Source organism: Melanerpes formicivorus, unplaced genomic scaffold (assembly GCF_026170545.1).
Source record: "Melanerpes formicivorus ecotype bairdi unplaced genomic scaffold, bMelFor1.0.p_v2 SCAF_5, whole genome shotgun sequence".
Lineage (NCBI taxonomy): Eukaryota > Metazoa > Chordata > Aves > Piciformes > Picidae > Melanerpes > Melanerpes formicivorus.
Window position 1 is genome coordinate 15649798 of NW_027142357.1, and position 478668 is coordinate 16128465.

Sequence of the window (478668 nt, forward strand, 5' to 3'; positions counted from 1 at the left end):
TTGACAATCTTCTTCTAAAGTTATTACTGTCATTTCTGCTACAATGTGAGGAGCTTGACCAAGAGATGGGGTTCCAGATACTGTACAAGTTATACATAACCCAAAGAGCTTGCAGTCTAAGTAAGGAACATAAATAAAACATGCCAATGAAAGCTCAGAGGCATGACTGAGGACAAAGCTTGTGTATCTCTGCTTCTGTGTGTCACCTCTACATTGCACTGCTTCTGCTACATATTTCAGATGATCCCTCAACCCAGTTGATCTTGGCCACCAAATGTTTTAGTCATAGGGACAGAAGGTATCTTAAATAAGCTTCTAGATTCAAAGAGTTCCAGTGCATCTCCAGGAAGAGAGTAGCAGATATGTTGCAGGCTAATACATATAGTAGCATATACTATTTAATGGTTTGGTCATTATTCTTGCTATACATTAATATGCTCCAATCTGTGCAAGACTGAATTCCAGACTAATTAATTCTTGGTATGCAAAGCAAGTTCCATAGTTTTCAGAGTGAATGTATGACAAGGATGCCCTGTCAATAGTTTGGTAATCTTAATGAAAAATGAAGAAAGTTAATTTGAACCACCTGCTCCCAAGCCAAATGCACCTTTGCTTGGCACTTTGCTTTGTAAATGGCTATAGTCCTGATCTTGAAGACCAATGGAACAGTTGATCCTTATGGGACCCTAGCCTGGTGGCACAGACAATTCTGACTTTCTGCTGCCTTCAGTTTTGTTGTAGTTTTAGGCTATGCCTTTAAAATTTTGTTACAGATTTTGAGCAGAAAAGTAGAAAAATATAAATAAATCACTATTGGGTGTATAAAGGAAAACTAAAGATACTTCTAAACAATTTCATTGGAGAAATATCTGCCATGAGACTGGCTGTACCAAAACAATCTTTGTTCTTCTGGGGGCTTCTCTTCTCTGCTTGCTTCTCTCAGGGGAGATTAATCTGCTTTTGCTGACCTTGGCTGTATTATTTTGTTTAAGACTAACCGCTACTTTCTCTCTGCTCCTTTGCTCCTTTCTCTCTTTTGGACAGTTGGGGGGGGGGGAGGGGGGGACAGGGGGGTTGTGCAGGCGGGCAGAGGGACAGTTTCCCTAATCTCTGACCAGGGGGATTTTTGTGTTGTTTGTTAATTGTAAATACTGTATATTTTGTACATATTCATTGCATTCCATTGTAGATTGCAATTTTGCTTGTAAATACAGCTTCCATTTGCTTCCAGCTGAGTTAGTCTGGCAAAGTTAATGGGGGGGGGGGGGGGGGGCAGAGAATTTCAACCCACCACAAGTTTACCATATTTCTTACCATGGACTATAAAAGCAGTCATTATGCTCTGCAGCTTCTCTCTGGGAAGCCCCCCAGCTGGAAGGTCTAAGCTGTGGCAGAAGGGTAGAAGTGAAACTGCAGTTGTGACCAGACAGGACTTTTCCAAGCTCAAACCCCTAGTTCCTCTTTGTCCTGTGGAGTAGAGGGTCCCTCACAAGATGTACTTAGACCTGTGATGTGAGACAGTGGGTAGAATTTAGAAGCAATGTGAAGAATGGCCCAGTTGTGCTTTGAGCTCTCACAACTTGGCTCCATGTCCCAGTGGAGGCCGGTGACAAGCGGAGTCCCTCAGGGATCAGTCCTGGGACCTGTCTTATTCAACATCTTTGTGGGGGACATGGACAGTGGCATTGAGTGCACCCTCAGCAAGTTTGCTGATGACACCAAGCTGTGTGGTGCAGCAGACACGCTGGAGGGAAGGGAGGCCATCCAGAGGGACCTTGACAGGCTGGAGAGGTGGGCACAAGCCAACCTCATGAAGTTCAATAAGAGCAAGTGCAGGGTCCTGCAGCTGGGTCGAGGCAATCCCAGGCACAAATCCAGGCTGGGCAGTGACTGGCTGGAAAGTAGCCCTGAAGAGAGAGACTTGGGGGTGCTGGTGGACAAAAAGCTCAACATGAGCTCTCAGTGTGCACTTGCAGCCCGCAAAGCCAATCAGATCCTGGGCTGCATCAGGAGAAGTGTGGCTAGCAGGTCGAGGGAGGTGATCCTCCCCCTCTACTCAGCCCTGGTGAGATCCCACCTGGAGTACTGTGTCCAGTTCTGGAGCCCCTATTACAAGAGGGATGTGGAGGTGCTGGAACGTGTCCAGAGAAGGGCCACAAGGATGATCAGAGGGCTGGAGCACCTCTCCTATGAGGGCAGACTGAAGGAGTTGGGGCTGTTCAGTCTGCAGAAGAGAAGGCTCCGAGGTGACCTAATTGTGGCCTTCCAGTATCTGAAAGGGGCCTACAGGAAGGCTGGGGAAGGACTTCTCAGGATCTCAGGTAGTGATAGGACTAGGGGGAATGGAATGAAGCTGGAGGTGAGGAGATTCAGGCTAGATGTGAGGAGGAGGTTCTTCACCATGAGAGTGGTGAAACCCTGGAATGTGTTGTCCAGGGAGGTGGTCGAGGCCCCATCCCTGGGGGTGTTTAAGAGCAGGCTGGATGAGGCTCTGTCCATCCTGATCTAGTGTGGGGTGTCCCTGCCCATGGCAGGGGGGTTGGAACTAGATGATCCTTGTGGTCCCTTCCGACCCTGAATGAAACTATGAAACTATGAAACTGCTGAGCTTCATATATATGTGCATTAGGCTCCTGTTTCCCCTTTTGTTTCTTACTTGCATTTTTAGTCTCCTCAAGCAGGGACCAGCACATCACTTCTTTGTATGTCACATGTAGTCTTTATATGTACCAACTGCAAATTCTAGCCCAGCACAGTGCCAGCCCAAGTGCTTCAGGTCACAGCCTAGCAAAGGTGGCATATGGAGAGGCCAGGCAAGCTGAGCCCACTGGCTCCACGTGGGGGAAGAAGGGACATTTGAGTGCAAGCCAGCATTCACAGTGATGATGAGTCACCCAGGTATGCACAGTAACTACAGTGATGGCCCTTCTGACACATGTAACATTGTTTGCGCTCTCTTGGTTTCCTGTTCCCACCACAAAAACGGTTTGCTTTTAGCAAGTTAAACAACTTGCTTCCTTGTATTTCCCCCACTGGCTTGGATCTTTAGAGTTTTGCTGTGCATTTGCAGTCTATGTGTGTCTGAGATCCTAAACTTGGAGAAATTACATATCAATTCACTCCTAACTGATCTGAGAATGGTAGAGCTACAGCTACTAGTGCTCATGCCATTCAATAAGGGGCAGCACTGTTAATTGTCAGTGCCTCAAATTTCACAGGTCTTTTCTTCTGATATTTTTCTTATGCTGTTCTCTAGGCAAAAGTGATAAACATCAGTTTGTTGACTAATTGTGACCCATCATTTGCACAAGGGAAGAAGACACTCCCACAATTTCATAGATGTGCAACTTCCTCATACAAGTAACAATGCTAACATCAACTGGATTCTTTCCCTCAGTTAACAGGCTTGAGAACTTGTTATGTGCAACAAGAAATTAATCATTATTGATCAAGCATTCATTCTGGCAGCTTTCGGGACAAATGAGTTTAATTTTTGTAAAGAGGTTTGTTTAGTGGAGAAAGTGAATGTTATATTTGCACTTGGGTGAGAAGGATTAGTCAGATCCTTGGTACTCTCAGGCCATAGCTGGGGTGCAGAAACTGCAACGTGCACTCTTGCTTGGTGATTAGAACAGCTGTAGCAGAACCACAAGGAATCCACTGCAATCTGTGATCAAAGGGATGGTCTTCAGTGTTTTCACTGGGTTTAGTGATAAAAGGGAGAATCTTATGAATACATCTCAAATCCAAGGCCAGAGCAAATTAAAGCAAATTGGAAGCGGGAGGAAAGTCTTATTTTAAAACACAGGTACTCTGAATTCATATGTTTTCTTTTTTTCATGATGCTTCTTACATCTTAGAGGATGGTGAACTGATCCAAGCAAGTCACCACACAGCTAAGTCAAACATCATTAATCTAAATATATCTTAGACCAAACAAGTGTACTGTGCTTGATGTGCAATCCAAGACATATGTTCACTGATAGTTTAATTTTATTTTTACAGATATGCATAATAAGAGGGAATAAACCTAGCAGTTTTTATCTGCACAGTTGTCCACATGTCCATACATGAAGCATCCCTTGGTAGTTTCAATGTAGGAGATGTCTTTGCTTTAATATCTTTTTTAAATAGTGATACCTATGCAGTGTAGGCAGCAAGCAGTGTTTAACTGTGTTCAGAGATTCATTCCATCACAGACAAACATGCAAGCACAGAAGAATCACATCTTCTACACCTTCTACATCTTCTACACAAACACTAACACTGAAGTCATGGGTTGTGACCCAGAGCTTCTAGTTTTTGCTAGCATCCCTCCATAGCAGCCTGAACAACATGTTCTTCTCTAAAGGGATTGCACAGCAGATAGTTTTTCTTGTGGCAAGTCCCCAAAATTCAGAAGATGGGAGGAGAAGGAAGGAAAAATTAAACTCCATGCCCCGGGAGTCAGGCTGTCTTAGTGATTTACAAATGAGCCTGGTGATCTGCAATCATTCTGGGCACTTGATGTTGCTCAATTCCCTCTGTCTCACTCTCCTTTACACTCTCAACATAACAAAGTTAAGGAAATCCAGGGGACTAAATTCAGTGCTGCAGATTAGTGACAGGAAGGAAAGTGGATATGCAGAAATTTGCCTTCTCTGATCTGCAGATATTTTTCTCTCAGAAATGCAACTACTTTTTTCACAGGTGACACCCACACTCCTTCACTTACTGGCGATGATACTAAAGGAGATAAACAACTGGAGCTCATGCAGTTAGACTTAATCTTTGTAAGCCATCATCACCAAGCAAAGCCACAGCAGTAGGAAAACAGAGCTGTTTTCTGCTGCTCGTTTATAACTGACATTTCTTTACCAAGGTGCTCACATAACCTATGGACTCTTTGAACTGCATTTTGTGCTCGCTGCCTTTCACAGTGTGTGGGTACTGCCATACAGTGCTGAACTGCAGTACGTAGATCTTCTGCTTGTACCCCAGTTGTCATTTTGCCTCTCTGGCTCAGTGTTTTGAAGTCAGATTACAGGATCACCACAGAAACTCCTTTAAAAATCTAAAAAATATTTTTAAAAATATTATAAAACACCTTAACAAAGGAATACTCTGATTGTAGAGCCTTATATGGTGGGTTAAATGTAGGATTTTTAAACAGTCCTTTAGTTCATAAAGGAGAAAAGGCAGAAATAAGGACAATTTTAATTCATTTTTTTAAAGTGTATATGCATGGTTATTTTGACTTAAATCTCAGGAAATAACCAGAAAAATTTCATCCTTCCAAGGGCTGCTTTTACTGGAGGAAGCCACTGGAGCTGCAGTCCAAACTAATGCAGTTTGTTGTTAGGGTTTTTTTGTTTCTTTTGGTTTGGTTTGTTATGGTATGGTTTTGCTGCTGGAGACAAGCCCTGGAGTCTCTTAATTCCACTCTTCCTGCAGTCAGACATTCATCCATACCACCTTTCCATCCTTCCTTTCCAGCCATTGTGCTTTGAATATAATTTGCTGCTTTCATCTCAAGAGTTTCCTGGGACCCAACAGTATGCTCAAGTCCATGCACAGGACTTAACCTGGTTTCCACCAGCTAGTTTCTCACTGATGCATAGTAGTCTATGAAGTAAAATTTACTTCCTGAGACAAGAAGGATTAGGGGGTTTTTAATACCATTTTTTGTAGTGTATGGCCAGGGACAGGCAGAAGTCTGCTTTGTGTAGTGCATCCTGCAGCTGGTTTGCTCATTTCCATTCCCTGGGGGATTGGTCCACTGAAACAGTTTCAAGAGTGGTTTCTCCTTTAGTTCCTTTTACTTTTCCCATCCTTACTGATGGATTGCTCCATCACACGTCTGGGCTTGAAAGTAGTGCCAACTTTGTATCTGCAGCAGGAAGAAAGTTTAATCTCTTGCTGTGCAATTGTGTGTCTTCATTATCTTACACGTTTTTGTCATTGTTAAGATAGAACACTGGCATCACTCCAGGGTTCTGCTAAAGAGAGTAAAGGCTGTATGGGATAATGCTCCCAAAGACAACATTGAAGCCTGGACTTCAGCCTCTGTCCCTGTGCATCAGGAGCTGTTGAGCTGTGCAAATGGAGAAACAGTTTTCTTTCTCCAGACAGTTTTAATTTGGCAGGGGAAGGATTAGGAGCCCAGGGAAAACAATGCATCATTCATCATTTTCATGAGGGAAAACCAAAACAAAACACAAAAACAAACAAACCACAAACAAACAAACAAAACCCCACACACCCTTAGCTCTAATCTTGACCACTGGTATCTGAAAATTAAAGTAGTCCAAGAGTTGTCACAGGCAGCAAGCATAGCAGGAAAATTGGTTCATTCTGACTCACAACAGAGTGATCTAATTTAATGGGGCACTGGCATGGCTGTCAAGCATTAACTTTGCTGTTATCTAAGTTAGTATGATCAGTGGTTATGTCTTGCTACAGCCCTCCATTTGAGGCGCTTGAGATGCCACTCAGATTCTGTACCTGCCATACTACCAGCTGAGCACCTCCTCTGACAATACCTGGAGCCTATTACTGCAGCCCTGGGCTTGCTGCAAAGAAGCAGACATCTATTAGCAGTGCATGCTCAGATTAAAAGGCCAAGTCCCTGTAGGCAGGGGGGAAAATGCAGTCGTGGCACAAGAGCTGCTCCGGTCACACAAGGGGGCAGAAGAGAGGCTGAGTAAGAAAGGTCCTTTCGGGCAATTCCTGCCTTTGGTTTCCTAATTTTGCAACCTGATCTCTTTTCTTTTAAGGTATATAATTTTTCAAGCTGCTTTATTTTAGAGAAAAATTATTTTGTACAAAGGCCATTTGATCCTCCTACCAGTGTGAAACCACTGTGTTAATTCCTACAGAACTGTTCTGTTACACGTTGCTTGTTTGTGTCTTTTTTTCTACTACCTAGGGAGTAATCTTTCCAGACTGAAAAATTAGAGTTGTTCCAGCCCATGAGACCATTTCAACCTGATCCGGAATAGTTAGTTTTCTTAAAGGATTAAAAGCCAGTGAGGAAAAGGAATGATGTAGCCACATAGTGATATAATGGTTAGGAAAAGCGTGGCACTTGAAAATTCCTGGTCGTTTCAATGGTCAGATGAATGAGATGGAGCCAGCTCCTCAAAACTGAATTGCTCCTGGCAAGTTTCCAGGTCCTGAAAATAAAATTACGTCTTGTCTTTATTAACAAACAAACAGGGGGTGGGGCAGGGGGAGAAAGAAAGAGAGGGGAAAAAAAGAAAAAGGAAAAAAGAAAAAAAAAAAAAAAAAAAAGTAAGAACCAGTGCCTTGATCTTGTTTAAAGTATAAACAACCAATGGCCTGAATTTAAGACCATTCAGCTTTTTGCAAATGGATTTGTATGAAATTGGCAGCCTCTTAATGCTTTGTCAGCCAAATTGGCCACATCAGACTATGCCCTAGAGGCTGGAATAGTACCGGCTGTAATGCGATGCTCTAACAAAAGCACCTAATTGTGAAGAACAATCCATTTGTATCAAGAGAAACAACTAGAAATTTTTCCCTCTCACAACCACTTTCAGGCACTGATTTGGCTACAAATTACTGCTTAGTGCTGTTTTCAGCCTTTGCCATTCTTCACTGGACCTTACCAAGGCTGATACTGTACTCATTACCCTAACCTGTTTTCTGGTTAGTGTGCATGACTAATAAAATTGTATCTTGGTCTGTGATTCATCTTGAACAAAGTATTTTCCAGTCACACAGCAAAAGCCTTGCTGAAAGTGGAAAGATTTGTTCTTTAGTACTGAAACCTCTCTGTGTGCTCCTAAGCTTTTGTATTTATTAGTATCAAACATACCATCAGTCACTAGACTGCTTCTGAAGGCATACTGAACTTGACACTAGCCAGAGGCCTGCTATGCACAAGAAACAAAGCATACAGAAATTAAATGTACTGTGGGAAACAGCACGTGATGTGTAGGATTCCCACCTGGTTGTTTGGGATCACATAAGATCTGAATCTGATGGAGAAAATCAGAGGGATGCAAAACACCAAATCCTTCAAACAGAAAACAAGCACTTATGCAATCACCATATGGCTCCAGTCTCCTATGGCAACTCCTTACCCCAAACTGAAGAGGAATGTGGCATACAAGACAGTCCTTGTGAAACAACTAACTAGTCAGGGGTACACATGGAAGGCTGCACAATGGTGTTAGAGATTTACAAACTGGGTGTGCTCCTGAACTGCTGAGTCTGGCACAGAAACAAAAGTAAAAGGGATGATATGCAAAGAGGAAAATGTGATACTGTGTGACAGACATGCAGAGTTCATGTTTATAGCTTCAGAGGAAGAGGCATTTTGAAATAATCTGATACAGGAGGAGGATATTGGAATTTGAGGGATTCAAACTAGAAAGAATATCTGAAGCCTTGTGGCTTTACTAAACCTGAAAACCCCAATGGTGAAGGTATAAGATACTACAAAGATAACACAAGATACCTCCTCTAATCTCCTATGGGCTTGGTTCCTGGAAGTTTTGTGTTGTGCTGTTCTGGCAGCATGCAGGGGACTGGAGCTGCACAACCCTTGTTTGACCCCTTGCAACATATGTTGATTGCCATTCAGATATGATGACTGCAGATTAGATGTTCATTTGACACTGGAATCCAAAAGTGGGGGAAAGGAGAATGAAAAATTAAGTCATTGTTCACCAGGATTATATTTGCATTTTAATTAAGACCTGTGTGCAAAAGAAAAAAATCTTCCTTACTGATCTCTCACTGCTCTCCATGAGGGCCAATTTCCAAGATCAGAGCAGCAACAGAGGGAGGTTTCTCTTTACATCATCCTGTAAACAGGATATAGACCCCAAAGGAAGGGCCAGGGAGGGTCAGGGCTGTCCTGGTATGTTATGTATTGCTTAAATACAGATGGAACAAATTAGGATTGCTTTGTTTGTTGTATATGCTAATCCACATATGCAGAGTCAGACTCCAGGCTCAACTAGCTTGCTCCTCTGCAAACATTTCTTTTAGTCACTTGCAGTGGTGGGTAAAAGGTATTTCCTGGTATCTCATCTCCAGCAGTCTGTAATTCCTGTCCCTACAGTGCTTCAATATAATGACAGAGTAAATTTTAAGACATTGCTGGGTATTCTCCTTTCATTGTTGTCCTCATTCTTTTTTATTATATGTTCAGGATGTTTCCCTGCATCTCCCTTTCTTTTCTGATCAGTCAAATGAATTCATAATTCCTCCAGGTACTCCAGGACTTACTTACTAGTGTTATGTCCTGGGAGTTATCAGTATTGGGGGAAGGAAATCAAATTATACCAACATTTGCTTTAGAAAGTAGTACTTTCCTCTGACTAGCCTCAGGCTCCATGCATTTATTCAAGATTTAATTTACTGTATCCATTTAATGATTTTTAAGGAGATTGCACAAACATAATAAAACTCTAAGGAATAGAAATAAAATTAAACAGATATATCAATATCTAATTTTATATATATATATGTACAAGCATATGCAGTTTAAACAAAGAATGTTTACTGTGTTTTCCACTTCTGATGCACATTTGCTATCTCATCTTACATTTGCACTAGAAGATGTGATTTTTCACAGTGCATTGTAATGAGAGCACTTGTTAAGGTTGTGTTATACAATGACAAGTCTGGTAGATCGCATGGAGCATGGCAAGACAGTGCCATACACTGGTGGAGGACTGTGTCCAGCCTGCTGCTCTCTACCAGGAGTGGCTGGATGTCCTTTCTCCCCTCCATGTCAAGAGGGAGGCAGCAAGGCATTAGCAACCCTCCCAGTCAATATCAACAAGGAGGACCAAACTAGGACCATATAGAAACTGCCATGGGTGCTGACTGGCTCCTTTCTCTCCACTCCTTGCATATGCCCCTTGCTGCAGTACAAAGTTGTGGTAAGGTGCTTTTCAGGAAGAGTGAAAACTTACATGAAAAAATGTCAGCCTTGGGGGATTTATGGATGTGGTGAGGGGAAAGGGGAAGAAATAAGTAAAAAGATTTTATGTTCTTCAACCCAATAATAACCTTTTGGGTTTGCTGAACTGAGTCAGAGCAAAGTTTTCAGGACATGTTGGGTACACGACTGTGGCACTGTGCTAACTGCACAGCTCTGCCACATGGCATTGGGGGTTCAGACTTTGCTTACCATTGCCATTGTGGGCTTTGTGCCCTGCCGTGGCAGAGGGGCACAGAGCACTTCAGGAACATGCTTTGTGTCAACATGACTCAGAATGAATGGTTTGGGGCCCAGTCAGCAAACTCAAATAAAACTTCCAATTTGGAAGTGCCAAAGTTTTTCCTTGGGCTGAGGTGTCAAAGCAGATTGGTGTGACCCTTCCACACTTCTACTTTTGTCATGTTTCTCTCAAAGAGAGAAATAATTTTTTTAACTTGGAAGAAAGTAAATATTCTACAATCCACATTGTATTTCAAGGTGGGAATATGGATTTATTTTTCATTTAATTGTTTATTCAGTAGTTCCTATAAAATAAATCTCAAACCTCATCTCCTCAGTATGAAAATGAATTTTAGTCCAAGACAGCCCCCATTACCCTTTAGGATGCCCTGTTAATGTAAACATGCTTAACTGACAAAAAGGAAACAGGTTTTGCTGAAGACATTGTCTTACTCCAGCACACAGCATTTCTGAAGAACATCTTCAGATGGGAAGGTAACCTCCAGACAATGCAAAACTTGTTGAAGTACTCAGAGCAGTCCCTGCAGGTGGGTGAGCAGTTGCAGGTCCAAATCACAATTGTGGGAATGAAGAACCCTCTAACACCCCTAAATATTTGGTGCTTACAGGAAAAAAAAAATCACAAGATCTTTAGTTGCTTATAACTGGACTTGGATTTTCAGAAGTGTTCTGGTACAGCCTAGGAGCCAGAAGATGTACACAAACATCTGAGGAGGACTCAGCAAAATGCCTTGTGGATAGGAACAAAAATTCAACAATGGAAGTAAAGGTCTCTCTGTCTTATAATGCTTCCCATATAAATTCACATTCCCTCACTCTAGGAGGCAAACAAAATAGAAGTGGGGTTCTTCGTGATGACAACGCATCTCTCTTCCTCTCTTGCTTGTCTTCATTTTGTCTTCAGGTTGATTACTTTTTCACTCTGTGGAGTAGCTTGTTCATAACTTCGGATGGCCTTATGAACATTTAGAAAATGTCCCACCTAAGAGCTCACATGTAGATCGTTTAGTAGTTTTCTATCAGCCTGATTTGCCCTGGCAGCCCATTTACCAGGATGCCTTGTGGCTGAATTTTCCCCTCTTTCTTTCAAGCATGTGTTTTGAATTGCAAATTGCGCCCTGGTCTTGTAGGGAAAAAAAAATATAATTAAAATTCATATTGCCATGTTTAACAGCAAAAAAGGTTTCTGAGGATTGGACATATAGGAAAGGAAGTTAATAGTTAAATCTAAGGCAACAGTTATTGGGAAAGGTCAGAAGTTCTGGTTCTCCCAATAGCTGAGGAAAACCACAAGAGTTAGAAGACCAAATCTAAGGTCTAATGCCATCTTTCTGTCTTACCCACCTACAATCCTCAACACAAGTTCTATCTTATTTTCAGCTTTCATGGAGCACAAATGTTTTGTCCTTCTGCTCACCCATCCCCCCATGCTTCACCCTTCTCCCTCATGTTTGCTTAATTTTCTTTTAGTACACTATATTAAAGCTTAGCCAATACTTGCTGTGATGTGGGTATCCATAATCAGTAATGACAAACATTATGAGAAATGAGAGGCTGTCCTTCCATGTCCAAGAGCAAGTGACTGCCTAGAAACACATGAGGCTACTGGCTTATCAGCTGATTAGTATCATGGTTGCCAGGACCGATATGCAGTGTAGTCTCGTGTTGGAGCATAGGATGGGTAACCTTTCTTCTTCTGGTATTGTGGATGCCGGGGAGTCATGTTCATGTAGTCATTCTGATGGTACAAATTCTTCTTGGATTTTTGCTGTGGGAGAAGGATGAAGTATGACAACATTTTTGCAATTAATTAGTTTGTTCCACCTGGGCTGAATATTCAAAACAGGGGAAGAACAAGGGTCCTTTGAACAGAGGGGTTTTGACTGAGAAAACTTAATAATGAATTTGATTAATTTTTCCTTCTTTGAATTAACAAATTGCTTTACCCAGCTCTCTTACTGAAAACAAACAGGTTTCAATACATATACAGAAGAATTAGGACACAATCTCATAGAATAATCTATGGAATTTGCCCAGTCTTCATACAAGACTCCAGCTTATCTGCTGAGATATTTACAGTGGTAGTTCTCCAGGTAAAGGAATGCTGCAAACCAAAGATACAAACAGATGCCTCTCAGCATGAATTCTCAGCTGTTGAATGACTCAGCAGAAGCAATACAGTTTTAGCATTGAAGGTTGTCCTCATTTTTTAGGAGGAAAAAAAAAGAAATTAGCTTAACTCAAACGAATAAGAACAGGAAAAAATCATCCCAAACTATGTGTATCATGGTTTTCGTACCATTTACAGCAGCAACACACAATTTGTATGCTCTTCTGAGCCTTCCTTCATGGAGTAAAAGAATCAGAGTTGATATTAGTCTTTTATCTGTCTCATCATCTGGGCCCCAAAAATCTCATTTCCACTGTTGAATTACTGCCTTATATTGACCCTGTGAGACAAGGGAGGCATTGTCTCTTTCAGAAATAAGAGAAGCAGAAGACAAGTGAAATAATTTGCTTAGAGAGGAAGTTTGTGGCTACAGCAGCATTTAAACCACTTACTGCTGCAGGCTATGCACAAGGTTGATGTTTTTGCATAGCTTAAGGCTTTATGATCAGGGGCCAGGTACAGTGCTTCCATGCTTTTTCCTTAATACTGCTCATATCTTCTTTTGTAATCTCCTTTTTACTGACATTTTCTCCCTGTATACATAAATATTTGCAGATGCTGCAGTACACCTGTGATGTGAAACTTGAGGATGTTTGCTTTAGAAAGTCTGGTGGCTGAATTAAGCTGCACGTGCCGAGCAGGGCTCTTTACTTTGAAGCAATTTAAGCTATTTTTATATCAGTGTTATATAAATATGCAAGGTGTCAAATGTCAGTTACGTCCTGCTTAAGCCATGCAATGCAGTCAATGTAGGGAAATCATTAGATGCAAAAGCTTTACCTTTGTATGTTCATCTCTGTTATACAGGATTTTTATAATTCACCTGAGAGGTAATTTTGCACGGGAGAAAGATGCTAGCATGAGTGAATGTTGGACTGTTAGAGAATCAAAGACTGGTGATTTTAGACAGAAAAGCAGTTTTCCTCCAAGAAAGGCAGAAATGTATGAAAATAGACAAATCTTTAGCTGCTTTCAGGAACTCAAGTGAAACAGGCTTGCCATGGCTGACAAGTATTATATTTTAGGACCTTTTAAATTTTTTTTTACAATTCACTGTATCTTCTAGGTAGCTGTATTTATATACAGCAACATTATAAATAATTCACAGTCAGAGTACATATTATCAGGAGAATACCAACAGCAGGAACAGCAGCAGGTAAAAACCGATGCAGCAAACAGCACACATTGCATTGCAGCCTTGTCACTCTTGCTGGGGGCAGGTATGTTAGTAGCACAATGTGTAGCCATTAGCACCAAACCAGCAGAGCAGACAGAAAGTCTTTCAGATTGAAAGGATGATTTTGAAGCTACAGTGTCTCATCAGAGCTCTGATTTAACACTAGCAGCTGTTTGCTGTAATCCTCTCAGCTTTCCTAGGAGTCAGCCTCTACAATAAAGCACACTGAAGGACCACCCAACCATGGAATCTGCCTTAGTGTTTTCTTATGGCAATGCCCCATTGATTATTTTCCATTAGAAATAGCCATGTATTGAGCAAGTATATTTTTGTTAAATTAGAGATTTCAAGCTTTAGATAGCACTGAGAACAGCTTTCTGTATATATGCAATATTTAACAGTCAGGGATTCTGGGTCCTTTATACAAGCTACCCTGTAGTGTGCTAAAAATCACTATCTAAGGACATGATAGAGGGGAAAGGCAAAGTGCAAGGAACAGAACTCCTGAATTTCATTGTTTAAGGTTTTCCCACATGGAGTATTTTGTGTAAATCAGCTCTGGGACATCAAAATCCTAATACTTGTCTAGAAAGATGTCCTTCCGCTGCCACTGCATCAGACCTCACTCTTTCTTTACTCCAGCAGGCAGAGCTGGGTGTGACCTGGGTCAGACAACCCTGCAGAATGATTGGAAAGCAAAAGTAATGAGCTATAAGACTGTCTCAGCTTTCTTAGGATTAATGTACACAGGCATACAGAGTCTACTGAAGTTCCCATGCTCGTATTCCCTTGTAGTCAAGCTGACACAAATAGTGGATACTCGAGGGAACTGCTGGGTAGACACACACCATCTGTGTCAATGGTCTTGGCAACCTTGAGAGTTCCCTACAGATTGTTTTATTGTAGGAGAGCTCCTTCTACCAGCACAGTCTCAAAGGTTTTTGCCAGGAATGCTTATAGTGTTAGATTTCCCTGTCAGGGACAATTGGCAGAGCTAGAGTATGTGTCCCAGTATTGCTGGTGTGCAGGGCACTGACACTGATAGAGCATTACTATTTCCTTTATAACTCCACTGCAGAGACCTGACTTGTTTACCTGGAGAGCATCTGGTGTTTGGCTCTTCTGGGGCAATGCATGGGTGTGTGTTTAGATCTGAAGTGAAAAAGCACTGTAACCCTGAAGTGAGAGGTATCAGTGTGTTCATGGTAAACATGGCAAGTATAGCCTGAGAAATTAACTAGGGACAAATAACATATAGAGCAAAGGAGAACAAGAGTTTCTTACCCAGTAGTTAATAAAAACTGCTGTTATTAGCATACTGTACAAAGCAAGGATTCCAGTCATTGCCACAATAATCCACAAAGAAACTGCAGACTGAGGCTCTTGTATTTCCACACGTGTCTCTTCTTTAGGGAAAAGAACAAAGAAAACTTTAAATTCATGAAAGCAAAACAAAGGGTTGCTTATTTTCTCATTGTTCCAACCTGACATATAGATTAAGCACCATTTTAAGGTGTTGTTTTCAGGATTTCAAGATTAGAATGCAGTTTTACCAGACATCCCATCTGTTTTTTTGGTGTTTCTGTTGGTTTGTTTTTTTTCAAGGAAACTGCTTCAAGCCGTGTGTAGGGGGAAGATACTGACCAACAGTGTTCCCAGCTTACCTTTCACATGAATGACAGTCCCGTTGCTCTTCTCATTGCAGACATATGGAGGTGGATACATGGCCTCAATTTTGCAGAAGTAGATGTCAGTTTGGCTGGCACTCATATTCCAAAGATTGAAGATGACTTTTCCTTTATCATGAGTCACCTGGCAGTTGGACTTTTTATTTAAATTACTGACAATTTTGGATGTGTTCCATGAAATAAAGCAAACTTCCACTGCACTGTTTGCCCCTTTGTGCAATGAAGCTCGAAATTCCTCCCCTGTTCCATTGTATGAGTAGTTGCAGATCAGAGTTGCAGTTTTGTTATCTACGGTGAGGAGAGGACGCTGGGCCACTAAAATCTTGTTTTCTGTAAGGGAGGGGAGAAAGTGAGAAAAACACTTTTTTTCACAAAATACAATGTGCAACTTCAGAACCACACATCCTCCCGTGCAACTCTTCTCCATGTCTCTTCTCCCCTGCTGGACACTCCCTACTAGGAAGTGTGTAACCACCAAGCTGCAGAAACAGCTTCTCACTGGAGCTCTTCTTGCAGCGATCTCCCTCTATGTAAATAATTACATAGTCACTAGGGGAGACTGTGAGGTTGAGTGTTTTTCTCCAGAGGCAGAACCCTAGAACAAAAAGTGTCCCATGTGATTAAGATTTAACATCAGGGCTCAGAAGGCTACTCTGCCTGTATGTCCGTGTGCATATATAGAAGGCCACTTTAGTCTATCCCTTCCTTAGCAATCAGTTTCCCAGTGGACATTTATGAAATGAAAATACTATGAATTAAGTGCTTAATTTAACAGTTGGATAAGAGAATATTGTTTACACATTCGCTTTTAAAGCCAAGGACAGAGTTGAAGATTTTGCAGGTGGAATTTGCTGAACCATTTCAGGGGTTTGGTCTTTGATAATGAGCACTAAAAGCATGGACTGTGATAATTTTAATTTAAAATAAGTTATTTCTCTAGCTAGCAGCTGCAGTAGATTGTTAATCTCTCAAAGGAGTCAGAAGCTGACTAATTTAACACTGCAATGGCACTTAGCACTGGAATGGTCTGCAGAAAAAGATGTAACATGGAGGTATAACTCAATTTGAATTGACCATATTGATTCATAAACAGGAAGCATTTTCTGCCATGTTGACCTCTGTGCTACCATCTGCCAAACAATGAAACACTACAAGGACTACGCAGAAAGACAGCTTCCAAGAAAACACATCCTATACAAATGAGGCCCTACTTTTCAAACGATGACCATTAAGTAAAAAGAAGGGGGATAGAAGTTGCCAGAACTAAGGACAGCCCTTTTCTGTGTGCATGTGACTGCAGAAGTCTTCATGCAAGCTCAACTCAAATGAGGCCACAGTAGCCTTTTATAGACCCCTGAGAAATGCAGAGGTTTGTGGATGGAAATCATACCTCATGTCTTCAAAATCTGTTGCAAAACCTATATCCTTTCTGCTTGCTCCATATGATAAGACTCAAAAAGGCTAGTAAGCGAGATGTGGTGGGAAAGAGGCAAGATCCAGAACTCCCCCAAAACAAGTATTTCACAGTGTTTAACAATATTTAGGACCAAATGACTACGTTTTGTGTGTTCACATCTCCACAAGAAGATGGAATACCCCAACTCCTCTCGATTAGGTCACTCCTTTGGGAGGAAGGTGATCCAGGGAGTAAAGTAAACACAAAGACATGTATGAGGTGGCCAGAATTAGCGTAGGATGTGGGCAGTAAAAGCAGGTCCTGACTAGCAGGTTCTCAATTTACCAGCCCAACCCATGTTCATTTTCTCACTGAAAGTCTTACCAGCCTTTTCTTCTCATGAGAGAAGGAAGGCATGAGACAGTGAATGCCCTGTGGCCTTGTCTTTATCAAAAAAAGTCTTACATCTCTTTGTTTGATATAGCATCCCTTTGTACAATATAGCATAAAGGATAGAGCAGAGCTCATCACATCTCTGAAATCCCATGTTTGCATGGAACCCAAACACTGTGAAACTTTTTGTTTTGATGAAAGATTAGCATTTCCAGCATTTCCAGCCTTTCCAGCAGACAGAGACAAAGATCTTGAAATCCAGGAACTGTTGGTGTCCCCCAGGGATCAGTGCTGGGCCCCATCCTCTTTAATATCTTCATGGATGATCTGGATGAGGGGATTGAGTCAGTCATCAGCAAATTTGCAGATGACACCAAGTTGGGAGCAGATGTTGATCTCTTAGAGGGCAGAAGGGCTCTGCAGAGGGACCTCGACCGACTGGACAGATGGGCAGAGTCCAACAGGATGGCATTCAACAAACCCAAGTGCCAGGTGCTGCACTTTGGCCACAATAACCCCATCCAGAGCTACAGGCTGGGGTCAGAGTGGCTGGAGAGCTGCCAAACAGAAAGGGACCTGGGGATGCTGATTGGCAGCTGCCTGAACATGAGCCACCAGTGTGCCCAGGTGGCCAAGAAGGCAAATGGCATCCTGGCCTGCATCAGAAATAGTGTGGCCAGCAGAAGCAGGGAAGTCATTGTGCCCCTGTACTCTGCACTGGTTAGGCCACATCTTGAGTCCTGTGTCCAGTTCTGGGCCCCTCAGTTGAAGAAGGACATTGAGACACTTGAACGTGTCCAGAGAAGGGCAACAAGGCTGGTGAGAGGCCTTGAGCACAAGCCCTACGAGGAGAGGCTGAGGGAGCTGGGATTGTTTAGCCTGGAGAAGAGGAGGCTCAGGGGAGACCTTATTGCTGTCCACAACTACCTGAAGGGTGGTTGTAGCCAGGAGGGGGTTGGTCTCTTCTCTCGAGCAATCAGCACCAGAACAAGGGGACAGAGTCTCAAGCTGCACCAGGGGAAGTTTAGGCTCGAGGTGAGGAGAAAGTTCTTTACTGTGAGAGTCGTTCATCATTGGAATGGGCTGCCCAGGGAGGTGGTGGAGTCACCATCACTGGAGGTGTTCAAGAGGGGATTGGACGTGGCACTTGGTGCCATGGTTTAGTCATGGGGTCTGTGGTGACAGGTTGGACTTGATGATCTTTGAGGTCTCTTCCAACCTTGGTGATTCTGTGATTCTGTGATTAATAACAGACAAGGCAGATTTCTAGCTGAGGTGCTGCGCATGGTGAATTCGCATTGAAATGAAGACATTTCAGCAAAACATTTCAGTTTCATTAAGTCAGCATTTTCCAACAAAAGCTCTCACATAAGCTTATAAGGCATTCTAGTAAGGGCTGAGGTTTGGATTCCACCCCTTTAGACAAGGTATTTGATCATATTTTGCCTAAGTGGCCATGTGCCAGTCTGTGGTAGACTTGTTCTACCTTTAGCACAGCAGAATTCCACACATCTCACAGAGTGTCCACCATGACAACCTTGATTGTCATAGGGACTGAATACACTAGAAAAGATCTCTTCTGTCTTAGAGTTTACAGCCAAAACAGGCATACTTGAACAGACACTTGCAGAAGCATTACACTTCAGAAAAATATTTGCCTGTTTTCACTGCAAGTAGTCACAGAAAAGTATTGGATGTTTATTGCTCAGCCTGATCTTTTTTTTTTCTTTTTTTTTGCTATGGAGAGAGGAAAAATAAAGAAAACTGAAAATCTCATCACTGAGGGACCATCTTCAAATTGTTAGTTAGACTCATCTGCAGACCCCAGTGACTTATCCCCACCCTTTGCTATATTAAGCTAATGTCATCCAGATTCCTGAGATTTAGTACATAGCTTCATGCCCCGAGCTCCACCATTTATCTACAGGCTTGGACGATTTATGTCCCTGCCATGATATTTTGCTAATTTTTAACCAGTTTCTTCTGATGCAACTACTTTAAAAAAATAAAATTAAGTTCCTTCAACTTACTTCCACCTCCTGGATTTATTGTCTGATCTGTTTGCCATGACATGAAGGCTGAATGTTGGTAACTCAGATCCCTGCTGCTGATGTTGGAATACAGGGTAGCTGAGCAGTAGGAAGATTATTTGTGGATTATTAAACGAAGACTACTCCTGTGTCATATAAACTGAGCACCTAAATCTGTTTTCACCAAGTGGCTCTACTAGTTTAAATCTAAAGTGATTGAGGGAGATCTTTTGGTTTTCATTTATAGGAACTAATCTGCACTATGTGAATTGATTGGGCTGTAATTCCAGCAGGGGCAAGGCAGGCTTACCCTGAGTTGTGTTAGAAAAGTGTGCTGTCATCCTTCTCCACTGGACTTGGAATAGGTTTTTTTAATTGAAGGAAGTCACTCATGAAAAAATGTGTATTTGTTTCATGGGGAAAACATAGTAAGGCCAGACATCCTTTACTTCACTTGTATTCTGAATAGGATTTGATTATATTCTCAGTAGCATCTGGATCATCATGAGCAAATATGTGCTGAGTCTGCTTTTGCCTTCACAGAGGCAGTTTTTCTCATAAGAGTTGCTTTGAGTTTGTTAAAATGGTGAAGCTCTGAAACATTTAATATGTGTTTCCATTAGTGTATGCTTTCCCTTAAACAGGGTTATGATTGCCATTTCCAGAACTGTATCATTGTGCATAGCCAAGAAAATGGCAGTTATGAAATTTTGTGTACAGGTTCAAAAAGCAATGAATTCTAAACATGTAAAATCATTTAAATCAGCATGCACAGGATATAACCTTTCTCTCCTAAATGTTTGTTAAACTTTTTTACACCTTATTTCTCATTCTAGACATTTGTTGTAATCATACTTCATGTTTTCTGAATCATGAAAAAAACAACCATCCATATATAATACCCATAAAATACTGATTCTGTAATCATGGACCTCTGATGCAAGCAAAACTTCATTGAAGGCTTTTTTTCTTTCTTATTTGCCAAGAAAGTGAAGTAGGGATGACAAAGTACGGAAAATAACTATTTTGAGGGTTTTTTTCCAGAACTTTCCATGAATCATCATCAGCTATTGGAAAAAAAATACTCTGCTAAAAATATTTTGTACTCTCTTTCTTTCCTATGCCAGTTGACTTGAAGAAGCTGTTTACCAGATCAAGGAATCTGGGGTAAGTTGGAATATCTATAAGCACAGTAATGAAACAGGCCTCTTAAAACCCTGAGGGGACAGGGGAAAACTTGAAAGGAATTTATTTAATCCCCAAACGGAAAGACACACATTTATGTTATAAACAATTCCCTTTTTGCTGCTGCTGGTCTGTTGCATCTTTACTCGTTTTTCCCAGGTACAAAAGACTTTGTCTTTGACTTTGGTTTTAGGCCACCCAGCTGTGCATACAATGTGCAGCTGGAGGGATCTGCCCCTTCAAGCTGTTCGAGACTTGTTTTGTACTAATGTTTTCCACTTTGGTGTGAGTACTGCAGGAAGCATTGTACTGCATAAAGCTCAGGTGACACTCTTGCTTTAATGAAACCCAGCATGAACACAGGGCTTTCTTCTTGTCAGTTTGTGACTTTATTTATTTATTTTGTTAAAAGGATATGTTGATGTTGTTATCTCAGCTAACTTTGCTGCATACGTCTTTGCATTCTGGTAACCTTAACAGGCTAAAAGTTGATTTTAACACCCAGAGACTGTAAGCCAGAAGGCTGTGCATGTAATAAAAAGATTAGGTAATTTTTGGTATGCTGCAGTGGGAACCCACTTATATTGCATATTTCACCAAATACACAGGACAGGCAACTTAATCTACCTGCCTCTCTGACAGACCAAAGCTAAGTAATTATTTAGCTGGCAAAAAGACGTGGAGGACAAACTTTGTAAATGTTAATGTTTCTGCAGAAGGGAAAATGAATAAAGTCATCTTTTGAGTCCCTTTCCATGTTTCAGATTTGATTTACAGCACTCACTGGTGCAGTGTAGTAACAGCAAAACAGAACAAATTCTGTTGTCTTCCCCAAAATGAAATACCTGACTGAGGCCTATAACTTTGTGGCTTGAGGAAGTCCATCACAGTTTTGACCTGCCTTAATGTTTTCCATGTACTAAGGATCAATAATCTCAACTGAAATGGAGGAAAGGTGGAAAAAAGATATAGAGAAAAAAGAATATGGGGGAAAAAAAAAAAAGAGGAGAACCCTGAGAAGCAAGTGACCTCATGCTTTTCTTTAAGTAGTTGAACAGTCTTGGTTAAGCTGTTTGAGAGACTCGAGTTTTTCATGCAAAGCAAGTGTATAAATGTCTATGGAATCATGGAACAACCCCCGTAAACTTTATTCTCTTTTGTTGCCGTTGAAAAGGGTTGCTTAAAAACTGCTCACACCTCATGAAAATGTTTTTAAAACTGTTAACCCACTGCTGATACTTATCCCCTCTTCAATCAGTGTCTTCTCTGACAACCCAGGGACCCACTGTGGAAATAATTGTGATATTGCAAACACAGAATTAAAAACATAGGAAAACAACAAGGAAGGAAAAAAACTATGATCTCTTAAAAAAGCAGAGATCATGGTGTCATGCAAATTACAATGCCTTCACTAAGAAAAATAATTATGGAAAAATAAGGTAAAAATAAGGAAAAAATATATTCAATTTTATCTCTTCTAATAGGAAAAAACCAGTTTTTTAAAGATGTTCTGTACATGAAACATTTTGCATTGGAAAACAGGTTTTTGTTCCTATCTGTAACTTGCCTGTAAAACACAAAACACTGATGCTTGGAGAAGACCCAATAACAGTTCACAGGCCAGTGGGTTGAAAAATTATCTGTCTCAAAATCCTAGCAAAAGCTATCATCCCTTGCCTTGGTTTGTATTTTGATATACCTCTTGGAAAGTTGCATTAACTCTGAACATAGGAGCACTGCATCAACAAGACAATGCCAAGACAAAATGCTCTCAACCGCAACTGGAAATTCGGAAATATTCACGAAGACTCAGGTTTTTAATATTGCAAATAGACCTTTTTTTTAAAAGTTGAAGATATTTTCAGAAAGAAGTTAGGTATCTAGTAAGTATCAATATAGTATTAATGAAAAAAGTAAATCAGAAACTCAGCAATTCACACCTTCCTATCTTTGAGCTCAGCCTGCCATAAGAGAGGCATGTGCATCAGGTCTGTTCAGCTCCTCTACTCCTCACTCCTCTGCTTTGCACTTGTGAGTGAAATTTGTAAAGCGAGAGGGGCAGGTGTAATAACCTCCCTCTGTCTATGCATTCAGTTGCCAAATGCATCTAAAGAGAAGACAAATTCAAAAAAAGCTATTGAGTCTCATCTTGGAGGGACACTTGTGGCAGGGAAAAAATCAGCCTCTTATGTAAAGTCAATCTATGCACAGAAGCATTTCTTCTCTCTCTCCTTTCATCAAAATGTAAGATAATTTGTACAAAATTAATTCAGTGCTATGCTAGACCTTCTTCCTTCTGATGATCAAAGTGAGGAAAAACAATGGAAAAGATTGAAAAGGGGAGTGGGGTAGTTGTTACCTGTTACATCAGCAGTGGGGATGAAGCAGAGCACCACGAGGATCCCCAGGAGCATGGTGCTAATGGTGGGCCCAATACCTTGTCCCCACCCCCTCCAGGCACTGTCACGTCTTCCAGGTGCCCGTGCCACCAGCCTTCCTCCCTTCCCTGTGGGGCTAGGCTGCACTTTCTGTTGCTCTCACAACTTTTCTCCTCCCTCCACAGCACATGATACACAGCCAACTGAAACCACTCTAATGGCAATGCTTGAAGAGGAAGTCAAATTGTGATGACTTTAGTCTTAGGAAGTTGCCGCTGTAAAGTTCAGCAGCACCTAAAACATAGCAGAAGCCCACCTGTCAAAACAGGGACTCTTGTGCCTGTATTGTGAGATGCACACTTGTGTTTGGGGCCCTGCAGTGTTTCTCCTATTAGGGAGCAAAGAACTTCCCTGGAGGTGGAGCGCTATTTCTTCACCAAGTGTACATACAGACATATGCTGTTACCGTCATCATGGCAGAAGAAAGCAGCAGTTTTCAGGTTCCTCATGGCCAAACCTGGCTCCTCAGGAGGTTACATGCTCAGAAAGCTCCATCTCTCCTCACTCCTAGGAGCAGAAACCTTGATTTCTTAGCCTGCTGGCTTTCCCCTTGCCTGCTTTCTTAGCTCCTGAGCACACTGACATTTTTTGGCAGTAGATGATCTAGGCTTGTTCTTTTCATTTTTCTGCATCTGTTTGCCCCTTAAATGCAGACCAAACAGTGCAAGAAATAGTGATCTGGTTATTAACTAATTACTTTTGTCTGCCAAAGCAGAAATATTTAAATGTATCAATGCATATCATTATCATTTAGGTCATGTATTGTATTGTGTATGTAATTTGAGAACAACTTTAGCTGGTATATTCCATTTGAAATTTATACATTTATACTTACAAAGAAGAGAAACAAGACTTTCCTAGTCCATTTTGTGGCTTCTAGAGAAATATATGGAAATATTTTTTTGAGTCTTATGAGTCTACAAGCAGCTATCAATTAAGCAGTCTCAGTTTAACTTGAAGTAATAATTTCAAACAGAGTTATAAAATTCAGTACCTTTTTGCTGAACAACCTCATCCTGGAGATGAAAACTACTATTGCCACATCTTCTGCCTCCAGGAACTGGACCCACACAACATTTATAAAGCCTGTTGCACAATTCTGCATCATGGCTGTTAGATTCTTTTTGTATCCAAGATATGGACTGGAAATGGACAGAGAGTGTATTCTCCCCTCATCACAGGATTAGCAGAATATATTCTAGAGAAAGGGGTGCTACCATTAATGTCACTGGCATATGTTAGCAAAAAGGCACCATTCAAATGGAAAACTAGTTGTGGAAACAGTTGTATAGGAAAAGACTCTGTCTAGGAATACTACCAACAGAAACCAAGAGGGAACAGTGTGCACTGTGGCCATGGACCCATTTGTTCCCTTCCATCCTTTGTTGCTCCTCTTTTGTCTCTCCCATGGTGAAGACAGACCAAGGCACTGGATGCAGACAGTGACAGGACTGATGATAGAGGAGGGACAGAAGAGAGGCCACTGAGAAATTACCCACTGTGCCCTGGAGGCCAAGCTGTGATGTATCATTTCTCTTTGCACCAATGAACAGCAGTACCAGGTTTCCCAGAGCCTCTGGTCATGACTTCAGTTTTGCCTAATGGTTTCCCGTTTGAACCCTGGCATAAGGAAAAGCTTCTGCACTATCACCCCCCCTAAAAAGGCTCTTGGCTCATCTGCACTTCCTGGTTTTCTAGAATTTTAAAAGGGCACAAATCATTGCTGTGTTCCCTAGGGTATGGCTCTTCTACTTCTCTAAATTGCATCTCTTCCTCTTATTTAAACAGTTCATTTCTGATCACTTAGATACTTGTCTTTGTCACTTCACTTACCTGCTCTTTTTCTGTTGTCAAAGTTATCATGAAGGTTGGGGAAGAAGGTAGAGCTTTCTGCAAGCTATCCTGCACTTCGGACAAACCATGTAAAAACTTTATTAGAATAAACTTTAGAATAAACCAAACCAGGTTGGAAGAGACCTTCAAGATCATCATGTCCAACCCATCAACCAATCCAACCCACCCAAACAGCTAACCCATGGCACCAAGCACCCCATCAAGTCTCCCCCTGAACACCTTCAATGACAGTGACTCCACCACCTCCCCGGGCAGCCCATTCCATAGCGCAATCACTCTTTCTGTATAGAACTTCTTCCTAACATCCAACCTGAACCTCCCCTGGCGCAGCCTGAGACTGTGTCCTCTTGTTCTGGTACTGGCTGCCTGGGAGAAGAGACCATCATCCGCCTGTCTACAACTTATCTAGATTATCTAGGGGGAAAAAAAAAAAGAAAATGTGCCCTAACGTGCCCTTATTCTTAATTTTTCATTTCTCTGTCCCTCCTTCTATACTCTGAGCATTACCCAACAGTGTTCTGCAGTATCATTAATTCAGTCACCATTCACTCCTATTCTTACCCTATTTTCCGTTCAGATTTCTGTCTGTTGAGTCTGTCTGTATGCTAGCTGGCAGGCTCTGCTTGCTGTCACAGTGATAGAAATCCACACTAACATCATATCAGTGGAGCTAGAGCTGTGAGAGCACCCAAAGAGCTAAAAATGCAATTTGGATGTGTTTGGGGGAAAAAAAAAAAAAAAAAAAAAAAAAAAAAAAAAAAAAAAGTAGAAGGTTTCCATCCCATCATAAAATGGCTGAAATTTTAGTCCAGGAGAAGTAAATGGGTTTTTAGGGTATACAATAACATAGAGTATAGGCTTGAGCTTTTTTTTTTGCATCACAACATATAAATAAAATGACAGTCCAGGTATTTGATCATGGCTTCTCATGCCTACTATTAGAAAATCAAGCACTGACAGGGGCTATGACCTGAGTTTTAGAGAAATGCAACATGATCTAGTATGGTTTCTCAGAGGATTATCTGGATATCTTTTAAAAAGTCCTAAGATGTCCGAAGCAGGCCATCACTTTGCCTTTATGTTAAAAGTTGGGGAAGTAATGACCCACATATCCTGAGCCAAATATTCAGCTGTTAAGAAAGACATTCCGAATTTGCTATGACTGAACAAGTGGATAGTTGAGAAGATACTTGAAAAATATATTAAGTCTCCTTTCAATCACTGGAATTTGTATAGTGCCATAATTGATCACATCACTTATTCCAGTTTTCAGGCAAATAAAAATGTGCATGCACACTAGAAGAACAATTGCAACGGTATACTATCGTGCACCTCTTCCTGAGGACTCTAGTCTAATAGGAGTATATTAGGTCACTAATATTCCCATTTAACCACTATAGAAAATTAATTTTTAAGTCCCTGGACTATCCCACAATTCCATACAAAGATTAAATTTCACAGTTGTCTGAGGGAATATTCCTCTTTCTTCCCTTCCATGAGGAATCATAACACAGATCATGAGTGAGTGGCCTGGATGCCTTTATTCTACTTGTATTGTATGCTTGTACATTGTCCCTTGCTAGAGTAAATGCTTGCTGGGAAATAAGTCCTTAGATCTTCTCAGTCTCTGTTTTAGAGCTGCTGCCAGGCAGTTGAAGGGAGCTGGGCTAGCTCTTCCATTTCTCCAGTGAATGACAAGCTAGTGATCTTCTGTCGTCCCTAAGGAGAGGGGTATGGGAAAAGTTGGAAAATGGCCATTAAAGACATGAAGACATGGCAATAAAGCAGCATTGCCTATATATGAGGTAGTTCAGAATTCTTTAAGAATTAATTTCTTTCCCCCTCTTTTAACCTGCTGAAAACAAAAGATTTGAATGAGCTCTGCAGGAATATTACAAGCTATTTTAAGTAAGAAGCATCTTCCAAAGAACTTAAGGCCTAGAAACCCTGAGCAGACAAATTCAGAATTCAGCTTTGTGCAAAAAGACAGCTTCCAGCCATCCACAGCTTGTCCAAAGAAGCTGCATAGATCCCTAAACATCATTTACAAGATTTCTGTCTGCTAGGGCTGTGCTTTCTTAGCCAAGGGGAAGGTGGAGTATCAAAGGTCCTGCAAGGTCTGAGAGTCTGTTAGAGGGCTGCTGAGAGAGGAAAGCTGAACGACAGTCACACAGAGCAGGATTCCAAGCATGGGAGATACATATCCAGTGTGATCTGCCTGGAAATGGTTGGTCTGTCAACGGTGCCAGCATTTCCTTTTGGAGAGAAATAATTGACCAAAATTAGTGCTGCCAAAGTCATCATGTGAACAGTATGGCTAATCAGGAAACCAGAGCCCTGGGGTGAAATACATATGAAATCAAACTGGTGGTGTAGACGCTTAAGTCTCTTGGCAAATGTTACCTGTAGTAAGGGGTTGCTGTAGCTGAGGTTTCTAGGAAATCATCTACACTGCCCTTAGATGTAGAGAACAGTCTGCATAGCTTGTATTTATAGGTAGACCATTAGCTAGAGAAAACACTAGCACCTCCACTGGGTTCAGCATGTTGTCATGATTGGGCCCATTTTTGTACAGTAAAGCACCATCCATTTACAGTTCTTCCCTTTTACACAAACTGGGAAGGAAGCATTACTCATGTTTATGAACAATTGAAACTAGAAGAGAGTGTTCCATACAATGAGAGCCCTTTTGAGAAAGTGTCAAAGGGGCTGCCCAGCAGCCTCTCTTGTACAATGGAATATATTCTTTGAGATTACTTAATTCTGAGTAGCCCTCACAGGAAATAATTATTTTGGTAGACACTAATGCACTCTAGCTTGTAGAATAAGCATTTCAAATGACTCCTTTTCCTGAAGACAGTGGCTTATTTACACCCAAGCAAATCTAGCTTATGTCTAAATTCAACAACCTTCTGCCTAAGAAGTGGCCTATTCTTAGACTGTGGTGTTGCCAACACCAGCCCACAGAGTTGTTTTCTGCCAAAATACCATGGAAAACAGGCTTTTCATTGTATTTCTGCCACTTCAAAAAAAGTACTGAGTCATTGCACACTGGAAATGTTTGTGCTGAACTACGTAGGAAAACATCATAAATATATTAGAGGGAGTTTCAAATATTCCATAAAGGAACTAGGGGCAAAATTCCTGACTCTTAGCTGCAAAAAGTGCCCAAAGCAGGAGGAAACACTTATCAAATCACCCATCTCCTTGTACATTTGGATATGCATATGGATTGTGATGATCCATTTTATAATGGATGTTCCTTAGAAAAGAAATCCTGCTTTTATTCCACATGTCAGCATCCCTTAAAATGGGAAATGTAAAATCATCATTTTGCTGTTTACAAAGACCTTAGTAGGTTCAGGGCATAGGAATCCTTGCTATTTTAAAGAAAAGGATAAAAGATTATATGATGGTGTATTAGAAGACACATCCACAAAAGAAGCAGAAAAAAATTCCATGTTTTATTTCAGAGGTGTCCCCTTTGTCTATGGTGCAAACCAAAAAGTCCATTAGGAAGCTGCCTAGGTACTGAATGATTAGATGTCTCCTCTAATTATCTTAGGACACGGACAGCAAGTATGTCTGGTTCCCCAGACACACCAATGGCATGTAATGACACAGACTTATTTCTACCCACGTGAACCAACAGGCATGTGCACACTGTTAATGTGAACAGGCATTTTGCTGTCCTTTGGCAGACATATTGCATGGCTGACCTGCATGACCACCACTGAAGTGCTCATGGGAGAGAGCAGACTGCAGATTGGGCGTATTGTTTTACAGACTAAGCTTGGCATTTAAACCAGAGATTATCCCCAAATAAAGGGCTAACCAAATACCATGTGCCAGAACTACCTAGAAAACTTGTATGTAAGCCAGCACGCAACAATTAAGATTAGAAATCTAGGTACAGACTTCCACTTCATGTTGTTGCTGCCTCATATACCTGTGGGGTCTTTTCTAATAAAACCAGAATAATCTCATCTTTTCCTTATACATAAAGTTTGACCCTGTAGAGGTCAAACTACATATTGCTTACTGCAGCCATCTGGTTAATCTTTTAGATGACATTAAAATAAAATCAAAATTTAATATCTCACTAAGCTTTGGAAGTTATTAAAAGTGATGTAAAACTCTGGTTTTGCTGATTTCAGGATGATCTGAGAGTTTATTAAAGTCCATTTTTTGTAGCCAGGCATACTAAGGTTTCATGATAACAGTGGAGTATGTGATTAAATTTTCCTTGGATTCGGCAGATTATTGTTGATGACTCCATTAGCCCTATTCTACATCTTTGGGTATTTTCACACTCTTTTTAGTAAGAAATAATCCCATAAGTCTCCGAAGTGTCCATGTGGAATATGAAAAAAGGTGACTATTAATTCAATCCTCCTTTCATAACTCAAAGTAATTTTGTAAATGTTTTTTATGAAAAAAATTATTCTATATAGCATTTTGTCTGTTTGAACAAATTTCCTTTAATTGGTCAAATTCCATGAGCAGTTGCATGTGGGTTCTGTATTATGTGCAGTATCCTGCAGTAGGTTTTCACAGAGCAGCTCTGCAGGACAAACAAGAAATCAGTAAGGAGCAGGGCTTTTGGAAACAGAAGTGAAGTGATTCTTGACTATTCTCATGATCAGATCTCCCTCCTGGTATCCAGGAATGTGCATTTAAGCTGTTAGTTTAGCAAATTATTTGTCAGTCCAAAACATTTTGTAAATAATTTGTAACACAGATTAATATTAAGCTAGATGGTCATCATACAGGAATGTTATTATTATTTGTTGAGTAATTGAAACACTTCCACCATTATTCTCCTCCTGTTTTAACAGTTTTAGTTTCTCTGTCAGAAATGATGGCATGTGAATTAGGCAAACAGCTGCATACCCTTGGGGGTGAAAAACAAACTGAGTATCTTCAAAGACATCGGTCCGCAAGTAATTCATCAATTGAAATGTATTTGTATAATCAGTTTGATGAATATTTACAGTTAATTTTACAAACATAGAAGTCAGGATCATGTAATGGTCAAATCATAAGTAGGAAAAAATGGACTAAATTATACAAATTACTTACTACCATAAACAATTCATTCATCTCTGGGTCTGGGAAAATTGCATTGTGGAAATACATTCTTCTTTTTCTGCCTAAAGAGGATTAACAGTGTGAGGGCAGTAAACTCATATAAAGAAGGCAAAATTTTAGATTACATCAGGGAAACTACTTGGAAAAGCACAATCTCTAGTAGTACTGCAATGATGGGATGGAGAAAGATTGTTTAGCTGCTTATTTGACCTGTATTGGAGGAAAAATGCAACCTTCCTTTTCAGTATTTCCACTTGACTGTTTTATGAAGAGGTTTAACTGACATCACTTTGGTATTTCAACACCTGCTCTTGGCTCTTCTTTTTGTCCCTGGGGGTAGGTTATGCTCATTTTTCTTTGTTCATTAGCTCAAACTAATCTGTTGAACCTAAGATAATATCAGAGTACTAAAATCAACATCAGTTTTAGACAGGCAGAAGCCTCCAAAGGTGTGGGGAGCAAGAGATAGCACAGGAGCACTCAAATTCTTGCTGCAACCTGGTTGTAAACACTGATATGAAGTGAGAAAAGCACACATCATACACAAGTCAAGCACAAACAGGCAGTCTAAGGTGCAGTATGTCATCAGTTGAAGTGGTAAAATATTGGTTTAAGACAGCAGTATAGACTTCAAAAGAGAAGGAACAACTCCACAGTCAGAACTCAGGTTGCAACCATACTAGGAATGCCTGTTTGTTGTTGTCCCATCCACTGAAAGAGAGAAGTGAACATGGGATAAGCAGTTGGGAGAAATTATCTGGGGCCCAGGCGCTGTGTCAAGAGTTCCAGAAGACTTGACTCATCTCTTCCAAACAGCACCAGCCTCTGTGAATCTGCATGACAGGGAATCCTCTTGGGTTGCTGAGAAGCATTTCAGCTCATTGCATCTTGCTGAATATAAAACTCAAGGATCTAGGGAGTCAGGGGCTCTCATACCAAAATCCAGAGCTCCACAAAACACCCTGCTTGGCTACTACACACCTTCACTGCAGAGTATTCCTTTCATCTACAGTGGAAGTAGTGCCATCCAGACCCCATTTCAACCTGACAGCAAAGTCATCCCCTGTATATTTTCTTGTGCAAAAACACTCCAGTTTGTCTGAATGGGAATACATTAATGCACAAACCAATGTGTGGCATTTGCTGCTTTTAAAATGAGGTCAACATTTGGACACAGTTTGGCTAAACCTAAATCCTGGCCTGAGAAAAATCAGTGGGAGTTTTGCCATGGATTTCACTGGGCCAGGATTTCATACCAGCTCAATTTTTGACCTGTTGAATTCTGTTAAACTGGTAAGCCTAAACTGTGGACCATGTGAGAAGACTGTCTACCCACATTTTGGTTTCAGCTATATCCCATCCTGGTCTTGGAATAACTAGATAATCCTGTTTCTAGTTCTGGACACACCACAATGGCAAGGTAAGAGATGTCTGTATTCCTCAGTTAATGTAAAGCTGTAGATTTTTACTTTAGATCTATGCTCCCTAATTTTTGTTTTGCAGGTGCTCAGGTTTTGTGTGAGGCATGCAAGCTATAGGCTGTGGTATGCTTATGTGGCTACATGACATTTTAGGAAGTGATGATGGAAAGATGTGGATTAGCTGGTTGATCAGTTATTTCATTTTTGGTTGTTCTGTCAGCATTGCTGTTATTCAAATAAGGAAGACATGGGCTGAATTTCGATGTCTCTCAGACATAATCTTACATTTCATAAGTGTAGGAACCAGCTGAAAGGCTTGAGATCAGTTTCCCATCCAAATGGTTCAGAACTTGAAAAATATTCTAAATTTGGCTCTTGACACCATGAAGCCTTCTAAGTGTGCCCTCTCACCAAAGAACACATGTATATGTCTTCTCTAGTTTGTCATCTTAATTTTCAAAGTTATCTTTGCTATAAGGTAGCAAATGTATTCAAATAGAACTCAACTTCAGAAACATGTGGCTGTGCTGCACTGCAGGCAGTCTGCATAGGTCATTTACACCTGGGTAAATGCACTTTAAGGGATGTAGCTGAAAGCCCATGGGGTTTGTTTCCCAGCAAGGCCAGAAGTATCTGGGGATGGCATAATCAGCCCTCTGCACAGCATTTGTGAAAACCTTGATGATAAGAGACTGTTTTCTCCTGAAGGGGACTAAAAGCACAAGAGACTTCATCAGCTTGGAACACTACCATTTTTTTTAACACTTTCACAAAGAACTCTGTGCACCTTGCATCAGATACCATGCTCAGATAAGAAAGCTTGAGAGGCATCCGCACTGTAATGCAGTCTGGCAGAAAATGTTTTAATAATAATGCTGAAGAAACAGGAGAACTAGAGCTCTGCTTGCTGCACAGTTAAAATGCTGGTCTTGTGAACAAAATAATAAAAACACAGTTAAAGTCTTCTTTTCAGAGGAGTGAACTACTTTCAGCTTCCATGGCCTTCTTTTGGAAATTGATGAAGAAGTGAAGCAGCAAAATCAGGTGTATAGACCTCAAGACGGTACATTTAAAGCACTTGGAGACTTATTTGGGAGGGTCCTACTCTAGAGAGCTATAAGGGAAAGGCTACTAAGAAAGAGAAGATGGATACTAAGAAACTAGAAGATTACTGAGGATGAATATACGAGCATGGCACTTGTATATAGGCTTGAAACACAAAGCAAGAGCACAAAATGAGGTAACATGGGCAAATTCCCTAAAGGGTAACAAGAAACACTTCTGCAGGCACGGTCAGAGAAAAGAAAATAAAATTAAAGGAAATGGGTAATTTTGAACAGAAAAGATAAACGTTGCTAAGAAAGTGTGGTGTGTTTGCCTCAGAGGCTTCAGGAGCCAGCTGCAGGCAGGTAAATATAACTGACACCATGGCAAGTAGTATGATCTGCACGTAGGATAAGGAGTGAATGGTTTGAAGAGGGCGTTAAGAAGCCAACTGTATTCAAATTAACTGAGTTTTATGAATTATTACCTGATATGATTTCAGAACCATTTGTAGTTCTGTCAAGAAAGGTGAAACGTCAAAGAAAGGAAGAGGGCAAATGTAATACTCCTCTTTTTAAAAAGTGAGAAAGAAGAGACAGAGCATTATGGAGAGTTCCTTTCAGTTCCTGCAAAAATGCAGGAAAAATACATTATTCATAAGTGCCTAGAGGGGAAAAAGGAAAAGTACAGCTCTCTAAAGAACAGCTCATGTCAAACCATCTAATGTCATCATTGGATGAGGTAAGCCTTACCATGCTGGCAGGGAGAAGCACTAAATGCCATATATCTCAATTTTCATGAGGCATTTGGCAGAGCTTTATGTAAGCAAGGAAGAGAAATATAACCAGATGAAAACTGAGTATCAAACTGATTGGAAACAAGGCTCAGTAGCTACAGACAATTTGCTGTCAAAATAGAAAGGTAAACTGAGCTCTTCAGTTCTCAGTTCCCCAGGAGTCTGGTCTGGCCTGGCACTGTTCATTAGTTTCATTAATAACTTGGATGATTAATAGAATCTGATTTTCAAACCTTCACACAGCTTGGGGGGAAAGGACTACAGGCATGTGTGAGGATAGGATTCAAACAGTAAAACCTGAAAAAAAAATTTAGAACTGGCCTTCCACAAATATCATAGAGTACAAGGTTCAGTGTGCAGCATGATTATACAGTGAGGAACAAGTGAGACAGCAGCTCTGCAGAAGAAAAAAACATCTGTGAGGACCCATTCATAGATTACAGGCTAAATATGAATCACTAATACCATGAAAAAGCCACAAAAACCCACATTGGACTGACAGTTATGTGAAGCTGTCCTTCAACTTGGTTCTACATCAGACTAGCATGTTATGCTGGACTAGCACGTGATGGTTGGAGTACTATGTATCTAGAAAAATGTGCCTGGCTGGAGAGAGGTGAAAGGAATGCAGCAAGATCAATCAGAAATTTGGAAAGCATTGAGGAGGGTGTGTTCAATCAGAGAAGAAGGGACTGAGTGGAGGATAGCAGTCCTTGAAGACACAAAATGCTCTGGGCAAAGAAGAAGGAATCAAGTGTCCTCCATATTTCTCATAGGCAGGGCAGCACATGATGGGATTTCACTGCAGCAAGAGACACTTCAGCATTAGGAAAAGCTTCTAAAGGTAACTACACAAGCAGAGGAGAAGACTGACCACAGTGACTATTCTAGTGCTGGTGGCTTTCAACAGGTTAGTCATCCATCTTCATTGGTTTAGGTGGTATACAAATCCTGCTTAGGGTCATGATCCCCTCATGCCCCTTCTTCTATAGCCAATTGGAAGTATATAGCACATCACAGTGAGCAGATACATCACTTGTAAAGCTTTGTGAACCTTCTGTAGATGAAGTCTCTTTGCCTTACTTGAAGATCATAAATATAAGGAGAATATTTGCACACAGCATCCTGCCACCTGTGGAACAAATGACCTGGCTTCCTTTGAAATACTTCATATAAAAAGAGCTTCCTTGACTCTCTGGTGAAATTAACATACTACACATACTACACATTACATGTAGTTTGCTCACTGGTTTGTCAAACCCATGCAAGTTTTTAGTAAGGACTGCTTCAAGTTTTGGAATGTTTTACTCAAACACAATCTATCCAAGTAAGGAGACCTTGGTGAAATATGCTGTCAGGTTGATGGTGAGCTTCCAAGGAAATTATACACCCTCTTACCTTCAAATCGGGCACTAATGTTTTCCTGAGTTACTGTGGTATTCAGCAAGTTACTACATATTTATTATAAATCAAACAGCAAGTTGCACATCAAAAGAGCAATGTTACTAGCCAAACATTGCTTGTTTAAAAACACTTAGAGCTTGTACAGCCGGAAGTTTCTTTTATGGGAAAAAGCTTTATTTGAAGATTTCCAGGGTTTTAGTTCCACAAAATCCAACAAAACAGCTGTGTTTGGTATTTTGGGTTATTCCTGCTTACAACCTCAGCTGAGACCAAGATGTGTACATAACGGTACAAGAATGGAAGTACACAGATGAAGGCATCTGACCCAGCCACATTCAGCCAAGTCACCCAGGAGAGGAAGCCAATGGCCCTACTATCACAGGCACCACCTGAAACAATAAATGTTATATGCAATGCTCATTCAGGAAAAAAAATGCCACTCCCAACCCAAAAGACTGACTTAAACTTTCACATAGCCTGTGATAGTCAGTTTTAGGAATAGAAATAAGAATAGCCTTGGGAAAGCCAGACAACTCCAGCAGGCCTCTTTCTGCCTCCAGTGGTTTCCTAAACGAACTCCGATATTTTGCCCAGACTTCAGATCTTCAGCTTACAGCTATGTGTTCTCCACATCTCTTGCAGCTGGTAATGTTCTTCAGAACAACCTGCCCTTCTCCCATAGGCCTGGGAGCCTTCTGAGAGGTTCCCCAAAAGATGCCCATGACTATGTGATCACACATGATACGCTAGTCATCGCAGTTGCTGTCTGCAATATGCATCCTGCTCTTCTTTAGGGAATAGAGAGCACCCCTCTTTGGTATCCTCCATTCATCTCTTGGTTTTATAATCCCTTCTATCTTTCTGCACTGTAGTGTTCCTCACCATGTGACACATTTTTCCAGCCACTATCCTGTCTCTCTTCTTTTCTGGATATAGATATTAATTTGCCTCATACCCTTTTCTCTAGACTCTGCAGAGGCCCTTAGAAAAAGGAATGCATCTCTGCCAATTTCTGTGGTTTCTTTTGCAAAGGACAGTGTGTCCCCATGTCCAGCCAGCTCCTTGCAGATGTTTATTCCAACTGCCAAATTTTTAGAGGTTTTCCCGCTTAATTTCTAGTGTGCTGGAGTTGTTTGCAGAATGCCATGGTAACAAGGGAAAATACTTCTGTGTTATTTTAGAGTAAGGAAAAGTCTGAGGAGTTAGGCCCCAAGGTCTCAATGGCCTTCTTCATTCTTCTATTTCTCACAACTCTTCAGGCAAGGATATTTCTATGTTGAGAAATTGCTAGCCCAGAGGAGTACAGATTGCCCAGGGATGTAGTTGAGGTCCTATCAGTGGACACATTCAAGATCAGACTTGATGTCACCCTGGGCACCCTAATCTAGTTGGAGGTGTCCCAGCTGACTGCAGAGGGGTTGGAAAAGATGGCCTTTGAGGGTCCCTTCCAAGCCAATGCAATCTGTGAATCTATGAAAACAATCTGCAACAGGTCACCTAGATATGATTACAATAGAAGTAACTGGACACATTCGAGAGATCACGGGTAACAGATGTATTTTAGCTATTCTGCAACTTACAGAAACTATATGGAAACATTACCCAGTGGCAATATCAAGGAAGACTAATGTAAGAAAAATGATAGTCAAATCTGAAAGGCATAAATGAAATATCATTCATTGGCTTTTACCTGCAAAGTTAATTAATCTAATTACTTTAGAAAGGATAAATTGTGCTATTAAAAAAAAAATTAATAAAATCCCGCAGGAAAAGATCATCGTTCTTTCTGTCTTTTTGGTACTGCACCAAAAAACAGCAATAACTTTAACAAAGGAATGAATGCTTGTCAGAGTTCTGTTGTGTTCTGTGCACTTATTCAGCCCCCATCTGCTGAGTGTAGCAGGGATCTTCAAGGTACTGTTTTCTACCAGGTTTGAATCAGATGCAGCATAACCTTTTCTTACTATTTGGTGTGACCTCTGAGTACACTAATATGTCACAGTACAATATCATAATTCTCTTCATGCAAGTGCAGACACATGAATCCAGAGAGTCCCCTTGGCTTTTCAGCACCTTAGTGATATGAACAACAGCAACACAACAGCAAAGAATATTCTTTAACCCTGTGATCATAAACCATTCTTTGCATGTCTTTAGTCTCTCTCTTATTGTCAGATGAGGTTTGTAAAATTCTGGTCCATTTTGGAGCCACAGAATTTTATCTGTAAGACAGAGACGAATGCACACTATTTAGAAAATCGCTAATGTATTTTCCTCTAATTAAAAACAGATAACGTGTGTCAAAAACCTTGTTTCAGGTTTGCAATGAGTTTTGTTCAAATATTCAACTCCACAAGTCTTTTTATCTGTGCAGATTACTTCTCTGTATAAATTTTCTCTATCGGTTTCCTGTAACATCTCATTAGTAAAACCAGTAATTCATGTTGCCGTTAGACTGCAAGGGATCATAGCTTAGAGCTTCACCTACTTGCAGGACTATAATGAACAGCAAGCTTGAAGGCGTGAGTGACTGAGCACCAAATAGGCACAATTTTCTAACCTGTAGCCTACAGATGAAGCGCAACTAGGGTATAGCTAGGGTAGCATCAAGATGGGGCTTTAGAAATGGACAAAACTTCAGAAGTCAGTGATGCATGAGTTTTAATTTTGTTGGCTGCTACCTGAATGTATCTGACAGTGCATTTTCTCTTTAATATAAATTATTCTCAATTGCCTGTCTGACTAGCATAGATTAATTTTGATGTGAAAGTTAGTCTCCCCCATCCCCCAGCAAATCCTTAGACACTGTGTACTTGTACAGCTGGAAAACCCCAGTGAAGCAAGATAAACTTAGCAGCAAGTGATAGCCACAGCTTAATGAAGGGTGGCAGTTCTGCCCCAGGGAGGTGTCTAACGAATGTGACTATTCTGATGGCTTGGTCTTGGGCTGTTTATCTTTCCAGCCCATTTGTTGATACATATCTTGTTGCATATATGTATAGACAAAACCAGTAACTGTTTCAGTGTCAGGAGAATGCTGGCATAAAGACAATATGCCTGTACTAGACTCCCAACACCAGCCTGCCACACATCTTCTCTCCTTTGGCTTGTCTTTAACCCTGTATAAAAAGCAGTTTTTCCAGGTCCAATGAGCTGCACAGAAATTAGCATTTTTTTTGCATATCCCTGAGCTGGAGGACTCCTTTTGAAGCATTGATGTCTTGTTTAATTTGATGTTTTAATTACTGAGTGCAATAGCCTGCACTAAGGGAGCCAAGCAATTAAAAGGAATCTATTACTTATTTTTCAAAGTACCAGTGTAAAACAATGAGGCTAGAAATCAAGACTCAGAACACAAATGCATTTAGACAAATAGGCTAAATAAGATAAAAGTTAAGACAAAACTGAAAAGAGAAGCAAGAGCTCTCTCCTTTTCTTCTCCCTTTTCATTTACTGTTACTAGTCCTTACCCAAGACTAACCACTTAGAGGAGGCAAATATTTTCTGTCTCTCCCTGGTTTTGAGATTAATGCTTTCTGAGCAAACAAAAAGTGCTGTAGATGCAGCTGTGTCTTGGAATTCAAAGATATCTCAGTAAAGAGCACAGACCAGTCTCTGTGAAGGGCCTTGTTTCATACCAAAAGTAAATAGCCACTGCCACACAAACCTGTGCCGTGACCAAATACTGGAAAACATGACTGGACATTTTTCCCCATAGTCATGGGGGAAGGTTAGACTTGTCTAAACTGAGTTTCTTTGTGTGATGTTTTAAGTTGATGCACTGAACCTAGAACACATATTTTAAGTGTCAACCAGTGAAAACACAAGCAACTTTTCAGAGTAGCCTTTCCTATTTAGCACTGAAGAATTACACTTTAGAAACAGATGATCTTTGCTGCCATGCCTCCATTCAAACATGACAATACGCAGCAATCATTCCAGGCTTATTTGTTGTTTCTTTCTGTTATAATTTAACATTTTTTTAAAAACCCTATAGAAGCTTTTACTACAGATGAAAACACTCATCCTTTGTTTCTGCATTCTCCATATAGCATCATCTTTATCAGGGCACAAAAGACTCATGCATATTTATTTATATTTGTTGTAAAAATGTCATTGATTGAAGTAAGAAAGGTCCAGGCCAACAAACAGGCGCTAACCATCCTCTCTCAACTCCATTTCCTGAAATCCTGTCCCAGCTGGGAGCAAGAATGAACCCAGGAAGTTCTACTCCAGCAGCACACTAAGGAATAAAACAGATTTATCATTCGTGCTACACTTACTATGTAATGCCCTGTGTGACTGTCTCTTCCTGCCTATGCATATACTATTTTAGGTACATACTTATATTATGTAAGGCAAGCATCGCTCACATCTTCAACTTGCTGATGCTGTGTAGTTTTCACCTTCTTGAATATTTAAGGGAAGGAGGATTAGTTTGTGGTTTAAGTACAAGCCTAGGAGTTAGGAGGTCTGGATTCTATTTCTGTACTGTGCCACAGACTTCCTGTATGCCCTTGAACTGCTCATGTGACCTCTTTCATTTTTATACCCCATCTACTAAATGAAAAACAATCATTGCTTCATACACTCCACTGCTATGAGGCTTAATTCATACTTCTCTGAAAGTGTTTCAGGTTCCTCAGAAGAAAAGCACTTCAGAAATAAAGCCTCATCTGAGTTTTAATATTGTCTGGGCTGTCTAGCTTGAATGTAACCTCACCCAAAAGGGACGGCATTTGTAAATGTCATCTTTATAATGAAAAATCTGTTCTCCCTTTTCTACCGCCCCATGCCTTTTCCACTTCCTCTCCCTTATCTTCCAACCAGCTACAGCATTGTTGAAACACTCCCTCATCCCCCAGGACAATCAACTGATCACAGATCTGGATGTGGGGTTTGTTTTATATGAAGATTTGCATGCACATATGTTGCAATGTTCTTTGTCTCTGAGCAAGCAAACAGCTTTGCCAAAAGAATAGAGCATATCTGTATTTGATTTAACCAGACATTCAGAACAAGCTTAGGATTTCAGGGAAATTATTTATCTTTAGTTCCCTTTAAAACAAAGGGATTCCCGGACTGACATTTATGAGCAGCTGGGGCTTTTTAATCATCTCTTGAGAGTTTCTAAAGGTGCAGAGATGAGATACTATGCTGCTTTTGGACATGAGTGTTTCTGTTAGTGAGTGGTTACTGAGTGAATGACATTACATTATTATTACATTAATGAATCAATATACAAAAATTTCAGTGGTTAGATGTGTAGAGGAGAAGAGAGTGCTTTGTGGGATGTGGATGTGTTGCCTAGGTGGATAACTAACAAAAAGTTTTTATTATTGGTATAACTGTTTAAATAATGCCATATTTGTGCTAAGGCTAGCTCAAAGTATGACCCTGCCCAGAAGCTCCACTGGCTTTAAGCCTGGGTGAGGCCTGCAGAAACTCATGTGAGTTTTGAAATCCAGACCCTGATTCTGAGTGCTGCGTGTCCAAAAGATGAGGTATGTTAGCCTCGAATGGTTGCTGTGAGGGTGACCTCATACATAAAGGCTGATGGTGAAGAGGGTGATTCTGCTGGTCTGTCACACTACCCCCAGAGTGCAAGAACAGCCTCAGGAGTGCCTGGAAGAGGAAGGCCTTTGTACCCAGAATACAATGCACTGATTACTCTGGAATACTTGAGTATCCCAGAGGACTCATAATATTGGTACACTAGTGAAGACACTATGTAACTGCTCACTTTTCCCCTGGAAACCTGGTTGTGCATGGCTCAGGAAGTGGATCCTTGCATTAAATCTGCACATATACAGAACTCAGCACTTTAAAAAGCTATCAGCTCCCTGAGTTGTGTGAGAGAGCCATTGATTTCCAAATTCTTAAGAGCCTTCTACAAAACAACAGAATGAGTGCCAAGGCATTGTATTTTAGGGGAGCAGCATTGTTGCAAATGTTTTGTCAAAAAGAGACTGTCAAGCAGAATAAGCATTCAGATGAGTTAGAAGTTCAGCATGTGAAGAAGAGGACCAAGTTGCCACCAGTAGGCATAAACATTGGTGCTTAAAAAAGACATTGTTTGAAAGACCTGGAGGAATTAAAATGGAAAAAGAGAGGAGCAAAGTTTGAAACATTCAGAACCCTGAAAACAAGGAGAGGAAGTTTCAGCTGGCTGCAAAAGGAAATGGAAGTAGGAAGCTAGAATTAAGAGAGGACATAAACTTATTGTGAGGGTGCCGGGGTGTGACAAGTTCTGGGTTCCATATTTCCCTGCAGTGGGTGACAAGTATCAGCTATTGATGGTTAGTGTGGGAGTAGACCAGCTATCAGATGAGGAATGCTTACTTACTGCCCATCTCCTCCTTTTCTCTGTCAGTCAGCAACAGAAAGTAGTGAGGCATTTATATTATGAGAACATCAGCTGGCAGAGTTGCAGCACCTTAACCATTCAGTGCTTTTAGGGAATGCAGGGCTCCTTTATTAGAAAACTTTAGGAGGTTGCATCAATCAGGGGACCGTGAGGGTGGGGTGAATTATTACAAGGCAAAATAGATAAATTTGTGTTATTTGGCTGCAGTAATTGTCTCACATCAAACCTTTTCATTTTCCAGGTGGTGTTCTCCTCCCAGGTTCTCCATACAACTCTGAAAACTACAGACTTGGGAGAGCCGGGGAAAACAGCAATATTGCAGAAACTATGATTATTTAACCAAGCAGATGAGGCCCTCCACAGGCAAATAGAAGCGGCTTCCAGGTCACAAGCCCTGGTCCTCATGGGTGATTTCAACCACCCGGACATCTGCTGGAGGGACAACACAGCAAGGCACCAGCAATCCAGGATGTTCCTGGACTGCATAGAAGACAACTTCCTCCTCCAAATGGTAGAGGAACCAACAAGAAATGGTGCTATGCTGGACCTTGTTCTCACCAACAGGGAAGGGCTGGTAAGCAATGTGAGGCTCATAGACGGCCTTGGCTGCAGTGACCATGAAGCAGTTGAATTTAACATCCTCAGGGCAATCAGGAGGAAGTATTCCAAGCTCACGACCCTAGACTTTAGGCGTGCAGATTTTGATCGCTTCAGGGATCTGCTAGCCAAAGTGTCGTGGGACAAAGCCCTGGAGGGAAGAGGGACCCAGGACAGCTGGTCAGTATTCAAGGACCACCTCCTCTGTGTCCAGGAGCTCTGTGTACCAACAAAGAGAAAAGCAGGTAAGAATGCTAGGAGGCCTGCCTGGATGGGCAAGGAGCTACTGGACACACTATTACTTAAAAAGAAACTCTACAGGAAGTGGAGAGAAGGACAGCTAGAACAGGGGTATATAAGGAAGCTGCCCGAGCAGCAAGAGTCCTGGTTAGGAAAGCCAAAGCAGAGTTTGAATTGAATCTAGCCAGGGAGATTAAAGGGAACACTAAGAACTTTTACAGGTATATTAATGGGAAGAAGAAGACTAAGGAAGGTGTGAGGCCCCTCAGAAATGAAAATGGTGACATGGTCACATGTGATGAGGAAAAGGCTGAGGTACTTAATAACTTCTTTACCTCAGTCTTCACTGCAAGGGCCTCTAGCCACACTCCTGATGTTATGGAAGTCAAAGCCAGGGACGGGGAGGAAGAACTGCCCATTGTAAGTGCAGATCAGGTTCGTGATCACCTGAAGAACCTGAAAGTGTTCAAGTCCATGGGACCCAACGGGATACACCCACGGGTACTGAGAGAACTGGCAGATGAGGTTGCTAAACCCCTCTCTATTATATTTCAAAAGTCATGGCAATCTGGTGAAGTCTCCACAGGCTGGAAAAGGGGGAACATTGCCCCCATCTTCAAAAAGGGTAAGAAGGAGGAACCAGGGAACTACAGGCCAGTCAGTCTCACCTCTGTGCCTGGAAAGATCATGGAGCAGATCCTCCTGGAGTCACTACTCGCTCAAAAGAATAGTGAAGAGGTGATTGGGAGCAGTCAGCATGGCTTTGCCAAGGGCAAATCCTGCCTGACCAACCTGGTGGCCTTCTATGAGCAGGTGACAAAATTAATAGATGAGGGGCGAGCAACTGATGTCATTTACCTGGACCTGAGCAAAGCCTTTGACACTGTCCCGCACCACATCCTGGTCTCCAAACTGGTGACACATGGGTTTGATGGGTGGACCACTAGATGGATAAGGAACTGGCTTGATGGCCACACCCAAAGAGTGGCTGTCAATGGGTCCATGTCCCAGTGGAGGCCAGTGACAAGCGGAGTCCCTCAGGGATCAGTCCTGGGACCTGTCTTATTCAACATCTTTGTGGGGGACATGGACAGTGGCATTGAGTGCACTCTCAGCAGGTTTGCTGATGACACCAAGCTGTGTGGTGCAGCAGACACGCTGGAGGGAAGGGAGGCCATCCAGAGGGACCTTGACAGGCTAGAGAGGTGGGCACAAGCCAACCTCATGAAGTTCAATAAGAGCAAGTGCAGGGTCCTGCATCTGGGTGGAGGCAATCCCAGGCACAAATACAGGCTGGGCAGTGACTGGCTGGAAAGTAGCCCTGAGGAGAGAGACTTGGGGGTGCTGGTGGACAAAAAGCTCAACATGAGCTCTCAGTGTGCACTTGCAGCCCGCAAAGCCAATCAGATCCTGGGCTGCATCAGGAGAAGTGTGGCTAGCAGGTCGAGGGAGGTGATCCTCCCCCTCTACTCAGCCCTGGTGAGACCCCACCTGGAGTACTGTGTCCAGTTCTGGAGCCCCTATTACAAGAGGGATGTGGAGGTGCTGGAGTGTGTCCAGAGAAGGGCCACAAGGATGATCAGAGGGCTGGAGCACCTCTCCTATGAGGACAGACTGAAGGAGTTGGGGCTGTTCAGTCTGCAGAAGAGAAGGCTCCGAGGTGACCTAATTGTGGCCTTCCAGTATCTGAAGGGGGCCTACAGGAAGGCTGGGGAAGGACTTCTCAGGATCTCAGGTAGTGACAGGACTAGGGGGAATGGAATGAAGCTGGAGGTGAGGAGATTCAGGCTAGATGTGAGGAGGAGGTTCTTCACCATGAGAGTGGTGAAACCCTGGAATGTGTTGTCCAGGGAGGTGGTCGAGGCCCCATCCCTGGAGGTGTTTAAGAGCAGGCTGGATGAGGCTCTGTCCATCCTGATCTAGTGTGGGGTGTCCCTGCCCATGGCAGGGGGGTTGGAACTAGATGATCCGTGTGGTCCCTTCCAACCCTGAATGAAACTATGAAACTATGAAACCTCCTACACCTTCAGTACATTCTTCTCATTACCACAAACTGTCCCCAGGAATGCTTGATCTGAATTAATTACAAGCTTTGCAATATTTTAAAGATCTCTCTAGACTGTTTCCTGCCCTCCCAATACTCCCTTACTTGGGCAGATATCCCAGTAAAGGTCCATGGGGGTTTTGCTTGAGAAATCAGTTCAGATTTCCATTTCTATTTTTTTCTTTTCAGCCAGTATCTTGCTCCTTGCCTCTGATTCCTTGTTATTCTCCCTTTGCTACTTAGTGCAAAGTGAGGAGAGGAAATTCTAGACAATGCAAAGGCAAAAGAAAAAGAAACCTGCCTGAAAGGAGCAATAAGGACCAATAGTAATGGGAAAGACTGGAAACTTGGCTGAAATTAATTTCTTAATTATTCTTAGCAGCGCTGGACAGAGACACTTTGGTGGGTACACTTCAGCTATCCAGTTTTTGTCCCACAAAACATGGCTTTTGTGTGTAGATGTAATTACCAAGTCAAAGCTATCTTAATTAAGTGTGATGGAAAAGGCAATCAACAGATTGCCTTTGGCAGCTGCTCTTTGTGTTGTTTTAGGTCTGAAAAAGGTTCTCACAAGACACGTGTGCCTTTATATATCACCAACTGACTACATAAACCCAGTAGGTTAAGCAGTCACTCAAGAAATAACAGCAGACAAAAATGAAAACACAGTTCATTCTTCTTGACAGTTAGAGCCACCTAAGGAAACCTGCTTTCCCCATCAGAAAGACACATCACACCACTTCAGCCACAAAGCAGGTGAAAATCAAAAATGTAGCTGTGCTTATTTCTTCTTCTGCAATGAGTTGACTTGTTCTTGTGTAGACAAGTCTGTGCCCATTTTTTTCTTATTTAAACACAGTTAGCAGCCACTTGGTTTTATTTCCCAGGATGGATTTTGGTTTATTTTCTTTGTCAACTTCAACATAAGAAATTCTAACCTGGCTTCTTGTGACAAATATTCTACTTTGTTTGTCCTGCAGAGTAAGTGTTGCTTAAATATATTAGGGATTCGAGTGCTTCGTTTAAGAAATTCTGTCTCCATGACAACCCTTCTGTGCTTTGCAATACCTTTGGTGAGCACACTGGAACTGGCTATTATTTATTTCAAACTATATAACATTTAGCAGTGGAAATGAAAGAGAAATGGAATCAGAAGAAAAATACCAAAAGAGCTAATCTGCACCATTTTCTTTAATAACAATTTTCAAAATGACCACATCATTTACTGTATGGGACATTTTTGACTGTGTTAAAAATGTATCTTTTTTTTCTCAAATTCACCTCCAGGACATTTTTCGTCTCACTACTGTGTTCCAGTATGGACAGGGTTCACAGTTTGGCCTTCAGTGTCATCTCCATGGCCACTAGTGTTATGTGAAAAAGAGCTACTTCATGTTGAAAGTGGATCCCGGGTGTTATTTATTTTTTCTCCCCCCAGGCATTCAAATAAACTGCTCCCACACTGAAAAAAAAAACCCAGAAGTGTATTCTTGCCTGGGATGATTATCTGCTACATGACTGAAGGTGTAGTAGGGTCACACAGTTCTTGTCAATCTTAAATAATCCCATACTTCCATCATTTGGAAACTTCAGTGATACAAATAAGATCCTGTACATGGAGTCTCAGTTCTCTATCTATAGCCGTGCTGGCTTTCTAATAAAAACATACCAGTTAAAGTTATTTGGCTAGGTATTTTCCATTCCATCCTCAGACCCATTCCTACATTTAGGCCTTTCTCTATCTTTATTATGCTCTTCTGTAGCTACCTCAATTTTCTATCTGGTTGATAACCAGTTCATATATGGAGTGGCTAATATGCACATCTGTCAGATGTCAGACTTCTAAGAGTTGTGCTTTGCATAAGCTCTTTGTGAATAAGGTTCCTGGCAAGGATGTGTTTGAATGGTGGCTTGATTTTGGGGTGCATTTGTAGATGCATCAAAACAAGGCCATATTTTCATGTCTTTTTAAATGCCAGGGTATTTTTTAAATCAGATCATGAAAAAAATGTCCATGCCTTATCACCTGCAGAGGGGTTTGCTGTGTGACATCTTTGTGCTCCCATACCTCTAAAGAGCAGTGATAACAAGCAAAGACTCTGTCTCTGCCTTCTCTGCTCCTGTGTCATACTGGAAGTTTTTTAAACAAATGAGGAGCAAGGAACTACATGTGGCCTGGGCATTTTGATAAGATACCCATATAGCAGTGTTACTTTGTATTCAAAATACATTTTGTTTTATTTTTCCCTTCTGTTTTGAAAATGGAAGCACACTTAGAGCCTAAAACTTGATGCCAGCTCCATGAAGCCATCCTCTTATGCTCCATACACAATGTTGTTTCATAAAACCCACTGAGACACAGCCCCAGAAGCCTTCCATGCTCATCTTATTCCTTCTGTCTTGATTTCTAAAGCTACTCGGGTCTGCCTTCTCCTATTCGTCAAGCACTGTAATGCTCTATCATGAGAGAACTCCCATAACTCATAGTGTTAGTGACTCCAGGTGGTGCTACCTTAAATATAAAAGCAATCTAATTAGGCCACCTTCTGGCTGAATCTTGTCTAGTCTTTGACTCATGAGAGACAAGAAAGATGAGTGACTGTGTGTGCAGAAGACTGTAGTAAAAGCAGAAGCTGCCCAACACACTTTTTTAAGTTCTAAGGCCTCCTTTCTCCTTTGTTTTTGTTGCTTCCTTGTCCTTGCAGCATCTACAGAAAGTCTTGATGCAATACAATATAGGACTTATGATAAGCAGAATTATTACAAATGGATCTTGCCTCACTTCTGGATCCTACAGATGCTACTGCATGAGGTTTGAGGTTTGTAAATGAGTGGATCTGTGTTTGAACACCAGCATTTTATACCAACCTGACAGCATTTTCAGGAGAAACAAAGTCTAATATCCTTTTTCTCAATTGGTAGAGCACTCTTCTTTCCCCTGTGCTTCATATTTCTCTTTATCTACTGCTTTTAGAGATATGAAGTTAAGAGCCTTTTTCTAAGAGCTTAATGCGGCCTGGGGACCAAACGTGTAATTCAAATAATGGTGCTTTTCTGTTCCCTTGAAGTGCAGGATAGACCTGGCACCACTCAGAGTAATATTTTGGCCTGACATTATTTGATCAAAGAACTTGGACTGGATCTGCCAGTGTTAATGTTATACTGTGATACCGTGAATGGATGACTCTTTTGCTTTAGAATGGGTTTCCAGTAACTCAGGGCAATACATATCTTCTTTGAAACTTCTGTATTTACAGAGTAGTGAACTCTCCATGGTAGTGCACTTCAGGCACCCTCTGGGGAAGAAAGAGGTTACAGAGCTTATTGGCATGTTCCTCGTTTTCCTTTTCTAATTTGTGCTCCTTCCAGTTTGGTCTTGTTTCTGCAGCTTTTATAGAAGCTATAGCTTCTACAGCACTTAGCTTGAGGAACTAGCCTGAACTCAAACCCTGCTAACAAAGACAGTTTACTCAGAACCATAAGCTGTAAGGAATAAGTTTTTAAAATGCCTGAGTTCTTTGGAGCTGGATCCATAGTACTCTTGTTTCAGCTGAGTAGATTTTATACATTAAGTGCTGTACAATAACCAGTCTTTATAAACCAGCATATCACATGTACTGCTAATGCCTGTAGATTAAAGCAGCTGTCAGGCAGCAAAACTGTTGCATGCAGAAAAATCAGGCAGACACTCAAATTTGGATCTTAAATTGTTCTTTGTTAGGGAGCCACAAATCTTAAGATGATTTCAAACAAAGAATCTTACAGACATTTGAAAATTAAATACACAGCAATTGTTCTGAATCTGTGTTTAGCTTTGAATTCAACTGCTTTTATTCTAGACATGAAGAAAACTTGCCTGGTTTTCCAATTCTATTTGTCTCATAAAAGTCATTACTGCACATTGGAAACACTGCCTCATATAGTGTATAGATAGGTCCTAACAAAGCCAGTACCATGTGTGCTTGGAACACAGCCATTTAGCACATTGTTCTTCCTAGTCAGGGTATCACTGCAAAACAGTACCAGTTACAGCTTTCAGAGGAAGTCAGCAAGTACTGGGGAAAGATGATTTGTTTCTGACAAACCAGCCAGCTGCCCACTTACTTCTCAAGTAAATCACTATGTTGTAAGTTGAACTAACTGAAATTTAGGTTCCTAACAGAAGAACATGTTCACTGGAGCTAATTCTGAAAGCCAATATGTGAGAGTTGGTACAAAGATTCAAGAAATTTAATTTCTCTGCCATCACACTCAGAATGCTTTCTTAATATCACCTGCTCACTGCATTGAAAAAAATAATATTGCTTCTCACTGGGCAACGGGTAGGTACACTTAGCAAGCAAAACACACTATGAACTCTAGAAAGTATATAACATGGAAAAGAAGAGAGTGGTATTCTCCTGAAGAACAAGCCTCTTTGCAAAGTTTCATTTCCATTTTTGGCACATTAGATCTTTTAAACAGTCTTGTATGTGTTGCTACTACATATTGTTTTGTCTTTGACTGTCACTGTCATTTTGTCCATAGACAGTTCCCAAAGTATCAACATTCAGTATTTCTTCCCTCCTTCTCAACAGAATAAATTAACTTTCTCTCACCCACCTTCCTGAGACAAAGGTTATTTCATCCATGGCTGTCATATGCCTCATAGATATAATTTTAATGTAGTCCCACCACTGACAACTTTCATAAACTTGATTTACCATTTGGTTTATTAATCTTACTTTATGAGCCTTTGCCCCCTTTTCATAAGAGCTGTGAACACATTGCCTTAACAGGATTTTGCCTTCTGTACACCAGAAATTTGCCCTTTCATGTTCTGAAATCTCCAGGGAAACCCTGGTGGTGTTAATCTTTCATTCCTGGGAACCTACCTCATACTAAAGACAATCTGGGCTTCTTAATAAAAATGTAGCTAAGGAAATAATTTAGGGTAACTGGGCAGCGTTCACTAAATCAGCAAGACTACAAAGGATATTTTCCAAGCAAATTGTTTATAGAAAGCAATAACCTTGGTTTCCAAATGAGTAGGAATTATAAATAGGCATGAAAGTATATCTGGGGACATGCAGGACATGCACAGAGTCAGCTTTGACTAGTTTGCTCATGCTGATGTAGACCTTCATATTCTCTATCCCAATGGGCATATTCCATATTCCATATGCCCATTGGAATAATGAGAGACTGAAATCTGCAGCTGAACAGCCACTCAAGAGTTGATTGGAGATATATAGATATATACATAGGTATAGATATATATTTGTAACCTCCCACAGTATGTGTGGAAATGGCAGAAGGAGCCTGCTGCAGGGATACAGAGCTGGCAGCTAGGGATTGAAGGGAAATGGGATTGCACAAGGCAAGAGGAAATGACTAAACTGTAGCAGAGGTGAGATCACACTAGTACACAGACTGAGCAGCAGAAGTACAGAAAGGCAAATACAAAGGTGTAAAGGATGTGGAAAGAGAAGGAGAAGTCCATGGGATATACAGAAGTAGGAGCCAGAGAAAATTCTCCTGGCTTAAATATCTTTTTTTATTGAAAAGTATTTCTGCTTGTTGAAAGTTTCAGGTAAAGAAAGCCAAGGCAAAGCTGCAAAAATACACAGACAAAGGGGGAAAACTGGACTGGAAATAGTCACTTGCGATGGCAATAGACAGTGCAATTAAGTAGTTTCTGTATAGAAAAGAAAGATAAGAACTGGACATCAGATACATTCACACCTCCAGCAGTGTCCCTGGCAAAGATTTCCCTTTCTGAAGGAAAGTTGTGATATTGTCCTGGACAACTAAGATTAATCGAAACAAGGATAAACTGCAGACATTAGAATTCTGAGGTAATCAACAGAAAGAAGCCTGCAAACAAAGGATTAATGCCAGACATAATGGAAGAGAGGTTAGGGCCAGAGCAAGGGGCAGACACAACGTAGGCAGCAGCCTCACTGACTGCCAAGTTTCCTGCCTTCACCAGCATGCTGAACAACCCTTCAGCAGAAGTTCCCAGACTTCTTTTCTGTTGCTTCTTTATCAGCATTTTGATAAGCTGACTTATCAGCACTTCTGAAATTCAGAGTGCTGCCCTGAAGTACTCTTTCTGAGTTACTAAAAGTTGAAACCTTCCTGCACTGTGGAATTAGCAGATGAACTTTCAGAGGCCAATTATAAGAAATATCTTGGAACCATATGAGAGCCACTTCTCCTTATCCAAGCTCTCAGCCTGGTCTTGCTGTCCTGTCACATGTGCATAGCAGGACTGCTTGTGCAGTATGGGATGTCTCTAGGTTTAGTTTGCAGGGCAGTACAGTCTAGAACGATAATATTTGACTGGGTCATGGCAAGAGGTCTGTGGCTGAAAAAAATATTATTTAAATTATTCATATTCTGTCAGGGGAAAAATAAGCCATATAATAGCAGATTATGCATATTTTATTGTCAAGATGTATAAGTGAGCTATTGAATGACATACAATCCTTGCAAGGCTTTGTTTTATGGATTAGTTTTACAAAGCATTTTGTGTTCCTGCTGAACATAAACAGCCTCTCATAACTCCACCTACTGTACCAAGTATTCTCCTGATTAATTCATGAAGTCTATAACACTGAAGAGGAACCAGGGAGAAGAAATGCATTTTTAAGCCCTCTCTACACGTTACCAGAGCAAACTATCTGCATTCAAGCCAGAGGAGCAGATTCCTTGATTGCAGTTCTTCAATGCAGCATGCATTGTCCTTTCATTAGCACTATGCCTGGTCCTCTGACTTTACAAGGAACACAGTAGTTCTATGGACATGGTGGTGGCTCTCAGAGGTTATCAACATCAAAGCTCATGCTAGAGATAGAGGAAGCATCATGATAAAATCAGCCTCACTTGAAGCTTCATCCAAAACTGGGTTAAATCCTAAACCTTAGCTTTTCCCAGATGGGGGAACACTGGCACACCTCAGTACACTGCTTCCCAAGAACTGGCCAGAAGTGGTAAATTCTATAGGCTCTCCTGAGCACTACTACAGTCACCCACAGCCACATCACATCTGAGGAGGACAAGCATTCAATGGGGAGAGTTATAGCAACATGAGCTTCCTCGGTGCTCATTGCTTTGGCCTTTGTTGGGCTTTTGCCTCATGAGTCTCTCCACTCAGACTCAGGCTGTATACTAATGCCCAGGCATAGAAAGTAGTCTCAAGACTTGAAGGATGGGATGGCAGAAACAGAAAATTTCTCCAGGAGCAAGAATAGCTGCTTCACAGCCACTTTATGACCAAATATCATATCAAACACGTGCTCTCTTATCCAGGGCCCAGAGCATGGGATGCTCCATGTGTTTTCACTTTCAGACTCACAGACTGAGTCTGGCTGGCCACAGGCATGAAAAAGAGACAGGTCAGTAATCCCAGTATTTCTCACTGACCCACTGAAGGGAAGTACTAGCAGAAACAAAGGAAAATCCCAATCTTCCAAGGCTTTGCAGCCTCCAAATTGCTAGCTATCTTACAAAATGCTGAGTATTGTACTCAACCAAACAAACATTTGTTGGAATTCCATTGCTTTTTAGTTGACAGCTCTTGGAATAACTCCACCTGAAGAAGATGCAAAAACCAGTCTCCAAACCTCATTCTGTATGTCTGTTTTTTCTGGTAGGCTGTATGCATACTGCAGCGGCAGGGCATTAGGGTGAGCAACATTGCTTTGGGAGGTATCTGGTAATGAGGTTTTGATGTCTTCATATTATCTATACTCCAGCAAATATGAGGAGGGAAACAAGGAAAGATTGGATCAAGATGCTATCTGTTAGGCCCTCCCCTACACATTATTTTTTTGTAATGAATTAGGTATCCACCTTCTTGTACTGATGGTGAATTAGGCTTACTGAATGTTTTCAGAACTCAGTTTAAAACAGATGCCATTCTACTAAATTAAGGAGGCATTTTAAAAGAAATTACATGACAGAATTATTGATATTGTTGTATTGTTGATATTGACACGCAAATTCGTGAAGCAGTCCATATTTTAGTATATGGGCTGCCTCAACCCAGCACACCACCCACCCCACCCCCACACACACCATCCACCCCTGAGGCTCCAGTGCTCTTAATTCTCACTGCAGTGTTAAATACTCAATTCTTTTAGAAAAATCTGACAAATGGAGGTTAAATATGCTCAAATCATCTTTTTTGGCAATGTCCCTTTAACTCAGGTGTCAGCTGGAGAGGTTCTTACCACTGTTTCTTCTGTTGATACCATAGCAACAGCTGGATCACATGTTCCTCTGGTGTGCTTCCTATAAGCAGATGTGAACAATGCTGGCTAATAAAGTCTCAGCAAGTGTTGGACAGGAAAAGGATTGAATTAAGTCTCTACTGTTTTTTTCTTTGTTTTTTTTTTTTTTTTTAATAACTCCCAGCAAAGGCTTTCCAATAATTTTTATGACACAGGTAAATCCAGATCTGCAGGCAAAATAGATTCAGGCTTCTTCCTTGCTTAATAGAAAGAACATCAAGGTAGCTGACATTTTACAGCCATTTTCTCCTCATCTTGTGTAAGCATTTATTGGAATCCTGAAGCTGGAGTATGTTTCCATATTCAAATGGGCTTGCAGTGGCTGAATGAATGTTATCTCTGATTTATTGATGGTTAGTCCTGCTGTTAAAATGATTACATTTTGGGGTATTTTTCAAAACTTTACTCCAAATAAGAACTATTAATATATCAATTGAATGCTCCATATTTTCCATTCATGTGGCAATCATTTAAAGGAATACTGGTGAGTTTGGTCTAATAACTTAATAACTATGTTCTTGTTTTTAAATCACAGAATAAAGCTTTTCACATGTCAAGTGAAAATTTAATCATGCCGTCGCTTAGATGAAATGTTCATAATCCTTCTCCTTGACTAGTGTGGGAAATCTATGTATAGTCTTATTTACATTCATATTTAGGCAAGAAAAGAATAATAATTCTCTCTTTTAATCTGATTTCTGCTTCCAAGTATCTCCCATAAATTCCTTCTGTATAACACTAAACCATACGCAGTCTCAGCTACATCATACTCGCTGAGCTCAAAACTGACTTGCAAGGCACAGTCTGCAGTTATGTCAGACATTGTGTAATCAATCTGTACTTTAATTATGGGTTCTTATGAGGACAAATAAATCACACCTCCATGCAGTACAATGGAAGGGCTAAAACTCAAACAGCAAGAGAGCAGTAAATCTATTCCATTATGCAACTAGGTAGAGATTTAGGAAGAAATCAATGTTAATACTTCTGATGAAAATGCAGAGTAGATTCTATGATTTAGAAATCTGAAGTGGTTCAGAAATTGCAGATGCCTGTAGATTTCTTAGACTAATACTTCTTTATGGTGTCTGCATCAATTTAGATGCAAAAACTTAAGGGATCTAATTACTTTCCTTCTGTTTTACACAGTCTCTTTTAATTGCATACTACCAGGACAGAAATCCAGGGAGGAAATCTTAAGTAGTAATGTCTGCTGCTGATTTCACCTCTTTTCTTTCTGAAGACTAATAAACGTGTGTGTGTGTGTGTGTGTGTGTGTGTGTGTGTGTGTGTGTGTGAAAAAGGGCCTGTTTCTGCCACCCCTTTGATAGTGTTGTAAGAAGTTTTGATGATTACTGGAAATGCTCACTGGTAAGGTCATTGTAAGGGAAATGGCCTCCATCCAAGTAAAATGACAGCCTCTGCGCCAAGCCTCAGATCGTCACATAGCAAGCTGCCTGACAGGCACTTGTGCACATGGTTTCCATAGGTCTAGAGCAGGCTTTAAGCTGTGTAAAAGGTAGTGGTACTTAAACAGGACGGGCATGAAGGGTAGGAGGAATGCAGATTTAGATGCAACAGTATCTGGCATTCAGAAAGTCTGAGGTTTTCCCATGTGTCTCTGGGAGTATGGGACATAAATGTAAGGGCGTATACTGGCAGGCAAAGAGGAGACACCAAGAGCAGAGAGTATCCTGATGCTCAAAGCAGCTCAGGTGTACTGTTGGTCTCCTCCTGGACTGCCCATTGCTGCCATAGGCTGTTGTATAGATAGAGGGTGGCCCACACTGGCTGGCCTCAGGAACAAACCCTCCAGGCCAGGTGAGCCAAGGGTTCTTCTCCTGCTGCTGCCCCTTGTGGGGAAACACAAACTTATGGTCCTCAGACTGTTGGGTTAGCATTTCTCACCACAACAGTAGAAGAGGTTGAAACAATGAAAACCAAACCAAACCAAACAAAACAAAACAAAACAAAATTAATGGAAAAACTGTTCAGGCTAGGAAGATGAATAGCTGAGCTAGTAAAACCAGGCGAAATAAGAAATTAGCAGGCATTGTCTTGGGGATGAGTGATGCCAGGAGTGAAGGAAATAGGTAGGTAATCACCAACAATTCCTAAGAGGATGAATTGCATGCAGATAGACAGATTTAAAGTCAGGAATAACAATTGTGCTTAGAAGTGAAAACGATTTGCTTTATTGTTTTATTTGTAGTCATTGTGCACCAGCATTTTTTTCTCAAAACTCCTAGGCAGACTGTATGTTATGTTTGTGGAAGGACAAAATCATTGTTAAAGCATAACCATAATAACAAAGAGATTGTTCCACCACCCAAAAAAAAAAAAAAAAAAAAAGAAAAAAAAAAAAGAAGAAAGCTTTTTATTGCAGTCTGTGGCAAGAGAAGTTCCAGAGAATTGTAACATGCAATCAGCAAAGGGTCAGCATTGCAGCTAGTATAAATCAGGGAAACTACAACCTGGAGTTGTATCTGCTTACATCAATTGAATGCCTGGCCCCAAGAATGTTAAATAAAATCTGCTCTGCAGAATAAGACTATGTACCCAAGGATCCCATGACTTGCCTTCCTATGGTGAGAAAATGCAGAATTAATAAGATTTTGCTATTAGTGAACTTGATCTGATACTGCACTTTATTTTATTCCAGTGAGGTCTGGCAGATATTTAGCGTCAGGAAAGCAAAAGCTGGTAAGAGCATTTCTTACGTATTGCAAACATTTCCTAAGGAAACAAGCAGGAGCTCCGGGTGTGGGAGTCTGCAAGCAGCCAGGCTGCAGGCAGCACTGCAGGGCAGCCCTGGGTGGCCTCACCTCATAGAGGCTGCCCTGGAGTGAAGCTGCCAGTTCAGCTCTGGCACTGTGGCACCCCTCTCAATTGTTGAAATGCAAACCAGAGAAAAGAAGCTGCACTTCTTTATTTCTTGATAAGTACTTTTTTTTTTGTTTTCCTAAGCTACCCCTGTCTTGATATTCCCGCTTAGCAGAGATTTGTGTGTCATTCTTCACAGCAGCCCTGTTCTCAAAGACTTAGGGCTGGACTCAGCCCAACAGCCCTACACTGGAGAATATCTACCCAGCTGCACTAAAAGCAGGGGTCATTTGACAATGGCTCAGAGCAACACTTTTCAAGCCTTGAGCTGCACAACAACTCCAATAATAGTCACCGCCTGCCTTGCTCTTTTCATACTCTCTCCTAGCTTGACACTGCAATAATAAAAATCCTCTTTAGAAGATAATGCTCACTCTGTGACGCTCACCATTCCTGTGATTTACGGGAGCTACAGACACTACTAAGGTTCAAGGCATTTCTGTTGCATTCAAAGATACCTTGGCAAAGACTTCTGGCAAAGTCTTAGAAGAAAAAGTAAACAGTCTAATGGAATCCCCACACAGCATCACCCATGTCTGGCTTGGAATTGTAGAAGAGGCCAATCTTGAAGAGGGCTTTGCCTGTACAGTGGCTGGTGCCTCTGTGCCCTGGGACAGCAGAGCCAAGAAACAAAATCCTTGCAGGGGAAAATGCTTGATCCCTGTTTGGGATGCAGGGAGGGTTAGTGCTCATCTGGGCAAGAGCAAGTCCCAAGAGCACCCTCAATGTTGGCTGTGAGTGGGTAAGGCTCTCTCCTTGTGTAACTGTTTGAGAACTGGGTACAGCATCCAGCAGAGCATGGTTTTATATAGCCCACATTTTACACAGCCTCTGCTCTTGCTCCCACCAGCTGCTGCACCCCTCACACCTAGTGCTTTAACTATTCTTCTGAAGCAAGGACAAGCCTTTCCTGCTTCCTCTTTACACTAGTGGCAGAAAATCCACAGGCCAACACTGTAACAACTGTCATGACAAGACAGCAGCTTTTCTCCTGACTGAACTTCTTTACCTTTTTCTTCTTTCTGAGTTATTCAGATATTAATAAGAGGAGACCTGCCTTTATTGATATCTTGTCTGATGATGTGACCACCTGGACTGTCACCACAGGGCAGATGTTTTCTGCAGCAGCTGGGCAAAAGTAATTAGTGCAATAGAGGTATAAGCAAACCTGCACTGTTTGTTCCTCAGCAACAGAGGCCTTAAGCTTTGGCTGCCTGAGCAGCAACAAGAAAAAATTGTGTAGTCCAAGAGAAGATGAATTTAGCTTGCAGCACAGTTTGATCACTCAGCTTATTCACAACACTCATCTTTGGCATCACTCTCTTCTCAGTTAATACTTTCTGCTCTGCCTTGGTACCAGCCTGGGTAAACCAGAGGCCTTCTGGAGGGGAAAACAGAGGTTATCAATCTGCTCTGCAGTCTGTAGTAATGGACTGAGGGGCAGCACCTTGCCAGAGTGGATTTTGTTTTGCTCTTCAAGGGTTACAGCTGTTCCTTAGCAAACTTTTATCTCCTTCTCTTATTTGCTTAACAGATGTAAACTTTTCAGGTTACATCAAATAGCAGTCTGGTTGAACATGAAATTCTTGCCACCAAGAGGTCTGTCATTTGGCAGATAAATAACATTATTGCTAAAGTATTAAAAGAAACTAGAAATCTTCCACTCTTTGTGTCTTACAGCTACCCAGGGTCTGTGGAGTTCACAGATGTTTTTGAGGAGGGAGATAGATTTATGTAGAGAATGAACATGCACGTAAATCTCTCTTTCCATGTATGCTGTATCCTCCTGTGTTGAGTCTTGGCCTTGGTAAGAATTGTCATAGTGTCCAAATGTTTTTGTCATTGATTGAAGAGACTATCCGCTATGAAATCACTCTTCTGTTTGGTCTCTCTGAATTGGGGATGGAATACAAACAATTAGTAACAGGTTTGTGCTGTTCAGATTCAGAAACATTCATATCGAAAGCCTGCACTGTTCCTCTCTCTGCAAAACTCCTCTTACAGATATCAACAGAAGAGCAGCACTTTTGTACTTGTCAGAGATTTTCCAAAGTTTTTCTATAATTCTGCCACACTCTCACTCATTTGAATATTGGCCCCCGTCTTGAGAAGAAGCATAAACCTTGCATTGCTCTCCCCATAGAGAATTATCATTACATGTGATACAGATGCTGCTCTAAGTTTATGTTTTCAGGTTTCAAAACAGATTATAAGTGCTAGGAGGAGGAAGTTCATGACAGAACATATCTTTAGCTGAAACTGGGAAGATCCACCTAGATGTGGTCCTGGATGGTATCGCTTTGCAAACAAGATTTGGTTTAGAGGTGCTGCCACTCCCTGCTTCTGCAAAAGCAGAGGGGAAAGACTGGATCTCTCTCCTACTGTCCATGTGGAGTCCAGCTTCTCAAACCAGAGGCTGCCACCACTGCAGCAGAGCTCATGAGCAGAAGCCCAATATAAAATGATCATGAAGGAGGATGCACCTGAAAGCATGTACAGCTTCCAGGAAGACCATGGAAATACAGGATTGCTCAGTAACTTTTATCTCAGGCGCTCAGGAAGGATGACAAAATGTGAGAGATATAGTGGACTGTGGCTGCAATTGTTTTACCTTCAGCCATGCAGAAGTTGTCCATTCACAGAAGGGCACCATCCCTCCCTCATTCACACCAATTCAGAGAATGAGTTTAGCTACTTAGCAAGAGATGTTTTTTCTGTGCTGAAAGAACCCAAATGCAGAGCTCAGCCAAAGAACCTTAATCTAAGTTTCATCTCCTTTCCAAGGACGGGTCAAATGCTTGACTGTTATTTTGTAAACCACCATCATAGGCATCTTATTTTCCAGTATCAACACATCCCCTGAATGGCAAAAACCTGCAGCTGGCTCACCATCCTCCAGCACTGCCAAATCAGAAACTATGCCCAACTTTAAACCCACTGCAAACTAGTCTGGATCTACTGGAGACCAAACAGCATACCCTGCACAAACACCAAAGCAAGACAGTGGCTCCACCCTCCAGGAACAATTTGTCCTGATATGATGTACTGAAAAGCATCCATTAACACTGGCATACTGATTTAATCATGGCAAGACGAAGAAGCTAGCAACTAAAATTAAGATGCTTAGGGCACAGAAATCCTGTTCAGCTTCTGGCTTCAAATTGTAAAAAAAAAAACCAAAGGGAAAAAAAAAAAAAAAAAAAGAGGGGGAGGAGAGATACTTTTTGGTGTGGGATTTTATGGGTTGTTGGTTGGTTGGGGTTTGTTTTGTTTTGTTTTGTTTTTTAACACAACATTACATAGAAAAATCTAATCCCTTTCATTTAGCAAATTCATTTTGTTTCTTTGAGGGTTAAATCTTTCTTGCTTCAAACAAATGAGTAATCCAATTGGCTTCAATGTGACAACTCCCAAAAGGCAAACAGGATTTTACTCCCTCCAGAACATAGTACACAAATTTTGTGAATGAGTTATTTGAAACACTGGATGTTTTGTATGCTAGCTTTGGTACTGCCCTGTAAACCCATGATGATGGTGTCAGCCAGTTTCTTCTTGTGCTGTAGATTTAAATGGCTTTCTGTGGCTCTAAATTTAAATTAGAGCCTCTCACTACAAATCAAAAGTTTGTATGTTGGTTTTATAAGATGGAGAGAAGAGAGAGGAGGAGAAAGCACTCTCTCTGAAATCAGCAGTTAGGGCCAATTTACTTTTACTGGGTGTTTTAATTTCTTGAGAACTGCACAGTCTCCTAGGACACATGCAAAACTAAGCTCCACATTTCTAATGTGAGAGAGCAAGAGTGACTGAGCCATATTGTATAAACTTTCCCAATTTGCTAACATTGGGGACTTTCTCTTCTCACTGTCTCAATTTCTATATTCTTATTAAGCCTTCTTTCAAGAAAGCAGACATTTCATCTTGCAGTTTGTCTCATATTTGCTGCTGACAGTGCAGGCTGTTTTTAGAGTGGCCTGAATTTCTTTTGATACCTACAGCTACTTCACAAAAGACACTAAATCAGACATCTCCCATCACACACCTACAACCCTTTCACCACTACAGGAGGGAGCTCCCTTGACAAAAATGTTCACACTGTCAGGAAACGAGACCAAGAAGGTAGTCAACAGTCCACATGCATGAAACCCATCCAAGGAAAATAGCTTCAGTGATCTAACCTTGGGAGAATGTGCAAAATCACCCACTGGCTGTTAAAAAACCCAGTGAGGTGTGTAGAGGCACTGAATCCAAATAACAAGAGAAGAGAACACTGCAACAAATGAAGTGCCAAGCACACTGGATGTTGATTTGATTATACTCAAACAGACTTAGTCCTATTGGAACTTGCATGTCTTTGGATCCTCTACACTTGCTCAAGTTGCAGTCTCCCACTGCCCCATATCTCCTGACAGGTAGCAAGACTTATGCAGCTTGCATTTTTAGAAGAGTATCTGCATCTTCTTTGTGTGTGTATGTGTGAAAATAATGCCTACAAAAGGATAGGGTATGTGGAGAAAGCTGTTATATAAGCAGAGAATAGAGAGTTCTGATTAGGCTTCTACTCTGGGCTACAAAATAAATAATCACAGGAAATTAAGATACAGGTGCTTATACCAGGACTGAATATGGGTCATGGTTTTCTTTCCTGGGCATTCATTTCCTGATCATACAGACACTGCCCTGGGACTCAGAGGTGACAGCAATCAACCTGTGTAAGACCACTGTATACAGTACATATTACTCTGAGGGAGTGTATTGGAAACTGGCCTAGCAATTTTTAATGTGTGCTGCTCATTGCTAAACTCAAGCATCACATTTTCAAGAAAATCTTTGTATTAAGAACAGGCCTCAAACCAAAATGCTGGATATGGATGCCTCCTGTATGTGCACCAGGTTTGTTTCAGGATCACTTTGGAGCAATGGACCCTGTATGCCAATGGCCCACCCAGATCATGAGGATGACACCAATAAGAGCCCTCTGTCAGGAGAAGGGCACTGTGGCCCAGCTTGTGTCCTGCTTTTGGCAGAATAAAATGCTGGAAATTTAAGGAAACCTTGCAGACTGTGCCATTCTCTCCAGAGAAATTTCATAGGCAGGACCACGTAATCTGTGACTGAAGAAAACTGTTGCATACCTTCTTAAATTACTTACAAGCACTTGGATTGCAGTAATATTATTGCTTTTATTTTGGTAAATATGAAGCAGACTATCAAGCCTTGAAAGAGCAAATATCATGGAAAAGAAGACGTAAATCATCCATAGACTAATTTGCTCTTCAGCCCAAGTAAGATGGCATACTTCCCTGGAGTCTACTTTCCTCAGATTTTATTTTCACCAGCCTAGTCAAACATCCTAATTAATAGATCTCAGTAGAAAAAAAACCAAAACAGCATGCAAAGAAACAAACCAACAACAAAATGAAATAAAAAAAACCCCACACAATTAAAAAGAAAAATAATCTAAAGATCACGGTGTAATCTGAAGTGTTTTCCAGCTCTACTGTGTTAAACATCTCTCCCTACAGCATGTGGGGAGCCCTGAGAGCTTGGCTCCTGCAGGGGCAGTGTTGGCATAGGGGTGGGAAGATAATCTGTACAAAATCTCATCTGTGTGAGTCTCCCACAATTGGGGGGGATTTCTGTGTCACATGAAAGGTATTTCCAAGCCACCTTCTGGGAAAATACTGCCTCAAATCTTGGTCATTGGAACTAGGTATTCCAAATCCCCTATTTAGCCCTACAAATATTTTTCTTCCATCTTGTAAAAACATTTAGAACCTTTATCTTAAAGATCATAAAAGACAAAACAGTGGCATACCTCCCTCCTCTGAAATTCTGTTGATATAAATTGAAGTAAGGTACTGGTCTGAAAGTGATTTAAAGGGCCAGGGGTAGAAAGGCAGAAGTTTTACAGTTGCATCCAAGACAGTTTTAAGGTTAAAAAGTTTTGCTTTCAGAAGTTGCAGTCGCATGTAGGAAGAGTGAAACAGGACTGTAACCACAAACCCACCTCATCAGCCATAAGGCTGCACGTACAGAAATTTAAATCTGGAAGAAGATAATGTTTTGGTTTGTTTTGGTTTGGTTTGGTTTGGTTTGGTTTGGGGGGGGGGAGGGGGGCAGGGCAGGGGGGCAGAAAGAGGCAAATGTTCCAGTAATAATTTAACTCTTTTCAACAAATACAAGTCTAGTGATTTTCCCACTGTCACCTGCCAGCAAGTGCCATAAACACCTTCAAGAACAAATACATTTAAAGGAACAAAACCCAGGCTTTTTGCTGGAAGATAGCATCAGTAGCCCTGAGACATCTGAGGACATTTGATGACCAGTGCTGCTGCTGGATTCATAATCCTTTCCAGATAACTCTTTGAGGAAAGAAAGCTTAACCCCACTTGACCTACACTTACTCAGGTTGTCTCTTCCACTTCACCAGCTTGAGCCACATAAAAAGGACCTTGTTTTTGCAATGGTTTTGATAGATTTTCAGGGACACAAATGTGCCTGACTGTGAGGTTTATGCCTCTGGAAATTGACTAACTGTTCATTAACCCTGGTTGCAGCTGTTGAAATCTGTTGTGCCAAAATAATAAAATGCAACCATGATTTCCTTTTTTTGGGTCAGGTCTTGACAGCAAGTGACATTCTCAGCTCTGAGAGCATCTGGGGTCATTGGCTCCTGGAGAATTAGAATAGAATAGAATAGAATAGAATAGAATAGAATAGAATAGAATAGAATAGAATAGAATAGAATAGAATAGACCATGTTGGAAAAGACCTTCGAGATCATCAAATACAACCTATCATCCAACACTATCTAATCAACTAAACTATGGCACTAAGTGCCCCATCAAGTCCCTTCTTAAACACCTCCAGTGATGGTGACTCAACCATCTTCCTGGGTAGCCCATTCCAATGGCAAATAACTCTTTCTATGAAGAACTTCTTCCTACACCCAGCCTAAACCTCCCCTGGTGCAGCTTGAGACTGTGTCGTCTTGTTCTGGTGCTGGTTGCCTGGGAGAAGAGACAAACTCCTACCTGGCTACAACCTCCCTTCAGGTAGTTGTAGAGAGCAACAAGATCTCCCCTGAGTCTCCTCTTCTCCAGGCTAAGCAGCCCCAGCTCCCTCAGCCTCTCCTTATGGGGCTTGTACTCCACACCCCTCACCAGCTTTGTTGCCCTTCTCTGGACACACTCCAGCAAGTCAACGTCTTTCCTAAACTGAGGAACCCAGAACTGGACACAGGACTCAAGGTGTGGCCTAACCAGCACTGAGTACAGGGGCACAATGACTTCCCTGCTCCTGCTGGCCACACTGTTCCTGATACAGGCCAGGATGCCATTTGCCTTACTGGCCACCTGGGCACACTGCAGGCTCATGTTCAGCCTCTTATCAACCAGTAGCCCCAGGTCTCTTTCTGACTGGCTGCTCTCCAGCCACTCTGACCCCAGCCTGTAGCACTGCATGGGGTTGTTGTGACCAATGTGTAGAACCCAGCATTTAGATGTGTTAAATCTCATGGCATTGGACTCTGCCCATCTGTCCAGCCTGTTAAGGTCCCTCTGCAGAGATCTCCTACCCTCCAACACCTGCCCCCAGCTTGGTGTTATCTGCAAATCTAATGATGATGGACTCAATGCCCTCATCCAGATCATCAATAAAGATATTGAACAGGATTGGGCCCAGCACTGATCCCTGGGGCACACCACTAGTGACTCACTGCCAGCTGGATGTGGCACCATTCACCACCACTCTCTGAGCTCAGCCCTCCAGCCAGTTCCTAAACCAGCACAGAGTGCTCCTGTCCAAGCCATGGGCTGACAGCTTGGCCAGGAGTTTGCAGTGGGGCACAGTGTCAAAGGCCTTACTGAAGTCCAGATAGACCACATCCATAGCCTTCCCCACATCCACCAGGCAGGTCATCAGATCATAGAAGGAGATCAAGTTGGTCAGGCAGGGCCTGCCTTTCTATGGCTCTCTGTCTCCTATGGAAAGTCTTAGCTCTTATGTGGCTGTTGCTTTGATTTTCTAGTGGTGTGTGTTTTTATACATGTCTGTAAAAACAAACACAGTTTATCCTACTGTCACACAGATCCCTTGCAATGTTTTGTGAACAACATCCAGCCAGTGTTATACTCAAGACAAGGAATGACTCATTTTTTACAGTTGTGATCTTCTGAGAACATTTTAAAGGCTACAGTGGAAATGGTTTAATTGAGAAGTATTTCCTGCATCACCATCAGTGTCTTTTTTTACTCTGGGTTTCCATTTCCTTTCCTTTTCCAATGGTTCGGGTGTTCTATATTTAGCCAGTTCACTGAAGTCCATGTGGAGAACTGAACCAAGAGCTTGTACAAAAGATTTTATGCTACTTCATAGTAGAACCCCCTGCAATTTGACTGTCTTGTCACTCCCATTCATTCTTGCTGAATGCAACTGTGTAAGATTTTAGCAGTGCATAGTGCATTTTTAATGTGCCTCTCCCTCAAATGAGAATTAGATATCTGCTGCCAGGGTGACTCAGCATGTAAAGAACTGCAATTGCAACCCAGCAGCCTAAGCTAAATAACCTGACCTGTTTACTTCAAAAGCCAGTCAAATCTAAATGCCTAATATTAGATTAAGGGGTGGGTGGGGATTGGAATGAGCCTAGGAGGGGTGAAGGAAGGGACAGACTGTGTCCCTGAACTACATAGGCAAGCACTGGAAAAGGGAGCAATGTGGCAGTGGTGCTTGGACCCCTAGCCTGCAGCCCTGAACAGGGTGTTTGCTGACTTGTAGCCTATGCAAACCAAAATGTCAGACAAAGGTATTACTGCTGTTGGAGGGGGAGACAGAGATTTTCAGGGGCAGACCAGAGGAGCCTGTATGAACCTGCCTTCTGCTGCAGGAAGGATAAGAGAAGGCAAAATGATGAGTTTCACAGGTGGCTCAGACAGGATGGCCTGCAGGCAGTAGAAGCTCTCAGGAAGCAGCAGCTCACTTTATCTCCAAGCAGTATTTTGAGAGGGAGAATAGAGGGCACTATCCTTGCACAAGCTTTGGCATATGAACAAAAGACATTAGGTATCCAGCAGTTAATCCACTAGAAAGGTGCATTCCCTGCCTTCCTAACAATGGATTTTTGTTTCCAAGTGGACAAGATCTTTGAAGATCCCTATTAATAAACTAATGCTTCTTGGTCTGACTCATCAAGGGTAATTTTACTACAGCACTTTTAAGTGTCCAGGCTTGTTTTCCATAGGAATGTAATGTTTCTACTAGGTCATGTTTGGTGACTGAGCCTCCATAGATCCTTTGTGTATGTATGAAGATATTACAGATTTTCATATCTTCACTGGAATTTGTTGACTATTTACTGGAATTTGTTGACTATTTACAAGCCTACAAGAGGGCAACTGGACTTAGAGTTGCTTTCTTCGTTTACATGAAAACATTATCATATACTTGCCACATTTTCCTTCAGAGTAGAGGAAGCTTTCCATGGATCTCTAAACTAAGCCCCTCCCTGCAAAAAGGTTTTCTTATTCAGAGATGAGGAAACTAAACCAAGAAATTATTCAATAGTTTTCCCGAGTTCCCACAATGATTTGGAACCTATTTCATGTCTGTGAATACAGATTTTGTGGCTGAACTTAATGGCACGAGTCATTTACATTTCCTGTAACCCAGAAGTAACATTACACTATGTATTTCCATGTGCCCATCTTTTTGTTTAAAGAGATCAGAATGAGTTCTCAGTTTACAGTGATTGTGTTGGTAGGAATTAATGGCTGAGATGAAATGCCCAGGAGCTCCTGGAGGAGTGAAAGCATAAACAGTTTGTAGATTCTGCTCTTCAGGCATAAGGCTATTTTCTGCTCTTGTAATGTGACTCTGGTTTCAGGGGTCTTTTCTTTTAGGAGCAATAGATCCTTGATTACTTTCTTCTGAGATAATTTGTGGTGCCGTCTCTGAATTGTAGTGGCTTTGACTGTACAGCATTGCAATGTGTGAGTGAAAAGATGTGGAGGCAGCTGGCATTCATTCCAGAAATACATGGGCACTGGTGTCTGCCAGGGCCACGCCTGGGAATGTCTCAGCTCTTCCACTGCACAGATGCAGAAACACAGACTGTTTCTTCCTTACAGCTGGTTGGTTCAATTTGGCAATCTCACCTAACTACCTTCTTGGAAAACAGTTTGTGCTTTAAATGTCCTTTCTCCTCAAAGGTGTCTGAGCCTTTGTGCAGAATCTGTCAGGGAATGCTCTGGAAAAGGCAGACTGTTGGCCGTGATGTACGTGACAAAAAGCCACAAAGAGGGTTTTAATTTCAAAATGCCACATTGCATGCATTATGAAATGATATAAAAAGCTACAGCTGTTCTGCTAATAATTCTCTACATGCCTCAAAATGAAACACTTCATGAACTTGCTATCTTTCTAAGACATCCTTTATCATGATCTCCTAGCAGCCACAAGCTAGTTACATTATCATAACAATAAATGAAATGTCCACCTTTCTGTCTCTTCCACACAGATATCCTTTATGAACATTAATGGCCTCTCTGAAGTCAACTAAGCAACTTGCATGCATAAAAATGTTTGCAGTGAAATGTCAAGGGTCAGTCCCATCCTTCATTTTGTTTGATTATTTTTCATAGATATACACATTCAGTCATTTCCCAATCCATATCTGGAAAGCATCCACCCCTCTAGTTACACAGGAAGGTGTGAAGAAAAAAGCACATTGCAACACACAGGCGCTTCAAAGGCAGGGAACAATGCTATTGGCAGAGAAACCCATACACACAGCCTGCTGACCATGAGGAACTGGATGAAAAGACTAAAGCAGCTCAGAGGGAAAATATAACACAGAGAAGGCCAACTGTGTCTTGAGGCACAGTTTCAATTGTCAAGTCTACTGTAGTATAGAAAATACACCTTATTCCATTAGTCATTCTGAGGATGAAGTGAAGCTGAGCTGCCAGACAGTGCCTTTTGGTGCTGAGCACACTCTCCAAACATGGCATGTAAGGAATGCACTAAGCAGCTCTACCTGAATGGTGCAGCCATTCAAATCATGCAGTGTGGGTACTCTGTCCTTTCATTGCCTGCTCCAGTACAGCTCTGATGTCTGAGCCTGTGTCACCAGGGACTGAAAGGGATGTTAGCTGCCACCCAGCCCTTCCAAATAGTATATAAGGAAGACTGAAGACAAGTGTGCCAGAGCTCTAAGCTGCCCATCAGTTCATTGAAACCTGAGACCTTGAAAGAAGAGCAGAGTGAAAATGCAATCTGCCTTAATTCAGTAGTATACCACAGAAACCCTGAACGTGAGCTGAGTTTTAAGTAATCAATACTTAATGTTGCAGTGAGCACTTTTTGGTTTCAGAAATGCTGTCTTAAAGGTACAAAGAACTCAAAGGATTAAAAATAACCTTTGCATGTCCTGCTAAGATACAGAAGGATATTTACACTGGGTTGATTCTGTTCTGTTGCTCTGAGGCTATGCACAGAAGACAGTTCTCTATTGTCTTACACTTTAAAATGTTGTCTTTTCCCTCATCGGAACAGAAGTAATTATAATTTGAAATGGACACCCCAATACAATTTTTAGGGGGGGGGAAAGTGAGTCAGCCCACAGATCCTTTTCTTCAAATGGCAAATTCCTGTATTTATCTCTGAAGCTATCAGACATGGTCGATCCACTGGGAAATAAACTGTAGAGCAGCACTAAAAAGCCAGTCATTAGGCACATAAGAACTGATCACATTAACGCATAATTAGCACATAATTTTCTGAAGATCCCATATGGCTCCAGTCATGTCACTACTAACAGCAGCACATCATATAATCCAACAAGAGGAGGTCAAGCCCTGACGATTTTCTAGCATTCAGATTCTGATAATATGCTAGATTTGTAGTGCTGTATATTTGATAATATTGCTAGATTTGTGGTGCAGTTTATAACTGAGATTATTCTTCTCTTAAGTGTGAATGTTCTCTTTGATGATCTTGGTGGTGGTGATGTCTGCTATCTTGCTGCTGTGCTTGACAATAACATAACAAAGCTGACTAGATCATCAGTTCAGTCTAACAACTGAGTAAGAATCTGGCATCTTACCAGCTCAAATAGTGGTGCACTGGCTGCAGGGCCCAGGAAAAAAAATGCAAATATTTCTGCTGTGTAGACAGCTATACAAATAGCAGAGCAGACGAGGCAACCTCATCTAGGGAGACAAAGGATAAATGTGATGACCTCCTTCATTCAAGTTAAACAAGTAAAATCTTACCCTGGCTCATTGTCACAAGTTGCCCTCCTCTGTGAATGTGCACAAAGGGCAATGCACTATATCTGCCATTTGGCTGCATGACAAGAGCCTGGAGAGAATGTCCTGCGGTCAGGTCTTGCTGTGCCCTGTCTGTGTGCCTGCTGTGTGTGGTCAAGGTGCCTGGGGCAGGCTGAGCACACAAGGCAGCAATTGCCAATTCAAGCAGCCGCATTTTCTTGCCATTCTGTCTCTCCTCTTCCACCAATATCTTTTGTGTTGCCATTCCATATGTTTGCTCTATCTCCCTGTGGTGTCCTGCTTTTCTTGCACTCTCACTTTTTCTTGAGAGAGCACAGAGGCTTATCAGAAAAAGTGGAAGCTGCCTCCAACATCTTGGTCATTCTCCCTTTTCAGCATAGGAGTCTTGGATGTTGGGGTGCAATAGGCGTTTCCTTGCCCATGTCCATCTGTGCTATCTGACACAATGAGCAGTCTCAGCTAAGATGTTTTTCACTGTGTCCCAACATGCCATGCATTGTGCAATGTACTTGGCTTTGCTTCCTACCACAGAAATTAACAAAATCCACACCATGCTTCTTGTCTGTCAGGAAGCTATACTCTGCACTAATAGCTTGTTCAGGAGACAGGCTATGTGACAGAGATGATTAGTCCTAGCCACAGGTAATGCTTCCTGTCTTAAAATAGTTTTGGTAGGTAAATAACTTCTATAATGAAATGCTATCCCACAATGGAGGTTTGGTCCAAGCCAGGAACTTTTGAGTTTTAATTCTGGCTTTTAGACAAAATAGCTTTGTGGATAAAGGTAACTAGAAGTCTGTTTTGTTTGTTTTTACAGAGATGGTGCACCTTCAGCTTTTTTTCATACTCCTCAGGAGTTCCAGCTTTTCAGCATCTACAAACACAACCCTACTTCTCTGGCCACTTCTTTTGCTGTAAGCTAGTCATAGAGTTTTCCGGGCAGATGTGTCAAAAAGATAAATTACTCAACGTCATAAAGATATCTGAAGACGCAGGTCATAGCTTGAGGCAGATTACAGTCACACATAGTGCTCAGAGATTGCTCTAGGGAGCCTGCATTGTCATTGTGGTCCCCACCAGTACTCAGTCTTTACCTGGAAAATGCACCCAGCAGAACTCATTTTTGAATCTGGGTCACACATACGTTCACTGCTGCTCATGGGTAAGCTCTGGTCCAAAGCTTATTAAAATCAGCAATAGTCTTTCCTAATTTAAGTGGGTTGGAGTCAGGGCTTTGCAGGATGCAGGAACTCCAGCCTTCCCCACCTGTGTGTAGCACAGTGGTGATCTAACACAGTGCTGCCTTCTGAGAGCATGTTTACACAATTGAGGAAGTCTTGGCTTCTGGAAGATAAAGGACTTTCTACCATGGGCACTGTACAAATGGCATTTAAAATAACATTCAAACTCCTACAATCTCTCTGCAGTACTTGCCATTTAAATATTTTTTCCAAACTACACAGAAATAGAGCATGCATTGCAGTGATTTTCATCTATTCCCTTCTACCAGACAAACCAGGGAAGAAGGAGCTGTGAACACCAAACAGAAAATGCTGTGTGCAGGAATCTCATCCTTGACAGAACATTTAAAAATAAGGAGTAGTGATGAGATAAATTATCTGAAAAATCCCTTGAAAGAGCTTGAATTAGTTTCAGCAACTTTTTCTTTTCGACCACGTAAAATAAACGTGCTAGATGCTAGAAATGCTAAAGATAGCTGCGCAGATGCAGAAGCATCACTGCGCCTCCAGAAATACTGCGATCGCAATTTTAGCTTTAAACTAGCTACAGAGGACAATATCCATGTCCCCATAGCTGTGCTATTGCTGCTGCTAGGCCCTGAGCTAGCTATGCAGCACTGTAGTGACTTGGCTGTGATTTTGCTGGTAACAACACCACCTTAAAAGGAGTCAAAGATTAGGATTCTGCATCTATAAAGGCTGGCAGCCATGACAGAGCGGCGTATGATGTTCTGATTAATGTTTGGAGTAATAACCCATTAGTCTTCCATAATGGTGAGACAATGGACTCTAACATATGGTAGTGATTGGCAAAGTAGTGCTGTGGCTACCCAAACTCATTTAATGCACCATGTGTACAAAGAAAGATGAAGCCAGATTCACCCTGGATTCACCCTGTTTCATAAAGATTTTTTCCTTGTACAATGCAGACATACAGCTCTCAAGGATTGAAGGGAAGTAGTCCTTGATGCTTTTTCAATGCAAAGTGAGAACTGAGACCTAGTACCTTGCTGGGGTGAACACAGTGATCAAGGATGAGGAAAAGGCTGAGCATGTGCTGGAAGAGAGGCCAGGTGGGATCCACCCAAAGGTACTGAGGTTACTGGCAGAAGTGCTCATCAAGTCACATTCAATCATTTATCAGCAGTCCTGTCTAACCAGGGAGATCCCGGTTGACTAGAGGTTAGAAAATGTGACACCCATCTAAAGAAGAGTCAGAAGGATGATCTGGGTAACTATAGACCTGTCAGTCTGACCTCAGTGCTGGGCAAGATTATGGAGTAGATCGTCTTGAGTGCCATCACACAGCGCATACAGGACAAGGCAATCAGGCTCAGTCAGCGTGGCTTTATGAAAGGCAAGTCCTGCTTGGTAAACCTGATCTCCTATGACAAGGTGACCTGCTTAGTGGATGAGGGAAAGGCTGTAGATGTTGCCATCCTAGACTTCAGTAAAACATTCGATAATGACTTGCACAGCATCCTCTTGGAGAAACTAGCTGCTCATGGCTTGAATGGGTAGATGCTTCATTGGATTAAAAAAAATGGATGGATGGGCCCAAAGAATTGTGGTGAATGGAGTTAAATGCAATTGGTGCCTAGTCACAAGTGGGGTTCCCCAGGGTTCAGTATTGAGGACAGTTCTGTTTAGTATCTTCAGCAATGGACTCGATGATCCTCGAGGTCCTTTCCAACCTAAGTTATACTGTGATACTGTGATACTGTGTGAGAGGCAGAGTGGATTGAGTGCACTCAAGTAAGTGTGCAGGTATCACCAAGTTAGGTGGGTTTGTTGATCTTCTCAAAACGAGGCTCTGTGAAACCTTAGTTAACTGCAACCTATGTCATTGGATCAGATATAGGCATTAGATACCCTGGCTTAAGATTTTAACTCTAGAACTTGAAATTTAAGCTCCAAATGTCGTACTTAAACTCCTAAATATAAGTGACCTGATTTTCCAAGGTGTTAAGCATATGCAATGCCTGTTGATTTCAATGATAAATGTAGGTGCCTACCAACCATTTTGTAAAACCAGGCCATTTTATTTAGTCACTGACACATAAATTCCTAACTTTAAGCAGCCAAGTTTGAGACCTTTTCTAGCTTCATGACATTCTGCTTCAGATTTAGCAGAAAATTACTTCCATTAAGAAGTACCCTTGGCCTACTCTCTTTCAGCACTATTTTGCATTCATTTAAGGCTGATCTTGCATGAACAAACAAAACCATATCAGTTTAAAATACTCCCCCTTTTTTAAATGCAGAATAAATAATTTTGTAAATGTTTTTAAAAAGAGAATGACCTCATTTATACAGCAATTACTACTTAGAAGGGAATTTGTGCTGCAGAGCTGTTCTCTTTAGTACAGATGACACATTTCAGTGGGAAAAGCAAAGTTAAACACACACACTGGGTTCCAGTCATATATGGACTATATCACAAACTAAATAACACTAGAAAACACTAGAAAATTAAAAATGAGCTCTGCTTCTCAACTCCAATCTGGCTTTATTATGTTTATCCCATGTGATGCTTGATCAGAAAGGAATAGGAATGCTTGTAACAGGAGACAATGCACCAGGTCTGTGCACAGACTGAAAGTGCCAACTGTTCAAACACAAAGCCCTACTGGAGGGACAACTAACAGAAAGAAAAACAAATATGGTTTAACCCATATAGCTTTACACTAGTTCAGCATTAGTTACAGTGACCAAAATACTTTCCTCTTAGGACATGCTTGTATGCATTAGAGCTATAAATTCTGCAAAATTTCCTTTCTCTGACTGATACTCATAGGCATGGGCTTTTAGTGGTCTTAGCCTTGATCTTAGACTTTCAGAGTGAATTAGCAGCATGTGTTTCTTGTGTACATCTCCTTGCCATCTGTGGATTCTTTAGGTTCGAGGGAGGCAACAAATACATCAACACTCAGGGAGCCGTTTGGATCTTGAAATTTTAAAGTGGGAATTATTTATGGAAGGTTGCAAATAGTCTGAATCTTCACACTGGAGAGGTTGTTGCAGACAAAGATGTCTCAACTCAGGCTTAACGGAAACAGAAAATTAATTAGACGTACCATGCAGAGAGCAAGGATTAGGTGGAGAGGGGATAGGTGAAGTTAAGGGAGATTTTTGAGACCTAAGGATGCAGCAGAGCATAAATTTGTCTCTTTGAAGTCTATTGAAGAAGGACATTTGTTTCCAAGGGATAAGTCTGAGCTTCAATACATCTTACTTACATGGTCCTGCATACAACCCTCTGACCAGCAGTAAGTCAGGCTCTGCGTGCATTCTCTTCTGGAAGAGAAGCTATGCCTTGGGGCTCCTGCAAGTCCTCTGCGATGTACTGAAAGGTGGATCTGCACAGGAACAGTGAAATAAGCAGGGAGCTGGTAACAACAGTCCTGGTTTCTGCTGGTTAACATGATGCACTACCAGGTTACTAACAGGAAGTCTGGGACTACAGCGATGTGGTCTTGGCATGCTGAGGATCTGCTTGCAATTTGACACTTGTATTTAGTGGCAGGACTTCTATTTAGCTAGCTAAAATTGTTTACAATGGTGTAAGAATAGCTCAGAACAGATCATAGTCCCATTTTTCTGACTTTCCAGACACAACCATAATGTTTTAAACATAGGTGTTGGGCTCATGCTTCTGTCTTTGAGTGTACACAACAAATCCATGACATAGTCATAGCTGGATCCTAAGTAAAGCCATAGAATAAACATAACCAAGGAGATGAAAACCAAAAAAAACATATGGGATGTTGCTGGGGCCGATTTCTGGTTGGTTGTGAAACAAAAACCAAAGTGAGCACAACTCATGAACTATTTAAAGGAAGCACAGCTGCAGTCACCAACACTTACCCAAGGTTGGCCCAGATGCAGAGACCCTGCCCACCACCAATTTTCCTCTCTGGCAGAAGAGAGCTTCTCAGAAAGAAGCCACTACATTAAAAGCATTGCCACATCCTACTGCAGCCTCACAGGGGCTGACACTTCCCACCAAGCCATTTCTCTTCAGTCCTAGCAGAGCAGTGGGCAATGCAGCATACCTGCCTGCTGCAGCATATGTGCAGCCCAGCTTAGGTAGCCATGACCCGTATCACTACCACAACACAACCTGCCCTGGGGGCAGACCTGCAGCTGCAGCCTGGGCTCCCTTTCTGGAAAGAGCACAGCTGGTCACCTTGAATGTTCTTCAACACTTTTGTAAATTAGCAGTAGTAAGTTCCTGGAAAGACCCGGCTTCCTTTGTACCATTTATTGATAGTATTGTAATACAGGTTTTTGCACAGGTTCCTGCGCAAAAATTTTGTCCTGATGGAAGAAGATGGATGGGACTATTTGTCTGGAACTACTGAAGCAGCCCTGCAGGAACTGTCATTCTAGCTAGGTAGCTTAATTCCTGGGCATCTCCAGTTGACCACTTCAACCAGACCAACTGTCCACTATGTACAGTGCTTTCTCATGCCATGTATTAACACACTGGTAATAGGGGATCTACATCTTATGAAAGAGCTGACACAGTACAAAAAGTGGAAAAATATGCAGTGCAGGAAATGGGAAAGGAAGGACAAGAATATCAAAGATAAAACCAGGCAGTTACACACACACATTGATTTTGTGCACTGTAAGCATTTCCAGATTGCTGTTTTGAGACATTTATATTCTTACTGGCTGTTCTGGTAGTGTTACTAACTTCACAGATGTCAGAATGGAGTACATATGGAAGAGATTTGTAAGGACCATGCAGTGGCTTCATAGGGAGGTGGTGGAGTCACCATCCCTGGAGGTGTTCAATAGGGGATTGGATGTGGCACTTGGTGCCATGGTTTAGTCATGAGGTCTGTGGTGGCAGGTTGGACTTGGTGATCTTTGAGGTCTCTTCCAACCTTGATGATTCTGTAATTCTGTGATATATTTGTACAGGGAGTTTATTTTAGGACACAAGGAGAAGACACCTTGTACTTGCTGGAGAAAAGGACAACTGGTCAGTAGAAGAGGAAAAAATGGTTAGATTTTTATGAGTTTTACAAGGTTTTGAAAGTTATGTGAAGAGTGTCTAATGGGCAAATTAGTTAACATGAATGGACCTTTGGGAGCATCTGGAGGAAGCAGCAAGATTGCAGAATAACCTAGCGTATGTACAGCTCCAGGAAGAGAAGTGTCATTAAGGAGACCTCCAAATTACAGTCTAGAAGAATTCACTGAGGTTGCTGAACATGAATTGTTTACACTCTCTAGATGCACAGGCTTGCAGTTGCTGGGAGACAGTGGGCTCTGTCCTTTGAAGCTGTTTTCACACTGTGATAACCAATTTACTGCTGGTTGGTATATACAATAGATGTTGCAGGTTTTAAAAATCTGGTTTAAGCCTCATTGTCAGGTAAATAATCAGGAAAATCATGAGTTTTAAACCTAATGTCATACATAAATTTTCAAAATAACTGTATTTTTTGTTTTTCAGGCTGAAAATCTGTCAGTTTAGGGTATGTTTATGAGACTTCCAGTCACATTTATAGAAAGGCATTTAGTAAGATTTACAGAAAAACGACCTACTCATGCTGATCTGTCAAAAGAAACCAGTAGGTCCTATCTTTCTTTACATGTACATATTGACACAGTACAAGTGAAAAATGAGTTTCAGGATTCTGACAGAAGACAAAGTACCTTTTACCTAGACAGTTTAATTTTGCAGAATTTCCCTCATAACCAGTATTGGCCTGGGGAACTTTGTGCCTGTCAATTCCTTCCTCAGAAACCTTGTCCACACAGACTCAGAAGTAATCCTCTAATAAGCAATGTAAGTGTGGCAGAGTAAGATGAAGGGGGATTTATTTCCATCTTTCTTAACACCATATGTTCACTTAATCCCACTCTTCATTTAGTTAAAGGTAATCCCTGAGTCCTTCAGTACAAATTACATGCAAAGATAAATTATGTGTATGGGTGTACCTATGTAAAGCACTGCACATGTGTCTCTTGGACTAAGAGAGAGAGATCACACTGATAGAGCTAAGGGAGCTGAGTTTTCCCAAACAGATGCTCCCAAATCATATTCCTCAAAAGCACACATTAAGATTCGAGAAGGATTTTTTTTTTTTCTGAAATAATTATTAATGAAGCTTGCTTGGATTCTTGCCCATCAAATCTTTAATAAAATTCTTAGAACTTATTCTGAAGTGCCATATAATTTTTCCTACTTCATAAGTAAAATTATTCAAAAATTCATGACTGCTGTCTTTGAGAAGTCCAGAAACATCACACAGACCATGTTAAGCGTGCTAAATTATTTATTTTCCACTTTTTATTCCAGAATGAGAGCTTTTAAATAAATTGTTAAGGTTTCAAAATACAATGAGAAAAACTCTGAAACTTACTGTTCAAAAAATCTACTGTCTATTCATCTGCAGCTGTTCAAAAAAAGAATCTGAAATTTCCTACAACTATTTTCAGTCACTCACTGGTTAAAGAGCAGCTGGACCAATTAAAACTACTTCTTTAAAAAACTGCAACAAGTTCAGCCAATGTCTTGTAAGTGGTCAAGACAGAAATTCCAGTGAATCCCAATGTGTGATTTACAAGGCATATGTCAAACATTTCACATATGAACAAAAATGACAAGAAAAGAGCAGTTCTGCTCTGTACATATTTGGTACGGTTAAATAACACAGAACTTTTAGAGAAAGCTGTAGTTTCTACCCAGTCTTGCAACTTCATTGGTGTCCACCAGCTCCTGAAATAAAGACAAAAACCCTGCACCTGAGCAAGTCACTATCCAGAATAGGATCTGAGGACAAAACATAGCTGAAGACAGCTGGGAAAAAATAGGTAACAGCAACTGGAAAAACAAACAGTGCTAGCACTGAGTATACCAGAGATGTGGGTATCTCTATCTTGGCAGCTCGAGAAACTGTACTGTGCTACTGCAGTACATCCACACAGAGCTTCCCCCTGAAATTATGGCCAGTGCACGAGTGCCTTTGACTAAATTTAAACTATTTCAGTCTAAGCTAAGGAAGCTAAATGTAATATAGTAGATTTTCACAGTACAACAGGAGAAGCTCCAAAATTCTATTTCAGACAACAATGTCACTGAGAAATATTTTATTGAACATTCATAAAATCAATATACTTTAATAATTATTAAATCAGATTTAGCAGGTAATTATTCTGTAATGAGGATTAACTGCAGATAAGGTATTTGGTCTTGAAGGAAAGACACTTTCAACATTTACATTAAAATGCTCTTTTTCTAACCCAGTAAGCAAAAGATATCAGTTCTGAAGTGACATGAAATAGAAACTTTTCAGTGCAAAATGAGAAATTCTGCAATGGAGGAAGTAAAAGCAGAAGGTCAAAAGTAATCTGAAAGGTAAATGATTCTTTGTTGGGTATTTTTATGCCTTACTCTGTAATGGTAGCATGGATAACATGAACTTGAAGACCTTCTGAGAAATTATTCCAGCCTGACCCAGAGAAGTGCCTAATCCTGACCCTTGGCATATCCTGGGACTCTTGAAGTTTAATATCAAGCAGTGTCATTATGCCTAAAATGTCATAAAGCCAAGCCATGTCAAAAAGGTTATTGCAAGAGAATTTTTTGGTGAGGATTACAAGACAAATCTGAGCTGCAAAGCAGAAACAGCAAGCAAAACCAAAGCTGATTTCCCACCTTACTCTGCCATTCGCCTCACTCTACCACTCACCTCCCTTATTATTTTGAACAAATTGTGGACATGTTTTTTTTTATGTAAACTAATGGTTTTCATAATTGCAAAACTTCTGGTATACTTTTGTCATTTCACTGTGATGTTCATGACCAAACCCTTGCCATATGCAATAGCAAATGGGATTTTCTGATGCTGTTGAAGCAATGCATAATGTTTGCTCCTATGCTGAAAATTCTAGTGTAGTTTGAACGAGTGTATAGAAAAGAAGCACTATTTGTATTTTAAGTAAATTACATGTCAGAAATTTCTAGTTCTTATGAAGGAATAACCACAGAATTTTCAGAGGCATCACTCAAAGAAAGCAAAGATGCTCCAAGCTATATTTATTTGCAGAGTTGTTTGCAATGCTGTTGCCATAGCTTTGGTGTCTTTTTTAGATCATCCTTACCATGTAGTGACTTCTCCACAAACTGACCATGACAGAATCAATGTCCCTGTGCATTTGCTTACATCATCCTCCTTGCTGTTGTTGGCACTTCATTCATGTTCATGTTGCCTTTTTTTTATCCCTGTTGCTAATGAGCCTTTTCCAATTCATCTTCACCACTGAGATTTTTTTCTCTTGGTTTTAACCATACAGTCAGAGAGAAGAGTATTGGCTCCTCCTGTCTCCAAGATAGTGATTAAATCCCTTGTTTTATGAATGGCCATTGCAACTACCATGATTGACACCCACAGCTACATTCTTTTCCCTTGTAATCATATTAAGTCAGATGAAGGAAAAAGAGAGGCATCTAGGGAGTATTAATAGATCCTGGAGCTGTGATAGATCTTAAGGTCTGCAACTGCACTACAGAAAGCCACTCATTTATCTGTCTCTCAGTAAGACTCTCTAGAAACAGGCGCATTTTACAGTATTTTGTTTCTAAAGATATAAGAATAGAATAGAATAGAATAGAATAGAATAGAATAGAATAGAATAGAATAGAATAGAATAGAATAGAATAGAATAGAATAGAATAGAATAGAATAGATCAGATCAGGTTGGAAGAGACCTTTGAGAAATACATACATTCTGATTGTCCTTTGAAGAAGGAAAACTAATTAAGACAATTGAGCCATTCCCCATCAGTGGAAACACCCCACAGTTAACCTGCCTGGAGCACTTTCAGTATCACCAAATCCCTCGGGTGGGATTTTCCAAAGTGCCAGCATTAGCTCAGCCCTGCTCCCATTAAAATCAATTACTGACTTCACCCTGGGAGGAGAGTCCAGAGAGTCACTGCAGTGCTCTGTATGTTGCAAGATCCTAATTTTGTGTGCACTGTTGCTTCCCTATTTGTATGTGCATGGATGCACAGGTGCCAGGATTTTCCTCAGAGGAACTAAAAAGGAACCAGAAAGTCAGATGTGTGGAATAAAACGTAATGGATGGTAATATAAACCCTGGAGGAAAAGGAGACTTTACATAATATGAAACTTCATCAAGTGTCTAGCTAAGTGAGTTAATTGCAGGCTCTGTGCCCCAATTCACACAGCAAAACTTTCCAGAACACATTTTCACTATTACTTCACACACTATATTTCCTGTCTGTGGAATACAGTTACCATAGACAGTCATCAAGGCAAAAAAGTTAGCAGAATTAAGAAAAAGGGATTTAGGAAACTTTGTGAGCAAAGACCACATTTGCAGCTGCATGTGCTAGATTGCAACAATGTAGGGGGCAAAAATGCTTCCAGATTCAGCAGCATAAGCTGATTGTGTTGACGGTCAAAAAGAAATGTTTTCTTGCTTTGTGTTAGCCCTGGATTATTGTGATGTTTGATAGGGTGGTTTGAGTTTTCACTGAAAGGAGTGATAATGACCATGAATGCAATAGGCAGATTACTTGCTACTCTGTATTATAGTAATGATGGAAATTCCATAAAAAGAGTATCAGTCAATGAGCATGAGGAGCAATCTCCCAAGCAAGGGTTTGGTTTGGTACTGACAAGCAGAATTCAGACCTTTGCTATGAATGATACTTACTGTCTTACTGTAGCTTGCTCTCTCTGTGCTTTAAATCATCACCTGAGAAATGGGAAGACAGTCCATCTCTAGTTCTCAGAAGTGGAACGGAGAGTGCATAAACAAAAGAGTCGTTATATTTTTATTCATAATTGTTCTGTGCTCTGGATTCAGAGCTGTCAACTCATTGTAAATCAGGAGTATTGTAGCTGGAATTAGTCAAGATTTTCCTGATTTACACTGATGAAATGAGTTCATAAAATTATGTTTACATTCTAATGTTTATGGTGCTCCTCTGTTTGAACTTGTTCCCACATGCAAATAGCAGCAGCCCTTCCTAAGAACAGTAGCCCTGAGAAAGCTTAGCAGCCTTAACCTAGAACATGAGTGCTTTCTACCATAGAATATGTATCATGCCAGCAGGCTTGAAACACCAGAAGCTCCTGCCCAAGTCTGCATTCCTATTACGGGCTACTGTTGTCATCATACCTGTTGCCTCAAGGTCAGATCTTCTTCAAGATATTCTTGCATACACTGAACAGTAGATAAAGTCTCAGAGAAAGCATTTTTAATGTATAGGCTGGGCAAGCTGAATTATTTATGTTAATGGCTATGGGTGCTATACCTGTTGATAAGAAATAGTGTAATACTTCATCATAACTCCCATTTGGAAATACCATTATAGCTAGCAGAGCAGCAATAGATGCAGTACAGGTTGAGCAAGCTATTGATGCACAGGAAAAGCTTTTAATGATTTTGTACCTTGAAGAGTTTGGTTGGCAAAAATTTGATAAAGAAGCAGGTGGAAACAGGGTGCTCTTCTCCTTGTGAGAGCTGCCAGGCGTGCTCAAAGTTCCATGACAGGACAAAGCATGTGTATATAGATGTACCTATATATGCGCATATATATATATATATATATATATATATATACATATATATATATAGTTTTGACTGATAAAGTCTGGATAAGACCCAGCTGGTCTTCACCAAAAGGTGAAATTTCTACTGCACAAGTCACTGAGCATTTTTAGGTCCAACAGAATAACTAAAATGGGAGTTGTAGGGTTTTTGATTTTGACCTCTCACATATCCAAACCTTGCCTGGTGTGTCCTTAATGGAAATTCCCCCAGGTATGTAATGATCCAAAAGCCTATATAACCTTTGCTTATTTATTTTTTTCATATTCAGAATTATTTAAATACAGAAAATAAAACTTTTGAAAGATTCAAAGTTGAGCTCAGCTGCCAACAGTGCCTACCTGATACTTAAAATTGAGATTGATAGATAACATCTAGGGAGAAGGAAGGATCAATAATCATGAAATTATTGCCCTGATTGAAAAAATAATCATCCATTTTATCCTTATTTATTTCAAAGCAGATATAATCTGACCTTTTAACCTACTCAGAATGCATAACTATTTTTATTATTTCATTAGCTGTTAATTTTATTGGCAGATGTATGACTAAATCCACTGTAGTACCTTGAAAACCTTACCTGACATCTAATGCAGGTATGTACTATTTCCCTGGCCTGGGGGATGATTCTACAGTAGTAATACAGTAGTAACTGATGTATGTAATTGGATGGTGGTTCTGTAGGATTCACACAGATTCAATCTGGTCCTCAAGCTTAAAATGGTCTGGCTCTGATCTCTATCCAGCACTAAATTAACGATGTTGTCTGTTGTCTGCGTAGGCTCAGGGCAATTTAACAAGTTTGATACAAAGGAGTAACATTTCCACATGCCAAAAGCAGAATTTGCATTAAACATCTACAACCTCTTTTTCCTTTCTTAGTTGAGTGATGAGGCTTTGCACACTTCATGGCCATGCAGTTCCTGAGCTGCTGTGGAGCTGAACATCACTTGGTAGTGCTTCTGTGCTGGGTTAGACATTGCTGGAGCTGCCACGGAGTTACAGAATGAACCTGGCCATATTGTACCCAAGTTGCAACTTGTATTGTCCCCCCCATGCACTCACTGTGCTTCCTCTGTGAAGCTCTGATCTGATGCTAAGGGAGGTGTTGTCATTCTTATCCCTTCAGTTCATTAAGAAAGTATGGTGGGATTAATACAACCTGGAGACAGTCTAAACCTGCTGATAACATCAGATTCACAGTCACTGCCAGCTCACTCTCACTGCTGATATTCAGGAAGTGCAGAATAGCACTGAAAATTTAAGTCACTAACGCATTTGTGAAGTAAAGTGAGCTCAGACAATTATTTATTAGTTATGGATCATTTACACAAATGATGAAGCAGTGTAGCAGTACTGGTCTATTATTCTGAATGGTGGGATTATCTGCAACTACAGGTTACTGTACTCTCTTACTGATGAACACATGTAGTTTTTCATGAAAGACATTCAGAGATGCAGTTGAAACAGTCTGATATTTCTGCATCCATAACTGCTTTTCTGGCATATTGTTGTCAACCTTTTATTATATTGTCCAAAATCTGGAGGTGATTACATGCTAAGGCTATTTATATGGCAAGGATTTTTTGCACTATATGTTAGAATGTATGTGTGAACTTTGTCTTTCAAATTACTTAATCGTATGTACATATGAAAATAATATTCCTGTGTACTAGCCTGTATTTTAAGTTTCCTCTTCATGTAGCTCTTGACCTAGCTTATAACCTTGTTGGTAAATTAGTATTTACAGAAGTAGAACAATTAACATAATTTTACATAATTGCTCTCATTTATGGAAAATACTGTGCTTTAGTTGACTGCAGATTTCTCCTTGTCACACACCGACAGATAAAACCCGCTGTAAAACATGCCAGCGTCCTGGCACGGTATGACAGCAGTTCTAGCAAACGGGAAGCACCACCCTCCCAACCGAAGGCAGCATGAGCATCACCTCTCCGTGTCCCGGCTTGGAGCCCCAGCATACACTCATCTGCCCCCGCAATAAGCTATACTTAGGCGAATCTCCTCTCGCACACATTGTTTGCAGCCGCATCTATAGCATTTCATCCCATTTGGTGAATAATTTACAAAATGGTGATCTCGGCACTTAAACTGCGGTAGGATGAGAAACAGGGATCAACTCCCAGCCAGAGGAGTTTCTGGCCAAGGGGGATCGGGGCGGCCAGTGCCGCCTCTGCGGGACACGGAGAGTTTGGGTTGGATTTCCAGGATTTAGTAATCTGCTGCCAGCAGAAACTCTGGGTGACTGCTGCGGGACGGGTAACACGCCCCAGAGCCGGTCGTTGCCTTACGAGCCGCAGCGCGCGTTCCGTACCGCAAGCCGCCTGGGATACGGCCAGCGCCCGCCGCCAGCGCGCCGGCCGCCGCCAGGTCGGGCCAGACCTGTTCCGCGGGGCTCGGCCACGCGACCTCCCCCAGCCCAGCGCCAGCGGCGCTGGTCAGAGCTCCTCCATTCCTGCTGCATCCGCCCAACGGCCACTCAGCCACTACTGCGAGGCCCTCGCCGCCACTCGGGCGCTGGCGGCGCCCCCGACAGGGCGGAGCGAGGTGCGGCCTGCGCACCGGAAGTGAGCGGCGGGGGGAGCCCGGAGCGGCGGCGGGCGCTTGGGGTGGTAGCGGCGTGGAGGGAGCGGTGTCTCCGCTGCCGGGCAGGGACGTGCTCCGGCGGCCGGGCGGTTCCGCGCTTGACGGAAGCAAGAAACGGGAAAGGAAGGGAGCGGCAACGGGAGCCGGTATCGGCGGCCACCATTAGTGGCGGGAGGAAGAGCAGTAGCCGCGGGGGTCTGCAGGCGGAGCCGAGCCCGGGTGGTGCCGCCGCCGGCAGCGAGCGGGAGCGTGCCTGCCGCCTCGCGCCTCTGTATTGTGGGGAGTCGCCGCTGCCCGCCAGCCCGCCGGGGGGCTCCCCCGGAGCCGGGGCGAGGTGAGTGGTTGAGCCGCCTTCTTGTCCTTTTTTTTTTGGGGGTGGGGGCTGTGGTGGGCGAGCCGGTGGGCGTCTGCCTAGCCGCGGCGACCGGGGGGCGGGCAGGCGGGGAGCGGCGCTTCCTGCCGATTCCCTTCCGACCGGCGATGGGGCGGGGGCCGCTGAGGGACTGCTGTAGCCCCGCTGTGGCCGGAGACTGGGCAGGGAGGACCGGGGTGAAGGAGTGTGAGAGGGGCGAGGTTTTAACGGCCCGCGGCCCGGGACCTACGGCTCGAACATAAGCGGGTGATTTTTTTCAAAGCGGGCTTTGCGGTGCGGGTGGCTGCCGGAGATCAGTGTATGTGCGATCCGCCCGTGCGGGGCTGGGCAGGGAGCTGGGGATGCGCGAGGGATGTGGTCTGTGGCATCCAGACAATGTCAGCTTGGGTGAGCCTCCACCCTGTAGAGCTGCAGGCAGGCCAGTCCCCAGTGCCACCCGGGCAACCCACCACGCTTAAATCCTTTCTCCTGGTACAGAAAGGAAAGATCGATTGGGATTGTTCATTACAACGTTTTGTCTTGTACAAAACCCAAAAGACCCGAAATCTTTTAAGCTTTTTAGGCATGCAACTTATTGAGGGCGGGCTGATTTGTGAAGAGCTTTGCAAGTGGTGTCTGCACTGGTTTTCATTAAGATGGGGAGAGTGGTTGATTATTTTAATTTAATTTTTTTTTTTTTATGGAGAAAAATCATTGCTGGTGGGAGGGGAGGGAGGAGTGTCTGTATACATGAGTGTCACATGATCCGTGGGCAATTCATATAGGTACACTCATATCTGCTGCGTTAATGTGAGGTGTAGGTTTTATATCTCTTGGATTTTTTATCTCATGTGGCAGAAAATAGTCACATGTGTGTTTGGGCACTGTCTTGGCATTTTAGAATTTTTACTAGTATTTCAAGACTTTTAATGTTTTTTATCTGGTTATAGATATTCAGAAGGGGATGAACAGCAGTATATGAAGTGTAATTCCTCTTTTATTGGAGGGGCACAGGTACACTTGGTTTAGCATAAGTGTGCTCTTTCATATGGCTATTCATGTGATGGAGGAGTGGGAAGCTACTGCTTCATGAGGCTACAGAATCACATCCACTCCATTTTAAACAAATAGCCTCTTTTCACCTGTTTCCCCTCAATCCCCTGTTCTACAGGCAGGAACTCATTCATTTGTACAGCACTTCTGAGCAGAAAATGTAGATATTTATTGGGAAAAAAAAAAAGTCCAAACCATCAAATCTTCCAGTTTTGCTGTTGAATCAGCTTTTCTCTGCAGATACCCTTTCTAGATGGGTGTGGTGGGTAGTCGAATACAGAACTATTTTTCTGTACCTATGTTAGTATGTGTTCATATCAGCAAGTGACACTCAAATTACATGACAGCAATCCACATTAGAAAGGGGTTTTGCTTTCATAGAACAAAGAGGGAAGGGACGCTACAGATTAAATTTTCAGTTAGATATTTGCTTAAAATGGCTTGATTTTTAGGCTCTTACAACATGCATTGTTTTTCAAACTCAGCATGGAATGACAGAGAGAAAAGTACTGCTGAAAGATAAGCCACAGTTCTGGAAGGCAGCATTGTTTACTAGCTGTTAATCATGCAGAAGATTGTAAAAAAAAAAAAAAATGTAAAAAGGGACACTGACAAATTTTCTATAATCTTCAGTCTGTTTTCCCAGCATAATATCTAGAGACCACTGCTTTCGTGTTTGAATGTAAAGTAGTTTTTTCCCAGGGGAGGAGTGTATTATGTAAACTGTTTTGAACTTCCTGTATATTGCAGCTGATTCCTTTCTTAATAAGGTAATGCATGGTACAGAGAACACCTGTTGGTTTAAAGGAGTGTATGAGACTGCTGTGCTAACTTTTGTGGGTAATAGTTCAATATGATTGATTTTTAAGAGGCTTTATTTTTCAAGAGGGTGTGTGATCTGAGTGCCAGAATATGTGGGTATTGCTTTATTTCTTCCCTTAAGCCACTGACTTTTGGGTTTTAATTATATGTTTAGCTGTAAAGCAATGGTGGTGCTCTTTATTTGAATTTTGCAAGAATATGGACATGTCTTCTTTATCTCTTCCTTCATCATCAGAATTTTTAATAAAGTCATCTAGTTTTTCTAGACACAAATGGTTATTTCTTTGTGCTCTTAATTGAACTTCTTTATGCTACATTAATATAATTTGCTACTGGTTGTACAACATACCTTCCTTCTTCAAATGTCTTTCAGCCACTGGAGGGGAAAGAAAGTAAATCTATCAAACTGGGACAGAGTTAAATCTGAGTGACTAAGCCAGTTAGGCAAATACTAAGAAGAATAGTGCTGAAAATCCCAGCCGTTAAGTAATTTAGATTGCATTCCTAAGAGTAGGAAAATCTAAATCTCTTGTGTTACAAATTAAGCCAAAGGTTGCAAAATTATCTGTTATGTGAAGCAGTATTTTTATTTCTGAGTTCTCAAGTAGGACTGAAATAATGTGCTCCATGGCTTCCTATTAACATCTGTTCAGAATGAAGACCCTACTGAATAAACCTAGAAGTTGCTACAAGCATTTAACAAAGCCAGTAATGTCCAACTTGCATTTCAGCCTCCAAAAATGAACTAAACACTGGTGGATGCTCATTCTGTGGTGTTTCACTGGAGTTGCTGAATCAGACAATCTCAGATAAAAAAGCCTTATAAAAAGGGGCAATCTAGCAGACTGCTGACTTCTCATGTTTGATGTATTTAAATGTTAATTCTGTTGAAGGAAATGTAACTTACAAAAGCAAAGTTGTCATGTTGAGTAAGTTATTTTCAGGATTCAAAAACTATCATAATTGGCAGTCACAGATTTTGAGTGAGTACACATGTTGAGTGCTCTCCACTTTTAGGAATGTCTACAAGGTTAAGGAATGCCAGTGAAGAAACTTGCACTGTAATTGCCTGTTATAACTGTTCTTCAGACTGGCAAGGGATTTAAGTTTCTTCTTGTTAGTCTGCAGGCCTAATCGTCACATAAAAGCTGTGCTCATTGAAAATGGCATATTATCTTCCAGAGGTTAATACTAGAAATTAGTAATAACTATCCAATTAAGCATGTTGGTCCAAGTGAGAAAGGCAAGTAAAATTCCGTGATGATTTAGGTTGCTAATAATCATCCTCATAGTTGAAAATTTTGTAAAGACTAAGGAAACTATCTGCAGCATAGTTTTAATGCAACTTGGTCCGGATACATTTGTTTTTTTAAAAATAGATTAATTATGAGCACCCAATGTCATCTTCTGTGAGCTATCATTCTCTTTGTTAGGAATGGTATGGAGAAAGATGGCATACAGAAGAATTTGAAACTGGACTGAGGTTAAATATTAGGAAGAATAGTTTTTGTGGTCTCATTTTTATAATGAGTTAGTTGAATTCTGTAGGGAGATCTGGGAAAGAGGAATTCCAGAGTTGCTATAAATACAGTTTTAAAACTTTTTGTCATAGAACATATTTTTTACCTGTTGCTGAATTACTAGTCCCAGAAATTTATCAGATTAATTTAAAACTGAAAAGCCATTGAATCTTCATTGTCTCAGGTATCTTTAGGAGAGCGATGTGTAAGGTACAAGTTTTTATACAAAAATATAGTATGTCTGGTGAGGCATTTACTACACACAGGAGCAAAACTGTTATGATATGTTTACTTTTCTTGAGTAAATATTTTAAAGTGTTTAAGATCTCAAGTTGTTGCACTGATGTTGCAAAGAGAAAATGGTAAACTGAATGCGGATTGTTCTCATCTTGTGTGAAAATTACTTTATCTTACTGGAAGGCTAATGCTATATTCTAATTGTGTTTGACATCTGAAATGGTCTTGTACCGTGTAATACCTAAGTATTTAAAATAGCAAGTTGTGTTCTTATACTAAAAGGGTGTTCTTTTGCTTAAGTTGTGTTAAGAGCAAAACTTACTGTTTCCTACTGTTTATTATATCATAATAGCTAATTTCTAGCAGATTAGGATTAGAAAGAAACAGGAGTAAGAAGTGACATCATTTTCCTGTTTTGTGACTCTGATCAGTTTATTTCTTGTGTCAGTATTGCAGCACTTTCATCTAAAAGTCTTGGATATATTAAGTAGAAAATGCAATCCTTCCTCTGAAGTACCTGTATGAAGTGGAAGAATATGTTAAATAAAATGTAGATACAGAAAAGTACTGGAGGGAGACTCATTGGCAACCTTTATCTTCTCTGGTAACTTTACCCTTCAGAAAGCTTTAAGTGCAGTTGCATGGGGACTGGCAGAAACTTCTCATGTGATACTAAGAGTTGAAGTCAACTGCCTGTGGCTGGCACAGGGGCCTTTGGTACTGCCAGTGCTGTGATTATCTCATTCTGTCCTTCCCTTTCCCCAGAGACTCGGCAGCTTGCACTGTTTGTAGGACCTGTAGTATTCCTGACGTGTGTTTTTGTCCATAATAGTGGGTTAAAGTAAAATAAAAACATAGCTGTGTTGTGCTTAGATTTGAGATGTGCAATCCAATTACTTGTAGTTGGGCTTTTTTTGTTTGTTTTTTTCAACTGTTGCCTTCATGGCTCTTCTTGTAGTTTGCTCCCTAAAGAAAAACTGTTGCATTCCAATGATACGTGAAAAGGCTTCATCTTGATGTAAATTCTGTCATTTTTTGCCTTTCTCTGCTTTAAGAATAGCCATCTTTAGCACAGAGAGGTAGTTGATGCTCTGTGATCATAGTCTTAATATCTGAACTGATACTAGTAAAAGTGCTGCCCTGTACTAAAGCTGTTGTTGAGTAAGTAGTTTCTGCTTCTACTATCCTACCATTGTCTCTAAGTGACTTGTAGATAACTGCAGGTTCTTTGAGGAAGTACTAAAAACTGTTCAAGGATACTCTGTTCAAAATCTTACTTTGTTGTCTGAATTCCCCTTAGTCATCGTAAAAGGAAAAATATCATCAGAAGTATCCAAAAGACCTAATTGCTAGTCTTACTGAAACTGTAATTTGTAAACTTGTACCATCTACTTGTAAAATTGTATTTTGAAGGCTAAGTCATTAAATAATGTTCAAAGTGCAAATAATAAATGTGTATCAAGCACTGATGATAAAATAATCCAATCTTAGTCTGATATAATTTCTGAAGTTTAAATCCTTTCAATATATGTCAGAAAATTGCCTGCTAAGTGCAACATTAGAAGTCTATTGAGTTACTGCATACTATGAAAAATGATACCTTTACAAGACAGAATTTAGAGATTTCTGGTCTGGAATTTCATTGTTCTTGGAATATACAGATAGTGCTAAGACAGTTTTGCCCCAACCCTGTTGTTTCAGTCCCTGATGAAAACAATTACTGTTGTTTTAGTGACTCTGGACTTCCTTAAAATGGTTTAATTGATGACAACGATGATGAATTATCTGTCTAAAATGCATATTCGATTGGTTTAATCAGTGAGAAAGTACGCTGAGATTGTTTGACAGATTTTCCTCTCTTTCAAAGGTGTGTAGATTTGTAGTGGTAGTTGTATGTTTAACTTGTTGAAGTTGCTGAATTGATCCTTGTGGTACACTATTTCTGAAAAGGCAGATGTTCAGAAAGAAACAGCTTGTGTACACGCTTGCTCTCTTTCCTCCTCTTTCCATCTCTTCGTGACAAGATGTCACTGATACACTCTGTTGTAGATGTTATAGAAGACTGTGTTAGCAAACCAAACCTGCACCACCTTTGGAGGTAGTAAAGCTGTTGCATGCATTGATTCTAAACTTCTTCCAGTCATTAATATCTGTAGAGATGCATTTACTATGCATGGAATAGCCACAGGTCTGCAGTTCTTCCTGCTTGCATCTCTGACGAGTGCAGAACCAGTCTCCAGAATTGTATTCCACTCTCTTCTTTTAGTAGGTCCCTTAATGAAATGGTATGAATAAGAGCAAAAGTGAAGCAATTGAGTGTTTTTTTTGTTTGTTTCTTTCTTTTTTGTTTGTTTCTTTGTTGTTTGGTTGTTTGTTTTAATTATGCTTCTCCTGTCTGAAATATCCTTAGGTCTTCTTTAGTTTTAGTGACTACTAAACTGTTGCCTGTTAAAAATACTCAAAAGAACATATTAATGTGATCTACTTTACATCATGATCAAACTGGTAAAGTCATGCCAAACTGGTAAAGTTGAAGGGGTGATGAGTTGGGGTAAAATATTCTACTTTGGGGTAGCTGTTGAGAGAGGAAGAGAAGCTACATCCTTGTGTACATCTTCCTAGACCATGATTATATAGTTTTGCAAAATTAAAGGTTCTTTTATCTATAGGATCTAAATGCATTCTTAAGAATAAAGACAACTCCTTTTCAGACAGCTGTTTGTGTCATATGGGTATTAAAAGACACCTCTTCAGGGTTTCAGAATCCATTGTAGGAAATACTTTGTACCATGACTTTGTAAATTAATTTGCTTTCATAGCTACATGACAAATGGTATCTATACTTATTTAGGCATGCTGATTTATAGAACTGGATGGATTCTAGCTCAGTGTTGAAATTTAAGTTTTCAGAATGTTTCCAAACATCTCATGAATGAAACTGATTTTTGCAGCTTAATGATGGCCTTCCAAAGGTGAAAATGGCATAGGAAGCTCATTAGTTTAGCATAAATACTGTCTCTGTATACTAATAGACTTAAAATTAATCCTGTGTGGTTTTCCTACTTTGTTTCTGATCTTATTGCTTGTTACTGTTCTTCTTCATGGTTTATAAGTATTGAATTAGGAAGAGAAGTACTAACAAAATTGAAACCATTTCATTACAGCTGAGAATTGCCTCATGTTTTGCCATATCATTGCTGACTATACACAAAGATAAGTTAAGATCCAAAGTTCTTAAATTTGTGTTAATTCTGAAACTCAGTCTGCAAGGATAAGACACTGTTTGTGAAATAAGTGGCATACCTACTCTAGCTTCCTTCAGGATCAAGGACAATGTTCACTGCCCAAGTAAGTGCCTCACTATTGTTCTATGGGAGGTACATTACCAGTAGATAAAGCCTCACTCTTTGCCATTGCATGGTTGGCTATTCCTAGGTGTTTTGCTGCTCATGTATGGTAGTTTTTAATTTCATCCTGACTTGCCTAGTTCATGCCTGCATAGTGATGAGGCATCTTGCATAGGGTTTTTGATTCCGTGCCAGCAGCCAAGCATTCCAAGCTTTCTTTATTTATCCTAAGTAATTTTACTTCCTGCTTTTCTTCTTGCTAGAAGAATCATTGTGATCTTGTTGCACCATTTAAAATGAGTTAATCATTGTTGGAATCTGTTTTAATATACTAATGCAAGTTTGGACTTCCCAGGTGCCTGTAGTTGTTCTCCACAGGTGACTAAAGGCCTTTTACACACGTGTTTTATAGTGCATTTGGAAAAAAAATGTTAAAAATTGCCATACTGAAAAAACTCAAGTTGTTCTGAGCCTTTAAAGACAAATGCCTTACAGACCTCTGTTCTCCAAGGAAGTTGTCACTTGTCTCATGAATGCATGACTTAAAGTGACCTTTTACTTGGACATGTAGTTCTGAGCAGCTTTGATAGAAATATGGATCATTGCATGACATTTCCTGAAAAACATTCTCAAGTTTGCTGCATGTTATCAGTGACCAACATCTCTAGTAGTCTGGATTTTAGTTAACAGGTTATGTCTGGGGGCTTAAGAAAAGCACTTGTATCTATTAAACAGTGGCATTTTATTTAAGGAGGGAAGGGGGGAAACCCAGTAGTTTTCACTCACCAGTAACTTTGCAAGGTAGCAATACTTCTTAAAGCTTGTGAATTCCTTTGTCCACCTCTGAGTACATCACAGATCAGGAGAGCAACTCTGTGAAGCTGTGTAACAGAAGATCACTTTTTCTTCTGCCTCTAGTCAGGTATATCTATCAATAAGTAACTTAGTGATATCTTCTGATCAGTTCTATGAAACTGAAAGCGTATTTGTCAGAGAGATGTGAGTACAACTGTAGATTCCAGCTCAGAGAGGAAGGAAAAGAATTACATGTTTTGGATTAGAGACCTTAGAAATTCTAAGCAGCATAGCAAAAATGAGAACTGTCATTTTCAGCAATTAAATGGAAGCAGAAGCAGGGGCCCGTAGAAAAGTGTGAATATTGTCTTCCCCTCTGGCAGGTGGCAGACCAGGAAATCGAAGCAGTAAGAAAATGAAAGAAATCTTTAGGATGAACCACATATTCATGTCACCCTTCTTAAAGTGAAACACAGAGTATGAAGACTGCTCTATGTTAACTCCACTTGATAGTGTAACATGCAGCTTAACCTTTTGTGTTTGGTATTTAAGCCAGTAAAAATCAGAGACTTGTTAAAAATAAAATAGAAAGTAACCCCCCCTAAAAAAACAAACAACACATTCAAGTGCTTTTGAGTAACTTAAATGAAATTTTCTGGGTTGATATTTTGTATTCCTGTTTAGTTTGAATCTGTGCAAAAACTTTAGAATCTCCTCAAAACCAGTAATTTAAGGGGGGGGGGGGGGGGGCAGTAAAATAAAAATTAAAAAACCTTGGAATTAGTTATTACTTCTTTGTAATGAAAAAAAAAATCTTAAATTATCTTTTATCAACTGGAATGTAATATTCCTGGAACAAGTAGCCTGCGTTGTGGGGTCAAAAGTCCACTGTAGAGCAAACAAAAGTGTTTTCCGACTGCACTTTCAACTTGGGTCGCGTTTCGTTTCTGAAATGTGATGACTTGGATGTCTCTCTTTTGAAAAAGAGGTGTTGCTTAATCTTTCCTCTACTGATGTGAGGATAGTTGGTATATTCAGAGATGTCATATAGAAAGTAAGCTTGGATAGACTGTTATACCCAAGAGTTTGGAGAATGATTTTATGAGTCATCTTTTTTCCTTTTGGGCCCAGTGCCTTCAAAAGTATATTAGTTTGTTCCCTTTAAACTTAAATATTTGTGCACCCTTTAAACTTAAAATATATATAGTGTAGGACAGGAACATTGTCACTTCGCACAGATTACTTTGATTTAATGCATGAACTGTATGCTATCATTATCACAAAAAGTTTTAGTTGATATGCTGCTGCTTTGTTTCTGGCCTAGTGACTGATCTTGAGTGCAGGATGTAAAGCATATTATTGTATCGTCTCTGACTTTAAATTGTTCTTCATATGTGGTACTGTCTGATTAATATTTTGCACTAATTCTTATGAAGTACATACTGTATTTTGAATGTGACAAGATGAATTGTTATGTCACTCTGTGCCTCATGTCTTTGTAGACTGTAAAGTAAAAGGTTCACTAGCATTTAAGAAATAAAAAGTGAACCCAAAAATGGGAATAAAAACACTACTGTGTGTGGGAATTAAAGGTCCATTAAAAGAAGCCTTTAGTTTACATGATATTTATTTTCTAATCTTTCTGAATTCTGCTGGAATCTGTAGTGTGATTAGTAACATTTCAATAGGAATTGGGGGGTGGCAGCAGTCTGGTCAAGTGTTCATCAAGAATTCTCTGTCGAGATACAAAACATGGTTTGGGGGGTATATTTCCACAATAATAAATAGTGATGATGATCTTATCATTAGGTGTGCATGCAGTAGCTTGGTATTTAATGGAATATAGTTGATAACTATATAGGTTTCATATATTTGTTGCCACTGTACTTGGTGTATTTTATAGATCTTGTTGAGAAAATGTGTTTGTAACTAACTCTGTTCTTTTTCTTTCCAAAGGTGAGCAAGGTAAGCACTGAAATAATATCCACGACTCTGCATTCTGTTAAAAATTGATCTGTGTCCTCTGTGTATTGCCGATCTCTCTTGAGGGATAGGACATTATTTAAAAAGAGGAAGTTAGGTCTACCACAGAGGAAGCATTATATTATGGATTAAATGCTGTCCTTACCATTTTTCTGCCTTCCTGTTACATGTATTTTTCTTTTATGCACTCTTCCAATTCTCTAATTCTGAAAGTTGTATGTGTAACTCTCTTGTCCTCTTTTTTTGGGTATTGGTCTTCTGAAACTATGCTTGATTTGAAACTGGATAAGTAGAAACATTATTTTTATGTGCTCAGTTCCATTCTGTACTTAGGGTTATGTTTGTGTACATGCTTTTAAGTTCTGTTGGCTACCATTGTCCCACAGGAGATTGGGAATGTCCGTTGCAAGCTGGACAGCATATTGTTCTTGGTATTCTCCACCTCAAAGTGCATGTGGGAGAGAGGTTGGATAGTATAACGGGATGTTAGTCCTGTGCTTTGTATATATTCTTCTCAGCTGGGTGAAGTTTTTGAGATGATGCACAAGAATTGAAAAGGGGGCTGAGAACTTGCTTGTTGTGACTTGATTGTATTTTAAAAAATAGAAACTGTCAGGAATAGTAGAGCTGGAAGGAGGTGATGTTAGAACAGCACAGAGGCTGTGAATGATTCCACAGGTGTATTGCTCTTCTTTAACTGTTTTCATCTGAGAGAAGACTGGGACCTCAGATGAAAAGTTGAGACCAGGAATAACAGATGGCATCCCTTTTTATTTATTTATTTTTTATTAACAGGTTGTTCTTCACAAATGGTGTCATGAGTGCGTGCTCTGGCTTGTGCTTGCTTGCTACAGTGGTTGCACAGAATGGATAGACACAGTGACAGAAATAGTGCTAAGAGCCAGACATGATTTCCTGGTAGTCATTCTCAGCAGTATTGCCATGGGACCACAGCCAGTGACTTCCCTTAATAAGTATGAAGGTCCATTGGCAGCTCTGACAGAATGGCTGCAACTGATGTTACAGCATACTAGCACCTACTTGTTGAGTCATTCACTGCTGATTGTACAGTAAATAATGAGTTAATTTCTCTACTAAAATTTCCACATGCACCTTGGTGACCAGTCTTTCAAAGAGTGGTTTTTACACTAACTTTGCACTGATTACAGTTTTGTCAGGCTTTTGCTACAGTTGTGTGTCCAGGCCACGTCAGCATGTGAGTTTAAGACTTTAAAATGCTGTTGAAAAATAAAACGAAAGCAAATGAACATGACCCGTATTCAGCTTTCTCCAAAATCAATATGATAGGAAAACTGCCCAGGTAATTGCTTCCTTATTTATATATATATATATATATCATCCTTCAAAGTGTGTTGCAGGATTTCTGTGAAATGCAAAAGATCATTTTCAACAGAATGCCAAATCCAGCTGCATGAGAACAAGTGCTTCAGTTTCGTCAGCACGATTTTAAACCTACCTTCTGTATGAGTAGTTTATTCCAAAACCCCCCAATGCAACCTCAAAACCTAACTCTGTGTTCTGTGTGGAAATGCTGTAAAGACTGACTTATTGACTCAAATATTTGAAGATTCTTGGTAATGGATTATGTTGGTAATCCTACCTATTTACCTACCTCTTGTCTGCTGCTTTTTATAAGTGTGCAAAAAGTGTAAAGGTGTAAATAGAAAGGAGAGAAAATAACTTTCTGACCTTTCTTATGCAGTCACAGCTAGAATGGGATAGCAGTGAGTACTCGGAATCCATCCTTGATCCATATGACCAGCAATGTTCAGCACTGTGGCAGCAGTGATGTTTGGAAATCTTAACCAGCTTTCTTCCACTAATTTTTGGGCTGTTTTTTTTTTTTCCTCCAGAAGGTGGGCTTTTCTCATTTGTTTTTCTTTACTTGAAAAGGAGTAGGATTCTCAGGGTTGTTTTTTTGTTGTTTGGGGTTTTGCTTTGTTTTAGGTTTTGGTGTTTTTTTTTTTTTTTTTTAAGAAAAAGCTTTTAGAGGCATTCCTTCTAGTCTTTGACTTGTAAAATTAGGTTTAAATGGCATACTGGTTTTTGTATGTGTACAATGATGTCAAATCCCAAACACACTACTGTAAATATAGTGTTTATTGACTTTCTTCTTTCTGCCATCACTTCCTCTTGGAAAAAGAAGACCTAATTTGTTGTAGATGAATCAGAAGATTTATAGAGAGAAACTTTGATTTCCTGACTTTGCATATACAAATTGCTTGGATTATCTGCTGCACTCTGCAGAAGTTTAGTCTCAACGTTTTCCTTAGAATGGGAAGGAGAGGTCTTCTGGCTACTTCCAGTACTTGATTATGAGAGGGAGTGGTGATATGTTTATACTTATGTGGGAGCTTTGCATCAAAAAATCTGCTGTACCATAATTAAGTGATTGGAATTAGTCACTTCAGCAGTTTTCAAGGCTTTTGCAGGACTTCACAATGGAAAAAGGATAATTTATGAAAATTAATTGTATTAATAACAAAAAATGGTGGAATTTAAAAAAAACTTTTATTAATATTTCATCTCATTCTTATACAGTATGACCTAAGAATTGAACTTGTGAATGACTTCTGTGGGGTTTTGTTTTGCATGTGGCATCTGAAAATTGTTTACATAGTAATGTCCAACAAGCATAGGCAGTTTTTCTGAATTTTTCTTTTGTGCTTTATGAAATGTTTGGATTGTCTTTGGTCTGATTTGAAGTCTGACTTTTTTTTTTTTTTATTTGTCTCACCCCAACCCGCAAAATTAATTTGACAATCAACTTCTTCATGTTCCAATTTGTACAGAAGTGTATAGAAATTACGTACCCCAGAAATGCTTGGGGATTGTTAAACATAGATATATAGCTCAGATGGTGGTGGATTTTTTTTTTTTTTTTTTTTTTTAATTAAATGGTTTGTTATCCTTTGACCTGTTTAAAAATTGTTGCTTTGAATTATGTCAAATCCTTTCAGCCACTGAGTCACAAGGATCATAATTCTCTTCTAATGCATCTATGTCCTATGAAAAGGCAAACATCTTAGTGTGGACTGTATTGTGTCCTCTATTGCCTTATCTTAAAGGCCCCAACCTAACTTCCCTCCTTTGTACTTAGGACCAACTAGCTTGTCTTTTAGCAGGTTTCAGTGTGAAAAGCTTTTTTTACCTCATGAAACATTTTCAGCTGAAATTGCGTGGTATGAGCCCTGCTACATTACATTGCTAGAAGTCTTCCTGAAAAGTCTTGATGAAAGTATTCTTGGATGCAAAGATTAAAATCAAAAAGCACTGATCATGTTCTGAACGTGTTTTAGAGAATTAGACTTCCTGTTTTAAAATTAGATTTCATTATCTTGGTTTTACTGATGTGCCATACTGGAGTTGCACCTTGCTGTAATTTTCCAGCCTTTAAGAATTTCCATATTCATTTCTGTGATCAGGTCTACTTCTCTTGGTGTAAAAGAGAGCAGATTAATGTCAGGATACCTTGACAAAAGATCTGCATTTCTAACTGCATAAACATGCTGTCTACTCATTCCTTTGCACCGTTCAGAGTTAGTCAGGTGAAGTACCTGCTGTGATATAAGTGAAAGATGAGATGCTCTCACCTGTTTGAATGCATTTTAACATGCTGCTTGTGAATAAAAAGGAAAAAGAAAAAGCAAAAGCAGAAATGGTGATTTAATAGTAAGACCTGTAATACCTCACCTTTGAGATCAAATTGACAGCTGATTCTGAAGGGTGAAGACAGATGCAGTCCATCACCTGTATAGATTTCAGGACCTCCAAAGAGGAAGCACCGTTTCATTCCAGTGTTCCCCTCCTGCTGGTGGAAAGTTATGTGGAATTATTTGTGATTCTGTCTGGTGCAGCATTTCTTTACATTCTGGTCTTGGTCCCTGGCAAAACTTATTCATAAATAAGTATACATAAGGAATTTGATTATGTATTTTCATAATTATAAGCTGCCTTTACTGCAAAGATATGGTGGGGTGCAGGGAGAACATGCAGAAAGCTCCCAGTGGAATGACATTTGTAACTCAGCAAAAATAATTCATTTTTTTGACTTGCAAACCTCTTCTGATTTGTTACGTGCTGGTCCTAACAGCTGTAGCTCCTAACAGCAAAACTTTATAAATCCTTCAGAAAGACAATAGGAGGACATTGCCAGCAACACTTGAGCGAGTGTTTAGAGCTCTGAAGGTATGCTGCATCTGCACTGACTTACTCGTAATGCAGTAAACAAATACAACTTGGAAATTACTTTGCTTTTAAATGCTGAGGTTGTAATGAAATAAGACTTACTGTGGGGTACCTTTCACTCTAGTCTCTGTCACCTACTTTTAAAATAACTACTTTTGTTGTTTTATGGCTGGTTTTTAGCTGCAACAAATTAATGCATATTAGTTCTTTTTTGCTCATGTTTGCCCTTAACAAGACATGAATGTGGTCCAAGTAATTACCATTTCAAGTGTCACAAATTACATTCTTTATACAGTGTGGTGAAGTCATTACAGCTGCTTAGCAGTAGAAATAGTCATTCTGAGACACATTTCACTTTTAGTGTTGTGTTCTGCAGTCTATTAATCTGGCTTAATCCTTAGAGACGCCTTTATATCAAAGAAGATATTTTTGAGGAAATAAAAATAATTGTTCTTTTGGGTTTATTCAGAAAAACAAAACTTCACTTGTGAGGCTTGCCAAATTCTTACACAGCTGTTAAGATGATATAATGGGTTTTTTGTTTGACTAAGTTTGTAAATATGAACTTCTTTCCTCCTGCATTTGTAATTAATCTAGCTGTATGCAGAATTTGTGATAAATCTCTTCCAACTGCCTGTTGATGGAGAATACCTACAAAATGCTTGCAAACTTCAACATGCAGTTTGTATTTGCTTGTGAAATGGGTGACCTAATTTTCTGTGAACTAGATATTACCTCCTCCTCTAGTCCTGCCAAAAGAATGGATGTCTAGAATAAAAGTTTGTCCTCATTTTATATAGCATAACAATATTAGTCTGTGAAAATTCTTGACCAGAAAAGAATTCTTCATCCTGGGAGAAATTCCCTGTGGTTAAGTCACAGTAGAGCTTACTTAGTCAGACTTCAAAAATGGGCTCAGGAGGGACAGTAGGTTCTGTATGTTTTCTGTATTTCAGGTATTCCTGCATTTGTTGTGAGCCCTGTTTCCTGCTGTTTTCCAAATTATGCTGAAGGAAATGACAGCACTGGCAATCAGCCTTGTGGACATAGGGAGAAGTATTTTGAAGAAGAGCTTTGGGTGACTGCAGCAGTACTGTAAACCTAGGTAGTATTTTGCCTTGAGGTGGTCATGGTGCTTTGAACATGATGTGAATTCAGTATGTGTTATACTGTAAGCTTGTTTCTAGCCCTGTTTTTCTAATTTTTAATCTTAGAAATTGCATGCAATTGTCTTCATATGAGGACATGAGTTTTATGGTCTGTAGGAAAAAAATGAGATAGTGTGTGTAAATAATGGATTGAAAGTGCTTCTGGAAAAGCAGTATTGTATTAATATGTCAGGTGGGATTTTGTTGTTGTTTGGTTGTTTTTCTTACTTTAAACGTGATTATTGGTAGTATCACTACTTTTCTAACAGAAAGAAGAAGGAATTAAAATATCTGAGTAACTGTAAAAAGTATTCTGTGAGTTAGTTTTCTTTCCATTTTTCCATTGAATTCAAGAAAAAATGAGCCTTGATATTAAAAAGAGGCAGGAATGTTTGTTTCTTGGCAAACTATTGATTACTTGAAATTTTCTAAAGTTTGAGGGTTTGAGTCTTGATATATTTTTTCAATATCATCCTTAGAGCCAGAAATTGGGAAGAAAGGCAGACACCCTGCTTTCAAGGGCAACAAGCTTATTGCAGTGTATTGGGAGAAACTGTAGCCACAGCTGAGAATATAGATGTCTGGTCTGGTATCCTTGTTTGAGTACTGAGCTATGTAGACCTGGTAAAACCAAAAATTTTCTGAGATGTTATTTCAGTTAGGGAAGCCTTGAGAGTGTGCTAGTGACCTGTCTGTGCTGGACAAGGACAATGGGAAGTGGTCATTCATTCTTCCTTCACCAGGAAACAGAATACAGGATCCTTCTTCATCTTGCCATAAGGAAAAGATAATTTCAAACACTGTAAACCAAAAATTGTCTGTAGTTGCAATTAGGGTTCTATTAAAAAACTTCAGGGATCTTCAGCAGACTGTTCTTGTAAGTACTCTTCACACTGACTAAAGGTCTATCAGAAGACATTTTTAAAGTGTCATTCTAAACGAATTTTGCAGTCTTGAGTTTGGCAGTGCTGTGGGAGAAAGACCAGAAAATTCTTACTTCGCCACAGTTACTCCAGACTTAGCTTAGCCATTAGACAGAATTTTGTACACCCTTAGTATTCCTTGCTTGGAATAACAAGTGATTTTTTTTGTTTTTTAATTTCTTAAAAGTATGCCCAAGTATTCTCATGAAAGCATTTGAATCTGTGTGTTTCTTGAAATGTTAAGCATTCATGCTCATATCTGTATTGAGTTTTGAAATAAAAATACCAAACCCCCCCAAACAGAGATGTAGTTACTAGCCTGCGGAATTTATAGAGCAGGTATTGGAAGACTGTGAAGGAATTTAGGAGTAATGGTGCTCCATCATCCACCTGAGCCTGGTCAGTGCACTTCTATTTCTCATTGTTTGCAGGGGCTGAAGGCAGTCAGCTGTGTGCTGGTGGTGCCATACGTATATATACACCATATACTAACTTTGAATCAAATGTATATTTGTGTATCATGACTGACTTAATTTTTATATGAATACTACAGAATATTTCTTATACTGGCAGAAGAGGTAACTGAGATCAACGAGTTAATGTATGCTTCAGCTAATGAAGAATTGAAGTGACTTCAATGGAATTGAATTATAGTTGTACTCCAATAAGATATTCATGGAATTGTAGAATATCTCAAGTTGGAATGTACCTTTAAGGGTCATTGAGTCTAATTCTCTGCTTCTTGCAGGATAACCTTAAATTAAATCATGTGACTTTAGAGTATCATGGACATGTTCCATGAGCCACATGGGCTCATGGGCTGTGACTGGGAAGCCTGTTCCAATGACTGACCACTCTCTCAGTGAAGAACTTTTTATGTCCAATCTGAACTTCCCCTGATGCCGCTTCATGCCATTTCTTCATACCATTTCATGTAAAAAAGGAGTGCTTCCCTCTAAAGAAAGAATTTCTTATTTATTCCTGATGATTTTGGAAAACTGTGCTACAAATAGAGGCCTGTTAAAGTGTAAGCCTTTGTTTAAAATGTTACATTTTGGTGGAATTTGCGTTGCACTAGGTATTCATTTGTAGCTTTGTGTCTTCAGTTCTGCGATAGATTTTAACAGAGCTGTGCCTTTGCTCATTCTGAAATGGTTCAGTGTTATTCACTAGAGTAGTCTGTAAGATTATTTTTTTTTAATTTATTTATAAGTAACACGTCAGGAGAGTTTTCTTAGTCTATAAATAATATAAAGTTACATATATATATATAAAAATACATATTTACAAGTACAGACATGATTTTATGTCTTGCCTTCAGACTGGTTCTGAGACCACCAGTTCCACAGATATATGCAATGTCCTGAGCTTGTGAAGTAAGCTTTTAGCTTCCAGAAATGTCTGATGAATGTTTGTAAACTTTAAATGAAAACGTCCAACAGGGAAAACACTGTTTCTGTACTTAGCCTCTCATTTGAAAGCTCTCTATAATGGCACGGGCATACATTTCCGTGTTTTATGCATCAGCGCTATGAATTTGGAGCTGAAAGCTTTCTGAATTCACAACTCTTAATGTGTTTATGGGTGGTAATACTCTACATTTATTTGTTTATCTCTGAAAATGGTTCCAATTTATATTTAAATGTAATCTTCTCTAGCAAATAGCATGTTCCTGAGAATAGGTCAAATTAAAGATTTGGTATTGGAAGTACCTTAACATTTTGATGCTTGGATTCTTCATCATAGGAAAGGAGGAGGAGGAAGTGTATGCCGCAGCCTCTCCTTTTCCTGTGTGACTGGAACTGTTGGGTAAGCACAGCCCAATGTGTGTGTGTAGGTGCATTTCCTCCTGAAGGGGCAAGCACAAATGATCTAATACCTTCATCATATCACACAACCTGCTCTGGGCTTTGCTTTTCCTGGGCAATTTGAATGTGGGCTCCATGGATTACTTTGAAAGTTGTTCCCTTATCTAACTTGAGAAATAGATAAGCTGAGTTCACCTGTGGCTTTTTACTAAGCAGCATGTTCCAAATATATCCAGTGTGATGAAGGAGAGACTGTGCCTGATGGAAGGATGGAGAACAAAGGCTAGTTACTATCAAAAGAAATAGTCCTGCATTTTTCTGCCGAGGTCCTGTGGGAAGGTGCTGTGTGGTGAAGCTCATAAGCAGTCCTCTAAAGTACCATTCTTAATTTCTTGAAAGCTACAGAGACTCTTGATGTTCATGATTGAGTTATGAGAGGAGGATATCTGTTGCCCAGACTGATGAATACCTTGGAGTATCTCATTCTTGTTCCTATCTACTTGTGTTTCTTAGCATGGAAATGAGACTACAGTATTTTTCAGTCAGTGTGGCCCTCACTAAGAAGCCCTAGTGTTTAAAAAGTCTCATTCAGTTTTTGTGTTTAAAAAAAAAGCACGGAGAACAGGTACCCATCTTACTTTCATATGGCTTTAAAACTGGCCATAAATTATATCACAGCCTAATTTAATAAATGTGACTTTGTTTTAAACTTTAAAATTATTTTAGCTGCCCTTTTGTGTCTTTTTGCTTGTGAACTGAATGTCTTCTGTGTTACTTTATTGATGCTGACCACAGCATCAGACATAGATAAAAGACCGAAAAAAGTAATACTGAATGACAGAACTTCCAAGCATGTTTATAAGCAAAATGTAATGTGAATTATAATGTACAGTGTCTCTGTGTGTGTATGATAGCTGTACTCAGCTACCTGCTTAAGATTATCTCTCACTGACTAAAAAAAACTCATTAGTTTAGAAGGAGGTTTAGTGTTAATCAAGAAACTTTGTGGAGATAATCTTGAAATCTGTACTAATGAGTGGCATTATGGAGTTTTTTGATTCCCTTGATTTTTGTTTTCTTCTTTCTGTTGCAGTAGCAAAGCACGCTGCTGTCTTTAGTTTTCACATGCAAGGAAAGTTCCATTTTTCAAAAAGCTACCAAATGCGGTGACAGCAGACTTTACAGTAGTTGTTTATGTGACTCTTGGTGCTGAGCTGTTTAGACAAGGCCTCTGCATCTTAAGATCTGAACAGTGTTTCTTAGGAATGCTGGGCTAATCCCATGAATTTAAATCCTTCTGTTTAAAGTCCTTCTTTAACAAGATCCATCTGCCAGCCCTGTCTTCCGTCATTGTTCTACTGTATAGAAGTTTCATGTTTGCTTCCTCAGTGGCATGATTTATGCTTCCTTTTAATACTTTTTGCTATGAAAGCAGATTTCCATACTTTTTCAGGATTCTGTGTTAAATATTTATATTTGGTCTTAGTCTCTACAGTTATGTTCCAGATAAAGTTCTTTTGGTATGCATCAGTTGGTGTTTTACTGGATTTTAGACGGCTCTGATCTTTGACATAAAACTCTTTTGCTGAGGCTACTTTCTTGCTTTAAGTGCTTTTTTCCAGGAAGTAGAGTCCAGAACTGGTGTTTTCCCCACTGCTTCCCTCCCTCACTCTCCACTGCCAAGATTTATTTAGAAACTGAAGTGATGTAATTTTTTAGTATGAATACATATTTTTAGAGCACATCTGTCCTTGTTTAGAGCCAGACAGATCCTCTGTTGCCCCAAGAGGGACAAAAGAATGGCACTCACACAAATGGAATGGAGAGTGATGGAAAGTTTAAATGGAAAAGCAATTGGTGTTTTACAGAAACTACGAAGCATAGTGGCAAAGGTATCCCAAAGTGTACAGAGTCCCTTACACCACACCCAAAGGACTCCCAACACTTCCCTTCTCCCCACCGAAGTGTCTACCAAAAAAACCCCAGTGCTCTTTCTTCCCCTCCTACTGCTAGGCTAGTCTCAGGTTGACTGGGTCTGAGACTGTGTCATTTCCCCTCCCTTGGCATTAGGCCTATACAGGCCTAAGAGGCCTTGAGATACTCCTCCACCACTACCTGATAGGGAGCATCTCCCGCAGGAGCAGGGAGGGAAGAAAGAGGAAGAGAATGACTTGGCAGATGAATTTATAGGATGCAGGATTTATGGGTATAAATACGCTGTTTCCTGTGTCCACCTTACTGGGTTGGACACTCAGAACACTGGAGGTGTAACTTATGTGGCAGTAACAGGAGGTACCCAGCCTAAACTGTCACAACATCTTAAGTATACAAAATTAATACAGTTTAAAAAAAAAAATAATAATTTCAGTGGGTTCATAAGCTAGAGATTAAGGTCAGTGCTCAGTAAACAATGCATAGATTCCTGTTAGGAGTCTGTAACAAATTTCATGGCTTTATACCTCAAATTGTTGATGCTGTTTTGAATTATTGTGTGGACCTCTTGATTTAAGATAATTAAACTGTACTTAAAGAGAAATGACATTGAATTGACAGGAAAATCAAAATCCCAAGTGAATAAACTATTGAAAAGAAAAAATGCTGTGAGAAGTATTGTCAGTTTTCGCTGTTTTTCTAGAAGCTTTAGAGCAAATTTTTCAGTGACATTCTGATAAAATGGCAAGCAACAATTAAGTTGTATTTTCAGCCTCAATCAGTGATGACCTTGCCTTTCTATATCTGCTCACAGACGTTACCTTCTTCAGTGATTTGTGCAGGCTTTGCTAGAGAAATAGTGGTGGTGGAATTGTTACAGGTTTTGGCACGCTGTTCAGCCAGATGTCTTACAGAAGTTGTTTTGTGGATTGAGATCACTTCTGGAGTGGCTTTTTTTTTTATTTTTTGAGAAGAAAGAGCAAGTGCTGGGAAGAGTTGGGACAAGGGTAGGACTTTCTTCAAGGGTTTTGGTTTGTTTTAAATTTTATTTTCTTGCCTGTTGGGGTTGTCAGTATACAACTTGGATTCTCCCAGTATCAACAAGGAAAATGGTGAGTTGCACTTTCTGCAGCAGGCAGTTTTCTTTCTGTCTTGTTAATGCATGTGAGGTTTATGGATGTCTGAAATTGTGCCTGTTCACCTGCAAGACCCAAGGGAGATGTTGATGAAGTACTCTTTTGAATCACTGGATCTACTGCAGATGTGAGATTCATAAATGTGGTTTTCCATCTACATCCGTATCATGCAGGACTTGTCTGTACTTTCTAGTTTTCACGCTGCATAATTGCTCCCAAATTTCATTGTGGCAAGGGCCTCTTCAGACTGCGTTCCTCACATCGCTATCTAGTGAGCGGTGCTGGTTTACTGCCAGAAGATCAGGAGGAGATCATTTCCTGTCACAGAAAATTGTCCCATTCCTACTAACTTTCAGCCTTTCTTTTGAGTCTTGACTGCTTGACAGACTCAGCTGTCTAGCGCCATGCATCAGTCTTTCTCCTAGACTCATGAGGCTCTTCTTTTGTAGTGCTTCCAGCCTCCCATGGAGAAAACTTCTCCTTGGGTAGTATTTGTTTCTTTTCTGGTAATGTTACGATGCTGTACCACACAGTATTTTTCCCCCCACCCCATCAGAGTGGCTATCCTCATCTGTCACCTCAGTGCAGTCACATCCTTTTATGCATAAGCTGGAGATGTAAAAGAATGATGGGGATAGAAAGGGATTTTATGTCCCTGATTGAAATTTGCAATGAAGTTGGAGGATGGATGTTGACTGCCTATTCAAATACTTAAATTTGATCTTATAAGTGGCTTGAAATATCAAGTTAATTGAGCTAGAATAACCTGTTGTTTAGATCTGTTTACCTTTCATTTAAGCCAGTGGTGTTGTTCTTTGACTCAGCTTGTTAGGAGTTGGTTTAAAGTAAATCAGATGTATTCTAAATGGAATATTCTTTTACCTTCTTCAGTAATGTTTCATCCAAAAGACTGTTTTCCTGCTTCTCCTCTAAACACTTTTTTGAAGTGCTGCTTCTTAAGCTTATGCTGTTTTGTCATGGTGAACTATAAACAACAAAATGTGATGCCTCAAATATTAAGAATTTAACACCTATGTGCTTGGGGTGGATCAATCATTGATTTATGGGGGTTTCAATTTTAAAAATATTACCTCTTTTTTTTTATTATTTAAACTGGAGATGGTAGTTCCAGGTATAGTGAAATGCAGCTCTTCACAATGTAATCTTAATTCTTACCAGAAATCTTAAATCGTCTTCTGTCCTGTTGCAACTGAGGTTAGTGTAGAGCATATATACCCCAAAATAAAATCTTATATAAAACAAATTGTGAAGAATGTTTATGTATCATAGCTAAAGCACTCCTCTTCCATTTTCTGAGCTATGGTTTATAGGCTGTCACTAGGCCCTTGTTGAAAGGGATTTGGCAACAACTTCTGAGTCTAGATAGTACCCCCATCATACAGATTGTAAGTGTCTGGTGTAATATCTTAAGTGAGCATAATGATTATTTTTAACCTTTGAGAAGGTCCACTAAGCAAAAAATAGTTAACTGTACTGAAGCATAGAGTAGCTCAGAGTCTTCTGAGGAAATACTTTCACTTCCATCATACTTTGACCCATATCTAAATTATTCTCTTACACTTACTTTCTCCTGGATGTTTTGATCCTTTATATATGTCTTCAGTAAGCGCTGCTTATTGCTAAACCGTGCCCTTTAGCACAACATCTGTGCATCTTTTGAACACCTGCAAGGATGGCAATTCAGCTGCCTGCCTGGGGAGCTAATTCCGATGTCTGAGAACCCTTTCAATGAAGAATCTAATTCTAACATCCAATCTAAACCCTCCCTGGTGCAACTTGAGGCCATTTCCTCTTGTTCTACCACTTATTATTAGGGAGAAGAGACCAGGTCCCACCTCACTACAACATCTTTTCAGGTAGTTGTAGAGAAATGTATTTGGGTATTTCCTGGGATGTATGCGTAAGGCCAGATATAATAATAAAATCCATTGCTATTCTTAGTCTGCTGATGGAGAAGAATAACTACATAGTCTTTTCTGGAATGCATGAGGCTGCAAGAGGCAAGCAAGCTCATAAAAATTATGTTGTGACTTCCTGTACTTTCCTGGATTGAAGAGACCTACTGGACAGTGTTGAAGATTGGGTACCTGTTTTGAGGTATCAGTCTGAGAGCAGAGAGAATGTAGTCTCACCTTCTTCAGTTGCATTATTAAATTAGTGCTTAGTTTAGTGTTGGCAGTAAAAAGATTTCCTTTAAATCCAGCTAACAAGAAGTGTTTTTCAGTGCCCATTAATTTTAACTGCAAATGTATACAAAGCTATTATTTCATGCTGTGTGTCTTCTAATGTATTGTTTGAGACACAACCTCCTATGGAGTCCACATCCTTTCATGCAGTTTGAGTCACCTGGTGATCGTGAATCAAGAAATTTTGAATAGAATAGAACAGAATAGATTCATAGTTAGTTCCTTGAGTAACCTGAAGTCCACCCCCCAGAAGTCCAGAGTGGAGGTTTTCTTGCTGCCCCTGAGAAATATAGTTATAGTATAGTATAGAAATAGAAGTAGTATAATATAATATAGTGTAGTAAAAGAAGTACCTATTTATGCATTGCCTGCAAAGGCAATAGTAAATATAACGTGCATTTTGAACAGCAAGGATAGGGAGGGAACTGTTTACTGCCAAAGAGGGAAGAAAGTTGATCTGCATCACAAAACAGTGTTTTGCTTATATCTTGGTTGAATCCTTCTGAAGACTCTTGTGAGGCCCTCCTATGGGATGAGACAGCCTTGGTTTTGTTGTGTGTTATTGTTTGAGATTGACTTATTTATTTATTTTCCATCTGTTTCATCTAGTGTAATTCAGTCAACAGCAGCTGTAGAGGAAAGAGAGGGCTAAATGAGAGACATCAGAGTTAGGTACTGTTTTATTTGAAAAATGTGGTAGAACTTTTGTACGATCACTTGGACTGTTGCTAGTAGTATGTCTGAAGTGTCCTCATTGCAAAATAGAATCCTTTCATTATGCAAAATTCCATGCATGTTTCTGTGCTTTTTAATCAGATTTTGTATCCTGTTGGTACCTGCAGAATGTTGTTCAATGTTGCAGAATGTTGAAGGTACAGCTGTGGATGTGGGCAGTTTTCCTTGTTCCATCTTCCCAATCCGTGAGCATTTTACTTTGTGTTCCTTGTCTTGGTCCTTAGCTGTAAAATGGAAATCTTTCTACCTTCTTTCTTCTAGTATGTGTGGTGTAGTTTTGATGCTAAATGCATACAAAGACATTAAAGACTTGCATTTTCACTTGACACTTTAAAGTCACTGGGAAGTTTCAGTAAAAGTTCAGATGTGTAAGTTCTTAATTTTCATTTCTAAAAGCGGAGCTTCAGGCGGACTGATCGATACATGTGAGTCTACCAGGTCATTGAGATGTACACTGCTAGATCTCTCATCCACTCCCTTTGTGTACTCTGGAGACAAAAGGATTACCTGTGTTGTCCTTAGTGTTCTCCTATCATTTGCAGCAACGCATTAGGATAGTAACTGTAATTGAATTATTAAACTACAGGACCGAAAAGTTTCCTGCTATGTCTTCTCCCTATGCTGCTGCACATTTCCTCCCTTCTTCCCCACTTCACAACGAATAAGATATTTTGGGGTGTTAGGTTTTCTGAAATAGAATTGGGAAAGCAGAGCGAGGAACCCAGTGGTCTGAAGTAAAGAATTCTCATTCTCAGATGCTTGTGTAGTCTGTCTTGCTGAATACTCAAACTATTGGTTAAAGCTGGCCAAAATGTGTTCTGCCTCTATCAGATCAAATTAGCAAGGAAGGTCTGAAGGCTTTCCTTTTTTTCTAATCTGTATGGGCCAAGAATTACCTTTTAGAGGCTTCTGAAATTCATTTTGCTTAGTAGTTTTTCAGTTATTTTAGAGGCTCTATCAGCTTCAACCTGGGGGAGGTTTGATGACCTTTGACATGTAGGAAGTGTAATCTTGAGGATTTGTAGGCAGATTCTTCTGAAAGAAAAATGAAGGGCTGAAAGAGCAGAACTTGTGCAAGTCTCCTGTGGTTCTTCAGTGGTTGAGAGAGCTGCTTTGTAATGGTAATTTACTCCATCAAAATTTGCCATTTATTTAAATATCTCTAAGACAGATTAACCTGATTGTGTTTTTCTGTCCTTTTCTAGTACTGTCATGAGCATGTTCCAAGTGTATATTGTCTGGAGTCAAATGTAAATAACACCCTTAAAGCTTTGAATTTGTACATTCTCAAATTGTGTAACGAAGCTCAGCTTGACTATGAAACTTTTTTCAATATCTAGCTGCCTTTTATCAGAGTTGCAGCTGCTGCAAAATACTTGTGTTTCATTTATAATACAAAATGCATCTTCTGTCTCCTTTGTAATATTTTTAAATAGTCATTATGTAAACCAGATATTTCCAGGCATACGCTTCTTGAAATTACAACATTAAACTTAATTCTGCCTCTCTCTCTCCATCGGCTTGTTAATATTTGTTATTCTTTTTGTGGATGTTGTTCCAAAGCTAAACCTGAATGGGAAGAGTTGCTACAATAGTGCTTGTGTTATGATAACTGCATAATGAAGTTTCTGGAAAATTTGAGCTAATGTGTGTGTTTAAGTACATCTCTGCCTACTGATACAGCTTTTCCTAGCTTTCATAATCTCATACTGTTTTCACAGTGAAAATTCTCTCAGCTTAGCTAGTAAGACTAAGATGTTGGATTCTGTGACTACTGAAATGTCATTGTTTAGAGAGCACCTACATTTTATCCTCTTGAAAAATATTTTAGCTAACAAGCAGTTCATTAGAGCTATCTTCAGGTTGTCTTCATAAAGAACCTGCTGTGAAACATGATGTCATCTAGGGTGCTCTTTTTATGGGAATTGTAATGCCCACTTGGGTTCTCTGGCTGGAATCTTGGTTCAGGAAATGGGAGACAATGATTGATAAAACCCCTTCTTTTCAAGGCAACATCTGTTTGGCTAGATGTGAGACAGGCACTGAAATACATTGGAGGGAATAAAGGTTTTAGTGTGTGCCTTCTCAGCAGCAGAAATTTCAGATGAAGTTAGCTTCTTCATTAGACATATTGGTGATTTTGCTGTGTCTCCTTTTAAAAGAATAAAGATCTTTTCAACATGTTTAGACATACAAGGGGTCACTCTGTGGAGACCAGTTTAAACTTTTAGGCTGTAATTCTGGAAAGTTATAGTCAATGTAAATAGTAATAATACTACTAAGGCAACTAAAATGATAATGAGAAACCAACCCTGTGAAACACATGGTAAACTACTTGATCCACTTGGCATTTTACCTCTTTCTTCAAGCCTTCAAACAAAGGGGTGAGTGGGTATTTTGTGGGTGAGTTTGTGGCACATCAGAAGTATTTCCCTTTGTTTGTTAGAAATCAGAATCTTGAAATAAATATTCTAGTATCTTCAGCTTGTTTTAGGAAATTGAGTGCTTGTGGCAACTAAAGTTAGAGGGGGGAGTGTACAATTTGATCAGAGTGAGTTAGCTGCAGTGGATGTGAATATAGAGAATTAAATTTTTCTGTTTTTTCATACTGCTAGTCAAAAATAGCTTTATTCCTTCATATTTGTGCTGTCTGTGAAGAGTACTCTGTTGTCATATCCCTGCTTAACACACTTTGCTGCATTCTAAAGGTTTGGTGCTGAATCTGTGGAAGAACAGGGGAGCAACTGTGGTATGTTTGACTTTCCTGATTAGAATCTCTGGAGGTAGCTGCTGAACAGCCTGTTGTAATCTGAAAGGTGTAAAAGTGCTCTCATGAGCAGTGCTGAGTTTTAGAAATCTGTATTTACTGTATACAACACTAGTGTATTTGAGGGAATTCCAGGAACAGTAAGACATTTTGCTTTGATGTTACATCTGATATCTAATGAAGACCTTTTTCTTCTTCCAGTTGCTTTAAAAAAAATACTTCATTAGCAGTTGCTAAAAGTTATGTAAGTTACGTTGTTCGCCGGTATTACTGTAAAGTTTTGTATTACAAACTTACAGATAACCTAAAGAGAAATATTTTTAAGAGCTTAGTGAGACGGTTGTTGTCTGACTGGACTTACTTAGAGCTAGAGGCAAAGGCATATTCTTGTACAGGCATGTGCCTAATTTTAGGAGTAGCTTTAGAAAACGTGCTGTATGTGTTTGACTGAATAACTGCTACTTTCAGCAGCTTTTAATTGTTCTTCTATAAAGACTCTAGCCTGTTTGCAATTCAAAACATGCATTTCAGACACAGAGATTTCTTTTCCATAGTTTCAAAGGTACATCCCAGATCAGTGGGTTAAGGGAGAGGATATTTTGAGCTCTGAAGTTTTGCAGCTCTTGACAAAATCTGAGGAGAAGGCCTTGCAGTGAGGCTGCATGGTTTTCATACTTGATGGATTTCTGCAGTCCAAACCAGCTGCATGAAATAACATAAAATACTTGAAAATTAAACAGGCTAAAACTGCTTTTTAACCTTTTTTGTATCATATTCTGAAAATTAAATAAAGTTAATTTTACAAAGTAAGGCTTGCTTCCTTGATTGTTGGGATGCAGCTGAGTTTCACAGTACAGATGTGACAGGTAATGTATTGATATAAATAAAACATCCTTAATGAGTTGAGAAGGGAGGGGAAAAAAGGGCAGAAATCAGGTAGTAGACTTGAATCAAAGTTTGTTACATTCCTTAATAATTCTGTAACCCAGTACTGGAATACATTAGTAACTATGAATGCTTTATATACCTTAATTAGATCTTCAATCTTTTGGTATGTGATGAGGTGCAGCTGCTACTTTCTTGGATCTTGCATTAAGGCAGGTAGCTACTGCTAACCAGGACCTCAAGGGGTCACCCACAGTACTTCTGATTATGTGAATCTCTTCATGTGTGCAAGGCCTAGATTCAGTATTTTTCAATTTTAGAGTGTTATTACATAAACAGGTTTACTTGTTTTACTGGTAAAAAAAGAGGGCACAGGCACTATTTGGTTTTTAGAATGTGTCAAGAGATGATACCTTTGAACAATGCATAAACGCATGATTTCCAAAATGTATGAGATTTTTGCTTATAAAAGGTTTATTTGGTTTTATTGAAGTGGCCAAAGCCTTCTCGTTTATCAAACACCCTTTGTGTTTTCACTGTGTTGTGTGACTACAAGTCTGGAAAATGGAAAATTATTGCCTAAAGCATGGTTTAAAAAAAAAAAAAAAAAAAGGCAAACCTCAAAGTTTGCTCAAAAAGCCTATTGAAGGCAGACTTCACTTGACATAAGATTTTTATTTGGGATATTGTGAAACTGAATTTTTGTCTGAGAGAGTTATCTTAGCTTTTGAGTTTGGGAGGTGTTGAAATGGCTGTGTGCCATTGAGATCTGCTCAGTACCTGTGGTGTTGGAAGCTAAAAGAAACAGAAAAATGCTCTTTTTTTCAGGTTTTCATTTAGATTAATATTAATGTAAACTGGGTTATAGAACACTGTAACATGGCACAAAATATTTCCCAAGACTTTTTAATCCCTCTTCAAATATCTTCTTCAGGAGCAGTTTCGCTTCAGAAACATGTAAATATTAAAGCAAATAATCTGCACTGTTGTTGTCTTAGGGTGCTGCAGTATGAAATTCAAAGGGGAAATGTTACATTCAGTTATACCATAAGACTTTATTTTCTGCTGAAAAACATGCTGGATTTGATCCCTGTTATGTGGATAGAGTATTAATATGAAAAAAATAATTTTTGTGCCCAAACTACCTTTCATTATTTACCAGAACTTCGTGAAAGTGTGTAGAAATGTGAATGTGAGCTCTGGCGGTCACTTTTATGAAAGCATTTAATTTTTTTTCCCATGTAAGTAACCTGTATTTTTTTTAAGCAGTTAAGTGAATTAGTATTAAAAGTGATAACCTGCTAGAATATCAGTGCTTTATTTGTGTGCACACTTTGTTTATGTGCTCATATAGTATTCTACTGTAGCATTCTGTCAAACAGAACTTCTTAAACAGAAATAGATACTGGCATGATGACATTCAAGGTCAAGCTTGATGGGGCCCTGAGCAACCTGATCTAGTTGGAGATGTCCCTGCTCACTGCAGGGGGGTTGAACAAGATGACCTTCAATGGTCCTTTCCGACCCGATGCATTCTGTAATTCTGTGACATAGGATCACAAATGGAGGAACTCTGGTTTCCGAAGCAGTTCCAAACAGAGTGTGTCTTCTAAACCAGAATGTGGTGTGTAATAGTTGCTTTTGGTTCTCAAGGCTGGATTTTAAGCCTCAGAAATCCAGTTACTTGCTCAGATGGTGTTTTGAACATTTTTGTATTGTCTGCTTAATCCTTATAGTAGATTTGTAGCAAATTCTATAACTGTTTTTAGGAAGAGAATCCTTAGTCCAGTTACAAGCATGAGCTTGTGCAAGCTTGTGTTCAAATAATAAGATAAAGGTTGAGGGTGAAAACATAGTTTGTTTTCATTTTGGAGTTTTATGCTGTCAGTTGCCTTTGAACACACTTAGGCAACTCTAGTTCAAAATGCTTATTACAGTGCTTCTGAAATTATAGTAAATAAACATTCTTGTTTCTGACCCTGTAAGCTCATTGGTATTTCCAGTTGGATTTGGAATTCTATTTTTGTTTCTCTGATAATCTTTCCATCATTAAGTGTGGTGTAGACAGATACTTCAGTACGATTCTTTCACAACTACTTTGTTTTTATTTCAGAGCAGAATGTTTTCATTATAAGGAAATAGTTTTTATATAGTAGAATTTCGTATAGTTTTTAACTCGATTTAAGTTAGGAACTTCTTTCTGCATAATTGCACTTTGAGATAGGAGTCTCAAGTGAAAGACACTTTAAGTACACTTTTGATTGTAACTTACTTCCACCAAGGCTGTTGCTTTCTTCTATTTCAAGTAGCGTTCATGGGCTTTTCATCTCACCTCATATGTTTTGATATTATGCTATCTCTTGCTTGTCCTAGAATAATAAAGGTTGCAATAGCTTGTTTAAGAATCAGCTTGCAAGAGTAAATGTTTCTTCCCCCCCCCATTACCTTAAACATTAAATAAGTAGGTCATGATTAAATGTTAATGGTGCTCATTAACTTCTAATGAAAGCTTCAGTAATTTTTCGTAAAATAATACTAGAATATAGTGTTTCATGCACATAAAGGTGAACAAATGTGAAATGTTTTGGAAACTAGATAACTGACACTAATTACATGTCTTCCTGTTCAAATAGCATTTCAAAGAGATAAAGTTGACTGATGCAGTCGATAGTGGATAATGCAGTAGTACATAGAGCGTGCTTAAGTGCAGGAAGACTTAGTTTCATCTGGAAGACAATACCATGTTGGTACTCTATCTTATCTACGTATCCCTGAATGATGCTGCTCATGTTAATCAAATTCTGTTCTGATATACCCCTGAACAGAATAGAAAGTGAAGGGTTGAAAAATAACTTGCATTGTAAAATTCTTGTGGCACCTCATCTGGTATGAGCCTAAGGAGAAGCAACAGCTATCTAAACTCTGCTCCCGTACAAATACTTCAGGTATCTAAGTGCCTTACTTAATGGTGTTACAACAGAACAATTATTCCTGTTCTATTTCTTAGATCAAATTTAGTTCTAAATAGCTCAATTAAATGTGAAAACATACAACAAAACACATACAACCTCCAACCCTGAAATTTACACCTTTTTTCTTTCTTGTTTCAAATAAAAATGACATATCCTTAGAAAGGTGTGATAATTCCCAGTGAAGTCATGATTGCTCGGGTATGGTGCATATTTGCTGTGATCAACAAGAAGAAAATGGTTGTAAAAGAAAAAAATTTAAAGCTTTGCAATCGGAGCTTAAGCCAAAAAGCTTAGATACTGTTATCTGAACATTTTGTCTCTGCCTTAATTTATTGAATTACTCCTTTAATTAAAGTCCTTTGGGATGTCTCCTTCCAGTAGTGGAGCTTGTGCTCAGAGAGATCCCTTTTACAGAGCTAGTAAGTTAATATTAGCTGTTTCTTAAGTGAGACACTATCCTCTGTGTGCCTCTTGCAAGCAAACACTGACAGGCTCATAGGAAATGCAGCTGACGTTAGGAAGCTTGGGTGGGGACTACAAGGAGCTGGCAAATACTGCAGGGTTTAGTTGCCAGACTTACTGACACAACAGTACTTTACTTGTAGAAGTTTTCTTTAGGCTGCTAATTCTGTCTGCAGAGTAACTGGAACTAAAGCTGTGTCTCTGATGCCAAGCTAAAATAGCTAAATCAAGCAACAGTTTATGAGAAATTGAGAATGCTGTTTTCATTCCACAGCTTAGAACCTCATAAATATTAATAAAAAGAGCAAGCTCCTCTCTTAATGAAAGGATGAGTTATGAACAGTGCCATAGAATATACTACAAAACAAGTCCCATCTAACTGTAGAGTGGCAAAAATAGCTCAGATGGAAAAGCTAGCAGTGTAAAGTATCTGTAAATATCAAGTTCTGTCTGTTTTACATCACAATTTCCATTTGATTTACCAGTTCACAGTCATATTTCCTAAAGCATACTTTTACAAGCTTCCCTTAGTCTTCAAATAAAAATTCCTTACTTCAGGTGTATCCAGGAATTGAGAAATGCTATGCTATCAAATACACTTAAACCAGTTTGACCACATAATCTTAAATACGTTTTGTCTTTCATTCACAATGTTTCTGGTCTATATTAAAACCTAAGGAGTAGTAAAGCAAAGATTTGAAGGAGCATGAAAGTGGAATGCAGCTTCTGTTTGTTTTGCGGAAGTTCAGGCAGTGATGAGTTGCTACTGTTCTCCTGTCTTCATTTCTATGTGGAAAGACTTTCAGGTGACTTCAAGGAGAGGAATCTTACAGGGGTAGGTGCACCATACTTACAGAACAGAAAAACTGGTGCAGCCTTGGTGGAAGGAAACATTTCTGTTACATAAACATTGGCATTTTTTTTAACTTCAGCATCACTCTTAGATTTTAGGTAGAGCTTTCTTCACCGGAGTGCTAGAAGTACTTAACAGAACTCAAAACAAGTGTTGGAAGAAATGAGATTCAGATGGTAAATTTAGTCTGTTTAGTCTTTGCTCAGTGTAGTATGCCACACCAGGCTAACTTTAATACTGTTGCCCCTTTAATGTAAGCACCTACATTATGGTCTCCCACAAAAATAAAATCTCAGGAGGAGACTGAAATGGCTTTGCCTGGAGCAACTGGATGACAGTATCTTGCATCTGTGGGAGGCGTTGGCATCTCAGAATTGTAGATCACCCCTGAAGTCTCCTGTTCCTGATTATTTCATCGAGGGAAAGTGAAATATAAACAATATATAAATAGAAGGAACATATAATTTTAAATTGTGGAGGTTTTTTGCATGAACTGTTACATAAAGTCAAACCCTGATTAAACACTTTTTCTCTTGAGATCACCTTTATCATATTTTGTAACATTTCTTATCAGTACAGTTATGCAACATCATGATGTCTTTCAGACCAAGATTTGTCTTTTCTTGGACCCTAACATTTAGAAAACTTGTTTTTAAATCTGATGTGAAAACTGATGCTTTCTGAAAGCTATGTAACAAAATTACTGCATAGCCCATGACTTGACCAAATCAAGCTGTAGAGCACGCCATGATTTTCTTGTGTGTAGCTCTTGGTGGCAATTTGTTCTCATTTTCTGGACATTCCGTAGTATATCCCTAGGATTTACTCTTCTGCAATGCCTGATCACTCCCAAATTGCTGCCTATGTCTGTCTTTCCCCTAGCATGTACGGTTTTTTTCTGAACCAGATCATTGGTTTTAAGTGTGGATGTACCCAGAGTGGCATGTGTGTCAGGAGGCTTGGAGGACTTGTTTGAGGAAGAGAATAGAGGCTTGTTTATGAAAAGATTAATTTTCTTTGTTGTGATAACAGATAACCTTTGGAGAAGGTTAAGACTTTATCTTGGTCACTCAAATTTGTTGAATGTAGAAGGGTCTGATAGCTGTAAGATTCCAGGGAGGAGTTTCTTTGTTGGGTAAAAACTGTGCAGTTATCACTGAAGTAATCTGGACAGTGTCCAAGGTTTAAACGGTTTCATGGGACATGTTGCTGGCATTCTTTGTGGCCTGTTTAGCATTTCTCTTTAAAGATATGTAGAGTCAGCTATTTGCAGTGCAGTGAGACTGTACTTCCTCTGTATTGAATGGTGCTGCTTAACTGTGGTCAGCTGAATTCCTTGGACAAGCATTGAATTTTTGTAATGTAAAGTCCAGAGACTATGCTAACAATAGCTGGCAATCAGTGCATGTATTAAATATTGTGGACTCTTCATCTTTTTCTGCATGGTTCTGACAAAAGTGAGCTGCAAGAACAGGTTGGTAATTATCTATTTGTGCTGGGTTGAAGTTTCCCCCAGCATTAACTTTAGCCAGACTAACTCAATTAGAAGCAAATGAAGCTGTATTTACAAGCAAAACCTACACTCTAAAATGGAATGCAATGAGTATGTACACAATATATATACAGATATTTACAATTAGCAAATAACATGGAAAACCCCCTGGTCCAAAAGACCAGGAAAGCTGCTCCACTGCCCCCCCAAACCTCCCCCACCCTCTCTGTAACAGAGAGAGAAAAGAGAGGAGCTGGGAGAAAGCAGTCTTAGTTCTTATCTCAAGGTCAGCCAGAAGCATTGTTATCTCCCAGGTGAAGCAGAACAGCCAAGATCCGAGGAGAAGAGAAAAGGAATGGGAATGGAAGTGAAATGTGAAGAATTGTTATGATACAGCTTCTCTTATCCCAGACTTTCATCCAATGCATTTGTTTAGAACAATCTTTTGTTTTCCTTTTTACACCTAATAGCAATTTATTTATATTTTTCTGCTTTTCTGCTCAAAATCTGCCACTAGTTTTTAAAGGCATAGCCTAAAACTTCCACACTGTTGTAGGTTTCACACTAAGTCTTCACTTGTGAGCGGGAATTGTAAACTGCATGTATGCAATTTTTATAAAGGTTATGGACAGAGATGTGCTATGACTTCTGAACACCTTTCCAGAAATTTAGTAGCTGATACCAGTTTTCTTAGGCACTTCAACAATTTGAGTCTCTTTTGGTTTTTTTTTTCCCTTTTTTTTTTTTTTTTTTCCAGATGGAGCAATTATCAGATGAAGAACTTGACCATGGAGCAGAAGAAGATAGTGACAAGGAAGATCAGGATCTGGACAAGATGTTTGGGGCCTGGCTGGGGGAACTGGACAAACTTACACAGGTTAGGGAAATTTCAATCATCTTACAGGATAATATTTCATAACTATTGCACGTTTGTTTTTGGTTGGATGCTAATTACTTAGCACTGCCATTTGCAGCAAGATAGACTGTAGCATGTGACCAGCTCACTACTCTTTAAAGTTTCTGAATTGGCTTGTTTAATCTCAAAAGTCATTAAATTGTTTTTCTGATAGTATGACCTTTCCCAAAGGGTGTGATTCCTTCTGGCAACTATGGAATTGGTATTTTGTCTCATGTATGTAGAGGAGCACTGATTTTTGCTGGCTAGAGGTGGCCTTCATCTCCAAACACATGGTTGGACATTTATTTGTTCAGAAAAAAAAAAGATTGTGAGTATTGCCACTGTTGACATGTTTAGCTGACCTAACACACCCTAGAGAACTCGCTGTTATTCCAGAGTATGCTTTCTGCATTGAGGCAGTTGATAGGACATCTTCTTTTGGCACCTCCTCCTTTGTGGTGCTTTTCACAGTATCACAGTATCACTTAGGTTGGAAAGGACCTCGAGGATCATCGAGTCCAACCTGACACCGCAGACCCCATGACTAGACCATGGCACCAAGTGCCACGTCCAATCTCCCCTTGAACGCCTCCAGGGTCGATGACTCAACCACCTCCCTGGGCAACCCATTCCAATGCCGAATGACTCGCTCGGTGAAGAACTTCCTCCTCACCTCGAGTCTGAACCTCCCCTGGCGCAGCTTGAGACTGTGTCCCCTTGTTCTGGTGCTGGTTGCCTGGGAGAAGAGGCCAACTCCCTCCTGGCTACAACCACCCTTCAGGTAGTTGTAGAGGGCAATAAGGTCACCCCTGAGCCTCCTCTTCTCCAGGCTAAACAATCCCAGCTCCCTCAGCCTCTCCTCATAGGGCTTGTGTTCAAGGCCTCTCACCAGCCTTGTTGCCCTTCTCTGGACACGCTCAAGTGTCTCAATGTCCTTCTTAAACTGAGGAGCCCAGAACTGGACACAGTACTCAAGGTGCGGCCTAACCAGAGCAGAGTACAGGGGCACTATGACCTCCCTGCTCCTGCTGGCCACACTATTCCTAATGCAGGCCAGAATGCTATTGGCCCTCCTGGCCACCTGAGCACACTGCTGGCTCATATTCAGGTGGCTGTCGATCAGCACACCCAGGTCCCTCTCTGTCTGGGAGCTCTCCAGCCACTCCAACCCCAGCCTATAGCTCTGCATGGGATTGCCGTAGCCAAAGTGCAGCACTCGGCACTTGGACTTGTTGAAAGCCATCCCATTGGACTCTGCCCATCTTTCCAGTCGGTCGAGGTCCCTCTGCAAAGCCTTTCTACCCTCTAATTGACTAACATCTGCCCCTAACTTTGTGTCATCTGCAAACTTGCTGATGACTGACTCTACCCCTTCATCCAGATCATCAACGAATATGTTGAAGAGGACAGGGCCCAGCACTGATCCCTGGGGGACACCACTGGTGACTGGCCTCCAGCTGGATGCGGCACTGTTCACGACCACTCTCTGGGCCCGGCCCTCCAGCCAGTTCCTAACCCAGCACAGAGTGTAGTGGTCCAATCCACAGGCTGACAGCTTAGTCAGCAGTTTGCTGTGGGGGACGGTGTCAAAGGCCTTGCTGAAGTCTAGGTAGACCACATCCACAGGCCTCCCCACATCCACCAGGCGGGTCACCTGATCATAGAAAGAGATCAGGTTGGAGAGGCAGGATCTGCCCTTCCTGAATCCATGTTGGATTTCCTTCACAAGCAGATCTTGTTTTGCATGGTATGCCAGACTCCTGGGGTGGCAAGCCATTTTTCTGTGACTGCCTGCTATGTTTTATTCAGCTGTGTGAGCTTGCTGAATTAATCTTCTCCCTCTTTGTCATTTAGACTTAGGCAAAGGTATGATATCTTAAGTTCCAGTAAGAAGGAGAAGAGACAGCTTTTCTCATCTTTATCTTACCCAAAGACTGAAGGAAAATTGAGTCTGAATTTTAAGTTCTGTCACATGATTAGCTCATCTCTGTTACCTTTTTGTTAAATCTCAACCTGCAAGATACAAATGTAGATAGTACACTTGTATATGCAGGACAATAATGAATGCTGCCTTTGGAGGTCAATGGAAGAGCATGTGAAATCTGTATATTGTAATGCTTGTTGGGTTTTGTAAGTTTGTATGAGAGGTTTTTATGGCAAGTGGGAGCCACTTTGAAGGTGTGGGCTCTGCCCATTTCTTTCAGATTTGAGTGGCCTAGATGTCCAAGCAGACTTGGGGCTTATAGCTACACTGCAGATATACAGGCTTCATGGTAATGTTTCAATTTGTGTGCTAATCCATGCAGATTCCTTCAAACCTACTAGCAGTTAAGGGGAGGACCCACATTTTTTCTTGCTTTCACATTGCTGTACAGCATGGTCTGCAACACAGGCTGACAGCTGCCCTTCTGTCTTTTTAGACTACTGAAAAATGACATTTCTCCCAAAAGTTTGAATGACCTCGTATGGTTTTGTATAAACAAGTTAATGCAGTTAGCTGTGTCGCAGTTCATTTGTTTGGAAAGTAATCATGTCTTGATGCAGCTGTCCCAAATAAAGTCCCAATAGAGACAGGGCATTAGAGCTAATGACCTCCAAACTGCATTCTCCTGTAGTTTCAGCATTTGTTGCTGTTTATCAGCTGGCCTCTAAGAGCAGTAGGAGAAAAGGTTTTTTTTTAATCCTTGAGTTCCTTGAACTTTAACTTCTTTGTTAGCTTTCCTAAATGTTTATTTTGAGGGGATTGCAAGTAAGATCCAGATTCCTTTCTACGTGGAAGTGCTTTTTAAAAGCTTTGTAATTTTTAAGATGTCCATGAGATCATGTGAATTCACTTTGCCCTCTTTCACTACTGGTCTGACAAAAGCCTTATAAAATCTAGTCACAAATTTTGGAGCGGGCGTGCACAGCATTTGGCAATGATGCAGAGTGCATTAATGTTTATCCTGCTCTATGTACAAGTTAAAAGAAGGAAATGTTAACCGTGCTTCTCATAACCATAAACTTTTGGAGCTGTTGCAGTTTTCAGCTGTTCCCCAAACCGCTGGTTTAACATCATATGTTGTGGGAAATAATGTGTGCTCTGATAATAGTGAGAGGATATCACACTTGTTTCTAAGAATGTGAAATAATAATAACAATTACTATTTTTCAAGTAAAACGCATTATAGGTGCTTTTAACCAGAATATATTTACTGAAAAAACATCCTACACAAACTGTCTGGAGTTTACTTTAACAGTGTAACATTTTTTTTATTCTAAACCCCCCATAATCTGTTTAACATCTTTTCTCCACTGAGTATCTGAAGATAAATCTGCCTAGTATGGTGTCATGTATCTTCAGTCTAAAGTTTGAAAAAAGAATTATTTTTTTTTATATGCCAGGAGTTTTTTAAAACATTATCGTAGTGAAAATGAATTTTCATTCATCTTGAAGACTCACTTGATCAGTCAATCTTCATTCTGGGTTTTGTTGAGGTTTTTTGTTTGTTTTTTTCAGAGTTTAGATACAGACAAGCCTGTGGCACCAGTGAAGAGATCACCTCTCCGTCAGGAAACCAATCTTGCCAACTTCTCATATCGCTTCTCCATGTACAATTTGAATGGTTTGTGGAATTATTTTCCCTCTCAAATATTTAGGAATATATTCCAGTTACAAAGTAGAAGAAATAAGAGCATTGAAATACACTTGTAGCCTAAGTCAGAAATGTTTCCTGGAGATACTGCTTTCTGATGGCACAGAATTTTGAGTATTGTAAAGCAGTGTCTTGTACAGCATCTGGTATCTGAGAATTGTAGTCTAGAGTCTATACAGAAGCCTACATTCTGGGATCTGGTCTCCTGAAAGAAAGAATTGATGTTTATCTGTTAAATGGGGGGAGAGAGAGCATCTTACATCATGGGACAGGATGCAGGAATATAGCTACAGAATTCTTTTGCATTAAACAAAAATCACGTTTTTCCTTGTCTAAAAATTTCCCCTGGTTGTAATACAATTTAAAAGCTTATGTGTGTGTATAGTATTTTGTGGATTTTTTGAAAGCAGCGTCACATTTCTTTCATTGCTGTAGGAGAAAACGCTTAGCAAAACACCTACACTTCTTTGAAAAGCTGAGGCATGTTATTGTACAAATGTATTTTTAGATTCTATTCACAGGACAGCATTTTAAACTTGCCATAGATTTGTTCTGTTGGCAAATGTACTTAACCTAAATAGTTTTGATATTTAGGTAATCGCTTTTAGACTGGTCAAGGGTGGCAGTGCAGATACATTTCTGCTTAGCAGGGAGCAGGGATTTTGCAATATGGATGGGAAAAGAAAATGCAGCTTCCTTTGTTCCCTTACTCTGTAGTGTTTGATACAGAGTGAGAAGTTGCACAGACAAATGAAGTAACTGCACATACTGAAAACTCTTGTTTGTTGCAGAAGCCCTGAATCAGGGGGAGACTGTGGATCTAGATGCCCTCATGGCTGATCTCTGTTCCATAGAGCAGGAGCTCAGCAGCATTGGGTCTCATTCAGCAAACAATGCTGCAGTGAAACGCCTTGCCACAGAATCCAAAGCTCAGAAACCACCTGCTAGCAGACCACCTACTAAGCACAGCAGCATGAAAGGATTATCTCCCTCTTCTGGTAAGATGACTAAACCATCACATGCCAACATATCTTTGGATGACATCACCGCACAGTTAGAGAAGGCCTCGTTGAGTATGGATGAGGCAGCCCAACAGTCTGTTGCAGAAGACACCAAACCAGTAGTTACTGCTCAGCACAGGAGGACAGCATCTGCTGGCACAGTGAGTGATGCTGAGGTGCGCTCAATCAGTAACTCCTCCCGTTCCAGCATAACCTCTGCAGCTTCCAGCATGGACTCCTTGGATATCGATAAGGTGACGAGACCTCAGGAACTGGACTTAACATCACAAGGGCAACCAATCACTGAGGTAGAGTCTTACTAATTCAAGATTTTGGTGGTTTTTCTTCAAACTTTTTTTGTTGTTCCTTTCCTCCATCCTAACAGTCTTAGCTCACCATGTGCAGTACAGCAGAATTGATGGAAGATTAAGATTGCTTTTGCATGGGCTGCACATACTTATGGGTACCCTCTTCTCTGTTTTTGTTTCTGTCTGCAAGGAATCTTTTCTAAGAATATGTACTTCCTTTTTAAGGGCTTTCCTGATCTCTTCCCAAGTCAGTCAAAGATTTTAATGTTTTCTAGTTAATTGTTTTTATTCTAACTACATCTCATATTGCTTTTTCTTTAAACCTGAGGAGCACACAGCTGTTAAAAAAGGAAGGTACAACTGATCAGACTACACAGAGAAACAACTGGGCTGGAATACAGTAATGGCAGATACTCATTTGGTGCCTTGACATGGCTTCATCAGAGAGGAAACTTTTCAGTAAAAACACAGACAGTTTGGGGAATGATGCAAGTACTGGTGACTTGCATGAGGAAATGGGGAAAATGTTCCAGAGAATTTAGAGAACATAAACTAGAAGCCATCTTGTACCACTGTTCTCTGAAACAGAAATTTGGCCTGTTCAAAAGTCAGTTGTACCAGTATGCATGTTCTCTTTATGGGAGAAATCTGGAACAAGCTGAATTTATTCTAATCAATAATTAACACTAATTTGTGTGAGCTGTGCTGAAGGCATGCATCTCCCCATCTGCAGCAGAAGTTCAGCTGATGTAAAGAGTGAATGGTGCAGGCTTGTCCGTAATAATTGACTCATCAAGGTCGCTGACATATAAATCTTTATTTTAAATAGTGAGAAATTAACAAGTGGCAATTTAGGTAAATTTTCTTCTTGTATAGAACGTTGGTGTTCATTTTATTTTTATTGCTGATTCATACTGAGTGAAGCAAAACAGTGGTGGGCAGAAATGTGTCCTTTTGTCTTTGGAAGTTAAATGCAAACCTTTGCATTATTGCTGGAGGCCTAAGTGTTGAAGCTAGCCTATGATAATCGTCGTTTTTTGTCAGTCATTTTCTTTCTGTAGCATGGCAAGGCATATTTTTGGCTTTTTAGGTTCTCTCATTGTTAGTTGTCATCATTTTATCCTTTTTTTGTTTAAATGTAGAAGCTTAGGCAATATTGCATTTCTGTCTCTCCCTAGGCTGAAAAGATGATGAGTTTAAATTAATTGCTTCTGTAACTCATGTAGCACAAGAAAAGCTTGAATTTTGCATTTCTTAAAACTTAAAAAGGTAGGATGCTTTCTGCAGTCGATTTTGCAGATTTCCCTCTAGGTATCAGCCTCTCTTCAGAAGCGATATGCTTGAGACATTAGTAGGATTACCTTTCTTATCTTCCACTTTTTCCAGTTCTTTGATGGCTTGAGCAATCAACAGACCACCTGCTGCATTTTAATAACTTGATGTTGATGAATAAATAGACAGAGGTCAAGAAGTTGCTTTGTCTTCACAGGAAGCTAATCTGTATTGCTGAAAGTGTTGCACTTGCTTTCTCAGTTGCTGAGCTCTTAGCTGCTGACTGCAAGGCTCAAAATCACCCCCAAAAGCTTTTATTCCAAACATGTGAGAGATGCCTTTGAATATCCAGTTATTGCTTGTCATAAGAATGTAGCTATTGTTTCGCTGCCCAGATAAGTTGATAATAATGATTCCTTTGATGGAGGTAACCAGAAAGTGTTGGTAATTTGAGAGCCAAGTCCTGCTCTTCTCTTGAAAGCGGAAAGCTCTACACTCAGTGACAATGCAGCTTTGTTTTGTCTTGTTCCATTCTTTATTTCAGTAGGTCAAGGAAAGTGTTAAACTCTTGAGAAATTTTTCCTCAGGTTTACAGGATTGGTGTTCAGCAGTTCAGTATTAAAACTGTTAGGTAATGGGATGGGATGTTTGACTGTGGAGCAACTTTTTTTTTCCTCATCAGTAGTGAATAGAAAATGGGAAAATAACATCTGCTTGGAGATTGTAAGGGATTCAGTTGCCCGGATTTTTAGATGACATTCACCTTATAAACAGACTGGAGCCCAAGGTGCTAACAAGAGTTTGTTTTCTGTTTGTTTCATTTAGCTGCTGAAAACTACTGTTCAGGGGTTTAGTAATATTTGTGGCTAGTTGAATTATGCCCTTCCACACAGCTGACTCGGTGGTGTTTCTAATAGGGGACATCCCTCTGATGACGGAGCCTTTGACGAAGTGCCCATATAGGGGGAAAAACAACACAGTTTTGATTAAAAAAGCAGGAGAAGCAATTACTTCATGGCCATAGCAAATCTGTCTTGAGATTCATTATTCTTATGTAGGGCTTCAAGTTAGCTCCTCTTTTTTTTTGCCTGTCTTCCTTGAGACTGACTGTAGTTGAGCTGACCTTTAAAACTTTTCTTTGCTGCTATGGCTCTTATGAAAGAGTTTAATGACTTGGCAGCTCTGCCCTTTTGACCAGTCTTTTCTGCCTTCCCTAGGCAGTTTAGATACTTAAAAAAAAAAGTCATCTTTCCTTCTGCAGCTTAATGTTATGCTCTTCCTCTTGTGCTTCCAATAAAAGTAAAACAGAAGACTGTTTTGATAGGAGGAAATGCTTGTCTGAAAAAGGAAGTTGTGTTGCAGTTATTAACTTCAGTATTCTATCTTTAAAAATAATTCTGTCTATTTAGGAGTTCTTTGACCTGGAAATGTAGGGAAATCCTGTGCAAGAAGTGCCCTGCACTGGCCCACTGGAGGTATGCATAATGTAGTATACTATTCTGACTGCTAATAGTGACAGTTGGTACAGAAAGAGGCTGCCATTCCACAACCCCTAAAAATGAGAGGATACAACTTCTCTTTTCTCTCATCATTTCTTCCTTCATGCTCTTATTGACACTGTCTCATCTCCTCCCTTCTCCCTTCCCCCGGCTTTGGCACTTACTGGTACTTAATATTCCAAATCTTACCACTTCATTCTGGGGCTCATTTTGTGTTATTTGGGTGAGTTGAATAGGCTCAAAGGGGTCTGATGTGTGCAGCAGGGGGACTGGAGCCAAGACCTAGAGGCTGCATGGGAGAGCAGGCGTGCATTGGTGCTAATGGAGTATTCAAATCTTCTTCCCTGAGCAATTGGACAGGCCCTTTAGCGATGTTGTCACTCTTTCTCCTAGCAGTCTGTACTGCAGGAACTTCCTGGGGCTGAAGATATGTTGGCATCATGACATGATAATTCTTGGGGGTCTTATTATCCAGGACCATCTTGTTTGTTCTTAGTCTACCACTTTCCAGAGACTGACTGGAATTTCCTGGGTTGTTTAAATCGTGGCTTTATTAGTTGTCATCATGACTTGTTTAATGTTCTCCTTTTCATAACAAGTCTTAGCGCTGTCTCTTTGGACTCTGTGAATATTAATGTCATCAAAGACATCAAAGACTTGAGATCTTGTCATAGTGATAGTATTAACAGTTATGCTCTTGTCTTCAGTCTTCTGTAAGCATTGCTGAACAAGAAAAGTTGCTTCCACCCTTGCCCCCCCATAATTTTTGCTACATTGAACTTCCTAAGTCCTTGCTTGAACAGTGTGCTTCCATAAATTGGTAGGCTATGTTTTGTCTTCATGCTTTAGTTGTAATGAGTGGCATACACTTTAAATCTTGGTTTCTGCTTATGGAACACCTGAATGCAGACTCAGTGAGTGATGTAATAGTATGAATTAAAGGTAGGGGAAGTGATGACTATATGACTAACTTGTCCCCCTCCACCCACCCATATTATCTTTTTCCTTCTGCCTTTGGTCACTCTGCCACCAAGAGATTGCTTCTATTTTCAGTGAGCTGTGCTAAAGAAGTAGCAGTGACGGGGAGAGAATAGAAAACTGTATTGATCATGCTGATGTAGCTAGTTATGCCTGATCGCCGAAAGGGTCCTTTCATGGACAGTCATTGTTACTGTTGTGCATTGTACTGTCAGTACAAACTTTGCAGAGAAGTTTGAAGTCTGCCATCTGGTCTGGCGCAGTTACAGCATCATCCCCACTCCCACTCCCAGCATGGTGGAGTTCTTTAAGTCAGTAACCCACTTTGCACAGCTGAGAGATTCTGACTCTTGTATGAAGATAATGCATAATTTAGCAGTTGGTGGTGACACATTATTTTTAAAATCTTTTGCTGAAATTCATCATAGTTTCAGACTTGATGTATAAGAGGTAAAAAATCATGACAGGACTTAAAGGTTCTTTGCTTCACTTGGCAGAGAAGGCTGAAGTATATGATATAGTTTTGATCAAATTGATAAGCTGAAAATATGACAAAATATTAATATTATTAAATATTAAAATTTATTTTTCTGAACCAATTTGATTCAGGTTCATTTGCTTGGTCGATGATAGGTTGACTACACACAATAGGATGGTCATAAACAGTGGAATAACAGCCTAGGAAAATCAGAACTTGGAATACGGAGGAACAAACTGCAAAACAAACAGCAATGCTGCCCCAGGTGGCGAGATGGACCACCTCGGGTTCCTAACGGGGCTAACCAATGGGTAAACAAGCTATAAGGTAACCAGGTAAATTAGCGTAAGCTACTCACAAACCACTGAGTCGTTAACTACCAAAACTTTTGCTGAATGAAGCAGCGTTCTGAGTTCGTAGTTGTAGTCCAAAGGGCAGGAATAATCCAAGAGGTCGTATCCAAAATTAGAGGAAGTGAGAGGGAGAGCACACTGCTGTGGTAGAGATACAGGACTCAAACACTGTGCTGCCAGGACGAAAGAAGCTAATTGCCCTGAAGACAGGAGCAAGTAGGTGCTTGTCAACGCCTTGAATCCCACTAATGGAAGGGGGTGGGGGGAGAAAACGAGAGATAAGAGAGAGAGAGAGAGAGAAATGTGGCCTCTGAAATCTTCCCCTATAAATTCCCTTTTTGAAAACTGAACGGCCCAATGGCACATTAGCTATTCAAATCTTGCCAATCAATTCAAAATGTTGTATGGCGAGCAAAACTGCACACACCTTCTCTCATAGCCTCTGACACGTGCAGTTGCCTCTCCGAAATGTGAGGCTTGGAGTCCAGCTTCCACCCTCTCCAGGCAGCCTCAAAGGTGCATGTCTATTGGCTCCTCGACCTCAAACCTGGACCCTGCAGATGGGGAGGTAGGAGAAAGTTAGTGGCCCAAACAGGTTTAGCTGGCTCATTAATCACAGAATCACCAAGGTTGGAAGAGACCTCAAAGATCATCAAGTCCAACCTGTCACCACAGACCTCATGACTAAACCATGTCCAGGACAGTGTAGAATAAAAATTTCCTCTGGGGGAAGAGAGCATTGTGGCATGACAGTTAGTAATGGTTGTACTATGATCTCAGCACATACAGGCAAAGCTGTATTGGCTGGAGGCTCCTGTGCAATAAAATGGAATAAACTGGAAATGGGCATAAGGGAAAACAAAGTTTGTGTTCCATACCCTTAGCTCTCATATACACAGTTTGTCACTGAAATTATAGTTGCCATGCAGTGGCATGATATGGAAGCTTTTCAACCGTTAAAGGTTATTGTAGGTCATAAATATGTGTGATTACTAGATGTTCCACACTATGAAAATGCAATTAACTGTTTCTATATGCAATCAACCTGTGACATATATAGCCTTTGGTAGGCCGTAGTGTCTTAAAGTAGAGTAGGATTGCTGAACATCACCTATTATTTACATGTGATTTAAAGAACAGTTGTGGTCTGGTTTAGCTTTTGGAGGAACAGAGCAATATTGTCTCTTATGTTTTGGGAGTTTAAGGCTTGAGTAGTTTTCCGGATGTTACATGTTTTGTGTAGTTAGCAGATGCAAAGGATGATAGTCTTCAATTTGTGAACATGGTCACGGATTTGCAACAAACAAGGCATGACAGACATTTGTTTTGTGTTTCTTCTAAAGGCTCTTAAAAAAATTATTTTCATTTTTTGGCAGTTCTGTTATGTCTTTGCACAAAGTATATTCTGGACTGTTTCCAGTTATCCTTTTCCTAAGCTGAAAGTAGTGAATGGAAAGACTTAATTTGAAACACAACTAGATAACCTTTTCCTCTTTTCCAATTGTTAGTTACAAGGTGGTTTTTAATACGTCAGCAGTAAGGAAAAAATTTGCATATTTGTCATCTCAAAGCACTACTTTGGCTTCCAGTTTTGTTGGCATAAGAAATGTGAGCCATCCCATCTTCAAATGTTCTGGAACTACATGTAAAATGATTCATCACTTGCCAGATTTTTGGAGGTTTTCAAAACATCCTCTGAGATAAACATAGCAGTTTATGAAATATAAACAATACTTATGTATTTTTGTAATCCAGTGTGCTTAGCTAGTCATGGAGTTTATGCATGACAGTAAAACATTTTTTTGTCATATGATGCACAAGAACTCAAAGATTATTAACACACTCTTCCCAATGCCTGCAAAACTAGCAATTAAACTTTATTTCACATTATACTTGTGGAACCTGCAAAGCAAATGATGGGAAGGGATGATTTTTTTGTTGGTTTGGTTTGGTTTGGTTCGGCTTGGCTTTTTTTTCTTTTGCCTTTAAGAATTTTGAATTGGAATTCATGGGAGATGTTCAAAAATTTAAATTACTACACGTGCATGGAATGGTGGGTTTCAAAAGTTGGGGTATATAGATTTAAAATAAGTGAAAGGGAAGTGAGAACCTAAACATCTGTTCTTATACTGGCACATCTATCAAGTGCATCAAGATTGCCTATTAACTCACACTCGTCAATAAGCTTCCCTCCTTGGAAGGAAAAGGAAAATGGACAAACAATGCATGTCTTGTTGGATACAGCTGACTGGCAAAGCTGGTATCAGCTGAAAAATTACACTTCTGGTATATTTTTTTTACAGTAAGTGTGAACACTAAAGGCATTGTCTATGCCTAAATGCTGTTCTTTCTGTTGTTTCTGCAATGATATAGTCTTTTGTGGATGAGCTACTAAATGATTCAAATAACTGATGTCCCACATGCATTTATCTGCAGTTAAAACTGCTTCTTCAGAAACTTTTCTGGTAGCCCCTTGCATGTGGCAGTAGTGATATGACTGTCTCCAGCAGTCATACTATATCTGCTAGAATTTGCCTGCAGTGTTCTTGGCTTTTATGCTTTTATTCCTTTGTGTTCTTTTGGAGATACCAAACACTTGATGGTTTCTGTTATCCAGCTGTTCTGACTTTTTAAGATGAAGGCACACAGCTCAATGTTCATCAGCCTTCACTTTCTAATTGTAGTACACTCTTGCCTATTACAAGCAAAGAATGTAAGCTGGTGGCAGTGGTAGTTGGTTGAGCCATTAAGCTCCTAAAATGGTTAAACTTCTGTTTGTATGTCCGTGTGCTCTTTGGTCACTAATGCTAGCAGTACAACAGTTGCTGTTGCTGATGGAAGCTGTCGGTAGTCCAGTGACCTTTTTTGTCCTTTTAGCTTCCCCTTCTGTCTCTAAGTGAATTGATCAGGGAAGTCTCTATCACAGATTTTATCAGTTGTAGAAAATATTTTGAACTGGGTGCTTCTAAGTAACCACATTTTAAAATAGATCTCACTCTTCCATGCCTATTCCACAGCATTAAAGAAGAATACTTATGTTTAAGATAGGATTTATCTTGGGGAAAAAAATTATTATCCTTGATACAGAAGCTAAGAAAATGGTTGCCCAGAGGTTGGAATGCTTACTAGATTCATCTGCAATAGACAAAATATCATAGATCAATGACCAAGTAAATCTGGGCAACATACCTCTTGGAAGAAGCGGTCTTGGACCAAGCCACTATACCTGAGCTGAGAAATGACAATCTTTGTTTTACAATTCTACCAAATGTCAAAAGCCCTGCAGGGAGTTGTATATTTCGGTTGCAGTTTCCAGTGAAGAGATCACTTAAAAATTGTGGTTGGCTGTTTTAAAAGCTCAATTAATCAATTTCTTGGTAGATACACCGGTCCACTTAAAACCAAGACAAATTCCTTCACTTTTTCTGCAATGTCTAATTAGATTATGGAAGAGAAATACTACATCTGTAGGAAATGAGCAACAGATTACATGTTTGCTCTTACTTCAGGTTGCCAAAAATCAAATTTGGAACAGATGACAAAAATTAAAAACATAAGAGCCAGTTGCAGAACATTAAACTCCTAAGAGGAGAAAAGAATTTATGCTGTTTTCCTTAGCTGCACACAGCTCTAACTTAGAGAATGAAAACTGGGATTTGTCAGGCTTCTAAAGGAGTTTGAACTCAAAAGAAGAGACTTCATGTTCTGAAGAAACATCTGAGAACTGGGCTTTTAGCTGTGTCAGTTTTGGATGTGCTGTTTAATGTTTAGTCTTTTATAGTATAATAAAAGTTGCCTTCAGAAATATAAAGACTTTTAGTTAACCAAATTTGCAGCCTTAAGTACAGTTCCTGTGTTGGACATTTACTAGCTTCATGTTTGTAAAAGTTACTCAAGATTTAAATCAATGGTTTGCTTTATGAAACTTAACTTTATTGGACCTTTTTTTGTTTGTTTGTTTTTCATAGGGTTTTTCTGCTTTTAACCAAAAGAGTAGATTTGTGACTCTGAACTCATGAACTATATATACCTGTTCTCTTCTAGTGATTAGTCTTTGGATGATTTGATGCCTATGATATTTTTGGTTTAGGGCTGATTCATAGTTCAGAAATCAACAGATACAAGCAGATGATAATACAATTACTACTGTAACTGTGTTAAAGTTTATTCCTTAGGTTTCTTAGCTCCTTTGATGTCTAGTTTTCTGTGCTGCAGGTAGAGCCTTTCACAAGGATGAAGTGTCCAACATTCATTATCTAATGCAGTTGCACATTAGTTAGTTTTAAAGTTTGTGGCATTGTTTTTTCCTTCTTTTTTTTCAGTCTTCCACTTAAATGCAGCTCTTTTGGATAGGTCAGGCAACCATTTACCATGAAATTGTACTCCTTTTTTTTTTTTTTTTCCCTTTTATGTGGTTATTTTTCTTCTTTGGGAAAATTCCACAGCTTGAAACCACTTCTGTGCAGACAAACTTTATTTGGGATTTCTTGTTTGGTTCATGCTAATTTAGGTCCATGCTACTGCTGCATTGGGCAGCCTTGCCTCATCTTGTATTGGCACTAGTGTTTGTGTAGCTGCCTAGTGATTTGGATCAGCTCGTGTTCTTCCTGAAAAATCATCCTTATGAATTAGTTGTTCCATTCATCCACTGGTGAAAATCATTGCTGTCCACACAAGAGATCTGAGTGCACATGGCTGAGGGAAGGTTAGGGCTTTGTCTGTCTTGTGATGGTTTTGTTTTAAGTTTCTTTAAAACCAGTATTGGAACTAAGCTTATTCGCTAGCTTTCGTAATCCTTTCTGTCCCAAGGAACCCAACTGACAGGGAAACATTACAACCTCACCTGGAAAGTGCATGGACTAGCAAATGCTGCAACTTAGGCACATGGTGCAGCAGGTTTTTTCAATTTGCAATGTCCACAGACATTTCAAACATTGCAGCAAATTTCAGTGGGCTTACACTCTAGTTGTTGGAACTGGGATGAAGTTGCATGCATCTGTAGTAGTTAAGAAATACTTACTGTAAATTAATTTCTTTTGGGTTGGGTTTTGGGGTTTTTTGTTTGCCAGTTGTGTTTTTTAAATTGTGGAGTTGACAACTTACAGTTAAGAAATTGTGGTTGCCTGCAGTGAAAAAGAGTTGCACAAGTTCTGGGAGGAGGGTTGACCACTCTGGAGCACAGAGCTGATCTAGAGCTCTGGAGTCTCACTTTACATGTCTGGCTCAAATGTGCTCCGCAGCAGCCAGGCATTGTAATGTAAAGAAGGCTTCTGTACTCTCCTGTCATGGACCCAGGCATTTTCAGATTGGCTAGTCTTTTGTTCAATATTAGTAATGTTCAGCCAAGTTGAAGGGCTGGGCAGTGCTGTGAGACAGTACAGACTTGAGCTTTTTTAATTGTCATATTCCAGAATTCACGGAGACTTAATGGACTCTAATTCTAAAGGCTTATGCTCAGGCAAATTTGGGTGACTTCACATGGAACAATGCAAAGCAAGTATTTGATGATGCCCTTGTCAATAATTAATTTACTGATCGGGTGTGCAGAGGTCTTTAAAAACATATTTTAAATGAGATAAATCTTCCTTTCCTGTGTTGGAAATGCTTCTTCTAATGTAAATGACTAGTAATCATCCTATGACAGTTAACTCGCCATGGAAAATTTCTGACTTAATAGTTTTACCTTGACAAAATTTTTATAAGCAGCTGAAAACACGTCTTGTACATGGAACTATCAGGCAGCTCCATTATCTAATGCTGCCACTTCAGTTTCTAAATGTCTGTTATCCTTTTCTAAGGTTTTGATAAGAATAAACTGTTACTGCTTTCACATCTGTCAAACCTCAACTGAGTAACTCTGTCACCAAAACTTAACGTTCCTGAAACAAATACCTTGTATATCTTTGAAGGGAAAGGAGCAGGCTTTGAATGACACTGTGCTTTTTAGTAGCATAATATTAATTCATTTTTACATGAATTACACTACGAGAGATGCTCAGAGATCTAAAATAGTATGTGCAACTGGAAATAAGAAATCTCTACTAAATGGATGTTCTTCTTGTATTTACTTATTAATTGTCACCAGAGCATGTTATGTCTTTTACTAGTATGAAAGAACTGAAGGAAAGTGGCTAAGCTTGTGTAAAGAGACAGTATGATGGTTTTCTGTTTGTAGTGTTTAGAGATTTTAGCTCTCAGTTTTTGGCTTAGTGAGCAAGTGGCTGTGCAAAGAGAATGTTACCTGTGTTTATTTTCTTACTTGTCTCAACAGATGTAGAAAAAGTGTGTTGTGTGTGTCTGCAGATGTTTTGCTGCACTGCTTTTATCTGAGATTGACTGCTTCTCCTCTTACTATGGTCAAAAACATACTTGTGTTCGGTCTCCTTCTTTCCCATAGAAGACAGCCTGACTCTGCTCTTGTCTTCAAGTAATTGATGCATAAGAAATTTGGATAAGGGTCGCTGCAACTTCTTAATCTGATTTTGTTGCCTTTGCTTAATTGTCATCACCACTTATTTCTTGCGTCTTCTGAGCAATCATAAAACTTTTATTTCTCCTTCCTCCCTTTTACTCTCCCTCTTTTACACCCTTTCCTCTTCATTATCCTACATTTTTACTGTTTCTGTGGGGAACTCCTGTAAGTTATTACGACATGTTTGTATGTTTCTGCTTATGTCAATATATGTGTCAATTTGCCTGCACACGAAAATCGCATGAGTGACCTGAGTTTAAGTCATAGTATCCCAACAATGCAATGACATAACCATGTGTATCATGACCGTCAAGCTTTTTAGTCAAGTTGATTTTGCCTATTTCCTAGTTATTTGGTGAGCAAAGCTAGTTAAAATATGTATAATATTTTTTTTGGAAGCATCGTTGTTCTCAGCAATCATAGGATCATATAGGTTGGAAAAGGTCTTTAAGATCATCCAATCCAACCGTTAACCTAACACTCCAAGTCCACCACTAAAGCATATCCCTATGTGCCACATCTACCTGTCATAAATCCCTTCAGGGATGGTCACTCAACCACCTCTCTGGGCAGCCCATTCCATTGCTTGACAACCTTTTTCATAAAGAAATTGTTCCTAATATCCAGTCTAAAGCTCCCCAGTGCAATTTGAAGCTGTTTCCTCTTATCCTGTTGCCTGTTACTGGAAGAAGAGAACAACCCCCAGCTCACTACAACCTCCTTTCAAGTAGTTGTAAAGAAGGCTAATGTCTTCCCTCAGCTTTTTTTTTTCTTTTTTTCCTCCAGACTTGGTAACTCCCATTGCAGAGGAAACCAGAAAACAGATTTTAAAAATCAGATGTTCATCATTTTATACTGTGTACTCTTACACCTTCCATATGAATACATAATCCCAAAGAGTATGCAAAGACTTTACTGTCTTTGGCCCCTTTGGTGTCAAGATTGCAAAAATTATGTTCAAATTGCAATTTGCAAAATTGTTCAAGTGAGTTTTAGTTCTGGAGTTCTCTTTTGAAAATAGAGAATTCTAATTTTTTAAGCTGGAGTCTTAGAATTCAGTGTACTGGTGTAGTTGAAATGAAGCCTATAGTGGTTACCATTTGACTAACTATTGCAAGTGTGCAGCCCTCTATTGCACACTGAGTTTCCTTCATAGTATCATTCAGGGTTGGAAGGGACCACAAGGATCATCTAGTTCCAACCCCCCTGCCATGGGCAGGGACACCCCACACTAGGTCAGGCTGGCCAGAGCCTCGTCCAGCCTGGTCAGTTTGTTTCTGAGAAGCTTTTTATAAAAGGATTTGTAAATCGAGCACAGTGGTGCACGAGTGCCACCAGCTGGTGTGATTAGGTGCAAGTGTTAATGTTAAATTGTTAAAAAGTTTTGAAGAAAATACGGCAAGTGATTTACATACACAAGTCCTCAGTGTCTAGTCTTTGTCTTTTTTTGTTGTTTTAGTGCAGTGAGGCAAGTTACTCTGCTGTACATACCTCTGTAATAGTTAAGACTTTTTTTTATTTATGTATTACAACAATAAGGTAAAATGCCCTAGAAGATTGACAGGTTATTTTCCTTCTTACACTTCCTACTCAGTTTTTGCTAATTATTTGTAAAATGATAGTGTAAAGAACATCTTTGACACCTTTCATACTTCATTGTACAGTTTTTCAATCCTGCATTTAGGTATTCTGAGCCCTTATTCTTAAAAGCCAGATGAGCTGCATGCAGATCTTGTCTCTTAGCAACGAGACTGAATTTTTCTAAAGTTGTCTCACTTCTGTGCTAAGTGATAATCAGATCACCAAATCACGGAATGGTAAGGGTTGGAAGGCAACTTTGAAGATCATCTCATCCAATCCCTCTTGCTAGAGCAGAGTCACAATAAGTAATTCCCAGGAACACATCCAGGTGGGTTTTGAATGCCTACAGAGATGGAGGCTCCACAGCCACACTGCTCTGCCTCTTCCAGTGCTCTGCCACCTTCAAAGTGAAAAATTTTTTCCTATGTTTGTGTGGAACCTCCTGTGTTCCAGGTTGTGTCCACTGCCCTTGTCCTGTTGCTGGAGACCACTGAGAGAGCTTAGCTCCATCCTCCTGACAGCTACCCTTTTAGACATTTATGAGCATTAATGAGATTTTCCTCTCAATCAGTTACCCAGGCTAAACAAACTCAGCTCTCTTAGCCTTTCCTCATGAGGTAGATGTTCCAGTTCCCTAGTCATCTTAGTGGCTCTCTTACGGACTCTTTCCAGCAGCACAGCCTTCTGGTGTGTCAGCCACCCCTCCCAGTTTTGTATTGTCAGCAAACTTGCTGAGAGTACACTCTGTCCCTTTGTTCAGTCCATTAATAAAGATACTGAGCAGGAGTGGACCCAATACTGATCCCCGTTGTTACTGATGTGTGACAAGAAAATGGATCAATGTTCAATATGATTCTGATTGTCAAGGTTTTATAAAAATGTGCAGGTAGAGTTGAAGAAATGAGGCAATGTATGTAGCCTGTTACTTGTGAACTGGAGGCCTGCTACAGCTCCAAGTTATGCCTCACAGTTTGCATCTTCTAGAACCTGGCTAGGTAGCTGAGGTTATCACCTCTTCTAAAAAGATCTTCTTAAAGTCCCCTCATCAATTACTGTCTACCAAAAATAGTTCTAATGTGCTCAGTAATTCAGTGTTAGTTTAGAAAAATGAGTCCAGGTGTTGGTTGTTGTTTTGGGGGCTTTGTTTCTTGTTTAGTTGGTTTTGTGTGTGTGTTTTTAAAAAACTTCCTGCAATAAGCAGTTATGCTCTGTTTAAGAGGAGTTTTTCTGAAAACACTGAAACATAATATTCAACAGCTGGCCCATGAAGTTCTGGTATTTGGGTCTGAAGATAATGGATGTTACATTCCTGTCTTCAAAGAAAGCACATAGGAAATCTTTGAAGTCTAAAACATAATTTGAAACAAGACTTCATTCCATGTTTCTATAAACATTAAGGCTAGTTGTTTTTGCTGAATGAACTGCACATGAAAACTGTTTTAATTATTTTGTCCTCACAGCATCTAGAACTTTTAAATGTTAATGTTCACTTTAGTCACGTCTATTTTTCCATGTTTTATTATCCATATCAGCTAAAATTCATTTTGGAGGCATTAGTAGTTTTATTTATATGCTGGTTGTTTTGGGGTTTTTTTGTTAGTTTTGATATTTTTATCATCAGACCTCATTTTTTAACGTAAACAGTGTTTCTGTACTTCATAGTTTTGTGTACAGCTGTTTTGTCATCCCTTGAGAAAGATATGTGTTTTGTTGTATAGAATATTAATCTTCTGATCAGCATATCTTTCCCAGTATTTTGAGGATTTTTTTTATTTTTAAAAATTATTATTAACATTTATAGGTTTTGCATGACTTGGAATATTTGCTTCTGGGAGCTACAGTAGAAAGAAGTCATCATTGCAACATCTGCTTATGTGTCTTGTATAAAATGAGTGGAAACCATATTTTTCTCTTTCCAGGTCTTTTGAAGTACACTGATCTTGTGAAACTTAGTTCAAAGTCTGTAGCTTAATATTGTGAGGGAACACTTTTATGTAGTCTAAAAATAGTCCTCAAAAGAAGCAATTTTGACATGAAAAGTAGTTGCAAGCATATTTAATACTTGATGGTGGGTTTCATTATTGCTTTTTTTTTTTGGGAAGGAAGAATATCTTCTGATGGTTATAAAGAAACAAAGGTTAGTGAGGTCCAGTCACCAGCACACCTAGTGTTATGTCCTCTTAACATATTTTTCACTTTAACAATTTTTGTGGAAAGTGCAAATTGCATGATTTCATGATGTGACAAGGAGGAAAATTTCTCTTGGTGGTAGTGGCAGTGATAGGTTCACTGGGAATCATAAGTCGAGTCTGCCTCTCATTCATCCTTCAAAATCTCAGAGTGCGTTGGTTTTAAAATTGGTTACAAAGTAGTTTCATTGATCCTCTTTTAGTAGAAAATTTCAACATCTGCCTATGCCTTTGAAGTGAATTTTTCCTAAGTATAATGGAAATAACTTTGGGAAGTTTTTTTCATTTGCACTGTGTTTCCATTAGCTCTTTATTTTAAAAAAATAATGATTCTATAGATATGCGTGTCTCTCCGTGTGTGTGTATATATGTATAAGGTCTGGCTATAACTGATGGCTGGAGTTTAGCGGGAAAGCTATCTTATGCATATAAAAATACAACTTTAAAACATCTAGTAGAAGTAAAAATCAGCTTTGAACTGTGCATATGTAATACACCACTTAGGCTTGCAGCCTTAGTTAAGTGCTGGCCTAGAAATACAGGATCTTTCAAAGAATCTGAAATGAGTTAGGCATCAAGTCTTTGACTCAACCCAACTCATGTTGAGTAAGCTTCCCTGACTGTTTTAGTGGATGCAGCAATAATCTTCCAACACTGTTACAACCTAGCTCTTGTATGACTTCATTCTTAGTATAAAGAACTGGATGTTTTTATCTTTGAAGCGTTGGGCAAATTCCGGTGTTGTAATATAGATGCTACATTCAGATGCTTTCATGATGTTTTAAAGTACTTGTACCTTCTGAAGACGTTTTAATAGTCTGGTTGCATGACAAGTTCTAAAAGAATGATAGTGAAAATGGTCATTATCACCTTCCCATTAAGGGTCTTAATGGGAAGGTCGGGAGTTCAAGCCTGCAGTGGGCAGTAGTGTCCTCCCTACTCTAGTCATGAGGTCTGTGGTGACAGGTTGGACTCGATGATCTTTGAGGTCTCTTCCGACCTTAGGAATACTGAATATTATAGAATTATAAGAAACGTGTGTGCTGTGTGGTCTCAAAGCAGTCAGCCTACTGCAAGAGGACAACATCTGTTCATCTCAGAGTTTGATCAGTGAGCTGAAATCTTTCCTTTGAAACAGACAAATGTTTTAAACCACTGGTTTGTGAGAGAGTAGCATGCTGTTCTAAAATTAAACTTTTTCTTTCTTTCTTTCTCCAGTGTTTTTTGCAGGTCAAATATGTTTAAAATGTGCAGATAGCTGTTTAGCCAAGCTGTAATTCCTAGCACTTGGGTTTTCCTGTTGCTTTGCTACTTCTGCTAATTTTAACTTTTGGGTATCTGCGGTACTGCAGAATGTTATGCAGTAGGAAGGAGCCATGCACAAAAGGTATCTAGCAAACAACTGTTGCCTTCCTGTTTCTAGAGGTATCTCTGCAGCTGAAATTCACAGAGGTAGTTGCCATCACACCATTTTTTCCCCCACCTTTTCTTGACCAGCAGCTGTTCCTATGAAATACCATCATTCTTGATTTCCAGAATAGTTTTCCTGTGGTTGGTTGTTACCATATTTTGCTGTGGAGCTGGAAAGCAGTATTACCATTGTCCCCAGTGGTTACTGTTTTGTAAGAAATTTATGGCACTCCCATTTCTGGATAGCATAAAAGTTCCTTAGTGGAGAAAAGTTCCACTGTACATAAATGCAAGATGGCAACAACCAAAATGATAGATGATAAGAATAAGGTTAAATTATCTACCTTGAGTTTCTTTATAGAAGTATTCTCCAGCAAATAGTATTTCCTTTAGGAAGAGATTTGGTATTCCCCACTTAGTCTACCAGTCAACAATAGTATCAGGACAAAGGAGAGAAGATGGCTAAACCCTAAGGAAGAGGCTGCAAATGTGCATTGTAATGTTCTTTCTACTGCAGTGCTCCATTCACCAAGAAAAGTGAATCCATGTTAAGTAGAATTAATTTCAGAGTGAAAATGTGTCTATCAGAATCATAAAAATAAGATCAGTCTGCCTTCAAGTTAATCAAAGCTGCATTATTTGCCAGCAGTGTTGGCATTACCTCAGGCTTGCTCAGACTAAGTGAAAAGTTCTTTAAATGACAGCCGTTCTTCTGTCACTGAAGTTCCTGGAAATCCTGTGTGTGTAGAAAATGCAGAATGTATTAGTTCATCCATCCCAAATGATGTGATTATATGTGTCAGGAAATCTAATCTGAGAATTCCGTATGACTGTAAACTATGCACAAGACCAATACCAGATCCTGCATCGCAAAGCTCTCATCAGTGTGTGGCTCAGGTGTGAAAAAGTTGTTTCTAGGCAGTGCGGCTGTGCTTCTGAATCACAGGATGTAGACACAAACAGTAATTAATCGGCAAGCAGAAAAATCTTTGGTCTGTAGCATGCAACCTTTGTCTGTATTAGTGGCTAAGCACCAGGTGGAGCTCAGACTAGAGCCTAGGTTTTACTTCAGATACTATTTAGAATCTTCTTTGAGCTGTAACTTTTAAAGCCTGCTAGAGATGTTTAATTAGTCATCTCAGGATGTGGCAGTCACATTAGGTAAACTCACCCTGCAGGAACTGTGTACACCAAACTATTTGATATTATCTTCCATGAAGCTCTAGACATGCCCTCTTCATTTTTTTCAGGAGACTGTACCTTATTGCATCTCTGAAGAAGAGATGGGGATTCTGAGCTGCTAATGATTAAACAAGAGCATAGTAGGCTGCTCAGTTGTCATGCCATGTTCTGTATAGTGTTGGACCAGTTGACACAAATAAGGCTGAGAGATGCAGCCACATGGAACAAAATCTGCAGTTCAGTTGTGGTTCACAGGAGATACCCTTAATGATCTTGTCAAGTCCCACAGTATTAGCCTGATTTCCCTGGTGTTGTGTCCATGTGGTTCTGCAAATTCCTATGGGCTGATGGTTTATCATTGTTTATCTATAGCAGATACTGGAGAAAAGAATCACTGTATTAACTGTCATTAACTGATTTTTTGCCTTTTGAGAAGTCCTTCTCTATGGTTGCTACTGATTTGCTTCCCCTTTTTAAACAGATTAAAATATATTTTCAGATAATTTATTTTCTGAGACAAATGCAACAATTGGTTTCCAAATTATTGAGCTATATGATTTTGGATTGTACAAAATAAGAGAGATTTCAGTCCTTGGTTGGCGGTTTTATTTTTGTTTTGTTTCTTTTAAAAAGTAATTATAAGTTACATCCGGATTATGATTACAGTAACATCTTTTTCTTTAACTCTGTAAGCAGCAGCCAGCATAGAAAGCATGAAAACAGTTCCTTGTCTTCAGGATGTCCAGTTTTTAGTGGCTTTTTGTTTGTGTAATGGAAGTAGAATGCTGAGTTGTACAAGAGTGGACAGGATTTTGAAAAGCATTGCAAGTGCACGTTTCCTCACTTTTATAGTTTTAAATGTCTTTACAAATAAATTCTCTTGCAGAAAGAAACCAGTAGCAGGTAAGTAAACCTTTTTCTTAATTCTATACTGTAACATTTTGTACAGGGGAGGATTGAAATAGTATTCTCTGTTAGCAAAACTGCTTTTGTACCACTGTGGTAGGCTTGCAGTATTTGGGAACGCTCACATTTTTATGGGAGGGAAATAATGTAATGGTGCAGGGTTTTTTTTTCATAACTCTATCTTCTGAAATCAAGACACTATAAAATTACTATACTGACTTCTTTTGACTTATGTTCTTTCTCTTTCTTTCTGCACAAGCACTCCTATTTGGACAGGGAAACCTCCCTTCTTCTGAGAAACATTGCAGGAAAGCCTTCTCATTTGCTGACCAAGGTGATGCTTCTTCTTTCCACCTGTATGTGACTATTTCTATGTAGAAAGAATGCTTTTGGTGTGTGCTATGCTCCTCCCACCCCTGCCCTTTCCTGGAACTTGTGCATTTACTTACATGATTTTTCTTGATTGTCCAAGGTGTTGTGCTCTTAAAGGCTTAATTTTATTGTTTGTTTTTGCAGATTTATCAAAGTGTTCAAGTTCTGGGCAAATACTTAATAGCCATGTCAGCAGGTAAAATGCCTTAGCTGAAAAGGAAATGTACTGAGCTAGAAGTTCTTTTTTTCTGTTGTTCTTATCCACTAGCTGGAAAAAAACCCACCACCTCAGCTGTGTAAAAGATTTATGAGTATTCAGTACTGTTAAAGGCAGTAGTATCCTTAAAATAAGTCAATTTCTGTATGAGTTCATTTTTGATAAACTGATATCAACTAATGGGAGTTTTTTTAAAGAAGTTTTGAGTACTGTCTAGATAGAATGTGGTGAGAACATGCTTGTAAGACAGTGGTCTAATGAGCCAGGTATGTACAAATCCTGGTTATAAATTTATTTTCTGTAGAGGATAAAGGTCAGTAATACACTAAGAGAGCACAAATTGCCATTCAGTCTAAGGATAACATTTTCTATACATACTTCCTTTTGAAAGTATAGTTTCAAGGGAGGAGGGATGGGAAAGCTGTAAATCTCTCATGAAAACACACCTTGCTGAGAAAACTGAGTGTTCAGTGGCTGGGGTGTCAGATGTGTCTGATGCAGCTCCTTTCTGCAAACTGCTCCCTGGGTTTTTTTCTTTCCTAAGACAGACACTCCAGAGGAGAAACCTCAGGCAGGTCCAGAGTGACAAATGTACTGACTTCAAAACAGTAAGGTTAATATTTGCTGGCCTGTACTTTCCAGTAAAAGCTTAGAACTAGTTTACTGTTTTTTCTTTTGCAAGATGCTCAGCCTGCATCTTGATGATAAATTTTCAGGCTGTCTTCTAGAGGATTATAAACAGACAAAACCAAGTAACATTCTGCTTGTGATAGTTTTGCTTAAATTTTAATCCCATACCTCTTTCCTTTCTTCCCCCCATCAGTTCCTTGTCCCTGCACCCCCAACAAAGCAGACAGCCACCAAACCAGCAAACTTTGGTTGATTGAAAATAGATTAACAACAGCTGTGACACAAAGGGAACCCAAGATTTTCTCTTTCATCTCCATGTGTTTTCATATCCTCCCTTCTGATTATTTAGATATGGGTTGAGTATTGGTTAGCATATGGAACTTCAGTTAAAAATTGCATAAAATATTATGCATTAATGATCTTAAATGGTTTTTCAACGGAAATGATTCTATAATTCTGTTCATCCATTGCATCGTATGGCCATGGACAAGCTCATGTCAGTGATTCTATTAGTTTCATGTTTATGAAGTTTCATGTTTAGATTTGTAAGTCTTTGTCTTGGATTATTAGAGTTTGTAGCCCTTTGAGTCATGTGCTTTTGGTGGGCTTGCTGATGTTTTGAGGGTAGCCTTTGTTGTTAGTTCAGCTTAGGACAGGCTCAGTACAGCTGTCCCTTCTACGCTGGACTGCTGAGCACAGAGTTCTGATGTAGATACTTACTGTCTCTCTTCTAGCCTGCTGTAGAAGGAAATGTCATCAGTAAAATAATGAAATGGAAGACCACTTTACTGCTTAAATCTCTTCAGCTTGCTGTAACATTATATAAGCTCCAGTACTAGAGAAGGAGTCCCAAGAGATGGGGCTTTCCTTCTAATTGTAGCAAGATACTAGATAAGTAAATTGTAAGACCATGTTGAAGCTCTATGCTAGTGTCTCCAGTGTGTCAGCTATTTCTTATTGTCTTACTGACTGTTGTATTCTTTCTCTTCTTTGATCTGTTTACCTTTTGTATTGACACTAGAGCCACTTTGTGGGAATGACAGCACCATTTCTGTCTTTTGGTAATATAACTAATTGTGAAAATCCTACTCATGGAGTGCCTTTTGCATTACAGCCATGCACAAACACAGTTCCTCTCTCAGCGCAGGGCAGATCTCAGCACAGACAATTATCTGTTCATTGTAGTGGTCTCTCCATATGTTGTTGTTCACACAACATTCAAACACATTTCTTGAAAATGGAAAGAAGCAAAAGTGTCAGAGAAGTTACTGATTATCAAAAAGAAGGCAATATATTTTTAATGTCAAATCTGGAAGTTTGTTCCCTGTAGGGCTGGAATGAAATCCATCAAATGAATACTAAAAACTAAGCTTTTAACTGTGAAATACAGATCACGTGCAAATAATTTTAAAAGAGTGTTCAGGGCTGAACTACATTCCAATTTAGGACGTGGAAACAGGAAATGGAAATGTAGCATGGTGGATTTTGAAGTTACCATTTCTTCTACCTTTCTGATGCACATGAAGCTGAAACTGCTAGATGATGGTGGTTTTAATGGTGTAATGTTTCACATATGTATATTGGCATCTGGAGAAAAGGAATCATGTTATGCCTCCTCTTCCCAAATACCTAGTGCTTCATTCTTATTGATCTGAAATGAGTGTTGATTCCCCTGTTTTCTAAATTTTTGGTTACTCCACACTAATCCCTTCAGTTGTCAAGTTTGCTTCATGCATTTTAGGTCAGTCTGATTCATGTGTGCTCATTCTTGATTGAAGTATCTGTCTGCAATTTTTAAAATACAGTTTAGAAATACAGCAGTTGATTCCTAATCTGAAAAGGATGTAAGCCGAATTTGAAAACTCCTGCCTCCTACAGTTTTTGAGGAATTTTTATGGCAGTAACTGGAAACCACAACCATTATGCAGGTGGTTAGCAGCAGGATTACACTGTTAAACAGCCTGTGTTCTCGAATGTTTCTACTTTGTTCTGCATGTCATGTGAGCTTTTTGTCCAGCTAAAACTCTTTACCAGTTAGTGCCTTGTTTTACATTGCAGTCTTTTTTCCACACTCAGACTTCCTTACCATGGTTTCTAAGGCCTATTCTCCCTCCTGGGTTGGTTGCTTGTGGTTCTGTTTGTTTGATGTTTTTGTTTTGGGGGAGGTTCTTTGTTTGTTTGTTTTTTCTTCTCTTTCTTTCTTTGTTGTGGTCCCAGATCTACTACCTGTTCTCCTCTAACTAATTGCCTTAGTCCCAATGAAAAGCCTGACCTTGAACCATAAGATAGGCCCTGTTCAGAGGAAAGCAGGAGATAATTTGGTTCAGCTGTGGTTTTGAGGGATAAAGAGCCATTGAAATACTCTCAAAATGCATGGTTTGGGGTTTGTATGTTTGTTTGTTTTCTTGTTACAGATTTGCCAAATCTACTCTGAGCAGTATTTAAGGGGGACAGCAGAATCTATGTCCCTGGTGAATAAGATTCTATTGTGCCATACCCTGAAGCATACCTTCAAAACAGAATGAAGTCAAGGTGGAGACCATTAACCAATTGTGTATCCCAGGCATCGGTACTGGGTTCAATACTTTTCAACATCTTCATTAATGATCTGGATGATGGGGCAGATGTGAAACCTAATTTCTGGCTCAGATTAAGTTCCCTACATCTAGCCCCCACCAAAAACGGCTCCTTAGCACTGATCCCTTTGCTCCAGCTTGCCTTTGGCTGCCAATTTGAGGACCACTCTAGTGCACCCTCTCTTTATCTAACCCTGATACTATAGACAAACTCTTGATGTATGGGATGGATAAGTGTGAGGTTGACTGAAAATTGACTGCCTTATTTGGCCCAGAGGTAGATGATCAGTGGCACCAAGTCTACTTAGAGGGTAGTAACTAGTATTGTACCCAGAGGTCCAGTCATTTTTATCATCTTTATTACTGATCTTGATGATGGGGCAGAGTCAGCAAGTTTGCTGATGACACTGAACTGAGAGGAGTGGCTGTGATGCCAGTGGGTTGTGCTGCCATTCAGAGGGACCTTACAGGATGAGGAAATGGATTGACAGGAACCTCATGAAGTTCAGCAGAGAGAAGTGTGAAGTTCTGCACCTGTGGAGGAGCTAACCTATGCATGGGTCCATGCTGGGGACCACCCAGACAGAGAGCAGCTTGGCAGAAAAGGACCTAGAGGTCCTGGTGAACACCAAGCTGACCACGAGCCATCAAAGTGCCCTTGCAGCAAAGAAGGCTAATGGTATCTTGAGCTGCATTAGGGAGAGCGTTGCCAGCAGGTGGGTGCAAAAGATCCTTCCTCTCTGCTCAGCACTGGTAAAGCCACAGTTGGAGTAGCATGCTCAGTTCTGGGCTCCCCAGCACAGTAGAGATACAGAGCTACTGAGAAGTTCAGCAAAGCACCATGAAGATAATGAAGAGACTGTAGCATCCATAGAATCCAGAGACACAGAGAGCTGGATCTGTTCAGCATGGCAAAGAAAAGGTTTGAGGGGCACTTACTGAGGTATAGACAAAAAATGCATTCAATAGCTCTGCCTTCTTTGTATCCTCTGTCACCAGTGCACCCACCTCATTCAGCAGTGGGCCTGCATTGCCTCTAGTATTGGTTTTGTCTGCAGTGTATTTAAAGAAGCCCTTTCTGTTGTCCTTGACATTCTTGCAAGGTTTAATTCCAAGGAGGCCTTAGCTTTCCCAGTTGCCTCCCTACATCCTCTGACAACAGTGGCCTTCCTCCCCCTCCTTCCATTTCTTCCACTTGAGTTTGCTCTGAAGTTCCCTGTTTAACCATGTGGATCTGCTGGCTCCCTTTCTTGATTTCCTGCCTGTTGGGATGCTCTGATCTTGAGCTTGGTCCTTAAATGTTAACCAACTATTTTGGGCCCCTTTGCCTTCTGTTCCTGTTCCATGGCATTTCCCCTAGCTTGAAAAGGCCAAAGTTGGGCCTGCTGAAGCCCAGGGTTGTGATCCTGAATTCCACCATTATGGTTGCTGCAGCCAAGGCTGCCCTTATCCTTCACCACTTTAACCAGACCCTCCTTGTTAGAAAGTATGAGATCCAGCAGCATACCTCTCCTAGCTGGCTTGTCCACCATTTGCATCAAGAAATTACCATCAGTGCATTTCTGTCTGCTGTGTCCATTTTCAACCAGATCAGCTTTCTGACTGAAGTGTCTGCTCTAAGAAGTGATGCTGTGCAAGGTGTACCAGCCATAGCAGGAACTTACAGAGGTAGACGTCACTTGTGAAAGCACAGCCTAGGCAGCAGTCCTGCCGTTGATGTGCGGGTTTATGGTAGCCTACCTCACACCGCTATTACTAGAAGGATTTTCTAGCAAAGGGGAAATAAATACCTAAGTCAAATATGATGAGGCTGTGTGCTCTGGCCTTGCTAGTTTGTGGTGCTGAACAGTTTACAGTTGCAGTCAGATACTTTTGCCACCTGTCACCTTTCTTGGTGTGGGATAAGAAATGTTGCACATAGTACAAACTGATACTCCATGCTATTGATCAATTGTCCTGGTTCCATGTATGGAAGAGGAGGGAGCCTGTGTTTGTGCCTGAGTGCAGTTTTGGGATGGCTTTGATGGTAAGGATACATGGGTGACTGTTTACTTGGGCCATTAGGAGAGAAATAGAAAAAAAATAGTGAGTTTTGAAGAATTACATGCTTAATAAATTCATCAACATAGATATTTCTTCTTCTGGCTTCAGTGGAACATCATTCTTCATACCAGCATGATGCAGCAGTGGCATTAGTCCTGACAATAAAGCAAGCCTTGAATAATTTACAGTCCTTGACTACTATCTGCTTCCTAATTACTACTATTATTAGAGTTAAAAATTAGAAAATATAATTAGAAAATACAAATAATTGCTAGAATTAGAAATTTCTAAGTCTTGATTCCGTCTGTGTGTTTTCCATGAGTAGATTCAGACCTCTTATAATACATTGTTGCAGAATGAAACCAGTTTTTATTTTTTAAATCATAGTTCTTTTAGTTTGTTTTGTTACATTTAAGCTGACTTTGTTAAAATCTAGTCTAAAGTAAAAGAAATTCTAATTTCTGGACCCACCTTAAACTTGAGTGGGAAATGAAAATTGACTGGTAGGCAATAATAATGAACCCTTGAAATCTTTCTTCTAAAAATATTTTAGGGAATGATGTATTTTAAACTTTGAGATAATAAAGATATTCTAGCTGTGTTAGCTCAAGTATATGAGAGGCCCTTGGCTGATGCCTTGTTACCTGCTGTCTTGTTGCTGCCCGTGTCTGTGTGCTACAGCTGTAAAGTGCTGCTGCCAGGGTTTGCTGTAGACAGTTGCATTGCACAGGTGTACAGTGAAATGGGGCAGAAAATTGTGTGTCTTACTTTAGTGAGGAGCAAACCTAAATGTGCTGTCAACCTTTGTACAGCAATAAAGGTTTATGGCTGGGTTAATAAGCGGCTTTTTGAAACCGTAAATTAGTTTCTTCAACTGTATGATAATAAAATCTTCTGTTCTTGCTGATTTCATAATGTGCATATGCATATAATCACTTTTAGAAAGTCTTAAGTATTTAAAGCCTTGATTTTTTAGTAATAATTTATTTCTGAAAATGGAATAGTTATTGCTGAGGAAGAGTATTTTAGAGTCCTGAAATATGTCTTTCACGTAAATGGTTCTAGGTATCATGGCACTGTTTGTTTTTAATACAATACTAATGTGGTTTAACCCAAGTTATATGACACTGTCTTTATAGCACATAAAAAGTCATAGTTCCCTGTAGATTAATAAAACCCTATGTTCCTAGGTAATTGAGTTCCAAGAGAATGTTTCAAGCACACTTTATTTCTGCTCATGTCAACTTACTGGTTCATTTTATTGGAAAGAATTATGTACTCACAAGGCAGCCTATTGTCTTGTCTAGCTGATGTTTTTTCCAGTGCATGGTATGGTCACAGGTGTGACGGAGCAAAACCTCTGGAGCACAATAAATGGCACAGGGAATGGCCTTCAGCAGTTGATAGGAATATCAGCAATTCACTGAGAAGTGGAAAACTGGAGTTCTGTGTATTTCAGGGTAGCTGAATCTTTTACAAGAAGGGCAGCCATCTAAACACATGGTAAAGAAGCCATGAATTACATCATACAGAAAAGCAATTCATAACAAAATGTCTGTGGCATGCTGAGTGTTCTTGCGGTGCACTGTGCTACTTCTGACCAGAGAAGAATCTCAATTTTTCTTTTCTAAGCAGGTTTAATATTTTGTAGGGGGAGGTATATGCTTATTTAGTATGTTTGTTGTTCTAGAGTTTTAAAATCATCATTATACTTTCAGATATTAGCTGCAGTGAACATCCACAATTTAAGATTTCTAAAATGTAAAACCTGCATATGGCATCTACAAAAAGAATACTTACTTGGTTATCTGCATATTTGAAATCCACTTTCAGGAGAAATACCAGTATCCAGAAATTAAAAGTTAGTGTTGCTAGTCTTACTGTATAAGGATTTCTTTAGCATCAACAGATAGATTGAAATGATCTGAATTTTTAATTCATTTCCAGGTGTAACAAAAATAGATTGCTTAAAAGAACATCAAAGAAAAGAATGCTTGCTTGCTTTGTGTCTTAAAATACTTTAAGCAAGAAATGCAGCCTGCATTTAGTCAAGATAAAAGGAATGTTCAAGCTGCTTACTTATTGCAAAGGGATTTAATAGTTTAAAATCTTCCAACCAACACATTCAGCGTGGAATCCTATTTATAGGATTTGTACTCCAGGCTCTGTGTACTGTTAAATTCTGATATTTCTCGGTGTGCTGTTTGTGTTGATCAACCAAAAATCTGTGGGGTGTACTCAGCTATACACTCTTGTTGAATATGTGCTGTCCATACTTATGACTGTAACTACCTGATATGCTAAAATATTTTCTAGCAATGAACAAGGCTACTTACAATGGGGAAGAATAAAGAAATGCCAAATGTATTTTTACAAAATGCATACATCCTGTATGTTCTGTTGGAGATGATGGCAGTTTCATTTTTAAGTGAGATGTACAGCAACCCTTTGTCTTTAAAATTAATAATCTTCATCATCACTAAGAAATAGTTGAGGATTTATAGGTGGTAGGTAAGTCATCATTTCATTCCATGCTTAAAAGCATGGTAGCCTGAAAATTAAATTCACTAAAACCAGTCTGAAGTTTGTGTTAACTGGAATTCTGTGTGTTGTGTCCCCTAGGAGGAACAGGCTGCTAAACTCAAGGCTGAGAAGATTAGGGTTGCATTAGAGAAGATTAAAGAGGCACAAGTGAAGAAGGTAAGTTCTTTAAATTGCTTTAGAAGATCTTTATTTTATATTTCTTCACCTGCAAAATGAATGCAAAATTATTCTCATTTGTGCCTATTGTCCTTAAGTTATCCTGGATAGGAAGACTTTGATGTTCTGATCTTGAGTGATGTGGCAATTTACGTCCTCATCTAAACTGGACCTAAACAACAACATCCTAGCGTATAGAACTACATGATGTTTGTCTTAAGGAATAGATTTTTTTGCAGCTAGTGGACATTGAGAAGACTTTGCCAGCTTCAACTCAGACCTGAAATGAAAGTCCAAACTCTTGAGATTGTGTACTAAGCAGTCAAAAATTGCAAATTTGGGTCTGTTTTCTTTACTGACCCATTCCCATTACGCATAGCAGAATTTTGTAGTAATGAATGGATTTCTAGCATTGCAGACTACAGACAGGGGTTATCAAGTGGAGGTGGTCTACTGACACTACTTGATGCATTATCAAAGAGCATGTTCTTCTGTTAAATTTGGAGTTTTTCAGTGCCTTAAAATTCCTTTTACTTTTAGCATTTACATATCATATCATATCCTGGCTGGAAGATGGGAATTAAGAAGCCAACCAGTGTACAACAACTACTACATGATAACTTCTCCAGCTGAACAGGGTGTAAAAAAGAAAGCATAATGATTGTCAAGAAGAATCTGTTGTCTTAATTCTTTATGATTGGTTAAAAAAGAAGTGTGCTTTCCCCCCCCCCCCCCAGACAGTGACCTCCTTAAAGTGCCTAAAATGTCATTCTGTTTTAAAAGCAGATTTCGGTTTTTTACTTAATCCTGAATTCTCCCCAGGAAAAGATGGTTTAGTAGAGGTATATTGTTTGCATAACCAGCATCTTTAGAAAATGGGGAGGAAGGGGGGAAGAAAGCTTGAATTATAAATCTGAAAAATTCTGATTCTGTATAAGGTTGTGCAGAACTCTCTATGTTTATTCCATCTATATATGTGAGAAAAATTGTCACAAAGACCCTTTGTAAAATAAACAGAACAGAGCACTTCAGCAGGAGTGATTATTTTTCTTTTTTTTTCCTTTCCCCTCTTTAACACATAACTAAAGTGTGTTGCCATTGTATTTGGAGTGCCTTTATATTTACTCTCTTATACTAAAGCAGACCAGTATCTTGTTACGAGTCACTGATACAGGTGTCTGAGAGAGAGTGTTTTGATTATACTTAGTATTTCACACTATTTTAACAAAATCTTAGAAAAATAAATAAAATCTTTAAAACTTTTTAGTCTGGAGATGAAGAGGCTCAGGGGAGACCTTATTGCTCTCTACAGCTACCTGAAGGGAGGTTGTGGACAAGCAGAGGTTGGTCTCTTCTCCCAGGCAACCAGCACCAGAACAAGAGGACACAGTCTCAAGCTGTGCCAGGAGAGGTTTAGACTGGAGGTTAGGAAGAAATTCTACACAGAGAGAGAGATTGCCCATTGGAATGGGCTGCCTGGGGAGGTGGTGGAGTCACCGTCGTTGGAGGTGTTTAGGGGGAGACTTGATAGGGTGCTTGGTTGCATGGTTTAGTTGATTAGATGGGTTAGATAATAGGTTGGACGCGATGATCTTGAAGGTCTCTTCCAACCTGGTCTGGTCTATTCTATTCTAAAACTGTAGTTCTATTTGAAATGTGGGAAATTAATCCTATTTCTTGTTTCCTTAATTTTCTCCTTAATAGTTGGTGATCAGAGTCCATATGTCTGATGACAGCTCAAAAACAATGATGGTGGATGAGAGACAGACAGTGAGACAAGTATTAGACAATCTGATGGACAAATCGCATTGTGGATACAGTTTGGACTGGTCATTGGTGGAAACCATCTCTGAATTGCAAATGGGTACGTAATAATTATAAATGTTTATAACCCTTACCTGCTGATACGACAATTGTCTGTAGCTGTCCTCTGAATTATGACTACAGGGAACTTTCTCTCAGGAAATGTGACAAAGTGAGATCTATTTTCTGTCTTATTATTGTTGCAGAGAGGATCTTTGAAGATCATGAAAACTTAGTTGAAAATCTTCTGAACTGGACAAGAGACAGTCAGAACAAACTAATGTTTGTGGAGCGCATAGAGAAGTACGCGCTGTTCAAGAATCCCCAGGTAAGGCTGAGAGTCACCTGTGTGCATCCACCTCTGCGTGCCTGGTGCAATTTCTTACTTTGTTTGGTAGCATTAATTTCCATACTTTCATTTTGATGCTTGTGTATGTATTAAAATGCCAGGCAACTTTACATTTTGGGACTGTGTACATCCACATTGTGGTTGGCCAGAAATTAAGTCCCTAGCAGGAAACCATGAGATAAAGCAATCTGTTTGCTAATGTGTTTGTGGGTAATTTTAATGGAGATGAAGGCAAGCAGTTGCATGGCATTTACACCAACACCTAGTGCAGTTCAAATATGTAAATTATGCAAGAAAGGTGCTGGCAGGTATTGCTAACAGCAGTGCCTCTCCACTCTGCATCCTGATGGAGCTGACAAGAAGGGAAAGAGAAAAACTAAGAGAATAGCTACTCCATAGTCAAATGGCAAGGGAAGAGAACATGTGTCCTCTCCCTGTGTAAGCTGGGACCTTTCTCTCTTCACCTGTGTTTCTGCTTCCCCAACTATGAAAACGAAGGCCCCTTTTCTCTCTCAAATAGCTTCAAAGGCCTCATACCTACAGATTTGGTATCTGGCAGCATTTCAGTGGAGTAAAAGAAACAGAAAAGCAGAAGGTTGCTCTTTGAAGAATTTGAATTGAAGAAAACTGGATTTGATATCACTTAACCTCTCTCTTAAGTCTTACCTAATTCTACTGTCTTTTGGGGTCATGGATTTTTATAGCTGTGTGGCCTCTCTTGGGTAATTTCTTGGATTTAAAGTGGATATCAGTTTAGCTTGCTTACCCTTTGGGACATCATCAGTGCCCTTGATGTATTATTATTGAAAAACAGGTCTTAAGTGTTTTGCAGTGAAGTAGCAAAACTTGCAGTTCTTTTTAAAAGCATGTAGTTGATAACATTTATTGTTAGTACATGTGGCAGGCACTGTTAACAAGAATGAGGTACCAGCATAAACCAGGTATTTCTCCTTGGTTTAAAACATGAACTGGGTAAACATTGTGAATGTTGGGGTTTTTCCAGTATAAGATATAGAGGTTAGGAAGAGGAAGATACTGAAGATTTCACTGTCATAGTCCTTTCCAAGCTGAAGACAACTGCAGAACTCCTTATTAAAATAAGATACAGTACCTATGCATAATTAAATTCCTTTTAAGAAGACTCCTTGTCTGACTACTGTGTTGAATAATGCTTTATGAAAATTCCTTTAATTCAGCAAAACTGCCAGGTCAAGGCAGAAAGGAGTATGTTCCTTTTGTGTGCACTGCTTTGAACACATAAAATAAAGGTGTTATGTAACAAATTCAAAGGTATTGGTGGTTTCAGTATTTTTGTCATAAGATTTTTCAATCCATAGTGTTTTTATTTCTGGATGCAATGTATCAGGCAGCTGTTTGTTTTGTGGAAAGAAAGAAAGAAAGGAAAATTTTGTTAAGAGCCTGGAAAACATTGTTAAGAGCCTGTTACTTAAGAGTATGGACAGATGTTTCTGGAAAAGATGGTTATAACTTAGTTCCTTATATTATTTAGCAGTTTGATAAGATAGTTTGGACTACAGAGTTTTGTTCAATTAATGGTGTCTTTCTTACTGCTACAGGAAGGTAAATGTTATTTGATTTCAAAATGCCCTTAGAGATGTTAAGCTTTCTTTTGTTACAGAACTATCTTCTAGGGAAGAAAGAAACCTCTGAAATGGCAGACAGAAATAAAGAGGTGCTTCTGGAGGTAAGACTGCCAAAACAAAAAGGGCATAGAGGTTGTGTCAGGGCTTGAAGCTAAAGTCTAGAAAGTTGTGGTGATTGAAATTGATGGATGGAGTTGGATGTAGTTCAGGAACAACTGTGAGTGGAATGTGTTACGTCTGAGACAAATGACTATTTTAATGTTACCAGATGCTTCAGATATGATCAGTTAATAAAACCATGTCATTTTGTTTAATACCTAAAATACCATGCATAGTGATCATCAGTATGAGGTGGCTATGGCTAAATACAGTTGACATGTGAAGAACTGTCGCTTGGTTTTTTGACCTGTGGGGCTAAGAGATTTTGTTTGGTTTTTTTACTAGCACTTTCCAAATTGTTAATCTCTACCAAATCCTACAGCACTGGTTTAGTGACTGCTTTATGTAAATATTTCAAATTTTGCTAGTAAGCAGAGTAGTTAAAAATTGTTTCAACTACATTTCAAAATAAACAACCAAATATTTTACAAAATGAGTGATGGAAAGGAAAGTCAATTAGTATTGAACACATTAAATAGTTTGCAGAACTAAGGACAATGGGGGGAAAACTGTGTACAGTTTTTTCTGTGTACAATAAACAGATTACATAAGCTGAAAACTGAACAGTTTTGTGGTGCTTTTTGTAAAGACAAACCCATGCTGAAGTGTCACAGTTTCTACTTCATTTCCAGAATAATGATTATGATTTCAGTAGTTACACAAACTAAATATTTGGGGTGTTTAATTTTGGATTATACTTAATACAGTTTAGCTTTGAAGTAGCATACACATGCTCGATATATTATTAATACAGGTTTTAGAAAGCAATCATGTGAATACTGTGGATCAAAAAGAAGCTTGAAGCCATGACATGGAGAGGGTTGTAATTCTGTCTAAATCGTCCTATCTTGTAGGATTACTCCTAAATCTGCATATTAATCTGGAGCCGATTTAAAGCATTTATTTTCCTCTGTTAGCCTTTTATAAATAGAACAGTAACAAAGGTTGATGTGTAGGCAGTTAGTAGCAAAAAAGTACACATGGAATGAATTGCAGCTGTATCATTAGATTGTCTGTTTACTTAGGCTTATAAGGCTATGTCTGTAAGGTGGCTGTGTTCCTTTTAGTCCAGTAAAGCCATTGGGGGATCTATTGCTGGTTAGCAGTGGTTAGAAAATCCTTACAGTTGCAGCTAATACTGTGTTTGTCTGAATTACCTTATAGATTCTACAATAAATCTAACTCATAGCATTGCATGAAAAAAAAAAAAAAGAGTTTGTCCCTGTTTTGTATGCATTCCACAGATAAGGAGTTTTAGAGTTGGAGTTGCTAAAAACAAGCCCCTGCATGCTGGATGTTCTGTCTGTTTCTCTCTTATCAAACCACTGTATTTATCGGCAGGAATGTTTCTGTGGAAGTTCTGTAACTGTGCCAGAGATTGAGGGAGTTTTGTGGCTGAAAGAGGATGGTAAGAAGTCTTGGAAGAAACGTTACTTTCTTCTTCGAGCTTCTGGAATCTACTATGTCCCTAAAGGGAAGGCAAAGGTATGGTGTATTAAAGAATTTCCCTGAATTGTTTGTTGCAGGTAAATCACTCTTACTGCACAAGAGTCTGCCTTCAATTTTGGCTTAGCTGTGCCTTGCCTAGTGCCATGTCCCTGAATTCAAAGTGCAGCTTTATAATGCAGACATTGTGTAATTTACTGTGGTAGCACTTGATGTGAAAGGTGTAACCTCAGATTTAAAATGTAAGAAGACAAGAGTCTGCTTTTTGAGTGAGCATGGGCCTGGGTGTTCAGAAACACTTGAGGAAAAGCAATTGATGGACTTAAGAGGCTGACTTTTCCTAAACAGAATTCAGGTAAGGACCAGATTGCACTACCAATGCCAATCATAAAATATCAGAACAACTCCACAAGCAGTTTGCATCATTTCATCAATTACATAAAAAACATTCTTTTCAGACCAGTTTGCACTTCCATTTTTGCAAATGGTCAATACAATACCATGTCTTCAGTGCCTTTTACTGATGTTCTGTATCAGTAAAGAAAAGTAAATAGAACACTGCCACAAAAGCATTATAGTTTTGAGGCTGAGCTCTGAGTTCAAACTGTCTATGAATCAGTCAGTCTTCACAGCCTCACCTGATCCCCCAGTACAGAAAGTCCACTTTCCACACAGCTGGCAATGAAGAAGAAATTGTCAGTGGATTAGCTCCCTTTAGAGCTGAATACATCTCAAATGTTCTTTCCACAGATTTTTGCTTCATTACAACAATCTATATGCAAAGTAGCTTGTTGAAGCTTGTGCCCTACAATCACAGCCAAACGTCGTTAGAATTTTACTCTCAGTCCTGCTGGAATTTGGACACCTTGATTATTACCAAGATGAAATGTAACCAGCAGCTATTAAAAAGTTCACAGTCAGCCAATACTATTTACTTTCTCCTGGTACTAACTCTGAATAAACATTAGTACTCTGATGTAAAATCTTAAGGAAAAGCAAAATGCAGACAGAAAGCCAAACTGAATTTGGGAAAGGAGATCCTGATTAAAAATGAACGTATTTATCTCCTCCTTGTATTGGTAGTTTTCAAATCATACTGAAACTAATATTTTATGTTAAGTAGACCTTGTATTAGTATTAGACCTTAACACTGGCCTGGCTGTCAGTGCATGTGGGTTTTTTATGAAGCTGCTCTGTAAATGATGACTTTTCTTTTTGCAATTACCAGGTCTCGCGGGATCTCGTGTGTTTCCTGCAGCTAGATCATGTCAGCGTTTACTATGGGCAGGACTATCGGAACAAATACAAGGCCCCCACAGACTACTGCTTAGTGCTGAAGGTAACTTCTTAATTACAGTATCACAGTACAGTAGAGATTGGGAGGGACCTCCAGAGATCATTGGGTCCAACCCCTCTGCCAAAGCAGGATCACTTATGGTAGTCTGCACCCAGGAATGCATCCAGATGGGTTTTGAATGTGTCCAAAGAAGGAGACTCCATAATTTCTCTGGGCAACCTGTTCCAGTGCTCTGTCACCCTCACTGTAAAGAAGTTTCTCCTCATGTTGAGGTGAAATCTTCGATGTTCATGTTTGAACCCATTGTTTCTTGTCTTATTATTGTGTACCACCAAAAAGAGCTTGGCCACTTCCACTTGACACCCACCCCTCAGATAATTACACACACTGATCAGATCCCCTCTCAGTCTTCGCAGGACTAAACAGTCCTCAGTCTCTCTTCACAGGGGAGGTGCTCAAGTACCCTAATCATCCTCATGGCTCTCCGTTGGATTCTCTCCAGCAGGTCCCTGTCACTCGAACTGGGGAGCCCAAAACTGGACACAGTATTCCAGGTGTGGTCTCACCAGGGCAGAGTAGAGGGGGAGAAGAACCTCCCTAGACTTGTTGGACACGCTTTTCTTGATGTACCCCATGATACCATTGGCTCTTTTGGCCACAAGGGCACATTGTTGTCCTATGGAGAACTTGCTGTCCACTAGAACTCCAAGGTCTCCATGGTTTGCTACGTTTTCCTACTGAAAGGAGCCTGAAACATTTCCACACTAATACTAGTCCCTTATAATAACTACACTTCCTTGTAAGAGCCAGTTAACACAGTATTAATCTTGGGAGATATTATAATTTAGAATACAATTCCCATATTAATGTAACAATGGGGAACAGTTTCAAGGTGAATCTCTAAATTATCTTCATTCTGCACATGAGAAATCTAAATTACTTTAAGAAACAGTAGCAACGTGAATGCTATCTTTAACTACATCTTCTGTGGAGGCGTAGTAAGCCTCTTTTGGCAGAGCTGCAGTAGAAGAAAGAGAAAATTCTTTGAGACTATTGCAGAGAGAAGAAATAGCTATGTATCACTTTCTTCCCCATCAAGCTGACAGTTTTCCTTCACCTGCCAGAAGATCCATGTGGAACTGGGAGGAGAAGGGAATGATGGGGAAGATCAGAGAGAGCAGTAGAAGAATGGCTTTAGTGCATTCATGTAGCACTCTAGATTTCCCTAACCAGTGGCTTTTCTTTATAGGCTGCAGGAAAGGAAAAAAGTTTTTAAGGAAAACTTAAAAACTTTTAGAATGCTGCAGCAGTTGACTATATCTTGTACACTCTTATACTTTATACAAGTCATGAGTTGTTTTCCATTTCCTTGAGCTCTTGTTTAAAAAGTGAAAAGTTAGTGAATAGTTGTTGCCTGTTCTCCATGATCCTTGTGACGTTGTAAACATTTTCATATTGCTCTGAATTCCAGACTGATGAGTCCAAATCTATTTAATTAATTGGTTATCATACACTGAAACATGGCACCAAACTCTTTCTCTCTATTTGGTGACTCCATACTGTAGAACAATTCAAATTCAGGAAGATAATACCCCTTGAAACACTAACTTTAGGGAGTTGCCATCTTCTCAGAGTGTGAGCCAAACCTGAGGGAAAGGGGATGCTGTAAAGGAAGAAGCTTGTGTGTATAGAGGTCAGGTAGAAAAAATAGGGACAATAAACCCCATGAGATTAATAATTTGAGTATTTCAAGTTGTTTTAAATTGCAGCAACTCATCTCCCTGTCTCTCTTTACTCCCACACTGTGTCAAAATGGTGTTAGTTCCTGCTGATACAGCTAGCTGCAAAGCTATTTTGAAACAGGTTTTCGCAGTACCTTCCCGGCAAGTAAATTGCCCTCATGGATTTGAAAAGGGTGCAAGGAACTACAGGTGGTTACTGTTGCAATTAGAGTTTTCCTTTTGACCTCTTACCTTCCCTGGTCTGTAGCTTGTGTGATGTTTCACACAACACTATATTAATGTGCCTGGAGAAGTGTGTGGCTGCCTGTACACTGTGTGAAAAAAGGGATTCTATTTTCCAACAGACAGGACAATGTTCATTTGGGCTCCCTGAGATGCCGACACTGCATATCAAACAGGGGACAGGATGTTAAGGGAGAAAGTGGAACCTGAAAATGTTTTCTGTTTTTAGAGGTCATTAGCACAGGTAACTGAACACAGATAAAACCAAAAATGTCTGTGTTTGTAGGCCTTTATAAGCTCCTTGAAGTAAATTGATTTCTTCTGCTTACATGTCACATTCTGTCCACATCATTTGGACAAGTTAATAGTGAGTTTTTTTTTTCAGACTTGTTGACCACAGAGTAAACAAAATTAAGTCTTAAGTAATTTGGTTTTTTAGAGCATTGATATTCTGAGCATAAGTGAGGACATGAAAGTGTTAAACTAAAATTTGAATGTATCTGAATTGTCATTTTATTTAAGTAAATTAATGGGGTGTAGTTAGTTTGGTAAGAGACAAAGTGAAGGTACATTTCCAGGGTGGAACTTATGAATAAGAAAATCACTATATTAATCAGGATTGAGTTCTGTATTCCTGTTACATTGATGACTTATCTTAGTATCAGCATATAGAAGCCATACCACAGGTTTTTTAATGGAAGCTCACTTTTGTGCCACAAAAATAACTGAAGCTGAATATGCTTTTTGAGAGGTGAATGGTAAATACAAACCAAGTTCAGAATGGATTTGTCCTTATATGTTTGCCTCTTGTTCATCGTGAACCTTGCTGTGCAAGACAAGTGCTATGCTATTGTTGAATATAACGTTTATATATGTGTTTATAATATTTGCTTCTTGGTTATAAATGTTTGATTTCTACATTAGCCAAATTGTTTTAACAAGTTCAGCAGAAAACTTGTTAGTGAAGTAACTGTTTGTGCTTCTATAGACTCTTGTTTGTTATACAACATGTAGGTGAAAGAAGCTGGCACTGGAAAATGAAAACAATTACCTACTATCATAATGAAGTTAGTTACGTATATTCTGGTTGTGGAGATAAACATGTCCAGGGTAATTTTGAAATAATTCATTTTTGGAACCCAGTAGGAGAAAATATTATGAAAAGAGATGAAAAGTTCTTTGATATAAGTTTCAGACAGTCTTCAGTAAAATCTAAATACCTACAGTCATCTAGCAAAACCGTGTCGCTGAACTGTAAACTAACAGAGGAAGATAGTAAGAGCTTGAATATTCTGACTTAGCTTGACAGCTGAGAAAGACTGACAACCTCTACAGCATGGGCAGTTTCCTGAATAATCCATCCAGAATTATTTCTAGTGTCTGACTTCTGAAAACTGCATTTCTTTCTTGAGTGCTGAATGGATAAATACAGTGTCTTTTTTTCTGTATGTGCATGTGGGGCAGCAAGTATTTTAGATAATAGCTCTATATCAGTGGGATGGGGACCATGAAACACTCTACAAACTGAAAATTAATTGTGCTTAACAGCATGGCATTTGTGGAGTGTCTCACTCAAGACATACAATAGCAGAGACCAAAGTGTTTGTTTTTGTGTGAAAGGAAGGTGAAATATCAGTTGTCTTCCTCTGTTGGTGAGTTAGTACATTGAGGAGTCTCTTCTGTTCATGAAACCCTATTATATGCTGACACTGTTCTGACACTTAGTTTGAGAGTGTAAAAATTTCTAAAGAGCCTTACAGATACAGAACACTAATGATAGGTGGAAGGTACAGCACTAAAACGCTGAAAGATTCACCCTTTCTTAGGGTTTCAGACCTTAAATCAGTGCACACTGCACACATTGCCCATCTGTGTGTGAAACAGTCCCCACTGCCACTTCTTGAAACACTCTCAAACATTTTTAAGCAGGCTCAAATCCACACTGTTGAAAAGCTTCCAGCATTTTTTGTCTGTATAGACCTCCACAGATAAATGGCTTTCCTTGCATTTTGAGCCATGAAGATACTGATGAGGATTAACAATTTTTCTGCAGCATCCTCAGATCCAGAAGAAATCCCAGTATATCAAGTATCTTTGCTGTGATGATGTAAGAACTCTACACCAATGGATCAATGGCATCCGCATTGCTAAGGTAACCTCCCTAGGCAATCTTGCGCTGCTGTCATGAGTTGCCATTACCTGTTGGAAGCCCTTTGCAGTTACTTGGCAAAATACACATTACATCTAACTTGTCATTGTTTAGCTATTCTGAACATAAGCTGTACAATCTTCTTACATATTTCACTCCCTAGCACAATGTTAGGCTTTGTTGTTGTGATAGTTCAGCAACTGAACCCTTTCTTCTTGTTTCTGCTGCACCTCTGTCAAGCGACAAGGTTCTAACTGACATCCTGGCAAGATTTTAGCCAGTTCCCTTACAGATTGTTAAAAAGAAGACTTATGGGGAAAAAAGAGAAACCAGAATTGTTTTTAAGATCCCCAGGTTGGCTTCACTTATTTGTTGCCCCATTTCTTGATTGATGCTATCTCTTCTAGCCAAAACAAACTGGTTTTCTTTCAGCAGTTCACCAATAGAAAAAAAACCCTTACCTGAGCTCTTTAACAGAGAGCCTGTCCGTCTGGAGTTAAAAAATGTCAGAGAAGCCAGAGGTGGATCTTAACAGACCATATAGAGTTGTTAAATTTGCTTGTCATTTTGCTCAGTATGGGAAGCAACTGTACATGAACTATCAGGAAGCACTGAAGAGAACAGAATCGGCATATGACTGGACTTCCTTGTCTAGCTCCAGTATCAAGTCAGGATCCAGCTCATCTAGTTTGCCAGGTAATAATATGATCTGTCTCATAATACAAATAATTAATTACCTTTTTTATCATCCACTATCTGGAGGCCTCAGGAGAGACTGTTGTTGGAAATGGTCTGTCTCTCCAAAGTCTTTTATGATATTTAATCTAAAACGTAGACTATCTATGTAACATATGTATATAAAACCAGATAAAAACCTACCTTACTACATTACTTGCTGCAGTGTGTATTTGGAATATGTTGTGGTTTCTTTTATTCTGTTTGAAGAAAGAAATCAAATGTATGTTTAAATGATGCATATAGCCTGTGTACGTAGCTCTTAAACTGCTCCTGTTGACTGAAATTGGAAAATATGAAACAGTCTCTGGCTAAAGGCAAGATCCAAACAATCTCTCTACAGACAAACTTAGAAAATACTACTCCTGTTTCTGTATCAAACTCTGTGTACTTGCAGTACTGTGTTCCTGTTAATCTCTCAGCTGGAGTGGGGCTGGCTTTTCGTAGCACATAACAATTGAAAACCTGATGCATGGTTTATATGGTCACATTTCACCGTTCAGAGCTGACTGACACTTTGGCAAGTTTCATTACTGGAAACAGGCTGTTGTGTGGCAGTGTTTTGTCCATCGCAGGTACAGGCCAGGAGGTAATGCTACTGAACTGGAAAGGTTCTGAAAGTAGCCTGTGAGGATGAGCTGAGCAAATTCAGCCTCCCTGGGAAGGGACAATGTTTGTTCAGCTGTGTGGCACAGCTTGCCAGGTGTAGCAGTAAATTCTCAGTTACTGACAGCTCCTCTATCCAAGCTGGGTGTTTTTCTGATGGAGTTTCTTTTGTAGTGAGCTGCACCACTGCCCACCAGCCACGCACGTTCTGCCAGAACTGTAGACCAGCATGTGCTTAGATGCCTTTTTTTCTCCAAAACAGCTTGGGGACTACACAGAAAGCAGGTGCCAGGCTGGATAAATCAGTTTGGCAGTGGCTTCTGCTGTCTTTTAAAGATACCCTATGCACCTAGAACATCAGCTGTTCTTGGTAGGTGCAGGATGCACACAATTCCTTCTCTTCCCTTGAGGATGGGAGCAGACAGAATCAGGCTACTGCCTCAAATTGTGCAGTTTCCCTGTCCTCAGCCTATATCCAGCATCTAAGGTTGTGCTGGGAAGGAGTGCTGGAGAGAGCAGACTGCATGCGTTGCATGAAATGGGGCTTCAACCAAAGTGCAGGAGCTGCTGGGTGTTTCCAAACTCATACAACTACAGTGTGTTTTTATGTTTCATAGTTTCATAGTTAGTTGAAGCTATCTGACAGGCTGTCATCTCTCTGGAGCCTCTGATTTGGTTAACACCAGGGATCTACTGCACAGCAGCAGCAGCCAGGATGTGAGCTAGAGCTTCTTCAGTAGTTAGGGGGAGCAATGTCCTGTGGTGGGATGAAATGTTTATCCCATGTTTATAAAATGTAATGTGACCAATGAATGTCACACAGAGTCACATTACAAGCACACACAGTTCACTTATACACTAAGAAGCATTGTGCTAACTGTTTCTTACCTTTCTTCCAAACAGAATCTCAATCAAATCATTCTAATCAGTCTGACAGTGGAGTTTCTGACACCCAGCCAGCTGGACATGTCCGTTCCCAAAGTATTGTCAGCTCCATGTTCTCCGAGGCCTGGAAACGAGGCACTCAACTGGAGGAATCCAGCAAGGTAACAAGAAGACTTTAGTTTGAGAACCAACACCCAACAAAATGTGAGAGAGACACCTCTGTCTCCAGTGAGATTTTTTCTCTTTTGTATTGTCAGTGACATCTACTGCTACATAATTGTTTTTTCAGGAATCACTTTTTCAGGGAATTCATCCCTGGAACCTTCTGGTTTTATTTGTGTGCACAGAAGCCTTCCCTTCTTTGATGGTATTATACAACCTTTCCCATAGAATCCTATTAACTAATGTTGAATAAAGACAAAATAAAGATCAGATGTTAACAAGTTTAATTAAATTCTTTCAGTAAGTTCTTCTCCAGGTGACCAACCATATCTTTCCATCTGAAAGGTGCAAATAACCCAGACCTGAAGGCAGATACAGTTAGGAAGTACTTAATTGTTTTCTGTTATATTTGGTGGAAATGGAAACAGTAACCATAAATATGGTCAAAGCAGTACTAAAATTGAGGGCAGTTGTGAATTCAGGCAGATTTAGTGTCTTCTGTTGCTAGTGGAGAGTTACAAAAGATTTTAACCCATTGAAGCCTGGAGCTCGGGTCTGTTGTTGTTTGGTTTTCTGTCCTTTCTGTGGTGTTTGACTGGTGTGGCTCCTGGAGAATACTTCCAATCACATCAGAGTTGGCTCTGGCAAGTGCTCACTCAAATAAACCTCAGGAATTTTTACGTTATTTGGTTAAAACAATGTAAAAAAATAAACCACTCAGACTAATCCCTGGTAAGGGCCATCTATGTTTCAAAAGGTGTATTTCTGTTCCTCTTGTGTAACACAGGTGAATGGATTGCCATAAAACTTCCACAGAATCCCAATGAAATGAACCCTGTAAAAGAATAATTTGAAGACAGGTTAAACAATGCTGACTAAATTGGTGACAGATTTCCTTTCAGTGAGACTACAGCATGTGCTGTACATGTTGGGCCCAAGGAAAATGTTAAACTGTGTGGCAAAAAGGAAACGGCAGTGTTGAAAAAAAAAATCATTTCCATGAGAAGTAGTAGCAGTTGCAGAGACACTGAGACCTGCTGGTTTAGGCAGATTAATCTCCATACAGTTATTTGAGAGGTAGTTATTTCACAGTGCTTTGGTGACGGAGATGGCTTAAGAAGTTCATATGGGCAGGTTGCTGCTAGTGGCAGAATTAATGAAGGCTTGTTGGGCCTGCCTGTCTGCAGGGCAGCATGCTTTGGCTCAGCAGGGAGATGACAAGTAGCACTTGGCCAGTGACTAACTGCTCAACAAGTTCTGCCTGCTTTCCCCTCATTTAGCAAGTGCCAGTAACCTCACAGCAATTTCTTGAAGTTAAAAACAAATATTGAGATTTCTAGCAGTTTGTCATAATTGACTGAAATTTGCTTACCAATCCAAAAGCAGCTGCCACAGGAGAAGAGATAGCAAGCAGTCCAATTGCAGAAGCTTTTCATAGTAAAAACAGCTAAACAAAAAAGCATAGTTGTTTAAAAAAATAGCTACCATGTTTAATAGCATTTCTGAGTGTTTCAGATAGTCACGAAGCTGTGCCAATAGGAACTGATAGCAAGCAATAAGGAATTTTTCAAGATACACAGAAAGACATCACATAGTTACAAGAACAAGCAAGGACAGTGATCTGTTTCAGGGTTCTTTGTTAAGCAAAATATCACTGAACACATTTCTAGATGTGGTAATTTAATTTCATCCTCTGGAGGTGGGAGGGGCTCCCCCCTGACATGCTCCCTCGCCTGAGAGTTTACTTTGCTCACTGGGAAAATGACTGGTTGTGAGAGAGACCATGAAAATTCTTCTCTGTTTCAAATATATCTAAGATCCAAACCCCCATGGTTCCCAAAATGCAGGTATTGATATTTAGAAAGATTTCTGTTTGTCTAAAGAGTACTTTAATGTGAACACAACAATATTCACAGCTGGGCAGGGAAGATCTCATTATGCCTCATTTTGTTTGGTTTTGACCACATTATTTCAAACGGGATGCTACAAACAGGCATCAAGCTGCGTGCTCGCTGTCTGTACTTTAAGTGACAAATTGAAAAGTTCTCCAGGGTCTTGCCATTCAGGGTTAGCTGTTTTGTTATGCCTTGGTCTCCCTATCTGTTTTATGCCGCTTTTACTTTTCCTGTTACCTTTTGCTGTCTTAGGTGTCAAAAGTGAAGTTCAGCACAGCTAAGGTCAGCACACCCGTGGTGCCTTATACAGGGCACAATTAAGGTCAGGTGGTGCTCCTTAAAAATCCATTAACTTGAGTGATGGAGAGAATGGTAATTTACAGACTAACACCTGCATAGATCAAAATCTCTCCTGTTTTGTTATGTGGACACCTTGTTCTAGCTCCAGAACTGTTATACACTTGTCTTCCAGACCTAATGTGACAGGTAGAAGCACACCCCATGTGTGTTGTAAATCACTGTTTGTTGTTTCTGACTCTAATTCTTTTGATGGTGTTCTGCACATAGAGGAACTCTGTGCACCTGTGTTTACAACAGAGCAATATGCAGACCTGCAAATGAGCATAACTGGGCTAACCTGTGGTGAAGTATCTACTAATGAAGGATAGGTGCCCAGTGTGGTCAGTTGCCATCTTGGTGTCTCATTTCTAATGCATGTTTCTATGCTGTGCATTGTGAAATTCTCAATTTGGCTTGTAGCCAAACCACTTTGTATTAGGAAGTTGTTTATAAACTTGAGTAATGCAATTATCTTTTTAACAGGAATGTAGGCTTACAGTTTGAGAGAAACAGTTTAACTTGAGCAAAACCCAATAAGTAGATTAAAACATTGCCTGCTGCTTTCCCTTGACTACTTCCCAGATTTTCCTTGTCTTTCCTTACTTTTTTTCTGCCTAGTGTAATAGTTGCATGTGTAGCTTTTCCCTCCCAAACTAACTTTCTCTGGCAGATCTCTAAATATTTCCTTCTGGGAACATTTTCCTAGGAAACTCAGTTCTTACTCTTTTTCCTCATTTTCTTTCCTTGCCAGACTTGGATATCAGAACATGTGGAATAGAATGCTCTCAGCAGTATTCCTTCTTAGAGCTTGCTCTTCATGTGTTTTAGAGCAGTTCAGAATTTCTGTATTTTGTAATGCCGAAGAGTAAGGCCTACACAACACTCTGGGAGGCTGTGTATGGTTTCACTCTAGTCCTACTGAGCTGAGGATGTCTGCAGAGTCTTGTTCTGCGTGATGTCTTCTGTCATGGCCTATGTTGCACTGGGGAGTGCTCTGGGTGACTAGTGCCCAGAGGAGGACCAGTGATTCTCACTGCATAACCCTGCCTGCCCCACAAAAGGGACAAGGCTGGTGGTGTATTTTCTCCCTGATATTCAGCGTGGCGCCACTGGTTCTTCCCAGCTCCTCTCCCTGTCTAGCCACTCAGGCTGCATAGTCGAGGCTTGTCACTGTATGGAATTGTCCCTCGCTGCATTGTTTTGCTAATACTTCCTGCATGCCATAATCTGCCACTTATTTTTCAGTGACAGGCACATTTAGACCTTGACTTTATAATCTCTTTGTCTCTCTCTCTCTCTCCCTCCCTCCCTGTCTTTTTCTTTTTCTCCCTTTCCACTGTCACTAAAACTCTCTTCCCAGCAGGCCCGAACAGAGCCTGCAGGTCGGCCCTTCATGTCTGTAGCACCTCCCATATCCCCACAGACAAAAGTGGCAACCCCCTACACAGCATCGCAGCCGTCCCCCCCGCTTCCTCCCCCGCCACCCCCCTCCCCCGCCACCCCCACCACCCCCTCCCCCACCTCCACCCCCCCTCCCAAGCCAGGCTGCCCCATCTGCAGGCTCACCTGCCACCATGTTCGTCAAGTACAGCACCATCACCCGGCTGCAGAATGCTGCCCAGCACGGCAGCCCTTTTTCCAAAGCTCCTGCTGTACAGCAGGCCCCTCCACCCCCCCCGCCCTTGGGAAAGCCTCAGATATTGGTGCCCCCCAACGGGGTCATGCCCCCTCCTCCACCTCCCCCACCTCCCCCCACACCAGGCTCAGCCATGGCACAACTGAAGCCAGCACCTTGTGCGCCTTCTGTGCCACAGTTCACACCTCCACCACCCCCCCCTAAAATCCATCAGGTTCAACCAAATGTAAGCCAGGCCACTGCCGCCTCATTGCCACCACCTCCACCTCCTGTGCCTGCACCACCACCGCCCCAGGCACCTCCAAAGCCTGTCATGGCAGCTCTTCCCCCACAGCCCAGTGGGAAGGCAGCATCACCAGGGGTCACACATGTCACCCCCCCTGTGCCAGCTCCCTTGCCTCTTGCAATAAAGAAACAACCAAGTGTCACCTCTCCCCAGGTGTCTCCACTGCCCCCAGCCCCTCCTGGCCCCACGCCCCCACCAACGTTCCCAAAACAGCAGAGTTTCTCTGTGAAGCCGCCTCCATCACCTCAATCTCCAGTGCCATCAGTGGTGAAACAGATAGTTAACCAGTTCCCACCACCTCCCACTCCACCTGCCACTGAGCCCCAGCCTCTGAAACCCCTTCCACTGAGTGTGGCACCACAGTCACCTCCAGCAGTAAAAGCAAAGCCCAAATGGCAGCCCACATCTGCTCCTTCACCAGATTTCCCACCTCCTCCACCAGAGAGCAGCTTAGTGTTTCCTCCTCCACCTCCTTCTCCAGCTTCCTCTGCAGGTTCTCCCCCAGCTGACAAATCAGGGTCTCCAGTCAAAAAGACCGGCAAGACATCAAGCCCCGGAGGGAAGAAACCACCTCCAACACCTCAGCGAAACTCCAGCATCAAGTCCACCAGCTCCACTGAGTACCATGAGTCCAAGCAACCTTCAGTGGACCGCCTTGTCAGCAAATTTGCACACCCACCAGAGCCATCAGGGTCTCCTTCCAAGGAGTCATCACCTCCTGCAGCTCCTCCAAAGCCAGGAAAGCTCAACCTTTCTGGGGTGAGCCTGCCTATTGTCCTTCCACAAGGAGTGATTCCAGCAAAGGCTCCCGCTCCAGGTGTGTCTGGGAAGGAACCTGTGGTTGAATTCCCTTCACCACCATCTGATTCAGATTTTCCACCACCACCACCTGACATAGATCTTCCTCCCCCGCCGGTTGAGATCCCATCTGTCTTTTCAGGCAGTACCTCCCCAAAAGTTGCTGTTGTCAATCCCCAGCCTCAAGTGTGGTCAAAACCATCTGTGAAAAAAGCCCCACCACCCACACGTCCCAAGCGTAATGACAGCACTCGACTGACACAGGTGGAGGTCGCAGAGCCAGCAGGGTCAGCTGGCCCTCAAGTGCCCACTTCACCCAAGTCCAGCCTTAGCGTTCAGCCGGGATTCCTGGCAGACCTCAACCGGACGCTGCAACGGAAATCCATCACCCGGCATGGCTCCCTCTCCTCCGCGCGGATGTCCAGAACAGAGCCCACAGCCACCATGGACGACATGGCCCTGCCTCCACCTCCACCAGAGCTGCTGGCTGACCAGCAGAAGACAAGCAGCTTTGGGGGCAGTCATATATCTGGCTATGCAACATTACGGAGGGGGCCGCCCCCCACACCTCCCAAGAGGGACCAAAACACGAAGCTGTCGCGAGACTGGTAGTCGGTCCCTAGGGACTGGTGCTCTCTGTGACTTGTGGGCTGCTCCACGATGGGCCAACCTGTGATCTTGTGCACTTGGAGAGAAGGTGGGGGATGTGGGTGATAGCCCCATCAAAAGGAGTGATCTCAAACTGTAGCTAAGGCTAAATATAAAGACATTCCCCTTTCATGGCTAGGCCGAACATATTGGGGGCCTTGAGGGTGTTGATACTTTATTGGGGAAGGTTGGTAGAGAGGCGTTAGCTGTTCAGTTTCTTTTACCCTTCATATGGATTGGACCAAACCCCATTTTCTTACTTTTTCTGCATTTAGGGGAGGGGGGGAGATAATTTTTGTAGTGTCTGTCCACGTGAGCCATGTTTGTGCATGTAGTATAAGTGTAGGTATATAATATATTGTGATATATTTTGTCGCAATTAAGAGATAACCAGAATGTTTTTGTAGAGCTGTATTTATTGTTTCAGTTGCTGTATTATCTGGAATTGGACTCTGTGACTAGTCAAATCTTAACACAAAGATGAAGATGTAGGGGGCACTTTAAAGAAAGGAAGAAGAAAAACAAAACAAAACCACTCCCACAAACCTCTTGGCAGTTTGTAGTGGGTAACTGGTGCAGAGCTGAGATGTTCTGCTAGTAACTGTGCATTGTTCCATTGATTGAAAGGGTGGAATGCAAGATACCAAAACATTCTGGTCATAATACTACTGAAGATGAATATGGTCTGAGGAAGAAAATAGATTTTATATATAGTGGGCTGAAGTGAAATATATTTATACTATAAAGAGCCTCCCCCTCCCTTCCAAATAGTTTTAAAATATGCATTGCTACAAATTATTTCAGAGTTATTTGTACATGCAGTAAGTAGGATAAATATGTATTATTCCAATCCATTATGCATTCTGACTTTAGAGTAGGCTCAGTTATTTGTTTCTGTGGCTCAAGATAATATATTTGTGTTAAGTCCTTCTGAAAGCTACCAGGACACCTGCAACTGATGCCAACCCACGAGGCTGACCCACACCAGTGCATCACTTGTATGTGATTCTGTCCCTGACTCAAAAGGTAGGTTTCTGTAGAGAGTGCCGTGTTCTCGTACAAGCATAGGCAGTATACAGTTTCACCTTATCTGTGCCTGATAAGATGCATTATCTTTACAAAAACAAGTGTCTGGAAATACTTAAAAGCATCATTTGTAAGTGTTCAAGAGGGGATTGGGCGTGGTACTTGGTGCCATGGTTTAGTCATGAGGTCTGTGGTGACAGGTTGGACTTGATCTTTGAGGTCTCTTCCAACGTTGGTGATTGTGTGAAGCTTTCTGTCTTAGAAAAAGGTAAGGCAGTGGTAATTTCAGGCTAAGCACAGTAAGAATTCTCTCTTTTCTTTGACCTGCCAGAGACTGCGACCAGTGCATAAACTTGTTAATTACAAAGCTGCACCTTTAATTTTCACCTATTTTTTAGTGTTCACCTGTTAATTACAAAATCTAGCAGTCAATAGAGAAGACTGCAGGGGGGGGAATCAAGCTTGAGAGAAAAAACAATTTTGCTAATAATTTAATGTAATGTACCCATACGAGTAGAAAATAGAGTTTAGTACTGGCTGGATTTTTCATTGCCACCAAGTGACAGTCTATCCCCAGATCAAGTACTGGAGTCCTTTCTCTAGTACCTCGGTAGCTTGACTGTAGAGACCCACATGTGCATTTGGGTGCTGTGCTAGGGTAGCACGGTTGGCCTAAGTAGTCTCATCGCACATGTTCATTGCAAGGTACTGCCACACGACCTTGGGCAAGTAACCAAAACAGAGATGGACTATACCTACCCCAACTTCCCTCACCGCTGTGGGGATACTGTCAGGGCTCAGATGGCAAATGGTTTTCCCATTTGTTTACCTGTTCTCCAAAAGCAAATTTAAAATGCCTTCCTTCCTCCAAAAGAACAAAACAAAGGAAGTAGCTCAAGCTGACAGTATCATCAAGCATGTAAAAAGAAAAGAAGTAAACTAATCTCAAGTAATTCAGGATGCTAGATTTAATCACTGTTGTAACAAACAAGTGTCCCTCATTCCTTTTGCTGCCTTTTTACATAAAGTTTTTAAAAAGCAAAACAGAACACCCAAACGATAAATCTTTGTGAATAATTTATGAACAGGAAAAAATAGCTTTCCTAATTAGAGGGGGGGAATGACACATCTGTAACTCTAGTGTTTTAAATAAGTGGATGATGAAAAGAAGAGCAATGGTGCTGTCTCTGCTGACCTGTCTCAGATGACTTTTTACAAATCTGCTTCAGCACCTCTGGAAGTTGTTTTACTATTTCAGACTAGTTTTTTTGAGCAATAAGAGTATATACCATTGTGTGCATTTTTAAAGCACTGCTATGGAAAGGCACTTTTTTTGTATCTTTCTAATTGTTCACAGAGTTTTGTTTCTACTATTGTGCTTATAAAGTGTCCTTAAAAGCATTTGCATTGTTGATTTTAAGCATGCTCAGTGTAGCTGGCAAGTAACCTCACAAGAAGCTTGTCAAGCTATACTGCAGTTCATGGGTGCTTTAACTTCCAACATCGGTCCTCCTGCTGCTCTATACTGTATACAGGTCCTAGGGCTCATTCTCACTAGTGGAGCAAAAGGTGCACAGATACAGCGGTGTCTCCTCAGCCATTATCGGCGATAGCTAACTGGACACATTTTGCTCCCTGGTAAGGCACATCTGGGCTGATGCAGTGTGCTCCCAGATGAGAGCCGTCAGGGAGTTCTACTTTTCTTTTCCTCCAGGACAGCTCCACTAGTGTCAGTTCCAGCCCTTTTGTTCATTCAGTGCGGGTACGTCTGGGCTTTAGGCTTAGCAATGTTTTGAGTGCAATTTCTTCAGAGGCATTCGAGTTTTGTTCTCATTTTCCTATGCCCGAGTAAATTTCCTCAGTACCACTCCCTGGACAACAAATCCACGCTTACCCCTGTGGGCTGCTGCACAGCTTGCTGGGAGTCAGAAGTTTAACTCTTGGGTTTGCAGAGAAAAGAACAAACATCAGCAAAGGTGGCACCCTGTATTCCTCTCGTTACAACTTGCTGCCTGAGCCAGTAGTGATACAGGAATAGGGTAGGTGGCTGCCCCTCACTTCCTCTCAGCTAAACATTGGAATTTGGTTAGTGTGGTTCAGACAACCTGCTTGCCTTTTCAGCTAATGAGGGCCCCCTCATTGTAACTTGCTTTTCCAGTGTATTTACTATGTTATGGCAGTAAATATTTATGCCTTATTTGCAAATAAGTTATTTTTCCCTATGTGTACTGGTCTTGTACCATTGTATTTATTTACATCAGAAAACAAAGGGGCCAGATCTCAGATGTAGCAAGAAGCTTCCTGCTACAAATATAGTCTGTAATCTTTTTGGCACTATTAAAATGAGCATTTGAGAGCTGAGCTTTCATACTCTGGATATAAAGGTAGCAGATGCTTTGATCCAAAAAACTACTCTTAAGTACAGCTGTGGCTGTGTGACATACTGAAGCATACAGCTTTTGATAGTCATTAAGGTGGGTGTCAGGCAAAGCCTCTCTGCTTCAGGGGCAGCTGAAAGCAGACAGCTGCATTTGTTAATCTGCTTCAGATTTGGTCGTTTCCTTTCTGCCATGCAGCAGTAGCATCCACCTCTGTGAGCAGCAGGATGCCCCTCATTCAGCCAGGTTTGTCTGTGACTGCAGCACAGGTGTGGAAAGCAGGGAGTTAGACTTCTCAGACACACTGCAATTTTGGTCTTGGAGAGCTGCTGTGGAAGAGAGAACTAGGCTCTTGGATCAGCACTAATCTTAAAGGAGAAATTATTTTTCAAAAAACCAACAGAAACCACAGGTCCTAAATGTCTGCGGTTGTGTTTAGTCTGTCAAAACTTGTGGTTGAGGGAGGAAGTCAGGCACAAGTCTGACAATAAAATACCCTGTTACTTTCTATGGAAGAGGAAAGCTCCTGCTTTGCCCCATGCAGTGGTTTCCTCTTGTGGCAAACCACCACTGCCTTGCTCTGACTTGGTGCGTGACCTTAAAGCCAAAGAGCTCCTCTCCTAAACTTACTCTGCAGTTTTCTGCAGGGCAGCGGTGACTGACGGACACATCAGGGAAACAAAGTGATGGTACCCAAATCACTTTGGTTTCAGGCTGATGGGAGAGGGAGCGGTTTTCTCAACAAGTGCATTTTAAGATTTATTGTTCTGGACTTGCACTTTTTAAAGGTTTTCTAATTTCTTCTTTCTATGCCCACAGGCAGCCAGATACAACTCAGAGCAGCTCAGAGATGAAATGTAGCCAGTTTTCCTCTGAGTTAAAATTATTTTTTCCACAGTTAAAGGAACCAAAAGTGCCATTTCAACAGCAGAAGGGCAAAAGAGAAGTTTTCTGCTTATTACAGAAAACTGCGTAGAACGAGCTTGTTCCAATTCAGTAGTACTGTTGCAGGTAAATTTGTTTCTTACTCAAAATAAGATCAGAAGTGGGTCTTACTATGAGCATTACTTAAATACAGAGTGATGTTAAAATCAGTTGCACTCCAGGAAAGCAATATAAACTCCTCACAGAAGACACTAAGGATGCCACCAGAACATGTGAGGTGGTGGGGTTTTTTCTTTTCTTGTTACATTACAGATTCGTTCAAACAGTGCTCCTCAGGTGGAGCTGAGTGGAGTCACATCTTTTTTGGGGAGGAGATCTTTTCCCAATGTCCATTTGTGGCTCCATTTGGAGCACAACTGGGCCAAACTCCAACCCCTAGGCTTTAACACTACAGGAGATAGTCTCTCTTAGACATTTTTGTAATGTGCTGGTGGGGTTCAAGATTTTATTTGGTATTTGAAGTTTCTCTGAAGTTGATTAATTTTTCTTTCTGAATTCTTTTTCTGCTTCAATTAAACACCCATTAAGACAGACAAAACCAGCAGGGTTTGGCACTCACTAATCCTGTGATCCAGTGAGTCACAGGCATTGTCTAGTTTTGAAAATTTTAAGACACTAACCTGCAAGGGAGGTGACAGCTCATGCTTATCCCTGACAATTGAAAGCAACTGCCACTAAGGTGGGGAAAATAGCGACTTGGGCTGATGGCCATTTGGTGCTCTGAGGCACTCAACGCAGCAAGGGCTCAGTGAGCCCTCTGTTGATCAGAAATGGTATCTTTGGTGAGGAAAGCTAGAGAAGGTGGAAGAACAGGAGGAGCAGGAACTAGTGCTATATGTACATTCTCCTGTGATAGGGATTTAGTGAGGGAAATGACTTGGACTCTGAATAACAGATTTAGGAACACAAATGCTCTTTTTTAAAATGCTTAAAGGTGGCTTGTCTTTTTTTAGGAGGCATAGGAATTTAACCAACTGTTCCCTACAGTGGAAAATAGTTTCCTTCCACCTTTCCTGAGATGCCAAAGATGCATTCAGAGCTAAATTCCAGGTATGCAGATGTGCTTGCACCAGCCTGTTTTGAGGCCAAGTTGCCAGGAGCTGAAGTGCTGCTGATCTTCAGCAGCTGTTTGTTGAGAGAACAGGGCCACCACTGTTAGTGTTGTGCATCTCTTGCCTTTAACCAATACTCATCTGCAAGGGGTGGGGGCAAAGGACACTAGCAAAATGAACCTGTGCCCAAGGCTGCTGGTGGTGCAACACTATACAGCTTGTACTGCTGAAAGGAAAATTAAATGCTTTTTCACATGGCTTAATTGCAAATCTCCATTCTTCTAGTGGATTGTGGTGGACCAGAAATTAACTAGAGGAGCAGTTTGGTTTATGGCTTACACTAATTGTTAGCAGCCACCAGTGATATTCTGTGTAATACTGGGGATGCAAATGTAAGAACAGTGTCATTGCGATGATGATTTGTCTGTGCAGCAAACTTGTGCTGAGTGCTGTAAATACATTCATGTTTACTGCTTTAAAAAGAAAATTGCACATTTTATCTTTCAATGGGATTGCTTCCCCTCTTCTACCCTTTCCAAAAAGAAAAATTAAAGCTCTTTTAGACTGATAGTTTCAGGTTGGGGGGAGCTTTGCCATGTTATAAATATATATAAATAAATGTATAAATATACTTTTTTAAGCATGAGAGAGGACAAAAGAAATACTACATTACAGAGTACCTGATATAGAGCATTATACAATGGAATATGCACAATTCAATAAAGATGTAGTTAAATTTAATCTGTTTTAATCTTCTGTCTTGCCCTTTCCCTTTTTCATCAATTCAGAACCTACGTTGTCTTCTCAGGGCATCAGTGGTTGCCCCCTGCAGGGATCAGGTATCTGATGACTTATAAGTTAGCCTTTAACTGCCCTCAATAAAATTGGTTTTTACTGTTCCTTTGAACAGCTCTTTCCAGTAGGTCAGAGCTGGCTGTACCACTAACGTGGTACACACCAAATACAGGTCTAAAGATGACCAATTGGGACTGCTCAATTTTTTGATCTGCCTCCTCCCATAGATGTGCAGAGTCCTGTACAGCTCTGCTTGCACAATGACAGCTGACTGATGGTAAGTGTTTCTGTGGCAACCTGCTCTGGGCTCCACTGTAGGGAATTCAGCTCTGTACCTCTGTACCACTCCTCCTGGTGTATGCATGCAGGCTGGCCCTGCATCAGTCACATTTTATAGTAGAAACTCAAGGGCATTACATTAGTGGTTATGACAGGAAAGGAGTAATACAGAGGTGGATGGGTGCCAGTGATTATACCTTTGCTGTGGGAAGTGCTGTGCTCAGAGCTCCTCCAGGATGTGGCTCCTGCAGGCACAAGCAACTGTCCTGTCATCAATGTGTTGAAAAGTCTCTAAGCAAAGACAAGGAATGTGACGCAGCAGTAGCACAGAACACAGGGGGTGTGCTTTGTTTTTATTCAGGGCTCGTAACAAGAGGGTTTAGTACACAGCAACAGTTAATTCCAAGTACAATTAAAAAAATTTAAAAATTGGGTTTTGCACTCACTGGAAGGTGGTCTAAATGGCACACAAAACAAAATATTACTGGTGGCATACAGCTCCCCAGAGTCTTGCGGGCTCAGTCATTGACAGTGGGCTCTGCACTCATCCACCACATCAGCAGTGCCTAAAGCAAAAGCACAGCGTGCTTGTCTGACTGCAAACCAAAGGTGGGGGTGGGTAGGGGTATCTGCTTTCAGGAAAAAAGTGCATGGACAAAATCCATGTTAGACACTGACATTTCCAGAGAATTCATAGAAACTACTTGTCCATGCAAGTTGCAAAAGACACTTTTTCAAATGTGAAAAGAAGCACTTGTTCTTTACAAAAAAATCTCAGGCATGTCAGCACTTAACCAAGGCGCTGTAATGTAAATGAATTTGTACACAGCTCTTCCTCGTTAGTCAGCAAGGGCAGGATTCTTCTGAGGTTTTAAGAGAAACAGGAACAAATGCACTGCACCACAGCGGTGTTCGGCAGGGTGTAGGCTTACCTTGGGACAATAGGCTGCTGCTCACTTTACTATTAAAATGTTTGTGAGTACCACTTCCTGTATGGGCAGGAGATTACACAAAATACAAGTGTGGGTTTTTTGAGTGAAATCAGCAGAACACCACGGTCTCCAATTTATTCTTTGTAACAGCAGTTGGCAAACCTTGGCTGCATCAAGTTTTCAGCAACCCTTCCCATGGACATACAGTGGGGTATTACTATTCTTGCAGTTTCAAAATCAAAAGTAGATCAGTAGGACTGTTTACTACACACCTACTTCAGCAACAGGGGAGGTGGGGGGAACCCAACCAAACACAACAAAACAACCAACCTACTACAAACCGTTCCTTTTGTGCAATACCACTTTACCCAGAAATTGTGGCTGTGCCCCATACCGAGATGTCTCAAAAGGCAGGAACATTGAACGTTATCTGTAAGCACAGTAAGCTCTTTGAAGTGGTGGCCCATAAGCTATAGCTCATCATCTGCCTGCTCCTGCTCAGTTTACACCACCATCTTCTCTAGAGGTTAAGGTTGTAAATACTTGCCTTAGTGAATGCAACAGCACTGTACCTTCCTTTCTGCTACTGTTACCAAGACAGGAACTGAAGTCTCTGCATAGGGTTTGTCCAAAGCTGCAATGCTCAGTCAGTGACTCTATGTTCTTAATGCAAATACTGCTTCCAAGCAGGAACCACTACACCCACGGTTTTTCCAACAGCATCCTCTAGCAGCTTCCAACAAGTTGCCCTGCAGAGAACAGAGATAGCACCTGTTGTACAAGATGCTCTGTCCCATCTCTGGAAGGAGAAGTACTGTAAATGCTTCCAGTTTACTAACAGGGATAAAGTCCCTTCCTTTCCAGAAAGGAAAACATGAAAGTTCTGCTTCTGAGTTATGCCTGAAGCTCAGAGACAGAACTAGAGAGAGCTCATTTCTAGCAGGGGGCACATCTGCAGCACTTGCTAGGAAGCAGTGAGAGTTCTAGGAAGAGCCTTGAGTTAACATCAAGCACAGGTGGGAGATGCCACAGCACACTTCTAGTCAACGATGGGCACGTGCACACCAGGCAGCCTACCCTCTGCCAGGAAAGGAGCAGCAGCCCCATTGCTGTCTTGCTTTCTTTCCAGGATCAGCTGAAACACCCTAGAGAAACGTGCCAATTTTCAGAAGTTGCATCGCTGCCAAGGTCAATTTTGGCTGTCAGCAGCAAAGAAAGAAAATGCCCAGGAGCTGTGAAAGAGAACAAACTTGCTCTAGCAAGAACTAGTTTGGTCTAAACCTTCCCGGCACCCACCCAGCCAAAGACCACTGGGACTGTGGGAGCTGTGGTTCACACCAGCAGCAACCTCCAGCCACTTCAGGAATGGCCAGCTCAACTAACCACAAGGACAAACTGAGTCCCAGGAATATAGTCAGCCTCCTGGTAAGACACACCAAGTGCTGCCATCTAACCCAGGGCCAAGCTGGGCTGGGGGGAACATGTCTCTTGTCCTCCAGTGAGAGCAATAGTTCTTCAGTGTATTGGTGCCCATGTCATTAGGCAGGCCAGCCAGTCTTGAGACGTTGCTTCAGCTTTCTTGTGCCTAATCCAGCCACTGTGCAGGGACACATCATTTTGCCATTTGTCTCTCCTGCCCCTGCCCCCTCAGCCCTCTGATGAAACAGCCACTGACAGACACAAAGAGCATGAATCCATCATAGGATTAGTGAAAAAAATAAGATAAAGGAGGAGGAAAGAAAATTAAAATGAGTGAGACATATGTAACCTTAGCTGAAAAGAAGGCACCCACCCAAAGAACCTGCTTCAGCACTAGGTGGGGACAGACTCAGGCAGCTGGCCTCTCAAGCAGGCATATAGCAGAGAGGCAGCTGTTAATAGCTTGTTACTGGTGCCAAGAACAAGCAAGCTATCTCCAATACAACAAACCAAGGCAAAATACAGTGCTAGAGATGCTGACTGATTTCTGTGTACAATGAAACCTGTTGTCTGGGCTAAGGCAGCTCTCAGAAAGGCAGAAACATACTAGTTTTGGTCATACAGCACTCCCTGGGCTATTCTGGAGTGTCTCTTTCCCCCACCTCTCCCTCATGCATAAACACTGCTGCTTCAACAATCTGTGATACTGAACACCTTCAGCTGTGGCAGGAAAACTCAGTGAAGTGATACACACTTACATGAAATACCAAGCTGTTTCCTCCCCTCCATTCTCCACCCCCTTTCAAAGTAAACATGTAAATTAAAAGAGGAGCCTGCAGGGGGGAAGGTTTTGAATAAGGAGAAGTACAAGGGACAAAACTTGAAACACAACCCCCACGGACTTCACTAGCATGCAATCTATGTAACATTAATATATAAAGCCTGTTTACCTTGGCCTGGTCTATGACCATTACATCACATCATCCCCAAACAAGCCACAGAATTAAAATATGTACAAAATAAAAAATATGCCTAAAACTCTTTACATTAGTACTGCATAATAAAGCATAAAACCAGCAGGAGGTGACCCAAAAATTCCATCCACAGCAGCTCTTGGACAACAATTCCACATACTAGCAGCAGGGAACAAACTAAGCTCTGGTTCATCGGACCAAAGTCAGTTAAGGAACTTCATACATTTCACTTTTGAGGTTTTGCAGCCTCATGTTTCTGTGCTAAGCTTTGGCAAGCATTCAGCACTTCCCAGAGCTCACGCTACTCTGCTCTTGCAACACAGGTGACTCGCAAGATGACCAAGCAGCTGAAGGAAAATTAAGGACACAGGTGTGTATCACACACAGTGGAAGCACACACTATCCCCACCCACCCGTCACAAGTATTCAAGCGCATGCTCTTACATATTTCACTAACACCTGACCTGCCAGCTAGAGCATGGGTGCACAGGGAGAGAGGTTCAGCTCATTTAGTGACTCACTAAGCTGTCCTAGCACAGCATTTGAGCACTATGCTCAGGCTTTACCACAAAACACCAAGGGGAAGAGAAACTCCTGGAAAACAGCCACCCTGTGAGCACCAAAGGTTTGTGCATTGCTACTGTTCAATTGCCTGGACTGCTATCTGGGCTGCAAGCACCATCTTCCTGTGCAAAAAGCATTAAGACCTACCCTATAATACCAGAAATGCTCATTTCTGTGACTGCACAGTGTTTCTAGGCTTGCTCCCACAGAAATGATGAGCTGAGGGAACTGAACATGGCTGCTTCTGTTATTCTTGCCACAAGTTTTCCTAGAGAAAGGTAGAAAGGTATCTGTTCTGGCTCTCATCCTGAACAATAATACTGTCAGCTTCCAGAAAGAAGACAACAGTGCTTTTGCTACATGGCTGTGGATTGAGCAGGGAAGAAAGCAACTTTATCTTTGCACCAGTTTCTTCAAAGTTGTACCTCGTACAGGCTTCAACCAAACTAGTTCCTTACACACTGTCACTAGAGTTAGTGCACTCTTCCACAAGCTTGCAGCAGATGATCACATTCATCCACATCCCACAAACACACCTCACCTGTTCTGTTTCCTCTTTCTTCCCCCATGAGCAGCTATGGCACCTCCCTGCCCAGATCTGCACCAAGCCTGTACCTTCCATCTGAATATTGCAGTGATTGCTAAGCAAAGGGACTACGTCAGTTACCTGTATCATTGCCAGTACTGCCACAAACCCAGCTCCAGTAGTGGTCCGGTTTCCACACATGCCTCAGAAGACAGCTGCAGCACTATCTCACCTTAGACAAGCCACTGTGGGTGGCAGCTGGAACTCAGCCAGGTGATAAGTCAAAAGTTGCCCAGAAAGATGCCCTGGCCCAGAAGACTCCCATGAGACAGGGTTGGCTGAATTTGCAGGCTAACAGATCTGCAACAGGAGGTTTAATCAGTTCACTGTTAATGCATGATATTTACTCAGTGATAACATGTAGTCCTTCCAAAGGGCAGACTAGTACAGCCATCACTTTACTCTGATCTGCTAGGCAGAATCACTGAGCAGCATTTTTAACTGAGACCAGATTAAAATAAAACTATCAAGACAAGGGGCTACAGAGCCTTCACTTCGTATTATTACTCCACCCCAGATCCACCAGTACAGCTCAAAATACCTATTTCTCTATAATAAACAATGGAGAGGGCTGGGGGAAGAGCTAAGACTACTACTAGTTACTGCTTGGATTTCCATGGGAAACCAGTACACACAACAGCCCTTTTGACTTCCACCGAAGAGATTTTGGCAACAGACATGAAGACGACAATTGCCGTTTGTCCTGCCTCTGCACAGGGCTCTCAGTACATATGCAAACCTAGCCATCAAGTACAAAATAGCCAATTTACAATACCTGATTGGATTTTTAAGATTATATTGTGCATAAGACTAAAGCTGGGGTTAAGTTTCTCTAGTGCAAGCAGGCATGAATAGATTTGAACCTTAAATCACAGCCTCTAGAGTTTATCCTCAGACCCCAGAAGGACCTGTAAACTGTGTTTTGCCTTCACCGTCAACAGTATCTGTGAATTCTATTTAAAGCATCAGCACCCACGGTGAGTAGCTTGCTGTGGAGAGGAGGGCATTTACATCAGTGCAGAACACAAAACAAATCTGTGGCATTCAAAGATGAGGAAATGGGGTGAGGGTCCTCTGAGCTGCAGCCATCTTAATTGTCTAAACTGAAAGATGAGTGAAGAAAGCCAGCTCTGTGTGCCCCTGTGTCAGCCTACATGTGCAGAGCAGCTGCAGAAGTGTTTATGCTATAGATGTATCCAGCTATCTGGAAGTCAGTTACAGGAATGGTTCTGTGCAGAAATCCCAGTGTTTGCTAGCACACAACTGTTCTTCCAGCTGCGCAGGAGAGTAGTGTAGAAACAGGAGGGGTGTCCACTGGCCAGTAACCCTTCACCACAAGCATCCAGGACATCCTAAGGGCAGTCACTGCTGCCAAGGGTAGTACCACAAGTGCACACAGGATTCCTGAGACAGATCCCAAAGCCTGTCAGCAGTCCTCAGAATTCGAGTGAAGTATCAGCTACTCAAGGAGTTTGTAACAACTGAATGGGCCATCTTAATTCAACATCAGATGGCAGCTGGAAAAGCCATTTGTTCAAACAATTCAAATCACTATTGTTTTATAATGGGGGGGGAACCCCAAACAAACAACAAAACTGAAAAGAAAAAGAAGGGGGGGGGGGGGGGGGACAAAAAACAACAATCAACCCACAACAAAAGAGTGGTTGTTAGAATTATCCTTCATTCAGTTATACTGGATGAGGCCCCAGAGGCTGGTGAAGATCTGGGAAGCTCTGACAGCTCCTGCAGCAGCAGATGCAGTGTTCTGTTCTCTGTTCTTCACTCCGAGTAATGCATGATCGACTCCACATAGTTCCCTGGGAAGAGCCCTGTCACTCCATTCATGACTCCCTCATACCAGCCATCATCATTTTTCTTGATGACATAAATAATGGCACCTTCCTGAAATGAGAGCTCATCTTCTTTATCCTTTGTGTAGTCATAAATCGCCACCACTAGGAAAGAACAGAGCATGAGTGTTATGAGAGGTACAGGGAGGAGGAGGAACACCAACCTACCTTTTACAATGTTCTCCACATTCAAGGCAGTCTCAGAGAGCTGCACTGTCTCACCTTGTCTGGTGTGGTATTATACAAGAACATGGATTTAATTCCCTATGGCTATAACCATTCAGATCTATTCCAAGATTCATGTATTAGATACACATGCTAAATCAGATCTCTGCACAACTAACAAAAAACATGAAAGAGGAAGAGTAATAAGAGCTCTCTTCAGATAGCCGCAAGAATGAGCCAAGGCTTGTCCCAGACTTCCACCCATCTTAAGCTATCTCTGCATTTAAATCTGTAAAAGGCATACATGCAGTCCCAGTAGCTAGAACTCACTTCCAGAATACACAGTGCCAAGGTGAGTGAATCCCAGTTAGGAGTGAGGAAAAAGTAAGGTGGTTGTCTGAAACAAAATATATGACTATATAGGGACATTTTTCTTACAGCTGCAGAATATTTTACTGTAGGCACCATAGCTGTGAAAGGTCAAAGGAACTGGACAAAACACTGGAAATATTAAAGAGAGCATTGTCTTCTAAATGGCAAGATTTTCCATTCTCAGTCCTATCATTATGTGTTCTATACAGAAAATTAGCTATGCTGGACTCCCCTATAGTCTAACAAAGAGCATCAGTCACTGCTTTGAGCACTTGGCAATGAAATGTGCAGTGCTGCCACTGAAAACAAAACAGATGTTGGACCGAGATCCTAAAATCTTGTAATACGGAAGATATTCTAAACCAAAGCAACAAGAAAAAAAATGAACAGCATGTGTTCGTGAGCACATTATCCAAGAGTCCTTTCCCTCATCATTCTTGGAACATGTCCAGAGAAGGGCAACAAAGTTGGTGAGGGGTTTGGAACACAAGCCCTATGAGGAGAGACTGAGGGAGCTAGGATTGCTTAGCCTGGAGAGGAGGAGACTGAGGGCTGACCTTATTGCTCTCTACAACTACCTGAAGGGAGGTTGTAGACAGGCAGAGGTTGGTCTCTTCTCCCAGGCAACCAGCACCAGAACAAGAGGACACAGTCTCAGGCTGCACCAGGGGAGGTTTAGGCTGGAGGTTAGGAAGAAGTTCTACACAGAGAGAGTGATTGCCCATTGGAATGGGCTGCCCAGGGAGGTGGTGGAGTCACCATCATTAGAGGTGTACAGGAGGAGACTTGATAGGGTGCTTGGTTTAGTTGATTAGGTGGTGTTGGATGACAGGTTGGACACAATCTTGAAGGTCTCTTCCAACCTGGTTTATGCTATTCTATTCTATTGTCAGAAGAAAAGAGGTTATCTCCTTTCAAGGGAGCAAAGGAATCAGTGCAAATATTTACTAGGGAAACCTGGATCATGAAGACATTATGAAGTAACGCATACAAGCCAAGCCTGACAGAGAATTCGAGTATGCTCAGATATTTGTATCATGTAACCAGTCTATATTTAAAGAACACACGTTGCTGGCTCTACACTTACACCAGCAGTTAAGTAAATTCATTCTAAGTAGCATTAGACACATCATTCTAAGGAAACAAAACAGATGGTGAAATTAGTAAAGTTTTAGCTTGAAAAACAGAAGTCACTATGTGAACACATGGTACATTCATTTTAAGTCCTTCAAAATTCTTTTAACTGCCTTCTGTACTTGTTGATTTAAAAATATTTATTCCTGTGCTATTTTCTTCATTTTCTTGATAATAATCATGCAAGGATCATGGTGATTTTTAATGCCTTTTTTCTCTTTTTTGTGTCCTTTCTGGTACTGGACTCACTATTTCACCATCAAAAGTAGGAAACTCTTCCTTAAGTTTGTGATGAAAATTCTCTTCTTCAGCCTCTTACAAAATTCTCTGAAGCCTGATTTTGGTTTTACATCACCATTGCTTCCTCCTGAATGTTACTTTTTCACTGGCAGTGCTCCTGTCTGTAAAAGACTGTTTAATCCCTCTGTAGTCCCATTGGTTCAAGCTGTGAGCCTGTCACATATCATGAGTTACTAGGAACCCAGGCCATTGATGCAAAAAACACTAGATGAGACAGGAAGCAGCAATACTGACTCAGGAGAGAACATTCTTCCCTCTGAGACTAAGCCAGGACCTCTTTTAGTTTCTATTGAACACATTTCAATGGAGATATGAAAACCAGAATTGCTCATTTATGTTGGTATTCTTCCAACCAGTGATTTTTGATTCTTCAACACAGAGTTTGGCTGAACTCTGTGTGTTGTGAACACACAACAGACCATGAATGTAGGCCAGACTGATGATCCAACTGAAATCTGACAGCTGTGGCCCCATGTTTCTTTTATGTGGTATAAGGGCATTTTTTTCCCTCTGGATACCCATTTCTGTTCATCTGATTGGCAAAATTAGGACATTTTCTTACTTTTTCATGCCACCCACCCAGACATGCAGCTCAGTAAAAAACTGCACAGCACTTTCCTGGACCCTGCAGGTTGACTGTTGCTGTTACAGCCAAGTGATGGGGCCCTCAAATTCAACATCCCTGGTAATTTAACAGGATGCTGTAATCAAAGTTTCTCCATATGTTTAAAATGGATCTGCTATTCACTTCCTTCCTTAGCTGCAGGTTACAGCATATCTTAATGTTAAATATATCTCTGACAGTGCATGACCTCTTTACTGAACAGGATCATACTGAATCCCATCTCAATATATATTAAACTGTATTTGATATCTCCTTGGTGTCCCAGCTTCTACACTCTCACTTAGAAAAAGGTCATCTACACTAATCCTATTAGAAATGCTTTCACATGAACTTAAATAAGTGATCAGCCACAAAACCAAAACAAGCAGAAATCCTAGGAGTTGCTACTCCACTTATTGGGGGTAATAGTGTTTGAGCAGCTCTTTCCCTCCATCAGTTCTGTTGCTTTGCACTGTGGCACAGAACACCATCTATAGGAATGTTTGGAGCTGACACAGGAACAATTATTTTGCAGAACTAAAACATTATTAGTTCACAGCAGGATAGGCATGCACATTCTTTGAGCAGGAAGGTCTCCTTTTAGTTAGCATGGGGGTTTTCATTAACTTTAAAGCTTGCCTGCTACCAAAAAACATTTTTAAAAAATGTTAAAAAGTATCACAGTCATGCAATTCTCTCCCAGCTCCAGAAAGAAGACAAATCTCAAGACATGGGCCAAATATAAGCAGAGCTATCCATAGAACTACAGAATCCACACCTATGTCAATGTCTCATTTTTTCCAGTATGCTAAACCTGTTCCACTGCCCCTAACACCGTGTCCTAAGAGAGAGAGGAGCAGAGAGCAAAGCAATGGATTAGACTTAGCCAAGGTCAGCCAAAGCACGTTATCTCTCCCAGGCAAAGCAAAACAGCCAAGATCAGAAGGAAAAAGGAGAAGAATTGTTATGGTACAGCACATCTTATTCCAGATTTTATCCAATGAATTTGTTTAGAATAATCTTTTCTTTTCCTTTTTACACCCAACAATGATTTATTTATATTTTTCTACTTTTCTGCTGGAAATCTGTAACTGAATTTTAAAGGCATAGCCTAACACCACCCCACTTTTAATCAAAGAGCCTGTGTGCACCAACAGAATAGTGACACACTGTCAATCAGGGACGTGGAGAGGTCAATAGATAAAGTGAGTCACGTTAAACACCCTTCAAGTCAGCCACTTTGTCTGACAAATGGTCTCAGCTTGTCAGCAAAGCCTGAGTACTCCTTACACTTACTCCAGCTAGAAAGAGTGTAGGGGAATAACAAAAACTCCCACATATTTCTCTACCTCCCTCAGGAATAGTAATATTTTCTTTGGGCTGGATTTGGCAGTAACTGCCTGTTGCATCTTTTTTTTCTTCCCTTCTCTCAAGTCCCACACTGGGCTTAAGGCATGATGCCACTTTCTGGCATTCTTGAATTTTCTTCCCTGATGCAGACTGAGTATGTCAGAGTCACTCAGCTGAGATGCACGGTTTCTTTGTATCATCCTCTTTGCTAAGAGGTTCACAACACTCTTTCACAGAGAACACCAGACTGTTTTTTTTTTATATGCAAGTGTCCCTGAGGCATTTACCTCCTCATTTGCTTTTACCTGGTTTTACTCCAGCATGTTTCTACACACCTGCTTCGGAACTGGAAGATATCTAGATGCAGCCATGCAGCAGTGCCTCAGTTACTCAATCCTACACAGACATGGTGCTTTTTAGCTTAGCATGGCTCCACACTGTCATAGTATTGCAGTTTCCAGAGCCCCAAACCTGCTACTAACACTTCTTCACATGCACCCATACATTCAAAGTTCAAGTGCAACTGCAAAACTGATTCATTAATATTTTATCTAATATGAGTTTATTATGATTAAACAGACTGCTGAAAGGTGAGTCTTACAGAGATTATAGAGGATTGAAAAAACTATGTAATTAGCTAACTAATCATTATCTTCCTTTTGTGGAGAAAGGGGTGAAAGAATCAGACTCAGAATAGCTTAATTTTCATTCTGTAAGTTGCCATTTGGAGGAGCACCTCTACCACAATAACAAATACTGGCTAAGAAAAAGTCTAGGCAGCATCTGTGCCCAAAGTGGGATGGCAGGAGCCTCTACAAAATGTTATAAACACGACCATACTATCTCTACAAGCTTTAAACCTACCCTTTTCTAAGTAGGTCCTTGGGGCCCAAGGAGGGTCCTCCTCAGCATATGGATCACTGTACTCCACCACAGCTGCTTCCTCTTCCTCATAATCTTCTGGAGGTGGGGGTGGAGGTGGAGATTCGTCAAACACTGGCTCATCCACAGGTGGTGGTGGGGGAGGAGTATCTGAAACTGAAAATAAGAGCATAACCATGAAAATGTCTCCAGAACCATGACAGCAGGTTGAAATAATACTCTTTATCCCAATCAGTTGCACTGGAACCCATAGTTAGAACTTGTGGAAATATGCTAGAGACATTCAGTTGCAACAAAGAACAATCAGGTTCCTCCAATAAAATTACTTTGTTTTCCCTCTTTTCACAGTTCCAGATGAACTTACAGAGGCAGTAGAGAAGAGAGAATTCTATCAATATACACAGAAATCTTTCAGCCACTCAAAACAAAAGCCACATCACATCCAGTAATAAATCATAGCACAAGGAAGCAGCAAACTTACTGTTTTCTTGAACTCTGGCCACAAATCCCATTAGTGGTAACTGTGGAGTTACCTGTAGAATGGAGGGGGGAGGAGGAGCAAGGGATGCTGCCACAGAAATTAAAAAGAGAGAGGCATTCAGTTAGAGACACAAGGAAGCAGCCGAGAGGAAAGCAGACATCACCACCACTCAGACACTGCAGCAGTCTGCCAAGAAGTTGAGATAAATATGCTGACATTCAAAGAAAAATGGCTCAGGTGGTTTAAGCATATTTCTAATCTTTACTTCAAGGAGATCTCTCCATTTTTTAAATCTCCAACCCAGCTCTTTTTCCTAAGATTAAGAATCAGTGTCGAAGTATTTTTCTGATTTGATGATAACATTCCCCTAAGTTGATGTTTACTACTACAGCAATACAGCACCTCATGAACAGATCTAACTAACATATCAAGATGATTCTCTCCCTATAATCCTCCATCCAGAAGAGCCATCTTTGTACAATACATCTGAATTCACATTGAAAGAAGATACCCTCAGCCAGATGCAAACTTTCTAACACTGATCTAACCAGGAATGAAAGTTTTGGTTAAGTTAAAACACATAGTTCACTAAACACATAGTTCACTAGTTTTATCTAGTTTTAGTATTACTGTGCAAAAGTAATACTCTTTAAGCGAGGTATGAGATTATTTCCCCAAAAGCACACCTCAGGAAAAGCACAACTACTGATTTTGTTAGCAGTGGCATTCAAAAAAAATAAATAAAAAAGATTCTTCAGTCAGGTCAAAACAATGAGGGGAAAAAGACTGGGCTTAATGTACCAGTATATTTATTTAGCTTGCAGAACTAAACTAAATTTCAGATTAGCTCCAGAGCCAGTAAGAAAACTGCCAGGTATGATGTAGTCATTTTCAGAATTAATTCACATCATCATAGAAAATGAAAAGAACTCCAAGGCATCTAAAATTCATGTCTCAAAATTTATTCTGCTTTCTCATTTTGGCAACTATTTTCGGAAGTGCTTTGAATTTCTTCTACCCCTCACATTTGCATCCCTTTCACAATCATACACCCCAAACAAAACAAAATAACCATAACCAGAGCAACCATCCTTCTTGTTGCAAAAATATCCTTGAATCCCCATATAAAGCAAGCTCCATTATCACTCCATTTAATTGAAATTTCTTGAGAAAAAATGAAATTTCTAATTACAACTTCTTTGACTTGAATAAAAGAACCTCTCAGAGCATTTATTCCTTCAAGTGTAACCACAGCAGCTGGAAAAAGATTTGGACTTGCTTTTTTTTTTTTTTTTTTCAAAACAGGAAAAGGGAACTTGAAGTCCTGAAATGCAATAATATTAATGAATTCAGTACTGCTGTGCAACTGTGAAGGCCCTGCCTTTATAATTACATACACCATAAAAATACTCAGTTTCAAAATGTTTCCCCTATTCAATGTCATACAGATTCATACAATTTATATCTATGACACAAGACTAGCTTCAGTTTTGCAGATCCCTTCAATGTATTTTGTTCATGTGCTATATATTTTTCTTGGAAAGAAATAAGGAAGCCTTCCATGTAGAAAAATAAATCACTCTAGACAAGTGCTCCAAGCAAATAAAAAAAAACAAACCCAACCTTAGTTTAGTTTCAGTTGTGTAGTTTACTCAAAATGATGATGCTAACACTACCTGACATAATTCTTGTTTACTTGAACCAACTGGCCTGTGCTTCAGTCTATGCTCAGTGCAGGGACTATTCTACTGTACTGTCTCTATATGATATATAATGACTCTAAGCCAGTTTTGACCTTTATGAGACAACAAATATTTTATTAATAATTACGTTGTTTATAAAGTGCATCAGAAGATTTTTACCTCTGCTATCTTAAAAGATGAAATTAAGAGCAGCTTCAACATTCCCTCTCAGCTTCCTTCCATACAGACCACTAGTAGATTATACAGTTGCTGTAAATTAATTCAGACATGCTCAGGAGCACCTTCTACTAGACACTAAGAATTCAGCTATACAAGTAGTGCATAGTGCAGACCACCATCTCAGTACTTTTCCAGTTTCTCCCACAGGCTTTTTAAAGCCTCTGATGAGCTCTATACTGCTTAGATAACGGTATCTTAAGGTTGCAACATTAAAATGTTCATTAGGTAGCAGGGTTGGCAAGGGTGGTTTCAGGGCAACCATATGCTGAGAGCATTTATTGATGTTTTTTTTTCAGTTGTTAAAAAGATCTCACCATGAAGTAGAAAAATTGTATAATCTTAGAAACAGCATTCAATAGAAGAGGGCAAGGCAACTATCTTTCATCCTCCTGTGAAGTGAGCAAACAGAAATAACTCTGCCAACACACTAAAAATAAAAAAACACCACGAAAAAAACAAAGTGGAAAAAACATCACTGCTATATTATCAAACACCCTGCAAAGAACAAGCAGCCATAGCTGGAAAACTCCTCTGCCTGTTAAGAGGTGAAAAAGAGACTTTAACAAGTGCATGTTTTCTCCATCTCTTCAGGAATGTTGAAAAGCGGTTGTGGTCCCCGTCCACTACTACTCCTTACAGACACAACAGTTTCTCCATTCTCATCATCCTCATCAATTATGCATCTCTTATTTTAAGGCACAGAACAAAAAAAAAGTTGGTTTAGTATAACTACAAAGATACTAAGTTCTGTGTTCTGCTCGGTGTATTAAAAAAGTATAACTGAAGTATTCTGTTTGCAATTTAAAGCTCAAGTAACTAATCACCATAATCATTATCTTCTCTTTGGGTACACAAGACTGAGTTGTGGTTATGTAACTTACTTAAAGTCTATTTGGCATCTGCTATGATTACCTCTTACCAGTGCAATGGTATCTTGCAGAGAATGATCCCTTTGCTAATGCAGAAATGCACAGCAATTGTCAGAAACTCTGTGGTTATGCTTGAAAATCCTCTTTATTGCAAAGATAATCCAAAACATTTCTTTTATTGTTATTACCCTTTCCTTCCTCCCTATTCCCCTTCAGCTTTCAATATACACATAATGTGCTTAACAAATACCATGCATTTAAGGCAACACAACCCTGTCTCCAGCAGGACCATCAATTTCCTTCTCAAGTTAAGCACATGCATCTCTTCACAAGGATAACTCATAAGCAGTCACATTCAAACCCCATCAAATCCCTTAAATGCAGGTTGCAGTATCTGACCTAATTTTATGCTCAGTACTCAATTTAGAACACAAACACCAAAAAACACCACCGCAACAACCGCAAAACACAAACACACTGTAGCACTTGCAAGCCAACATTCAGTCTTACTGGTCATAGGGCAATTCCTAACAAGGAATTTTCAGTTTGTCCCCTGCATCTTTATACAGCTTTCTCAAAAAAGAAACTTTGCCTTCACATCACACCAGAAGCACAGGGAAAAGGACTCCTTAGATTTAAAGCTACTGCATTCTGCAGTATACTGCACTCCTTGTTAAAATCTCATCCTGCTTTTTACGACAGGCCAACCATTAATATAACAATGCCTGGGCCCTCAGGAATCCCAGACCTTTGAAACCACAAAGAAAGTAAGGAGAAAAGAAGATTTTTGCCTTGGTTAAAGATGGTTGGGTTAGAGATCAATCAAGTAAACTGAACATCCACAAATCCAGGGGCCCCAATATGGATGTATCCATGAGTGCTGAGGGAGCTGGAAGAAGTCATTACTAGGCCACTCTCCAACACCTTCGTGGATCAAGGAAAGGCCTTGGATATTGTTTATCTGGGCTTTAGTAAAGCCTTTGACACCATTCCCAACAGCACCCCCCTGGAGAAACTGGCTGCTTATGGCTTGGATGGGTGGATGATTTGCTAGGTTAAGAACTGACTGGCTGGCCAAGCCCAAAGAGTGGTGAACAGAGTTGAATCTACCTGGCGGGCAGTGGTGTTCTCCAGGGCCTCAGTATTGGAGCTAGTTCATACCTTTATGATCTAGACAAGGGCATAGAGTTCACCCTCAGTAGGTTTGCAGATGACACTAAACTGCGTGACTGTGTTGATCTGCATGAGGGTATGAAGGCTCTGCAAGGAGACCTGGACAGGCTGGATCAATGGGCCCAGGTCAGTTGTAGCAGGTTTAACAAGGCCCAGTGCTGGGTCCTGCACTTGGGTCACATCAAGCCCATGATACACTACCAGCTTGGAGCAGGGTTGCTAGAAAGTTGCCTGGGGTGTTGGTTGACAGCTGGCTGAACGAGCCAGCAGTGGGCTTAGGTGGCCAAGAAAGCCAAGAGCATCCTGACCTGTATCAGGACCAGTATGACCAAGAAGGCCAATGACATCCTGGGATGCATTAAGATGACTGTGCCAGCAGGTTGAGGAAAGTTCTCTCCCTGATGAAGCCTCATCTGGATTACTGAAACCACTTCTAGGCTTCCCAGTTCAAGGACAAGGAAATACTTGAAAGATTGCTGCACAGAGCCACTGAGATAATTAAGAAACTTGGAACACCTATCTCATGAGGAAAGGCTGAGAGAGATGAGACATTTTAGTCTGGAGAAGAGAAGACTGAGGGGGAGGAAACTCATTAATGCTTATAAATACCTGAATGGCAAGTGTCAGACAGATGGAGCCAGACTCTTCTCAATGGTGTCCAGTAACAGGACAAGGACAATGGAACCAAATTGGAACAGAAGGTTCCATGTAAGAAATCAAATTCTTCACTTTGAGGGTTGCAGAGCACTGGCTGAGGCTGCCCAGAGTGTCTGGGGAGCCTCCATATTTGGAAGCATTCAAAACCCACATGGACATGTTCCCGGGTGATTTACTTTAGGTGATTCTACTCTAGCAGGGGGGTTGGACTAGATGATCTTCAGAGATCCCTTCCAACCACTGCCATTCTGCAATTCTATGATTTAGCAGATGGCACAGCTCCCTTCAGTCCCATACCAAACACCACTGAAGTTTCTACGGTGTCTAATGCTTAACCTTGTATAAGAGCAGTTTCTTGATGGGAGGAAAAAGCATACAAGATAAAGATGGATTAATGAAGAATCAATGTTCAAATGTACATCCCACACCAAAGCAGAAACATGACACATGGTATAGATAAAGGATTACAGCCTGCCTAACAGGGACTGAGAGATCAAAATGTATATGGCAACAAAGACAGTATTGTTTTAAGCTGCTTGCCATAATGGAAGGTGAACACTGTACTTGGACCACAGTTTTGGCAAGGCTACTAGCAACATCGTGGAAGTTACCCAAGATTAACTGTGAGATCTGCAATGGAGATAGAATATGGAATGGTACGGAATAATATGGTATAGAATAGAATAAACCAGGTTGGAAAAGACCTTTGAGATCAAGTACAACCTATCATCCAACACTATCTAATGAATTAAACCATGGCACCAAGTGCCTCATCAAGTCTCTTAAACACCTCCAGTGATGGTGACTCCACCACCTCCCTGGGCAGCCCATTCAAATGGCAAATCACTCTTTCTATGAACAACTTCTTCCTAACATCCAGCCTAAACCTCCCCTGGTGCAGCTTGAGACTGTGTCCTCTCGCTCTGGTGCTGGTTGCCTGGGAGAAGAGACCAAACTCCAGCTGGCTACAACCTCCCTTCAGGTACCTGTAGAGAGCAAGTAGGTCTCCCCTGAGCCTCGTCTTCTCCAGCCTAAGCAACCCCAGCTCCCTCAGTCTCTCCTCATAGGGCTTGTGTTCCAAAGCCCTTACCAGCTTTGTTGCCCTTCTCTGGACACACTCCAGCAAGTCAACATCTTTCCTAAACTGAGGGGCCCAGAACTGGACACAGGACTCAAGGTGTGGCCTAACCAGTGCAGTGTACAGGGGCACAATGACCTCCCTGCTCCTGCTGGCCACACTGCTCCTGATACAGGCCAGGATGCCATTTGCCTTACTGGCCACCTGGGCACGCTGCTGGCTCATGTTCAGCCTACTATCAACCAGCACCCCCAGGTCCCTTTCTGCCTGGCTGCTCTCCAGCCACTCTGACCCCAGCCTGTAGCACTGCATGGGGTTGTTGTGACCAATGTGTAGAACCCGGCACTTAGATGTGTTGAATCTCATGCCGTTGGACTCTGCCCATCTGTCCAGCCTGTCAGGATCCCTCTGCAGAGCTCTTCTAACCTCTAAAAGATCAATAGCTGTCCCCAGCTTGGTGTCATCTGCAAACTTACTGATGATGGACTCAATAACCTCATCCAGATCATTGATAAAGATACTACAGAGCATGGGGCCCAGCACTGATCCCTGAGGGACACCACTAGTGACTGGCTGCCAGCTGGATGTGATACCATTCACCACTGTGTTGAATTCAATAGAAAAGAAAATTCTTTCTTACCTGGGTTCTGGTTATAAAATGGTCCTCCATTCATCTGATTCTGAAGGCTTGTCTGTGATGTTATAGAAGGAGGACGCCGATATGGCAAAGATCCCCCTATTGTTGGGGGTGTGTGTCGAGAGGCAGGCCTGTTCATGCTGTAGAACTGAACTGGGTGACCTAGGTTAGAATGAGAAGGGTATCAGCAGACAGAATAATGATGCTTGCCTTTTTTTACATCTACATCTGAGAATCAAAGGCTTGGAAAGGTTTTTGTTTTGATTTGTTGTTTTAAGACAGTCTGCATCATAGGAGCTGTCAGTTCAGCTGGATGTCTCAACAGGAATACACAAAACAACTCCTCCAAGAGCACGAGCCCTATGAGGAGAGATTGAGGGAGCTAGGGTTGCTTAGCCTGGAGAAGAGGAGACTCGGGGTGACCTTATTGCTCTCTACAACTACCTTATGGGAGGTTGTAGACAGGCAGAGGTTGGTCTCCCAGGCAACCAGCACCAGAACAAGAGGACACAGTCTCAGGCTGCGCCAGGGGAGGTTTAGGCTAGAGGTTAGGAAGAAGTTCTACACAGAGAGAGTGATTGCCCATTGGAATAGCCTGCCCGGGGAGGTGGTGGAGTCACCATCGCTGGAGGTGTTCAGGAGGAGACTTGATAGAGTGCTTGGTTGCATGGGTTAGTTGATTAGCTGGTGTTGGATGATAGGTTGGACACAATGATCTTGAGGGTCTCTTCCAACCTGGTCTGGTCTATTCTATTCTATACTACTGGCCTGAATTCAGCACTGCTGACAAAAGCCAGTATGAAAATATAAAGGTGTCTAAGCTACAAAATGAAAGAAAAAAATTCCAAATTATCCATTATATACAATATATTTTAAGAATTGTAAGTTTAATGATTTAGTTATAAACCTGCAAAAAAGTAATACTTTGCAGTCCAGCAATTAATCAACAGACAGTACAATCTAACTGTATACCATTTCCAAGATTTAAAGCTGCTACCTTCTGCAGCTCAAAAACACAATACCAACTAACAGTGCTGTTCAGAAAATAAGCAGAGAATCACCTGGGGAGAAAAGAATGTTAGAAACTACTTCTAGGATGGAATAAATGAAATCATAGTCAAAGACTCTCTTTTCAGGTATCTGGCAACTGAGACAACTCCTTAAAAACTCACTCTACATTTAAGTTTCAGAGTTTTGGGGTTGAGGAGACATGCATATAGTGGGAAACAGAACATCTGCAATTTTTATTCTGTGAGTTTCTCAATATCCAAACCACATCACAATGTTAATGCAATAAATATTTACATAAATGTTAAAGTTACTTAAATGTTGTAAAAATTATATAAATGTTAAAATCATAAAATTAAGTGATTTATGTTTATAAAACTAGTACACCTTGAATTATCTACTGTAACCATGACCCTATAGATAGGTATTAGCAGGTATTTTCTAGTTAAAGTTTAAAAACAAAAGTTAAGAAAACATACAAAATTCCTGCTTCTGCAGCAACTCTGAAAAGCCCTGGAGTGTGATCACATCTGGGTTCACCTGCCCAACCAGCTGGAGCAGATACTCACCTGTAGAGGGTGTGGAAGAAACAGCAGGGGGAGTTGGAGAGGTGAAGCCATCAGCAAGGGGCTGAGCTCCTGCAGCAGCAGCAGCATCTGGGGCAGCAGAGGGAGGGGCAGGAGCGGGAGGAGTAGGGGCAGGAGCAGAGGTAGCAGGAAGGGGAGAAGTGCCAGCAGAGCCAGCAGGGGCTAAGTGAAGAGAGGAGGAACAGGTGAAGTTAATAAGGAGATATGTTAGCAAGGACTGGAGAAAGCCTTTGACTGTCCAGTGTTAGCTGTTTATTAGGTGCATAGCATTTCAGAATGCACAAGGAGATGAGAGAAAATGGAGCTGTTAAAAGAAGGCTCATTCCTATGTAGATGGTAAATGAGGGTTAAGCAAGTTCACTTCTTTTCACATCTGAAGGCCACAACCCAGAACTTTTCACTGAAAGCCATTACTTCCTAAAGATGTCTTCAAATCTTTTTATTTATGCTTTGCTCTGTAGCACTGCTGCTTGTAACTTTTGTACACATTGGAAAATACAAACAAGAAAGCCAAAAATGTCCCGTTCCTTGGTTCAGAAATATCATCTATTTCGGATCACACTGTAAGCCAACTGTTCACTCTTCTAGACTGAAAGGGCTGAGCAAGGGAAAAGGAGCACTAATATAATTTCCTATTTCTGCAAAGACTAGGGTAATTACATGGAACAAGCATCTTTTTGTGACAACTCAGGCTTATATTAATGTACTAAATATATACTTTGTGCCTGTCTCTCGTTTAATCTAATTTTCTAAAAACATACTTCTATGTATCTGCATAAACAGCCAATGGAAAAAAAACCCAACCAAAACAAAACAAAAAAACAAACCCCAAAAACAAACCCACACCCAAACAACCCACCACCATATTTTTGTTTAAAAGCATAAGGAGGAAGTTTACCCCAGCCCACTGAAAAGGCTGTTGTGTCCTACTCAGTCACATGCAGGCAGCTAGACAAAAAAATCTGATAAAATATATAAAAGGTACTAGAGTTCATCAGACACTCCCAGAAAAAATACTGCTTGATTTAAACTCATACTATCAACAGCACACAATTTCCAAGTCTTGCATGTTTCTGGATAATGAACTCTTGGGGTTTAAGAGACTTGCAAATGCTAAAGATAAATGCTGAGTCAGAAAGAGGAAGTCTTCATTTACCTGGATAGACACTGGGAGGAGATGGCGTGGGAACAGCAATAGGAACACCCACACTTCCACTTCCACTGTTCTCTCGACTGCTGCTCCGACTGCTTGGGTGGCTTCCTCCACTACTCCCACTGCTGCTGTAAGAAACCAAAATAACCCAGGGTATGAATATGCTATGCATGTTTAAGTGTAAGATCCTTCAAAGAGCACCTTACTAATTCAAAGTAGGATGGAATAAGAGGAAAGAAACAATGATGTAATGCTACATAAAGTTTAGTTTTCCTAAAACTCTTCACCTTGGCTACAACACAAGTAGTTTTCCAGTCAGTGAACTTGCCCATAAATTAAATGCTTCCAGAACCTTGCTCAAAGTACATCACTTCAATATTTTAACCCCCTATTGAGCAAATACAGATAATTTTCCTGTAACTTATAAAATGTGCAGATGTTCAGAGTGATTTCTATGCTTTCACATGAGATTACTGAAATCTGGAAATTGTATGATAGTAAAATTAAGTTCTCTTATACTTTAAGTCCATCTGTTTAGCCACCCTCAAGTAATTATGATCTTTAAAAAGCAAAAATTTCAAGGGAAGTATTTAGACCTGTCGTATCATGAAGTTCTTAATTATCCCAGAGAAAGGGCTAGCCTTCTAGTTTAGCTTTATTCTGTGTTTGAAGTCACCAGTATTCTCAAAATACAATGTTCTTTTAGGCTACTCAATCTATTAAGATCAATGACTGCTGAAACAGTGTGAACTACAAGCATACTGCGTATGCAATCCTTCAACAGGTAGAAGGTGAGTGGCATACAAAGTTTTTCCCTGTTTTGTAAGCACTCTTTAAAATAATATAGTGATCTACCTACTTGAAATACCACAATTTTAGTAATTAAGTACTGTGTTAGCACTAAAATTAAGGTGACTAGGGGATTAAGTAAACAATCTTACCACGATTCATTACTCTAGTTTTATTAGAGTGCGTTCCCATCATGCCAAATAACATTCCCAGTCCATGTCATGAATTACCATGCCTCAATGTACAATTGCAGATGGATTCAATCCTTATCATAGCATTTTTCCCCCATATGCTTATACAATACTAAACAGACCTTGTACAGGACTGCACCAAATACCTGTATGTGCGATTCCTCTGATTCACAGAAGCTGTTCTAACAGGGCTCTGTTGTGAGGGAGCCATATTGCGTGTTGGGCTAGGCACGTAGTCATTTGGTACCACTGGGGGACGTACTGGCTCTAGCGTACGATAGGGAGAGTGACGTCTACACAGGGACAAATATATTTCAGAAAACAATTAAGATAACAGACAAAACCAAAGATTTTTCATTCTTTAAAAGATAGCTACGTACCAATCAGTAATGGGAGATAAAATGTTTTTCTATAGAAGTTTATAGTACCCACTTCATAGGATGAGAAAAAAATGTAACAATGTCCTTTATGTACTTCAGTCTTTCTATTAATAAACTCTGTCACACATCCTCTTCTTGTTTTGAAAGTAACCCAGAACTTGTTATAAAATGAAACACCATGGTCTGTATGTACATAGTTAATCACATACCAATAACCACATTCATCCCAGAGCTAGCATATTTTACTAAGGTAAAAGTCAAGTTCACAGAATTAACAGGAAAGTACTTTTATCACACACAGTACAAATAATTAATGTACAGTGCCACATACTGATTTTCCAGTTGTTTAGCACCACTTGTTAAAGCCACATAGTTAATGACTTTTTGCTCTAAAGCATGTTGTTTTAAGTGTTCTGCAATGACAAAACATTTCTATTGGGAAAGGCTGCTGATGCCTGCTGTCTTGTGGCAGAAACATGCTAAATGATATGTAACACATGATCAGTGTAAGAGGATGTGGATATAATACCTCTTCACCTTTGTGAATGGTTCAAACCAAAAAACAAACAAACAAGCCAAACAACAAACAAACAGCAATAAAAACAATACACACTTCAGAAAAAGAAAGAATCTTCCCCTTTTCCCCCCCTTCTGCTCACTACAGCAAATTACACATTTGGTGACTGCACTTACCCAATAGTTCCCTTTCCTGACATTGGTGGACTTGGTGGCTTCTGTGTGGGTGGTGTTGTACGAGGCAGTCCACCCATCTTCATATTCTGTGTGCTGACCTGTATAAAAGAATGGGGAGAAGAAAAACATTCACTAAGCTCAGTTTCCCGGGTGAGAAACACTAAGATGCCTTCAGCAATTAACTCTAAGTAGAGGAAGGTCTAAACAAAAAAACGGAGAGGCCATGCATTTTATATGCGATTTCCACTCTGCTAGAAGTCAAGAGTTGTGCTCAAAGGACTCTATTACACAGGGTTTTTTAAAATTGTATATACAAAAAGTGAATTTGCCATTAGGCTGTCACATAAACATTAAATGACTGATAATACAGACACCATATCAAACTTGATTAAACCTTCCAGTCATCTCTTGAGACAAAGGCAGGTATTTCATATTGCACTACTGAATGCTAACTTCACAAAAATTTATTTAATACACTTCAAATTATATCTAATAGGTCACAATTTAATGTAATTCATACATTTGGAGAAATCAATCTCCAAATATGATCCATTAATGTTTTAGTATCTTCACAGTATGATATCAAAAGTTTTCATTTGTAATTGTATTAATTGTAAATTAATTCAGTCAACATTATTGATGTATATATAAACACACAAAGAAAGCTACATGGAAAAAAATTAAAATATGTGCTTTTTTCCCCCACCAAATCTGCAGCAAATTAATCTCTTAGGAAATAAATGGATGGGGAGAAAAATATCCAGCAGTGATGTGATGTAATTCCTGTTGTACCCTCCCCCTTTTTAAGAATAAAATAATAATGAACTAACTTTTACATTAAAAAATTTACTCTAACTTCTGGAAAAACAAAAAAGGAACCACCTGCATTCCCAACTAACTGACCAATCTAGGCATCATCAACAACTGTTAACAATGTAGGCATTTTGCTCCTCTGTGCAGTGCTGGCTAAGCACAGTTCTCTCAAAATATGCATCCTTACAGGAATCACTACATACATAGTCTTCTCACATGGAAGTCTCTGTTAAACAGCTTGGATTTATGAATGTTCAAACTACTGCTTAGATACAGAGATATTCAACAAACTGAAATCAGTATGCTTACATATTTTCTCTGTTGTTCCTGTCATGCTCTACTTAAGAGCACTTCTGCCTCCACCTCCCATAGAAAAAAAAAATAAAAAAAATCACAGTGATCAAGGCATTGAGAGTATTTGCAAACATCATTACAGGCAAATTACTCCTTCAAAATTTGACTATAACAACTTGCTTAAAATCCTGACAATGTTTAGATTTGTGCATTAATAAATAGTGAGAACAGTGTAAAGGGTAATATACTCTGTATTCTAGTCCACTGAAACTTCAATGTCTAGCTCCAAATAATCCCAGAGCTATCACATTTTTCAAACTGGTGGGAGGAAAAGAAAACCAAGCGCTGGAAGAGGTTTTTGGGGTTTGTTTGGTTTTCAGGGGATTTTTGTCAGATTCAAAAACAGATGTTCAGATTTAGTTGTGCAAGAGTAAATTTAAGACACAATTCTTTTGCACAGCATTATAAAGTCCTTTAAGCCAACTCTAAGCAACAAGAAATCCAAAGTTAATTCAAGTGAGGGATGAAGTAAGCACTGAACTACAACTACTTTAAGGGAAGAAGGGAAAGTGTAAAATTAAGTGTATTTTATTCTATACACGGAACATTAAGAAATAGCACAATCTTATATTTTTTTTAAAGTTGCAGCACTCCCTGTATTTCTTCTTTCATTAAAGATGCCTGTTTCTCCCACCTGCCTATTTCAGTGGTCAAAAAACCCACACACAAAACACCACTTTAATTAAACAATCACTGTATTGCCATTTGCTATGTTTCAAAGAGCCCATTAAGCATAGTTGGGCAGGGGTTTTGGATGTCTTTAGATGACAGCAAGCTCAAACCATTCACATGCCCCTGTACCGTACAGTCAGGTGTTTGGCTATGCTATTGTTTCCAGCCAGATCATGTAACCACTAGTTATTACTAAGATTCCATTCAGAATATGGAATTCCATAGAGACTGTTATTATTTGTATACAATCATTGCAGGAATAAATACCAAGTTTTAGGCTTCCACTGTGATAAAGATACACAAAAAGAAAGGACAGTAAAGGTGGAAGACACAGTGACACCACCACAGTAAGAAGTGTAAGTAATACTTGCCAAACACAGAACTCCAGTGACTGTTAATTTCTTTAACACTGAGAATGAACATATCCTTGACGTAGGATGGAAGAAAGCTTTAAAAAAAGTGTGACCAAAGAAAAAGTGGTACTTGTTTAATCAAGGGACTTCAGTCACAAAAGAAGTCATCCTTAAGATTACATGAAAGATGGCAAAATGCACAAGCAGTAGGCTGTTTCAGACTCTTTGAAATGACTTTTCAACACTGAAATTGAAATGTTGAGAGCACAATTAATTTAAGTTTACAAGGATGTCTTCAAATCTCAGGATTAATGGCTTTAAGATCAGCTACTTTAAGTTAAACATCCCTGAGTAATTTCTCCTTTGACTTATGGTCAAATAATCACAGAAGAGAAATGAAGAATATAAAAGTGTTCTAACAGTTCCAATTCAAAAGCACAGATCAGTATAAATAACAACATGCAGGACACTAAAAAAGGTTACAGACTGCCTTAAAAAGAAAAAGAAAAATGAAAACTATACAAATTGCAACTTCAGCTGACATAACAATACAACATGGAGGGGATGGGGGTGGGGAGGCCACTAATACTGCTACTTGCAAAATTTTTACTGCTTCATCTATTTTGTACATGGCTGTAAAGATAGCTTCCACAAATCCTCATCCACACACTCCCTTCTTACAAATTTCTAAAATCGGAAGCAAGCACAAAACTCAAGGTCACAAGGTCACATTTCCATTTGCAATCAAATTAACAAGCACCAAAAACACATACACAGACAGAAAAACCAAAAACACAAATAACACCACATCCCACATTTTCTGAAGTATGAATTTACCAAAAGTTGTACTGTTTCTGATGATGTTTCCCCTAGTGTTGCACAGCTGGAACTATCCAGGTGCAACTGCTTTAATTAGAAGGTGAAAGCAGAGGAAACTGTGCGGCAAAGCAGAGCCTGCAACAAAGAAATACAAAGTACCACCTCTCCTTCCTCCCCTTTGTTCACAACTACCAGAACAGTTAACCACTATGCTAAAAGAGAAGGGAAACAAACAAACACACACCACCAGAGCACTGATTCAAGCACAAAGCTCAGGGGGGAAAAAAAAAAAAAAGTAAAAAATGTGACTGTTCTAAAGGCAAGACAACCCTGTAAACAGACAAGTAGTACCCAGGTTCTATGCAGAATGCATGCAGTTATTTTTCCAATTCTTCTTTTGCCTCTTCCCACAGAAGCAAGAAAGTGCAAAATATTAACAACTGAAATTACATGGAGGATCATCAAACAATTTTGTGGAGATATTGGATAAGGCTGTCTGTACAGGATATCCTGAAGAAGGTTTTAATGTCAATTACCAAGCACCTACACTACAGAAGTGTCTCCCACCGAAGCTGTAACTCTTGCAACACTGGAACTGTGATCCTAGAGGACACTCTGAGATCCAGCTGCACAGTAACAGCCACAAAAGTAACTGTAAAGAAATGGACCACTGTGGAACATGACTATTCCATTTAAAAAGGGTACGCTAGTATTTCAGTTTTAGAAAGGCAATATCTGAATGACTTCAAGACATGATACAGGGTTGACCAGAGCCCTTAGAAAATTGTAATTTTACATTTGGGGGTTTGTTTAAAATAATTAAAAATTATGGGTTTTTTCATAGATCCCAGTGATTAAATCACCTTCTTATGGTCCTAACAGATGACTGAATTTCCCTTACAGTTATGTTTTTATAGACATTTAACGGATTACAAATTTTTTATACAGTGTAGTGATAAACTTCAGTGATATAAACTCATTAAAACTGACAAATCCTATAGTGCTTTCAATTCAATTCTTGGCAACGTTTTCATGGTCAAAAAAATTCATCAAACAGGAAGTGGAAAGATACATAGTTGGTAAGATATAAGAGCTGGTCATCAGATATGCAATGTGCATTTGCACTGATACACTATGTATTTAGATGTCTGTAAGGAGATTAGGAACTTACCTGCAGAAAGCATTTCAATTCACATTTTTATTTTTCTGGAAAAAACCCTCATTGCCAGTTAACTATCAAAACAAAGAGGGTACTTTTGTTTGTGGTGTTGGGTTTTTGTTTTTCCCAAAACAAGTCTGAATACTAGATATTCCACACAACCAAACCTCATAAGAAGCAGCTTTCTAAAGCTAAAATTGGACCTGGTCCTAAAATCTTTCAGGGGTGCCTTATAGTCACATCAAATTTTCTAGAACTTTCAGGACATCAGAAGAATCACCTTTGCCAAAAACCTAGTAAGTGTTGCATCAGTGGATTATACTCAAAAACTTCAAGCAGCCACCCAACCTTTTTGAGCAATTCTATATGCAACTTCAGAAAAACAACTTACAGTTGAATCAAAACTCCCTTTCCACAACTTGCTTCATCTTGGTAATGCTACAATGAGGATGAGAGGATGAACAGATTTTTTGCTCATCATCTGCTGCCTCAAAGTAAATTCCTTTTCAGGCTGTGCTCAGCCAGTTGAATACTTACTCTGCACATCTAAGCAAACCATAGTTTGTCAGTTGATAGGGAAGTGAAATGTCTAAATTTAAACCCTGTCTTAACAAATGACCACAAGTAGAAGCTTCAGCAAGCGTGTTTACCTATTTTTTACCTAAAGTAATTGAAGAATCAAATCTGGTAAATACAAAAACAACTTAAACAATGCCAATTTCAATTAATGTTTCTCTGACTTAACTAAAATTTTCTTCAAAATTCATTCAGAATTTAAATTTAAGCTACCTACCCAGACAAAAGCACAGTTAGCCCTGCAACAATCAGTTTAATAGTGTAACTCTTAGGTAAGACTAAGGCTCCCCTTCAGCCATGAAAAATAAATGCAGGCTAAAGACTTCATATCTAAGCTCCTGTAAGTAAAATAAATTTATTATTCTCACGGAACTAGAGTTAATAGCTATCTTTTCATTTTCTAAAACAGACAGAAAGATAAGTCCAGGAGGAGATATCTTTCGCAATCCACAAGCAAAAAGCATTCAAACACCATGTGAATTGAAATTCTCTACCTCACACATTCACGTAAAAATAAATATAAAATTACATGCAACAAATCTCTCATCTATTAAACATCTTCCGTTGTGATCACAAGGGCTACATACCCTTAAATGCCTTACTTAGAAGTACCATCTAGCCATCACTGGGATATATACAGTAATACCTGGTTTTACAGGCAATCTTTACAGGAACATAGAAGATTTTCTTTTAGCTTTTTCCAGTCATGGAAAATAGTTAATTATGAAAATTTTTTCACATCAATTACAAGCGTCATTTAGTTAATATACTCATACTACATACTCATCTCCTATGTTCTAAAATACATTTACCTCTCTAAAAGTACGCCAACTGCTACTCAAAATCTTTCATTCCCTCTTTCCCCCAACCAGCTGCACTTCAGGAGGAGGATAATAACTCAATGTAGGCTATAACCTGCCTATGAGTTATTGTATTATGAACTCCAGAGTATAATGTAATTTCTTTTAACTGCTTGTCTAACTGATTTGATGCTTTTTATTAATACTAATGCAGCTAATAAGGCTACTAACATTTAAATCGCTAAGATCCTTGAAAATTTTTCTATAATTCATACTTCAGTCTGAGTTCATTCATTTAATATTCAACTAAATAAATCACTTAGTTGTGTGAAATACTCAATAACTCTTAAACAGGAAGCTATCAAATCTGTAAAAATGTCCATATACAGGTGTGTCTTGGTATTTAAACAGTGCCAGTTGTTTCTGAAAAATTTAAGGATACTGCAACTTTAAAAAAATAATATTCAGAGCTTAATTTTTTTACACAACTTTGGAGCCCATTATCTGTGCAATCTCACACTGAAACATTAATCCAAATAAAATCTTAACTTACACCGTATATAGGATAAAAAGAATATTACACAGGGGGAGGCTCATATTCAGCTGCTACCTAGTCACTGTACCTTTTTGTCTACACAAGGTTAGCACAACATTCCTCCCTTGTAAATGATGTGGTGGATATGCTGAAGGCAGTTAATATTTTGCCACAAAGCTTTTAAAATGAACTGTGTTAGCTTACATCAGTTTATATAACAAAACATTTACCTGCAATGCAATCATTCAACAGAAGGTCTGATACACAGGAGAGAGAGCAAGTGTTGCTCTCTCTGCTACAATCAGTAACAATGTTAATCATCTCCCCGTGTGTAATAGTCTCAAAAGAATAAGAATGGAAATCCAGCCCTGGGGTTTCTTACCTTAAATCTAAGCAACCACTTAATGCATAAATGGAGCAAATAAAAGAGGTAAGGAAAAAAAAAAGCATTGAAAGGTTAGTTGGAACTTCAGGATATGAAGAGAAAGGAAAAAGAAAGAAAAAAGTTAAGCATTCAGCATTAACAAAATAATGTATCAGTAGATCATAGAAAGAGTGGTTAAAGCAGAATGTGTCATGAAAAGATTTTCAAGCTGAAACTTTCAATACACATTGACCACAAAGGCTTTAGCTTAACAGCTTAAAATTAATGCTTAATTGCTTGTACAGTTTACTCAAGTTCTGACAGTGCTAAAAGTCAGCTTCTTTCAGAATGGACTGTGAGATCTAGATGGATTAACTTCAGAGATTAATGTATTTGAACTGCCAAAGGATAGTCCTGTCAATACCCTGAGTTCATTTAAATTGTTACATGCATTAGCATATTAATAACAATTGAAATAGAAGCCTCTAGAATATTAAGGTAATATAAATTCTTTCCTAGACAATACTGTTAGTTAACTCAACCTGATGCCATGAAGTTTGTTCTCTTGAACAAAGATCAAGAGCAAATCATGACATCTTGTCTATACAGCACTCCATATGGATACTGCACCACAAAATGCATAGTTTAGAAAATACTGGTAAGACATTAACAAACAGCAAAATAATTTTTAAAACTTATGTGCTAGCTTTTTGACACTAGGTCCTATATCTTACTGGCACAATACCATCTTCTTTCCTCAATGTTTTCAAAAGTACTAGTCTTTCCATTTGAATATAATCTGATCTGTTTTCTGTTCAGCTAATCTAAACGCATCATTACATCTCTTACATTAAACATGCAGAATCACAACAGTGGTGCATCAAGAACAACTGCTTTTTCACCCCTTTAGAAAAGATCCTAATGTATTAAAAGAGAAACAATCTCATTTACTAGAAAAATACCCTGGGTATGAGTTAAATGTTTTACAGATCTATTGACTAAAACAGTGTCTGCTTCATACAACTACACTGAAAAACCAGGTTCCCCTATACTGGTCACAGTGGCCAGCTACATTACTGGGCCCATGAGCACAGACATTTTGCACAGCAGCACTGCCTAGTAATTACAGTACACATCACTTGGAACAGATCAGACTTCACTCTTTTTTTTCCTTCCCCATCTTCTTGACTGAAGATCTCTTTGGCAGAAAGGGCAGATTGGAAGACATTGTAATTCAGGAAATATTAAAACCAAAAAAGCAAGTCTCGGAGAACAGGCTCTTTAGATTTTTGTAGCATTGTAGCTTCAGGGAGGGAATATGAGGAGGAATTGCTGGAATGATACAGTGGCACTTAAATTCTCCTCGTATCTGTTAAGAAACCATATTGCAGAGCACTTTTCCCCAAAGATGGTATCTACTGGTGCTTTGAATTTCTAAACAGAAGGAATAGGTGCTCAAATGCCTATACCACATCTCTCAACATGGCATACCAGATTTTTTTGACTAAGGATGCTTCCTTTTTATCCTGTACTATTCTCTGTCCAGTTTGACATTTTTCTTGGAGCTTACAATGAATGCCTGCTGCATTAGCTCTTTCACGTCCTGACAATGCCTAATTCTATGTTCAAGAAGCAGAAGGAAATCCTTACAGCAGAAAGAGGACAAAGAATATAGACTAAGGCACTGTGATTCTAACTGGAACTTAAATTATATTTATTCAGTAACTCCAGATTATTTATTTGAAAAGTGCCACAGCTCAAGAAATAAAGAGCTATAAATAGACAAATTTAAAGTTCCTATCCCTTTTAATTTTCCCTCCTTTTTGATCTTCAGATAGAGACCTAGTAAACTAATCTGTAGTTACTCAAGCAGAACAAAGCCACCAAGTTCATAGGCAGAACTAACAACTTCCTCCCCATCAGCAAAGGAATACTTCTTTCTTCTGTGCTAAACAGAGGATTACCCTTACTGGAAGACATCTATGGATCTTAAGGATATAATTATTTTAAGTTCTCTGCTTATTGTTTCACAAGCACACAACATTTTTCATTTTCTAAATAAATATACTACATTGTAAATGTAATTTGTAAAATGTTTCAAACGTATCACAAGCATAAAAATAGATGCAAGTACACATTTGAGTCATCATCCATTTGATGAAGTATGTTCTTTCAAAAGAATGTAATGCATTGTATCACATTGGGCATGATTCTGCTACATTGAGGCAAGCAGGACACCAATTTATAGTGGTTAACAGTCAGTGATAATACTGTGCTGCAAAGCAGTTCTTTAACAAGTTCAAACAATCGCCTTTAAAAAAAAGTGATCATTACAGTATTAGCAACAGTAATCCTACAGGTTAATATGTACCACCCATATCCAGGAGGAGTTCTGCTGACCTGCAAAATCTCAAAATTTTTAAGAACTGGAAATAGATTTTAACCAAAGACTGGTAACAATTTCCTGATCAAAATTGTAGTTAGAAATGCTGGGCTTTTAGTGTTTGGCTTGGTTTTCCAAATTAAGCTTGAAGAGTCACTTATCTTCTTTTCTCTTAAAAATCTGTTTAGAGTTACAAACTGAGGTGGGCTCTTTTGGTAATGAATAGGGGAAAAAAAGACTTTCTGTTAATGAACAGGATGTTGAAAAAACCTTGAGTAAAATCAGACTGTTCAGAATCTAAATTTTAAGTTGGTTAAGTAATTTATTGCCATTTAAATGACTATTCAAGCAGACAGTTCAACTTGAACAATTTAGATAATCCAATGCACTTAGGTGTCAAGCAAAACAAATTCTGGTGTACATTGATTGACTGGAAGAAGCATCTTACCTTACTGCTACTTAGCAGATTTACAGATTTGTTAGTCTCATGTAAAAACACCATTTTGTATTATTTACCTTTCTTCTCCTGGAACTTTAATATTGGCAGTATTCTCATTTCCATATTTGTTTTCCTGGCAGTTAACAAGTTAACAATGAGCTCATGCCTCCTAAGACTATGTTTACATGCAGGATGTACTTTTTAAAATGCCTGTCTAATCTCACAAATGATATTACCACCGTTGTGTACACTGATCTACCACTTGCATACAATAGGCACCACTTAGTTGTGTCTCAGTATGATCTTTGCCCTGAAACAATTCCTTTTTTTCCTAATCAAAATGGGAGAACCAACTAGCTTTGAACTTGGCAGCAGTATTTCCATTCTGAAACCTCATATGGCAGAAAAGGTGTAGAGATCTCAATTTAGCAAAGCACATCACAGGATATGGGTATAACTGACTCTGACAGAAAGACGAAAAGAAAGTACACAATACTTCTCATGCAAACCCTTTATCTGGGTGAGTTTCAAAGCAAACCAGCAGCAATTACAGCTGGACCATACTTTGTGGTGCTAATTCAGGCAGAAAAGTGATAGTGTATCAGCAGCATCACACAAGAAAGTATTTACAAGTGTTTTAGAAGGTGAGAGACACAGTCCTGAGTATCCTCAGAAGAAAGATTTAGTGGGATCACAAGGTTGAGAACAACTAGTGCAAGAGAATGGGAAAGAGCAACTGCAAATTTGACCCAAATCCTCTTATGTTTTTAGACAGAGTGGCCAGGCAATGAGAAACTGGTATATTACTATGAAAAGCATCAGGTTATTTTTAAAATATACAAAGACAATGTATTTGCAGCAATTTGGCTGTTTTAACAATATCACCTACCTTCACTCCATGTCCAATATCATCTAGAATTGTATAATCAATAGGTTTCCTGATGTAGCGAACTGGTCGCTCCAAGTTAGCTGGTGCAATGATTTTGTGAGTTCTTGAGGTGTTTTTGTTTGTAGTCAAGATACCAATTTCTCTTCTAGCAACTTTCTCTTTGTGAATGTCCACCGTCTACAAAAGACGTAGTGTATTTACTAACAGTTGTACGCATTTGAATAGTCAGTATATCAAAAAAACTGAGTTAGTTCCAAAGATCTCTGCATACTGTGCTAAACATATCACTACATATAATTTATTACATCATCTTTGCTCAATTTACTGTTAACTTCCTTCTCCTTTCCATTCTTAGTAGTTCCCATTTAATTTACAGACACTGCTTTAAATGATTCCTTCAATTATCCTTTTTAATTCTACAATTGCTCCCTAAGCTGGCCTTTGAAATATGCTCTAGATACATGAAGCATAATCCTACCTTCCCAAACCTTATGACCTGAAAACCAAACCACAAGCAGGTTTTCTCACACTGTAAAGCACTTTGCTAAGCTAGAATTGGTAGTCATATCATTGAATAAAATTTCACTCAGAGAAACTGACAACATATTTCAGTCATTAACTGGCACTCATTACACAGCAATGACTAAATTTAGATGCTCTGTACTAATTCACCCACAACAAACCACTGGTTAAGCCACCTGCCTTCATTTAGAACACTGAACATCCCTCCCTCCACAACAACTACCATAAGTGAATCTCTAATGCAAGACAAAACCCACCAAAAATTTGTTGCCTAAATAAAAGTACTCAAATTTTGTTTGGTAATAAGATTAGGGAAAAGTTACAAAAAAGTTTACCCATTCCTTCCAGGAAAATAAAATCTCTTAAATCACAGTGCATGGAGTTGATTGCATCATTTAAAACAAAAATAATCCCTTGTTCACAAAACAGCTTTCCTTACAGAAAATTTGCATTTTAGCTACAAGCTACAAAATAAAAAAAATAAACCCCCCATTAGGATTTCTAAACACTCACAGGATTTAGTGGTGATGAATGGCACCATAAAGGCTTTTCACAGTTAGGAGACATAACCTGCAGTAACCAAGGAACTGGTGCAAACGAGAACTAATTTTCATAACCTTTTAAAAATTTTATTCTTCTGTGGGCAAACACTGAGGTCGTGGGGTTTAGTTACACAGTTTTGTCCCTTTGTGTGTGCCGATAGCAAAACAAGCAAAACCCTGTGTCACCTTGTGCATTCACAACCTTTACAACTACACAATTTTTTACAAAAACAACACTCCCAAGAAGTTGCTTCTTCACTTTCTTTAAAGAAGAATTTCCACAAATACCAGAATATTACAAGGAATCTTGAATTACTATCTGTCAAGATAACCTAGCATTTCACACTTTATTTTCAAAATCATACAACTTTGCTAAAGTTAAGGACCATATACAGCTCTATCATGTACATTTCCGCACCTCCAGTACCACTAGTCTAAAACTGCAGTTTGTACTAAAGCTCCACAGCTACTTCTTAAAACAAAGCTACAAAATAGATTATTCACTGTCAAAATATGTCAGCAATCCTCTCTTTGGAAAGCTCAAATTTGTTGAGTGATGATTTGAAATTTAATGGAGGCAGTGACACTATCGGGGACACATCCTCCACTACCCTCAAGAAAACCCCACTCAGATTTGGCGAGTATATCAACTCTGCAGAAATTCATGATTCATACAAGCTTAAGAGAAATACATGCATTTCGACTACTACTTAACAATTTTCTTGAACCAATTTTGATAAAGTTCCTTGTGAAAACTAGACCTATATACCATCCTTCAAAACAATACTGCAGATCGGGTCTTCAGAGCTTTATATTTATTGTACAAGCACCAATGCAAATAGAGCATGTCGCAGGCCATAATATCAAAACTGTACCACTCTGCATTGTCATAAGATTCAATATTTTATCACTTCTCTGTGCCAAACCTTTGCTTTTGAAAGGCAGGGAAAGAACAAGTTCTGCAATTAATAGCAGTCATACCAAGAGATTGTCTAGAGAATCCTCACCTCATTTGCTGAGTGTTAAAAAGCACAGACTTTCTTGAAAAGATAACAGTATGAGGTTGCAACAACTTGGAGGACAGTCTCATATTTTAATACCCTAAAGAAGTTAATCTCTACAATTATCTCAGACTTCATCTGTGAACTGGACAGATCATTAAGAAATGCAGAAACATTACACTGATTCTTGAGAAGGGTAGATTTAGACTAGATATTAGAAAGAAATTATTTACATTAAGGATGGTGAAACACTGGAACATGTTGCCAGGCAAGTTGTGGATGCCCCCATCCCTGGAGGTGTTCAAGGCCAGGTTGGATGAGGCCTTGAGCAATCTGATCTAGCAGGAGTCCCTGCCCATGGCAGGGGTAGCTGGAACTAGACAATCTTTAAGGTCCCTTCCAGTCCAAACCATTCCATGAATCCACAAACTCTTGTACGTTCTTTGTCTCACAGGCTTCTGATACCATTTACTAGAATGTTAACCTCAGCTGTTAACAGCTGCACTTTAAATGCTATATGACTTATCAAATTTATTGAAACACTGAAATCTTACGATCTGAACCTGGTTGTTCAAAACTAGTTTATGCTTTGGACACTACAGAGTGTCAACAGTCAACAATCAGGAAGAAAAGTGGTTAGTGTGGTGTTGTCAAGATGACTCCTTCCTTTTTCCTTATTTCTAGCATTTAACCTCTGCAACTTTAAAGATGGTCTTTTAATATTTTCTTACACAATTATCTACAAATAGTTTGTAAGTGCAGATAATTAATGTGCATGTTACAGTAGTGACTGTATCTTGGCACTGTGAAAATGTATTTCCATGAATTAAAAGTATGGGAGTTTAATTATTCCTGAGAATTCTAAATACAACCAGTTTCCTTAAGGACTACAATGATTAGTGAGACATGACTACAGTTGCAAACAATGATAACTAAAACGTGACGCCTATCTAATAGGATTTCTCTTTCACGATGATTCAGAACATCTCTTTTACCTCAAATAGCTACAGAATGGCTAAGAGCATAAAACCAGCACCTAATTTGGGTACATACTCCTAAAATTGTATTGGAAAAAACGTACATTGCTGGTTGCTTTTTCCACAATTTCATTTTCTTGCTTAGTACACTACTGGAGTCATAATATCTTAAGACATCTATAAAACAGCAGAAAGGAACATTGACTATTTGATTAGCAACAAGAGGAACAAACATTAACCTGCCACTAAAGAAAATGAAAACATTTCTCCTCCACACACAGGTAATTACTGACTGCAGTACTAGCATAAATCCTTTAAGTGCAACAGGACAATGTTTGCAGAGTGGTTATTCAGCATTTCAGAAACTTCTGTTGAGAAGTTCTTGGGGTTAGACATGGACTAAAAAAACACCTAGTGTGGAAAGTCTGTCAGGAAAAATACATGAGATAGTATTCTATGTTACAGAAGGGCACAGCCTATTTTCTAACAAGAAATTTCAAATTCCTGACAGCATTATTATGCATTTTTCCCCCATAGCTCCATTACCTTTGGCAAAAAGTTTTAAATGACAGTTTGTTAGAGGTTAGGTTCATTACTATCATCTTTTCATATGCTTTCCAAGTTCCCTGTAATAAGACAGGAGATAGGGTAATTACAGGGGTAAAAGATAAACCACTGTATCTTTTTTTTATTAGTATTTTTCTGGCCATTTTGAAATACCAAGTTTCCATACTGAATTCAATAAAAATATCCTCAATATTTGTAAATATTAAAACAGAAAAAAAAATATTAAACCATTTCTGGAATACATTATTTTCCACTTCACTTCGAACTCAAGAGTTTTGAGAAATATTCTCTTTCACCTGCAAGTGAAATTCCTTGAAGTTAGTACTTCAGCTGGTTCCAGATGGGATAAAGTAAATTTTCTTCACAGCAGCTAGCACAGGGCTGTTTTGGATTCATGCTGGAGATAGCATTGATGATACAGGGATGTTTTTGTTATTGCTGAAAGTATTTATAGAGTCAAAGCCCTTCCTGCTTCTCACAGCACCCCATCAGCAAGTAGGCTGGGGCTGCACAGTAAGTTTTAAGTGCACACAGCCAGGACAGCTGAACCCAACTGACCAAAAGGATATTCCATACTATTTCACATCACGTTCAGCCATATAAAGCTGTGGGAAGGCTGGCAGGAGGGCTGCTGCTCAGGAACTGGCTGGGCATCATTTGATGGTGAGCAATTGTTTTGATTTGCATCACTACCCTTTCTTTAGCACTATTTCTCTATGTCATTTGCCCCTTTCATTACAACTTACTACTATGGTTATCATTACTATTTTAATTACTAAACTGCTTTTATCTCAACCCACAGGTTTTACTTGCTTTTACCCTTCTGATTCTTTCCCCCCAGCCTACTGACAGGGGGAGTGAGCTGATGGCTGTGTGGTGCTTAGCTGCCAGCTGGGGTTAAAACCACCATTTGGAAGTCTAAATAGTTGTGAAATTTTGGAAATTAAAAGTCTCTATAAACCTTGATTACTTCCTCTTCTCAGAACATTTAAAATGATACATTTATTACCAGTATAGTAACCAGGGCATTGAAAATTCAGGTTAACCCCCCCGCCAAAATAACAAAAAAAACCACCACCCCTGCTTAGTGTTATTGGGCTTTAGGAAAAAAAAATATCTAATTTGAAAGAATTTAAACAAACTAATTGCAAATTACCATGAAAACAGGGTTATTGTTTTTAAATTATTACCTATCTAATTTTGACACCAGAAACATGATATTAATTGCCTCAGTTCAAATTGTGTGTAATTTCTACACAAAAGAAAAAGGTCATGATGATACAAAAATGTTGAAAAGCTATTTGCTCCATAAACAGGTAATACATACTGTGAAAAATTAGCATTACCATTTTTGAAAGAGTTTGGATATTCTTCTAACTTGCAAGAATAAGACAACAGAAAATGGTTACAAGCTTTTAATGACAACAATGGAAGATCTATGTGAGCTTCCCTTCAGAGACCGACTAGGTCACACATGCTGCTACAGTTCAGCTAAACAATAAATGCTGACTACAGAGAAGTTCAAGTAAGTAATTTATCAGTACCTATTCTCACAACCAATGTCATGGGAGTCAAATTCTGTAAGAGGATGAAGCAGATTTCTCTATCATGCAGTGTCCTTGGTGATAATTCATCATTACAACTCACCTTTGTGATAATGTGCTTGTTTATATAATTTTTAACACTACCTTGTTAGCTAAGTGTATTCTATAACCAAGCTTCAAAAAATATTTTTCATACAAATATTAAAACCTTAAAATCTGCCAGATAATTTAAAGGATGTGGACACTAGCAACATTTCACAGTTTATACTAACTAGAAAACAAGCACTTCCCCCCCCCAAATATAAATAATTATATGGGTGATCTGATTTAGGATTTCAATTTGCACTCAGATGTGAAAAACTGCATACCATCTAGTTCTGGACAAGGCTCAAGAAGGCAAATAAAAAATAGATTAACCAGCTTTCAGTCCAAATCAAAGTAAGCCTAACTTTAAACCAATAGGATTTAATGACTTGCATAAAAATAGTCTCAATAGTAATGATTTCCTTATTCAGAACATATATATATATGAAGAAACACAAATCATTATCATGTCCCTTTTCAGCTCTTTGATTAAGCTGGCATTTAGAAGGAAATGTAGACACTGATACAAATTTGCATTCTATCAATGAACAGAGAACTAGAGTATTTTATCATCTATGTCTTCCACTTTCAGCTACACTTGAACAAAAAAAACACTTCTGAAAAAAAGATTTCTAAGAGCCAAATTATCTTGCTTCCTTTTTTCAGCATAATTCCAAATCAGAATTAAAAGCAGGTTTATGCATCCAGATACCATAATTTGCATTAGTTTTTTCTAAACTTATATATCAATACTTACTGAGCAAAGCATAAACACAACACTGCACTGTGAGCAGATGGTAATTACCAACCTGTTTTCTACATTAATGACATCATTTCAAGTCAGACTGGCTGAAATCATAATTTGGCAATGAGGCATTATACTGTGAGGCACTTTAAGTGGTACCAAAAATTATGAACTAAACTTTATACCCAGTATATTAAGCTTGTTCTAGGAGAAGTACAATCAAACTTCCTGAAAAGACAGGAAGATTTTTTGGAAGAAAAATAACCATGGAAATTAAGACAGACAGAACAACCATCTAGAACACTGGTAATTATGGGATACTCCATGTACTCTATTCAAATTAATATAGTTCCTTGGTTCAACATGCTTTGTGCATGTAATATCCCAAAAATTAATTGTGTCTCCTCTCCTGATATAACTTCCTCCAAGAAGATTTGGGGAGTATCCTACACATGAAGGATACATTCAACAAACAAACAAATCAAACCAAAACAACAAATCAAAAAAATTTAACTTCTCTGTTGTTGTTGAAGTGCAGCCTGTGATTTTTGACAGATACATCTTCATTAGGTGTTGGGCACTAATAATTTAGTGCTCTGTTTTAAATAACCAGTCATTTCATACAAATTCCGAAGACCACGGAACCTAGCATCTCAATCATCTCAGCTTCTCAGATGGAAAATAAAAAATATTAAACCATTGTGGCCCTTCCCCCAAAAGCTACTTTATAGAAACTGTGTAACAAAATGAACTTGCCACACCTATAAAATGCAAAATACAGTGAACTCTGAATATTTTAGTCATACACTATCTTTTGTGTCAGGATATCAAATAGCTCAAATACTTGTCAGCTGGCACCAGTCTGTGAAGATGCACATACATACACACGCACAGACAGAGGCATATATACAGAAAGCATGAAGCTGAAGAAATCAAATTTATCAGTTTATTTTCGCACCTGCATAAGATAACTGAGGCAATCTACTACAATCAGAAGGGAAAATCCTCCCCACGCCTTCCTTTGTACCTACTCTGCAATTCATATGAGCCCTCAGTGAGACAATTCAACCCATTAAGATAGCATAAAATTGTTCACTTCTTTTGCCAGTTCAAACCTCTGTTAGTTTAGCAATCCTTTTAGCATCAGCAAACTAATAGATTAGCTCAATCTGCTTATTTCCTACCTAACACAACTCCTATTTTCAAATGTATTTCTAAATGTCACAATATTCTTTATTTTAATTTATGACATTATCACATAACATCAGAAAATCCTCTAGACAAAATGTATTGTTCAAATAAGACAAAATATTCAGTAAGGATGTCAACCAACTCCCCAGTAACAGAAAAACAGAAAGTGCTGTTTCATTGCTGTTAATTTCTCTTCTAATCCATCACTGGCACATAAATCTCCACTAAATCTATTATCCATCCTCAGCCCATTCTGGTAGCAAAATTCTCTCATCACTGTGGTGACAGGACACAGGTTCCTCATAATAGTCAGTTTACTGCTGCTCAGAAAAACTGCAAAAATTAGCAGGAGTTCTGCAGCCATTCACAAACTTGAAATGTTAATTTTGTCTTCTGTTCATGTTATTGAAAACTACATTTTATTAAGAAAAAACAGATGCAAACTGATTTTGTCATCTATGCTTTTATCATTCAGTGCCATTCTTATATCAACAGGGGAAGATGAGGAAAAGGCTGAGGTACTTAATAACTTCTTTACCTCAGTCTTCACTGCAAGGGCCTCTAGCCACACTCCTGATGTTATGGAAGTCAAAGCCAGGGACGGGGAGGAAGAACTGCCCATTGTAAGTGCAGATCAGGTTCGTGATCATCTGAAGAACCTGAAAGTGTTCAAGTCCATGGGACCCGACGGGTTACACCCACGGGTGCTGAGAGAACTGGCAGATGAGGTTGCTAAACCCCTCTCTATTATATTTCAAAAGTCCTGGCAGTCTGGTGAAGTCCCCACAGACTGGAAAAGGGGAAACATTGCCCCCATCTTCAAAAAGGGCAAGAAGGAGGAACCAGGGAACTACAGGCCAGTCAGTCTCACCTCTGTGCCTGGAAAGATCATGGAACAGATCCTCCTGGAGTCACTACTCGCTCAAAAGAATAGTGAAGAGGTGATTGGGAACAGTCAGCATGGCTTTGCCAAGGGCAAATCCTGCCTGACCAACCTGGTGGCCTTCTATGAGCAGGTGACAAAATTAATAGATGAGGGGCAAGCAACTGATGTCGTTTACCTGGACCTGAGCAAAGCCTTTGACACTGTCCCACACCACATCCTGGTCTCCAAACTGGTGACACATGGGTTTGATTGGTGGACCACTAGATGGATAAGGAACTGGCTTGATGGCCGCACCCAAAGAGTGGCTGTCAATGGCTCCATGTCCCAGTGGAGGCCAGTGACAAGTGGAGTCCCTCAGGGATCAGTCCTGGGACCTGTCTTATTCAACATCTTTGTGGGGGACATGGACAGTGGCATTGAGTGCACCCTCAGCAAGTTTGCTGATGACACCAAGCTGTGTGGTGCAGCAGACACGCTGGAGGGAAGGGAGGCCATCCAGAGGGACCTTGACAGGCTGGAGAGGTGGGCACAGGCCAACCTCATGAAGTTCAATAAGAGCAAGTGCAGGGTCCTGCATCTGGGTCGAGGCAATCCCAGGCACAAATACAGGCTGGGCAGTGACTGGCTGGAGGATAGCCCTGAGGAGAGAGACTTGGGGGTGCTGGTGGACAAAAAGCTCAACATGAGCTCTCAGTGTGCACTTGCAGCCCGCAAAGCCAATCAGATACTGGGCTGCATCAGGAGAAGTGTGGCTAGCAGGTCAAGGGAGGTGATCCTCCCCCTCTACTCAGCCCTGGTGAGACCCCACCTGGAGTACTGTGTCCAGTTCTGGAGCCCCTATTACAAGAGGGATGTGGAGGTGCTGGAACGTGTCCAGAGAAGGGCCACGAGGATGATCAGAGGGCTGGAGCACCTCTCCTATGAGGACAGACTGAAGGAGTTGGGGCTGTTCAGTCTGCAGAAGAGAAGGCTCCGAGGTGACCTAATTGTCGCCTTCCAGTATCTGAAGGGGGCCTACAGGAAGGCTGGGGAAGGACTTCTCAGGATCTCAGGTAGTGATAGGACTAGGGGGAATGGAATGAAGCTGGAGGTGGGGAGATTCAGGCTGGATGTGAGGAGGAGGTTCTTCACCATGAGAGTGGTGAAACCCTGGAATGGGTTGTCCAGGGAGGTGGTCGAGGCCCCGTCCCTGGGGGTGTTTAAGAGCAGGCTGGATGAGGCTCTGTCCAGCCTGATCTAGTGTGGGGTGTCCCTGCCCATGGCAGGGGGGTTGGAACTAGATGATCCTTGTGGTCCCTTCCAACCCTGAATGAAACTATGAAACTATGAAACTATGAAGTAAAAAGAAGGCAAGGGATATTTTCCAACATCCATTTCATAATTCTTTCCTTTAAGTGCCTGTAGCCAATAAATATTAAGAACAGTAAGTCACCAAACAGGAGCTATAAAGCTTAACCTCTCCACTAACATAATATTCTGATTTTTCCATTAGTGATTTTTCTGTGCCTTTCACTTATGCAGAATAGCCCCCTCTCCAAAGATAAACCTGCCAAGGATACATTTAATATCTCATTCTATGTAAAACACTCACACTAACACAGATAACACAACAATTTAATGAGACCCACTCCCAGAATTTGTGTGTTAAAAACACATCCTCCTATCTGAAACACAACTATAGTTTTCATTCATAAAATGTCAGGTGAGACTTTTACTTGCTGTACAATTTCAAGCATGAAGACGGGAAAAAAGTAATCAGGAAAAACATCTCACTTGTGAAATATGGTTGATTGAAGATTCCATGCGCCGAAGCTGAGATGCTTGGATATCCAGCATTTGGAGAACATTGTTGGCCAAAGTGTTGATCAGGTAGGCTACGCTTGCTAATGACTGGGTTGTGTAGGCTTTGGTTTCTTCCAGAGCTCGCTGCTTATCTGTTGACTAAAAGCAAAAATAAAAGGTTTATTTAGTAAAGTCTCTCACACAAAGATTCTTGGAATTAACCTCTTTTGTCTGTCTTCAAAGAATAAAGAATTATACAAGTTAAACTCATTCTACATTGAAGTTACCATTTTTCATCCTTTCCAGTCATTTCAAAAAAGGTAACTAACTTTATATTCTAAGTTTCTATACTTTAGGAAAGGAATTAAGCTAGTACACAACATGCTCGTCTTTTCTTGAAATACAGTGCAACTTTTATACTGTATTTTAGCAATACACTTTAAAAGCACTTTGAGATACATGTTCTCTTGTTTTTCTACTCTTTGTGCACTTTAGAATTATTCAGTTTTTCTAAAATTTTGTACTTGAATTAGATCTCCTAACAGCCTGCAAGGATCTGCTAAATATCCTAGTCCTCATCTCTCCCAATTATTTAGACCTCAATATTACCAAAAATGGTTGTTCACAGTGAATGAACTATAATTACTCCCTTACAATGGTAGCTGAATGCAACAGGAATAATTTTTTACAGTCCATGTTTTCTTTTTAAATATGTGTGTTTTTTCACACTGCCAGTATTTTATTCCATGAAGAATTAGGATGATCCATTTTTCTAGTAAAAGAATACTTAAAAATATTTAGACTATCAAGCCATAAGACATCTACTAAAAGTTTAAAACACACATTTCAAACAACATAAAAAATAACAAGCTAAGAGTCTAGTTGTCAGGGTTCTGTGTTTCTTTGTGAGTAACAGTTAACATTACTAAGATCTAATTTAGTACAAAGAATATAGATTGAAGAACTAGTTAAAGATACAGTTAGGATGCCAAGAAACTTTTACATTTCCAAGGCTTTAGACTACATTAAATTTCACTTTTAGGTGATCTTTAGCCACTTCAGGCTGGTGGTGCTGTTTCTAAAGCAACAGCTGACAAATGTTCTCTACTCCCACCTGCCATCGTAATATCGTATTTCATCACTTTCTCTCCTTTATACATTATTTACAGAAGACTGGGTATCAAGACTCAAGAAATGTGCTTTTATTAGAGGAAAAATATGAAGTCACTCCATATCTTTCAGCACAGTTTGAATATGACCATCCATCTTACAATATGTTACTTTAGGAAACTGTGAAAGTAAGCATATCTCTGTTTCAGTAAAATGATTCTTACAGCCCAAGATATTTCCTGAGGACTTAGTAGCAAGACTTTTCCAAGAAGATTGTTAGCTTTTTTTTGGGGGGGAACACACAACAAAAAGACAAACAACACGACATGTGAAAATACAAATCCAGGAATTCAGTTAAAAGCTCACGTTAAAGATATTCAAGGTTTGTGGGTTTTTTCCCCCCCCCAGCAACCTCTCTTCTCTCCACAAGCAGCAATGGCAATTTGGTTGGCTTGTTAACATTCCTTTTTCTTGCAAGCCACATTAGTACCACTTTGTAATTTGCTTCTGGAAAGGAAGAAGCTCTTCAGCCACTGAAGAGCTCCCACGACGGTGCTAGAAGGGAGGAATGCTGTCGCAGTTAGAAGGCAAGCATTCTTGCCTAGCTGCTTCTTTCCCACACAGCAGACAAAACCAGACCCAACAGCAGAGGAGACAGTTTCTCTGAGCACAGTGTGATGATCTTCACCAACACAGCACATTTCTGAAGGCTGCCTTATGTCCAGCCATAAAGAAGTTAAATAACACTATCTCCCTGGACCCTATTTATGAACTCATGACTTATAGCCAGTGGGATAGCATGGGTTTTATATAAAAAAAGAGCTCTAAACTCAGCTTAAGGACTTCAAAGGAATATCGAGCCCTTTGCCTCTGCTCTCTGACACTGCTGACCTACAAATGCACTCTTTATTTCCCTCTCCCTCCTCACAACCTCAGCTCAATATGCCAGGCACACTTTCATAGCTATTCAAACAACTTCTGAACAGCAATAACAAAAACGACCAAAAGCTTGTCATTTTTGCTCTGCAGCTGCTGATAAAGTCTATTTATAGAAACAGAAACAGTTGATTTACATTAGTACATTCTATATCCAGAATAGCTGGGTAGAAGCCAGCAAACCCAGTATTTTGTCATTAATAACCAAAATGTTTGAGAGGAAAACAATCACTTTAGAAATAATGAGCCTCTGCTACAGTTTTAGTGCTTAAAGAAGCTCAATATGAGTACATGTTCAGAGCTAGCCTTTCCACTGATATAACCTAATAGCTCAAACCACCCTAATTCACACCACTTCAAACCAACAAGGGACTGGCTTCTCATGTTCAAATACATTAAAAATATCACAAAACAACTATCCTGTAAAACAAAAATCCTTTTGTTTGAGAGGTTTCCTTTATGTATTTGGCTGATAAACTGAACAATTATGATTTGCTCTATATGCCTTTATAGAGAGTCCAAAATTCTCTCAAGCAAAGCCCACTCATGCTTGACAGCAAAATTAAAGTTTGAGCTTTCTCCTAGTATACTGAAAGATGCCAAACATGCTGATTTGTCAAACTGAGTATTTCACAACTCTTCTCCCCAAAAAATAATTAATGACCTTTCAAGAGATGAAAATTGGGTTTCACACCCTGACTAGGAAAAAGAGTCTGAAATACTTACAGCGACTCTGAAGTTTCCCTGGGGAAATGTAACAATAAACACCTACCTACCACACCTACCAAAATTTTCTAGTCAAATTTGGGCCCAAACTCATAACCTCTCTACAGAAATTTTTGTAACATATCAAATATTGTTTCTATACAGAACATTGAAAACCAGAGAAACATTCTGCTATGTTCATTCTAATAAAATGAAGAGTCATTACCATTAATCATTACCCTTAAACCAGAGTCCTTGAAGTCTTTCAGTTGTCAGAAAGCTTGCATTCAATGTGATCAACAACTGGTAGCAAGAATGTTTTCAATGCACAGACCTAAATTAAATGCCACAAAACAGACCACTGAATTTTTGTGCAGCAGGGACCAAAACTGCATGCAGTTCTCCAGGTATGGCCTAACAAGCACTGAGTAGAGTAGAGACAACTTCTTTCTCTCTGCTAGTAATGCCCTTGTGGATGCACACAGCACCCTGTTAGCATTCTTTGCCACTGAAATAGTAATATTTAGATGTGAAAGTAGAAGCTGAGGTTGAACAGTTTGACATGGATTAACTACTTAAAGGTGTTTCAAGAACTGCATAATCACTTCCCCAACATATGCAGCATCTCTTGCTCTTGTTCAAAACATAGTTTAGTGAAACAAAATTCAAATTTAATGTACATGACAAAAAGTGAGTTAAACAAGCTTATGTTACTCAGTCTGAAATATGCCTAACTGTGACACTGAAAAAGGACACTTCCGTTTTCCTGTGAGAAATAGAAGACTGAGCTCTCATATCATCCTTTCCAATTGTTGCTGAATTCCTTGAAGTTACTGAAAGCTTCATACATAATTAAATATTTTACACATTTATTCAACTGCACAGATGGTATTTGCATAACCCATCCAAATGCTTTCTGAGGTCCTTTTGTAAGCTAGAAAAAATGATTGAGAAGAAAACTGAACATCATTAATCCAATAATTATGCCAAATTCATGCCAAGAAGTTACATAACTGCCAGTGAAAAATACAACAGTGTTCTGTTTTAAACAAACTACTTCATTAAATACTTATTGCTAAAGAGCATCCCTTATTTCTTCACTACCAGAACTGCTCATTCCTAGAATGGAAAACATGTACCATGCAATTCATACAGCTGGTCTCTAAGAGGTAGGTGAAACAAGTGTAAGAAAAGCAAAAGCAACCACTGACATGTTTAGAACAGAAGGAAATGAGATCTCCCGGAAAAAAAAACTTAAAAAAAAAAAAAACCACAACAAAACTACAACCACAAAAACAACAACAAAAACCAAAACCAAACCAACACCAGTATTCACACTTTTGTGAAATGTTTAACATCGGGTTGTTCTGGTTTTCAAACTACCAAGAGACACTGTAATGATGCATTACTTCTCACTAAAATTTCTTGATTGTGTGGGACTTCCTTATTTTTAAGCCAGCTGAAAGTTTCAATAATCCACTGCAGTCAGTATCAGGTCCCAGGCATTAAGTTGCAGTGTTTTGGGGTTGTTGCAGTTGCTTCATTTAATCTTTTTATTTCTGTGCTCAGCCACAAAAGGTAGGTTTGATTATCAGCTAGGTAAGCTACCTCAGAAATAAATATACATCAAGCCTTATCTCCTAAATGGAGAAGCAACTTTTAAAAATACAGCACTCAAGGCTACCAGTGAGGGCAGAACTAACTCACTAGGTTTGAATTCCAAAAGACAACTATCAGTTTACTGCACCCCAAGGTAAAAGATAACAAGCAATAGCTGTGGATAAGCACAACTTTCCTGACATCTAGTAACTTGCACTACTGCTTTCCTGCTGCATCATTGCAAAAAACCTGTCATGTTTCCCTTAATCTTCACCATGATTATTTCTGTACATTCACAAGCATAACTGACTAATTTTCACAAACACCCTGCTCTTATCAAAACCAGCACGTTCCTTTTCTTTGAAAATGGAGCCAAAGTCCTGTTTATAAAAAAACAGCCAGAGCACCTTGAATTCATATAAGCCTACTAGCCAAGCTTACAACAGTTTGTTCAATACATAAATTAATATAGTTTATAATAATAGATCACAAGAAACTGAACATCTAAAATATAGTTAACATGTAGTTATATTATGAGTTATTCATCACTGGTTTACACTATCAGATGTAGCGCTTGCAAGCAGCAGTCAGACAAACCCATTATTCCCCATGCACGTTTAAGACTCTGCTCTTTCTGTTACTCAATGCAAGCTTCATCTTACAGTTAGCTCTTCTGCAATAACACAGCTAAGTGGATTATTTTCTAGTTCATACAACAACATAATTATTATTAGAGTCCCAAATGCAAGCCCAATTTTGGCTTTAATACCAGTACAAAAATCAAGGAATTTGTGACTATAAGAGACTAAGCTGATACAAACATACTAAAGCAAGAATGTCAGAAACAGGAAAGATCCACAGGTTTTACTACCTCATGTGTCTGCTGCTCTAAAACTCTTCAGTCACCAAGGACACTTTAGTGTGTGGAGTTTTCACTGAGTGCACAAGTAAAAATCATTGATCAATTCCCATCTGATTTCACAACTACTTGATCAAACAAGTCATAGCATTTACAAGTCACTCTTCAGATGTGAAGTGGTTTTCAGCAGTAAGAACAATCACATAGTAATTACACTCTGCTGTACAAAAAAAAAAAAAAAAAGTTAGTTGCATCAATTGTTTTCTCCTTGGCAAAATCAGATGCAAAGCTATCTCTCAAGAAATCTGATTAAATCTACACTTTCTAAGAAAGGATGTCTATTTCAGCTTCCCAAAACATTATCCAGTTACAGGGGTTCAAATAACATCTGAGTTATTTCCCAACTTTGGCAGTTTCTTGATTCCACTATAAATTCTCAGTTCATTGCACAGCAATGACTGAGGTCAACTAATGACTTTAATTGAGAATGACAGGCAGAGATATCTTGCAGCAGTAGAAGCAAGTTTCTGCTACCAAGTGTCCACTGCCAAACATTACAATCTCATAGTAAGGAAAGCTAAGTAGGATGCACAGCCATGTAATTCACAATCACAGTTCACAGTCTAATGTACTAATGCAATCAAGTAATGCAGAGAGCAGGACAGCTTGTAATTGCCAGTGTGCAACTGCAGCATATAAGAAGATATGACACCCTCATCAGAGAGCAGCTCCCAAAAAGAGAAGCAGGCAAAAGTTAAGTCCACATCTGCATCAGTTATCACAGCTACATGAGGCTGCCACTGAGATGTGTTGCAGTCATTCCACTAAGCCTATGAAAAAAAAAAAAATTAAAGTGGCCCAAGGAACACAATCTACTGGAAAGTTGTCTGCCCACAATTAACAACTCTGTTCTTTTCAGAACTATTCCACATTGTCAAGCCAACTAGCGCAAGTCTATCAATTGCTGTTCACTGTTTCTATTCCTTACATGAGCATGCCCCAAAACTTTATCATTCTGGAATTCGCATTTTAAATTAGCCTCTTAGATAACTATATCTAAAAAAACACATCTGATGAAATAGCAGCACGACTCCCAGGTAACAGGAGTATGCCATTTCAAAGACAGTAGATAGAAGAGGGCGTAAACTAACTGACGGTGAGAATTTGTGTAACTATATTTCAAGGAAATAACCACACTTGGACAACAAATTCCTCCATAGTCATCAGTTAGCTCTAAATTTGAAATTATTCTTGCTTGGCACTTTTTACAGTTGCTGTCAATCCAGATATACTGAAAAGGAACAAACTGTCTTCAGATACATGTCCACAATCTGACAAAACAAAACCAACTTCTTTTATTTCAGATAAAACAGTAGATAACAAGTAACCTTTACACAACAGTTGCAAAACACAATTCTCCTCTAGGAAGCAAAAGAACCATTGGCAGCATACTAGAACTCCAAAACCTACAGTTACGCTCAAATTAGCAAAGCCCATTAGGTGATCATCTGCCACTGGAACTATATCTCCAAAGGACAGCCTTCCTTTCCTACAGCAGACTAATCTAAAGGCCAAAGTCTCTGGCTTCTTCAGTGCTATATCATCGTCCACGCCAGTCCTGTCACACAAAGTGCCTTACATGACCATTACAATACAAAAACACTGCTAGCTGACTCTGAAAAATTGCAACCATGCACAAAACCCCCAGGACTTTTACCATGTCCTTACTGGAAGGGAGATGAGAAACAACCAGACAACAGGTCCATTTGCTACTGATATCCATGTTCAGCCTGCTGAAAGCTGACCTCTGCTGTACTACCCATCTGATGACAGTGGTGCTAACACTCAGTGATACCCATCCATAACTGAACCAAGGATGAAGACTGCCATAATCAACAAAAAGACAGACAAAAGTTCTTGCTGAAAACTGCTAAGCAAAACTAGCATCTACTTAAGAGATTTGTTCACTATGTGCCCCCTGAGAGCTGTAACTGCTCACTTTTCTGGCAAAGAATGTTTTCACAACCTTTCGCTCCTGTTACTATAGCGCTGGACAAAACACAATATTGGCAGAGTGAGAACAAGATTCTAGCCTCTCATACAGAGATTGTTAGCCAAACTCTAGATCTCTGATTAGCACTCCTTGAGTAACTACTAAACATTTTAGAACTACAGAAGTTACGTCCCCAAAAGAGTCCCAGCGTTAATTCTAAGGGTAGACTGCTAGAAATAAGGGGGTTTCAGTTTATCAATTTTATTCATGGTTCACAATAGAGCTGTCAACACGTGAAAACAACAGAAGGTTGCAGAAGGCTTTTTGTTTTAAACAGACTCAAACATCTCCATGCTGTTACAATTTAAGAATCTCAGAAAGTAAGCAGAAAGAAAACCATTTCTGCAGGCATTGTAATTAGTAGTTATTCTCCTTTTACCAGTTTAACCAGCAGTGTTGGTTTATTTATTTCAAAATTAGAAGTAAACCTTCTGTCAATTGCTATGTAGCTCAACAGCAGCAGGCAAAGTTGCTATATTCAACCTGTAGCATGTAACTTAACACCACAGCATCAAGTTTTCTGTAATTATTTCCAGTCAGATCTGCATTTTACACACACATTTTCCTAAGCTTGACCTATTTTCACACTAATTGCAGTGCTTATTGGCCAGACACTGTTCCATGAAAGCAGCAACTCATTTTTTTAAAGTTTTATGCATTTTTTACATGCATAAAAGGATGTGCACTTTATCTCCACACTGAAACTGTAATGTAGTCACCTCCCCACAAGTTAAATACAATTTCTTTCCACAAATTAGCCATGATAATGCTTGATAACCAAATCCAACTTGGGCAAATTTTTTCTCCACATCCAATAATTCATATATTTCCCAGACTGGAAAACACTATGATTCCAGGACACAGTCATTTCAGAATTTCTAGTAATATGGAGAAGTTTCTGTCTGATTAAAAAAAAAAAAAAAAGCCAGAAGTCGAAACACAATCTAAGAGGGTCGTCTTGCTTAGCCCATGGTTTCAGAACATCAAGTCAGGATGAGTCTGAAGAGACTGTGTTTTTCATAAAATTCCTTCAGAGCTATAGCAAGGAATTCATAAAATAAATGTTTAGGATTGCTATCTTAAAGCAAAGCACTGGCATTACTTGATAGCCAATATAATGGAACGGGCCATCTCAGCAAAAGCTCTGTGAATTCTACATGGTTGTTTGAATTTATTCAAAGTAGATTACATACAGAGTACCTTCTCTGAATTAAGATTATAGGTTAATAAATGAACATGACTAATCTCATGGGAATGACAGCAATATCAAACAAGAGCTTCTACTTCGAAACAGTCTAAGTTCCTTTTTTGCTAAACTTCAACATCAGTTGAAGACAGCGCTTAACTGTGACTTGTGTAAATGTCACACAAAATTACATTTTAAGACTGTTTGAAAAACACAACTCCAGCAATGTCCCAGTCAACATTCAGAAGCAAATCTCTATCAGCGCACCTCCTGAAGAATCAGACAAGTTATTTGGGATCAAACCCAAGACAAAGCTCTTTAAAATTGAATTCTAAAATGAAAGATAAGCACCACATACAATGGCACAAGAAGTGTCCACACAGGTCTGTCCAGAAAAAGCCAGTTATCACAAATGCTGAAAAGATGCTTCAGAAAAAAGATGAATACATTTCACAAGGCATGTCAAAAAGTACTATAGAGCACCTGCAATGCCCAAAAATTGGCAGCTGCCTATCTTCACACATGTATTAATGACATTTCAGACCTCAGCTTCCACTAAACATTTTTTACTACAAAAGCACTTGCAGGAACTATTTTAACATTATTGTCCCAAAACATGAACATATCACAAAATCACAGAAACATCCAGGTTGGAAAAGACCCTTGGGATCATTAGGTCCAACCGATAATCCTAGTCTACAAAGTTCACCCCTAAACCACATCCACAAACACCACATCTATACCGCCTTTAAACACATCCATGGTTGGTGACTCAACCAGCTTCCTGGGCAGCTCATTCCACCGCTTGACCACTCTGAAAATTCTTTTCCTAATGTCCAGTCAACCCTGTTTTAGCTTGAAGCCATTCCTTCTTGTTCTATCACTAATTACCTGTGAGAAGACACCAGCACCAACCTCTCTCCCCACAACGTCCTTTTAGGTAGAGAGTTGTAGATTTTTTTTTAGTTCTATTTAACACTAGTCAGATTTCTATCAGATTTGTTCAGAGACCGATTTCTGCACCTACTGGTACTGTTCTGCGCATGACCTGGACAAATATCCCTTAATCACTTCTGCATCAACCATGACACATTTTTTAAAAGCTGTGGAACACCATTTTTTTTCTCCAATCAATATTTATAGAGCGGGAAGAAATCAGATTGGACAGACAAGACACCATCTGTCAAACACATCTCAGCAAAAGCTAAAAATACACTGTTAATTCCTCCTACAACAGCCACATCCAGAGTAGCCCAATAAAACTTAAACTGAGAAATTTCATTATCCTCACCTAACAAAATCCCTACGAATGAACTCTTTCGGACACAATAGTTTTAAAGTCAATTTTCATATACAATTTTCAAAGAAAAGTGGTTCAAATAGGGGAAACACTTCCTTCCCACTATACAATCTAAATTAGGTCATGAATATTTCACATAAAGAACAATTTTAATTCTGCAGTTAAGAATTATTATGCTATTCCCTACACAGGACATCAGAATATCAAACTACAGCAGCAATAATACATAATTTTTACACATTCTGGTACCTCTCACAATGGCATAAACTCTAAAACATAAAATACATCACTAAGGAATCATTTTTGGTCCCACTTATCACAAGGCAAATTGAAGTTGTATTTATATAGTAACTGCAGCAGACCCCCAAACTGAACTTCAGATCTAAAATTCATGTTTTATGTTCAGAATGCCTTTCTCCCTCAAATGATAAAATGCATGACGCTGCTTACAGAAAAGAAAGGTCCATAGAAACTGCTACTGCTGCCAGTATCATTATGCAACCTCAGGAGTGGCACAGAGAATGGAAGAAAATGTTGATTGTTTTTAATGCTTTGTTCTGCATTGGGTTTTTTGGTTCTCTTTTTCTTTTTTCATAATTCATTTAAAATTGAAGAGAAATTATTTCCTTAAGTATGTTTTTCTTTTAAGGTATCACATCACACAGAAAATACGATTTGAGATTTCACACTGAAGATTGAAAAGTTGCCCATGCTGCTTACAAAATACGTTAAATTTAACAAGGGCAAAGAAATCTCTCATTCTTCTCTGTATTCTTAAAACAAGATACAACTGAAGAAAAGATAAATCAAATTTTATGGACAGTGAAACAACGAAAATCTAAGCCTCAGCTCATCATAAGAAAGTAAGCAAAAGCACAATCCCCTCCTCTTGATATTACTTCTAAGTACAGCCTTTCCAGAGAACAAGTTGATTATCAGCACTGTATTTTGCCCACTTGTTCATTAAATGAAAAAATTATTTTTGTATACATAAATGGCTAAATAATTTATACCTCTGCATTAATTATCCATCTGTTGATCAAGTGAGACAATTCATAAGAGCCTGTCTTGCATAACACATGTACTTCCTAAACCTATAAACGCACATACACTTTATAAACCTTACTTAAATGAGGATTTTTAATATGCTAGAATTACAGTGAAAATGCTTATTTTCAAGGATCTCTGCATTTGGTATATTATTCATGTATACAAATGAGAAAACCAAAAATTAGACTTTTATACCTCCTCCTTGCTCCAGTCACCAAAACTGGATTTGCCCCATTGTATTTGTATTAAATAACAAATTGACTAAAATAAATGTAAAGACTGAAAATGTTTTTTAAAAAATCTGAAATTTACATTTTAAACAGATGGCAGCAAGATAGTGATCCACAGAACAATAAATCAATAGTTCTATTAACTCATCCCATCAAGTTGTTATAGAAGTGCCCTCAGTTTGCCAATATTTTCTTTTTATGCTTACCACCATCTGATTGTTACAGATTCACATGTAGTCAGAGAGAATTTCTTCCTCCTTTTAATGACTAATTTTATGACCAAAAACCAACCAAACAACCCACAGCTGGATAAAGTAAGAAAACTGAGATGTCAGAAAACACTGCACACTGATTTATCATAAAGAACAAATAAACCTAATGTTGTAGTTTTAATAATTATCAGCCATTGTGGGAAAATCCAAACAATTTTGCTATCATTTCAGCACTTAAATACATACTTCACCACAAAAATCTCCATTCCTCTTTCCCACAAATTAAATTTATCTAGATCTTTCTTAATTGATATGAGCAACTTGACACTATAATTCTCTCTGCTAGGAAAGCCAAATCAACACCAGTTTGTGGAGTAAGCATTTCAAAGGATACAGGTCATATGATTTGTAGATTAACATTATCAATTGGACTTGTTGATCCCAGGGGTCTTTTCCAACCTGAATGTTTCTGTGATTTCTGTGAAATAGAAGCAATATCCACAATAATCCAGCAAAATGGGTAGCAGTGGACAACACAAAAATATCTCATATATGGGCATAAAAATCCATCATTGACAAATTCAGAACATATAAAAGGTAAAAAGCATGTGAAAGAAAAGAGTGGGGGTCATGAGGATGGGGCTGGGCCCTTCTCAGTGGTGGCCAGCAACAGGACAAGGGGCAACCTATACAAACTGGAACACAGGAGGTTTCACGTGAACTTAAGGAGAATCTTCTTTACAAATCATGGGAACAGGCTGCTCAAAGAGGTTGTGGAGTCTCTGAGAACTTTCAAAACCCACCTGGATGCATTCCTGTGCAACTCGTTCTAGACATACTTACGTTAGCAGAGGAATTGGACTAAATAATGTCCAGAGATTTGTTCCAACCCCAACCATTCCATTATATTGTTTAAAATGCCTTGTCTTTTTGAGAATACTATTCAGTCTGGACCTTAACTAATAGCCATAATTAGACAGATTATGTAAGGAAGCACTACCTATCCAACTAAGTTTAGTATCGCTGTACTTTATCAAGAGAGGGGAGGAACAACACCTCATATTTTCACTACTAACCTTCAGACCCAAAGAGCAGGACCATGGCTGCATAAAAGCTTGAAATAAACAAATCCAATGCCTGAAATCGTAAAGAACCACTCTCTTACCTTAGAATAGTCAATCTAACAGCTCACTGCTCTCAGCAGGAACCATCCCACTCCTTCATTTCGCTCTAGTCCCTCACTTCACACTCTCACTATCATTGAGCAAAGCAATGATGCTGCTCTTGTCCTATTTAGGTTTCTGATGATTTAGGTAACTGATCAGGCTCACAAGTGATCAGATGAAGACCAGACCCAGGACAAGGGTGTAGTTAGAAGTAGAAGCAGAAAGATGTTAAGATTGGCTCAGCAATCTTACCCCTAAACAACAGAAAAGTCTAACACTTGAAGCTTTTGACAGGCATTGCTTTAATTTCTAGGCACTTTACATTCCAAAGATTTATAGGTGGGCAACAGGAAGAATTCACACCCCTAGCAATTTTAAACGCAGGTTTTCAAATCTACATAAACAAGTATTTTTCAGGATGGTCCAGCAGATAGCCCAATCTCAACACTACAACACTGGATGAGCCTGTTAGGTCAGGCCTTCATAAATCTCAATATGCATGTCTCTTGGTATTCCTGCACCTAGCACAAAATTTCAATCCCAACTGGTAATGCATTTGACAATGTCAAAACTGCTTTCTGCCCTCCACTGCTGGCAAGACTAGGTCATACTTCTGAAACCCTCAATCCCACCAGTGAAACTTCATTTAACACTAGCAAGCAAGTCATATTTTTCATATCTCTTGCTCATAAGGCACTCAACAGCAAAAGTCCTTAATTTTTATTCTGTGTAGCTATGACAGAAATATTTCCCTCAACTCTAAAATGAAAACCGAAACCACATTCTTATCCTTCCCTTAAATCCAGTGAACCCATTTATATCAATACATAAAAAAACCAAAACACCCATCTTTAAAAAAAAAAACAAAAAAAACAAGATAAATTCTTGCAAGGGTTATCCTAATTCTTTACCAAAAATATTCATCAAAAAGAATAATGAGAATAATATCTGCTTTTAAACATTTATCAACCTCACAATAATTTGCCCATAAAATACTTCCCATAACATATAAAAAATTAGTATAATCAGTTTATCAGTTACTTCCAACAGAATTCTATGTCTGATAGTCATACAAACAAAAAAGAACACTAATTCACAAACAGTTCTTCTGAAGTTCATTCATTTTTCCATGTAAATATACATTTTAAAATTGAAAATAATAAAATCATTTTGATAATGATAGCATGCATCAAGGTTGAAAACACCTTCAACAAAAAAAAGTATCAGCCATCCCTATAATTTAATAATATTGGCTGAAATACCAATTTAATAGACATGACCTGATCATCTAAAAGTAGTTTTTTAAACCTAATATTATCTGCCGTATAACCAATGCCGACAACACAGCAGTCGGCTCAACAATAGATAAAAGATGCCAAAGTTATTCCAAAAAATTTTGACAGAGTTCATCTACATTAAAGCAGTAAATTCACAAAGTTTCCAAAATAATTTATTTTTTTCAAAATCACATTTGCCTACAGGAGTTCTGAACTTCAAGAAAAAACATCTAATTTATGAATTCTGCACAAAATTAGCTTTGCCTATGTGTACAACCAACATACGGCCTACCAAGATTCCAACCAGGCAGTATTTGTTCCTCATTCAGCAATTCACTGAGCATAAAACTTCAATACAGGAACACTAAGCCAATAATAACAAAATAAGCACTTAAATTTCAAACTGAAAGACCAGTAAAGATAGATATTACAATGGCATCTACTGGGAAAAAAGCAAGAGGAAAAGTGAATAGCATGTATCAAGTCCATAGTTCAGAGTAGATCACTATAAATTTGACAGAGCAAACTGTTCGTTACACCTGGGAACCAGAAAATTAAGATTTCTCACTGAAACAGGCATGACTGATTTGCAAGAACATAGTTCATTTGCTTCAAGTTAAAAATGCCAGCCTAACTTGCGAGAGCCCTGAAAATAGAAAACACTTCAAATTCACTGTGCTGTGATTACATGCTTCATCTGCAGTCATGCAGTTCTGCTGGATGAAGTTTGAGTACCTCAATGACTAGAGTTCCAAGTAGAAGTATCCAAGAAAATTTACAAAATTTATATCACTAAGCAAGAGGTTAATTTCAGGTGCACAATTAAGTGTAAAAACATAGTATTTGAAAACAAAAACCAAGATAAAGCAGGCCAGCTGAGTGGACTCTAGACAGACTTTACTGAAAATTTGCTGCAAATTATGGCACTTAATGTTTTCTCCAAGAAAATATTCCGCTGAACATAAGAGTAAGTTTACACTTGCCTAAAGCACTGACTGGAGAAGCTCTTTTCTTACACAGTGCACCATGGTGGTGCACCTCTTCTGGCCTTAAAACCTATAGCACTAAGCCACAAAGATTACTAACTGCAAACGCAAGAAAACATGAGCAAGAGACAATGAATTTTCGAGAGCACATTAACTGTTGGATGCAGAAGCCTCCTTCTCTGAATTACAATTCTAGATCAATATTATTCATTGACAACAATGTGAAAATAAAACTATAGAAGGGAACAACTGGAATGTCACTTGCTACTAACATTTAGGGTTAAAAAACTTTATAGAGAAAGCTGCATATTTACAAGCTTTATATTCCTCCCTATATATACAGTACTACCACCAGCAATTCCCATTGCCACTAATAAAATGGCTTATGCTATTTTCACATCTACTCAATAGAGAATCAATCCTATCCTTCCTGAACTCCAGGCTGAACTTCTGACACTATTAAATGCATTAAATTAGCCTTCCCGGCAAAACGCAGCACAGTTAATGCAAAGGGAAAGTGGATTTGTTAAGTGATTAATACTGCAACTTTGCCAGCTACACTGATTCACTCAAAAAGAAATACTCAACACAGTCCTGCACCAAAACCTACCAACCTAACAACAAGCTCACTGTAAAACTTGAGACATAGAAAGATATGCAATAACAATTTGTGCAACCATTTAATATATTTACAAGTCCAATAGGCATATACCGTGTTACTTCAGAAGATTTTTCGTACATCCTGACAGTGCAAGTGAAGCTACCTAACTCCTTCAAGCATTAGTATTATCACTGGTTCCATTACAGAGTCCACCTCCAAGGAACATGGAGGCTTAACATTTCAGGCTTAACATTCAGAGGGCACCAGAGTGGAGACACTGAAAAAAGCAGTAAGGCTCTCACTCACTTAGCCAATTACTTCAAATCTGCAGAAAATGTCATTTCTTGATATCAGTCTTCTATATAAATACAGTCTTATCAATCACTTAGTTTCCCCTTAGCTTTGGGGATTTAGTGGTAATCACATACACAATCACTACAGTGAGGAAAGACCTTCAAGATCAACAAGTTCAACCATTATCTAACTCTTACCAGGGCCACTACTACATCATGTCCTTGAGCACCATACCTAGCCAGCTTTTAAATACATCCAGGGAGGGTGATTCAACCAATTCCCTGGGGAGTCTGTTTCAGTCTTTGATAATCCTTTCATTAGAGAAGTTTTTCCTAATGTCCAACCTGAACCTCCCCTGGCATAACTCAACGCCATTTCCTCTTGTCCAATCAATTGTGATTTCTGAGAAGAACACCCACCTCTCTACATCACAAATAAATGCTAACATAAATGGAGTGTACCAAAGCAATATCTCCTCCGGCATTTGTCTTGGGTTTATGCAATGTGGCTTCTCTACAGGAAGAGATCAGGACCTTCTCCAAAGTCAGAGCCAGTTTTAAACCAGCTCCAAACAGACTCACCACTGGCCAAACCTGAGCCTGTCAGCAATGCTGGTGGTACCTGTGATAACATATTTAAGAAAGGATAGAAAACACTGTGAAGCAGCTGCAAGAGTGAGGCACGAGAAAAACCATGAGAGAAACAACCCTGCTGACACCAGAGCAGGAGGATGAGGAGCATCTTCCAGGCACTGGAGCAGAGATTCCCCTGCAGACCATGGTGAAGGAACACGGTGACTAGATTTTCCATCTGTAGCTGATGGAGGACCACAGTGGAGCAGGTATCTACACTACAGCCCACAGAAGACCCCATGCTGCAACTGGTGGGTATGCTCTGAAAGAAGCTGCAGACTGTAGAGAGCCCACATTAGAGCTCCTTGCAGAAGATGACACCTCTGGAAGAAGCCCACACTGGAGCTGCAGCCTATGGAGAGAAGTTCATGCAGGAGCAGGTTTTCCAGCAGGAACTCTGGCCAATGAAAGACCCACACTGAAGCATTCTGTTCTTGCAGGACTGTACACCACTGGACCCACACTGGAGCAGTTCTTGAAGAACTGCGGCCCATGGGAAGGACTCATGTTGGAGGGATCCCACAGTCAAGCAGGAAAAGTGCGTGGAGAACAGAGCAGCAGAGATGAAGTGTTGTGAATTCATCACAATCCCCCTTCCACCCCTACCCTACAGCACTGGAGAGGAGGTAGAACAGTTGGGAATGAAGGAGTTAAGCTGAGCCTGGGAAGGTGGAAGAGGTGAGGGTATGGTGAATTTAGTTTTGCATTTGTTTCTCACTATCCTACTCTATTTCTAATTGACAATAAACTAATATTCCCCAAGTCAAATCTATTTTGCCCCTGATGATAACCAGTGAGCAATCTCCCTGTCCATATGTCAACCCACAAGCTTTTTATTCTTACTTCCTTCTGTTGCTCTGCTGAGGACTGAGTGTGAGAGAATGGTTTGGTGAGCACCTAGCAGACAGTCAAGATTAATACACTATTGCATACCACTGCAATTTTAAAATTACATGATTTTTATGAAGTCCTATCTACTGGCCTGGTGGGCCAGATACACCTATGTATTCATCCATTTCACTTACAAGATGCTATAGCATATTGTTCATGTATCTATTCTTACCATTATGTATCTATTATTATTAGTTTCCTAGTATTTTCAAAGACTTTCAACTTGTCAGCACCCTCCTGATATTAATTGCAGCTAATCAATATCCACTTTCATGCCTGCAGAAGTGTTCCTAAATTTAATCACCCAAGACAGATTATAAAAGAAACAAGGACTGAGAGGTTGAAAAGAACTTTTCTGTGATACTCACCTTTCGGACAGTTAAATTTTACAAATGTAACTCTGTTGCCTTTGTTAAGGTGATATACATCTTCAGTAAAGAGAATATGGTTTATAAACAAGTTGAGGAGAGATCCCTAATACCTGAAATTCCCTAAGTACACAAGCTATATACTAGTACTGGTCATCACAAGCAACTCCACAGAAAGTTCACATCACACTACTAAAGCTGTAACCATGACGTTGCTATTTGAAAGGATCACCATTTCTGTAATTTAGAACCAACAGATGCCAAGAGATGCTGCCTTATCTTTTTCTACTTACTAGAAGATGCTTCCAAACCTACAGCTACTTGGTTTTGCTTTGAAGGTGTAAGTAAAACTAACAGACATGCAGGAAACAACTATGAAATTTACTGACCTATGGAATGTAGTAGAATCACTGAAAAACAAGTAGTTTTCACCTCTAAGTCTATTTAAATAAAGGTATATACTTAAACAAAGGTATCTACAGGAGCTGAAAGTAGGGACATCTAATAACCAGAAGGATGGAATATTAAGAACAGGAATAAAAATTCCCTTCCCATCCTTTCCCTCACAAACACCAAAAGGCTGTTTCTGTATGTAAAACACAACACAGTCATGGAAACCTGAGGACTATGAAGAGTCTCAAAAATCAGAAGCTCACTCATCTTTTACGGTCTCTGCTGCTGAGAAATAAAGCACATTCATCTTGAAACACTAGGCAATACAGAGCCTTTTATAGAGGAATCTGGATAGTACAGTACACAGAAATCCTATGCTCCATCTGAAAGCTGAGCAGGGTGCAGAGGTTGGTCTTTTCACTCAATTCTACACGCAAACTTTGGCGGTAGGACTTCCTCCCACCCTGAATCTGTTCATGCTAGACACTTACTGGCTGAAATGCCTCCATCTGGAAATTTCTTCTGAGAACTATGACAAAGAGTTAACAGACAAAAGCATTCAGTAGTCTAGAAAACTTCACAAAATAAAAAGCTGAGTTTATAAAAGAGCAACGATAATGAGAAACAACAGACTATTCCAGAACAGACTTGTACAGGACACGCTCAAAGAAACTTGGTGGTCCAAGATAGCGTTGGGATCATGTTGGGATATCAGCAACAAGATGTGCAAATTACATAATTCCTTGGTCTCGTTACTTCATAAGTAGATATTTTCTTTGGAATACTGCTGAACAAAAGTAACGCAGGAATAGGAAAATTTTGTAAACCGACGCACTGTGCAGTAAAACAACTTTCTACTTTTTATGAAAAACCCAGAGAAGTCAATGCAGACTGCAAATATATTTTTTGTATCAAGGACATCAAATAAAGTGAATAGAATTACTCTGTTACACAGTTTAGACTGAGACTGAACTTGGTAACAGAAGACACAGGACTAGTACATAAAGCAGTAAACAGACAGTATAGAATTTAACCTGTGACTGGCATTGTGTCAGAAACCACAAAATCATATTCCTAAACAAAAATGCCTATCTTCTCTTTCTCTTTAAAAGAAACATGATTTCTCCAAATTATTAGAAAAATGAAGACCTTCTTGGCAAGAAAAATTATTTGATTTCTGTAGCAAAACAAGCAAATTAAAGCAAGCAATTATGCTTAAAACTGGATTATTAAAGTAGAATCATAATCACAAAAAATGATTAAACTACTTGCTGTAGCATGCAAGTTGAAACTATACTAAGTTTTTCTTCTAGCAATTTATTTTCCTATTTAACACAGCAGTGTCTCTTGAAAAAATATCACCTTTCTAGGTAACTGATTGACTTGTGAGAAAGTTCAAATAGAAAATATTTTTAAATTGGTGAAGAAAAATGAAGGGAAAAACTGTTTCCTTCCTCACCAGACACCCCACCCCCCCCAAGCAGTAGCCTTTCATCTTTCATTGCTGCAGGTCCATTTATTATATATGTACTGCATGGTTAGGCCACACCTTGAGTACTGTGTCCAGTTCTGGGCCCCTCAGTTTAGGAAGGATGTTGACTTGCTGGAACGTGTCCAGAGAAGGGCAACAAAGCTGGTGAGGGTTTTGGAACACAAGCCCTATGAGAAGAGGCTGAGGGAGCTGGGGTTGCTTAGCCTGGAGAAGGGGAGACTCAGGGGAGACCTTAAGGGAGGTTGTAGACAGGCAGAGGTTGGTCTCTTCTCCCAGGCAACCAGCACCAGAACAAGAGGACACAGTCTCAGGGTGCACCAGGGGAGGTTTAGGCTGGATGTTAGGAAGAAGATCCTTGTGGTCCCTTCCAACCCTGAATGAAGTTCTATACAGAGAGAGTGATTGCCCATTGGAATGGGCTGCCCAGGGAGGTGGTGGAGTCACCATCATTGGAGGTGTTCAGGAGGAGACTTGATAGGGTGCGTGGTTGCATGGTTCAGTTGATTAGGTGGGTTGGATTAGTTGATAGGTTGGACGCGATGACCTTGAAGGTTTCTTCCAACCTAGTTTATTCGATTCTATTTCCTATCATTTTCCACAAAATTTTAAGATGATGTGCTCTAATGTATCACAGACTGAAGGGAAGGATAAAAATTTATGTAACATTCCCTCTTGCTAAAGTAATTGAGCTCACTCAGTATCAATCATCATTTGGATAAACACTGCCAAAATTTTCAACATGGATTTTTCATTCTGTAAGCAGAAGTGAAACAAGTTGCAGCCAGCACAACTCTACTATGAACTAGCAATTTCCACATTAAGAGATCACACATTCAATTATTTTAAATCTGCTATGATGCTGCCAAAAGGACAAAAGAGAAAAAGCACATTCCCCTTAGTACTAAACTTTTATTCTATTAATTTTCTATTAAACTGACCTATGCCTCCTCTGACATTTGCAACAATTTTTGTACTTGACAAGAAAACTTCAAAGCACCAACTGGCACAAAAAGCAAAAGGGAGTAGCTTGTCTATTGACAAATACAGTCCAATGACATTTCTTCAATGCCCCCATCACCACACTGCCTATCATCTTGCAAATGAAGTTTAGATTTCAGGCACATTTTGAGCCTCCTCTGAATTGCAAGAATATTCAGCAATGAAACACTACATGATTATAGACAAATTAATTCATGCTCACTATGTAACTTTCTGGACAATCTCTTCCACACATTCCAAGCAATCACAAGCACACCTTCACCGTGAAATCCAAGGCTAATATTTTGAATATATTTTGGACTTAAATGGACACAATATATTTGGAATAGTAAGTACTATTAGAATCAAAATCACCAATACCCAACTAAGCAATAGCTACATCTATTTACCTATTTCTATTCTTGAAGGGGAATACAAAAATCCACCTTTGTATACATATCTTGTGCAGGAGTTTATGTAGGCCTGGCACTGTGAAGTTTATTCCCTGACAGATTTATTACTGAAACACTCACATCATTAAATCCAGAAGCTCCTCTTCTCTACAGTAACCTTACTCTATGGTCTCTCAGCCTATTGCACAGATGATGTCCTTCATTCTCTGCTTGCTTAAAATTTAAACATGTTCATGCTGTGACCCATGCTACACCTCACAGTCAACGCTTGCAACACAATTTCATACTTTTGTTCTCACCTCCCCCGTAAAGCTCTCTGTTGTCACAATGCCTGAATAAATTGCCAGTAGTCACGGTATTGCTTTGTGGTGGCCAGAATCCATGAGGCTGACCAAGAGTGCCTCATTCTTCTCCTTCACTCACCATCTGTCTGTATCCATCTCTTATTATCTTAGGCTGCCCTTACAGACTGTATGCTGTCTGGGGCAAAAACCCATCTTTTTTATTCTTTATACAAAAGAGCATGGATTCCTCTGTAGCTTTTATTAAAACAATCAAAAATGGAGCTGTTCAACAGCACTATTTAAAACTTTAGTTTCTACAAAGAACACAAAAAAAGGTCAGAGAAAGAACAGAAATGCCAAGCTACGTCCAGTTCCGCCTTCCAACACTACTATTCCAGAAACACCATCTCCCCAGTTTTCAAAAAAAGTGTAAATTCAAATACATGTCAGGTTATAATGTTATGAAAATATTTCAATAGATTTCTCTTAAAGTGCAAAAGTCACACTAATTCAACAAAGAAAATGTTATTACATAATACATCTACATAACATCATTCTAAGTGATCAATGTTGCAAATAACCCAAAATATGCACGTTCTTCTCTCTAAAGGACAGCTTTTCAACAATTCAAAAGAAACAATCAGAGCTTTTTCACAGAGGCATTTTAAGGATTGTGTTATTACCGGTTAAATATTCTTTCCCATTTTAACGAACTGAACAATCTTGACACACATCTCAATCCCGCTCGCCCTTTGAAAACACACAAGCACTCTCCACTTAGCAGACTGAAAGCACAGACCCTTTGTACTTTAGACACTGCCACCACAAACCCATGTTCCCCTAGTTTCTTTCACTCTGACTCTTCTTAGGGGGCCTTTTTTTGTTTCATTTTGGTGGAAACTCATTTGGCCTATCAACGTAGACAACAATATTTTATTTCTCTCCCTAGTGAAAACAGAAAGAGAGAAAAGCCAAAGTCCTAACGACAACCTGGCTGCAGAGTGGTGACCGCAAAAATCACACTGTGATAGCAACTTGCGCATTATCTCCTTCTTCACGTTTCTCTATCTCTACTAGACCCTGCACCTATGACTTGGTAGTTGCCTTTCCTATAGAATACTGCAGTCCTGATTGAGAAGGAAAATATAAACCGACAGGCATATCCCGATTAAAACGCATGTCACTGGGCTCTAAATCAACAAGCAGAAACACTGTATTTACAGGAATGAGGCATCTTCCTAGCGTCAGCAAAAGTGAGTGGAAGGTGGGAAGGGAACGAACGAAAAGGAGCGACAGAGACACAATCCGCAATAAATATTCAATATAGTCACAAATTGGAAGAAATTTAATTTAGAAATCGATTACATATTTAAACGCCTCGTCACGACGGGGTATTTCACGCCGGAGGTAAACCAGGTTTCCTCCTCTCCAAGCTGAAGCAGCCGGTGTCACTCGCCTGTCAACCTCCAATCGCCAAGAGGACGGAGGTGCTGCGATCCTGCTCCCCTCATCTGCCCGCCGACCCTAGGGCCGGGCAGCGGAGGCAGCCCCACGACAAATGACACAGGAGAACAGGACACTGCCCAGCCGGAGCTGCCCCATGCCCCCTTCTCGCCGCCGGGGCCGCCGCGGGGCCGGGGACCGTTAGGCGGAGACAGCGACCGTTAGGCGAGGACGACGACCGTTAAGCTGCGCGCGGCCCGCCCCGCCCGCCGCACCTGGATGTAGTTGGTCTCGCAGTACTCGGCCACCCGCTCCAGGTTCGTGTAGCTGTCGAACAGGGCCCGGCGCCCGCCCGGGATCTCCTCCTCCAGCAGCATCTGCAGCTCCGCCATCTTCACATCCTCTCACCCCGTACCGTCCGTCCGACCCTCCTACTACGCCCCTCTCCGCCACAGGCCCACCCTGCGTGCTCTCGCGCCGCACCCCCACACCCCCCGGCGCTGCCACCGCCCGGGCCCGGCCTCGCGCCGCGGGCAGGGAGCGCGCCAGACCCCCACCGCGGCGGGGGCGGGGCGCGGCCAGGCAGCACCCTATGCGCACGCGCACGGCCGCTCACACCCACTTCCGGTGTGGCAAGGGGCGGTGGGCTGTATCCGGGGTAGCGGTGCGCAGCGGGTGGTGGCTGTGAGGCCCCGCTTCAGAGGTGGAGCCGGAGCCTGAGCCCTCCCGCCTCCTTCACTGTGGGCATTTCGTAAGAAAAACCGCTGGAACGAGCGACTCTGGCGTTCTTTTGTCAATGGAGGGTTTTTTCAGTGGCCGTTTGCAGGTGAGGGCCCGGCGCCTGTCCACCGAGGGGAGGGGTACGGAGGCAACTGCAGAAATATCCCAGCTTTGTCTAAGGGGAGCGTATTTGTCTCTGAAATGAGCTTTTGTTGTGATTACTCTGCTGGTGTTCCCATGAGGCTCTTCACGCCGGCTGTCTCTAGTGCAGCTCTGTTACTTGACGTGCGTTACATTCTCTGGTAAGACGCCCTGATAATCACTTTTCCAGCCTTCATGTTCTGTGGTAGTCAGCAGCTAGAGAAAACCTGGTACTGTAGGAAGTTGTTCCCACACCTTGGAAGTTGTTAAAAGGGCATCCAGCTAGAGATGTTTGGCCTCCAGATGACTTCCAGAATTACAGGTTGCAATGGCCTAGCCTTTGGGCCAGCACTTGGACATGTCATCCCTTAAAAGAAAAATGAGATGGGAAATCACTGCCCTGAGGGATATCTGCCTGGTGCCAGTACCCATGCTCCAGTGCAGGGCTGTGCTAGCGTAGTGTCAGACTGCCTGCAGCTCTGCACAACAGATGCTGGCATCCTCTGCCCTAAAACAGGACTGAAGAGGTGTCATGCAGCCTCGCTTTTGGTGCCCTCTATCCCCAAAGTTTACAAAACAGGAGTTATGCATCCAAAAATACTGATTTTGCTATAAAGACTTGGTGTCAGCCCTGGTGCTGATTGTTAATGTGCCTTTTGAAAGAGCTGATCTGAGCCTTTGCTGTAAAGTCTCCAGGAAGAAAAGCCAACTAAATCAACTAACACAGGACTGCTGTACAGTGTGAAGCTCCAAGCCTTGTCCAACACCACCATGAATCAGTCATAGCCAGACTTTCCCACCTCACCCTAGGGCCTGCAGCAAACAAATAACACTTTTGCTCTTGGCAGTGGGGTCCACACTCCCTTCACAGTAGCTTCAGCTCTCACATCACATCTGCTGCTGCTGCAGCTATGGGGGTTGCTCATGCCCACACTCTCAGGACTCCACATTTGTGCCAGGCTGGAAGCAGGCTGAGGTTTTCCTCTCTGTTCACTTCTCAGGTGTAAAGTCAAGCTGTCATTTGGCATCTCCATGGTAAACCTGTATGATCCTTCCCTTGGCAAAAGGAAAAAACTGTGAAGATGTAGAGAAAAAGGTTCTTCGAAGATGCTGTTAATAGTTTTAACTTGGATTAGCAGCACCAGACTGTAGGGAGGAGGAACTGTTGTATCATCTTCCCTCTCTGCTTTTAGGTACCTAGTGGAAACCTGCAAGAGCCCAACTGCTCTCAGATTTGAACTCAACATCAGCAAATCTTACAGGAAGCTCCCACCTGCAGGTCTGGCACCTCTTGACCTCTCAGTGGCCCTGCTGGTGGTTTTTATTGTGTAACAAAAAGCATTTTCTGAAATATGTGCACACAGCTGTTCATCAGAGTAGCTGGGCATACTTGTCTGCATAATGAGGTGCTTGTTATCACAGCAGGTGTACATTTTAATAGAGTACTTTTGTGTATTTAAATTTAAAGAGCCCTCCTTTCAGAATAATGGCCATCCTATAATCCTCTGTACACATACCAAAAATAATTAGAAATAGTCTTTAAATTAGACCAACTTAATCCAGCTACCACTTCCTTAAATTTACATAAATTACTTCCTATCTGTCAAGTGATGTGCTAAACTAGTTTTCAGTTTTTATGCTCACTCAGCCCTGATTGCAGTATTACACACCAGCTTTTCCGACGGTTCACATTTGCAAGTTTGCTTTGCGGCTACAACAGTTAGCACCACTTTCTGAGGTCTTTGTTTCTTCCTGTTTGTAATTAAAGTTCAGATTTCTAGGTACCTGCATAACTCCAGGAACTTGCCCTCTGGAACTCAGTTAATCCTGTCCTGTTTGTAATCATACTTTTACCACATAAACCATTTTTAATAAGGTTTTTTTAATGGCTTTGCATATTTGCAAGAGCCATCAAACCATTGTGCGTTGTTCCTAGAATTATCGTAACTCCCTTGCATGGGAAAGAGAATAAATGACATTTGGGAAGTTTTCCTTCCTCCCATTACACACCAGGTCGAGTAATCTCCTTTCACAAGTCTGTGAAGGCAGCTCCTCTTTGCACAGCTTGTGTTCACTATTACAGTCTGCATCTCTCACCTCCAAACTGCTCTGAACTGCTGCTTGATTAACACTCAGGACCGCTTCAGCCCTTTCTCTCACCCACAGCTATTTTTGACAGGATGCAATAATAGCTAACAGGAGATGGGGACTGATGGCCCCCCATCAGTCACAGCAGCCTCATCCAACTCAGCCTCAGTCTGGTTTGACAGAGTATCTATGTGCAGAAGGCAGCCAGGCCTCCCTAAGTTGTCTCCTTTCAGAGGGAACGTAAAGACATCTCTGACTCAGATGAGCGACGTTTTAGCAGGAAAGAGAGTCTAAGCTATACCCATCCTACTAAAAACTAGGCAAAGTCACAACCTCTGCAGCCTGGAATATAAGACAGGACCCAAATGACCATCTGTCATGTCAGCACACAAGGTTTGATCTGATTTGTACAGGTATAAGGGTTTTTTTTGCAGTCTATTTTCATAGAATCACAGAATGTTTTGAACTGGAAGAGACCTTTAAAGGTTGTCTAGTTCAATCTCCCTGCAAGTGAACAAGAACATCTTTAATGATACCAGGTTGCTCAGAGCCTCCTCAAAACTGACCTTGTATGTTTCCAGGGATGGGGCTTCTCCCACCTTTCTGGGCAACCTGTGCCAGTATTTCACCATAGTCATTGTAAAAAATGTCTCACTTATATCTACCCTCTTTTAATGTAAAACCATAATCACTTGTCCTGTTCCAACAGGCTCTGATAAAAAGATTGTCTCCCATTTTTTTTTATGGGCCCCTTTTGAGTACTGAAAGATGACAGTAATGTCTCCCTGGAGCCTTCTCTTCCCCAGGCTGAACAACCCCAACTCTCTCAACCTTTTTTCATAGGAGAGGTATTTTAGCCTTCTGATCATTTTCATGGTCCTTCTCTGAAGCTGTTATAACTCCATGCCTGTTCACACAGGCCCACTTCTCAAACTTGTACAGGTCCTTCTGGATGGCATCTCATCCCTCAGGTGTGTCAATTGCACCACTCACCTTGGTGTCATCTGCAGGCTTGCTGAGGGTGTACTTGATCACGTTATGTAATTGATAAATATATATCCACAGAATGGTCTCTGTTGGAAAGGACCTCCAAAAATCATCTAGTCCAACCCCATCTGCAGTAAGCAGGGGCATCCTCAACTAGATCAGGTTACTCAAATCCCTGTCAAACCTCACCTTGAATATTAAGCAGATATTAAATAGGTCCCACTATAGAGCCCTGAGAGACACTGCTTGTCAACAGTATCCATCTGGACATTGAGCTGTTGACCACTACCCTCTGGATGTGACCACCCAGCCATATTTCACTGAACAGCCAGCCCATCAAATCCATCTCTCTGATTTAGAGTGAAGGATGTTGTGAGGCCCCATGTCAGGTCTGATAAGACTTATTTATATTCAGGTTCCTCAGCTAGTCAGATACCAGCCTTAGCTAGTAAACTTCTACAGGGACGGAGCCAATCGGGGTGTGCAGCTGGGATGTACAGCAGCTTGTGATACTTACTTCAAAAGCCCTCATCAGACTACTGCTTCCCCAACCAGGGAATGGAATTGCTGTGGGAGACATCCCTAGCATAGGGTCAGAGGTCAGTGGTTAGAAGGCCACAGGTTGGTCACCCTTCACTTAATGGAGTCTAGGGTTGAGCCATTACTGATAGATTAATGAAGCTGAGCTCTGCTGTTTAGAGTAATCATATAAGTCTGTGCATACCCTTGGCCTCACAGAGATTTATCTGGATCAGGAACACCAAGGCAATTCATCCTCTCTAAACAGCCTCATTCCCTGCTCTGTATGATCACTACCCATGGGGCCCAGATACATGTTATTTCCCCTCCTCCCTTCTCTGTGCCTTCCTGCAGTATGTATTTGCTAAATATAATTTGACAGCTTACTTTCGCAGGTCCACAGCCTCGACACCCATGCAGTTTTTCTGTGCCAAGAGCTCTACTTTACAGTCAAGCCATAGTCTCCCTCCTAGCTCATCTTACATTAAGAATGAGCACACCCTCTTGTCCTCTCTCTTTTCATACCCATCACTGCTGCTGGAAGGGGCTTGCACAGCCATTTGCAGCAGCACATCCCTCAAAAATCTATCAGCCTCAGGGCCGCATAACCAAGAGTTAACTGTTGAAGTTGTTTTCTAATACCAGCTAGCCTTCAGCTCTAATCACTTTGTCTCTTCCACTAGTTCCACTTGTATTTTAATTCTCTCTGAAGCCATCATACATGTGCAATTTCATTGCATAAAGGGGCTTTCACATCAAAGTCTTTATCTTACTATGCTATAGTACGTCTCTGCTTTACCAGCTTCATAAAGTGCTGTATTCCTCCAGTGTGCACCCACTGAAATGTCATTGAAATCTGCCTTCTGGTTGTATTACCTAACCTATTGCACACTGCATCTCAAAGGCTTCTTATTATTTATCCCAGAAAAACCTAGTCATTGTCAGTATACATGATACCTCCAACCAAAGGGCTCATTTAGCCACTTGCTAGCTGTACCCCTTGATTGAAGAATTCAGACTTTATTAGAGTACTGAGTGTTGTTTAAGTCTATACGTTGCTAGCGTGAAGAGATTATTTCAGGGCACAGACTGGCTATCATCTCTGATTTGTAGGAAGAGGAGCAGACATATATATATGGTGTACTTTTGCTCCTCTGCTGACAATCTGATTTTTGAAGCTGTTTTTACACAAAGGAAAAAGCAGAATGGAGAAACCCTTATCTTAAAAAAATGGCTGGGAGCTCAGTGAACTCAGCAGCTCTTAGGATAAAATACCCGCAGTAGCCTTCCCCCTCCCTTGCCTCCTGAGGAACCAGCAGTATTTCTCACAGTTTTCCATTAACTACTTTTATTATCTGAACGTCTGCCTACGTGAGTAATTGAGTGAGTCACATCAGCAAAAGATTTAGTGAAGTTTTATGAGGAGGCTGCACTGTAAATTTTTTAAAAATCACAGTTTAATTTACAGAATGAAGATTTTTAGCTGTGGTGACAATTTCAAGACCAGTGCTGCAGAAGTGGGAGAAAGAAACACAGAGGTGATAGGATTTCCAGTTCTTGAGGGTAGCTGAGAAAATGTGATTGCTCAGCTTGGTTTTCCACACTGTAAAATACATGAGGACTAATGCAGGATGTATGTTTGCAGTATTTTGCTTTTATTATATAAAAGTCACCATCAAGCTTCCTTAAGCACAAAAGAGATTCATTATGAACTATGGTGTATATATAGCAACAGACCCTGCCTAGTTATCACTGCTGGGATATGAAACTGGAGGCCTGATGCAGCAAAACCTCTGTATCATTTCCTCCTTTGCATTATGACAATACTAGACTTACAAAGACATCTAGGCATTTAAGTAGCCAAGCAGGTGCTTTTTGGGGTATTTGAAAGCCAAACCCCTAAACAGCTTCCAAAATTTAGCTTCCAATGACTGAAAGCCACAATAAATATTTAAGTGCAACTGTGCTAGGCCAACGTATGAATAGCCAGTGTATACAATGCAGTCACACAGCATAAATAGGAGTCCCAGTCATACAAAGGTTTGCAACCCCAAGCCTATGCTTGTGGTTAATTTAGAGCAGACTTGGCTAGCAAACAATTTGCTCTTCCCTTTTAGAAGAACAGTATCACAATATCATCAAGGTGAAGGCTGGCAAATTTAATACGGATTCTGCACAGCAGAAGGACTAAGGGCTTCGAACTCTCTGTTCCCAAACATCTTGCTCAGCAGTGAATGTAAGATGGCTGCAACTGTTGGTCCAGTTGGTTTCCCATTATATGTGATGCTGTATTCTCGCAGGCATCCCTGTCAGTTACCATTAACTCACATGGCTCACTCCTCTCCTCCCAAGGTACCTCTCCCCCATTCAGACTCTTGGAAGAGCTTGCAAAAGCAGGACAGCCACCTGACAAAACCCAAGCGTGTTCAGAAACAAATCTGCCATACCTTTCTCCTCAAGGACAGTTGCAGGTGGTAGTCAAGCTGCCAGAAGGCAGGGGGTTTGGGCCTGGAAACTGCATTTGTGGAAGCTTAGAGCTATGCGAAAATGCTCATATATGTAGCAACAGGGCAGCCTTCTTCCTCTCCCTTGCACTGCAGTAATCCAGTTATGCTGTCTAATGCACGTGCTGCCCTGAATTCTGTCACTGTACCAGGCTGACTTAAAAGCATCCAACAATGGAATAAGACTCGGCTTGTGACATACTGGATGCTAAGGCTGCTAAGCAGGGACTGGAATTGCTGCATTTGTTATTTAGGTATCACAGAGTTCCTCCATCTTCCAGGATTCAGCTGTAAGGCAAATACATGGAGCTATGTCATCTGTGCAACACAAAATACCACAGTGTTCTTAAAGAGATAGGATGAACATGATATATATAATCAATAACTCATAGCTAACAAGCCCTCATATTATAAACTTTGCTTTTTTCAACATCCTTATTTGCTTCCCCTCACTCACCCCAAACGATAAATGGCCAAATATGATTGGTTTTCCTTTTATTGTTCCAATAGATACTTGTTCTTTCCTGGATTCATGGGAAATGTGGTCAGGACAACAGTCTTAACGGATGAATAGCACCTTCTCTTTTACATGTGGCTCTTCATTCCCTCCCAGCCTCCCCTTTCCCAAGGCTCCTGAACACAAAGTACTTGTAGAAATCATTCAGTCCAGTGCTGAAACACAGTCCCTGAACCAGCAGTACACAATGTTGGAGCATCTCATTCCATCATTTAAATTGAAGAACTGAATCTGGCTGATGGCTGGTCCCAGCAAGCTCTCTTTTAAAAAGGATAGCCAGGGCCTTCTGCTGAAAGCTCTGAAGGGGAAGATGATCGCTTTACCCTTGCTGCAGTGTCTGAGTCATTACTGAGTTGGAAGCAACTGTTAAAAAAAAAAAAAAAAGCAGCTTTTTTTGGTGAGACTACAAAGTTGGCAGCCAATCAGGCACAGTATTGGATGCCTCACTGCCAGGCTTGTGAGAGAGCTGACCTGCCTGGGTGCCAGCAGGGAGGTGAGAGCAGAGTATGCCAGTGCCCATGAGCTGGTTACTGCAGAGACTAGAGCAGATTACCTTCAGAGAGGTTCAGAGGTGGCCCCAGCACTAATACCCCACATAGAGAGCAAACGCTTCCTGCCTAATAGTGTCACTGGAGCATCAGTTGCCCACCTGGAGCAATGTTTCACTGTCGTCAAGTGACACCGGTGACATGTTTTGCTAGTTCCTCTGCCCTAACAGGTCTGCATCTTCTCCTCTCTGGCCAAAGCAAAAGGCTACCTTATCATCACTACTATCATTTATCTGTATCTCATTTATAATTATGACTTTGCTCCAAGTTATACTGGTTTTAATGTAGAATCCTGCAAGATTTGTCCTTGTGACTTTTTTTACTGGCCTGGCATTGATCTATTTAAACTACTTTTCCCATTAAAGTGATGATCAAGTGCTTGTGCCAGAGATGTTGGTGCAGATGCAAAACTATGACTGATGCTTTTTGCCTCCTGGAAGCATGGCTTTTCTTTACAGGAGAATTACCATCGGAGCAATTGCACGTACTTCATTTTTCTTGGGTTCAAGCTCCTCTGTAAAAGAAATAGAAATTACCTAAAAAGTAGGGGAAACATTCTTTCCACTCAAGCCCTCCTCCAAATCTTTTTGTGGGAAACACAACTGTGTTTTGAATACTGAAATTCACACAGATTTAAAAATACTTATCTTTAAGGAATGTTGCCATGGAAACCCTTATCTTCTTTCCTTCCCCACCCTCCATATGCGAGGAGCATTTTTTTTCCCCTGCATGTGGTAGTCCTCTTCCCAGTCTGCTACCACCAAAAACCCAGCATTGAATTTTAAGGGATGTCAAGTAGGCCTTTTGTTTACCTGAAAAGCAATTGCTAAAAACCAGTCCTGAGCTCAAGTAGAGAGAAATACCAAGATAGGTACATACTCTCAGGCTCCAGAGAAAGATGTCTGGAATACTTTCCAGCAATTTGTGCTTTGGGCAAGTGGAAAGAAGCAGCAAGAGCTGCCACAGTAATTACAACAGTTCCACTTCCTTGTGGCATACCCACAAGTGATCGAGAGTTTCCATCTTACTGGGAGCTTTATCTCCCTTTTCTTGTCACCCTGATAAAAGGGGGAGGGAAGCAGTGGAAGTTCTGCATCCTCCTATACTGGGTTAGGCTGAGCTGGAGTTAATTCTCCATAGCATCTTTCTAGTGCTGTGTTTTGCAGTGATCTAGCTGGGTATTGATAACACACCAGTGTTTCAGCTACTACTGAACCACACACCAAGGCTGTGCTTTTCTAACATTTTACCCCCACAACAGCCTGAGAGGTGGGCAAGATCTTGGGAGGGGACATGGCCAGGCCAGCTGACCCAAACTGACCAAAGGGGTATCCCATGCCATATGACATCAGCTCAGATAAAAAAGCTAAGTGGAAGAAGGAAGTGTGGGGACATCTGTTGATGACATTAGTCCTCCAGAGCAACCACTATGCATATCGGAGCCCTACTTCCCAGGAGTGACCGAACGTTTTCTGCTGATGGGAAGCAGGCACTAACATCTTTGTTTGCTCTTGCTTCTGCATGCAGCCTTTGCTTTGGCTTTTCATCCTATTAAATTGCTTCTGTATTGACTCATGGGCCTTTGGTTCTATTTTCCCTCTCCACTGTCCATCTAAGAAGGGGAGTAATAGAGCAGCTTTGGTGGGCATCTGGCCCCCAGCCAGGGCCAAACTGCCACAGCTCAAAGTGTTTTCATTTTGTCCCAAAGCCATAAGATAATCCAAACAGAAAAAAGGCAATCAATAAATTGTAGATTTCACTCTGCTGATCAGGATGTATCTGTATCTTTTAGATCAGTAACAGAAACCGTGGGAAGATAATACATGGCCCTCTCGAGGGGTAAGACTCTACAGACATCTCTTGCTGTCAGTGAGAAATGTGTGCACAGTTCCCAAGACAGAACAAGTGAGAAGGCACTGCTACTCATCTGTGACTTAATACAAAAAAGTCCAGAAACAAATTATGCAGGTGAGAGATAGATACACTGTCCCAGTTTGGACTGTCAGCAGCCCCAGGTTCACATAACTGTACAGCTAAAGGGGGAGCTGGCATGAATGCTGCTCAAGGTATTTTAAATCAGCAAATGTCCACTCTGCCCAACAGCCAACATTTATTTTTGCAGAAAGTGAGACAGAAGTTGCCAAGACCATCTTCTCCATTTAATGATGGAAAATAAAACATACAGCCCAAAACTCTGTGCTGCATGCCACAGCCACTACCTGCAAGTCCTCAAACTGCTGGGAATAGAAGGATATTGCTAATTAGCAATAATGGCTCTATGCAGCCCAGATTAATTAAAATCTAGAGGTAACACTTCATGGATATTTTAGAGTCTGTGGGAGACTAGCTCAATACATTGTCTGCTTTTCTCAAAGTCACGCTAACAACTATTTCACCAGTTCCACCAGTACAAGGCACAAAAAGCTTTGCCAGCCAAAACCAGACATGGCAATCAATTAGCAATGGCCTGACTGTTCCTGGCACCTGTGCTGGCTGTCTGCTGCTGAAAGCAGCAGGTTGCATAGGAACAGAGACATATTTAGCCTCTTGCCTTCTATGAGATTGTAGCCCTTTGTAGAAGCTTGTTCTACAGTAAGAGTCCATGGAATTGAATGACAGCTTTTCTGTATGCTTTTCAAAACCATCCAGTGCAACTTCTGAAGCATCGTTCCAATGTAGAGCACAAATATGAGACACAAAAAGCAGTAACTCTCTACATTGTAAGAGCAGCCTTCCCCTCTTGGCTTTGTTCCTAGACTAAGGCATTTTTTTCCAATGCTTACCTGCCTCCCCATGTTACAGCCAGAAGGGATGTCTGGGCCATAAGATCATAGAATCAACGAGGTTGGAAAAGACCTCAGAGATCATCAAGTCAAACCGATCACCCAACACCTCATGACTAATTAAACCATGGCTTTAAGTGCCACGTCCAATCCTTTTTTGAACACCTCCAGGGACGGCCACTCCACCACCTCCCTGGGCAGCATATTCCAATGGCTAATTACTCTTTCTGTGAAGGACTTGCTCCTCACCTCAAGCCTAAACTTCCCCTGGTGCAGCTTGAGACTGTGTCCTCTTGTTCTGGTGCTGGTTGCCTGGGAGAAGAGACCAACCTCCACCTGTCTACAACTTTCTTTCAGGTAGTTGTAGACAGTAATAAGGTCTCCTCTGAGCCTCCTCTTCTCCAGGCTAAAGAATCCCAGCTCCCTCAGCCTCTCCTCACAGGGCTTGTGCTCAAGGCCTCTCCCCAGCCTTGTTGCCCTTCTCTGGACATGTTCAAGTGTCTCAATGTCCTTCTTAAACTGAGGGGCCCAGAACTGGACACAGTACTCAAAGTGTGGCCTAACCAGTGCTGAGTACAGGGGCACAATGACTTCCCTGCTCCTGCTGGCCACACTATTTCTGATGCAGGCCAGGATGCCATTGGCCTTCTTGCCCACCTGGGCACACTGCTGGCTCATGTTCAGCCAGCTGTCAACCAGTACCCCCAGGTCCCTTTCTGCCTGGCCGCTCTCCAGCCACTCCGACCCCAGCCTGTAGTGCTGTGTGGGGTTGTTGTGGCCAAAGTGCAGCACCCAGCACTTGGACTTGTTAAATGCATCCTTAGTGTGTGGGTCTGAGCAGCAGACTGATAAAAACCTATTCCATATTAACTGGACTCTTGAGGTTGGCATCTGCTAAGGTGCTGACTCAAACTTTTCCCCAGGTTGGTATCTGACAATGCTTTGGTTTTGACTGTGATCTTGTGACACATCTAGCAGAGAATCCCTATGCCCATTTTTTTTTTTTTTCCTCCCTACAAAATGTGCAGGAACATAACAGTATTGAGATTTCAAATCCCAATCCCTGTCAAATGCAGTTGATTTGGCCCAAGGGCTCAGCAGTTACTTCTTGTGAGAAGAGAAAACGGAAAATGACCAAACATCAGTATGGAGGGAAGTGCACTTCATGAACATAAGCCTTGCTTAGGAAATGAGGTCAAACAAGAACCAGCTCACAGTGTCTGCTGAACAAGGGGTGAGGGAAGACATGGGACAAAACTGGTATATCACACTTCCAGTCAAAACAAATGAACTTTGCGAGAACTCTGATCCATGAATATTCACATACCCCAGGAAATGGATCCATAGCTGGGCTGATGAGTGTTACACTAAATCTTCATAGTTAGGCTGTTTGAAATGACCAACACATATACAGTGAGGAAAGGAAACTTACAGACTTCAGCAAACAACTTGGCTACAACCTCTGTCTCACTCCAAGCAGTGCATAACAAATGATTGAGAACACCTTACCCCACTCCTTTCCCTCCATGCTCAACACATTTCCTTAACTGATGAGTCAGGGTATATTTTTGACAGCAGTTTTGAGCAAACACAAACTAATGAGCATCTTTCTCCAGCACTTTGGGTCACCTTTACAGACTCCTGAGGCATGCTTGCTTACTGGTGCAGACTGGAAACAGTCCTTCAGGATGCAATACCTGTGCAGGCTGACAGAAAATTCATAACAAATTACATGGAATTACACTAATTTTTCATTCAGGATTTGAAGGGGGGTGTGGCTGTAGCTGAGTTTGCACCAGTGGGGCAGTGTTCCAATATTAATGAAGACCAGAAGGCCTCCCACCCTGCTGAGGTGGGATCAGTGTGCTCAGCTCACTCCCTGAAATGGCTGTACACCGGTGCATGCAGCATGGGAAATAAACAGGAGGAGTTAGAAATCTGTGTGTGAACAATGGGTTATGATCTGGTGGCAATGCCAAGGGCATGGTGGGACAGCTCACATGACTGCAATGGGGTCATGAATGACTATGTCCTTTTTAGGAAAAGTAGGACAGCAAGGTGAGGAGGTGGAGTTGCTCTTCACGTGAGAGAGCAACTAGAATGTCCTGAGTTCTATCCAGGGGGGGATGAGGAGCCAGTTTGTGGTTGTGAATTAAGGGGCAGACCAGCATGGGTGTTACTGTTGTAGGTGTCTGTTACAGGCTACCAGATCAGGATGAGGAAGTGGATGAGGCCTTCAACATACAGCTGATAATAGCCTCACAATTACAGGCCCTGGTTCTCATGGGCGACTTTAACTACCCAGAAGGCTGGGTAGAACTACTGGAAGGCCTGCTCAGACCACCATTCACAGTCCAGTAGGTTCCTCCAGTGCATGGATGATAACTTCTTGATGCAAATGGTGGACAAGCCAACTAGGAGAGGAATGCTGCTGGATCTCATACTTGCTAACAAGGAGGGTCTGGGTGAAGCAGTGAAGGCTGAGGCCAGCCTTGGCTGCAGCAACCATGAGATGGTGGAGCTCAGGATCTTGTGTGGTAGGAACAGAATACCAAAACAGGATCATAATCCTGGACTTCAGCATGGCCAACTTTGGCCTTTTCGAGTAATTGCTAGGGGAAATCCCATGGGACAGGGAACTAGAAGGTAAAGGAGCCGAAGACAGATGGTTAACATTTAAGGACCACTTCTTCCAAGCTCAGGATCAGAGTATCCCAATGGGTAGGCAATCAAGAAAAAGAGAGCCAGGAAACTGGCATGGTTAAACAGGGAACTGTTGGGCAAACTCAAGTGGAAAACGAGTCTACAGACCATGGAAGGAGGGGCTGGCCACTTGGGAGGAAGGCCACTGTTGTCAGAGGATGTAGAGAGGCAACTGGGAACGCTAAGGCCTCCTTGGAATTAAATCTTGCAAGAAATGTCAAGGATAACAGGGCTTCTTCAAATACACTGCAGACAAAACTAACACTGGAGGCAATGTAGGCCCACTGCTGAATGAGGTGGGTGTGCTGGTGACAGAGGATACAAAGAAGGCAGAGCTACTGAATGCCTTCTTTGTCTCTGTCTATACTGCTGGAGACTGCCCAGACCCCTGAGGCCCCAGAGCAAGTCAGGATAAAGGAGGAGTTTGACTTGGTTGATGAGGACTGAGTTAGGGAGTAATTAAGCAATCCAGACATCCATAAATCCATGAATCCTTATGGGATGCATCAGCATTTGCTGAGAGATATGGCAGAATTCATTGCTCATCCAATCTCCATAATCTTTGACAAGTCATGGGGAACAGGAGAGGTGTCTGAGGACGGGAGGAATGCAAACATCATTCCAGTCTTCAAAAAGGGGAAGAAGGAGGACCCAGGTAACTATAGACCAGTCAGCCTCACCTCCATACCTGGAAGGTCATTGGGAGCAATCAACATGGTTTTATCAGGGGGAAGTCAGGGTTAACCAACCAGGCTGCCTTTTATGAGGACTAGATGATCTTTCAAGGTCCCTTCCAACTGCTAACATTCTGTGATTCTGTAACTTGGTAAGGGCTGTTGCAAGGCATTTGGCCTCTTCAGCTCCAGCAAGGCAGAGAAATTCTGTAACAGAAGTACAGACAATTATAGTTGGGAAGCTTTGCTGGTGTCTGAAAGGTTTACTCCTACAACATGACTACAAGAAAGCAGATCTTCACCACTCAGTTCTATGACAGTCAGCTACTCCTTGTCAAGTTCCTAGCAGTCACAAGTGTGTGCCACAAGTATGTGTACCATTTTCTCCCAAGAAGGTAGTAACTTAACCTCTATTTTGCCTCCTCTGCACACCAGGGATGCTTAAAAGTAAACTCCTTTACTACACTGATTTCTCTGGAAGGTTTAGGAAACATCTGCAACCTTCAACAAAAACAGGCCTTTTTAGCATAAGCAGTGAAGCAAAGCCTAACATGAATTGCCATCTGGGGACACGACCAACCTTTGATTAAATGGAGGTCAAATTAGCAAGAGCTTTCCTGCAGTTCATTACAAAAATGCACACAAGAGAGGCAGCAAGCTGAACTGCACAACCCTTTTTCTGCCTGACAGACAAAAAACAGTAGAACAGCATCTCTGTCTCACCTCTTCCCCAACATAACTGCACTAGGGGGAGATTAGAATCTCTACAGCTCCATCAAAAGCAAGGCTGATCCAAGAGCAGAATTTTCCTTGTCTGGTGCCCACAAAGGCTGGTATCAGATGTTAACCCCATAATAAATGACAGGACTGCATTAAGGCTGCCACTTGGCAGCAATACCTACTGACCTGGAAGGTGCCAGTAGGAGGATCAATGTCTGCAGAAGTGAGAGTCGCAGGTATGTGTGCCCTGTCTGCAGAGGCAATAGAAAGTAGCTTTAATGGGTGCCACACACTCTGCCCTGTAGTGCTTTGGTAGCCATGCACAAAAGCAGCTTAGGCATACACAGCTGCAGGCTGAGCAACACCTTACCTAGCACCACACAGCTTCACAGCATGGTTAGAGGGCTAGGAACTGGAACTAACAGATTCATAGAATTGTTTTGGTTGGAAAAGACAGAAGTCATGTTTATGAGGAAAAGACTTGAAAAGATCAGGTGAAGGGTGAAACTATGAGAGGGAGGAAAAAAAAAGTGGAAGAAATACAACCTGAAAAGAAAGTCATATGGCAATTACTCTAATGAGACGATAGGGTTAAGAGGCTCTTACCCTACATGCCACTGAGCAGGGCTCTGAAAAAATCTTTCAGGAGCTGGCCTATGATGGCCAAAAGGGAAAGAAAGAAACGGGGAAAGGCATGCAGACATGTGGCATGCAATGCTGATTCGGCTAGCACCTATTTTAGAAGAGGAAAATGATTCTTTGAAAGGTTTTTAAGTTATTAAGTACAACATTAATCCAGAGCGCTATAAAATCAGCACTCTCTCTTCCCAGTATTTGCATGACCAGTCTCATGCTGACCCAGTGCTGAACAAATTGCAAGCATTTGTCAATTTCTGATGCTGATTAGATTAGACACTGCCCTCAAAACTGTCAGGAGAGAGAATCTCTATCGCAAGGCTTTGTTCAGTGGTTTTATTTCATTATATTATTACTGATGCTTCTGTTTTCTCAGGGGCCGAACCAAATTTATTCTTCTCAGTTTTCTAGCATTTCTTAGTCATTCTTTCTCTTGCAATCCCAAAGCACAGCAAGATTGCACAGCAAGAGAATCGGTGGTGCAATTCTTGCCCCACTTTCTCACACACACTCACTCTCACACATACTTCTCACAAGATATATCTCTCTCTTCTTGACAGTTATAGCTATAGCTGAAAGTAGGGAAAGACACTGAATAAAAATACCTATATAGAGAGAAAGGCTTTGTCCTTGTGTCTCTGAGGTCTTACATAGCTGGAACCCATGAAGAAGCAGTTCACTGGATAAGACAGGCACTCTTCTCCAGCCCTAGCTGCTCTTGGAAAGGGGCTGGATTAACAAGGGGTCTAGCCTTTGATTAGCAGACACCAAATAGCTCATACATACAGCACAGCAAGATTTTGTTCCTCCCTTTGCAATGGTTTGACCAGAGATCCAAAAGCAAATGTAAAAAGGCAGACAGATTAAATCTACTTTAATATGACTACTCGTTGAGTTAGAAAAGTACTTAAGGGAGGTATGTGGTTAAGGACATGGAAGGTAACAAAATCTGAATGTAAAAATCCTTGGCTGAAATAGTGTGGTGCCAGCAATTCCCCCTAAGACTCTTGCTCAGAACTTCACTGCTGGCACTTTCAGCCCCTTGTTTTCCTTGCTCTTAGCTTCTCTTAGACACCGTTATCCAGGCTTCCTCCTTTGGTGAGGTTACCAGCTCATATTTGGTCTCCATGACTTGCCCTTTCACTGGGTGGAGATACAGTTTCCTTATCAGGACACTCAGCAGAACTGTAGCCACCATGTAGGCAAACCTGAGGGAAGAGGCAGGAGAAAAGAATGAAACCCTTGCTGTGATGTAGATTTTACTAAAGACAACTGCCAGCTTGGACTGTCTTAGCAGTTGCAAGAAGAAATGGAAAGTCTCTTCTCTCCTGTCTGTGACAGAGACACAAAAAGACTTTTCCTATACTTACCTCAACTCTGGGCACTCTTGGCTTCCTGAAAAACCCAACAGGGAGAGGTTTTTCATGGCCAGTTGATCATTAAATCTCTCTGGGTCAAACCTATGAAAGAAAAAAAATGTGTGGAGGCTTTCTGTGCAGGCATATACACAAGCAAGACAGGCAGTCTCACTAACTTGGTCTTTCTAAATCTTGCTGGCAACTCCAGCAAGGCAACTCCATCTGTGATCCCAGCCAGTCAGCTGTGTCCCATCTTGGTCAAAATCCTGATAAACTGAGTTAGTGTGACACAGGGCTGAAACTAAGATGCATTACCTCCCAGCAATAAGTATTCAGCTTGAGCATGCATCTGAGCTGATGCTGCTACCTGCCCTCTATTCTCCTCCAGGACACACACAGTCTGATTTGTCTCTCTCTCCCTGCCTGTGTCCTTTCCTCTCAAAGGAATATTTGCCTTTTCTCCTTGCCCTCACCCTTTTCTTCAAGCAGCTCATGTGTGTATGTGTATCTACTGGGGAGAGAAGCGGGTGACTCGCTCAAGTGAGAAAGGCAGCTTTCAGCATCAGGATGGCATGAGTTGAAACAAGATACCCATTATCAACTAACCACAGGGAAGCCAGTAAGATACTCCATTTAAATATATAACCACAACCAGGAAATCTGATGGATGGATCTTTGATTTTCTGCTAAACCTTTCTGCACATACTTCAAGCCTTTGGTTCCCTGCTTAAACATTTAAGCTCTACCAAGGTGAAAGGACATGTGGGTGCTAACTCTTTCTAAAGCCAGTATCAAACTTACATTTCCCAAGAACTGTAGTGGTAAATTAGAGATGTTGTAATAGCAAAAAAATGCAGCTACCTAGGAAAAACCAGGAGGGTGAACAGCCACACACGTTTTGGTACAGTAGATATGTGAAAAGATCACAAAAAAATGATCTCCTGTCTCTGCCACAGTAATACACATCTGCCTCAGGCTAAACATCAACCACCTCCTCGGAATAAATACACTTTGGTCATCCTCAACGTCCCTCCTATGAGGCTTCAGCATATCCTTTCTAACCAGAGTGTGTTCCCTATCCTAGTAGGCAATCCCTGCCAAGATGCACTTCAAGGAGAGGACAAATGCTGTTCTAAAGGCGCTATTCCTTCTCCCAGATCTTAGCTGTTTGTCCTTTCTGTCTAGAATAACTGAGCCACATTTCATCCCAGCCCAAGTGAAGTCAGATACATGTTAATATTTGCCACCTGGAGGCCAGAGAAAGCTACAGCAATTTTTTTCTTTATCATCTGAAATTCTGGCCTGGATGCAGTTTTGTTTTCACAGCTAGAGGTAATGAAGTAGCGTTTCCCTCCCCGCTGAAAAAACTGAAACTTCAGACTGACATTTTCTCCCTTGCGTCATTGTTTCATGATGAGAAGCAGTGAATCCAAAGCCATTCAAATCACTGTTTCTCTCAAAGAAAACCTGAAAAAGAATGTGTGTGCAAAAAAGGTTTTTGTTAAACTCTAACAAATAGAGTCAGGCACACGCAGACTGGAGCACGGGAGGATCATGACTTGAATTGCTCCAAAGTCTTATTCATGGAGACAAACAAACTGAGACCTTCATAAACTGATTTTCTTACAGACTCCCTTTCACCTCTAAAATCTGCTTAAGGCAGGCCCTGCAACCAAACAGGCTGTGCTGTAACATGTATGGAATTTTTTTAAAAGGAAAGGTATTAGTTGCAATAAAATTCTTGATTCTACATACTTGTATGGTGATGGCCATGATGAACTATCCTGCAGCATCACACCAAGAGCATACAGCACAAGTGTCTGCAAAGAAAATTAGGACGTATATGTCAGAGCAGAAACAAATGCAGAAACAGAGACACCTCTGAACGGCCCTGCTGGATGACAATTATTCTGTAGACTAGTTGCATTTATTAGCTACTTCTAAAAGCTGATATGCTATATTCATCTACAGATTTCCACAATCCATGTCCATGTGTTAGGATTTTAACTTCTAAGGCCCATGTTGCAACTGGTGCTGGTTAGAGTGGGTCTGATCCCATTCCTCTACTCTTGCTGGCATGTATGTATGGTCTATTTTATTTTCTGCAATGGAAGGTACCACGTTGTGTGGAAAATATGGGTCATGTGATCAATCCCAAAATCATGCTCTTTCACACACAACTGATTCCATAAGCCCCTTCAAAAGATGATTCATTCCTGGTGGACCTAGAACTGGTAGCAAATCTGTTCAACAAGAGAACATGAATTCCCAGAGCGTCTCCCACAGAAGAACCGCTGGGTGAACTTTGAGCCAAACTGTACTTCCAGATGATAGAGCAGCTGCTCAAGTTCAACAGCATCAGAAGAAAAGCTCTTCCTGCCTCACCCCTCTACAAGAAGAACAGGAACCAGAAAATTCCCTTTCAGAAAAGGAGAATGGCCTGGCGCTCCCAGTACTGCCCTACCTCTTTAGGGATAGTATGTTGGTCCACTCTGCCTTCCAGCTCCTGAAGCTGTGCAGCAATGGGAGTAAGCTTCGCTGTTCGCACTGTCTCACATAGGACTTGCCGACAGTATCTGCAACCATTAAGACTTGGTAAGTTTAACTGTCCCAGTTTGTCCTCATGGCAGCAAGGAAAGCTGAGTCAACAGCTGCATTTAGGGTCACGGTCTGCTCCTAAACCTGTCTCAAGCCTCACTGAGGCACTTCATTTTTTTTCTGGCAAGGAGTCCCAGCATCATTCACAGAAGCATTAGACTGAATTACCAACTCTTAGTGAAGATTACCAAAATCCCTCTTTCCCACACTTTTTTTTTTTTTCCATATTTTAGACAATACTAACTGCTAAAAATCATAAACACACCAGCCCTTTGCCTGGACCTCTTGCTCATACAAGAAGGGGCAAAAAACCCACATACTCAACACTCCTTTACTGAAACTCCAACACTAGTCCAAATACAAAATACACTCAGTTAAACCAACAGTAGCATGAAAAATAAAGGCACACTGATAAGCAGTCATCCTAGTTCTGTGACCCTTTGAAAAGATTATAACATGCTTTCTAAATATATCCTAAAGGGTTTCATATAGACACCCTGAAGATAGCAGCATGGTCCCTATGTCCAGAGCCCTACAATAGATTCTCTCTGTGCTGAAAGTCATCTTGTGCATTGACCACTTTCAGGAAAGGAAAAAAGAAAGTGAGTAGCTTTTGGATGCTTTCTCCTGGTCAAGTATAGGCTGGCTATCAGGCTCTAGCACATGAAGGCCCTGACCCCGCCATGAGAACCTCCTAACTCACCTGAGCTGCTCAATTTTCTCATGTGTAATTGGCCCCTTCCCCAGAACACGGTCCATCTCCTGGTAGAGATTCTGCTGAACATCTTCTGAGGTTGTCAGAAAGTAGACCACCCAGGTGCACACTGGGGAAGAAATCAAGGTAAGACTGAAAATTCATTCCTTTACAAACTGCTGAACAGGTTGAACTCCTCTGTAACAAGAGACCCTGCAAGATAAAATTCTCTTTCCAATGCTACAAGGAGCTTAGGGAGCTGTGCAAGAGACTGAGCCACTCAGCCTCACAGCTCTGGGGAAGGGATCACACAGCTCAGCAAACTCTGGGGAACCACAATTATTAGACCAACCAGCCAGATGAAAGTCTGGTTTGTCCAAAGTATCAGAGGGGGCTTCCTCAGTATATCACAAGTGTGTGCTCCAGGTGGCAACATCTGGGTCCTCTAACATGGAAAAACAAGAACGGTAGAGTTTTCTCCAGCGGGTTGGCCAGCACTTGTCTCCTCTACATCTATTTTGTAAGTTAGTCAAGCGCTATCTTCCATAGCAGAAAGAAAAAGAAACCTTGCATAAGAAATGAGAATGTAAAATGCAGTTTCCCTAAAGATACAAGGAAATGTACTACTCCTAACTGCCTATTTGTAAGAACTATCTGGAATCCTTGATGAATCAAGGCCCTTGAAATAACAGTCTCCCTGGAGCACATAGAGAGGATATTCTCTGATGAGAGGTATCATCTTTTGGTGCTTTGTCATCAAATTTGGCATCAATAGTGGGAGGAAATTCTAAGGTTCACCAAAAGACTGGGAAGGTTGTCAAACACAGCTTAGTTTCAGATCACCAGCTGTGAGGCTGTGTTGAGAGTTGATGTAAAAATTAGCTCAGGAGGGAAAGAATCATGAATATATTTTTTATTAGCCTCAGATACCATCACACACAGTTTTAGACAGCTGAGTGTAAAGACGGAAAGTTGCATACAATCTGTACTTACAGTTAGCAGTGATTATGCATCCTGCCAAGGAGAAAATCATTGTATCTTCCAGAATCTAGGAAATAAGATTTACTTTAGAGAATGAAGTCTGCAATACTGTAAAGATAAAAAAAGAAGTAGCACATTCTCCACTGAAGCATATGAAATCCCTTTAGTGCAGAGGGCAGGAAATACATATAGAAGATAAGGATTGAACTCTCTGTAGAACTTCTACTGAAATGGCACATGAGACATGCTCAATACTAACATACTTCTGGTTCACAAAAATAGCATTGAAGAAGTGGCAAGGAAAGCTACCAAAGTCAAACACAATTGAACGTTGTAGGTGTAGGAAAAATCCCAGGGAACTCTACTTTAGTAAGGAATCTGACCCAAGATGCAAAAATTTAATGAAAGGCTACAATGTAATGAGCTGCCCTTCCAGCAAAACTCCATTACTGTGTAATGCCATAACAGCTGCACAGACCTGCTGGTCACTCAGGCTCCCCTGCAGCAAGGTGTCTATAAAGACATGCTTGTTGAATGACCTGCCTCGGCGCTCCTTGGTAACTTTCTTTAAGGTGGATTCCATCTCCATCAGAGCTTTGGAAGCAAAAAGAAATGTTTACTTTAACACCTGGTCATCCTGAGTGCTGTGGAGAAGCAAATCCATCTCCCCAGGCAGATTTTCAGACCAGCTGTCCCTGCTGGGCTCACTGACAGAAGCAGCTCCTGTTAGATGTTACTGTCAATTTGCAAGGCAGTATCTCCAATTTAGTTGGAAATGTAGGAACTGAGTAAGACAGTCTGCCTACAGAATGCCACCCTTACAGGTGTAACTGAGATGTACTCAATGAGCTGAAATCACATTAGGGGAAGTGAAGTAACAAGTAGTCCTGAACCATCAGAGAATGTTTCATCAGCCCCCCATGAAAAACATGTGAGCCAGGCAACACTAATTGCATGGTCTGTAGAATTACAATTACTGAAGTGTTATAGTGCCTCCAGTTACTGATGGTGAACCCCTCTTGTGAGGGATTCTACAAGCATGGTGCAAGAGGATGGCTCTGTGCTAAAGAGTCTGCATAAACAGAGAGTGGAGGGAGGAGAAAACATGGGAGGGTTTTGGCTCAAAGAGTCCACACCCCTGAAGCCATTTGGGTGCCTAAATTCTGGTGGTTGTTGTGGAAACTGAGGAAAGTTATGAACCTTGATGCCATTGGCTGTGTGATTTAATTTACCTACTCAAGACTATCCAGGAAACATGAAACACAAGTTGGATTTGAAACTCATTAAACTCAAATTTACCAAGGCCCAGTTCAGCTCCCTCATCTTAGAACTATCCTTCCTTCCTCCTCTTTGCAGAGAAAGGCCAGAAACACAGAAATACCAAGCTGTACTAACATCCTACCACAACTCAGGCACAGACTTCAACAAGTGCCCATGGCAGAAGCCCATTTTAATGGGGCAGTTGTCCTCAGGCTCTGAAACCCACAGACCCAGGAAGATAAATGAGTAAAACTGAGTTTGGAGTATTTACAAGCAAATCCTTAGCTCTAGATACAAGCTATTTTTGTTTAACATCTTACCAATCAGTACTGAAAAGGTTTAACTGTTAACACAAAAAAGATGGGCAATCGAAAAATAGCTCACTATGATACATGAGAAATAAAAGCACTGCCACAGCAGACCTGAAAATCGTGTTACCTTGTAACAGCACATCAGAAGCTATCATGTGGCAAGTATCCATCAAAGCAGCACATCTGTGCTGGTGTCTTCTAGCCCATGAGCAACTGTCTGGCAGCACATTCACCAAATGGTGCATCATAAGAATGACCATGCAGCCAAACCAAGCAGCTCCATCTGTCTCCACCTAGCAGAGTTGTCTGACTCCAAGAAAGGTCAAAAGTCAATGCTAGGGCACAGAACAGAAGGGGAGAAAGCACACACTGATGGTTTTAGGATCCTCTCTCAAAGCCAGACCTGGAACTAGAGTTCTAGGCCTATGAACATTTTGTGCAATGGCAGGCTTGTCACTCAACTCCAAAACAATGATCTTATGTGAGAGTAAAGATACATCTGGTATCTTATGGCACAATGACAAACTCTGCAGAAAAGCCAAGACAGCTGGGCAAATGAAGTGCTTCCATATGATAGCTAACTCAATGTATTAATCCAGTATGAAAGGAATACCGTGATTTTAGGAGGAACCTACCATCTTCATAGAGCTTCTTCCTAGTCATGTTTTTGTCAAGGGACCCATCCAAGAAACCTTTCCCAATCTCTGACCAGATCTGGAAGAAGGACAGAGAGAACACTACCATCACTGCTGGGATTCTTCCAGTCTTCCTTATTCAGGAAAATGGAAACATCAAATAAAATTTAGATTTCCTGTGAATATGGACCGGGTCTCCTCTTTAGGGCATCATGTCCCATTCCACCTATGATAGCTGAAATTCACTTGAAATGAAGCAACTGTAATTACAACTGCAGGGGATAAAGCATGGGAATCTTCAATGGAAAACTGAACTGTTTCTTTCCCATTCTATCACCCACAGATTTGGACAAAACTTGGCACCTCCTTAGATTTTTCTTTCTCCACAAAGTCACAGAGCCTTTAGAAGAACTTTGGAAAGGAGAAGGTTCCACCGGCATTCCCAGTAGAGTTTATCTGACTTAGGTACTGAATGCCTCTTAACTGTCATTGGATCATGGTTCCACATCCCCACATATCCTTTAAGAAACACCTTAGAGTAATGACTCCAGGATCAGCAGTAGGATCCTTCTGGTAGTTTCAGCCTGGGACAACTGAGGCAGAGCCCTCAAGCTCGTACACTTAATGCTAGCTATGTTAAAATTTCAGCAGCAGCTTGTGCTAAACTACACAGAAACAAGCTTTTGGCATGGAAAAAATTATAGATTTCCTGACTCCTTGTGACACTTACTGCATCATGGTGCCTGCGGAATCGGATGACTTCCCGGTCATCTTCAAAGCTGCTGCCCATTGCTGTCTGTGTGACAGACTTCATGGCAAAGCCCAGCATGTGTTGGCAGAGTGGCACATGTTGTGCCTCAGGTAGAGAGAGCCATTTGGCTAGCAACTCTTCTGACAGCTTGAAAGGAAAGGAACCGTTAGTTGGCACTAGTATCAGCAGCCTATTTACCAAATATACTCTGAAGACATTCCCACCCAGTTCCTCAGGCAGACCACACTTCCACAGCTATGAAATAAAGCTACCCAGAGTTTACTTCCATTGTTAAACAATAACATTTTACCCTCAAATGTTCTGCCTCTTCCCAAGGATTTCCCCCAACAGATTTCCCCCCGTCCTCCTCTCTTGTTCCCTTTTGTCACAAAAGAAACCTTTAATACTAGTAGCTCCAGACTGGGAAAACAGACCATATTCTGGCTGAGTCAACAGAACAGTTTTTCACCTGTTTGTGGTTCCAACAGCCGATTCCTTGCTCCTCCCTCCAGTCCTGGGAAATAAATCTACAATCCAGATGCTCCGGTATCTTTAACTGCATCTGGTATCTTTGGCATAAAAGGTCACCAAGCTCAGCCCCTCCCCCTAATCCACTGTAGCTAAGAGAAACCAAATATTCACACCAAGCTTGAATGGACAGAAGCTGTTTGGCATCTCAGGTGCTTACAGTTCCAACACCAATTTGAAGGCAGTTCCTTAATCCCAGTGGTTGTTCTCACTAAACTTTCCCCTGTGAGCCACAAGGATTGCTCTGCTATATGCGGGCAGTTACACACCTTCTGGATGAGAGCAATGTTACTTTGCAAGGACATGGTCACACCATTTTCATACAGCTTTCTCCTTATGTGGCCATCTCCTGCATCCCCATTCAGGCTGGACTGGTACCTCAGGAGGGACTTCAGCATTGTCTCAAAGGGATCCACTGAAAGCCAATAAAGGAAATGAAAGTCAGGCAATCACACTACACAAGGAAGATGAAAGCTGCAACCTCTTCAGTAGGGTGCCGCTACTTCTAGCCAATGAGCAAGGCATAGCTCCTTTACCCTAGGAACAGTCTCTTTGGGCTGTCAGGTTTCTCTTGCTTAGAGTGAACTGGGACCTCATAGGATCTCTTCTCTGTGGCAGAGTACTGTCCTGGCACAGGACAGGCACATCTACTTAATACGTTTGCTAAAGAATATTGGGTGTCTGAAAAACTGCAATAAAGTATGGCATATGCTTTGCTTTTCTAGAGTAAACTTTGCTGTGGGCCTTACAGAACTGACAGAATCTTTAAGGTACTCTTTGGAAGCAGTAATCAGAGAGTTTTCCAAAGGGGTATTTTCACTGTTTGTCACAGTATATTATTTCTCCGAGATGGAGTGTGAAACCTCTAAGACATTAGAAAACTTCAAGGCTGGGCTAGACACATATGTCTCTATCAACTGTGGATTTATCTAGGATTCCCAGCAGAGATCAGGGCCTCATTATGCTACTAGACAAACATACAAGACAATTCCTACCTGTGGACAACTTACTACCTGATGAAACTAAAGCAGCTGCTGAAGCCCGAGGCACGAATATAGCAAACCTTTCTAAATGCTTTTCTCTCACATTAATTCCCCTTCCAATACTGTTAAACTCTGCATTTCAATCTCTTTCCTACTTTGAATGATGAGAAGTATGTGCACGTGTCTTTTGGCACAGCAGATGACAGCTGTGGCTCTCCACGTGGAGCCAGTTGTTATGTGACCAGCTCTTGCTGACAGTTCCTGGCTGCTGCTATTCATGCCATGATTCCTTGCTGACCAGCCCTGGCAGAGCTAGGCACAGTACCGGGGTTGCCAGAAGGACACATGGCTGGTGGTAAAGTTCACACAGCAAGCCAGGGAAGCAGAGGCATTGGGGGAGGCCAATGGATGCTCAGCATCAACACCAGCAGAAACTGAAAATTCTCCTGGTGCACGTGAAAGAAAACCACTGGATCTGCCATGGTCTTCACTTCTTCCTTGCCTTTAGCACATCAAAATGGTGACTGCTCTTTCTACTTGCAAGGAAATCTTCTTCCTCATCCCAAGACTTTCAGAGTGCTTTCCTGGACACCAGTGCTTCCCTGTGTCAACATGAGATCCCAGCATAACACCATTGGGCAAGCTGCTAATGTAAATGGGAGTATCTCACCTCCCCAACCCAGCATCCGGCCTCACAATACAATCCAGCCTCGCTCCCTCTTTCACTTCTTGTATCCCGTTATCTCCATATTAATTAACTGATGACCCAAGTGACAGAAAGACTTTTATTATTTTCTTTGTCTAAAGTGTAATTATCATAGAAGCACAGCAGGCATTTCCTATTTATTCCAATCCTTAAAAAAATATGCTTAACCCTTCACACAGAGGACACCAGACTATTCTGTAGATGCCTCAGTCACTTCATTTCCTAGTAAAGCCTAGGCACTGCATTTCTTTTTCTCCAGTATTTGAGTACTCCCAAATTCAGTACATTTCTGAGAACCTGCCTGCTCAGATGCCTGTTACTGCTTCTGTAAGATTTGAGAAAGTGACTGTCTGCTCAATTTCCCCCAAACACCCTCGAATGCATTCAGAGCTTTCAGGGTGGAGTATCATTGCTATCCACTGTGTCTTGCTGATCTTCATTAACTCCTACTCCTTTCCCAGATTGTCACCATTTTATTTTCAGTCTGTCATGCAACTGTACAAGAAGCTTACCCATTATGACTCCAGCATAAAGTGGTGCTAAGCTATCCACCTATACCTAAAGACAGCCTACAGGATCAGGTGAGAGGTGTGCAACCAGCACCTCATTCAATCTTGTAAGACGAAAACTGATTAAAACCAAACATCATCTGAGTTAACTTACTGTCTGTGATCACCTTAGGAAGCAAAACACCCACCTAAGATGCTGACACCATAGATTAAAATACCACTGCAGGACTAAATGGTCGAGTCAGCTACCAGCACCACTGCCTGGAAGAACATTAAAGGTTTCCAGCACAAAATTCTACACAACAAAGAAAAACAAAAGCTAACAAACTTCTTCAAATAATATTTTAAAACCCTCCAAACTGAACCACACAAAGGAGCTACCACAAACTAGCACACCTGTTTTCAGACTCAATTTAGCAAATTTCCCCCCCTTAAATTGTATTTCAAGTTACTTTTAAAATGTGTGCCAAGTGGCTACAGGATATTCACCTTGCTGTTTCAACTGACTAATAAGCATGATGCTTTCCATAAACATTTGCCTGCAGGGAGATGGTGAAAGACAAGAATACTGATTTCTTGATGGCCACTGGAGATCATCAACTCTTGGTCACTGATACTCAAATCCAACAAGCAGGACAAATGACACACCAAAAATACTGTGTCAGCTGCAAACTAAGTCTCATTTTCTTTCTACTTGGAATGCAACTCCACCTTCATTTGACACAGGATGCCCAGCAAAGCCAGAAGGAACAAATAGCCTCAAAGCAAAGCACACTTACATAGCCGGTTGGGGTTAATATGTTGTTTCAGGAGATCAATGGAGCCAAGGCTGACAACAAGACGCCTTCCAAACCAGAAAGAGACCAGTGGGCCATATTTCTCATGAAGATTCACCAGGAACTCATGCAAACTGCTGCTGGCAATGATATCTGGTAGGTTGCCATCCCTAAGGGACACAAAGTTATCTGGTCATGAACGACATTCTCTGCCAATACTCAACTTGATCTACATGGAGATGGAAACGACTCACTTTTCATCAGTTGGAGCCAGCCCGGGGATACCTGATGCTTGCCTTGATGCCTAGAGAGTGAAAGGAAATGCATCAAACTCCTTGAACTGAAGATGATCTTGAAGGTCTCTTCCAACCTGGTCTGGTCTGGTCTATTCTATTCTATTCTATTCTATCCTATTCTATTCTATGAAAGCCCCACAACCTTCCAGCATAAACAATGGATTTTCCGTATCAACGCTGCTTAAAACCAACAAAAGCCAGACAAGCCACATCTTCAGGCCTCAAACCTGCTAAGGCTTATGAAGCCTATAAACTTTGTGGGCCTGGTCCCACTGTATAAACCAGGATTACTCATCTGGTTAGATGAGAGATCCCTGCTTAACGATTTCAAGAGTGAGGTTTGCACCGTGGATTTTACACTCAGATTTTGCCCTGGAGATCTGCACACACGCAAACCCACAAGGTGAGCAGAGGAAACCTTTCCAAGAGATTCAGCAGAGTACGCAGCGCGTTAGGCGGCTGGGAGCCTGCGGCTCGGAGCCTGCGGGCCGGGGTGACCCGCGGCCAGCGGGGCCGTCTCACCGAAGCAGCGCTCCCGCAGGCGCCTGCCACGTCTCGGCTGGACCCGAGCCTCCAGATGCTCTCAGAGAGCACTGCCAGGGAGGGTCCGAAACCCCACCCAAGCCAGGGGTCGTGGGAAGGGGCCGCCCGGGACGCGGTGGCGGCTCGACTGGGGCCACTCGCTCCCTGCCCGCTCGCAGCGGGCACCAGGCCGGGTCTGCACCGCCCCCCGCCGCCGGCTGCATTACCGGGTAGAGGTAGAGGACGGCGCCCACCAAGATGAGCAAGAAAGTGACGGCAAAGATAGCGAAGTCCAACATGTCCGGGCCGAGGCAGCAAGAGAGGCGCGGCTGGGCCGCACCCGTCAGCCCGCCGGCGGGGCAGGAAGGGGCGGGACGAGCCAGGCCAGCCCCGGACAGGGCTGATGGTGCCAGTCGTGGGCACGGCGCCGGGAGGTATGGGAGGCCCGCGGCGCCTGCTGCTGGTCTCCAACTCCACCCTGCATGGAGGGGGGTACCTAGGCCACTGCCAGCAGCACATCCAGAGCTTCCTCGGGGAGTAAGTGCTGCGCGGGTGCTGCGGAGCGTGCTGCGGAGCGTACTCCAGGCCGCCCACCCCTCCACGGCTCTAAGTGCTCTCTCCCTCTCTTCTGCCAGGAAGGTGAAGCGGGTGCTGTTCGTTCCCTACGCGCTGCACGACCGCGATGCCTACGCCCGCACTGCGAGGGAGAAGTTTGAGAGCTTGGGTAAGGCCGGCTCGCCCCGGGCGCCGAGCTCCTCGGGCAGTTGCTGCGGAAATGCCGTCTTTGCCGTGGGGCAGCTGTGCCTCAGGGGATGTCCGTGCCGGACTGCACCCAGGAGGGCACAGGGACGAGGCGGAGGACGCCCGTAGGCGAACATCTCTGCAGCGGGCCCTTTTACTGGGGTCCGAACTGGGTAGTGCTGCAGGCAGCCTGGGGAGGGAGGGGTTTGGCTGGGAGTGGCAGCGAGTGCAGCACCGGGAGCTGTTTTCCAACTTCTGCCTAGCAGACATGCTTTACAGGCCTCCGGAAGAAATCTTGCTTCAGTACTTCTAACCACTTCAGCGAGGAAGTTTTTATTCCTGAATATTAAGTGGGATTCTTTTATCCTCCTTATACGGGGGAACATCTCTCCCTGTACATCTCAAACCTCCACTCAAACCATGCAGCTACTGCTGTTAAATGAAGACCACTACTACAATGCACTTCAACGAGCCAGATATTTCCATGATGAACAGCAGCTGACCTTTGCTTCAAGCAAAGGTCTTTCCAGAGCAGCCTACAGCAACACCTCCACCTATCACTGTACAGGATAACTTACGATGTGTTACTATAGTAATAATAAGTACTCAATTCCCTGGGCAGCACACTTTGCTCCTTGTCTTGCGGATGGCTGCTGTATCAGTTGTTCATGTTCACCAGGCTCTCATGGTAGTTTCTGTACTTTGTGAACCCCAGCAAGACAAATCTGTCAAAGCCAGATATGTTAACCATTACAAAAAAACAAACAAACAAAAAAAAACCCGTCAGATCAGATATTTTTACTAGTGATGCTAGACCAGTGATGGTACATCCCGTTCAGACTCGCAGCCGAGCTGAAGGCTGACAGCTTTTTGCCAGCTCTTGTTTTCTGTATGGCTAGTATGTTCAGCAGGACTTTGTGTCTCAGCCTTCACCTGCGGAGTGAAAGGATCTGCTCTTAGACACTGAGCACATATATCCTTCAAGGAGATACTTGCTTTAGTACAGCAGGGTGCAGAAGCCCTGCACTAATGTAGGATGTATACTCTGGTTTGCGTTGTAGTGTTCTCTGAGGTTTCCCTGGTTGTCTGGTGAGCCATTTGTCTTGGAGGGGAGCGAGGGGGTGTTAGAGCAGGGGAGATTGAACATACCACATCCTTCCTCCAAACTGAAGTGGCAAAGGTAAATATTTTTCATCTAAGGTTATGGACTGGACAGCATTCATGAATCTTGTGATCCAGTGGAAGCTGTAAGGAAGTCTGAAGCAATATTTATTGGTAAGTTTTACCTCTTGCATGCTGTTGAGGGTTTATATAGTGCACAGAGTTAGTCCTGCTTAGATGTGGCACTGTAGAGACAACAATTAAAAATTTGGGCCTAGAAATTATTGAAAACTAAACAAAACTGTACTTTTGAGTGCAGTAAGACTCTAAATGTAGCGGTGAGGCAGAGAGTTGGAGAGATTTATTAATGGAACTTCATCTCCAGTATGTTTCATTTTATTAATTTCAACAGTATTTCAGTGTTAAAAGCTGTGTCATCACTTTATCAAGTCTAGGAAGATTCATGGCTACTATGTTTACACTGAGTGTAGTCCTAATACCACGGTTCTGGGTACTGGCAGTGTCTGCTCTCAAACGGCCAGCATCACTTGGGGCATGAGTCCATGTCCTGCCTAATGACCACTCTTCTGAAGCTTCTGGTTTTACTGCTATTGAAACAGGATACTACCCTGAATATAACATAGAAGTCATTGAGTCTGCTACATTTGTAAAGGCTTCAATTAAAATTGGTGGTGAAAGCATGTTAAATAATTTGGAATCTCTTTCTGCAGGAGGTGGGAACACATTCCGACTCCTGAAAGCTCTCTACGATAACTGCCTGATACAGGAGATCAGGAAAAGAGTTCTTGAGGTAAAAACTACAGAACTTGTACCAAGTCAGAATGGCAGGGTCTTCGGATAAGCATTTGTTCAGACAAACCCAAGTTGATTGTATATATTTGTTTCTAATATACTTCAAATGCTGAGTCCTCTCATGAAATGTAGTGAACTGAAATCTATAGTCAAATTAGGCTGTCCTTTAGTTACTGAAACCTGAAAAGACTAAGGTCAGACATCTGTCTTTCTAGGGCAGTTTCTTAGATGTAGGACCGCAAGACCTTGGGATGTACAATGCTGCATAGTACCTTAGAAGTAAGCCTCTCAACTTAAAATACCAATGAAGAGCAATGAAGAACTGTTTTTCAGCTTGAGGTGTCCACTTTGTACCTTATTAATATATACTAGATGTGTTCAAGTTACAGGTTATCTACTAATAAACTGACAATAGAGTTAGATTCATACATGCCTTTTAGACAGTGCCCTGTTGAGACTGAAAATGGTGTAATTATTGTGGGTGCCTCCTTGACCTGAAGTTGAGTGATACATGTGCCCTTGAGCCCTTCCAGTCAGCAGCTCCATTCTGGCTGGTGAATCTTGTCAGGCACAGCAAAAAATAGTTCATTCATGAAGGAGAATAGAACCACAGTGTTCACCTTGCACTGTTAAACTATCAAACAACTTAAAGCAGATTTATTCAAGCACAGTGTGTTTGGAATGGCTAACTACCAAGAAGAAAGGTTAACTCAGCTGTCTTAATATACAGATATTCACTGCCTGTTCTGGGCAGAAAAGCCAGAAAATATTTAAGTCTCAGTGAAGTCTAAATAACTGGTTATATTAGCATCACTTTGTTCAATAGAGATTACTTTCACAAATTGTGCAGCATTATCCATATACTTGCATGTTTGTGTGGAATTCTTCCATGTACAGCACACTATATAGTACTATGCATAGGATAGTAATACCTGAACTAGTTTGAAGCCAGCTGGTCATGGTACAGGTCAGCTAATGCTGTGACATTATACTCAGCATTGTGCTCTGCAGAAGCTAGTTAAAAGCTAGTGTAGGTATTTTCTGTAACTGCAATGTAGACAAGCCTTTCCCTGTAATAGTTAAGTCCAATATATGCATTGATGATGTGTGTCCTCTCTTGTGATGGGGTCACAGAGTTGCGAGCACAGGACACGCAACAGCTAGTTACTGTCCACCTCAAGACCTGAATTACTCTGTTTTCCACCTATAAATTAAGCAGTGAGATGACCTAGAATGACTGTGATCTGATCATTGAGTCTGAGATAGATAGAAGATGTTACAAAATACAGTTCCTAGTTATGATGCTGTGTACTGATGATTGCTTTTGTCTTTCAGGATGGGATTCCTTACATGGGGTCCAGTGCAGGAACTAATGTGGCAACCATCAGCATCAATACTACCAATGACATGCCAATTGTTTACCCACCTTCCCTGCAGGCCCTAGGTTTAGTTCCTTTTAATATTAACCCCCACTACCTGGACCCAGATGTTAAAAGCACTCACATGGGTGTAAGTAAAGCATACCAGAGCCAACATAGTAACCAGAATGCAGAGTTGGAACAAGTGTCCATTTGGGAGCAATAGAATGTCTAACAGCTGCTCCCTAGAACAACTGCAAATGCCACTGAGGATGAAACATTTCACTCCCTTCTAAATGTTTGGGGGTTTATTTGGGTTTTGGTGGGTTTTTTGGTTGTTGTTTTGGGTTTTTGTGTTTGTTTTTTTGAGTGGGAGGAGGAGTTGGCAACAGTATTACTGAGGTGGAACAAAGTGTTTTTCAGAAACAGAAATTTTGCAATGTCTGAAACACCATTGCTTCATACCTGGCCTGGAAGGGAGGAGAAGAGAGAGAAACTTGAAGTGTTAAGGTGCAATGCACTATGTTTCTCAGAAGTCCAGCCATAATCTGTTTTGCCTGCTGCTTGAGAAGACCTAACTGAAAAGTAGATTAAGAGGCTCAAATATTGAAAGGTCTGAAGGAACCATCGTAACAGGGAGATCTCAAAATTGCATGCAAACTTATGTAATAAAATACCTAGGCACTAGTGTACAGAGAGTGCACCCTGTAATGTCCAGTACTGAGCAAGCATCTGTACTAGTGCCGCTGGAAGGAAAACACTTTAATCATCATGCACAAAGACTGGCCTCTCCACTGTATGGAGGAGCTGATTCTTGAATAGCTTGTCAGGAGATAATTTCTCAGGGAATAGTTCCTGTGGTGCATCCTTTAACAGACCAAATACTTCCCTCATAATCAAAATTTCTTCATGATTAGAGGAAGTATTGAGAACTAAGAGACAAGAGGTGGGAAGATCAGGGTGTGCTTCTTGAATTCACATGAAGTTGAAGGTACTCATTTCACCAGCTTGTCCTTAGCAGGTGGTCTTCTCCATATAGATAATTTCTGCAGTTTCTCTGAGACCATAAGCTCTCTGCCACACCAAGCCCTTGCTGTGATCCTGTTTCCTTACCAAAATATCCTTCTGGTTTGGTTTAACTACTGTTGCTCAGTTCAGCAGCAAACCCTCAGGAAACAGAGCTGTTCACAGCAGAAAATTCTTCAGTATAATACCTACTTGAGGACAAACAAGCAGATATTTAATCAGTGGCAATCCGTGGTTCACCACCCTCTTTGATGTAGGTGAGATCTTGGGCATTTGCTTCCACCACCTTCCTCAGTGCTCTTGTTCTGAGGGTGAGGACATAAGAGTACTAAAAAAAAGAAAAAAGATGGATAAATTGAATGGAAGTAAGTTTTAAGGCTTTTCAGGGTTGGGATTTTGACTTCTTTTTGATCAATCTGCAGCAACTACTGCTACTGATAACAGGTAAAATGTGTATTAAAGTCAATCCTGCTATTCCACTCTGAGAGGAAGTTCTTCCTTTGTTTAACGCTATGAAATTGCTCAGTGCCATGCCACTTGGATAGAGCCATGTCCCACCTTGCTGCCTGGGTCACTAAATCTACACTTATTGCAGGAAACAAGAGAGGAAAGAATTCGCCAGTATCATGAAGAACCAAACACCCCTCCAGTTCTGGTGAGTGGCAATTCCCAGGCATGAAGTTCATAGCTGCAGTGTGGTAAACATTTTAAATACATTCTTGCTTTCAGTGTGGGTTCCCTTCCTGCCAAGCCTTACAGAACTGTGGCATGTAAGGCCAGTTATGTTCTGCTGAGATCCTCAACCTTGGATTTTGCTCACTTGCAGAAAATGGGCATGAAAAAAATGAAATGTGTATTAGCTGTTTGGAGTTCTGTTGCCAAAACCTGTAACTTTAGGCAGCTCTGATCTTTATAGTCACTGTCCACTATATTTTGGGAGGGTGGTGTGCATGCAGATGGTAAGGTGCCTCCTTTTAATGGTGGTGGCAGAATTATTTGTAGGAAAAAACCCCACTCCTTTTCTCCTTAATGGTTTCTCCTTTAAAAGTGAAAAATAAGAAAGCCAGCTTCTGAAACAAGGTAACTCATGTAATTTTGTCTTGGCTTCTTTGTCAGAAATAGGTAAACCAGAGAATCTTCCCTGCAGTCATGGCAAGCTGCTGTTAAGACAGGCCTGCTTGTGACAAGCATTCCAGCCTTTCAGATAGCTTGAAAATAATGTTACATGTTTCCACCTACGTCAGGGCTTGCGAGAAGGTGCAATGCTGCTAGTGGAAGGAGACAAAGCCACTTTGCAAGGAGTGACAGGAGCACGTCTGTTTTTGAGGTAAACGCTTCATTTAAATTGGTATCTTCCTTCAGATAGAAAGGAGGAGAGATTTCTATTAGACTACTGGCAGATGTTGCCTGTCCCCCACATCAGAAGTTATTTAATCCACTGCTCCATTTCTGCTTTATACACCAAAGGAGCAGGCTGTACAACAGCACTACAAAGGATGTATAACTTAGCCAGTAAGTGTTATGGCTTTACATCCATTGATACTTAATGTTTTCAAACTATAGTTACTGTTCAGAGAAAGAACCCCAGTAGTTGGCTCTGTTACTGAAGGCTCAGAGTGTGCCAGTTTGGCCCTAATAAGTTGAACTCTAGAACAAGGTAACTCAGCTTTGATCACATAAACATTACTTAGAAATCTAAGATATATGTCCTGTGATGCAGGCAAGGAAGGGAGTTAAAGCTACATGTTACGGATAAGGATGCCTTGTTCTATCCCCAGTGACAAATGGAAGCACAGTAGTCCTAGCTCCTCTTAAAGCTTACAGCATGGTTTGTCTTATTTACAGGGGTAAGAAACCAACTGAACATGAGCCTGGTACAGATTTCAGTTTCCTCCTGATTGACAGCAATCTTCAGAATCTGTAGCCTTGCATATTCTGCAGCAAAAGTCACTATACTGGAAGACAATGAGGAGGAGGGAAGAAGATGCTCTAGTCCCAGGGTGGGTGGAGAACCTTAGCTTTATACATAAAAATAAATATGCATTAGTGGGCTTTTCCCCCACCCTAATTCACATCTCAGACATCACTTCTTCCCAGCAAAAAAGACCATTTTGATTGGAGTAAGTGAGTAATCATAAGTGTTCTCAGTCTGAAAAGGACTGAACATTTGTGCATGCACCTTGATTCCTTCCCCCCTGCACAAAAGTTACTTTAACACAATTAAGACACTGACTGAGCTGTTGCTGCTGTCTAGCTTTACCTGCTAAATGAAAGAATTGTTAGTATACTTCCACACTATTGAATTTCATTTTTTGTGCTATTAATAAAGGGAGAAGTTATGCATTCAGTTACTTTTATTTGCTTCAGACTCATGTATATACAATGCTAATTATGTACAAAAGTGTGCATGTTAAAAATTGTCAGGTTACAAATTTGCAAATCCTAGAAAAGTGCAAAATTTTAAAACATCTTCCACCATGCTGTACAGAAAATCCATCATTACCCAATATACACACTCCTAAAACATACCGATCAAAACAAAGTAAGACATACAGTATACTCTTAAAGCACCCAGAAGGGAAAAAGATATTGCACAGAAGACTGACAGCAAATTCATTACAGTGCCTGAAGGCTCATTCTTGAAAGTAGGTACTTCCAACACTCCTCAGACCTAATGTTTAACTCTTAAAGGCATTTTTTTGGCATTTAAAAGTCCGTTTGTAATCACATCATTGCACAATCTCTAAAAATTACCAGAAGACATGATTAACTGTTGCTTCTCCCTTGTTAGCTTCAATATATTCATTAAGCAAATGTAGTAGCATCATAGCTTCCTTCCAAATACTGACCAGAGGGAATTAAGTTTTACAAGCAGCATTTCTCTAATTGTGTGTTAAGCTGCTCCTGCTTAGTGAAGGGTTGAATCAAAACATCTAGCACAAGTTATCCTTGATTTTTTGTTGTTTTTTCTTTCATGGCTGTAAGCAACAGCTCATAGCTATGCATGACTAAAGCAGTACTGGCAGAAGCAGCACTAAGTTTACTTTAAAATGTTACTTCAAGGTAAAAAGTACAGTTCAGTCAACAGGGAAATGCTGAATAGATTGCAAGCTAAGTAAGTGGCCTCTTAAGTTCTGTTAGACCTATGATACATATGGCTGGATCTTTTCTTACTTCAAGCTCAAAACAGCAGCTTTAAACCATAACCTATACTGACCATCATGCTTTTGGAACAGAAGGCATGTTATGAAATTGTGTCTGTGCCGAGTATAATCGTGGACCTAAGCTCTGGAAATACTTGCCACATTTCCCAAGTCCTGTAGATGAAAATAGAACACAGGACTGGAGGAATTCTCTCCTGAAGAGAAGACATGATACACCTATTTTATCTGGCCATTTGGGTAAATGGTAACTAAAAGGTAGACACACCAGCTTTCCATGGATGCACAGCAAAAAGGTGAATTAAAATCAAAACAAAGAGTACCTTTGATTAAACACTATAAGTAGTTCCTTACACATGAAGTATTCAAGACTGCAGTAAGGTTAGCAACACTTGCATATGGGCTATGCTGCCACTCAGGCATCTCTGCATTCAGGCATCTGATGACTATAATAGTGAAGAGCAGCACAATAGTATTTTTTTACCTTTTTTAACTTCCTTTAAAGTATGTGCTAAGAGCGACAGTTAGTGATAATGAGAATTTGACTTCTAAACACTTCAGTTGAGTCTAACATGGTATGTCATGAAACCACTGCAGAAAAACTACTGCTCTGCCCAAGACAAGATTATTAACAAGTGTCATGTTTGCAACTGAAACTCAAAAGATTGAAGACAGTTTTTAAACCAAATATACTGGAAAGCACTGATGCATGTGCTTGAATCTCCACTCATATATAATCCTAAACTAGTGCTTTAATCTAACTATACATTAGATCAACCCTCAAGTTAACATTAGGATATGCATTTATATATAACTTAAAAAAAATAATTCTTTGAATAGGAAAAAAGAAAAATATATTCACAGCACCTAACCACAGCATCTAACCTAGCCAGCAACACGCCTTTTAACAGTGGAAGAGGAGTGCCTTCAGGTGACAATACAGAGTAAGCATCTACACAGATTCTTAATGTAGCAGCAGAAGGCGGCTGACAACTCCTTCCCTTCCTATCTCTAAAGCTCCTTACCATACTGTAATTCATAACAGATACACATTTTCAACTAAATATACATATACAGCAAAAGCCTTGTGAAGCTTGCTGAACCTGTATTTTCTAGTGAGTCTGCAGAGAAAAACAGGAGGAGGGAGACATGGTCTATGGAAGTGAGGTATACAGCTCCCACTACGGCAAGAGTTAAAACAACTACTTAATTATTGTGCATTAGAAATAGAATGAAATTATTCCTGCAGGACTATCTACCTTAAAGCAAGCTGATGTAGGATTGTTAACAGTCTCATACAGAATTTTTACAGTGCAGAAAGTTTGTTCTCTGTACTCTACTTAAAGGACCCAGAAATACAATTTTAAACAAGATCCTTATAAACCAGCCAATTGACTAAAGCATGTGAAGACTTGGATAAACCAGTTTTGTGATAATATTGACAACCTAAAGCATACCAAAGGAAAAAAATAAACAGCTTGTTTATAGCAGGGTTGCACAAACAGCAAAACAACAGAAAGTGTACATGGGGGTGTTATAGTTTTGTTGGTTTCACTTTGGTGAAGGCTTGTTGGTTTTTTGGGGTTTGTTTTTGTTTGTGGGTTTTTTTGGCGGGGAGGGTTGGTTTTGGGTGTTTTTTTTTAATTTGAGGTTCTTTTGATGATTGCTGGGTTTGGGTTTTTTTTTTTAATTCTATTTTCTTTTTCAATTAAATGGGCTTCCTAAAACTGAATTTCCACAATATGTATTTGCCATCAGGAGAAGTACAGAGAGTTTAAGATTTGGATTATTATTTTGTGCTGGTGTTGGTAAAGTACATGGATGATAGAAGACATGGTTTCTAGATATCCTATAGGCAAATATTAGATAAGTATCTTGATACAGAATAATCCACAGGAGTCAGATGCTAACTTGGACAGCAAAAATTTAACTTTCTGAATGCTTGTACAGTACAAAACCTGCATAAACAAGATAAGATTTCTCATTGTAGATTAAAAGACAACTGAAATTACTATCAAGAATTTTAAGTAGATAAAGAGCAATTTTTAAAACATTTTACTTGAAAGAAAGGAACTGGGTCTTCTAAATATCATTCTTTGGTATGGAAGTTCAAAACTGTTTTGGAGAAGTTGCTCAATACTAACTACTTGATCTCATTTATGTACAGGTATGAAAAGAGACTAATTTTTCAGTTTTTTAGACATGTATATTTAACACTCCCACTTACTTTACTCAGCTTCAAAGATAAGCCTATCTTAAACTTGGTAAGTATCATTAGAGTTGTTCCAAAAAGTAACAGTGAGAAGATCTTGACAAATGTACTGTTATGAAACAATTGTTGCTTAAGATTTGTTTATTCTGAATTCCTAATCAGGATTCTCTCATCTAACTGGTTTTTCTTAATACTTAAATCTTATTTCAAAAGCAAAGGAGAATCTTATTTCACCAGTACTACAGGGAAGAAGTGATCCTAAGCTTTACTGACTCAAGGAATTATCAAAGTCAGTTTACTAATTTACTGCACACTGCATAATGGACTGCAATTGACCCAACCTAAACTACTGATCAGAGAAATTTTCTACATTTAAAGAGATTTATACAAATAAGTTAAAACCAAAGAAACAACATACCAGCTAATGCTCACGCTTAGGACCTGTATGTTTTATTTAAAGCTGATTTTTGATAAAGGCAAAGTGCATATCTTCAAACCTATGGGGGTCTTCCCAGAGGGCATCTAGCATCAAGTGTGTGATGGTGTATACCTCCCATCCTCAAAGACCACATAAAAGATTAAAAGGCAGAAGATGCTGCCACTGTGTGTACAGCATGAAGCAGCTCAGAGCTCACTCATGCCCCTCCTCATTCTGCTGCTGCTTTGTTCTGAGCACAAAGTAGCCTGAAGTTTGAAAGCTTAAGAACTGTTCACATTTAAACCTGTTACAGGTATTTGTGAAGATCACCCAATGTTTGTGATGCACTGAAATGATGGCATTCAAATGTCAAAGCTCTTCACCATTAAAATCTTTAATCTCCAATTATTGCAACTCCATCATATTTTACTTTGACACAGTGTATTCAGTGTTCTTTATTAAACTACTGAAAACATTAATTCAACTGTTGTATAACCGTACCTAAGGATATTTTCAAACCCATGTGCAAACCCTGCTGTGCAAAGGACAGAAAACTGCTCTCACCAAACATTCTGAAAGACCTATCTTCTCCATTTTTCCACTTGATCATAACTTCCCACCCCTTTCTCCTGCAAGTAAATATTTAACTTCATATATGCATTTAAACAGAACATATATGCATGCTTATAAAAACTCAATGCCCCAAATCAGTTATCTTTTCAATTTCCCGTAATACAAATAAATATCTCACATTCTGAGCTGAAATTCTTCTAAAGCACTCTTGAACAAGCTCCCCTGAAATCCCTTCATGAAATCATAATGGACAAACATACTGCACATATACACACTTAATACTTCTAGCGTATCATTAGTATTTTCACTGGATACGTAATTGATTCAAAATAGTGTTTTTTCACTTTTCTGCAACTCATTTAAAAATATAGAATGTGGGGGTTTTGGCATTCATGGTGTCTGAAAAAAAACACACCACTCTAAGTTTGGAAATTTAATCCTCTCTTGGGAAGTGACTCAGGGAAAATTATTTTCAGATGATTACTTTCCAGATGATCCAGTCTGTCACAGTGATGAGTTAACAATATTGCTACTATGCATAGACCCACTTGCTCACTAGTCTGATGTATTATTTCATCTACAAAAGTCAAGAAAAAGCAACATAACTTTCTTTACACAGCACACTAATCAGTCACTATGAGAGACTTCTTTTTTCCAGTAAAAAAATTAGGAGGAGAAAACAGTTTTAAGGAGACTAACAGAACTTGTGAAGATTATCCTTTTGTGGGGTAAGTACTACCATTTCTACAAAGTTAAGAAATATTGTGCTGTAAGTTCACAAAATGAGTTTACACATGATGGAGTTCCTCAGGTAGTTCAACAGCTCCCCAGCCACAGGGAATATCTGATAACATTTATAGGTGATACAACACACATTCATTTAAATAAATAAAAATAACAAGAAAAATGATGGTAGAGGGGAAAAAAGGGGTAGCCAAAAGGGAACATTCTAGCTAACAATCATTGATAACTCTGCCTTTTATCTACATTCCCCTTAGCCCATGGTATTTTCTCCTTTGAACAGACATGTATATACATATATACACATATATACACACACAAACATACACACATATATACACTTACACACACCTTCACCCACCAATCCAAACCTTCGTGCTTTTCCTTCAACCCCAGGCTTTTCTAATAGTATAGTGTTTATCATTTATATTATTAACATCATCAAAACATTAGAATTATAAGAAAACACACACCCTTTTAGCATCACGTATTGCTAAACCCCAAAAATTCAGTAATGGCTTCCCCAAACTAGGCCATACAATCCGTAACTATTTTGTTGGATATAGCTCATGTAAGGATCTAGTGTTTTCTTTTCCCAGGTCTTAGAGACATCTTGCAAATGTATCCGTTATCTGTTTCCATGATTGCTTTTATAGGGGTAAAACAAACAAACAACAACATGTGGCTAACAGCTGGTCTGGTGCTACCAAGCCAAGAAACCAACAGCTACTATTAAACTGAACAGTGCTGCAATGTTTTTTAAATGATTTTGCAGTAGGAATTTACATTTTGTTTGTGGGAGCTCCCTTACTAATGAAGCAATATGACCTATACAGATGCTGATTTTTCCTCTGTACTTCTTCAAGATATGAAATATATTATGGGATCTTTCGGTGTGTGCCTTTAGTCTATTGAACAATATAAATAATTTCCAGCAGCAAGTATTTCCTACCTCCTTCACCATCTTCAACTCCTTTGAAGTTAATTCATGACTGTACTTTAAACTATTTCTACAATCAAGTAGTGCAATACAGATGTTCCTTGCAGAACACCTTAAAACTGGAACTACACAAAACAAGATAGCAACAGCCATTTACAGGATCAAATGGCAAAAAGTTGTTCATTGGGCTAAAAATATATTGGAAAGGTTTTAACTCTTAGCTATCCCAATTTTGAATCTGACCACCACAATTGCCAGAATTTTAATATACTGTTGGGGAAGTTACAATATCGTCAAAGCAAAGCCAAATATCTTCTTTGTGATCAAGGAGCACCTGACCCTATTAAGCTTTAAATCAAATGCTACTTATCTTGAATTCAATTACCAAGCTTGGGTTTGGAGACTTCAGTTTTGTGAGCTTTTTGTTGGCTTTTGTATTTGGTTGGTTTTGGTTGTTTCTTTCCTTTTTGCTGAAACAGTTTTGGCAGCTATTTAGAGGGATTGAGCAGTGACCAAGTTAAGGAAAAATATGCAAGCGAGCTAACTTGCATGGGTACATATTCTTCTTACTATACCTCTACCATAGGTTTATCTTGAAGACTTAAGAACCAAGCTCCTGAATGCTGAGATATATGTTTAAAACAACCAAAAGATTAAACCTATTTCTGGAATCCATGAAAGAAGGTAGAAGCAGCAATCACTTGGAATCTTGAGTGTTATATTCAGTCTCTCCTGATGAAATCTGGCTGAGCCGTTTGCTTGATCCCCACAGCTTTCGGGAAAGCTGACCTGAGCGTATCTGTTTAAAAGTAATTCAGAGAAACACAAGGAGGGGGAAGGGATAAGGTGGATAAATTAAAAAGGAATTCAGACACTGATTCTGGTGAAATGCAGACACCACAATGTACTGCATAAACAAAAATTACACCAACAAAAATTATGTGAAAACAAACCAGAAGTTACACTTAGGGATGATTCTTGGGACTGACAAAAAACAACAGACAAATGCTAATCACAACCTTCTCTGATCTTGAATGGCTAACGGGATATTGCCAAGTAATGCATACTTAATACTGAGCCTACTTGAAACAGATTAGAAACAGTGTTTAGATTGCTATTTTGATAGGAAGGAAAAAAAAGAGGTGAATGTCAAGCAAAACCAAACCAAATTAGAGGGACATTTTGGTTTAGAGCTTTCAAATAGAAATTGCTAGAAGTGAAAAGGAAAAGAAAACCAAATGCAGGACAGGGATGGCAGAATGAAGAAAAGAGAGAAAGGTTATCTCCTGGTGTCAAATCTATACAGTTTAACAAAGATCCTAGGTGAAATGCTCAGAGTAAAATTTAAACCAGAAATAACTCATACTGAATATTCCAATAAGTAAACACAGGCAGCCAGAGGCCACATTAAATCTGCATCTGGTAGGTCTGCCATCTGACAACAACTTATAAGAAACTCTTTCAGTATACTCCTTAAGTAAAAGGCTTATGATTGGCCAGTAATGATCAGCCTGACAGATGATTAGGTTATTAAACTCCTTGTTAATAAATGAGATGCATGCCCAGCAGTTAGTACTAAAACCAAGCCTGCTTAAGAACTGTATCATCACAGCTGCAGCATTCTAGAAAAGGCACAGTGCTGACAGGGATTAATACTAACCAGGTGATAATACCCCAGACTTCTTCACCATCTCAAACAGGTAACTAATTGTTAAAAATACAGCAACATTTACTATACTTGACTTCATACTGGATACTGTCAATGCAGAAACACCAAAGGCCAATCATAATACCAAGCAGCATTTCACTTTATGCACAATAAAGGACAGTTTATTCCTTTATCCTAAGGATCAATATCACCACCAGAAATGCAACACTGTCTTCTGTTTAAGGATAAAATTCTAGTAATTAATATATTCATTTCAAGCTACAAATAAATCAATCAACAAATAAATACCCACATACACACACTTCTCAAATATATTGATTGATGCTATCATAGAAAACTAGAATATCTGAGACATAGTCTTGTGCTTTTTAACTATTATTTTTTTAAAGAAAAAAAAAAAAATCTATTTGGAGGGATATTAAGCTTGAAAAATCATCTGCATTGTAAACAGACAATCCTGAAAAAGAGTAACCGGAAAGCCTCTACATTCATAAAAGGAATCCAGTCTTTGGAACAAAACTGTCTCTCCATAGTTAGAAAAATAGATGTGATTAAGAACTGAAGACACAGGGGAAAAAAAAAAAAAAAAACAAACAACAAACCCACAACCCCAAACTAAAAAAAAAAGAATGCAAAAAGCCTTCAGTCTAATGATACACAAATTTCAGCCTTCAAAAGATCTTATGGAACAAGAAGCTTTGAAATTACAGTGACTTAAAAAACTGCTGGTACAAATATATATTTAACCACATCATAAGCAGCTTTTTGTCAATTCTACATTAGGAAAAAGCTGTCCCACTAGAAGCCAGTGGAAACCTCCCATCCCCCCATCTGCTGAAAGCATAATCAGGCTACCATTGTGTGAAGACCGTTTCAAATAATAATCTGTGCATCTCCTAGCTAAAACATTTTAAAATACTGGCAAAGTCACTCTATTTTAACAAAATATAAAATTAAGACATACTTTTCTGGCATGTACTAAAGGTCATGCAAAAGTGATAATCACATTCTCAAATAAATGCACTGTAGCACAACAGATCAGGTTATAAAAAGAAGCAGGTTTAAGTTAAATCAAGTACTCTGAAAGTCATGATGAGAAGTACCGAAAGTAAAAATCTGGTTTGATCAAGAAAAATTTGGCATAGCTATTTGATGGATGCTCTGTATCTGATATTGCATATGCAGTACCAACAAGTTTATATTCACCATATGGAGCACAGAGCATATTGGGAACCTACACAAATTATTCTTTTCACATTGCAATCAGAGACTCTTAACAGAAAGAAATATTCCCCCCCATGTCAGTCAATGCATATTAAAAGATATCTGTCAGAAACCATAAAAAGTAAAGAAAAGGAGTTTGCTCTCTTTCATTTCCAATTTTCTTCTGGAAAATTATTTCATCAAGAAGTGGCTGACAACACTACCACATTTCTGAAAAGGTTAGCTACTATGGCTTCGCTTATAAAGTCTGGAAGTTAGTTCAGCTGAGTTTCCCATCTGCGATCCCTACATACCTTTGATTCTTAATGAGAAAGTTCAGTAGAGCAGTCTCAAAAGTTACTTCTTTCCCACTGAAAACTGAAATTTGCTTTTAAATTTACCCTGCCATAGAGGAGACCTCTTGCTCAATTGGAAAGCAGAAATAAGTGAACTTCCCACTGTTCGGTAGAAAAAGTTCTTGACGGCGGGTTTTACCTCTGCTGGCTTGCCAACACCAACGATAATCAACTTGCCATCCTCCAAACCAACAAGGATGTGGCTGTACTCCTTGGTGACAGAAATGCAGTGAATTGGCAGGCGCATGGCTAAGGGGGAGATGCTCAGACTCAGGCTGAAATAAACAAAAAACACACAGAAAGCACCTCATGTGTTTGTCTGCATACACTGCAAAGAATCACACTGTGGTTAAAACTGCTGTCCACAGGATGTAAACCAGTTCTCAAGGATGCAGTTTGAAACATCAGTTATAGAAAATATAAGGCATGGATGGGTAAATCAGTAAATTGACATATTTTTACCAAAGAACAGTAACATTAGTCCCACAACTGCCTAAGTGGCACAAATCACTCCCATTCTGAGGGGCAGTAGAGCTCTCCAGAGGGTAGCAGTGAAGTAGAGCTTAAAATTCAGTGTACTACATGAAGCTTGATCCTGACAGATCCTGAGCTCCCAGTAACTAATCAGACATGGGGACAATCACTGCTTGCAAGTGTCAGAGACAGCTCTTCCTAAATGAGATAAATGCCTCAGATTAAGGAGGTCTGGTAAAATTTCTCATTTTTCTCTGCTCCCTATCTTAGTTCCCCCTTAACCTCCCCCCCCCCCCAGGAGCACAGAGAAAAGCAATGTCTACTACCTACAGTACCAAGCAAAGTCCAAGTTACACAGCCAAATAAGCCTCTATATTGCATCTCACTAATATGCTACCAATGGTGGTACATTACCTGTAGAGATCCCGTATAGAAAGAAATCCCTGTAAGCTTCCCATCACGATATACTCGCCAGTCACACACATATCTGACACTTCCTCCTTCAGAGTCTCAGAACCCAGATATTTTCCATTGACAGAATAGAGATGTAATGCATTCTTATCCTGAACAGATCAAAAATAATCTGTCACAGAGGACTGATGGGATCAAGAGAGTATTATTTATATGTTTAGCTCACTAACAGGAACTAACTTGAGCAGTCACCCCCAGACAGTACCGCTGACAGCAGTTTCCTTGTTGAATGAAACGAGAATCTGTATGCAATATGTGTGTGCACCAGGTCCTCTGCAGAAATTTTTGAAGGTCACATCTAACCTATTCAATTCCAAACTTTCTAGAAATATCCATGGATTTCAAGGACAGATCCCTATTTCATAAGGGTTTTTGTTAACAAAGAAAAAAGGGAAGCGAGTGTTCCCATTTGCACAAAAAGAAAATAATTAAATTAATTCCTGACAGATTAAAGTGAACATAACCATCTTAAGTTCTTCCAGCCTGACAATACCTTGGCCTCTTCTCTCCCCATCTTCCCAATGCAGCTAGCATGCCTACAACCAATAAATTTGTCTTCCAAGAAATGTCCCATGCTCACAGAAATTATAACAGCTTTCTCATTACTAAAGCAACTACACAGCTATGGAACAGACAGAGTAAGTGATACTGTGAACCTGACAGCTCTCTCCAATCAAAACCTAAGAAAAATAATTGGTGACTGGGCATCTTGCACCCAGAACTTACTGCTCCCCTTATAAGCCTCTGTTTCTGAGCACAGTAAAACTTGTTTGCCCTAGTTTTCCATTCCAAAGCAGCTCTCCCTGGAAGACTCACTAGTGCATGCTTGGCCATCTTCCTTGCAGTTGTTTGGAGATTCTGATGGAACTTACACAGTATGTCTGAGATAATTCTTTTAAGAAAATTTTACTCAAATTGGCTAGGAAAGTAAAAATACAAAAACAGATAGCATGGTTGAAAAGCCTCATTACTTTAGGAAATAAGGATAAAGTTGGGTACATTTATGAGTAAAGTTTTGAGCAAAAGAAACAGAGATATTCTATGAATCTAAGTACCTTAAGAGTAGTCTTTCCTTCTATGCTGGTGTGGACAACTATATGGCCTTCCCAAGACACAGCCAAATTAGGAACAGTCAGCAGGAGGGAACTCTCACAAGGTGGTCGTAAAGTCCTCACATATTGACCTTTCCGAATAGTGTGGACAATAACAGTCCCATCCTGCAGCAGACAGACTTTGTGAAGTTCTTACTCAGCAGGTAAGTTACCACAACATATAGAAAGAGTATTTAAATTCAGAGGGAATGTTTTGAAAGCACTGAAATCCTTAACTGGAGATCACAACTCCTGAGCATCAGGAACTACACACAAAGACGTCTTCCTTTCAAGGCCATATACTGTAGGCATATGAAAAAAGCTAATGCAAACAGGATATGAGGAGATGGATGGGCAGCAGATCAACCATTTAATAGGTCACATATATAAGTAGGCATTATGTGCACTAGAGTCAAGAGTTCAGCAGCCTGCCAGTGTAATACAGTAAGTTAGAGCATGAGTAAGCTGCTGTTTCTATCAGAAGCTTAAAATCCCCAATTCCACACATGTTAAAGCTCATCTGTGCAGAATAACACAACATGGTAGCTAAGGCCTGTGCTGTGCAGAGCTGTTGGACAGAGCTTGATTTAAGGAGGCAGCAAGAGAGAGAGCACATATCTTCTTGATGTGCAAGGCTGACAAAAAAAACACAACAATATGATATAGTAAAATTTGTTGTATTATTCTTAATCAACTTCAAACAAACTCCACAGTTTGCATGGAAAAGAGGCAAAGAAGAAAAAAGTATGAGGATGCTTACCCGGGATCCTGATACTGCCATGTCCAGTTCAGTGCTGATGCCAACACTCGAAACTTCATCAGTATGCCCGTAAAGGATCTGTAATGGCTTAGGTGCCAGGCCTACAGGCACTCCTCCCTGAGAGTAACAAAAAGTGCAATGACACATTCTCTTGCAGCTGAAGGACAAACAAAAAATAAATTTCTGGTATCTTCAGTATGGGTTGTGAGAGATGTATATATGACATAGGCCAAAACCAAAGGCTTAACTCACCAATTCCAATTTCAACTTACTGCCTTTTATGTCAGCAGCCCTATTTACTGAAATCACAAGAATAAATGAACATATAGATACTATGTGGATGCGAAATACAGAGTTACTTCCTTCTATCCCATCAAATGTCCAGGTATGCAATGACCACAAGTGTGGTCACAGCCAAGCTTAAAGAAGCTGAATGCTGTTTTGCTTAAAATCACAGCAACTCTGTTCCACTTTCTAAGGAAAAGTAAGGAAATAATCCTTCTCAGTGACTACCATTAGTATGATGTGCAAAGAAAATCTTGCAATAATATTAATTAAAAATAGTAATTTTCCCACATGACCACAGGGCATCAAAAGAAGTTAGTGCCTTTGTTCCAGTGAGTGTACTGTCAGCACAGACTTATTCTCAAACCAGTTCTAATGCAAGACCTGTGCTTAGAGTGATGGCACAATATGAACTCTATTCTCATTTCTGCAACAGAAATTTGACTACCAACAAAGCCTTGAAAGCCTGAAACATGCAGAAACGAAGAACAACTGCCAAAACACAGAGCTGGGGAAGAAGATGCAACGAAAAACAGACAGGTATGATGGAAGTTACAGTATGCAGTCCATTGCTGGCACTTTGTAAAGACTAAGTTAAAACCTTCACAAGAAGAATTTATGATGCAGACAGCATCATTTATCTCTCCATTCAATAAAAAAATACTTTAAAAATATTAACAACTCTAAATGACTATAGTCTCCAGAGCATGACTCATTTAACTCACACTGAAAAGACAAAGCAAAAATTTCCTACATTTATATTTACTTGAGACAAAAAAAAAAAACAGTAATACTATTGTGAGCACTAAGGTTTCACCTTTTTGACCACGCACCATTGATACAAAGTTCTTGAAAGAATTATAAGCACTCTTACCATAAAGAAAGCATCCGTAAAAACACATGCAGTTATGCACCACTGTACTGGTTTAATATGCTGGGTTTAGTTCAGTGATAAGAACAAGGTGACCTGACCAATGTACAATAACGTGACAGCTCCATCTTGCAGTTAACCCTACTTGTGTATCAGAAATTCTACTCACAATCCTAATTGCAATAAAAAATTGCAATAGAAATGCCCTCCCATTTTGAGTGTACGTACACAAGTGCATCACACAATCACTTTCATTCTGTGAAGGCACAGACCAACATGTAAAGAATTCTCACATGACAGGTAACAGACTAGTGTTGCCTTTGTTAACTCCTAGGGTAGTCATCAGTACTTCCCAGAGAGGAAATGCAATACTGAAATGCAACTACTGGAGTGAGCAGCAATCTGGAAATGTAAAAATCATCAACTCTAAACGTTGTTCTGGTCTCAAACAATCTCTCTCTTCTTCCATTATTCTACCTGTACAATGGGGAGTAGGATTTGCTTATCCTAAAAGTAATCTATGAAATCTTTAAGAGTGCATCTAAAAGTCTGTATTTCTGCTGTGTGCATAATTGATGTATATAGAAAATGTTTCAAACACACAAGACAACAGAAGTAACAAAATTACTATAAAATAATCCACTTTGGTCAACTATCCTCCCTGCAAAACTGAAAGAATGGAAATCAAGAAATCATCGTAGTAAGAAAGAGAAGCACAAAAAAGCATTCAGGAACTGCTTCTCAGAGTATGCCTCAATAACCTACCTGCTGAACTATTTGCCATATGATGCAGGTAGTATCTCTGGAGCCTGAAATTAAATGAATTCCACAGTAGTCTATGGCCAAGCAGGTCACAATATCTAGATAAAGGAAAGAAAACAGGTAGTTATCAACAGAGTGACAATGTGCATGCAGTACGTCTGCAAAGCATTCTGTTTTTCGGTCAGCATGAAATATTCTGTGGTGAGGGTTGATAAGACTGTAGTAAACAACAAAGTCATTGCACAGCCAGGTGAACCATCTTGACTTCAACAGCTTTAGTACCTAAAAATAGGAACCATGCTATCCATTAAAACATCAAATATTTATGTATAAACATGATTAAAGTATTCTCCTGTTCTTATGATGCCACACCTTTATAACCATTATATGTTTGTCTGTCCAAGAGGAACTGGAAGTCTTGGCTCACCAGGAAAAATATGATGTAGTTGTCATTACAGAAACATGGTGGGACAATTCACACAATTGGAGTACTGCACTGGATGGTAACAAGCTCTTTAGGTGAGACAGGCAAGAGAGGAGGAGGGCTGGCCCTGTGTATTAGGGAATCTCTTGATGCCACACAACTTGAGGCTGAGGATGAAAAGATTGAGCACCTGTGGGTTAAAATCAGAGGGAGGGCTAACAAAACTGACATGCTGGTTGGAGTCTGTTATAGACCACCCAGCCAGGATGAAGGGGTTGACAAAATATTCTATAAGCGACTGGAGGCTGTCTCAAGATCATCAGACCTTGTCCTTGTGGATGACTTTAACCTGCAAGACATCTGCTGGGAACTTAACTCAGCAGAGAGAAGGCAGCCAGAAGGTTCTTAGAGTGTATGGAGGACAGCTTCTTGATGCAGCTGTTAAGCAAGCCTACCAAGGGTCAGGGTCTGCTTGACCTGCTGTTCTCAAACAGAGAAGGGCTGGTGGGAGATGTGATGGTATGAGGCTGTCTAGGGTGCAGTGATCATGAGATAGTGAAGTTTTCAATATGCAGGGAAATAAGGAGGAGCAGTAACAGAACCCTCACTTTGGACTTCCAGAGGGCAGTCTTCAGCTTATTTAAGCAACTAATTTGGAGGTTACCCTGGGTAGCAGCCCTTAAGAAAAAAGGGGTCCAGGATGTTTGGACCTACTCTAAACAGGAGCTCTTTAAGGCACAGGAACAGGATGTGCCCATGAAGTGAAAGATGAGCCAGCGGGGAAGGTGACCAGCCTGGAGATGGGGGAGGGGGGGGAAGGTGACCAACAAGCAGCTCTTGAAGGAATTAAGGGGAAAAAAGAGGATGTATCGCCTTTGGAAAGGGGGGAGGCAACTCATGATATGTGTAAGGATGTTGTTAGGTCATGTAGGAGAAAAATTAAGGGAGGCAAAAGCCCAGTTAGAACTTAAGCTGGCCACTTCTGTGAAAGACAAAAAAAAAGCATTTTATAAATATATTAATGCTAAAAAGAGGGGCAAGAAGAACCTCCACTTTATTGGACCTGGAGGGGAACAATGTAACTAAAGATGAGGAAAAGGCTGATGTACTCAATACCTTCTTTGCCTCCATTTTCAACAGTAAGACAGGACTTCAGGATAATTGGCCTCCTGAACTGGTAGATGGGGTCAGGGAGCAGTATAATTCCCCTGAAATCCATGAGGAAGTAGTTAGGGACTTGCTGAGCCACTTGGATATTCACAAGCCTATAGGACCAGATGGGTTCCAGACTAGGGTGCTGAAAGAGCTGGTAGATGAGCTGGCCAAGCTGCTCTCTATCAATTTACCACCAGTCCTGGCTCACTGGAGAGGTCCCAGATGACTGGAAACTGGCCAATGTGATGCCCATCCACAAGAAAGGCCATACGGAGGAACCTGCAAACTACAGGCCTGTCAGCCTGACCTCAGTGCCAGGAAAGATTATGGAGCAGATCATCTTGGGGGCAATCACAGCACACCTGCAGGATAGCCAAGGGATCAGGCCCAGCCAACATGGATTTAGGAAGGGCAAGTCCTGCCTGACCAGCCTGATCTCCTTCTATGAGCTGGTGACCTGCCTGGTGGATGTGGGGAAGGCTGTGGATGTAGTCTACCTGGACTTCAGCAAGGCCTTTGACACTGTCCTCCACAGCAAACTCCTGGTCAAGCTGTCAGCTCGTGGCTTGGACAGGAGCACGCTGCACTGGGTTAGGAACTGGCTGCAGGGCTGAGCCCAGAAAGTATTGGTGAATGGTGCCACATCCAGCTGGAGGCCAGTCACTAGCGGTGTCCCCCAGGGATCAGTGCTGGGCCCCATCCTGTTCAATATCTTTATTGATGATCTAGATGAGGGGATTTAGTCAACCATTAGTAAGTTTGCAGATGACACCAAGTTGGGAGCAGGTGCTGATCTGTTAGAGGGTAGAAGGGCTCTGCAGAGGGGCCTTGACAGGATGGACAGATGGGCAGAGTCCAACACAATGGCATTTAACAAGTCCAAGTGCTGGGTGCTGCACTTTGGCCATGGCAACCCCATGCAGTGCTGCAGGCTGGGATCAGAGTGTCTGGAGAGCAGCCAAGCAGAAAGGGACCTGGGGGTACTGGTTGACAGCTGGCTGAACATGAGCCAGCAGTGTGCCCAGGTGGCCAAGAAGGCCAATAGCATTCTGGCCTGTATCAGGAACAGTGTGGCCAGCAGGAGCAGGGAAGTCATTGTGCCCCTGTACACTGCACTGGTTAGGCCACACCTTGAGTACTTTGAGTCCAGTTCTGGGCCCCTCAGTTTAGGAAAGATGTTGACTTGCTGGAACGTGTCCAGAGAAGGGCAAAGTTGGTGAGGGGTTTGGAACACAAGCCCTATGAGGAGAGGCTGAGGGAGCTGGGGTTGCTTGGCCTGGAGAAGAGGAGGCTCAGAGGAGACCTTATTGCTTTCTACAGCTACCTGAAAGGAGGCTGTAGAGAGGTAGGGGTTGGTCTCTTCTCCCAGGCAACCAGCACCAGAACAAGAGGACACAGTCTCAAGCTGCACCAGGGGAAGTTTAGGCTTGAGGTGAGGAGAAAGTTCTTCACAGAAAGAGTAATTTGCCATTTGAATGGGCTGCCCAGGGAGGTGGTGGAGTGGCTGTCCCTGGAGGTGTTCAAAAAGGGACTGGACGTGGCACTTGAAGCCATGGTTCAGTTAGTCATGAGGTGTTGGGTGATAGATTGGACTTGATGATCTCTGAGGTCTTTTCCAACCTTATTGATTCTATGAAGTCCACTGGCTATAGTTCTTTTTAAAATAACCAAACATCAAGTACAATAGATATAACCTTTCATTCAACAACATAAAGAGTTACTAACCCATGTGCCTGATGTGCTGTCCAATCAGCTTGCCTTTTGTAAGAGATGTCACTCTGATGCTGTTGTCCCAGTGTCCTCCACTAAAGAGCAATTTTGCATCATGGGATACTGCAAACAACTTAGAAGTGATGTTCAGCCCAGGTGCAAAAGGACCGCTCATGTTGCGTTGTGTTCTGTAGGCAAATGATGAGCAGTTAAGAGTAACCTTAGTTGACATCAATGTCTTTTGTATTTCCTACATTCTTCAAAATGAGTAAGAAGAGACTATACTTAATTTAAAAAGTTAAATTCATTGCTATCAGCAAGGGAAAACAAAATTTCACCTTAGATCTTGTCTATCTTTTATGCAATTTGATTCTGTATGGATAACTCATGTCCCTACTTAGTACTGTAACACTAAAAAAAAAAAAAGCAAAGGGAACCCAAAGAAACTAAACCACCACATATACCTGCACTACAGTGTAAGGAAGTATGAAGACAGCCCATCTCAGATTCCAAGATGAGTTTTTTATGGTTGAGTTTTATGATTTGAAAAAACAAACAAACCAACCAACCAACCAAAAAAAACCCAACACGTGAAGTAGCTCTAAGAATGAAGAGCCCTGAAATGCCACTTACATAATCCTTTATCAGAACAGTGCTACAGAGGAGAGGTAGTGTTACTGAAGTTCAGAAGATGCATTCTTAGGGGAAAGCTCAGACAATGCAAACAGCACAATCCACTGATTGTTGGACAAATGCTGTATTTTATTATGATAGATGCATTCATCTGCACCTCTCCTTGTCATTTGCTTACTTGGGATTTGTCACTGTTGTGTCTCTGATGAATGTAAAATAGTTGGAGATATTTTTGTCGTAAGGTAGCCATCCATGAGTTCCAATTATGCAGTTCAGACTTGCTGTTACCTAAAAAAGTTTGATAGAAAAAAATACATAAACTACAAGCATATTTTCTGCTTGCCTGTGATGGTAATGGAGTTGCAGAAAAGAGCTTTCCTGAGAACTAACCATAAGGGAGAAAAGCACACACACACACCTTACTCCCTGCAACTGTTTTGTTGATGAGTTAATCCACACGTGGCAAGTATTACCAAGGTAGGAGAGTGTATGTTCTAGACAGGTCAGAGAGGTTCAGGCAGAAAGAGAGAAGGAAAGAAACAAAAATCCCAAACAAAAAAATGCAGCAAATCAATCCCCTCAAATAATTCATTTAGTTGAAGTGATTCTCTTCTTTGAAATTGTAATCATTACTAGTTGACATCTTAACATAGGATTTTCACCAGATATTTAGAAAAAACACAATGGGACTTTTAGATGTGTCCAAATGACATAAGCACATACCACATGAAGCTAGGACAGTAAGTTTGACCTACAAAGTAGGAATGCTGAAAAATAATATTCTTTCCTGCATAAGATATGTCCTAGTGCACAGCCGCCAATACACAGACCTTATATACTGCTGTAAATACTTTCCTCTGTTCATCACTTGGCCATCTGCCACAGTACCAGCACCTCTCTTTGTCACTGTAAAAGTTCATTTCAGTGCAAGCCTTTGGAGTGTGTACACACCACATACAGTACAGTTTAATATATGGGTTGGAAAGTAATTACAAATCTAATGATAACATTAACAACTCAATTCTGTTATTTTAAAGCTGGTCTGCATTGCATTAGGAAATCAACTGCTGCCATAGAATGGGACTAAGTGGGAAACTTGCAATACACTTCACTACAACTTACACTCATGTCTCCTCATCTCTTAAACACCATTCAACAAATCAGCCAGGCTTCTCTACAGAAGACAAATACTTACCTTAGAGCTGACATTGATTATAGGCTAAAGAGATACATCTGAACAGGAACACTGAAGAACTGTTTCTATACAACCATTATGAAAAAAAAAAACAACAAACCAACCTGTCTGCAGTCTAAGAATAGTATTGACACATGCAACTCACCAAGATCTCTGGACTTCCCTGAGAAATAAAGGACCGTGACTGATTTCTGGGAACAACCGCTTTGACAATGGGCACACCATCACTGATTCCCTAAGAGAAAGGACATGGTTTTGGTCCCATTATATGAAAGAGCAAAAGGACAATCACCTGTAAAACATAAGGCCCAAAGCCTGTGGAATCAATGTCAGATGTGTACTCTAAGGCACAGGCACACGCATATTCAGTTGATGCAGGTATGCTTTGTCACAAAACAGAAATTAAACCCTAAATCTTTCCTGAATCCATGAGTTCAGCTGCTAAGTTCAGTGAGTCTCCAGATACTATTAGTGACATTTTTAGCCTTCTTGGTTTGGTGGCTAACTTAATAGTCAAACAAGACCCACACACAAGCAGCCATGGCATACAAATTTATGGGATTCAATCTCCATGAAGCTAACCAAAGAGACAGTTACTTTTATACACCTCACATTTTAAATTATTTTCTTTAAATAGGAAGCAAGTTTATTTTCATCTAGGTTATGACCTTTTGTTTCAACTACATTAGAAGTTTCAGACTGTATTTTAAACACTTCCAAGTAACATATCTATCTACCTCTATGAAGAATGACTTCAGTTCAGTGAGGTGCTGGAAGAGATTCAGAGTAGAGGTATCACTTTTTGTCAGTCTTTGCACTACTTCTTCTGCTGACAGCCTTTGTGGATGTGGCTCCTAGAAAACAGTATTTGAAAAAATATCAAAATGAGACAATAGTAGTGAAGGTAGTGAAGTAGTGAACGGTGCCACATCCAGCTGGAGGCCAGTCAACAGCGGTGTTCCACAGGGATCAGTGCTGGGCCCTGTCCTCTTCAACATATTCATCGATGATCTGGATGAAGGGGTAGAGTCAGTCATCAGCAAGTTTGCAGATGACACAAAGTTAGGAGCAGATGTTAGTCAGTTAGAGGGTAGAAAGGCTCTGCAGAGGGACCTCGACCGACTGGACAGATGGGCAGAGTCCAATGGGATGGCATTCAACAAGTCCAAGTGCCGAGTGCTGCACTTTGGCTATGGCAATCCCATGCAGAGCTATAGGCTGGGGTCGGAGCGGCTGGAGAGCTCCCAAACAGAGAGGGACCTGGGTGTGCTGATCGACAGCCACCTGAATATGAGCCAGCAGTGTGCCCAGGTGGCCAGGAGGGCCAATAGCATCCTGGCCTGCATTAGGAATAGTGTGGCCAGCAGGAGCAGGGAGGTCATAGTGCCCCTGTACTCTGCTTTGGTTAGGCTGCACCTTGAGTACTGTGTCCAGTTCTGGGCCCCTCAGTTTAAGAAGGACATCGAAACACTTGAGCGTGTCCAGAGAAGGGCAACAAGGCTGGTGAGAGGCCTTGAACACAAGCCCTATGAGGAGAGACTGAGGGAGCTGGGATTGTTTAGCCTGGAGAAGAGGAGGCTCAGGGGTGACCTCATTGCCCTCTACAACTACCTGAAGGGTGGTTGTAGCCAGGAAGGGGTTGGCCTCTTCTCCCAGGCAACCAGCACCAGAACAAGGGGACACAGTCTCAAGCTGCGCCAGGGGAGGTTTAGACTCGAGGTGAGGAGGAAATTCTTCACCGAGCGAGTCATTCGGCATTGGAACGGGTTGCCCAGGGAGGTGGTTGAGTCATCGACCCTGGTGGCGTTCAAGGGGAGATTGGACGTGGCACTTGGTGCCATGGTCTAGTCATGGGGTCTGTGTTGATAGGTTGGACTCGATGATCCTTGAGGTCCTTTCCAACCTAAGTGACACTGTGATACTGTAATATTATCCACCTAGTCAAGTCATATAAGATAATCAGAATCTCATTGGCAAATCCCTGAGAAAACAGACTCTTAAGCTCCTAATTTACCATCTTAAAGTAAATTAATTTATTTTGAAAACAGTATGCTAAATTTCCATCAGTGCAGCCTTTGCAAATGGTAAGGACTTTATCTTCCTAAAATTACAAACCATTATCTTTTCATTTTTTCAGAAGTCCTTTCTAACAGTTGAATTTAACCTCAAAGGTCTGATTGAGACAGAAGAAAGAGCATTACCTTTAACAGCTGACAAGGAGTTTGCCCAAAATTGTTTATCATCCCTTCTAAAGCTTTCCTTTCCTTCTCATCTGTTAAAGCATCCAAATCCACAGCTCCTGGATCACAAGCAGAATGATGAAGGGCAGAAAAAAGGACATATTCCAATGAATTATTGATAACTGGTGTGGTCAGTAAATGTTGAAAAAACCTAAAATTCTTGCAGCATTATCACTCTTCACCCCAGAAAAGCCTCCAAACAACATCTCCACAGAAACACAATCTGAAAACTCCATTCTGCATGTGGAATTTAAAGAGTAAATGCAAGAACTTGAAAGCTTTTGTGTTCTAAAATTAATTTAATATACTTCATATGCAGTTTCAATATTTGTTTTTAAACAACTTGCTTTGACTCCTAAACCAGAAGAAACCTCTTACCACAAGTACTTTTAAGCAAGCAAATGATAAACTAACAAAATCCCCCAAGAACTTTCAGAAACGATATACAAATGAACTTCCCTTTAAAACAACAACAAAAAACCACCAAAACTAAACCACAACTTTTTTTAAGTTCATAATGTCTGATCAAAGCATCAAATATTGTGGTTATTTAATTACAGATTACATATTATACTGCCACATTTCATCTATAATTTCATGGCCTTAATATATGCTTCTATATGGGATGGTGACAAATTCAATGTTTTCTGTGTAACACTCAAAGCTCACAAGTCTGATGACAATGACAAGAGAGCATACTGCTTTGTACCTTCATAAGTACAATAATAGAACACATTGAGTGCTTCCACTGCAGCTGGTCCCCTCTGCTTGTAGCCAAAAATTAAATCTATCCATTCATGAAGATGAGCAGAAACATACTCAGATTCCTAGGAAGAGAAGAATGTTCTTTGAAGAATAAGAAAAGTACTGTTGCCTTCTTGCAGTAGTTACTATTTTACATGAAAGATATTTAATTCCTGAACTAGGAGTATCCACAAACTAGGTACACAGCAATGGACAGGGCAGAAGCACAATAACATCCATGTGTTAAAGCAACTGTGAAGTAAGACATAGCACATTAGACTGCTGAAATTCAACTGTGCAAGGGAAGGTAAGCTGCTACTTCCCCAATACCATACAGAATAATTTACAAAAAGCAAGGGAAGCCTTATCACCTAACCCCATCTTATTCTGCATTTTATTTTTTAAGGCAACAAATTTCCAAAAGATTAGTATCTTCAGGCTCTTTCCTTCTTTATTTTTAGCATTCTATTGACATGCACAGTGCTTATAACTGGAACTTCTAATGGTACTTGTCATGTCAGATGTAACCACAACTGTAGTTCAAATGTAATCTCAGTATTTTACACAGTGAAATATGCATGTATATTGTCTTTATTATTACTTCATAAATATACACATCATCTTACCAGAGCCTTCCTGTGTTTATAAATGAAGTCTTCTGGGGAGTGGGCCCATTTAGGGAGAACAACATCATTTACCACCTCCTTGGATATTTGAAGCTGACCTAAGTTAAAACCTGGTGAATAATTTTGAGAATTTTAAGAGTTACTAAAAAATATTTCAAATATCTTGATTTCTAAATAAAGATGTAAAAGTATTCCTTTCTCAGTACAAAGGAAGGATATTGAAAAATTCTTAATGTAAATCTCCAATAACCCCCCACTGACACAGGAGGCCAATTTCTGCTATTACTGTTTAAAATGTTCAATATCACAGGATAAGAACTGTTGAAAGCATCTAAATGACTTCAAAGCTGAAGTCCCAACTTAAAAGCAGTGTGAATGTATTACACATCTCTCTACATACATATCTGCATTTGCTTTTTTTTTTTTTAACCAGGATTAAGAGTCCAAAACTTTTTAATGAGGTTATTTATAAGGATGAAGTTACTTACAGTTTTAAATGATTGTAGAATCAAGGCTTTCAAGAACTCTTAAATTCCCACCAGCTTGCATGAGAACAACTCTAAACACTCAAATGACTTCTGAAAGTGATTTGGCTGTTTCCAATTTTTGTAATTTATAACTCTAGCAGATTGCAGCTAGCAGACTAAACTAGCAGCAGCAAAAACATACAATTCCACTTTTCAATTACATAATAGGGAGATAAACAATTCCCTGTGGAATAAATGGCTACAACTCATTTCAGAATACAGAACACTGTCTTTTCCATTAGCCTTACATAGGGGTGAAACTGCTGCTGTTCTCTTGTTTTTCCTTCTTTTGATGGCTACTGAAAGCTAGCATGGCTCTACAATCAAGAGTCAAACACTGCACTGCAAGGCAACAGTAGGAAGCAGAAAAAAAGCTGTTTGCCTGTGGCAAATAGAAGACGTTTCCTGTTTGAATATGTCCAAACTCTTATTACTCAATGAACCCAGTAAAAAGAATACTAATTAATCTGTATTAACATTTGCTATTTAATCAGCATTAACTCTTGCTAACTTCTTCAAATATCCAAATGAACATCTCTGATATTTTACATCAGGTAAACAACACTATTTTTACCTAAGCCCACAGTTTGAATTTCAAACAAATTTTAACTTTTAAGTATTTAGGCTGTTCCTCACACAACTGGTGTGCTCATTTAATTGTAATGACGACTCCAAACTGTTTAAAGTAATGTCTACAAGTATACTGTAAAGGTAAAATAAGAAGCATTCCACCACATTCATAAATGGACGTAATAATTCTTTTCTGAAGAATACACAAACAGTTTTCTATATTCTCAAAATATTCTGAGCAGTCAATTTACCATTTTGATTCTCCAGGAACTCTGGAAAGTAGAAGAACTCTGGGATAAGTTCCTTGACATCATTGGGGTTGTCCATGAGAGCCTGCCAGGTGGCAGGAATAGAATGGAACTGCCTGTCAGCACAGTCAAATCTGTAGGTAAGAAAATTCCAGTTAGATTTTGATCATGTTCTCAGTAAAAGGACCAAAAATAAAGGTGCTGCTTATTTGCTCACTGCATACCTGCCACTTTGAAGTTCAATGTGTAGTGTTGTGAAAGGTTCCACCCGAATGAGGTAATGCATGACACCAGCAGCATTTGAGTAATGTGTCCCATAGTGAAATTTGTCAATTATCCCAAGGGGATCTTCAAAATTTTCATATCTAAAAAAACCCAAACCTTTATAAACACAACTGAGCACTAAAGCTCTAGAGATTATATTTATTGTAGACAAGGATTCAAAAGAAACAATCACAGCAATCCATAAGAAAAAAATATAGTAAGTCCCATTAAACACATGGAGTCTCATTCTGACTTAAAATTGCCTAAACAAAAGACTGCTGAAAGACAGGAATGTACACTGGATGATGTTGACTTGCTGGAATGAGTCCAGAGAAGGGCAACGAAGTTGGTGAGGGGTTTGGAACACAAGCCCTATGAGGAGAGGCTGAGGGAGCTGGGGTTGCTTAGCCTGGAGAGGAGGAGACTCAGGGGTGACCTTATTGCTCTCTACAACTACCTGAAGGGAAATTGTGGACAGGTGGATGTTGGTCTCTTCTCCTAGGCAGCCAGTACCAGAACAAGAGGACACAGTCTCAGGCTGCACCAGGGGAGGTTTAGGCTGGAGGTTAGGAAGAAGTTCTATACAGAGAGAGAGACTGCCCATTGGAATGGGCTGCCCGGGGAGGTGGTGGAGTCACCATCATAGGAGGTGTTCAGGAGAAGACTTGTTGGGGTGCTTGGTGCCATGGTTTAGTTGTTTAGGTGGGTTGGACGCGATGATCTTGAAGGTCTCTTCCAACCTGGTTTATTATCCTATTTATTCTATTCTAAGCCTTTGAATGCCTGTTCTTATGCTCTTCCCTAGGCATTTGTTATCAGATGTCAGAAGCAAGATAGGTATGAGTTAGTGTGACTATATACAACACACAAAATATCCCACACCACTGAGCTGAATATTCATTATTGAAAGAACTTATTCAAGTTTCCTGCAAGACATAAAACAGATATATATATATAAAAAAATAACAGGGAGTGTGTGTGTGACTGTGTCAGGATGCAGAAGAGAGATTTTATTTAACACTTATGCCCATTTCCTTTTCTCCTGGCAAAAATCACTCTGCAGTACCACATCACCCTCTGACACATTCCTCAGTGTCACAAGACCAGTAAGAGGAAGTATAGTCCGACATACTTCTAGAGAACAAATTTCATTATAGTCAGGGACAGAACCTAATAATTCAAACAAAATTGTCCATGTTCCAAATTCTTAGAAAAAAAGCTGGTTTTGGAAGATGCCTGACAAGTGCAATCTCATATTACTGCACACTCACTTTCCTTGTGAGCAAAAAACCGGGAAGGATCATGACAACAATACATTTGTGTATGTGCTTCTCGTTCCTATCTGAGGAAGAGCTGCTTGAAGATGCTGAGTTATATTTTATTTCAAAAGATGATAATCTGTGCTTTTTAAAAATGAGTAGGCAACAGATTTAGGATAAATGCTACCTCTCAACACAGGCAGCTTAAAACACTGGTATGATTTCACATTCCTTATCTTGAAGCAGACATGAGACAGTATGCCTCTTCAAGCTGCTGGGCCATTAAATTAAGTCTTTCGACAGCCTTTCCGTTTTTTTATCTCTACATCTGAGAAACAACTGAAAATTTACAACAGTAGGTTTGTCCTTCCAGTGGCATATAAAGAAACTCATCTGAATGCCGCAAGAATAATAAATCAACAACCTTTGCAAATGCATCTGTGATGTTATAAAACTAGCTTTTAAGCACTTCACCCTTACAACTTTATTTTTAAAATGTTATTAGCCTGGAGGCTCAAAAAGATAGAGACATATAATTTGGCGTTCAAATACATACTTCTCTTTCACAGCCTTCGCATTCTTTTCATTTACCACTCCTATGGGTTTGGAGAGATCCCTAAAGACTGCAGGATTATTCAGGTCCAGCTCTTCTGAAGTATAATCTTGCAAAATCCAGGGAAACTACAGAAAAAGGATTAGGGAAAAAAAAAAAGTCCAAGATGAAATTTAAACGAAAACTCCATCTTTCAGAATAGAAAAAAATATTTCAATTTGGCAAAAAATTGATTTTTTCATTACCACAGGATACTGAGCAAGGTCATTGTAAGATCGTCCTGCCATTGTGTTCAGCTGAATAAGGTAGTCAAAATTGGATATTTCTCTATTCACCCATTTCTGAAGGGAGAGAAGAAAAAAAAGAAAATAGGAGAGCACATGGAAGTCACTATGTCAAAGATAACACCAGTGTCAGTATTTATCTGCTAAAGAATAGCATTGGAAAGTGAAAGGCATAGGACTAAGAATGATATGAAGGCCAAATATAATTTCTGCCAAGAAGTTTATTTTCCCTTTGATTCAATGACTGTGCTGCCTATACTTCAATGAAATCACGTCCCTGATTGATCTCAGTACTCTTTTAAATACAGACTATCAGCCTCAGAAGAAAGAAGGAGAAGAAAACCAGAAACAAGAGAAACACAAAGAAGGCAGATAAACAGGTACTGAGGAAAAGGGACCATAGCTTCAAAATCCATTAGAGTTCTAAGGCAAAAACTTCTTGAGTTCTTGCAGGGACTCAAATAACACTGTCCTTGGGCCTTTGCTCCACTATTGTATTTTTAAACCAAAGAACAGACCCAGCTGCGCTCAGAAAAATCTACCTATAGTGTGATGGACACTTTCCATTATAGGTGCTACTTTCTCCTTGTAAATACACAACATGACACCTTTTATCATTAGGGAAACAAATAAAAACTGAAGTAATTCCAATATATTTAAAAGTAATTTGTAAATCTTCCTCCCTCAAAGAAAACAGTAATTGTGGCTTAAAGAAATGAAAGACAAAAACACATTTACTACCTTTAAAAATGTACCCATGTGTAGTTATACAAACATTTTGACATTATGCTTTTATATCAGTATTAATTCTCTTAAGACCATATTTCCTGCCTAATTTTCACATAGTTTTTTGTTGAAAGCCCCACCATGCAAAGGTAGTGGGGAAAATTATTTGCACATGCAGTAAAAGAAGTTCCAAAATGGTGCACTCAAGGTCATGGACTGAAAACAAAAGCGACCCTGATATATGTTTTCTATTCTTGTTGGGCCATTTATACTGAAGTCTCATACCTGCATCAAACCTGAAGCTTTAAAAAGTTCCTGTGGAGATCTGGTTCCAGATATATTTGGAGAACACAGTGAGAGTATTCGACTATATACTTTGTTTCGTACCTGGTAGAAAACAGAATTAATAAAAAAAAATTATTCTGCAGACTGAAGCTGAGAGACAAAACTTCTCTGCTAATTAGAACGTGAAATAAATGGAACAGTTACACTCTTAAACACTTCTGTCTCTTGCTGCAATAAATCATGTGGATGGATGTGACATCCTTGAGTTACAGAATACAAAGGCAATGTTATGAAGTTTTGTTGGGGCTATTTTGTGTACATGGATCCTACACAGAAAATCATTGTTGCCAAAAAAGATTTCTAGGGAATACTGCTGCTGTTCAAATAAAGTTATACTAATGTCTTCCTCACAGAACTACTGCAAAGATTTATTTACTTTTAAAAAACAAAAAATCCCAAACAAACCACTAAAACAAATCACACATTTCAGAGGAGTTATTCATACACTAACCTACTAATATGTAACTCACCCTAGGTTCTGATATTTATCTTAGTCCCACATACAAAGGATCACTTACATTATCCAGAGAGGGAAGGAGAAAAGTTTCACTAATCCTAAAGCATAGACTATAGAAATAGCAATGGTTTCCAATTTTGAGATAAAATAGAAAGTCTCCTTTGGGTTTCTAACTAATTTGCTCAGCATATTTTAAAATATATGTGGCTTCAAGCTATTTAGATTAGTACTGATGTAATTTTAGTTGAATAATTGTTCTATATAACAGCACAGAGAGACAGGAAAAAGAATCTTGATTTACCCATCTTTTCACAATTAATCAGTTTCTAGATGCCAGACTGAGGTTTCCACAGACTGCAGACCAGTTTCCATAATAGATATATCCAGCTAATGTGTTGCTACTAGTGTTATAGTATTACAAAAGACACCAGACTCCCATTAATGAACTTGACACCTGTGCTAAGTATGTAAATCAAGGACATATGGCAAATCCGTACCTCCTTATTGAAGTTGAGGAAGTAATTGGTTTGATCTGTAAGGAAGATTTCCAAAGCTGACCTCCTCAGGTTGTACCGACGCAAATGTATCTCTCGAATTTGGGAAAGGTGCCATTTGAAATCAAAACCTACCCCTAGGAAGACCACTTTGATTATTGACTTAAACTATATAAAAAATTTCTCATAACGTTATTTTCAATCATCACAGAGTTATTCTTAGAAAAGGTAAATGTTATATATGGTTTGATTAACCATTTTTCTAGGAAAATATTATAGACTTCAGTTATTTTTCTGCTGAAATAGAGGCAGCAGGAAATAACTGATGGAGTGTAGAATTTGGTTTTGCTTTCTGATCAAAGACACATTACAAATGTATTCTGTGAACAAATACATAAACCAAAGCCATTGTCTTTCTCAAACAGGCTCAGATACACTAGTTTTGAAAATGTTACCATTATTTGCAAAACAATTCACTGTTCTCTTATTCAACCATATCTATTCTAGTAAAGTTCCCTGAACTAATAGAGATGACTATCAATTATATGTGACTACTTTTTACTCATTACTTACTACTGTTTTGTAATCAATGTATAGGGGAAACTTTTTTTCAGGGAGAACAAGGAGGTGCCATTTAAGTAGCAAGTTAGAGAGAATGCCTTTTTACACTCCAGAAATAAAAAAAACCCAACAAACAAAAAGCCAAACTACATTAAGCTATACTAAGAATCAGTGTAACAGCTCAGCAAGTATAGTTCCAGATTCTGTATTCTGAAGGGATCCATCGGCCACAGACACCAAGCAGAGTATTAAGTACAAATCCACAACTTGCCTCTCCACAATTAGCTTGACCAAACTCTGTCTACTAAAAAGAGAATGCTGAACTACACTGAAAAGAGATACTGATCATGCTCACCTTCCTCTTTTTCAGTGCTACTGTCAAAGAAATAGATGTGCTGTGTAGTGATCTCCAGCCTGCCAGGTATCACATCAATTATTGTAATGAGTTCACAATCTTCAGACATTATTAGCTTTTCTTTCTGACTTTGCTCATCTTTCTCATCCCTACAGAAACAGTATCAGGTGTTACAGGGTTGACTTAGGTACTTGGTAAGAGTACAGTGAAGAAAAGAATCAAATTTGGCTACATTTCAGTAGTATAGACACATGTGGATTCACTCGCATCACATGTCCAGCTATTTGAGTGAGGCATTTACTATGTTCCCACTGCCCCATATCAGCTCCCCTCCAAGCGACATGAAGGAAGCACAGCAAGATTTCTCTCTGGAATGCTCTTGAACACAGGGAGCTCTGTATCAGATTAATGCAAATCAAGTAAAGATATATGCTATGCAACTGATGGTAAAGGGGATGGCCCCTGGTGTCTATGGACAAGCACTAGTTTCAGTCTTTACAGGGCTGACTGCCACTTGAGAATTATTTTACTCTGCTGTACTTACAAATTTGAACTGGCTGTTATGTCTTCTTCTGGCAGTTCAAGAACATCATCTTCCAAGTCACTTACTTTCACCTGCTTCACCACCTCCAGAAGTAGGGACTCACTAGAAGGCTGTGTCTGGTACACACCTATCACAAATAAATAACCAATAGAATCAGCTCTGAAATTATTTTGCTACAACCCTTTTGGAAATCTAAACTACTGAGTGCATATTTTACTGCTGAATCACAGTTTTAACTGACTAAGAAGCAATCAGACTTCTTAAATACTTTTTGGGGCAGGCAGGACACTAAAATTACTTCCTGAAATACATATATTTTAGATCATAACAATATAAAGGGACAAACATGCCACAAAATTTTACACTGAATTCTCATGAGGACATTGCCAATAAAATATTTTACAGTGTTCTGCCTCACATTGTTAAAATGTGCAGATTTCATGGAAATACAATACATTTGGGTTTTGCTTACTTCTGTTTACAAGAGGTTGTGGTGGTGGTGTTGTTTTGGTGTGGGTTTTGGGGGGATTTTTTTGGAGTCTTGATATACCTAACTTAACAGTTTATATTACTAATTCAGCTCTTGGGCCCACTTTTAAAAAAGAGCACTTCATATGTACACATTTCAATCATGAGGTCTAAAAGTTTTCAAACAAATGTCTGCTTACTCTGATCTCTCTGTTTCCTTTCCATGAAAAAATAATCATATGCAAGGAAACTATGTGAGTGCTTATTTCAATGAAAGCAGAAATTAATTCTACTCAGTCAGAAAATGATGTCTGAAGTCAAAGATTCACTCTTATGTTACACATTTTACTATAGAGGAAATACAGGAAATTCAAGATTTAAGTGTCTACCATACACTGATGCTTAAACATGAAGACTAATGTGGCATCTTTATTCAGCAATGACAGAAGAATCCCAAGTCAAATAGCAAATACAACTTTACCTAAATTATCTCTCTGGTCACTAGCATCTTGATGAGAGTTGAAGTTGTAATTCTGCACTAGTTTTAGTCTCATACGTGAAAAATTTTCCACATTTGAAAGTTTCCAGTGAACAGGATGCTGCGTCCTAGGAAAACAAGAATATTCATAAAAACAGTTAAAAGAAGGAGACGACCTATGTGAATGAACTGATTATGGAAGACTGCGTGTTTAGAAAACTATTGGTCAGCCACTTGTACGTTGCAAAACACAAAAGCAATAAACTGCATTTAGTGTTATATTTCATACAGCAGCTCTCATCATCCTAAAGCACTTTGAAAACAGTATTGATTTTCTACTGAAATACTTCAAATTGTTTACACTTCCAGTTAATGACAATTAGAAAACTAAAATAAATAATTACCCAGAAGTTCCCCAAAAGCTAAGACAGGCAAAATGTATTCCTTTAAACTGAACTTAGCTTCATAATACAAACTGAGTTTTTATGTAATGAGTCTATTTTTTTTCTTTTCTGGTAGAACCACTGACCTGTAAGATATCTCAAAGTTTTTGTAGTTGCTTTATTGATAGCTAATTTGTATTTGTGAAGAATTTTTTGGGGGAAAGAACATTCAGATAACCATCTCAGCATTACATATCAGACTTTGGATTTTCATGTAGAGTAATTAAATGCAGAAAACATTATAAAAGATACATTAAATATTAACTTCACATCTCAAGAATGGTTATAGGAGTCAATTTGATGAAGTTCTAGCTATGGTAAACTGTTAGACGTGAACAAATTCCTTCTTCACATTATATACAGTTTAACTCTTACATTTCAGACCAAGGACCACGTTCACAGAGCAAGTAAAGCTGGGCTGCTCTCCATTGTCTCAGAGTAGCTGCGTGTTGACTATTAAGTTGCTTTAGCATACTGTTGTAACGCAGATTTTCCTGTCGAGCCTTTCTGCTAAATGGTTCCACAAACTGCTCCTGAAAGATCATTAAAAATAAAACTAGCACTGAAATAAGTCTCATTTTTGAAAACACAGTTTTGTGGCTTGCAAGAATTCTCATAAATTAAGAAGAAACAAAAACACTTAGCAGAAAAAATGTCTGAAAATTTAAGGTAATGTTTGAGAGAAATTTCAGACAGAAATTTCCTGGAAGAAATGGCACCAAACTTCAACTTAAAGATATGAAGAAAGTATTGTCAGTGCTGAACCAAGGCAATTTTTCATCATTAAAAAGTGGACAGTATTGGAAATCATATTATAATAGGTAAGATTTTTTTTAATTCTAGTACTCTAGAAGGTGACTCGCATTGAGCTGTTCCCCAAGCTACTTGAGTAAAAAAGACTACAAGAATCCTTATTAAAAAGGGATAAAGAAAATAAGAGAAATAAAATTGTGCTCTATTTGCTATAAATACTTAAACTGAGGCTGAAACTTACACAGAAAGTTCAGTTCAGAAACAATTCTTCCCCATGTTAAATGGGAATTATGAACGGTTTCAAATGTTTTCACTGTTTTGAAGTATGGTTAAAAAACCAAAAATTAAAAAAAAAAAAAAAAAAATAAAAAATGTCACTGGCTCATCTCATAATGGATGATGTCTTAATAATTCAAAACACACAGAGTAAAAGAACATGCAGCTTATAGGTGAACATAATTCTAGGTTGCTATATTACGAGGAATGCCTACAGCCCAGAAATGACTCTCCTTACAAATAAGACTCTAAAATAGAAAGGCCAAAACTAAAAGTCATATCAATAATTTACACAGTCACACTGCTCATAAAATCTTAAAACACTCAGTTATCTACCCGGCAATCACTTGGCGCAGGTTTTATCCTGGAATTCAGTTTCCCCATCTTGTAGAAGGCAACTCCTGAGATAGTACTAAGAGAAACTAGCACTCGATCCAAACCTTACCTGGAATTTTAGCTTACTTTCTCCTCTCTCCCGGTCTCGCATGTGCATATTCACCATAAACGCTTCATAACAATCCTTCCAATAAAGTGCCATCTTCTCATTGTCATGTCTGAATGAATTCTCTTCATACTGCTTCATATTTGGGATAATCTAGTTCCACCACAACAGAAAGCACAATGGAATTTCAGAATTTATTGCTCTGCTTTCATGGTTAAAAAGAGGGAAATCAATACAAAAGAATCTACTACTTACATATTTGCCAATATAAACCTGCCACTCATCAGAGCTGCAGTATTCTTGAAAGTCCTCAAAGAAAGATGGGCTACCATTGGTAGGAGGCAGTGAAGGGAGATGCAGGTTCATGAAAAGAAGTTCATAAATCTTGGATACCAATGTCCGAACAAGGGGAATCAGAAATGAGTAAGTTTCTGTTTTCTCTTCAATTGATCTACTCAAGATACTTTCCAGCTTCCCTAAGAGGTAGCATGCTTCAGACTGACTCTCAATCACTTTGGTCTGAAGGAGTGTGTTTAGTTTGGCTGCTGCCATGGCACAGACCTAGACAGACAAACAACAAAAAATTAAATCAATCCTTAAAATCTTATTTTGTGACCTATCTTTTCAGCACAGAAGCATGTCCATATTCTACCTGCATCCCAGGTAACCTGAAGGCACATGTGCCAAATATAGGCACTGATCATGACGAAACCTGAGTCAGCTGCAACCCCCAATATCACATAGCTGCATTAAGACAATGCCGTACCTAAACTACAAACCCTGGCTTTACTGAAGGGCTCATATTCCAGATACAGCTCTATTAACTTTCTTTGAAATGTTGATCCGGCAGAACAGTCCAGGCTTATGTGCAATTAATGGATGTAAATCTGAGCTCATTCTATAGTATGTATTTCTACCATAGAATGCATTCACACTAATAAATGCATTCTATGGTAGAAATAAAAAGTCACGACCAGAAGCACTATCTTATTGCCACTAGTGCCTATATAGTCCTGCCTTCAAACAGCTTGCTCTCTAAATCTTCCTCATTCTCAGGAGCTGCACATTGACAGAACTGTAGAGTAAGTTTGGAAGCCTTAAGAACCATTTAAACATCTTCTCTGTAGGAGGATGGACTACAACCAATGTTTCCCCTATAAACAACAGTTACATCAAATATGCACTTAAAACACAGAGCCTCTTGCAGGAATTTGCAACAAACCTGTAAGTTATCTTGTGCGATGAATCCAAGGAGCACCTGGACTTGCACCTGTGAAAGTCTGACTGCTTCTAGGCCAACAGAGTACCACACTGACAGGCTGTCCATGAGGGTTACTAGTTCTTCCAAGAGCTATTGTAAAACCAGAAGATTTGCATAAAATAATCACACGGCAAACGGCACAATTCACTACCCAGACACGTTTACTTAAAGCCAATATACTTGTATAGATTCCCCAATAAATTACTGAAATGAAAACCCATTCTTTTGTTAAGCTCCACAATTACAGCAAACTGAAAGCTGTCCTGCTTCAAATATTGAAGTGGTTAAAACTCTCCTCAGGCATAGTGGAGGATAATTTATGGGAGTACTGTTATTTTTAATTCAGAGCTGGTAATAAGCACAGCTCTCATCGCTCCAAAGTTCAGATCCCATTTATCAGATTTCACAAAGCTAGTTTGCAACAGAAGGCAAAGGTTTCTACCAATAGGACACTTTAAAAACAAAAAAACTAAAAGCTTCCAGATTATCTATGTTTACTTATAACCAGGCATTCTGAAGAACAACTTAATTACTGTGTTGATGACTCTTAACATCATGCCTATTTTTCAAAAGCAGTAGTCTTTAGAAACATGATTTTTAAAGTATTTATCATGATATAGTGATGGTTTCCATATAACACCTATCCCCTTTAGCCTTGAAAAATGGAAAAGTAACGACAATTCAGATAGTGAAGGAAGGAAGACCACTGCCAGAAACTGTACAAATGTTGAGGCAAACTATTGGTGTCTATGATACAGACGCCAAAAAAACAGATCCTGATGACAGAAAGCTTCTTTACCCTACTACTTACTATGTTTGCTAGTAATTTTCTTCCTCAGAACTTGTTTCTTACTCTGATGTACAAAACAGAGCTATTTGCATATGTATGCACAAAATCATGTCTGAGCTCCAATATTGGTCAAAGCCCAGAGGTGACATTTTGCAGCTTGCAACGGAGAGCAGAGTTTTGGCTGATCTTTTATTCAGGACACATGTGATGAGTCACACATACTGATAAATTGTGCAAAATCTGCTTAAGCTACAACTGACATAATTTCATTAACTCCTACATTATCTGAATATTTACCAGTCTGAAGAGACCTGGATTTTCAATAAAGAACACCACTTACAGGCCTATTTAATTTGCAAAATTAACTATATTGCCTGTATTAGGTATCATTAAAGGGCAATCTAATCCACTCCATCATAAAACCTTACTTTGTAATATTTATAGTTTAAATGGGATGACACCCGATAACTTTTTTATTGTAATTTCAGCCCACATACAGTGCTTCCATCACATAGCTACTATACCTTTTCTGTCCACAAATTTGAATTAACTAGTCCTTCTGCCTGCAGGAAGTCTTGTACAATTAGCAGGAGCCTGAAGGCATTTTCAGCATGTGTAGGGAGAGCTTTTGAATCTCTGTTATCAGTGACTGACCATTCTAACATCTTCTCCAGTAAGCTGCAAGCAAAACAAAATCCCAAAGTAATTATTACATGTTCTAAGAGTAAGTGGCTTTAAAAAAAATCCAATTAAGTATTTAATTGAATCTTAGTCTGTAATGACATAACTGCTGTCCTCTCCATCAGCCAGTGAGGTAAGAGAGATTGAGAAGCTCATGAAATCAGTGATATAGTTTCAAAACCTCATGGCCGCGACACTAAAATAGGTAGCAGAATGTACTTCTGACTGTATGTGAAGAGAGAACAAAGAAACATACACCTTGCTGAGAAACATTCACCCCTTCCCATTAGTGAATGCCCTTTACTTCCTCAGTTTTTCCTCAAATGAGATCAAAAGACCCATTCTTGAACTGTACACTCACTTGAGTTTTATTTCATCAGATGGTCGCAGCAATTCATTTGATATCCCCAATTTGGTCAGTGCAGAAAATACCTGTCCTCTCTCAATCCAAGCAGCATCATCAGATTTTTCAATGCCTTTCCACATTATACACAGTAGGATGTCTGTAAGTAACTGTATGAGTTCATTATCGCCCCCCTACAAAGTAAGAGAAATATTTACAACCCTTCTGGTCTATAAAACCTTCAAAATGTTTCTCATTCATTACAGTCCTTATGCTTGCATGTTTCAGCATTTTTTGTAAGCCTGCAGTCTAAAGTCCAATTGCTAAATACAGGAAAATGCAAATGTAAGAGCCTGTGGCTTGCTTGTATATTGTAACACATACTGACTTGACATCATTATTTCAACGCACCCTGTAGCTACCCTGGATTTTTTCACAGCAAGTCTGCTCTATGCTACCTCTGGAAGATAAAGGATATTGAAATATGGAAAAGAGGGGTGAAGTTTGTCATTTTTTTCTTTGTATGTTTGTGATGGCTTGGGAGGTTTTTAACATCAAAGCTATTCCAACTAGACACATTATAAAAGGAAGTACTCCTGCTTCTATAAATCAGTTGGAAGATGGAAGGAGTTAAAAAAAAACCCACAACAATAATTATCCATCAGATATTAAAAAAGGATTGCAGACATCGGTGGAAATTAACTACAAAGGGAGTGAATCACTTACTCCTTGAGCTTCAAATAAAGACAGATCAGCAGTGAGGCCATAATTTATAATATCCAGCTCTTTGTCAGGCTGCCCAGAAAATGGTTTTGTGGTCTCTATTGGTGATGGTGTGCTGGGCTGGCTATCTGTCATCTGATTCACGGTATCAGCCAATTCATAAGAGTCAACGCTAGACAGATCTAAACTCAAATGTGAAGGATTACTGTGCCACAATTCTTCTCGGTCCTCCGATCTAAAAGACATCTCTGCTGCGGATGCATCTTCCAGTGGCATGACAGAGAAATGAGTGGGTATATCCAGTGACTGGTTGTCTTCTAAACTCCACTGATCAAACAGACCATTAACAGATGGAAAGCTGCCAGTTTTGTCTCCCTCTGTCTTATTGGGTTGATGTTTCTGAAGGTCTTCAGCAGGAAGCTTTTTTTCCTCTTCCCTTGAGGAATCAGCCCTGTTCTCTTTAAAGCTAATCAGGACCTCTGAGTTTTCTTTCAGGAACAGTCTAACCAAAGTGTCCTGCCAGCCCAGCTGCTGAGAAATCTGTTGTGCTGCATCCAACTGGGAATGCAAAAGGTGCAAAACCTAAGGAGAGAAGATAATGCCATACTTATACATTAATTTCAGCTTGTAAGTGTATTCATTCTACTTTTTCAATTAGACATTTTACAGTCTTACGGCTTTTACGCCTTTCTTTTTTTAACCTCACAGATGAGTCATAATCAATTAAGAAAAAGCAAACAAAATTTTATTTTTATGAGAAATATATATTTAAGGGAAAAGAAATAATCATAATTCTCAGGACTGGGGAAGAAAATAAATTATCAAAACAAGTCTTCACATTTAATCCACTCTGCACCAATTCCTGAGAAAGTCAGTTATTACAACAAATAATCCTACACAGCCACTGGACTACATAAACCCCAAAATCTAGAACAGAAAATATGCTTGGTTAGGAACTATAAAATAGCTAAAATTAAGAAAAGTGCAGTATTAACAATTTGCCAATAGCATACATTACCATTTCACTTTTGTGACTTTGAGAAGTCTTAATAGATAATATAGACCCCCATTCAGTACTACTAATTCCAGTGATATAAGCCAGAGAAAGCTCAGTTCAGGAAAAGTCACTATTTGTTCCTCTCTTCCCTGCATCCACAGCCACTATTTTGAACTATAATAGGTTCTCATAAATTAACATTATTAAGATTACAAACAGGACTTTGATCACAGTCTTAAGCACTCGTTGAGGAAACAGTATTTCAAGAAGCCAACTATCTCTAACCTGCAGAAAACATAAATTATTTGAGAATCATGAGAGAGACTTTGCTTTTTAAAAGGACTTGAATACACAACATTCATCATTCACACATGAACATAATTTTTAATTTAAATCATTGCCAAATAAAGTAACAGATAATTAAGATATCACATCTTATGGGCTTACAGGACAGTATTCCAGATTTAAAGATAACTAACCTTTCTACAGATAACCACCCTCATGTTTACATCTGATCTATGAGCCAGATGCACTACAGCTAGAAGATCTTTAAAATTCACAGCAGGATCTGTAGGAGAGAAAGAAAAAATAAAACACAACTGAAATCATGCAGGAGAATGTAAGAGTTAAATAACAAAATTGCTTCAGAGTTCAGCTCTACACTCAGGGGTAATAAAGGAAACAGGCTTCTGGGAGCTAAGAAAATGCTACCTGAGACTCATGAAAACTTTGGATAAAATCGTTTCATAACAGCTCTGGCTCAAACAAACAAAACTGAACACCACCAAAACAAACAAAAACCCCTACATTTTTCTCTGAGTAGCAGCAGGTTACTAATGGTAGACACAATACTTGCCAATTACCTGCATACAGAACTTGGTTAAGCAGGTTTTTAATAAGAGAAACAGGAACTGGTGATTCATTCAAAAGGAGCCCCAGTCCAGAATATCCCACTTCTCTGAGTCTCATGCGGTGCTTACTACGTTCATAAACTTTAGTACATTTCAGCATCTCTTCCAGGATCTGCAGAAAAAAAAAGTACACACATGCAAAACAAACACAAAGGAGGACTCAGATTCCTTGAGCTTCATTGTGCGTGATATACCATGCTGGTCCACTTTTACAAAGTTTCCTTTGTAAGCTAACTCAAACAACACAGACCATGGACCCTTTTTTTTCAAAAATAAAGATCCAAATACTTGAAGAGAATGCTAATTTCCCTGTGGACATGGCAGCTGACAATGAAATTTATCTAACAGAGGAGAGAACAAAAAATTGAAACTCGAATGATTCGGTCTCACCAATTGCATCCACCTCTGCAGAACACTGTGCAGAACACTGGAAAATACAAATCTGTGTTCAACTGCTTGATTTAAGAACATATAATATAATTAATTACCTTAAACACGAGTTCTCTAAGCCTGTCAGAGTATCTTTGATGCAATAACAGAGCATAAAGAATATCAGCATTCCCTGGTTCAAAAAGCAGTAAGAAAAGCTGGTCTGGGGTTGGGCTGGAATGAAGCAGGCTGAAGAGAACATCCAGAATTCCACAGAGCTACAAAATTAAGACAACTACATTAATTCACAGTTCACTCAGAATTCATGATCTGTTTGGGAAAGATTTTGTTGACTTTTAAGTTTTGCCCTATATTGAGAAGACATTGTGTCTGCTCAGTATTATTCTATCTAAAGTGGTATCTTTTTGGATACATTTTTGTCTATATAGAACATAATATTAAACTATAATTAGAGCTACAAACCAAGTTCAAGTTCTGTTGTTGTCTAACAAAATAGAAACTACATCATTACAACTTCTAATCAGTTGAAGTCCAATTAATTTGGAGGTTTGTAAACAAAAAGAACTTTTATGGCAGTATTATACACTGTGTGCTTTCTGCCCTCCTCAGGGGAAAAAATGTAATTGGTAAAAGTATGGCCACCTGCAGAACACTGCCAAGTTATAAGTGTGCTTCTACATGCCTCACTACAAATAAACTGAATGACACATGAAGTGACACTCTGCTTGTGGTCTTTTTTGTACACCTCCTCTTCTAAGCACACAAGACAAAATTTCTGAACATCAAGAAGCAAATCAAAACAAGTACAGTTTAAGCTATTCATTTATGCTATATTTGATACCTGCTCCTCTTCACTGGTAGCAGCTATGTATCCAATAATGCTCTGTATTTCTTCATGCGTTCCACCTTTGCTCAAGAAATATTTGATCAGTCCATAGAGGGATGTTCGTATTGTCCTCAGGTCATCAGGAGCCAAATCACTGTCTTTACAGCCACTTCTATAAACCAACAGACAGGAAAAACAACCTAAGAAGTTCTTCAACTCATTAACAGCAATTTGTGCTAGTTTTGTAATTTCTTCCCTACCAGGTTTCACTACACAAGGTTTTACTGATGCAAGGCAATAAGCAGTAGTAGCTCAGACTTAGCGGGTCTGTAAAAGCCTTGAAATGTAGACTTGGACTGAGCTGGATACAGATCAGCATTTCAGGTTACCCCCTCCCACCCTCCAAAGGAAAGAGTAAGGTCTCTAGGGAATTTTCCTCAATGACATAACTATGTTCACAAGCAGATATAAATAACCAAGAAGGAAAGCTAAAATTATTTTAAAAGTCCTATTTAAAATTTTACAAGGCTATTTAAGAACGCAAAATGCTAAACACCTTCTCTTTCCATAATACTAGTGATCTATGACTTAAGTTTTCATTGTTGATAGCCAGTCCTTCAACTTTGTAGTTCTGTTGACTTTGTCATGCATTTCCAGTATCATTGACACAAATTTATATAGCTCTATCACAAAAATTAAGGAAAAGTAGAAAGTAAAATAGAAAAAAAAGTAATTTTGAAAATTACATCAACTACCAAAAGCTAACCTGCAGTTTCATTTATTCTCAACAGGAAGATAGTGAAAAAAACCCAACAGTCACCTTCAATAAATGAGGAGGAGTTAGACGAGATAGAATTCATACCCATAGTAAATCCTGAGTGTGTCTAGAAGAAACTGTACACCATATTTCTTTCTGAAGAGTCTTCTGCTGTCTTTGATGATTGTAGAAAGATATTGTATATGCCCTAGAAAACAAAATTATCTGTTAGAACCTTGATAGAGACTAATATCAAGTGGAAAAGTTCTCTGTCTTTGCATAGTTGCCCAAGTCCAACTACTCACCAATTCTGAAGGGGAAGTCCCCACTGTTCCAGATGCTGAAGTCAAAAAGTAAGTGTTGATACATCTGTTGCAAAAGCTGCATGTTCTTTTCTACTGAGACTTGTTCTATCAACAGCTGTACAGCCATCAGAACATTCACATCCATTAAATTGCTTGGCACCTTTTGGAATAACAAGAGGTGTGAGCACTCAAAATATCAAATAACCTTGTAAACTTATTTTTTTTCCAAATGAAATTGAGATTCTTTTCTGTTCAACAGCAATGTCATTACTAAAGGTTGTTTCTCAAATTTGCTCACCTTTTGTAACAAGGCTCCTAGGGTGGCAACTCCATGGGAATGAATGAGATTTTCTTGATTAACATGGTGTCTCTGAATAAAGTGTTTTATTATCAAGATGAAAGTTGCAACAATGTTCTTCTCCAGGCGTGCCTCTGCAAAACACAGCAAAAACCTCATGGTTTATTGTTGGACCACTGCAGAAGAAGTAAAGAAGAAGCAAAATCAAGTGCTCATGTCTCAATATTTCCAAAACTTCTCAACTCCTTTTCTGTTTATTCCCTAGCTGTAGGCTATCTTTAGATTTTTCCAGTGCAGACCCACAGTCATTTCATGTCTCTCCAGAACAAAGTCACCCCAGTCAGGTGCTTTCTGACTCTGGCTGTGGGTTACAGACAAATTTCTTTTTCAGTTAAAACTTTTCACATTTGTTGTAATTCTTCTCCCTCTATACTTGCAAACTGATGCTTTCTAGCCATGATATACAAAAAATTAAGAAACAGAGAAAGAAAGAATGATTGATTTTTCTTTTTTTTTTACTTTACTCCATCACTTGATATTTGAAACAAAACTGCTGGTTTCCCTTGCAAGATCTGACTTCACAGAGGTTTCTATTAAGATCAAACCTCATTATCAATATCAGTTTTAAAAAAATCTATGCTAAAAGCTATTATCTTTTTGTTGTTTTTTTGTTTGGTTTGGGTTTTTTGTTATTTTAATACTAATTCAAACTCTGTGTGGAAAAAAACATTTTTCTAAGAAAAAAAAAGCTCGGGTAAAATTTAAACAGTACTGTTCTTATGCTGCAAAGACTTAGAGTGACTGACCCAGCACTCAAATTGTAGGAAAGCTCCTCCTATTGATATTAGTAGGTTTTGCCCTACATATAATTTCACAAAATAATCAGAACAAATGTTTAAGAATGGGCATTTTAAAACTGCAGACTGTTACGCTAATGTACTAGTAGATCGGGAGACTTTCAAAATTAAGCTCAAAAATTATTTCAGTTGAGCTGTACTTTACTACCTGAAGCCTTTGTGGATGACAATACCACCCAGTCTCCCTCTACAGGAGTAACTAGTTCTGGAGATAGAGTTTCCCCTTCAGACTTCTCAGGAATCTGTCCACCAAGAAAACTGATCTGCTCCAGCAATGGAAACAGCACATTTACTCCACCAATACAGTTGATCATATCCTAAATCAAAAAGGAGAAAAAACATAATTATAAATTAAATCCCCTGAAGTACGTAACATTTACTCCAAAGAATCTTACATAGTCACAAACTAATCAGAATGATTAATCACAAGCTACTTGGAATCTAGTTCATAAAACACTGTTTAACAACAGCAGTTCCTATGTTTTAGATGCTACAATTACACATATTTTCCTGTCAGCTGCTGTTTTAAAAACACACTTTTACATTTCCTCCCTTCTTTGCTCACATAAACAGGGGAAACTGAAGGAGACAAACCTTAGAAAGGATCTTCTGCTAAACACATTTGAAAAACAGTAAAGCTTTGTTTTTTTCTGATTTCTACGTTACTTGCAGCAGGCAATAAGAAAAAATCATATGTATCTGCTCTTAAATCAGATTTCTGCAAGTTCTTCAACTTCAGGCAATTAAGAAAATCTTACTTTATTTGGGTTTTTTAATTGGATTTCAACTATAAGTCTCTTTTTAAAATTCAAGTCCCCTGAGCCCCCATTTTTCTCACAAGCAGGGATAACTTGATTTCCTCATGCACAGATCTAAATCTGACTTAGATTTTGTTGTTGTTATATTAATGTGTGTTAGCGTTCAGGGAACACATAAGGAGACAGGTTCCAGGTACACAAAGCTGCTGGTGTGCATTTCATGCTTTCCTCCTACTCTCCTTCAACTATCAAGTAGAAGATCATTTGCCATTTTATAGAGAAGACGTCTAATGGACATGTAACTTGCTTAGATGGTATTCCATTTGTGGAGCACCAAGAAAGTTTAAACCACTATCAGTAACCTCCTTGACCATATCAAGTCAAAAAAGGTTGTCAAAATCGTGAGTAGTGTAAAGGCAGACCTCAACAGATAGGGTTGTGAGACTAATAACTGGTTAACCAAAAGGGCATAAGGACCCTATATGTTGGTTAAAGGAAACAAAACAACACAAAACAACCTGTAATATAGGACAGTTTTGCTATAATAGAATATTTGAGCAGGAGACTAGAAACAGGTTGAGCCAGAAAATGTTAAATTTTAATTTTAAGCTCAAATACGAAGATTGCATTACTGCTGTGATTACAACTGCTAGTAAAAGCTAAACAAAGATGATTTGTATAGCCTGTAAGAATCTGATAACCCAACGGATTTAATGGTAAGGAAAAAATACTGGACAACTAGGGTATAAGCAGAAACAGAATGAGATATAACACTTAAGTGAATTGTTGGGGTTTTCTTAATGCTTTTGGATTGTGAGAGTAGCCCTGCCAATCCCAAGGCAAAAGCAATTAAAAATACTCCTTTATTTTCTTTAAAAAATTGGCTAGATTCTTGTGACATTCTAACTCCACCCCTTTTTTTTTCTGCTATTCTGCAATTTAAGAATACTTTTATATGAGCAACACAGCAAAAGCTGTAAGTGTTAACCCTGCTAATGTTAATCTAATTCAGAATCTGACTCCAAGACAACCATGACAGAATCCCCTAGAGAAGGTAAAATGCTTTAAATACGCAACACAGATTGAACAGTAGTCAGCCATCACAAAATACCTTAGTGCATTATCTATGACACTGAGAACACAGAAGGGCTACTGCTCTTAATAAATGTAATGTAAAACTGCTCCAGCTAGAGCATTAATTCATTAATTCTATTTTCAAAAACATGCTGTGTCTGCTAAATGGAATTTGCACCATGATAACAACTTCAGGGCATTCCAAAAGTTAGGTGAACATATACAACCACTGTCATATTTGCATCAGATTCTGCTTCTTCAGTTATTCATTTACCTTGATGTCCCAGTTCACTACTTTGTTCCCAGTTAATCTTCCATGTAAGAGATTTGCAGACAGATCAAGACAAATTGGGTTTCTGCAGGCCTGAACAAATAAAGAGGCTACAGCATTATTTAGGAAACAAGTTACAGACCCTTGAACATACAGGATTTATGAATGATGCATACCATGTTTCAAGAAGTTAGTGCCATTATGCTGATATTTAAATATTTAATTTGCAACACCTGGAAACATCTTATATGTTATTCTAGATTTGACATTCACAACTGTATAAGATAATTCTGCCCTTTTACCAAACAAGAACAAAACCTACCATCTCTACACAAGACTACAGCTCAAGAAAACTCTCGCAACTCCTAATCTTCCCATAGTAACCATAGCAAAAAGCTAGTACCTTCGCCTGGTCTGTGAAACCACAATAGCAAAGCAAAAAGAAAAGATCATCTGGAACATGTTCTGAAATTAAATCAAAGAAAAAAAAATGTACTGTTTCATACCTTTGGTGTATAATGAATTAGCACTTTACTGGGGAGATCTGCTACTTCAGCCTCTTGAGACTTCCATGGAGTTAAACAGTTTGGACCTATTAAAAAATAGAAACATGTAAAATTATGTATTTATAAAGCATACATTAAGAATCCACTGAATATTAATGTTGACCTGCACAAATTTCACACTACTATATCATCTCTGGCATCGAGCCCAAATGTCCAGAAAATGAGTAATCTTCAAAATGGTTTTGTTGAGTGACATAAAACTAATTCCTTTAAATGACAGAAGTGTTTTTATGCTGATTTCTAACAACCTCAAGTCATTATGGAATTTTCTATTTTAAAACCTTGAACCCTAAGACACAGCTTATCAGAACTTTATCTTAAATGACTCCTTAATTATTAATTGATTCTTGTGGGAAAATAAGCAAACATAAATCGCCTTGAAGTAGAAATTCATTAACTGTAAATTCATATGTAGGCAAACACTAGCAAAAATTATGAACTTAAACTGCAAATACTACCTAAAATGTTGATTTTGGTATGACTGTACACATGGTAAATAGACAAGCTTATGCAAACACAACGTTTTAAATCAAACCTCATAAAATACTAATTCTGTCTTAAGCTCATTTGTCCTAAGACACTTAGGACAACTCTGCAATTCTTCTGGACTATACCTTCTTCATTATGTATCTACGTTGAACAAACTTCGGTGGAGTTTTGTCCATAACTCATCCCTTTTGTTCTACCAACATCAGTCCAACCACCACTTACCTGCTAAATATAATGCTTTCACCTGAGGCGGTTGCAGCGCTTCATGAAAGATGATAACTGATCCAAGTTGGCCCTCCAAAGACGTTGGACAACCCCATTCACTGTCCTGAGTCCCTGCTGAGATCATCTTGGTGATGAGCTCTGGTTTTCCAAGTGTACCACCCCAACTTCCTGTAGAAAGAATGCCCCCAAGTGATGTCCGATGGGGCATGATCGGTGAGGAAAAGGGTGGATCTGGGATTTGAGATGGAGGAGGAGTAGTTGTTCTTTGACCAGCTGAACCAATGCAGCAAGAAGTAAAAGACTGCAGAGTCATCCATGGAAGAAAGAAAAAAAAACACACACTGAATATCTAACCTCCTTCCTTCATATTTTGCAAAACAAATTTGAAGACAATCTCTTACAAACTTGACCTAAACAAATTAAACCAAAAGCAACAAGTTCTGGTGTGCCCTGGAAAAGAAGTAACCCAGCAGAGCAGGCTAAAAAGCATATACATTCCACAAAAGTATAGAGTCTTCTTTCTCCAAGAGTAATTTAGTCACCTCAGCTGTTGCATGGCTTCTGACCAGAGCAAAGCCAGGAAGGACTGTATTCCAGATACCCCAATAAATGCTCCTTTTCTGGATTATAATCCAAAATACCACCCCAAAATATATGTTACTGCATGTTTCTCAAATCAATTTTTCCCCTCAAATAGGTGCTCTCATGGGAGGCTTACTTGCCCTACTTTCAACTACCTTGCTGATTAGAGCGCTTATTATACAGATAGGCCAAAATCCAGAGTTTTATCTCACAATGGAAATTATATTTACTCTCATTTTTAAGCGCTATACCAGTTTTACTAGGACTGTATCCAGTTTAAGTGTTTGTTCAATAAATGATGTCAGTATGTTCAGGAGGTTGGGGAGGTGTTTTTGTTTTGCTTTTAACCTGAGATGACTAAACAAGCATTAATTAATGGTTACACTCCAAATTGATACTCTGGACACTGTCCAAAGTTGAACAGAAGCTTATCAGCAACAGGTGAAGCTATCTTAAACTCTTACACCAATTCCAAATTTAAAAAGCCAACTATGTTCTCACTGTTCTATGATAGCTCATCACAACCAGGGTGACTTAGAAGGTGAACTTACTTCATTCAAGGCAGGGAATCGAAGTGGGGCAGAGACCTTCTGCTGTCCATTAACATAGATGTACACAAGGCTCTGACCAAAGGGTCTCTTCCCAGGCATATGAACAATTGTTATGTTGTGCTGGTTAAGCAATAAAAATAATTAAGTCATTATGACAAAGCAGTGAAACGATTGAATAGAAATATTTCACTTCATCTTGACTAATCTGGTGAGGAAACCACTTTAGAAAATACATCCAAAGCATCAACAAGAAGACAAGACCATCTGTCAGATGCTTTCCTTACAAAGTAGTTTGGATGTAAATGCATTTTCGAAGGGAAAGAGGTGCAGCTCTTTCATGACAGTGCACATCATCCCCAAGTATAGGAATAGAAAAGGGCAGGATGGAAACGCAGTAGCACATCTTACTCATTCACACAAAACCACAGCCATTTATGCTTCTGTTAATTTAACATTTAAAAATCTGCACATTAGAAAAATCTCTAAGCACAATGCTGTAATTGGCTGTTACAAATAACAAATGGCTAATAGCATAGGCATACTTTAGCTCAATCAACCACTAACGTATATGGAAATTGTTTGCATTATTTGAGATTAGATCTGTTCTGATACAAAGAATTATTTTGAAGTGACAGAATAGATCATTTGTGAAACAAAACAACACACAGAAGAACCACAAAAACCCAAGCACACACAAACAAACTCCACACTTGGAATTCTGAGCTAAGAGTACTATCCTAAACAAAGTGCTTTTCAGTATGAAATCTTACCCAGAGAGAGTCAAAAAAACAATGGTCAGGCAGCATCACTGTTGCATATTCCCTCTTAGTGCAAACTGCAACCACCAATACCCCAGAGCATGTAATAAATGCTTCAAACCCTGTACCACTTCCTGTAAAAAAGCTGCAGAAAAAGACAACAGAACCTTACAATTTGGAGTTATGGATAATGACACTGTAGACAGTAAAGCATTCTAACTGAGAAACTACATGCTTATTTCTGTAACGCAGCCTGACTCTGGTAACAGGCAAAACTGACCACAAACTAAGCACCAGATACTGCATTCTATGAAACTAAGATGATATGACATGGTGCCCTATGACATGCGGTACATCACAGGGAACATAAGACCTAGATATGTGCTGTTGAAGTAGTTACAGTAACTGTACCTATAGAGTTGCTTCCTCTTGCCACTTTTGGTAGGTGTGCTAGGGTCCACCCGGTCCTGGTCAAGGCAGAGCCAAGCGTTGAAAGAAAAGGCAGAGCCAGGCCACCTATGAATTGATGGGACAGCAATTCCAGCCATGCTATGGTACAAGTTGAAATATTGCAAGGCACTTGCCATGCCCTGCTTCCGGGCCATTGCTAGAATAGCGCGCATCACTGGAACAACATAAGGGTGAGCTTGCTTCAGTTCTTCAGTCCTCAGGAGTCTTACTAGTTGAAGTAGTTCTTCTGAACCCATTGACTGGCTCCCCAAAGAGCCCAAAAGGGCAATCAGGTTCTCTGCACAAGAACAATGGAGTGCGGAGTGGGAATTTAGTGTCTTAATTATACGGATGACCATGTTTGCATTGACACATGTAGCACGACTTTGTCTGTTAATACAGCAGATTCTTCTCAACCAATTTGAGATGAAAATCTGCAGGTCATGTGATTCTAGTTCTGGAAGCCACTGGATAAGCAGCAATAAGGGCTGGACATTACTAATGCCTAGTATCCCAACAGCCATGTGGTCACCTTCAACAGCCTGAAAAACAGCAGAGAACTCAGACATGAAATACAATAAAACAGGGATAGAAGTACTGCAAGCATGTTAGCATTCAAAGCAAACACATCTCACCATGTTCATGAGCTCTTCAAGCAATTCCCGTGAGGGTTGACCCAGCGATTTTAGTACCTCATACATGTGTGCATAACCAATTCTCTCCTTGAAGACCTCCTGAGGATAAAAATCCCAGTCTCACTAACAAATAAAATGGACAAAAATTGCTCATCTACCACAGCAAGTTCTAATTTAACACAACAGAACACAGAAAATAATTAGAATGCAAGAATACTATTTAACAGGCTAGAACCCTCTTTTGGATACTGTTTCTGTTGTGCTATCTCTAGCATGCTGCAGTAAGATCCTTCTTATCTGCAGATAAAGATCAAAGCTATATTTTATTAATTACTTATACAAGAATACAATTGCCTTAGTACAATCAAAATGTTTGTTCTATCACCGAATACTAATAGCTTCATTTTTTAATGCAAACTATATCATGAAATAAAGTGATTACATTGAGAACTAGAAGTATTCCAATATCAGTTTTTAAGCAAAAGGGTTTCCTAAATCAGCTCGATTAAAAACCACCCATCCCAAACACTTCAAAAATTAGAAAAGTGTTCCAAGGAAGTTTTTCCTCAAAACTAATTGACTTTTAAAGAAGGAGAAAGAAAAAAAAAAAAGGGGGAAGGGAGGAATATATAATCAAGCAGGAAAATCCAAACTGAAGCATCCATGTATGGTTTAATCAGTAAGCAGCCAACACATCATACAGAGCGCGTACTCTTCTCTTGACTGTATCCTGCTCTGAAACTAAGACTGTTTTGGGTTTTTTTTAATAAAATAACCTGTCAGCAGAAGTGAGGTGATTGCTTAGGTAAATATAGAAATAAAGAAAGCATGTTGCAGTGGATATACAATTAATAACTAGAAAGGAAGGGCAGGGGAAGGGCAAGACCAACATTTGGACAGCAATACTGCCCTGGGTTAGCTTAAAGCCACAATAAAATTACAGCACAAACTCCTCCCTGAAAATTCCTGCAAATACCCATTAATTCTACCCTACACATTAATTGGACAAGAAACAAAGTACTTTCAACTGCTTGTACTTCCAATATAGGTTCCAACTGCCATGAATACTCTGATCTTCCAGTTTCCATAGAAATATGGCTCAGCATCCAGCCATTAGACACCTACAAAGGGATATGGGATACTATTTCTATCTGGCAGGAATGCATGTCCACAATATGCTCATCTTCATTAGTAAGATTTATCAAGATATTCTGATGAGAAGTCCAACAGAGGGCTAAAAGGATGATTGAGGCACTGGAACACATGCCCTATGAGGAGAGGCTGAGAGACCTGGGGCTTTTTAGTCTGGAGAAGAGAAGACTGAGAGGGGATTTAATAAATGTTTATAAATATCTGAGGGCTGGGGGTCAAGCAGGAGGAGATAGGCTCTTCTCAGTTGCACCCTGTGATAGGACAAGGGGCAATGGATATAAACTGCAGCCCAGGAGGTTCCACCTCAACATGAGCAGGAACTTCTTCACTGTGAAGGTCAGGGAGCACTAGAACAGGCTCCCCAGAGAGGTTGTGGAGTCTCCTTCTCTGCAGACTTTCAAGACCCATCTGGATGCATTCCTATGCGACCTGCACTAGATTCTATGGTCCTGCTCTGGCAGGGGGCTCGGTCTCGACCTCCAGATCCTGTGAGGACACTAACTGGAAACAAGATCAGAAAGCCAGCTGCAAACAGACCTCTGCATATATACTGTTACCTTAGCAGCTGGAGAGTTGTGCATCACTGCTGTGAGGGCTTGAATGGTTGATACTGCCAAGCAGTCTAGGTGTCCCTGAAATACCTGAAAGTAGCAGATACAGCAGTTATGTACAAATATGAAAAGACAGTTCAGCTTCAAAATATACACTGTGCCACCTGCCAGGAGGCAAACCAAGAGTTTGACAACATGCCTTAAAAATCATCATCATAACCTACAAAGAAGTACATAATGGCAGACAACTATTCACATACTTCATACTTCAAGAGGAGAGAAGCATTCATGAAAACACATTGCACTTCAAATATTCTGATGGACAAACAGGTTTTCCTCATGCAGCTAATGGACAACCTCAAGAGGGAGGGAGGAAAACAAATTAGGAGACCTCTCACACTATGTGTGTGCGCTGCTGGACAGTCAGGCACCTCCATCCAAATCCCTACACACTAATGCAACACACACAAGATATAAAAGTCACACCAGCACAGTAAGGTGGCTGCCTCACTTGTAGCCTCATTGCATTGATCAACATTTCTTTCCAATTTAACTCATCTTTTGAGTTTTATTTTGTATAATTCTCTTTATATCAATATTTCTATGGTGGTTTTAAGGATAAAAACATTGGAGCACTACTTCACATCCATTCGTGAACTTAACTAGCAAAACTGAAAAAAAACCATAGTCTGTTTCATCTCTGAAATATTATATGCATATCAGATGTATTTTGAAAAGGAAATGTCAAGAATCAGAAGACTGTGTTAGCCATGAAGAAACATTTACATGCAGTTAGAGTGTTGCACTGAGTTTCTAAAAAAGCCAAAGCTATTATAGTTAGAATCACAGTTTATAGATTACCATACCTTCTATTCAGCATTTCTTTACAATTTTAATCAGAATAAATCATTCTACTATTAAATTAATACAACAACAATTTGCATTTGAAACTTTGCACAATATTTTGGGAAAATTAAAGCAACAGGCTATTCCTACCTCCCTGATTCAGCCTGTCCATTGTTTTGTGAACATCTGATCTTGATGACAAGCAAAGAATCAGAACACCAAATACAATCATTGAGATTCATAAACAAGGCCCCAGAATCCAAAACACCACAGTGCTGAGACAAAGAAATGAAAAAGAGGAAAGGGAGAGGAAGAAGAAAAAAAAAAAAAAAAAAATCACTACCAGGTTGATAGATTTTATTTGGATTCCATTCATGTACTTCACCTTTTCCTTAAAATAAGCATAACTGAGGCTCAATCTATTGCAAATACATGCAGTTTGAAGAATAAAACCAAGGTTGAATTCAATCTGTTATTCAGAAGAAGTTATTTTCCAGGGACAGGAAACAGTGATGTGTGCAGCACATGGTTCATCTTGCTGCAGAAAGCTCAAAAAGGGGGTGGTTAAGGTGAAGCACAGGAATCAGTTTTCCTGTGATTGTGTCTTGAGTTCAATTGAAGCAAAATACAGGTTAGGTAGGTACCTGGTCCTCATTCATTTCTGTCAGTAATTTGTTGGCAAGGTCTTTCTCACTCTTGTCTGCCACTTTATTGTTAGCATTTAAAAACAGCTGTTAGAAACAGAGACAAGAATAATGGATATAATTGCATTAAACAGTTACATGCAGCCAAAATTGTGGAGGCTGCCCTGGATTTGTATTTCACATGTAAAAAAACAAACAAACAAAAAAGTTCTCACACTGGTGAGACAAAATCCTCCTTTGAGACTAGTCTTATGTTAATTCATACAAAATTGAAGACTGTTTTTACTAAATAGTAAGAGCTTCTGTCCCCCCAGAAGTAAATGAAAAATGTGATTGTTGAGACAAGGAAACAGATCTATCTGGAATTTATACTGGTCACTGTCTTATCAACTGTGATTTCATGTAAAATACACGACATGACAGGAAATGCTCACAAATTTGCTTGTAAGAAATAGACAACAGTGGGGTATTAGCAAAGAAATGGATACAGATGTTTCACCATTTTCCACTTACACATTATCTTAGGTGAAAGATGGAGATACCTTGACAGAATATTTTAATCCTCAAATAGCAATGGTAGCAAAATTTCTAGAGTACACAGTCTTTAAGATAGGAACAAGAGTAAAATATCTCTGCCACCATCACAAGAATTAGGCAGGGTGCAAAAAACTTTAAATCAAACATCCACCTATACTACATTTTCAATTAAGAAATTGTTCTACATATATTAGCTAGATTCCTAGTCAGGTTCCTGAACTTGAAAGTTTAAAGCTTATTGTGTTTGCAAAGTTCAGTTATAACCTAATCAGGACTAAAATTTATCATCTTCTCATTTTAGATTATATTGGGATGTTAAAAAAAGACCTGATAAAAAAGTTCCCTGGGTTAATGGCAGGGGGGGGGGGGGGGGGGGGGGGAAGGAACAACACTTCTCTATAGTGGGAAAAATCTAAGCACTTGTCTTTCCCCGCACCCCCCCCCCTTCCCTCTAAGTATTTGATTGTTGAGTGATTTTTTTTTTTCTTCCTTCATACATTTTGTCCCATTGTCTGATAGATAGTCTCTCTGAAATAGAATAACCTGAGAAACAAATTTCCATGAATTAGGGCAAAGACAACACTGAAGATATTACTTTGATTTACATAAGTGTGAAAGCACATAGTTAGCAACACAAGTCATTTTGAAAGGTACATCACAGCCAAGAGTACTGAACACTGCCTCAGAGGGTTGTAACATCAATATTCTTATTTGCACTTGAAAAACAGAAGTAAATAAAGACATAAAAACAAACAAAGGGACACCCAACTTCCCTATCAGTTCTGATAAGACATGAAAAATGGAAAAATAGATTTTTACGACAATGCCTGCATGGTTTGAATTAATTTAAAACTTGTTCACAATATGTTTTGGTTTTTTAATCAGGCATGCTGCTAATGGCCATTTTGCTTTGCTCTGACCTCTGCCTCAAAGAGAGTTTAATTGATGAGGAAAAGATTCAGGACTGACAAAGCAACTTTGTTAAATGAATCAGAAGAGAGTAAGTACCTCCTGATACCTGTAAAGCAGATCCCTCTTTTTGCATGTCACAGGCAAAAAAACAACACTTAGATCATTAAAACTTAACCAAGCAGTTTTGAAAAGCTTGTTTGTAGTTCTCTAAGCCTAGAGCAGAAGCCTTAAAATCAACAAATATAAAAAAAGATTTGAAGTTTAGAAGATGGTTGAACCCCAAGTGCTTTGGGATATCTACAGCAGAAACAGCACTGTGGATTTTCTTTACTACTCCTTCTCATGGAAATGTCCTGCATTTCAAATTTGCTGAAGATCCAAAAGCATCCTGAGTTTCAGATGTCTGTGGACACTCCTGCTCTCCACAGGGCTGCAGAACACACTTTACACAGCCTGATGGTGAACTCAGTACCGTAATTTTCACAGGTAAAGTAAAAAGATCTAGAAATGTGGTCTCCACACCCAGTTAATACAAAGAAATCCTATTTCCAGAACTAAATTTGTCATTTGGCTTTAAAAAGGCACGTCAATACATTCCTACTCTTTCCCCACTTCTCATCTTTGACTCTGGAAGGAAAAAAAAACCAAAATAACCAACAAAACACAATCCACTCCGCTATGTAGCAAACTGACAGCATTGATATCAAATCAATCACAGTAATAAACAAAACCAACTCAAGGAGTGTATCTTTTGACATGCATACAGGAAAAATAAAAATAAAAGGAGGTGCAAAAATAGAGTAGCTCTCCCTGCTGTTTATATGAGAGCAGGAACATAGCTGGTCCCCATAAACAGGTAAACACCTCATTACTTCATTATTTAAGAAGAAACTAAAAACAGTATTTCTCACAGAGCACAAAGTCAGACAAAAATTGGCAGGTTCCCAAACAGAAGAGGAGAATGGGAAGGTCAAACTATGTATTTTCAGAAGACAGAAAAAAACCTAAACACTATTCAAAATGCTTCAAAACACTTGGCATTCTGCTACTGATTGCAACTGCAGTTAAGACATAATTAAAATTATTTTTAATATCTCACTGCACTATGTTCTCATACCAAATCAAAATGGATTTGAATCAAATAATATAGTGCAGCTATCATTATATTATCCAGCATTAGAAGAGTTCAAAATAGCTACACAATGAACATACCACAGAAAAAGAAACAAAATACTCCACAGAGTTACATCACATCTACTTTCTTTTGCAGAGAGAAAAGTGAAATCTACAAAGCACCAGTGGAAGACAGTATCTTGCAAATTATGACAATCTGGGATTGAGATGAAAACACATTCATGTAAACACTGAACATATGTAGAGGAACAACTGAAGAACATTTATAACAGCTTGAACTCATGTTTTACATCAGCTACATAAGACTTAAGCATTCTGAAACACTTTTAAAAGCATATGAGCAAGGTTTTTTTAAATAGAAAAATTTAACTCTGAAATTATAATTCAGACCTCCATCCAGCAGCATTTGCGACTTCCTAACAAAACAGAATAATAAAAAACAACAAAAAACCAAACCAAACAAACAACAAACCCACCAACACACCAAAAAAGCCCCACCAACAGCACACCAACCAACCACCAAACAGGAGCAGGAGTTGATTCCAGTAGGAACCTCAACGCATTTTAGAGACTGCAAGGGGTCTGTGAGGAAAACACCTTTACAACTCAAAACAAGCATTCATTGTTTTAACCACAAGACAGACAATAAACATGTCCACTCAATTAGGAATAAAAAAAAAAAACAATTAGAGCAACTTGGCTCTTTCCTATCTTTCATTGAATTAGCAGCTCATATCAATCCAAAGTTTTATTTCCAGCATACACACACTATAAAATTCCATTTAATTCAGAAGAAAAATACAAAAGGTAGCTATATTTAATCTTCAGTACTACAAGACAGGTTTTGTTAAAAATATCCTTATAACAGAAAATTTACCTTGCAGTTCTGCAACAGTCGAATTAGATGCTCAAAGCAGTTACTGTTAAGGAAAATTGCCTGCAGTACAGGCCTATCTGTGCAGTCTAACATGGCTGTGATGGTATCTATAAAAGTAAAAAAGAACTGGCATCAAAGACAAAACACTTCCCAAATCCTTCAGATGTTTTCTCTGTATGTTACATAATAAATACGGGGGGGAATAAAACAAACCACTTGCTGTAAATCCCTTGCTCAAGAACGCAATGTGCTTTAAGCATGCAGCACTAGGTCTAAAGGTAAACATTTTGATGCTGTAACATATAAACTACTGTATATCTGGAGTAAAATTCAGGGAACAAGTATCTTTGATTGCACTGGAGCTCTGTTTAAAGTTATTGCCATTTGTGAGTACATAAGTAGTGTCTCTTTCAATTAAAGCACACAAACACTTCCTCACCAAGCAATTACTCTGCATTCTACAGCAGCTTTATACTGCAGGATTTTTCATCACCTCAGTATTAACCCTCAGTCTTCCTGGAAGTTTGGGAAAATAAATACTTTCAGTTAGATTTCCCATTCTAAACATTAAAGCAGAAAAAAACTCCAAATTCTGAATTCCAATAACTTAAGGCTAACTGCTTCAGACCGCCATTTTTGGCCAGTGTTTGTAATAATACCATCTGAAAAGTGAACTATCACAGCTACCACAGGGGTGTTTAATTGCAGACCCATTTTATTCTGCAGTTGAGGTGCTGATGAATATCAGCTGTTGCCTAGCAAAAGGTGGTGTGCTTGTTTTTGTTTTTTCAAATGGGACTGGCAGTGCATGAACCTTAACACTTTGGTTCAATGATAGCAATTCTGTATGGTTTCTTCTGGGATTTTTTTGTAATGTCAATGCAGAAATGCTTCAAATTTTTTAATTACTTAGCCAAGTGGTTACAATTCAATTGTTACTTGCTTTACAATTATTAACAAGAGATATTAAAAGAACTGCACAACTGAGTACTCACTCAGCATTTGAATCTGTAATGCTATGAACCTGCTCTCCCACTGCCTGCATCGCCTTGGATTAGGTAAAGCTGAATGGTCTGAATTAAGCAACTTGAAATAGTTCTCCAGAATTGTACTCGTCTCCACTTGCCGCTGGTCAGAACTGCTAGTTAGAAGGAGATGGACAACTTCTGTTAGGCACTTCAGAGTCAGCTCTGCCTTCCTGCTCACTTCCTCAGGGTTCCTGTCATCCCAGTTGTCACAGTCTGCTAAAACACGCATCAAGACTTCCATGGTGGCAGGAGATACTGCTTGAAGAGCATTCCTCTGAAACCCAAGGGTGAAAAATTATTAAAGAAATGATAAATAAATGAATCCAAAACTCTTCAAACCAGTGAGTTTTCTCATTATTATGTCTGTTGATGATCTTTGTTACATAAATATGAAACATTCAACTTGGATTATACTGATGGATACAGATGAAATGCATCCCATCTCATGCAATTAACTAGCCTTTCTTATGCAAAAAGAAAGTTTACAGAGGAAAGGAACTAAAATTTAAATACATGCTATGGAATTCTTTGAAGGTAGCCTTGATAAATTGCCAATTCTAGCTAAACTTTCACTTGAATTTTCATTTTAGATCATGAGATTCATAATACTACACATTTTTTGAATAGCACATAATTAGCAAACATTGGTCTTGGCCCTGACTGCATGTTCCTCGACTCTTTTCTTGAAAGTCTGACTCCATAGGGCCACCATGTATCTGGGGCAGGAGCCCAGCCTCACAGAGACCTTTGAGAAGCCTTGTCAGGGACTCCCTGCCTTCTCTAGTGAGCTATATTCAAACTGAAGCTCTCAATCTTTTTACTTGCCTGAGCTGTGCTGCACCCATGCCCATTGCCTTGCTATACAGAGTCTTTAACCCAAGCATCAGACTTGACTCCTCATCTCGACCTTAGACCTGCCTAATGACTGCACATGGGCCTGGCAACTGCTGGACTCTTGACTGAGCCTAATTACCATCACTAAACCAAATCCCCTACCTGATTTGCTAACCAGACTTTCTGGCTAGATCTCAGGCTTTATCAAACAGCACTAAGTCTGTAGCGATCTCCTGGTTACTACTACCTTCAGACCTGCTCTGATCACCTTGATCAGGCATAGCAAGACTGCACCTCTTGCCAGTGAGGTCAGTTGCCTCTGCCTGTGTGGTCATCATACTCAGTCTCAGCTTGTGTTTTCAGTTGAAATAGTGTCTGTCTTTGCTACTCCATGGCAACATTCTTAAAAGCTTTCTCTGCATTGTCAGAAGTAACATTTGGTTGTGACCAGACTTAGTAGCATGTAACAGATGTCAGCCACCAGAGTGGATGCTGGTTTGCTAATGATGAATGGATTCCTCTCCACATCAAAGATTTTAAACAGATTCCAAACTACAAAGCCCTCATGCCTTCTGCTGAAACAACGTACTTCACACATTGGGATTTAAACTACATGAATTTCATATGTTGATACAAAAAATATATCTTTGCAGCGGGAAATTCCTAATCTAGTTATCCATATTTTTTTATGATAGGAAAATATTACAATAGGTACACATTCATATAAACTTACTGTAGGCAGTAAATTTCTACTGTTATTTAAAAGCAAGACTTAGCTTTTAGGATTTAGAAAGCACTACATAGAACAGCCCCAAACTTCATAAGACAAAATTCACAGCCAAGAATAAATTCTTCTCACTTCTGCATAATGGGGTATTTACAAGCCTTAAACTAAGAACAGGCATGTCAAGTCTTCAGCAAGCTGGAAGGAATTTAGAACATCCTTACCTGACCACCAGCCACAATAGCTCCAAAAAGATGTAGCAGGCAACATTTCAGGCTTTCCTTGAGATGTTCACTTTCTTGAAAGCATTCTGATAGGCATAAATAAAAAAGAGGATTCCTTTCTTTGGTCATAAATTATACAAAGCTTTTTTTCCTCTTAAAAAACAGACCAAAACCCCAACATAATAATAATAAAAAGATTCTCTACTCCCTGTCATCATCATGCAAATTAAAAAAGTTCACTATATAATCTTCATTTTCTATCATATAAATCAGACACAGACATATAAATTCTAGCTTTGTCAAAGTAACACAAGACCACAGTTACCAGGAATTCACTGGATCAGACTTTCAGCTTGCATGAAACTTTTCATGGCAGAACTACAGACATACAACTTTTAATCTGATCCAGAATGTAAAATGAGGCCAGTTTGTTCACACTAGTAAGAAACAGAAGCACATGCAAACACACAAGCAATTAGCAAGTGTGACAAAAGTTAGAGTAATTTTGACACAGAAAGCCTAACACCACATGCAACACAGATAGCTCAGAAAAACAGTACTTGAGCTTGCTCCCTTTTAAACCAAACTTCCCAGGGAAGCCTGTGCAGGTCTGTAACCTTTCTAACAGTAGTCTCTTTAAAGATAACTATCCTGCATCTCTTCTCATGCCCTACCTGATACAAATTAGTTATAAACAACTTAAAGAACTCTTCTTAGCTATAGGTATAACCCAGATTTCAGTGCTCTAGCAGTAACACTAGACAAAATAGCTGCAACAAGCTACAAATGATAATTTTATTTGGAATTAACCATTGTAATATTTCCAATAACTTTATCAGAGAGAACACATGACAGCTTGGGCTTTAAGCAAACAATAGAAACTAAAAAGGTAAGATTTTTAGAGTCATTAAAATAATAATTTAGCCTTTAAGACAATTACCAATTATTGCAAGGAATATTGTTGACTATATACTGGATGTATAAGCCCTTTCTAAAAGAAAATTGGACAGCTGTTTTTTAAATCTAGTCTTCAAAGGAAAGAAAGCTTAGATGACCACACTGTTAAGTCTGCTAGCCCTATCACTCCTCTGACTTATAGACTCTGAGTTTTTTGAGGAACTTCAAATGAATTTGAGAGAACAGTGACAAGTAGACTGTGAATAAATCATTAGACTAGGTAGATGCCAATTTCTTGCTATTTTACATATACAGAGAGGGGATCTTAAGAACAGCAGGAGTGTGACTCAAACCTGAGAAACCAAATTAGAAAATACTAACATTCTAGGAATGGAGCCTTCCTTTTTATTTTTAATTAAGGCTGAGTTAACAGACAGCTGCAAAAAGGGCTGATTTCACCTCTATCCTCACCCCTCCAGCATATTCCTGCTGCTTCAATTCAAGAACACATCTATTCCAAAGTAGCTATCATGATATTTAATGACTTAACCAGAGACAAACCAAGGCAGTTTCCCAAACCTGCACTCCAAGGAACATGTACTAGTTGGGTGGTACACTTTCCTTCTTTCTAGTTGTTAAATCATATTAAGGGACAAAAATACAAGAACACTTTCCTAAGAATATTTTTCCATGCAAGTTATTAAAATTACCACAGGGATGTTAGGTGTAATCACCATCATGTACCCCAATAAATGGCAAAGTCTGCAATTCACAGCACCAGCCCTATCAAACCATGTGAGGCACTGAAAGAACTCTGAAAACACCCAGGCTTTCAAAGACGAGTATGAATGGCAAGATGGTGATGCTCAGAGAAAAAGAAAAAAAAAGAAATAAAAAGAAGAGGGGCAAACAAAGCAAACCACTTCACTCAGACTCTGAAAACAAGGAAGGGGCTTTTACATTGATCAGGCATTCTTAGGGGAAAGGAACTGGGAATGGTGAAGTTCACTCCTCCAAAGATGAAAATTTTTTATCATGCTGTTGGTAATACTTACGGTAAAAGAAAGGGACAAACTCAACAGTGAGGGATGCTGGTTTATACTTCTGTCTGCTCTTTTCAACTGTACTAAGGAAACGTCTGCAATTGCATTAAAAAAAGATATATCAAACACATTAGGGATGATCTCTTTATGACTTATTCATTTATAGCTTCATAATGGAAAACATTGCCAAAAATCAGGGGTTACCTTTTGCCCACAAGATTAGAAAAAAGGTCCAGTAGTATTTTGTCTAAAAAAAATTAAATCACAACTAATCTTGTATGTACTATTCTGTTCCAAGAAATACCTTCGCTTTCCACAATATTGTTTAGTTACATTAAAAAAAAAAAAAAAAAAAAAAAGCAGCTAGCAATTTGTTACTTGGTCCTTGCTTACTGTAACTAAGCCACCAGCCAGGCTGCCAAATTTCTTAAACATGCACCTTGAAATGGGCACAAAATACTTACATGGTCATTATGGAAGGGGGGAGGTGTTTTTAAGAATTCAAATTAAAGGGACAGAATTCTACTGATACACTTATAAACTTATTTCCAAAGATGGAACATGTCTATATTGTGATCTACAATAACTTCTTTTGCTCTAATTCAAGCAAGTCTGTCTATCCCATTCTTTTCAGCATCCTTGTTCCACTAGTTTAGAAACAGGCCAGTTTTTGAATGAAGAAAGCAATGGAAGGACCCTCCTGTGGGTCAATTACAACCAAACACTTCTTAGCATATCCTCAAATATATAATTTTAATTTCTAGACTGCCAGTAAATATATAACAATTTTCAAAAGGTACTTTAAGTCACATCCTGTTTCAGAAAGTATAACATGTTTCTGTGGTGTGATTATATTGATTCACTGCTGAATTCTGCACCTTCATTGGTCATAAATTCACTGATTTTGAGTACTTAGACTCTGCCTAAGATCCTATGGGATGTGCTGGCATTACCTATACTAAATCTGAAAACAACTTAGCTGTCTATGCAGTATTATGGCGTACTGCAGATTTTGAGCCACAGAGGAAGCCCAGCAGCCAAGGTTCCCACTCTGTTTGCAGAGTCTGACATGTGATTTGATGTACAAATGCAAGGCAAAGAGCTAGTAGGCTCTGGAGAATGCATGCCATGAAAATGGACATTTTGCTAGACTAGGTAGCACCATACATGATCTCTCTATGCCTTTAGTTATTTGCCTGCCCAGGTTCAATATTCGATGCATGTCAAAATGCTCCTGATGGAAATATAATTCAGAAGCTACAGAAAAAGCAGCTCTGAATGCTAGCAGCAAGGAGCAACAGCAGAAAACAGGTTAACTATACAAGACTAAGTATATTTAACATTATTAACGTGGGGCTAATAAGGGAGAACATGAAAAAAATCTGACAGAAACTTAGATGAGGTCTCTAAAGAGCTAAATCATAGAATCAACCAGGTCAGAAGAGACCTCCAAGATCATCCAGTCCAACCTATCATGGTGGTTGAGGCCCCGTCCCTGGAAGTGTTTAAGCCCAGGCTGGATGAGGCTCTGGCTCAGCCTGATCTAGTGTGGGGTGTCCCTGCCCATGGCAGGAGGGTTGGAACTAGATGATCCTTGTGGTCCCTTCCAACCCTGACTGATACTATGATACTATGATCCCTATCCAATCAACTAGACCATGGCACTAAGTGCCTCATCCAGTCTTTCCTTGAAGATCTCCAAGGATGGTGACTCCACCACCTCCCAATAGATGAACAGATGAAGTGATTCACTAGCAGTTTCAAAAAAACAGAGCCTGTGCCTAGAATGACAGAAATTAAGCATCTTGGAATGCCCATTTCCTGTCTCTCTCTCTACTGCCACCTTTTGAGAAGCCTCATGATTCAGTTTTCCACTAAATGGAACAGAATTCATGAGTACAATTTTGATATCAATGAAATTCAGTTTCTAGCATGCCTGTTCCATGATGTTAGTTTTGGTGGGAGAAAAAATAAAATAAATCATTAATCCCATTCTAAAGACTGTATCTTTGGGGGTGAGGGAGGGGAACAACACCTAAACTGCACAATCCAACAGCTGTAAAACACAACAGTAGATGAATATACACGTAACTGGGCATGAGGCAGCAAATAGTTCTGTCAGAAAATTTACATATCATTTATCTAAAATTGCCTTTAAAAGTACTTATAATCTTGTCCTTTTCCACACATACCCTGCAATTCGCTGCCTCCAGTTTCGATATGGATCATAGAGACTTTCACAAAAAGCCAATGCATGTCTCACAAATTCTTCTATGGGTGTCTGATCTGCCACTTCTTTTTCTTTTGTTTTGCTTTTTAACTGATGAAAAAAGAAAGCCATGGTCAGAAGATCACTAGAAGTTGAAAAGTAATCTTCATCTCCTCCAGAACATTTCTGAGCCCATAAATTGTTCCCCACACAACTCTATTACTGAAAAAGAGGACCACAAAAGTAGGAGCAGGAAGTATTGGAAGGCAAAAATAAGAAATGTGAATTGTTAACCACATACCTGTTGAATGTATAAAGTAGTCATGGTGATAACATGGTTAATGTATGAACACATCCCAATCTCTTCCACATTAGCCAAATTTCTATGAGGATAACACAAAAACCAGAAATGTACAGTGTACCATTTGAGGCAAGTTCAAACAATGTTTGTTTTAGCATTCTGTATATAAAAGTATAGTAGCATTTCAAAAATACTCTGCAAAAGACTGCATGTACTCAAATGTTTCTGTCACATTAACAGCTCAAAAGTTTTCTTTTAACAGGAAGGAAAAGAAAGGCCTGATTTGCTCTGCTGTAGGCCAGTTCTGTCTGGAATTTGGGGTTTCAGAGATTAAACAGATTCCCAGGAAACTCTAAATAGAAAGTTCAGAAATGGCATCTGATAACAAAGACAGTAACTTCCACTTCTCCCACATTACTAGTGCATAGACTTTCTAAAAGTTTAGAAAACAGATTACCTAGAGGCAGTTATTCAGTTCAAATTCTCCCAAGGAAAACAAACATCTAATACTTTCCTTTAGACTGTAAGTAAGTCAACAGCAACAAAGAAACAGCATGCACACATTACTTCTCAGTCTTGAGGACAAGCCACAAAGATCAAATACTGGAGTGATGATGTAAGGAGAATTTTTCAACAATTAGTAAAACTGGCCACAGTATGTAATTCAGAAACATGTTACCATTTATTACCAGCTTATTTAATGTTCCAGGATACTTTATACATTGCCCTACAACCCCTTGCACTGTTTGAAGGGTAAGGAGAGCTGAAGGACTCAAAAAAACCCCTTCAAATTCTCCTTGGAAAGGGAGATTCCCTGTTATATTTTATCTCCTTTCTCCTTTAATGCAGTTTATAATAGAAGACTGAAGAAGTAGTGAGGAATAGGTCCCTAAAAACAGTTTATTCACCTGCTTCAACAAAGTAAAGCATAAAGGTCAGAAGGAAAGCAGTTGTATTAACAGTGTAGTAAGTCAGTTTCTTAAGTTGTTTACAGAATTATAAGTATGACAAGAATGTGAAACAGTTCTTCCTGTACAATTCCCTCAGGAGTTATTTCATATCTCACACTTGTTAGATTGTGCCTTTTCTTTAAAACATATTTCTTATACCAGGTACACCATGTCCGGAATTCATATATTTTAAATAATTACAAGGAACTTAATGTCTATTCCCCTTCTACTCCATTTCTCATGACAAACATTACTGCTAAGATGATTAGATTGCTTTCCTCCCTGTCTTTTATTCCTTCTTCCTTTAATTTGAAGACTGAGAAATGCTATTTCTTCTGTTCCTACTGTAAAGTGCCAAATCACATTGTATGTATCATTAGAACCTATATTTATAGGCTGCATTAAGGTTTCTTAAACAAAACAATACCCTTACTGATGCAACAGTCAGAACACATACCTGCAAAGGATGATGAAGAATTTCACAAGTAAAAGAGACAGAGCCTGCTGCTGCTCTTCTACTCCATCTGACATTTTCTGGACACACTGTAGCAGCTGAAGCCTGAGGACCTGAAGAATGTTATCAGGAAGCAGTGATATTCCTGGAGGAATGTCATCCACCCTAAGAACAACAACAAAAAAAACAACCACACAGAGAATTGTTAATCATGCAAATGACATTACCAATTTCAAAGGGCTTGAGTAGTGTTCCAATAGACCTCTATAAGAAGAATTGGATAGCTCACAAACATTTTCCGATGAAGCACAAGGAGATAGCGGCAACATGCTATCCTGAGCTTCCTTTTCCCCAGCAATGAACTACACTGGGGGAAAAAAAAAAGTGTTAAAAATTCATTAAGTGGATTCATAAATCCTCTTCCAAGCAATAAACTGGCATTAATGGCCACAGAAAAATTGCATGGTCTTCAGCAAGTAAACAGGTGAACTTGGAAATCCCTAAATAAGGTAAGGGATGACTACACAGAATGAAACATGGAAACTAAACACAAGAGGAAGATTTTCAACTTCTAGCTAAAGATTAAAAGCTAAAGTAGATGCCAATTATTAAATAGTTATTGAGATCTAGTGAACCTTCTACACAAAATAATATAAAATTTAAAAAAAAAAAAAGCTGTTCACAGTAATACTGAAGGAAGGAAGACTTAAAAATCAGGATCAGAATGTGCAGGAAAGGGGGCTCTCCAACACTCTTGGCACACTGATTTTGTGTGAAAAGCTGACCCATACTTATCAGTTTCTGGATATCATTAACCAAGCAAATACAATTTTTTTCCTGCTATCTAATAATTTTTAGGAGACACAAAAAGATTGTTGTATTGGTGTTGAATGTAAGAACCCTACCAAAGCTGGTCTCTGAGATGAAGACTGTTTCTCCACTGCTGCACCTGCTAAAAGGAGTGTGCCTTTGGCAACAGCTGTTTATCCTGACACACTCTCTATGAACTCTACACAGGAAAAGACAGACATAAGCAAGACCATTAGAGGTTACAAAAGCCTGCAAAATGGCCAAAGCCAAGGGGAAAATGACAACAAATGAAAAATTCAGCTAGCTCAAATATTCACTAATGTAACACTTGTAAACATACGCCAGTGTAAGGCAACAAAAAGTGTGGAGAAATACAATGACCGATTCTAAACAGTGCAACAGTGACTGTTTGAGGGAAATGTGGTACAATACGTTATTTAGCTTCTAAAGCTGAAAAGAAATCCTATAAGGACCAAAACCTGAAAATTTGGTAAAAAAAAACCCAGACATATAAAGACAGCAAGCTCTCACATCCTAGAAAACAAGTGTTACCTATAGACACACAGAGAACCAAACACCGTTCGTTCCTTTGCCTCTTCGGAGGTGTGCAATTTGCTTTTCACATCCTGGATTCAGACTCTCGAGGGATTCAAAGATTTAACACAAATTTTACAGGGCCTAAGCTCTAAACCAATAAAACTGAGAGCAACTGCTTTTTTACCAACACAACTCAAGAAAGGCATTTTATTTTCTATGATGGCACTTTCACCTCTCAAAATGCAACAGATTCATACCTTCTGGGACTATGCACATGGCTCCTCACAATCTGATAACTGGCCATCTCTGTATTAGGAGGACTTTATTTTTTGACAGCCAAAATCACACATCCAGAAGTAATTTTCCTGATGTGGCCAACAAGTCTTTTCCAGTACGATCATAAAATACTTCACAAAAGCATACCCTTCATGCATCAAGTCCCAAAGAATGTTTTTTCTGCAGTAGCTGCCCATCTCTGCTATTGCACAACCCACAAGAATTTACTGTCTCATGCAAGACTGGCACAAGAAATGCTAGTTTGGATTACTCAAACTGAATCTCTCCTCTGCCAGTGGTAAGCATTTTGGAACACATTGCTGTAGAAAACCAGAGTTTACTTTTCAACAGCCATGAAACCACATTACCAGCATTCCTATCATAATCCCTGCATCATTTTATGTGGGTTTGAAATAAATAAGTTAAACTACTATCTCTATGGGACTTTGCATAAGTTTCCTTAAACTCCTTTGCCTGAGATCATACAAACCAAGAGCAGAAAAATAGCATGACATCACTCTGGAGGCCTTTGCTATTTCTAAAAGTATTAAACCAAATGGCAATTCCTCTCCTTTAGTGAGGGGAAAAAAACTCCCACCAGCTGGTAAAGGTTTTATCCCATTTGCAGTAAATGCACATGAAATGAATAAATGTTCTTAGAGAAAAGACAGGTGCACCAATCTTTTGTGCTCAATGTTCAAAGCCATCAGCATAAGCATTTTCATCTTTTCAGTAAAATCACTGAAAATACTATATTCATGAGTGAAACCATTTCACTTATTAATATAGAGCAGATGCAGAAAAATCAAGGTAGAACTGAAGCTGTGTAAGTCTATAAACTGCAAACTATATAAGCTCTACTTGCATAGCTAAATCATACTATTTGATACAGTTGGTCTCTAGAGATTTCCTAAATCTGCACTATGTAGCAGCTTTCAGATCTCCAGTACAGACTTCAGGAAATTATCTTAATTTATAGAAGAAATAGTCTTACCAGCAAGTGACTAAGAGTCCTTCTTTCAGCAAAAGCAGCCCACACTAATAGTTTCATTACATTTCTCACGTGGTGTTTTCTTGGCTGCTAAAACCAGTGTATGTGTTTCACATTGACACAAAACTTCATGCCTGTCTGCCAAAAGGCTAGTTTTGTCCAGCAGTCTGTACAAGCTTTCTCCTCACTACAGTTTCTCGTTATTTCCTGACATTTGCACATCAGTAGACAAAGTCTTTCAGGCATATAGCTGTAAAGTGTACCAAGATTTATATATGGAAAGAAAAAAAATACTAAGCCACTCAGTTTCTCATTGTAGCCAGCTTTATGTATTATTTCCAGGACCAAAAGATAAAAATACTTAACCAATTTTAGAAATTAAAAATAATTTAAAAAAAAAATAAAAATAGAATAGAATAAACCAGGTTGGAAGAGACCTTCAAGATCATTGCGTCCAACCTACCACCCAACACCACCTAATCAACTAACCCATGTAACCAAGCACCCTGTCAAGTCTCCTCCTGAACACCTCCAGTGACGCCGACTCCACCACCTCCCCGGGCAGTCCATTCCAATGGGCAATCACTCTCTCTGTGTAAAACTTCCTCCTGACCTCCAGCCTGAACTTCCCCTGGCGCAGCCTCAGACTGTGTCCTCTTGTTCTGGTACTGGCTGCCTAGGAGAAGAGACCAACCTCTGCCTGTCTACAACCCCCCTTCAGGTAGTTGTAGAGAGCAATAAGGTCACCCCTGAGTCTCCTCCTCTCCAGGCTAAGCAGCCCCAGCTCCCTCAGTCTCTCCTCATAGGGCTTGTGTTCCAAGCCCCTCACTAACTTCGTTGCCCTTCTCCGGACTCGTTCCAGCAAGTCAACATCCTTCCTAAACTGAGGGGCCCAGAACTGGACACAGTACTCAAGGTGTGGCCTAACCAGTGCAGTGTACAGGGGCAGAATGACCTCCCTGCTCCTGCTGGCCACACTGTACTTAATGAGGCTACAGGGTCCTACAGCCCACGGCCCCAAGAGGAGTCAAAGAAAATGAGCATTTGGTGGTTCCACAGGTACCTACTTGTTCTTTTTTGAAGGCTCAATAGTATCAGTTCCAGAACATAAATGTCTGCAATACAACCTGACAAACTCTGGAAAGATGCCACTTTTCACAAGCCCGATTATCTCACAAATGCAAATAAGGGCAAAACTGCAATTCTTTGTTAATTCTTGCATCTCCTATCAAACACTAATTTTTAATCCAGCCATCAAAGCACAGGAATGATCTGCCTTCATCCCCATGTTATTTTGATACATTTTCTCTACATCTGTATCTTAATCCACATAGACCTATTCTTCCAGACTAAATCACTAATCCTGTCATTAACCTCAGAAAAAAACCACTATTTTTATGTTCACTAAACCATCATTTAGCACAATGAAGATGCTGCTGTTCTGCAGAGCTAAGCTTCATGTTTGTTTTTTTGTCCTTTATTATATTTCTGTAAAAATAACCAACAAAAATTAACCCAAACCCCACGAACATGTATAAAGCAAAACACACTTAAAACTCAGAAGCACCAAGACATTTGTTTCTTCCAACATTCAGATTTCAATATTAAGTAGTATGTTAAAGATACCCTGTGTCAAAGGATAAGCATTTTTCTTAATTAAAAGAAAGATGCATTTTATACACTGCAAAGAAAATAGATCTTCTGAAATAACACAGAACCAATTTGAAGGCCTTTCTTATTGGTAATTTTACTATATATTCTGCATTCATTATGAGGAAAATGTTAATACAGAACATTGAGAAGCTCAGGTTTTATCCACTGAGATCCTGTTGCAGCATTCATTTCCTTGTAACAGTAGAGGATATCACTTACAGTTCAAACAGGATCTCATCCAAAGCCCATTAAAGAATTTCCATTGATTTCAACAGGGCTTGGACTGCAGCCATCATGCAGGGAAAAACATTCTTTGCATTCAAACATGAGTAGTGGTACCAACTATAATATTGACTGGTTCTCATGACTTCTGATTCCTGTAACATTTGTTTTTTCTTAACATCCTTAGATCATGCAAGCATCTCAAAACCAAGAGGAAACATCCTTTGCCAAAACTTCTATTAGTGATTTGCCAAGTTAGTCTTGAAAACACAATTCTTAGACCACAGCAAATTCAAAATACTAAATATGCATTTCCAAAATTATACTTCAATACGACCTCATGATTATATCTGAGAACTTGTGGTCAGCGAGATAAGTGAAGCAAACAATACTCTTGTCTTGAACTGAGGTCTTCACAGATACATACAAAGAGATCACTTTAAAGTTTATCATTTGTGCATATTCTAATTTTTTAAAAGTTTTCAGCTAAGATATCCAGATCTTTCATTAAGCATTTCACCTTAACCTTAATCTTAAAAACAATCCCCCAAACGACTCTTCACCTCCATCTTGCTTCTCTTCATTCACTGCGACACAGATACCAAGCACTAATACTGACTAATACTATTTCATATGCAACATTTGATGAATACTTATGGAAAAAAATGCATAAAGAATGATTATTCCTACAAGCAAGACTGGTAGATACTCATGCCATCTCCTAATATAATGTAAATGCCAGTATTTGCCCTGTTTAATCATTCACAACCCAACTTGGCCTTCAAAAGGATGGGAGCACCATTTAACAACAAGAAATCTTCCGTTTCATGACAGTATTTCTGTTGAACAAGAATGGGCTTTCAGCCAGGTGTGTTTCACATACCAAACAAGGATATCAAGTCTGTAATTCTACATACCTGGTTGGCAGCTTCTCAAAGTCCACATCCAGAAACTGTTCATAGCTAGAAACAAAACTATCCAACCAGAGCTTCAGGTAATCTGGATCTTTCTGTAAAAATAAAACAATGTTAGCCAGTGTTGCACAGAAGGCAATCCATCAAGAACCCTGAAGTAGTAACTTGAATGGAAAGCTCTTAACACATTTCAACCAGGAGAAAGAAGGGAATATACAGATTTTTAGAACTAAAATTTTTAAAAATTGTATCCTTTGTTTTCACTCATGTTATGCTGATTTGGCAAATCCTGATCTGTTCATTAGTTCCTGGTATTGATGACAACCAAAGCATTTTAGCTTTGCCTCCCACCAACAATCTTTACTTACTCTCCAGAGTAATAAGTACTAGCTTTACAAAATTACTTGCGTATTCTAGCATTGATAACACATAGTACATAGCACTTTTAATGGCTTTAAAAAAATTAAACAAGAACTCCAATAACAATCCTAAAGAATATGCTTTTTCCTTCATTCATTGATCAATATGGCAGCTAGAGCCCAATGCAGTGTTCCAAGAGACAATGTGGAACCTGTGGCTTGCATACTAGATAACTATAAAACAGATTGGGATTCCTAGTTGTTCTTAGTAGAGCACAGAGACTCTGTCTGTGACCAGCAGTTCCTCAGGGCTGGGTACAGTGCCAGCAGGGAGCATACATGCTACACCACAAGCCACCACAGGAAAATTCTGCCAAAACATGCCATTTGAGAATATGCCCTAGAAGTTAAGATGCTCAATTTTTCAAAAGCAAAATGCCAGACCATTGCTAATGTATTCCTCCACAAGGACTGTACGGTTATGTCCATTAATATACATCAATGGAGTCCCACATTCTATGTCATGAATAATTTTCAGAATAACTTTATAATACTTGCCTAAGGTATTCCAATTTTATGTGATTTCTAAATCTACTTCATCATTTACAAAACTTTGCAGAAGTTCAAAACTTTTTTCCTCATCCTCCTCTTTCCCCTTGTCTGTATCTCTTCATTGTTGCTTTTGTATTACCACAGATGTTCCAAAAAACAGATTACTTCCCTCCAATGTTAAAACCAAGGACCAATCTGTAAATAACTAACACAGCATTCAATGTATAAGTCAGTCACCAAGAAAGAATCCTGTCAATGCAAAACAGCTACTTACAAAAGAGCGTCCCACAAAAAAACCCCAAAGAAAACAAACTCCAAATCCCTAGAATAAAAATGGAGACCCAAACTCCCCTAACTCAAGCAAGAAGTGCCAGAAACACCCAGGCACAATTTACTTCGGTAGCACTATTAATTATATATGAAATGTGTTCAGATACTGTGACAAGAGGTGTCAGATAAAGCCCTCAGCTAGATATGTATCTTGTTTGATTATTTGGTGCTTATTATTTGCCTTTACTGCATTTTCTTGTTAATATTAAGAGATGACTATCTTATCTCCCCTTCTTCCACATAATTCCTAATCTCTCCCTCCTTCAAAACATTTATCCACCTGTTTTTATTCCCCTTTTAATGGTTTTAAGTTATTACTCCCTTTCTTTCTCTATTAAAAAATGGTCAAAAATGTATCATGTCCTGTAAGCGTAATGAAGCCTTGTCCTCATGTTTAATGAGCCCTGAACTACCAGTTATTTTGAACACATATATTAATTGTCCTCAAAATGAAATTGCAATATACAGAATGAAATCTGTTGCAACAAAAAATAAATTCCAGGTTCCCAAGATACTACTTAGACTTAAACTACAGAGACTAGCAAATTATCTCAAGCAGGTAAATACAGAATACACATCTCAGGTTCAGAGATCTAACACCTTAAAGGTCAAACCTAAAGATGGTCAAGAAGTTATATCCTAAAAGAATGAGCTAGTTGTAGGAGAAGATGCTATCTTCAAACGGTACGACACCAACAGGAACTTTGCATATGCTTATGTCTATGTCTCTAATGATAATGCCCTTGCATCATGTTGAACTGTTTTGTGTTTTCTTGGCATGAGAAAGTTCGCCTTCAAATAGAACATGAACTACTACATTGATTTTATTCATATTCCCAAAATTAAAATCATTGGTTGACACAGCAGAGGTACATCACTAGTTCTTGACAGTAATTTTTTGTTAAGAAAATTCAGTTCATCTTGGACACGGACCATAAAGGAAGCAAATAATGTCATTATCTGAGTTAAAATTGATTCAACAAAAGGTTATGGATGAAAGAAGAGGAAAGGGAGGTCAAAAGACAAAATTATATTAAAGGCCTGCTTGCTCTTTTTTAATGATATAGCTTAAATCCACTTCAAGTTTAAGATTAAATTAAACCTCCTTATCCTTAAACTATAATGCCTTTAGCATCCCATCAGGGCAGGCTAGCAGTAAAAGAGAACATTGGCAGACAAAATATGCAAGAAACAGCAATTATGCAGATAACAAGGACAGGCCACAGATGTTATAAAGGGCCTCAAGTTTTTGCTTACCTGTAGTGCACATACTGCTCAATTCACTTTGCCACTAAAACTACTACTTCTGGTAGAAACCAAGAACTGCAGTACTCTCTGATCGTTATCTGTGCCACACTACTTAAGGCAACTCCTTTCCACCTCAGTCCTCTGCCAGCCAATTAGTTATGTATTAATCCAAATTACTGAAATTATCAGCTTTTGTATCAAAATACCAGGTAACACTACTGGTATGTGCCAGGAGAAAATAGCTTGCACAATAGTTGACTCATTTTTTAGTCAAATCTAAAGATTTCCATTCAGGCAACAGCACTAAAACAACACTACTTGGGGGTGGAGGGGGGGGGAAGGAATTACAAATCATCAAGGCAAAAGGGTAAACAAGATCACTTAGCAACATAAGAAACAATGAGAAATAAATCTCTATTGCAAAATGCCTAATAGAAGTGTGCCATTCAATATTTAACAGTTTTGCTGCAAATTAAGACGCATACACTATTTCAAAGATATTAGAAGTTAAAAAACTATTTTTCAAGCTTGGAATCTGGTCCAGCTTTTTCTTATCATTATTTATGGTAAACAGCCCAGACCATGCAGCAGTCACCTGTTGAAAGCTACAAGAAATCTTAATCTTACCAAAACACTTTTAAGAAACTTAAAATAATAAATTTTATCCAGGGCAAAATACACAAAAATGACCATTCCTAAAACATAGCTAAATACATTCCCTTTTGAACACCAGACTACACTTCAAATGCATCTTATATTTTCTCAAACCAGAAGCATGATAGTTTAGGAGAAAAATGGTCTTTTTACACTGGTTTAAAAATTCTAATTTTGTAATAGAAATAAGACAGTAGTAATGGGTATCAGCTGCTTCCTGTGCAAGACATACACTGAAATTATTCTACCCAGCATCTTTATCTTGAACTGAACTTTGAGGTCAGCTGCTGCCATTTGATATGAAGTTTAAATTAACTGGATTTTAAGAATTATTTAAGTTAAGTTCTTTTTCCATCACCTCTTCAAGTATCCTCTATTTTGACAACTGACAATTATAATGTGAATATATTTGTGTTCTTCAATGCCAGATTAACTTTTCAAGCTGGTGTATGCTGCAATCTGACAAATATCTGTGTGCCACATGGCACAAGATTGCATCCTGTTGGTATGGCAATACTGGTGTTGCTACCAAGAGCATCTTAAATACTCAGAAGCCTTTGTACTAGTGAAAAACAAAAACAGTGAAACCTATAGAATATATTATTCTGTTCCCCACTTTCATTATTACTCTTCTGTTGTCATTCTGTGGACAGGTAGCTAGAGGCTGTGTCTCAGATAGCAACTCCCAATTGTTCTCCATGGTGCTGGTTGAAGATGCACCACACTTAAAATACTGCTTGCAAAGGAACTTATGCTGTGATAACACACTGCAAGGACAAACTGTAATAAACCAAGTTTAGATTGGTATTTTTTCCCACTCTTGCCACACACACTCTACAGATATGCCCTATGAGACCAGCAAGAAATTCAGAAGGCAATCTTTTATTTGTACAACAGCAGTAAAACCAGAAAGAAGCTGTATGTGGTAATAAAATGCCTTTCACCAGTTACAACTTTCTAATCACCAGAAGATAAGAAAACGTTGGTTTTCAAAACCTTGCAGCTTTCTGTCATGAGCCAAAGCATTTCATTCACCTGAAACTTGCCTAAGTCTTCTGAAAGACAAGTGTCAGTATCTTATTTGAATAATAATTCTTATGTAGAAACTTAAAACTTCTAAAAGAAAATTCCTCTACACCTTGACGTTGCAAGAAGCTAGAAGTTCAACTTGAATTAGCTATTTCTCTTCACAGTAATAAACCGAAACCATCAGGCTATCTTCAGGGTGTCATTGTATGGATATGTGCAAATAATAACAAAAAGGATTAAAAATTAATTAGTTGGTAACCACAAGTCTGCAGAGCTTAAGCTTAGGCTTCCAAGCTCAACATATTGTAATGAAGGCCTGTGAAACTGCTGTGGCAACAATTAGTACTTCACCTGCAGTAATTAAAAAAAAAAAAAAAAAAAAAAACCCAACCCACAAAAAAAAGCCCCACACCACAACACCCAAACAACCACATACAAAAACCCACACCACAATATTTTACACCTAGTAAATCAAATATAGTTCAGAGTGCCTGGAAATGAAAATACTTCCTTGTTCCTTCCCTTCCTTAAATATCACTATTTTTTTCAAAAGAAAACTAGAAATAACAGCAACAAAAAAACTAAACAGCAAAACAACACAATGCCCCTTTAGGCCACCATTTTCATAAGAAGCTCCCAGCATAGTAACAAATGTCATAGCTCTTTACAGTTTAAAAAGAAAGACTGCCAGGCCTGAGCAGTATAGTGTTTCTAACAGGCACCTAAAAAAAACCCAAATCAAACAAGAAAGATTGAACAAACAAAATATCTGGGGGTGGGGGGTGGTAACAACAAAAATCACAACAATGAGAAGCCAACAAACAAAAATGCACACACCAAAAAAGACAATCCCAGAAAACACCAAGATGAGGGTAGGGATCTTTACCAATACAATTAGTACAATTCTTTCCACAGCATGGAAAGCGATACCATAGCTAAATGCTGCCAGACAATTAGCAAGCTACCCATCAAGTTGAACAACTTAACAGTTTATGTAAATAAAAAAGCCTAAGAAGGTCATCCTTGGACTTGGCAGTACCGGGGAACAAACTTATATAGCCAAAACCCACACTAACTTGAGGGCAGGCTTTTTGTCTTTGCTACATTAAATTACCTAGAATTACAATAGCTTCCTCTACTCATTATGAATATCGATGAAATGAATGGCAAAGAAATGTTAAAATGCAATCAGTTTTTTTCCAGTGAATAGTTTGCCTATAAAGAAGGTCACCAAGAATTTTTTGCATCAGTAATAATTTTTTTTAAATTTATAACAAGGCAGGCAGAATTAAACTCTTTCATCTTACTCTAAGTCAAATGAAAACATTTTACACAAAATGAGCATTGAAGTCCTCCCACTTAAAGTCTTCAGACTCATACTTGTGGCATACAGGCATATTTACCCCAGGTTTCCAATTGACCCTATTAATGTATTTATAGAAAGACTGCTTTTAGATTTAACAGTAACTCCCATGTCATCAAGCAAACAGACACAACTGGAAGGGCAAAGCTCAGTACATTTTTTATAGCCATGTTCAGGAAGTATTAATTGCTAAAAACAAAAGCTGGATCCACCCAAGGCTATTTGAAGTGTCACATTTCATGCTCTAAAGGCAAAAATTCCCTGCAGGGCAGTTCAGAGTCCAACTGTCAGACAAGCCCAACTTGTTTGACAAGACAGTTGTTTGAAGCTGTTAAATTTAACATGCAGTTATCAAATGGCCAGCCTGGTCAGACTACTGTGCATAGCAGTCAGTCAACCTTCCAAGTGGATTTCAGTTTAGAAGTGCTACCATAAAATCTCCCTGGCACTGGTATTATGGCAACTAATCCTTCATCACCAACCATAATACTTAAAATAATAACAATCCTTCGGTGTCAAGGCTGAATTAGATCTAGAAAAAAGTAACAGTAGAAAATGAAAAATGAAATACTGCCTCTAGATCACTGGTGAGTTTAATAGTCTTAAAACCTATTGAAGTAGTCTGCATAATGCAGAATTGTAGAACATTTAACACTGTTTGAAATAAACTATTTATTGGGGGATTAGGAGGTTTATTTTAAGGGACCTTTTTCCTCTTCATGTTTTCAGACATAAAGGGCAACAGTTTCAGTATGAGATTTCCTAGCAGCCTTTTTTCTAAATTATGTCAAGGTGCTTATGCTTCTTGTGAATCTTTCAAATCTGTAAAATGCCAAAATAAAACCTGAAAACCTTTGCTATAGCAGCAATGACAGTTAAAGAAATACTTAATAATACATCATTCTAAATTGGCTAAATTGCCTTGATAAACTCCATCAATTCTAATTACCAATGCATTATCTAAATATGTGCTTAACTTTGGGCACAACTTTTCACTTTAACCACAACACTAATTTTTGAATGAGCTGTTGATCCAAAAGAAATAGGAGGTTTTTAATTACTTGCCAAGAGCCCTTTTGTCAAAATTTGCACAAGCATCTTTCCATTTATAGAATTACAAGAAAAGGCATGTGTTTTCTTTTATAAATGGGAACTGCAGTGAATCACGAGAGAATAGAATAGAATAGAATAGAATAGAATAGAATAGAATAGAATAGAATAGAATAGAATAGAATAGAATAGAATAGAATAGAATAGAATAATAAACCAGGTTGGAAGAGACCTTCAAGAACAAGAAACAACTGGTTTCAGACAAGTTAAAAAATTCCGTTCAGCATACATGGATTTATACCAAAATAAACCTATAGCAGTCAGCCATGATATCATTTAGGTCACAAACACCAGAAGACAAAGTGAATATATTTATTCTTTTTTTCAAAACAAGAAAAAATATTTTCATCTTCTGCTGACGTCTGTTGTACATTAAGGGAAATCAAGAGTTAATTGATATATAACCACAAAGAAAAGTCCTCCAAAGGCTAGAGGGTCCCAGGGGGACAAGCAGTTCATCTCAGTATATAGTAATCTGTTATTCCATTCCATTTTTCTCTATTTAAAGGGCCTGCACAGCCAAATCTATCTCTCCTCTTCGTCTCACGAGGTGCACCGTTATCTTTTGTGGGGGAGATGTTTTCCTCTTGGCCTTGGCTGGCAGCAAATGTTCAGCTACGCTACTGAGCCTGTTGAAGCCTGCGGTAGGCCTGGGTCTAGTGGGGTGTGGGGGAAGGGCAGCCTGGCCTGCTCAGGCTTAGTGGGATGGAGGTTTCTGGAAGGCTCTGGAAGGTTTTGGCCTGGTAGGCCCAAGTGAAGAACTGAGCCTAATTTGTGAAAGCATTCTTTTTACTGGAATGCCTTCTGCATATATCTGTATACAGAATTTCCATTTCAATTTCCAATCCAGTGTGCAGCTTTTTTAGTTTGCTCCTTGGGAAAGGGGTAAAGTATCTTTTCTGTCCTTTTGCCCTGGGCAGCTCCTGGCTCAAAACTAGGACAACATCTTAGGTTAAAAAAAAAGCAACACCACATATATATGTGTGTGTGTATATATATATATGAGAGTTTTATTCATTTTCCTTTCTACTTCAGACCCTCAACAAAAGCAGGGGGGGTGGGGGTGGTGCGGAGAATAAAAGTTTTCTTACTGAAATGGAAGGAAAGCCTTTATTTTTCTCTTTATCAGGCTTTTTGTTGTTGTTTTTGAATGACAATACAAGTGCAGCCCTGTAGCTTGAGACTGGCATGTGACTGATGCCATCCATGAGATGAATCTACTTCATCTCAACTCAGATTTTAATGTCTTCCTATTTGACAGAAAGTAGCACCAGGAGGCTCCAGGTACAAGCTGGCATTCAGTAGTTCAGTCTTCCAGTATTCACTGCATAAGGCACTTACCAGGAATTTACCATACTATGACATATTACAATCTATTAACATTTATTTTTCCAGTTGAAGATGACACAATGAACTAACAGTAGTAAAAGCTGGAAAGTGTATTTTGAGCCAAAGGGCACAAGAAGCATCCCAAATAATTAAAAGGCAACCGAAGTCTACAGTGTCAAGATAATCCTAAATTTAACAATAATTCAAACCATATTTTAGGAAAGGTTAAGAGTTTAATGCTTTATTCCTTTAAAAGCTGAAGTTATGCTGTCATTTTACATGAGAAAAAGAATCAGCTTTAAGAACAACACACACAAAGCCAACTTTTGCCATCAAGCTTCTACCTTAAAGCGTGATGCAACAGACAATAAAAGTTTAAAACAGAGAAAACAAGTAGGATGGTGCTACAATAGTAATATCATAAGCCTGTTATTTCACTGTATCAACAGACAAATATTGTTAAGTGTTTCAGCAGATAAGAAAAAGGCTGAGAAATTGTGTGCAGCTTATCAAAAAGAAATCAGTATTTGTATAAGTGTCGTGTAATTATTTTACACCAAATTTAACTAAAGCTTTTTTTTGTTTATTTCTTTAGATATAGATTTAACCATCTGGGTTTTGTCTTCTCAGCCTCACCACACCTTACACTGACCTTGTGCTGCAGCTGAACTATACACTGAAGGTATTTAAAAAAAAAACCAACCAACCAAACAAAAAACCTCACCAACTTTTCACAGGCATGCTTGAAAAATAAAAGACTAGAAAACTAGGGAACAGCAGACTTTGTTACTTGTGCACCTGCTGTTCGATATCCACTGCACTTCCGCTGGTGCAGTTTTTAAATGATAAACGTAGGTAAGTAATGAGATCAGATTCCTGCAAATAACACCTCATGCTCTATGTACTGCTTTATTCCAAAGAGCTTCACCAATCCAGTGCAACGAATGATGCAAGGTCTTACCAAGACAAAAACCCTGTATGCAGTCATACCTGAGCCACTGTACTCACTGCTATTTTTGAGACCTTTTTTGCACTTAATTATATACACAACAAACATTAAAGGTCCATCCTCATTATTGCACTCACTCTCACAAATTCCATGTTTGCCTTTAAAAGTACATGAACACTACAGATCTAATTAAAATTGTTATTAAAAAACCCAAACATTTAGGAATATCAAATAAACCTTTTTTCCTCCTTGCTTCTCAGAACTTGCTAGATCATTTAGCCTGCAGCTCCCATGAAGCTGCAGTCATTCATCAAGAGAACTGTTCATTTCAGGTAGTCCTAGGTTCATCAAAACCACACGTAAATTGATTCCAAGTTTTATACAATTGAACACACTAGACAAACATCAATTGATAGAGTTGATAAGGTAACTTAAAACCAGCTTCCATCTACCACAGTCATTTTCTACAAATCTTAGTAGGATTATGGCACTGGAGACTCCAGGCTGATGGCTTACATGTTTGATTAGTTTTGTTTGTTTGGGGTTTTTTTTGGGGGTGTGGAAGTTCCTTCTTATATGTTGTTTTTTTTTCCCCATCAAGAAAAGCTTAATAATTAAAGCAGCTGTTCTCTCTTCTATGGCAGCTGTTTAACCTTTCTGAAGCCTGTAAATATTTTAACAGTACCTACTGACAACATTTGGATTTGGGCATTAAGCTTCAATGCTGTTCAATGGGTAGCTGGCAAGTCTGCAAGTCTTTCTGCTATTTCCTTATCACACCATCACCATACTGCATATTGGAGTTGATTTTGTAATATTCTTTTATCAGGACACATGCTATCCCCAGATCTGAGCCAGACAAATTGACTCTTATATTAATATATCAACACACAAAAACAGAAGCTTGTTTTTTTTTAATCTTTGTGATAAATCATTCCATTTAAGAGACACTTGATGCTTTCATTTCAGTAAAAGCTTGAACTGAAATACATTTGTTGGTATGTTCAGAGCTGGATGTTTCTCACTAATTCTGTGAAGAGCTCTGAAATTTCATGTAGGAATTTCAACCTCATGTCAGACATCAGTAAAACCCTGAATCTTAGAGCAAACACATGAAAAACCCTCAGACATTTATCTAAAAGTAGCGTGTGTGTGTGTGTGTATAAAGATAGATAGATATAAATGCTCAATATATTATGAAATTATAGGAAACAAAAATAATTGTCTTGCAAAATGTTATGGTTTTATTACATCTGTCTGGATAGATGTATCTGTTTTGTTTCAACTTGAAGCCTGCATTCTCTGTCACAGAGTCCCTGAACAGGCATCAGCACATGCTCACCCCAGTCCACAATTAAAGAATGTAACAGCTACTGCAAATTGAGACCAAGATTTCCCATATAGACACTATTTATATGAAAAATACTCTGTTTGTAACTATTAGAATTGTGTTAGTTCTTTGACTATAAGACATCTCTTCAAATAGTAGATAGTAAATACAGAATTCAAGACCAACTGTTCTTGGTCTTCAATATCCATTCTTAGCTCAGCATCTCATAAATAAAGACAGAAGGAAAAAAATATTTTCCCATAGAGATGGCCACAAGTGACTTGTGACATGCTCTTCTACAAGTTACAGTTGCTCAGAACGCAGAGATGTATTTAAAACAATCTGCAGTAAAGATATTTAAACACAGCAATTGTTTAATAAGTCTTCACTCGCTGCTTTTAGCAGAGGCATGAATTTACATGAAAATGACTTATGAAAAACTTCTTTGACTGAACATTTGGTTTGCTCAAGCATTCATCTAGCTGTAAGCTGAATACTTCTTTATGTAATGTAACAAAGGCGATATATACTGATGTGATGTGAATCGCTGACGAATCAGCAATTGCAAAAGAAAGTAGACAAGTGCAAGCTAAGTTGGGATGAGATCATATTTGGGATGCAAAGGTCAACGTTTCACACAGGCCTTACAGTTTAACGTTAAAAAATATATTCTTGACAAATTACATGTCTCTTACCGTGACTAAGCTAATTTTGCTAAAGCAATGCTTCTCTGATAAACACAGCTACAACATGATTTAGGTAAACAATTCAGTTCAATCATACTGCTTTATGCAGTCCTACAACAGGCATGTCTAAAACCTGATCTGATCATAATTTATTTTTTGTTGTTTATTTACAAATACTCTCTAATTTTATACAGGGATAGGGGTTAAAAACCCTTGCAAGCAACACCTCATGTTGTTTAATAGACACTGTATATAAAACCTGCATTCCATATATTGCTTGTAAATATATCATTCCTTTGCTTCTCCAACTGAGTTAGCTGTGGTTTATTTCCCCTTTGTGGGGGAGGGAGAGCTCGGCCTTCCCTCTCAACCCACTACAACCATCCCTGGTAATATCATCCCTGGTAATATCATAATACTGTTTGGAAAGTATATACTTGCTGTCATTTGATGATCCTCATATTAACTACCACAATCTTTCGATACAGGTGATAGAGGGATTCAGACGACTATAAAATATTGTCTGGGAGGCAGTACTTGATAAAACAGTCGTTAAAGGGATACTGACAATACAGCAATAACCCTTTTGTCAGTGACAGCCACTTGGTAGGCCAGCTTAGCAAGACTGTGACATCACACACTGAGAAAATTGGTATCTTTATGCTCCAAGCCAACTTTTTTTACTATCAAGAGTGCCCTCCTTTTATGTTAGTTTCAGCCCGACACAAGGTGGTTTCTGCTAACAAAATTCATCCCAGGGAGCACATTCTTGAAAGGATACAAAGACACATACATTTATTCTCACAGTTCGAGGACAAATTTATCTCAGTTCTAAACATTATGTTAGTATTAACATACCAGGGAATGAATGGAAATTATTCTCTTTCACAAACTCTTCTCACTTACAGCACAGAGTACACATTCACTCAAATGACCTTGTAATGTGAATGGAAGTTTAACTCCAGCCAATTAAATGCACATTTATATGGCAAAGTTTCAGCTTCTGAGTATTTGCATTGCAACAGCCTTCTGATAGTAAAGCCAGCTATTATAGAAAAGCTTGCACTGCTAGCACACCAGTTGGAAGCACTTCACTCATCACAGTGGTCTGCTCCTGTCCAACAGAAACCATGATTTCTCTCAAGACCACTTACTTTCTCCTTCAGGTCTTCATTTGATTCTTGTAAGGCAGCCTATAAGGATGCCAGATGACGAAAAAATAACTCAAAGTAACAGCATTTTAACCACTTCTGGACATTTTGGGGACAATGCATAAATCACACACAACAGTTTTGTTTTCTGTCCATCTTTCAATGAAGTACTAGAAAATGCTCTCCTCATAAAAGTACCACATCTCTTTCTATGCTAAAATTATTAAATTAGAAGGTATTTATAATCTATAGGTATCCTTCACTATGCCAGAGAGAAAACTACAATATACTTATCTCAATAGAATCAGATTTTGTAAAAACAAAATCAAGCACAACAAAACACCACCAAAAAAAAAACCAGCACAATATGAGAGTCCATTTAAGATGACATCTTGAACAAGTCTGCTGTTCTTAACACAGTAAGTGATGTGTCTGTCTCAGCTGCCTGCATCAGTAAGGACCAGAACATTATGATTAGTGTTACCAGTCCTAAAAACTAAGAGTCCCAACTATATTGACACCAAGTTGTATGTTCCCTCTTTCAAGTATGAGGCATAGGGTATAACCTGCCTGAAAAGCAGACTCATGGCTTTCCCTTCAACCTATTATATCACTTACAAGTTAACAGCAGTGCTTGAACTAAATCAGAGCTTTACTAAAGAAGAGAGTGTAAGAAAAAAATCAAACTCCTTGTAATACAAGGAAAACTGAAATTTTCCTGAGGTACATTTATGACTGAAACCCCACATAAAAGCAATTGGCAATTTACTTTAAGATAGGAAAGAATAATTTCTTTCCATATAATAGGGTATCTGATCACTTCCTGAGTAAAATAAAAAAATATCAGAAATTGACATGTTTTATGTCTAAGAATCTGAAATATCCATCAGAACAACTGGAGGAGATGAAATACTCTTATGTTTTATAGATAAGACAGAGATTGAATCTCTGCAAGTTGAATCTGTACTAACAGTTACTTCAGAGGATTAGAAACCACAGATATATTTTCTATACCAATATAAAATTAACATCTAAGAAAAGGTAAATCAGCTAATAACACAACAGTTACACTATCACAGCCAAGCTGGTCTAAGGCTACATGGCAAAACTGGTAGAGACTACCTCAGTCATGGACACGTGAAAGCATGTCTTTTCCCAGACTGCTTCAATTCACCTAAAAGAGCTTTTCTGCTGTACAATTATGTTAGTAATGCATTTTAATGTATCTGCTGCATACACTCATATCTGAACCGTTTCATACTCCTGTGTAAGTTAAAGGCTTTGAACCAATAATCAATATTTCTCATACTACCATTGTCTACCTAGCCTACTGGAGAAACATTCCTCTTCAGAAAACAGCTGTTTCCTATTCTACACATAAGTCAATTACCTTAAAATGCACACATTCAAACATTTGGATAAGAGGACAGCAGCTTACATTTGAATTGATATTCAAGGGAATAACATCACTGTACAGAAAAAAACCTAAACATTTTAAACAGAAAGTTATCGAAAAACATGCCAGCCAGTTGTATCCTTAATGGTTTTTTTTTGCAGAAAGTTTGACACTATCATAAAAAAAAAAAAAATCAAGACAGGAACGTCTTAGACTAAGAACAATAACATGCTGCGATACAATTGTTTTTTAAACTGCTTCCATGCAACATCTGAAACATCCTAAATCATGCGTGGCTATTACTTTCACAGGCATCTTAGCAAGCCATTACCTGCATTTTTGTAGATAGTGCCCTAGAGAAAAGCTTTCAAGGGAACATTAAAAAAAAAAAAAAAAATCTACACCCTAATCTTAGATTACAAACTTCCAGATGAAAACCAACTGCATACCAACTAAAAATTAACTTTTCATTTCTGCAGAGGTCCCAGTCACATGCTAATGTCTGACCAAATCTCCAATTTCTAAATAGCATGAGGGGAAATGAAAATAGAGGAAGGCCTTCCTAAAGTTACTTTGCACAAAAGTAATTGTTCACCTGACACCTGTTGCTGTCAGATATGTCAAGTGGTCACAACTCATGACATAAGTCATGACTCAGGATAGAGGGTAAGATGGTAACACAGTAACACAGCATTATTCATCATTTTGAAGCAATGAAAGTCCTGCTGCTTCAGCACAGGGTGCTATATTTAACATACCATCACAAAGGACTTGATTAGCTAAAACGGCAAGACAGACAAGGCTAATTATAAGCAATAATTTGAAGAATCACACAAAAAACCAGCTTGGGTTTCGTTGTTTCTTTAGTTAACAAGGCTGCAAAACCTAAAGCCAAATATTTGAGATTTGTGGCACAACAAATTCCCACCTTACTCAACTGTGAGCTCCAGCAGTTTTTCTAGTTCAGAGAAATTGCCCAGCTTTCCTTCCCAGCATGTCAGCCACAACAAAGTCACAACAGTGCAACACAAAGCATATGATACTACACTTCAGGCATTCCCAGATACAAAACCACTTTCCCCTAAACTACCGTATCCTGTCACTAGTGATTATTTATTACTATACCTTCCCATTGTGATAGATGCTCCAAGGAGAATGAAGCACAGCACACAGAGGTTTTCACTAAATGACTGAACAATTTAGTTTACAATAAGGCTTCACAACATTGTACATCCTAAGACATAAACTTCCTCAGTTGCTTTGCACCAAACTTAACTGAAGACAAAACACTGTTATGCTGAATGCTTGTCTCAAGAAGAATGAGGTACCATTTTAACCTGAAAAAGTTGATAAGACAGACAGAAAAAGATGGTTTGTGTCAAACATTTTTTGAGAAAGTCTAGTGTTCTTTTTTGGAGTCTCTCTAGTTGCCTTCAAATTCAAAGATGAGCTGTATTTTAAAAACATATTTTCCTACTTAATAACAAGTCCTTCTCAATCTGTGAACCACCTAAGCATGCTCTCAATATATGGGTCTGGAAAGAAAAATGACAAAAATATCACCAATAGATTATGAAGCCCAAAAAAATATTTTTTTAAAATAGTCCATCCTCCACCACCTGAGTGCTGACTAGACTGAGTATGCCTCATTCCCATAAAGAAACTGAACATCTTGTAAGCGATCTAAAGAACACATTTTAACCAGTACTCCTTTATTTATGCAAACTTCCTGCTTGCATGCGTACAACACAGAGATGGAAAGCATCCAATCTGAACTAAAAGTTCAAACAAAGAAGGATAAGGTATAAGACAGACAATAATTTTAAAAAGAACTAGGGAGAAATGAGACAGAGTCCAGGCAAAGCATGGCTCATCTCTGCAGCCCTGCTTCCTCAAACTGAGGAAAGCCTGGATATTCTTGGAGTCTGTTCCAAGTGTCTTTGTTCTCACATTGATGAACTCACTGGCAAAACATCCATCTCCTCCAGTGCTAGTTCACTTCCTCCTGCCATTAGCATTACTGCAGTAGTTTAAAAGGCAAAGTACTATGCAGATACATTTCAACACAACACATTACCCACGTGCACAGCAGTAAGAAGTCATACCATGCTGCTATGTTTTTTGCTAGTTTGATTTTTAACTACATATAGAGAATTAGGATTACAAACTCACACACAAAAATTAAGCAAATCTACAATGAAGACTTTGCTTAATCCCCTCCAATGCTTTACACACTTGTGTTGTTAAGATGGTCTGTACTTGAAATGTCACATTCTATGCTGTTGAGAAGGGCCTGCTCTAGAATAACTGGGAAGAACAAGAGAACATTTGTCCTTAATGTCCTACTGGTTTGAAAAGTCAAAGAAACACTGATACATATGAAGCATGAGTCTGCAAAAAACAAACAAACAAACCAAACCAAACAAGAAAAACCCAGCATCACACCAAACAACAATCCAGAATATAAGACCACCAAAAGCTATACACTGCCACTGAATTCCTACATGACAGCAAGCCATTCCTTTCTTCTGTCTTCAAAGTCATTTTTCATATGTGTTTTATTTTACAGATACCTGTTTAGATAATCTGCAATCCAATTTGTGTACATACTGAGCAGCAATTGTAAAATGAAATTGTAAATGAAAACAGAGACAGGACAGTATTTTAATGACATTCCTGCCAGGTTAAGGAAAGTCATTATTATTAATGGAGTACTTAGATGTTGTGGTGACAACTGGCAAAGGAAGGCTCAGGAGTGATTTAAGAAATCTGCTCTTTAAGGTTTTTGCTAATATAGTTTAAATTAAACTGGAGATGAACAGAAAACCAAAAGGATAAAAGTCAATACTAAACAGTGGTGAATTAAATTAATATAATATATCTTACTACCATGGCTCTATAAAACAAGTAACTATGTCAATATGCCTTCCCATAGTTAAAAGACATAGCTACAGTAACTGCTTAACTAAGCTATGAACACTGTAAAAGTCACACCTCAAAAAAAAAAAAAATCCCACAACCTGAACAGCAAAACAAGAGATAAGGTTGCAGGCAAAGAAATGGAGTTACATCCTTACAGAAGTCTACCTAACTTCTAAGGGGAGGAAAAAAAAAAGGAGAAAAAATGTTTTAAATGTTATAGATACATTTTAAATACCCGAGTTCCAAACAAAATAAGAAAATGACACACGAACACCACAATCCACCAAATATTTACCTTACTGCAGTAAAGCATCCAAAGCTCATACAGCCTCTCTCGGGATGCCATTCCTTCCCTTCCCCTTTCCGTTGATACCAGCTACTTTTGTTTAAGATCCTATCATGCTCAGTTTCCAGGTGTTCTTCTCACAGCTTTTGCTTTATTATTACAATTATATCGTAAGCCGAGAAGGCAGGGATGATAACAACAGAGTGTCAGTGCCTCTTTTTCAGGTAAGCAACGTAGCACAACACAAGTAGCTGCAGACAAGTGTCAAGCATGTCCGTTCTTCGCCAGCGCTGCTTCGGTTTTAGTCTCTGAAAGTGAAAACACACCTTTCAGGCCTTTGGTGGAGGAAGAAAGAATAAATCCGTACTTAAAGCCCACAGACGACCGGGCATTACGCGGTGGCAGGTTGCATTGCTTTCGTCTTTGATATGATTACCCCTAAGACCGAGGAGCGTGGTTTCCAATTTTCCCTCCACTCTTTTTTATTTTGCAGGGAGCCAGAGCAGGGGAAGCAGCAGGACAGTTAAGAAGGGACGCCGGAGTCCCAAGAACGCAGGGAGGCAGCGGTGGTAACGTGGCTCACCCTCACGTCGCCGGAGGACGGCCGCCCCTCACAAGCCGAGGCCCCGGCCCGGCAGTGACAGCCGCCACCACCGCCCTACTCTCCCCACCCCCGGGCTCCACAGCCGGCCTCGGAGCTCGGCAGGCCCAGGCACCGGCGTCTCCCGCAGATAAGCGGCTGGCCAGTCAGAGACGCTAGCCGCAGCCTTTCCTGTCCCCTGCGGGAGCAGGAGAAACCCTGCGCTGCCCCACCGCCCGTTCCCGGGTGAGAACAGCTGCCCCGCGCCGCCACCTACCGCGTTTTCGAGGTCTCCCTGCTCCCCCTGCGGCTTCTCCCCCTAGCCTACCCTGGCCACAGCGGGTGGCGGCCGGGCAACGCCGCGCAGGAGGCGGAGGGGGGCGGCTTTGCCACATTGCCCGCCCCGCCTGCATTCCGGTACACGCCCCGGGCCGCCGCCCAGAGGCGGGGAGGTTGCGGGCGCCATCTTGGCTGCGGGGAGGGTTAGGGTCTGCCTTGTAGTTGGAGGAGCGGGGCTATTCGCCAACGCCCACCTGGCAGCTCTGGTGAATCGCCAAGGCCCTCGCCTGAGTCGGGACCACTACTGGCATTCCCATCGGCGATGCCATTCCGCAGCCCTCGGGGGAGCAGCAGGTCACCGTCAGTCAGCCAGCCTCTCTGCCACACGGGGATTAGCATTCCCAGCCCTTGTGGGGCAGAGCACCTCAGAAAACCTTCATGCTACCTTACAAGTGCTAAAAGTTATCAAGCATACACTTCCATATGCTCCACAGGCCTGTGCACCTAGCCTGAGGAGCGTGGCTGTACACGTAACACAATCCTGAGTCAATCCTTGCAACATACCTTTGCATATTTGTCTTGCATTTAGAAAATCAGTGAGGTGTCCCTGGAGAAATTTAAGGGCTGATCTGTGCTTAGTGTTATATCTTGTGGATCAAAGGAGTGGGAGAAACGTTTTTTTACTGCAGTATCTAAACATAGTTCCTAGCGTGGATGGAAGGACTCTGACAAAAATTAGTCTGTAAAATTATTTTTAGTTGTGTGGTACATGAGCTCTGGTACTTGCTGCTAGCCATAATAATCTCCTGCCTTGAGGTTGCAACATAATTTTTCCATCATGAAAAAACAACCACAACACGAGTTCAGAGTCCAGCTCTGTTTCCAGTGCAGGAACTGCTATGTTTAAATCACACTGAAGCCCTCTCTTTGAACAGCTTCCAGAAACAGAAGAGATCATGACTTTCCTGAAGGACTTATCTCAAAGCTTGAGTTACTGCTAGGACCTGGTCCCTAACAGTCAACCTACATCACTGTTCAAGCAAATGAAATCCACTGCTATTTGTCCCTTCCACAGTAATATGGGAAAAGGAAGTTCCTTGTAGTATGTTTTTTGGGTTACAATTTTTGTATTGTATCTTCTTACAGCCTTTTCTAGACTAAACAATAGCCTTTTTCAAACTTCTCTTACAACTTGCTCCCTTTGAAGTAGTCAGGCCCAAGCAAAGACATATACCAATCCTGGCCCTTCCCTGAGATGTTGGTCTGCTTTCTTGCATTACTGACTTCTGCAAATGATAGCAGATGCTCCCTCATCCAGAAATCCTGCAGCGATCTCTAGTAAAACAATATAAAAACATCCTCTGATAGAGGTGGGAGACTCCTCTCTTGTGAAATGCTGCTTCCCACATAAGTAGGTTGCTCAAAGACTATAAAGCAAACAGCTTCCACTCTGCTGGAGTTGTAGTGACAGTTATCTCAGTGGGCTTAGGCTGTCACTGCTACTTTTGCAGGCAGTTCTTACCATATAGAGGTGCTCTGGAGGGCAAGTAAAGCTTTTGTGTTTTGTAGCAGCACAGTCTGTTCATGTGTCATACAGAGTGAGTGGTCTCCTGGTCTGACCTAGAGTTTTCCCTAAGCCAGGTCGCTTACTATGAAGTTGTGTTAAGGTGGCTTATGGCTATCTGCATCGCTGAATGTAGGTCAAGTTTAGTTCTTTCTCACATGCAAATATGATCCATAATGAGAGAAGCAGTGAAGTAAGGTGCCTACAGCTTTATACCCAGAGGTGGTGTATAATTCTAGGTAAATTTATATTTCAGTGTATTTAACTTCATAAAGACTCAGCTAAGGAGGTGAAAGTCAAAGAAGGGAGGATGTAAAAAGTGTTAGCAGCTATGTACAAGTACTGTAAAGTGTGAGTGTTTATGGATTGGTCCAGCTGTGAAAGGTAGTTATTAAACTTTTCATCATATTCTTTTCCATAATCATGTACCAGTTGTTCCATGAACTTAAATAGCTAGGTAGGCAGTGTTAGTTGTCACTTAGCTGCTGTCTTGTAACTATCTGTTCACAACAGTGGTTGTTTCTCATACTTTCTACTTGTGATTTTGTATTTCATCTCTCTTCAGTAGTAACTCAGTCAACTTCCTATGGACTGAACTTGTCAGTCAGCAAGTTCAGGTAACAGAATGGATAGAGAAGGGTATGATAGCGATAAGGCATGAACTTGAGGTTAAACAAAGATTCATCAAAAGAATTAATTGCATTGGATTGCAGCTTTGAGTCCAGTGACCTCTGAAATGGCAGGAAAAAAACACACACCTTATAGTAATACTTCTCTTAAGCTATATTTATTTTCTGTAGAAACATGAAAAAGACAAACATCTGTATCTGACTTTCAGATATATCTATTCTCAAACCCATTGTTTGGATCTAAGGCTTCTCCTGAGATTGTGCCCCAGGCCAGCAAAAATCATGCTGAGATAGGTATATGACAAAGCTTTTATCCAGGGCTTTGCTTGATGTCTTAGGGCTAATGCTTTGTTTACTAACAATGAAGACCTGAAATGTCTTAGAAATGAACCTGCTTCTCAATCCTTCCATCCTCCTTTGTAAACAGACCCTTGCACAGAAGCAAGGAGTAATATTTACATTCTAATTAAGCAAGTGGTCTTTGCAGCTGCACGTAAAACTCCCAGTCAAAACAGCTTCTGCTACAGATATTAATAGGACTTTGTGGTTACTAGTTTCCAGACATTGAAATCAAATTAACCTGAAATCACATTTGGTGTATCTGTTGGAAAGGAGCAAGCTGGCTCTTCCAAGATGCCAAGGCCTCTGAGATGGTATTTTGCTGAAGGTAGCACAGGATTATCTTTCCTTGAGCTTTTCTGGCTGTGATTGTGCAAAATGAGTGTGAAGTTGTTCTGTTAGGTAAAACAGCAAGCTTAATTAGTGTTTAATCTTCTGTTACTGTATTCACATTGTACCTCAACAAGTTCAGGGCTTGTTGTTTGCAAAATTTGGAAATAGGAAGGAATTTGTTTGTCTCTTGACACGTAAGCTGGTATCTATGGATTTTAGTTATTTTCATGTAAAGCATTGGACACTGGCACAGCTACAGCTGGGAAATGATGGTATGGCTAATAGCATTAAGTCACTCTGGCCCCTGGCTGTTCTGCTTTCATATATGCAGGGTTAAACCATTCAACAGACTTAAATTCAGGAAGGAATTTACCCCAGGGTGGCCTGGGACCATGGTGAATGTTTTTGTCTTTCTCTGTCCTTTCAGCTTATTTCCACAGGGGGTCTTCAATATAATGAATCTCCTGCTGTGTAAAAGGCCCAAGCAGTGACTTGATGTGTTCTGCTTCTGTTCTGCAGCATAGGCTCCCTTACCAGAGGGCTTAGGTTTGTAGCTGCACTAGGAAGGTTCTTGTGTAGGGTACATCTTAAAGACTCTTCTAGACTAAATATATAGTGTTTATATGCTTTGGCCTGACTAGATTATTACAAGCTCTAACAGCCAGTAAAGATTCATGGATGGATGTTCAGGCTTAGAACTGCCTCTCTCCACCGCCATCGTTTAGGTGAGCTATGCTAGAGCTAGCAGGTTTACACTCTACTACAGCTCTCTTTATTTTGCAGATGCCTGAAGACACCAGTTATTACTGCACATGATTTCATTGTAAAAGTGTTCTCCTTCCTCCACCAAAACTGCTTTTTCACTGTAAGTAAGCCACTCCTTACTGTCCACCACATTATTGACAGTGATCAGTGAAGCTGCCATACTTGCATTTCAAATGGTTCTGCTTTGGTTAAGAAGTTCTTTAATTAATTATTTCATTATGTTGCAGTACTCAGCAGATCTGGATCTCCAGCACAGCTGCTGAAAGCAATCAGTGTCAAGGGTAAAAAACACATGGCAGCAACCAAAGTTTAAGGATGAGTAGGTGTTGGTAGTCTATAGTGATTTGTCTCAATTTAGCTTCTTCTCAGCTTACAGGGTAAGGCTGTCCTGAGAAAACCTGAGATAGCAACTAGGAGCCTGTCTTCTCTTGTTTTGGAGAAAGATGCAAATGAAAGGAAGTAACTAAAGGCAAATAGGGTTAGGAAAGCTTCAACTGCTGCTAGATGTGGGATTCTTACTGAAACAAAACCAAAAACACTCCCAAATTCCCCTCCCCCCCTCAAAAAAAAAACCAACCAAACAAAAAAAGTCCACAAAAAAAAAAAAACACCAAAAACACCCACCCCAAAAAACACAAAACAAACAAAAATACATTAAAAAAAAACACACACCCAAAAAACCCAAGTCGTGGTGGCCTCACAGAAGCTAGATACTGGCTGCAGCAGTGTCTGCTTCTGAGTGGGATATGAAACTAAGGCTGTGCCCTTCGCTGTGCTAGCCCAAGTTCTGACAGAGAAAGGGTACAGAGACCTGAATGATGGTTGTAAAACTTGAAAGCAGGGTTTTAAAGTGTTGTGTAAACAGCACGTTGTTCAAGTATCTTAAAGCATGTGTGAGTCTTGGGGGCCCACTTGCACAGGGAATGGGTTGTACACTAACATAATGGGTCTCTCTTCTGGTTTCTAACCCCAGGCCCTAGGGAAAGTTGCTACTTCTCTGTGTTACAGAGTATCAACATGAATTCATGTCTACAAACAGACTGAGGTCCTAGCTACACAAAAGAGCACAGTGTAGGCCCTGAGCTAGAAATAGGCGTGATGCAGTCCTGTGCAGAGCTCTGGACTTAATGCTGAATGGCAGCAGGAACTATTGAGCACAAGGACTTGTTTTCATCATGAAGTTAACAAGCACCTGAAAGATTTATTTAGAAGTCTGTAGCATTACAAATAGCTATTGATAGAAATAATTTTTGTTTATAAAGACAGTGAATATTGTAAATTGTTTGCTCTGTCTTAAGTCATCTTGTGTCATAGCTGTAGGTTCGGTATGTAATACCTCCATGATAATACTGTGGCTGTGAACTTGCCAGTCTGTTTACAGAAGAACTACTTCTTTGAAGGATGTTGCTTTTTTATGAGGACATTCAAGATATAAGGTACACCCTGTAATAAATTCAAGCTTGGAGTGGGTCCCGTGTACTCAATTACAGGTGGATTTTTGGCTTTTCATTATCATAAATGAAGAATGTATTTCATGTTTTTCCTCTAAGGTCTGAAACAATTTTTATTTTGTTTTTTTCTCCCAAAGATGGTAATTTAAAATTGATCTGAGGCTGCAGATAAAAATTCATCTTGACAATTTAAATGTAAGCTTTCTCTGAGCTCATCTCCCCTGACTTCAGAAAAGGTTACTCTTACCAAGTAAAGCAAGCGTGGGCTTTGAAGCCCACTGTAGTCAGTGCACTTTCTAACTCCAATGGATTTTACATCAAAGGCTAAATGCATTTTGAGAAAAGAGAGCCTAATCCATGCAGACTCCAAAAGTCTTTAACCTTAAAATATCTTAGGAAAGTTCTGGTTAGGAAATATCCATGGTTGGTTGGAAGGATCCAACATTACAAGACTGGATGACCCTGTAGTGAAAGTTGTTGAAGTTGTTCCCCTCACAGAGCTGTAGCCAGCTGGGCTCTTTCTGACTGTGAAAGCAAATCCAGACATGGATGTACAGGATGTTGAGTGGTAGTTCTAGGTGACTACAGCTTGCTAGATGCAATACTGATGCTAGCAACACAACAGCAAACAGCCATTAGGATATGCAGAAAAATCAGTTTAACAGGCATAATCTGACTAAATCCTCATTTAAAGCAGTGGTGATGTGAGTCCTCTCTGCTCTGGTGAAAGCAGTTGCTTTGGAAGACTTGTGCTAGGGCAAAAAGCAGATCTGGAGTGCAGCCACGACCACCACACTGTGACTGTACATACATAAAAAAAAAAAAAGCTGTGACATACCTGGACTGACACAGCAGTCACATGCCCTCAGTGTTCCTAGATGTTGATAAGGCTCTGGCTGGGACAGAGGAGAGCTTTTTCTGATCCTATTTTTGTTACACAGTCTTAGGTGGGCAGGTTTTTTAGCTTTATATGTACAAAATTATAAACTGTTTCAAGACTGCCTCTGCCTCTTTTATATAGCACACCAAAGATTTGATATAGAAAAATACTTTATGCTCTTGCATCAATGCTCAATTTTTGCAGGTGCTGTAGTGCATCTGTATAGACACAAGAGTATCGCTGCTGTGCAAAGACCAACAATTTGCTCAGTTAAAAAAACAAACAAAAAACAATCACACAAGCAAAACCCAAACAAAACACAACCAAGCCAAACACTTTAATGCCTACACTTGTGGAATCTAACTTACTGGACACTCTTATTCTGAATCCTGAAAGCAGGCAGACATGTATCCTAATTTTAGGATTTTGTCCTGCTTACATACTATTTCTCAGTTTCTCCTTCTTGGATACTCAGCATCAGTCTCCTGAGTCAACTTCCCTTCACACCATCTTGTTCCCAGTCTCCTCATCTGTGACTACTTTCCCTCTACATCTTGAAAGGGTGCAAGAATGTCTGCACTAGCTCAAGAGGTTCCCTGAACAGGAGATTCCTTCTCTGTGGTTAATAAACCTCCATGGATTTGTCTTCCAAGTAATCACCTAGCTTCTTCTTGGATCCTGCAGACTTTCCCTTCCCAGGACCCTATGCCACAGAGAGGCTGTCCACTGCAGGAAGATGAGTTGATATTAAACTCTGGAACCAAAATATCTCCTTAGCCAAATGGTGTCCATGATCTGAGGAATCTGGTTATTTATAGCTGTTCTAACTGTCCTCAACTACTATGCCTGAATGACAGTTGCTTTTTCACCGCAGAAATACTGAAGCATAGGGATAATCTGAAAACAGTAGTGTGTGTGTTCGTGAAGACAAACATGCCCTACATGCCAGCAATTACAGTTCTTACCATAAAACAAGCTACAGGAACCTAGAATGCTTGATAGTGAAAACTTGGATGCTCTCTGTGAATTTCTGGTACTCCTCTAGCACACTTGTTCCTAATGTATGCTTGAGAGTCTCTGAGCACTTGCAAAAAAAAGCAAATAAAACCTCTTAGAATTCCTTGAAAAACAGAAATTACCACCATTCCTGTCTGAGGTGGAGAAATTTTTGAGAGGTTTCGTCACCTCCAAACTCTAGGATGCAGAAGAGTCAAGAATCCAAATCCTATTGTTTTGACTACTGAATGGTGTATTTCTGTTCATTGTTGCCTTTGACCAAAGAAATGCCAGTATGTAACCTACACACCACTACATAACCATATTTTTCAACTACACTAATTGAACTGATACTTTGTTGGAGTACATAGGCACACATTAATTGCTCTGTAGGGAGATGGTTTGTTTTTTCTTTATTCTTGCTTGAAGGCAAATACTTTGGTTCCCTGTTCTAAGCAGAGAAGTAGATACTACACTTAAACTACTGCGTTGTCCTGTAAACCTGTGTTCGTAGGTTATCCTAAGCATGCTCACATACACATTACACTGTGCAGCTCCTACAAATGCATAGCATCAGACATTTGTGAACAAGAGGAAACATGCTTTTTCACACCTCTGTCTTAAGAACTGAATTGTTCATGTTCCATTTCTGTCTGCCTGAAGCTTGGTATTCTTGTGCACAACAGATATTTGAGCAGCTGAGCAGCTTATTTTGTGCAGCAAAGGACAGGCAGGAGGGCAGAGATAGTGTCCCATGTACAAAAGGACAGACAAGAAGGGCAAAGAATAGTTTTACTTTCCTTCCCAGTGTTGTCAGGGAAAGGCTGGTGAGGATCACTAGCAGGCTATTACTGATGGGTCATGTGAGTGTGAAATAATGGCTAAATGAGGTCTCTGACATTAGCAAGTGGAGATGTGTGTTTTCATCAGTCTGCCTCACTGCTATAGAATTTGCTTGTTTTTTTCTCAAGGACTCCATTATCAGAATGCTTACTAGGCAAAACAAAATCAATGCCTACCATTTGAAGCTCAGATGAAATTATTAACAATTAAACATATACTAGATAAGGTTGTAAAAGGGTCCTAGCATATAGTCTATTATTCTATTCTATTCTATTCTATTCTATTCTATTCTATTCTATTCTATTCTATTCTATTCTATTCTATTCTATTCTATTCTATTCTACTCTATTTTCTATTTCTATTCATGCTCTCTGTACTGCTTTATCTTTCCAAAAGTCTCCAATCTCCAACACCTTGCTGAAGAGTGTATTGTATTTGCCTAACCATGCCTGGAAAAAAATAGTTAGACTCGACTACATAAATGAAAAGAGGTATGTTAAGATGTGAAATCCCTTAACTGTATTTTGTTGTATTTTATTATAGCTCTCATTCATTGTTCCACAGACTGCCTGCTGGTACAGGATTCAATGATGATTAATAGGCATATACATAATTACTTGAACGATAATTAATGCTGCACTAGACTTTTTCTAGCACAATAAAAAATTGTACTCTTTCTCATCCACACTGGTATGATTATTTAATTTCTTTTGCATGCAGAGTAGTTTGGCAGTTTTGGGATTTGGCCCAATCGCCTGCTACAGCAGATCAGCACAGCTCTGAAGTTAGTAGAGGAAGAGCATTTGACACCAGCTAAACATTTAGTTCACAAAGTACAAATTTACTAAAACATGCTATATAAAGGTGATGTGATTTCAGGGTCTGGAAAAATTCTTTCTGGAGGAATCAGCTGGGGTAAGACTGGAAAGTTTTGTTAGACTGGTGGTTGCACAAAGCAGCTTGTTTGCATGAAGAATTTGATACTCAATAGAGTGTTCACCTTCTACAGAGTTCTCTGCCTTTTTCTGCCCTTTTCCTCCTCAGATAGTACTTACAACTGGATATAATTATTAATGGGACTTACTTTTCTGTTTCATAGTGCATGGTACATGATAATTTTAATAACTTTTAAGATCCAACTGCATATTGTTAACCCTGGTAAATATAGAGCTGGAATCTATTCCTAGATCAAAACTTGTAAAACTGAGAAAAACTTAAATAATCAAACTTTTCCTTACACTTACCAGGGTTAGCAATCTTCACCTGGACCTTTAACAGTTATCGAAATAATCATGTGCTGTGGAACAGTTGGATAATTGTGAATATCCTTCTAAAAATGTGAGAGAAAATGGATTTACCTCTGGATTGCACAACTTTAATTCTTTTGTAGTGCTGAAGAAAGACTCATTTGAATAAGGATTTTGGAATGCATTTACTGTTTATTTAGCATGGGAGCAATAACAGTGCAAGTCAGCCAACCTCTGCAGAGACAACTTTGGCATTTACTGCACCACAGTCAAGGAATCTCCTGTATTCCCTGAGTTTCAGTACATACTGTTAGCCTCTGAAGTTGGGGATTTCATACAAGATTAAACTGCCACCTAAAACACTGAGGAAACAGATCTCAGGGAGATGGATAAAATCTTGGACTGATGGACAATCATTAGTGAGCTCTAACACGGTGCTTTAGAGATTCTCTTTTTTATGGAGCTGAATTTTGTAGTAAACGGAATTCTGCAGTGGCAAACACAGCAAATATGTAGGATAAACAGAAATGTAACTGATTATGACATTACTGAACAAGGTAGACCTACAGAAAAAGGCAACTTACTCAGACACTAAATGTGTTTCTGAAAAAATGTGTTCTGGAAATGGGATTGCAGAGATTCACCCTTTTGAAGCTAAAAGAGGATATTTAGTTCTTACCCACATGGAGCAGTTCAGGTGTGTCAGCAAATGGGTATGATCATGTGTGATAGGAAGTAAATAGAGGATGCTTTAGGGTTTGAAGAAATGGGATTTATAAGGACTCTATATTGTGACAATAGGAGAAAATGTATTCATATAACTTTGAGATGATCTGTGGTACTTACTCATGACCAAGCATGAAGTATGTGGCCTTTTCAGAATTATGCTACTGACAGACATTTACCATGTTACTCTATATGCTCCCATTATACACTGGTGTGCAGGCAATTGCCATGTGCCAGCTGCTGAGCTACATGAAGCACAAGCATGTGGAGTGTTCCTGCTGCTGTAGCTTCTACTTTATAGTGCACCTTACTAACCAGATAAGAAGTTTAGCAAGTATTAATTCTTTGCCTGATTTTAACCAACACAACTTTCATGTTTGCCCATCTGATTTAACATATTTTTCTGCCACTGAAGCATTAAACATAGTATGGTCATGAGCACATTACATACATCGTCCCACATCAGAACTTTATATTGTCTGTCCCAGCTACCCTTACCTGGGCAATATAAAACCTTCTCTACCTAGAAACAGTCACTCAGCTTTCTTTTATTATCTCCAAGTTACGAACAGGCCCTGGAAATAGCATTATATTAAACAGATTATTTCCTTTGCCTCCAGCAAAAAATTGCATTGCCTTACTGAACTTTGCCTGTTTCCTGCAACACTTGAAGAGACTCTGTAAGTATATTCTTCAAAGGATAAACTACACCCAGTTTCTTAAACTGCCAAGCAGATCTTGCTTGTAGGATATATGGCAAAATCTGATGGAGTTACAGAGACTGAACCACTTCTGGAAGTCAGGATAGTCTCTCCTTTTTAAAAAGTACTGTCGTTCTGATTAACTGGGGTTCTCATAAATCATCCATCTACCTTTTTCCACCTGGATGAAACTGCATTGTTTCACATAGGACCACAGGTTGAGGTGGTTAATGCCACATTCATAACAGTGGCCTCTGAAGCTCTTGTCTTCATAAAACTGTGATCTGCAATGTAGGTGTTTGCAAATACTCATAGTCCAAACCAGCGCCTGTGTCAGAGCAGGGTACTGGCATACTAGGGTTTCCACTTATTTTTCCCATTTTTGGCAGTTTGATGAGGTAAAAGATGAGCGTTGTGAGCACTCACTCACAGCTTCTCTATGCTGTAATATATAAAAGTTGTTTCTTTTATATGCTGTAGTCCTAGTCCTGCATCTGCAAAAAGTAGCACAAAAGGGCCCATTCTAAACAGCAGGGAGACATCCTCTTTTGTCTTCATTGTAGTTATGTCATTGTTTCATGTGGTGCACCTGACCCAGTGTGGGATGTATGTATAAAAATGGTGCTCTGCAGAACCTCTGCCTGAAACACACTGAACTCAGGCCTGAACAGTTCCCAGTGTAAATCTGGTCCTTTCCTTCTCCACTTTGTGTCAACTACCTCTTGCCTGTTTGTCCCGCATTAATCTTTCCTTTTTGTGAGAGCAGATGAACTTCACCTCAATTTCAATACTTTGTCACTTGCTTTATACTGGAAAGTCTCTATCTCATGTGATGTTGCTAGCTTTTGCCTACTAATCCCTTCTATTGTATACAGATTTAAACACAGATGTGTCAGGAGGAAATAGTGTTTGAAAGTTTTGGTCCCTTCCTGCTGCATCACTGAAAAGATTGAAATAAAATTATCCTTATTAGATGTTTATCAATGTGTCTGAATTACTGGCTAATATTGCAAATAATTTGGGGTCAACTGGATCAATTTTGTCACTTTGAAAGTCTGTTTTAAAAATTAAAGGGGAGAAAGCTGCACTAAACTTGCTCTCTGTCTGGAACCAGGAAGGACTACTGTTTAATGCTAAAGCAGGGCACTTCAACACTAAAGCAGATTACAGAAAACTGTATTCCTCCATTTTGGAACTTTTCCTTGTTTGTTTTTTTTTTTTTTCCTTGTCTGGTTCAGAGCTGGAAAAAACTTTGACAACTTCTATTCTGATGATCATTCTCTTGCACCTAAATCTTAGACTCTTAAACTGCTTCCTGAAAGCAAGGCTGCTTATACAAATGACTTATATCACCAGTAAGTGAGATTTCAGATCAAAAGAAACTACTGCACTCCAAAACCATGTAATCCTATGTATTTGGGGAAACTCATTCAAGCATGTAAAGGCCTTGTCAACATGATTAATCAGTTAACTTGGCATGCAGATGAACAACTTTGCAGATCTAATTTATTTGCAATTACATAGTCTCTACCTCCAATGGAAAAAAAAGAGTGTTTGTGGCTGTAAGGAGGGAGAGTAGGGCAAGATTTTGGGAGACCTAGTGAGGCATACCTTTGCTTACAAGGTTTCAGGCCAAAGAAAAGGGCTTTCAGTGCTGTAGCAAGAAGAAGACAATTGTCTTCTGGGGAAATGGATAAGGGGAATATGAAACCTCCACCTTTACATCCTTTCACCACAAACCACTTTGCTGATGTTGTTTTTAACTGTATCCTTACTAAACTACAGAGGCTAATATACACTTGCCTTTTCCAAATAGGTTAGATACCCTCCTACCCTCTTCAGTATATTCAGCCCTGTTCTTCCGAGCTTTACCTCAGACCACCTGTCTTCATCCTGTTGGATTTCCTTGTCATGATGTTTGCTTGGCTGTTGTACTTGACTTGATACATCATTGCAGAATGTTTTCTTACCTTCCCCACTGTGGATAGTACTTGCAGTGCAGGGATAGGCACCAATTGTATTCATGTGACAACCAGTGCTAAGTGTGCACATATCATCAGAGATCTCTTTTAGGTCCTGTAAAACAAATTTGTGACTCTGCATCTCATCTGAGCTCTGAACTATGTCCATTTCTTTTTACATAGCTGAGAAAAGAGTTTGAAGTTATCATAGCTAATTTGTCTGGTCACAGCAAAGCCTTTTTTTTTTTTTTAAATTATTATTCAGGAGACAATGTGGCTCAGGAAAGGAGGCAATTTCAGTCAAGGTGGCAGAAGACTATCATTCACCAAAGCCACTGTGCACAAATCTACAAGCACTTTTCAGCTCCCTGAATCTGGCTGTCTACAAATGTGAACATGTGAATGGCAAACCACCTGATATGCTGGACTTGATTTTTGTGTGAAATCAGACACCACCTGGCCAACAGGGGAGAGCAGCTAAGGGCAGGTACTTGCACTCTGGAAACGAAACATTAGTTTTATACTTATGAACATAGCAAGATTTCTGTTGCTTCTTAGCAATACTATCTGTACCTATAAACCCCAGAAAGTATTAGCCAATGAAAAGTGGAGACCATGGCAGTATTCTAATAGTGAAGACAGCACTGGAGTAACACAGCTCATCAACTATTTGTTCAAGTCTTACTGTTTATTTTATTGCAGGTCAGTGAACAAAAATCAGTCATGAGATCTTAATCTCAAGCTGTTTAATCTTAACCACCCCCTCACCATTGTTCCCCTACTCATGTGCTCAGCAGCAATATCCCCTCCTCCCTGATTGTAGTGACCTCATTTCAACCCACAATTTCTCTCTACTTTGGCTTTCAAGAGGTCAGACTGATACTGTTAAGAGTTGGAAAGAAATTTGCACAGTTCTTTGCACTAGCTGCTGCCTACTGCTGCACTGAGTTTGTCTGCAAGAACAGAAGCCTCTATTTAGAAGCTGGTGGATACTCTATGATTCAGCAGTGAGCCTGTGATAAATGTGACAGGCAGGCCTGTCCCAGCAGTGAACAGTGGCCATGGAGGAAGTGCTAAATCGGATTGGATAGTGCATTCCAGCAATTCCATTTCAGGCAGAGTGAACTAAACAGACCAAAACAGCTGATCCTGCACGCACTGATGGTTAAAAAGTTCCTCCTGTGTAAGATGGTGATGTTGCTGTTGATGTTAAGCCCCCTTCAGCCTTCTCATCTGACTCCATTAGGCCTTGAATTTAGACTCATGTGGCTTGAAGGGAAAGTGGAGTGATGCATGATATAGCCAAGAAGCCCCATCAGTATCAGCACTAAGACTCACTAGGTAATCTGTAATTTCTTAATGTATTAAGATGTGTCATTTGTGATACATTTCTTAATGTATCAAGTCTTTCTCCATGGATGGCTCAGAACTGAGAAGACAGGTATTTTAGGACAGATGTTTACAGCAATTACACTTTATTTTAGACCAATTTGAACAGAAAATTTGTGATAAGTTATGTTGAAATAAAAAAAGATTACGTGAATCTGGTGAGCTGAAGACAAGCTTTAAGTCCATGGGAACTTCTAAAAGACCCTCTGAATCCCTATTTAAGTTTAGCCATTCCCAGGCTTTCTTGTGTAGTGCTGTCTTTCAGCACAATACATGTGGGGAAGATCATTCCTGCCTTACTCTGGATCATGTGTGGGAGTTGCACAACACTGAACAAGGGGAAGCACGTACACCCTGCTTCTGAAGTTCTTCATCCTCTCTTTAGCTCTGTAAAAGTAGTATGTGGGGTTGAGAATCAGAAAGGATGCACTGGGAAAACGTAAGCTCCACACACACTGACAGGGAAGCAGGAGTGAGGTGACTGAGGAAAGATGAGACAATGTTGGAATCTTGGATAAAAGGCCTGAGGGGTGGGAAGGAAAGAATGACTTCTAAGTTTTAAATACAATCCCACCCTCCAAAACACAAGTCACATATGTGTTACCAAAACTAAGGCAGAAGACATCTGTCAGCTCAGTCATAGCTAACTATGGTGCATGAAGTCTGGGTCTTTGTTATATCTTTGCTTCCTTTGCATTCCTTGCTTTTGAATCTGCTCCAGGCTTCTCTGGAAAGATTGTTTTGCTTCTGTAGCTCCCTGTAGGATGGAAATGTTAATAAGTGCAAGCACAGCATGCAGGGCTGACTCCACCAGGAGAGATGGGGACTGCATGGCAAATCAGCTTCCCTCCTGCTGTGTGACATATGACACACATTGAACTCGGACTGTGTGGGAGACCCTGTACTTGGTCAAATCCAGCCCTACTGCTGGAATGTTTTCTTAGCTCTCCTGCTCAGTGGAGCTGCAACAAACAATAGGCTTTAGCAAAGTATGAAGAAATAGAAAGGCAGAGCCTAATTAATGCACATGCTAGACTAATCTGACATTACTGAATTCTTTGTGGGGTTAGTGGTGGGGTGTTTTTTTTTTTTTGTTTGTTTGTTTTTTGTTTTTTAATAATCTTTAACTGTTTGTTGGTTGGTTGGTTGGTTCTTGGTTTGTTTTGTCCTTGCTTGTTTGGGACATTGTTGTTGTTGTTTTCTATCTGTTTGGGTGGTGGTGGGGTTGTGGTTGTTTTTAACCTAAAAGGGATAGTAGTGAACATGTTTTGCACAGCTATTAGCCTTCCATGTATACCTTGAAGATCAATGGAGTTGACTTTCTGGCTCATGAGTGACACCTCCTGCTGAAGTATGATACAGTTGCTATGAAAGTCCAATTTAGGGTTAATAGTATATTATAAATTAGTGCTACTATGAAACATTGCATGCTTAGAGAGTGCTGAGAACGGCAGACCAGAAAGGCTCTGTGGGCTCTGGGTGGCCTGAGGTGCTGCTCTAGCTGTGGCAATCAACAGCAGTGTTGCAAAAACAGTTCTACCACCTCCCATTAATTCTTTGGACCTACTGTGTCAGCCTATTGCTTTTCTCTGCTCAATGAGTCCAGTTGCTTTCTACCCTTTTTTAGCTCTCCTTGTTGAGCAGGATATGCTACTGCTATCTGGTATTTGATGCCTTGAGAGGAAGGAACAGCCTCACATCAACTTGGGCTTATAGAGTGCCACCAAGCTTTTACAGACTACTGCAAGGGATCAGTTACAATACATGGTTAGAAGTAAGGGCTCAAGGGGTCCCAGCTTCAAATTCTTTCATGCTCCTAAAGTTACTCTCATTTTTGCTGCACTTGGATAAGAAGCAACGAAGGGAGAGTGGCTCTTATACTGGCCAGTAGAATAACTGGCCTTTGCAAGAGCTGTAGTATTACTAGTCCAAGCTTAAGAACAAAGTGATTGTCAGATGTGAAAGCTGATTCTACTACAAACATGTAATCTTATTGTTTACCTCAACCTGAGGAAAATACTCCTTTTGCAATTGTCATGAACTTCAGGAGCTTAGCTAGACACTATTTGTAGGCTGCAATGAGAAAATGCCTGTACCTCCACTCCTGTAAGAGAATAGGCATAGATCAAGGTTTACAGTATCCTTTCTATATGCAATTGTTGAAGCACAGCAGGCTGTAACTTGGTGACTTTGCTGGGCCAGTTGCTGCTGCTCTGAGTGCCCTTGCTCTGGATTGTGAGAACTGGGGTGAAATCCATTCACTTTGCTTCCAGGCATACTATGCAGCTTCAGGGGCAATCAACATGGTAAATGGATGCAGGGAGAGCTTCAAAGGATTAATCCAGTGGTCCTGGAAGGACTACAATTCATAAATTAGTATGCAGAAACTATGTGCCAAGCCAACTCTTTTGTGGTCAGCAGAAAGTAAGACAACTGCTTCGGAGGTCCTGATGAATGAATGAATGAGTGAGCACAGCTTTGCTGGCAGTTTTTGTCCTGTCTGCTCGGCCCTCCCAGCTGCTTGAAGTGCCCATCCCCACTGTCCATAAGTAGCTGAACTACTGCATTTTATAGCCCTGGGTGTACTAGCATAGCCTGCAGGTTGTGTTCTCCTGTAACATCCTGTCAGGCAACCTGTGGCTGCTCAGCTGTTCACATGGCAGCTCCTGGAATGTCTGGACAAGGGAGCAGGAAACTTTGAGAAGCAGCAGGCAGTCAGTATAGCAGCCATTATGTCCATCTCAGTCTAGGATGTCCCTTTTTGTGAATTACAAATCTTCTGGATCCTAAATTACACTGGGGTGTGACTTAGGCTCCTACAAATCTATATATCTTGTTAAAGCTAGTGCTTAATTTTCAAGGAGATAGAAGCCAAGGCCATCACTTAACTTTGAAGGAAAATGAGGGAAGTAGCAGGAAGATAACTAAACCTGAGATCCACAGACAGTTAATGTTGAGAAAGGATAGATTCCAGCTTTTTGATTTTAGGACTCTTAAGGAGAGATAAGCTGTTAATGAAAACAGTAGATTTAACCTCTTAAACTGATTAGGGCTTTGCAAAATAAATTACCTTTAATTGACAAATTAGAATAGAATAGAATAGAATAGAATAGAATAGAATAGAATAGAATAGAATAGAATAGAATAGACCAGGTTGGAAGAGACCTTCAAGATCATCGCGTCCAACCTATCCACCAATCCAACCCACCTAATCAACTAACCCATGGCACCAAGCACCCCATCAAGTCTCCTCCTGAACACCTCCAATGACGGTAACTCCACCACCTCCCCGGGCAGCCCATTCCAATGGGCAATCACTCTCTCTGTACAGAACTTCTTCCTAACCTCCAGCCTGAACCTCCCCTGGGGCAGCCTGAGACTGTGTCCTCTTGTTCTGGTGCTGGCTGCCTGGGAGAAGAGACCAACCTCCGCCTGTCTACAACCTCCCTTCAGGTAGTTGTAGAGAGCAAGAAGGTTACCCCTGAGTCTCCTCTTCTCCAGGCTAAGCAACCCTAGCTCCCTCAGCCTCTCCTCATAGGGCTTGTGTTCCAAACCCCTCACCAACTTCGTTGCCCTTCTCTGGACATGCTCCAGCAAGTCAACATCCTTCCTAAACTGAGGGGCCCAGAACTGGACAGCAAAGCATTTCCATTCCTTTATGTAGAGTAGGAATGATCATAAGCTCATGATTAAAATTAGCAGTGGTGTTGGCTAAAATAGAAACCAGAGACCCTAATAACAATGGCTTATCTTCCTCTTCAGAAGATTTTGTAACTTTGCTACCTCATGACCATCAAGGAAATATCCCTAAGTTCACTAGGGACGGGATCTATTCAAGCACACATGAGATGAATAAAAGATTGTTTCTGTTCTTTGTTTCTGCTTGAATAACATCAGAATATAAATCAAAGCTAAAGAAAAGCTATCTCCCCCCCCAAAAAAGCCAAACAATCAACAACCCAAACCAACAATCAACCATCCACCATGGGAAAATGCGTAAGTAGCTGGACAAGTTCTAAGAAAACATCCCTCCTCTTCAGTGTATGGTGTGTGCTCAAAATGGGGATGCCTAAAAATATCCTTGGTTGGAAATTCCTAGAGAAAAAGATTCCTGCCCATAAGAAGCACACTAAAAATACACTGTGTACTATTCACCGCAAAAGGAGGGACAGCTGATGCACCCACTTATCCCAGGAGCAGAGGGGAAGATCCTTCTTTCAAACCAACACGTGGAATCGCCCTACATGGCACCTACTGGCATTTCTAGTTCTTAACATAGGAAAAATCAGCTAAGAGATCACAGCCAAGGCTGTTCTGATGTGCTGGAGCTTGAGCCCTTTCTGGACACCAGGTGGCAGCTTGTCATTAACATGATGGCTAAACATGTAAGAGGTAAAAAATAAAATAAAATTAGGAGCACCAGGAACTCTCTGAGTTACAGGCCACTACAGGTAAAAGAGATTTCATTCCAACCTCATTAGAGTTGCTGAAAAAACCAAGAAATCACTCACATTTGCAGAGCTCTGTTGCAGAGCTGAGGGCATCATGCTATACATCTCATAGATCTCTTCAACAGGAATGCTGTTTGGTGAAGACATGTAAAGAGAAAGATTCAGCTCTCCAGTATTCTTTTAATGTCAGTGTTTGAAATCCCACTTGTATCCCCTTCCTCTGATCTCTGAAACTACTTTCACATGAACTCCTAGTATTATTTCATGCTGCTAGTACAAATGTATTGAGACCTGGTCTTGAAACTTGTTCACCATTTTACACTTGTGTGACACAGGTAACCCGTACACACATATAGGAGCTGTTTTGTTTTCTAGGGCTGAATGAAACCTAACTGCTGCCTGATAAAAACTAGATGGATTTGTAGTAGTTGCACTGTCTGTATACTGTGCTTTCAATGAACAAACATATCCAGCCTACAAGGAGTGTTTCTAGACAGATGCCACAAAGCAAAAGATACTGCCAGCTTCTTGCCCTCTTACCATTAATATTCCAGAATAACATTATAGCCTCTCTCTCAGTTCAGTTGGGATATGTGTATTGGTTGCAAGCTGCAAAATTTCTGTGTGGTGTTTTGAACAAGAGAATTACTGGTCTCATATTACAAATGCAGAAAGTAGTTCTGATCTTGGTTTACCGCTGCTTTTACTCCACTTTCACACTGGTGATTCACTGCAACGACTCTGCAATACTCACACTGTCTCTTTTGTCAGGGCAGACTGAGCATTCAAGTCACTTGGCCACAGCAAAACAAAAGACAGAAGCTATGTGTTCCCTTTTGCTGTAATTGCTCGACTGAAGGATGACAGAAAGACCTGAGAAATAAGGAGAAATGTGAGCTGAAGCCCAGTATTATCTGAGATTTGAAGGGTTTTAAACACACCCATGAAGAGTTTCTCAGCTAGTTTGTGAATAATTCCTTTTGGTTGGTTGACTTGAACTATGAAATACCCCCTGTGGATAAGCTTTGTCTTGCTGAAAATTCAGTAAAAACTTGAATTACTTTGGATACACTATACATGGATGCTGTTCACAGCAAATCTCTTTAGATACTCATTTCAGTAAGACTTTTACTGATCATTGTAGGAACAGGTTATTTCGCTTATCAAATCTTTAGTTCTCAGTAGCCCTGCAGTTAAACGAGAATAAGAAGTAGGAAGTCTGGTGATCACCATGTCATCTGGAAAAGTGGGCTGCCTTAGTCCTCCTGGATCAAATTAAGTAGTTTGATGCCAACGTAATCTACCCTCAAAGCACAAAAACTCCAAGTTACAACCGGTTCTAAGCAATCTAGTGCATAAGAAAGTTAATAGATGACTCTATAAAATTAGTGCAAGACCAAAGCTACTGTTTCACACATAAAACTGTAATGTCCTCTTAGCTGTGTTTTACTTACATACTAAGCAAAAGAAAGTTCTTGTGATAAAACCCTCAATATAGTCCAAAACAAACAGTGAAATGTGGGAATCCATCTACACATCCAGAGCTTTTGAAAAACAAAGGAAAGAAACATTTTTAAAAAGAATAAAAGCCTGGGTTCTCTTGAAATGCAGGGGCCCTGCTGTTGAAATGCTAGTTTGCAGAATGCAGCTCAGGGTCTTAAGGCTTGATTTTTACGGTGACAGTATATCCTTCAGAAGAACCCTCGGACTTGTCTGAGGCGTTTCAGGAGCGTTTTCGCTCTGTGTGCCCGGGGCAACGTGTGGTAGCAGGGCCTCACAAGCATGCTCTCAGAAGTAGGCGCTATTAGCCCGGAAGGCCGCCGGTGACTGGGAAGGTAGCATTTCGGGATTTCTCCGTGAGGGCGGCGGGCTCCCTCCCAGAAGCGACAGCTCGGCTCAGCCAAGCCCAAGCCGACGTGGCGGCGCAAAATGGCGACGCGGGCTGACCCTACCGCGCGGCGGCCGCGGGTTCTCCGCGTACACACGCCCAGCCGTGCCCTGACGGACAGGGGAAGTCACAGTACCCACTCCCCCACAACCGGCACTGGGGACAGAAAATTTGCGCATACCAGCTCTCATCTTTCCTTTACTCTTCAGACCACGGCGGCCACCGTCCCGCGGGGCGGGGCGAAGCGAAGGGCGGGCTGCCCGCCGTTTCGGTTGAATTCACTTTCCACTGGCGGGAAGTGTTTCTTGTCGTTTCTCTCCCTCTACGGCCGCGGCGAGGGGCAGCCGCCCAACGTCCGGTGGGATTCGCCACCCCGCACGCAGGTGAGACAGGGGTTCCGCTGCCCGCTGAGGCAGTGGAGGGGCTGCAACGGCCCCTGGGGGCCGTCGAGCCTGCGAGCAGGTCGAGGCGAAGTGTGGCGGTGGTGAGCCTGCGGGGCCAGGGCAGCTGCGGGGTGGAGGGGAGGCCAGCAGGTATGCTTCCCGGGGATAGTGTTAAGTCTTGGCCGGCAAATACATGATGAAAGGCACAGTAGGGCTGCTAACTCTGCTCGGGTTCTCTTTCTCCAGCTATGGCATCTTGCGAGGCTTCCGAAACATCCTTCTTCAGCCTGAGTGCAAGAGAGCGGATGCGGGAGAAGAAAAAGGGTGCCCTCAGGACTGCGAAGTTGAATGCTTCGCTTGCATCGAAAATAAAAACTAAGATAATTAGTGAGTGTATTTTGTCTTGCAGTGCGTGCAGACGCTGTCCGCTAAATTGGCTTGTAACTGTGCCTTTGACAGTGTCCATGGTGGTGATGGGCAGCAGTTCTTACCCAGAGGTTACATGTAACAGCTGCTGCTCTGCCTGTGGGTTTCTAGTGGATTCTGTACCCTGAAAATTAGTGTTCAGTGCCTAAAGGTGTCTAAGGTATCTGTGACAAGCAGGTTTAATGTAGTTTGGAGCTTCATCTGGGTGCATCACAGGCTTCTTGGCACCATCTCAGATGGCATGAAGGCAGCTGTCTTTGGGCAATGGGTAACCAAGCAAGAGTCATGTTTTCATGGGGAAAAGAGTGCAATGATAGTTCATGGGATAATTTGGACAACCTTGAAAAAGTTAGGTATTTTTGTTACTTTTGTTTTGAAATTGGGAAACATGGATCTAAATCTGCTTAGGGGTTACTACAAAGGAGAGTAAGTTTTTCTCTCTCGTTTTGGATGAGGATGAAGTCTCAGAGCTATAAGGTGACTTGTTCAATGTTAGAAGCATATCTTTTGTAAACTCAGCACCTGAACCACTCAACTGTTTTTTAAGAACTGAAGCAGTAGCTTGCTAACTGAGCATGACCTTCATGAGGATAGAGAGGGTGTCTGTCTGAAGTGTTGCAGGTTTTTATGGGAATGTTTTCCTGCTAGTCTCTGGAGACTTCTGTTGATGAAAGGAATTACACTGTTAACTTTGTGTGAGGGCTATTGAGTTGTGGAGTCTGAGAGAGGCTATTCTTGGAAGAGGCATGGATGAGACTTTGATGCTGATTCTGTGTGATACTTCTGTATCCCTTACAGACAACTCCTCCACTATTAAAGTCTCCCTAAAACACAACAATAAAGCATTGGCCCTGGCCCTTAATGCGGAGAAAGCCAATGCACAGCGGCTCACCCAGGACAAGGCCATCTTACAGAAGGAGATGGAGCAGTGCCACTTCCAGAATGCTGTGCTGCGGCACAGACTCTCCCTCCTGGTATGGCGCTAACAGTGTGGCTGGCATGGGAAGGGGCGGTGGGCAAGGTATGCAGCACCTTGGGAGGAGCGAGCTGTTACTGATTGTGCCTAGTCTCTGCATGTGAAAAATTGTAGAAAGTTTTGGGTTGGAAGGCATCTTTAGAGGTCATCTAGTCCCAACACCCAGCAGTGAGCAAGGACATACTTAACCACATCAGGTTGCTCAGAGCCCTGTCCAACCTGACCTTGAATGTTTCCAGAGATGGGGCATCTACCTCTTTTGTTGGAAACCTGTTCCGGTGTTTCACCACCCTCCTTGTACAAAATTTCTTGTATCTAGTCTAATCTATCCTCAGTAGTTTAAAACTATTACTCCTTGTTCTGTTGCAACAGGACCTGCTCAAAAGATTGGCCCGGGTTTTCTCATAGGCCCACTTTTAAGTACTGAAAGGCAGCCATAATGTCTTCTGTGGCCTTTTCTTCTCTAGGCTGAACAATCCCAACTCTCTCAGCCTGTGTTCATAAGAGAGGTGCTCCATCCTTCTGATCATTTTTTGGCACTCTCGTGGACCCACTCTAACAAGTCCTTTGTTTTATGCAGCCCAGAATATAGTTGATTTTTCTGGGCTGCAAGTGCATGTTGTCAGCTTTTGTCCAGCTTTTCATCCACCAGTACTCTCAAATCCTTTTCTGCAGGGCTGCTCTCAATCCCTCATCCTCCACACTATTTATACTGCAGATTGCCTCAGCTCAAATGCAGGATCTTGCACTTGGCCTTGTTGAACCTCATGAGGTCCCCAGAGACCCAGTTCTCAAGCCTGTCCCTCTGAATGGCATCTGGTTCCTCAGGTGTCAACTGTACCCACTCATCTTGGTGTCACCTGCAGACTTGCTGAGGGTGCACTCAAGCGCATTGCCTGTATCATTGATAAAGATATTAAATAGCACTGCTCCTACTATGGACCTCTGAGGGATGCCACTTTTCACCGATTTCCATCTGGACATTGAGCCTTTGATGACTGGATAAGACCAATTCCTTTATTTATTGAAGAGCCTATTCCTTATCTACTGAACAGTCCACCTATCAACTCTATGTCTTCAGTTTAGAGAGAAGGATGTTGTGAGGGACCATGTCAAAGGTTTTATGCAAGTCCAGATGGGTGACATCCATAGCTCTTCCCTTGTCCACTGATGTAGTAATTTGTTTGCTTACTCTTTCTGACAAGTTGTCTTGTCCCCAGAACATGTTTCGCTCCAGCTGCCAGCACTCTTATTGAAATAGATGTTTTAATTTAATGACTGTTTTCTCTATGTTACCTTAACATAGGAAAATGCCTTGAATGAAGTTGAAAATATTGCAGCTGCAGTTAGGACTGCCCAGCTGTCTGAGGTAAATCATGGGAAGCACTCTGCTCTGGGAAGGGGGCTTCATCTCTGTCTCTTTCTTGGTGTTTCTTCCTCATTTCAGTGTTTGATGTTTCAAGTGTTTTTCTTTGCTTGCTTGAACTGTGCTAGCTGCATTATCATTTTTAGATTGGTATAAATGATTTCCAGGGTAAGCTTTTCTATAGGAAAGACTGCAGTTTTAAACAAGCTTTCTTTCAGTCATTGGCTGCATTGGCCAATAGGGTCTTCTGCTATGACAGGTTGTGACTCCTTTTCAATTTCACTTTTTAAGGTGTTGCCATGGCAACTTGAGATGGGAATAGGACACTTTCCATATGTTCTTTCTCATGGGTAGGTGGGAAAACTTGTCTCAAATTATCTGATCTTATTTAACTTCATCCTTAAGATTGTGGAGACAGAATGTGACTCTACTGCAAGTTACTCCATAATTTGTGCAATTTTAAATGGGAGATGGTCATTAGCAGTGTATGACATACTTTCCCTGAGTAAAACTGAGCTTCTGACATTTTGTTCAGGAGGCTGCACAGAGGACTGCAAGAGCTTTAAAATACCCTTCCATTTCTTCGCTTTCCAGTTCTGTGCAAGTCCTACATCCTTCTCTAATGGCCAGAAGAGCAGCATGACTGAAGATAGCTGGGCAAGTGATATTGCAGATGGTCAGCTTGTGAGGTGAGTCTTAACATCCGATATCACTAAGGTTGTCCTGAATTTCTGTATGTTCAACTTTCTCTTTTATGTTTGTGCCTAGATGTTTATTTTATGAGGGATGTCTTTTCTTATCTAAGCCATCACTATTGCGAACTCTGTGCATAAACTGTTCCTTTGCCCTTTGTTTGAAAGCACATTGGTTGTAGGTAGTCTTTCCTTTGTAGCCGATAAGTACTGCAGGATTTCTTTGAGGGAGGGCTATAGATGGCTTTGCTACATATAAATGCTTAATAGTCATCTACTTGTATAATGTAAACTTGTGTCTTGTAAAGAAGGTCAGTCAGAACTGGATCTCTGAAAATATATTTGGGGGTTTGTTTCTTCTCTGTGTAGTCTCCCCCTTGAACACACAGAACCCCTTGGAGCTCCCCACACGTACTTTCAAGCAGCTGTGGTGGCCTTCCACAGCAAGATGAACCTGTGCTCACAATTTGGGTGTTGAGAAGGCCTTACTTCCTTCTTGTCTCAGTGTATATTTCTCCTGCTCCTCTCCGCAACACCTACAGTGGTGTGCTTTCTTTATGAGCTGTGCCTGCACAACAATGGGAAGTCTGTCCTGGCTGGGCAGTGTTGGTTCTTCAGTACTTCAAGCCTTTATTAAGGTATTTCAGCAACTCTTGATGGAGGTGAAAGCTGTAGCTATTCTGCTAGATCCTGGGATATGTCAGAGGTATGGAACATGCTCCATGCTGTTATTCCTTCCCACCAGGGCTGCAGTGATGCCAATGAGGGTGCCCATTTCCAAGCTATGTAATTCAAGACAGCAAGGTAGCCACTCCACGGAAGTACAGATATCCTCACAACATCTTCAGAGACCTGCTTCTAATGAGTCCCCAGAAACTGTACCTGTTGCCTCCAAAGACGTTTTGCCTGCTGAGGAACCTCAGTCTCACCAGGAGGGCAACGGGAAGAAGCCAGCTGAAGCAATGGAAGCGCGAAAGGTTCTTCTTGAGTCTCACATCTTTGGAGGTAAATTTGCATCTTTTGCTTTTCTTGGGGTATGGATTTGTGTGGCTATGTTCAGAAATGAATGGGTGAAGTGCCGTAGCTTCAGTTAGCTTCTAACCATGACTCCTGCAGCTCCTAATAACTGTTATGAACTGTGTGCTTCAGTGACCCTGGCATCACTAGAGTAGGGTGTATACCAGAATGGGATGTCTCGATGGGGATATGTAGCTTTCTGAGTGTAGCCACTGAGATTATATAAAATTTTCAGAAATGTCTGAAGGTACAAAATCTGACTAGGTGCACTAGGTTCTATTCCTTATGGATTTGACATATAAATAGTATCACTCATACAGATTATGTGCATTTCAAAATACCAGGTTTTATTAAGGGATCTTGCTTTGGAGGGAAGCCAACTGAGCAATTATGCTACACAGTAAGTTTGGGGAGTCCCTGTAGAGACCAAATCATGTTTTTTCTATGCTCTGACAGTTTGGAGCACAGCTTTTAGTGGTGTGGGGAGAGCTGGTATTTGTCTGCTACATTTCTCAGACTTAAGAATTTTTTATTTCTTTTTGACAGAGGCCTTGTGTGCCACTCAACAAAATCCCAACAATTTGCCAGCACATGCCTGGGAAAGTCATCCTTTTTCCTATGAGGGTGAAGAGATGGCAAAACAATTCTTGGATCGTCTCTCACAAGGGCATGTTACTCAGAGGAGGAAGCGTTCTACCCTTTTTGCAACGAGTACTCCATCTTCTGGTGCGGATATCTTCTCACATGTCAGTTCCACTCAGGCAGCTCAGTGGAGTATCACAAGGGACAGCAGCAGCTCCAGCATAAGCAACACACAGCCACAGCTGACATCTCACAGCTCCCTGGTTTCACTTACTGAAACCGCTGTTATTCCTCATACAAAATCTTTGAGTAAAGAGATTTTCTTTGATCAGCCTCAGGCTAAAGAAACTGACTGTAGTGTTGAAATGGACCCCAGCTACAGAGAAGTCCCTGAATTTGTTCACATAAAGGCTGAAAGCAAAGGTAAAACTGTTGAGAAAACAGCTGTCAAAAAGGCAATCACAGGAAAAAAGAAAACAAATGCAATTAAAACCAATGCAGAAAGTAGTTCTGATATACCTCAAGTTGAAGAGAATGTTCAAAATGCAAAGCAGTTTCTTCAGCCCAAAGTTCCAACGTGTTGTAGTGAATCTGAAGTTTCTAAGATGAGAAAGAAGGCTTGTGTGGGGGCTTTCAATAGGAATAATAGAGGGTTTGATGTGGAGCAGCATTCCTGCTCTCCTGATAAATTTCGAGATCTCAGAAGAACCTATGTGGTGAATCCAGCACAGCTGCACAGTCCTGGAAGTGGTGACTTACTGGAACAGGGTAAGAAGAAAGCCATCTTTGAGATCCAAAGCATGGAGAGCTTGTCAAAAAGCCCAGTTTGTACATTCTCAAGTCAGAAAGTTTCTTCAGATGATTTCAGTGTACAGAATTCACTTCTGTTGAGGAAGGAGACCTCACGTGCTTGTGCTTTACAAGAGGACTCAAGTATGAGCAAAAAGAGCATCAGACAGAGAACCAACAGAAAAACTAGAGTAATTAGGCAAAGCAATTGCTGTGATGAGGAGAATCTGTTAAACACTGTGAAAACACCAGAGGCCGAAGCTGAAGAACAGCCTAAAATAAGCCAGACAAGCAGGAAGAAGTCTGCTGTGATCACTGCAATTGCTTTTCCTGACAAAGAAGTTGTCTTGGGGCCATGTACAGATGTTGGAGGAGTAGTTAAGAAGAGCACAAAGGATTCATCCGGTAATCTTAAATGTAGCAGGAAAACTTACATTATCCATTCTTCGGATTTTGCAGGAAATTTGGGTTGTGTCCAGACAGAATTTGAAGGGGGTGAAATTTTACCTCCCAGGTCTGTTTCTGGGAGCAAAGCTAGCAAAATCCCCAGAGTTCGCAAGATGGTAGCTGCTCAGAGGGGTAAAGAACAAAGAGGGGTCCTTGAAGCAGAGGGGCAAACTGAAGTTGCCAAGGAGAAGAGTGCTTCAGAAAAAGAGGCTTGTCACAGACTAAAGTCTCAGAAGAAAAGGAGCACCTCTAGACCTCCAGAGGCTGATTCTCTGGCCAGACAAAGCGATGGTGCCAAGGCTCTCATTGGAACTTCAGCAGAATGTGCATCCAAGCAAAATGCTCTGAGGGGGCAGTTTTCCTGCATTACAGATCTACTGTCTGTGCCAGATGCCTTCCTGAAGGAGCAGATAGCTGAGATGTCGCTAACCAATAACCATATGGACCATTCACACAGTCCTGAATCCTCTCCTGTGACCTGTCCTGCAACGTTGCCTGTCAACTCCAGTCCTACAGATGTCCCAGATTCCAAGAGCTTAAGTGCTGATGGCAACAGAAACCCTGTTTTGGAAATGCCAGAGAAATCCTCTGTTTGGTTGGAAAGCTCCCTGCTATTTAAAGAAAAGACTGCAGAGACACCTGAGGAAAGAAACCAAGCTGAGTCAAGTTCTCAGAACCCACCTTCACAGGAACCTGGTAGGTGGTAGGCTAGGGACGGGACCCAGGTTAGGGGTAAGTGCCAAAAATCCATGCATAAGCCATTATATCTTCCCTTCCCCTCCTCTTTCTTCAGAGTTAAACATCAGTGTCCAGTATACCATTTATGCTTCCATTTGTGCTGGTCAGTCATTTCTGTGGCTGCCTTTGCTTCTAGTTTATTAGTGTTTCTCAGTCTCAAGCTGTGCCAGGGGAAGTTTAGGCTCGAGGTGAGAAGAAAGTTCTTCACAGAGAGAGTTGTTAGAATGGGCTGCCCAGGGAGGTGGTGGAGTCACCATCCCTGGAGTTGGTCAGGAGGGGATTGGATGTGGCACTTGGTGCCATGGTTTAGTAGTCATGAGGTCTTGGGTGACAGGTTGGACTTGATGATCTTTGAGGTCTCTTCCAACCTTACCGATTCTATGATATTGGGAAGACTAGGAGCACGTGCCGGAAGTCCTGGTTTATCACTCCTGCTATCTACAGGGCATGCCTAAAAATTCAGAAAATCAGTTACTTAAGCAATTGAAAATTGTAATTTGATGCTGGCCCTGCCTACCACAGGCAGCATTACTGGGGCACAGAATATGATGAAGATGGCAGATTTTGGGTCCAGGATGGTTAGTGCTGCAAAGTTTCAGACTTTATAGTTCTAGGTGATATCTTCAATGGATATTCATCAGGAGCTACCTACCTACATGCTCTTGGCTGTATTTTGTTTGTTTTTGAAAAGGACTTGGGAGGGTGTAACCCTTGGCAGGTAATACAGCAGTTGAGCTGAGATGTCTTGGGAGCTTGCTGTTACTGGATGCTCTATAAAATAGAGTTGTTTTGTGGAGTTTTTTCTTCTTGTAGCTGTACACAAATAGGTCTGTTATATAAGAGTGACCTGCACTTTCTAGAGAGGGAAGAAGTTCTGTCCTCCCTCTCTTGGCCAACTTTGAAAGCTACAGTAACCACTGACAGGGTCCTGCGCTTTGCCGAAGTCTCATAGGGTGCCCTAAGCTTCTGTTCTCCAAGTTGTACAATCTAGAACTATCAACTATCATTTTTGTATTGTTTTTCTACTACACCAGGGTAGCAGTATTTTTTCAGTAAAGAACCTAATTTAATTCATGAGCTGACCTTTGAGTATAAAGGGAACAGGATTGGATTCAGGACTGTACAGTGTTCCGAGAAGCCTGGTAATGCAGCCCTTCTCTATTTGGCAGCTATTTCTCTATTTCTTAGCATATCAGGAAATGATCTGGAAACACTTTGTTCAACTTATGTCCAAATGCTTCCCTTTGCAGAGATGAGGCCCCTACAGAACTTGACCAATACCAGGACCCTGTCTTCCAGCTCAGAAGTGGCAAGGCGTTCAGCCAGGAAGAGACAGGACCCAGGCTGTTATGCAGAGCCAAAACTCAACAGGTTGGACTTTAAAATATTCCTTCCCATGACTATTCCCATGCTGCAAGCCCTGCTCTGTGCTCATGGGCCAGGGCTGGACCTCTGTCACTTCAGGTTCCTCTTACCCTTCCTGATTCTGGGACCCTCCTCTTCTGCCACAGTGTAGTTAAGCCAAAACTCTGCGTTAGCACAGACGCATGTGCAGGCTCCTGGTAATAAGGTACCAAAGGAGTTATTTCCCTCACTGCAAAAAGCGCATCTCTTACCGGACTGCATCTATGGTACTTCAGTGCTAATAAGGGTTTATCATGAGGATAAAGTACAGGCTAAATTAATACAGCTAAGTGAAAACCCTGGTTTCACTTGTGCCATTCCATCTTAAGTTTTATACAACTGAACAATACTTCCATTTTAATCAGATTACAATGAAGGAAATTCCCTTCTGAGGGGAATGGAGGGCCCTATATGTCGGCCTGACCCATCTCATAGGGAACTCTGTTGTCTGCCAGGAGCCCAAGTTAATGATGTTACCAGTAGGCTGCCTAAACTGGTGCAGCCCTCTGACTACTACCCTTTACTAGTTATGCAGTTAGGGAATGATGATGTTGCAACCAGAACTCCCAGGGCTATCAAAGATGACTTCAGGGCCCTGGGAGACCTGGTTGAGGGGTCAGGGGCACAAATAATTTTTTCATCAATACCCTTAACTGCAGGAGGGAATACAGTAAGGAACAGGTCAGCAGCTATAGTTAACAAGTGGCTTAGAGGCTGGTGCAGTCAAAAGAATTTTGGTTTTTTTGATATTGGGAAACTTTCTACTGCACCAGGCCAGCTGGCAACAGATAGAGTACATCTGTCCCAGAGAAGGGGAAAGATCACTGTATATGAGAACGGACTGTCCTGCAAAGATAAAAAGATCCTGGGTAGGGAATTGGCAGGTCTCATCGACAGGGCTTTAAACTAGTTTTGAAGGGGGAAGGGGCTGAAAATAGTCCTCTCAGACAAGAATCTGGGGGCGACAAGCTGGAGTCGGAGGTGAAACCAGCAGCCCAGCTGAAGTGCATGTACACTAATGCACGAAGCATGGGTAACAAACAGGAGAAGCTGGAAGCCTTGATGCAGCAGGAAAATTATGATGTAGTTGCCATCACAGAGACGTGGTGGGACGACTCACATGACTGGAGCGCTGCAATTGACGGTTACAAGCTCTTCAGGAGAGACAGACGAGGAAGAAGGGGTGGAGGGGTGGCCCTGTACATCAGGGAGGCACTAGATGCCATTGAGATGGAGATTAGGGACGATCGGGTTGAATGCTTGTGGATAAGAATTAGAGGGAAGACCAGCAGGGCAGACACCCTGGTTGGAGTCTGTTATAGACCACCCAACCAGGAGGAAGATGTTGACGAAGCATTCTATAGGCAGCTTAGGGCTGTCTCAAGATCTCCGGACCTTGTTCTCATGGGCGATTTCAACCTGCCTGACATCTGCTGGGAACTCAACACGGCAGAGAGGAGACAGTCTAGAAGGTTCTTAGAATGCATGGAGGACAGCTTCTTATCCCAGGTGCTGCGAGAGCCTACCAGGGGCAAGGCTATGCTTGACCTCCTCTTCACCAACAGGGAAGGACTGGTGGGCGATGTGGTGGTCGGAGGGTGTTTGGGGTCCAGTGACCACGAGATAATTGAATTCTTGGTTTTTGGTCAAGCCAAGAGGGGTGGCAAGAAGACCTCCACTCTGGACTTCCGGAGGGCAGACTTCGGGTTACTCAAGGAACTAATTCAGAGGGTTCCTTGGGATAAAGCCCTCAAAAACAAAGGGGTCCAGGAGAGCTGGACCTACTTCAATGAAGAATTGTTGAAGGCTCAGGGACAGGCTGTGCCAATGTGCTGGAAGATGAACCGCCAGGGCAGACGGCCAGCCTGGATGGTTCATGAACTTTTAATGGAACTGAGGAAAAAAAGGAGGGTGTATCACCTTTGGAAGAGAGGGGAGGCAACCCACAGAATGTTTAAGGATGTTGCTAGGTCTTGTAGGAAGAGAATTAGGGAGGCAAAAGCACACTTGGAGCTTAAACTGGCCTCTACTGTGAAGGACAACAAAAAGTCCTTCTATAAATACATTAATAGTAAGAGGAAGGGGAAGGACAACGTCCACTCCTTGGTGGATACGGAGGGGAACATTGTAACAAAGGATGAGGAAAAGGCAGAGATACTTAACACCTTCTTTGCCTCAATTTTTACTAGAAGGGCAGAACGTCTTCCTGACAGCTGGCCTGCAGAGCTGACAGAAGGAGCCAGGGAGCTGCACAGTTTCCCTATGTTCCATGAGGAGGTGGTTGGAACTCTCCTTAGCAGCTTGGATCCCCACAAGTCCATGGGACCAGATGGGATTCATCCTAGGGTGCTGAGAGAGCTGGCAGATGAGCTGGCCAAGCCACTCTCCATAATTTTCCAGCAGTCCTGGCTCACTGGCGAGGTCCCAGAGGACTGGAAGCTGGCCAACGTGGTGCCCATCCATAAGAAGGGCCGGATGGATGAGCCAGGGAATTACAGGCCTGTCAGCCTGACCTCAGTGCCAGGCAAGATCATGGAACAGGTCATCCTGAGTGCAATAACACAACACTTACAGGATGGCCAAGGGATCAGGCCTAGCCAGCATGGATTTAGGAAGGGCAGGTCCTGCCTGACCAACCTGATCTCCTTCTATGATCAGGTGACCCGCCTGGTGGATGTGGGGAGGCCTGTTGATGTAGTCTACCTGGACCTCAGCAAGGCCTTTGACACCATCCCCCATAGCAAACTGCTGGCCAAGCTGTCAGCCCATGGCTTGGACGGGAGCACACTGCGATGGGTTAGGAACTGGCTGGAGGGCCGAGCCCAGAGAGTGGTGGTGAATGGTGCCACATCCAGCTGGCAGCCAGTCACTAGTGGTGTGCCCCAAGGATCAGTGCTGGGCCCTGTGCTCTTTAACATCTTTATTGATGATCTGGATGAGGGCATTGAGTCCCTCATCAGTAAATTTGCTGACGACACCAAGCTGGGGGCAAGAGTTGATCTGCTGGAGGGTAGAGAGGCTTTGCAGAGGGACCTCGACAGGCTGGACAGATGGGCAGAATCCAACGGCATGAGATTTAACACATCCAAGTGCCAGGTTCTGCACATTGGCCACAACAACCCCATGCAGTGCTACAGGCTGGGGTCAGAGTGGCTGGAGAGCAGCCAGGCAGAGAGGGACCTGGGGGTGCTGGTTGACGGTAGGCTGAACATGAACCTGCAGTGTGCCCAGGCAGCCAAGAGGGCCAATGGCATCCTGGCCTGCATCAAGAACAGTGTGGCCAGCAGGAGCAGGGAGGTCATTCTGCCCCTGTACACTGCACTGGTTAGGCCGCACCTCGAGTACTGTGTCCAGTTCTGGGCCCCTCAGTTTAGGAAGGATGTTGACTTGCTGGAACGAGTCCAGAGAAGAGCAACAAAGTTGGTGAGGGGTTTGGAACACAAGCCCTATGGGGAGAGGCTGAGGGAGCTGGGGTTGCTCAGCCTGGAGAAGAGGAGACTCAGTGGTGACCTTATCACTCTCTACAACTACCTGAAGGGAGGTTGTAGACAGGCGGATGATGGTCTCTTCTCCCAGGCACCCAGTACCAGAACAAGAGGACACAGTCTCAGGCTGCGCCAGGGGAGGTTCAGGTTGGATGTTAGGAAGAAGTTCTATACAGAAAGAGCGATTGCGCTATGGAATGGGTTGCCTGGGGAGGTAGTGGAGTCGCCGTCATTGAAGGTGTTCAGAAGGAGACTTGATGGGGTGCTTGGTGCCATGGGTTAGCTGTTTGGGTGGGTTGGATTGGTTGATGGGTTGGACACAATGATCTTGAAGGTCTCTTCCAACCTGCTTTGGTTTATTCTAATAAAGGTTTATTCTAATAAATTCTAGGTTTTGAGTTCTCCCCTCTGACCAGGTTATATTCTGATTCAAATTTCTCTGGCAGAGGTGTGAGTACTTAAACAAGTAGCTGCATCTTTTCTCTGAGAAAGTGTAGATTCAGTACATCCAGTGGCTACTGTACAGAACCATTTAACCCCTAAAATGATGACTTCATTATGCTACTAGGTAATGCTATGTTTTTTTCCCCATGAAAAGTGTCACAGTTTGACCTTTCTGGGAGGAGTTGGTTATACAGGATCAGATAATACTCTGTACTGGTAGAGCTGTTCTCGTACTGGACAAAAATGGTATCACTTGGTCCTAGAGCGGGTTCTCAATAAACCCAGAAACTTTAGAGACTGAAATCATACACTTAGTCAAGAAATCCTTTGATGGTTCAATCTACTTCTTTTGGTTCCACAGTAAACTGAGGCGGGGTGATCCATTTACAAATACGGCGTTCCTCAGCTCACCTATCTACAAAAAAAGCAAAACTGCCAAAGCCAAGGAAACAAGCAAGAAGACTGAAAACAATGGCTCCCTGAAAGAATGTTCCAGTGACAAGACAGGCAAGCTAACAGCAACAGGCAGAGACACAGAACCAGAAGTAAAATAGTGATTCAGAAGGCATACCCCAAGATCCTAGTGGCTTGTGCATCTTTGCTAGAATCCAACATTTTGCATCGCTTACTTGTTATTTTAAATATAAATAAAGTCTACTATATAGACAATATTAAAAATTTGTCCCTTACTTGCTGCTCTGCCCCTTTCCACCTTTAAATATTGCAGTGCCCGTTTGCAAAGTCTTTGTGCACAAGTGTTTGTGCCACCACAGACAGCTCTGCCCATCCTCTCCTGGCCCTGTGCAAGCCTGGAGGGCTGATCTTGCATTGCAGATACACACAAGAACTGCTGGAAGGGTTTCAGCAGCTCAGGGTTTGACAATAGGCAGGATTGATATGCTGACCATGCAGCCTAGCATTACATCTTGTAAAAGGTGGCTTCTGTGCAGGTAAAGCAATTCACTGAGAAGTCATATTTAGGGTTGATGGCTGAAGCCTTTGGACAGCCCTCAAAGTTGGGAGCTCTGCTGTGCTGGAAGGGAGCCAGGTCAGGTAACTGCCTTTCATCAGTCCCAAGAATGCAATACCCAGGACACAGACACCCACATCCAACTCCATCAGTGTCAAAGAAAACTTTGTTGGGGGTCTGCTGGAAGTGTTGGTGCAAAGGGCTGTTTCTGGTGGTGAGAGCTACAGGGTGCCTGGCCAAGGGCCTTCTGAAGCAGCTGGTATACGGGGAAGCAGACAACTGTGTTTCAGGAAATCCTGTGCTCTTTTTCACTGCAGACTGAGCATCGCCTGGCCTCTACCACTTGCATTTTTAATGTATACTGGTGTTTAACATTGGAGGTTATTGATATTAAGTGTTGGAGAAAGCGGTAGGAAGAAGAAGTGAGTGCAGGGGTAGTAAAAACAGGGAGACCTCTTCTGCCCACACTTACTGATGTTTTTCCCATTGCAAAGTCCAGTGTTCCTCTTTGCTCAGTACTTCAGCAACATCTATCAGTTCATGAGGGTAGATTGGGTCTTGCTGTACTCTGCAGCATCCTCCAGAAGATGGAAACTTCCTTAGCACAGAGGGAAAACAGTGCAGAGAAAACACTTGACCTGCAGTCAGGTAAATGCTACTACATTGCTTACACTTAAGTTACATGATTAAGTCACCAACACAAAGCACATTATTTTAAAATTTATTCCGTTTCCTGAAAGGTACCAGACTTTCCCTTAACTCCAAAAGTGGGGTAGGAGCTAGTAAATAACAAGGAATGTGTTAGAGGTACTGCTAGAGTAGGACCTGACTGTAGCACCATAAATATCAGAAGCCAGGCAGAAACAAAATCTCCAGTTGTCCTGATTGTTTCTGCTGCTTCTATAGGTTAACACTGGGACTTTTTTGAGCTTTTACATGCTTGTGTTAATAACAGAACAGTAGACTACCATGTTCATTCATATTGAAGGCACAGTGACAGCTGCAGAGCTGCATTTTGAACACATCTTCATGCCAAAACAAATGTTAATACTAGCTGATCTAGTCCAAGATGGTATTTCTGTCCTAACCACCACAGCAACTCAGATGCAAGGTGACAGTTTGTCTCCTGCATAACCAGTTTCTGATCCTTGCTGTTTGATACATCAGTTGAAGTTGTATTAGTTCTAAAATAAAACTTTAGTGGAAGTGTTACCTTTAAATCCTTGTGTACTAACTGATGCTTACCACTATACTATAGAACACATCTTGACATACATCAGGACAAATTAAAACTCTTAAGAAAGGAGATTCCAACAGTCAGTTCCAGCCTGTACTGGATGGTACTGACAGGTACTGGAATCTCTGAGGCAGAATTTCCCCATATATGCTGATCACACAAAGGAGAGCCACAAAGAACATTAGTTGGCTTTTATTTTAGTCTGACCAAAAATATTCTTTTAAAAAGCCCCAAACACAAAACCATGGATGGAATAGTTTTCAAAGTCATAACCTGGCTTGCTGTATCACAACAGGGAGGATAAGTAACAGCCTGGACAACTGGAGGAAAGTGAAAAAATTGCACCTTTATAAATTATGGGGTAAATGCATGGCCTGCATTTAGACAGTGCAGCGTAGCTTTGTTAGGCTCTTAGCCTATAGGGCTTGTTTCCGGCATTTACTAAGTGCTTCTCAAATGCTACAGTACTGACTGTAGCAATAGGACCAAATCAGGCTACTATGCTCCAGTTGGAACGGAAAGATAAATCGAGTAAGAGAGGTGCTGCAGTACAGCTGGCATAGCCCTGTGAGCTCACTTACACTCTGTGGACAGTACTGGAGAAATGAGGATGGTCCTGATTTCTAAGGTCTGTTGGACAGTAAGTCATCACTTGTTTGACCAGAGCTGTGATACAGATTGGCTTACAGTCTAACAGAGAAAAGAAACATATCATAAAAGTCATGGAGAGAAACATCAGGTCTGCTACCAATTACATTAGAAATCCAGATCCACATTGAGCCTGAAATCTATCACATTCATCTGCTTAGCAAAAGTAAGGCCTAGGCCAGCAGCTCAACAGGTTTAAGAAAACATGGTCTTTGAAACATTGAAAACAGTATACATGTTCGTTTTTTACTACTATTTGAAATGTTACACAGCTGAGTGAGACAGAGTGCCACTTACACTCTGGTGTAAGTGGGAGATGCTTGATTAGTAGAGCTTGCATAGAATCCATGTCTTATTTAGGCAGAGAGGCCAGCTTCACCTTCAAGTTTTCAGCAAGCTTGTCCATGAACTCAAAGGTGTTCAGGTAGTCAGAGCGTGTGACACTGAGCAGGGGAAAGAAAACAAGACAGATGTTAGTTGTAAAGACACTCAAATGATCAAACCAGGGGAAGGCCAAAGAACTATTAAGTCTTGCCTTTAAACCCAAGAGAGTTATCTCCTACTCATCAGGCTGTTGTTTTTGCCAAAAGGCTTCAAAGAGGAAGTCGGGTAGTATTTTGCAGTGAAGTAGGTCTCCACCCTAACAAATGGGCAAGGCAGGATCTGGCCAAAGTAGCCAGCCTGTGATAAGACAAATGTTTGCAATTCCTTCCCTGGTGCAACAGCAGGTACAGAGCAATGCAGACTAAACTACTTGGGGCAGGCGTTGAGTGTCTCATGTTCTGTTTCTATGTCACTGGGTACAGATGAGCTCTCTTCTGTGACCAGACTCCAGCAATTCCTCACCATATTAAACTTTCCAGCAAATGCTGTTCAGAAACATCAAGTAAAACAGCTTCATCCAAGCACAGCTCATTACTTCACTTACTTAGGTAGGCCTTTGATACAAGCAGCAAGGTCCTTTGTCATGAAGCCAGATTCAATGGTCTCAATGCAGACTTCTTCCAAGGCAGCTGCAAAGGTCTTAAGGCTAGTGTTGTTGTCCAGCTTAGCTCTGTGAGCAAGTCCTCGTGTCCATGCAAAGATGGAGGCTGAGAGAGAACACTAGATTACTCTGACCTTCTAGAACTACCTGTACATTGTTATAATTACTGTTCAATATGACAGTTTATTTTCTAGTGTTAAGAAAACTCAAAACAGAAAATTTGGTATGGGAAGAACACCACTTATCTGAAGAAAAGCAAACCCCAGAAACTATTTGCTGCCTCCAGTAATCTCTTTGTGCTGGTCATTTTATCTTATTTTGTTTCTGCCAAAATCAAGAAGAATGACTGGGGGTAGGACTCTGTGGTTACAAAGTCGTCCTTATGATAGAAGGGTGCATCATCATCTTATACTCTGGTCCCTATGCAATTGTACAGGCTTCTTTCCCTCATGTCCTATGCTAGGTGAACTACTTTAAACATGTACACACCTTGGGTGGTGGCTGGGTCGTTTGGAACATCAGAGAAGGGAGTAAGAAAAACCCAAAACACCAATCAACCTACTCCTTAAGGCCACTGTGGCTATAAATCCATTGTTTCCTGAGGAGTGAAAGCACATTTCAAAGGCTAGGTTAGGTCTAACTTATTGCTCACTCCATTCCAGGTCTGGTTTTGCTCCAGGCTGAAGCTGTCTCCATAAAAGAAAAATGTGTTATGATTTACCAGTTTCACCACTCAGTGGTGCAATTTTCTGCAGAAAGGATGCAGATGTTCTTATTCCAAACCTGTTCTTTCATGTTTTGAAATTGCTCCAGGGCAGTAAAAAGCATCTCACCAATGGGGTTAGTGGAAGTTTCCTGGCCTTTCTGGTGCATGCGGTAGTGACGAGTAACTGTGCCATGAGCAGCTTCTGATTCAACAGTCTTGCCATCAGGGCAGATCAGCACACTGGTCATCATCCCCAGAGAACCGTACCCTATAAAATACACAATTTGAAAAGTTTAGTGTCTCCTTTGGACAGTCCCTTTAAATTCAAACCATCCTACAATCCCCCTGACACCCTCCCAGACTTGATGCGAGTATTGCCAAACAGCAGCGCTGCTGCAACTGACTGGCTAATCCTGACATGCCACAACAACAGCTGACCTGAACAGAAGGTGCTGTTGAGCCATGAGATAAACATATGCAGACATTCTGTACCACTTCAAAGAAATTGGTATTCTCACCTAACTTGCTGTACAGATTTTTACTGAAAAGGTGTGATATGAGAACAAAGATCCTAAAGAAGCAGTGCTGGTCTGCCAATTGCTATCTTCCCCATAGGCTCATAGGAAAGAAACCTATTTCATATCAAGAACATTTGCTCTACTGAAAGGAATCACAAGTTGTCAAAAGCAGACATTCGCATCACCTCTGACCCTGTAGGTTTCAGAGATTTTTATCTTTGAAAGCTTCTTTGCTCAGCAGTCCAACGCATCCTCACTCTGTGGGAGACAGTTCACTGGCACTACTTTATAAAGAGCATATTACATAAACCAACACATCTTGTCCTGTGGGTTTCCGATTCTTTTTATTATTTTTCTTTTGTCACCAGGCAGCTTAGAATTATAGAATGCATCAAAGGGACCCCCAAAGGTCACCTTGTCCAACCCCCTCACAATGAGCAGGGACATCTTTAAATAGATCAGGTTGCTCAAGGCCCAATCAAGTTTGACCTTGAATGTCTCCAGGGATAGGGCCTCCACCATCTCTCTGGGCAACCTGTTCCAGTACACTTCACTACCCTCACCAGAAAGAACTTCTTCCTAATGTTCAACATAAATCCACCCTGCTCTAGTGTAGCTTCTCATCAGTACACTCAAGGCATTTTTTGCAGGGCTGCTCTTAATCTCATTATCCCCCAGCCTGTACTGATAATGAGGATTGCCCCAGTCCAGGTGCAATTGCCTTATTGAACCTCATGAGGTTCACTTAAGCCACTTCTCCAGCCTGCCTAGGTTATATAGTGTTTTGATTAAGCACCAAGGATCTGTACAGTCAAACATATCAACCTCTATTTATACCTGAAAGGTAGCTCTAAGTCCTGATGAAGGTTTTCTTATCTGTAGAGCACCTGACAGTAGGCTCAGCACTAGCTGGCTTAACTCAAGCTGTCAGTGACAGAATCACATCTGTCTGGATACCTTGCATTAGAATGGAAAGCCTTATCAGTAGTTATGTTGGTAGGAACTATCATCTGTTAAAGAAGAGCAACTACACAGTCTACACTCAATGGGTTCTCTGGTAAAAGTGAAATCAGAAATTCTTTGCTTGGTATCTCCATGACTGACCATAGGTTTGAAATGCAAGTTCTGAGACCAAACATCACCTCCTGAGCCATTAGATGCAGTATGAAACACAGTCACAAGAGACTGCTTCTAAACCTGCTTCAATGTAGCAGAGGAAACATACCTTGTGCAACAGAGTCAGATTGCACATCTCCATCATAGTTCTTGCAGGCCCAGACAAAGCCTCCTTCTGATTTGAGGGCCTGAGCAACCATGTCATCAATGAGCCTATGCTCATACCAGATCTTTTTGGCTTCAAACTGGGATTTGTATTCTCTAGAAAACAAAAATGAGAACATCTTGTCTTGTAGATAAAAAACAGGGGTTGCAGAGTTTGTGCAAGTAATTGTGCATAGTGAGATGTATAGACATGAGAGAAAAAAAACACCACAACAACAAAAGGCCCAACAAAGCAACAACTTAAGAAACATCAATCTCCTTTACTCTTTTTTTTCCCTTGCTTGCTTTGCTAAACAACTGCAAGTCTGCTTCAGAATCACAGAGAAGCACATAAAGAACCTGTGACTCTTAGGAGAGATGAACACCAAAGCCATATTTAGCTGAGCTTTTAATATTAAGTAGTCTGTTCTGCAGGACAAGGAAGACTGACAGGGAAGGCAAACAGTTCCCTCAGTTCTCCTGAATCTCTGGAAGTGCTGAATTAACTGTAGCGGCTCACAAGGATGAAGATGTTCCTGCTGTAGGCTTCTATACTGCATTAGGAATAATCCAATTATCCTAGTTACCTGTCATATATCTCTTGGAAGATGTCTTTGAAGCGGCCATCATATCGCTTCAGAATGGTGTTCTTGGTGCTCATGTAGAGAGGCCAGCCTTTAGACAGTGCCATTTGGAAGGAACTGTGGGCAAAATCCTTAATAGACTGGTCAAGATTGTACATTCCCATGGCTACACCACCACAGCCTGTTAATGGAGGGAGAATAGGTAAGAATCAAATAGATTTAGTTTTGGCTCAGGATCTGTCAGTCTCCCCACAGCATAATCTGGCGGGCAGGCAGATTCTTTCAGAAGATTCACTTTGCACTATCAGTTCAAAGCTCCAGCAGTCCTGTGATGCATGTATAGGACGGTGGGTTTTGTTTTACAGATAGGTACATCTTAATATAATACTGTGATCCAATACTCCTAAGAAGTTTCTTCCTAATCCAGCTTAAACAGAAGAACTGTAATAGGGCCACGTATGCTTGAACTCCTACTACAGAGCACTTTTCTATCAAAGGAGCAGGCAACAGTTTGTAGCAGGACTCTCAGTCAAGCTAGAAGTGGGATGGCTCCCATTTTAGGCTTTGACTGCCCTGCAGAACTAACCTCCAGCAGTCAGGGGCAACTTTGCCTAGCTCATTTAAACAAGTCCCCATATGAATAGAACAAACCAGGTTGGAAGAGACCTTCAAGATCATTGCATCCAACCCATCATCCAACACCACCTAATCAACTAAACCATGCAACCAAGCACCCTATCAAGTCTCCTTCTAAACACCTCCAGTGATGGTGACTCCACCACCTCCCCAGGCAGCACATTCCAATGGGCAATCACTCTCTCTGTGAAGAATTTCTCACTAACGTCCAGTCTGAACCTCCCCTGGTGCAGCTTGAGACTGTGCCCTCTTGTTCTGGTGCTGGTTGCCTAGGAGAAGAGACCAGCCCCCACCTGTCTACAACCACCATTCAGGTAGTCATAGAGAGCAATAAGGTCTCCCCTGAGCCTCCTCCAGGCTAAGCAATCCCAGCTCCCTCAGCCTCTCCTCACAGGGCTTGTGCTCCAAACCACTCACCAACTTTGTTGCCACTCTCTGGACACATTCGAGCAAGTCAACATCTTTCCTAAACTGAGGGGCCCAGAACTGGACACAGTACTCAAGGTGTGGCCTAACCAGTGCTGAGTGCAGGGGCACAATGACTTCCCTGCTCCTGCTGGCCACACTGTTCCTGATGCAGGCCAGGATGCCATTAGCCCTCTTGGCCACCTGGGCACACTGCAGGCTCATGTTCAGCCTACCATCAACCAGTACCCCCAGGTCCCTCTCTGCCTGGCTGCTCTCCAGCCACTCTGACCCCAGCCTGTAGCACTGCATGGGGTTGTTGTGGCCGACGTGCAGAACCTGGCACTTGGATGTGTTAAATCTCGTGCCGTTGGACTTTGCCCATCTGTCCAGCCTGTCAAGGTCCCTCTGCATTTTTGCATTCCTATGCATTCTTGCAACTTTTTAGGATGCATCTGACCTATTCTGCAGCTTTGTTTCATTTGCTCAGGCTGACTTCCAGTAAGTTGTGGGAAGAACAGCCAGTCATCTGGATGCAAGAGGAAGTCCTGAGAAGGTTCTGTGGAACTTTCAAAACTCACATGATTTGGATGTGTTAGCAGCCTGAATATAAGCATCTTAAACTTACAGCCCAGCTCACCTTGGGGAGAGCAGCATTCAGATCATGGGAGAGGCTGATTGTGGGTCAAAGTAGGGCTTCACAAAAAAGCTCTGTCATCTTCTAGAGCACAGCTCTTTGTTTCTAGTGAAAAGTAGATACCATGTACTTAATTTGAAGCACCTCGCTATCACCACCTCTCTAGTTGGCCGCACAGTGCCCTTATCAGGGATCTTTGCTCTGGAAACACCCTAAATGTTTTGGGGGGGTTATTATTATTTATTTATGAAAATACCTTTTCATAATATCAAGTTGTCCTTGCTTCCAGACAGTTGTTTAGTGTACAGACATGCATGCAGAATGAAGAGGGGAAGCCAGGGGAGGCTTATCTGCTTGCCAAGACAGCAAGGTCTTTTACGGTTAGCATTGGCAAAGAATGAAATTCCTGTTCCTACCAGTTAAAGTACCCTCCTGCCTCCATTAGCAAGACAAGCACAGAACAGGGTTTGGTCAGCTACAGAGACTGTGTCTGCTGGAACAGTGGTTTCTTAAGTTTCTGGATGAAAGCTATGAATGCATAGAGGTAAAAAAACCCAATCATGTTACAACCATACAATCCTACTGCCTAATAAAAATCTCTTGGTTCAGTGTCAAGACTGAACATATTAGCAATAGAACAAGCTTCCTTTGCTTTGTGAAGCTAACTGTTGTGCCATCATATCTATGGGGAGCAGAGTTCCTCCAGACCAACAGCAGTAATCTGCCATCTTTGCACTTCCTTGCTTTCTGATTGCTGATGCAACGCAGAGTAGGGAAACAGAGTGGCAGCTGGAACTGCCAGACATCTCCAATACAAGCTCACCATTTCATCAAGTGGAAACAGATTAGGACTGGCAGTAAAGCAAATGAACTCCATATGAAAGGCTGTGCAACAAGAGATAGAAGAGGTTTCTGTGTGCAAGAATGCCAGATAAATCATTGCCAAGAAGGAGCCTATGGCAGTTTTGCCAAGCCTACTGCATACAAACTAGAATTCTGAGGTTTACATGGGTGTATTAGGTATTAATAGCTAGAAACAAAACATTGCATACTCCCATACACAGGTCACCATAAGGCTTCAGATCCTGAACCCTGTGATCACTAATAAGCAATAGACATAGCTTGTGTGAAGTTTTCTAACACCAGGGTTCTAGCAATGTGTTTGCAATTGTTTTCAGGCAACAAAGCTTAGCGTTATCAGGACTCCTTCTCCTGAGCCTAGCAATGTCTACAATGAGCACAGCAATATTGCTGGGAAGGACACCAATACTTTTGGGACTGCAGCTGTTAGAACAGTTAGAGCCTACACAGCCAGAAGCATACTTGTCAAACCTCCTTTTTACCTTACAGAATAAGTGCCAATTCTCATTTGAAAAAAAGAAGAAAGACTGCTTAATGAAGAAGGCTACAAACTGTAAAGGTATATAGAGTCCAGTGAGACAAGCTAAAAATAGAAAGAATTATAACCAAATAGTTCTCAAATATATCTCCCCATAGATCTGTTTAAATAGCAAGTCTGTCTCTGATCAGAGCAAAAATCATACATGCTGCTATGAGAGTCATCACACAAGCATAACAGGCCAGTCTTGTATGACTGTGTTTGATCTACCTCTTTGATCCCAAGATTTCAAATAACTGTCAGTACTACTTAGAGAAAAGAAGGCCCTGACATTCTCCCCCACTCCACCTGACATCATATTTTACCAAACAGATCTGACTGATACTTCAAGGTTGAATTCAACCAAAACCATAAGTTTTAATCACAGCTTAGAGATAATACCTACTTTCAAAGTTATGGACCAGATATGTGACTGGTTTGCCACCATCTCCTGGAGTGTAGGTCATCTCTACTTTTCCAGGCCCAGGTACCACAAAATCAGTTGCTCTGTACTGTTAAAAAAAAACAACACCAAACCAACAATAAAAAGTTGCCATGATGATTTTTGCTATCAGGAGAACAGACCCATAAAAGACAGCCTGCATGTAGGAGGGCAGGGTGCAGGATAGCATGAACAGTTTACCAAAAATCCCACTGACCATGCTCTGTATTTCAGCAATGTGGTCATTGGATTATTTTACTAGAGAGTAGAAAGACAAGTAGTCAAGAGTCTGCCTGTTTCAAAAGAGATCCTGCTGTCTGAGGGAAAGCTTAGAAATTTTTGCAGGTGCACTGAAGTTTTAAAGTGTTGTGTGATCCGTGAGTAGAAAGGCTCCTCTTCCTGCCTCAAAAAATGCCATTCATATCACAACTACTAACATCACAAATAAGGGAGAAAAGGGAGAATCATGTAGCACCTTAACAAAGGCCATTATTTCTATCCATCACTCGACATTGGAAAGGCCAATCTGCAGTAAGAGTGCTTTGAGTTCTGTAAACGGGTACACATTTTACTCCTGAGCTACACAGGCTCTAAAGACGACCCAAATTGTACTTCAATTTTTTAAAATGTGTCTTATCTTCCCAACTGTCCTGAACAGTACTATTTAAGCTTGCATTTCCTTGAAAATCACCATTGTTTATCATGTACTTTCACTCCTATTGAGCAAATCCTAGCTTAGAGAAGTGTCTTAATCATATGTCCTTTACATGTTCCTATATTATTCCTTTCAGTTTAATCTCATACTTTGGCAGGGTTTCAATCCTCTCCCTTAGTCCATTGTATCCTATTTTTATTTTGACCTCCTCCATTATTCAGTACTCTTCAGGATGCTGAACCCCATTCTTTTGTAGTGTCAGGGATCTGCAATTATTCTCCTCTTGGAAATTTATTCTTTTACCTTTCCATCCCAACTGATAATATGAGTTACCTAAAATAGATAAATGCACAGATTGAAGGCATCTGAGTCTTCTAGGAAACCTTTCTTTTGTCATGTTTGACTGCTTCATGGCATATTACTACCACAGAAGACAGTTTCTTTGATTCTTCTGGGCTACCCAAAGGCTGCTACACTGAATGCTATGCCAGGGCTTTCCACGGCCTTGTACTACCTCTGGCAGGAGAGCCTTTTAATGCAGTTCATACAGCATTATAAACCATCTAATGAAGAGATGTGTGAACCAGGCTCTCCTGTACTTTGCTGGGTGCTGTACAAAGTGCGGGCAAATACTCACTCCTGGGTGGAGTGCCAGGGATAGCAGCAGCACAGGGATGTCTCTAAATCTGTGTAGCGCTACACTAGCCAGAACTAAGCCTGTTGAGATAAAGAGAAGGGTAAGCACTGAAGCAACTCACTTGATCCCCGTAAGCGTGACGGCCGATGACAATGGGTTTCACCCATCCAGACACCAATCGGGGAATGTTCTTGCAGATAATAGCCTCCCTGAAGACAGTGCCACCTAGGATGTTTCTAATTGTCCCATTTGGAGACTTCCACATCTGCTTCAACTTGAACTCCTCCACTCTCTTCTCATCAGGAGTGATGGTTGCACACTTTATGCCAACATTGTACTTCTTTATTGCTTCAGCAGCTTCCACAGTTACTTTATCATTTGTAGCATCACGATGCTCAATGCCCAAGTCATAGCTGTAACAAATCCATAGATGGTCAGAACTGCCCAGGACATTTGTGTCCATCAGGGAAGATAAAAGGTCCTATATATGCCTGAATAGTTTCAGGTGTCTACCGTAACTGAAGTTATCCCTCTTCTACTGCAAATGCTTCTGGAGTGGAATAACATATACTTATACACTGATACTTCTGCCGCTGGTAGTGGTAGGAGAAAGGACAGCTTTAACTTACAACTCAGGCATGCTACCATCATGGGACTTGGCCAGTATTTCTTCTGCCTTCCCTTCTAAGCTTCCTGGCAATGCAAGCTTCCAGTCTAGGATTATAATGGTATGAAACAGTACAATCCCCAGAGGAATATGGGCATTTATCTCAAACCACTTTTGCCAGGGATTCTGGCTCCTTTCATATACTGAGTTTATGAAGCTACACTAGGCTTCAGATCAAAAAGTGCTTTGACAATGGACCCACAATCCTGGTCTGGCAGCAAACAGGCCAATATTCTCAGTCAGAGGAAGCACATTTCCCACACTGTTTTAACAGCTTGTAAGAGAACAACGGGTGCCCAGCATGGGACAGCCCTGAAGCACAGCCAGCTGTACATGAATCTAGCCATTGTGCTGCCTCAGCCAGGGGTCTGCTTTCCCTCCTTTCCTTGCTCTTTGAAAAGGGGCACTCTTCAGATTGCATGCATTCACTATGATACAGGAGTCCTGTTAGCTCGAGTTCTCAACACCAGCAAGAAAATTACTCCAGAAGAACGGGAAAGAGGTCAGACTTGCAGGTTTAAGAATGACAGATATCTTTGAAGACCTCTGTCCACGTGCCTAGGAGCAATGGAGCTGGATACTTCTCTAATGATTCTCTGTGGCTAGAAAGGGAAGAGATTATTTATTCTACTTAACCAGGTCCTGTCCATGTCCCTTTTACCATACCAGCTGCTACTATTTGTTTTTTCCAGAGGTGTGTAGGAGCACAGCCTAGGCTTATAATTGCAATAGTTAGCTCATACTGCCAGCAGCAGAGCTCAGGTTTACAGGACATCAGGGTCTGTGCCCTACAACCACTCTTTTGCCCTCTGTCTGATCCTCAAACAGAGATGACAAGAAGCCATAATCCCTCCTGGAATCCACAGATGCTGTGTTTCATGTCAAGGAGTGGCCAAAACACTCCATGTTTCTAATTGCTTAGAAGTCATGCAGACTGCCCAGTTCCTAGAAAGTCAAGATAGAGGAGATAAAAGTGCGAACCGTGTCCTGTGAGAGACTTCAGAGGCACAACACAAAAAAAAAAAGCCTAACTCACAATTAAGCATTCACTGCTTACTTATGAGAAACTCCAGAGGATCTGCCAACAGACTAATAAAATACATTCACCATGACCCCACGTTTTCTTGAGTATTTAGTGAGATGGCCCTTTGGTAAGTTAACCAGGGGAGTCTGCTGGGAACTTTACCAGTACATCAAAGGGCTAGTCTCATTCTATGAATCTCTTACTGCTAAATAAAACAGGATCAATTCCCAATGACACATGCAAATTGCAGTACAAAGTGTCTGTGTGTCATAAAAGCTATTACCTGTGCAAATCCAGATCTACATATGGAAAAATCAGCTTTTCTTTAATTAGTTCCCAGATGACCCGTGTCATTTCATCTCCTTGCATCTCCACAACAGAGCCTCCATGAATTTTTTTAGACATCTTGAGCTGTAACAGACATAAGAAATCACAACCCAAGTTCAAAAACTGCCAACACATCACTAATACATGTATCCTGCATTTTAACAAGACCACTAGAAGGAAAACATTAACAGCACACAGGAAAGCTTTCCTAAAAGTCTTGAAAATAACCACATCTTATCCCTAGTTTCATGCTAACTGGTATTTTTCTTAAAGTCCTAGCTCCTAGAGACATCTATCCAAGGGTGAAAATAAGGGTTAATATCTGAGATTTAAGGACATGCGTTCTAAGGGCATAAGCTTTGATTATGGTTGTATGAAAGAATTTGAAAACATGAGCAAACTCTTCCCCAAATTCCACAGAAACAGATGAGCACTGTTTATTTTTAGATTTCATGAGTTTCAGACCAGTTGCCTGATTATCTTCCTTTTTCTGAAAAAGAGAAGTTAATGGGTGTTATTTTAATTACAGTTCATATTGCTAGCACTATAAAGATTAATATATTATTAACTTCCCCTCCCATGAAGGAAACAGGTCCAGAAGTCCAAAGGCCACACCATGGATACTTTCTCCTAGCAAGCTTTATTTCTGCTGTTAAAACAAACACTGGACAGACTGGTTTCCTGTATGGAACAGAGGTTTCCCAATGTATTTGTTCAAAAACTTTCAAAAAATAAACCTGAACTCTGCCCTTCTATTTGCACCTTGCTCTTTGGCAAAACCCAGCCTCACAAGCTGCCGAACTGCTCTAACACAGTGCCCTGCTTTCTGACAGCGTTTCTCAGTTCTGATTACGCAAGAGCTATGACTTGGCAAGTTTCTTCTCCCAAGACAGCCCTGTTCTTGTATTCAGCTGTTCAGATATTACAGTAAGACACTAAACCCTTGTGCCTGAGGTTGAAGTCTCACAGATACTGAAGTCCAAGAAGGGTTTTATTGAGAATAAGAATGCCTACTGTAGACAGTTTATTCACCTAGATGAAATTATTCAGAGGTGTGAAATTTGTAATGCAAGGACCCTAGGTTGTAAGCACGTGGGGAAACTGCTCCCTATTAACTTGTGATTTCCAAAATCCAATCTGTTAAACATTTTTAGTCCAGGGAGAGAATGAACTTTCTAAGCTGTGCTCTAGTTACTGCATGAAGCTGTTTCAAACTTTTTACAGAAAAAATTAATAAAATGAGGCTGAGTTATTGAGACTCACTTTACTGTGAGCACATAAACTTGAAAAATTAGCTAGTCTGAAGCACTCCAACCCCAAAGATAGATCTTGACTTATATTAGACCTCTCTCATAGAAAATATTAACTTCACGTGACCATACTGTTTCTGAACTCAGCTTAGTTGTGCATGTATTTCCACCTGTAACTCTCTAAATAAGGACTGTATCACACTGTTGTGGCCTAGGCACAGGATTACTACTCTGGAGACTTCAGCATTGCTTTTGGCATTTACACAGTCTGAGGCAAAGGTTGATTCATTTAAGCTGTCACTTGTTTTGTGGTTTTGTCCCTGCTTAAGTAAAACAAATTAGACTATGTCCGTTATAACAATAAGTTTTGTGAAGCTTGTTTCGGACCTATACAGTGCAGTTGTCACAAGGAAAACACAAAGGTAGGTGAAATGCACCTCCACTGAGATACATCTCCACTGATATGTGGAAACAGCAGCTTCTTAAACAAGCCTGACATATCCTGTGTGTTTACCTGGTCACAGCCCTTGCACTTGTCTCTTCCTCAAACACTGATACCCCAGTTCCTTGATGTACAGGAGTAATACCGCAGTAGCAGCATCCCTCTTCTGCACACCAATAGACATGTCAGGAGGTTCTTCTAGAGAGCACACATTCCTTAAACTTTGTCACTCTTCCCCTTTGATTTTGCAATCTCCAGAAGTGCCAAAAGTCAACACGGTTTTTCTCCTACAGCAGCCCTTCTTTAAATACATTCAACCCAGGCGTTAGTCAAGGCAGCTTCGAAGAAACATTGTGAATTTCTAAATACTCTTTGGTCTTCAAGAAGGACTCGGGACCTACAATCAATAATTAACTATTGCAACAACTCCTTAATACAAGTTTATGAAATAGCCCTTGAGATCAGGCATGCTCTCAGCGAGAGCAGTGCAGATCGCTGTCTCACTAACAGAGGTCTTGCCTGCACTTGTTTTTCGACAGCGTCGCCCTCCCTCCAGGCCCGCAACCCGCCCCTGACAACGCGATGCGGGCTAGCTCGTCTGCCGTAGGTAAGACACGGCTGACCAGGCCGCGGGCTGCAGCCAGTGCCCCGACTGAGACTGAAATTCAGACGCCGGCACCACTTCAGCACGGCAGTGCCTGAGGGCGCTCACCCCAGCCCTAGGTGGGGCTCCTCGGGATACGCAAGGGGTACCAGGCGCCACTGGCATCAGCTAATACTACCGACTATATAGAGGTATGGAGGTTAGGAGTGAAGAAAGCCCAGCCCGGCACACCTTCAGCACCCGGGGCTCGCCAGCGCTACCTGCAAAGGGAGGAGGTGCTGAGGAAGTGAGCCTGCCGCAGAACCCCCCCCCGCTGAGCCGTGCTCTTTAAGCACAAGCCCACTCTCTCTCAGGCCCCTCTGGAGAATGGATAAAGCCGCGCCCGCGAGTGGAAGAACAAAGGGTGCGATATGGCCCCCTCCCACCTTACCCGGGGACCCTGAGAACCGAGACCTGTTACCTGCAGAAGCTGCCTGTCTACCTCTCAAGGAGACGCAGGGCCTTCTCCCTGTGCGGGGCCTTTTATGGGACCGCGCCCCCGCCACCGCCCGGCCCCGCCGCCGCGGCGCCCCCTGCCGGCCCCGCCCGCCCCCACGGCCCCTCCTCCCGGCGGCGGCGCGGAGGAGGGCTGGCCGGGGAGCGATTGCGCCGTCCTGGCGCGCGGCCGTGACTGTCTGCGAGGGTGCTGCGCGCCTATGTCTCCTTTTGAGGAGGCCGCAGTAGCACGTAAGGCGCTACAGCCGTTCCACCAGGCCAGACAGCCCACAGCGCGGTAGCCTGCCCGCCGAGCCGGGCCTTTTCCGCGGTCTTCCGACAGCCATAGTAAGTGGCCTGCGTCGCCACAGGGAAGTTGATAACGCTGGCAGGCACGAAGGCCGAGGGGTCTTGGGCGTGCCTGGGCTCCAGGGAGAGCGTAGCCAGCCAGCCACCCTACTCAGTTGCCCTGAGATCAGCGCTCAGCGCTGTGCTGGGCTTGTTCCCCGCCGCGGTGTGGCGGCAGAACCGCTCCGCAGCCTAACCTAGGGCATACACGTATGGACGGGTGGGTGCTGGCTAGCACAGAGACGGCCATGTCAGCACTACGGCCCGCAGAGTAGCTGGGGGTCCTTGCCCTGAGGATGCTTCTCTGGGGCAGGGGGCGAGGCAAGGAGTAGGAGGCCGGGAGGAACCACAGAAGCGGGCGCCTGCCTCCCCTGGTTCTTTCCGCTGCCAACCTGGCGGCAGCCTGGAACTGCCACGCCTAGGAGGAGGCTCTCGCAGCGCGGAGGCGGGGCACGGTGACGCCGATACGGCTGCGGGGCTGGCGGGGCTGAGGATACCGCCCTGGCGGAGCCGCCCCCACAGCAGTTGCTGGCGGGTGAATTGCAGCGTAACCCCGTTTGGTAATGCCTCGGTGCGGAGCTCTGCCGTCGGTGTGCGATTGGGCAGGACTGGCGACAACGCTGCGGGTTGCTAGGGGCGGAGCGGGGAAGCGGGCCGGCGCGGAGCCGGGCCGGGCGGAGGAGTGAAAAGAGGCGGTGCCTGCCTAGGCCTGCGCCTTGGCAGCTTGCGTCGCTACCTCCACCCGCGGAGAGCAGGTGAGGGCAGCCCACCCAGGATCGGGCAATCCTGCATGGGCCCGCGGTAGTGGTTTCTTGGGGCATGTGAGCCATTTCTGTGGGATCCGACTCGCTCTGGTCCCTGATAGTGGCTGGCTCGAGGGTCACTGCGTGGCCGCTGCCTGTGAACAGCTTTCCGCTGCCCCCTTCCCGTCCCGTCGCAGATCATCTTCCGGGCCTGCCATCCCTGGCGGGTGCGTGGCTGTGTCGGGGGAAGGTCGGGATGCCGTCTTTACGGAGAGTAAAGCAAAAACAGTCAACGTGGCTCCAGCTCAGAAGCTGAAAGTGAAGTGTGTGTGTGTGTCACGCAGTTACGTTTAAATTATCAGTGTTCAGCTTTTACATCCAGTGCCTTGGAGTAACATCCAAGTAACAGGGAGTGCCTGGGCCCCTCTGGCACTGAGCGTCTGTGGTCCGTCTTGTTGGGTGCAGGATGTCACAGAGCCATTCTGGATGTAACGCCCTGCTTGCACTCTGTGTTTTATCGGTGATAAGCTGGTGATTGCTGAAGACGTTGCAGACTAACGTGGCTTTAGATATAGCTCCTGTGGTAGACAAATATATCCACCGTGTTTGGTAAGGATCCTGAGGAAGATGTCTGCTTTTCTGTCTGTTGACTGATAGGTGCACCTTGCTTTCTGATTTCCTGTTATATACAAATGACTGAGTTTTTTTTCCTGTTTCTTGAGTGTGTGTGTGTTTTCCTTTCAGTGAAAGACCTAAGAAAGGGTGATACACTCCATAGCAAATGTGTTGTGTGGCACAGAAAATCCACGTGTTTCTGGACTTCATGACAAATATACTGCTCTTCTTTTAAATGTTTTAATTAGGCTATTCCTGCCATCACAGAAGAAATTACTGTGTATTTTTTTCCCCTTGAAGTGGAAAGTTTTTTTCCTAGAATTGCCCATATGATGTATTCAAATTCAGAAGCTTCCCTTTTTTTTTTGCATTACCAGCCAATAGCAAGTTGCTGAGTGACAAACATAGTTTCCTATAAAACTTCTGGTTGGCTTCATAATGGCATTTTTAATGTGATACTGTATGGGAGCATAGCCTTGTTGTGCATTCAACAATTAAAAGCCAGGTTATCAGTTGCCTTAAATATTGAAGAAACAATTTCAAATATAGCTGAAGATATGGTCTTGAAGACATTTTGTATGAACTCTAGTGTGTGAACAAATTAAAATAATTTGTTGTTTGTACAGTATTATGAAATGCTTTTCCTCAAAAAAATAGCATGATTGACATGGAAGAGGGATGCAGAAGCATTCCAGACTAAAACTCAGCCTTACATAAAGAACCTGACAAAAGCTTCTCTTTAAACTTTGTGAATTATGGCTTTCAGTTTTCTGTATTAAGAATGCGTGACTATCAGGAGGAGCTCTGACCTATTGGTGGTTACTATACGAAGCAACAAGCAGAAGTCCACTGAATAGCCTAGTGATTGACTTGTAGATACAATCTATTGTGCGTTCTTGTAGGAGTGGTCAGGCCTTGCCACATGAGCTGCAGACAACTCATCAGCACTTCCAATGTTACTTGCAACCATGTGGATTTCCGTTGGACTGCATGGCTTTTTAGTGTAACTTGGAAGAAAATGTTCTAGTCATTAAAATATGCCTGCAAATTCTAGGGAGTGGTTTTGGAAACTGCGATTTCCAACTGTATCAGCTGTGAAGCAAGAAGTAGACTCATACAGAGCTTTGGTCCTTGGCAGAGGTAAAAGTTATCTGTCACTTCCAGGTTCCACCAGGCCCCTGCTCTGTCAAACGTTTCTCCTAAGTCTTGCATAAACAAAGATGGAGGCTATCCACCTTAGCCTAGCAGGCTAGAGGTGCAGGCTTAGTGAGGTGGAGTGGAAGGAATCAGTTGTGTGTTAATGTTAAAGCATTTTGGCTGTGGGAAAAGAACAATTCTTGGCCGTCTGAAGACTTTGGTACACTGCAAGTAGGTTTAACGAGTATGGCTTACCCTAATAATGAGTGCCATTTGTGATTTTGTTTGTTTGGGCTTTTTTGTTTCTTAATGAGGCTACTCCTCAAAAGAATGAAATTTGAAGGTGTTAAATAGACCACAGTTTGGGTTGTTTCCCTTGTGACATCACTGAGAACTCATCTCTTAGTTGAAGTGAAAACTTCTTTGTGATACACATACAGAGTCTCCATTTGAAAACCTCAAGTTCTCATAAAACAGCAACTGGAGTGGCTGTTTACTTACTTATATTGCTCTGGATGTTTAACTAGGAGCTCTGAATTGTGCTCTGCAGAGATGTTGATCTCTTTCCAATGACTAGGCAGGGGGCATGGGCTCCAAACTCTAGCACTTTTTGACCTGTGCTAATAGCAGATGTCTGTTGTAGGTGCAGTGAATGTCCCCATGTCTAGCATTTAATGAGATACCTCCCCTTTAATTGACTGAAGATGTTCTGTTTCACCACCCTGTGCATAATGCATGTTGCTGAATTCTTTCCAGGGCACATGAGATGGCCGCAGATGACAAACGGTCTCCAACACTGGACTCTACCAGTGATCTACCTCACTCTCCTAGTAGTCCATCTCATCTTACCCACTTCAAACCCCTGACTCCTGACCAAGATGATCCTCCTTTTAAATCAGCCTACAGCTCTTTTGTAAATCTATTCCGTTTCAGCAGAGGTAAGTGCCTGGGGGAGTTGTGTGTGTGGATTGTGCATGCTGTCTGTTTTATTCATGCCCTCTGCTGCCACACAAACTTGTGGAAATACCTCTTAAGAGCATAATGTCAGATGGCTGGCCAAGTGCATGACGAGTTAGTTCTTTTGTGAGTGATATTGCATCGTTCTTTTGGGTGACGTTGTGAATGAAGATAGTCAGTGTCTTGCAGCTAGAGATCTGTGTCTATCCATGAAGGTCAGAGACGAGCCAATTAGCACAGAGCATTGTATAGATTCTTAACTCTGCATCTGGAGTTCGTTTTTCAGTATAAAGTTTCTGGCTAAAAAGCAGGAATAACCCTCTGCCAGTTATGAGAGAAATGTGTGCCAGTCCTTCCTGTGGAAGTTCTTATTGCAGACTTTGTCCACTCTTTGCTTTCTTTGCCATCCTGTACCCTTAGTTGGGTTGCAGTAAAGCAGTGTATTTACAGGAAGTCCACCCTTAACTTGAATGGTTTAGGTATCCCCTATTGAGAGGTCTGAAATGTTGTGCAAGTTTTGTATATTAAAGAGAACTACTTGGTTTTGGCCTTTGTGCTGTGTGTATCTTGAAATGCTCATATTCTCAGTAGGCAAGATCTGAAAGAACTACATAAATTTTCTTTGTTGTTTCAAAGAAATATACTGCAAATAATGGTGAATGGATGCACCTTGAGTTTTCTACCAAAACTGTGTATCTCTTTGCTGGAGATGGCTAAGCAGTCATCTGCTTTTGTTTAGTCTGTTCATTGTCCATCTCTGCTAAGCATAATTCTGCAATGCTTGGGCTAGGGAAAAAAGGCCAAGATAACTTTTTGCATAGGCAGACTGATCTGTTCAGACTTATGTAGAATGAAAAATAATTACTTGGTATGATTGCTATTAGTTTGATTAGTAGAATACTACTGTTACTATTTTATCGAAAGTAACATAAGACGTGGTTAATATTGGCATCATTTGTTTGTCTGACAAATGTAGCTGGAATCAGCAAAGTGTTGTGTTATGGAAAGAGTGTGAAACAACCTTGAAACAGCACACGAAATAGACGTGTTACTGTAATCAGTGAGACCATATCTACACTTGGTCCTCTGATGAAAAAGGGTGGTTTACTAAAAGCTTTAATGTGTCCTCAATACTGGCTTCTAACATAACCAAAAACTTTTTGAGGGCAGAAGCTGATAAACAAGCATAGCTATTCCATACATCAAGAACAATACATGCTTGATGGTTTGGGTTTTTTACGCACCTTTCACATTAGGCATATTTCTGAAATAACGTGAGCCTAGACAGATCAGTTTCACATACTGGCCTGTCTCCGTAGTTTGTGTGGTACTTTTCAGAAGAAAAATTCATGTCTTTTGTTACAACCATGATCCCAATGAACTATTTATGTTTGTTTTTTACCACCCCCCCCTTTAATTTTGCATGTACTACTGGTTTGTTTTGTCATATCTGAACCACTGGTTTCTTGCTTTTTGTCAACTCCAGATGATGGCAGGCTTTCATCCCCAGCAGAGAGAGCAGAGGCAGGACAGAGTGATCCACAAGCACTGAGTGGTGGTTGGTCCAGTCCTCAGCATCCCACCAGGGCTCAGTCTCTGAGGTCACCGGTTCCTTACAAAAAACATCTGACTGGTGAGCTGCAAAGAAGATCTTCTTCAACCCTTGGTAATTTCAGCTCTTTGTTCTGCAACAGAATGTTGTGCTAGATAGTCTGAGATATTTCAGAGTGAGGCTAAAAAGGTAGAGAAAGGTTCATTGATGGTCTAGATTTTAGCAGAATTTAGGATTGGGCTACACTGCTTTTCGTGAGATCACATTTTAACAACTGAGAAGCATGTGTTCACCACCCTATTTCCTGTTCCAGGAGGACACTGTTTCTAGAGCTCTGCTATTTCAATTTCAAACCAGTATGGAACTAATGAAACTGCCCAAACACATCCAACCTCTTACGGTCACTTGAACCATGATTCTGAAAATTTCTGTTTTGTTTTGAGAGACTTCAGTTTCTTAAAGCTACATGCAAACTATAACTTTAGAGCTCAGTCTACAAGGGGTTGATGTTTGTATCTTCAAGTGAGTAATAAATGCAGGTTTTTGCTTGTAGCTCTTTCGAGGAGAATTGTATAGGAACGTGTGTCTAAACCTGTTTTACTCTTTACTTTGAGCTATTGCTAAGTGCCATACTGAATCTCTTTTAGCTGGAATGGGAATGGAAAGTGCGGCTACGTAATATCTGGAAGAGCTAGGAAGTAGGTCATAGGGGTCCCTCTTGAAATCTGCCTGGTTACTGTGAGCCATTTGTGATAGCCTTGAGCAAACTGCAATGCTGGGTAAAAGTCATGTGTAAGACAGGATTTCCAAGAGTATGTTACCTAGTGCAAACAAATGGGATCTTAAACATTGTGTATGGGATAAAAAGCAAGATATCTAGTCTTGGTAACCAAACAAAAGTGCAGTACAGATAACTAGCACTTTCATAGGACCACAGAATCAATAAAGTCGGAAAAGACCTTAAAAATCATCAAGTCCAACCTATCACCCAAGACCTCATGACTAACCAAACCATGGCACCAAGTGCCATGTCCAGTCTCCTTTTGAATACCTCCAGGGACAGTGACTCCACCACCTCCCTGGGCGGCCCATTCCAATGGCTAACAACTCTCTCTGTGAAGAACTTCTCACCTCGAGACTAAACTTCCCCTGGAGCAGTTTGAGACTGTATCCTCTTATTCTGGTGGTGGTTGCCTGGGAGGAGAGACCAACCCCCTCCTGGCTATAACCTCCCATCAGGTAGCTGTACACAGCTCTCTGAGCCATTTACGTGCTGTCTTAGTTGAACACATTCATCCTCTTCCTCCTTGCCCTCTAGTGCTGTTTGTGCTATTCAGCTGTGTATGTCAAACAAACCAATTCAGGTTTGTTTGGGTTTTTGGTTGTGTTCTGGTGAACTTTTTTACAAATGTCCCAAGTACAGCAGTGTACTCTTGGGTGATTCTTAGTTATCTCTTGTAAGTCACTTGGTAATTATCTAGGGGTAGCAAGATAGAAACCTTTAGGTAAGGTAAACTGTTCAGTACTCAGAAGGTAGAAATAATTTTGCTGTTTCACTTTGTGGTGGTTCAGGCTGGGTGCCCCACCCTGATGCTGCCTCACAAGCCACATCTGTGGGGTCCCAAAAGGTCCAGCCCAGTGGGTGGACATGGGAAGTTAGGTATCTCATCCCATAATGCCCTGCTCCCTTATAAAACCATCAGCAGGGGTCCTGTGCACTCTTTCTTCCCTCACCGCTACCTGGTAATGGGGTGAGCCATCTAGCAGCCTCTTGGGCCTGGCTAGGCCCGAGGCTGGAGGGAGCGGGGAGGAAGAGCCCTGGGTGTTTTGGGTGTACCCTCAGGTGGGGATGGGATACTTTTGGGTATGCTTTGGGATCTCTTTTGTCACTGTGCTTGTGGGTCTCTGCAAAATTTTCACTGCTTTTCCATTAAAACTTTCCACCACTTTTGCAATCCTTTTTCCTGAGTCTTTTTTTCTTTTGCCCATGGTGGGAGCATCAGCCTTTTCACCCTACCACACACTTCCACTGGAAGGAGGTAGCTAGGGAAATGAGACTTAATCTAAGTTGTGGGAGAGGAACTGTTGCTGCATTATTCTAACTCCTTTTTGGGACCTCCACTTGTGTCTCTGAGTTTGGATGAAAGTATGCTTAGAAAAATGAGATGATGAATCTGCTTAGAAAGAACTAAAGATAGACCAAGAAGGAATTACTGGCTGTTGGAAAAGATTTCTGTGATATTTAGTGATGAGTGGCCTGAATCGCTGTTGAGTATTGTCCCACAAATAACCTTGGTGCTGTAACAAACATGAACTTTGTGTAATGCAACTCTGTGTAATGGATTGGTGAGGGAGAGTTTCCAGGGGTCATTTTCATGCTATGTCGTTGTATTTGAAAAGGGGAAAATTAGTTGCATCTTCCCTCTCCAAAAATAGAATCAATAAGGTTAGAAAAGACCTGAAAGAGCATCAAGTCCAACCTGTTACCCAACACCTCATGACTAACTAAACCATGGCACCAAGTGCCATGTCCAATCCCTTTTTGAACACCTCCAGGGATGGCAACTCCACCACCTCCCTGGGCAGCAAATTCCAATGGCCAATAACTCCTGTGAAGAACTTTCTCCTCACCTTGAGCCTAAACTTCCCTGGTGCAGCTCGAGACTGTGTCCTCTTGTTCTGGTGCTGGTTGCCTGGGAGGAGAGACCAGCCCCCACCTGTCTACACCCTCCTTTCAGGTAGTTGTAGAAAGCAATAAGGTCTCTCCTGAGCCTCCTCTTCTCCAGGCTAAGCAACCCCAGCTCCCTCAGCCTCTCCTCACAGGGCTTGTGCTCCAAACCTCTCACCAGCTTTGTTGCCCTTCTCTGGACACGTTCAAGTGTCTCAATGTCCTTCTTAAACTGAAGGGCCCAGAACTGGGCACAGTACTCAAGGTGTGGCCTAACCAGTGCTGAGTACAGGGGCACAATGACTTCCCTGCTCCTGCTGGCCACACTGTTCCCGATACAGGCCAGGATGCCATTGGCCTTCTTGGCCACCTGAGCACTCTGCTGGCTCATGTTCAGCCAGCTGTCAACCAGTACCCCCAGGTCCCTTTCTGCCTGGCTGCTCTCCAACCATTCTGACCCCAGCCTGTAGCACTGCATGGGGTTGTTGTGACCAAAGTGCAGAACCTGGCACTTGTTAAATTGTTAAATGCCACCTCTCCTCCTCTTCTCCCTTGCCTGTCTTGCCTAAAGAGCTTCTAACCAGGCGTTGCTTTATTAAATTTTTTTTGAAGAAAACCAGAAGATTAATTTTCATGCCTTCTTTTGTCTTAAGAGATGCTGAGGTCTCTGAGGATTTCTGAACATTGAGCTGAGGAGTGTTTTGCTTCTGCCATTGCAGCTGATGCTGGACTGCACAAATAATCTTAGAAATTCTTATAACTATAAAGAATGAAAAGTATGAAAGGAAGTGATGTGATTTACATAAACACCTAGATTAGTTACCCACTTAGTTCAGTGACATTGAGCTGTCTAATCTAGTTGAGTTTCCTCGCAACCTTGAATCTGCAGACTTACAAATGTCTCTCTAGGCTTGACCGTTACTCAGATGCTTAATAACATTGACAAGTGTACGCAGGAAAAGGTCTAAGTCCTTCACAAAGGTCTCTCTAGCTTACTTGAGTTTAAATAGCATGTCAAGCTTGAGCAAACTGAAAGGAATAAATAAAAGACTAGTGGTGCTTCTAAACAGCTATGGTATGAAATTGCTCTGAAAGATGCTAACTCTCACCCCTCATCTGTCCATTAGCTTGCACTGTCTGTGCAGCAGATATTCTTGTTGCTCAAGGATCATGTTGTCTGGCAACTGCGTGTGTGGAATAATGCAGAGGTCTTTTGTAGGCAACTATCTAGCATTAGATATGTAGGATTTCAGTTGTGTGCTTCATGTCAGAACTGCTTATGTGAAAACATTATAATAGCACCTTACTAGGTGGTGTGAAAATAGGAGAAGCTGCTGGATGCCTGGCTTATGTCAGAGATGCTTTGTGAGTGGTATGGCTGAAGAATCAGTGCTGAGTCTGCATTGATTTCTCTGGCCTCCCTCTAGGGTAATCTGTTGCATCCTCATGTGCTGGATTAGAGTGCAGGGGAGCTAGTGTCACTTCTGTAGAGACAGTGGGCCAGGCTGGTTGTATTGGACTGCATGTGTCTGTGTGTGGTGTCAGCTGAGTGCTTTCAAGGTGCTGGATTGGACCAAAAGAGTCTGACACTAAGATGATGTCACAACTTGCAAATCCAGTTTAAGGAGAGCTAGAAATGCTGACCAATTGGAGAGGGAGCACTGACAGTATATACACTTCTAGCTTGTTAGGCTGTCATGCAGGATAATGCTATTAATACTAGACAATTGTAGCAGCCTGGTAGTAATAGAGAATGACAAAAGAGCTTAGGATAAGTAAGGATAGGCCAATGATCATATGAGGTAGAAGACGACCTGAATAGTTACTGAAAATTGTAAAGAACATGACTTACTACCACAGCACCTTTTCTGTTGAATGTGTTTGGAAAATGAAAATGCGTATTATGAAATGAAGTTCAGGACAGCTTTCATGCTGCTCCTACTTTAGATGGCAGTGACTTGAGGAAGATGTGATGTCTGAACTGTGAGAGTGAACTTGATTATGAAATTGTATGCTTTGGCAGTAGGTAGGTTTTATGTAACACAGGAAAGGGCATTTATCTAACAAGAGTGGAGTTACCTGTGCAACTTCCTCAGCTCTGTGTATGCTTATACTTTAGGAATCACTCGCCTGATGGGATTTGTAGCTAGTTAGACAGGGAGCCTGTGGGTTTGGGTTGTGGTGTGATTTTGTTTTTGTTTTTTACACTGAAAACAACATTCCTGGTAAAAAGATACTTTTGAATTCAAGAGTTACAGTGGGTAAATCTAGGAAGTAAATGGAACGTAAGTCTTGTGGTAGAAATAATCAGGAGTCCAAGGTTTCTATGGTATCATCAATGTTTTCTGAAATATTAGTCCCTTTTATTATCCTAAAATGCTTAACTTGGTATTATCCAAAACTATACTTGTTTTATTGTTCTTTATTTTAAATAAATTCCAAGTGGTTAGTCACTGGACTGGGTTTAAGCACTCTAGAATCTCTTAAAAGTGATCTGGTGTGGATTCTTTGTCTTACATAGGTCATTAAGCAGCTATATGTGGGCTGATTAAGTAGAAATATCTACTAAGAACCTGAAGAGGAGACATGGAATCCCACAGTTTGAATCACATTACCATAAGGGTTTTAGCTCTTGCACACAAAGGGGTAGCCTTGTTGCTGCTGTACTGCAAGAGTTAACATGCTTCTGCTGGCGCTGTCAGCATTCCTGCTGACATCAGTGATATCCAGAGCAGTAAACAGAAAGCAGCCATGTCTGTTTTTGCCGTACTAGGGGGAATCCAAATAAAATGCTAGACAGATGGAGAGCAGTGAAGCTGGTAAGAAACTCTAAAACTGTTCAAAAAAGTTGTTCATGTAGTAAAGTGACTCTGAAAATGTTTAAATATTCAGGTAAATAGAGCATTGTGCTTGCAGATCTTTCTAGTGAGAAGGATCCTGTTTGTAACTCACGCAGCAATATTTCGAAGTAATCTAGCATTTTATAGTAAAGAAATTGACTGTGTTAACTTTTTACTCTGAAGTCTCTTTGCTGTAGTTTATCAAGAATGACCATACAAGTTCTCAACAACTTGGCTATTTTCTAAAGAAGATAACAAAACAAACTCACTCAAAAATGTGGATTTCTGGATGCATTTTATTCTGAGTTAGCATTTTTATAGGAGCTGAGCAATTGAATCCTGAGACTTGCTATAGTAATTTATAAAGAAATTTGGGTTAAGAACTTGATTTATACCACTCCTAGGATTAATTAATAGTGTTGCAGTTAGTTTGTAAGTATTAACATCCTAGACGGCATTCTGAACTGAGACGTCAGTGTGTTCTAAAAGACTATTGCAAGGTTCATATAATAGGTTGAAAATAGCTTCACTCATGTAAAAGATATTTTAATTCTTAGAGGACTTAAATTAGTTCTTATAAACACAAGGAGATACTATTTGAAATATCAGTCAGAGCAAGCTAGCTGGCTTCAGGAGCCCCTTTTTGGGGAGAAGAGTGCAAGGGCAGAAGTGATACAAGCTGTAATTTTGCAGAGTGCATTAGATATGTGAACATATCTCCATTTCATGGGGTTTTGTGTTGTGATTTAAATGTTGATGTGTCATGGAAGAAATTAATCCTACTCTCCCTTCCCTTCCAGACAATCGAAGGAAAGTAGAACCTCCTCTTGGAGGTCATGATCCTCGAACAGCTGTTCAGTTAAGAAGCCTCAGCACTGTTTTAAAGCGTCTCAAAGAAATCATGGAGGGGAAGAGCCAGGTATTTCTGGGAGTTTTGTAGGCCAAACCATTTAGAAACGGAACTGTTTACTGAGTTTCTCTAAGCTTAGTTTTTTAGATACATTACAGGTGTGGGTGTGGTGTGTGGTTTGTTTCCTGCCCCCCACCCCCACCCCCCCTTTTTATGTTTGAAGATGACTGAATCAACTCAAAAATCATTGTCAGTGCAGGGGAAACAATTTAAGTTGATGCTGACTTTTGACACGTCAGCAATCTGTTGTATCGTGGGAGTAAAACATCGCAGTTGCTCAGCCTCTTGAACCAATGCTCTCATTATGGACTTCTCATTTCTGTATTACCTAATGTAGTATTACCTGATGGTTTTCTCCATTGAAGGCTAACCATGGGCTGGTGAAACACATTGACTGTCACAAATAGTAATGAGAATTCTGAGGATGAATTAAATCTGCAACTATTGCTGATTGGTCAGCAATACTTGCTTGAAAGGCTTCTCTTTTTTTGATTCATATGGATAAAGGTCTGGTGGTTGCTGCTGACTTGCTGATTTCATCTCCCCTTGCCCATGGACCTCCCGCTGGACCATGCCTTTAAGAGGAGGATGTAGTTGAGAAAAGAAGCCACAACTATTTATAAATGACAATATAAATAATTGTGTCTGGGGCAACACAAAAAGGCAGAAATGATTACACTGTATTATGAGGAAAGAAGCTTTTGGCTTGGTAGCTTTTACAAGCAGGCTTTAAGTAAACTCACTAACTTCCCGTGCTGTTCTGCTTGGAAGGGTAACTTTGCTTTAATAGAAAGGGTGATATTTTTGAGGATTAAACAAAAGCCTTCCATTGCAGTAAGCAGGGCACTCAGTGTGGCCTCTACTAGTACTTTAGTTTCTTGAAGCTTCTGAAAGCCCTAGAGATTGAGATATCTTTGAAGCTACCATAGAAGTGCTCAAACAGATGAGATGCAGCAGTAAATGAATATATATAGATCTATGAAAGCAGTATTTGAGTTGTCATTTTACTAACTCCTTTACAAAAGGTAATGCATCACAGACCTTGACAGCAGCCATGTCTTGCTTGCATCACTCCAGGAAGTAATTTCTTTCTACTGTGAACTTGGTCTGTACCCCCTTGCTGTTGCAGAAAGCATGTGTCATTTCCTGAAAGGTGCTGCTCTGGTCAACCTCTACTGCTCACAGGGGCCAGATTTCTGTTCTGAGCCCTTCCTTGTAGAGTGTTCTTGTCATCAGTTTTGGCTCTGACTGGAGCAAGACAGAGAGCAGGAAAGTATCACTAGCAATGGCTGAGTTTCTAAACACCCAGTCATGTGCATGTAGAGCTGAAACAATGTAGGAGAGATGTTAGGAAGAGGCACTGCTGCTTGGAGCAGCCACTCTGTGTGGTAGAACCAGAGACTTAGCTTATGCAGAGTTGCCACAAAAATTGTTAAATCAGCATCACCTGCAGCTTTGCAGCAGTTCCTTGGCAAAACTCTTCACTTCATCTTTCTCTGCTTGAAGCTTAGTGTTCATCTTAAAAATTTATGGACTCTCTTAAATGCTATACTGCCTTGAGCAATCTGGCTTCTTTCTGTGCAAGTTTTCTGGGGTGATGACAGCATTAAATTGTTGTCTTGTTGATGCTAGCTGTTTTGGTCTCAAGATTTGTGTAGAAGCTGTGTCAAATTTCATTTTGTAAACATCTGAAAGTCAACCTCCATTCAGGGTATGAGTTTTTGGTCTGTGTGTGTGTATCACCTTTTCTTCTCTGTGGCTGTTTTGAGAAAATTCTTGCAGCACTTTCACTTCCTGAGAAAACCCCAGAGTATTCAATCCCTCTGAAAAGGCTTGTTGCTAGAACTGAACTCTAGCAGTGTGTTTCACAGTCAGAGCTGTCATGTGACTGTTAGCAGTTGTCTCAATCCATGGTAATTGTAGCTAATGTGCTCAGAATCGTAACAGATTTTTCTTGCTCTGTTTATGGCTACAAGATCAAATACAAATTTTTGCTCTTTGTTTTCAAGTCTTAAAAAGACCTGAAAAAATCCTGTAGCTGTACCCAGCAGTATATGTGTCAGTCAGTACGTGCCTTTATCTGCTGAGTGGGTGCTCCACAGATGTCTGCACATAACAGTTAACCTGGAGTTTTAAAATGTCAATCTGGGCATAGGCTCTTGGGACTGTTTACTGAGGTTTTGAAGAACTCAATCATATAACAAAATTTGCAAAGTACATCCCAGTATTAGCTGTCGAAATGATCTTCTTCCACTGATAATTCCTGGATTCACTATTTTTTACCCTTGGATAACAGCTTCAGTGGAAGTGAGGGGTGGGTTTTTGTTTGGTTAGTTGCTTTTTTGCTTGGTTTTGTGGTTGTTGGTTTTATTTGGTTTGGCTTGTTTGTTTTTCAAATACTTCTTGAGCTTTATCTACAGCTCATTATAATTTCTATCTGTTTTGCTCCCATCTTGGATAAAGAAGGCAAAGACTTATTAGATTTATTCTCACAGCTAACAACTGTGCCAGCCTTCTGGCTTCCTATAAAATCACATGACAAATCCTTTCTGTGCATGTGTGCTGCTGATACATCAGTGTGCACACACCACACCCCCCCCCATACATGAATATATGAAATTGTACTTTTCGTGTGCACAGTCTACAAAGCAATCACAAATCTAAACACACTTTTTATTTACAAAAAAAAGATGTTTTCTCTATTGTCTTCCCTTGCAGGACAGTGACTTGAAGCAATACTGGATGCCTGACAGCCAGTGCAAAGAGTGCTATGACTGCAGTGAGAAATTTACCACCTTCCGGCGGAGGCACCACTGTCGACTTTGCGGGCAGATCTTCTGTAGTCGGTGCTGCAATCAGGAAATCCCTGGAAAATTCATGGGCTACACAGGTATGGTTTAGCTTTTGAGAAGCAGGATGTTCTATGTGTATTCAGCTCTGCACTACTGCATTTTAGATCTTGGCTAGAGAATGCTATACATGTGTGCTTAGAAATAACAAAAAGAATTCTGGAATGACAGAACCTAATTTTTCATGCATTATGGTGGATTATGCCATGCCTGCTTATTTTTCACCAACACTGTGTCCACAATGGCAAAACATTTAACAAGGATGTTCATTACAAAAAGTGTGCTCAAGTGAAAGTAATGGCAGCTTTAAAATGTAAGTGACCACGTGTTCTAATTGATGGTGAGGGGGAAACTCAAAGTAATAACCAAACTCCAGACATCTCCTAATGGAGGTTACAATTTCCAGACAACAGCTGATATATCTTATCTGACCAGCTGTTATTGTAGCATGATTTCGGTGTGCTCATGTGCTCTCCCTCTCTGCTCCCATAACCTGTCTCTCATATTGATCATGTGTTATGCATCATTTGACTTGGAGAAATTCCCTGACTGGAGTTTTGCTCTTTAAGGGAATATGAGAGCTAGACTTAAACTTGCAAATAGGTTTTGGAACAGGAAATCCTTCTTTTCACACCACTGCTCACCTCTGATCCTGTAGGAACAGAGTACTCTTTGTTCCTGTTCACTTACTCTCTCTGGTTCCCTTTTCCATAGGGGATCTCCGAGCCTGCACTTACTGCCGCAAAATAGCCTTAAGCTATGCACACTCCACAGACAGTAACTCCATTGGGGAAGACTTAAATGCTCTGTCAGATTCTGCATGTTCTGTATCGGTGCTGGATCCTGGTGAGCCACGCACGCCTGTTGGGAGCCGTAAAGCAAGCCGCAACATCTTTCTTGAGGAGGATCTTACTTGGCAAAGGTAAAATGAAGCTTCCTGCTGAGCTCCAGACTCTTAACTGTTTTTTCAGGCTGACATCTGCCTGGACAAAAGCTGGTGGTTTCTAACTAGGAAACTTACAAAGGTATCTCCTGTAAAAGGAATCTAATCCTTTGCTGGCTTCTTGTATTCTTCTCTTCAAGTTGAAACGTGGAAACTTTTTTCTAGTGGAGTTTAAAATTATTTGCAGTTTTCCTTTAAGCTATTGAATCAGTGAATCTGGACCAGTGTCAGAGCAGATTTTTAGCTTCAGAATGGAAAAAATACAAAGCCAAAAACATCCATTCTGACTACCAATGTGTCAAAAGGCAAGTCAATGTGACACTGATACTCTACCTGTTGGGTTTTGGATTGGGCAGGAAATTGTAAGAGATGCTGTCTATCCCTGGAAATATTCAAGATAAGGCTTGACAAGGCCCTGGGCAACCTGGTCTCGCTGAGGATGTCCCTGCTGACTGCAGGGAAGTTGGACTAGATGACCTTTGGAGGTCCTTCTGGCCTGGACCATTCTATGATTCTAAATTAGAGAGAAATGGTGGAAGTAATACCTGTTTCAACTGAAGTGGGATTGAAAGGCCAGCTATAAAGGTGTTCTGATCTCATTTAAATTATGTTTCTTCTTACTGCTTTCAAGTAAGGGGATCTTTACTTTTTAGAGGTTAATAAAAGTACACAGTACTTCTTCAGTGGTATGCAAGTTAATTTCTGAGTACCTTAATTCAGTTTAATGTGAGCAAGATATAACCAGATATGGTGGTTGTGCTCATTTCCCTAAAAATAGAAGAACAGACAGGTGTGAAACTACTGAGGAAGTCTTAAGTCAGAGCCTTTCTTATGCTGCAAAGCAGTGAGAAAAGCTGTTAGAAGAGTGATGCTTTTCTGATATTGCTCTGCTTTCTGAGCAGCAGACATGGGAGCCTGTTTTAACTTGATGGGCTGTGTCCTTTTAAAAGTGAATGGGCAATGTATTCTGGGCAAGTACAGTTAATGCAGGCAAAGTTTTGTATACATTTTCTTACGAAGAGCATCTGTCATGTTAGTAACAAATATACATCCCAGAGCACAATCAGTGTGGCTGTATCAGTTGAAGTATATTGGCTTGTATCTATGGTTTTACCAGTAGGAATTTATATTGATGGTGCATGATTCTTCTCTTTTCTCCTAAGGTAGAAGGAAAGAAGAGCAAAGGTGATAGTGATTGGGTTAAACAGTTACAGAAGGTTGTCAGGTTTTCTTGGTAAAAGCTGCCTAGCAATACCTATAGGATAGTATTGCTTGGATTGCAAAGATGATGTTTTGGGGAGATCAGGCAATGCCTCTACCTCCAAGGCATGGAGTAGCAGCCTGTAAGGGAGGAGGATATGTAGTAAAGGGATATAGGAGAAGAGGGTGAGAAGGCAGGATAATAGGAGAAATGAGAAGAGCCTTTATTGTCCAAGATTTGAGTCCAAAGGGAGAAGACTTGAGCACTGCCTAACATAATAATTGGCCTACAAATGGGGAAGGATTTCCCTATTCCCTTATGGATTTAACAGTCATGGGTGTGAATGAGACATAACATTCTAATGAACTGTATTTTAATTCTAGCCATTCTGATGCTGCTGCATGTGGCAATTGTCTCAAAAGTTTGTAACATACTCCCTTTTGCAGTTTGATTCACCCAGATTCTTCAGCTACCACATTGTCTGCACGACTTGGCTCCGTCCAGGAGGATGCAGGGAAATCACCAGCTAGGAACAGGTAAACTAATCATATCTAAGTATGTTCTGTTCTGGATGCAGTCGTAGCATGCTCTTCACTGTAAAGCCTGTAAAGTTGGGCTTCTTTTCGCTTCTCACACCCCATTACCAACATGTGAGGAAAAACTGTTCATGTACATAAATGTACTGCTTTTGAGGAACCTGTGATTTGCTGCTGAGTCAAATACAAGAGGTGGTGAAGAGGGCAGAAAGGGAAAGAAGTGATTAGAAAAGGTAGAATTCTGAGGAAGCTGAAGAAAAGGGAATAACAGAGACTTGGTAATGGCAGAGGTCATGGAGGACCAGAGGTGCAGTTTTGGTTGGTTTTGTGGGTTCCCTCCTATCCTATCTGCTTCCCGTGCGCTTCCATTTCATGTAATCTTGTTTAGGTTATCAGGCTTCCTTAGGCTGAAATCACACTGTAGTTCTTTATGTAAGTGTGCTGAAATGATCTTGGAAATGTTCATGAGAGCTTTATTATAAGCTGTGAATGCTTGATCTTAATTCCACTAAATAGGCTGGTATTAGAAGAACAAATAGTTTCCACTTCACATTGGTTCTGGTTACATACTCCTGTTTTGGTTAAAATGGGGAAATACAGGTGAGGCAAGGGCATGAGAAACAAAACAAAGATAATCTAAATTACATTGTTGGAATCGGGACGTTCAGAGACTACTTTACTTTGGTGTTGCAGGAATGAAGAATGTTTAGCAAGTTGGAGGGGTCTAGCAGGACCATTAAAGACTAGGGAATTGAGCTGAGAAGGGTGCTGGGTATGCCTTTCAGGCAGTGGACTGCTTGGAGCCTTTAACTTCTATGTGATGGGGACAGTTAAGAGGAGATGCACACTAAATGTGCAGCTGGGAACCAAAGATGTCACCTAGGGGGAGTAAAATGCTGATGAATAAACAAGTACCAAAAGTCAATTCTGGGCAAGCACAGCAAGACAAGGTCCAGAGAGTCATCCTCACCTTGTAAAATCACCTTACTTATGTTCTTTTCTGTCTGATTATTTATGGGGGGGGAAAAAAACCCAGCACAACAGTCAAATACTGCAAGTGTAGTAATTCAAACTTCTCTTTTGCAAGTCCTTCTGAAAGATAAGGGATTTAATTGCAAAATACTCCTGTCTGTGTGTAGAAAAGAGAAATACAATGAAATCCTGAACGTAACTGGTTGTGATAGAGGCACAGATATGAAATCTGACTGCTCTGATTCTTGCTTAGTGCCATTTTACACAAATTAAAATTCCATGCTGCTCACAGGCCTGTGGCACAGATAAAGTAGTCATTGTAAAACACCTGAGAGGAATGCTTGCCTAATGATGGACTTAACACGAGTCTAGTCTTCCACATAAGAATGCTTTCTGTTGAGCTGCCAATTTAGCTTTAACTTGTGAGCATCTGGACAGTGGAAGGCTGGCGGAGTTTTAGCCTGCCTTGATGCCTGACTTTGTCAGAACGTTTTTACTTATTACCCCAAGATGTATATGGATGTAGTGCCAAGTGCACATAGAATAGAAGAGAGTTAACCAGGTTGGAAAAGACCTTTGAGATCATCATGTCCAACCTATCAGCCAACACTATCTAATCAACTAAACCATGGCACCAAGTGCCTCTCTTAAACACTTCCAGTGGTGGTGACTCCACCCCCTCCCTGGGCAGCCCATTCCTCTTTCTGTGAAGAGCTTCTTCCTAACCTCCAGCCTAAACCTCCCCTGGTACAGCTTGAGACTGTATCCTCTTGTTCTGGTGCTGGTTGCCTGGGAGAAGAGACCAACCCCTGCTTGTCTACAGTCTCCCTTCAGGTAGTTGTAGAGAGCAATAAGGTCTCCCCTGAGCCTCCTCTTCTCCAGGCTAAGCAACCCCAGCTCCCTCAGCCTCTCCTCATAGGGCTTGTGTTCCAAACCCCTCACCAGCTTTGTTGCCCTTCTCTGGACACACTCCAGCAAGTCAGCATCTTTCCTAAACTGAAGGGCCCAGAACTGGACACAGTACTCAAGGTGTGGCCTAACCAGTGCTGAGTACAGAGGCACGATGACATCTCTGCTCCTGCTGGCCACACTGTTCCTGATGCAGGCCAGGATGCCGTTGGCCTTCTTGGCCGCCTGGGCACACTGCAGGCTCATGTTCAGCCTACCATCAACCAGTACCCCCAGGTCCCTCTCTGCCTGGCTGCTCTCCAGCCACTCTGACCCCAGCCTGCAGCACTGCATGGGGTTGCTGTGGCCACTGTGCAGAACCCAGCACTTAGATGTGTTAAATCTCATGCCGTTGGACTCTGCCCATCTGTCCAGCCTGTCAAGATCCCTCTGCAGAGCTCTTCTATGCTCTAACAGATCAATAGCTGTCCCCAGCTTGGTGTCATCTGCAAATTTACTGATGATAGACTCAATCCCCTTGTCCAGATCATCAATAAAGATATTAAACAGGGTTGGGTGCAACACTGATCCCTGGGGGACACCACCAGTGACTGGCTGCCAGCTGGATGTGGCACTATTTGCCACCACTCTCTGAGCTCAGCCCTTCAGCCAGTTCCTAACCCAAGTCAGAGTTCTGCTGTCCAAGCCACGGGCTGACAGCTTGGCCGGTAGTTTGCTGTGGGGGATGGTATGAAAGGCCTTGCTGTAGTCCAAGTAGACTTGATTCTGCATCGATGAATAGAAAGGACCAAACTAAACCCCTTGATCAGTCCACTATTCCTCTGAGAGAGAGGAGGAAAAAGCAGTGATTTTGAGACTATTGTACTTGCAGTATAAAAGCTGAAACAGGGTGGCATTGCTATTTCATGGCTGAGCTCTGCTACATTGTCCATTGAGTGTTCTTGGTAATAATGAGAGTGTCTGTTAGCCAGTTAGCAAGCTCTGTGAATTTATCTGACTTTCATTCCAAAGACTAGAGACTGGCAACACTTCTTGGCACTGAGCCTACTGCAAGCCTCCTGAGGCGGTTCAGCATTGGCATTTTGAGCTTCTTTGTTGCTGCATGCAGAAGTGTTTTCCATCTTCACTCTTTAGAGCATTGTTAGCATGAATAGGTCGTGTTGCATGTGTTTTGTTGCTATGATAGGAAGATACACTCTGGTTAACCATAGGCTTAGTCTAATTGTGGGATGTTGGAGCAGTGTGTGTATGGAACATTTGTACATGTATTTGTATATGGAACATTTACATTTGTAGCATTGCAGTTATTATTGTGAAATGGTGTTTGTACTGGAGAGCACAGCCAAGATTTCCTAACAGATGGGTGCTCTGTATTGCAGTGCAAGGAAAATTGCCAGCTGTAGCGGCCTCCAGCATCAGCAGTTTAGCCACCCTGGGGAACAAGTGCTCAAACTTCTAGATTCTGCAAGTTGTTAGCCATCTATTTCAGAGACTTGAGGAAAAGGATTTTCAAATGGGTCAAGGAGGGGGAATTTCAGTGCCCTGTTGCAGAGATCCTGGTGTTGGCTGCCCTAGCTGGGACCTGTCTTGCCTCCAAACTGACAGAGCTTCTAATTACCCAGCATCCAGACCCTTCCCCAGTCTATTCAAATGCAGGTATAAGTGAATTATTGTGCTAAACTAGTTGTAATTGTTTCCTACAAAGAGCTTTGCAGAAGTTTGTTTAACTCTAGGTTTTCCAAAGCCATGCATTTGCTTCTTAGGGATCCTTTCTTCTGCTTTGACAGGGGAGGGAGCAGTAAGTCTGTAGGGAATGTGATCGCTGTCACAGGCTTAAGTTCCTTTTTAGCATGCTGCAAGATCAATGCCTTCTCTGCTGAAGAACTGCACAAGGAACACTTGTACTTCAATTCTCATTCTCTCCACAGATCAGCCAGCATCACCAACCTGTCACTGGATCGGTCAGGTTCACCAATGGTGCCTGCCTATGAGACATCTGTCAGCCCACAGGCCAGTCGCACACATATGAAGGCAGAGACCAGCGAGGATGAGCGCAAAATCCTTCTGGTACCTTTCAGACTTCTGTTTGTCTTGCTTTGTGAAGGCAATGAATTTTGCCTTTCTTTTATCTTGCTATCTTTAAAGGCTCTTGTCTGAGCACTCCTTTAAGTGGTGTAGAGATGGAGAATATTGATGTGTCATTGTTCATCTCTGCCATCCTGAAACAAATATTGTTTCATGTGATGCTTACATAAAGACATTTACATTTTTAGTCTTGGGAAATGTGTTATGCTATGTGGAGATGGTGTATGGTGGCTTTTTGTGGACTAAACTTGTCATGGTTGTGGCTGCAAGACGGTGACTTGACTTTGTATTTGTCCAAGTTCAGATTTTGCCTTTCATAGGCCACATAACTGGAAACTTTAAATGGCTGCTTAAAAATGTTTACACCATGCTGAATGGGTTAAAGCTGCTACTGCTTACTGGGCCAAAACACAAGTTGGCCTCTCCCGTTATTTGCAGAATAAATATAACATTTTATGGAAGGCTGTAGTGACGTCCTTGTTCGAAGAAAAATCAATTTGCTGCAGTGTTCTGTGTAATCCTATTACCCCCTCCAGACAGGGGCTATGAGATAGGTGGCAGTTTACAATGGTCAGTAGAAAACTGTTTCTTTTCTTTGCAATAGGGAAGTTTTTCCAACAAATGGGGCAAAAAGGATCAAGGGAAGGGAATGTATTTCACTTACTAAAAGATTCAAGATTGCACCCCGATGCAAATCTAAATCAGGAAGGCTAATTTCTATGTTACATATTTACCTGCTGTCAACAAAATGCATAGTATTATTCCTGAGCATGCAGCAACTCTCATTTCTGTTCAGCTGCACAACACCTTTCCAGGGTGCTCTGTAAATGGATAACCATGTGAGGGGGAAACATTTTTAAGGCACATCTTTATACCACACTGCTTCATGTATGTATGTTAATGAAGGAAAAATGAAATTATAATGCTATGAACACACCTTGGGCCAAGATGATCAAATCCCAGTGCATTTCAGCTTTGTATTGTTAAATTTATTTGCCTGTTTCCTTCCTTAGAGAAAGGAGGATTGGTGGTATTATTTCTGGTCATGTAAGAGCAGAAAGTGCAGTGTAAATTAATGTAGGGTTTTCTGTGAGTTCCCACTATTTATTTAATGCTCTTTGCATGAAGAGCTGTTAATTCAAGGCTCAACATATTCCAGTTAGGAGACTAATGAATGTTGCTTACGAAAAAAAGGATAGAAGAGGATACACGTGTGCTGTGGTAAGCACATACTTTGAACTAGAGGTCAAAAGTTTGTCCAGATTACTGAATTCACCATGTGAGCGAGAGGGTAAACTACAAGGCAGCTGAACTGTGGAATTACCAGTACATAAAATCTTGGATCTCAGGGCACCCTTGGGAAAATAAAATGAGTGTCTGACAGTTAACTGGAAAGCTTAAACCAGTTAAAATTTAATTAAAGATTTTTTTTTTTTTTTCCTTTTTTTTTCCTGCTACACAAAAATAAGATCAGTGAAGCATTTGAGAGAGTCAACTGCAGTGTCTCTTTTCCACCCTCTGGGGTGCTCTTTTGTTCTCTCAAATTAATCCCAGGTCCCAGTTTCCACTCTGCAACAATGGATTTTGCTGTGCCAAACCAGGGTGCATGTGGAAAAGCAGAAGGTGGCCATGTGCAGAAAGACAGCTCAGTTTCAGTGAAGCCTAGGCTACATAAGAGTTGGTATATGTGCTTAGGAGGCCTGAAAATAAATTTGAGGTATATCCTGATGTGTTCAAAGTGGTGAGGGGAAGAAATCAACAGAAGGAAAAATGGTTAATTGAGTTGGGAGGGGTACACACCTTTTATTTTGCTTATTGGCCAGAGCTAGCAGTGTCTATTGGCTTGACACGGGACAATAAAAAAAAAAAAACCAACAAAACAACTCAATAAAAAGGATATCTCAGAACTTGAACATAGCAGTGTGGGTTGCTGTGTAAAGTACTTACTTTATATCTGGGCTTGATAATGGACTATTATGCTTTCACAAAGCCTAGGTTGAGCACAGATTATATAGGAGAACCCCCTTCCAAAGGATGAGTTTTCATTGTCCTCTATATTTACACATATTATCTGAGTTTGAGAACAGGGTTCAGGAGAGCAGTAGTGAGGACTTAAGTATCTTCTAGACAGTATAATATCTTACTGTATTAAGATCAACTCCCCCTTAATTCTGAGGGTATCCACTTTTGTTTCTTCCTTGTTCTCAAGTTTATATAAAAGGAAGGATATAAGGAGTGGATCTTGTCTATTTGCATCTTTGCATAGGTTATGCAAATGGCTTAGATTTTATACCTGTTTGTGGAGGGTACTTGATCTAGAAGCTGATTGCAGGGCCCAGGTAGATGTCTTTCAAACCAGCATTAAGGTCAGATATTTAGTAAGTAACTTGCACGTCTCCCTGTCAAGGACTCAGCCCAGCTAAAGGATCTGTGGAAGAAAATCTGCCACCACAACAGCGGAATGGAGTTTCAAGACCATCGCTACTGGTTGCGGACACATCCCAACTGCATTGTGGGAAAAGAGCTGGTCAACTGGCTTATTAGAAATGGGCACATAAGCACAAGGTAACCCTTTGTCCCTGCTTTAGGACAGCAGGTATCTCTTGTTTCTGTGACAGGTTTTGAGTTTTAGCTGATAAAGGGTAGCTTAGATTGCAGAGATAGACCTCTGCAGGAAGGTGAGAAAGAAACAAAATTTAGATTTCTCATTTATTTATTACCAAAGCAGGTTGAGTTCTGACTCCTTGTGGCCTAAAGCAACAGGGCACAGAGGACTGTCTGGTTTGGGAGCCAGTGTGAGAGGCACTTTATGGGACAAGTATCACTCAAATAGTTGGGCAATGGTGAGTGTATTACAAGACTGTCCCAAAATGATCCAAAGGACAAATCTGAATAGCTACATTTGTTGGTAGGGCTGGCAACATTTAATGTTGTTAATAGGTATAAAGAATTTGGTATCTTCTCCACAGAGATAAAACTGAGATGGTTTTTAAGTGTAGAGCAACTGTCCTCAGCAGAGATGATCTGTGTATATATAAACTCAAGCTAACAGTATTGGAGGAGCACAGCATCTCCATCTAGTGGATGCCTCAACTGAGTTTAGGGTACTGGCAGTCTCATCTAGCTCCTTGAACACTCTCACTTTCCACAATATTTTAAATAATGTCAGTATGGCAGTGGGATACTGATGAATGGTGTGTAGCAAATGACTCTTTTGTAGCATGTTTATACCATAAAACGTGTGTTTATAACTAGATGTAGAAAACTATTTCTATTCTTATTCCTCCAGGGTCCAAGCCATTGCAATAGGGCAAGCGCTGGTTGATGGACGCTGGCTTGAGTGTGTCAGTCATCATGATCAGATCTTTAGAGATGAGTATGCCCTCTACAGACCGTTACAGGTAAAAGGAATAGGAAGCTATAATTCTTTTGGGTGTGGCTACTGAATTTGTCTGGTTACAGAACTGCTACAGTAACTTAGAATCAGCCTCTGCTGAAGGGTGTATGTACTGGTTTCTGGGTAAAGGATATGATCCGCTACCCACCTCGGCTGGGGATATAGGAAGCATTCAAAAATGCTTAGCTAGATGTGGTGACAGAAAATGTGTATGCAGCAGAATAAACTTGTTGTTTAGTGCCATTTAATCACAACCTGTGGGGAGGAGGCAGACACTAAGCAAGAGAAGTGTAAAGAAATACTTGTATCCTATTGCAAAGAGTTCTCATTTCATGCTAAGGGGGTGGCTCTATTGCTAACTTGGATCAGCACACTGAGAGTATCCTGTGATTTTTAAAATACATGATCTGCATTAGTAGCAGGTTCCTTTCTAAGGCTCCTTAATATTCCATCAGAGCTGTGCTTTAACACCTTTTCTTTTTTTTTTTTTTTACCTCCCTTGTCTTCTAGAGCACAGAGTTCTCAGAAACCCCATCTCCAGACAGTGACTCTGTAAACTCTGTAGAAGGGCACTCTGAGCCATCCTGGTTCAAAGATATCAAGTTTGATGACAGTGACACAGAGCAGATTGCTGATGAAGGAGAAGATAATTTAGCCAGTGAGTTTCACCTGAGTCTTGTTCTCACTCTGCCTTCTCCCCTGTTATCTCCACTCCTTTGGGACATAGTAGTTTTAACCATGTCTTGCTTTGTGTGTGTGTGTGCGCGTGTGCATATGGGGCTGTAAGGCTCTAAACAAACTATAACCAAGCTAGTTCTCCTGTTCTTGTGACGGATGCAGTATTTTGTATGTAGTGGAACTGGTAAAGCTTCTTGCTTGTAATGGAGGAGAAACCTGTAAATTGCTACCTTCTGTTTCTCAGACAGACTTCTGTTTGATTTGGAGCCTGTAGTAATGCACTAAAAATGCCCAGTATGTCAGCATGCGCACATGAAGATAGGATTAGAGCTATGAAAACACTGTATTCCTGGTCTTTATGTGTTAAAGACAGTTTTTCTCCTCTCTGGTACCCTCATGATACCCATTTGAATCCTTCTCCTCCCTGTATCTTCCCCCTTACCCAACACTAAAAGACTCCGCCAGCCCTAGCAAGCGCACTTCAGTCAGCAGCTTCCAGTCCACAATGGACAGTGATTCAGCCGCCTCCATCAGCCTGAACGTGGAGCTGGACAACGTGAACTTCCATATCAAGAAGCACTCCAAGTACCCACATGTGCCCCCTCACCCTGCTGACCAAAAAGGTATGAGGTAGTCACCAGCTGGAGTTGCACATGATGGAGAGCTGGGCCCTAATATACTGACCCATTTGGACACTACTTTTGTAGCTGTCATACAGAGGGGGAAATACAATATTTAGCTGGCACTCAATTGCAGTTTTGATGTGCTCACATCTGAGGAGGCTCAGTAGACTTATTGAGACACTTCCTCTGTGAGTGTGTAACTTCCCCTATGACTTTCTCTTGCAGCTGAAGCAAAGTCTCCTGGCCATACATAATAGGGCAGATCCACATACACAGTTTTTGGCTAACTGGAGTGAAAAAATAGTCTGTGCATAAACCACTTTGATATGTGTCTCTACAGTTTGATATTAAACTGGAAAAGCAAGCAAGAAAAAACCCCACAAACAACCAAAATTAACTTACAGGAGCTCTGTGCTGGCTTGTAATTGTTTGTAATAAGTTTCTATTTGACAGAATGATCTTACTGATGAGCAATAAGGCCTGACTTCATCCATATATAAAACATTTGTTTAGAAGACAGCATCCACCTAAGTGAAGTAGGAAGAAGTCATACTTAGTGTTGAAGACTTGTTTTGAATTTCTTTTCTCCCGAATAAGTACTCAATTGAAAGATTTCAGCTATAAGCAAAATCCTTATGGGAAAAAAAAAATGCCTGTTGACAGGTGCATTCTCTAAATTGGACAAAGGCTGACTGAAACCAGGGCTTGCCACTGGCTTGAGTCTCATATATTCTAGTTACTTTTCATACTCAGTAGCTACTGATATCTTTGCTTTGCTTCCTTACCTAAGGTTTCATCAGCTATGTAGACTTCTCTTTGTCTGCCTCTAAGGGTTTTTTTTATTCTAAATTTCTGTTTCACCCTATCCCTTCAGTATTTCCAACTTTACGAGATGATCCAGTGTTAAATAATTTGGAGAGCTGATGCTTCTGTAAAGTTGGATGGATTTCTTCTGTTGTGGTGGATCAGAACGCAAGATTTAGCTTATGCTTACTGTACAGATTGCATTTTCTGAAACTGTGTAATGGTCACTGAGGAGAGTGATGAAGGAGAACTGGTCACAGCTGACTTTCAAAGTATGTTAGACATGGGAGAGGGAGTGATACAAATTAAATGGCACATTTATCAGTGCCTATTGTGGCTACCTTTTGTTATTTGCTGAATACACATCCAGAGGAAGAGAAATCTTTCTTATTTTTTCTCTCCAAGAAAGGGGCAGAGCATTGAGTTGATGTTGGATGGGTTATCTGCTCTACTGACACCAGCTCATTATTGGTGCCTTTCAACTTGTTTTTAGTTGCTGCCTAATGAAATGAAAAGCAAATGCATCTGCAGGGAAGGAAAGGTGTGGAAAAGAGTGTGTCAATGAGTTCCTTTTAGGAAGGAGAGATGGTCTATTCAGTGAGCTTGAAACAGGCCCAGGTGTGCTTCACTAGTTTGTTAATTACAGCTGTAGCCAGTTTATCTGTGTATGTTGACAGTAAAGCAGGCAGTAGTCAGTTTGGCCAGTGTTAAAGGACTTCTAGAGGGATAGGTCTGGTTGCAGACTTCAGTCATTATTTTCTCATACAAAAGGCAGTGCGTGATGAAGAGGAAATGTAAGAGAGCCTGATTCTCTAAAAAGTGGTTGACCAAATCAAGGCTTACAGCTAGAACTGAAACTCTTTATGAGAAAGGTTTTGATGATGGAGAGGTCAGAGAAGACCAGCAGAAAAGGCAAGTGGTTGGGGAACTGAAAGGAGAGAGACTTCTGCCTTTGAATTGTATATGTTGGCAGCCTTCTGCTGGTGAACCTCTGACTAGTGTTTTTCATCTGTTCCTGAAATATGTATCTCTTAACCAGGTTATTCTGTAGGAATGTAATTAGTAGTGGAAAACTGGGAACAATTACTTCTAAGAGAATGGGTTTCCCTTGAGGGGAAAATACCAATAATATGCCCAGAAATAAGATAGGATGGAGATGTGAGTTATAAAAGTGCACCATGAGAAGGTGTTTATTTTCATTTTTTTGAAAAACTGGTATCCTCTGCAAATACAGAGGACTTACTGTAAATACTGGCTTGTACTCCTGCCATGAGAGTCGCTGGAGGAAAGTCTTAACCAGGGATCAACAAGTGAAAATGCATGACAACATCACAAATAGCAAAATGCACTTCTTGGCAATAGGGAGACTGAAGTTTTGTAGGCACTCAGATGCGTGTTATTCAAGGCCTTCAAATGTTAGGTGGTTCAAAACTCTACAGTGCATACCACAGTACCTTGAGTAGTGAAATGAATGACTTACTAAGTTTTGCTCTGGAAATATTGGAGTACAAAAACTTTCACTTTGTATTCCTGATTTATCCTGACTTTATTCAACCAAAGATGTCATCTGGGATGCCACAGAATGTCACAATGATTAGGCAGCCAAAACTAGATAGTTAAGCTCCTGTAGTCAGTGACACTGTGTTTCCTCCTCTCAGGGGTCAGTACTTTCCCTGTGACTATAATGGACATGTTTGGCTCGATTTTATTAGAATTATCTTTTGTCCTCACATTGGATGACAGTGACTTACTTTTCTTTGACATAATTAAGTAAAACTGAAAATCACACATTTTGAGGCTGGTAATTCGATTTCCTCACAGCTGTGCAAATTACCGCCATTGTGGGAAGACTGACAGGACAAAACAGGGGTGCTAGAAGTGCAGATCAACTTTGATCTAAGTGGTTAGTGGGTTTCTTAAATTAAGGGATGTTCAATTTCCACCAGTCACACAGGTCAGCTGCTTTGAAGCAAAGCCTGTGATGTATCAGCTGGTGTTTTAGTAACAGAGTACTTTGCGTATGATCGGAGCCTAATGGCAGGACTTCTTGTGATGTTATAGGCTGACTAATGTCTGGTGTGTTTCCATGAAACTAGTGACTCTGAGTTAGCTGTCTTGTAGTATTTTACATGTACAGTGACTTATTTGTAGTATCATCTGCCTAAAGACAGTGGTACTTTATAGTGTGTATGTGGTGATTTAAGCCTATCTGACAACAAAGCACCATGGGGCTGCTTGCTCGCTTATCCCCTCTGGTGGGTTAGGGAGGAGAAAATGAATGAAAGGCTCCTAGGTCCTGAATCACTTAGCAGTTATGGGTAAAACAGACATTTTTTGGGAACTAGAAAATTCAACTTGTTACCAATCAAATCAGAGTACAATAATGAGAAATAAACCCCCTCCCTTCTTCACAGCCTTAACTTTACTCCCCATTTTCTCTACCTGTTTCCCTCTGGTGGTGCAGGGGTAATGGGGAAAGGGGTTTGCAGTCAATTTGTTATTGCATACTGACTCCTTCCTTCTCTGTGGGAGGACTCCTCACATTCGTCTCCTATTCCAGTCTGGTGTCCTTGCCATGGGAGACAGTTCTTTATGATCTTTTCTAATGTGAGTCCTTCCCACATCATGCAGTTCTTCATGAACTGTTCCAGTTTATTCAGCTGGAAGCAAAGTTATAGAAGATGAAGCTGTATTGATGAGACACATTCCTGCTTTGGAGGTGCCACCTGTGTCTTTGTCCAGAGCATAACTAGGGTTGGGTTTCAGATGGGATTAGCTCCTGCCTTGTCCATGCCAGGCAGAAGTATGTCAGATTTAATTTGAGTGCTTATGCAGCTGCTGCCCTGAGGCTGTTACAAGGTGGAGAAGGATGGAGGTGCTAGTATACATGCTCATGTACATACAGCATAACATGACTTTCTCTAGGTAGTCTGTGGGGGAGTGAATGCTGAGGGTGAGCCAGCTTTTCTGAAGCAGGAGGTTGCTTGTAATAAATTCTTCATCTAAGGAGGAGATGGAAGGAATCTGCAAACAACCATCAAGCTGCAAGGGTGGCTTACAGCTTCTCTTTGGTGCAGTATTTGTCTGTTGAGCGTCTGCAAACTGGCTACTGCAGACAAGTTCAGATTTTTAAACTGGTTGCATGTAGGAGGTGTCTTGACTGTTGATATTCAGAGACTTGTGATGGCTTGTGTCCTGTCAACTTTCTGTTGCTTGCTGTCAGTGTCTGAAAGGTACCTGGCTTTGTGTTCACTTTGTGGCAGTAGGTCTGGACCATTCTCAGGAAAGGTGGTAAAGAGCTTCAGACTTTGGATCATCACCCTGTATAAGCAATTGGGTTATTGTCCTTGTTTCCCCATGGTGCAATCTCCCTTTGTAGAAGCAAGGAACCAGATGACGGCCTAACAAGGCCGTCCTCTGGAGAACACAAGGTTTTTGTAGCCAGCCAGCCTGCATGAAAGATCAAGATGTGGCACACTTAAAATGTAGGAGGTGGACCTTCATCCTATTTCCCCTATATAAAGTGATACATAACTTCCGTTTTCCTTTGTTGCTGAGAGTCTGCCTCTGTCAGCACAGATTCCTCAGAACACTAAGCTGTTTTTGAGTTTACATTTGTAGCTTTTGAAAGGCAGGCTGTCTTTTGCCTCTTTCAATGTGTGAGATAAATCTTATGGCTGGTCTCCCTTCCAGTTTGAGACATTTCTTTGGAGTGTGAGAGCAAAATGACTTCTGAAGGTGCATTTTTATGTTGGAGTAAGAAGGTCATTCCATGCATGGACATGCTCATGGTGTCTGCTTGCAGCTTAACACATTCTCATTCAAATCTAGAAGAGTGTATTGTGGCTCCATTGGAAAAGCAAACTCTTCAACTTGTAGTTCAGTCTTTGCTCTCATCTACTTTGTTTTGTTTCTTCACAGTAATAAGATTATTTTTTTTTTGACATCTTGGAACTTTTTCGATAGAACAAGAATGAGAGGATATTCTTGTCTTGACCACTCATCAGGCTGTTGCTAAATTGGTGACTAAACACTTGGATGAGTAATACTGCTGCTTTGGGTGTGGGTGTGTACATGGTAATTATATGGGTGCACCAGTGTAACTTGTCATTTGTTTTTGTCTCCGCCTATCTCTCTTTTTCTCTCTTCTTTCAGAGTACTTGAATCCTGAAAACGGAGGACAGCAGATGTTCTCTATAAGTGATGCTTTTATTAAAGGTAAGCATAAACTTCAAATGTTTCTGTTGTGCAGCTTTGATATATTGTATTCCTTTAATAGGACATTAACCTTTTAGAAATACTTACTTGACAGTAAATTTGAACTTACTTGTGCCAAAACTGGTAGATAAACTATAACATACCTGAATGCACTTTCTACCTTTAATTTCTTTTACTTCTCAGATTTCTTCATTCAAAAGCACTCAAAAAAAGCTTTTGCTTTTCTTTTAAAGAAGTCTTAAGAGACATCTATGTTCACAACTTCACCCACACACTTGCATAAGAGACACTGATTCTAAATTTCTGTGCAAGCAGATGAAGATGTGGTATAATTAATTGCACTGCTTCTACAGAGTAGCTTAAAGCTTCATCTCTTAAATCTTTGAGTTTCTTGTCATTACCACCACCACTACTTTTGAAATGAAAGGCCATTAGACACAGCTGTGAGTTTTAAAACCCATTTGACTTCCAATATCATGGCCAGGTGCACTTGTGGGCTTATCATCTTCCATTTAATGATGTTGATTGTGTGAGCTCATAAGGGGAGGAAATGAGGGGGAAGCTCAATGTACAGCCAGGAAAATGAAGTCTTTGATTAAACTGACACACTGTTTTTGACTGAGCTTCTGCAGGAGAAAGGAAAGGGAGAAACATTAATCTTCTGCACAGCTAATTTTTGTGTATGGAACAGCTGGAATAAATTAGTTGTTTTTAAATAGTGTTGGTTGCTGGTGGTTTTTTGTTGTGTTTTTCTTCCAGTATTCCTGTTTAGATTACTATTTTGCACCGTGAGGAGTTTAAAGGTTGAATTCTGAAGGCTTACATACTTGCTGTTAAACCTTTATGCACTACTAGCATGAATGACTTATAGTCAGCCACTGTAAGAATGGAGAAGTTTATAACTTCCCATTATTGTACTGTAATACCTGTGTGGGAAGTAACCTAGTAACTCTCTCAAAGCAGACAATGCTGTGCTGACATAATTTCTAATCTTGGTACTGCAAAACAGAAGGAGGAGTTGCTGCACAAATGGCTATAGTTCATGTTGACATTTAGGATTAAAAAATGTGGATAGAGCTTTCCTTGGAACCCTGTTTATTGTAGCTGAAGGATATCTGTGTATGTGATGGTTAGATGGATGGAGGTGAGAAGATGTGCTGAGATCTTTTGAAGAGCTTATGCCATTTTCTTGACACAAGATCCTTGAGAGTTCTGTAGTATTAAATACTGTGATATATGCTAGGTGAACTGGCCTGCTGGCAGCTCCCTTTACACCTGAGCAGCAAAGTCGGATCAGGGCTGCAAGTCCCATCAAGGTTCAAAGTCTGACATCTGAATTGACAGCATAACATTTATTTAAAGTATGTTTGGGAGATGCACTAAACAAGGCCTTTACCAAGGTATTTTTGATACTTGTGCAGCAGTGTGAATGAAATAGCTGTATCTTTTAATGCCACTTAAACAGATGTCTTCAAAGCAGCAGCTTTTTGTGGATCAAGTTAGTGCTTTTGACCGATGTTCTAAGTCTAAAAACCATTATAATTATCTACTATAAATGTACATGATATTTGAAATTTGCTGCTTATTTATAGGCAAAACTGGGATGTAAGACGTTTTTGTTTGTTTGTTTTAACAAACTTCATAACAATTCGGGAAGAGAAATCCATCTGCTCTGTACTAGCAGTAAAAAGAATTTTAGAAGTTCACTTTTACTTTGTATTCTCACCACTGTAGCACTTGATACTCTTTGCTACCGCCTGTTACCATGAGTCTAGCTTGAAGTATTTCAAGAATCTTAGACTTAATGACTTAGGCTACTTCAAAAAGGAAAAAAATTACTTTCAGAAAGACACAAGCATTCAACTGTGATCTTGTATTACCAAAGGTTGTTTGTCTCTTGTAGAGTCGTTATTCAACAGAAGGGTGGAGGAAAAGTCCAAAGAACTGCTTTTCACACCCTTAGGCTGGCACCACAGCAATCTAGATCTGCTGAGAGAAGAGAATGGGGAGAAACAAGCCATGGAAAGACTGCTGTAAGAAACATGTAGAAAAAGAAATTTACATATTTGAGTAACAATTCCTGGAGTCCTCCTATTCCACCAGTTTTCAGTGGGACTTGATCTATGGCGGGCAGCAAAAGGAACTAATGTGTATTAAGAAAACAGCATTTTTACAGTAGATTTTGATTTTCTCCACACCCCCCACACCCTGATTTTTATATATTGAAGTACTGGACCGGAGATGACTATAGAACATTCTAGGCACCTATTCCTTCAGAGGGTGTCCTTCACTATAAATGTTAAGAAATTTACTTCTGAAATGTGACTTCAACTAAATACTGCTCTGTATTTTTCACACGAGAATTCTATATTTTGCACTTCTCGCAGGTCTGCTAATCACAACCACATGATGGCATTGCTTCAGCAGCTTCTGTACAATGAGTCCTTGTCACTCTCCTGGAGGGATATTATCGTACCTGTGGTCTGTCAGGTAGTGCAAACTGTGCGTCCTGATGTCAAGAACAGAGATGATGACATGGATATCCGACAGTTTGTCCACATCAAAAAGGTAAGTTTCAGACAGTGCATGTAGGGAAGCAAAAGGATGTAGCTATTGGCAGCACTGCTTGTTTTGAAGAGTCCCCTTCCCACTGCTCCCAGCATGTTCAGAGATGTAATTGACAAACATAGCCTTTGGATAAGGTGGGGTTCTAGAAAATGTTGCATAGGAGGAACATTGTGCCTTACGAAAGCTGCTTTAATGCCTGGAGCTGACCTCTTCTTCCAGGCTGTAGGCTGCAGAAGGTAGCAAAAAGCACCACCTCTGTAATGACTTGCTTCCTTTTTTTGGTTTCGGCTTGTTTTGTGCTTGGATTGGCAATGTACTGGATGCTGGATAAGTAGCTTGCAGGACTGTGTAGCAATCTGTTGCCTTATAACTATCCATTATGTAGGACTGAACTTCTCCCATGAAAGGTAGAATGGATTTCTTCAAGAGGAAAATGTAGCTGTTATGAGATGGTGCATCCAGTTTTGCCAGGTGGCTGGAGCTGTAGCATGCAGAATTTCTTCTGAGAGATTCATGTGAAGTTAATATCCAAGGAGCTAGAGCAGTTGAGGATCAAAGGCTTGGGCTTGTTTTTCTTTGAGGAAATTCACCTCGGGAGCACTATTTTTGTTTGGAAGCTGTGCAAGATGTAGCTTCTCAGAGCCTTATGGTTCCGATGGTAGTGCTGTGGCATCTCTCTGGGAAGTATCAGTTGTTGTTGGGTCTTCTGAAATTCCAGTTCAAAAAGCAGGTGTTCAGAGGTGAAAGCACTTTGTAGCTGTCTGTTGTTGTGATATGCTGATGACAGAAATGTCCTCTGAAACCTGTTATTCAGAAACCTGTTTTGTGTTGTTTATTCCTTCTGTGACTAGTGGTGACTGTAGGCATACCAGTCAAGTGTATGATCTGTTGAAATAGTAGGTAGAGATTTATTTGTTTTTCTTTTCTTTCTTTTTCCTTTCCCTTTCCTTACAATTTGTTTGTCAGTACAAGTGGCATATGCTAAGGTATATACATCATATGGCATATAGAAGTTACCTTCCCTTCTTTAGCAAATAAGCAGCTGCTGGGAGGAGCATAGAGTTTCTGGAACTTACTACTTTGCCATTTGTATGTTCAGCATGACTGTGATCTTCCATCTGATAATTGAGGGTGTAGCTGAAGCTTGCATGTGAGCTACAATGGGTATACTGTGTATTAAGTGTACTGCATGAGAGGTTATGGGAGTATATGACAGTTCTAAAAATGTTCTTTGCTTTATTAGATCCCTGGTGGAAAGAAATTTGACTCCATGGTGGTGAATGGATTTGTTTGCACTAAGAATGTTGCACACAAAAAGGTAACTCAGGCTTGATTAATCAAATACAGGCTGCAGTGTGTGCTGAGGAAACAAGCATTCTGTGACTTTCTTTTGGTGTTGTGAAGCTTCTCCTGCCACTCAAGATTTGTGATCTTTCACTAATTTGAGAACCTAAACAAGAACTACTTTTAAAGCATTTATTTTCCAAGCTATTTTCTTGTATCTTGGAGATTCTAGAGGGAGAAGCTCTCCTTGTGTGTGTACTGAAAAACATCCTTTTCACCCCTGCCACCCTAGAAGGCATCTAATAATTACCCTGAGTTTTAGCCAGAAAAAGGCTTTTATGGTTCTGACCTATGTCAGTGTAGTAAAGTGAGCCCTTAAATAAGGCAGGAGGTCAAGAAAGATAGAAGTGATCTGGGTGGAGGCTCTGAAGTGTATTGAGACTTTAGGTTTTTTGTGGGTGACTAGAAACTGCTGTGAAATGCCAGCAGCTGGTTGTAATATCTTAAGGAAGAATATATAGTTGAGTTTGTGGGGGAGAGATAGCTGCTACTTTTTGGGTAACAAAATAAATAATTTGTTGGAAGCCTGTCTTATCTTAACATACTTTTCCCCTTCCAAGTGTTTGTGTTTTAACTATTTTTTTTATGTCTATCTTAGATGAACTCTTGCTTAAAAAATCCCAAAATTCTTCTGCTGAAGTGCTCAATTGAGTACCTATATCGAGAAGAAACAAAGTTTACTTGTATAGACCCTATTGTACTTCAGGTGAGAGTGTGCTTTTGTTCTTGGTTAAAGTTGTCTGAACTCTAGTGCATGTCTGATTTATTTACTGTGTAAGGTTGAGATGAGTAAGTGGGATTGCATAGGAAAGAAAAAATTCTTCTGCAGCTAGCTAAGAAAACATCTACAGTAAATACAATACAAACCTGTACTCTTGTGCTGAGGGTTTTGTCATCCAGTTACATGTATTGAGTGATCTTAGGATCCACACAATTAAATACAGTGTTTTAGAAAATACTGCATTATACAAGGAGAATACAGAACTAGATATGGTTTATGTATGTGAAGAAATATTAGAGAAGGGTGTATGTGAGAGTTAGATGGCACCCATGTTATTTCTTGTCAGGCTTGAGAAAATGGGACAACAACCAATTTAACGAAGTGACAAACTACAAAATACCGTTTTGGAATGATCCCTCCCCTGTGAGCAGGGAGTTGCCTTATGTATGAAAACACTGAAATGGAGAGAGCTTTTATTTGACATGCTGAGAACTGGTCTTTGGGTATTTGCCAGGATGCCTATAGCACGGGTGTTTGGTGCCCTACTGAGCTTGGTCCATAAAGTTTGTTACTGTATTTGACTGTTTCCTTAGAGTGTATTTAAGAACACTTGTGTTTAGTGATTAATAGACAGGATTACAGATGTGAAAGCTTTAGCAATAAAACTTCTTCCTGCCTGGTGAGTTGTTTTTCCAGTAAAAGCTTAAACGGAGGCCTGTCCTTTGTCTGAATATGGTAGAAGTATCTACTATACTTTGTAAATATTGGTCATGCAGTGTCTGCTTCAGAGCATGATCATACATGTATATCTGCATTGAAGTCCTATAGAGCAGAAAATACTACAGAAATATTGGCTCAATTTGAAAGGTTAGCTTCTAGCAAAAGCTTGAACTTTGCTATGCTAACATGAATGTTTGTATTCTGAGGAGCTGGCAAACTGCTCTTGTGATATTTTTCTCTTGCGTAGAACTTTTAAAACCTGGCTGTTGTAAGCATCAGTAAGATAATTGAGAATTCCTGTCTTGGGGAGCTGTACCAAACTGTGTAGGCCTGATAGAGTTGTAGCCCTACTTTCTGTGCATGGTGACAAAAATGTGTGTGGATAGTGAGATCAAGGTGGAAAGTGGATGTGGTTAGAAGAGCAATTTTGAAGTGTCTAGCATTTGGGATTCCATTCCAGAAATACTGTCCCCAAGTATGGATTTAGGGACTGTGGCTCTGTGTACAGACTTGCAGGGGCATAAAGCACTGGCATACTCCTTGTGAATGGAAGCATCTGAGTGCCAGCATGTATCTGTAAGTGGAGAACATAATATTGCAGACAGCTTTGGCTTAAGATACTGTAATTATAGCACTTCTTAAAGCCTTTTCCATGTATAATGGTATAGGGTGTTTTCAGATGGATTTGCAGTAGTTAACTGCTATACTTTTTCCTGTCTGCAGGAAAGGGAGTTCCTGAAGAACTATGTACAGCGCATAGTTGATGTCAGGCCAAATCTGGTCCTTGTTGAGAAGACTGTGTCCCGAATTGCCCAGGACATGCTCTTAGAGCATGGTATCACTCTGGTTATCAATGTGAAGCCGGTGAGCATTTTTTTTGGAATCAGACTGGGCCTCGTGATGTCTCTGTAATTTCTCCTTGTAGCAAGCTCCCTGGAGAAAGCAAAGATGGGTTATTTTCTTCTCTATGCAAGCCTGGGCTATCTTTAATGGTATTTCTCCTCAATGTGCCAGGAGAGTCAAGCATGGGGAGTTACTTCTAACTCTGCACAGCTACTCTGTGTCTGTGCTTGGTAGGTCTTTATATCCTGGCTTGATTCTAGAGTTAAGTCTTCACAACTATTTGTAGCAAAATCCCTTGTGGTTCCTCAGTGATTGCCAGACAGCTTCCCTGTCAGGCAGGCTACAGGCAGCCAAACAGAGTAGCTGTGGGTATTGGCTGGGCTCCTGATAGCCAGCACCATGCTGACTGCATTGTGCCTTCTGGGACTCTTTCCACTTGAACAGGTACAGATGTCTTCAAGGAAGGACAGTCTTACCTCTTACCAGAAATATTTACCCAACTGCTTTTTGAAGATTCTTGTCCTTTTTTCTGTGACTGCATTTAGCCCAGGGTCTGCATTCCAGAAGAGGTTTCCTGCTGTTTGTTTGTGGTTTTGTGTTTGTTTTTTTTTGTTTTTTTTTTCCTAAGAGCAAGCTAAGAATGCTAGTATTATTTTTGCAGTGTAAATTCTTACAGTTCTTTCTGGTTTTACAGCAAGTGTTAGACCGGGTAAGTCGAATGACCCAGGGAGACTTAGTGATGTCAATGGATCAGCTGTTGACCAAACCACGTTTGGGGACCTGTCATAAATTTTATATGCAGGTTTTTCAGTTGCCCAATGGTAAGTACAGGGTGATGTATCATAGCCTCTGTGCGTGTGTGAGAAAGGATAAATACTTAAATCTAGTTAGGATGAGCAAAACTGTCAGGTGCTTTGTGTGATCAAGTATAATCCTTCCTACTCATGTTTCTTCTGTTACATCTTGGAACTACAGTGAACTAACTGGCTATGAACACAAAAGCACGATGTTACTAAGATTAGACTCACTAGATTTCAATTAGGCTGCCTTCTTCCTTCCAAGCTGTTTCTCTAGTCTAGTCCCACTTCATGTTCGAAACAGGATGTGTTAATCTCGGTGAAGGATTGGGTTCCTCAGGGCTTTGTGAGCCAACTGTTAAAATACTGCAGAACAGAGATTTCATAGCCTGTGTGGGCACCTATTTAGTTGCTTAACCATCTTCACCATAAAGAGTTTTTCTGCATAGAAATGGAATCATAGAATAGCCAGGGCTGGAAAGGGACCTTGGAGATTCATATGATCCAACTGTAACATGTCCAATATATTAAATTTGCCTTGTTGCAATTTGTGCATGCTGCCCCTCGTCCAGTCACAGTGCTGCTTTGAGAAACAGCCTTCCTTTTTCTGTAACCCTATTTAAGCAGTGGAAATCTGCAAAGGAAGAAATACTGCTTGACAGATTACCAGTGGTGCTGACACACGTGTGCTGTCGATGCAAATCTTTGTGGAGATGCAGGCTTTGCACCTCTTCCTCTTCTTGCTCCCTTCCAGCCTTTAAATGGCACTCAAAATCTTGTACGCTTTTGATTTGTAAGGATGAGCGAATGTGCCTGGGTCTATGGTTTTGCTTCACTGCTACAGAGTCTAAAGTGATGTTATAATAAGCTGTTGAGGCCAACATTCTGTGTGACCTTCATTTATCCTTCATAATAACTTGTTTTACAAAACAGGAGAAGTTTCGGTTTTGCTCATTTTGCTTGCAAAAATAAGTTATTGCAGTACAGTGATGTGAATTTCTGCTGCTGGATTTTGCTACTTTATCTTGCTCAGTCTCTTCAGTGTGAGAGATACCTAAGAGCAGGTTAATTGTAGGTAGCTGGTCATCCTAATTCCTTTTATTTGTTGTTTTTATTTTCTTTTTCTTTTTCTTTTTTTTTTTTAACTTTCTTCAAGATCAGACAAAAACCCTGATGTTCTTTGAAGGTTGTCCCCAGCACTTGGGTTGCACAATCAAGTTGTGTGGTGCTGCAGAATATGAGCTGGCCCGTGTGAAAGAGATTTTAATCTTCATGGTCTGTGTGGCTTACCATTCCCAGCTGGAAATCTCTTTCCTTATGGATGAATTTGCCATGCCTCCTACTCTGACCAAAAACACCTCCTTTCACTCCCTTATTGAGGACCCAGGAGATGAAAATGAACAGAACCTCTTCAATGGTGATGATTTCAGTGCAGCAGTCAGAGACGTTGAACTGTCCTCTGAAAAGCTGCCTGCAATCTCTGAGTCAGTGTCCTCTGATGAGGTCAGCTTGCTTGAACAAAGAGGTTTGTTTGAAAGAAGTGACCAAGAGAACAGTCAGTTGGAAACCACCTCCTCAAAACAGCAAGAGCACCATAAAGTGGAGTCACAGTATCCAGTGTTCAACTCTGTACCTTCTGCAATACCTGAAACATCCCCACTGCCCCTCCATGGTATGGACCAGCACTTGGACAGCCAGACACTAGAGCCTCTTCAACAGGCAGATGATCTGCAGGAGTCCAAGAGTCAAATGAGAGTCTTCAGAGACCCTCTCCAGGATGATACTGGTTTATATGTCACAGAAGAGGTAACTTCTTCTGAGGATCGTCTCAAGACTTACTCTGTAGCATTTAAGCAGGAGTTGAAAGATGTCATTCTCTGTATTTCTCCTGTAATGATGTTCCGCGAACCATTCCTCTTGACTGAAAAAGGTATGAGATGCCCTGCCAGGGAATACTTCCCTGAGCAGGTTTATTGGTCTCCTCTCCTCAATAAGGAATACAAAGAGTCAGAGAGCAGAAGGAAGAGACAATTATTGCGGGATCTTTCTGGACTACAAGGGATGAATGGGAGCATCCAAGCCAAGGCTATCCAAATCTTACCTTCTCACGAGTTGGTTAATACTAGAATAGCAGAACATCTAGGTGACAGCCAGAGCTTAGCCAGAATGCTGGCTGACTATCGGGCCAGAGGAGGGAGGATACTACAGAAAAGCACAGATCCCTTTGCCCAAAGTAAGGATGTGTCCAGTGTCCCTGCTGCAAAAACTGGATGTAGAATTGAAGATGATGAGAAGGGTCTGACTCAGACTGAATCCTCGTGGTCCCACAAGGTAAGATCCAAAGCTATGTTACTGAAACCCCAAGTTAAGTCAGTTTCTCCTGGTAGGACAGATAGTCTAGTGTCTCCTGTTAAATTCTAAACCCCAGTTGCTTAAACTGGCCTCTACTGTGAAGGACAACAAAAAGTCCTTCTATTAATACATTAATAGTAAGAGGAAGGGGAAGGACAACCTCCACTCCTAAGTGGATACGGAGGGGAACACTGTAACAAAGGATGAGGAAAAGGCAGAGATACTTAACACCTTCTTTGCCTCAATTTTTACTAGAAGGGCAGAACGTCTTCCTGACAGCTGGCCTGCAGAGCTGGCAGAAGGAGCCAGGGAGCTGCAGAGTTTCCCTATGTTCCATGAGGAGGTGGTTGGAACTCTCCTTAGCAGCTTGGATCCCCACAAGTCCATGGGACCAGATGGGATTCATCCTAGGGTGCTGAGAGAGCTGGCAGATGAGCTGGCCAAGCCACTCTCCATAATTTTCCAGCAGTCCTGGCTCACTGGCGAGGTCCCAGAGGACTGGAAGCTGGCCAACGTGGTGCCCATCCATAAGAAGGGCCAGATGGATGAGCCAGGGAATTACAGGCCTGTCAGCCTGACCTCAGTGCCAGGCAAGATCATGGAACAGATCATCCTGAGTGCAATAACACAGCACTTACAGGATGGCCAAGGGATCAGGCCTAGCCAGCATGGATTTAGGAAGGGCAGGTCCTGCCTGACCAACCTGATCTCCTTCTATGATCAGGTGACCTGCCTGGTGGATGTGGGGAGGCCTGTTGATGTAGTCTACCTGTACCTCAGCAAGGCCTTTGACACCATCCCCCATAGCAAACTGCTGGCCAAGCTGTCAGCCCATGGCTTGGACGGGAGCACACTGCGATGGGTTAGGAACTGGCTGGATGGCCGAGCCCAGAGAGTGGTGGTGAATGGTGCCACATCCAGCTGGCGGCCAGTCACTAGTGGTGTGCCCCAAGGATCAGTGCTGGGCCCTGTGCTCTTTAACATCTTTATTGATGATCTGGATGATCGGTAAATTTGCTGACGACACCAAGCTGGGGGCAAGAGTTGATCTGCTGGAGGGTAGAGAGGCTCTGCAGAGGGACCTCGACAGGCTGGACAGATGGGCAGAGTCCAACGGCATGAGATTTAACACATCCAAGTGCCGGGTTCTGCACATTGGCCGCAACAACCCCATGCAGTGCTACAGGCTGGGGTCAGAGTGGCTGGAGAGCAGCCAGGCAGAGAAGGACCTGGGGGTACTGGTTGATGGTAGGCTGAACATGAGCCTGCAGTGTGCCCAGGCAGCCAAGAGGGCCAATGGCATCCTGGACTGCATCAGGAACAGTGTGACCAGCAGGAGCAGGGAGGTCATTCTGCCCCTGTACACTGCACTGGTTAGGCCACACCTCCAGTACTGTGTCCAGTTCTGGGCCCCTCAGTTTACGAAGGATGTTGACTTGCTGGAACGAGTCCAGAGAAGAGCAGCAAAGTTGGTGAGGGGTTTGGAACACAAGCCCTATGAGGAGAGGCTGAGGGAGCTGGGGTTGCTCAGCCTGGAGAAGAGGAGACTCAGTGGTGACCTTATCACTCTCTACAACTACCTGAAGGGAGGTTGTAGACAGGCGGATGATGGTCTCTTCTCCCAGGCACCCAGTACCAGAACAAGAGGACACAGTCTCAGGCTGCGCCAGGGGAGGTTCAGGTTGGATGTTAGGAAGAAGTTCTATACAGAAAGAGTGATTGCACTATGGAATGGGTTGCCTGGGGAGGTGGTGGAGTTGCCGTCATTGAAGGTGTTCAGAAGGAGACTTGATGGGGTGCTTGGTGCCATGGGTTAACTGTTTGGGTGGGTTGGATTGGTTGATGGGTTGGACACGATGATCTTGAAGGTCTCTTCCAACCTGGTTTGGTTTATTCTAATAAAACATGTATGCATTTGTGGTTGGTGGGTGCTCTTTTTTTTGTTGTTTTTTTTTGTTTTTTTGTTTGGATTTTATTTGGGGTGGCTTGCTTTTTTTTTCAGTTGAGTGCTTGATTTTGGTTGTTTTGGTATTGGTTGTTGGGCTTGTGGATTTTTTTGTGGGTTTTTTTTTTGTCTTTTAATTGTTTGGGGTTTTTTAATTTAAAAAATTTGGTTTAGACTGTATTAAAACTGCATTTTAGATTACAGTGCTCAGGGCACTTAATATAGCCAGAGACTCTGTGGATATAAGAAAGCAGAACAAGATACTGCAAAGTTTCCCTGAGAAGGGAAGATGTGAGACTATTTTCTGAGAAATGCATGAAGTCAGCCAAGAATTGATATATTGAGATACTACACTCCCTATTCAGCTCAGTTATGTATAACTGGTTTCTGAAAATGAGTGTATGAAAAAGAAGTAAACATGAAGAAAAGAAGTTTCTGAAACCAAGCTTTCCTAATGCTTGTATCAGTGATTTCTGCAAGTGTAACATGTTCCTCTTCAGAGGCCTTAATGTCATGGAAACAGCAGTATGCTGTAATTACATTAATGCATTTAAGTGTAAAATTTTGGGTGATCTGAGGAAATACAGGTCTTACAGTGGAGGAGGGGTAATCTTGAAATTTTGAAGTGGAGCAATATATGTTGTAATTCAAAATATTTAAAGTTTTGAGAAACTGTCATGAAAGCATCTGACTCATATCTAATGAGAATGGTCTTGAGACTTTCTTGAACAAGAATAGCAAAACTGATCTCTTACAATACTTGCACATTGTGGTTCCTGAGCCAATCAGCCTCCAAATTCATGAACAGAAGTCACTTTTTCATTGGTGCTTAAATGTAGATCTTTGTAGCTTCACAGGCCATAATCTTACAAACCATAATAGTAGCCCTTGCTCTGGATCAGACTGGTTGATGCTGCTTTAAGTGTATTCAATAATCAAAGAGAAATATTTGGTATCTTCATAGTTCTGTAGGGTGTGGAAGGGGAAATAGTTTCATTCCAGCAGCAGCATGGTAAATCTCTTTGCAAAGGACAGAAAGCTGGAAGTCTTTCTGTAGTCTGAATGAGTAATTGAGGTATAACACATTGGCAGAATTTTGACTCCAAGGTGTTCTAAATTGTGCAGTGCTTTGGAGACTGAATCCACGCTGATTTAATTCTGCATGTTAATTACTCTGTTCTAAAAAGGGTAGTTAGCCATTATTCAGCGTATGAGTCTACCTGAGGCTGAGCTCAGAGATAGTGCAAGGTTAATCTGTATGGAGGGAGCAAGCAGAGATTTGTTTGTAAATAAAACTACTAGAACAAAACTTCCTCAGGAATTGTTTGTGGATGGAGGCTTCTGTGATCAGTTAATGAATTGTTTTTCTCCCTACCAGGTGGATTGCCTGAGTCCGGTAAACCATCAAAGGCTCTGTGTTCTCTTCAGTAGCTCTTCTGCTCAGTCCAGCAATGCTCCAAGTGCCTGTGTTAGCCCCTGGTATGAAAAAAAATCTTTCACACCTAGTTGCTGTCTTTGTTTTTCCTAAGTCAAGATCAGTATTTCTTTGAGGACTCCTTGGTAGGTTGTGCTTACCCTATAACAGGAGCTATTGCCAGGAGAATTTTATCTTGCCTGGTCAGGTGCATCCAGAGCAGTGTCATTTAGCATTTGTGTAATCCCCAAGGCAAGAATTAGAAAGCCCAGCCTAAACGAAGTTAGTGAGGGGCTTGGAACACAAGCCCTATGAGGAGAGGCTGAGGGAGCTGGGGCTGCTTAGCCTGGAGAGGAGGAGACTCAGGGGTGACCTTATTGCTCTCTACAACTACCTGAAGGGGGGTTGTAAACAGGCAGAGGTTGGTCTCTTCTCCCAGGCAGCCAGCACCAGAACAAGAGGACACAGTCTGAGGCTGCGCCAGGGGAAGTTCAGGCTGGAGGTCAGGAGGAAGTTTTACACAGAGAGAGTGATTGCCCATTGGAATGGACTGCCCGGGGAGGTGGTGGAGTCGGCGTCACTGGAGGTGTTCAGGAGGAGACTTGACAGGGTGCTTGGTTACATGGGTTAGTTGATTAGGTGGTGTTGGGTGATAGGTTGGACGTGATGATCTTGAAGGTCTCTTCCAACCTGGTTTATTCTATTCTAAACCCAAACGCTTTTGTTGGTCCTTTCACTGCAGAGCAATATATGTGTGGGGAGGGTGGTATATGCTGTCTTGTAGAGAGGAGTTTTTTGTATATAAACACTGAAGAATGTCCAAGCCTAAAAATAAGACTTGAGAGAATCTCATAATACTTCTACATTGTATCATCTGAGAGTGGCATTTGAATATGTTGCTATCTTTCTCACATTCTAATCAGTGGTGTAAAGTGCTTTAACTTCATTTCCATCTTAGGAGGCTTTAATTTGTTAATTGCATGTATTTAACCCAACTAAACAGGACAGATCTTGGTGTGTCATCCTGTAGCTCAGGTGAAAATGTGGAGATAGTTCTCTCACAGGGAAAAGTCTAGAGTTCCTGTAAAAAAACTTAGTAAGGAACCAAAGAAGGTGGCAATAAGCTCTCTAAACAGCAGCGATAAGAATATGTATATTATTGATACTAGAGATGCCTGAATTATGGCACATTTTAAGTGGCTTGGCCACCTCAGGTTCTGAGGAAATAAAAGTTGCTGTTAAATCTTTTAGAAGAATAAGGGTTTTTCATATTCTGTATGAAACTGCAACTGTTCAAAAGTTAGTGTTTGAAGCTTCAAACTGTCTAGTTTTTGGTGCCTGTATATTCTTGAATATGATCTTCAAAAGTGCAGTTGAATTGTATTTAACTTTTAAATGCCAAATTTAAAGTTGTTCTAGTAAGACTCTGAGCTCCTTATGAGCAAGCTTGACAGCAAAGGTCTAGAAAGAGTAGTCAAAAGGAGATAAAGCCTTTGGAGATATACAAGGCTGAAAACAAACCAGCAGTGAGTGAGCATCTGTGCATCTAAAGGCCACTGCACAGCTAATAGTGGCAGCATCAACCCTCTAAAGCTTTTCTTTCTCTGCTTCAGGATTGTGACCATGGAATTCTATGGGAAAAATGATCTGACTCTAGGGATTTTTCTGGAGCGCTACTGTTTCAGGTGAGGACGAACTTGCTTTAAATCTCATTCTAAACAAAACAAAAGCATTGGATAGTTCTGTGAAGTTGACCTGCCACCCTCTTTGTAAACTCTACTTCCTGCTCACTTAGGAAAATAACATACAAGTCTGCAGGGCCAGCTGTGTCCTAGTAAAGCTTACCACTTACATCTGTTGCTGCTTTTGATTTATTATTGTGCTGTAGGGTAGGTAAAGTAAATGGTCCAGAATACTTTTAGCCCTGACAATGTACTGTGTGATTTACTTTTGTATGAAAGAGCTGCAAGTTGCTAGGTTTATCAGAACCCTATACAGAGCCTCAGCAGGCTGTGAAGCCTGTGGCTCTTCAGAAGACAAGATTACTTTGTTCTTTCCACTGGCCACTTGCAGTAGCAATATGCTCTTAATGTTCAGACATCTCTGAAGGAGTAAGTATTTCTCTTGGTGCTGATCAGTGGGGAGGAGGAGCTTAGCTACCCACTTTTAAGTTCTTGTTTCTCTCTGCTGTCCAGCTAGTGTGTGTTGAAGTGAATACTTCTCAAACAGTTTCAGCAGGTTTCCCCCCCCATCATATGAGCAAATAAGATCTGGGCTTTTCTAGGTTTCTTTTCTTTGACTTAAACTCATTTGAAGAAAGGCCTTGAGTTTTTTTTGTTGAAAGAGAACATGGCACTATTTTGCTCACCTTTTCCTTCAGGACTTGAAACACTGCCAGTTTGGAGGCTCTTTGGCACATCTTTTTACTCAATAACCTTTGCTCTGGTACACTGCCAAAATGGTCTTCTAATTGGGTGCCAAGCACTTCCAGGTGCTTAATACATATTTTTTAGATTGTATGGAATATGTTGGTAGAAAATGGTTCATTGTAAAAAGGTTGTGGTAGCAACCAATGTCCAGTTTGGGAGCTCTACAACCATTGCTAGCAAGGGAATATCCCTACAGGCTATTTCTCCATGTGTACAATTCACTCTGCAGAAACAGCTTTCACTAAAGGCTTTGGAAACTCAAAAGTAGTGTTGTGATACTAAAAGGCATATTAGATGTGTTGAATCAGTTCTTCAGCAGTGCCTTCATAAGTGCTTTTGTTTCTTTCTAAAAGGCCATCCTACCAATGCCCCAGCATGTTCTGTGAAACACCAATGGTGCATCACATTCGTCGCTTTGTTCACGGGCAAGGTTGTGTGCAAATTGTGTTAAAGGAACTGGACTCTCCGGTCCCTGGGTACCAGCACACCATTCTTACTTACTCCTGGTGTAGACTGTGCAAACAGGTGAGGATGTGGACTTTCAGACTCATTGTTGTTCCAATTTAATATTCCTGTTGTGCCTGGCCTTTTATGGAAAGGCAGCATTTTGGAAGAAGTACTTTCATGGAGCTATGGCTGAACTGGTACCAAACCTGTTACTGACACAGCTGTTCTCACATATCTACAAATGCCTCTTGTGGAATTGGGGCTGTTGAGGGTGAAACATCTTGTGGGAGGTAGTCCTGTTAGAAATTGTCAAACCTGACTTTGAGAGGATAGATTGAAGTGGAGTTGATACATTGTTGGAATCTAATTTCTGCCTCATGGGAAAAATGGTGTTCGTTCCTAGAGGTGATGGGTACAGTGCCTTTCCTGCAGTGAGTCAGTAAGGGGAAGAGCAGACACTGACACATACTGACTTAGTGAAAACCACTTGGTATTCTTTCATCTGCATTGCATCAGTGTGATGTCTAGACTTCCTTTAATAGTCATTAGAAAGTAAGTAAAACCTTCATTAAATGAATAATAAATTGCTTTTAAAAGATGATTGTGATTATCGGAGACTTGTTTGGGAGCTTGTAGTTTAGCTGAGAAAACATTACGAATTGGATACACATCTCTAGCTAAACACTGTAAAACTTCAGAGCCTTCAAAGGGACAAGAATAAAACTTAATTAGAAGATTTGCACAGTACCTGAAATGCAAACGTCCCTATTACGCATGTGGGTGACTCAATTCACCTACGTATGCTGCCTTAAACATGGTTGTTGGATTTAAGGATACCTAGAGGAAGTTGCTGTAATTACTGATGGCAAGCCCAGCACTGCTGTGTATACACCTGTTCTATAACCTTTTATTTTTGTGTGCTCATGTAAACAATAATATATATGTGGCTATTAAGTATTTGTAAAGCTATGGCTGCTCTAAGCTTGCAAGCACTGCTGAACTTGAAATGCATTGCAGAGCAATTTCAATGTATTCGTAGCTGAAGAATGACCAGGGAAAAGAGTACAGGATGGAAACACTGCTGCTGACTGGGTTGTTGGAAATTCTCCATGCAGAAAAATAGCATCCCAGATATAAGCTTCCATCAAGCATATATTTGCACTCCCCCAACTTAATACCTGTCATGGTCAACAAGCAGTTGCTGTTTTTCTGATTTATAGTAACTATGTGTTGGCCTTAGCATTGCATGAATGCTGTATTTATGTTTAAGGGTTGCAGGCTCTTCTGGTACTAGAAGTACTAGGCTACTGTGTAGGTTAGCCTGTCCTTAAATCTTAGTTTAAAAATTTATATCAAGACATTTGGCTTTCAATTTTTCAGGTGACACCAGTTGTTCCCCTTTCCAATGATTCTTGGTCTATGTCTTTTGCAAAATACCTTGAGCTGAGATTCTATGGGCACCAGTATACTCGACGGGCCAATGCAGAGCCTTGTGGTCATTCCATCCACCATGACTATCATCAGTATTTTTCTTATAATCAAATGGTGGCATCTTTCAGGTGAGGTCCACTGCTAAAACTCTCTCTTGTACTATGTGAAGCATATAGCACTAGTATGGCCTTTTCAGCTCTGTCCTTCACTTTAAGTACAGAGTGGGATAGCAAAACAGCACTATAACCACAAGAATGGGATTGTGTGTGGGATGGAGAGGGCATTGTGAGTGTCATCACTGTCCTGAATAGGTTGAGCAGTGTTCCTAAGAATGGATGGCTCCAGTTCATGAAACAGAAGGGAAACACTTTTCCTTGTCTAATCTCAAAAACTTCCAGAATTTTGTTCCTACAACATGATCTGTGGTTTTATATTTCACCTGGGACATAAATGAAAAGGGTGTTACTGCTACTAAAAGTAACTGAAGCCCCGGAGACACTGCCATTATGTCCCTTTTTAATGTGAGGGCCATAGTCCACAGTCTCCTTAACAGTTGTTGTATTGCCTTTTCAGTTACTCTCCAATCCGGCTGCTTGAAGTGTGTGTCCCACTCCCCAAGATCTACATCAAGCGGCAGGCTCCATCAAAAGTTACTGTTTTGCAAGATCTCAAGGATTTCTCTCAAAAGTAAGCTTTCCTCAGCTTGTCTGTATTTTTGACTTTTATAATACAAACCAATTTTTGTTAGCATAGGTAAGACTTGCTGAATATTCATTATTTAATAGAAAAGTAATGGTTTTAAATGCATTTATATATGCATACACATCTAAGAGAGGATCATACTGAAATCTTCTTTATTACCTTCACCTGCTCTGTCTATACTAATCTCTTGTCTTTTCATCTGGCTGCAACTGATCTTAAACATAGCCAGTAGAAAATAAGATTCTTCTCTTTTCCATCCATTGATGTTGAGCTGGTAGTTGAATGATACTGCTAAAGAGCCACTGAAAGGCTGACTATCAGCTGGTGTCACCTAATAAAATGCCTTCTCAGTTACGCTAAAGTATTTCCAGTTCCTCTCTCTAATACTAAAAAATGGAATAGAGAAAGGCAGTCCTAGAAGGCTTAATCTGAAAACTGCAGGTAACACTTTGTACCTGTTCTCTAACATTCCTTTATGGAAAGTCTGAGCAAGTTTAAACTCTGCCTTCAGCCCAGAAAAAGATGCAAAGGCATTGCTCAAATCTATGGTCCAAACAGAACTGTTTTTGTTACATTAGTTCTGTGGCTACTAAACTGGTGTGTAAAAGGCATTGTATTTGTGACCTATTGGGTATGAGACCAGCAGGCAGTCTAGTACATTATTGTAGTGTAAGGTAAAGTACTGTAAGTCTTTACAGCTTCTAAATGTAGAAAATAATTGGGAGACAGGCATGATGGAAACTCTTATTAAATCCAGCCTGACTGCTGTTTTGCCTGGTTGGCAGCATTCCTGTTTGACACTGTCTCTGTGACCGCCTTACTTCAGAATCTGTGGAGCTTTGTTTAGGGCTGTAGGAAGAGTTACTCACTCTTGACTCTGAGCCCTTCTGGTGGAGGTGTAGCTTGCAGTCCGAGATTCATCCTAAACAGATGACAACAGTTCCCCTCTGTTAGTAATATGTCTGTGACCTTTATATTACTCTCTGACAACTTCTAATAATAGGTTGTGAAGGTGTTAGTGTGTGTAATTTCTAGGTTTCTGCTATACTAATATAATTTCACCAGTGTGCCCTATTACAAATTTGGTGGGACAGTGTACTGTGTGGAAGACTGTCATGCGTCGTCCCTTGTATTCTTAAACACTAACCATAAATGCATTCAAAGCGCTTCCAAGTAGTCACAGCTTAACTCTTTCCACCCCTGTTGACAGGGTGTCACAAGTGTATCTTGCTGTTGATGATCGCCTTGCTTCCCTGAAAACGGATACTTTCAACAAAACAAGAGAAGAGAAGATGGAAGACCTTTTTGCCCAAAAGGAGGTAATTGACTATTTCTGCATCACCGGACTATAGGCTGCAAAGTGTGTGGAGAAGCCACTCAGATCTAGTGTAATTTCTAGTCACAGAATACTAATAGTTTTACTTTTGACAGATGGAAGAGGGAGAGTTTCTAAACTGGACTGAGAAAATCCAAGCAAGGCTGCATTCATCATCATTAGACACACCTCAACAGCTGCAATCTGTTTTTGAGTCTCTGATTGCTAAAAAGCAAGGACTTTGTGAGATGCTACAAGCCTGGAATAGTAGGTAAGAGGACACATGTTGGAACTATGAGCAACACTAATACTTTGTTGCTTGTAGAAGGGAAGAGGTTCCTATGTACTTTCTCTCCCCGTAGTGCAGTAGCTATAGTGTGTTACAATAGCTTAACCAGTAGAGAACATTCAGCATAAGACCATAGGGCTGGTTGACTGGAACAAAATCATTTGAGGCTAGGTAATAAAAGTATTGTTGTACAGCACAACTTGTATTTGGGAGGAAAAAGTGTCATTTGAATAAAGGGAAGAGAAGAGTGGAGCATGCAAAAGCAATTATATTAGGTGAAGTTATCTTGGAGGTGAAGAGTGTTCTGATTTTGGCTATAAAAGTATAGCTTTGGCACATGTTAGCAACCATCTGAGTTTGTAGTAAAGGCTTGTGAAAGCATATTTGTCTGTGTGCTGGTATGAAAAAAACCCTCATAACTTCTGCTGGTTACAGCTAATACCTGTAACATATCTTTTTTTTTTATTTTTTTTTAAGACTGCAGGATCTCTTCCAACAAGAGAAAGGTAGAAAACGTCCATCAGTACCACCAAGCCCTGGGAGACTGAGGCAGGGTGAAGAAAGCAAGGTACGAGTAGCAGGTTAAACACTATGTAGTAGTATCAAGGCTGGCTTCAGTTCACTTAGTAAACTTGTTTTACTACATCATGTAGTTTTCAGCTGTAAAAGGTTGACTTGCTTGTTAGTATATGTACCTTTTTCTAAAGGTGTGAACCCAGAGCCATATTATGCAGCAGGTGACTAAGTATGAATAGGCTTTGATCTGTGGTGTCTGCATGGTGTTCAATCTGAAGACTGATAGCGGAGAGCTGCACTCATTGTCATGCGTATGCCTAGATAAGGAGGAGGTCATAGCATTAGACTCTAGGTGTTGACCATCAGCTTTAGCCCTTGTGAAAAAGAAAAGGCAACATTTGTCAGGAGAGGCAGAGCAAAAACACAGGAAGGACTGATACTGAATCTGTATGTTCATTGTTGTTCTGTGATGTGTCCTGTGGGAACTGTCTGAAGGGATGGGTAAATGGTTTTGGACTGTGACCTTGAGCTCTGTCTGAAGGTACAGTTGCCAGAGTGTTGAGCAACCTACTGGGGAGCTGGTGCTTTGAGAAAATGTCCAAACTGCAAGACAGTACAATTGTAAGCATCATACAGAGAGGCTGAACTCCCAGTAGTTCTAACATTAGACAGGTGCACAAAGAAACACTGTGAGACCTTGGATTTGCTCTGCTGCATGCATATGTTTCCTTTCCACTTAACACATACTTGCTAAAATTCACTTGACTTTGATGTAGCAACAAGATGGTTTTTACATATACGGTGCAGTGGATGGGAGTGCTCTGTTGTGACGCATCTGCTTTTGTGAGAGTTCCACAGAGGAAGGAGTAGAGCTATAAAGAGCTTGGCTTCATCTTTGGTGTTTTGTTGTTCTGCCTAGATCAGTAGCATGGATGCTTCCCCACGCAATGCTTCTCCAGCACTGCAAAATGGAGAAAAAGGTCTGTTGTTTGTTTGTTTATTTTTCTTAAGCTACAAAAAGAAGCTTGCTGTAACCTTTTCCCTGTCATACCATGGGATTCTTTGTCAAATTTGATAATTTAGAGAAGCAGTGAATCCCCATTGTGTCAGATGGCCATGCACCAATTGCTAGCTTGGTGTTCTAAAAAGCAAAGTCTGCTTCTAATACAATACTAGATCAGTTAGGAAGGGTTTTCCTTTGAACTTGAGTTAAAAAAACTTTCAGACTGGGAATTTGGGAAATACGTCCTCTCTGAAGTGGTTATGGGTGCTGAGGTGGTTATGGGTGCTGAGACCTCTTACTTGAGAGGCATACTGAGAGTTTGTGGGAACTGAAGGTAGTAAGTATGTATGCATCTTCAGGAGGTTATGTGCTATGCTGATCAGCTTGCCTGTTTCTTTGCCCTGAGTGGCCTTACCTACTTTTTAAGTAAAAACTTCACGGAAGCAGGCACTTGGCCTGGGAGCAAGCAGTATCACAAGCTGTGTAACATGCTTTCCTTTGTCTTCAACTATCCTGGTACTCTCAGAGGATCGTTTCCTGACTACTTTATCAAGTCAGAGTTCCACAGGCTCTACCCATCTTCAGCTGCCCACCTCTCCAGAGGGTGCGTCAGAGCACATGACTGGTGCCAACACGCTGTCTGAACAGGATACCACAAGCAGCTCAGAAGGTATACTTCAGTTGTGATTTTGTATTTTTTTTCTTTTGCAAGTGTATCAGATCAGTTTAGGAAATGGCACATCTGCTCACTCTGTGTACTGTAAACTTGCTTCTGAATTTAGACCCTAAAGTTTTATATTCTGATGCAAATTTAACTTACCTTTGTTCCAGATGTGTTTGATGGACACTCACTGGGATCTACAGATAGCCAAGTGAAAGAGAAGTCTACTATGAAAGCTATCTTGGCTAACTTTTTGCCTGGAAACAGTTATAACCCCATTCCATTTCCCTTGTAAGTACTGCATAATATACATGATGTACAAAGTTAGCAGCCTGGTCAAATTGCAAAGATGTGCATGTTGCCTTTGCTTGGTATATGAATTAAATCATCACTTGGGTTTGCCTCTGAATAAGCTATAGAACTTCCTCAAGGGACGAAGTTTTCTGTGTCCCTTCTAGGTGTTTGTAGGTTACCTGCTTTTCTTATTAATGCTCCACCATCATGCATATGTATTACCAGTTTCTCCTCAGAACTCTTGGTGGAGGGTAGGGGGAGAAAGGTGCCTTCTAACTTTGTTGCTGCAGGGAGGGAGCAGAAATGTCCTCCGTTAGCAAAGACTCGTCACAGCTACATGCCGCCTTCTTGTTTTTGTTTCCAGACCTCTTCCAAGGGTTGGACTCAAATTGGCATTGTCTGGGTGTAGGTCAGATTCAATGGCTACTGCATGTGCCTTCAAGTTTCCCCCTCATGTGAAAATGGGCAGACTGGGAAGTCTTTCAGCTACTTGGTCTGCGTGCTTTTTAGTGTTTCTTGTTTGAGATGAGCCTAACGTTTGGCAGCCTGAGTTTACCTTCTGAACCTTACCCCCAGGCTCATAGAGGAGGCCGGGGGCTAATGAGGAAAAGTTAAATGACTGAACCCAAGAGATAAGTAGAAGAAAATACTATAGAAACTTGGGAGACTTTGGGGAAATTTCTCTGCTAAACTGCTTGTTCAGAAGGGCTGAGGTTTGTCCTTTAATTTCATGCTGCAGGACAGTCAAAATGAACTTGGGCAGGTTTTGGTGCCATTAGAAACAGTGGCTGCTAAACAGAAGTAGACTCTTACTCTAACTTGGAGTTGGTCTTCTGATATGAACAGCTTGCTTGAAGTGCTGGTTGCCCTAACACATTACTATTTAGATTTAACCACATAGCTATGAATGTGTCTATTATGAGAAACTGATCTGGGGAGCTTTGGTTCCATGCTGAAACTTGCAGCTTGTGCCTGGGATTGCAGTGATGAGGTCTGGGTTTTGACCAAAATTTAACATTTTCATTCCACAAACTTCTGTGATGTACTAACAGTATTCCTATGTCATCCTCATTTAGTGAGCCAGATAAACACTACCTAATGTATGAGCATGAACGTGTACCTATTGCAGTCTGTGAGAAGGAACCAAGCTCCATCATAGCTTTTGCTCTCAGGTACTGATGTGTTTTTTGCCATTCACCTGACACGTGTTGTACTTTTGCAGCTTTTCTGTGCAAGGAATATTTAAGTCCTAATGGTAGGAAGCAAGCATGATGCAATTTCTTGATTCAGCTGTATTGAGAGTTTTCACCAGAGTCGAAGTTCTTGCCTTTTCCTGGTGAGATATGGAAAGTAGGTTTTCCATATTGCAACTGGATTTGGGGCTTTTCTTACTGAAGTGTAGTAGACAAAATGAATTAGTTGTTTAAGTGTTCCCTGTAGTGTGATGGCTTGCTAGCCAGGAGGAAGTGCAGCTGAGCTAAGTATTTATACTGCTGTCTGTCCCTTACCTACCTTTGGTCGTAGGAGCTCTTGCTCCTGCTCGGCACTCTAAGCCAGCTGCTTCAGGAAATTTTGGGGTTTGAATGCCACGAGGCAGCAGAATTTTAAAGAAGCACATTCCTAAACTGTGGGAGATGGAGAGACATGGGGAGATTTTTTTCCTGAAGTGTGATCTAGAGTAGATTCTGTTCTAAGAGAGCTAAATTTTAGTTGTAGGATAAGGCAAAGGGCAGGTTTTTCTACTGTACGATTTTGTTTCCTCTCTCTCTGAACTGAATCTTTAGACTGGTGTTAGTCTCCCAGAGAACAGCTAACTTTTTATTTATTTTGGTTTTTTCCTCATTTCTTTTTATTCTCCTTTCCCCTTCAGTTGCAAGGAGTACAGAAATGCCCTAGATGAGTTGTCCAAAGCATCTCTGAAGAACAATTCTGAAGAAGGACTACAACCAAACAGGTTACATGCAGGAACTACAACACATAGAGCAAAGGCACAGTGATGGTAGTGAATAAGCCAAAACTAGAATGGGGAAGAACCCTGGAAATAGCCCCCTGTTAGGATCTCTGCTTTCTGACATATTCCATGTAATGAACACATACGTGTGGTATCTATCTGAGTTTCCATTTTCTGTTGGTGCCTGTGCTGGCTTCATCACCTTGTCCCATGGCTGTGTGCATGGTAGGGGTTACTGGGCCTGCTTACTGTTCCTGTGATGATGGATGGAGCTGTTGCTGTGAAGCCTTGGGAGGTATTTCTTGGGGAAGTGGAGGAGCAGAGTGTTAAAAAGACCACTGCAGCCTTAAACTGTACGCTCTTCCCTTGGCAGTACTAGGTGTTGGGCATCAGAGAGAAACAAATGTAGAGGAGTTAACATTAGTGTCTTGGATGGCAGTATTTGTTGGGTTCATGACTTCTTTCTTTCTTCTTTCTCCTTTCAGCACGTCAGACAGCAAACCAAAGACAAGTAGCCCTGTCCGCCTGCCTGAGGCGAGCATGGGTCCTTCAAACCGCAGTGCTGAACCAGAGCAGCGTAAGACTGTTTTTCTAAAATTGCATCTATGATGCTAATCCCAGCTGGGACTTGAGTCCCCTTAACCTGCATTCTAGCTTTTATGGAAGTTGTTAGAACAAATTAAATGCGTTCTGAGTTGAAGCTGTGACTAGTTTTAGAGTTGACTTGAAGAGGTGCTGGTGGTGTTTGTTTGATTTTTCTGGAAGCTGATGACCTTGATGCCTTTCTCTGATTATTACAAGATCAGACTATCACTCCTTGATTTAATATATTAGAATGTAGTGGTCTTTGAGTTGCCCTTGAGTCTAGCCTGTGCAGTGGGGCATGATGTGTGTCATATATTCTGACCTCTTTTAGCACTGCCTTCTGTATAAAGATGGCAATTCAGATATCTCAAAATGGAAAAGTGAGGTTCTTAGTATGTTAAAAATGCTCACACATGATTTATGTCATCAAGATTCAGCATTCCAGATGCTAATCATGACACTAAATGAGATAACCTGATGGACCTTGGTTGCAAATGAATTATGGTTGAGTGACATCATTCCTCCAGTTAGAAAAATGAATGGAGGCTGCTCATGTGAGTCATGCTTTTATTAAACTGCCTGTGAAAATGCCAAGGCCAACTTTTCCTTCTCACCATAGCAAAGAAACCATCTGGCGTTTTGTCTTTCTTCCGTGGCACGGGAGGGAAGAGCCCAGACCTGTCTTCCCAGAAGAAAGAAACCTTGCGTGGTGCTGACAGTGCTTATTACCAGGTTGGACAGATGGGAAAAGAGGGAACAGAAAATCAAGGAGCAGAGCCTCAAGGTATGGGACTAGTGAGTCTGTCTTCTGTCTTGGACTGTTACTTCTCCCAAATCTCATTCATAAGGCCCAGAATGCACTCCTGCTCATGTTTTTTCAGCAGTTCAAGATTACTCAACCTGCATCAAAAATTATTTGAGCATCCAGTGTAGGTTTCTCCTAAAGACATTGCTTTGCTTTATGAGAATGGAAACAGGGTGTTTCAAACCCTTGTAACTATAGGGCATTGAGCAATGTGGGTTTGAATGCCTTTGAATTGGCAGCAGCACAGTCTCTCTTCTGTAATTGCTATGTAACTTTCATTGTTTCATGAAAGAAGTGAGAGCTTGTACTTATGTGTCCCATGAGCAGCAGTGTCCTTTTAGGTTACATATTATACCATAAAAGTTATAGCTGTGTCTCTAACTTTCTCTTGGATAGTTCTCTCTGTATGCTTGGAATAAAACCAAAGCAAACACAAACTTTCCTTGTAATGTGAGTTTACAAGTAGCATCTTACATGGGTTACTCAGTGGTAATAATGAACAACATTGACTGAATGGTCTCTTTATTCCATAAGATGACATAGATGGAGGAGATGGACAGAAGAGGCAGATGGTGAATCCCCACGTGGAACTACGTGAGTAGCTGTAAATAATAACTTGAATTATTAGCTGACAAGCTCCTTTCTTTGTGCAAATGTAATGTGAAATCTTTAACAATTTTTTGTTTTTCAATCCTGCCCACTATAATCAAGAGCAGAGCACTGCAGTTTTTACTTACTGCAACCACTCTTTTTGTTGCAAAAATAACACACAGACCTGTTTTTTAAATGACATCTTGTTTGGATGCTTTCCCATGGTACGTACTGCAAGTAAGGGTTGACTTTCCTCGAAGTTTTCCATTTACATCTCAGGGTTTAAATTCTCAAAGTACAATAAGCTTGAAGGAGTGATGTTTAGAATAATGATGTTCTTCTAGGCGTCAGTAAAATCTAAGTGTCATCATGGGTGAGTATGTCGCTGTGTTACTAAGGAAGATGTTCTTTTGCAGAGTTCTCAGATGCAAATGCCAAGTTCTACTGCCGGATTTATTATGCTGGCGAGTTTCACAAGATGCGGGAAGTGATACTGGGGAGCAGTGAAGAGGACTTCATCAGATCTCTCTCCCACTCCATGCCCTGGCAGGCACGAGGTGGCAAGTCTGGGGCTGCGTTCTATGTGACTGAAGGTAAATGCAGTTTCTTCTCCCCTCATAATTAGAGCATGCTATTTGAGCATTGTGGTGGTTAGTGTGTCTTTAAATCCCTGGTTGCCTCTAGCCAGAGGACTGTTGACTGTCAAGTGGCCACTCAGAGTGGAAAGTTAAGTGGATTATTCTGGGATTTTAAGTATCAGATGATTTTTCTCTTTGTACGTGCAGGAGAACGAAATGTAGTTCTGTTTTTCTGTAGTTTTTTCGGGCAGCCAGTTGAGCAGAGGGCTTGTACTCTCTTAGGCAGGCTTCAGAAAATAAAGAAGTGAGTGTAATTCAAAGAAAACTGGTTCTTAAAGACAGAGTCAATAATTCCACATGCTATAGTTGATTTATAGGACTAATTGCTTTAACTGTGGCTGATTATAAGCCCCTACTCAAAAGCCGTGAATGCAAAGGTCTGTAAGCTGTTTCCCTTGTCTGTATAAGAAGCTCGTATAGCAGAGAGAAGTCTAAATTGGTCAGTCTCTTCTCTCTGCTTTGCTAGAAGGGTGAAATCCAGAAAGGCTGAATTTCAGAATATATGAACTAAAAAAGTTTCTAGATAGAAGTTTCTGTAGCTAAGGATTTAAGGGAATTGTAGTACTTCAATTTATTTTCAAGCCACATTATCTGTATGGTCCTAAAGAACTTGCAAAGGATGCATCACTTACTCTACGTAATCTTGTTGTCCCTGTGTAATGTTAAAACAGATGACAGATTCATCTTGAAGCAGATGCCTCGTCTGGAAGTCCAGTCATTCCTTGATTTTGCTCCACACTACTTCACTTACATCATCAATGCAGTTCAGCAGAAGGTATTTAAAAAAAAAAGGGAAAAAAAAAAAAGAGAAAAAAAAGGCTTCGAGATAGTGTTCTGTTTTACAGACTAGTAAGAGTTTCCATTAACCCCTTTTCCTTAAGTATAAGAAAGTGTCAGATGGTATGAGTTGTACTAGTAACATGTTTTTAAGATGAATAGTGGGAAATCTTCTAAAGCTTCTAAGCTATAATGTGTGGTCAAACATAACAATGATGCCATCTGTTCAGTTCCTGATTGCCTATGCACATAGGCAAGCTGTGTACACATAGGTCTTACCCCATATCTTCTCTTCATTAGAAGCCCACAGCTCTGGCCAAAATCCTTGGGGTATATCGAATTGGATACAAGAACTCTCAAAACAACACTGAAAAGAAGCTGGATCTGCTCGTCATGGAAAACCTGTTCTATGGCAGGAAAATGGCTCAGGTAAGAACCAAACATCCTCTACCCATGCAGTGCAGTTCTGACTGGGAGCAAGAGCAGAATTACCAGTGGATGTCTAGGTATCTTCTAACTTTGCATGTGCTGCCTATAGCTAGCACTGCTCAAAGATGACGGCTCATGCCTGTTGGTATGTGATCTTTGCTAACTTGATAGCTGTATTGGCTAGTTCAGATAGCTGTAGTTCAGTCTTCAGATTTTGGAGGTCATTTTTATTCCTGTATCTCTGGTGTCTGAGAGAAAACACTGCCAGCCTAATTAGGAACATTTTTAGAAGGCTTTGAGAACTACCTGGAATTGCAGACCAATGTGTTTAGAAGGAGGACCTCTTGGATGAAGATCAGCTACTGTGTAGTAGGGGGCAAATTAATAACGTTTTGAACCTGCTGTTCTTTCCCTGAACCGCTTTGTGTGAGACAAGATTTTTGGATTCAGTCTTGTTCTTCGTAAAGAAAAACTGAACTTTGAAGCAGTCAAGTGAAGGCAATGGAAACAAATGAGGGAAAATTCTCTTCAACAGATATTATCTCTAAAACTAGATAGTATTAATTCCTTCCTCCTTCCCTCCTAGTGCCTGATTTCAAACAAAGGATCCTTGAGGAAGTGAACTGAAGGAATTCTAGATAGATGTAAAGGACATTGTTGTGTTTTCTCTTCTTTTTGTTTGTCTCTTTTTAACTTCTGAGGATGGTCAGGCACTAGGAGAGAGACCTAAAGAGGCTGGACTCTGTCCTTTAATTTGTTCAAGCCCTGACCAGTCAAGATTTGGCTAACCTTCGCTACCAGGATCTCCTTCAAGCAGGACATTGGGCTGGAGACCTCCAGAGATCCTGGGCAACCTAATGATCATCTGTCTCTTGCCTTGCCAATGGGTGTTAAATACTGCTTCATGCAAGACCCATGTGCCCTGTTCAATACCTTCAATTTTGTAGAAGCTGGATGGAAATTAAATTTACCCATACAATATAAAAATAGGGACACCCTTTGTCCCTTACATTAGACTAAATATTAATGAAATAACCTGCCTAAAATTTGTGAATTGAAGTGTAAGAATGTTCATGTGGGCTTGCATACTATTCTCCACTTGGGAAGCTTTAATTTTTATATTACAAGAATTTTTTTCAACTGCCTTACTCCTGTGGAGATGGAGAGACCTTCCCCACTGTGTTACCTTCTCAAACACTGCAGCTAGGTATGGTGAAGTCTTTAACTTCACAGAACAGTGGAACAAAGCAGTGCTATTCTCCTATTACAGGTTTTTGATCTGAAGGGCTCCCTCCGGAACAGAAATGTTAAAACAGATACAGGCAAAGAAAGTTGTGATGTAGTCCTGCTGGATGAGAACCTTCTGAAGATGGTCCGGGACAATCCTTTGTACATACGTTCTCATTGCAAGGCTGTACTGAGAGCTTCCATACACAGTGATTCCCAGTTCCTCTCCAGTCACCTCATCATCGACTATTCCCTGCTGGTGGGTCGCGATGACACCAGCAATGAGCTGGTCGTTGGGATCATTGGTAGGTTGTCTTTTGCGTTTTCTTGCTTTCAGCTGGTGAAACTGCTTTTTTCTAGTTTACATGTTTATAGTACTCTTAGAACTGTTCTTCCACCACAGAGATGTAAGGTTTGTCTTCTCCCTGATGGAATACTACCCTCAGCTCTCACTGATACTCAAAATGAAGGCAAGAAGTCATCTCTCCAGCTCTTGCAAACACAAGTTCATGCATTACTAGGTATATAGGCAGGAGGCCCCAGATAGTGAAAAAGCAGTCAAATTGGTGTTTAACATACACTTTGACTCCAACTCAAGTAGGGAAGGTTATTTGTGTGCTATTATGTGACTTAATCTTTGAAGTTCAGATCATTAATGTTTACATAGCCAGTTAAATATTAGTTTAGGGGTCAGGGGATGAGCTGGATCTAAGGAAAAACAGTATTGAGAGGAATTGAAGAATGAAGTTAAATGTCACAGACCTAACTTATTTTCGGTGTCACACTGAGATAGAGATACTGACATCAGACTCGAACTTGGGCCAAGCTAATAGTTTTAGTTCTGCCACTGCTGCAAGTTTAGCTTGAGTACTTTGTAAATTCTCAGGGTATTATTTAGAGAACATTGTGATAGCCTGGTAGAGCAGGCTTGTTCTCTCTTGAAGATACTTGTGTTAAACAGGCTCCTTCAGATCATGAACAGCTGATCTCACCACAGTAAAGGGACTGTTAGCTTTAAGCAACATATAAAATGTACTCTTTAGTCTTGTAAGACTCTTGATAGGACAGCAAAATGACACACATACAGAGGGAACAGATTCTCAAGAGCCTAAAAAACTAGAAAATACTAACAACTTGAAGTTCTCTAGCTGGGTCTTCATTTATCAACTAGAAGTGTTTTTGAAATGTCTTTCAGGCTTTATCAGAAAGAGTAATCCACAGGCATGCTTGAACAGTCTGTTTTTGTAGATGCAATAAGAGCTGATTGTGATCTTCCTGGGCTGTTGAGATATGTTCACCCTACCCAAAGATAATGGATATTTTGGAATATGAGGCAATTGGTAGGGAAACTGCTGAAGTTTTCTGGCTATGGAAGCCTACTGCTTCTTGCCCTTTTTAAGGGGGAAGAGCTGTTTTAGATGTTGTTATTTGAGTTATAGCAGATATGCTTGTGTGGGTGTTTTGTAATTTGCATTTTTGTTTTAATTGCACCAGACTATATTCGCACTTTTACTTGGGACAAAAAGCTTGAAATGGTGGTGAAATCAACTGGCATCTTAGGAGGACAAGGTGAGTCACTGGCTGACGAGGCTTGGCTTCTATGGTTTCTGAGTTACCAGCTACTCGCATATGAACTTAGTCATCCATATAGAGATAACAGCAAAAAACCTTGATGTTTGGCTTCAGAAGATGTTTTGTCAGTCCAGAAAATCAGATGTACTCTGAGATGTTAGTGTGGAGGAACTCTTATCAAATGATTAACTGCTTCCTATATTTTGAGGAGTTCCCTTTAGGGAAGCCAGTAGTGTACCTTTTTGCCTGGTGTTGGCCATGTGTTAGGAGGAGGACTGGAAGGAGAAGGGAAGGGCAACACAGTGTATTGCTACTTCAGTGTCTGGAGAAGTTGAGAGTGTACCTATAGAGTGGATTTCTTCATGGGAGAAACTCAGACCTGTAAATGGGAGAATAGGAAGAGAAGTGTATTTGATCAGGGCTAATGTTAAAAGCCTAGATGGTTTCTCCAACTTCAGGTATCTCAGTTGAATATTAGGGGTTCAGACCTTGATCTCCTATCTCTTAAATGTTCTAAAAAACTTACTTTAAACAAAAAACAACCAAAAACACCCCACCAAAACCAACAAAAAAACCCCAACGCAAAACAAAAACAAGCCCCCCTGAAAATCAACACCCCAACCACTGAAACAAAAATCCACAAACAAACAGAAACAGGAGGCAGCTGATGATGCTTGCTGGTTCCAAGACCATTCTGTGTACAGTATGTCTTCATGATGATGCTGTCTGGTCTTGTAATCTCATGTAATGTCTCTGTACTGCAGTATACGCCATAGCTGTTTCTAACTGCTCTTGTCTCTCACATGTTAGGTAAGATGCCAACTGTGGTCTCGCCAGAACTGTACCGGACCAGGTTTTGTGAAGCTATGGACAAGTATTTCCTGATGGTGCCAGACCATTGGACAGGACTGGGCCTGAACTGCTAAGCTAAAACCCATATTGGGAAAGCACAATGACATTTTAGGCTGCTTCCTTCTTGCAGTCTGTCCAGCAGTAAGAACGACGATTGCAGTTCCGTGTCTACACTGGCCATGTGTTGATGTTGTGAGGTGTGAAATCTGCTTGTTGCACTTTAGTCCTCTCCTGGAGGCTGATAAGCTAACCAGCTTCTTTGAGGATCTAAGCTGTTAGGGTTCTACTGAACAGCATTGGTAAGAGACATCTTCTGTCAGTAGGGAAAGTGACACTATCTCCATGTAAGAGCACTGGAACAGATACTATCTAGTTCATGATGGTATAGAAGAACATGATCTCAAAGTCTAGAACTGCCTAAGTGGTGCTGAATATGAGCAGCTCATGTTTCTATAGTGGGTGTATACTGCAAATGTGAAATTACCCCCCGCCCATGCGGGTGCAGATGGGAGAGAAGAATGAAGTTAATTCCTGAGTTCTGCTGTTGCAGAGGTCTGTAGCGGATCTGCTTAGGATCCATGAATGTTCTGCTTTTGCTCTGTAGCTTTAGTTTTTCCTGGGTTTTGCAAACTTTGTTTTTTAGTTTTTTTGGGGTATTTTTTTAAAAGGCAGCTCCACCACTATCATGCCATAAAGTTACCTTACTGCAGTACAACTCTGTCTTTATCTGTTGTAATTTCACTTACCTGAATCCCATAAAAATGGGTTGTCAGTCATCAGCATACTGCGAAACCCAAAACATATCACTTTAATCCTGAGCGACTCTTTGAGCTGAATGTTGCCCAAATCCTGGAAACAGGTCACTGAAAAATATGGCCTTTAATTTAACAAAACTTGAGTAATTAAAATTATGAAGCCCTGTCCTTAGCAGAAGGCACTAAGTTGCTGGACAAAACGAAGCATACTGCCTTATGGTGACAAACTTCTCGTTAGTGAAGCCATCATTCCTGACTGATCAAATCCATTTTAATTCCCCAGGACTTTCAAACAATGCATTTGCCTCATGGTGGAACTTTGCCAGGACAGATTTTTTTTCTTACATTCATGATGTGCTGAGAGTGAGCATCCAGATCTCGCCACATTGTACAGTTTCAATGGGGGAAAAAAATCTTCAGCAGTATTACTTATTATTTATTTTTCCCCCACCCTTGAGATGAATGTAGTTGTCATTTTCTGTAAAAGGAAAACCCTGAACTAACAAGTGTCTTGAATGATGGGTAAGATGTGCCGACCTGTCAACCTCTGTTATGGCAAAAAGTAGCACTTCTTTCCATTTTAATTGATTTTTATCTGGTTTTGTGGGTGATGAGTTCACTTTTTAGCATCAGTATAATATAGGCCAGTAAGTAACAGGGGGTTTTATGAGTTTGAGAGGCATGAATAATGTTCTTCATCAGTCTTTGATGGGGGGACTTCAAACAAACATGGAGTCTGGGACGTTATAGCTCTTTGTGACTACTAGCTCAGTCTGACCAGTTGCCTGGTAATGCCATCTACACTGTAACTTTGGATTGAAATGTGTATTTTGTTTACTGCTCCTGTATTCAGTATTTTCTTCTACAGCAGATGGCTTTGTTCAGAAATGACAGCTGGGCAGCAGTCAGAATTGAATTGTTGCCTCCAAAAACAACCAGTGTAATTCAGGTCTGGGCTGCCAGGAGGCAACAGTTGTTTGTGTTGGAAGAGGTCTTCCCCACTCTATTGCAAAGCCCTTCTGGAGGATGAGCAAAGATGCTGACCTTGAAGCAGCAGAAATAAAGTGTTCTCACTTCCTCTGTACAATGTAATCATTGTTTCTGGGGTGGTGTGTTGAAGGCTGCAGTGATGTGTGCTGTGGAAAGATGACATGGTACTTCTTGCTTCCTCTGACCCAGAATCCTTTTTGGTTCAACACAGTGCACCAGGTACAGCTGATTACCTCTGGGACTCATCTTGCCCTTTGTGTGGAAATGCACTCCTAGAGTGACTAGTGGTGTGTGTGGCTTTGTTTAGTGAGGAACCAATGGTCCATCAGATCAATGCTACTCTCACTTGTGTCATCTGTCTGCAGTCTTGGCTCATCAATGTGAAAAGGCATGCCATGCAGCCTGAATCTGTTCTGGTCTCAGTTAAAGTTTACATGTATTCTTCCTCTTTCCCCTCCTGAATCTTGACTTGCCTGACTAGCTAAGGTGACCCAATAGTAGCTCTTTGTTATCTTTCACCTTTTGTCAGTATGTGGATTGGTTGATGGCGTGTGTGATGTGAGCAATGTCATGGCATCTACACTAGTCTGACCTGGAGCTGGGATGTGCTGTCTGTGCCTGGTCACCAGTAACCCTTATTCCAGTGATGTGTGGTTGCTCTACACTGCTGCTGGCCAGCTGTTTTGCAGCCTGTGAACTCGGAGTCCAAATGTGCGAATTGTGATTGTCTGGGGCTGAAGTTATAGCAGTTGGAGAAAGTTGCAGGAGTGATCTTGAGTTAGCATCAACAGCTAACTCTGGTGGGTGATAGCCTAGTCCTGGAGTAAATAGAAAACTGCTACTCACGGTAACCCAGTAGCTGAAGTATCAACCTGAACTGGGACATCTTTGGATGCTATGTGACATAAAGCTGTGAGCACTCCTAGTTCAAATCCCAGCAGTGGAACAGATCTAATATATACTCCCTGTTCAGAAGACTTGTCCTGGTATTTCACTTGCTGCAAAGCTGACTTTCTTGAAAGAAAAGTGATACTTTATGCAGAAGAAATTTTTGAGATAGCTCCTTGTGGGGCTGTTAGTTCTGTGTCCCTGCAGCATGCCTAAGGATCTCTCTGGGGAACAGCCTAGGTATGACATGAGGCCTTTGATTAGAGTATTTTGTTTCTTTATAACACAGGCTTGGTATATGTGTGCATCAGCAAATCCCAGTTGCAAACAAAGACAGCATTTCTTCACAGCTACACCATCTCTTCTGGTGTTTTGATCTGAGGCCTTGTGACAGATGTCTAAATCTTGTCTCAGTCAGAAGCGATGACTTGCTTTGAGTCATCATGTAGACAGCAGAATGCCTTGTAGTAGCCTGGGGATGCATTTTTTGTCTCTCAAAAGCACATGAGGTACTTGCTGATTAAGTAACTCTACTGGGCTCAGGGGAGTTACCAGTGTAGAGGACTCCTCTGTGAGAATGACCAAAACCAAATCAATTGCTCACTAGCAGGTGGACAGACTAATAATTATTCAAAGCACTTAATGTATCATAAAATGTGTATTTCTAATTTACCTTGGGTTGGCTGTATTTTGTAAAATTGATGTACTAAACTATTTGAGAATAGCATTTGATGCCCTGACTACTTGGAGAATCAAAATGTAATGTATATAGATACAAATAAAGTGACTAAATCATACTTGACTTAATTCAATGTCGTAGAGCATCCCACTTTCTTGATTAGAGGCTAAGCCCTCTGCTTGCTCTGTAGATATTGCACTATTGGAGGTTGCCAGCTTTGTGTACAGTGTAAGCATGCATGTTGTGTCTCTATATCTTGCAGCTCATCTCTTCTAATGGATAGGACCTCTGGGCAGTTCTCCAGGTCACATAATCTTATAGTATCTAAGAAAAGACCTCAAAAGATCTAGTCCAACTCCCTGCCAGAGCAGGATCACCTAGAGTGGTAATACAGGAATGTGTCCAGGTGGGTTTTCAAGAAGACTCCACAACCTCTCTGAGCAGCCTGTTCCAGTATTCTGTCACCCTTGCAGCCTTGCCATGAGGGCCCCAAAATTGTGGTACTCAAGGTGGGGCCTTACCAGTGCTGAGTATGGGGGATATCACTTCCCTGGTCCTACTTGTCACAGTATTCCTGATACAAGCCAGGATGGATGCTGTTGGCCTTCTCTACCACCTGAGGATACTGCTGGCTTGTCTTTTCTCCTTAGATATGAGATTCTTTCCAGCTGGTCTGTGTCATTTGTGAAGTTGCTTTCATTGTATCTCAACAGCTTCTCTGTCGGAGGCCTTGCTTGTAGGTATCTGTAGGTGAACTTGTGTTACCAGAATTAGCTGACAGAAGATCTCAGATCCTGATCTGAAGGCTTTTTCTAAGGACAGTCTGAAGGCTGCCTAACTAGTCTTTAGTTCTTGCAGCTGTAGCATGTTGTCCTTTGACTCCTCGTTGTTTACAGCTACGTCAAGTAAACAAGTTCTGCAAGCAGAAGACATGTGCCAGGTATGCAAGGGCCTGTGGTGTGAGGAGTCCTGAGGAGAAAGAATAGAGCTTTGGTAGTGAAAAGTGTATTGCAGTCAATACTCAGGATGACAGAACCAGCTGTACATGTAAATGCAAGATGAATTGTAAAATCTCACTGCCTTTCTGAAGATGTCTAGACCTAGTAATTACACCCTCACCTTTGAAGTACTGGAGATGACTTGTGTGGGGAAAACAGCAAGCCTGTACAAAAGCAATTGTCAGTAGGAGAATGTGAGAGAAGAGCATAAAAGCTGACTTATGCCAACTATCGTATTGGAAGGTTATTCTCGCAGAAGGGTGGGATTTGTCTGCCGGTAACAGAATCGTCCTGCTTCATCTGTGAAGCTGACAAAGAGAAGATGGGGGAAAGAGGCACAAATTCCCCACTGCTGCAGTTTAAAAAAAGAAAAATGAGACCACCCTGAAACGAGTGAAAGTGTACCTGTGGCTAAAGTAGTAAACTACTGGCAAATACCTCCTACCATTCCCTAGAAGTGCTTAGCCTTTGGTTACTTGCACATGATCCCTGAAATTGCAGTTCCGAGTGCTTTCTCGGACTTTTCAAAACAGAACTCCTTGTGTTACAAGGTCCTGTATGTTATTTCTGTTTAGCATAGGAATAAATAATTTTAATGTTGGTAAGGTCTTGTCAGTGAACAGGTAGCTACGAGGAACAAAGCACTGGTTACTGTGTAGTTACAGCAGCAGATTACAGATTGTTCCGTTTCGCTGCTTGAGGACCTGCCGGAGACCAGCTCCTGAATCATCACTGCCACCTGCTGGCCATCCACTTCTTCCGTTCACCCAGCGTTCGCTGTAGCTTGCTTCAACTCACAGGACGTTAACAGCTGAATAGGAACTATGGTCTTGATAGCAGATTTGTATTGTTCTCTATGTGTCTAAAAGTGCTATGAATCTACCTCTGAAGAGGCTGAGGACTGAAGTATCAGCTGAATGTGTACTTCAGTGAGGCCAGGTATTTTTTTTGTTGTTACCTGTGGTCAGTAGAAACATGACATCTGCATCCTGCTCCTTGTCAAAGAATATCTGTTTGTGCAGGATCTCAGGCCTGCGAAATTTTTCTCAGTTTCCATTGAAAAAAGCAAAACCAGAGTGGTGATCTCAGTATGTCTGCACAAACTCTGTGATGTTAGTAAAGTATTTTTTTAAGCTTTGTATGATGAAAACAGTGTTTTAATTCCATGCTACCTCCTAGGTACATGTATTTCTATAGGAATTGTGTTTTTATAGATGTATTCTTCACTAAATGGTAGTTGAATGTGGTACAGTATTTGAATATTGATTACTCTCACCATAGGAATGTCAGAATATGTGGCTGCTGTAACCTTTATTTACTTGTTTTGTTCTGGGGAACAACCTCCATTTTCAGTATCTTGCATCAGTATTTGCCTAGAGCTGTCTTATGTGGTTGAGGTTGTCTGTCAAAAGAGCAAACAGCTGTATGTTCCTATCTCAGAGCTCTCTTCCTTTCAGTGGCAATGGCAGCTCTGGCCATTCTTTAAATAGCAAGCCAAGCCTAGTAGCCCTAAAAGCCCTAACAATAAATATTTTCATATCCAGTTTCTGTAGGCACCCTTATTTATATGCACAGAATATACAGCAAATGAAAGCATGTATTAAGAATTGAACTAAAAGCAATTTAGTGACTGAAGCTGTTTTTACTAAAGCCACTGCCAGAAAAAAGCAGGTGGGCAATCCAGGCATTGGCTGCTCTTGACTCAGCCCTGCTCAACAGTTAAACTGCAATCATGGTGAGGGTAGTTTAGTAATTTTGTGACCCACTGACACTTAAAATAAGGCAGATGTTTTCTTACAGGCTGTGTTAGCTTATAGAGAATACATGCCAAATGTTAACAGACATCACTCTTTAGTCTTAGCCAAGAAACAGTCTGCAGAAGATACTGATCATACACACTCACTTAGGAAATACTCTTCTTTATGCTCAACTAAGAGTGTTTATTTTCCACTGGCAGCTATTAACACAGAAGTCTAATTAGAGCCTAGAAAATTAGCATTACAAAGAGGAGTTTAATGTTTAAGGTAAGTACTTAATACTATGTTGATGATTTACCTTTAGTTGTTTATTATCTGAAGTATGGTGGCTTATGTGTAGAGGGAAAAAAAAAGTGAGCAATGAATTCTAGCACACAAAGAAGACCAAGGCTGAATGTATTTGGACTTGGAACATCACTTTTTGTCAGATGCAAAGTTTCATTAAATAAACTGTTCTTGTGCATTCCTACTGAAAACTTTAAGTCATTTTGCCCTCCTCAGAACTGAAAAATATATGGAATTTGTACAACTAGTTAAACTGAAGCTTGCCCATGAATAGGAAAAAAATCAATCTTGTCAAGTTTAATCAAAACATGATCCTTCCCATGGCAGACCATACAAACCCAGTATCTTGCTTGAAACTTTTGCTGTTATTTTCTCCATTCTCTCTTTATGCCTATTAGCAGCAGTAGAAGCTGAAGCAAACATGTCTTGAACTTTGTTTTAGTATAACGCATGATAATTAATCAGTTTAGTGACACTGA

The 478668-nt window shown here is 40.5% G+C and overlaps 9 protein-coding genes, 1 long non-coding RNA gene and 1 pseudogene across 42 annotated transcripts; 4 read left to right on the forward strand and 7 right to left on the reverse strand.

Annotated features, from left to right (window-relative positions):
- Positions 1-10411: 10411 nt before the first annotated feature.
- CD28 (CD28 molecule) lies at positions 10412-22786 on the reverse strand. 2 transcript variants are annotated; one of them, XM_068137790.1, is made up of 4 exons: positions 22600-22786; positions 15213-15566; positions 14833-14951; positions 10412-11969 (listed from the first exon to the last, which is right to left on the reverse strand). In XM_068137790.1, the coding sequence occupies exons 1-4, from the start codon at positions 22652-22654 to the stop codon at positions 11829-11831; spliced, it is 669 nt and encodes a 222-aa protein (XP_067993891.1). In that variant the 5' UTR covers positions 22655-22786; the 3' UTR covers positions 10412-11828. The 2 variants fall into 2 exon arrangements, with proteins under 2 accessions (XP_067993891.1, XP_067993890.1); XM_068137789.1 differs by having other exon boundaries at positions 14833-14954.
- A 58648-nt stretch (positions 22787-81434) lies between these two features.
- On the forward strand, positions 81435-172679 carry RAPH1 (Ras association (RalGDS/AF-6) and pleckstrin homology domains 1). Its single transcript, XM_068138379.1, is given in 15 exon segments — positions 81435-81772; positions 115834-115953; positions 119474-119579; positions 120401-120918; positions 147699-147776; positions 149481-149640; positions 149786-149907; positions 151568-151633; positions 153033-153176; positions 154366-154476; positions 158452-158550; positions 159123-159243; positions 160792-160934; positions 164533-164652; positions 164654-172679. Coding segments are annotated over 14 exon segments (3756 nt in total). The 5' UTR covers positions 81435-81772; the 3' UTR covers positions 166502-172679.
- A 657-nt stretch (positions 172680-173336) lies between these two features.
- ABI2 (abl interactor 2) lies at positions 173337-238784 on the reverse strand. 19 transcript variants are annotated; one of them, XR_010987349.1, is made up of 13 exons: positions 238493-238782; positions 215751-215918; positions 205919-206095; positions 202226-202243; positions 195763-195860; positions 194836-194982; positions 193713-193837; positions 192539-192718; positions 190965-191123; positions 184626-184712; positions 184127-184300; positions 175022-179442; positions 173337-174693 (listed from the first exon to the last, which is right to left on the reverse strand). XR_010987349.1 is itself a non-coding variant. In XM_068138381.1 (12 exons), the coding sequence occupies exons 1-12, from the start codon at positions 238607-238609 to the stop codon at positions 179267-179269; spliced, it is 1623 nt and encodes a 540-aa protein (XP_067994482.1). In that variant the 5' UTR covers positions 238610-238784; the 3' UTR covers positions 173337-179266. The 19 variants fall into 19 exon arrangements, 18 of the variants coding, with proteins under 18 accessions (XP_067994482.1, XP_067994481.1, XP_067994485.1 ...); XM_068138381.1 differs by having other exon boundaries at positions 173337-179442; positions 193713-193834; positions 238493-238784; XM_068138380.1 differs by having other exon boundaries at positions 173337-179442.
- A 15820-nt stretch (positions 238785-254604) lies between these two features.
- Positions 254605-267035, reverse strand: CYP20A1 (cytochrome P450 family 20 subfamily A member 1). Of its 2 annotated transcripts, XM_068138407.1 has the most exons (13): positions 266893-267035; positions 266102-266151; positions 265851-266017; positions 263143-263288; positions 262325-262492; positions 261595-261673; positions 259867-259982; positions 259401-259455; positions 258417-258537; positions 257580-257691; positions 256871-256935; positions 255128-255217; positions 254605-254965 (listed from the first exon to the last, which is right to left on the reverse strand). In XM_068138407.1, the coding sequence occupies exons 1-13, from the start codon at positions 266962-266964 to the stop codon at positions 254815-254817; spliced, it is 1392 nt and encodes a 463-aa protein (XP_067994508.1). In that variant the 5' UTR covers positions 266965-267035; the 3' UTR covers positions 254605-254814. The 2 variants fall into 2 exon arrangements, with proteins under 2 accessions (XP_067994508.1, XP_067994509.1); XM_068138408.1 differs by lacking the exon at positions 266102-266151 and having other exon boundaries at positions 266893-266959.
- Positions 267036-267043: 8 nt separating this feature from the next.
- On the forward strand, positions 267044-274055 carry LOC137441233 (alpha-aspartyl dipeptidase-like). The gene is made up of 8 exons (XM_068138409.1): positions 267044-267202; positions 267301-267389; positions 268607-268681; positions 269239-269318; positions 270656-270829; positions 272300-272359; positions 272949-273031; positions 273550-274055. The coding sequence occupies exons 1-8, from the start codon at positions 267069-267071 to the stop codon at positions 273626-273628; spliced, it is 774 nt and encodes a 257-aa protein (XP_067994510.1). The 5' UTR covers positions 267044-267068; the 3' UTR covers positions 273629-274055.
- Positions 270827-360328, reverse strand: NBEAL1 (neurobeachin like 1). Of its 7 annotated transcripts, none has more exons than XM_068138400.1 (57): positions 360235-360328; positions 359387-359685; positions 342687-342778; positions 337284-337445; positions 335877-335958; positions 335559-335686; positions 333379-333461; positions 331427-331512; positions 329612-329918; positions 328617-328723; positions 325157-325243; positions 323673-323756; positions 321964-322062; positions 321290-321870; positions 320891-321023; positions 320121-320240; positions 318985-319288; positions 318214-318299; positions 317711-317800; positions 315753-315921; positions 314748-314881; positions 314450-314609; positions 314250-314352; positions 313403-313559; positions 312660-312818; positions 312124-312283; positions 311740-311828; positions 310267-310845; positions 309559-309734; positions 309041-309194; positions 307688-307816; positions 306721-307026; positions 306469-306618; positions 305370-305527; positions 304555-304679; positions 303606-303732; positions 303062-303210; positions 302149-302282; positions 301135-301236; positions 300085-300180; positions 299843-299967; positions 297988-298128; positions 297767-297897; positions 296419-296528; positions 295758-295875; positions 295010-295107; positions 293546-293662; positions 292954-293043; positions 291792-291901; positions 290996-291168; positions 287695-287789; positions 285774-285890; positions 284978-285139; positions 283866-284014; positions 283117-283252; positions 280451-280548; positions 270827-272032 (listed from the first exon to the last, which is right to left on the reverse strand). In XM_068138400.1, the coding sequence occupies exons 2-57, from the start codon at positions 359435-359437 to the stop codon at positions 271996-271998; spliced, it is 8205 nt and encodes a 2734-aa protein (XP_067994501.1). In that variant the 5' UTR covers positions 359438-359685; positions 360235-360328; the 3' UTR covers positions 270827-271995. The 7 variants fall into 7 exon arrangements, with proteins under 7 accessions (XP_067994501.1, XP_067994503.1, XP_067994504.1 ...); XM_068138402.1 differs by having other exon boundaries at positions 280409-280548; XM_068138403.1 differs by lacking the exon at positions 325157-325243.
- Positions 360329-360440: 112 nt separating this feature from the next.
- LOC137441540 (gamma-crystallin D-like) lies at positions 360441-372659 on the reverse strand (annotated as a pseudogene).
- A 1285-nt stretch (positions 372660-373944) lies between these two features.
- Positions 373945-379378, reverse strand: LOC137441236 (uncharacterized). The gene is made up of 3 exons (XR_010987351.1): positions 379266-379378; positions 378572-378641; positions 373945-374817 (listed from the first exon to the last, which is right to left on the reverse strand). It is a non-coding gene; the product is annotated as an uncharacterized lncRNA (long non-coding RNA).
- Positions 379379-380587: 1209 nt separating this feature from the next.
- Positions 380588-393801, forward strand: LOC137441234 (shugoshin 2-like). The gene is made up of 9 exons (XM_068138410.1): positions 380588-380782; positions 381029-381169; positions 382007-382182; positions 383491-383553; positions 384145-384239; positions 384988-385247; positions 385806-387773; positions 389066-389186; positions 393510-393801. The coding sequence occupies exons 2-9, from the start codon at positions 381031-381033 to the stop codon at positions 393700-393702; spliced, it is 3015 nt and encodes a 1004-aa protein (XP_067994511.1). The 5' UTR covers positions 380588-380782; positions 381029-381030; the 3' UTR covers positions 393703-393801.
- A 1026-nt stretch (positions 393802-394827) lies between these two features.
- IDH1 (isocitrate dehydrogenase (NADP(+)) 1) lies at positions 394828-409727 on the reverse strand. Its single transcript, XM_068138411.1, has 9 exons — positions 409621-409727; positions 406821-406948; positions 404968-405259; positions 403519-403624; positions 400060-400237; positions 399438-399589; positions 397822-397962; positions 396932-397094; positions 394828-396446 (listed from the first exon to the last, which is right to left on the reverse strand). Exons 2-9 carry the CDS (start codon positions 406940-406942, stop codon positions 396356-396358), a joined length of 1245 nt encoding a protein of 414 aa, XP_067994512.1. The 5' UTR covers positions 406943-406948; positions 409621-409727; the 3' UTR covers positions 394828-396355.
- Positions 409728-409900: 173 nt separating this feature from the next.
- PIKFYVE (phosphoinositide kinase, FYVE-type zinc finger containing) lies at positions 409901-476521 on the forward strand. Of its 7 annotated transcripts, XM_068138417.1 has the most exons (43): positions 410602-410737; positions 413234-413415; positions 414921-415100; positions 421295-421413; positions 424123-424294; positions 424968-425175; positions 426844-426933; positions 430743-430881; positions 433307-433464; positions 434189-434300; positions 434807-434954; positions 435430-435597; positions 440557-440619; positions 442523-442652; positions 443007-443187; positions 444431-444505; positions 445130-445237; positions 446696-446836; positions 447510-447636; positions 448769-449943; positions 453288-453388; positions 454937-455008; positions 456106-456277; positions 457580-457758; positions 458204-458317; positions 459543-459651; positions 459764-459918; positions 460414-460504; positions 461372-461432; positions 461982-462125; positions 462287-462407; positions 462775-462903; positions 463487-463582; positions 464281-464364; positions 464847-464938; positions 465566-465730; positions 466286-466345; positions 466759-466935; positions 467652-467755; positions 468058-468186; positions 469457-469718; positions 470908-470982; positions 471796-476521. In XM_068138417.1, exons 2-43 carry the CDS (start codon positions 413244-413246, stop codon positions 471909-471911), a joined length of 6474 nt encoding a protein of 2157 aa, XP_067994518.1. In that variant the 5' UTR covers positions 410602-410737; positions 413234-413243; the 3' UTR covers positions 471912-476521. The 7 variants fall into 7 exon arrangements, with proteins under 7 accessions (XP_067994515.1, XP_067994518.1, XP_067994513.1 ...); XM_068138414.1 differs by lacking the exons at positions 410602-410737; positions 462775-462903 and adding an exon at positions 409901-409982; XM_068138412.1 differs by lacking the exon at positions 462775-462903 and having other exon boundaries at positions 410662-410737.
- Positions 476522-478668: the final 2147 nt, after the last annotated feature.

Excerpts from the sequence above, each read along its gene's own strand:
- CYP20A1 (XM_068138407.1), bottom strand. The coding sequence starts at position 266,964 with ATGTTGGACTTCGCTATCTTTGCCGTCACTTTCTTGCTCATCTTGGTG. Across the intron at positions 266,152-266,892 it reads CCGTCCTCTACCTCTACCCG|GCATCAAGGCAAGCATCAGG; the intron begins GTAATGCAGCCG and ends TTCACTCTCTAG. Across the intron at positions 259,983-261,594 it reads GAAGAAGCTCTATGAAGATG|CTCTGATGGAGATGGAATCC; the intron begins GTAGGTTCCTCC and ends TTGCTTCCAAAG.
- ABI2 (XM_068138380.1), bottom strand. The coding sequence starts at position 238,609 with ATGGCGGAGCTGCAGATGCTGCTGGAGGAGGAGATCCCGGGCGGGCGC. Across the intron at positions 193,838-194,835 it reads CAGAGGAATCGCACATACAG|CAGCAGTGGGAGTAGTGGAG; the intron begins GTATTTGGTGCA and ends GGTTTCTTACAG. Across the intron at positions 179,443-184,126 it reads AAGGACCTACTTAGAAAAGG|TGGTGGCGATTTATGACTAC; the intron begins GTAGGTTTAAAG and ends GTTCTTTCCTAG.
- CD28 (XM_068137789.1), bottom strand. The coding sequence starts at position 22,654 with ATGCTCCTGGGGATCCTCGTGGTGCTCTGCTTCATCCCCACTGCTGAT. Across the intron at positions 15,567-22,599 it reads CCCCACTGCTGATGTAACAG|AAAACAAGATTTTAGTGGCC; the intron begins GTAACAACTACC and ends CCTCCCTTACAG. Across the intron at positions 11,970-14,832 it reads CAGTTTTTATTAACTACTGG|CAAAAATCCAAGAAGAATTT; the intron begins GTAAGAAACTCT and ends CTTCTCCCACAG.
- NBEAL1 (XM_068138399.1), bottom strand. The coding sequence starts at position 359,437 with ATGGCATCCCGAGAGAGGCTGTATGAGCTTTGGATGCTTTACTGCAGT. Across the intron at positions 342,779-359,386 it reads GGATGCTTTACTGCAGTAAG|AAAGATCCAGATTACCTGAA; the intron begins GTAAATATTTGG and ends TTATTTTTACAG. Across the intron at positions 295,108-295,757 it reads CTATTATTGTACTTATGAAG|GAGCTGTGGATTTGGATGCT; the intron begins GTACAAAGCAGT and ends CTTGTGATCCAG.
- PIKFYVE (XM_068138417.1), top strand. The coding sequence starts at position 413,244 with ATGGCCGCAGATGACAAACGGTCTCCAACACTGGACTCTACCAGTGAT. Across the intron at positions 446,837-447,509 it reads TGGTTATCAATGTGAAGCCG|CAAGTGTTAGACCGGGTAAG; the intron begins GTGAGCATTTTT and ends CTGGTTTTACAG. Across the intron at positions 462,408-462,774 it reads AACCCCATTCCATTTCCCTT|ACCTCTTCCAAGGGTTGGAC; the intron begins GTAAGTACTGCA and ends TTTTGTTTCCAG.
- LOC137441234 (XM_068138410.1), top strand. The coding sequence starts at position 381,031 with ATGGCATCTTGCGAGGCTTCCGAAACATCCTTCTTCAGCCTGAGTGCA. Across the intron at positions 383,554-384,144 it reads GGACTGCCCAGCTGTCTGAG|TTCTGTGCAAGTCCTACATC; the intron begins GTAAATCATGGG and ends TTCGCTTTCCAG. Across the intron at positions 387,774-389,065 it reads CCCACCTTCACAGGAACCTG|AGATGAGGCCCCTACAGAAC; the intron begins GTAGGTGGTAGG and ends TTCCCTTTGCAG.
- LOC137441233 (XM_068138409.1), top strand. The coding sequence starts at position 267,069 with ATGGTGCCAGTCGTGGGCACGGCGCCGGGAGGTATGGGAGGCCCGCGG. Across the intron at positions 267,390-268,606 it reads GGAGAAGTTTGAGAGCTTGG|GTTATGGACTGGACAGCATT; the intron begins GTAAGGCCGGCT and ends TTTTCATCTAAG. Across the intron at positions 268,682-269,238 it reads GTCTGAAGCAATATTTATTG|GAGGTGGGAACACATTCCGA; the intron begins GTAAGTTTTACC and ends CTCTTTCTGCAG.
- IDH1 (XM_068138411.1), bottom strand. The coding sequence starts at position 406,942 with ATGTCTAAAAAAATTCATGGAGGCTCTGTTGTGGAGATGCAAGGAGAT. Across the intron at positions 399,590-400,059 it reads TTCCAAGAGATATATGACAG|AGAATACAAATCCCAGTTTG; the intron begins GTAACTAGGATA and ends TTTGTTTTCTAG. Across the intron at positions 397,963-399,437 it reads ATCTGACTCTGTTGCACAAG|GGTACGGTTCTCTGGGGATG; the intron begins GTATGTTTCCTC and ends TGTATTTTATAG.